At 39.3% G+C, this 576,716-nt stretch overlaps 4 protein-coding genes, 1 long non-coding RNA gene, 2 other non-coding genes and 1 pseudogene across 16 annotated transcripts in view; 2 read left to right on the forward strand and 6 right to left on the reverse strand.

Moving 5' to 3' along the window:
* Nucleotides 1-35,150: 35,150 nt before the first annotated feature.
* Nucleotides 35,151-53,065, reverse strand: DNAJB12 (DnaJ heat shock protein family (Hsp40) member B12). 4 transcript variants are annotated; one of them, XR_008416720.1, is made up of 10 exons: nt 52,838-53,064; nt 44,536-44,707; nt 43,689-43,834; nt 42,132-42,317; nt 41,926-42,005; nt 40,732-40,841; nt 38,933-39,105; nt 38,279-38,376; nt 36,634-37,064; nt 35,151-36,001 (listed from the first exon to the last, which is right to left on the reverse strand). XR_008416720.1 is itself a non-coding variant. In XM_019444484.2 (9 exons), the coding sequence occupies exons 1-9, from the start codon at nt 52,968-52,970 to the stop codon at nt 37,035-37,037; spliced, it is 1,128 nt and encodes a 375-aa protein (XP_019300029.1). In that variant the 5' UTR covers nt 52,971-53,065; the 3' UTR covers nt 35,151-37,034. The 4 variants fall into 4 exon arrangements, 3 of the variants coding, with proteins under 3 accessions (XP_019300029.1, XP_019300031.1, XP_019300030.1); XM_019444484.2 differs by having other exon boundaries at nt 35,151-37,064; nt 52,838-53,065; XM_019444486.2 differs by having other exon boundaries at nt 35,151-37,064; nt 38,231-38,376.
* A 9,778-nt stretch (nt 53,066-62,843) lies between these two features.
* On the reverse strand, nt 62,844-309,938 carry MICU1 (mitochondrial calcium uptake 1). Of its 4 annotated transcripts, none has more exons than XM_053888569.1 (13): nt 309,806-309,938; nt 264,958-265,119; nt 236,770-236,944; nt 225,089-225,251; nt 204,146-204,189; nt 203,376-203,549; nt 177,434-177,548; nt 149,043-149,125; nt 135,573-135,770; nt 101,198-101,335; nt 87,261-87,369; nt 68,486-68,575; nt 62,844-63,856 (listed from the first exon to the last, which is right to left on the reverse strand). In XM_053888569.1, exons 2-13 carry the CDS (start codon nt 265,116-265,118, stop codon nt 63,696-63,698), a joined length of 1,611 nt encoding a protein of 536 aa, XP_053744544.1. In that variant the 5' UTR covers nt 265,119; nt 309,806-309,938; the 3' UTR covers nt 62,844-63,695. The 4 variants fall into 4 exon arrangements, with proteins under 4 accessions (XP_053744544.1, XP_053744543.1, XP_019300036.1 ...); XM_053888568.1 differs by lacking the exon at nt 203,376-203,549 and adding an exon at nt 268,050-268,124 and having other exon boundaries at nt 309,806-309,926; XM_019444491.2 differs by lacking the exon at nt 203,376-203,549.
* LOC128772582 (U6 spliceosomal RNA) lies at nt 86,226-86,331 on the reverse strand. Its single transcript, XR_008416759.1, has one exon. It is a non-coding gene; the product is annotated as a U6 spliceosomal RNA (small nuclear RNA).
* LOC128772531 (transmembrane protein 230-like) lies at nt 142,257-147,761 on the reverse strand (annotated as a pseudogene).
* Nucleotides 309,939-356,093: 46,155 nt separating the features above from the next.
* LOC128772533 (40S ribosomal protein S27-like) lies at nt 356,094-356,596 on the forward strand. The gene has a single exon (XM_053888572.1). The coding sequence runs from the start codon at nt 356,444-356,446 to the stop codon at nt 356,594-356,596; it is 153 nt and encodes a 50-aa protein (XP_053744547.1). The 5' UTR covers nt 356,094-356,443.
* Nucleotides 356,597-371,203: 14,607 nt separating this feature from the next.
* LOC109264397 (uncharacterized) lies at nt 371,204-375,145 on the reverse strand. The gene is made up of 2 exons (XR_008416722.1): nt 374,838-375,145; nt 371,204-371,465 (listed from the first exon to the last, which is right to left on the reverse strand). It is a non-coding gene; the product is annotated as an uncharacterized LOC109264397 (long non-coding RNA).
* MCU (mitochondrial calcium uniporter) overlaps nt 375,129-576,716 on the forward strand; it is a 205,321-nt gene continuing 3,733 nt past the window's right edge. The window contains exons 1-9 of one of the 4 annotated variants that reach the window (XM_019444493.2): nt 375,194-375,306; nt 390,803-390,918; nt 391,486-391,627; nt 528,767-528,836; nt 556,760-556,930; nt 558,133-558,237; nt 569,004-569,164; nt 570,597-570,800; nt 576,447-576,563. In XM_019444493.2, the coding sequence (XP_019300038.2) occupies nt 390,860-390,918; nt 391,486-391,627; nt 528,767-528,836; nt 556,760-556,930; nt 558,133-558,237; nt 569,004-569,164; nt 570,597-570,800; nt 576,447-576,563 (1,029 nt within the window). In that variant the 5' untranslated portion in view covers nt 375,194-375,306; nt 390,803-390,859. Of the gene's footprint in view, nt 375,307-390,802; nt 390,919-391,485; nt 391,628-528,766; nt 528,837-556,759; nt 556,931-558,132; nt 558,238-569,003; nt 569,165-570,596; nt 570,801-576,446; nt 576,564-576,716 lie in introns of those variants that run through there. The other 3 variants (XM_053888570.1, XM_053888571.1, XM_019444494.2) reach the window with 3 other exon arrangements.
* Nucleotides 430,375-430,478, reverse strand: LOC128772577 (U6 spliceosomal RNA). Its single transcript, XR_008416755.1, has one exon. It is a non-coding gene; the product is annotated as a U6 spliceosomal RNA (small nuclear RNA).

Below are 576,716 nucleotides of genomic sequence, written 5' to 3' on the forward strand. Positions count from 1 at the left end.
GAATCCCCAGAGCCTGGCAGGTAGCAGGCCCTCAATAAATATGACTGAGTTTAACTGAACCACACTTGGAGTGTTATGATAAAAGGAAGCCCACAATGTTTTGTTTTGTTTTCCCCGGAGCACTACTGTATGCCAGGCACTGGGCTAAGTGCTTTACGAACATTATCTCGCGTGTTCTTCTGAAGGAGGTGCTACTGTTATCCCTGTCTTTTAGGTAAGGAACTGAAGCGCAGAGAGTTTGGTTAAGTTGCTCAAGGACACACAGAGCCAGGATTTGAACCCACACATTTAACCTCTAGGCTAGCACTGTCTGATAGGAATAGAATATGAGTGACATAAGTGATTGAAAAACTTTCTAGTAGCTACATGAAAAAAAGAATCGGGTGAAATCAATTTTAATAATATATTTTATTTGCTATGCTGTGCAAAAAATATTAATGAGATATTTTTACATTTTATATTACTAAGCGTTCAAAATCTGGGGCCTAGTTTATGTTTACAGTACTTGCTAAGTTTTCATCAGAAAATGGTCTCTACTTAGACTTTATAAAATTTGCGCTTGAAAAAGTAGATTCACATGCCCAAGGTATTCCACACATATTTAAATGTTTTCCAATAACTACATTATCCATTTTGTAAAAAGATTTTATTTTTAACTAATCCCTACACCCATTGTGGGGCTTGAACTTACAACCCTGAGATCAAGAGTCACGTGTTCTACCAACTGAGCCAGACAGGCGCCCCAACGGCGTTATCAATTTTTAAATTTAAATGTAACTTGATTAAAATTAAATAAAATTTAAAATTCAGTTCCTCGGCAGCACTAGTCACATTTCAAGTGATCAACAGCCACGTGGGGCTCGTGGCCACTCTACTGGATAGCACAGCTCTGAGCGGAACAGCCTTATCTTTTTTTTTTTTTTAATTTTTTTTTTAACGTTTATTTATTTTTGAGACAGAGAGAGACAGAGCATGAACGTGGGAGGGGCAGAGAGAGAAGGAGACACAGAATTGGAAGCAGGCTCCAGGCTCTGAGCCATCAGCCCAGAGCCCGACGCGGGGCTCGAACTCACGGACCGCGAGATCGTGACCTGAGCTGAAGTCGGCCGCTTAACTGACTGAGCCACCCAGGTGCCCCGGAACAGCCTTATCTGGTGTGAAGGTAGGAAGGGGGGTGGGTCCAGGGGCAGGGATGTGGAATCACCTGGTGACCAGCTGTGGGGGGGAAAGAGGAGGGTACACTGAGGTGGCCGGCCTGGGCCCATCTATATGAAGAGGGATGACTGGCCTTGACTTCCACCAAGCAGCACAGGCCTGTCCCACTCATAAGGGGGGGTGCTTCCTATGGATGCTCTGTAGGTCTGGGCTTCTCCCCATCAAGGAAGTGATGGCCCTCAGCTCCCTGGGTTGAGCAAATGGTGCCTCCTCTCAGAGTTCCTATCCACCCCCCACCCCCACCCCAGCACCACTACAAAGGATCCTAGGGGTGCATGAGGCTGGATCTGAGCAGGTTCAAGCCTGGCAGGTGGAATGATCTCCATCTTCCAGGGGAAGGGGGGGGGGTCAGGTGTGTGGCCCTGGTGAAATAACTCAGAGGTCAACTATACCTGGGTTCCAATCCCACTTCAGCCAATTCCTTGCTATGTGACCTTAGCCAAGACGAGTCCCCTCTCTGAGCTATGGTTGCCTCATCCTGGAAAATAAAAACCAATAATGGAGTGTTGTGAGACTCTAATGATGTGTACAGATTGCCCAGCTCATAGTAAATGATCACTTGACATGAGCTATTCTTCCTAGGTAATGTTCTTTCCCTGTTAAGAACAGGAAGAACATTGGTGATCACCAGAAAGGAGATGTCGGAACTGGGCTGTAGAGGGAGAGAATTAATCCTGGGTGGGTGAGGGCTCCCTCCTCAGGGTTCCCCCATTTCCCCTGCATGGCACCGACCAGTTTAACAATCAGGAGTGGGGAGGAGGATCTGCTGCTCCCACAGGTCCCAGGTGCCCCAAGCATGAGGTGAGAACAGCCAAGAGCCACCTTCCAGAAATAGGGTGAGTCAAACTGAATCAGGAGCAGGTGAGGACACCTCGGTCTCTGGAATTACTCAGAGTGACACTAGGCACCAGGTACACACCTGGCAGGAGTGATAGATCAACTGGACTCCAGGAAAGCAGGTGGGGCTGGAAACCACCCCAGACAAGGAAACTGTTGGGGTAGAAACTCGAGGCAGGCGGAGCCTGAGTATTTTGGGGTGGGGCAGCTCCAACTCCTCTTCCTACTTGAGCCACGACTGCTGACCCCAGACCCCAGCCTTTCCCACTTCAGCTCCCCAGACCCTAAAACCTTTCCTCTGCTGGGTCCTCCGAAATGTGGGAGCTGAGACAGCCCCAAGGGCACCTCTGTCCTCTGTCCTGCCAGAAGTCTTTTTGCTCCTGTCACCTTGCCCTGACAACATTTCTAATATTTCCTCTCTTGTCTGTCACCTCTCCTGAACCTGGAGCTCCTAGAGGTAGGACAAGCCCACCTTGCTCCCTGCTATATCTCTTGGACATAGCTCGGATTCTGGCATCCAGTTGAGTGTTTAGTAAGTACTTGTTGGGGCAACAGATTCAAAACCTGGGTGGGTTTTCACTGCATTTCTAACACTCATTAGGTGGCTGTGGGCCAGCCTCTCTGAGCTTCATTTCCATATCTGTAAAATGGGAAACATAATCCCTATGAAGAACCTAGCAGTACCAGGTCAGAAAGCAGGGAGGGGGCACCTGGGTGGCTCAGCTGGTAAAGCATCTGATTCTTGATTTCGCCTCAAGTCCTGATCTCATGGTTTGTGAGACGGAGCCCCAAGTCATGATCTGTGCTGACAGCTTGGGGCCTGCTTAGGATTCTTTCTCCCATTATCTCTGTCCCTATCCTGCTGTCTCTCTGTTTGTCTGTCTCTCTCCAAATAATTTTTTTTTAAAAAAAGAAAGAGAGCAGGAGGATGAAGCAGCTAGCTGGTTCTAGAAGTTTCTGATGGATAATACTTCAGACACAGCCTGTGAGCAGGTCAACTTACAAGAGAGGAAACCAAGGCACAAGCAAGTCATGCTGAAAGGCTGCCCAGGGAGAATGAGTGAGGTCTTCTTCCAGAACCTCTGGTTAGATCACTCTCATTCCATTTCCTTGGGGGGTTTCCATTCAGAGGTCCTGGAGTGCTAGCCTATCCCTGCCCTGGGAGATGGCCTTTTCCTACTCAGCTCCTGTTTGGGGTGAGGCTTGGTGAGAAGGAGGGTGCTGGAGACAGCAGAAATGGCTGCCTCTGGAGTCACAGAGCCAGGGCTCTGTGTGTGTGTGTGTGTGTGTGTGTGTGTGTGTGCACGTGCACCTGCGCACACACACACACACACATACTCCTCACTCTGTAAGTATCTACTGGATACTCACTACACCCCAAGAGGGAGGCAGTCTACTCCACTGGTGAGATGCTTGGACTCTGGAGTCAGCCTGGAGTCATATTAAATGAAATAATGCACTTAGCTCTTCCTAAGCCCCAGTCTTCTGCCCGAGAAAGTGAGCTCTGGGGATGATGCATATTCAGCAACTAGCACAGGGCCCTACTCACTATAAACACTCAAGAAACAGCAAGTGTAGGGGCGCCTGGGTGGCTCAGTCAGTTAAGCATCTGACTCCTGATTTTGGCTCAGGTCATGATCCCACTCCCAGTGCAGAGCCTGCTTAAGATTCTCTCTTGGGGCATCTTGGTGGCTCAGTCAGTTAAGCGTTGGATTTCAGCTCAGGTCATGGTCTCACGGTTCGAGGGTTTGAGCCCGCGTTGGGCTCTGTGCTGACAGCTCAGAGCCTGGAGGCAGCTTCACATTCTGAGTCTCCCTCGCTCTGCCCCCCACCCCTCACACTCTGTCTCTCTCTGTCTTAAAAATGAATAAATGTTAAAACAAACAAAAAAAAGATTCTCTCTCTCCCTCTCCCTCTGCCCCTCTCTCGCTCTCTCTCTCTCTCTGTCAAAAAAAAAAAAAAAAAAGCAAAAAAATTAAAACAAAAAAAAAATAGCAAGTGATACCTGTTCATCTGTTTTTCATTTTTATTTTCAGTAATCTCCAAACCCAACGTGGGGCTTGAACTCATGAACTCATGATCAAGTTGCTTCACCAACTGAGCCAGCCAGGCACCCCTATTTGTTTGGTAGACTATCAACCCTGTGAGAACACAAGGAACACTTGTTTTGGTCACTGCTTACCCATAGCCCTCACCCTTAGTAGGTGCTCAGGTGGCTGAATGAATGAGTGGGAGGAAGGAGGGAAAAAAGAGAAGGACTTTTTTTTTTTTCAAATTTTACAAAATTTCATCGAAAATTCTAATCCTCCACTGTATAGATCCTTGGATACAAACATAGGACGGGGTCTCTGGAAACAAGTCAAGGGACCATCAGACTGTCAAAGAGGACGATAACTTGCCTTGACACAGGTCATAGGAAAAGACCCAGAAGTTATGAAGGAAAAGTGGGAAACGTAGGGTGAAAGCAAACTTCCTTGGAGGACGTGCGTGAGAACTGCCTTCATACAGTTGAAGGTCTGTCCTCTGAATGAGAAATCAGACAAGTGCACATAGTCAAGGGGAGACCCCTCCTCGGAGGTCACAGGGATTTTTTTTTTTTCAAACAACCAGACACATAAAAGTTCTTAGTTTATTAATCCTCTCATGAAAAATCTGCACAATCGCCAGATAGTCCCTGAAGCATCTTTACTCCTTCTGTTGTCCAACCTCCAGCTCACTGCTAGACACTTCATTTAGAGGGAGGAAGCAAGGGAGGAAGGGAAGAAGGAGTAGGATTGTTCTGGCAGCTCCCAGCTTCCATGGCCCCTCACACTCTCCCTCTGTCCCCAGGACACCAGGGAGCTGACCCAAGGCTCCTCTCACTGTGTGTTATGCGGCGTCCAGGGAAAAGACTTGATCTCAGATGAGAATATGGGCTCAGACCCTGGATCTGACGCTCATCTATTGACTGAAATTCACCTCAATATTCTCCTTTATAAAATGAGGCTGATTATACTAACAACATTGCTGAAGGGAAGTCCAAAAGATGAATTGAATATATTTGTGTTTTTTTTAAAGGTTATTTATCTATTTTGAAAGAGAGCGGGGGAGAGAGAGAGAGAGAGAGAGGTGAACACATGTGAGAGAGAGAGCAGGAAGGAGAAGAGCTAGAGAGGGAGAGAGAATCCCAAGCAGGCTCCTCGCTGTAAGCCAGAGTCCAATGCAGGGCTTGAACTCACAAACCATGAGATCATATCCTCAGCAGAAACCAAGAGTTGAATGCTTAACCAACTGAGTCACCCAGACACCCCCGATATGGAATATATTTGTAAACTGAAAAGTGTTATTATTTCAGTGGAGTGATGGAGAGTGTAGGTTTTGGAACCAGACTTCATGGATTCAAATCCCTGTTCCACTACTTGAAGACGTTGGGCAAATTCTTAACCTCTCTGGGCCTCAGTTTCCCCATTTGTAAAACAGGTTCAGTAAGAGTACCCACCTCACAGGTTGTGAGGATTAAATAAGAGAATGCAAGAGAAACTCTTGAATCAGCAGACCATCATATACTAGGCGCTCAGTCAACAGCCTTGATAACAAAGACTGCCCTCGGGAAAGATTCTGTGAACTTCTCACTAAAGTGTGAATGAATGGTAAGACCTACTAGGCTCCCTCTCTCCGGGGAATGTGAATCTTAAGGGGAATTAAAGGGATGAAATCCCATCTACTGTTGGAATTTTTTTTTACAGTAAAGAAGGTCCCTAGGGGGTAGAGAAGGGCCTTCGTAGGGCCCCTCAAAGTCACCACTGCTGCCTACTGCACAAATTCTGCCTGGTCCCACAGAGGGACCACACACTGGGGAAGGGAGAACATAGTCCTAGTCCCCAAAGAATCTCCCTTCTGCTTGGAGAACCAGGAAGCAACTGGACCCCAGGACAATGCGTAACTCCAGCTAAACGTGGAAGGCCTTCTGTAGCATGGCAGGCAATAGCCCGTGACCGGCTATCAGATAAGGCTCCTAGGACCCTCCAGAAACAACAGCAGCCAGGGTGGGAGGTGGGGATGGGTACCAGATGTGATAAGGACTGACCTGGGACCAAAGAAGCAGGGCTGGGCTCTCTCCCAGGGCAAGGGCCTTACCTTCCGTATCTGTTTTCTCTACTAGGTGCTTAGCAAGAGGCTGGCACCTATAGTAGAAGGTGTGGGGGAGGTCAGGTCATGGGTTTTGGAGTCAGAATGCCAGGACTCAATCCCTGTCCTAACTCTCCTCAACCGTGTCACCTTATGACCTCAGCGTGGAAGACACAGTTCAAGCCAGCTGTTAGCACCCATTCCCCACCTTTTCCATTCCTCTTTGGGAGAAACATTTCTCCCTCCTTTCCTTTCTGCCCCTTGGTACAGAAGAGGCTGCATGTGGCCAGGCCGCCTATCAGCACTGAATCTTGCTGAATCTTTCTGGGCAGTGCCTTTTGTAAGCGTTGTCACATGACCCCTAACTAGCGTCTGCATGTGTAATTAGAGTAAATCCTGGGACTTGGGTCACAATTACTGAGACCCTCTTTTCTACAGAAGAGACTCTTATACAGTTCTACAGAACTAGGACTCAGGATGATGTGAACTTGAAGTTGCAGAAGACTACCCATGGAGCCCAAACACAGCACCAAGATGGCAAAGGCAGAGAGATTCTGTCTTTATCACATTTTGGAGTCTCCAGATCAAGTCATGCTTGGATTTTTCAGTTTCCTGAGCTAGCAAATTCCCTTCTTAGCATAAACCAGTTTGAGTCCAGTTTTCTGTTATTTGCATCAAAGTCTGAAATTCACATGGTGAACTTTCTTTTCTGTAAACTTCCGTTTGCTCATCTGCAACATGGGGATAACTGTTAACAGTATTTTTCAGGAGAAAAGAAGGGTTGTTCTGGAACGATTAAAAGAGTTGATCAGGGTTCAACACAATATAAAACCTCACACATGTTAGGCACTCAAAAACATCAATTTGGGGGTGCTTTTGGTGGGTCAGTCAGTTAAGCATCCTACTCTTGATTTTGGCTCATGATCTCCCTGTTCCTGAGGTCAGACTCTGCACTGACAGGGGGGAGTCTGCTTGGGATTCCCCCCCCCACACCCTTTTTTGGCCATCCCCTGCTCTCTCTCTTGCTAAGATAAATAAACTTAAAATTTTTCTTTTAAAAAAACCATCAATTTTTAGGTGCTCCATAAGTGTTTGTTACTGATTCTGACTCTGGCCCCTGGGACTGAACTGCAAGGGTATCTGAGCAAAAGCCTCTCCCTGACTGTGTGGTCCTTGGAAATTCTGGTGTTTTTGTGTTCTGGGGTGTGTGTGTTTGTGTGTGTGTGTGTGTGTGTGTGTGTGTGTGTGTGTGTGTGTGTGTAGGGAGGGCTGCCTGCCCCACCCAGAGCACACATGGCACAAGAAAGTTTCTAGTGAGTGTCATGGTTATTTTTTCTAAACCTCACACTCCAACGAAGCCCATTTCACAGATTAGGTCCTGTCTAATGCTACATCCAGGGTCCACTCTGCTGGCTCAGCCCCTCCCTTGGAACACATCAGTGCTGTCTGATCCCGTTGCTCTTTAAAACCCAGTCTCAACCTCAACCAGCCTTACTTAAGTGAGTGTTATTGTTAAACAGAGGCTTCCAGAGGTAATCTTGGGCGGTTTTGATAGTGCAAAAGTAGTTACAAACACCCTCCCCGTGAAGGCGGGCTCTATCTTCTTTAATCTGTTGTCTCCTGAAAAGGGAACTTTTCCGGAGAAGTGAGAAGGCAGAGAAGGCTTGGTTTCCCCTTCTGATCTGTTGTAATCAAAGCGCTGTCACCAGTTAGTGGCGGTTTACCCCCAGACGAGTCTGACGCAGTTTTGCTAAAGGAAACCACGCAAGTCTCACGGCTTGGCACGACGCTTCCTTCCGGGCAGGCCAGGATGCCTGGGGGTGGGGGTGGGGACGCACCACCCCTTTGCCCCCAGACAACCGCCGCCAAGCCGGCCAGAGCCTTCTCAGGTTTGGGAATTGAGCTCACCCGAGGCTTTTCTCAGGTAGCCTCCTTGAGCCTCAGTTTCCTCCCTTGTAAAATGCAGATAAAGATAGTCCCCATCTACTTCAGCGTCGTGTTGAAGGCATTTGGGAGAGAAACCTCCTAGGGTGTTCAACACAGGGATCAGCACAAAGTAAAGTGTGATCTGACCCCTCCTCCGAAACAGAGAGAGGAAGGCACGTGTGTGTGTAAGGTCACACTGCTAAGAGCTGAGCAGGGATTCGAACCAGGGTCCTATCTGACTGCAAGCCTAGACTCCTGCCTCTTCCAGGAGCCCCAGCCGACTTTTGATAGCGGGATCCTCCCCACCCCCTTCCCTAATCCTTCTCCGCCGCAGCCTCCTCCCCCCACCCCCGCAAGCGCCTTTGCCACCGCCTCCGCCTCCGCCTGGGGGCCCTTGGGGACCTCTCCGCTGTGGCCCCAAGTAGTCACCCCCCACCCTCTGCCCTAGCTGGCGGCCTGAATTGCGGGCTAGAAAAACTGCTTCCTTCCCAGCCCAACAACCCAGGTCTGCCTCTACCCAGCAGCACCCGAGGACACATCCTGCTACAGGCTCACACCCCAGCCCCCTCTCGGACACGGTTCCAACGAAGCCAGAATGGCCCTGAGAGGTGGGATCGCGTGCGGGTGGGTTTCCCTGCGGAAGAACAGGAAGCGAGGCGCATCGCCCCCACGAATCCCCCAACAGGGTCTCCCTCTGTTTGCCTTCAGTTGGTCCCTTCTAGTATCGGAGGTGGGATCAGGATCTCAGTGGCCAATGAAGAAGCTCGCGGGGGTAGAGAGGGGTGAGCGCGCGCTTTTTGGTTGCCATGGCAACAGGCAGCTGCATCTATCTTCCCCACTGGGTGGAGCCCGCTTTTCCTAGAACCACATTCTATGATCCCAGTTCTACTTCAGGATAGAGTGGGGGTCGGAAGTTGGGGGACAGCTAGGACGTGAACTCTTCACAAATGCCAACAGATGAACCCATCGTGCCCAAGGTTAATAGGAGAAGGCTGCTTAGAGGAGGGGCACTATGAATAGGGCTGTGTGAGAAGGGACAAAGAAACCCAATTTGCTGCAATGGACTAGAAATAGCACTGCGGGGGCAAGGCACAGGGCTGGGCAAATTCAGGTTGGAATAAGTGGGGTAGGTGCTTAGCAAGCAGATTAGGGCTTCCAAGCCAAGACCCACCCAGGGCAGGGTGGGGGACCAAGATGAGCAGCTACAGCTGAATTGTGGGTCTCACACTGTCCTTCAGTCCTGGGCAGGAGGAGAGAATCCAGGGTCACCTGGGCCATTCCCTTGCCTCCAGGCAGCTTGTACTCTTAGGTATAGTCACATCCGGTGTTGGGCATTCATTAACTTCATACTCTTCCCAGGAAAGAGGAAGGTGACCGGGTTCATTGTTCCCATTTCACAGATAAGGAAACCGATGCCCGTGTGGTAAATTATCTGACCCTTAGGCCGTAAATCCTGGCATTGGCCCAAGCAGGGCTCTCTAGGCCTTTAATTCCCTGGTGTAGTGCCTTGGCCAAGGACTCCCATGCCATAGTTCTGATGCTGTCCCCCTTAGCTGATGATGCAGGGATGTCAGAGCCAACCGAACCCCATGTTTAATGAGGTTGGTGAACCAGGACAGAGAACCTTGCTCCCGCTTCTGATGGCCCTGGGTCCCCACCAGCAAGACTCTTTCCTCAGTCACTCTGGGAGTGAGTCCAGTGTTGTCCCACACCCCTGATCTCAAAGCCCACAGTCCGGTGGGGAGACAGACCTGCAGCGACCACACAGGATGGTAAATGGTGCAGGGGTAACAGGGGTAAAGCACAAGAAAGGGTGCCCAGGGGAGCCAGCGGAGACTCACAGAGGAGGCAGCCTTTCAGGTGACACAAAATACATAAGCCTTGACTAGGCAGACAAACAAGGGAGGGCATCCCAGGCAAAGGGAACAGCATTTGCAAAGATCCAGAGGCCTGGCTGAGCACAGTGCACTGGGGAAGCTACAAGTCTGGGAGTCCGGAGTGGGACTGAGGCAGGACCTAAGCTATAGAGTGAATGCCCAGGACAGGACCGACTGCCCTGCAGTGGGATGCTTTCAATCCCTTTCTGAACAATGGTTCAGGCACCCACATTTGCTGCTCTCCAGCTGGTAGATGAATGGAACCCTAAGAACTACTTCTGAGGATCCTACTTTGAGAAGCACTGGATTAGAAGCTAACCACTATCAATTATGGCCACATGCCAACAACATGGGTGAATCTCATGGGCCTTATGTTGAGAGAAAGAAGCCAGGGGACCAAGGAGTCATTCTATATGACCCAATGATATCAAGTTCAAAAAGCGGCAAAACCTATCTATGATATAAGTCAGGGTAGTGGTTGCCACTGAGGGGTGTAGAAGGCCTTGAGAAGGGTCTCCGGGGAGGCAGTAATAATATTCTGTTTCCTGTGTTGGTTTCACAGCTGTGTTCTCTTCGTGAAAATTCATCTAGCCATATACTCAAGGTTTGTGTATTTTTCCACATGTAGAGTCTACTTAAAAATTAAAAAAAACAAAACAAAAATCAAGTTAACTGCTTTCCATAATCATTAGTGCAAGTGTAGACACAATAACGTTTTGTGACTGAATAATCGACTGTAAGCCAAGCTTCCGGAAGATGTAGAATATGTTTATATGGATTTTTTAAAGATTATTCCAAAATGAAAGCATAGGCATCTTAAAGTCTCACGGAGACATCTCCAATTCCAGAGAACTTGTGTTCAGACACCAGGGTTCGAGAAACTCCAGCTCAAGAAGAGGCATTACAATGCTCACTGCTGAGTTTGGGCGTAGAGGGTAAATGAGGGGCCTGGAGCCCCTTCCTGGAGCACAGGGTAATGATAAGATGCCTAGTCCCAGGAGGCCAAGGACCCTCAGGCAGAGGGAACCATTTCCCTCACTGCCCGAGTGGTGGACACAGCTCTGTCGTAGCTGGGATGGCCACAAGGGGCTGATTTCCCTGGCTCTGCTGTGAGCTCCTGGAGAGCAGAGGCCTCACCCTCTCATTCTGTGTTCTGGTGCCCAGCAAGGGGCCTGGCACAGAGAGGGCCTCAGATGACCTTTTCTACCAGGCCTCTTTGCCCAATCCCACATTGAGAGTAGAGGATGGGGGTCTGTTTGGGAAGTTGTGAGTTCCACAGCACAAGCTAACAAACCATAGCTGGGTGATGTTGCAGGAGGGAGTCAAGAGTAGGGTTGTCTAGGGGCGCCTGGGTGGCTCAGTCAGTTGAGCATCCGACTTCAGCGCAGGTCATGATCTCACAGCTCGTGGGTTCAAGCCCTGCGTTGGGCTCTGTGCTGACAACTCACAGCCTGGAGCCCGCTTCAGATTCTGTGTCTTCTCCCTCTCTTTCTGCACCTCCCTTGCTCACACTCTATCTCTCTCTATCTCAAAAATAAATAAACGTTAAAAAAAAAAAAAAGAGTAGCTTGTCTAATTCTCCCTGGCAGGGGAAAGCTGGATGAAAGGGGGCTCAGGGCCCTGGGGACCACAAGATAGACATGAAATCCCACTCCTTCCTGCCCACCAGCCTTGCTGGAGCTGGTTAACAGCCCGGCTCTGGGGGGACACTGTTCCAGAACCCAGAGAGGGCTGCATCTGGGGACAGTTGTCTCCTCCCATCTGGGACTTCACTCCCCATTCCTCCCCTGACTCAGCCACTCTTGCCCACTCTGTGGCACCGGCCCACTTCGTTCTTGGCCAGTGCCTCTCAGCCGCCATTTCTCTAGCCACCTTCACAATTTCAGCCGCCACCTTCACAATTTCAGCCTTCACCTTTAGGCTACCTGGAGTATCATTTACTCAATATTTTTTCTGTAAAACAATGGTAAGTTTTTGTTGCTGTTGTCTTAACATGCCTCTCTTCTAAGCAATAATACTTATAAAATGGGGAGGGAGGGGTGCCTGGGTGGCTCAGTTGGTTGAGCACCAGGCTCTTGGTTTCAGCTTGGGTCATGATCTCACGGGTTCATGAGGTCAAGCCCCATTTGGGTTCTGCGCTGACAGTGCAGAGCCTGCTTGGAATTCTCTCTCTCTCTCTCTCTCTCTCTCTCTGCCCCTCCCCCCTCAAAATAAATAAACTTCAAAAAAAAAACTTCAAAAAAAAATAAATAAATAAATAAATAAACTTCAAAAAATAAATAAAATGGGGAGGGAGGGATCAAAAAAATACTTATAAAATCCTGGACTTGGTGTGCTAGTTTTATTTTTTTCCTACCACACATTAAATTTTTAATTTAAAATACTTGTTCTTGTATCACCTAAAATTGCCTTGTGTACCACGCTTTTGGAAACCCTTTTTATACAATGGTTCAGCCAGGATGGGTGGTTGTTATTTGTTAATGATAATTACAGCCTCACGTTGCTGGCGAGTTTTATGCCTCGTCCACACACTCGTATCTCATTTGACCCTCTCAATTCCTGCACTGTGGATGTCATCGGCCTCATTTTATGGATGAGGAAACTGAAGCTCAAGGAGGAGTAGTGACTTGTCTGTGGTTCGCAGTGATTTAGGACTTTAGTCCTGATTTGAGGCTCCATTGGCTCCTGACCTAGGATGAAGGCAGGGAAGAAAGGGGCATTTCCCTGTCTCCAACCACAAGAGCCACAGGATGGAAACTCAGCGTAGAAAGTTTAGATTCAACATGAGGAAGGACTTCCTGGCTAGAAATGTTTAGACATGAGAATGGCTGACCAAGGAAGGGTGTGGAATGCCCAGCTTCCGAAGTCCTCAAAACAAGATAAGGGCATGCCCAGCTGGGATAATTTCAGTGCTGCCTGGAGACAGAAGAATGGACTGAATGACCTCTCCAGGCCTCAAAGATTGGGCGAGTCCTGCCATGAGGGTGGCTATCCTCGCCATTTCCCCAAAGCATCTGTGAAGCAAGGAAAGGCCCGGTGAAGGCCCCAGTGGAGAGGAACTAGGAAAACCGTTGTCTAGGTCCCGCGCCCGGGAGGCAGGGATCATCGACAGCTGGCCAGGGTGGCAGGAGCCCCCATTTCCTTCCCACCTGTGGGGAGCTTCACTCCAGGGTCTCTTAGGCTGGGATTTGAAGACCTGGCTGTTTTGAGAATCACTGGGGCTGTTAGGCCACCTGGGCCAGGGAACCTGCATTTCTTCACTCTTGGCTGGGGATTCTTTTCAAAATTCCCTGAGCTAGGAAGTTAGACACTGACACACACATGTTGCTTCTCCAGGAGCCAAACTGTTATTTGTTTTTGAAAGTCAAGGTGTTTCTAGGGACGCCTGGGTGGCTCAATCGGTTAAGCCACCGACTCGGGCCCGGGTCATGATCTCATGGTTCGTGAGTTCGAGCCCCACGTCGGGCTCTGGGCTGAGTGCTCGGAGCCTGGAGCCTGCTTCAGATTCTGTGTCTCCCTCTCTCTCTGCACCTCCCCTGCTTGCGCTCTGTCTTTCTCTCAAAAATAAATAAACATTTAAAACAAAATTGAAAGTCAAGGTGTTTCTCAAAGCAGAAAGAACATTATCTTCCTTTCTGATTATACAGATAGTATATGCCCAATTGCTTAAGAAAAATCAAATAATATGGAAAAGCATAAAAATGAAAGTAAAATTACCCAAGTTTCAATCATCTAGAAATACAATGCTGTTGACATTTTGGAGCACATCCTTCTTCCAAAATGTTTGTTTTCATGGTAAAAATACACCTAACCTAAAATTTATCATGTTAAGCATTTTTGAGCGCACACAAATCATTTATTTATTTATTTTTAATGTTTGTTTATTTTTAAGAGAGAGACAGAGCACAAGCAGGGGAGGGGCAGAGAGGGGGGAGACACAGGATCTGAAGCAGGCTCTGAGCCGTCAGCACAGAGCCCGATGCAGGGCTCGAACTCACAGACTGTGAGATCATGACCTGAGCCAAAGGCAGACGCTTAACCAACTGAGCCACCCAGGTGCCCCTATTTTATTTTAATTCCAACATACAATGTAGTGTTAGTTGCAGATCTACCTGAATCATATATAGTGATTCAACCATGAATCATACTTTATAAGGCCTCCTGAGGATAGGGTTAATAGTGCAAATTCAGATGCCTCAGTGGGCTGGGGGGGAAGGTGTTTTGGGGCAAGGGGCCTTCTGACATTGCTCACGTGGAAACACAGAGGCAACCAGCCACTCTGTGGGGTGGTAAGGTTGTTCCTGTTAAAATGTGACAGTCGATGGGTTGTGATCCCAGGGGCGTCGGATCGAACCCCGAGTCGGGCTCCACACTGAGCGTGGAGGCTGCTTGAGATTCTCTCTCTCTGTCCCTCCCTCTTGCTTGTGCATGTTCTCTCTCTAAAGTAATAATAAAACAAAGTGACAGCCAAGAATTCCACTTGAGTGTATGAAGGAAAGTGGGTCTGTCTCCTGGCAGGAACTCGTGAGGAGAAGCAAGGGGTATAGCTTTGCTGAACGTCTGCAAGAGATCAGTCTGAGCCAAAGAAGGCGAGAGGCCAGCCAGCCCTCCCTGGGGGATGTGTCTGTGATTACCCAGCAGGACCCTCGGTCCAAGGTGCTTCCCCCTGGCCCTGACCTTTGGGGTGAGCAGGGGTGAACCCTGGTGGACAAGAAGGGCCGGGACCCAGCAGCAAGTCAGATACTCGGCGACCACCCCTGGCCAATGGCAGGGTGTGGGGGGCAGGAGGACAGGAGGGCAGGAGGGCAGGGGAGCCTCCAGGTCCCAAACAAGGATTTCAGAGGGTGCTTGGGAGACTTTCAATCAAGAAACCATAGGCATTGATTTAACAGATACCACGTGCTGGCTTCAAAAGATCCCTAAAGCGGGGGAGCTGAAACCAACTGGGCAGGGCCACCCCTTTGCCCCTGTATGTTTATTGTCCCCTCGTCTCCAAATCAGGAGACAATCTCCCGCCACGTTTATCGTGTGCCCTCACTCAGCCTCTATCACACCCCCATTTGTGTATTTGCCCTCTGTGCACCCCAGCTGAGCCACAAGATCCTGAGGGTAGCTACTGAGCCTTCAGGGGTCTTCATAACCCCCACTGTGCAATTCAGTGCCCTGCACAGAGCATATATTCTGGCTGCATCCACACGGGGAGGCCTGTGTGAGGGGCCCTGGCAACAAGAGCAGTTGGAGTTCTGGAGGAGGCAGTTCTAAGCTTGGAACTGGCTTGGAAGGCTTCCAGGAGGAGGTGAGGAACACATAGGGTCTTGGGGGTAGCATAGAGCTCAGCTAGTGGACAGGGAGCAGGTAGAGGGGCATTCTGATGGGAGGGCCTGTCGGGGAGAGATGGGGTGGGACCCAAGCCCCAGGAAGGGGCTCACGTGGTGACTTTTAGGTTGAGACGTCCTTGCAGGCTTCCACCTGTATCTGCCAGGAGGCGAGGGTGAGATTCAGGGGCTCCGGTTACAGTCATGAGCCGGCATGGTCTCAGGGGTACCGCCTCTTCCAAGAAGCCGACTTTTGAGGAATCTGCCCGGTCACGGGAATCCTGATGTGTTTGCACTGGCTTCGGCTGCTGATCAAACCTCCGTCCACGCAACTAGCAGCTCAGGAAGAACACTCTCTTCCTCACAGTGTGTCCCTGCTCCTGTTTTTCATGTTTATGGGCATCAGGTGGTTTGCAGAGGGATCCACACCCAGACATGCGCACCCAGTGAGGTCAGCTGAGAAAACAACAGCTGGCACCCTGCTGCCCCTCGTCCCCAGAGCCGCAGGCTTGGCCACCATCGACCCCGGGCTCGCCCTTCCCTCCCGCCTTCACCTGCCCGTAGTGCTTCTCTCCCGTCCCTGCCTCAGCCTCGCGCCTGCCCAAACTATTGTTTATCGACACAGACCAGAACATTCTGCTGCCAGCAGAAACACACACGGTGATGGCACTGGCACCCCACACCCTGCCGTCAACACACTCCCACGCGCTGTTTGCTGCTGTCAAAGCTGTGCTCACACGCACATTCTCGCCCCCTCCTGCCAGCGCAGCTGTTCCCTGCTGCTTGGAATCGGGCCCTCCGTCTCACACGCACGTGTTCTCTGGGGGGTTTTCTCATGGGGACTCGTGGTGGAGGCTCACACTTGTGCACAGGCCAGCACACACCCTGGGCTGTCAATCTCCTCACTTGCTATTGTGTGACTTTGGGCAACTGAGTGAGCCTCTCTGGGCATCAGATGCCTCGTCTGCAGGGTGGGGATAATTGCCTTCTGGGCTCTTTCCGCAGGCTTTGGGGTCAGGCACTCAGTGAGTGCACCATCAGTAGGAGCTCTAGTGGCCGTGGTGACAAGTGTTGCATCCTCTCTGGAATCTGGCCAGTGGGTTTCCTTTCCCACGCCCGGCTGGCAGCCTCACCTCATGTTCACGCCTTCCTGGCTGTGACCTTGAGCAAAGCACGCCACCTGTCCGCTTCTCATGCCCTTGCTGGTGAAGAGGGTGTAACGACTGCCTGGCCACGCCCACAGATCTGCTGTGACGGGCTGGGGGGGGGGGGAGGGGGGGAGAGGTTACCATCAATGCTGGCCACTGCTACAGGGCATTGTGGAAGAAAGGGATCTGGATGGGGCAGCAGCCAAACGTGGATATTTTGAGCTGCTTTCCAGCATCCTGCATTTCCGAGGTCAATCCTCAAGCCAGAGTCTATGTCCCCAGTTCAGCTTTGTGGGTCTGCCATCCGCCCCAGAGGCCATGCTGGCCCCTCTCTGCCTCATCTGGGGGCCTCGCCGAGCATCCACTGGCCCAACCACCAAGGCCTCCGTAGGGCACAACTGCTCTCCCTGGCACCACTCTGTGTGCTGAGCCCCCCACCCTTACCTGTCTCCTGCTCCCTGCTTCCGCCCAGAGCCTGAGGGATCCCACCCCTTTGCCCCGTGCTCCCCTTCACCTTCTCCAGGACCCTTTCTGTCTTGTCCTTTCCACCCTGTCTTTCCTTCTCTTGGTCAGCACACCCGTTCTAGCCTTTCCTATTCTGGGACACAGAGAGGTGTATGCAGAAGGGACAAGAAAAGAAATGTGATTTGAGGACCGAGAACAATCTGGGCTGAGCAGGTGGGAGACTCTGGTTCTATAGTGGGTCGAGCATCACATCAGGCCATACGGGAGATCCGGACTTCTCCTCACTCTGTACCAACTTACTGCCTGACCCTTGCTGAAATTACATGCAGTTGCCCTAGGGCAGCTTCTGGCCTGGTCGCTGCTCAGAGCTTGTGGCTTCTCTCTATCACTCCGAGAGGTTTTCCTGCTCTGACCACCACTGGGAGGCCTAGGAGAACCACGGTAAGTGGACACAGGGCAAGAGCACAAACGGGAAACCTATATACCCCATGTCTAAATATCCAACATTTATAAATCAAGTGAGTAAGCTGTCAAATAAAATGTTGGATTTTCCCACCTCCATGAATATACACTCAGAATGACCTGGAATGTCAAGTTTGAATTTAGAATTCTTGGACTCTTCAGAGTCCCTCCCCTGAATGTGGTGGGGACATATGGGAGAGCTGGGCTGGTAGTGTGACCACATGTGCCTTGGGGGCTCTAGAGCAGTTGGCTGACTTGGTACAAACACAAACTATGTTTTAATCTCATCAATACCTTGTGCTTTTTATTTTCTCCTAGGCCAATGTGGCAAAAGATCTAGAAGGCAGTATGCACAGTGGTTAAGAGCCGCATTCAAATCCCAGGGCTGCCCAAATTGAACACTTAATCTCTTGGAGTCTCAACTTCCCCATCTGTAAAATGGGACAAATGATACCTCCCTGATAAAGTTATTGTGATTATTAAAAGAGGTAGCCCTTGTAAAGCCCTTAGCATGGTCCTGCAACATAATTGCTCAATAAATTGTGAGCTATTATTGCTATTATAATTTCTCCACACATGGGCAATGATAGCATCAGAACATGAAGTTGTCTGCCCTGTCTCGTCATTGCACACACGATGAAACAGATCACTCACCTAAGCAGAAGCAGATGTGGAACTACGTCTTCCAACCTTCCCATAGTCTTGGGTGTTGCCATAGCTAAAAAAAAAAAAAAAAAAAAAAAATGGGGGCGCGTCAATGTGAACACACTTAAGACCACTGAACTGTACACTTTTAATATGGTTAAAAGGGGCGCCTGGGTGGCTCAGTCAGTTAAGCATCAGACTTCAGCTCAGATCATGATCTCGCAGCTCATGAGTTCGAGCCCCGCATCGGGCTCTGTGCCAACAGCTCAGAACCTGGAGCCTGCTTAGGATCCTGTGTCTTCTCCCTCTCTCTCTGTGCCTCCCCCACTCGCACTCTGTGTCTCTCTCTGTCTCAAAAATAAATAAACATTTTAAAAAATGGTTAAGGTCATAAATTTTATGGCATGTGTACTTTACCACTTAGTCTACTAGGGTTACCAGAACAAATTCCCACAGACCGGGCGGCCTAAACAACAGAAATTTGTCGTCTCACAGTCCTGGAGGCAGGAAGTCCAAAATCAAAGTATCAGTAGGGTTGGTTCCTGCTGAGGGCCGTGAGGGGACGGTCTGTTGCATGCCTCTCTCCGACTCCTGGTGGTTTTCTAGCGATCTTTGGTGTTCCTTGGCTTGTAGGAGAGTCACTCTAATCTCCTTTGTCTTCACGTGGTGTTCTTCCTGTGTATGTTTCTCCCTGTGTGTCCAAATGTCCCCTTTTTGTATGGTCACCACTCTATTGACCTCACCTTAACTAATGACATCTACAATGAGCCTGTTCCCAAATAAGGTCACAATAAGGATCAGGACTTCAACATACGGGTTTCAGGTGACACAATTCAACTTAACAACCACAATTTAAAAAACCGAGGCTAGGGGTACCTGGGTGGCTCAGTCGGTTAAACGGCTGGCTTCCTCGGGTCATGATCTCATGGTTCATAAGTTCAAGCCCTGCGTTGGGCTCTCTGATGTCAGCATGGGGTCCACTTAAGATCCTCTGCCCCCCTCTCTCTTTGCCCTTCCCCTGCTCATGCTTGCTCATTTTCTTTCTCTTTCTCTCAAAAATAAATAAACTTAAAAAAAATTGAGGCTACTTTGTACTCAACATCAGATTATAGGCAGAGGGAAAGACACCTTTTGTGAAGTTTCAGGGCTTTGCTCATGGTAGGTCTTCAAAATGTGTTTCCCTTTTTTGACTATTTATTTATTTATTTTTATCTTTGAGAGAAAGAAAGAGAGAGTGTGCATGCACACACAAGTGGGAAAAGGGCAGAGGAGAGGGAGAGGGAGGGAGACAATCCTAAGCAGACTCCATACTCAGCGTGGAGCCGGCCATAGGGCTCAATCCCATGACTGTGAGATCATGACCTGAGCTGAAATCAAGAGTCAGATGCTCAACCGACTGAGTCACCCATGTGCCCCCAAATGTGTTTCTTGACCAGTGTTAAATCTGGTGCCAAGCAGCTAAAAGGGCTGGAATCTCCCAGATTTCAAGATGAGTCCTCTTCTGGCCATGAACTTAAAGGATTTTTAATGATCAGTACTGTTTCCAAACAAGTACTTAGTAAACTCTTTAAAAATCGTTGGTTCTATGGGGCACCTGGGTGGCTCAGTCGGTTAAGTGTCCGACTTTGGCTCAGGTCATGAGCTCACGGTTCGTGGGTTCTAGCCCTGAGTCGGGCTCTGTGCTGACAGCTCAGAGCCTGGAGCCTGCTTTGGATCCTATGTCTCTCTCTCTCTCTCTGCTCCTCCCCTGCTCACACTCTGTCTCTCTCTCTCAAAAATAAATAAACATTAAAAAAAAATAATTGGTTGTTTGGTTGGCTCAACTCCATATTCCTGGATCCCATCTTGTTTCTACTATTTCTATCCTCAGAGAAGTAAAATTCAGCTAGTGCAAGATGAATTGTGTATTGTCTTGTTTTGCATGTGAATAAGCTTATTTTATTTATGTTTCCCTTAATGTTTTACTGTGAAAGTCTTCAAACATAGACTATGTGCAAAAATGGCACAATAAACACCTAGATACCCTCTTGCTAGATTCAACTATTGTTAACTTTTTGTTTTGCTTTGTTTTTTTAAAGATTTTACTTTTAAGCAATCTCTACACCCAGTGTGGGGCTCAAACTTACAACCCTGATATTAAGAGTCGTGTGCTCAACTGACTGGGCAAGCCAAGTGCCCCTAGATTCAACTATTGTTAACTTTTTGACATATTTGCTTTATCTATATCAAGTTTTTTTTTGGTGAACCATTTGAAAAGAAGTTGCGGCCTCATGATGTTTCACCTCTAAATACTTCAACATGAATTTCTTAGGAATAGCTGTTCTCTTTTTTTTTAAGTTTTTATTCTATTTTATTTATTTGTTTTTTTAATGTGTATTTATTTTTGAGAGAGAGAGAGAGAGAGACACACACACACAGAATCTGAAGCAGGCTCCAGGTTCTGAGCTGTCAGCACTGAGCCCGATGTGGGGCTCAAACTCACGAACCATGAGATCATGACCTGAACCGAAGTCAGATGCTTAACCAACTGAGCCACCCGGGTGTCCCTGTTCTCATTTTTTTACAGTAACTTTATTGCATTAAAAACAAATTCCAGTGTAATTAGCATATTAACATATAACATGTTAGTTTCAGGTGTACAATATAGTGATTCAGCAATTCTATACATTACTCAGTTGTTCCTCATAAGTGTCCTCTTAATCCCCTTCACCTATTTCACCCATCCCCCCACCCACCTCCCTCTGGCAACTTCCACTTTGTTCTTTATATTTAAGAGTCTGGGTTTTTGGTCTGTCTCTTTTTGTGATTGTTTTCTTAAATTCCACATGTGAAAAAAAATTCCACGTATGAGTGAAATCATAGGTATTTGTCTTTCGCTGACTGGCTTATTTCACTGAGTGTTATACTCTCTAGCTCCCCCCATGTTGTTGCAAATGGCAAGATTTCATTCTTTTTTATGGCTGAGTAATATTCCACTGTATATGGGTACCACATCTTCTTTACCCATTTATCTACCGATGGGGACACTTAGGCTGCTTCCATATCTCGGTTATTGCAAATAATGGTTCATTGAACATACTTTTTTGAATTAGTGTTTTTGTATCCTTTGGGTAAATACCCAGTACTGCAATTACTGGATCATATGGTAGTTCTATTTCTAATTTTTTGAGGAACCTCCGCACCGTTTTCTGCCGTAGCTGCACCAGTTTGCATTCCCACCAACCGTGCACGAAGGTTGCTTTTTCTCCACATCCTCGTCAACGTTTGTTGCTTCTTGTGTTTTTTAGTTTAGCCATTCTGACAGGTGTGAGGTGCTATTTCGTTACGGTTTCGACTAAATGATCTCATTTCGATTCTCTCACCTGAGAAAACCAGCAATCGCTCCATAGTATCAGCTCGTATCCAGTCCATATTCCAGGTGACCAGGCTGATTTTCCAAAAATTCTGAATCTGATGAATTCCACATCTGCGAGGCTTAGGGTCTTAACAATATTACCTGTGTAATGGGACATTTTGGAGCTCTTGACATTTAGACCCAATGTCCAAAACTCTTCTAGGCAACACATCTAGCATTTCATTTCCTCCTTTCCTTTCACTGGCCAGCTGTCTCTATTGAAGGCTCAAATGTGCTGGGGGTGGCGCACTCCTGGGGTTCCTTTTATTTGAAGATGATGGCCTTTCAAGGAGAACTGCAGGAAGACCCGTTTGCCTGGGATCTCCCTGTGGGAGTGGCTTCCGGGAGCAGGCCTGGAGGGAGGCTCACCCTGGACTGGGGTGGAGACCCTGGGACTGAGCTCTGCCCCCTCCAAAGCCGGCGGGGTTCCAATCCGGCATGGTTGCCACTGCCATGGTTGTCATGGGCCCTTTCTGGGGAGTTCCAGATGGTGGCACAGAGGATTGTCCTGGCCTCCAAAAACACTGCTGCAAATCAACACTGAGGGAAGAAAAAGAGGAAAGTTCTGCAGTAAACTTCCCTGAGTTTAGGGAAAGGGTCCCCTTTCTCTCTCTTCTCTGCAAATCCAGAGTTCAGGTTTAAACCTGAGGCTTAAACCTTAGTTTTAAAAACTTTTTCATTGGGGCGCCTGGGTGGCTCAGTTGGTTAAGCGGCCGGCTTCTGCTCAGGTCATGATTTCACGGTCCGTGGGTTCGAGCCCTGCGTTGGGCTCTGTGCTGACAGCTCAGAGCCCGGAGCCTGTTTCAGATTCTGTGTCTCCCTCTCTCTGACCCTCCCCCGTTCATGCTCTGTCTCTCTCTCTGTCTCAAAAATAAATAAACGTTAAAAAAAAAACAACAACTGTTTCATCGTTAGGAACAGCATTAATTAGTACAACTGTGCAAATGTAAAGAGGGCCAACAAGGATGGGGGTGGGGGTTGGAATATCTGGTCTGTGATCCCTGGCTGCCTTCCTCCTCCAGCCTCCAAGCTTGAGCAAGTTCCAGTCAATGTATTTCTGGTTGGGACGGGAGCCAGGGGTCAGATAAAGTTCCAATGTATTTTGCAGCAGTCCTGACACTTTGCCCAGGGCTCTGAGCCTGTGACAGCTGCCAGGATGGTATGTTGGAAAAGCCAGGCCAGATGGAGCTGGTTTAAATGGGTTTCAGGGAGCAGGCAGTCGACTAACCAGCCAGCTCAGCAACACCACTGAACCAGCATGGCTGCCTGGGCCACTGAAAGCCCTACGTTCTGTTCCCAGGAAACCATCAGCAGCTACCACGCTGATGCCCCACGTCTGGGGGACCAAGATCTATACCCTCATCTTACTATCTTTATAAGCCAAGTAAACGCGTAATTAACACAGCCAAGCACTCAACACACATTATCTAATTTAATGCTCACAACAGCTCAGTGAAGTAGGTGCAGTTACTCTCCTAGCCACACAGATAGTAGCTAATTCATACAGGCCACAGATACACTGACATGTATGGGGCCTACTGCCAAACATTTGCCATGCATTAACTAGTCTACTAAGGAAACTGAGGCACAGAGGGGCAAAGCCAATCGCCTGGGGACACCCGGCTGGTAGGTGTGGACACGAGACTACTGGACACCGAGTGACTCCAGATGGAGAATGTGTCCCTGCACCACCCCATGATTTTCCAGTTGGAGAGCCGGTTTTGAGACAGGCAGGGGAAGAGAGGCCGGGTGAGATGGGAAACTTAAAATGAAGGCAAAGGGCTGGCCTCTTTTCTGCTTCCTGACGAGCATAATGAGAAGCACCCGTGGGAATAGAAGCTCAGACATCTGACCCTGAGCCCTTTGCCGCTCTTCCTTCCTCTGCCCTGGCCTGGCTGGTCTGAATTGTACTGTTCCAGATCTCATGGGAGCCACTGTGCTACAGACAGCAGGCAAGTGGGGAGGCGGGCAGGAGGCCTTTGGTTCACGCCAAGTTGTGTCTGTCCCTCCTCGACTCCCGACTCCCGGCACCGCGAGGGCAGTGAGACGCTGCCCTGGGCGCCTCCCACAACCAGGACCGAGGGGCCCGGATGTGGAAGCCAGCCAGCTAAGCCCCGCTTGCGCTGAGGCCAGGCTTCCTGTCACATTTCGGCTCTGCTGATGGCCCAAGGCAACCTGCAGTGAGGTCACCTGGCAGGTGGAGGTAGGCTACCTGCCGTCATCATTGTCTTCCCCAGTGCTGCTTTCACCGGCACAAAGCGGACAAACTCACGCCCCCAGAGGAGCTGCTGTCCTCCTTCCGGCTGCCCTCACACTCATCGCCTCTGGGCCGCACTCTGAGGAGGCAGCGCCAGGCCTTGCTCTGGAGCACCTGGCTGCATGTCGAGTGCAGGAGCAGAGAGGGCAGGAGCAGAGAAGACTTCCCGAGGGGATGACGTCTAAGCCAGGTTTCAGGTGCACGGGAAACCACGACGATGTCTCTATTCTACTCCTCAGGGGTAGTTTGGTGTGTAGCATCTCGACTTTTCTTATGTTTACAGACATATCTATGCCTTTATCTATACACATGGTCCCCATCCCCCACCATCCCCTTTTTTGGTTCATCAGAAAGGGACCGACTTTCTTTCTCCATTTCTCACAGTATCGGGAACACTCTTCCGTGGAGGTGTGTACCTGCCTAGCAGCTGCCTAGTGTCCCATCCGGCTGTCCGTCGTTTACAACACTGGCCTCCTACCGGTGAGCATTTTGGCGATTCTCAATGTTTTTGCTAATCAACCATCCATCCTTTCTTCCTTCCCATAAACATTTATCAAGCTCTTACTATGTGCCGGGCTCCTGGGTGAGTGCTGGGTATATGGAGGTGAAGAAACGGACACGATCTCTCCCTCTATGAGGGTCTCTCCCTCATAGACCTTTCAGACCAGTGGAGAGACAAGCTTCTAATCCCAAGGGACAGGAAGAGCTGAGGAGGGATGGGACAGGAAGCTCAGAGAGGGGATAACAGGGCCCCTGCTCTAGACTGGGTACTAGGGAAAGAACTCTCCAGGGTGGTAACATTTAAGTGGAGGTCTGTTTGAGGAGCCAATCACTGAGGAGTGTAGGGAAGAACCTCCTGGGGCAAGGGCATAGAAGTGTGAACATTAATGTTGTGTCTCGTTTGGGGGCAGGGGGAAATCTGAGATTCCTCCTAAGGGTACAGTGTTGGGGTGCAGCTGGTACCATAGGCTCAATGTGAGAAAGCCTTAAGTGCCAAGCCAAGAAATTTGGACTCGATTCAATAGGCAACAGAGAGCCACTCACTCCTGCCACTCAGTGTAGACAGAGAATGCTGTGCCTCCAGCCAGGAAATGTGTTCAAGAGGAAATCTCAGCTTTAAATGGAAGGTTCTTCCTCCTGCTTGCTAGGTGTTCAAAGCCTGTCCCGAGCCCCAGCGCCAGGCAAGTTACCTGATTACTGATCGCCCTCAAGCCCCCGCCCTGAAATGCAGCCTAGAGAGGTCAAGGGATTTGCCCAAGTAAAACTGCACACCTGTGCTAAAGGCAAAACCTAAGGCCCCAAATGTCAGCCTTTGGCTCGAGCCAGAAACCCATCCCCTTTCACCTGCCCGCCGGCCGACTCAAAGCAGGAGGAGGGCAAGGAGATGCATTTGAACAAGAATCTGCGGAGCACCTAGGAGTGTGAAACACTGAGCCTGACCTGGGAGGTAGAGACAGTAAGACCAGCCGGGAACGTGCTCGCAGGCTCACACTGCATTAGCCCCCAATCTCCTTGACGCCAGAAATTCTCCCAGCAGTCCCCTCCCCAGTCGCCCCTCCCCCCCAAACGTTGCTGTAAAATCGTGAGTAACAAAGGGGCCCGGAGTTTCCTGCCTCGCCGAGCTGGGTTACTCAATTTCCCTCATTTGTCCTCTCAAAGCAGACGGAGCAAAGGGCAGCCATCAAAGGTGTCTGGGACGAGGCTGCCACCGCCGCTGGGTTAATGGGCCGCTGGGGACTCAGTCTGGCCGGGTCTCCGCCCGCTGCAGGGGAGCGGGCCGAGTGTGGGGCGGCGGGGGGGGGGGGGGGGTGGGGGGGGGGTGGGGGGGGGCGGGGCGGCTCGGTGCGCGATGTGCGCAACGTGCAGGACGCAGAGCGCTGCGGCCCGGCCGTCCGGATGGGGCAATCGCCGGCAACGTGCAGCGGGGCCCATCCGCCGGCGCTGGGCCAGGTGTTGGAGAAGGGCGCCGGCCGGCCCGCCCGCCCGCAGCGGTTAACCGCTCCCCCGGGTTGGGTTTCCGGGGAGGACACCGCGCTGCAGGCTCGCTGTGCCCAGCCAGGCAGGCTTGCCCCAAGTCCCCCAGCCGCCCAGGCGCCCTGGCTCATTGTCCCCGGGGCCACGGGCGTTCTGTTCTGAGCTCGTACCTACGCGCTTGTACTGCACTGACCCACGCACGAGATCCTGGTGCCAACCCGCAGACACACCTGGGCAGCTCCCCCCCCCCCGTGGGAGCCGCAGACACCCGGGCCCCTCTCCCTGTTGGATTGGGAGAGCTATCCTAAGTCGACCCCCGACTTTGTCATCCCATGCCTGTTGGAACAAGGGCTGAGCTGTGTGTCCTTGGGGAACTTGCTTAACCTCTCTGAGCCCCGAATAAGTCGTCTGTCAAATGGGAATGATGATAGTACATACCAACTTCATTGGGTTGAAGTAGGAATTAAAGAAGATGGTGGTTATAAGCTGTTAAGCCCCAGTGGTCATTGGGACTCACCCAATGAACGATAGCCATGATGATGCTTATAGATGGGAGAACTGTGAGCTACGAGCCCTAGCTGGGTTTGGGGAGTCTGCGACTGGGGCAAGACTGCGTTTCTGGGTTGTTGTTTCTATATATCATATTCATCCTTTTTGCAATATCTCTGCTCCTCTCTTCACCCAGGGCCTGCGACCTTCATCCATTCATTCAACACAAATCTCTTGCATTTGTGCCTACTATATGGCAACAAAAACTCTTTAACTGAGTGTGTGGCACCCCAGGAACGTTGTCCAGGCCATGCCAGCTACACCTGTGGCCTCCTGGCCGTGGGACTGGCCCCTGACGCATTGGCGTATGTCACTTCCTGCCTTAGTCTCTCCATCTGTACTATAGGGATAAGGTCTCCCGTCTCCTGGGACCAGCAGACGATGAGTCAGATAACGGTGGGGAAAGCCCAGAGAAACAGAAAGAGGCTTTTACTAGAGCCAGGGCCCATCTGGCTGATGCAAGGTTTGGGTGTTTTGGGTAATCCACCAAGAGGGTTCAGGGAAAGTGTGATCAAGCAGAGAAAGCAGAGGGTTCCCGCCCACCCCACCAGAGAGCCGGGCTATGGGGAACGAGCCTCAGTTTAGGAGCCCGGGAGGCCAGGGTTTGGTCCAGGATCTGCTTTTCCCAGCTCTGGGGCCACCAGCAGGTTCGTGATCACTTTGATCTGACTGCCTTTTCTGTCAAGTGGGAGTTGTGCTGTTTCCCTCACTGGGCTGTTGAAAGGAGTAGGGGTGGTGACCTCGAGAGAGGGCATAGCACATTCTGTGTTTCTCGGAGGGACCCTGAGAGCTGGTGGGGGCTCAGGGTGAGGGAAGCGAGACAGAAGGAAGGCGGCCCATCCCCAGTCAAAGGCTTGGCACGTGCTAGTCCCCCGGGGCTGGTGTCCAAGGGCCCTCCCCAAACAGATCACTGTACCCTCAACTGATTTCCAGACTTAGGAGGCCCCCCGCCTGCACCCCGTAATGCACATGAGTTTGCCTCAGATTTGGGTCGAAATCCAGTCTCTACCATCTGCTGGCTGTATGATGTTGAGCAAGTTACTTAATGTCCTTGGGTCTCCATTTCTCCACGTGTAAAATGGGGACAGTGATGCCTGCTTTATAAGGCGGTTATGAGAATAAGAGAAAATGAGGTAACTGTGACGTGTTCGTAATGGAGGCCATCGTTTTATTGTAAAGTGCAGCTCCTCGCCCCCACCGCCCCTCACCCTTCAGCTGTCACAAGTGGGCAAGCAGAGTGTTATTGACGGGTCTCAGGTCACGTGACCTAAAAGTGGCAGTGGCCGGACTTAACCCTAGGCTGCCCTAAGTCCAGATTATCCCACAACACAGAGGCCCAGGATCCCTGCCTCTTGTGTTTCTGCCCTGGGTGTTGTCCTGCCCTGTTCTCAGTGGGCCCCTTAAGGTGTCCTCCCGGCAAGTCATGAGTATTGTTTCCTTGTCTTCCAGGGCGTGACTCAAGCACACAGTAGGTCCTCAGTCTATGCTGCTGACGAGGGAAATGGAGTCCCACTTAGCAAGGAGATGAGCCCTTTAAGGAGGAAATGACTCACACAGGCGGGCTGAGTGTGGTGGGGCTCTGTCTGCGTGTCCCTGTGTGTGTCTCCATGTGTGGATAGGGTGGGGAGTGAAGGTGGTTCCGTGGGGATGACGTGGGAGGTGAATCCAGGCTCGTGATCCAGTCCCGGCTGCCCCTGCCAGCCCCAGTGAGGGCCAAGCCTTCGGAATCACATCCCACGTATCCTCCCACCCCTCCCCAGGCTCTGTCTTCCTTCAAGCTCCTACCCTGCTCAACACTGCTTCTGTGTCTCAGCCTTTAGGATGCCTTCTCCACACCTCAGCACTATGCTGAGCCTGGGAAGGGGAGGGCAGGGGTTCTCAGGGCCATCCTCCTCCTCGGCCTAATGCCGGCATCTGGCTGGGGGCCACAGCTGGTGTCAGCTCGGATGAGCAGCCGGCTCCTCCCTTGCCCAAGGAGAAGCTCTTTGGGTATCTCCACCAGTCTAGGCCCTGCTATTTTTAGATGCCATCCCCTCCCTTCCCCTCCCAGCCTCATAGACAGCTGAGGGAGGAAATGACTCACCTCAAACTCAGACAGGTAGAGGCCGCCTCAGTGAGCCCCAGGCAGACCCTGCCTGGCTCCAGCCCTAGGGTTGCCCTAACTGGGGCCAACCAGAGTGGTGTTCTCCCCAGCTTGAGGATAAAGCTGGGTTGGGACTAGGGCCCAGGATCCCACTAGGCCTTTCTTGGGCTCTCTCTGCTACTTATCTCACAGGGCCTAGGGCAGGATGGGGCCTCCAACAGGTCATAGAGCCTCTGTTTACCTCCTAGCAGACTCTAGGCCTCTGACCATACTCTGGGCCCATGGTAGTCCCCAGCTCAGTCTGAAGGGGCCAGAGAGCTTGAAGGGACTGACTGTGGTCCTACCCATTAGCCTTAGCAGAGACCAGAGCTGCTGAAACAAGGAAGACCCTGTTCAGGGGGAGGGGGAAGGAGAAGGCATGATGGCCCTGCATTTGTGTGTGCTGAGTAAGGTGACCAGTTGTCCCAGACTGCCCATGTCTGAGGAATTTCTTGGAACCTAGGATTTTCAGTGCTAACCAGGAGAATCCTGCACTGCCTGGTCACCCGGGTGCTGAACTGTAGGCTGTACCTTAGGGAAAGGGCAGATGTGGGGAGCCTGTTTGGGTAGCACTAGGTTGGAGGGCCATGTTCCTGTCCTGTGCCCTCTCTCTGGCTGAGGGAGAGCACAGGACAGGAGCTAGGCTAGGAGCTCTGGGCTGACTGAGAGACCAGTGGTTGGGCTGGCTGTCCTTGCTAAAGCCAGTGAGGGGAAGGGTGGGCCAGTCAGCACCCGGTTGGGTGCTAGGGTAAGCAGAGATGCTTTGTGGGGAGGGGGGCAGCTACGCAGCAAGGGCAGGGGCTGGGGAGAGATGCTGGAGGAGCAGGAAATAAAGACGAGAGCACAAGGTTTGCATCAGGGAGGATTGGTTCCAGGCCCGCTTACTGCCAGTGCCTCAGTGTCTCCACCTGTAAAAGGGGGCAGAGGGATACCCATCTGCCCTCCTCCAATACTTGCAGTGAGGAATCTGAGATGATGCCGGGGGTGCTGGGCAGCAAACTGGAAAGCGAGGGCTGAGGTAGTTAGTTAGCTGGAGAGGCCTTGCTGGGGCTAACAATTTGCAAAGCTCTTGATTGCTCAGGGAGGGGGCAGAAGACGACTTTGCCCTCCTGTCATCCCAGATCAGCATCTGGGCTGCCTGCCTTGGGACAACATGGCTCCTGGCCCTTGAGGTCTTACCTCTGGGGTCATATCAGGGGAGCTGAGGCTGAGGCCCTGACCTTGACAGGGGCACACCCCCCCCCCCCCCCACCACTTTGTCGTTGTCCACTTCATCCTCAGGGTGGGGGCTCTTTGTCCACAGACCCGGGGGGTGAGTGGCCCAGGCAGCCGCTCTGGGACCACTGAGCTGAGCAACCTTAGCAAGCTACTTCTCTTTTCTGGGCCTCAGTTTCCTCTTCGGTGAAATTGTGGGGTTAGATTAGTTCCCTGGTTTTTGAATATTTGCTTTCATAGGGGGACCTCTTCTCCAGTCAAAGTTCTAACTGACCTAAACGAAGAAATAACTGTGGGTGATTGAAACATGGGTGGGGCTGGGACAGCATGCCCCTTCCCCCCTCCCCTTGCACACTTAGGGGCCCGGGGGCTTGAGGGGACACAGTTTGAGAACCCCTCTTGAGGGTGCCTGCCCTCTCCAACACTCTATTAGTGGTGGCTCAAGGGCAAGGATGTCTTGTTTCCCTCCCCAGGCTGCCCAGTAATTAGATTGCAAGCCCAGCACCTTCTGGCACCTTCTATCAAGTGTAGGAATCTTCATATTCTCTAACTTCTGGTTCCTGCTGACACAGAGGTGTCTCAGCCCTTGTCACTGAGTTCAGTGGCGCCAGAGGCCCCTTGTCCCTTAGGGAAGTTACAGGAATAAAACGTTCTATGCCACAGGCAAGCTTTTGGGGGGCAGTTCTGGGCTTGTGAAGGACGTCCACATACCTCTTCTCATGTGCCCCCCCCCCATCTCCCAGCCTGCAGGACAAGTCTAAGATTCCCATTTGACAGATGAGGGCAAGGGCTTAGGGATCTTACTGAAACTGGCTCGAGACCCCGTCGCCTGGAGGTGCAGAGCTGGGTGCCTAGCCAGGAGCCCCGGTCCTTTCACCAGGCTCTTACCCTGGGATGCCGGCACCTGCAGGAACCGGCAACAGAACAAGGCGGTAGGAATCTATAAGGAAGCCAGGAAAGAGGGCAATCTTCCTAACCCTGGGGGTCTAGGGCAGGCATTCTTCCCAGCTAACCACCGACTCATGTCTTCCCTGCTTCAGAGAGGGGCAAGGAGGGCAGGGGGAGGCAGGGAGGCCAGGTCTCACAAGCTGAGACGGCACAAACAGGTACAGCGGCCAGGCCGCTGACCTGGGGTTGTCCAGGGACCCCTTGGTGGGAGGCAGTGCCCACAATGACCTCAGCAGCACCCGAGAGGGACAAACAGTCTTCTCTGGCTCTCCTGACAACGGGCACATGGGGGGAGGGGGACAGCCAGAGGCCCCTCTGCCCAGCACTCCATGTGTCCCTCTGGCCAACTGGGCTGGAAACACGAGACCAGTCAACAGTTCCTCGAATTGTGTTACAGGCTCGGCCAGCCGGCTCCGGTGCTAATAATATGAACAGATGTGGGTCATGCAACTCCATCCCGTGGCCTGAATCCAGTCCTGCCACGGACGGGCACCCTAGGCTGGCTGTGAGCTGGGCTCAAGTCCTGGGATCCTGGGGTAAGGCTGGGTCCGGCAGGGACCCCGGCCCCTGGGTTGGCCTATTTGTACCAAGCCCAGCCCAGTTAGGTTAGCAAGTCCAAGATTCCACGGTTGACAGGAGCCGACATTAGGGACGAAACCGGTGAGGTCTGCAGGAGGATGGTAATAATTTTATCAAATTGTGTCTAATTTCAAAATGATAACAAAAAGATTTAAGTGATACAAATGGAAAATGATGCAAATGTCCTTTCTAGCTGAGGCTTGAAACCTGATTTCTAAACTTTGTGCCCTGTTGCTTTAGTGCCGAGAAAGGGTCTGGAGGGAGACTGAGGCCCACAGTTGCCCGAACGGAGGCAGCCTGAGCACCACCCATGTGCCACTTGAAGCCTGGGGCTCACAGCCTGGACGCCACCGAAACCGTTGTTGCCCACATAGCCATGGGCAGGTGGTCAGCGGGTAGCGAAGCCTGCCAGTGGTGACCCTGAGGCCTGTGGCCAGGGCAGTACCGAGGCAGCAAAGTGACAGAATTGGGTCTGAGCCCAGGAATGGGTGGTGCCACTGGCACAGGCCTAAGTGCAGGAGGGCATCCTCTACTCCCCATGGGGTGGTGGCTGCTTCAGAGGTCCCCTCGGGGATGAGCACTGTTTGCCGTTCTCCCAGCAGCCCCTGGTACGCCCGTCTTTACTGAGGGAGACAGACACAGGGCATGTTCAGCAGGCCTCTGCTTCCCCCAGAAAGTGGATAGAGGCCCTACTCGGTGCTTATCCTGCAAGACTGGTTTACCTTCCAGCACCGGCCAGCTGGATGCAGGTCCCTCTAGGCAGATGGGCACGCCTCACTTGAGCCCTCTCAGGTCTTGGAGAAGGGTCCCTAGTTCCGTATGCAGGTTTATGGCTGCAGAGCTGCCTACAGGGTGACCCTGAGCAGTGTCGGTGGGTTGGAGGAAGCAGTGGAGGGATGGGCGACGGTGGCCATGAGAAAGGCGTGTGCGTGCCCAGGGGCCCCCTGTCTTCCCTCAGCCGTGTTCGTGGAGGCCCCACTGTGCCCGGGGTTGCAGCGCTGAATGAGACGGACAGGCGCCTGACAGGCCTTTGCCTCTCCAGGCTGCAAAGCCTTTGTCCGAGAGCTGCACAAACACCTCTGGAGAGACGGCGTGAGAGGGCGGGGGCCCGGCCGCGGGAACATGGCAGGCCTCCCAGAGGAGGTGGGGTGGAGGAGCAGCGGGCAGGCTGTGGGCAGAAGGAACCGGGGCAGCATGTCAGGGAGGGTGAATGGAGGCTCCACAGGCAGCGGGGTCAGAGCATGAGGGCCCCGCAGGCCACGCGGAGCCAGCACAGGGCCGCACGCCCTCCTTCTGACCTCCATTGCCCCCATCTGTAAAAGGAGACCACGTGCTGCTCAGACATCTGTCTCTTGGGCTCCCTCACTGTGTCCATCAGAAAAATGGCAAGAATCCAGTTATGGAAGTGGGGCTGCTGACCAGAGTCCTTGAAGGCCCTGAGCCTACTTGCCTTCACCAGCACCAATTCCACTAGGAACTGTACCCTGCCCGTCCCCGAGGGTAAGCCCAGCCAGAGATGGATGGACGTTCCTGCCCTCCCTGGACCAAACTATGGAAGGAGAAGAGGGGGTAAGGGTGGACACGGTGTGGCTGTCAGGCCCCCACTCTCCTCCCAAGCAAAGCCTCAACTCTTGTGCTCTGGGGGCGGGGGGCTGCTTGGTGAGGGGGTTCTAGAGAGTAGAGTGCCTTTCTCACACCCTTTGTTGTGTCTGGGCCCCGGATCTTTATTTCCTACCAAACAGCTGTGGGTCTATACAAGTGACAGGAGGCCTAGGCCTTGTTCCTAGGGAAACATCCCTCCGTGAGAGGCCGGGGTGGGGGAGCGGGTGACAGTGAGGGCACAGCCTAGGCCTCCAACTTTGCCAGTCCCCTGCCCCCACTCCCACCACCCCCTCCGTCATGGCTAGCCTTACAGGGTTGGTTTGTTCCTGTGGGCCTCCTGGAGAGGAGGGCCCAGCACCCGGAAATGTTAGGAATGCTTGTCAAATGCGTAACTGAGCGGACAGGGGACAACCACAGTGTGGGAAGCACGAGGTCTCTGTTTCTTTTGTTCGTTCATTCCCGGTGGAGCAGATGACAATTGTGGATCGGGGGCCTGGCCTATGTATTGTTCCTAGAGTGTGATCACTTCGTGCCTTGCCAGCTCCGGGACTTTGCTCACACTGTCCCTTCTGGCCAGAGAGCCCACTCTGCCCCCAGCCCTGCTGTACTCCCACCTCCTTCACGGTGCAGTTCCTCAGCTCATCCCCCTGCCCCGTTGCCACCTTTGTGGTTTCCGTGCCTGGAATGGGACTTGAGCTAGTGCTGTAGTCTTTGTCATCTAAGGGCATGTGACACTTAGAGCTTCCCATGTCCCCGACGCCATTTTAAGTGTTGCACCGGTGATGGCCCTTTTACTCCTCACCACAACCCAGTGCAGTAGGTGATTTTATGACTCTCATTTTGAAGATGAGGAAACTGAGGCAGAGGGAGGTTAAGTGGCTTGCCCAGGGCCACCCAGGTAATAGTAAAGGGATTCAGCCCCCAGCAGCTGGGCTGTGGGGTCCACGCTGATACCCACCAACCGATCTATTATGTTGTCTCCTGGGGGTGATGCCAACTCAGAGAAGTCTGCAGTGGTAGCAGCAGGGGTGGGATGGGGTGGTGGTGGTGTCACATTTGTAACTGCTGGGAGAGAGCGCACCTGCCCCTGCGGGAGACTCAGCCCCAGCCCCCAGCTCCGGCCCCTCAGGTTAAGTCCCATTTTCCCTGGTGTGGCTTCCTCCCTTTTTCACCCTTCTGGACATGTCTCCTGCCACTCAGCTTGGCACGAGTAGGGCCAATGTTGTTGAGAATCATGAATTCAAGTTCAGCAAATGTTTGCAGAATGATTGCTTTGCTACACAGACCCCAAGGACATGCAAAGTTTCATGGGGACCCTTGGGCATCACCTTCCCTCCCCAAAGCTTGTTTCCTGCTGGGGGCTGGGCTGACTCGCCCAGATCACAAGGTGTGACATCTGGTAAGGATTCTGAGTTGCTCCGGAGCCGAGACTGTGTCAACAGTCTATTTACCGGAGTCTTGGCACTGCTGCCTGTGAACCTGCCCTAGACAGCCAGGTGACTTTGCCTGGCAACTCAGGGTGAGGAGATTACAGTTGGGGCAGGGCGGGTGCTCCTTGCTCCAGGAGCAGCTCCCTTCTAGAAACTTGGGGGCAGTCTGGGACGTGGAGATAAGCCGGCAGATCCCGGGAGCTCGGGTGAACTAGTGGCTCGTTTTGCCACCTGACAGTGGGTGGGGACACTTGTCAAAGGCTCTTTTTTGCAGCAAACAGTCGGACAGAGTCCGTCCCGCCCCTGCTGGCTCCCTGAGCTGCACGCTGCGGGTAGGGGGATGGGACGAGTAAATGGGGGTGGCTGGCATTTGCCTCTGCCAACTGCAGCTAACAAGTGGCAGCTCGCAGGACGAGGCAGGGCAGGCTGTGGTGACCCCGGGCAGGGGCAGCCAATGAGCTCCCAGGCTGCAGTGGCACCACCGGGCAGCCTGCCTGTCTTTGGCTGGAGCAGTAGCGGGTGGGGCCTCGGGCCGCCAGTCAGGGCTGCCGGGCCCTGTCTCTGGGAGGCCCCGGCAGATCTGCAGCTCCATTCACAGAAAGTTCTACTCTGGCTGCCACATTTTTTAACTTTTCCAACCTTCTGGGGGAGGAGGGCGGGCTGTGGGGTGGTGTGGGAAGTACGTCTGGGAAGACTGTGCAGCCAGGGATGGAAAGAAACTTGTAACTTTCCCCCTGCTCTGGATCCGGAGTGGGCTCTAGCTCCTGGCTGGGGAGGAGGGAGATTCTGAATATTTTACTCACAGCAGGGATGGAGAGGGAGCAAAACAAGGGGAACCAGAGGTTATTAGGGAACCCCAGGATCCTGGCCTGATTAAGCCCCTTACCTTTTGCCTGGATGGAATCAGCCTTGGAACAACACTTGTGACCTTAGTGGCTGTCGGCTGGGGCAAGGGGTGAGGAGGACATTCGGGACCATCACCAAAGACTCCTAGGTGGTATGAGCTGGGCAGTGTCCGTAGCAACAGGTGTTTGTGGCCCATCACCTCAGCCCCCTTGTTCAACGCAGACCCACCAAGGCCAATCACATAATAAACATATATTTATAGATGTACAATTTTAGAATTCTAATTCAAGAAATACAGCTTCTCAAGGGATCCTTTAGGATCTATGTTCTTATTGCACATGGGTCAGCCCACCTAGGGACATCTACCAAGATCAGACGGTAGGGGTGGTGGGGACAGAGCACCAGGGCCACCGCGGCGGCGGGGGGGGGGGGGTACTCTTGCCCACGTCCACTTCTTATCATCTCTCTGGGCCGGGGTGGCTGCTGCATCACAGGGCAGGATCTTGTTCAAAAACCAGATCTGACATTTCTTTACCAAGCTTCCTTTCCCAGCAAGAATCTTTGTTCATTGGTTGGGGCTGGGGAGGGTGGGGGGGTGGGACTTAAAATAAAAAAGAAAAGAGCCAAGAGAAACTCTGAGAGGATGGTTATCACCTCCTGGCTGGCAACTTGGGGAAGTAAGGCTTTGGAAGGTGGCAGGCTCAATGACACACCCACTGCCAGAGGAAAATTCGGGAAAAAGAGTAATTCCAAAAGGCCCAGTATAAACCGTGGGAATAAAACCTCCCTCCCTTCCCCTGGCAGCAACTGCTGTTTTGAGAAAAATCCTCACATCAAGGTGAGTATAAGAAAACCCTTCTGGTTCAGGCGCAGCCTTTGTCCAAAGTGCAACAGAAGGCCGGGTGGCATCATGTCCATGGAGGGCGGAGACAGAGGTGCCCACAGGCCCGGACTTTCTTCAGGATTCGGCTGCTGCCCCAGGGTCTTGGGCACCACCTGGCTGACTCTCGGAGGAAGAACCTTCTGGAGTCCTTGGTGCATAACTTGGGAAAAGCCAGTGGCAACAACGGAGCCGTGGCCTGTGGCATCTATAAGGCAAAACCCACTTTGGGACTAAGAGGGGGGCAGGTGGCTAGGCAAAACCCGGTCCCCCTCTCTAACCCTGTTTTCTGTGGCAGAGGGACAGAGAGCTCCTGGGCTCCAGGACTAAGAGCCCACCTGAGCTGGCCAAAGCTTGAGGAGGGCGGCCTCCCACCGGCAGGCTGCCAGGGGCCTCACCATGACTCAGTACTGACATGGTACCTGGCCCTAGGGGCACTTTCTCCCCTGGAAGCCTGCTCCCCTCCAGCTTCACCATAAAGCTGGCAACCTCCAAGTTCTCTACAGACTTACACTATCATGATTACTGCTGCCACCAAAAGCAGGCTCGGTTTGAGGGGAACATTAAAAGCTACGACCCGACTTTCCTTACACTGTCAGCCGTGGCATAATGTCCAGCCGCTGAAGGAACAGGCTGCCTTCCCCAAACACGCCTCATTTTCTAAAACAGGGAAGAAATCAGCTAAACAACTTAATCAAATTCCTGCATAGTTTAAAAAGTAGACTATATATATATATATATATATCTTTATATATGCTATTTACATATAAATAGATATATATAGATATAGATATATATATACACACACACACACACACATATGCACGCTCTGTAAATTACATTCTATGGAGAGTTCTTGTTCCTCCTCCTCCTATCCTTGGCCAACGCCTCTGACTGGCTTCCACGGAGAGGTGACTGGTGGTGGCTCCTGGGAGGGGGAGGAAGGCAGTTGGGCGCCCCCTCCCCCAGCCCTTTCCACAGACATTTGCTGCAAGTTTTACATTCTACTTTCGTTGCCATGGTTTCCGTATCCTAGGAGCAGCCGAAGTGGAGCCTCGGCCAGCCCTGGGAGGGAGGGAAGCAGCCCCGTGGCAGGTTTTCCTGTCCTAAGGCCTTTCAGCATTTACTGGGTGAGAGAGAGGGCAGTTGTGTGCGGTGTTCGGCCTCCAATTCCACTTTAATTTTTTTTCTTTTTATGTCTTTCCTTAAATATACAGTCCATCACCTTGGCTCAGTGCATGTCACCAAAAATTCTCCAGGGATTTCATGGTCTGGGGAGGAGAGTGGTAACAGTTAGCCTGGCAGTCCCGCGGCCTGGAGCCTCTAGCTCAGCCCGCACAAACAAGCCGACCTCCTGGCTGCTGTCCTGCCCACCTCAGCCCCAACCTGTCTCCCTCCTGCACTCTGTCACTCTCGCAGAGGCGTAGCAGATGGCCTCCAAGCACAGCTGGACCCCTGCCGAAGGGGACACAGGCAGAGGATGGATGGGCAGGTAACCAATCCAGAAGAGAACCTTTACTGGCTCTGCCTACATTCTTCTGGGCTGGGTCCAGTGTGTCCCCTCTGGCAAATGCTGGAAGCGGAGCTCACTACCCACATGCAGGGGTAAAGGAGGACTGGAGTCTGCTACCAGCAACTTGCATTTCCCCCCCCCATCTCCCCGCTTTCTGTGCTAAAGGCTCTGCGTTCAACTGTAAACTCATGACCTTCTGTTCTCTTCCTCAGACCACAGGTGAGGTGCCCGGGCAGGCCGGATGCCTGCGGCTTCCAGGCTGCCAGGTGCATTGGTACGTGAGAGAGTGCCTCTGATTCCACCAGAGGGCCAGTGGTCAGGGCAACGGGCCTCTCCCGCTCCCAGCCTGTAGGCTCACTCCCTGGCCTACTGTGGGGCTGCCCATCCATCTTGTTCCATTTCCTCCTGCCTGGAAGGGCAGAGGAAGAGGATGGGATCTTAGCCCACTGGCTCTCACGTGTTTCTTCTTGCCGTCAGGTGGAGACTGTGTGTGGAGGGGGCTATCTTGGGACCAGTAATACTTGGTGGCCTAAATACCAGAGCACAGACAATAGTCTATTGGCCCTAGGGAAAGGGCCATGGTGACTTGGTGGCTCGCTCAGACCAGGGAGGCAGGGGTGGCCCTTAGCCATGGCCTTGAGGTCCCCCTTCTGCCTGATTCTCCGGCACCCCACGCTCCCAGAGCCAGGGAATTGGGAGGGGGCAGTAGACAGTTAGCACTGAAGCCTGAACGAGTCCTTGGTTTCTGAGCACACCCTAGAGCTGCCCCAGCTCTGCAGGCTGGAGGTCAGGCTGGGGAAAAGGAGTCTGTGCCATAATCGACAGGCTATTTTCCTCTCTCCCTCCCACCCTCCTCTGCCTTATGACCAGGGCCAAAGCTGCCAGGAGTTGCAGGGCAGAGGAGGCCCTGGCTCATACTTGGACCTCGGTGGCGTGGCTGGCCCAGGACTATCCATGCAGGGAGGCCTGCACCTCTGACAGTCGGTTACAGCTTGGGGTGCCCATCTTCTGTGCTTTGTGGTACATATCTGTGTCACCGAAGTAGCGGGCCCGGTACAGCAAGCCTTCCTCTGCAAAGCAATGGGGCAGAGTTTAGGGCACACCTGGTATCCCCCAAGGGTCACTGGAGCACTTGCCTAGCCTGTGGGGGTGGGAGGAAGACTGTTACAGGCCCCAGAGCTGGCACAGAGCTGGCCTCCCTTTAGGAAAGGCCCTGGAGAGCAGACTATGGTCCCAACTTGGGAGAGAACAGAGGCCCCTTTCTGCAGACTTAGGTGAGATCAGCCAAGGAAAGAACCTGTCATTCTGGTTAGGCCTCCCTAGGGTCCCACAGATACAGCTGGATGGCCATTCACTAGGTGGCCAGGACACATGCTCCAATCCATCTCAACACACTTACCTCTGGCAGCCACACTCAGGCTGACGGAAGTGACTTACGGGAACCTGGAGGAAATCTCCAGGTGGCCCCTGGCTCCCGGCCCCAAGGAAACAGGGTGGGGTCCCATTTTTGGCTGGGAGGTGGCTGGTGCGAGGCAGTGCCAGGCGCTGGGTCCACAAATCTCTGGTGAGCAGGGCTTTCTCCTTCCCCGCGCTCAAGCTCTGTCCCCGCAACACACACGCACTCACTCTGCTGCTTCTCCTTCCAGCAGTTGTTTCGGAGGTTGGCGATATAGTCGTCTTCCACATTCCGTTCAACTGTTTTGAGGCTGGAGCCTGTGTACTCCTTGGAGAAGGTGTCTGCCACGTAGTAGACGACGTTCAGGTGGTCAGTGACTCGCCTGTGGACGTGGCCCACCGACCTGGCCGGAAATACATCAGGCACAAAGTGGGCCCAGGTCCCCAGCCCCACGGCAGCTCTAAGGAAGACAGGGTCCCCCAACAGGAGGTACCGCACAGGCCACAGGGCTGGCTTCCCTCCAAAACTGGAGAGGAACTCGCACAGCACCCAAAATGAGGGTATGAAAGAAAGGCAGGGTGTCCCTCCTGTCTAAGTGGTCCAGACTACGGCCAGCCCTTCCTCAGGCTCTCTGCTTACCACGCTGCTGACCTGGGGCCTGTGGGAGGAGACCCTTTTGAGGCCCCGGTCAGTGCAGCAGGGGAGCCTGGGCTCTGCCTCTGATTAGGGGTGTGAGTTGGGGTCCCAGTGCCTCCATTTCCACATTCCTCCCCTAAGCTCATTGTTGCCCAGGACCTGCCTGCCTACCCAGGAACTCCCAATCTGGGGTTAAGAGGCTTAGGAACAACAAGACACAAGGACTCCAAGGACCTCTGTCCTTCCAGCTTTTGGTCCTATCTTCCAGCTCCACCCGCAGGCTCTGTAGGCAGAGTCTTGACATGCAGCAGACAGGAGACAGTTCGGGTGCCGGGGGGGGTGCGGAACAGCCCCTACCTGCCCTCTGCTGCCTCTCCAGTTGCAGAGCGAAGGGCTGGCGACAGGCCACGGAGAGCCTACGTTGCCTGGTGTGGGTCCAGCCACCCGACTCTGCCCCCTGGTGGCCGAGAGGAAGGCTGCCAGGCTCCGAAACAGGGCCAGGCCACTTTGGGGGAACAGAGGGTTCCCACCAATAGAAGCTGAGCACCCACTATGTAACTATGTATCAGATGTGGTGCCAGATGCTGGAAATAAATGAGGGGAGCTGATGCCTTAAAAGGCCAAATAACTTGCCCAAGTTCACTACTGGCAGCTGAGACCATAAATTCATTGAACAAATACTGTTGAACGTTTCTATCGAGCCTGGCATAAAAAAACCAAAAAACCAAAAAACAAACCTTTTGCTTATTTATTTTAAAGTAATCTCTATACCTCACATGGGGTTCAAACTCAAGACTCTGAGATCAAGAGTCTCATGCTCCACCGACTGAGCCAGCCAGGTGCCCCAAACCTGGCATTTTAAGTGTCTGTGACTCATTTCATTTCCACAAGCACATAGATGTTATTCGCATTGCACAGATGAGGACACCAAAGCTCAGAGAAGTCATGTAACTTGTCTAGGGTCACACAGCTGCTTAGTTAATAAAGTATCTAGGATTCAAATCCACCTTTGTTCTGATTCTAGAACCCCTGTTCTTTCCACGGCCCCAAGGCCCACCACCCACAACTTAAGAGCACAGGTTCTTATCTCAAGGTCAGCAGATAAGATGGGGGGAAGTGTAATGAAGCCTGTGAAATCATATGCAAAGTTGTGTACATGTGTAGTGTTTGAGGGAAGAGATCTGCAGTTCTCATTGCATTTTCCTAGGGGACTGGGATACTAAAAAGATCAAGAACCTAATCTCAACAGGGCAAATGTATTTCCTTGATTCTAAGCCAGATTTCCGCATTGTGATCAACGACCCCGCAGGATAGGAAGGAAGGCACCCGATGCGGGTTGAGGATCCGAAGTCCCTGTCTGCCTACCACCCCATCCCTAGCGGTGGGTACTCACGGCCTTGGGCTCAGGCTGTATGGGGGACTGGAGACCATGAGCTGGCTGAGCGCCGACACGAGGATCAGGATGAGGATGGGCATCAGCTGAACAAACACCCCCAGCCCGCCCTGGAGGAAAGAACCAATGGTCACTCAGCTGGACCTGGTGGGAGTGTGACATAGGCCGCAATCACCACCAGCTTCCCTGGCACAAAGGAGCCTGGGCGGCAGGAGGAAGCTGCTGCGAACTGCCACGACACTCCTCTCTGCTTCCCTCCCACGGGCCCCCCAAACACAGAAGCTCCTCCACCTGCCGGTTTCCCCAGAGGAATACAAAGTAGCAACTGGTGTTAAATACAGGAAAAGGGTGCCTGGATGTATTTACTTATCTGAGAACACAAAAAAAATGAGCTAAAGAGGCTTCCTCCATGAGAACCGTAGGCAGGGCTGGAGGGAAATTTTCACTATATACATATATTTTTTTGGATTTTGCACCATATAACTATATTACCGATTTAAAAACTGCCAGTTAAAGAATTGTAAATACGAACAAATTTGTTCACTGTGTGATAGATTCTAATTTAAAAAACTCTTCCGTATGTTAAATACAAACACACTAAGTTTAAAAAATGAATAGATAAAAACCTAAGAGCAATAGGGAACCCCTCTGTCTGTCATAATTTTAAAGGCTGTGGAATTGTCTGCAGTATTTTAATTTTAGTCCACTAGCTGTTCTTTAACCCGTGGCATTCAAAATGTTTTTGAAGCATTGTCTTGCTATAGCTTTTGTATACATTTTTTAAGAGTGCCGAAAAGAAGAAGATTCAACAACCTTTGTCATCCTTTACAATTCTCTCGTGAAGTTTCACTTCCCATTGCTTGGAAAATGTCACTTTGGCCTTATGAACAAATGGACTGCACAAAGGCCAATCACACTCAAACCTGTCTGTAGGTGGAGAAGTTTCTGCATTACATTTCCTGACAGAAGCCATCAAATCCCCACTCCTTCTGGGCAGCACCGTGGAGTGTGGCTCCCTCTAGTGTCGCTCAGTAGAATGGCAAGGGGGAACCAAGATGGCTCCCTAGCTGAGAACCGTGGGGGCACTGCCCCTCGGAGGACAGACAGCTGGGGATGTCACTCCCCCTTCAGGCCTCACACCCTGGGTGGGGCTTGGCACCCTCCCCCTGCTCTCCCGGTGCCTTCCTCACTCACGTCACCCTGGTTCTCCCTGCGGTCCTGCCTCTGCTGGTAGGTATAGCGCATGCGGCCGTTGCTGTAGACATGGACGTTACCTGGAGGTCAGAGGGACTGAGTCAGGGGGTGGGGCTGCAGGAAAAGGGAGAGGCTGTCTTCCAGTCTCCCACCATCACCCCCAGGGAGACCTGGCTGCAGGGGGTGGGGTGGGGTGGGGTACTTACTAGACGGAAAGCCACCGCCAAAGAACATGTTGAAGAGGTCTTCGGGGGAGATATCGGCCTCAAAGCCGCGGTGGAAGTCCCCGTGCCCGTGGCCATGCCGCGCTGCCTGGTTCTTGTCGTCACCGAACTGGTCATACTGTTTCCTTTTCTCTGGGTTACTAAGTACCGCATATGCTGTGCCGATAGCTAGAAAGGAGCCAGAAGTCAGGCTTGGAGACGGTGGGCATGGAGGTGGAGGTGCCCCTGGCAGCCAATAGCTCCCTTTTAGGTACTCAAGTGGTGCCTTAGGAAGGAGACCTTGGGGCCAGAGGGGAGTTTGGCTGTTGGGCCCGTGTCGGGAGGGGGGCAGGCAGGAATACCTCTAGTGGATCTGGGCGGTCTGGGCCTGGCGGAAGATGAGCCCTCAGGCTCCTCGTGCTCCACCTCCTGACAGTGGTCGAGCTTTTTCTCTGCCTCAGGCCCTTTATGGGCATTATCTTATTTACTCCTACAGCAACTGTCAGGAAGGGCCAGATCCCCAGGTTCTAGTCAAAACTTCACCGTTCGTAGTGTGGCCTGGTGAGCCCTCTCTTCCCTGGGGTCCAGGCCCCAGCTGCTGTTCCTCGGCGTGGCCCCAAGGCCTCCCCAGGAAAAGCTCCCCAGGTGGGAAACCCGTGCCTCAAAGGACCCTGCTCCGGGCCCTCCCGAGTCTCTTGCTCCTTCTCAAGCGGCTCACTCTCTCAAGGGAGTGGGTCAAAGCGGCTGCATCTGCTTCAAAACGTGCCACCCTTGCAGGAAGGAGAATCCCCCCCCTCCTGCCATGGTGACAAGGTCCCAGGGCCAGATCTGGCGTCTTGGTGCCTGCGGGGCTGCAGGCAGGAGTCAGGGCTGGAGCAACGTTCACCACAGCTGCCCTGCCTCCCTGCTTCTCTTCACCGTCTCCCTCGGGGGCAGGCTGACAGGCAGCAGTGGGGTGACGCCTGCACAGTACCCCACACCCACACGCAGCAGGACCAACCCCAAGCACCTGGAATGCAGCACCTGGGGTGGGGCCTAGGAAACAGCACACCAGGTCTTAGGGGTGTGCTCTGCCACGGGCTCCCTACTTGGCTGCGGTCACTGCCTTGTAGGCACACACTGTGAGTGTGTATGTGTGAGTGTGTGTGCACTGCAGGGCTGGCTGTGGCTGCTGGTGATGGGGAGGCCACTGGGCCCCAAGCCCACTGACCTGAGGCTTCCTTGCCCCTCAGCACAGGGAAACCGGTAGCAATATCCCAAGATGGGGACGTGCATACAGGTGAGTCAGGAGGCCTGCTTCTGACCCTCAACTGCTCTGGGACCTTGGAAAAGCCACTGGTCGGTCCTCTCTTGCCTCAGCTCCCCTCCTGTAAGCCCTGGGGAACGAAGAGGAAGGGGAGGCTACCTGAGCTCTGAGGCTCTATGCTAGAGGTGGCTACTAGGACTTTCTTCCCAGGAAGCAGGTCCTGAGCCCAGGGCACGTGGGTCCAAGGCCACTGACTGCTTCCCAAGGACAGGAGATGAAAAACACCAAGCACCGGGAAACCAAGGCTAGCTTACCTTTGAAAGCTTCAGTGGCGCCGGGTGCGTGGTTCTTGTCTGGGTGGAACTTGAGGGCCAGCTTGCGGTAGGCCTTCTTCAGGTCCTCATCGGAGGCCCCTCTGCTCACCCCCAGGATCTCATAGTAATCCTTACACTGCTTGACCCTGGGGGAGGGGGTAGAGAGGGCCCAGGGCCGTGAGGTGAGGTGGGGGAGAGCAGTATGGGCGCACAGTAGGGCTCGGCCGTCAGTTCCTCTAGGTCCCTCGGGGGCAAGGGGGCCTCAGTAAGCTCCACCTGGAACGGGGAGCTAGGTAGGGCCCAGTGGAAACACCTGGAATACACTTAGGATTTAAGAGGGGGGCAGCTGCAGTCTTTCAGGCCAGGAACCATTTCCCTTCGCTAACAGCACCTTCACCGGAGGCCACCTCAGAAGGACTGTCAATGTGTGTGTGGGGCCTGCCCAAGCCCTGGAGGGATAACCGTCTCCTGTCTCCATTCTGTGCCACACAGGCCCTGGTCTGAAAGGGTCTTTGTTAGGGGTGGGGGAGAAGCTGGAAGGGGAGCCCACGCCCCATCTCTGTCTGATCAACAGAGCTATGTAAAGAGGCCAGGCTCGCCTGGCCAGCGGCAGAGTCAGCATTTCCAGCCTCTGCTGTGGGCTGACTTGGCGGGAGGGGACAGCAGAGCCCTGATTCCCACGCTGTATCCCAGGGCCGGTGGGCCCGCCCAGCTGGACCTCCTCCATCCTCAGGACCCTCCCAGGGCCCATCCAGACCACGGGCAGATGTGAGGCGGGGGCCACGCTGCAGGAAGCCTTCTCTAGATCTGAAAAGTTGCCAGTGGCACTGGGCTCCGGCCCCTCTACCTTTTCACTGCTGCTACTTGCTCCGCAGTGTAGCCTTTGGTGCCCTCTCCTCCTCCAGCTTCTCCGTTGGCCGCGGGGGCTTCGGCCCCACCTGCTTTCCTGTGGGTGGTGTCTGTGGGTTGGGGATGGTCACTGGTAGACTGTGGTTTCTGGTTGAGGGACTCGATCAGGGCTGTGCAAGGCAAACAAACCATTCAGGGCTCTCGTTGCAGCAAAGCCACATGCCGTGGCTGAGGGCCTGCCTGGTCCTGGGAGAGGCCAGGGCCGCCCACATCCCACCTGCTTCTTCTCCCAGCAAAGCCAGTAGCTCCCTCCCCAGCTTGGGCCTGGGCGGGGTGCAGGGGGTGGGGGAGGGCTAGTGGGACAGCCACCTGCTCTCATGAGTTGTCAGGGTATGGGTTATTTTAAATCCTTTTTTTTGTTTTTAAGATTTTATTTTAATTAATCTCTATACCCAACGTGGGGCTCAAACTTACAACCCCACAAGAGTCGCATGTTCTACCGACTGTTCCAGCCAGGCACCCCTGGGTATGGGTTATTTTAAAACTCCCCATAAAAACAAACCATTAGCCCTTCAGGCTTAAAAAAATCCCAAAGTGGTATGTTTCACAGACCCTGCTGAGTGCAGAGAGAGGCAAGTACTCCGCCTATGTCAGTGGGGACCACACTTGGCAGGACCATCTGTTTCTGCTGGGACTGGGGGGAAAGGCCTTCTGGAGACCTTCACTTAGCTGTGAAGGGGGAGAGGGGCAATGAATGTGCTCCAGGGCCAGGGACGGCACGAGACTTCGGATGAAGACCTCTCCTCTGCTACTTGCTATTCCTTACGCTTTTCAAGTGGCTGGCCATGTCAAACGTCATACCGCAATGTTCAGAGTCTATGCAGGGCATTAGCTATCATCCTCAGATAGGGTCCCAGTGTCTCCAACCCAAGTCTGTGGTTCCTGCTGACTCAGTGACAAAGAGCCCAAATCCCTGCACCCATTGATTCCACGCACGAAATCAGTTCTGGAAACCCCAGTCATGCCTGGGGTACAGTGCCCTGAGAAGCCAGGCACCTGGACCTCTGCAGAGACCCAGGACACTGTGCTGAGGAAGGACAGCAGTGCCCTCGGCTGGTCCCCAGCTTCTTTCAAACACGCCAGGAGCCTGCTGGGCTCAAGGCACTGTGCTGGGTGTTAGACACCCCCTAACGCAATGCACCTGGGTCTCACACGAGGGGCCTGGGGCAGGGCTCGCTGGGAGCAGAACACTGGGACTCAAGTGGACCACTGTGCCCTGAGCCACTGCTGTCTTAGGTGCAGCAAACTCACAGGATCTCACTGGGTCGGGAGCTGACAGTCAAGCTTGCCTCGCAGGAGGGATGTGAAGGACTCCTGTAGCAAACTCCAAGGGTATGTACTGAGAAGAGTAACTGTAATGAGTGCTCACTATGTGTTAGGCAGGCCCAGGCTCTGCCTCTACTAGTTCATTTAATCTTGACAATGGCCTCAGAAGTAGGTCTTATTACCACCATCCCCACGATAAAGAAGGAGCTGTCTCAGGTCGTGATCTCACGGTTTGTGGGTTCCAGACCCGCATTAGGCTCTGTGCTGACAGTTCAGAGCCCAGAGCCTGCTTCGGATTCTGTGTTTCCTCTCTCTTTGCCCCTCCCCTACGCACGCGTGTGCTCGCTCTCTCTCTGTCCAAAATAAATAATCATTAAAAAAGAAAAGTTAAAGAAGGAGCTGTGTGTTTGATCCATTGGCCCGTGGCTGCACAAGCTGGGCAGTCAGCACTTAAAACGCCTGGATGTCCAGCTCCCAGAACCATGTTCTTAACTGTGCTATCCTGGACCGCATGAGGCTGGCATGGGGAGCCCTCTCCAGCACAGTCCTTCCAAATAAAGAGAAGTTAAATTCAGAAAGAACTGTGTTCAAATCTCAGCTCAGTCATTCCTAGCAGTATGGCCCTGGCCGATCTATAAAATCTGTTTGAACCTGTTTCCTAAGGGATATGAGGATAATGGGTGTAACAAGGATAAAATACCATTTGTAAGCACCTGGCACAGAAACTGACAGAGTAAAAATTCAAAACTGAGTAGCTGCTGATTTATGACACAGGCTGATGCCTGGCCAGGGAGGCGACCCAAGCTGGGGGGGCCAGGGAGCTCCAGGGCTTAGGAAGGCTAAGTCTCAGCACCTGGCAGGCTTTGGACCCAACCGTAACCATGAGATTTCAGGCTGTCCCAGATGCCAGGTCCATACCAAGCGAATGGCAAAGGAAGAAAAAGCAAAAGACGAAGAGATGCTGATGAAGATGGGGAAGAAGGGGAGCTAGTTTGCTGGATTTTGAGGGCGTTTAAAGAACTTCTTTCAGGGGCTCCTGGGGGGCTCAGTCGGTTAAGCATCTGACTCTTGATCTCGACTCAGGTCATGATCTCACGGTTTATGAGTTCGAGCCCCACCTCAGGCTCTGCATTGACAGTGCAGAGCCTGCTTGGGATTCTCGGCCTCCCTCTCTTTCTGCATGCCTTTCTCTCTCAAAAATAAATAAATAAACTTAAAAAAAAAAAAGAATTTGTTTATATCAGTTTCTCTGGAAGCCCCAGTGGTCCAGGCTGTGCTGATATACCCTAAGGAGAATATGACCAACCATTCAATTGCTATAGATACACAAGAGCATTAACCAGGAGATGGACTCACTCTAGTATTTCTCAGGGAAGATTCTGGAAACTTTTTAGGGCAGTTACATGGAGTCAGCCACTCTAATTTCTTTACACTGCAGAAGAGAGCCCAAAGGGGAATGGATGTGCTCTGGGTCACACAGAAGGTTTCTGCTTGAGTTGGCAATTCAAGATTGTTGGTTGCTGACAAGTAGGTCTCTCTCATGGCCTGGACACCCCATCTGCCAGACCTGTGGGATGTGACTGCCTCATTCTGACTCACTGTTACATCCCTCATGGCACAGGGGCTGACAGGCAAATGTCACAAAAGAGTATGACACAGCAGCTTAACGCAGCTCCGGAGTTAGACAGACAAAGCTGGGTTCCAATCCTGACTCTGCCCCTTGCCATCAAGCTGGCAGACATCTAAAAAGCCTGGAACTTGGAGGAAGAAACCAGAGCTGCGGTGGGAGAAGTGGCAGCTGAGGCAGAGGTGAGAGCATTTCTATGGCCAAAGTCAGCAGCAGTGGTCACTCCTCCAACCCAGACTGGAGGGGCAAAGCTGTGGCTCTGACACCTGCTACCAGGGTCATCTTGGACAAGCTGATTTAGCTTCTTCATGTAAAACTGTCTCTCCCTCACGAGAGCTGCAAGAGTAAATGAGCAAATGCATATAAGAGACTTAGCACAACACTCAGTAAATATTGTTATCTGTTACTGTTCATTTTATTCCCAGGCCCTCTCTCTGTTCCTGTAGTGCTCAAAGTGGTTCGGGAAAGGGAGGCCAGCAGAGGGCAATGGCCTGGGAGTGGAGCTGGACAGTCTGGTTCCTTTGCTACTTACCATGTCATCGAATCGTCAGTGAAGGCCTGATCCCTGCCCTCGTAGGGTTGCTTTGAGGCATAAATAAGATTCAGTGAAATTCGGTGAATGGAAGGGTTGAGCGCACAGCAGGGCTCATGAAGGCCGACTGACCCGAACGGACAACCCCACCCCGGACCTCGCCAGTACCAGACTGTCTCTCACCCTAACACCGTGAAAGCAACCAATCTTTCCCTGCCCCACATGCTGGCCTTAGTGGCTTGGCCTTCCTGATTTCGCCTGGACCCACAGTCAGTCATTTCCTAGACCCTTAGGCAGCCTAAGCTGCGAGACCATCCAAGCCAACCCTCTCTTTGTGTGCTGGGGAAACTGAGGATGTTCTCACTGGCTCCCTGAAAAACATGGTACTTTCCACCAGCGTTGCTAAGCCTCAGGCAAAGGCGATGCCAAGTGGGCTCCCAGAAAGAGACTGGTCCCACTAGCCCTGCCCTAGGACCTCTAGGCTTAGGGCCCAGCTACTATTCCACAGTACAAGTGTCCAGCCCTTGGGCCCACCTCCTGCAGCACGAGTTTGAAATCCCTTCATGGCCTTTTCACTGTGAGGCCCCTCCACCCTTTAAGGTTGCTCTGGACTTCCTTTCACCCTACCCTTCCCTCTGTCTGTTCTTTCACTTCTCTAAGACCAACCTTCCACCCATGCTCTCGATCCTTCCCCTCTCATTTCTCGACTCGCCCTTTCCCCACAAGGCCTGACAGTGTAGCTCACCACCTCCCTGCCACACCACTCCAGGGCCACCTGGCGGCTGCCCGCTCCTGGGATTGCCTCCTCCCCTTGTTCTCCATCTCACTCTGTTGCTTCCCTGGTCTCTGCCCACTGGCTGAGGCCAGATGTGGCCCGTGGCTGTGCTTACAGCAACACCCGCTACGCGTTCCACACTTTCACACAGTGACCCTAGCCAGGCAGCACTCCAGTGAGCTCCATCAAAATGACAATACCAGACTCTGAGCTGGAACCTGGGGCTCTCTCCTGAGCTCCCAGCTGACAGCTCCTCCGGAACATCCACCGGCATCCTGCCCCCTGCCCAGCTCTTCCCACTCACCATCCTCAACCTTACTTTCTCCCTGGCCACACAGACTTGGATTCTGTGTCCCCAGTTCTCCTCAGCACACGTCTCTCACACAAGGCTCGGTACCTCCTCTCTGATGACCCTATCCTCATCCGGGATGCCTTACCTCAGGTGCTCAGAGCTCCTGAAATACAGAGTGCGATGAATGCCCTCCCAATTGGTTTCTGCCTTGGGTCTCTCTTCCCTTTCATTAACCCTTCTCGTCGTTCTCTTCTCAGAACGGTACCCTTATCTTATTCCTGCTATCAGAATCTTCAGTGGTCTTTTCACCAACTACAGAATAAAGTGAATACCCTGGTCTGGCAGGAAAGGATTTCCACAACCTGACCCCATCCTCCTTGCCAGCCTTAATCCTCTCTATTCAAATTACCACCTCCACAGCCTCCAAGTCTTGCTACACCCAGTCCTCCCCCAGCCTCCAGCCTCCATGTCTTTTCCCCAGTAGGTTCTTCTCCAAATCTCCTCCCTTCCTCCAAGTGCAGTTTAAATGCTGCCTCTGTCCTGCTCCCTGACACCTTCCCTCACGGTCATCTACCATTATTTTTAAGTCCTAGTAAGGACTCACTCACTCACCCTACTGCTTGTAATTTCACATTCAGGGATCCAACCCCAGCACTTCCCTCCACGTCACCGGACTGAACTCATGGAGGGCGAGGACTGGATCTTTCCTGTCCATCCTTAAGTCCTTGGCATCTAACGCTGTGCTTAATTTTTCTTTAACCGCGGTATTATTTTTTCTATAACTTTGTCTCCTTTACTACACTGTAGGCTCCTTGAGGTGAAGGATGATGTCTTACCAGTCCTGCCATACCACTTAGCACCAAGCAGAAGACTTTGCAAATAAAACAAAAAATGTCTGTTGCAGAGTGTCTGGGTGGCTTAGTTGGTTAAGTGTCTGACTCTTTTTTTTTTTTTTTAATGTTTATTTTTGAGAGAGAGAGAGAGCAATGGAGGGAGCAGAAAGAGAGGGAGACAGAGGAACCAAAGCAGGCTCTGCACTGACAGCACTGAGCCTGATGCAGGGCTTGAACCCATGAACCGTGAGATCATGACCTGAGCCGAAATCAAAAGTTGGACACTTGGGGCGCTGACAGCCTGTGGAGCCCGCTTGGGATTCGTCCCCTCCCCCCGCCCCTCCCCCACTCGCATGTACTTGCTCTCAAAAATAAAATAAACTTAAAAAAAAAAAAGTCTTTTGCATTGAACAAGTGCCTGGAATGAACTCAAACCTCAAACAGCATGTGTAGGCAGCTATCTAATATTTTTTTAACCAAGATCTCTCCATTCCAGGCCTAAGTTAACCCCAGGTCCTTATCAGCTGAATACAGGGCTGTGGACGGTGCAAGGTGAAGTTTACAGAGAGGTATGAGGCATAGTCTCTCCAGAATAATGAGAATATGACAACTGTGCAGCAGGTGATGATTCTGCTTGAGCAAATTCCATTTCTTGAGCGCCAGGAAGGATATCCGTCCAAGCCCCTGAACTGGCCCAGGAAGCTGCTGACAGGAAGATCTCCACAGGCCATATTGTTACCATCCTTTCTTGGCTGCCTGGTTCTGAGGCTCCAGAAGCATCCAGCGTCGGACAGGATTCTGAGAGCTCATGCGCCCTCACCACCACGCACCTCTCTTACACAGTGTGATTTATTTCAGTAGGAAGTTTCTTGAGCAGGTGACCTCAGGAGTCCTGGCAAATACAGACTAAAACTCTCTCCAAGAGAAGGCAAACAGGCCAAAGATCAACCTGTAGTCAGGAGGGAGGAAAATTCAAGCATTCCAGGTGGCCTCTTCTGCCAGTGTTCCCCTTTCTCAATTCCAAATGCAGGCAAGGAAGGCTACGAGGCTGACTGCTGCTTTTTCATTTCACTCCTCTATTAAACATTTATACAGTCACAGGACTTTCCAATTTCTAGCTGTGTAATCGTGGGCAAGTCCCTTGCCTCTGAGAGATTTCCTTATCTATAGAACAAAGATAATGATCTTTGCTCCGCCTCCCTGATAGGGCAGGGTGAAGTGAGAAAATTCGTTGGAAAGAGCTTTCTTTCTTTTTGTTTTTAAGGATTTTATCTTTTTAATAAAATTTTTTTTTTACTGTTTATTTATTTTTGAAAGAGACAGAGAGACAGAGCGCAAGCAGAGGAGGGGCAGAGAGAGAGGGTGACAAAGAATCTGATGCAGGCTCCAGGCTCTGAGCTGTCAGCACAGAGCCCTAAGCAGGCTTGAACCCACGAACTGTAAGATCACGACCTCAGCCAAAATTGGAGGCTTAACCTGCTTAACCGACTGAGCCACCCAGGCGCCTCTGAACATTTTATTTTTTTAAAGTAATCTCCACACCCAACGGGGGCTTGAACTTACAACCCCCAGATCAAGAGTCGCATGCTCTACGGACTGGGTCAGACAGGCGCCCCTCGAAAGAGCTTTCTAAACAGAGAAGCCCTATGGTATTATTGTTATTCATATTGTCTGCACCAAGCTTCTGATTTTCCAGATAAGGAAACCCAAGCTCAGAAAGATCACATGGTAGCAGTCAGGATAAGAACTCAGGTCTTCTGATTCTGAGCACCCGTTATGTGCCAGACGGTTTACTGCGTGGTAACTGCTGGCACGAAACCGTATCTTTAATGGACTACCTCCTTCTCTCCTCCAGCTTGTATTTTTTTTTTTTTTAACGTTTTATTTATTTTTGAGACAGGGGAGGAACAGAGAGAGAGGGAGTCACAGAATCTGACACAGGCTCCGGGCTCTGAGCTGTCAGCACAGAGCCCGACGCGGGGCTCGAACTCACTGACCGTGAGATCATGACCTGAGCCGAAGTCGGACGCTTAACCAACCAAGCCACCCAGGCGCCCCTCCTCCAGCTTGTATTAAGAAAAACTTCTTTGAAGTCTTAGGTTAAAAAAAAAAAAGAGGGTTCCTGGGTAGAGTGAGATGCTGAGTAGTTGGGACAACTTCACTAATCCCTCCCGGGTTTGGAAGCCTCAGCCGGGGGACACTTAGTAGTCTTGTGCTGTCCAGCCGTCCATTCGGCGGCCACAGATGGACTCTTGGGGGCCAGGGTGGGCGGGGTGGCAAGACCAGTGTCTCCGACAAGCCCCGAATCTCACAGGCGGGTGAAGAGGCTCCAGGAGTGAGGGGGCCCGCTCTCAGGGCGGACAGTCCAAGGCGGTGGTGTGGACTGGGAGAAAAAGGCAGGCTCTGGTTTCGGGACAGTGTTCCCAGGCCCTCGCCCGGAGACGCCTTTCCAGGCCTTCCGAACGTCGGCAGTCTTCTTTCCCTCTCTTCGAACGCATTCTCTCCGTCAAAGGAGTTATGTTTATTTTCCTAAACTATAATATTTCCCAGGCCGGCAACCGGCCCTGGGCCACCGAATGGCCCCTTGGGAAAAGTAGTTCGATTTCGCCTCCAGGTAAGTTCCTTTCCCCCCGCCCGCCAGCGCCTTTCATCCTCGGGAACTCCAAATCTCAGAGGGTTCCACAAGCCCCCGGAAAGCTGAAGTCGCGGCCGCCCCAGCCATCAGGTGTTCAGCGTCCCGGAGAGGGGTGGGAGCGAAAGACTACACCTCCCAGCGGCCACCGCGCGTCTCAGTGCGCAGGCGTAGCCGCGCCTCGCCACCCCTCCCCCTCCTCCAACTGCTCCCCTCGGTCCGTTCCCGTATTCCCCCCATCAGTTCTAATGTCCCCTCTGTCTCTCCGGCAGCTCACACTCACCGCGAACTCGCGGCGTCGGGTACAGCCGCTGCGCCTTCTCCAGGAAGCGGAGTGCCCGGTCGGGCTGGTTGCTCTGGATGGCCTTGAGGGCGATGCTAATACAGCGCTCGGCTTCATCCTTGTTGGATTCCATGGCGGAACCAGAGCGCGGAACCAGGGAGGGGGAGGCCGGGCGAGCGGAGGGCTGCGCCAGCCGCCGGCACGTCGCGGGGCAGGCGGGCGCAGGCTGATGACACAAACCCTCCGCCCCTCCCTTTCGGAGATTTGAGCGAGGTTTGAGCGAGGGCGGAAGTGCTACCGTATGTCTTCTAAGAAGGGGACGGCTAGGAGAGGTCAAGAGGCTGCATGCCCACATTCCTGGATCCCGGAGGGTCATACTTGGAGGTCTTGAAGTCGAATATGCTTCCATTTCTTGGTAGTAATTCTGTGAGTTTGAGACGAAGGTCATTTATTCGTTCGGCAGACATTTGCCAGGCAGGGTGTACAGTGCAGAACAAAACAAAGTCTCTGCCCTCATAGAACTTACATTCTAGTGTGTGTAGGGGAGAAGGAGAGAGACAGAAATATTCAGAGAGTGCCAAATACAATGAAGAAAATAAAAGGGAATAGAGAGTGGGAGGTGCTATTTTAAATAGGCTGATATGAAATCTCTCAGAAACTGGCATTTTAACAGAAACCTCAATTCAGGAGAAAGAGCAGGTATTCCAGATATGACCGTCTGGAGGGAAGGAAGGATGGTCCAGGCAGAAGGAAGAGCATGCAAAGGCTCTGAAATGGGAATTTCCTTGGTGAGTTATTACAGAATCAACAAGGAGCATGTAGGATTACACTATAGACTGGAGGTTCTATCAGGCTTTCTAGTGAAAGCAGTCCTGTCAAGGTTACCCACATTGCCAACTCCACTGGACATTTCTCAGTCCTTCTATTACTTGGACTTTTAAGCAGAATTTGGTAAGAAGCTACTACTGTAATCCAGGTGAGAATTAATGGTAACTCGGACAAGGGTAATGGTGGAGGCTGTGAGAAGTAGTCAAATTCTAGATACATTGTGAAGACACAAATCAAAACGATTTTGCTGGTGGATTGGATGTGTGATGTGGGATTGAGGAAGAGGAGTTGAGAATGATTTCAGGGTTTTGGCCAGGGTCAGTGGTGGAACAGAGCTTGTCTTTACTGAAACTGGAGAAACTGGGGGAAGACTGAGAGAAGCATTTTGATAGAGGGGATATTAGATGTGTGATTTGGGGTGTGTTAAGTTCATGATGTCTTTTAACGTTTTTATTTATTGATTGATTTTTGAGAGAGACAGAGACAGAGTGCGAGTGGGGGAGGGTCAGAGAGAGAGGGAGACACAGAATCGGAAGCAGGCTCCAGGCTCTGAGCTGTCAGCACAGAGCCCGACGCGGGGCTCGAACCCACAGACCGTGAGATCATGACCTGAGCTGAAGTCGGACGCTTAACCGACTGAGCCACCCAGGCGCCCCTGTGATAGGAATTATTTAATTGGGCAGGAAATGTTGGTGAGGCAGGAGAGGAGACACAGGAGTAGACAGTGGGGGTGGGATCTGGGGCACAAGTGAGGGGATGGCCTTAGATAGCTGTATGGACAACTCACTGATGTTTCAGGAGGAAGACAGTGTGGCCAGGTACACTGCAGGCCAGCTGGTAAATTTGGAAGTGGGAACATAAGGAAGTTCTTTTCAAATAGGTTGTATTTTCTCAGTGTAATACGAAGCAAGGCATCCTTGGCCACACACGCTCACTCCTTGGAAATTTCTTCACATCCAGCTTTCCTTTCCCTTCCGCGGTTCCCTTCCCAATGCAAACGCTTGCGACTGACCGCCAGCTGGCCTGTTAGAGAATATCCTGGTGGTGAAGAAATCAGCGCCTCCTTAATAAGAGGGCCCTACACTTAGAAAAGGTCTCCACAGATTGACATGTCCTTAACCATATGTTAATGGATAAATACCAGGACACTTTTCAAATAGCTTTTGTGGGGTTTATTGACCTAGGACTGCAACGTCCATTTTCCCCTCTTCTGCTAAGTATCATGAAGTCTCCTCGTCCATTTCCTGAGTATCACGAGCCCCTCTTCTCTGGCTGACCACCAGTATTTCACTTTGTGAAGAGGGCAGTTGTGTAAAAGAAGGCTTGTAATTTCATTGTGTTAAGGAATTGGGCTGTGATTGCCCAGCTGCTGGCTAATGAGCCCTCTTCTCCTTTCCTGCAAAATGTATAAATGACAAAATCTTATTTAAATTTTGAGTGTGTAGCTAGTAATTTGGCTTGGTTGGCAGTAAGCCTCTGGAAAGACAGGCTGAGTGTGTGTGTGTGTGTGTGTGTGTGTGTGTGTGTGTGTGTAGTAGGACTTCTTTAGGCCTTATTTTCCTCATTTTTCTCCTTCCCTCCTCTCTGCAGCTGAGCTGGGTCTCTGAATTGTTTCAGTTCAGAAAGGCTTTGGGGCACCTGGGTGGCTCAGGCGGTTAAGCATCTGACTCTTGGTTTCAGCTCAGGTCACGATCTCACGATTTGTGGGATTGAGCCTGGTATCAGGCTCTGTGCTGACAGCACTGAGCCTGCTTGGGATTCTCTCTCTCCCAATCTCTCTGCCCCTACCCACACTCAAAATAAGTAAACTTAAAAAAAAAAAAAAAGAAGAAAGGCTTTGTTGTTTCAGAAGGGATTATAAACTGTGCCCGAGTGCTAGTCTAACCAACCTCCATGTTATCACTCCCTACCCTTCTTATAGATCTCAAACTGTGTGTATTGTCTTTTGTCTTGAGGTAATTTGTCTATGGGTCCTTCTCTGGTCCAAAGGCCAGGAAGGGAGTCACACTCCTGCTCAGTTCAAGTTAAACGTTATGGTCCTTGGTCTATTGATTTTGTTTAAAAATGGAACTGGTATGCCAGCTTGAAATTACAGTTTCTCCTTGATACTTCTTGAAATCAAGACGTCATGATTTTGATCTAAGGGAAAAAGTGGAAATGTCTATCCTGTCTAGCTGGGATCCTGGTATTTGTGGGAGGATGAGGCTCAGAAAGTGAAGGAAAAAAAAATCCTTAATTGCCTCCACAGATAACCAGGAGAAGTCACTGGAGAAATGAATCTCCAAATGAATCTTAGCATCTCCTCATTTTGCTTCTATAGCTGAAACCAACCTTGTATTAGTTGACCACCGGCCTCCATATTTCTCTCCTCTGGGGACACCGAGAATTCAGTGTGACCTTAACGTGCTTTCATCTCCTGCCATCCCCTCCCTGTCTCTATCTACACACATTTCACCCCAGCCCTATCTGTCTACCTGTCCTCCTTAATTATCTTTTTCATCTGTCCAAGCTAACTTGTTCTTGAGGGCTCAGCTTAAGCTCCATCTCTGTGAAGAGGTAGAATTAATTTAACAGGCAGATGTCTATACTGAAAGCCAGGCATTGTGTGGTTCTAGACATTCAGAATGCACCACGACTAAAGGAGAGCACCCGACCTCAGGGCGCTCACAGTCTAGTAAAGAAGCTCGATATTAAAAAAACAGAGGACACTGTGGCAAGTACAACAGTGGGATTGTGTATAAGCTCCAGAGGAGACTCAGAAGACGGAGTTGCTAATTGTGTGTGTAAGATCGGAGATGACATCTGAGACAAGATCTGAGGCTGAGAAAGGGTCTCCTCCATGAGCCTGGCTCCTCCTTGGACACTCACCTTCACTGCCCCCACACAGCTGGCACACCTGTCTCCAGCTACACCAAGATGGAGATCTTGACCTCAACATTCCCCATGGCCTGAGCACAGGGCCTGGTCCTTAACATGGGCTCCATATATATTTGTTAAATGAGTAGAGTAAATGAATCCTGGAGACAGGTTTTTCTCTCTTTCAACATGTTATTCAGAGTTCCCCTATACTAGCCATGGGGTTAAATTCCTCCCTAAGGCTTCAGGAAGAATTGCCAAATCAGTGGAGTATCCCATACTCCCTGTCCTTTCCTCTTTTGCTTCCTGATTCCCCAGTGTCCCTTGCTGTCTCCAAATGTGACCTCCCAAGCCCTTCTTTTCAGAGAGCCAGATTCTAAAATCTCTCCCTGAGAAACTACTCATTGATTAAACCATGGTATACAAGGGAATACTATGCAGCTGTGGGAATGACTGGGAGGCTTTAAAACATATGCCTTTTTGTTGGAGGGGGGCACTTGGGTGGCTCAGTCCAGCATCTCTTTTTTTTTTTTTATTAACATTTTTTTTTATATTTATTTTTTTGAGAAACAGAGTGAGACAAAGCGTGAGTGGGGGAGGGGCAGAGAGAGGAGACACAGAATCCGAAGCAGGCTCCAGGCTGGGTAAGTGGTCAGCACAGAGCCTGATGCGGGGCTCGAACCCACGAACTGTGAGATCATGACCTGAGCTGAAGTCGGACGCTCCACCAACTGAGCCACCCAGGTGCCCCCAGCATCTGATTCTTGATTTCAGCTCAGGTCATGCATGATCTTTTGGTTCCTGGGTTTGGGCCCCACATCAGGCTCCACGCTAACAGCAGGGAGCCTGTTTGGGATTCTCTCTCCCTCTCTCTCTCTGCCCCTCCCCCCTCCCCCCTCCCCCCAGTGAACAAATAAACTTAAAAAAAATGTATGCCTTTTTATGTTAGGCTTGGTTTTGGAACCATGTGAATGGTGGAAAAAGAAAGAAGAAAACCTAAACTTGGGGTGCCTGGGTGGCTCAGTGGGTTAAGCATCCGACTTCAGCTCAGGTCGTGATCTCACGTTCCGTGAGTTCGAGCCCTGCGTCAGGCTCTGTGCTGACAGCTCAGAGCCTGGAGCCTGCTGCGGATTCTGTGTCTCCCTCTCTCTCTGACCCTCCCCCTTTCATGCTCTGTCTCTCTTTGTCTCAAAAGTAAACATTAAAAAAAAATAAAAAAAAATTGTTTTAATGTTTATTTTTGAGACACAGAGCGTGAGCAGGGGAGGGGCAGAGAGAGAGGGAGACAGAATCCGCAGCAGGCTCCAGGCTCTGAGCTGTCAGCACAGAGCCCGATGTGGGGCTCGAACTCACGGACCGCGAGATCACGACCTGAGCCGAAGTCGGACGCTCAACCGACTGAGCCACCCAGGCGCCCCTAAAACAATTTTTTTAAAAAAGAAAGAAAAAAAAAAAAAGAAAACCTAAACTTTACAGCAAAGATGGTGAAAATTCACCTGCATGTGAATGACTGATACGTGATTGAATATTCAGTTTGAGTTTCAACACCTTATTTGTTGAATGAACACGTGAGTATTTATAGCATCTTTGGATCTCCACTGTAGTCCTTTGCTCTCTCTTTTCTTCTCCCTACAGAAAAAGCAGCTCTTGACACCTAGTGAGGCCGGAGGCTGGAGGCTGGAAGGAGGGCACAGTGCACTTGAAACCCTTTCTACCAAACTTGTCCCCGCATAGATAACCCACCAAGTATGGGTTCTTTGATTCAAAGTCCTTTCACTTTGATGGTCTCTACTCCCAGTTTCCCTTGGGGAAGAGATGGAGCTGGGGTTAGTATTTCACAGCGGGGAAACCGATTCAGACTTTATGCGTTTGTGGTTAGCTGGCCTTGAAGTTGGGAGAACCCAGATTTTTAGGAGATTCCTAAATCGTATCTCCACCCTAGACCCCTTTCCTGGGTCCAGACTCTTGTATCTGACAACCCATTAGATATTTCTACCGGGATGTCTCTCAGGCACCTCAGCATGTCAGAAAAGCCACATCTTCCTCCAGCCACACCTGGTTCCCTGGTTCCCAGTCCCACTGAAGAGCACCATACACTCCATTATCTAAACAGAAATCTGGTGTCACCCTTAATTATTCCCCCTCCCTCACCAGCCTCCAACTTACATGCCCCCACCCGAGCCCTCGGGCCTGACCTGACATCTCCCAATTCTGTTAGGGACTCCAACTCTGCAGCCATTCCCCCTAATCTAGGCATCCAGCATCTGCTAACTGGGTTATTATAGCAGTCTCCAACCTGGATCCCACTCCCAATTCATCTGTGGCATTGCAGGCAAAGTCATCATTCCAAAATGCAAAGTTCATTACATCATCTTCTGGCTTAAAATCCTTCAGTGGCTCCCAATTATAATAAGATAAAGTCCAAACTCCTTACTGGGGCTTACAAGGTCCTACAGGATCTCATTCCATTTTTCCCCCCTCTCATGTAAAGTCATCTGGGTTTGGTGTTTTTTGTTATAAATAGATTTAAAGTTACTGATTCAGTTTATTATAGTCTATTCAGATTCTTAATTTTTTCTTGTGTCTGTTAAGTTATATTTTCTAGGAAACTATCCATTTCAAATTGGCATAAAGTTGTTCCCAATATTCCTATTTTTAAACTTCTGTAGTCTCTAGTTATATGCATCTAAATTTTCTAATATTATTTATTTTTGCTCTTTTTATTTATTATTTTGGGTTATGATCTTGATCTTTTTTTTTTTTCCTCCAACTTCTTGAGGCAGATGCTTAGCATATCATCATCCTATAATCTGTAAATAAGTATGGGAGTTGTTAAGGAGTTTTAAGTTGACCTTTGGCTGTGTCCCACAAGTCTTAATATTTAGTATTTTCATTATATTCAGTTCTTTAAAAACATTTTTTTAATGTTTATTTTTGAGTGAGAGAGACAGAATGTGAGCAGGCAAGAGGCAGAGAGAGACAGGGAGACACCGGACCCAAAGCAGGCTCCAGGCTCTGAGCTGTCAGCACAGAGCACCATGCGGGGCTCAAACTCACGAGCAGGGAGATCGTGACCTGAGCTGGAGTCAGACGCTTAACCCACTGAGCCACCCAGACACCCCTATCATGCTCAGTCCTAAGCATTTAAAAATTTCCAGCATGATTTTTTCCTATAACCCAGAAGTGTGGTTTAAAATCCTCAAATGCATTTTTAATCTTTTTTTTTGTGAAGACTGTTATATTAATTCTTGGGTCACAAAATCACTTCCCGGTTTGTCCTGGATGCTCCCCAGAATTTCAGTTCCCAGAAACATGCTTTTTTTTTTGGCCTTGGAACCTTTGCATGCACTGCAGCCTCTGCTTGGGCCCCCTCCCCTGATGTTAGCTCCTACTCAACATGCAGACCTTAGTGGGTTTTTTGATTTAAAAATAAATCATTTCCTCTGCAAGCCTGCCTTGAGCTCCCAAATCTGCATTGGGTGGCCCTTCTGCTTTTCTAAGTGCTCTCATACCAGTATGTACTTAACCTTGTTTCCTTTCTCTAGAATACAAACTCCTTGGCTGGGTTTTGAAACCATGTGAATGGTGGTGCCTGGCACATAGCAGGTGAGCAGCAGAGAGTTGTGGAATGAATAGAGCAGCTCACACCCTCTCATTTGCTGGTAAAAATTCCCATTCTGAACCACAGAGAACAATCCACAAGCATCGCTCCTTTTCTCTTCTCAATTATAATCATATCCATAGTGTCTCTCTTCATGGTTAGGGTCAATCTCTGGCTGTTCATTCCACCCTACTCCATGCCATCCAGGTTCCTGGGAGGCCTCGTTTCAAGGAGTAGGGCTGGGGCTAGGCTGGACTCAAGCTGCCTCCCCTTACCTGCTCCAGACCAGAATCCCTGAGCTGAGCCTTCTTGCCAGCAGGTGGCACTTGAAGCCTGAAAGCTGAACTCTTGACTCTTCCTCCTTCCCTTTCTGAGCGTCTTGAGGGCACATAACCTGGCTTGGGCTGTGCTCAGGCTTGGAGAGGATGCTCCAGTTGGGGGACCTGGCTCCTGGCTCCTATGCTGCTGTCCCTTCTTCCCTGTCTGGTAGCAGCTGTTGCCTGGATTTCTTTTGTCTTAGACTCCCATTCAGTTCAAGTGCATATACTCCAACCAGAGCTAAAATTGGGTGGGGTATTAAAAGCTATGAATATGATTTTTGAAGAGCATGCATGTTCTTAAGCCCATTTTCCTTAGTAACCTTGTCTCTCCACATTCTTTCTGCTTGTCCTCATGGATGATGCTGAGCTTAGGGTCACAAGGAAGCCCAGTAGCCTGGGTCCTCTCTACCTTTCTTTCCCTCCCTGAAGCCTAAGGGCTAGAACTAGAGAGTTCTTTTTGTGTCTTAAAGAATTAGAGAACAGCAGCAAACATAGAGAATGGCTGTGGGTATGTGAGAGGAATTTACTGAGGCACTGCTCATATCACTTTTACATTGTCCACGAGCTATTTATTTTAAATGTCTATTTATTTTTGACAGAGAGAGAGTGGGGGAGGGGCAGGGAGTGAGGGGGACTAAGGATCCGAAGCAGAGTCCAGGCTCTGAGCTGTCAGCACAGAAGCTGACGCGGGGCTTGAACTCACGAACTATGAGATCATGACCTGAGCCAAAGTTGGATGCTCAACTGACTGAGCCACCCAGGTGCCCCCGTCCAAGAGTTATTTTAAAATTAGCTTTTGGTGGTGGACCGTTTCGTTGACCATGTCACTGCTCTGGGTCTGAACTTTGTGGGTGACAGTCTCACAAAGATTACATGGATTACAGCAGTGGTGTTAGGGGTGGGCCAATGATCCTTGGGAGGGAGAGGAGGGACTACTAATCTTGTCTGGAAGAGGGTCCACAAGGGCTTCTTAAGTAGGGAACAGCTGGAGTGGAGTCTTGAAGAAAGAGGGGAAGGTTATTCTATTTAGGTAGAAGAAACAATCTGAATAAAAAGAGAAGCACAAATCAGCCTTTTGTATCCCCCAGTGCTTCCAGACTACCCCAAATGCTGCCTACTGAAATCCTCTCAAGCCTGCTCACATGCCGCCTTGCTCAAGGACATCCTCCTCCAGGGTAGGGGACCCTGGGCTCTTCTGGGTGACTTAGCTTGTACCTCTCATCTGCACACTTACCCGATTGTGCCAAAGTGTGGCCATCCTGTCTTCTTGAGCACCTGGACCTCCTGTGCTTCCTCAGGCACTTCCAGGAGCTAAAGTTGGAGTTCCATGTACCTGTGATAAGTGGCTGCTCTTGACCTTGGGTTTCAAGATGTAGGTAAGATCTTTACCCTCTCCTGCTGTGCTCTGGCTCTCCCGCTTCAGTGAACCCAGGCCAAGCAGCAGATCTCTTCTTGGAGGGGAATGAATGCCCCATAAAGGCTCTGAATAGGACTCCTCTTCCAGGCTGGAGAAACGAGGGTTGCAGAAAAGGTGATTTGGGGGTTCCGGGACAAATTTAAGAAAAGCTTACATTTTGCTGATGCCTCCACCTGGGTACCAGGTATACATATCCCAAGAAAGGAAAGAGTGGAAGGTAGATGAGGTGGGTGAGTGGCAAGCTCCTTTGAGAGAGAATCTAACCTGCTCCCAGAAAGGATGTTGGAAATGAACTTGTTACATTGCTCGAGAGGAAACACTGGGGTTGGTACTGCCCTTGTGGAGCCACAGGTGCAGACCCAGGCCTCTGCTCTTATTTGGCCGATAAACACTCCCTAGCAGCTTCCAGGCCTCACAGGAAGCACTGGGTTTTTGGTGTGGTTGTTTTATTGCATTAGACTCGAGACACTCTGATGCCAGGGAGCATTACCTGAAGGTTCTGGAGGAGAACTGAAGGAGAGGCTTTTGGGACCTGGAAGAAAACTTAGAGCCCATTACGCTCAACCTGGTCATTTTACAGTTGAGGAACCCGATGGAAAATTACTTGCTTGTTCAAGGCCACACCGAGTTAGTGAGAGCTGAGTCCATACAAAACACTGGTTGCTGTGGCTCTTAAATTTAGATCCACCACACCGGATGATTTCTCATATACTCCTCCACCCATCTTAGTTCCTAATCGTGGGGTAGGAGAGATCAAGGACTATGTACCTGGCCCAAGATGAAATGACATCCAAACTGTGCAGGCACAATGCCATCATTAACCTCCAAATGCCCTCACTTTTTGTTTGTGCCTAAAGTTGCCTTTCAACAGGAAGAACCAGACTGTGGTAGAAAGAAAACAGGTCCGCTGCTAGCAGGGTCTAAACCCAGTGGAGAAATGAAATGAAAAGCACCCCAGAGGATCCTAAAATAAAAGAGACAAGAGCCTTTGCGGGGGGAGTTTATTGCAAACTGTTATAATTAAAGTGATATTTTACAAGTGTTTAAGACAGAGGGCAGACAGGCTCTGAGCCAGGCCTCGGCTTTAGAGGCACATTCCTGGAGGGGAAATGGCACTTGCAGGGAACATGAACTCAATCACTACTGCTCATTAGGCACGGAGTCATGGTGGAGTCCTCTTAGGAAGCCTGGGAGGAAAAGACAGGAGTGGAGAGCCATGAAGCAGCTACTTTAAATTCCAAATCTTGCTGCATTCCCACCGTGCACATCACCTTCTCGGAGCAGGCCTCAGAGCCACCCTGGGGACCGACATGGATCCTTCCTCTGGCTCAGGCTTCCCACCAGCTCAGGATGCCCGGCTCTTCCTCCTGACCATTCATCTCAGACTTCCTTTTGCCTTTCAGAGGTCTTCCCAACTTGTGGCTTAAGAATACCAGCAGGAGGAAAAGCCGGAATGTTCTTAATGTGAATCCACAGCAAGAATGACTCGAGAACTGGGTGTTTCCCAGGGTTGGCAGGTACATGGATGGTTCCCTGCATTCTCTATCCGTAGGGTGGCCTGAATGCATGGTGCTGATGAAGGTGCCAAAAGTCTGAACTTTGAGGACTTGTTCAGGTTTTTGAGAACCTAGGTGGATAATCACTGGGCAGAATCAGAGCCGAGCAGAGATGCTGGGACGGGAAGGGTGGAGAGGGAAGACTGGTTGAATCCCGAGATCATTCCCAGGAGGAAGGGAGCACTACTTCCAGAAGCAGTAGCAGGAAGGATTGTGCCAAGGCTCTGCTCAAGGGGCCAGGGTGACTTGGGTGGAGGAGGAGGCCCCCTTGCAGTTTTGGTTACTGTTTTGGCAAAGCAAAGTCCCAGGCAGTTTCTTGTGCACATTTCCACATGGCCTGCATGAGGCGGGTGAAGCCCATGTCTTTGGGCTTCTCTAGTCCTCTCATCAGCCGCTGCTTCATGATGGAAACAAATTCCTTATTGCTCAGCTCCCCATTGCCTAGAGGAAGAGGCAAACACAACAGAGATAAGTGGAGGCCTTGGAACAAAGACACTGAGAAAATTCCATTGTTCACACCATGTGCAATCTCACAGCTAAATTCAATTCTTTTGGCTTAAGATGAACGGTTTGCTCCTTCCTTGATGTTTCTGGTTACAACTCAGTGACAGTTTAGTGTAGTGTGACAAAAGTTGAGTGAGAATATATTATAGGTCAGGTTCTATGCTAGGAGTTGAGAATAAAGACATAAGTAAGACTTTGTTCCTTGAAATACTCCCAGGTTGTGGGAGAGACCAATACATTATTTCAACACTATGGTAAGTGCCATAACAGGGTAGACAGAAGATGCTATGGGGGCACAGAGGAAGACATGGAACCCAGGCTGGAGGTGGTGCAAGAACAGAGCACAAAAGACCTTCTGGAGGTGACTCCTATCCTTTGAATCCCAAAGGACGAGCAGGAATTGGCCAAGTAAAGGGGAGTGCGGTGGGGGAGGCACTCTAGGTAGTGGTATTCACATAAGCAAAGGCTCAGGCAGGGAGCAACATGGCTGCTGAACTACAAGTAGTTAGGAATTGTTGGACACGGGGGTGGGGACGAGTAAGCAGAAGAGGCAGGCAGGACAGAGGTCCCCAAAGGTCTTGTATTTTCATGAAAGGGTTTGTGCTTCATCTTCTAGGTGGTGGAGACCCAGGAAAGGACTGGAAGTAGGTAAGTGAGATGGAGTTAGATTTCCACTGTGGCTAGATCTCCCTGGCTGGCTATGTGGGGATGGGACTGGAGAGAGGCACAATTGGAGTACAGGAGTCAGTCAGGAAGACTGTTGTCTAGGTGAGAGATGATGATGGAGGGTTTTCATGGCAAAAACCAAAGTCAAAATCTGGCTTTGGGGTCAGCCCATTTTCTCATGGCCTCCCATTCTACCTTCTTCAGTGGCAGACTCTCGGTTCTGGAAAGGAACTTGGAGAACATCTGGTTTAACCAAAGGTCAATCTCTTCAGCCACACAGAACAGTAACCACTTCAGTAGTGGAGGACAGTTACCCTTTGGCTACATGCCCAGGGGTAAATGTCTCCTGATGAAAAGAATGGCCCATTACTGGCAGTGGTAAGACAACAGGAAACCAGCAAATGGACTTTTACTAATGATCAGTCTGGGAAGAGAGTGGAAAGTAAGAATACATGGTTTACTTCTATAGAGAGAACCTGAAAACCTAAACTGGCTCATGTTTTCTGGCTGAAGAGAGTATGGACAGCCTCAGTGATACCTCACAGCAGGATCAAACAAATAAGCAAACCCAGGGAGACGTAATCTATGGTATTCCAAGTCAGGAAAGTGATTGCCCTTGGGAGAGGAAGTGACTGGAAGGCAGCACCAGGGGGCCCTGTGGTCCCGCTAATGTGCTGTTTCTGGGTAATACTGGTTACACAAGTGTGTTCAGTTTTTTTTTAATTTAGCAAGTTGTATACTTATGATATTTGTACTTTTCAGTATGTATTTTATACTTCAATATAAAGAGTTAAAAAGTAGCCTGGCTGGCTGAAAAGTAATCAATAATATGGTTTATTAAGAATGTAATTTAAAAAATTATTGAAAAAAAAAGAATGTAATTAAGGGGCACCTGGGTGGCTCAGTCAGTTAAGTATTTGACTCTTGGTTTCATCTCAGGCCATGATCTCGCAGTTTGTGAGTTCAAGCCCTGAGTCGGGCTCTGTGCTGACAGATCGGAACCTGCTTGGGATTCTCTCTCTGCCCCTTCCCTGCTTGTTGTGTTCTCTCTTCTCTCTCTCTCTCTCTCTCTCTCTCTCATTCATAAATAAATAAACAAACAAACAAACAAATAAACTTAAAATAAAATAAAGAATGTAATTAAAAGAACAAAAAGGTCTAAATAAGATTATTAATATTTTTATAATAAAAAGCTTACGACAAAAAAAAAAATGTGACGCCATTTAGACTACTGTGGGATTTGCTTCCTGCTTCGCCTAAGGCCACAGCTGATCAACTTGAATGGCTCCTGTTACTTTGGAAGCAGGTATATGACTGAATGTCATCTGTGCACATGTGTGATCTGTGAGTGCAACTCTGAATTCTGTGGTGAACAAATCTGAGAATTCAATGTCCTTTAGCATTTTGACCTAAGCTCTAGCACTGAGAGAGAACAGTGCCTTTTAAATTTAATAGATACTTCCTTTTTCTGCAGATTAATAAGCCCCAGAGATGTAAATGATTTTCTAAGGGTGATTCAAGTAGATACTGACAGTAGATTAAGAAAATAAGCCCCAGAGATGTTAAACGATTTTCTAAAGGTGATGCAAGTAGACATCGACAGAACCTCCTTCTGAAAGGCTGGAAAATAAAATTTCATTTCCCAGGCCTTCCTAGGAGAACAGGGAAACTGTGAGGCTGGTTGCCTTTTTCCCATATTTACTTCACAGATCAGCTCTCTGGCTTCAAAAATTATAAAATGACATGTTTTTGGGAAAAAATTCAAACCACCTAAAAGTGATGAGGAAAAACAAAATCTGAGGAAAGTTAACCTCTTTAGAGCAGTGCTATCCATTAGAACAGTCCTTGATGAGAAACGTTTAAATAGTCACACTTAACTAGTGGTATCATATTGGACATGGCAGCACTAGAGGATAACCCACGCCTACCTGAAGGTGAGGCCATCTTCTTGTCCTAACCCTGGAGTTTTCTTTGACTCAGACCTAGGTTGTGGGTGCAGATGGGAGGTTTAAATAACTCAAGTTCAGCTTAATAACTTCAGTAACTTAAGTTAATGAACACCTGTTATGTGCAAAGTACTTACTTGAGGTCCTAGGGAGGGGTTCAAAGGTGAACAGGGGACTTGTAACTACCCTTAAAAAGTTCACAGTTTATAGCAGCATTATCTACAATAGCCAAATATGGAAGCAGCCCGAGTGTCCATCGCCTGATGAATGGATAAAGAAGATGTAGTGTGTGTGTGTGTACACACACACACACACACACACACTGGAATATTATTCAGCCTTAAAAAAAGAATGGAATCTTGCCATTTGCAACAACATGGATGGAGCTAGTGAGTATGATGCTAAATGAAATTAGTTAGTCAGAGAAAGACAAATGCCATATGATTTTACTCATATGTAGAACTTAAGAAACAAAACAAACAAGCAAAGGGAAAAAAATATACATATACAGAGAGAGACAAGCAAGAAACAGACTCTTAATTATAGAGAACAAACTTGTGGTTACCAGAGAGGAGGGGGTGGAGGGACGGGTGGAATAGGTGATGGGGATTAAGGAGGGCACTTGTGATGAGCACTGGGCGGTGTACGGAGGTGTTGAATCACTACATTGTACACCTGGAACTCATAATGCACTGTATGTTAACTCACTGGAATTAAGATAAAAACTTTTAAAAAAGCTCACAATTTAATAGGGAAGTTAGGTCACATATGCAGAAATAGAGTGTAACATGCAGTAATGACAACAAATTGAAACAAGGAACGAAAACGCCGGAGTGATTCATTATGCTGGGACCAGAACAAAGGTTCACAGAGGCGGGGACTTCTGACCTGGTTCCTGGATTCCATTAGCCTCGCTTCCTAGAGGGAGATGAATAATGAACCCTGGCTGTGAAACAAACAGTGGACGTCCTATAGGACAGAGGGAGGCAGCACCGGTTTGATTCAAATCCTGGTTATGCTATCTACTACCACCTATGTGATCCTGGGAAAATTACCTCACCTCTCGAGTCTCAGCTTCCTTATCTGGAAAATGTGGTGAATAAGTCTTCCTATGTCAGAGGATTGCACGAGCAGCTTAGCACAATGCCTGGCTCTCAGTAAGCACTGAAAGAAAGTGTAAGCCTCTATTGTGAATATTAGTAGTAGTATTGTGTCAGGCGCAACAGCTGAGAAATGATTCTAGAGCAGAACCAGGATCTTTGAACCGGGCTAAACTACGGAGTGGTCACAGACACAGCAGACCGCTGCGAGCTGGATGGCCAGCATGGAATGTGAGTGACTGAAATGTGCCTTGGAGAGATCAATACCACCTTCTTTTCTTTCTTTTCTTTTTTTAATATTTATTTATTGAGAGACAGAGTGTGTGCACAAGTGTGCACGTGAGTTGGGGAGGGGCACAGAGAAGGGGAGAGAGGATCTGAAGCGGACTCCACGCTGACAGTAGACAGCCCAATGCGGGGCTCCAACCAACCACGAGATCATGACCTGAGCCAAAGTTGGATGCTCAACTGACTGAGCCACCCAGACACCTGGCACCACCTTCTTTCTAGACACATTCAGATAACTGCGAATCGTGTGCTCCTAATCTACTAAGCAGCAAAGTTGGGTCTAATATTTTTGTTTCCATTTTTAAGATCTTTGTGGTCATAAATTAACTTCAGCCCACAGGCAAACTGGAATTATAAGAAGAAATGGAAAACACAAACCAGGACCTGGGGTTACGTTTCTCAATGTCATGAGGCTGAGGGCCGAGCTGTTGCTGTGAGAAAGGGGTAAGTTGAAGAGGTAGGTATTAGTACCCTGGGGCTGTCTGCTAGGCTCCGTTATAAACAGGGTCTACAGCAAGGGCAGGCAGGCTCAGTTTTCCTGCCTGGCTTCAGAGGGCGCCACTCACCATCGCAGTCAAAGAGTGCAAACACCACATCACACACGTGGTCTGAGAGTTCCACTTTAGCCACTGTCCTGGCCACCTGCTGCATGGTCACTGAAAGAAGAAAGAAAGGTGCTGAATTAGCACAACAGAAGGACTTTTGTTTTGCTTTCTCTGGGGAGACAGAAGTACTCAGTCTGGGAGGATAGAAGTACTCGGTCATAATAAAAAGTTCTCAACTATATTTAAGTCATATTTAAGAAAATGATAATTCGGTTTTTAGCCCCAAACCCCCTTTCCTTTTCAGCTCAGGGTCCTTTCTTTTCTACTGCTGCTACATTTTAGGAGGTATATATAGTTAAGTAAGAATGCCTGATATTAAGTTCATAGAGACAGAAAGTGGATTAGGGGTTACCAGGGCTGGGGGCAGGGGGAGCAGGAAGTTAGTGGTCAGCGGGTACAGGTTTTCTGTTTGGGGTGATGGAAAAGTTTTGGAAATAGTGGTGATGATTGTACAACAGTATGAATGTAATTAATGCCAGTGACTTGTACACTTAAAAATGGCTTACTTGGCATCTTTTATGTTAATATATATTTTGCCACAGTGAAAATTTATTTTTTAATTTTTCTAAATGTTTACTTATTTTTCAGACAGAGAAACAGAGTGTGAGCCTGGGAGGGGCAGAGAGAGAGAGAGAGAAACACAGAATCAGAAGAAGACTCCAGGCTCTGAGCTGTCAGCATGGAGCCCGACACGGGACTTGAACCCATGAACTGCGAGATCATGACCTGAGCAAAGTTGGATGCTTCACCGACTGAGCCACTCAGGTGCCCCCACCACAGTAAAAATTTAAAAGGTGAAAATCTACATGATATTTAAGGATGGGATTCTAATGGTCTAGAACATGCACTGGTGGCTTTCCTAATAAATTATTACCGTAAGAGTGCCTTGAAAAAAACCAAAGAATGCCTGAAATTACAATAGTCTCCTTCTTGGCATTTCCTGCTGGCAGGAAAGAATCTGATGATAAAAAGTCAGGGGAATAAGCAGGCAGCAAAACAATGGGAGGTGGGGAATAAGGAGGCTTGTGTCCGTACACTAAGGCTTCATCCTTTGGTTACTGATTGACAGCTAAGTACCTGCACGGATGAGCTCCTGGCCCTTCCTCCCTCCAGGCTTTCCACTGGCCACTTTGCCTTTGCCAACTGTGCCCTCAGGATAACAGTGGCCCCTATCTCCCTAGTTCAGCCTTTTTTGTTTTTCTTCTTCCAGACCTCAGCAGAAAATCTCTTCTCTCTTGCCCTTTTCTCTTTTTCTGACACATTTACTGTTAAACACTGGCTATCGTGTGGGGTTCTCATGAAAAACAAGCCAGGAAGGGCTAGGCCATTTCCACTGCCTTTTTCTCCCATCTGTCCTCAAACCTGATCGAGTGGCATGGATATACACTGCTATTGCTTATAGACATACCCTTTTTTCCCTTTTTTCAGACACACTCTTAAGTGAGGTAAACCCTGGAGGAAAGAAAAGGATTTTTACTTATCAATCACTTAGCAATGAAGTGTTCCCTCTAAACGTCAGATTAGATTGATCCAGAAGCAGTGTGAACTTGAACTAGAGTCAGTGTGCCTTCTCTGCGGATTTCATTCCTGTAACTTCAGTTCTTTCCTGTAATTTTCTTCTGCATCTGACCTTTCACTTCTCCCCTGTCACCTCCATGTCAGGAGGTATATGCCAAGGTCAGCAGACACAAATACCAGAGCAATGCGGAGGTGCAAGGGGATGTGGTAGGAAAACTGTGCTTCGAGTCACAAGACCTGAGCTCTGGTCCCGGCTCTTCCTCCACCACCTTGCTGTGTGACCCTGACGAAGTCACCTGATCTCTTTATTTTGTTTTTTAAGTTTATTTATTTTGAGAGCGAGTGTGGGGGAGGGACAGAGAGGGAGGGTCAGAGACAGAGGGAGGGAGAGAGAATCCCAAGCAGGCTCCACACTGTCAGCACAGAGCCCGATGCGGGGCTTGAACTCACAAACCGTGAGATCATGACCTGAGCCAAAATCTAGAGTTGGATGCTTAACCTACTGAGCCACCCAGGCACCCCTGCCTGATCTCTTTAGATTGAATTTTTTTATATTCTTATGAAGGGATGCCACAAGATAACGGCTGAGGTGAGTTAGTAGCGCAAAGAACAGTTTATTGGTGTTTTCTAGAATCTGAGGGTGAGGATGGGGGTGGAGGGATACAGATAGCTGAGGATCTGTGTGACGGAGGCTAGAACAAAGCTGTAGGCGACGCCTTGGTGTTCAAAGCCTCTGGCTTGAGGGGGACGGCTGCCCAGGAGGGCGGGAAGAGCCAGCTTTCTCATCTTGCACCGGGATGTGAGTTAGGGTGAAGGAGGAACAAATGTCCCTTGGAACTGAAAGACTGAAGCAGAAGCTATTTCAGTGGAGGTTCGTGAGATGTGGTTTAACTGCTCAAGGAGGAGGTGGAAACTCTGCACGACTGAAGAACTTCTAGGCTTTAAAAAAAACTCCGCCTTGTGGGTCTAGACACTTGATTTTCCCTGCTGACCCAGGAAGAATCGATTCCCGCTAACTAAACTGCCCAGGGAAGGAACAGAAATCAGCAGGCCAATTTACCACGAGAATAGTAACTGTTAAGAGAACTAAAATGATAACAGCTGGTTATTATGCTTGTCAGTTGGAAAATCTATGAAGGAAACTCAATTCGCCTCAGAAGATTGCCCAGTGGAAACAGAATCAGATCAGAAGAAACTGGATGCTCTCAAATTGTGCCTGAGAATTACCTTTTGCAGTATGTTCTGAGAAATGTATTCTAAGAAATGGATCAAAACCTGTTTAGTATTAGATAAACAGGAGCACTTGCTTATTAACCCATTCCTTTTCCTGCATTTCACATCAATCCCACACTTCCATCATCACTGATGACTAGCCTCTTTTTCTCTTTCCCAGTTCCTTCCATTCTCTCAGGGCAGAGTGCCTAATGTTGAGTCCTCTTGATATTCACGTGCCCATCCTTCTCCCCATGAAGACAGGCCTTTTCCTCTAAATAAGCCATTAACTAAAATAATAATATCCAAGGATGTCAGTGAGAACTCTTGACAATTTTTAGTGAAAAACTCATTAAAGAGGTACTAAGTGGTTGTAGAATAGGGGCATTGGGAGGCCATCAGCAGGAATGCCTCATTCCAAATGCCATCTCTTGACAGAACAGTTAGAGATTACATTCCATCTCACTTGGAGAGGGCTCTGACACCATTTGTCCTATAGGGGGGAAAAACCAGGGCTGCTGAGTCATTGTAACTCAAACCACTGGGATGCTAGCAGCCAGCAAACCACCTAGCTGGGGTGCCCTTTCCCCATCCAAGACCCTCAGGTCCCAGGGGTGTGAATCAGAGCAGTGGAGGAAACAAATATTTGACTAGCTGGTGAACAGTCAAACTGAGAGCTCTTGGGACAAGCAGGGTGACAGCAGATTACAAGCCATGTGCTTGACAGCTGGTCCTGAGAGTTGGCTTATTCATATTTGCTTCCACATCCCCGAACCAGGAAGTCATAATTAAATCACAGCAAGCAGAACATCTCCCCACCCCCAGCGCCCCGCCAGGTCTGACCACCCCATGTAGACCAGGTATTGGTATTGGAATCTGGGTCTCTCTCGTGTGATGATGCTAATTGATTGATGGCTGGGATTCTAGTTTCTAATCTGAAAGATGTCTACATGGAACATGAACTCACCCTGGAGAAGGTCTATGTTTCCAAATGTGGAACAAGTGTGGCCCGGCTGCCTGAACAGCAGATGGACTTGAGATTGGGTGATTTCTACTAGGTTGGGATAGGGCAGAAGTGGGCTCGACTGGCTCTCAAAAACGGGGTATCCTTCAGCCTTTTGGAAAGTCCAGGCAGAATCCGAGTTGTGCCAGGTCCCCAGTTTACTCTCTGGTATGGTCCATAACTGGACAATTCAACAGTAGAAAGAACATATGCTGAGTCTGTGTGACTATAACGTCAGAAGCTACATTACATAAAATTATTTACCACAACAGTCAAACAGAAGAAGGGAGAGTTCTGGAGGGATAAGGGCCCAGATACCCACTTGGAATCAGATAATCGTAGAACTGGAGGAAGCCTCAGAGAAAAGTGTGAAATCTAGAGAAGTTAAAAACCCGCCCAGGGTCACACAGCTGGCTGGCAGCAGAACTAGGTCTAGAATCTAGGTCTCTTACAGCCCGATGATATTTTCCCTATACACACTGGGTCTACTTGAACCCTTATGTGGACAATACTAGTTCCCCCATGAACGTGTCACCCTAACGAACAGAGACAACTCAGATGAAAGAAATGCTGAACTGGAGAGTGCTCAGTCCTAGCGGGTGGGGATGAATAACTGAATAGCTGGGGGGTGTGAGGAGTCAGCATTATAGTTTGATCACGGCTCTGATTGCCCTACATGTTGGAAGACATGAGCATTCCCTTGGAACTTACACTGACGATTTCAGGGACAACTTAAAAGGTTTATTAAACTGCAACCCAACGAAAAACATGTACAACAGAGGCGGCCCTGGGAGTTCTTCCCCACGGTCGCCTCTAATGCACAGATACAGCTATGAAGCGCGTGACCCAGTTAGGAGCTGCCTGTCTCTTCCTAATTGCAAAGGTGTTTGGAAAGGTGATACGCCAAGTTGGGCTGACAGTCTCTAGCTGTGTGGCCATGTGATTATTCCTGCCTTCCTGGACTGCAGCAGAGAAAATGAAACGCTGGCTTGCGACTGCCAAGGTTAAGTGAGGGGAGGAGACATTTCTGCTTCAGCCCTGGAAAGGATGATGATACAGATGCCTTAGTTTCTTAAGTCAGTCCCTAGATGGCTTTGGGGTTGGGGGTGGCGATAGGGGGAAGGGTTTTCCCTTAAAGACACTTGTCCTTTATTTTGTATCTTCTTCCAAGATAACTTTGGCTAATACAACATACACATTTCAACCTGATTCTGGAGGGCAGGGGAGGCGGGAAGGACAGCATTCAAGGGAACTAGCAATTTAAGGAGCCAAGAGCAATGCGGCACACTAATAATGACCATGGTAACAGTTCCCTGTCCTGCATGGTGCTCTGAAGCTGCAGGCAGGCTGACCCCCTCTGCGTGCTCAGGTCGCCCAGTCGCCAGAGGTGCTGCTGGTGGTCTTGGCTCCTGAATACGAGCACATAACACAGAGAAAGCCCACAGTCAGGTTTTCTGAACCTCAGAGCATCAGCCCAGACGACTGCTTCAATGGGCTTACATGCTTAACCTAGTACCACCTGCTTTACAGTAAGGTTTATTGCCATTACCCATTATTGTATCTGGCTTCGTCAAAAATCCTCATCATATTTTGTCCACAAAAGGCAAGCATTTCTACCAGCACCGTTAGGTAGGGATTTCAGCTGACACACCCAGTTTAGTAGTGGAGACCGTATATATCATTAAGATTGAGAAGTGAATAGGAAAAATATCAGACATATTGATAGACACATGGATTACAGTCGAATAGTGTATATTTGGGAGGAGGTACATTTTTAATTCTAAAGGATTAAAGAGACGACTCTCCAGACTTGTGCACGTGTGGCAGGGGGTGATGTAGGGTGGGAGGTGGGGAAGTCAGTCTGAATAAAGTACTGAAAGCATGAAGGGATGCTAACACCTGACTAGGGAGCTAGAACAGAAAGCATAGAGGGTGGTGAGAACATCACGACAGATTTTACAGAGGGCGAGTCAAGGCTGTTTGCAAGGAAACCTGTATAACCAAAGCCAGTTCTTATTTGGAGACCAATTTCCCATATTCACTTGCTTTTGCCTCTTTGACTCTTTAAAGTTTCATTCTTTCTATTTGAAAAAGTCACTTTTCATTAGGTAATACATTTACCTAGCTGTCCAGAGGCAACCAATATCTTTAGTTTTCCCAGAAATATGGATATAAAATCAAATATTCATTTTTAATTTCTTCCTCCCAAAACGGTAGTATACTAAATATATGGTTTTGCTTTTCTCGTTTAACAACGTATCTTAGAAAGAATTCCATACCAGTACAGACACAGTTTCTTTTTTAACAGCTGCACAGTACTCTACCGAGGGGATACATCGTTCATTTAACCAGTGCCTAATTTATCCTAACCTCCATCTTGAGGTGGAGGCACCTTTTATTCCCCTTCCGCTTACAAAGTTACTTCCTTGGTGGACCATAGTCATCAGCTTCAACAGAGTCTGGATCTCTGATAGCTAAAGACAGAGCAACTGATATATTTAAAATTCGGCTTGCTGAGGGGCGCGTGAGTGGCTAAGTCGGGTAAGCGTTCAACTGCGGCTCAGGTCATGATCTCACGGTTCGTGAGTTCGAGCCCCGTGTTGGGCTCTGTGCTGACAGCTCGGAGCCTGGAGCCTGCTTCGGATTCGGTGTCTCCCTCTTTCTCTGCCCCTCCCCCACTCACCCTCTGTCTCTCTCTGTCTCTCTCTCTCTCTCTCTCTCAAAGATGAATAAACATTAAAAAATATTTTTTTTTTAAATTTGGCTTGCTGAAATTATATAAAAGGCGAAATACTGTCCACCTTTACAAGTGCTTTATGAAAGCTTCAGAGGCTTCTAAGGGCAGCAACCCTTGAAGTCCCCCCAAAAGCAGGGCTTGCAATAATACTAGTCTCTATACTTCCTTAGTTGGTGGAATTTCTTTCTGATTCTTTTCCCAGTGGGATGGAATGTTGGCCCATTTTGTCCTTACTCATCTATTTATGTGGATTTGGGGCAGTTTATCCTATCCCCACACTCCTCTTTCTCCCACTGGTAATCATGAATCCCCAGAGCAGTGCTCTTCCTCCTTGGGGCACTTATATAATTTTACTAAATCACAATATATTCAAAGTAATGTAGTTAAGTCAGAATCAATCTTTAGAATTGCTAAGTGACTTTAAATTTGGGAAGATAAATGAGGTCTCTGCAGAGAAACTGCCTCATAAAGCAAATATTTCTTTCAGAACTTGAGCTTCCTTGCCTTCATCATGAATAATTTTAAACACTGATGACTTTGTCTTAAATGAATGGAATCCTGGCCAACATTCCTCTTCACATATAAATGTTTTTCACAAAATGCAATGATGAGCTGAAGCGCAGGGCTTGCCTCCCACAAACTTTAAGAGAATTTATAAAATAGGAGCTTTTTTCCACATAACCTGTTCCCCACACATCTTTGTGACATTCCTACTCCCGCTTTTATGCTACGCCTGTCTGGGGGATGTTCTCTCATATGGTTTGCTGTGAGCTTTTCCCTATTTCCAGTTTCACATATAAGCACCGAGTCTCCTCCAAAATTCTCTAGGTTTCTCCAGCAGTGGGTGCCATGTACCAAAGAGAACAACGGTATGAAAGTCAGTGAACCTGAATCTCTGCTCTGTTTTGTGTCACACTAGCTGTGATCTGAGCAAGCCATTTCCTTCATGTGTAAATGAAGAGATAACAATAAAGGAAGGATTTATTTATATACTTTTTAAAAGTTTATTTATTTATTTTGAGAGAGAGCATGTGCATGGGGGGGGGGGGTGGAGAGAGACAGAGAGAGAGAGTGGGAGAGAATTCCAGGCAGGCTCTGCACGAGGGTCTTGAACTCATGAACTGAACCATGAGATTGTAACCTGGACTGAAACCAAAAGCCAGACACTTAACCGACTGGGCCACCCAGGTGCCCCCAAAGGAAGGGTTTAAATGATTTCCAAGCTCCCTTCTCACACTAAAATTTTATGGCTGCCATGTTATTTTTTAGATAACATGGCTTAAATCAGTTAAAATGTCCAGATCTTCAGAAGTCTTCAAAGAATGAACGTAAAGGTGTGAATTTCTGGAATTACGGCTGGTGTGGTGGGCAGAATTCTGAGACGGTCCTCAACATGCCCACCGTCTGGTATATATATATCCTCTCTAATCTCCTCTCCTTGAATGAGAGCAGGATCTATAAATATAATGGGATACCACTTGTGGGACTAACTTACTTTATATGGAACAGGTAATGGGATGGTCACTCCCAAGATTACAATTATATAATAAAAGAATGCAATTCAGCACACTGGGGAAAGAGAGTCTCTTGCTGGCTGTGCAGAAGTGAGCTGCCATGTTGTGAGGGGAGGGGGTCACAGGGCAAGGAACTGCAGCGGCCCCCTGAGAGTGATCCCCAGCTGGCAGCCAGCAAGGAAAAGTCCTACAACCGAAAGAAACTGAATTCTGCCAAGAACCTAAAAAAGTGTAGAAGAGGGCCCTGACCGGCAGATGAGAACACAGCCCTTCTGACACCTGTTACACTTGAAACCTTGTTAGGACCCGAGCGGGGAAGCCAGCTGTGCTGTGCCCAGACTCTGACTCATAGAAACTGAGGTAATGAATAGGTGTTGTTTTAAGCTGCTAAATTTGTATTATTGTGTTATGCAGCACGAAAGCGAAGTGGAGAAGGTATTTATGGTTGGGAATGTCCTTCTGAGGTTCCTGGAATCATACTTCATATCCAGCTGTGCTCATTTTAGGGACCTTTTACAGAACTATCACTCTTCCGCAACTACTATACCAAGTTCCACAAATTAGATCTTTAGATACACTGGCCAAAGTCTAATTAAGTTTTAAATTTCTTAACAAGAAAATAAATTAAAACTGCCACCCTGCTTTTGGGAATTGAACAGCACTGCTCTGATTTCCAATGTGACTGATAATTATGTTAGTTCATTTTCACACAAATTTGGATATAACTTTAGGCTATATAACATGTCCATTAAAACATTACTACATTCAGTAAAAAACTGATTTAATTAGAGTGCAAGAATTTCAAATCTGGAAGAACTTTTGGAGATACTTAGTATCACTCTAACCTGAGGGTCAGAGAAGTGACTTGACCGTGGGATCAAGAAAATGAATGACATGGAAGGGTGATACAGTTCTCTATCACTCTCCCCATCACACTAGGCTTTTAACAGAGCATTTCCGCATCCTGTCCAGGATATGACCATTAGAATTAATTCATCTGTTTATTCAACATTAAATGAACATCTACTATATATAAAGAATTGTTCTAGGATCAGAGTAGGACACAAAGATGTGGAAAACAAGGTTCATTGTCCTCAAAATTTTATGGTCTAGCGAAAACTCCCCCTTGAATGCTGAGGACAGTAGAGATGTTAACAGGGGTTAGATATTCCTAGGAAGAGAGAATTTAAGTAAGATTAATGCCTGCTGAAAGCAATGGTCTCAAGAATTTTGGGATGAATGATGAATCTTAGGAGAAGCTAATGACTTATAACTTCTAAACTGATATGAATCTCAAAAGTGACTGAAAAAAGCAGTAGATACTACTTCCTAAGAGAACAAAAGTTAAGCCCCATGAGTTCCTAGGGTAATCTTTTTATTTTTTATTTTTTTAAAGTAGATTTATTTTTTAATTTTTAAAAGTTTATTTATTTATTTTGAGAGAGAGAGAGGGAGAGAGAGCATGTGCATGTACACGCAAGGGAAGGGCAGAGAGAGAGAGAATCCCAAGCAGGCTCTGTGCTGTCAGTGCAGAGCCCAACGCGGGGCTCCAACTCATGAACTGTGAGACCATTACCCGAGCCAAAATCAAGAGTCGGTCGCTTAACCGACTGAGACACCCAGGTGCCCCCTTTTTCTTTTTTGTTTAATAACTTTTTGCTCAGTTCCGATATTGGGATAGATTGTTTCCAGTCTATAAGCTCCTTAATAAGATAAACAGGCAGAAGAAAGACAATATCGAGGGGTTGAAAACCAGAACAGGCATCCAGGTACAGTTGTACTTTCAATCTGGTATACTAATACAGTATTGTCTCATTAATTGTCACAATAGCCCCAAAGTGATATTCTATTATCACCATTCTACAGATGAGGAAACTGAGGCTTTGAGAACTTAAGTTCAAGGCCATGAAGCTAATGAGTAGCAGGGACTCAAACTGGAGTTCGAGTTTAAAACCAAAATTCATACTTCCAAATTTCATGCATATGCTTAACTGCCGATAAATGCTAGATGTTAGGACAGTGTCTAAAGTGTAACAAAGCATTGCCACACCAATGAGTAGAGGTGGTTATTAGAATCTGAGAGGTCCACATCTGTATATCCTATGTTTCAATGTGGAGAACCAGCCAGTGTAGTATACACACACGTGTCTTCCTCTTCTGTTTTCTTGTTACATGACCTTATTTAAGTGACTTTAGGCTTCTGTGTGTTGGTTTCTTCATGAAGAGTAGTATGGTTAGAAAGGTGAAGAACACCTGTGTCTAGAAGACGTTCCTATGTGGGGTAAGAAGCTAGATTAGACAACGACTCTAAGAGTCTATGTCACTATGAGGGATGCACTACAGATGTCAGAGGATGTCTGCAGAGCCTGGTCCTGAACAGACAGGACAACTGCAGGGGGAAAATGTCATGTCACATTTCATATTCAAGAGAAGGGCACTGACTCCAAAATGCCATAGTTTACCAAAAGGACTGTGTTCTACTCTTAGTCAAAGGGAACTGGAAATAAATAGTCTAGACCCTGTCTTTCCTAAGCTACTTAAAAGGATGGTTCAAAATGGTGAAACTTCACTGCCTTCAGGGTTGTGTTTCAGCGCAGAGTTTCAAATTCCAGCAGCATTTTGGGAAATACTGAGAGACACCATGATGGTGTGGAAGGGATATACAGACTTTGGGATTAGAGAGGCCTGAGCTTGAATCCTGGCTCTATGTCCTTAGCTGGGTAACAATGAGCAAGCCACTTTATTTTATATTTCCTTATCCACAAAATGGGGGATAATACCAACTACCTTTCAGGTCTTAAGGATTAAGAGAGATAATGTCCAAAAAGCACTTAGAGTTATGACTGGCAGACAGAAGTTGCAATGAAATGATAGTTGCTGTTAGTGTTCCAGATGTGTGATGGCCTTGTAGTCCTCAAAATGACAATGCTATAGGATTCTTAGGGCTCAGGAGAGAGTGGCAGCTTATCTGTTAAAGATAGTTGTTCAGAATACAGGAGTTTGTTGTGTGTTAGAATTTACTCCATTACTAATTTCTAACTTCCCCAACAACCCAGTAGGGACCTAAACACCAAAAGACTAAGATTCCTTTACTCATTCAAAATAATAGGCTCAAAGAATATCAAAGCCACAAAGATTCTTAAAGGTCATCTATGCCATCCAGGTCACTTTGGAGATAAAGGTAACTGAGATCATTTGATATGACTGATACTTCAAAAAAATACCTGGGGATGCAAAGAGCATCCTGTAGGAATTATGCTACAGGCTTTATTAGTTATTCTCTTGGCTGTCAGACAATAAGGTAAAATGTATGTATAGAATGACTATAAAAAATTAAGGACCGGACACCTGGGTGGTTCAGTTGGTTGAGTGTCTGACTGTGGCTCAGGTCATGATCTCATGGTTTGTGGGTTCGAGACCTGGGCTCGCTCCTCTCAGCGAAAGCTCACTTGGGATCCTCTGTCTCCCTCTCTCTCTGCCCCTCCGTCACTCACACTCTCTCTCTCAAAAAAGAAAAATTAAAAGAAATTAAGGGGGTGCCTAGGTGGCTCAATCGGTTAAGTGTCTGATCTTGACTTTGGCTCAGGTCATGATCTCATGGTTTGTGAGTCCAAGCCCTGCCTCAGGCTCTGTGCTGACAGTGTGGAGCCTACTTGGGATTCTATCTCCCTCCTTTTGCCCCTCCCCAGCTTGCTCTCTATCTCTCTCTCAAAATAAATAAAAATAAACTTAAAAAATTAAAAAAAAAAATAAGGACAACCGTGTCATAAATTATGATTTTCAATCCAAGTAGGGCATGAGTAGTAAAGCCCATGGACTATATTTGTGCGATTACTTTCCTGTGTTATAGTTCAAAGTACACAGGGGACACAACTGTACCTACAGGTTTACCTGTAATGCTCTATAATGGGGTTTCGCCATACCTGGAAACCTTTTATTCTCCTGGCAAGAGTTAGAATATTCTCTCTCTCTCTTTTTTTTTATTAAGTAGGCTTCACACCCAACACGGGGTTTGAACTCATGACCCTGAGGTCAAGAGTCACGCGCTCCACCCACTGAGCCAGCCAGGCACACCAAAAGTAAGAATATTTGACGTTATACAAACCATAGCTCATTCTAGAGCTCCAATTCAATTTCTAACTTTTCCATCAGAGGATGTCATCAGGAAAGAAGTCGTGTTCAGTTTTTCATTACCTTCTTCAGCAGAGTAGGTAAATCATTCAGACAGCACTCTGAGAGGTTATATATCTAATTTTACGCCCAGTATGTGCACGAATAAGCAACAGAACCACTTCCTCTTAAGTGCTAAACAAGAGATGACCTATTGTGGAGACACACACTATTTCATGGAAAAAGGTTCTTTCTTCAAATGGTCAGAATTCACCAAGGACATTTCACACTTGCCTGGGAGGTGTTATTCCCACATGGGCCACGCAGAACTAAAGAAAGAGCCTCAATGAAATTACTTATTTTTACTCTGGAGGGATCGGATCATGCCGTCATGTTGTGAATCTGTAGCTGCCACCCGCCTGGGTTCTCAAACTGTTCTGAAGCCCATTAGCTCTGCAAGTTGTTAAAAGACATTTTGGAGCAAATCAAGTTTGGGAACTATGTGGCTCTCTTGGAGATTAATAATGCACATTAGCATATTAAAGAGTTGGCAGGAGTAGTGCTGCAGGAAGAAATTCTGCATTCTCCCAAACTTACTTGAACCATGGAACTTTTTTTTTTTTTTTAAACCCACAGAACCATTAACATATTGCAGTAAATAGTGTTCTTCACAATGCTGTTTGGGAAATTCTGTGCTAAATTATGTCTAAAGACAGGGTTGCAAGCTCTAAAATAGCCAAGGAAGAGACAGTGCCAGGGCCTCTAAAAGGTGCCAATTTCTGAAGGTCCTAACCTTTTGGGAAAAAATGAAGGCAGCTGAGACTATGAGCCGCAGGCAGACCAAAGTATCCTGTCTCTACCCCTGACCCACTCTTTCCCCACTCCTGGTATGGTGGGGAAAGTATTGAAAGTATCCACGTTCAATCTTATGGCTAATCATGACTTATCACACCAAACTGGCAAAGCTTGTATACTTATCGTTCTCCTCTACAAAACTGCGAGCTTCTCGAGGGTAGAACCCAGCACAGTATCTGTGCTGCTAGTTGAACAAGTGGACGAACCACACCTAACTGGTTTACATCAACTTCATAATGAAAGCAGCTGACATTTATTAAACAGACACTGCACGATAGGTACAAGTTTAATAACCTATGAGGTAGGTGTCATTATCCTGATTTTAAAAACATAGAGACTGAATTTAGAAAATGCCCAGAGCAACTCAGCTAGCTTAATGATGGAGCTGAGCTTAAAACCCAGACAATATGACTTCAGAACCTGTGTTCTTAACCATGACACTTTTCCACCCTTCTTCCAAGTTTCGTCTTAGCAGTAAAATCACATGATTCTGCAGAGGGAGAATTCGGGTAGAGCTCAAACCAGTGGAAACATCACTAGTAGGACTGCCAGGATTAGGAAGGTTTGAAAGCAAAGGGGAAAGTACAAGGAAAGGCTACTGAGGACAGGCACATCTGGCAGGGTGAGGGCACTTGGCAAGGATGGCTGAACACACACTGGTCTTTCCATGCACGTGCTGGTACATAAACAGTTAACATGACTGATATCACCCCTTTAGGTGTCCAAGAAGGTGAAATATATACCAAATCTAAAAGACAGGGATTACAGAAGAACAAAATGAATTCATAGCATGAGTCTGCTCTCTGGGTCTATTGTGAAAGTTGAGGGTTTATTGGCTCAAGATCCAATGTCTTATTTATATCCATCAATATGTTTATTAACTTATTCACTTATTGGTCAAATATGTGTAAAATGTATACTGTAATCCCAGGTATTGTCCTAGGCATAGGGAATATATCCATGAACAAGACAGATAAGCATGCTAATAAGCAGAGTCAGATAATAAAACACATAAACACATGAGAAAATATCAAGTAGTGACAATTACTATGACACAGCCTGATGGAGTTACTTTAGAATGGGAAGGAAGTGAGTTATATGAAAACTGAATCACAGGGGCCCAAAGACACAGAGATCATGGGAAAGAGCACTTGAGGTGAAGGAACAGCTATAACAAAGGCCTTCGGGTGGGAATGAACTTGGTATATTTAGAAAATAAACAAAGAACAATGTGGAGGGGAGTGAACTGAGAAGAAAGTGATATTTGATGGACTCAGAGAGTATACAAGGGCCATGACATATGGAACCCTGTCAGCCTGGATAGACAGACTAGGGCTTTAGCAGGGGAGATGGAGAAATGGAGTCAGAGGCAGGATATGCTTTGGAAGTAGAGAGACAAAGATTTAGTGAAAAAATGAATGCGGGGGAGAGAGAGCAAGAAACCAAGAATAATGCAGATTTTTTTTTTTAGCTTCTGGATAGGTGGTGAATAACTCAGTAAGTATTTATTGAGCACCTATCATATAAAATGTCGTTAGTGGTCTCTGCTCTGTCTGATTAGCCATATTTGTGGAAATTAAAGCCTTTGTCCATAATTTATGGATAGGAATTGATGATAATAGTAAAGGCAGAAGATTTTAGGCTAATGCCTCTTTTTTTTTTTTAAATTATAAGAACAACAGACAATATAGTTAGTGTTTATAATTTATGTGGAGTAGTTAGGGAAGGCCTCTCTGAGGAAGTGACATTTGAATTGAGACTTGAAAGCTAAATAGAAGTTACCCAGGTAAACAGCATAATTAGGTTTCTAAAAGAATTTAAGCTTTCAAACAGACAATACAAATATTCTCAAAGTAATTTAAATTCACTGCCCCCCCCCCCCCCCACCCACCCCAACCATTTTGTTTTTACTTTGTGGACTACATATGGGTGATATTTAGTTCTTGGTAGTTACAGTGGGTTGAATGGTGACCCCCTAAAAGATATGTCCACATCTTAACCCCTAGAATCTGTGAATGTGACTCTGTTTGGAAGGAGGGTCTTTGTAGATGTAATTAAATTAAAGATCTTGAGATGAGATCTGGGCTAAGAATTACCCAAGTGGGCCCTAAATCCAATGACAAGTGCCCTTTCAAGAGATATACAGAAGAAAGATATGGAAGGAGAAGGAGGGGAAGGCTATGTGAAGACAAGCCAAGGAGTGACCAGAACCACAATGAACCAGAAAAGGCAAGGAAGGACTCTCCCCTAGAGCCTTCAGAGGGAGCATGGCTCTGCTAACATCTTGACTTTGGATTTGTGGCCTTCAGAACTGTGGGAGAGTAAATTTCTGTTTTTAAAATCCCCATGTTTGTGGTAATTTGTTATGGCAGCCCTAGGAAATGAATTCACTTGGCTTCTCCCTGCTACTTAGTATGAATCTAGGCCAGTTTCTCCTAGATAGCTATCGTTTTGCACTCAGGGATCCAAAGTTACATAGATAAAACAAACCAAGAAGTCAAAACAAATGCTAAATATCATACATCTCAAAGCCAAACATATATCTGGATGTTAGATGTGACTGTATAATTTGTAATACTGCCTCTATTAAATAGCAAGGATAATGAGGCATGGATTATATGGAGACTAAACATCCCAGGAAATGGCCTGAAGTCATTTGAAAGAAACACTATTTTTTTTTTTAACCACTAGGTTGAACTTTCCTTTGCCACCACTACTCTGAATCATTCTATTTTATATACCATATAATTTTAACACAGACAGTGATTCATCCTAGATAACTGTTCTTTAAAGCAATTCTACTGTCTTTAGTTGAGCTCTTCAAAAAAGGCATTTTTATATTTGCAAATATAAAGAGGAACTTATTAATTTTTATTTTACAGTAAGTGATCACTTTAAGTCTTATATCTTTGGATAGTCAGATGCTGTCCAATCTGTTTTGTGAAACAGAGCAATAGAACCAAAGCTATTCTAGAGAAGTAACCCTGTGATATTACACATACATACATACCCTCCGTGATATCATTAATTTTTTTCAAGGGATTCTACAAAAGTCAGAAGAGGTATTATTTTAAATAAACAAAAAAGCAAATAAGTAACTGTTTTGCAAAAAAGCTGTGGTTTATGGGGAGCCTGGGTGGCTCAGTCGGTTAAGCATCCAACTTTGCCTCAGGTCATGATCTCGGGGTTCGTGAATTCAAGTCCTGCATCGGGTTCTGTGCTTACAGTTCACAGCCTGGAGCTTGTCTCGGATTTGTGTCTCCCTCTCTCTCTCTGCTCCTCCCCCACCTTGTGCCTGGTCTCTCTCTCAAAAAATAAAATAAACAAACAAAAAAGCTGTGGATTAAGAAAATGAAGTAGAAGGATTCAGTTTGGAAAGGAAGAAGTAAAATAATCTCCATTTGCAGATGGCATCATCTTATATTAGAAAATCTTAAGGAATCCACCAAAAAGTGCCGAATAAGCAAGACTGTGTTTATAAAACCTCAGTCAGTGTTTTGGAGAGGTTTAAAACTTACACATTGTAGTACCCAACAGTGAAATAAAGACATTGTCAGATCAACCAAATCTAAGAGAATTCATTGCTAGTAGATCTGTACCACAAGGAATGACTAAATAAGTTCTTCATACTGATAAGAAGTGGTATCAGATAAACATTTAGATACTCAGGAATAAATGAAAAGTACTCACAGTGGTAAATATGAGTAAATGGTAAAAGTGGATAAGTATAAAAGATTATTTTTCTCCTAATTTCTTAAAAGAAAACTGTTCAAAGCAAAAATCCTCATGTTGTATTGTAGGGATTATGACATACACAGATGAAATACAAATGACAACTAAAGCATGAAACATAGGGCCATGGTAAATGGAACAGTATTATTGCAAGTTCCTTTTTTTTTTTTTTTTTTTGAGAGAGAGAAAGTGCATGCACAAACGCATGGTGCAAGCATGAACGGAGGAGGGGCAGAGGGAGAGAAAGAATCTCACACAGTCTCCATGCCCAGCACGGAGCCTGATGCGGGGCTCAATCTCCCGACCACCTCACGACCCTGAGATCACAACATGAGCTGAAATCAAGAATTGGGACACTTAACCAACTGAGCCACCCAGGCGCCCCTAACGTTTCACTTGAAGTGGCACAATATTAACTTTAAGTGAACCGTGAAATGTTATAATTTCTAGGGAAACCATTAAGATAAAAAACGCAAAGAGATATATACACCTAAAAGGCCAGGAGGTCCAACAATATGTCTAGAAGTGGTGCACTCTAAAGAAACAGATTAAGTGCAACGTAAAGGAAGACATATCATGCAAATAATAACCATAAAAAAAGCTGGAGCAATCATACCAATATCAGAAAAAGCAAATTTCAAGAAAAGGAGTCTTACTAAAGATAAAGGGGGAACATTTCTAATGATAATAGGATCGATTCATCAGGAAAGCATAATAATCCTAATCAATGTATGTACACTTAATGCCAGAGCTCAAAATTCATGATGCGAAGACTGACATCACTTAAAGGAAAAATGGACAAATCCACACATTATCAGTGGAGATTTTTTTTTTCTTTCCTTCCTTCCTTCCTTCCTTCCTTCCTTCCTTCCTTCCTTCCTTCCTTCCTTCCTTTCCTTCCTTCCTCCCTCCCTCCCTTCCTTCCTCCCTTCCTTCCTTTCTCCCTCCCTCCCTCCCTTCCTTCCTTTCTCCCTTCCTTCCTTCCTTCCTTCCTTCCTTCCTTCCTTCCTTCCTTCCTTCCTTCCTTCCTTCTGCTTCATGAATTTACATGTCATCTTGCACAGGGGCCACGCTAATCTTCTCTGTATTGGTCTAATTTTAGTGTATGTGCTGAGGAAGCAAGCACGATATGTGGAGATTTTAATGTCCTTCTCTCACTGACTGAAAGAGCAACTAGACAAAGAAGTCAGTTAGAAGATCTGAATACTATCAACCACCTTGACCTGACATTTTTACAACACTATACTCAAAAGTGCAGAATATACTTTTTCCAAATGTATTGAAACGTTCTTCAAAAAACTGACTATATCTGGGGCCCATAAAACAAGCTTCAATCAATTTTAATATTTATTTTTGAGAGAGAGACAGTGTGAGGGGGAGAGGGGCACAGAGAGAGGGAGACACAGAATCTGAACCAGGCTCCAGGCTCTGAGCTGTCAGCACACAGCCCAATGTGGGGCTTGAACTCAAATTGTGAGATCATGACCTGAACCCAAGTCGGATGTTTAACCGACTGAGCCACCCAGGAGCCCCAGTGTTTGAAATTTTTCATAATAAAATGTTGGGGGAAAAGTAGTGTTTTCACTTCCCCTGCTCTCTCACATTGCCTGTACTAACTGGAACTGACTGTGTAGGAGGTAAGCCAACAGGGGGTGCTATTCTGAGCCACAATTTTATCTTAAAAACAAAGCCAAAAAACCCAAGTTAACACAAGAAATAAACCAAACCATTGCTTCCCACCAAAGAATGAGTTGAAACGCATGCTGACTTTAGTTTCACAATATGTATATCATGACTCTGGTTCCAGTGAGAGAAGTTCCAAAGTCTCTAAAGATGGGCATCTGCCTTGACTGTGGCCTTTAGCACAAGAAAATACATTTGCTGAGCTTGGTCGCTCAGGGTGAAATGCAAGGCTCATCCAATGGCAACAAAACAAAACAAATCAAAAACAATGTCAAGAAAAACTCACACGTCACAGTTAAGGAGGGGTAGTCACCTAACAGATTACAGATTCAATATTTATACCTTCAAGAAAAAACTTCTGGGTTTCATTACCTTTATCAAGAGATGCCCCGGCCATATGGTAAAAGCTTAATGCAGTGTCCACATCATTGATATTCTTTAGGAAGGTAAAGAAGTTTTCCACTTCCTGAAATGTCAGACCCTGAAAGAAGAGAGAGAGCAAGATAAGGCAGGAACCTGTAACAAAAAGCAGCACAAAATGCAGAGCACTAGGTGGTTATTCATGTCTATAAATCAGAAGTTTATGCTATGTTTCAGGTGCCTGGGTGGCTCAGTCGGTTAAGCGTCTGACTCTTGATTTTGACTCAGGTCATGATCCCACAGTTGTGAGATCAAGCCCCGTGTCAGGCTCCGTGCTGAGCATGGAGTCTGGTTAAGATTCTCTCTCTCCCTCTTGCCTTTGCCCCTCTCCCTCACTTGTGTGCATATGCTCTCTCTCTCTTAATACATGGATTAAAAAAACAAAACAAAACAAAACTATGCTATGTCTAGAACAGAAACTGAATAAATTAGTCAAAGAATGCCAAATTTGTATAGGGAACACAACTCTAGAATTCTACCCTGAAAAAGGCAAGCTGGCTAATTGCTTTCCCCTCCCATGTAAAATCCAACGTGAAGCTGTTTACAGTGATGGCTGGACATCTTTACTAAAAATATTTCTAACTGTGCCCTCCAATTAGTCACAATATCTATTATGACACTTCTTAAATGAGCTCTAGCCCCTTGATCTGTTACATGTTATCTTAACAAGTTGTACTAGAATCAGGATGTCCATTTTAATAATCTACCCTTAGGCCAGCTAAGCTTTTTGAGGCTTAAGCCAATTAAAAAATCACCAAAGTCAGTGATATGCAGGGGAACGGTTTCAGGATTTAGCAGAACCCAAGCAATTGGGAAGCTGTTCATTATGTCAATCTAAAAGCTACTAACGAAGCAATTTGCCACTTAACTTTAATCGGATGAAATTCTCTGAATGGAGCTCTTTTCAAAAGCTGCTCCAAGATTTGCTGATCTCTGATGGGACTTTCTCTGATGGCTCAAGAGAGAGTAGTTGTATAACTAGGCCCAAGGGAGTCTCCTTACAGGGTGGAGGATTTGTCCTCTTTGCCCATTTCCCACTTCTCACACATCACACCGTGATGGAAATGAATAGTTTCTAAGAAGTGGGTAACACTGGGGAGACATCAAGGTGAATGCCTTTTAATGAAGCATCAGATCCTTAAAGGGACTGCTGATGTTGACTGGCTTCTACTTAGTGCTGCTCCCATTCCAATTTCCATTTCCCCAAAATAGAGGGCCCAGAAATCCACATGGGGAACTCAGTAATAAGGAAACTTTAATATAGACAATATATAGTTCTTTCCTGGTATTCTCCCAACTCGGGTCAATGGTATCTTTCTCATTTTATCAATCAGACTAAGAACTAAAATACTGTATGTATAAATACGTCACACGATCTTTTATAATTTCCCTAGAACAATAGAAGTTAAAAAACTTTTTATTGTGGAATATGATGACCATATAGAAAGCTGAGTAAAACATAAGAGTACAACTACAGGTATGCTGTTTTGAAGGGACACATGCACCCCAATGTTTATAGCAGCACTATCAACAACAGCCAAAGTATGGAAAGAGCCCAAATGTTCATCCATGGATGAATGGATAAAGAAGATGTGGTGTATATATATACAATGGAGTATTACTTGGCAATCAAAAAGAATGAAATTTTGCCATTTGCAACTACGTGGATGGAACTAGAGGGTATTATGCTAAGCGAAATTAGAGAAAGACAGGTATCATATGACTTTACTCATATAAGGACTTTAAGATACAAAACAGATGAACATAAGGGAAGGGAAGCAAAAATAATACAAAAACAGGAGGGGGACAAAACATAAGAGACTCTTAAATACGGAGAACAAACAGAGGGTTACTGGAGGGGTTGTGGAAGGGAGGATGGGCTAAATGGGGAATCTACTCCTAAAATCATTGTTGCACTATATGATAACTAACTTGAATGTAAATTAAAAAAATAAATAAACAAAAAAACCCAGTGCTATTTTCAAATAAAGCCATATACAACAACAACAACAACAACAAAAAGAGTACAACAAGCTGTTATAAAAATGAACACCCAGAGAACCTCCACTCAGGTCAAGGAAGAGACTATTCTCAGCATCCTGGAAGCCTTCCTCTCTCCCCTCATGTCCCTTTCTCAGTCATAAGCCCCTTTTCCCAGTGTTAATTACTGTTCTGACTTTTAGGGGATTTCTTTCTTTCTTTCTTTCTTTCTTTCTTTCTTTCTTTCTTTCTTTCTTTCTTTCTTTCTTTCTTTCTTTCTTTCTTTCTTTCTAAAAACAACATTACTATCTATTTATGCATCCTCAAACAGAAACAGTTTAATTATGCTTGTTTTGAACTTCAAAAATGGAATCATGCAGTACGCATTCTATTATATATGGCTTCTCTCTTTTAGATTTGTCTATGTTTTTGTATTCTGTAGTTAACTCACTTTTATTGCCATTAGTATTCTGTTAGGTGAATATACCACAGTTTTTAAAAATGTTTTCTTTTATTTTTGAGAGAAAGAGACAGAGTATGAGTGGGGGAGGGGCAGAGAGGGAGACACAGAATCTGAAGCAGGTTCCAGGCTCTGAGCTGTCAGCACAGAGCCCGATGCAGGGCTTGAACTCATGAACCATGAAATCATGACCTGAGCTGAAGTCAGATGCTTAACTGACTGGGCCACCCAGGCGCCCCTATACTACAGTTTTTTTTATCCATTCTATTTGGTGTGTTTCCAGTTTTTGGCAATTTATGCAAAGTGGTACATCTGAATTTAAGCATGCATTCCAACATATATGGAGTACCTACTATGTACCAAGTTCCATAATTTTTGGCAGTGAACTAGAAGTAATTTTTCCCTAATTTGAGGCCATTCTTTTGGCCTTAACTTAGAGCATCCAGAGATAGGGCTTATTCCTTATACAAATGCCTTGGTATGCTATCTAATGTAAACACTAGGCTAGAATCAATCTCCTAGAGGGAAGTACAGGTTCTACAACATCTCCTGCTTGTGGATGGATGCCTAATACCGTCTTCTCTTCTCCTCCATCAGAAGACATGCAGTGGTGAAAAAAACCCAAGTGTCCATTGATGGATGAATGTATAAACAAAATGGAATATTAGTCACCATTAAAAAGGAGGAAATTCTGACATAAACTGCAATATGGATGAAACCTGAAGACATTATATCAAGTGAAATAAGCCAGTCACAAAAGGTCAAATACTGTATGATTCCACTTATATGAAGTACCTAAATTATTTAAGTTTATAGAGACAGAAATGGGAATTTCTTTTTCTTTCTTTTTCTTTCTTTCTTTCTTTCTTTCTTTCTTTCTTTCTTTCTTTCTTTCTTTCTTTCTTTCTTTTTCTTTCTTTCTTTTCCTTCCTTCCTTCCTTCCTTCCTTCCTTCCTTCCTTCCTTCCTTCCTTTTTTTTTTAAAATAATCTCTATGCCTAACATAGGGCTTGAACTCATAGCCCTGAGATCAAGAGTTAGGCACTCTGGGGAGCCTGGATGGCTTAGTTGGTTGAGCGTCCAACTCTTGATTTCAGGTCAGGTCATGGTTTCGCAGTTCATGAGTTAGAGCCCCGCATGGGGCTCTGAGCTGACAGTATGGAGCCTGCTTGGGATTCTCTTTCTGCCCCTTCCCCACTCTCTCTGTCAAAACAAATAAATAAACTTAAAAACAAAAAAAAAGAAAGAAAGAATTGCATGCTCTATTTACTGAGCCAGCCAAGGGCCCCGGGGAATTGTTGTTTAATGGGTACAGAGTTTCAATTTGGGAAGACAGATAGTAGCGAAGGTTGTATAACCGTATGAATGTACTTTTCAAGATTTTAAAAAATGTTCATTTAGTTTAGAGAGAGAGAGAATATGAGCAGGGGAGAGGCAGAGAATGGGGCAGGGGGCAGAGGTTCTGGCGTGAGCTTTGTGCTGACAGCAGAGAGCTCGATGTGGGGCTCAAACTAACAAACCATGAGATAGTGACGTGAGCCGAATTCGGATGCTTAATGGACTGAGACACCCAGGTGCCCCAGTATGAATGTACTTAATGCCACTGAACTATACACTTAAAAATGGTTAACATAAAATTTCTAAAACAAAGGGCATGGCACAGGAAATGCAATCCCCTCTGACAAAAGCAAACTCTAATGTTTGCTACTTAATTTATCATGAAACATCAAATACAATAGGTCAAGGCCAGAATACTCATGCTGAGAATTATTTGAGATCAGACAGTGAGAAAATCTGAATTGAATGGCTATTCATTTGATGATTTAGAAAAACAGTGGGATACACATCACATTATGGCATTATTAAATTGAAATATGTAACATTTTACCTTTTATTATATAGATACAATAAAAATATTTATTGAGCACTTACTAACGACTCAGCACTATGCCAGGAACAGTGAGGGAAATAAAATTGCTTTGGACATGGGCCTTGATTTTATAGAGCTTACAATTTAGATAGGCTTCTTAAAGAAAAGATGACGCCAGTCACAAAATCCTTATTTCTTCATAACTATCTTAGTAAAAAATCCAAAGGGTTTTCTAGCAATAAAGCTAGAATAAGACTTTAACATGAGGTTCATGGATGGAAAGTGAAAGGATGTGCTTTCTGCAAATTGAGCTGTTCAGACTGGAAGGCAATAGTTGTGTACAGGCCACTGGCAGGTGACGTGACCTGTAGAATAGTAGGCAAGAGGAAATAACCTTCTCTTAGGCATGGCATCACAGGGAATTTCTTGACACACTATGGGGAAGTGGAAGAAGCAGGAGTTATTTTATTCTGGGTCCAACTGTTCAACAAACTGGTTATCTATCTACCTTGGGAAAGATGGACTTACAGAAAACTGGGCTCTAAGGGCACCTGGGTGGCTCAGCTGGTTGAGTGTCCAACTCTTGGTTTTGGTGCAGGTCATGATCTCATGGTTCATGGGTCTGAGCCCTGCATCGGGCTCTGCACTGACAGTGTGGAGCCTGCTTGGGATTCTATCTCTCTCCCTTCCTCTCTGCCCCTTCTCTGCTCTCTCGCTCTCAAAATAAATAAAAATAAAACATTAAAAAAAACCCTGGGCTCTAGATGACTCAAAAAAAGGAGATAAGGCTAAAAAGAATGAAATCTTGCCATGTGCAACAATGTGGATGGAGCTAGAATATATTATTCTAAGTGAAATAAGTCAATCAAAGACAAATACCATATGATTTCACTCATATGTGAAATTTAAGAGACAAAACAGATGAACATATGGGAAGGGGGGAAGAGAGAAGAAAGAGAAACAAACCACAACAGACTCTTAACAATAGAGAACAAACTGAGGGCTGATGGAGGGAGGTGGGCGATGGGTATGCAGGAGGGCACTTACTGTGATGAGCACTGGGTGTTGTATACAAGTGATGAATCACTGAATTCTACTCCTGAAACCAATATTGCAGTGTATGTTAACTAAAATTTAAATAAATATTTAAAAAGTGAATTTAACATTAGAAATTTGTTGAATAAGCAAATAGAATTGTCTTTCAAAACTAAAAGCAATTGATAAAATGTTTAGAAGAAAACATAAAAAAATCTTCGTAACCTTGAGTAAGACAAAGAGTTCTTAGATATGATAGACACCAAGGGTCGCCTGGGTGGCTCAGGTGGTTAAGCACCCAACTCTTGATTTTGGCTCAGGTCATGATCTCACAGTTTGTGGGATTGAACCCCACATCAGGCTCTATGCTGACAGTGTGGAGCCTGTTTGGGATTCTCTCTCCTCTCTCTCTCTGCCACTCTCCTGCTCACATTCTCTATCTGTCTCAAAATAAATACACTTAAAAAAAAAAGATATGACACCAAAAGTGCAATCCATAAAAGAAAAAAAAAAAACTGATAAGTTAGATTTCATCAAACTTAAAAACTTTTGTACTTCAAAATACTGAGAAAACAGACAAATCACAGACTGGGAGAAAATATTTAAAAATCACATATCTGATAAAGGATTTGTATCCAGAATGATTTAAAGAACTCTTACAGGGTGCCTGGGTGGCTCAGTCGGTTGAGCGTCCGACTTTGGCTCAGGTCATGATCTCACAACTTGTGGGTTCGAGCCCCGCGTCAGGCTCTGTGCTAACAGCTCAGAGCCTGGAGCCTGCTTCGGATTCTGTGTCTCCCTCTCTCTCTGTCCCTCCCCAACTTGTACTCTGTCTTCCTCTGTCTCTCAAAAATAAATAAATGTAAAAAAAAAATTTAAAGAACTCTTACAACTCTATAATGAGAAAATAAGAACACAATTTAAAAAAAAATTTTTTTTAACGTTTATTTATTTTTGAGACAGGGAGACAGAGCATGAACGGGGGAGGGTCAGAGAGAGAGGGAGACACAGAATCTGAAACAGGCTCCAGGCTCTGAGCTGTCAGCACAGAGCCTGATGCGGGGCTTGAACTCACGGACCGCGAGATCATGACCTGAGCCGAAGTCCGACGCTTAACCGACTGAGCCACCCAGGTGCCCCAAGAACACAATTTTAAAAAGTAATTGAAAAAAAAAAATAATAAAAAAATAAAAAGTAATTGAATAGACATCTTACCAAATAAGATATATGAACGGCTAAAAAGTTCATGAAACAATGCTCAGGATCATCAGTCATAGGGAAATGCAAATCAAACCACAATGAGAAACCACTACCTACCCATCAGAATGACTGTAATCAAACAGTAACAAGTGTTGGTGCAAATGTAGAGAAACTGGAAATGTAACATTGTACATCTACTTTGGAAAACAGTTCCGTGCTTTTGTTAAACTCAATTTTTTCCATACAAGCCAGCCATTCTACTCCTAGGAATTTTCTTAAGAGGAATGAAGATAGGTCCACATAAAGACCTGTGCATGAATGTTCATAGCAGTTTTATTTACAGTGGCTGAACACTGGAAACAATTCAAATGTTCAACTGGTGAATGGGTAAACAAAATGTGGTACATCCATACAATGGAACAGTATTTACTGTATTCAGCAGTAAAACACAGCAATAAATACAAGAAACAGAATGTATGGATAAGCCTCAAAATATGATGAGAAGTAACAGAAGCCAGACACAAAAGACCGTATTATGTTATGAAAGCATTTACGTGAATGTCCAAAAGAGACAAATCTGTAGAGACAGAGAAAAGGTGTATGGTTGTCTGGGATGAGGGCAGAAATGGGGACTGACCACAAGCTAGCGTAACAGATCTTTTCGGGGTGATGAAAATATTCTAAAACTGGATTGCGGTGATGATTGCATAACTCTGTAAATTTACTAAAAATCATTGCATTGCTCATTTAAAACAGGTGAGTTTTATGGTATATAAATTATACCTCAATAAAATTGTTAACAATATAAAATGCAGTTGGAGTAGAAAGAGGGGTAAGGGAAATGTGGCTTCCTCAGGAGTCCGCTGTTAACACTAGGTATCTCGTGCTGACAGGCCATGGGTGAGGGTAAACCCACTGTCACACATGATTCTCTTGCTTTGTCTTTTAATCAGCCATAGGTAATCCATCGCCAGGAATCAATCCACTTGCCCAAATTCCCTCTATGGCCCACTGAAAAGATAAAATATTCTCCTTTTTCCTTCTTCTCCTTGTATGCTATGCTTGCACCAATCTTACCATTTATCATCTGCTCAGTCTTCTGCTTATTTGTTAAAAAATCATTTTTACAGCAGATAATATATGAATCTTATGAAATAGTAATATATAAACAGTACAAAGCAATTCTTCCTCTACCCTTGTCTTTCAATCTCCCTCTCTATAGGTGGTCACTGTCACCAATTTCTTTCTTTTTTTTTTTTTTTAATTTTTTTTTAACGTTTATTTATTTTTGAGACAGGGAGAAACAGAGCATGAACGGGGGAGGGTCAGAGAGAGAAGGAGACACAGAATCCGAAGCAGGCTCCAGGCTCTGAGCTGTCAGCACAGAGCCCGACGCGGGGCTCGAACTCACAGAGTGCGAGATCATGACCTGAGCCGAAGTCGGCCGCTTAACCGACTGAGCCACCCAGGCGCCCGTCACCAATTTCTTGGTTATTCTTTCATAGGTGTTACTATGACTATCTTGCTCCAGTAAAGCATCTTCCCATTGCAAACCCCACAATTCTCTTCAACTGTTGCCTGGCAGTGGGGGGAAATCACACTGTTTCTATTGCTTACATTTCTGCAAATATCTAATCATCCTGAAACATCACTTTCTTCATGTGTTCATTCCTCCTCCTGTCAAAATATCAATGATTTCTCACTGCCAACTGGATAAACCCAACTTCTTAGCCTCATATTCTAGGTCTTACACAAAATGCTTCCATAGATTACCTTTCTACCATCTCCTTAAGAGACCACAGGCTATAGTCTAGCAATACACTGGCTTTCTTATTTCCTCAAAACCCTTGTCCTTATTCAAATTATGGCGAATAAGGAGTAGCATTAAATAGGCTCATTAGTAGGAAGATTATTGACTGTGGAATAAAACAAGTCCTGGCTTTGAATCCTGTTGCTACCTCTTAAGATGCTGTGTGATCTCAGGCAACTAAGGCTCTGAAAAGTATTTTTCATCTGAAAAATGGGGATTCTTTCCACCAAGCAGGATGTGATCATTAAGGAAAAGATAGGTAAAATGCCTGATCCATAGCAAGTACTCAGTAAGTGGTAAGTTGAATCCTTAGCAGGCTGGCAAGCTCATTACCATAGAACCAATGGTAATGAATTTATTCGATTAAGCTTTGAACTATACTCTCTTCTCTGGTATGTCTATGACCTTGAGGAATAGAAAAGAGAGACAAGTATACCTCTCATATACCTTTGAAGTATATGAAACTAATTGTGGGGGGAAACCAGAAATATAATAGTGAAAAGCCCATAAATTCTCTTAATAGTCATTCACAGCTTAGTACTTCTTTGGGGGAAGGACGGGTTTCAAAGCTAATCAGTTAAACAAAGCTAATCAGTAGAGTTTCTAGTCTTTTTAGTTGAATGGCCACGCCTCAGGTGCTCTACTACTTATGACTTTGACGGGCACCTAATAATTGGAGTTTTTCAAGCGCTATGCAGCAATGTTTCTAGAATCTGATATTCCATGATGACCACATTCTGGCTCAACTCTCAAATAGCTGTGAAAATAAGTGAATAGGAGAGCCCACATGAATATTATCTACAGATGACACGCAAAGTTAATAATCTAATAGTTTTATTATAACTGTTTGGTTAAGTACAAACCCTGCTTCATGGCTGGTAGCATTATTAGTAAGACTGATACAGACAGAAGGTTGCTGGCGATAGGGATCTAAGAGGAAACATGTAGCAAAAGCAAACTTTTTTTATAACTTCTGCTTGTCAAAATCCTACTCTACTTTTAAGGCCAAGTTCAAATTGTATTGCCACCAAGAATCTCTTCAGTGGTTCTAATCTTTCTCACTGGTGCTCCCAAAAGGTCTCATAGCTTTATTAGGGTACTTAATACATTCACCAATGCATATGACAAACATTTGCCTATGCGACACTCACTGTACTGTGGACATGCAAAGACGAGTAAGACACTGCTCTTAAGAGGCCCAAAGTCAAGTGAGTTGCCCTCTATTATAATTATTTATGATCTGACTCCCTGCACTAGGAATATTAAATGCTATGCGGCAGACTGGGTTTTGCTCAATACTGTGTTCCTAATATCTGAAAGAGTGCTTTGCACATAGTGGTTGCTCAGTAAGTACTGAATATGAAATTATATAGGTCTCTGTGTGTATATATGTTTTTTCTTACTAAATTATTACAGACTATATATTTCTTGAGGATAGATGATGGTTTTTGTTTATCTTTTATCTTTCTCACAGCATCTGGCTTAGTGTCTTGCACAGAGCAATGTCTGACATTGAACTAAATGTAATTTTCAGTTCAGCCTTAAGTGGATTTGCTAAATTATTAAAATTCACAGCTTCTGCACTCTCAAGCATCGAGAACCATCCCTGTGAGTTACATTGATAAAGTTTAGAAAACTCTGGTTTTCTTTTAATGAGGAGAAGACAATATGGAGGAAGTAAAATTAGCAAATTTTAGAGCTGAGTCAAATTTGGCGCAGAAGAATTATTCACAGAAAAAAGGATATTGAGGGAATGGGGAAAATCTGGTAGAGGATAGGGACTAATTTTTATTTTATTTATTTTATTCTATTTTTAAATTTTAATTTAATTTTTTTAGAGAGACAGAGAGGGAGACAGAGAATCTCAAGCAGGCTCCAAACTCAGCACAGAACCTGATGTGGGGCTCAATCTCACGATCCCAAGGTCATGACCTGAGCCAAAATCAAGAGTCAGACACTTAAGACTGAGCCACCCAAGCGCCTTGGGGCTAATTTTTAAAATAAAGCCAAAACAAAACACGGTTCCCATTGAAAAAAAAGGAAGAAAGAAATGAAAACTCTCCTTGTTAAATACGAAACATAACAGCACGAATAGAGCGATTTTTCTAGCATGGCAGGTTCTCCAGTCCTTCTAGCTATTACTCAGGGGCAAAGTAGCTAGAGACACCGACGGAGTGCAGTCCTCTAGAGCAGTGGCTCACGAGCGAGCGCAAGAGCACAGGAGAATCACCTCAGGAGCCTTTTAACAAACGATGCCTGGACCCACCCACTGAGCTTCTGATTTAGTCGGGTTAAAGAGGGCCCCAACAATCACATTTCTGAAAAATTCCCCAAGCGATACTGGGTGACTGGGGTTGAGAAGCACTGCTTTAGAGAAAGGGTATGGTTAGCAGAACTCTGATATAGAAAGGACAAGATCTGGAATTGAAAGCCTTGGATTTCAGTCCAGACTCTGGGTGGGTCATTAATTTCTCTTTCTCTCCATCTCTATATTCTCAAAGACAAGATGAGACCTAACAAGGCTGTTGGAAAGACAGAAAAAGAAAAATGTGAAAGGCTGTGAAACATTGCATGGTCATTAAGCAGTACGCAAATATTTACTTAATGCCACCACTAGGATCATCAATCTTTTAGGTCTGGACTGATAATTTGTGCAGAATCCCACACAGAAAAATGATTAATATGAGCCAAATGAAAACTTACATTTTCATGTTAACAAATCCAAAGTGGAATAAAAGAAATCATTAAGAAGCAGATGGTGATTCCCCTTTAATGAGACATGATCCTAGAGAGATAGACTGCTAACCTTAGGAGCAAAGGCCCTTCATTAACGCTCATTATAGTTAATTGCTATGTTCACAAACTAATCAACATGAGAGGACGATCAATCTCAATCTCCTTGCTATAGCAGCCTGGAAATTCAGGGCCAGAAGTAATTTAGCACCCCAGATTTTCATCATCTGACAAAATCTGTCCTTTCATTTCAGAGCTCTTTTGCAAGGTCTCCAGGCCTTATATTAACTCCTGCTAAAGCTATTCTATTCCTTCAAGGGAGATGTCTCCAATACCCTATTTATTGCTTTAAAAAAAATTCATAATAAAACATGAATTAGACTGTTCTGATAATTATTTTAAGGTCAAAAAAATGTCTGGACCAAACTTATTTAAAACTTAGTCTGGTAAAAAGAAAAGAGTGTTTCCTAATGCAAACACTGTGCTTCCAGCATAGGGACTAAAAATCCATCTAAACATCTGCCATCGATTTTCTTTCTTTTTAATTTTTAATTTATTATTATTATTTTTTAATGTTTATTTGCCTTTGAGACAGAGAGAGATAGAGCGCGAGCGGGGGAGGGGGAGAGAGCAAGGGAGACACAGAATCTGAAGCGGGCTCCAGGCTCCAAGCTGTCAGCACAGAGCCTGACGTGGGGCTCGAACTCACAAGTCATGAGATCATGACCTGAGCTACAGTCGGCTGCCCAACCCGAGCCATCCAGGCGCCCCTAAACACCTGACATCAATTTTCTGAAATTATAATTTCCAACAGATATGAGCTGGGTACTAAGCACTGTAAAAGTTGTCTCTGGGAGAGAACATTGTCCTCTGTCACTTTCCGTTAGTGATGAGTCTTCCCTTATAACTGAGGAAACAACTGCTGTGTAGGGACAGGAACATTTTTAGTGCCAGGTCAGGTTCCTTGGTCATGGCCACATGGTAATCATTGTCCACTGGAAAGGGTATTGGCTGGAAATGAGAAGATCTGGCATTGTGGGGTGTGTGTATATGTAGGTGATCTTTAAAAGGTATGCCTTTTAGCTGATTTCTGCTTCAGTTTGTCCATCCCACACCCTGGCAAAACCCCAGAGGCTGATTCAGTTCTGCCATCTGCTCCTTCCTGCACCAGGTGCAGCTGGTGTGGAAAGGTATCAGAGAGCAGTGTTGACTACTGCACCACTACAAACTCATGGTCTCCAATCGCAATGCTGCTCAAAAAATGCTCAGTCATCTCTCCCTGAGTTCTCTAATAATCTTAGTATCAGTCTTTCAGCTTCTTTGCTTGCTTCTTCCCAAACTGTTTTCCACAAAGTGGCCAGAGTCCTTTATTTAAACCTGCACACAACCATGTCATTTGACTGCTCACAGCCCTTTAAAGAGCTTCCCATTCCACCAAACTCGTTCCATGCATATGTGGGCCCCCATCTCCCTTTCAAACCTCACCTCAGGCCACTCTCCTCCTTGCTAGTATATGCTCCAACCACAACAGTCCCCTTTTGGTGCCTCACATGCTAGACCTTTGTGTTTTCTGTTACGGACTGAATGTATGCCTCCCAAAATTTCTACATTGAAGCCTTAACCCCCGTTATGGCCGTATTAGGAGGTGGGGCCTCTAAGCAAATAATTAAGGTTAAATGAGGCTATAAGGGCGGGGCCTTGAACTGACAGGATTAGTGTTCTTATAAGAAGATGCATCAGAGAGCCGGTGTACATTTGTGCTCTTGTGCTCCTGCTCTCTGGTTTTCTCTCTTACCTTGCCAACAACCAAGGAAAGGCCATGTGAGGATATAGCCAGAAGGTGGCTGTCTGAAGGACAGGAAGAGAGCCCTCACTAGAAATTTAATTTGTTGCACTTTGATCATGGACTTCTAACCTCCAGAACTGCGAGAAAAGAAATTTCTATTGGTGAAGCCACCCAGTCTGTGGTGTTTTGTTGTAGCAGCCCAAGCAGACTAATAATATACTGCCTTAGAGTTTTTAACATATTCTAGTTCCTTCTTTCTGGAGCCCCCCTCTTCCATCTTCCTCATTTTCTTCCTCTTTCTGCTTCCTTACTTCCCATTCTAATATGCCCTCCAATCTAATAAAACAGCTCTCCCAAAAGTTATTAATTATTACCATTTTACCAAAGCCAATGGATGTTTATCCTCTTAGTTTACTGGACCCTCTCTGTCCCATGTGACACCCCCCGTCCCCCGCCCCCAGTCCCTGAACCCTCTACTTCCTTGGCTTTGATTGCACCACCTTCTCTAACCATGTCCTTCCTGTGCTGTTTATATGTTAGTGTTCCACTTGATTTTGTCTCTGGCCAAAAAAAGAGTTCTTTTCTGTATAATTCAGAAAATTCCTTGGGCAATCTCATGGTTTTAACTTGAATAGTGTGTTGGTAATTCCCAAACCTATCTCAGTCATCTGAAGTAGATCTGAATATCCAAGTGCCTGCTACTCATCTCTAATTGGATAGTCCACAGGTGTCTTATATTCAAGATATCTATAACTAAAGTCTTTATCTTCTTCTGTAAACCAGTCTCTCTTTTTAATTCCTCAGTCTTAGTTCATGGTGCCACCTTTGTGTGAACAAGAAACCTAGGGGGTTGTTCTGGACTTGCCCTTATTCCTCGCCCGCTGCTTTTTTTTTTTTTCTTCAAGTACAAGAGATGAATTAGTTACAGTATTTGCTTCATGACACTCTCATTTTGTTGGTACCCGTGCTAGTACCTTCCCACAGTTCCTTCTCTTCCTGTAAACAGAGACACCCACCTTTCCCTCCTTGAAGTGCTTCTTGAGCTGCTTCTGCATGGCGGTCAGCTTCTTGGACTGTACCCCGCTGTAGGCCAGCAGCATGCCACCAAACTGCCTCTCGGTAATTTTCCCATCCACCGGGTCATGGCGCTCGAACTGGGAGGGAAACAGAAAGAGTGTTCTTGGGATCAAATGCAAAGTCTTTTGACATGGAATGTGGAATAAGCAACTGCGTTGGATGGCAGAAAATAGTTGATGGTTGCCAAGACTGCATTTTTGAACTATAATTTTCACTAAGATTTGAAAAATTAATCAGAAACAGAAGATCTGGGTTCTTATTCCAGCTTTGCACTATTTATGACTTCAGGAAAGTCACCCAACTACTCTGGGCTTCGGTTTCTTCACGGATAAGACGGAGCTGCCGTGACACCTCATGGACCTTACAGAGCAGGAGCGTCCAATGTTAAAACTCCATTCCAATTCATGAGTAATATTATTGGTGATAAGTGCTCTATGGGTGGGTCATCCATGTCCCTGTTACTCAGTGATAACTTGAAAGCTAATTATTCCCTCCCAGTATTTATTATAATCAGTAGGCAATTACAAAGGAGGGGAATCCTCCCCCAGGACTCAAGCTAGAGAAGACCGTCTACCTGTCACAGACTTAGAGGAATAGCAACTAGCTATGGAGCAGATGGGACGAGATTGAAGGAATGTAGCAAACACTGACTCTCAAATGCCCCTGCCCTTTGGGTAATGAGTGCAGTCTCCCAGGAGGTGGTAGGGGACGCCAGCAGAAGCTCACTGAGCCCTTGGACAGGAAGACTAGCACTGAGCGCTGGAGGTGAGGGACAGGTAAGGAGGTGCTCTGAGACATGGCAAAAATGCCAGGAACTAGAAGTTAATGACGGATGTCTATGGAAGTCACAGACACAAAACTCCTAAATAACTTTCACGAAACCTGCAATTACATGCTGCTAGAAATGAATGAGAATGGGAACATGATAAATAAAACTTCGAAGATATGGCCAAAGGTGATCTTCCAATTGCCTGAAATGTCCTCATAAAATTTTAGTTTGCCTTATCAAAGAAGAAGAGAAAATCCTAATGCACAAAATTAGAAATGACAAATTGTACGCAACAAAAAATACACATTGAAGATGAATTCATTTTATAATTTTATAAATTAAAAAATAATTTAATAAATTAAGAATTGGAGGATTTTAAGAAAAATACTAACTATCCCCCCCACCGCCACAATTGAGTCAAGAAGTAGAAAATCTGAACAGGCCAAGAAAAAAAAAAACCTCTGAAAAAAAGCTAATTATTATAAATTTGATCAACTGTACATCCATAAAGTCATATCAGTTCCTCAATCTGTAATATATTCACACCTTTAAGGATTTCAAAGAAAAGCAATGCATTTTCAGGTTTTCCCCAAAATGGTAATCAAATGCTAGGCCGTCAACAGAGCTTGAAAAAAATTCATGGTGTGGGATGCCTTTATTAGACATGCTTATTTATCACAAAACTACTGAAAAGTCATTAAATATATTTAAATATGCAGATGGAAAGGTTAAGCATAAAGGACTTCTAGCTAATTTCAGTAATATCTGAAAAACTAAGATTTTCATTTAAAAATGGAGACAGAAAAGTTATTTCTGTGCCAGCTGCAATGGTTAGCAATACTTACAAATGCATAAAGAACAACATGGCTAACAATGGGCCCAGAAACCAGAAAGCAAAACAATTTGAAGATGGTAAAAATATCCCCATAGTTTTATTGGAAGATAAGTTACCAGGAAACTTTAAGATTCTCATGTGGCAGGGCATAATCCTGTTCTCATAAGAGGGGTATAGAAAGACGTAAGACACTGCTAAGTAAGGTCACGTCAACAAACATTTCCTGAATGTCTACTAGTTATCTAGCACTGTGTTAGTCATTATGGACTGCAGGACAGAAGAAGATTCAGTTTCTGCCCTCAATATGTGACACAAAATAAGGAAGCATGTAGTCAAGAGTGAATTTCTCTTTCAATTCTCATTTCCTCAGTTAGCTTGGTAAGTTGTTTATACATTCATATCCTCACTAGTGGGACTGTATCAGTGAGCAGGACACAGAAACTACATTTTAGCAACAACAACATTTACCGAGCACTACTATGGGCCAGGAACTTCACCCATGTATTCCTTCATCTAATCACTTCAAAACACTAGAGCAGATATTATCAGCTCCAGTTTCGGGATAAGAAAACCAAGGCAACAGGAAGTTCCATGTGGCAGAGCTGGGACTCAAACTCAGCTCTGTTAGGATCCAAAGACTTTATCTCAGTATCACATCGTTTCATCATTTTAAGCAATGTACGAATCCATTCTATGGGACAGCACTGCATTGTTTTGGATAAACTAATACAACCATGGGGCTTAGTCACATTTAAGTGAGAAGTAAAACTATTTCCAAAGAAATCGACATCATCAGTGTTAAGTGAAGGCCTCTTTTTAAAACTCAATTACTAGGGGTGCCTGGGTGGCTTAGTCAGTTAAGCATCTGACTTCAGCTCAGGTCATGATCTTACTGCTCGTGGGTTCAAACCTCACGCTGGGCTCTGTGCTGACAGCTCAGAGCCTGGAGCCTGCTTCAGATTCTGTCTCCATCTCTCTGCCCTTCCTCTGCTGGTGCTCTGTTTCTCTCTCTCTCAAATAAAAAATAAAACAAACAAAAAATAAACTCAACTACTCAAGCCTTCATTTCTTGTTACCCCATCACTTCTACAGAGCTGATTAATTTTTTGATTAATTTTTGAAAATATCAAAAGTTTCCAGGATTCAATTTAAGTTTGATTTATGGTTCAATTTACTATCCTGAAACAACATGGAAGACTGATAACATTTTTGCAAATTGGAGTACTTTCTACAATGTGTAAATTAGATCCTCAATGAAAGGTGACACTGGGCAGGAGCTGGAGATGCACAGGTGATCGACAGGCTTCAAGAGGTGAGTAAGGGAAACACAGCTGTGGCCCCTGCTCCCCCAGGCAGGCTTTACCAATTTAGATGCTCACTGTACCTCTATCTGTGAGATTTCACAGCGATGGAGAAACTCCACCTATCTGAATTAGAGGAGTCTGAAGCTGTATCCTATGAGACAGACTCAAGGGTGAAATGCTTGCTGTTCACAAGGCTGGCAGCAGTGGCAGCTTGTTCCAGGCAAGCTGTATTCGTCTGCTCTCCACAGGGGCACAAAGCCTCACCTCTGTGATTTTCAAAGACAATAAAGACAATTTCCAGTAGAGGTTTCCAAGGAACAGTTCCAATGCTCAAATTAGACTTTTTATTAATGTTCTTTGGAAAACTCAGACTTGACTTTGGGCAGTAGGTTCTATTATTATATTACTGTTATTATTTTTATGTGGCTGGAACTTGAAAGGAAATAGAAACTGTAAAATTCAGCTCCGGGAAGTATGGCCTACTACAAAGTTACTACCTCCTCTGTAATTTCATTTGGGGCAGCACCTCTCCTTTTAGGTTTTTAGGCTCTTCTGAGGCAACACTGCCTTATTTCTGAGGTCTTAAACACAGCTGGAAGAGGTGGGGGACAGCAGTTTCTCTTTACATACAAAACTGCTAATGGGAACTGGCTTGAACTAATGTGCTATTCATTCGACATTTATTAGCTGAGGACCTCCTATGTTGAGGCTAGGGAACTTCAAGGGCAGTTTCTCAAGGACCTTCACTGGGGCTACGTTTTTAAGAGCTACAGTTAGATATCACATGGCTCTAGGGATGAAGGGTGTATCTTAAGTCTATAAAATCCTGTGGATGTAACTCCTGGAGCACAGCGTGCTTGTAATTCCCCAGGTCATGAGACTGTCTTTGGGGAAAGATATAGGTTATTACAAAATTATCACAATGTAGAGAGCTTCCAATTGTGTATTTGGAAGCAACTCAAATGACTAGCTTGCATTTTACTTAGTCAAACATTGATACAGCCTCTTATGTTGCACTTCAACGATAAGAAATTCCAATCTATTTGCTCCCGCAGCACAGAATGTGTGCGTTCCATCACACCATCCACCATTTGCTTTGTTTTTCTGTCTAGGAAGTCTTCTCTTCTGTAGCCACTGCCACTTTCCCAAAAGGATACAAGCTGTTGGCTCCCTTTTGTTCCCCAGGGGGTTGCAAAGAGGGGCCAAAGGAGAGGAGCCAAAAAACTGTCCACAAGATTTTTCCTGGCTTTCTTTTCATATTGTGCCTCTTGTTCCCACTGCTGCCCCGTGTTGAGAGAAGGAATAGCTTTTTGGAAGGACAGATGGTCTATATACATCTAGATGAAATGATTTAAGGAATATGGGAAGCCAGAAAGAGAAGAAAACATGTATTATGAACAAAGGCCAAAAAAAAAAAAAAAAGATTTTTAAAGATTATAAAAGGAAAAAGAAATCAATATCTGCAAGTGGATCTTGATTTATTAAAGACTTCCGAGGTTAATATATTCCAACAAATGTAAACTTCAACCTTGTTCTCTTTCACACAATTATCTTTCAGGAGATTTTGTCTATCTCATAGAGCAAATCCTGCCTTTATACAAGTATTTCAGAATGATAATTTTCTTGATAGGTTTTTTCTAGTTTCTGAGCTGCATAATGCAAGTAATACAGAGTAATCTCAAGCCACTGGGCTGAACACATCTATTTTTTTCAACATGACAGTGTTTGTCTTTTTTTTTTTTTTTTAAGTCATCTATACCCAACGTGGGGTTCGAACTCTGACCCTGAGTTCAAGAGTCACATGTTCTACTGACTGAGCCAGCCAGGCATCTCTTTTGAGATCTTCACCATGCCACTGCTGCTCCCACCAGGAGTCTGGGGACAACTGTCTGTTAGGCCCACGGAAAGGAAGAACAATTACAGGCAATGTTCTCTACTGCAAACCCACTTAGTGACCATGACATTCACACTTCATCGTTTGAATGGGAAATCTGTAACTACAGTTGGCAGGGAACATCAGAGAGCCCCTGGTCAAATTGCCTGGAGCCTGAATTTTCTTGATCATTAAAGATAAGATGCATCTTCACTGTCAACACTTATATACTTGTCTTTTGGCTAACTGGCAAGGTGAGGAAGAAGTCCACAATTTGGAATGGAGGCAACATGGTTCAGCATCCTCAGCAAGGGCCAAAACAATCCTTAGAGTCTAGGACCATGAGATTATGTATTACCAAACTAAACTGCTGAACTTTTCTACTTCAAAACCAAGGATACTATCCATTAATTTTTTTTTTTTTTTTAATTCAGGGTGATCAAATGAAGTGACTAAGCAACATGAGTATCAATCACATAGACCAGAAGAAGGTTAACTTTCAGTCTGATAGTCAAAACCAAGAAGATAATAAGACCGATGCATAAACTTATTACAGAATAATAAAAATCAGGGTATACTTGACTGAGAGTGTTGGGGAAAAACATTTTAGATCTGGAACGAGGGGTTTCAAGATAAGTTTTGGCTTTATTTGACAAAAAGTAATATACTAAAGTGACTAAGAACAAGGGTTTTAGAATCAGGAAGGCCTGGATCCGAATCCCGCCTTGAACCTATACTTGCTGCTGTGACTTTAGGTAAATGGCTTGTTCCCTCTAAGGCTTCAAAATCTTCCTACCCAAAAAAATGGAGATAATATTCACAACCTCAAAGTGTTGTAAGTATTAAATGAAATAACATATGTAAAGAAATTAGCAGAGTTTGGTGCATAATTAGCATTCAATAAATGTGGCAATTAATATTTTTATCACCATGATGCCACTTCCCAGGAGGCTAAAAGCCTCAATTGATTATTCTGTTCTTAGTAGGTTTTACTTAAGTTCAATTATTATTTCTCACTGTTCTTTTCATAATTGCTTTTGGTCAGTCTTTGATTGCAGAATAATACTTTCACATTTGGAAAGCAGAAAAAGTAAATGCAACAAATTTTATTTATTATTCAATACATTAGAATGACTTCCAGATTAGATTGACTGAAGCAGAACACCACTTAACAAATCCTACATTCTGGTCATGTATGACCACACAAAAAACTTGCATGAAGGATGTGCTTAATAAATACGTATTGAGTGAGGACAGACGAAACACCTGAAAACTAATTCACAACGCTGTCCTATTGTTGAGAGGATTTCCTATCTGAGGCCAGGGTTACCTTTCCATTTCTCCCTTAATGATATCTACTTCCATGATAGTGCTTTCCAGAAGAATACTCTTGAGAATGTTATTCATTATGGCTAATCAGTAACATATTTGAGTGATTACTACCTGGCAGATGCTGCCCTGGGAATTTATATAATCCTCACAACATTCTATAACAGGTGTTCCATGGAAACATAGGTAGAGTATTTAAATAACTTGCCTGTACAGTTAATTTCTGTCTGGCTTCCATCAGAACAGTTGATTTGCTCTTCACCATGAATCATGTTTCCCTTTTTATCCTGGTTACTGGAAGCTTAGAGTCAAATTTGTGGCCCACCTCTAATGAGAACAGGAAACTTTATCATTCATATGGTTCATAATAACCTTACTCCTGGCTTTCTCTTACCTTCTTCCTTTAACTTTCATTTCTCAGCAAGTTTTAATTAACTTTTGTCTCACTGAATGTATTTATTAAGGCCTTTAAAAATCCCTTCTAGGGGTTGCCTAGTTGATTCAGTCAGTAGAGCATGTGACTCTTGATCTTGGGGTCATGAGTTAGAGCCCCACATTGGGTATAGAGATTACTTAAATAAAATCTTTAACAAATCCTTTCTTAAACAAGGCAAGATATGAAAAATGGTGTTGGATATGTAGGTTGTTTTCAGTTTTGGGTTACAATAAATACCACCACTGGGATAAACTTTTCCTGCACTTATTTTTTCATTATTATTTTTGGATTGATCTCTAAAAATGGAATTATGAAATCAAACTCTATAAGCTTTTTAAAATGTATTATGAAATATTTGATATATACAAAATAATATACGTATAAATGTATATAATATGTGTCTAATATATATGTGTATAATGTGTATAATGTATGTGTATATAAGATGTGTATAATGTATAATAATAAAACACCATGAACCTCCCACTTAACCTGAGAGAGGAAGAATTAGCACAACAGTTGAAGCTCATCCCCCTTCCCCCTGTAAGAGGTAATTACCATATGGAATTCTTTTTCTATCGCCTTGTTATTTTTTTTTAGCTTAAAACACATGTTTGTGTCCCTAAGCAATATATTATTTCTCCTTGTTTTTGAACTTCATTAAATCGTTTCATACTGATTGCATTCTTTCGTAATTTGCTTTTTTCAGTGTTAGATTTCTTTTTTGTCCCAGTGTTATATTTCTAAGATTCATCGATGTTGATACATTTAAGTGTGCTTCTTTCAGTTTTACAGTTATAGATTTCTATTGTTTGAGGGTACCACTATTTACTTACCAGTTTTCCTATAAATGGGTATCTGAGTTATTGCCAGCTTTTTTGCTATTATGAACAAAGCTGTTATGAACATTCTTTTATTAGTGTCTTTGTGAAACGGGAATAAGAGTTCCTAGTCTAGAGTATATATCTCGAATTGGAACTGCTGGCTTTTCAAGATAATATCCAATTATTCTTATATTTATTATAAAAATATTTATTTCTATATTATTATATTTTATCTTATATTATTTTGGTCATATATTTTTGGTCTCCATATGTTATATACAATATGACAAAATATATTTTATATATTATTTATTATATATTTATTCTTATAAAATATCAAAGGAATCACCAATATGTTTATCAGCTATGTATAAGAGCTCCCACTGCTTCTCAACTTTACCAGCACTTGGTATTGTCAGACTTTTAGTATTTTGCCAACCTAGTGTGTCTAAAAGTGATTGGTATAAACTCTTTTTTTTTTTTTAACATTTATTTATTTTTGAGAGAGAGAGAGCATGAATAGGGGAGGGTCAGAGAAAGAGGGAGACACAGAATCTGAAACAGGCTCCAGGCTCTGAGCTGTCAGCACAGAGCCTGACGCGGGGCTTGAACCCATGGGCCGGGAGGTCATGACTTGAGCTGAAGTCGGACGCTTAACCGACTGAGCCACTCAGGCGCCCCTGGTATAAACTCTTTAAAGCTCTTGATTCATATTACCAAGTTAATTTCCAGGAAGATGTATCAATTTACAGTCCCAGTAGTATATGAGAATACCTATTTCTCATACACTTCACAATATCAAGTTTGATAATAAAAAATTCATCACTAGGGGAAAATAATTTATTTTAATTAATATTTTTTTGATTATTAGTGAGGTTGACCATTTTTATAACGTGTATTGGCCATTTCTATTTCTTCCTTTGAATTTTTTGTTTATATTCTTTGCCTATATTTTGTAGAAATGCCCATATTTGTCTCATTAATTTATAAGATTAAAAATATTTGCCCTTTATTAATATAGTTTTAAGTTTGTTTTATGCATAAAAGTTCTTTTATTTTTTAAAGTTTATTTATTTTGGGGGGGGAGAGAGAGGGAGGGAGGGAGGGAGGGAGGGAGAGGGAGGGAGAGAGAGAGAGAGAGAGAGAGAGAGAAAGAGAGAGAGAGAATCTCCTGTCAGCACAGATGTCAGCACAGAGCCTGATGCAGGGCTCAAACTCACAACCCATGAGATCATGACCTGAGCCGAAATCAAGAATTTGGAGCTTAACTGAATGAGCCACCCAAGTGCCCCTACAAGTTTTTTGTTTTAATGCACAGAAGTTTTAAATCTTTATTGCAGTGAAATGCATGGATCTTTTCCTTTCTGAATTGTTTTCGCTGGTTTATATCTAGCAAATCTTTCCTTGTAAGATAAGAGGCTAATTAAGTACTGACTTATAGTTTCTTCATTAAAAAAAAAAACAAGAAAATATTAAAACATCTCTCAACACCAACCAAAGTGATTAAATCCTCAGAACAAAAAGGGAGATCATCAGCTAAGTTTGTATTAAAAGTCCTCCAGTCTGCTGACTTTGTAACTAGTCTGAATGTTTGGGAATTTAGACTAACTTGGGGTCATTTAAGCCTACTAACCTCCAGTAAATTCAGTCCAGTTAACTTCCTTTTTTTTGGTTTTTGTTTGTTTAAATTCCAAAGAAAAGTTCAATTCCAGTTCAATTCCAAAGAAAAGAAGGCATAAAAAGAACTAGTATACTTACTTGAAAAAATTCCTTAGTTTGTTAAAGAATAATTCATACTCTATCATTTAAAACAGCAAACATTTATATAGCATATATTATGTGCCAGATCCTGTTCTAAGTGCTTTCCATACACTAATTCACATGGCATTTTGATTTACACAAAATTTGTGTGGTTATTTTTCCTTCAGAAAGACTCCAATCAATATGAACAAATCTTAGACTTTGGCAAAATTAACTGCTATTTAATATCCCAATCAATCTATGAAGCTAATCTTTCCACATGGAATTATTATATAGGATTAGTCTCAAGTTACTGTTTCCTTTAGCATAACTCTTTCAGCAAGCAGATCTTATTATATCCAATTTCCGCTTTCAATAACCATTTTATTCTAAATCACAGTAACAGAAGAACAATCTGTCTTGTTAATATATTCCTTTGAGGGTTGAAGCCCAGCAGTATTCAGAGTTCAAGGGCATTCTTTTCATATGAGATCACAAGAGTTTTGGAGACAGAATCTGACTGTTGGAAAAAAATATAAAAGCTCCAATTTTAGGAGATAAGAGCCAAGGACTAATTGTGGTAGGAAAGCAAAGTGCTGTTTTCTTTCACTGCATGTCAGTTTCCCTCTGACTGCACCATTTCTGTAGCTAGCTCTCTGGGATCTACCGTCAAGGTGAAAATACAACGTTTTTCCTACTGTTTGTGCCCTAGTGTTGCTGACAGCATGTCAGTATTCAGAAGAGAGTTAGAGATTTAGCTTGTTGATTACTTGACACTTCACGAACACTAGACAAGGCTTGATGTGCTGACTTTACCTAAAGGTGTGGCAAACTGTGGAGGGCAGCCGCCAGTGTGAAAAGCTTTTAAAAAAAGATGATAATTAAGATATGCAATGTACTTTGGGCTTGGTGTATTCATAGTTGGTCACTTCTTCATCATAGTAGGAGACTGAATAGAGAAAAATAAGTCTCAGGGTGGCTGGGTGCCACTGGGTGGCTCAGTCGGTTAAGCATCCGACTTTGGCTCAGGTCATGATCTCACGGTTTGTGGGGTCGAGCTCCACGTCGGGCTCTGTGCTGACAACTCGGAGCCTGGAGACTGCTTCGGATTCTGTGTCTCCCTGTCTCTCTACCTCTCCCCTGCTTGTGCGCTGTCTCTTTCTCTCAAAAATAAGTAAACATTAAAAAAAAATTAAAAAAAAGAAAAAGAAAAAGAAGTCTCAGTAAAATACTAGTAAGCCAAAACTAGCAACATATAAAAAGGGTTATACACTATGACCAAGTGGAATTTATGCCATAAATGAAAGGGTAGTTTAACACCTGAAAATCAACTAATGTAATAAATCATATCAATAGAATAAAAATAAAAAAGTATATGGTCAAAAAAAGAAAAAAGTAAACAAATTAAAAACCAAATAAAATATTTTTTAATAGCAATCTTGGGGACACAGGCACAAATATCTTTGTGTTACCATTTTCATATGGGGATCTGGGTAATTTCTCCCCTTATTATATGAGAGAAAACTCTCTAGGTCAGTAGGCAGTAATCACTGGCAAATAATCAGAATATCAAAACTTGCATAACAGAGGCAAGAAGGATATTAATTTTTAGTGGGACCCAGCATGGTGTAAATTAGCCATCAACTCTCTAAAATATGCAACATGTTCCCCAAGCTGTGATCATGTGCCTAATGCTTTTTCACAGCAATAAAATACAAACATAAAAGACTTTCTATAGCAAGGAGAATCCAATCAGTTTCAGACCTTCTGTATTCCAGAGAAGGCTTTTATCAGCTGTGAAAGCACTTGGAATCCCTCATTGCTCCAGAGAAAGACTTGCTTTATGCTGAGCATTTGGGCTTTTCTTTATGTTATTTTCCTTGCCTGGGATGTTGCCCCCTTATCTAAGTACACAAACCCTGTCCTCTCTTGAACTTAACATCTCTTCAAGGCCCTACTGATTATTCCAAAACACACTCAACTTTCCTGAGTCTTCTGAGCTCCTACAATAGGTAAGGTCTAGATCCCATAGAGAGTATGCTTTGCATTATATTACCCCCCCCCCTTTTTTTTTCAGAGGGGGGATAAGGGCAGAGGGAGAGAGGGAATCTTAAGCAGGCTCCACACTCAGCATGGAGCTGGATGCAGGGCTTGATCCCACAACAGTGAGATCACGACCTGAGCCAAAATCAAGAATTGTTAGATACTGAACCGACTCAGCCACCCCAGGCACCCCATCCTTTATTTTTTAAAAAGTCTATATCTCTCTCATAACATTATTCACTGTTTTTTAATGTATATTTATATTTGAGAGACAAAGACAGAGAGTGAGTAGGGAAGGGTCAGAGAGAGAGGGAGACACAGCATCCAAAGCAGGCTCCAGGCTCTGAGCTGTCAGCACAGAGCCTGACGCAGGGCTTGAACTCACGAACCATGAGTTCATGACCTGAGCCGAAGTCGGACGCTCAACCGACTGAGCCACCCAGGCGCCCCAACATTATTCACTTTCTGAAGGAGTGTATGCCTTGTATATTTTACTGTGTCATACCCAGAGCACAGCATGCGCTCAATGAATATTTGGTAGACTGATTAAATCTCTCCCTCATTTATAAGACTCACCTACCAATTCTGTATTTATCATCTAATAGGAGCATAAGACACACTTTCCAGCCTACACTCTTGAATACCTAAGGAGAAGCTGTGCCACTTCTTTAGAATTGGTAATTATCCCCAGGAAAAAAAATCCCAAAGTTGCCCTTAGAGTTTCGAGGACATGATTAGATGTGGGCTCTGTTATGAAGTTCCATCTGCTCCTTTACCTGAGTCTAGTTATATACAGTTGACCCCTGAACAATATGGGTTTGAACTGTATGGTCCACCTATACCCATAAGTTTTTGATAAATACAGTACAATACTGTAAATATATTTTCTCTTCCTTATGGTTTGTTTTTTTTTTTTTTGAGAGAGAGAAAGAGAGAGAGAGAGAGAGAGAGAAGGGCAGAGGGAGAGGGAGAGAGAGAATCTTAAGCAGACTTTAGGCTCAAGGCAAAGCCCAATGCAGGGCTCCATCTCATGACCATGAGATCATGACCTGAACTGAAATCAAAAGTCAGATGCTTAACCGACTGGGCCACCCAGTGCCCCTTTTTCTTCTTCTTTTTTTAAGTAGGCTTCATGCCCAATATGGTGCTTGAACTCACAACCCTGACATCAAGAGTCCCACGCTCTACCAACTGAGCCAGCCAGGCGCCCCTCTTAATCAGTCTTTTTTTTAAAAAAAAATTTTTTTTTAATGTTTATTTATTTCTGAGACAGAGAGAGACAGAGCATGAGTGGGGGAGGGGCAGAGAGAGAGGGAGACACAGAATCCGAAGCAGACTCCAGGCTCTGAGCTGTCAGCACAGAGCCTGACGTGGGGTTCGAACTCACAAACCGTGAGATCATGACCTGAGCTGAAGCCGGTCGCTCAGCTGACTGAGCCACCCAGGCACCCCTCTTAATCAGTCTTAACAATGATTTCTTTTCTCTAGCTTACTTTGTTGTAAGAGTATAGTACATAACACATACAACATACAAAATATGGGCCAATTGACTGTTTCTGTTACCAGGAAGGTTTCTGGTTAACAGTAAACTATTAGTAGTTGAGTTTTGGGGGGAGTCAAAAGTTATACACAGATTTTAGACTGCATTGGGGGGATGGGTTCAAGGGTCAACTGTATAAAATTTCTTTTTTTCTTTCAGCACTTTTATTTGTTTTTGAGAGACAGGGCATGGGCAAGGGAGGGGCACAGAGAGAGGGAGACACAGGATCCGAAGCATGCTCTAAGCTGTCAGCACAGAGCCTGATGTGGGGCTCAAACTCACGAACCATGAGATCATGACCTGAGCTGAAGTTGGACACTTAATTGACTGAGCCACCCAGGTGCCCCTCGACTGTATAAAATTTCTCAGTAATACTCAGCTCACATCTAACAAAGTAAAAGAAATATTCGAAACAGGAAAATCAACAAGCACACAGGAGGATGCAGACAAAACAGGCAATGCCAGATCCGTAGGCCAAAACAATTTGTACACTGAGTCTGAAACTATGCCAGAGTGATAAATTAGGTGAGAATGGCAGGTACATTTATTTGTTCAAGTGAAAACCACAAAAACCCGTCAGTAAAGTTTTCCTTCTTCTGTCACTTGATATTAGAAAACTACCATATCCTCAGTTTTTGAAAGATTCAAGCTAGGGCACATTTTAAAAAGCATTATAACCACTTTAATCCACTAGGAAAACGAGAGCATTTTTACCAAAACACAGAGACCCACCCATCTGAATCAGAAGGCTATATTATATCACAGTATCTATAGTCAGGTGAAGATATTTGTAGGAGTCTTTTCATTTAATCTGTATTCATTAAACTTCTAGTTTGATAGCCTCTGAGAAATACGTTATGCAGCCCTATATACTCTCTGTACTGGAAGGATTATGATATTCCTCCTGCATCATTATCAGAGATCTTAATTATGTGGGGACTATAAACAAAGCCAATATATTTCAGTGGCAGGAATTTAGGCTATGCAGTCAGATTGATTTGAGTTTGGTGTTTCTTGGTCACTTACCTATTATGACCTCCTGAACAATTTATTTAACCTTTCCAAGTTTGGTTTCTTCATTTGTAAGATGGGTGTAATAAGTTACTTTCCTCTTGGGATTATTTTGAGAGTTAAGTTAGATAATGCTTGAGAAATAATCACCCTAATTTATCTTTTCTAAGATGCATTTACTTATTTATTTTTTTTTGCATTTTAATACCTCTAAACTCAGTATGCTTTTACAATTGCTGTTAGCTAGGCAGCAACTCTAACATTGTTGTCACTGGCTGTGACAGTGACTGTGTGAATACATCAGAGTGTGCAGAATGGGTGTCTGTGGCTCGGAAGAAAATCCCAGGTAACAGTGGAGTATTCCTTTAAGAAATGCTGCATTACTAATGCTCTTGATGGCTCAAGGACAGTAGTGTATGGAAAAACACAGATTTCGAGTCAAAAAGAAATTCAGAACAGTTGGACTTGAATATGATGAAGTTTTAGACCAATTTATTTTGTCCATAATTCCCTTATTATGTGTGTACAAGAATGACACATAATAAATATCTAAACTTAAAGGAGCATTTTAATAGGTCTTAACCAAATATTTTTGGTGTAAAGAAAGCATTTTTGTCATGGTTTGCTTGACGGCATTTTTAAATCTTTCTTAATGGCACATAAAATACTGGTCCATATTCCCACTGTTTTAGATTCCACGAAATATGGTAGTACAGCACCTAGCACATACTAAGAGCAGAGTAAATATTAGCTGCTATTCAGAATAATATTATTAATAACAATAAGTGTTAGCCACAAAATAATTTGGGGGTCACACCTGCTTCTGTTAACTTCAGCTCTGCTTATTTTTACTTTTTTTTCTTTTTAAGTTTATTTTGAGATAGAAAACATGAGCAGGAGAGGGGCAGTGAGAGAGGGAGAGAGGGAGAGAGAGAGATCCCAAGCAGGCTCCGCAGTGTCAGTGCAAAGCCTGATGTGGAGCTCGACTCCATGAATTGTGAGATCATGACCTGAGCAGAAATCAAGAGTCTGATGCTCAACTGACTCAGCCACCCAGGCACCCCTAAGCCCTGTTTAAAGAGAAACAAAATTTCTGTTCTCTACAGAGACAATACAGGAAAAAAAATGAGAAAGTAAAGAAAAACAACTTAGTAATTCTCTTAACTCTGCTTTCTACTCATCACATGCGCATTTTGCATGTTTATAAGGAGGAAAAGAGGCAGGAGTGGAAACATGCTTAGAACATGGAAAGTTAAATGATAAACTCTTTCTCCATAAAAACTGGACTTATGCAAAAATTTATGGATATAGGAGCCATAAGAATAAATTGTAAGCCCTGTAGTTAGTACATACAGAATACAAACAAATGGACTGAGGGATAATAATGTACAAAATGCTTCCTATTCATTCTCTTGAGTCTCATATTTACCCTTGAAAGAGGTGTAATGGCTATAATCTCCATTTACATAAGAGGAGTCTGAGATTGGAAGAGCAGTGGGACAAGGTCAAGACCACAACATAGTCTGGTGGGTTTTAAAATTACTTCACATGGATGTGTATTACTGGCATGGTTACAGCCATGATAAAATTGCATAATATTGTTTCCACAAATTAATGAGCCCAGACTAGAGGCTGATTTTAAGATCACATAAGGATACATATTCCTAATAAATATGAAAAAAATAAAACAGGTAATTATAAGTTACACTGCCAGTTTATACTCGGGAGGACACAGCATCGTAAATAGTTATTAGTTGGTGTTTTCTACAAGAATGGTGTCACAGAAGCAAGATATGAAAAAATCAGTGTGGCTGAGTTAGAAAGAAGACTGTATTCATGGAATCCATCATGGTGACTCTATGTTCTACAAAAGTATATAGTTTAACTGAGAGAAACAGAGGTCCACTACACGAAAACAATAAAAGTGTTAAGGTTATACCTATTTTTACCCATATGCACTGAGCTAAATATTAAATTGCACATTCTCAATTTTTTACCTTATTCAGAAAACACTAAAAGACCATAATTTGAGGGCATTATCTGTAAAATTAGAAACACATTCTATTCTTTGGTCTCCAGACCTCCTATCTCAGTTTATCTCACTTGAAATGACTTATCCCTTTTTGGTGGGCTTAATCTTATCACTCATTTTATTTCTGACCATTCAGAAAGCCACTGCGTAGGCAATGAGTTCATACTCATTAGGTTCTATGGAACTGGTTAATATATTCCAAGAAACTAAAAATGATGTTGGAAAGTGTCAATTTTTTAGAACAGAAAATGGAGAGCCAGAGAGTGAAATACAATATACAGAAGTTGGAATTCAGGTCAAATTGAGTGACAAGCATAAGAAGACAAATGTAAGGAAGATAGGAGACTGAAACTCACAAATAGGTAGCTCACTGAAGCTTTAAACAGAAAGTCAGATGAAACACTGAATCCAATCACAGGCAAAGCGTTAGGCCAGACTACATCCGTATCATACTCCTTTCGTAAAAGAAAGAAGGAAAGAAAGAAAACAGGTTTCCTCTGGGAGAATTAGAAAATGAAAGAAAGCCATTAAGTTCTTTGATGATGACAATGATGAAAAACAGAAAGTGAACTTGCTTTCTATTTCTTTTATTTTCTAGGTTAACAATATGTTCAGCTGTCCCCGGCTGGCCAATTACATGTTTTACAGTACCACAGAGAAACTATCAAGTGAGATTATGTGTTAAATCCCTCAGCGCTGAAGCTCTTTGTTTTTTGTTTTTTAAGTCACCAAGCTAATTAAGATCGTCTTTCTTAAATGCTAGTTTTTCATCTTGCTTTGTTTTTTTAAAGCAACTTAAGAGACATAGAAGACATTTTTCAATTATGTGGTAGCCTCTTACGTTTTTAAAAAGAGCTAATTAGGAGTGTTTCATGCTTAAGCATAAGGTTCTTCAACATGGCAGGGAATCAGAATAATCTGAACAAATGGTGATACCCTATAAGGCACCTGGAGGTCATCTGAAGTTCATTCATTTCCTATATGAGCTCAGTGACCACAGAGTCTTCTTCCATTAAGTCTGGGCATGTTGGGGGGTCATTGTTTTGGCTTTTCTAGTTGTATTAAGGCTTCTTTTTGTTGCAAATAATGGAAACCAACTCAAGCTACCTTTAGCAAAAAGGAAATTTAGGAACCCCAAGAGACCAAGGCAGCTCACAGATGGGAAAGGACTGAAAGCCAGGACTAGAAAGCTGGCCCTCATTTCTGCGCAGCTGCTTCAGTTTCTGCTTTAGGTTAGCCCTTCTTCTCTGTGCTTCATGGGTCTACACAGTGGGCAGAGACTATTACCCTGGAGTTCTGGAGAACGTGCTATGGTTCAACTACCAAAAAAAGAGACCAATTGTCCCTAATCCCAATTTCAAATTTCCTATGGAGAAATTCTGGCTGGTCCAACCTGGGTTGGGCAGCCACTCCTGATCCAATTACCTGGGGCAGGGGGAGCGATGGGTGATACGAGGGGAAACAAGGGGGAAGGCACAAAGTACAAAAATGGCTTCCAGGAGCCCACACCTGTGTTTGAGAAGTAGCATGGAACAAATCCTGGAGAAGAAGGAATTGTTGAAATTTGAGTAGATACCCCAAGAGGGACCTGATACACTAACCCATAATGATGCCATTGAGAGAGACAGGAAGGGTATATGCATGTGTATGTGTGCCTTTATTAGGCTGGTGTTGTCCACATCTGATGAAATATTTACTAATTCAACACTATTTCCTGAGCATCTCGTTTGTGTCAGGTATCATACCAGGCACTAAGGAAATAATTATGAGCCTAATATTCTCTCTCAGAAGTTTTCAAGTAGTGTTTGGGGACTGGTATTTAATGATCAGGTGACTATTTAATTAAATGATCTGAAGAAAAAAAGTACAGGGTGCTTTGGCAACATCTAATATAAAAATGTGGTCTAATTTGGGTTTGGAAGGTGGTGAAACACAGGACTTCCTTGATTGAGAACTGAGTGGGGTTTAACTGAGCTCTGAGGAATAGGAAAGAGGTAACTAGGTGAAGGAAAGCGGGGAGAGAGTGTCCCAGGCAAATCAACAGTAGTGCAAAAGCCCTTAGGTGGAAGACTGATTGGTACGAGATGGATTTGGAGGAGGCAGCAGCAGAGGCCAAATTATAGAGCCTATAAGTATGGGTTTAAGTATTTATTCTAAGAATGATAAGGAAGCCAAGAGTGCCTATAGTAAGACTAGTTAGGAGGCAACTGAAGTAATCCAGGCAAAAGATGACTATAGTTTGGGCTAGAATGGTAGTGGAGACGGACAGAAGTGGTTGGAGGAGATGATGTTACCAAGAGTGATTGTGGGAATGGGTGTGATGGAGAGATCTGTGCCTAATTAGGTTCTTTTCTGCTTCATAAACATTTTTCTTTTTTAAAAGTTTATTTATTTTTGTTTTTGTTTTTTTTTTTAACGTTTATTTATTTTTGAGACAGAGAGAGACAGAGCATGAATGGGGGAGGGTCAGAGAGAGGGAGACACAGAATCTGAAACAGGCTCCGGGCTCTGAGCTGTCAGCACAGGGGCCCGATGCGGGGCTCGAACTCACGGACCGCGAGATCGTGACCTGAGCCGAAGTCGGCGCTCAACCGACTGAGCCACCCAGGCGCCCCTAAAAGTTTGTTTATTTTTGATTGAGAAAAAGAGAGAGAGAGAGAGAGACAGAGAGAGAACCCACACATGTACAAATGGGGGAGGGGAAGGGGCAGAGAGAGAGACAGAGAGAGAGACAGAGAGACAGAGACAGAGACTGAGAGAGAGAATCCCAAGCAGGCTCTGCAATGTCAGTGTAGAGCCTTACTCGGGGATGACCGAAAGATCATGACCTGAGCCAAAATCAAGAGTCAGATGCCCAACCGACCTAGGCACCCAGGCAACCCCCCCCCCCCCCCCCCCGCCCAGCCCCACAGTTTTCTGTATGTGACTCTTGCTATGTGCAAAGCCTATGGTTGCTTGGTTTTCTTACTGCTAACCCTAAGCCTTTACTGAAGTAAAGTCAGATGACTCCTCATTTCTGTCTGGCAGGTCTTTCTCTTGCTGGTGCTAGCAGAATATTTTTATGTTTGATATTATACTCCCTTAAATCTTTAAATTACTTTGAATATCTTTCCTTCTTGGGGTCCTATTAGATTTTTGGAACACCTGATATATCAGTGTGAATGGCCAATGCAAGGTAATAGGTGCAGTGGTGACTATTAAAGAAGCTGGTCTTATAATCTCCTGTAGCTCCCAAAGACAGCAGAGATCCCGTACTTTCAAGGGTATTTAACTTGAGAAGCCAGATGTAACACAGAAGACAAAGATACAAATATCAGCTGGTCATTCTCAATTCTATCCCTTTAACAGAGTTCAGATACCTACCTTTTCGCCTCTGGCCATCATGTAGCTGGGTGGCAACAATAAGCCCCAAATTATCTAGGGAGGATACATGCTGTCCACGGCTTTGCAATACTAGAGAAGACTGCCACGTACACATGAGGTTAAGATTACCGCACTGTTTTTAGTATGGAGGCAGAGAGGAAGTTAACTGGTATTTTAGATCAGAGCCAACCACTGAATACACTAAAATTATGCCACCACGGTAACATCAGAAAAATTGCACATCGTTCTGTCACATATTTACCAGCAAATACTGGCAGAGAGAGGCAGGTATCTCAAATATTTGAAGCTATCTAGTAACTAGGGCTTGACATATACTAATTATAGCCTAATGGTATTCATTTATCAAGATCATATAACTCTTCCTCTGCTCTGAGGATCTGCCTTATTGAGCCCTCTGGCAGATGGACGTGTAGACTACTGAAAACCCTGAGTGAGAAGGTGAGTCATTTTGGATGACCTCTATCTAGCAGGTTTATAAGGGCCTGGAAAGCTATGCCCATTATGCCAGTTTGAAATTAATTACGTTTCACTAGGACAGTAGGCTCCCGGGCACAGTTGACAAAGTGTGTTTAAAATCTGATTAGCTTTGGTGTGTTGATGATTGCGTGTTCAAATAAATGGACTTAGTATACTCACTGGATCAACCACTTCCACAATTTATTATTTTTCCTGGGCAGAAATTGAATGTAAAACCACATTAACATCACATTTGAGGTTATACATACTCACCAGTGAGGAAAACCAAAGAGATTGCTCCCCCGGCTATCATAACCGTGTCAGAGCATAAAGATATATATTTAAAGTGAACTATAAAACTTAATTCAAATCCACAGGAAAAAAAAATACCACATAGGCTCTTGAAAATCAGATTGAGATAAAATCAGTAAACCAACCACTATAATTTCCTGAGCATTACAAAAATCCCAGTCATTATTTTAGATCCAAATTTAACCTCACACACCCATTTACTTAATAAGACATGCTAGGAGTTCTCTCGGAAAAGTCTAGTTCAATTTAAGGTGACAGAGGAATTTCCGGTGGGCAGCAAGGTTTGTTCTCATTTCTTTAGTTAATATCACAGATGGGTAAAATGAGAGTTTATACCTAAGTGAATAATTGGAAATTATGTAAAAGGATAACCAAAGAGTGGCTACTTTCTACTTTAAAAGTTCAGGGGCACTTGAGTGGCTCAGTCGGTTGAGTGTCCGACTTCAGCTCAAGTCATGAGCTCATGGTTTGTGGGTTCGAGCCCCGCATTGAGCTCTGTGCTGACAGCTCAGAGCCTGGAGCCTGCTTTGGATTCGGTGTCTCCCTCTCTCTCTGACCCTCCCCTGCTCATGCTTGTCTCTTGTCTCTCAAAAAGAAATAAACATTAAAAAAAAAAAATGAAAAAAAAAGTTCAAAGTTCATTAGACTTAAGAAATGAAAATTTTCAGATACCCAGAAGGCTAACACTACGTGATACATTATCTAAGTGTTTTTATATGTATCATATTCTATGCATCATGAGAGCAAAATTCCTTACATCTTGAGTATAAAAGTAACTTGTTAGGTTTTGAACACACTACCATTGTGTCACAGTGGGAATTTCCCAAGTTGATTATAAAATATCATGGAAAAAAATTATAAAATACTCTCGTAATGGATACTGGATTACAAAGTGATTTTTATAGACATTTTCCTTAAACTGAGGGAATAAATTCACAAGCATGGACGCTAACACATCATAATGTTTTGGCTGTGAAGTGAGATTTATTTTAAATGTCCAATACTTGTGCCACTAATGGGAGCAATAAACCATGGTTCACAGCATAAAAGGGACTAAACCCCATTCCTTGAGAAAGAAAGAAAGAAAGAAAGAAAGAAAGAAAGAAAGAAAGAAAGAAAGAAAGAAAGAAAGAAAGAAAGAAACTGAATCCTGAGGATTTAGAGGAAACTTCCTCAGGGGCACCTGGGTGGCTCAGCTAGTTAAGCACTGATTTTGGCTCAGGTCATGATCTTGTGGTTCGTGGGTTTGAGCCCCGCGTCGGACTCTGTGCTGACAGCTCAGAGCCTGGAGCCTGCTTCAGATTCTGTGTCTCCCTGTCTCTCTGCTCCTCCCTGGCTCTTCTCTCTCTCTCTCTCTCTCTCTCTCTCTCTCTCAAAAAATAAATAAACATTAAAAAAAATTTTTAGAGGAGCCTTCCTCATCAATTCAAAAGCTACATAGTAGGCACATCTCTCTGGAGACGGCAGGGCCCGGGATAAGAATATGGCAAGCATTTGCATATCCTGGATCACAAGAACATGTGGCTGGGTGTCTGGGGAAGCAGAGAGAAACTACTAACATACAACGCTTGAATACTCCTAGGAAGCAAGTGTCTCATGGGAGGGAAGGGAATGGGGCTGCCACTTTGTTCACTCGATCCAAAGTTCATGAAACATGGGGAGGACTGTGGTGACCCTGAGCAGTGCCAAGTGGTACAGAAAGGCAGTAAGACCTGTGAAACTAAAATCACCACAGGGCAGAAAGATAAACTGGTGAGAGAGCCTATGCAATGAGCCAACTGCTGGGAAAGGGAGCAATGGCACCTGGGTCCATGAGACAGCACTGCTGTTGACGGCATGTTACTGGAACTGTTCTTAACACAGCCCTCTGGCGGCCAGCCTCATATTCTGGAGCAGGTGGTGAGATTATACATGTGGTAGCCTGTATAAGGATGTCTCCCTGTGTGCCCCATCTCCTGATATTCATACTCTTGTCTAGGCTCCTCCCACAGTGGTCTAGGATGGGTCTATATGGCCAAAAGAGTATGGCAGAAGTGATGTCACTCCTGAGAGTGGGTAATAAAAGGCATCTTGGTTGCACTTTCTCTCTCACGGATCACCTGCTGTGCAAGACGCCAGCCGCCATGTCATGAGAGCCTTGTGAAAACATCCACAGAATGAGGAACTAAAGCCTTTTGCCCACAGCCATGTGGGTGAGCTTGGCAGAGGGTCCTCTAGCTTAGTCAGGTTTTTAGAGTACTGCAGTTCTGGTGACAGTGTGACCACACTTCATGAAAGACGGCCAGAACCACCCAGCTAAGCTGCTCCTAGATTCCTGTCCCTTAGCAACTGTGTGATATAGTAGTATTTGTCTTCAGTTGCTAGGTTTGGGGGTAATTTCTTATGCAATAATAGGTAACTAATACAGTCGTGATGCTCCACTTTGGGAGAGAAGGGGTTAGAAGCTATCTTCTTACTTTGCAAAACCACTAGAGCTTGAGCAGGAATCTCTACCAGCAGCATCAGCAACATCAGAGCTGGGGTCGCAGAATCAGACACATCACCTCAGACATGAGTGACAAAATTAGCCCTAATAACATGAATTCGTCCTGAATGTCATTTTGTTATATAGAGAGGGGAGAGAGAGGGAGAAAAGGAGGGAGTGAAGGAGCAGGGGAAAGAGAGAGAGAAAAAAAAAAAAACAATTATCACTACAACAAAAAAGCTACCAGATGGGTAAGGTAATTCCACTACAGCAAATGAGATGCTTCCAGAATTTCTCAGTTTGTACTTTGCCAAATTTCATAGTATAGAAAATCTATGAGAACTATCTGTATACTAAAAAGAAAATACAGTACGTTAATATCTTAGCAATGATGACAGAGATAAAGAAATCTGTATATGATGTCCAATAAAGAAAAAATGACTAATCCTGTATTCAAGGAAACTACTTCATTTTCTTCCCTAATTTCTGGCATCATGCTCCATAAATGTCTCTACATAGAGATTTGAAAAATATCGAACATTTCACTGAGCAATATTTTCCAGCATAATGAATTCAATACACCTCACTTATTTTTCTAGTTGGATATACTGTGAATCACTGATTTGGGATTAAAAATCTAATCAACATAATGACTGTGAAGTTGGCAATTGCCTGGAATCTTTTCAAACTTTAAAGGCTATGAAGCTGGGGTGCCTGGTGGCTCAGTCGGTTAAGTGACCTACTCTTGGTTTCAGCTCAGGTCATGATCTCATGGTTCGTGGGGTCGAACCCCTTTGCACTGACAGTGCAGAGCCTGCTTGGGGTTCTCTCGCCCTCTCTCTCTGTCCCTCTCCTGCTTGAGCTCTCTCCCTCTCAAAGTAAATAACCATTAAAAAAATAATAAATGCAGTGCCCCTGGGTGGCTCAGTCGCTTAAGCGCCCGACTTAGGCTCAGGTCATGATCTCACAGTCTGTGCATTCTAGCCCCACACTGGGCTCTGTGCTGACAGCTTGGAGCCTGGAGCCTGCTTCAGATTCTGTGTCTCCCTCTCTCTCTGCCTCTTCCCCACTCGTTCTCCCTCTCTCTCTCTCTTAAAAATACATAAACATTAAAACAATGAGGGCTATGATTCTGCAAAGAATATCAAGATGGGCCACTAGACAGAGATGTCAGGAAGCACAGGTCACTGGTTCTTGCCCCGCTTCCTCTGCTGATAATGGAAGAAATGCAGGAGATACCAACAGTCTGTGGGAAGGTGCTCTGCGGAGCAGTCTGATGCTAAGCACCCAGACAAGAAACAGGGCAGCCGTGATTGAATGAACACATGAACAAACTCTCTTCGAGCACAGGATGGATGTCAGGCATTGTGCTGGGTACTTTTTATTTTTATTTTTTTAATGTTTGTTTATTTTTGAGAGAGAGAGAGAGAGAGAGAGAGAGAATGTGAGTGGGGTGGGGCAGAGAATCCCAAGCAGGCTCCGCACTGCCAGCGTGAGCCGGACACAGGGCCTGAAGTCACAAACAATGAGATTGCGACCTGAGCCAAAACCAAGAGTCGGATGCCTAACCGACTGAGGCCCCCAGGTGCCCCATACCCGGTGCTTTCACATCTCAGGGAGTCTTCCTGAAAACTCTGTGAGGGACATCACTGCAAACTGTACATCTGAAGAAACTAAGCCTCCCAAGGTCAAAGAGATAAAATTTAAAAATCCAAATGACATAACTGTATACTGATTATTCTTTTGACAAATATTTACCATGCACCTATTCCGTGCATGCTTCTATCATTATAGCTTTCTCCCCGGAGTATAATAACTGTCTAACTTCCAGTCTGATTATAACTCCTTAAATTCAGGAATTGGGGTCTATACCTGCTCTTTACCTAACAAATGCCTGGCACATACCTAAGGACTCAATAATTTAAATCTGTTATTAGTAAGAAAACAAAAACAAAAACTAAGTGTTACATTGGCTTTATTTTTCTGCTAGGTAGATAGGTTACCAGATCTCAAAGAAACACTGGTAAAGAAAAGGGGCATCCTAAAAAAAATGTTTTTGCATTACTTTATTTGAAGAGGCTTTTATTAATGCTAAAAAAAATTATTGGTGTAGTTTATATTTCATTAGTTCAAGATGCTTTAATAAAAGAAATCATTCATGCTAATGTGGGAGATTTGATATAAAACAAATGAGAATGTGGGTGGGGAGGGAGAAAAGGCATTCTATTGTAATAGGAAAAAGGAGAAATGAAGGAGACTTGTGAAAAAGCCATTTCTATGCTGTTAACTAAATTCAGAGGATAATAACTTGATGTAATATATATGACCCTCTAAAGTGGCATTTGCTTGCAGTCTGAATTCAACAGGCTGTAATGCATTATTTATTCACAAATTACTGCAAAGCTGGCTCTGGTTCCTAAGACATTGTCTAGACTCCCTAGACTCCTCTAACGCTGTATGGCAGGCTAGAGGCTACAGCTATTTTTAAAAACTCTCCTTTTCCTCTAAGGAAAAAAAAAAAGGTCTCCTAGAGTTATTTGAGGCCAAATTAGTTAAAAGGCGGGGTTGGGGGGACAAACGAGGTTCTTTCCACTCATTAGTACAACTGTCATTCTTTAAAGCCCTCATTCTTTATTTTAAAATGTCCACAAATCCCCAAGACCATAATTCTGAAAGGCATCCTCAGCTGAAGATGGCTAGAAGGAGAAAAATGAAAAGATCTACTCAGAGACCCTACACATCATTTAGCCCAAACTTCATTCTGAGTGTGAGTCAGAGGTCAAATTTGATCTGCTTATAGGCCCAGCTAGCTCTTGGGAGAAATCTGGAGAAAGCCTCTCTTTTCTTATTCTGCCTTATGCTTTTCTTCTGTTTCTTAATTATCTCCATGGACCTGGACCTCCTCAGGTCCCTTCACCAACATGAGAACACCTTGGAGACACATTAATTTAAGGCTGGTTTGGGACAGACTTGATAAGAAAGGTCATTTTCTCTGTCACCCTTTCCTGGCTCCAGTCCCAGTGATAACTCAGTGCTCCCCTGCCTCTTCTCATTTATCCTACAGCCAGAACAAAGTGCGAATAAAAATCAACCACCCTATTCCTTAGATAGAATGGATTTTTGGTTAGAGCTGACTCAAATATTGCCTTCTCTGGGAAAGCTTCCCTGAGCAGTCTCTTGCACTCCTCACAGACTGATTTACATGTTCCCTTTTATATTCCCATTGCACCATATCAGTATGTCTGGTACTGTACTTACAACACTGTGCAAGAATCATCTCACCTTTGTAAGCTTCTGGGGAGAACGATGTTTTGTTCATCTTAGTATCTTGAGCATTTAGCCTAGCTCCCGGAAAGCTAGTGTAAGTTATAAGAGCAGACCCTAAAGGCAGACTGCCGGGAATAAAATCTCAGCTCCTCCTCAGGCAAGTTACTTAATCTCTTTGTGCCTCAGTTTCCTTGATTGTGAAGTATGGGTAATTATAATACCAACCTCATAGCTTTGTGAAGATTAAATGGAATAATGTAGATAAAAAAACTCAGAGTAGGGCCTGGCTCAGTGATAACCTCTCAAGAAATGTAGTATTTTGATTTTACGTAGTATGTCCACAAACTTTTGTTAAAAAACACTCGATGTTGCTAGAGGTCTACATCCAAGACTGCTGTGGCTAGAAGAGTGTGTGTAGACGAAACACTGAACTATGAGTTCACATAATCAACTCCTTTCATACTACTTCTCATTTCACTATATTGCATTCAACAATATTGTAAGTGTTCTGCGTGTGTGAAACTAAAAAAAGTATCACTGCGTTCTGAATTCCAAACAATTGACCTATGAACTTTTGGTTCATTGGTATACAGCTTATTCATAAACTGAAAAGCTCCTGTGTTCTACTAAAAGACGGCTGATAAGACTATATGAATGATATATTGAGGAACAATTTCCACTGGAGAAAGATCAAATCTTCATGATTTATTTGAGCTCCTTTTGTCTTGTACCCAGTTTAAAATCAACTTAGAATGTAAAGTTAAAGATACTGATGAGAGGAAAATCTTTGAGACCGCCCCAGTATTGCAAAGGTATCACTAACATATTGACTTTGGAATTGCAAAACTATCTGCAAATCAAAGAAAAATATCAGTTTTCTGCACTTTAATCCAAAAGGTCAGATGCAGAAGTGCCAATCAATGCCTTTCTTTTTCTTTTTTTTTTAAATGTTCATTTATTTATTTTGAGAGAGAGAGAAAGAGAGGCAGAGAGAGGGAGAGAGAGCATCCCAAGCAGACTCCACGCTGTCAGCACAGAGTCCAACATGGGGCTTGATCCCACAAACCATGAGATCACAACCTGAGCAAAAATCAAGAGTTGGACCCTTACCTGACTGAGCCACCCAGGTGCCCCAGAGAGAGCACACAAGGGAGAGGGGCAGAGAATCTTAACCAGGCTCCACATTCAGTGCAGAGCCTGACTTGGAGCTCTCCATCCCACAACCCTGAGATCAGGCCCTGAGCTGAAATCAAGAGTCAGATGCTCAACCGACTGAGCCACCCAGGTGCTCCTTAATGCCTTTTAAAAATCATGCCTAGAATCATATATTTTAAGCAACAAAGTATCACTCTTAAAAATTTTTCCTTGGGGCGCCTGGGTGACTCAGTAGGTTAAACATCTGACTATTGGTTTTGGCTCAGGTCATGATCTCGCAGCTTCATGGGATCTGGCACCACAGAGCCTGCTTGGGATTCTCTCTCTCTCCCTCTCTTGTTGCCCCTCCTCCACTTGTGCTGTCTCTGTCTCTCTCAAAATAAATAAGCTTAAAAAAAAACCCTTTTTCCTTCATTCTCCAAAAGATATGAAACAAAAAAGCACTGTTTTATATACTTTTTACAGAATAATTATCAAGGTTGCATTTACAACATCAAGAGAGCTTTGTATCACCATGCACATTCTACCATAGTTAGTATTTTCAGCCTGATTCTACAGCCAGAGAACCTATAATCGACAAATGATAGCAAACTTGAATTACAGGGCATAAATGGAACTGCAAGAAATTAAATCAGAGTTTGGCTTTGGGTTTTACATATCTTTACCCTGTTAAACTAATTCACCCTAACAGCTAACTTGATCTCATCAGAGCAAGATACTGGACCTACTTCATGATGTATGGTAAGAGAGAAATATAATTAGCTTTAAAAAGTGTTCACATCAAGTCATGGGTGACTGACTTCTAAATAATTATTGAGGGCAATTAAATTTTCATTTTATTATTTTTATATATTTCTATTTTTTTAAATTAATGATTATTTCCTAATGCATCCCTTGGTGTCCCAGGCAAAGTAAGACTAGTAGGTTGGATGGATCATGTTACTAATCCAATGTGTTATTTTTATAAAAGAAACAGATGTCTGGATTTAAGAAATAAGCAAAGGGGGGAGCCTGGGTGACTCAGCCAGTTAAGCTGATTTTGGCTCAGGTCATGATCTCATTGTCATGAGATTGAGCCCCACTTCGGGCTCCACACTGGGCGTGGGGTCTGCTTAAGATTCTCCCTCTTCCTCCTTCACCCACTCATGAAGCAAGAAATTAAAGTATTTTGTACGGTTAAAGTAACATCTGAGAAAATAATGCCTGTTATGGCTTTTTTCTCTTCAAAATGTTATAAGGGTAAAGTAGTTTATTCATGCTAAGTACTTTAAATTTTTCAGAAAAAATGAACTAGTAATTTTTTTTTTATTGCAACCCAAATAGGAAAGTTACAATTGTTCTATAGTGGGGATTGTTACCTCAATAGGTTTTTATATTTAACCTTTAAACATATACTTGGCTCCTTAAAGTTATTAATGCCTAAAAGAGACAAGTACTGTTTAATAACCCGTTTAATGATTTCTGGAAAATTCAGGCTTTCACCATCTAAGGATGGAAGAAGAAATATAGATTTATTATTATCCACATTCTGTTTTGTAGTGGCAAAAGTTGAAGAATAAAATTAAAAGAAACCCGATTGAACAGATCTCATTTCATTTCTTAGATTTAATCAAATCAAGAGTCAATTCTCATCTCTGAGTTTACATAAGAGTCAGTTTCCCAGAAGAAAGAAAACAAAACAAAACTGGTATTAGAATGAAAAGAAATCTGCTTTGCCAAGAGTGTTCTAGTTCCAAAAAGTGTTTGATTGAAAGCCTTCTTGCCTTCGGGTCTTCTGCAAATCTTTTGGCCAGGAAAAGAGCTGATGTTTGTCTCTTAATATGGTCCTCTGCATCAGAGCAAGACAGATTTAATTCTCCTTTAGCACTTTAGATGGGTGAGTACAAAGATGTCAGCCTAATGATATAAAGGGTAGGTGATCTGGAATTTCCTTAGGCACTTTTAATCATGTAGCCATAGGTATAATTTTTTTCTTTTAAATTTCTCAATACTTAATACTCTTTTTTTTTGTTTTACTTTTATTGACAAATGGGAATAATTAGCATTGTTCTTTATGTACCCCTTTTATTTTCTTCCTGGCTGAACGGATTTGTTAACTTCAATATTTTTTTTCCCTAAAGACTGGGAATATAAGACTGTCACTGTTATCCTTTGAACCGTATACAATTTGCCTTCAGATAATTGACACTCATGCCTTCTTAAAATGCAATAATCTGATTGGTTATGCAATAAGCATGTGAACCCCAAAACTTTATACAAAAAGATTACAGATTGGAATTCTATTAGATGATGCTTTTTCAGTTTTCTTGTATATTCTGGGGTTGGCCTCTTTCTTCCTGAATAAATTAGTTTTTGCTTTTCTTTGACATAATGACAGCTCCTTTTCCCCCTCCCCCCAAATTAAAATTAATTATACTCTTTCAAAGAGTTCTCTATTACCTTTCATTTTTGACTGACATCCTACTTACTGTAGTCCTCAAGAAATCAATGAATATATTAATTGGAATTAGACTTGGCACCTGTCTCTAAGGAACTCAACTCAATAGTTCCTCATAGCCTTAGATGGAATTTTTTAATAACTTCAAAAAAGATTTTTGGAAAAAACCAACTGTGTATTCTTAAGTCATTCCTTCAAACCCGTGTGTTTTGAGTTTCCAGACAGAGAAATAAGGATAGAGTAAAACAAATCTGATCAGAATTAAGAGCATTAAAACATTTTTAAAAAATCTAGCAAGTTAATAATTGTTATAAAAAGAAACTAAATGGCTAGTTTAGGTAATATAAACACAAAAGAACAGTGTTCTTAGTCATAAGACTCAATTTGAGGGGCCAAAGAACTAGGAAAAAATGGTGCTAAAAAAGGTTGACCATATATTCAAGAAACATGGCCTTTTCCTGTTCCTAAAATTCAGAACATTTAGTTTTTCTTTAGAGTTCCAAATAAGTCAGGCATAGAAACCTCACCTCAGATGAAAACGAGTAATAACCAGATAAAGAACAGATGGTTCAGTCTGAAAGACTGAGTTGGAGTGCTGGCTGTATTATTTAATTGCTCTGTTACTTTTATCTTTTTGAGTTTCAATTTCTACATCTGTAACACGGATATAATACCACTAAACATACTAGGGTCGGCAAGATTTAAAATAAGGCCATGTAGGGGTGCCTGGCTGACAGAGTCCATGGAGCATGCAGCAATTGGTCATGAGTTCAAGCTCAATGTTGGGGGTAGAGACTATTTAATAAATAAAAGTTTAAAAAATAAGATAAAATAAAATAAAATAAAATAAAATAAAATAAAATAAAATAAAATAGGGGCGCCTGAGTGGCTCAGCTCAGTTGGTTAAGCATCTGACTTCAGCTCAGGTCACGATCTCGCAGTAGTGGGTTCGAGCCTTGTGTCGAGCTCTGTGCCGACAGCTCAGAGCCTGGAGCCTGTTTTGGATTCTGCGTATCCCTCTCTCTCAAAAATAAATAAACATTAAAATAAAATAAAATAAAATAAAATAAAATAAAATAAAATAAAATAAAATAAAATAAAATAAAATAAAATAAAATAATATAAAATAAAGGCATGTAATATACATAAACTACATGGCTCATAGCACGCACTCAATGAATGGTTATGGACTTTCCCCTCTTCCCTATTCCCTCTGGAAATTAAACTTGACAGATAAATAGTGTTCTCTTCACTCTCAAAGCTACTGTAGTGAGAAAAAGATAGAAATAACTAAGTGGAACAATAAATCTCCTTGATCTGAAATTTTAAAGTAAATAAGTTAAGTTATGAAATAAAACTAGAAGAGGTAAATAGAATGATGGAATTATAAAAACCCATATGAAAGTTAAGCTACTATTAATCATTTCCATTTTCCTCTTGGCTATGATGATGAGATTATGTTTCATATTCAGTGAAGGGAGAAATTACCCATACTTTGAAAAGTAATATTAAAAGTGTTTCATAAAAACAAAACTTTGCTTCCATTTTCCAGAAGTTTTATCAGAAAAGTATTTCAACACAGGACTTTTCAGTCATTCATTTGAGGTGACCTGTTTAAATGCCTACTATGCGCCAACTGCCATAGCAGTGGCAGAGGATATGCAGAGAAGGTGAAAGAATACTTATTAAAGGTATAGTACAGGTCAGCTGGTATCAGGCACATACCACTGTATCTGTTTGCTGGGGCTGCCTTACCAAAATACCATCAGCTGGGTAAACAAACAATGCAAATTTACTTTCTCACAATTCTGGCGGCTGCAAGTCTAAGATCAAGGTACAGGCAGAACAGGTCTCCTCTGAGACTTCTCTCCTTGGCTTAGAGTTGGCTACCCTCTTGCTGTTTCTTTACGTAGTTGTTCCTCGGTGCATGTGCACCCCTGGTGTCTGCATGTCAATAAATTTCCTCTTCTTACAAAGACACCAGTAGGACTGCATTAGAGTCCACCCTAATGGCCTCATTTTAACTTAATCACCTCTTTAAGGACCCTATTTCCAAATACAGTCACATACTGAGGTACTGGGGATAAGAGCTTCAAAATAAGAATTCTGGCGGAATACAATTCAGCCCATAAGAAACATGATCTCATTTAACCATTGCCCTGTTTGACAAATGAGGGCCTAGGCTCAGAGAGAATCACTCACTCAATAAATGTCACAGAGCCAGAAAGCGGTGGAAACGAAATTTTAATTCAGGTCTCATTATGAGAGCACCAAAGGTATGTTCTTTCTTCTATTCACGCTTTCTCAAAGAATTACAAATCTAACTGGAGGGGCACCTGGGTGGCTCAGTCAGTTGAGTGTCTGACTCTTGATTTTTGTCTCAGCTCATGATCTCACAGTTTGTGGGATCCAGCCCCGCACTGGGCTCTGCACTGACAGTGCAGAGCCTGCTTGGGATTCTCTCTCTCCTTCTCTCTTACCCCTTCTCCCTACTTGCATGCACTCTCTTTCTCTTTCTCTCTCTCAAAACAAATAAACATTGGGAAAAAAAACCCCAAATAGAGGAGGGCACCTGTTGGGATGAGCACTGGGTGTTGTATGGAAACCAACCTGACAATAAATTTCATATTAAAAAAAAAAACCCAAATCTAATTGGAAAGACAAAAAACTGACTTGTGAAACTTTAAATCTGGGAGTTATTGATAAGGAGGCACTTATTCACTGGACTCATACCATTACATGGAAAGAATGGATTCAGGATTACTAAACATTTATAGACTATTTATTACATGTTAGGCTGGGTTCTTTCACAAAAGGGCCTACTGATTCCCTTACATGAGGAATTGCTGATTGGCAAACAGGAAGAGTCTTGATAGTCTTAGACCAAAATGTATAGACGATCCTAAGTCAATATCAAATACAAGAGAGCTTCCACAATAAGTATCTTAGATACAACTGTCTTTTAGATCTCCTTTTGTCTGTATTTGGGTGTAGGCTGTGTGCAGGCATACATGTATGAAATCCCTCATCTGCTTTGTAACATTCTACCTCATTGGTGATCCACATTGATAATCTACCTCACTGGTAATGTTAGTGGGCTTGGTTTCAGCTCTATAACTTCTCAGAGTGAAAGACAAAAGCCCCATGCTCTGTCTCTTGAGACTCTGACCTGTGTGTCCAGGAATGAGTGTCAGGCTAGGTTGTGGTCAGGCTGGCACCTGCTTCGTGCCCTTGATGACCCCAAACTGTTGTTTAAAGTTTGTTGAAAGTACTGTTGCCTGTATTCTCGAACTGCATTTTATGGATCTATACTTTATGTTAAATTGTAATTATATAATTGGTAAGTAATTTACATTCCCAGATTATGTTATAAAATTTCCAAAGAAGACCATTCCAAAGAAAACCATGCATACTGGGGAATAAGGCATATGCCTAGAATCCTAGTACATACCAAAATGTACTAGGTCTGATACACAAAAGTTATCAGACTCCTGAAAGATGATGTGAAAGATGTCCTCTATATACCAGCAGGAAAGAAATGGAGAGAGGCAACCATGGAAAAGTAACTAAAATATATGGGGAGACTAAAGGAAGCTAAGAATTATTTAAACATGATCTGTTTATATGGATTACTCTCAACTGTGACTCCACTTCTCTAGTGATAATCATGCAAACTTTATAAAGGTAAGCTGCCTGTCTTTGTTCAGTTCAGTATATAAACTCTCTTAAGCCTAGCCACTTCTTTGGGTTTTCATTTTCCTATGCGGGTTCCCAGGTGTGTGTTAAAATCTATGTGCTTTTCTCCTGTTAATCTGCTCTATGTCAATTTGATTGTCAGCCCCAGTCAGAGACTCTAGGACGGTAAAGTTTTGCTTCCCCTGCTCTCTCTCTATGTGTGTATACACACACACACACACACACACACACACACACACACACATACACCACTTCCCACTTACTATAGGGGACAAGAACTGTTCTCAAGCAGGCTGAATTGTACAGATCCATTAGGTTTTTGTTTTTATGAGGGAAATTCTTTGAATATCAATTACATCATTTAAAAAAAAAAACAAGTACCAAAGCACATTTCAAGGTTTGATCTGATTTTTAGTATTATCTACACTTCTTTCTTAAAGTATGAACATTCGACAGTGTTCTTATCAATACTGGGAATTCGGTTGTGATTTTTCAAACTGTCTCAATTGAGTTGAGTGGGTAAGAGGTGGGAGTAGCATTATCAGACTCTTAGAGAAAAATGGAAGAGCAGCTGAAGAAGCAATATACATAGTTTAAAAACAAAGCAGTGTTTTTCTCCAATACTTAAATGTGTTTTTAGTCAGAGTAGTTTGATGGTTTCAAATTTCAAATGAATATTAAACATGTTTTTTAAAAAAACAGGTCGAGAAATACCATCTAAGGGAATTTTTTAAAAATCTGAAGAAATGAGGTTTCAGTTTTTCCACAAAAAAGTGCATTAGGAGACACTTAATGAATATTTTGAATTGAATAGACTTAGTAGCCAATTAACTCAAAATACACTTAATTCAATAAGTAAACACACAGAGAAAGGTAATGTCCTTATAGAATTGTTTTTGGGAACTGAATAGCATGATGGTCTAAACCGTGAGTGGAAAAGTAAATCTCCAAACACCGTATGACATTTTTCCAGCTCCGAGCACTTGTATTTTTATTCTGACATTTTGTGTTTCCAGCAGTTTTTACCTTGGTAAACTTTCAAAGAAAGATCTACTTATTATCCCCCCTCCACCTCTGGTGCCTTCTACAAAATAACATAAAACGGGATACGTGGTCAGGGTGAGCACTGCTCTGGCCCCTGAATTTTTCCTTCCTCAAGCTGAGTATCCAAAGACAACTAAGATTTTCAATTTAGAGTGTTTTGGCTTTTGGTCCCAGAACCACCTCACTCCAAGACTTCTTCACAGAACATAGTATTTCTCAACTGTTATCTGGTTCAAACCAATCAGTTCTCACAGCTGGAGACAGAATGAAAGAATGTCTATAGTGCAGGCCTCCCCAGCCCAGAGGATCTAAGTGCATATGTGAGGGACAGTGCCCTGACCCCTGAAGTCCAGGGATACCTACCTCTAGTTTCAGAACATCATGCTGAAGTTTACGCTGAAATTCAAGGAAGTTTTTGATTGTCAGCTTTCCCTTAAGATCAGCTCCAAAGAAGTAGGTTGTGAGGGCTGAACACAAGCCAGACTTGAGGGTGTTGCCGGTAGTAGGACGATCTCTGTGACGCATACCCATACTGGTTTGGGAGCGAATGATGCTCTGAACCTAAAAGAGAAGCAAACCCCCATCCAGAAAAACATTACAAAGTAGAAAAATATATAAAAGTAAGAACAAGATGGGGCACCTGGGTGGTTCAGTTGGCTGAGTATCTGACTCTTGATTTCATCTCAGGGCATGATCCCAGAGTTGTGGGACCAAGCCCTGCTTTGGGCTCCGTGTTGAGCACAGAGCCTGCTTAAGATTTTCTCTCTTAAAGAAAAAAAAAGATCTCTTTCTCTCTACCCACCTCCATCTGCCCCTCTTCCTCGCTTCCATGCACTCTCTAAAATTTAAAAACTTTTTAAAAAAGTAACCAACTATTGATTTGTCTACCCTCTGCTACAATTGTATTTTAATGCTCACAACAATCCTATAAGTCTTATGACTATCCTCTTTTTATAGATGAGGAATTCAAGGCACATAATACTTAACGCTTAATAACTTGTTCAAGGTCAAGTAGCTGGCAAGGAGCAGAACCAGGATTCAAACATACGCCTCACACCTTTATCATTGAGATGCTCTTAAAAACCTCTCTTCAGAAAAGAGTATGCATTTGTTTTTGAGGCTCAAAACCCCTCACACAATACTAAAATAATCATTAACTTCACAGTAATACAGTCCATATCTCAGGAGACTTTTAAAAACTTCACGCTTCTCACTACTGACTCTCCAGTTATGACAAAAGGCAGCACAGCTACGGGCAAATACTGACATCTAAGAGAGAGAACACATTTATTAGAATGATAAATGAAATACAAAGTTGATAGAAAATAATTCCTCGAGAAAAGCTGGAGAATTTTTAATCTTTGAGAAGTTTTAAATGAGCTTTTTGAGAAAGAATAATTTCTGGAACTAGCAACCATGGCTTAACTATATAAATGAGCCTTATGAAGCAAGTCTATGATTGTTATAGTTTTTTTCTTTTCTTTCTTTCTTTCTTTTTTTTTTTTTTTACTTGTTCCTGCATTCTTTTCTACCTCTTCACAAGCTAAAAGAGCAACAATTCAAAATAATTAAAATTGGGATATGTAAACATAAATAATAAAAGTATGTTATATAAATAACCAATACATACAGCTTTGTGGGTGATGGTTTTTATTTTTATTTTATTTTATTTTTTTAATTTTTTTTTTAACGTTTATTTATTTTTGAGACAGAGAGAGACAGAGCATGAACGGGGAGGGTCAGAGAGAGGGAGACACAGAATCCGAAACAGGCTCCAGGCTCCAGGCTCCAAGCTGTCCGCACAGAGCCCAACGCGGGGCTCGAACTCACGGACCACGAGATCATGACCTGAGCTGAAGTCGGCCACTTAACCGACTGAGCCACCCAGGCGCCCCATGGGTGATGGTTTTTAAATGGCCAAATTAGAAAAGCAGAACACTTAAAAACTTAAGAGTTGTAACAACAGATTTGTCTTAGTTAAATGTCTCATTTATTTTATTTATTATGTGTGATCATAAAGAAGGTTTAAGACAATTTAAGTCTGTGGCTCTATAAAGAGTGAAGTAGTATAACTAGACAAGGAGTCAGGAGACACGGGGTCTGATTCTGTTGTTCTGCAGTGAGAAAGAATTTATGCAGGTTATTTAAACTCTTTGGGCCTTAACTTTTCTCACTGGAAAAGTTCACGGTTAGAGTATATTATCCCTAAGTCTCCTTGTAACTCTAGGTTAGTAACATACATGCTATTGATATGATTTCTTCAGGGTTCATGTTTTATCATGGTAATAAGATTAGCTGACAGGGGCGCCTGGGTGGCTCAGCTGGTTGAGCGACCGACTTCAGCTCAGGTCATGATCTCACAGTTTGTGAGTTCGAGCCCCGCGTCAGGCTCTGTGCTGACAGCTCAGAGCCTGGAGCCTGGAGCCTGCTTCGGATTCTGTGTCTCCCCCTCTCTCTGCCACTCCCCTGCGCATGCTCTGTCTCTCTCTCTCTAATAAACGTTAAAAAAAATTAAAAAAAAAAGATTAGCTGACATTTGTTTCTTATACACATGGAGATTTGAAAGACAGGTATACAATGGGTTTTTCTTTTGTTTTTTTTAAATTAAATTAAAATTTTTTTAATTTAATTTTTTATTTTTTAAAATTTACATCCAAATTAGTTAGCATATAGTGCAACAATGATTTCAGGAGTAGATTCCTTAGTGCTCTTTACCCATTTAGCCCATCCCCCTTCCCACAACCCCTCCAGCAACCCTCTGTTTGTTCTCCATTTTTATGAGTCTCTTCTGTTTTGTCCCCCTCCCTATTTTTATATTTTTTTTGTTTCCCTTCCCTTATGTTCATCTGTTTTGTCTCTTAAAGTCCTCAGATGAGTGAAGTCATATGGTATTTGTCTTTCTCTGAATGACTAATTTCACTTAGCATAACACCCTCCAGTTCCATCCACGTAGTTTCATTCTTTTTGATTGCCGAGTAATACTACATTGTGTGTATATATATACCACATCTTCTTAATCCATTCATCCATCAACGGACATTTGGGCTCTTTCCATACTTTGGCTATTGTTGATAGTGCTGCTATAAACATGGGGGTGCATGTGTCCCTTGGAAACAGCACACCTGTATCCCTTGGATAAATACCTAGTAGTGCAATTGCTGGGTCGTAGGGTAGTTCTATTTTTAATTTTTTGAGGAACCTTCATACTGTTTTCCAGAGTGGCTGCACCAGCTTGCATTCCCATACAATGGATTTTTCAATTGTTTAGGTTGAAGATTTTTAGACTTTAAATTGAATCCAAGATAACCAGAACATTTTTAGGGGGCCTGGGTGGCTCCGTTGGTTAAACGTCCGACTCTTGATTCTGGCTTAGGTCAAGATCTCATGGTCAGCCCCACATATGGCTCTGTGCTGGGTGTGGAGCCTGCTTAGGATTCTCTATCTGCTCCTCCCCTGCACACACTCTTTCTCTCAAAAGAAAAGAATACTTTTCATCATTGTCTTGAAGGCAATACACAATTCACTTTATCTGCCTGCTTGTAAGAAATGAAGAATTTTCAGTAGCAGTGAACCAGAATTGAAAATCTGCATCAGGACCTGCCATGATTTACATTTTGCCTGTGGCTATAAATATTGCAGCTTATATCCTTCCTGTGGTGGAAATTGTGTATATCGGCTTCAAAAGTGTGGTGCTGAGAATGTGTGTGTAAGTGACTGGGAAAAAGGAATGTTTTTAGGTAAAATTAACTAGCTGTTGCTATATCATCTTTTCATTAGTGATTAATAATAGCATAGTCTAAATACTATGTTATTATATGTAAACTATTACTAAAAATAGGCATTCTTTAAAAATTTTTTTTAAAAAGTATGTATTACTAGATTTTGTGTGGGGGCATGGTGACAGAATGTTTTGTCAGAATTTCTCAGTTGGGAAATCTTTTCTTAAAATATTTTTATTTAGATAATTTGTTAAGGGCATAACATGAGAATCAATCAAACATCAATTCAACTTGTCATGTGAATGCTTACTATATGTTATATGATGTGGAGAAAATAAAAAAAATTTAAAACATGATCTCTTAAATAAAATTTCATTCTTTTTCTTCTGTCTCATAAAGGAGTTATTACTTCTCATACTTTCCTACTAAAAAAACCCATTTCTGTCATGGCACTGGGTGAATAGAGCCCAAACAGTTATGAGGTTTTTGTTTTTAAGTTTATTTATTTATTTTGAGAGACAGTGTGTGTGTGTGTGTGCACATGCATGAGCAAGGGAGAAGCAGAGAAAGAAAGAGAGAGAGAGAGAGAGAGAGAGAGAGAGAGAGAGAATGAATTCCAAGCAGGCTTTGCACTAACAGTGAGGCTCGATCTCACGAACCAAACTGTGAGATCATTACCTGAGCTGAAATTAAGAGTTAGATGCTTGACCGACTAAGCCACCCAGGTGCCCCATGAAGCTTTTTATTTTAGCTATCTTTTGCTAGGTTAGTTCTGTTTTACGACCTGTTATGAAATGGGTTAGAGAAAGGATCCGTGGTGATACAAAAGTCAGAGAAAACTCACATTTAGTATTTAACAGTTGATCAATGCCTTTTAGTAATATGTATTTATGCATGATCAAAGTGATTTCTGGAAACAGGGCATCTGGGTAGCTCAGTCAGTTGAGCATCTGAATTTGGGGGTCAGGTCATGATCTCATGGTTTGTGGGTTCAAGCCCTGTATCAGGCTCTGTGCTGACAGCTCAGAACCTGGAGCCTGCTTTGGATTCTGTGTCTCCCTCTCTCTGTGCCCCTTCCCTGCTCGTGCCTGCCTGTTCTCTCTCTCTTTCTCTCTCTCAAAAATAAACAAACAAAAAAAATAACAAATGAAAAATTTTTAAAAAATACGTAAAAAAAGTGATTTTTGGAAAAAGATGAATCAAAGAGTAATAATAGCTATTAGTTTGCTTTATGTAACATTAACTTTAAAATATGTGAGGTCTTTTTCCTGGTTCTGTTTAACTTTTTTTTTTTTTTTTTTTTTTTTTTTTTTTACAAGCTTGATGAATACACTGTTAAGAAAACACCTGTTTCCCTGGGAAATCAGAGCAAAGTTTGAATGTTTGGAAGCCTAGAGCACTTTCAACTTAATAAATTATTATATTTCCCAAGAATGTAAAATATATAAAGATGAGCAGAGAAACTTCTAAAGAGAGCCGTTCACTCATGAACTACCTTATAATTTGTGGTTTTTGGTCTAAAAGAGTTTTTACATCAAGATTCCTTGTGATCAATATTATTAGTTGTAACAGTTTAAGAAGGCCAGTTATCAAGGCATCACGTTAGACGAAATTAGCAAATTAGCACTCCCTTCTCGAATGGGATAGTGAAGCGACTGCTCCAAGTCATTTTGCACATCAGCATCAATGCCAGAAATAAGTACCATTTGCTCTAAATTCAAATCTAGAGTTCAGTATCTATAATAAGAGTAGAGAAGTTATGGCAATTTTGCTTCTGAGAGGTGAAGGAAGTCCCCAGTCTGCATCAGAAGGATTGGTCCTCTCAGTTTTTCTGGCTTTAAAATCCACAAGGACAGAATCTGGAGCAACTACACCCATTGGAAAGTGAGGGGGAAATCCTGAAAAGGAAAAAGCCAAAGAAGGGGAGCCTTCTTCCCCAAAGAAGGGTAGTTTATATATATTCTAGTTGAGCTAATCACCTGCTAAAACAAAACTTTCTCCAGATGAATATAGCAAAATCTAAAGTCTACAACATGTCATTCATAATATCTAGACAAAGATCCAAAATTATTTGACATATGAAGAAACTGGGAAATAAGGCTCATCTTCAGGAGAAAAGACAATGGAGACAACCCCAAGATGACCCAGATATTAGAAATTATTGACAAGAATTTTAAAACAGTTAAATAATAGTGTTCAAGTATATAATATATACTTACGAAAAAGGAAAAGATAGGACATTTCAGATGAGAAGGAAAACTATATCAAAAATGAAATGGAAGTTCTAGAACTGAAACATGCAGTACCCGAAATAAAAATTTAGTGGATTAACTTAATAGCAGAATTGTAATGATCAAAGAGTCAGTGAATATGAAGATAAGTCAAGAGAAACTACACAGCTTGAACAGCAAAGAGGAAAAAATATTGGAAGAAAAAATAATAAAGCTTTAGAGATTTGTGAGGCAATATCACAGATGGTCTTAACATTTGTGTTAGTGGAGGGTCAGAGAGGTAAGAAAGAATGCCCCCCGCCAAATTTTTAAGACATAATGGACAGGAACTTCTCAAATTTGATAAAAATCATAAATTTATAGATACAAATAGCTCATCAAATACCAACAAGGACAAATACAAAGGAAACGACACTGAGGAACAATATTATCAAATTTCTAGAAACCAAATATAAAGAGAAAATTTGGAAAGCAGAGAGAGAAAAACAACATATTGCAAATAGGGGAACAATGGTTCAAATAGCCAGACTTTTCATCAGAAGGAATCAGTAGTTAAACAACTGAGAATTTTACATCTACATCAAGAGGTGTATATCTAGAATTTCCTTCCCAAAATAATGATGATATAAATTAATTCATCACCAACAAATGTGCACTACAAGAAATGCTAAAGAAAGTTTTTCCAATTGAATGGAAATAATACCATATAGAAACTAGGATCTTTAGGAAGGAATGAAGGGCATCAGAAATGATAAATATGTTAGTAAATATAATAAACTATTTTTCTCCTATTTTCTTTAAAAAACTTATGACTTGGAGCACCTGGGTGGCTCAGTCGGTTAAGCATCCAACTGTTGGTTTCGGCTCAGGTCTTGAACTCACGGTTTGTGAGTTCGAGACCTGCACTGGACTCTGTGCTGACAGGACAGTGTGAAGCCTGCTTGGGATTCTCTCTCTCTCTCTCTCTCTCTCTCTCTCTCTCTCTCTCTCTCTCTCCCTCTCCCTCTCTCTCTGCCCTCTTCTGAGCATACTCTCTCTCTCTCTCTCTCTCTCCCTCTCCCTCTCTCTCTGCCCTCTTCTGAGCATACTCTCTCTCTCTCTCTCAAAATAAATAAACTTTAAACAAAATAAAAAAGAAAACATATGACTCAGCGCAAAAATTACAAAAACATTATGGGGTTTATTACATATGTAGATGTAATACACAGAACAAATATAGCATAAAGGATGAAGAGGTAAATAAAACCTTGTGGTTGCAGAGTTACTACATTTCATGTGAATATTATATATATTTTTTTAGATTTTGGCATTTAATTTCTTTTGAATATGTCACTTTTTGCAAGCTAGGAAACAGAATCAAACTTAAGGCAGTCTAGTTCTCTAAGGATCTAGGCGGAGTCTTGCAATGTTCAGCAGAGCGACATCGTAATACAAGGTGCTAACAACAGGCTTATAATCTCTAAATAATAACCATTTAGCTACACTTTTTTTCTTAGGAAACAGCCTACAGTCTAAAAGCCACGGTATATAGAACATGTTGATCTAAAAGAACAGAATGACCCAAATTATATGTTGGCCAACTTACTGGTGGGCCAAATCAAAGCTGACTAAGGATGGGTGAACAGAGAGAAGTGTTTACCTTTTGGAAACCTGCTCTGAGATTTTAAAAAGTCCTGGCTGCTGTTAGTAAGGAAGCAAGTGGCAAAAAATATTACAGATGCACCCATACTGACCTTGATTTTGCCAAGGTCTTCCAGTAGAACACAAAGTTAGAGAGGAGTGTAAGGGTAAGATACTTAGATGTTTTCAAAATACATTACTAGTGATATGAAATTTGACATATTGAATGCTTCCATTTGCCACCAGAACAAACTGACAATGAGGACTATTTAAAAGAAATGCTCAACTCTAAAAAGAATGGTAGCAGTAACACTTCTCACTACGGAATAACCTCCTGCTTTCCCACACCATTAACATTGCTCCTCTTCCAAGATACATATTCATGTGGAAAAACTTGTCAGCTTTTGCCAGGGCCAGGAAAGGCAAAATAGAGCATGTCCTAATTCGTTGATTTGTTAATTGTAAGCTCATATGATATCCTGAGGATGGACCCATAAGTCTGGCCATTCTTTTCTTTAACATCTGCAAACTGCAGAATTCCTTAGCCTTAACCACAGTTTCTGCTCAATATCTTAAAGCTGGTCTCAGTCCCATCTGTGACTCTTCTCCTCAGGGTTAAGGGTGGGTGCTAGTCATTAAAATATGGAATGTCATCCTAAGAATAACCCCAGTAGCCTTTGGATACATAGTAGGCAGTGTGAAGGTGGTAAAATCCTGGCAGGAACACCAGGATGCCAATGATCAGGACAGGAACACCTGGTCGGTCACCTCTTTGCTGATATAGCCTGCCAGTAGGGGGGAAACTATGATAATGCGAAAGGTGCCAATCAGAAACAGCCTTACATGGGATCTTAGGAGGGTTCTTCTTAAACTGAAGGTCAATGTAGCCATCGTCTGTGCTGGAGAGCTTTGAGAATTTCACTTTACTACTGGGGATTCCCATAGCCAGGTTGGTTTGAGATGGCATCATAACACGCTGACACAATTACAGCTGGAGCGCCATGCCAGGCCACCCAAACGCTGGCAGTTAGCTCACTGTTGGCAGCAAAGGCGCCTGAGGTCTCACGGCACACCTCACCTAACTTGTGAATATTAATTCTAAGTAGACTGTGTATATTTAACAATTTATGTTGTACTCCCTAGAGCAACCACTATAAAAATAATGCAAAAAGGTACAGCTAAAATGCCGAACAAATTAAACCAGAATTCTGGATAAAATATTTAATCTCAAAAAAGGCAGGAACATAGAAGGGAGGAACAAAAATCAGAAAGAACAAACAAAACAAATAGCAAAAATGGTAGGTCTAATTCCAATTAAATCAGCAATTATGTTAAATGTCAATGGGCTAAATACTGCAATTAAAAGGCAAAGACTGTCAGAATGGATAAAAAACAAGAGCCAAATTACATTGTCTAGAAAAGATGTACTTTAAATAGAAAACACAGATATATTTAAAGTAAATGGACAAAACAAAAAAGACATACCATGCAAATAGTAAGTATAAGAAGTCTGAATTACTATGTTAATACCACATAGACTTTAAGATAAAGTATTACCAAAGATAAAAAGTAACATTTCATAATTATAACAGGACCGATTCATGAGGAAGACAATAATCAGAAATGTGCAGAGAATTTCAAAATACATAAAGCTCAAATTGGCAGAATTAAAGAAAAACAAACAATTGACTAATTATAGTTGGAGATTTTTTTTAAGTTCACTTATTTTGAGAGAGACAGAGAGAGAATGCAAGCAGGGGAGGGGGAGAGAGAGAGAGAGAGAGAGAGAGAGAGAGAGAGAGAGAGAGAGACTGAGGATCTGAATGGGATCTATGCTGACAGCAAAGAGCCTGATGCAGGGCTTGAGTTCACAAACTGTGAGATCATGACCTGAGCCAAAGTCAGACGCTTAACCAATTGAGCCACCCAGGTACCCCTATATTTGGAGATTTTAACATCTCCCTCTCAACAACTGCTAGAATGACTAGGTTAAAAAACATCCATAAGGACAAAGAACACCTGAACAACACTATCAATCAACTTGACTAAATTGACATTTATAAAACACTGTGCTCAGTAACTGCAGAATATACATTCTTTAGTAAAATACATTGATGTGTTTAATAAAACACATCAGATACAGTTCTGTAAAACCAGGCTCAATACATTTAAAAGGATTAAATCACGCAGAGTACGTTTTCTGAGCACAATGTAATTAAATTAGATAATAAAGATAACTAAAAAAACAAAACCTCCACACTTGGAAGTTAAACAATATACTTCTAAACAATTTATGGGTCAAGAAGGAAATCACACGTGAAACAGAAAATATTTCAAACTGAATGATAATGAAAAGACAACACATCAAATTTGTAGGATGCTTCTATAGCAGTGCTTGAAGGGAAATGTATAGTATTAAATGCTTACATTACAAAAGAAAATTCTCAAAACAATGACCAGCCATGTTATCTTAAGAGACTCATAAAAGAGCATAAAAGACCCCAAAATGAGTAGAAGAAATGAGAGTAGAAATCAATTAATTAGAAAACACAAAAACCACTTGGGCTCTCTGTTGTACATATTTGAAACTAGTTTTTATTCCTTGTGAAGACAATATACTAGGGCGGGAGGGAGGGGAAAGTGGGTGATGGGCACGGAGGAGGGCACCTGTTGGGATGAGCACTGGGTGTTGTATGGAAACCAATTTGACAATAAATTTCATATTAGAAAAAAAAAGAAGAAAACACACAAACTATAGAGAAAACTAATACAGCCAAAGTTGATTCTTAGGGAAAAAAAACAAAAAACAAAAAAACCAACTAGACCCTGAACAGCCAAAGAGATCTTGAGAAAGAAGAACTAGAGGCATTATACTTCCTGATTTCAAACTATATTATAAGACTATAGTCATCAAAACACTATGGTATTGGGGCACCTGGGTGACTCAGGTGGCTCTTAATTTCAGCTCAGGTCATGATCTCATGGTTTCATGAGTTCAAGCCCTGAATTAGGCTCTATGCTGGTAGCATGAAGCCTGCTTAGGATTCTCAGTCTGCTCTCTCTCTGACCCACCCCCACTCATGCTGTCTCTGTCTCTCTCAAAATAAATAAATAAACTTAAAAAAAATCACAGTATGGTATTGGTATAAAAACAGACACATTGATCAATGGAATAGAATAAATAAACAATAGAAATAAACCCTCACATATATGGTCAATTAATTTATGACAAAAGAGCCAAGAATATACAATGGAGAAAGGACAGCTTCTTCAATAAATGTGTTCAGAAAACCGGACAGCTACATACCAAAGAATGAAACTGGACCACTATCTCATACCATACACAAACATTAATTTAGTGTGGATTAAAGTCTTGAATGTAAGACTTGAAACTATAAAACTCCTGGAAGAAAACATAGATGGTAAGCTCTTTGACCGTGGTCTTGGTGATGATTTTTTGGATTTAACACAAAAGCAAAGGCAACAAAAGCAAATATAATCAATTGGGCTGACAAACTAAAAAGCTCTTCGTGGCAAAGGAAACCATCAACAAAATAAAAAGGCAACCTACTGAATCAGAGAAAATATTTGCAAATCATATATCTGATAAAGGGTTAATATCCAAAATATATAAAGAACTCCTACAGCTCAATAATAAAATCCAAACATTCTGATTAAAAAATGGGCAGAGGATCTGAGTAGACATTTTTCCAAAGAAGGCATACAGATGACCAGCAGATGCATGAAAATATGCTCAAGATCACTCATCATCAGGGACATGGAAATCAAAGCCATAATGAGATAATACTTTACACCTATTAGAATGGCTATTATCAAAAGGACAAAAAATAAGAAGCGTTGGCTAGGGTGTGGAGAAAAAAGAACCCTTGTGCACTGTTGGTGGGAATGTAAATTGATGCAGTCACTATGAAAAATAGTATGGAGGTTCCCCCAAAATTAAAAACAGAACTATCATATGATTCATCAATTCCATTTTTGGGTATTTATAAGAAGGAAACAAAATTACCATCTTGAAGAGATATCTGCACCCATCCATGTTCACTGCAACATTATTTACAATAGCCAAGACATGGGAACAATCTCAGTTTCCACCAATGGATGAATGGCCAAAGAAAATGTGGTATATATACACAATGGAATATTATTCAGCCATAAAAGGAAGAAAATTCTGCCATTTGTAATAACATGGATGGACCTTTGAGGTCATGAAGTCAGTCAAACAGAGAAAGACAAATACTGTATGATTTAACTTACATATGGAATCTAAAAAAAAAGTTGAACTCATAGATATGGAGAAGAGATTATTGGTTGACAGAGGTGGGGGGGATCCCCATGGGTGAAGGTAGTCTAAAGGTATAAACTTGTAGTTATAAGTAAATCCTGGGGATGCTATGTACAGCATGATGACTATATTTCACAAAACTGTATTGTATATTTGAAAGTTGCTAAGAGAGTAGATCTTAAAAATTCTCATCACAAGAAATATAATTTGTAACTATGTGTGGTGATGGATGTTAACTAAACTTATTGTGGTAGTCACTTTGCAATATATACATAGATCAAATCATTATGTTGTACACCTAAAACTAATACAATGTTATATGTCAATAATATCTCAATAAAAAATAAAATAGCTCAATGTAAAATAAAATAAGGGGATGAGCTGAATAGGTGATGAGGATTAAAGAGTGCACTTGTTGTGATGAACACAGGGTGACATATGGAAGTATTTAATTACTATATCGTACACCTGAAACTAATTTAACATTGTATGTTAACTAACTGGGATTAAAATAAAAACTTAAAAAATAAAAAAAAAAGGGGAGTAAAGAAAACTCAGTTTCTTAACTAAAGTCTGAATGAAAATAAATTAGCCCTAACTCCCACTAAAGTAAAATAAAATATAATTTTAAATAAAAAAAATTTTTTTTAATGTTTGTTTATTTTTGAGACAGAGAGAGACAGAGCATGAACGGGGGGGGGGGGGGGTCAGAGAGAGAGGGAGACACAGAATCTGAAACAGGTTCCAGGCTCTGAGCTGTCAGCATAGAGCCCGATGTGGGGCTCGAACTCATGGACCGCGAGATCATGACCTGAGCCGAAGTTGGACGCTTAACTGACTGAGCCACCCAGGCACCCCAAATAAAATATAATTTTAAAAATAACAAAATAAATTCTATTTATAATCATTTGAGACCACCTGGCAATACTAGTCAAGTGCAGGATTATGGAAAAGCGAAGGTATTAGATGGACACAGGGTTCAGATTTGAATAAATGTCTCCAGATATTTAAAAATTTTGTTTCTGTGAATTTTTTATTTACAAATACATACCTCATACTTTCCCCCATTTCTTTTTTGCCATTTTCCTTATTTTAAACACAAATACTTTCTTCATATATACATACATGAGTATATATATGTATACATATGCTTGTTTTGTTTTGAAACCATTCTGACAATCATAATCATTGTATCTAGAGAGATACCATGGCCCACCAATGATAGAAGTTTCATGGAAATGTAATCTCTTCCTAGGATTCATCAGAAACTGTACATCTCTGGCTTGAACATGCTATACTCAAAAGTATGGTACCATTTTTCCTTCTATTATAGAAGTCCTTTCAGAACATATGTCATTCAATCGGGGCGCCTGGGTGGCTCAGTCGGTTAAGCGTCCGACTTCGGCTCAGGTCACGATCTCGCGGTCCGTGAGTTCGAGCCCCGCGTCAGGCTCTGGGCTGATGGCTCAGAGCCTGGAGCCTGTTTCCGATTCTGTGTCTCCTTCTCTCTCTGCCCCTCCCCCGTTCATACTCTGTCTCTCTCTGTCTCAAAAATAAATAAACGTTAAAAAAAAAAAAAATTAAAAAAAAAAAAAAAGAACATATGTCATTCATCCTTATATTCTGAAACTGCCTGGCACAAAGGAGCTGTTTAATAAATGTTGACTAAACAGATGACTGAATATCCAAAATGTTTCCTCTCAGCATTATGATCTAATCCATGTTGAGGAATCAGAACAACTTTGACCTTCATCATATGCTCAAATAATTCCTTACATTTAGGGTGAAAACAAACAAAACCCACTTACTAAAAGTGAGGATGATTTTTTTACATGATGGACTAGGTACTTCAAAAATTGGATTGCATCTGAGTATGCTGACCAGGACCAAAATAACTCCAAGGCACATGAAAAGGTGTTAAATATTAATGTACACAAAGGAACTTTCCAGGGAAACTTGCCTGTTCAAACTCCTCCATGTCTACTTCTCCATCTCCGTTCAAATCAAACATCTTGAAGGCAATTTCAAAATTTCTCTGAGGAGCTGCAGGGAGTAAGGAAGGAAAGAATGGGAGGGAAGGAGGAGGAGAGAAGGGGGGTAAGAAAATATTTAGAAGGCATTAACTAAAAACAAAAAATCATTCCTTTAAGAAAAACAGAGAGTTAAACATTAAAATTTATTTATCTATCTATCTATCTATCTATCTATCTATCTATCTATCTATTTATTTACTGAGAGACAGAGAGAGCATGAGCAAGGAAGAGGGGCAAAGGGAGGAGAGAAAATCTTAAGCAGGCTCCACGCTCACACAGAGCCTGATGTGGGGCTCAATCCTCCAACCCTGGATCATGAGCTGAGCCAAAATCAAGAGTCCATAGGACATCTGGGTGGCTCAGTCTGTTAAGCATCTGACTTCGGCTCAGGTCATGGTCTCACAGTTCACAGGTTTGAAGCACAGAGCATACTTCAGATCCTCTGTCTCCCTCTGTCTGATCCTCCCTTGTTCTCTCTCTCTAAAAAATAAAATAAACATCAAAAAAAAAAAAAAAAAAAAAAAAAAAAAGGAGCCGGATGCTCAACTGACTGAGCCACCCAGGCACCCCAAACACTAAATGTAATAATATCAGGTGTAATATCAGAATGCCACCATATTTATCCAGATCAATCTTGTAGCAATACTCCTTAAAACCAAAAGAGAAATTTTACTATAGCCAGGAAAGATAGCGCTTGTCCCTTTGTGTTTCAACACCAATCTAAATGCTTCAGCTTTGCTTTCTTAGAAACACATCTTAACTGTGTAATATTAATGTTGTGCTGTTACTTAAATGTAGCATTATTTATCTGGGCATGAACGTCTGCTTGGGGTGAGACATACTGTGGCAAAGTAAGAGGTTGAAACTCTAAGTCTTTGTCTTGCCTTTTTAAAGCCAGCTAGATTTCTAGTTTGTTCTTTCTAGTCTCTCCATTGTAAGTGCAATCACGAGTTCAGTGGATGTCATTCAGCTATCAGGTTATTTTCTATACTACTTTGCTCATTATCACTATAGCTCTGAGGTAAGGACAAAAAGCATACTGGTATCTACTCAGCCTCCTATTTCAACCACGTCAGCTGGGTATACAAATTACTGAGCAAAGTATATGGAAACAGTAAAATAAAGCTGAAGTTTAAAAAACAAAATGAAAAATGCAAAGCTTGAGAAGATGGCGTATGTAGTTTTTTCCCCTTAGGTGAATGGCAAAAGCTCTTGAAGACTTTTTAGTATTCCTAGATCAAGAAATATAATATAAATATAATTAATACACTTGTGCATTAGAATAAAATGTAATGTCCCTCCTTCCTCACCACACTAAATGTTCTGGTAAAGAAAACAAAGTTGTTTACTTCCTTCCTTTGGTACTTCAAATTTGTATAAATGTAGAGAATAAACCAAAATAAAATATCCTATATATCCTAATACTATTGAATTAAATTTTCAGTTAATATAATTTTTATTAAAAATTTTAAAGATTATGGGTGCCTGGTTGGCTCAGTCAGTTAAGTATCCGACTTTGGCTCAGGTCATGATCTCAGTTTGTGAGTTTGAGCCCCATGTTGGGCTCTGTGTGGACAACTCAGAGCCTGGAGACTGCTTTGGGTTCTGATCTTCCTCTCTCTCTGCCCCTGCCCCACTCACGTTCTGTCTCTCTCTCTCTCTCTCAAAAATAAATTAAAAAAATAAACCTTAAAAAAATAAAAATTAACGATTATAGGAAACAAAAAAGCAAAAAGGGGGCTTAGTACATTATGCATAGTTACAGAGAATCCATATTTCCACGTTACTCATGAACTTGTCAATCATAACACCTTATAGGGTTAAATTCCACTTTCAGCTAGCTAGCCAGCTAGGCTGGTGAGCTCTTGGGTTTTAGTTGCCTGGGCGAATCATGTGCCTGTCAGCTTCCCATCGCTTGCCTCACTTGATAGTGGCTTCCAACAGGCTTATTCTTCTCTAGGCCACAAACACAACTGTTACAAAGGATACAGCCAGGGGAATTAGATTTTTGTATACTTATTGTCACTTCTTAAGTTTCTCCTACTTGTCTGGAGACACCTGGGTGGCTCAGTCAGTTGAACATCTGACTCCTGATTTCGGCTCAGGTTATGATCTCATGGTTTGTGAGACTGAGCTCTGCGTTGGAGCCTGCTTGGGATTCTCTCTCTCTGCCCCTCTCCAGCTCATGATCATTCTCTCTCAAAATAAATAAACATTAAAAAAAAATTAAAAACTTTCCTACTTGTCTTGATGTTGTCTTTTACTGAAGAGTTACTACTATGTGCCATGCCTTGAGCTTGATAATTTAAAGATGTTGATTATCTGATTTAGTACACTCAACTCTGAAAGTTTTAATTTTCTTTTTATTAAAAATGTTATTTATTTTGAGAGAGAGAGAGAGAGAGAGAGGGAGCGAGCGCACACGGGGAAGGGGCAGAGAGAGAGAGGGAGAGAGAGAATCTCAAGCAGGATCCACACTGTCAGCACAGAGCCCAACACAGGGCTCTGTCTCACAACTGTGACATCATCACCTGAGCCAAAATCAAGAGTCAGATGCTTAACTGACTGAGCCACCCAGACGCTCCTGATTTTTTTTTCAACAGGATAGACAATTGGGGCTCACTAAATGACAAGCCCCAAATTACACAGCTAATATGTGGCAGAACTGGTAAGTGAACCTAGGTCAACACTGACTCCAAAGCCCATAAACTTTTTCATTATGCTCCATGGCCTCCAACGGGGAGAGAGAGGTTCTTAACAATAATAAACACATACTCTATTTTGATATGTTTTAACCTAGACACAAAACAACAAAACATGACTCACTGATTATGTCAGTCTCTACAATAGCTGAGTTCCAAGTTCTTCAATTCAAGGACATACCATCAGAGAAACGTTGCATATGCCTTGCTTATACGTTAGACTTGGCTGCACTAATTGGAAATCCACAGGTAACATTAGATTCTCAGATAGGTTTGTCACATGTTTGAAAAAATCATGAATATGAATTGCTTTAGGCAGTAATGCATTCTCCTATCCTCCCCCCCTCATTCAAATACATCATTTGCCTATTCCTTGTAGATACCTGAGATTGTAACAACCACAGACAGCATAAAGCTGCTGAGAGTTTTAAGGCAGGGGCCGGAGGGGGGGGGCGGGGAGACACCATCAAACAGACGTTTATAAAGGATTTCTCTGGCTACAATGTGAATTGAAGGATGAGTTGGAAAACAAGAACCAGCTTCAGAGAAGATCGAGGAAGCTCTTGTAAATGCTGAAAATGTGAACTGGGGTGACTGCAGTGGTAATGGAGAGGAAGAAACAGATCTGAAATAAGGAGGTGGGATTACACAACTTAATGATTAATTAGCTGTGAAGAATAGACAGTAAAAAAGGCTGACAGCTTGACTGCCTTAGGCTAGCTTGCATACCATTAACCAAAAGATAAAACAGATGTAAAAGGTTCTGAGAAATAAAAGGAATTCTTTTCAGACCTGCTGAATTCAAGGGGTCTGCAGCCTATTCAGAGGAAAACACCGGGCAACTGGAAGCCAAGATTTAAGGTAAAAGGAAGGAGAAAGGAAGCAGTGACAGAGGAGGTGGCATCAGGAAGAAATTAGTCCAAATGAACAGAAATGGGGAAAAATTTGGCAAAAGCCAGTCAGTACGTTGAAGCAAAGCTCAACAATTAAAGCAGCATTCCCATTCCCTATCTCCACTCATTACAGAGAGGACACAGAGTGCTTACAATTTTAGCTTTATCATAATATTTTATTTTTATGTCCTGTGAGTTTTGTGAAGGTACAGTCATCATTTAAACGACTGAATGAGTTATTTCAGCACACCATAGTTAATATATCCTCTTACAATTATGGTCATTTTACCAAAGCACACCCTGTACTTCTTTTTATTATTTTTAATTTTTTAATTTTTCATTTTGAGAGAGAGCGAGAGAGCGAGAGAGCGAGCGAGCACAAGTGGGGAAGGGGCAGAGGGAGAGGGAGGAAGAGAATCTCAAGCAGGCTCCATGCTCATTGTGGCCCAATGTGGGACTCAATCCCATGACCCTGGGATCATGACCTGAACAGAAATCAAGAGTCTGATGCTCAACCGACTGAGCCACTCAGGCGCCTTACCCTGTACTTCTTGAGGTTTCTGCATCTTTTGATCCTGCTTACTTTCAAATAGAGCATTTGCTTATATGGAGCCACTCAGAGTGTTTATTAAAGTGCATGCACTGATACTACTCTAGAGGCTTTGCTTCTAGTGCACTGGTCGTGATAAGGCAAGTCAGGGCAGCAGCCTTGCACACTCTCGGGCCTTACCAGTCTATCAGGAAAGGTCTTTCCAGGAGTCATTCTCTCAGCCTATTCAATCTTCATCTGCTGATAGTATCAAAGCATTTCAGACAAACCAGCAAATACCCATGTGCTTTTAAGTGAAACATGCTACCCGGGAATATGCTATTAGGCAACTCTTGTACTTCCCTGTCTCCCTTTAAATGTAGGCTTCAGAGTATTTTTTTTAAAATCTAGCTGCTCTGGAAAGTTTTTAGGTGTCCAGGGTTTCTGCTAACTCATAACCTGTTTCATAGAAAGGTACTGAGAGAGGAATTCTTTTGAATCCCAGGCTACTTACAGAGTGAACAGTGAAGCTTTCTCCCACTGTGTTATCAACATAATCTACTTTTAGTACAGTGATTTCCAAAATGATCGTAATATTTTGGAAGTGATTAAAACAATAAGATTATATTCAAAGCTCATTACTCAGAGTTCCATGACAATCTGTGCTACTAGGAAATGGAGATCCCTTAGGTCTGTTCTAGTTAAGAATCCATGTTTATATTATTCTATCATTAACAACAGTGATAAAATAACGACCCTAGATTGCTCTTGGAAGCACAGATTTTTCTGCTTTGTTTTAGTAACAAAAAAAAAAGCATCTTTTTCTATATATATTAAGTCAAATATTCAGACAGCAATAACACTGGCTGTCTCAAGACTTTCATGACTGTTCCACTTAGTGTTTTTTTAATAGAAAAGGCACAAGACTAGGCCTCTAATTCTGGTTCTTCCAACAACATGCATGAGTCATTATGCCTTAAATTCTTTTTTGGTAGTACTGACATAATAAACAAAAACATGAATAGGTTAGATTCTTATTTTCTGTTGGTTTGATTCTCCTACTACAGAATTCCTACCAGCACTATTCTTGTTTTAAAATGACGTTATAGGATAAATGAGGTAATTAATATGCAATATTAGAGAACTCTGAGTTAGAAAAAAACATTTAGATTATAATGAGTCTCTGTTTAATGATGAACCTGCCTACTGAATTTGTAAGGATGATCACATAACCTCTGATTATTTCTGAGAGAGAGAGAGAGGTCACCACTTCTGAGGTTCTAACCATTACTGGCCATATTAATTGAGCTTTTCTTCTCAAGCAGAACACAAATCTAATTCTGTGTAGCTCCTATAAACTGTCCTAGTTTAATTTTCTAGAGAGATAAAAAAATAGATCTGCTTCCTCATCTATATGATGGCCCTCTGAAAACATAAAAACACATGATCATCTCTCTACTAAGGTTTCTCAGAAATTGCTTTCCAGAACTTTAGCATATAACAGCCCCCCCGTCCCCCCCCCCCTGCTTTGGGGTACTTCAGATGGTCAATGCCTCCCACAAATGCAGTATATCCTAAATGTAGTTAATCCTGGAATGACTTATCCTTTCTAGAAACAATAGGACTGCTTCTTTGCAGACTAACGCACTAGCATTCCTCTTATGTGAAGGCTTAGTGTCTTGCTTTCTATGTAACATTAGGCTTGGGGAAAGGGGGGGAGAAAAATCTGTAAGATTTGATTTCAAAATAGTATCCCTCCCTGAATTCTTCTAGGTATGATGGTTAGGGTGCAGACTGAAAGTCGTCTTTCTGCCTTTTACAGAGTAGAAGGAAAAGGTTCTCATAGTACATGTTGTAGTTGGACTGCATTTCCTTGGGATGCTTTAGCCTCAGAAGAAGGGTGCTACACAAAATGAAAATATCCTAGGAATTATTTTAAACACGCTTAAGCAGCAGCAGATTGATTTTCTTTTCCTCAATACTGGTTGCCTTATATAAACTCTGGTTTCATTTCTGAGTAACCATTTTACAGGTAGTAAACATGATAATGTTAGCCTTTTCAGCATTTTCTAATAGTTTCATGGCATGTGTCACGTTAACGCGATAGCTAATAAAAAGGGCTGCAAATATTTGAAAAATGTAAGACTTAAAGAATGACAAAAGAGAAGCACAAAGTCAAGAAGAATGTCTTTTTATAAAGTTACATATTTTACATTTGATTTTTATATACAGTTAACTGGGTATAAAGGCATATTCATGTGAAGCGAGGCATAATGAGAATATGAGTGGCTCAAAAATTTAACTCTTATACCTTCTGCTTCAACTCAGAAGCCCCATAGTTAGGCTTCCCCTCATCTTTGTTTTGTGGAATTCTCTACTGACCAAAATATACACTATTAATCTTGGCACCTGAAGTTGATGAAGATGATGAGAATAGCTACAGCATTCTGCTCTGAAATCAGGCAAATAACTATTCTTGAAATACAAGATATAGGATGGCAAATCAAAAAAAATCCACATAAGGGGCGCCTGGGTGGCTCAGTCGTTTAAGTGTCTGACTTCAGCTCAGGTCATGATCTCATGGTTCACGAGTTCGAGTTCTGCATCAGGCTTTGTGCTGAGAGCTCAGAGCCTGGAGCCTGCTTCAAATTCTGTCTCCCTCTCTCTCTGCCCGTCCCCTGCTCATGCTCTGTCTCTGTCTCTCTCTCTCTCAAAAATAAATAAACGTTAAAAAAGTTAAAAAACACCCACATGGACTATAAGTGGTTATAGAAGATGCTGTGTTATGAAATAAAGTTAAAATCAAGGTATTTTCCTGTTCCTTGTGTCAGAATTACAATTTAAAACATTGTGATGACTTTTGACTATGCTATAAATTTTAGTTCCTTACCATTTAGTGATTTAATATGTTCAAACAAGGGTTATTTATTTATTTATGATTTGAGAGTGAGAGAGAGAGTGTGTGTAGGGGGGGTAAGGGGGGAGGGGAGAGAGAGAGACAGAGAGAGAGAGAGAGAGAGAGAGAGAGAGAGAGAGAGAGAGAGAGAGAGAATTTTAAGCAGGCTTCATGCTCAGCACAGAGCCTGGTGCAGGGCTCAATCCCATGACCATGAGGTCACAATCTGAGCCAAAATCAAGTGTCAGATGGTCAACCAACTAAGCCACCCAGGCACCCCAAACAAGGGTAATTTAATTAGACTATTTCCTGAATATGTTTTCTGTGATTGTGCAGCTATAGGAGTCCATTAAACAGGAACCAAACTATACAATATGAAATAGTGAATATTCTGCCGCTTAAAACACCGTATCATATCATATGCAATTCAAAATGATAAAAACCTTTCATTGCTAACTTTTTGAATACAACATAAAGGAAATTTCTTTAGTGGAGGAAAAAAAGGCAATAAGGCAATCTGAAATAGCCAAAGTTCATGGTATGTAAGTCCATCAATCTAGTTCTTCTTCTTAGCCTTGCTGTTTTAACACAGAACAGAAAAAAAATTCCCCTGGTGAAATGACAAATGCTAAGGATAAAGAAAAGAGAAATCCTAAGCCATCCAGAAGGAAAACACATTAGTTATCATAAAGAAAGAAGTATTAGGTTGTATCATAATTCTCCACAATACTTGAACACCACAGAATCTTGAGAGAAAACAATTGTAATTGAAGAATTACATACAAGTGAAGTCATCATTTGCCTACATTAGTGACAGAAGATATTCTCAGACATGCAAGAACTTTAAAATTGTGTAACTCATACACCTTACTAACATTACACAAAAAACAGAAGCACAAGTCTTGAGCAAGGGTCAGTAAACTCTGCCCTCTTGGCTGGCCATTGATTTATGTAGTGTCTATGGCTGCTTTTGAGCTACAGAGGCAGAGTTGAGACCTTAGTAATTAAGTAGAAGTAGGTGCCATGGCTAGCAAGCCTAAAATATTTATCTTGCCCCTTAAGAAAAAGTTTGCAATCGCCGGTTCAGGAAATTCTTCAGCCAACAACAAAGATCCATCAAAATAAAGAAATAAAGACAGGGAAGATGAGATCAATTAGGAAGTGAGCAATAAATTAAGTGAGCAATAAAATCAGTAGAACAGAGTTAAGCTTAAATAATGGTTATTAATACAATAATAATCATGGCATCTGGCATTTATTAAATGTTATTTATTATGTATAGGCACTTTCTATGAATTATTTAATCCTCTCAACCGCTCTGTGACATCGTATTATACCCACCCCCCATTAAAGAAGAGTAAACTAAGGTACAATGTGTCCAGGGTCACAGAGCCAGAATTCAAATCCAGACAGCCTACTAGAGCATGCACTCTTGGTTATTCTCCCCAAATATAAAATACATAATAATGAAATATGAGAAGCATCCTTGAAAGAGAAAGTATGTAATGTAAAGTCATTTATAAAGAAATACTGTGGAAGTATTCCTGGGTGGCTCAGTTGGTTAAGCATCCAACTCTGGATTTTGGCTCAGGTCATGATCTCAGGGTTCATCAGAGTGAGCCCTGTGTTGGGCTGTGCTGACTGCTTGGAGCCTGCGTGGAATTCTCATTCTCTCTCTCTCTTTCTCAAAATAAGTAAAATAAACTTAAAAAAAGAGAAAGAATGTGGAATAAAAAAAACTACCAGATTATTAAAAAGTAAACTGAGTAGAGGGAAGAAAGTGAAAGGAAGCTAAACGTCTCAGCTTCTAACAGGGGTGATTGGGTGGCTCAGTCGGTCAAGCGTCTGACTTCGGCTCAGGTCATGATCTCAAGGTTTGTGAGTTCAAGCCCTACGTCGGGCTCAGAGCCTGGAGCCTGCTTCAGATTCTGTGTCTCATTCTCTCTCTACCGCTCCCCCAGTTCCGCTCTGTCAGTCTCTCAAAATCAAATGAATGTAAAAAAAAAAAAAAAAAAAAAAGAAATGCATGACTTCATCCTGGATTAAAAAAGTCATGTTGCACCTCTCCCCCAAGAGATGTCCCTACTACCAGTGGAATAGCTGACTGGGTAAGTGAGGCCTCTAGTAAGGAGGAAGAAGGAAATGGGAAGGAAAAGTCCCCTAGAGCCACTCATATGTACACCAGGACTCTCCCTCTCCTCATTTATTTATTGTGTGGCTCCCCATGACCATCCTTCCATCCCAGTGATCACTGCTAAGGCTCACAATGAATAAGATGAAGCCCATCTTCTGCTGTGCAAAATTGACATGGTCTAACCATTTATCACTTCCGTGACCAAAGTGACCTAAATGACTCCCTCCTTCATTTCTAACCCTTGAAGAGGCTCCATCTGACCAAGTCCAGAGAATTATTTTTACAACGTGCCTCCTCTAATTACAGGGTGTTGCTACTACATTTTAATTGGGACTGCTAAAACCATCCAAAAGGCACTAACACTCCCAAGAGTTTCTTTCTAGGTCCCTTGGAGATACCTCTGGGTGGTAACCAAAACACTAACTGAGAATAAAAGAAAGAAAAAGGGGAAGGAGGTCTTTTAAAATACAAACTGCTATAAAAGCTTCAGGAGAAACACAATGCCTAGAGCAAAGGTTTAAAAGAAAAAAAGAAAAAAACCCAGCAAGAAAGCTCAGAAACATAAGGTGAGAGAAGACCAAATAAATCACAACAGAGTTAAATGAACTAAACTCCTCTATTAAAAGACAAATGCCGCCCTCCCAAGACCAAGGCTCTCAGATTGGATCAAACCATGTTATTTATAAGAAATGTATCAAAAACAAAATAGTATACAAAGATAAAAAAACTTGTTGAAAGTGGAGTATTGAAGTCTCCTAATATTTTTTTTAAACGTTTATTTATTACTGAGAGACAGACAGAGACAGAGCATGAGCATGGGAGGGGCAGAGAGACAGGGAGACACAGAATCTGAAGCAGGCTCCAGGCTCTGAGCTGTCAGCACAGAGCCCAACACAGGGCTTGAACTCACAAACTGAGAGATCATGACCTGAGCCGAAGCTGGAAGCTTAACTGACTGAGCCACCCAGGCTGAAGTCCCCTAATATTAATGTATTGTCAATTACTCCCTTCAGATCTGTTGATATTTGCTTAATATACTTAGGTGTTCTAACGTAGGATGTATGTGTATTTAAAATTGTTATAACCTCTTGATAAATTAACCCCTTTATCATTATACGCTGACTTTGTTTCTTGTTCCAGTTTTTGACTTAAAGTTTATTTTGTCTGCTACAAGTATAGCTATCCCTGTTCCCTTCTGGTTTGCATTTGTATAGAATATCTTTTTGCATCCCTGCACTTTGAATCAATGTATTCCCTTTAGCAGAAGTGAGTTCCTTGTAGGCAGCATATGGTTGGGTCTTGTTTTCTGCAAATTTAGCAACTATCTGCCCTTTGTTTGGAGAACTTAACCCACTTATTTAAAGTAATTATTATTATTATTTTAATGTTTACTTATTTTGAGAGAGTGTGTGTGCACATGACCGGGGAGGGGCAGAAAGAAAGGAAGAGAGAGAGAATCCCAAGCAGGCCATGGCGCTATCAGTGCAGAGCCCCAAGGTGGGGCTCTAACCCATGAACCATGAGATCATGACCTGAGCTGAAATCAAGAATTGCACACTTAACTGACTGAGCCACCCAGGTGCCCCTTAAAGTAATTATTGATTGCTAAGGACTTGGAGTTGCTATCTTCTTGTTTTCTGCATTTTTTGTAGTTCCTTTGTTGTTTTTTCCTTTCTTGCTGTCTTCCTTTGTGAATTTATGATTTTCTGCAGTGATATACTTTGCTTCTTTATCTTGTGTTATCCACTATAGCTTTTTTTTTTTCTTTTGAGAGAGAGAGAGGGAGAGAGAGAGAGAGCACACATGTGAGTGGGGCAGAGGGAGAGAGAGGATCTCAAGCAGGTTCCATACCCAGCATGGAGCAGGACATGGGGCTTGACCCTGGGATCATGACCTGAGCTGAAATCAAAAGTCAGACACTCAACTGACTGAACCACCCAAGTGCCCCTTATTTTGTGGTCACCATGAGACATAATTGAAACATCTTACAGACATAACAGTCTTTTTTTTTTAAGTAGGCTTCATGCTTAGCGCAGAGCCCAATGTAGGGCTTGAACTCATGATCCTGAGATCAAGACCTGAGCTGAGATGAACCAACTGAGCCACCCAGCCACCTCAATAGTCTATTTTTTAAATTAATTACTTTATCTATCTATCTATCTATCTATCTATCTATCTATCTATCTATCTACCTATCTATCTTTCTTTCTTTGAGAGAGGGGGAGAGAGAGCACACACAAACATGTGGGGGGGGGGGTAGGCAAAGGAAGAGGGAGAGAGAGAATCTAAGCAGGCTCCATGCCCAATGTAGAGCATGAGGTGGGGCTTGATCTCACAACCCTGAGAGCATGATCTGAGCTGAAATCAAGAGTTGGATGCTTAACCAATTAAGCCACCCAGGTACCCCTAGACAGTCTACTTCAAAATGATAACTTAATTTCAATTACATACAAAATTTGTACCCTTCCCTCTCAACATTTTGCTTTTGATGTCACAATATACATCTTTTTATATTGTATATGCATTATGTGTGTGTATAAATTATTGTTGTTATAGCTAATTTTAATACTTTTGTCCTTTAACCTTTATACTAGAGTTGAGTGGTTAACACATCACCATATTACTGTATTAGAGTAGTCTGAATCTAACTATAGACTTACCTTTACCAGTGTTTTCTGTATTTTCATGTTACTAGTTAGTGTCTTTTCATTTAAACATAAAGAACTTGCAACATTTCTTATAAGGTAGGTCCAGTGGTAATGAAGTTCTTCAGCTTTTGTTTGTTATGGAACACACTTATTTATCTCACCTTCATTTTTTGGAGGGTAAATTTGCTGGGTAAAGTATTCTTGGTTGGCTTTTTTCTTTCAGTTCTCTGAATATATTACTCCATTCTCTCCTGGCCTGCAAGGTTCCTGCCGAGAATTCAGCTGATAGCCTTATAGGGGATCCCTTGTATGAAAAATTTGTTTTCTCTTGCTACTTTAAACATTCTATCTCTGTCTGTGATTTTAGTCAGTTTTATTATAATGTGTTTTGGAGAAGATCATTTTGGATTGAAATTTTGTGGTGGCCTATTAGCTTCATGGACTTGAATGTCCAAATCCCTCTCCAGGTTTGGGAAGGTCTCAGTCATTATTTAAGCTTTCTACCCCCTTTTCTCCTTCTCTTCTTCTAGGACTCCAACGATAGGTAGATTATTTATCTTCATGGTGTCCCATAGGTTCAGTAGGTTTTCTTCATTTCTTTTCATTCTTTTTTCTTTTTGTTCCTCTACTGGATACTTTCAAACAATGTCTTTGAGCTCACTGATTCTTCTGCTTGGTCCAGTCTGCTGGAGCTCTTCTTCAGTTCAGCCATCATATTCTTACACTCCCAAATTTGTTTGGTTCTTTATGTTTTATATCATTGTGTTCTTTTATTGTTTTTCTGATTTTGTTATTTATCTGTGTTCTCTTATAGCTCTCTGAAGATATTTATTTTAATTTTTTTTTAATATTTATTTTTTTTTGAGAGAGAGAGAGAGACAGAGCATGAGCAGAGGAGGGACAGACACAGAATCGGAAGCAGGCTCCAGGCTCTGAGCTGTCAGCACAGGACCTGATGCGGGGCTCGAACTCACAAACTGTGAGGTCATGACCTGAGCCGAAGTCGGACACTCAACTGACTGAGCCACCCAGGTGCCCCTCTGAAGATATTTAGAACATCAATTATGTTGAATTCTTTGTTAGATAATTCCTGTGTCTTCATTTCTTTGTGGTCAGTTACTGGAATTTTTCTTTGGTGAAATCATGTTTTGGTGCTTTTTCTTGATTCCTATTGTGTAGGTGTCTGTGCATTTGGACAAACAGTTATCTTTTCCACTTTAGGAACTGACTTGTGTAAAGGAAGACCTTTGCTGAGGGTGGGGCACACATCCTGGTGGGGAAGGGTGCCAAGTGCAGGGGTGTGTAGTGGCTCTGGGTCCAGATGTGGTGGTGACTCATTGGCTCAGGATGCTGGGGTCTACAGTATTGCCGATTGCATAGTCCTTTGCAAGAACTGCAGCGGATCTGCTGAGGCTGCAATGGTTGTTGGTGTCCTTGGGCAGCACCTCTAGATCTAGCAGGTAGGAACCAGGGCAGGCAGTGGTAGCAGCTGGAGTGACAGTGGGCACACACTCAGCTATAGGAGCCAGCTGCAGGTGCCTGTAGTGGCAGGGGCCAGCTACAAACACACACATAGTGGTGGGGCTAAGGCAAGCAACAAAGGCCAGGACCAAGTGGCAGTTATCGTGGCCCTGGCTGTTATACTGCACTACTGTGGCTTCTGGGTCTTGTCACAGGTGCAACAGCAGTGGAAATGAATGTCCTGAGTCAACTCATGGGCATGCAGGCACACAGGTGGAGGGATTAGCTGCAGGTGAGCCCAGTGGTACAGGCCAGTGACAGGAGACAGGGCCAGGTCCAGGGCCAGGACCACAAATAGCTATGGAAACCTTGGCTACTGGCATGTACTCTCATGGCTACAGGATCTTGCCACAGGTGCAGACACAACAATGGAGGCAGGTGAAGGGCATCAGACCAGCAGTATGCAACAGCACAGCTAGAGGGATTAGCCTTGAGTGCATGCAGTGGTGGGGATTAGCTGGAGGGGTCTAGGCTTGAGTATATGTGCAGCCTCAGAGGCTTGGGCTGACTGCTAGTGTGGGTCCCAGGCTTCAGTGGAGAATGGGGTGGGAAGGGTAGTTGGCATCAATGAATACGAATATTTTGGGGGCAAAAACCAGTGAAATCTGCAGGAAGTATGTGGTAGCTGTGTTGGCCATTGGTACCTTCATTGGTGAAAGCTGCTGGGGTCTTCTACAGAGCAGATCGCTGGGAATCCCAGTCACTCCATGTCTGGTAGTGATATCCCTGCTTTTCTTCCTCATTTCTAGTCAATTCTCTACATCTCCTTTTTGCTGGTCTCTGGGTGGGGTGAAACTGAAGCAAGTCCTTTGTATCGTGACCTGAAAGGCTGGGGAAGCTGACTGGTCATTTCAGTCTTCCGTTTTCAGCGAGGGGAATTCTGTATAGATATGGAGTTCCCTCTTGGTGCTGAGCAGTGCTGACTTGGGGGATGGGATGGCACAGGCAAATGGAGATGTTTATCCTTTTGTGTGATTATTCACAAATTATTTGTTTCACTGTGTTAGTGACGTTTCTTAAGTGGACTCCAGAGCTCTCCCAGAGCTGCTTCTGTTTGTGGATAGCTATCTAATTGTTGATCTTTACTGGGAGGGACAGAGGCTGGGTTCTCCTGTTTCCTTGTCTTTGCAACATCACTAAGTGGGGCCCTCCTCTGGTGAATCCATTTCTGGAACTCTATTCTTCTTTAGAGAAGTTTCTGGGATTTCAACATCAGGTCATATTCTTATCTTTAAGAATCTTATTATACTGCTACCACATCCACTGTATGAACCTCATCATTTAGGAAATCTTACAGACCTACAAATATCTTGAAAGTATTTCTAGAACTATTACGGGAACTTATAGGTCATTTATGATTTAGTGTGAATTCATTTAATCTGAAGACTTAATTTTTTTTTAAGTTTATTTATCTTTCCTAGTAATCTCTACAACCAACATGGGGCCCGAACCCCATGATCTTGACCTCAAGATCAAAAGTTGCATGCTCCTCTGACTGTGACATCCAGGCACCCAAGATTTAATTTTTAATTTTAATTTTTTTAAAGTTTATTTATTTACTTTGAGAGAGAGAGAGAGAGAGCAAGGGAGGGACAGAGAGATAGACAGAGAGAGAGAGAGAGAGAGAGAGAGAGAACCCTAAGCATGGGGCTCTATCTCACAAAACGTGAGATCATGACCTGAGACAAAATCAAGAGTCAGACACTCAACTGACCAAGCCACCCAGGTACCCCTAATTTTTTAAAACTTAAATTTGTTGTATTGTGAGAAAGGCAATTGTGTCTTTTGGAATGATGGTTGAGGAGAGACAAATACAGATATTCCTCTGATAGCTTAGCACAAAGCTGGCTTTGTAGATTTGAATTAGCTCAGTGAAAGAAGAGGCTGATATCACCCATGGAGTGGAAGCCCCCTCTTTCTAACAAGACCACTTTGTCAACCAGGATGCTCTTATTGTTACACAACAACCTGGATGTTCCCTGCCTCCCATCCCTGTAATTACAGAGAGTTATGGGGGCAGTATCTTTTTCCCAGAGCCCTTTTCATGATATGTTTCAGCAGTGTCCGGTCCAACAAAGCACATTTTTCTGCTAAATGGTATAAAGATGGGGACTGGGTAATTTTGCTGCTTTTCTGCCTGTGGGTTGCTCCACTATTTTAGATTCCATTTAGACTACATAGTACCAGTAGTATTTATGTCGGTGTTCCTTTTGTATAACAAAGGGGAAAAGTAATTCTTTTTGGATGAAGAATTTCCTAGAAGGCAGAGCATTTAGTCTACTTTGACACTGAAGACCAAGTCTTTTCCCTTCAACTTGTCTTGGTATAGATCTAAAGGCTTCCTTCCACCTGTGGAAAGAACTCAGGAAAGAAGGAAGCCCTATGTGTCTAACTGATTATGTTCCACTAGTGGAAAACCTAGAGAGCCAAGCATAAATCAGATTTAAGAGCAGGGTTACTCCTAGAAAAGGCCAGGAAAGGATCTCCTGATGAATTTTGCAGAAAACAAGAAGAGAGATGACCCCATCTGTGAGAACAATGGTGTTAAGATAAAACAATGATCTGCTTTGAAGACTTTCTCCTCTGGGTGCTAAATAAAACAGGCTGAATCAACAAGATCATTCTGGCTCCTGTACTGAGAATGGGCTGTAGAGAAGCAAGTGTGAAAAAAGGATGACTAGTTAGGAAGGTACTAAAATAATCGAAGAGACATGAGAGGACAGGGAAAAATGGTGGGATTCTGGATTCTTTCAAAGTAGAGCTGACAGGATTTGCCACAGATCAGAAATACAAATATTCAGACTATTTTTCAAATACACATACAAACACACACACATATTTTTTCTCTTTTCCCAAAATGGAATCATGCAATATATATATTTTGACTCATCAATACCTTGTGAACATTTTTCTATGCTAATAAATCTCTGTATTACATACATAATATTAAGTGCTATACTGAACTTCATTGCATAGATTTATTGTAATGTGTTCAGCCATCTGTTTGATATATGAGTTCTTTTCAATGTATTTTTGACCATCAACATCATTATACACGTGATCATTTTATTAGTCTAACTTACAGAAATGAAATTGCTAAGCTAATGGGTTAGCACTTCTGAAAGTGTTTGATAAACACTGTCAAGATTCTGAAAAGGCATGCCAATAATTTATGCTCTTATATATATAGTCAATTACATTTAAGTGTCAGTCCAGTAGTTAATTTTCATGTGCAAATGGATACCCAAAACGGTACACTATGATTTTGGTAGTCAAATGAGAGGAGGAACAACTAATTGTTCCCTTCAAGAGAACATAACCAACCCTAATTTTTACCCCAGTTTCTCAGAGCTCTAAAGGACTTCACCTTTGAGAGTGATTTCAGTTTAGGAAAGATTCATTCAACTCATAGAGGACTAAGCCCAAGTCTAAGCTGGTCTAACTGTAAGGCAGAGTGGGGGATAAAACTTCCCCAGATGCAAGTTACAGCCATGATGCCAATGATTTACTGGTCTATAGTCTGTCACAGGGTAGCCAGGACCCCAAGATACAGGGGGTAGAGGGCAGGGGTAAGGCTGCTATTCCCAATAGCACTTACTGGAAGGATCTAATTAGAAGACCTATGGTTTTACTCTGATAAATTCTGACCATAAAGAAAAACATTTAGAAAAGTAATGTATAGTCTTAGAACAGACTTAACATTCACATTTAGTTAGTCTGGCTTTTATCTGAAAATCCTCAAACAATGAAAGAAACTACATGGGCTTACCATCATTACATACAGGCTCTACAATGGCTACAAAGAGAGCTCTTTATTTTTATTTCATCTCAGTGTGATTTATTTAATGTCAATTTACAAGGTTTTCTAAAGAATATGGAACACTACATGTCAAGAATCTGCTTTTAAAAAATTCATGGGGGCGCCTGGGTGGCTCAGTCAATTAGTGGCCGAATTTGGCTCAGGTCATGATCTCGCAGTCTGTGGGTTCGAACCCTGCATCGGACCCTGTGCTGACAGCTTAGAGCCTGGAGTCTGCTTTGGATTCTGTGTTTCCCTCTCTCTCTGCCACTCTCCGCTTGCACTCTCTCTCTCTCAAAAATAAACAAACATTAAAAAAAATTTTTTTAATTTATAAGATTGTGAAAATCTTCTGAATTCCTTCAGCAAGGTTTCAGCTGTACAGACACTTATTCCTTCTAACTACTGCTTTTCTACCATTTGCATTTTTCTAGAAAATACATTTCAGCCCTGATTCTCAAAAAAAAAAAAAAAAAAGATTTATAATTTCACACCTGAAAAAAGAAATAGCTAATGTTTCAAGTTCACAGCTCATAACCTATCTTTGAGCTATATTTCAGCCTCAGTTACTGGATGACCTTCTGAGAGCTGCCAGAAACAGTCTTTCATTTAAATTGCTCTTTATTATACTATTATTTGACAGTTGTGCTAAAGGAAGAGTATTCAATGCCACAGATGTCAAAAAGCTTGGATTCCCCAAGAGTTCCTGGGAGAGATTCTGGAAGGCATGCCAGGGCTTTACCCTTGATTAAGGTCATGTTCTACTTTAGGAATATATTTTCTTCAAATGCATGTTACTATTTTTATGCCCAAATTACATATGCCTATGTGACAGATCGCCACCCCTATCCTGAAAGATCTTAAAAAATAATAATTTATGGGGGCGCCTGGCTGGCTCAGCATGCAACTCTTAATCCTGGGGTTGTAAGTTCAAGCTCCACGTTGGGTGTAGAGACTACTTAAAAAAAATATTAAAAAAATTCATCTGCTTGACTTTCATTTCATCCTATGTGGTTTTAGTCCACTCCATGTACTCAATAGTAGCCAACGTGAAAGCTTACGCCAAGATGCAACTTACTGCATAGATGCTTAGAATTAGCTGCTTTAATAAATAAGATTGGATATTTGATATTTAATTTACGCTAATTTGAATGACCATCGTTACATGTGACTTGGTTGGGCATTCACGCAAAAGCTATGTGGTTTTTCAGTTTAGTGCTCCCTCCCCCAAATTTTAGCTATTTGAATTAATTTTCTAGATTTCATCATGTATATATTCATAGAGAGTAGCTATTATTTAAAACAGTTTTAAATACCAGGCAAGATTGCTAAGGGTACTTGGAACAATATAAAATTTTAGTATGTATACTAAAGTAACTTCACAAAAATTCTTAGCTATTTATCTAGCCAACAAATATATATGGAGTACTTATTGTGTGTCAGATACTGTGTTGAGTATCTTCTCCAGAAGGTATAATGGTTAAGCAAACCATTCTGTGACAACCTTTCTTGCCTTGATTTCCTTTGTGTACCCTCAAATTCCCCAGCACAACAAATAAGCTTTTCTAAAACTGTTACAGGGAAAGGTGAACAACACATGATGAAGCCTGTGCATAACCAAACACTAGCAAGTTGTGGTTTTAGGGAAAGGTCAACTATACAGATAGACAGATACACTTGATTCCAGTCCAACTTCTAAGAGGCAAACAATGTGAAAAAGTGGGGCTCCTGGACCATAAGCAAAGACCTTTAAATATCATCAATTATTAAGGACTGAATTCTTATAGAGCCATCCCAACCATCAATAGAACAAAAGCAGGACAGGATGGAGCCTGAGGAGGATAGGACAAAAGTTAGAAGAGTTATAAGAGGCTGAAATCTGGGAAAGTTTCTATAATGTTCTAGGGAAGTAAAAGAAAGGCTATAGTAGAAAGGTAAACTGAGGCCCATTTGACACTGTAATCAATCAAGGATATGGAGATGGATGGGTGGCTGGGTTTACTTAAAAGGGACTCAGAGAAGCCACATCCCAAATAGCCTTTTGTTCAAATATTTTTAGAGGGGTGCTCGGGTGGCTCAGTTGGTTAAGTGTCCAACTGTTGATTTCAGCTCAGGTCATGCTCTCACAGTTTGTGAGATCCAGCCCTCTATTGCTGTTTCTCTCTCAAAAATAAGTAAATAAACTAAAAACAAACAAATATATATACATATATACATTAATGAATAGTAGTGGTAGGATACAGTTTTAGGTACTTTGGGGATACAAAGCCATATGACATAGTTCCTATTTCAAGATATTATTTAGTGATACTATATTCCTTGTCTAACTTTTATTAATTAGGGATTCTTTTGAATAATAAGCATTTCCTGCAAATGTCTCTGGAGCTATTATGATTCACAATTCAATGTAAAAAAAATTTTTTTTAATTCTAAATGTTTGTTAAAAACAAAAACAACGAAATCCTAATTGAGATATGCTAAGAGAAAGGTAGTTTTGATCTGAAGAATGAAGGGAGAAAAAGAAATAATTTTATAGATGAGGGCATTTTCTAGAAAGCAGAGAACTTAGCCTATTTTGGAATTTTATTTTTCCTGTTCCATGAACTTTTAACCCATTGATAAGTGCAGCCTAAGAAAGTGGGAAGCCTTTGAGTTTACGAAATGCTTCCCCTATTAGGCTTTGCTTCCCAAGGGCCTGAGGAGCAGAGAAGTAGAACTGGGAAGGACCTCCTTCTCTTCTCTCTTGGAGAGCCCCTACCTGAACCTCAGGTATCAGAGAGAACGGACTCCCTAGAAAAGTAGCAGAAAGCTTTGAAGGCCAACAACAGCTGTTCAAGAGAGGACAAAGTGTAAGCAGACACAATTCTGGTGGCAGCATCAGACCACTGAGCATACAAAAAATACTCCTGACTACCTCATTCAACACTCTCTTCTTTAGAACACAGCCCTAGCTTGAGAGGAGAGCTACAGACATCATGTGCCCTTAACCAGATTTCTATAACATTTTAAGACAATATTAGAATTTTATTAGAATTTTTAAAAAGTGAAAATGGATCAATTCAAATAAAACACAAGTATGAAAAGGCTAGTAAGAACTGGTTTCCTTGGAGGGTATAATTATGAAATCTTCCCCAAGATGCAGTCAAAATATATTTAGATCTTATTTTTGTTATAAGCCACAATTTGCTTCTTTAGTCTCTGTTCTTCTCTTAGCCTATGAACCCTCAGAAGGAATCTCAAGCTACTGTTCCCCAAATATATACTTCCTTTAGCATATAAAGAAAACATTTTAATCTTCTAGTATAATCATATGCAGGTCTGAGAGACTTAAACACAAACACGACTTATTTCGTGTTCATCTGAACTAAAATTCTTATGTAGTCGTTGATATAAAAGTGTAAATGCTTCAACTTTCTCCAAGAGTGGGGTTACTGAAACCTCACAGTGCTCTCAGATACATCTGGCTCAAAATGAAGTGAACATCATAAATATTTGATACATTTAAAAGCATTATTTTATTGTTTTGATAAAGCTGCATTATAAAATCAACAAATTAACCTTAAGAACAGGTAATGTCAGAGAAAGAAGTTGTTGGTAAGTAACACAATGAGATCTTTTTGGCTGTAGAACATGCAAATAGAGTATTTTTAAAATTCTAAGCACCATTTACAGGCAAAAATAGCACTGAATTCAGCCTTTCATCTGCTTCGTCTTACTCCTCATGATGTCAACTTAGCAATGGTAGATAATCCAAGAAATAAAAAACTTAGGCAGATTAATAGCTAAACCAAATTTTCTCTGTAACTTCCCCAACTCTGATGTCCTAATAAAAAAGATTTGTAGCTGCCTTAAATGTGTTGATAGATCTCAGAATGCTGCCTTGCTCATATTTTTCAACAGATCACTCAAGCTGAAAAACATTTTCATCTGTAACTAACGAAACATTTTCATTAGACAGAATGGCACTGATCAGCACCATGATCTCCAAGTCACGTACACTTTATGATCAGCTCCTGAGTTTGCACGGCAAGAGAAATAAAATATAATAAACTTTCACTTGAATGCTGATGTAATTTCTCAAAGGTCTGTGAGAATTGTGGGTCACAATAAGAATGTGGTTTAACTGTCAGTATGTCAAACCCTGCTACAGTGAAACTCACTTAATTCAATCTCTCCACTGATTCCTCAAAATCTAAAGAGGGAATCAAAATCAGAACACACTGAATGATGCCTGAATTTCATTAGGTCAGGTCCTATGCACTGAATATGCCGTAACATTTTTTGCTTCTGCTTTTTCTGCTGACTTTTCAAAGATTAGTAGTAAAAAGTAAGGAAGATGCTTAATAATCAACTTTTATAATTGTTTTACTATTGCTTCCTTAAGCTATCTAGAGTTGTTTTCATGTTATTAGGCAACAGCACTAATAACTTTAGTTAGAACACATATGGAGACAAAGAGCACAAAGTAAGTACTTCATAATTGTCAACGGCCAAGATCCAGAGTCTAAGTTATACTATCATTACCGAATGAATCTTAGCATTAGCAAGAATGATCCAAATCAATAAATGCTATGTAGCATTCTAGATAAATCTGGATGACCTTTCTCTGCACCTAGTTATGAGAAAAACCTCTGACTTCCATTATAAGATTTAAGACCATCAGCTAATGCTGCAGCTGGTTAGTGCAGAGAATTAAGCCATTAATAATCATACTTCTGTATTCTCATTCAATTCCTATTAACCTACTTTAAGGATCAGAGGCTTCTTGCAAATTATTTAATAACAGTAATTATTAACAGTCTCTTCATCTTGCCTAGAAGGAATCTAGATTTATTTACTAAATACTTAATATTCTACTTAATACAGATGTTAAGACTCATGTAGAAAATTCTTCAAGTTAATCCATCAAACCTGATCACAGAGATATGGTATAAAGCAACAGAATTTATGAATTAGGGGGGCACCTGGGTGGCTCAGTCGGTTGAGTATCTGATTCTTGATTTTGGCTCAGGTCATGGGCCCAGGGTTGTGGGATCGAGACCCAGGTCAGGCTCTGTGCTCAGTGCAGAGTCAGCTTGAGATTCTTTTTCTTTCACCCCCTGCCCCTCTTCCTGGTTCACTCTCCCTCTCTCTTTCCCTCTAAAGTAAAATAAATAAGTAAGTAAGTAAGTAAGTAAGTAAGTAAGTAAAACCTTTCCAAAAAAAATTTATGGATTAGGAATGAAGGGGGAATACAAATACATGAATTCTAAATTATAAGAAACCAAGCTTGTGTGGAAATAGATTAATTTAAAAACATGTTTTCCTCATTCCATTTGTACTGACTGCAGACTGAAGACAACAGCTACAAGAACTGTTCTCAGTTTGCTAAACTTCCTTTGGAGAAAATTGAAAAATATGTTATATTCTTGTTTTGTTATACCTTGCTTCAGTGCTTATATAGTGTAGATATGTCCATAGTGAATATCATTGCAAATCTATAGTGAATATCATTACAAACCTTTGATCATTGTCATGTAGTTTACAATCTAGATAATAATAAACAAGTAAAAGAAATCAATTATATAGAATGTTAAATATTGGTTAAGTGCCAAGGAGAAAAAATTAAGCAGGTAAGGGGTTTAGGAGGTATGTATGTTTAAGCATGTGTGTATGACAGTGGTTAAAACTTTTAGAGGTGTTTAAAATTTTAGATTGGCTAAACAGGGCCCCCATTATCCAAAGCACATGCAGAGAAGAGGGAGAAATTCATGCCATTGCTTATTATAAGCACAAGATATTGCTGCCAAATTGGTTGTTATTCTGGGTATGTGTCCAAGATATTCTTGTTTAGCTAAAAATCAAACTTCTAAGAAGTTTAATAAACATAAGAAGAAATGACTCTCTTTAATGGGGGAAATTATAATAACATGCTTTTTTAAGAAAAGCAGCTTTCTTTCTTCTTTCTTTCTAATATAGTATCCCAGCTTTATTTTTCATGGTTGCTTTTTTTTTGTTTGTTTAAAGTAGGCTCCACGCCCAGCATGGAGCCCAACGTGGGGCCCAAACTCACGACCCTGAGATTAAGACCTGAGCTGAAATCAAGAGTCAGACGCTTAACCAACTGAGCCACCCAGGTGCCATGCCTATTCTTTTTTTTTTTTTTTTTTTAAAGTAAGTTCTATGCCCAACGTGGGGCTTGAACTCATCACCCTGAGATCAAGAGTCACATACTTCACCAACTGGGCCAGTGAGGCATTCCAGAAAAGCAGCTTTCTCATTTTTATTTTTAGGAGAAGTAACTATAAATCGAGAAGGGAAACAAATGATTTGCTGTATATAGTTGTCAAATTTTATTTTAGACAAAACAGAGTTTTTAAGGTACTTGGGAGGTTCCAAATGACAATCCATTTAGACAGAGTATTCATATTCTTCAAAATGATGGCAATTTCTTGAACACTACTGGGTCTATCAGTTTTGGAAAAAACCCAGACGCTCAGAAATATGACAGTCTTGCATTCTCTGAGTTATGTTGTTTTACATTACTCTGGCTGGTTTTCTGTTGGAAATCTTTAGGACAGCTTTTGTTGTCCACCAGAGTAACAGATTAATGAATATGTTAATGCACTTCCCCTCGTCCCAAACCACTCCTTGGCAAAGCTTTTTGTGTTTAAAAAATTGCATTCTATCTTGTAGGATGATTTGGGAACCATTTAGTGTGCCTAGATTGTTATAAAATCTTGTTAGCCACAGGAAGTTGATCTACTGTGAGTGTCATTTCCTAGCATCCTAGCAGCAAGGAATGGGAAAGAAGTGATCTTAGTGTGATTTCTGTGGCACATTTTCCCCCATGGTTTGTTAGACAAAGTGGACAATGCAACGTGCAATATTCAGATCACAAGAATGCTTGGACTGCCCATTGCCTCTAGGAGACTTTATGACTGACCTTTCCACAGCCAGCCTGAGAGAAAGAAGAGGCACTACGTAAGTTATGGCTTATCACCGCTGAAAATGTGACCACAGAAGTCAAGTCAACCAACAGGAACCTAGATGCTGGATTCAAACCCTGAATCATTTACTTACTCTGGGACTTGGAGCAAATGTTTTGTATGTAACCCTCTGTATGCCTTAATTTCCTCATCTGTAAAGTGAAGACAATAATAGTACAAATATTATAAGGTTGATGTGAGAAAAATGTACGTGTAATTGAAGTACCCAAAGGAGAAGAAAGAGAAGCAAACAGAAAGTATCTCAGGAAATAATGGCTAGTGGCACCTGGGTGCCTCAGTCGGTTAAGCGTCCAACTCAATTTCAGCTGAGGTCATGATCACACAGTTTTGACATCAAGCCCTGTGTCAGGCTCTGTGCTGGGCACGGAGCCTGCTTAACATTCAATCTTTCCCTATCTCTCTGCCCCTCCTCCACTTGCGTTCTTCCGAAAGAAAAGAAGAGGAAAGGAAAGGAAAGGAAAGGAAAGGAAAGGAAAGGAAAGGAAAGGAAAGAAAAGAAAAGAAAAGAAAAGAAAAGAAAAGAAAAGAAAAGAAAAGAAAAAAGAAAAGAAAAGAAGGCTGAATTTTTTCCAAATTGGATGAAAACTAAAAACCTATAGATCCAAAGAGCTCAAAGAATCCCAAGATAAGAAACTTGTAGAACACTAACTACATCAAGGCACACAGTAACACAAAAGGAACAAAAAACCCTGTCCCAAACTAGGGCATCCCCAAATAGGTATGATTCCTCCCTATCTCTGTCCCCCAGGGATCGTGAATACATTTTTGATTGTCACAAGTGGGAGAAGGGAAAGGGTATGCTACTGGCGTCTAGTGGGTAGAAACCAGGAATGTTGCTAAACCTCCTACAATGCACAGGACAGCTCCCACAGCAATAAATTACCCTGCCTCAAACATCAATAGTGCTAAGTTGAGAAAAACTAGAGGCATATAATAATGAAAATACTTAAAACCACTGATAAGGAGAAAATCTTAAAATCATATATATGTTTTAATGCAATACACAGAAAATGTTTTATTGATGAATTGCTAATTGTTAAGTTTAATAAATGCTTTGAGTTCAGAGACAGGAGGGAGAGACCACTTGGAATTTTAGAACTTTTGGGGAACATTTAAGATAGACTTTCTTTCTAAAAGTTGGATCTCACAACTGGGTAAGAGCTGGTTAATTCCCTTATAGGGAAGTGATAATGGAGAAGGCTGAGAGTAGTTCTATGAATACTGGGGCAGACAACCACCAAGCAATACCCTTAGAGCTGTATTTTTTTCTCCAATGGGGTCTCAAGACCTCTGAGAAATCATAAGAATCTATAACAAATTGGAAAATATGTTTTTTTTTTCATTTTGACGCTAATCTAAGAAATTAGTATTTGCATACACTTGGGATCCCCTGGATCACCCTCTTTTTTTTTTAAATTTTTAAAAATTTACATCCAAATTAGTTAGCATACAGTGCAACAATGATTTCAGGAGTAGATTCCTTAATGCCCCTTACCCATTTAGCCCATCCCCCCTCCCACAACCCCTCCAGTAACCCTCTGTTTGTTCTCCATATTTGAGAGTCTCTTATGTTTTGTCCCCCTCCCTGTTTTTATATTATTTTGTTTCCCTTCCCTTACGTTCATCTGTTTTGTCTCTTAAAGTCCTCATATGAGTGAAGTCATATGATATTTGTCTTTCTCTGACTAATTTCGCTTAGCAAATCATATTCTTATTCTATTTTCTCATCCCTGGCAATATAGAAAGTACAGCTGACCCTTGAACAACACAGGCTTGAACTGTGGGCGTCTACTTATGTATGAATTTTTCTAGGCACAGTACAGTATTGTAAATGTACTTTCTCTTCCTTATGATTTTATTAATAACATTTTTTTCCTAGCTTACTTTATTGTAAGAATACAGTATATAATACATATGGCATACAAAACACATGTTAATTGAATTTATGTAGGCTATTAATAGTTATGTTTTGGGGGAGTCAAAAGTTACACCCAGATTTTCGCCTGTGGGGTGGGTGGAGAGTATCAGTGTCGCTAACCCCAGCTTTGTTCAAGGGTCAACTATATGTGACATTGTCATACCAAGCACTTTTTGTAAATCACTCACCATGTTTAAGCTAGGAGGTGAGCGTCAAGAAGTAAAGAGGTGCCTGGACCAGTAGAGCTACATGGAGTGGTTTCCAGAATTTAAGGGTAATGTGACTTTTACCTGCTCTAAAATGGTTGAATTTATTAAAGGAGCTACACAATGTGCTGGGTATTCTGAAGGTTCTGCTCTGTGGTCCTTCTGACCCTCAGAAAGATATGAAGGTAATAGGACTGAGAATTAGATACAAATTAAAATCTCATTTCAGCTCAACAAACATTTGCAGGAACTACTGCCATTGTATACAGTTCATTGTATACTACAGTTCTCCAAGCTGGGTCTCTTCATTTAATGCAGTACTCTTTTCTGCCACATCATGCTGAATGCAAATTCTATACAAAGTCATACACACACACACACACACACACACACAAAGCTTAAAAATCTCTACCAATTCTGCTGTTTTTTTTATGACAATCAGATATGAAATAACATTTAAATCAGATATGAAATAACATTTGTTACAGGATATCAAGAATAAAAACCCAGACAAATTTCATACTTACTAAATACTAGGCAGTGAAGTAGGTACTTTATATTCCTGATCTCATAATCCTCAAATCATGTGGGTTTGTTATTACTTCCACCTTCACTTTGCAAACAAAACAGATGAACAAGTTCATTGACTTTCCCCTAATCACAAAGCTTAGAAGTGTTGGGGCCAGGATTTGAACTGAAGACTATTTTGGAAACTATCCCCTACCAAAATCACAACTAACTTTAACAATACCCAACTTAAGACTGTAAATGTTATTTTATTTAGTTCACTACCTTGGATCTTTGTAACAAATCAATATATATGTGTGTGTGTGTGTGTGTGTGTGTGTGTGTGTGTATCTCCTTTGTTAGCGCACTGGTTTACCACATGAATTTATTCAGACACTTTGGTATCCCAAAGACAACTGTGGTAAGGCATGTTAGTCTATATTTCTTCATTTTTCTGTCAACAGAGGAAAGAAGGGTAAGAGTGGTCAGAGCCATGGCAGGAACTGTGTCTTGTGTATGTCATTTATTAAAAACTATTTTAAAGTTTTATCTTTAGAGATGACTAGCCTAGAGAAAGGAAGAAAGAGGCAGTAATTTTTGTTTGGTATGTCAAACAAATTAGACATCAAATTAGACATTATGTCAAAAGTAATTAGAAACAATTTAGAGAATCATCTCTTTCAAACATACAAATCAGATCTCTTTGGTTCAATTTAGATAGATTTTAATAGGATATACACAGAAAGCTAGAAACATACATTTTTTGTTTTTGTTTTTCTGAACAGTTAAAAAAAACCCACTTAGAGTAGCATACTTATCAACCAAATTGTTTAGCTTTAAAAAATCAGCAATTCATCAGTGCTCTAAATGAGTCAAATTTGAGTTTTTGTCTTAAGAGGTAATCCTTAAGATTCAAAAGTGAATATTCAACACAAGTAGAAAAACCGAGCCAATTTTCTTCTTTAGTGGAGAAATGACAGATTATGTGTTTTTTTAAACATTTATTTACTTATTTTTGAGAGAGAGAGAGAGCGAGCGAGCATGTACACGCAAGTGGAGGAAGAGGAGAGAGGGAGGGAGACAGAGAATCTCAAGCAGAGAATCCCAGGGAGACAGAGAATCCCAACCCCCCGATGTGGGGCTCAAATTCATGAACCATGAAATCATGACTGGAGCCAAAATGAAGAGTCAGACATTCAACCGACTGAGCCACCTGGGTGCCCTGATCAATACGTGTTTTAATGGGGAAGTAGAAACATTAATGAAGGCTACAAGGACCAGGCAATATACAATTTATCTTAAAAGAATACAGGGGTTCAAACACTTAAAGGTAGATTTAACTTCACTGATTTGTCTTTTTCTTTTTTTTTTTTTTAACTTTATCTTGATATTTTATTTGTCTTCCTCTTTCTCAGGTGGTTCTAAATACAAGTTATAGAGAATTTATAACAAATGAAATTGTATGTTAACTTATAATTAACTCTACAAACATGTCTTGTTTCTCCCTCCAATGAACTTTTTTTTTATAGTCCTTTATGCTCCCTATAAACGAATAAAAAGAAAAGTTTATACTTACTGGAAAGAACAGTTGTAAGGAAAATGTAGTCTGAAAAGGATATGAGTCCACATTCTCCAAGGGTATAAAATATACTGCCTTCATCAGCAAATTTTTCTCGTTCCTGGGAAATTTTCTATTATATGCATGGATCCCACCAAAAGATAAAAAGAAGATATAACAGAATGAGAACACAGATAGATAGAGATGAAACACCATTTATCTGACAGTTTTATGCTACTTATCATAAGCATTTCTCTGATGGCCATTCCAAATTAATGGATCCTTTACAGTTTTCAAGATGACTAAACTTATAAGACAAAAGATGATCTTGTTTGTCTCAACACTGGCTTAATAGTAACACTAGAAAATAATTTCAATTTTATGAACTCCTGCCATTTGACATATACAGGCTAACTTCAGGACTGGTTTTGTTTCTTGGTTTTAAAAACAATCCACCTGAATTGCTGAATCACTATATTGTACAACTGAAACTAATATAACACTGTATGTTAACTATACTGGAATTAAAAACTTCAAAAAAATAAAATTAATAAAAATAAAAACAATCTGCCTTTTTCTATAGAGGTATATAAAGTAGAAAAGATACAAAAGAAACAAATAAAATAAAATGAAATCAGTACAATTTGCCCAAAGTCAGCTAACTGACCAAGAAAAACTATACTACCAATGACCAGAAACAAAGAGGTAAGCAACTATTTTCAAGGCCCACACAAACTCTCAGAAAACTAATTTCTGAGAGTTTCTTGGCCCCCCAAGAATCTTAGCTTTGGAATGTAGGACAGTTTGCAGAGGAAACAACAACTCTGAAAGATACTGGCAAATGAGACATGCACACTAAGATTTAGCCATGATTTAATTTAGTTGTATTCATTGTTACCTTGCTGGAGGCTCCTAAGTTTCAGCTAAGTGATGAAATGCTCCTAAAACTTAGATTTTATTCTATGTATTTATTAATTTTATTTAATCTATAAAACTCACAAAGAGTTACTTCTTAGCTTCAGTAATGGCCTGTCTGGCAAGTGGTGACTTCCTGGGTGTTTAAGGAATCCTACCCTGTTTTTTCAATTCGTAGCCAAATGATAAACTTAGTTGTGACATTGAAGATATTTTCAAAACTGAAAAGGATCCACCAAAGAGTTAGACTTGGAACTAATTTCCATAAGTTCTGGACCAACTAAAGATATTCAATGAATTATTCTGGGTACCAAAAAAAGGAAATAGGTTTTAAGAACCCAAACCAACAAAGAGCAATCAAATAATGTCATGCAAACACAAAATAAGCAGCAGCATTGCAAGCACAACCTCAGGAGGAGTATCATGAAAACGAAACCAACAAGCACCACCACACCAGCATCCAGGTACACAACTATCCAATAGGTTACCTCTGTCTAGTGAAGATCCCATCATACACCACAAAGGAAAGAAAACTGGTTAACCAATTGAAAACACAAGTACCAAATGAATCATCATGATCTTCTTTGTAATCCTATCCAAAATAGCCTTTACTGGGTATTTGCTCGTTCATATGAAACAGGAGGCATAAACAGGTAAAAATCCACAGTTGAATGCTGACAAAGCAGTATGAGGTTTTGATGGCACATTCTACTTAGGAAAGGATTTCTTTGACTCATCTCTGGTGGACAGAAAGCCACCTGTTTGGTCCCGTTTGGCAGGATTTAGACATTACTTCTTTGACTCATCTCTGGTGGACAGAAAGCCACCTGTTTGGTCCTGTTTGGCAGGATTTAGACATTACTTCTTTGACTCATCTCTGGTGGACAGGAAGCCACCTGTTTGGTCCTGTTTGGCAGGATTTAGAGATTACTTCTTTGAATGGACAACAAAAATGAGCACATAGTCCAATGTGTTTCAGTTAGGGTTAAATCTCATACCACACTTGATCTTCTACCAACAGACTGAACACAAATTTCAGACAGCTGGATGAGAACTAGAGCAGCAAAGCCTTTCACTGGAGGTTAATATTTTAATTTCTCAAAAAAGGGAAACAAATGGTTACATTTTTTACATTATCTAAGATACTGCAAAAATAAAGTATGTAAGAAAAAATACACAAAATGAGAATAGGCTCCCAAAGGCATAACATTACTAACTAAACAATAAAAATGTATAAAAGCTGAATACTTTGTGTTAATTATGCAATCATCTTTAAAACAATTTTTTAATGTTTATTTATTTTTGAGAGAGAGACAGACAGAGCACGACCAGGGGCCAGGCAGAGAGAGAAGGAGACACAGAATCCGAAGCAGGCTCCAGGCTCCGAGGTGTCAGCAAAGAGCTGGACATGGGGCTTGAACTCAGGCTATGTGATCATGACCTGAGCTGAAGTCGGACGCTTGATCGACTGAGGCACCCAGGTGCCCCTAATTATGTAATGATCTTACAGAGAGATTGCTGTAAGCCAATAAAATAAATAATATATTGGGATCCAGAAGATGAGAAACAGACAAACATGTAAGGAAAGAGTGAAAAGAAGCACTTAAGACAAAGAAGCATGGCTAACATTATTTTTCTAACAATCACCTGGACTATGCTGCTGCTTGGAAGATATCAAAAGACAAATCTAATTCTGTTGGTAACTTTTAATTTTGATATAATTGCAAACTCAGAATAGTGGAAAGAGCAATATAAGACACTTTCATACACATTTTACCCAGATTCACCAATGGCTTACATATTACCCTAGTTGCTTTATCATTTTATATATACATATATTCTTTTGTACCTCTGAAAGTTCAACACACACGCCCTTTTTCATTTAAATACTTCAATATATACTTCCTATGAACAAAGACACATTCTCTTATATACCATAGCATAAATTTACTGAAACCAAGATATTTAATACTGATACATACTATTATCTAATCCAGTCTATTTTTAAATTCAGTTAACAATTCCAATAATTTCCTTTATAACTATTTTCTCCCCAGCCCAGGATATAATCCACCATCATAAACAGCATTAGTTGTCATGTCTCTTTAATTTCCATTAATTCAAAACAGGTTTTTTTGTCCTTTATTTTTTCCTTTGGAGGTTTGTTACTACCTTTGTGGTAAAATTTATGTAACAGAAATTCACCATTTTAACCATAGAATATGTGGGCCTTTGAATTTCGCTCCTTTCACATGTTTTCTCAGTTCATCCATGTTGTGGCATCAATTTCTTTTAATCACCAATGAATATTCCATTGTATACATACCACGATTTGTTTATCCATTCATCCATTAAGGGATAGTTTGGCTGTCACCACTTTTTGGCGATTGTGAATAGTGCTACTATGAACATTCATGTACAAGTATTTGTTTGACTATCTGCTTTCAATTTTTTTGGGTATGTACCTAGGAGTGGAATTTCTGGGTCATATCATAACTCTGTGTTTAAGTTTTTGAGAAAGGGCCAAAGTGTTTTCCACAGTGGCTGTACCATTTTACGTTACTACTAGCAATGTACAAGGATTCCAATTTTTCTATACCCTCATCAACACTTATTTTCCTTTATTGAGCATCTTTCATGTGTTCGTTGGCCATTTACACACCTTCTTTGGAGAAATGTCTTCAAATCCTTTGCCTTTTTTTAGAATTGGGTTATCTGTCTTTTTGCTATTGAGTTGTCAGAGTTCTTTGTATATTATGTATATAAAACCCATAGCAGTTACGATTTGCAAATGTTTTCTCCACTCTGTCCATTGCCTTTCTACTGTACCTTGATAATGTCCTTTGATGTACAAAAGGTTTAAATATTGATGAAGTTCAATTTGTCTACTTTTTCTTGTTGCTTGTGATTTTGATGTCATATCTAAGACTCCACTACCAAAGCCAGGGGTGTGAAGATTTACCCCTATGTATCTTCTAATAGCTGGGTAGTTTTAGCTTTTACATTTAGGTTATTGATCCGCTCTGAGTTAATTTTTGTATGTAATGTGAGGTAGGGATCCAACTTCATTCTTTTGCATGTGGATATCCAGTTGACCCCACACTATTTGTTGAAGAGACTTCTTTCACCACAGAATGGTCTTGGCACCTTGTTGAAAACAAATCGACTATGAATGTGTAGGTTTATTTCTGGGCTCTCAATTTCATTCCATTGATATATATATGTCTATCTTACACCAGGACCACACTGTTTATGTTTTATAATTTTTTTTAATTGTGGTAAAATTCACCTGACATAAAATTTACCACTGTTAACACTTTAAAGTGTAATTCAGTGGCAGTAAGTTCATTCACAATGTTATGAAACCATCACCACTATCTAATTCCAGAACTTTTTCATCACCCCATTTGGAAACCCCTTCCCCATTAAACAGTCACAGCCCCCTGCCCCCTTCTTCTAGCCTCTAATCCAATTTCTGTCTCTATGGAGTCCCTGGTTATTTTCTATAAAAGGAACCAAGCATAGTTATCTTCTTAGTGGCTACCTGCAGGTTACGATGAACATCTTAAATTTACAGCAATCTAGTTTGAATTAATACCAACCTAGCTTCAATAGTATTAAAAAAACCCCTCTGCTCCTGGAGAGGTCATTTTCACAAATTACATCTTTATACAGTGTGCCCATTAACACAGATTTATAATTATTATTTTATGCATCTGTCTTTTAAATCACAAAGGAAAAGAAGGGAGTTAAAAACCAAAAATGGCAGTAACATTGGCTTTTATTTACCTGTGTTGTCACCTTAACTGATGTCATTTGTTCATATAGCTTCAAGTTAGTATCTAGTGCCCTTTTATTTCAGCCTTAAGCATTTTCTTTTTTAATATGGTAGATCTACTGGCAACAAACTCCCTGCTTTCACGATTCTTCATTTTAGTTTTCAAGTTTGATTATAATGTCTCAGTGTAGGTATCTGTGAATTTATCCTAAAGTAGAGTCACATATTTCAATAAATTTGGAAGGCTCTCAGCAATTGTTTCTTCAAATATTGCTCTCTTCTCTTTCTCCTTGCCTTCTGGGATTCCTAGTAGACATATGTTGGTATACTTAATGATGTCACAAAAGTATCTTAAACTCTGTTAATTTCTCTTCATTCTTTTTTTATTTCTCAGACTGGATAATATCAACTGACCTATCTTCAAGTTCATGGATTCTTTTTTTCCTGCCTGTTCAAATCTGCCATTAGACCCTTTTAATGAAATTCTTTCAGTTATTGTACTTTTCAGTTTTCAGAATTTAAAAAAAATTTCTTTTGTTGATATTCTCTATTAGTTCATACATCACTCTCCTTGTTTCCTTTAAGTTCTTTGCCTATGGTTTCCTTTAGGTTTTTAAGTATATTAAGCCAATTGATTTAAAGTTTGTAGTAAGCTTTCTCAAGGATAGTTCCTATTTTTTTTCCTGTGAAATTGGCCATACTTTATTCTTTGAAAGCATAATTTGTTGTTGAAAACTGGACATTTTGTACATTATAATGTGGTAACTCTGGGAACCCGAGCCTCCCTCCTCAGGGTTTGTTGCTGCTGCTTGTGTGGGTTGTAGTTACTTCTTTAGTGACTTTTCTAAATTCTTTTCATAAATACTGAATGCTTTGTCAAGCATGGTCACTCAAGTCTCTGTTCCATTACCTTAGAGGTCAGGTGGTGATCTGACAGAGATTTCCTTAAATTCCTGGAATCAAATATGTATGTGTGGGAATACTCTCCATGTCTTTACAGATTGGCTTTGTGTTGGGCCTTCTTTCAATGCTTAGCCACTGTTTAAAAAATCTGCCTTTGCCTTCACTTCTTGCTTGCATGGAAGATAAAAGGCAGCCAGAGGTGAAAGCTTAGGGTCTGCTAAGGTTTCTTATAAGTATTCATTCAGTTCCGGGCATGCATAGGCCTTCCAGATTCCTCAGTATATGGTGGAGCACTTCAAAGTCCTTGTTCTCTATCTCCAGCTGCCTCTTCATTTCCCAGGCTCTTTGGTTTGTCTGCTGCTTTTCTTGGCCCACTGTGGCTAGTATATTTATTACCTTTAAGTGCTTTTGAAAAATGCCACTTGGGAAGCCACCCCATCCCTAAGAGTTCCAATAAAGGCAAAACAAAGGCAAGCCTGCAAGTAGAGATGCCTCATTGACCAGAGAGGTCACTGCCCACATCTATATTCTCCAAGGACAAGGTCTGCACTGCTTGCTCTGGCACAAGCAGTGTGCTGAGGGCCACAATCTTTATGGCTGCCATTGTGCTGTGGAGTGGGGAAGTGGTTATCAAGTAAGTACGCCACAACTTTATCTTATCAAATTTCAGCATCTTCTTCTTTCAACATTCCCCTGGTTGTTTAAAGTCTGATTCGATTCCAGAGATCTGAAAAAGTTGACTGACAGTTTTTGCCAGCTTACTGACTGTCTTAGTGGAGAGATGCAGTTTTGGAGTTACCTACTCCGCCATTTTTAAAAATCTCTTTACACTTTTTAACCCTAAAAGATTTGAAAAGTGAATTATATTGAAGAATATCCCTCACTTTAAATTAGGCTGATGCTTCCTCATGATTACATATCTGTCTGTTACAAACTATGAATTCATATTGGTATTTCTAATTCCATTCTAATACCATGGGAAACAAGGTAGTCTTACCCCTTACACACTTGTTATCCCTTCTCCAACAGGGAGAAGTCTGGTTCGCATTATCCTCAATATATTTACTCATTTGCTCAATGAGAGTATATAGAGATTATATTAGAATATACAGAGAGCAGTTTCACAATTGCTAATCATGTCTGCAAAAAACTTATTATCTAGAGTTCAATATTTGTTACAGTTTTAAGTAAAATCTACTTTGTAAAATGCATAAATCTAATGTACAAAACAATGAATTTTATAAAGAAATAAGTAAATATTTGGAGTAACCCACATCCCCATCAAGATACAGAACATTTCACTGGAAACATTTCCATTGTTTCCTTTATGCTCCTCCACAGTTAACTCCCACCATGTTTTTATACCATTGATTGTTTTGCCTCTTCTAGAAGTTCCTATAAACAGTATCACCAGGATATACTCTTTGGTATACAGTTTCTTTAGCTCAGCCTAATGTTGAGAATCATCCATACTGTATTTTTCAATAGTTTGTTTTTAATGTAGAGAAGTATATTACTCATCAATAAAATAAAAATGAAACAAAAATTTGTATTATAACTTGTTTTATATATAATCATAATGCACACATAATAACGTGATTTATTTATTCCTTTACAGATAAACATTTAGGCTCTTTTCAGTTGTTGGCTATTTAGACTTTCCTAAAAGTTATTTATTTAAAAAAATTTTAATGTTTACTTTTGAGAGAGAGAGAGAGAGACAGACAGACAGACAGACACCATGAGCAGAGAGGGAGATACAGAATCCGAAGCAGGCTCCAGTCTCTGAGCTGTCAGCACAGAGCCTGACACAGGGCTCGAACTCAGACTGTGAGATCATGACCTGAGCTGAAGTTAGATGCTTACCGACTAAGCCACTCAGGTGCCCCATTCCTCAAAGTTACTGTACCTTTTTTACTCACACCATCAATGTATGAGAGTTCCAGTCACTCCATATCACTGCCAACATTTGTGTTGTCAGTCTTTTTAATTTTAGCCATTTGAGTGGGTAGGTAGTGATATTTCTTTGTCGTTTTATTGTGCATTTCCTTGCTGACCAATGTTGTTGAGCACTATTTATTGGAAATTATATATTTTCTTTGTGAAAATAACCAAGTCTTTTGGCCATTTTTTTTTTTTTTTAAATCACTGATCATTCTACATTCTGGATATGAGACTCCTTTCAAGGAGTCTGGGTAGCCAGACTCCAAGATGATCCTAGGGATTCTTGCCTGCTGTTATTCATATCCTTATGTTGACCTAGTCTCCTTCACAATGAATCAGGGTTGGTCTGTGTGACCAACAGACGACAGCTTAAGTGATAGTGTGTGACCTCTGAGGCTAGGTCATAAAAGGCATAAAAGGCATGCTGCTCTGTTGGAGGGAAGCCAGCTGTCATTTGAACAGAACACTGAGGCAGGACAGTAGAGAGTCTACAGGGAGAGGACCTGAGGCTTCTCAACAAGTCAGTACCAGATATTTTAGTGAGCCACCTTAGAAATGAATCTTCCATCCTCAGTCAAGCTAGATGGTTAAGGCTTTAGCCAACCTCTGACTTAAACCTCATGAAAAAGCCTGAGCCAGAACCATCTAGCCAAATTGCTCCCAAATTCCTTATTTATAGAAAGCATAAGTGACAAGAAATTATTATTGTTTTAAGCCTCCAAGCTTTGGAGTTTTTACTCAGCAACAGATAACAAATATAGTCAAATACATATATTAAAATTATTTTCTGTTAGTTTATGACTTATAATTCTCTTTTAACAATCAAAAGTTTTAAATTTTCATGAAGTCTCATTGATTTTTTTCCTTTATGGTTATTGCTTTCTATATGCTAATAAATTTTTGCCTCTCTTTAGTACATAAAAATATTCTCATTTTCTTTTAGAAGCCTTAAAGATATAGATTTTACATTTAGGTCTATGATCCATTCCAAGTAAACTGTGAGTATAGTGAGGAAAGGGGTAAGGTATATTTTTTATTTTTTTAAAATACGGATATATAGTTGTTTGTAAATCATTTGTTAAAACACCTTCCATTCCCCCATTTAATTATTTTGGCATCTTTACCATATAAATTAATTTACCATATAAGTGGGGCTACTTTTTCCATGCTTTTTTCTGATTTGAGTAGCCCATTTTCTTTTGAAGGTCTTTTGATTATTAACAAAGTGTATGACTGTTTGCCAAAGTATAAATAAACATGAAATTATCTGAATGGTTAAAAAGGTAGCTTAAGCCTCTGCATGAGACGTATTTAAGGTCAGGTTTAGGCTTAGCCACCTCCACTATTAGACGATTATAAGTGTACAGAGATAATATAGATGTCACCAAACAGACCTTCAGTTGTATACTGATTGAGAATTGCTACTGGAACATATCTCCATAAGGGATATATAATAACACCTTGCAATGCTGATTTAGTTAGTGTGATTTTTCTCTAGGAAGGTACCTCTTCCTCTACTGCTTTAGACAGAATATGTCCATGTTTGCAACTCTCAGTCCCATTGAAGGAGAAAATATTTCTGTTTGTGTAGCTACATGTGAGATCTCTGCTGAACTCAGCAGAGTGGTAGGAAGGAGAGGCCAAAAGGCCAATGTGCTCCATATAAGAAAAAGTTGAAAATATCTGAATGAATAGATATAGAACGAAAAAGGATCCTAGGGGCACCTGGGTGGCTCACTTGGTTAAGTGTCCAACTCTTAATTTTGGGCTCAGGTCATGATCTCATGGTTTGTGAGATCGAGCCTGGCATCAGGCTCTGCACTGACAGTGTGGAGCCTGCTTGGGATTCTGTCTCTCCTCTCTCTGACTCACCCCACCCCCCTTGTGCTCATGCTTTCTCTCAAACAAATAAAGTAAAAAAACAAACAAACAAAAAACAAAAACAAAAACAAACCTAAAAGAAACTAAAAAAAAAAAAAAAAAAGGATCCTAGAAAGGTGAACAAAAAAAAAAAGCGGGGGGGAGGGGACATGACAGAGGGATAGAAAGTATCAAAGTCAGGAAGAACAGAGGAAAGAGATAGCATGTATGCACATGTATGTGCATATGTTTAAGAGAAAGAACAAAGAATGTGTGTGTTTTGCAGTAGCTCCTTAAAAATGAGAAAGATGTTTAAAGAAGACTTTTAAATTAGCCATGCTTTTCAGTATGCTCTGTGCAACATAATCTTCTAATTCTTTATTAAAGCATTGTTCTTCCGTGCTTCTGGAGTCATGGCAGGGGTAGAAGGAAAGGGTGGGGGGGGGGGGAAGTTACATGCATGTTTTCTAAAGCACCCACTTGTCAGAGAGTGGTTCAGGGGCATTTAAGATTAAGCACCTACTTATTAACTCTAAGAATTTAAAAGTGGGATGAATATCCAAAACTCCAAAGATGCTTCTTATAAAATCCATGACATTTATTAGTCAAAAACACCCAAACTGCCATAAAACTATCAAATTTGATCCCTCAAATTATTTAAAGCTAGGAGGAGAATCAAATAAATACATCAAAATTTGGGAAGAAATGAGAGTTACTAGAGAACCAATTTTTAGGCTATTTGGCATTGTATGACTGCTTCTTAGCTGGTATTTATAAATCAAAGGTCTGATTCTATTATAAATGATATCCTCAAACCACCTAGCCATGGCACATAGGGAATCTGTGAAAATATAGATATTTGAGTTTGATATTGAATAAATTTTTAAAAGTCACAAAGTATGTTGAAAATGGAAAGAAAGAAAGAAAGAAAGAAAGAAAGAAAGAAAGAAAGAAAGAAAGAAAGAAAGAAAGAAAAATGTAAACTCTAGATTCAAGGAAGGAAAGTGGAGGGAAGGTTTTTGGGTATTTTTTCTTACTCCAAAAGTCTTATCAATTGTTTAATTCTGCAAACTGAGAATGTCAAGTACAATGTTTCTTCACTTTTGAATAATGTTTAATCTTTGACTACATTTTAAGTTATTTTTTTTCCCTAGGCAAATACCATTTATATACTTTAGGGATGATATGGAGACATGTCCAAGGAAAACATAATCTTCCTTAACAGATTGGTAATAATCTCTCTCACTACCTTTCTCTCACTACCTCAGAGGTGGTTATTTATATTGTTTGTTACTAATGAACATTTATACTAATACGTGTATGTAATTCAATGTAAGTCATAAATTCAATATAAATAAACATCAAACTAAAAGGAAGACATTTCTGTATATAAAAGTCAAATGAAGTAGAATATATTCCAAATCTATTGTAAGGCCATATAATGTGAGATTAAGTAATGCATGAAGATATAAGTTTAGCAAAAAAAGTTTATAGTAAGGGTCTAAGGAAAATTTGTTTCATCTTAAAGTTCCTGAGGGAAGATTCTAGCAATACACTTCAGTATATATGCTGAAAATTAACAGAACTGGGTATTTTAAAAAGACATCATAATTGAAGATACCCTCCAGAGCATTATACTATTTTATTATTGTTATTTTTTAATTAAAGTATAGTTGACATACAGTGTTATATTACTGCCAGGTGGACAACACAGTGATTCAACAATTCTATATATGCTATTCAATGCATCTTTTTTAAAAAGTTTATTTGAGAGAAGGAAGAGAGAGACAGAGAGAGAGAGAGAGAGAGAGAGAGAGAGAGAGAGAGACTGTGCGCACATGGGAGGGGCAGAGAGAGAGGGAGAAAGAGAGAATCCCAAGCAGGCTCTGTATTGTCAGTGTGGAGCCCGACTTGGGGCTTGAACTCCTGAACCGTGAGATCATGACCTGAGTCAAGACCAAGAGTCAGAAGCTTAACTGACTGAGCCACCAGGCACCCTGCTATTTAATGCATCTTATAAGTTACATATCAAACTTTATTCAATCACTTGAATCTCTGAAAATAAGGCTGTGAAAGCAAAAATGCAGGTCAACCAATCAGAATAGCACTTCTACCGAATTTACTGACAAATATTACTTCCTTTTAAAGAACAAAATTACGCAAAATATTTCAAAGCAATGCACTCGCTGACTTAAAGAGGGGAAGTTTAACTGTTTTACTATTCATTTACATGACTTAGCCTAAGACCTTATGTTTCAAAATTGAAATCACAACTACAGACTCACTACTGTAAAACAAATTACGGAACTCAAGTGAAAACAAATAAATAAATAATCTCATAAGGATCCTGGTATTGACCTCAACTGCATCATATCCTGAATCTTTTTATTTTTTAAGTAAGCAGAGACACTTAATTAGAAATTTATAGCATCATAGTGTGTAACTCAAACTCGCTAAGACTCACTGTGCTCAGTGAATCCTAATTTTAATAGGGTTGATCAAAATAGAGGCAATAATTTTGCCTTTAAGGACTCAATTGGATGAAGCCAAAAAGAAAAATCATATCTAGCAGTTTAATCTCATTATTTATTCTAGTTAAAACCCATTTCTCAATATCTATAGTTTGAAATAAATTTTCTATCAAATAGTAGTTGATAGACATGCCAGCAAAATAGATGCCAATATGTCATCTAGAAGCTCAAAACATCTCTGGTTTATAGAAAAATCTGGTAAAGAACACAACACTGCTATTTAAATTAAGATGTCATCCTTTATGAGACTGAGATAATTGGCTTTAATATTAACATTTCTCTAGATGACTGATATATATTTCAAAGTCTAGCTAAATCCCTCAAGAAACATTTGAGATTGTACTTCAAAAACCAATTGATGATAATAATATGATTCTTCCAGAAAAAGCAATTTTAGCCCAGCATTTCCAAATGATAAACAGTATTTCTACCTAAGGTTGGGGTTGGGTCAAGGAGGGGAAGAGTGTTAGAAATAGAAAATTCAGCAAATTTCCCATGCAATTAATGTTCATACTTAATTATTTAGTTGGTGCATAGATGCCAAAGCCTTGGTAGATACCAATCTTAAACAATCACACTATTCCCAATCAAACAGAAAATGTTGCACAGTTAAAATATGTATTCTTCTTCCCCCGTCCGACACCTGAACTTGCAGAAAACTTGAATTTGAGGTTATGTCAGATAAAATTAAATCGAGATGTTTCTAATTTAGAGTAGTTTAGGAGTTCCTCTCCTGACTCAGAGTTTCCAATCTTTTCAAAGGTAATATTGCATTTGAGGCAAGCAAACATAAATGACTGTGCAACAGACTGTGGAAGGTGAGTGCTTAAGATACTGTAAAACTTCATTCTGCCAGAAAGCCATTCTCTTTTCAGTCCCAATTCTAACCACGTTAGCTCTGAGGACACCTCCAAACACTTATCATGCACATGTTTTCCTATTTCATTAATTAGATGGCTATAGAGAATATGCATACAAATGAAGATGCTTACCAAAAAAAATGTGGGAGAAGATTTGATCAAATAATGATAAAAATTTGGAAGTCTATTGGAGTAACGTTCACTTCAAGGAAATGATACAACTCCACTGAGTGGTTTGTTTCCGTTCTCAGTATCTGATGAAGTATTATCAATACCCTCAAAGGGGAAAACTGTCAACTCTATTATTTTCTACCACATATGCCTGCATACTTGCTTCAAAACAGCTCTGGATGGGAGAATCTATGTTTTACCATTATTGGTTATTTGCTACCTAAATCTAAGAATTCAATTTTGGACTTTGGCCACTCAAATCAATCAGTGCTGAAAAGAAGTGCCATCAGCTCAGCAGTAGTCTTGTTTTCAGTCATATGGGTTATAAAAAGCTTTCCTATTAATTCATGGAAAAGCAACCTCACAAACAAATTTTGAAAAACAAGTCAATATAGCATTTCACCTTCTCTCATTTGGAAAAAAAATTATTAAATGAAAAAAATCGCATCATAGAAACTAAGTTTCACTCTGAGGATCACCAACCATCCTACACTGTTCTAGTAACTGCCATCTCCCAGGAAGCCCTTTAGATGAAGAATTTTTAAATCATTTTAAAATTCAAACACTTATAGGTATCCCTTAAACACCACTAACCATTAAAGACATATCAAGAATTTAAAAAATAGTTCACGTGTTTCATGCCAGGCACTGTGCTAACTACTTGAATTACATACACCTCTGTAAGTCCTCACTGCAATCCTTGGAGGTAGGTAATACTACTATCTGCACTTTACAGATGAGAAAACTGAAGTTCAGAGAAGTTAAATAAGTAGCCCACGGTGACAACGCTGTGAAGTAGCAGGACAGGTCCTAGTTTGACTCCAGAACCATTATTATGTTATATTGTTTCAAATGCACAAAAACTGTTTGCAATTTCTAAAACTGTTAATGGGGACTGGGTATTTTCAGAGCAAAAATAACAGTTCATTATTGTAAAATATTAATCCTGGGGCTTAGCATATATCAGCTCATTTATCTTGAGAAGGAAAGTCTAGTTAATGATGTAGGTGCACAGCGTATTTTTATGCTATGACTTGTTCAAAAGCATATTTTAATCATTTTGAAAATGAGTATCACTTCAAGAATGTAATGGTTGTGTTCTTAATTAATAGATGTTAGACTAATCTGTCATTGGAAAAACTTTTCAAGTTTGGAGCTTTAAAAAATGCATGTTCAGGCTAAGTTGAGAACCCACTTTTATCAGAATAGGAGAAATAAAATGCTTTGAGTAGTTTTCACAGAACTTTGTATAATCTCAAAGCACGTTAATGTGCTAAAATAATAAGAAAAAGGAAGTTAGTCTGGATCCGAGTCCTCTCCTGTCAAAGTGAATTTCAAATCTTCTTTCATGATGGAAAAGTTCAATATGAACGTGTTGGAAATGTAATGGTTTGTCAGTCACGTTTATGCTTTCAAATCAACAATGATAAATCAAAGGGGCTCAGTTGATCTCAAGTTCAAACAAAAGAGAATCTAAAATAAAAATGTATTTAAAGACATATTTAATAGACGTCTGAATATTTGGGGTAACTAAGTAAACTACACTCTCCTTGGGAGAACTTAATGATTACATTATCATTTCTTCTTTCAACCTGAATAATCAAACACATGAGTTAAATCAACGTACTTTAGTAGTGGTGGAACTTAGAGACTGGAAAGAGACATTATGGATACTCCTCACAGCAATGTAATTCAGTATTTGACACCATTCATAAGCTGCATCTGAAGAATAGCTCTATGCTACTACAAAAACAAAATGATTCCAGCCTTTTCACAGGCAATAGGAACTTAGCATGCAATGGACAAAATCCTGGTTAAGGAAGCAAGCAAGAAAGCCCTCGTCTATTAAGTAGCTGCTCATTGACCTTTGGAAGCTTAAAGGATTTATACTAGTGTCACCAACATGAGTGATATTTACCTATTCTAGGGAAAAAAAAAAAGTTTATTATTTTCAATACAAAAAGCTTATTAACAAGATATCCTTAATAATAGAGTAAAACTTGCTCTTGACTCCTTACTCAACAAGGATATCACCCTTGATAGTCAAAGTTTAAAGAAAACTGGTGCTCTTTTGTCAATTATGGTGGTTGACTACCCAATGCCGAATATTCCAGAGACTTCCAAGCACTTCACCAATTCCTACCTACCTCTTTTCACTTCTCCTCATTCTTTAGTAGGGACACCTATGTGAGGCAACTCATTTTAAATTTTCAAGTGTAAACCATACAATTATCATAGGAAAGGAAGAGTTTTTAGATTCCTCCTACAAATTGTTCTGCTATAATTACAGAAGTGGAAGCAGTTTACCTCAATCACAGGTGTTAAGCATCACATCTGATTTATGCTCCTTAGTACTACGCATACTAAGTTGTGCCATGGCTATTCTAAAATAGAATTTCCAGCATTAGAAACATCGATACTGAGACTATCAATAAATTCTTCTGTCACAATTATTTAAATATTTGTTGGTTTGTTTCAGAATGCAGTGAGAGGCAGAAGATAATTGACTATACCAGGAACAGGGTCATTGGTCTGGGGTTTGGTAAGTAGACTTCTAAAAATATATCCCATTTTAAAAACGAAGAAGCCCAGGAAAAATGTTATATAAAAATTAAGAGCACACTGTGATCTCATTAATTATATCATTAATTATTTTAAAACAAAAAAGACATTCTAATACGATTTAGTTTATATTTCTCTAAAGAAACCCAAGAGTAATGTCTTTTAAAAAATAAATGCATTTTAATAACTCATAAACTACAACTAAAGAGTCTGAGTCTTCAAAGATCAAAAAATGTACTTCTTAGGCTAGTCCTTGAAATTCTCCTTTGCCAGATGACAATCTATATATTCTCTTTCATGATCTTCCTCGTGTATTGGCTTCCTTTTCAAGTTAAAGTTGTTGGTTAGTTCAAAAAAACAAAATAACGAAGTCCTAAAATGTTCCTTTTGTTTCCTGTTAAGCCATTTAGTTGAGCAAAGTGCAACTAAGCAACTGCTTACCTGTATTTATCAGGCAAGAAATTTCAAGAAGCAAAAAACATTAATTTTTCACTTGAAATTACCATTGCCTCACCCTTCCTGTAAAGCTCAACCAGGAACATGGCATCCCTACTATGACTGGTGAGATGACTCCATTATACTGCTGAGTATCTCTTACGCAATACAGTGCTAACAGTTTCTTAAGCTTTTGTGTGACACTTGATGTTAAAACTTCCCTTTTAAATCATGAGAGGTAGTATATTCTCAAGGACCTATGCAGTGTTTGCATTGTCATATTAAAGATAAAGTATGTTAATTTAAAGTGACAGGAACTGAATCATTTTGAAAGGAGCAGGGGAAGGACATAGGCATGCACTGAACCTTTGTCCCTGAAGCATTACTATGGATTCTGGAATAATTAATTTAAAGCACATGCTGCTGAGTCAGTACCTGCCAGAAATCCTGATCAGAAGATGAGAAAAAGAAAAAAAAAAATGGACATTGTTTGATTATATGAACAAAAACTCCAAAACCAAATATACATACCACAATACCACAAAGTATTAAAACATATAAAGGACTAAATTTAGATCTGTAATAAAATAACTGAAAACCTGGAAACAAGAAATGAGGAATACATAGAAATGTTTCATAGATTATCTGAGAGGTACAATAAAACAAAAAACCCCAACAACTCAACTCCTAGCCTCCCCAAAATGAAACACACAATTGCAGAAAAACTTCACAATACTATAAAAAGAAAATACATGAATAATAATGTTTCTAAAAGGGAAGGAAAACATTTCATTTTTTGTCATGTGAAGTCAAAGCATTTCTTTAATTAAGGTTTCCTAGTAAGATGTATCGTGGATGTAGTATTTTAAATTTTTTTTAATGCTTATTTGTTTTTCAGAGAGAGAGAGAGAGAGAGAGAGAGAGAGAGAGAAGGGGGGAGGGGCAGACACACACACACACACACCCACACACACACACACACACACACACACACACACAGAATCTGAAGCAGGCTCTCTAGCTTCGAGCTGCCAGCACAGAGCCCGATGCAGGGCTTGAACCCACAAACTGTGAGATTATGACTTGAGCCAAAGTCAAAGGCTTAACTGAGTCACCCAAGTGCTCCAATATTTTTAAACTTCACAGTAAATATGTTGCCTTACCACCCATATGGGCAACCAAACTCAGATTAGTAACTACTCTTAGGAAGAGTTCAGAATGACAACTCAGAAACAGGTTTCCTGAAAAATTATGTTGCACTAAATGAATCACTATTCACATTAGTGATAAAAAGCCAGCCATCATAGAGGATGGCATTTATGAGGCAGTATAGGTTAGCTAATTTAGCCGGGTATACCACACCAAAACATCTTCATATATAAAATTGTTTTAAGGATTTTTTTTTCAACAAATAAACTTCACTGGCTGTGAAATAAAATTTGACCCAAACTTACCACACTTTTCAAAACAAACTTAGCAGCTTGATAAAAGTTCTTGACTGCAAAATATACACTATTAGCAATTTACAAGCCTAAGGCTAGGATTGATGTGACAGAGGCTCAAAGGATTTTACAACACAGGGGTGAGATGAATCACTGTGCACAAAGGACGGCTCAGATATGAGAAATCAAATCAGACGTCTCTCTTCAGTTCATGGACTAGCTATTTAATCCCAGCCAATTGCTCTTTAAGAGGGCACAAGGAGATTTTTATAGCTGATTTAACTGGCAAGAAAAAAAGCATGGAGAGAGCAATTATGGAGAGGATATGCTACTCTGTAGCATTTTCATACAAACTAAGAAAGGAGATAATATATATGACAGCAGCTAACTCCTTTTATAAATTGAATAAAGGGCTCAAAGTCATGGAAGTAGCTATAACTTATAGAGCCAGACACTTTACCATATTGCCCTGATTTTACTGAGAAAGTAACTGATACTCAGAACGGTTAAATGGTCTTTTGCCCAAGGTTTTCTATCAAGTATGTGGCAGAGTCCATACATAAAATAAGACTGTCATATCCAAAGTCACACTGTTTTCTTCATCTTGGGCTATTACACACTAAGAGGTACAGCAATCCATAATATGTTTTTCAGCATACCTACAACATCTACTAATTATTTACATATAGCTGTCAAATACTTAAATGTTCAAAATGGAAATCCCTTGGAAAATATTTCAGATGCCAAAGTCAGATTTTCTTAGGGCTGTGGTGTGTCACAAAAGAACTAAAGTTGTTAATTTATGAGAAGAGAGAAAAGTGAGAAAATGATTTAAAGGTAATTTAGAGAACTCTGGATGCAAAAGAAGGAAGATGAACAAACAGACTAAAAATAAAACAGAAAACTACAAGATGTCAAAGGATTTCTTGAAATGCTGAATCAGAACTTTGGTGATGTAATTACACTCTAAACTTTTGCTTGGTTAAAGACTATGAGTGGCCTTATTCAAATGATGCTACATTTAACATACAACCAATCAATATTGAGAATAAGTTTAGTTTGTAATAAAAACATTATTTTCTCTATGACCATGAGCCAAGATCCAATTTTTCAAATATATATAACAGTGCTCACTTTAAGAGATTGTTTCAAATAAAAAGAAAAAACATAGCATTTTTCACAATGCCAGTTGGTGTTCGTGGCATAAGAGAAAATAATGGAGCAAATAAAAATGAGGTTGAAATTCTGTTTTCTAAATTTAAGTATTAAAATTTGTATACTTATTTTTCTTTCTTTAAAAACACTATGTGGTTTCCCAGGTTAAAAGTAGTTTCTAGCCGTACTTTAGCAAAGCAGGAAAAATTAACTTCAAAAAGAAAGTAAAATATTAAGTTGCTGTGTTTTGTTTTTGCACAAATGTCATTAAGGTAATAAAATAAAATAACTATTTAACAAGAGAAATTTCTATTTACAAGTAGGTCACATAGACAAATTGCTTAGATATACGAAAGGTGGTATACCACAGAGCTTAAGACAGTGAACTCTGAAGCCAGGCTACAAATATGGAATCCTGCCTCTCTACCACTTACTAGCTAGCTATATGATCTTAGGTTAAAAAAAAAAAAAAAGAAAAACAAAAGCGAAGGGGCACCCTGGTGGCTCAGCTGGTTAAGCGATCAACTCTTGATTTCAGCTCAGGTCATAATCTCAGTTTGTGAGATTGAGCACCGCATGGGGTTTTGCACTGACAGCAAAGAGCATGCTTGCTCTCCATCTCTGCCCCTCCCCCACTCACACTCTCTCTCAAAATAAATACATAAACTTAGAAAAAGTTAAATTTTGGGGGCACATGGGTGGCTCAGTCGGTTAAGCACACGACTTCAGCTCAGGTCATGATCTTGTGGTTGCTGAGTTGGAGCCCCACATTGGGCTCTGGGCTGACAGCTCGGAGCCTGGAGCCTGCTTCAGATTCTGTGTCTCCCCCTCTCTCTGTTCCTCCACCTCTTGCTCTCTCTCTCTCTCTCTCAAGAATGAATAATGACTTAAAAAAAATTTTTTTAGAAGTTAAATTTTTATGTAGCTCCTTATTTGTAAAATGATAATAAAAGTAGTAAGTTATCTAAATGAGTGGCTGTGTGGATTTATATGTAAGCACTTAAAAAAAGCATGTAGCACATAATAAACACTCAAAGTCTCAACTATTCTTTTTCATATAGCTATTATTGATAATTCCTGTGGGAGACAAATAGAGTCAAGTATTTTTCATTTAGAGAGTTCACGTTATTATTATTCTTTTAAGATTTTATTTTTAAGTTATCTCTGCACTCAGTGGGGGCTTGAACTCACGACCCTGAGATCAAGAGTCGCACCGCTCTTTTTTTTTTTTTTTTGCTTTTTTTTTTTTTTTTAAATATATGAAATTTACTGTCAAATTGGTTTCCATACAACACCCAGTGCTCATCCCAAAAGGTGCCCTCCTCAATACCCATCACCCACCCTGCCCTCCCTCCCACCACCCATCAACCCTCAGTTTGTTCTCAGTTTTTAACAGTCTCTTATGCTTTGGCTCTCTCCCTCTCTAACCTCTTTTTTTTTTTTTTTTTCCTTCCCCTCCCCCATGGGTTTCTGTTACGTTTCTCAGGATCCACATAAGAGTGAAACCATATGGTATCTGTCTTTCTCTGTATGGCTTATTTCACTTAGCATCACACTCTCCAGTTCCATCCACGTTGCTACAAAAGGCCATATTTCATTTTTTCTCATTGCCACGCAGTATTCCATTGTGTATATAAACCACAATTTCTTTATCCATTCATCAGTTGATGGACATTTAGGCTCTTTCCATAATTTGGCTATTGTTGAGAGTCACACCGCTCTTCTGACTGACCCAGGCAGGTGCCCCTAGTGAGTTCACTTTAAATTGCAAAAATAAACCAGTGACAACTAATGAGCGAATATGTTAATGTGGTTTTTAAAAGGGGCTCAGTCTTCACCCCTAAAATAAGTATTGTGGCTTTGAAATATTTGTGAGGAGCTTCAGTCTCCCAGGAATTGAAATACAGGTTCTCTGCAATCTGAAAGTTTGCTTCATACTACTTGTCTTTTACGAAAAAACTGCACTAGTAAACTGCTTTCCCCAACTGAAAAAAATTCAGAGAGGATTTTTGCTTCTATGAAATGGTAATAGTTTCTTTATGCCAAGTCAGCTTAATGAAAGCTTTCATAGGAATGTTCTACTTCTAGAGAGTGGGGGAAACCTGTGCACTCTCAGAACCTGCTATGCTTTTTTTAAAGAATTTCCCTATTAAAAGAGAACACAGGTGACACACTCTAAAGATGGGATTGGTAGGACAAATAATAACATAGATTAAAAAAAACATGAAGCAAAACCAATAAAATTCTTTCTATATATTTGTATTTATTAATAAAAAAACCTGAACAAATATATCAATTCACCAAGAATTCACCAAGAAACTTGACTAGTTTCAAGTCTTTGGAAGCCGAGAGAGAGAGAGAGAGAGAGATGTGCCTAATTCACAATGCAGAATTCATAACATCATAACCTGCTACATAAATTTGAGAATTAAAGCAGTTCAAATGAATGTGAGAAGATTCATCAAACTCTTGTCCCATGGGAATTTCAGTCCCTCCCCTCTCCTAGTTTACATTTCCTTGATCTGCAAAACATTTCACTCTTAGAAGACAGGAAACTCCTTACATAACTTACTATGCATGTCAAGAAGTTATACTATCCTTGCTGTACTCCAGACGAATCTCTTATCTATGATATGAAGTAAATAAACAACTCAAATAAAGCACTAGGAGTATTATGCTACAGGAAAATACGTGCCCACATTCCACTTAGGAAACCAAGACTTTCCCCTAAAGGGAATGGTATTTTAAAGTTCATTTATCAATATATTTTAAAGGACTTTTACCTAGTAAGCAATTAAAAGCACTGGTTATATTAAAGCTTTGCTTTTTTTTAAAGTTTATTTATTTATTTTTGAGAGAGAGCATATACATTGCTCACATGCATGAGCAGGGGAGGGGCAGAGAGAGAGGGAGAGAGAGTCCTAAGTAGGATTCTTTGAGGTCACAGTGCAGAACCCAACGCAGGGCTTGAACTCATGAATGACGATACCATGACCTAACCCAAAATCAAGAGCCAGATGCTTAGCAACTGAGTCACCCAGGCACCCCTAAAGCTTTGATTTTTAATTATGGCTCCCATCTTTTTTTTCTTCTGATAATTTTTTTCTGTTATTAACACTGTAATCAGTCCTTTCCTTTCTAGGCTTTGACCATACTTTTATCTCTTTCACTTGAATGGGGACAATGTCAATTTTTTTTTTTTTTTGGACAATGTCATTTTAATTTGATGTAAAATACTTTTCTGTTCCATGTGTACAAATATTCTTGTAGGTATCATAAAAGAGATAGAAATAAAACACATATTAACTCTTTATTCCAAACTGGAGAGATTCTAAGGGGACTATAATTACAAATAATGAAAAATGCAGTCCAGAGGCATGCTTCCTGAAATGTTCAGGGAGTAGTTGGGGGAAAAGGAAACTTGATAGGGAAGCAAGAATAAAAAATCTATTTTCTGAAAAAGAAATACATGGTGGAATGATAACAATGAACAATTTAGTTTCAAAGGGCAATTCATTGTTACCTAAAAAAAGAGTATGAACTTTATAAAGTTTTTAGAAGAGAGAAGAAAATTATGTCAAAACTCTAGAGATATTCTTTGCCTAGGAAACAATTTTACTTAAGTAACTCTGCAGTTTTCTATCGTAACTTAAAAAAAAAAATATGGTGGTGTTTGTTCACGAGAAAGTTGTCTATTACATACAATAGGAACAGAAACTACAAAACAATTTCTATCTTTGATATGCTGAGGGGGAAAAAGGAGGGGGTAAGAGAAAGAGGAAAATAAAGGGTAACACCACTTCAGCCAAACCAATAAAAAACAACAACTAAATCATTAAATGAAAGAAATATTTGACGATTTTGTAATATAAAGTCTCAATTTAGAAATGATGCTTCACTTTATAGACCAATTATTATGTGATTAAAAAAATTAAATCCAGAAAAAATATAGTTTTCATTAAAGAAATAATCTAAAATTCATGAAGTAACTGCATTAACAAGTCACAAGGAGAATGCATGTACATTGCAGGGGGAGGGTACATTTTTTAAATCTATGATCTCACACTAGAACAAAAGCCAGACTATATTTTGTATTACCATCTGTATAATAGTCCGAATACACTATAGTGATTTTCAAATATCCTTTATGAGAAAATCTGAACTTTCAAACTGTGAGGCTTTTGAACTCTTAAAACCTAGTTTGAATGTCTTTTAAAATATCACTTATCTACAACGCATATTCTTAAAACGAAGGGACATTGACTATAGCTTCTTTATACAAGGCCTGTGTTAGTAGATAGTTTTGAAGTGCATAAATCATGCAAGTGCCAATAATAATGTATTTCTATGACTTTTCTACAAAGGAAACTGCTACTAAGAGTAAAGGATTAGTGTGCATTAACATTAGGTAGTGCTGAGGTCTGGAAAAAGATCCTCCCCCAAATTCAAAAGCCACTTAACCAAATTCTGTTTCACTATCAGTTGAAACAGGAATGTTTCCTTTATTTCTTAAGGGCATTTACTAGTTAAACAGGAGTAGAAAAGGAGATAGGCACCAAAGCAAGAAATAACTATCCAATTATTTCTCATGATCATTTTGGCCTTCTTTTTACTTTGCATCTGGAGGTTGTATGAAATTCAAGCACAAATGAGAATACACCCCCCAAAATGATACTGTTTCTACATTTGTTTTTGCTTTCAGTGACAAAAAGGCTCAAGCGCAATTCAATTAGAAGACAATAAAATAAGGCAGTGTTTCTTACTTGTCAAATGATGTACTTTTATTAAATGGTATGTTAAAAGTTAAAACAATGGCAGGGGCACAGATAAGAAGATGGGAGTAAATCCTTCTCTAGGTATTCATAACTAGTTTCTCTCCCAAGTTAAAAAAGAGAGAGAGTCCCATTTAAATATCAAAGCAAGTTTAAAAGGAAATTCCTCTAGGGTATTAGCTTTGTACTAAATCTGTGGCCATCTGCATTAAATTTACTGTAATTACTATATAAATCTGTTTTTTCAAGAGGAAATTGTCTTAGGATTTATATCCTCTGGAAACTGCTACTTAAGAGTTAAGATATTCTGACTGAGAGAATAAGAGACATGAAGATCTAAAGAAAAAGAATAAGATCAACAGTTGAATGAACATTGATCTTTATCATAAGTATCAAGTGAAGGACTTCACACATGGCAAAAATCCCTGGGAAAACTTCTAAAGTGCTTAAACACTGTATGAATGTTGTATTCCTCATTACGCAAGGTTAAAAATTTTTTTATGTTTATTTATTTTTGAGAGACAGAACGTACACGGGGGAAGGGCAAAGAGAGAGGGAGACGCAGAATCGGAAGCAGGCTCCAGGCTCTGAGCTGTCAGCACAGAGCCTGACGCGGGGCTCAAACTCACACACCATTGAGATCATGACCTGAGCCAAAGTCGGATGCTTAACTGACTGAGCCACCCAGGCGCCTCCCCCCCTTTTTAAATTTTGTTTTATGTTTATTTATTTTTGAGAGACAGAGAGAGACCCTCATTATGCAAGGTTTAAAAACACAGAAACTACTTTCTTAAACTTCATATGAAATAAAAGACCATTCATAAAGACATAAACTAGAGGTGAACTCAGTTTAAAATTCCTATTTAAGAAGCATAACTTTCATTCCAAAACTAGACCTTCAGGATATATTTGATGAAAATTAATACAGTATTTAAATGAAGTACCTGGCGAAGGGATTAAATATGCATATCATAACATGGATGAAAGGGAATTCTGTGTGCTCTTGGCTAGGGGAGAAGGGGGCAGGCTCAGTTCTACACCCCCTACATGAGTATGCCATTCTTCTATTCTCTTTTAGCACCGGTTCCCCTGGTACCATAAAGCCAACTTTCACATGCCTGAATTTCATAAAGTCATACTTTCAAACATTACACACTGAGATCCCTAAATCTTGCCTTTCCTACTCCCATTTCTGAATGTGACACTTCAGAGCACAAACATTTGCACTACAATGTGTCAACAAAGTCTGCCTTCCAAACCAAGAAGTACTGCCATTTTTGTCTCTAGAGCAAGGTGGGCACTCACATACTTTAATGTTGTACTGCAGTTTACTTTAGTTACTTCATAAAAATAAGTGGAAATCAGAAAAATGCAAATGACACTAATGATAGGAAATGTAGAGCTCATCAATTTAATATGGTTGAGGGGCGCCTGGGTGGCTCAGTCGGTTAAGTGTCCGACTTCAGCTCAGGTCATGATCTTGTGGTTCACGAGTTCGAGCCCCGCATCGGGCTCTGTGCTGACAGCTCGGAGCCTGGAGCCTGCTTCGGATTCTGTGTCTCCCTCTCTCTCTGACCTCCCCCCATTCATGCTCTGTCTCTCCCTGTCTCAAAAATAAATAAATGTTAAAAAAAATTTTTTTTAAATAAAAAAAAATAATAATATGGTTGAAACAAAGGGGGAGCTTATTGGTCATGCCCAAAGCTACAGATTTCTAGCATCAAGTAGACAGTTACGGGCTGAAATGAAAAAAACTAAAGAGTGTGTGTGAAATATGAATGACCACTAGGGATCTTATATTTGGGAGATCTCTAGGAATGGAAATTCCCCTATAATATGTAAACTTGCTATTCAACTTGCACATATTCAACTTCTTTATCTGTTTTCAGGTTTACACACACACACACACACACACACACACACACACACACACACACACACAATAGAGGACAGAATTCTCGTGCTACTCTGGATGCCTTCAGTGACCAAAAACTGATTTGTTAAACTGCTTTTGTTATAAAATATTACTGACTTAATGAGTCATATCTCCAAGGAATATGTGATTTGACTAGCTGACTTTTCCAAGTCATCCAATATTTATTGGTCACATCCTGTATGCCAGACATTTGCTGGACTCTGAGTGACACAAAGACAGATAAGACAGGGACCTGACTTGCCACAGACTCTGAAATCAGACCCTGACATCAGTGCCTGTAGTAATGGATACAGTACTTGATTATATATGAAGTGGAGACACCAAGGATCAGAGGGAAGATGTAGCTGTCCTAAAGCAGAGCCAGGGCTCTGAACCTGTCTCCTAACATTCTAGTTCAATGCTCTTTTTGATCATTCTTTCTTTTAGAATATGTGACTTTAAAAAGAAGATACCTACAGAGGGAGGCATGGGGCTACCTGACTGCGACAGGTAATTGTTAGGCTGGAAGCCTTGACTAATATCTCAGCCCTGAAGGTGACCACTCATTCTCTCCACTTGTGCAAAAGACCTTAGCATTTGTATCTTCACCTTACAAGTATATAGAGATTTATGTAATAATGCAGGATTGACACAACCTGCAAGATCAGTTTCTACTAACCCTGACCTCCACCCATTTAGACCCTCTTGTAATCCTGCCTTTTCCAGCCACTGCATGATTATCCTTCTGATTTCCTTCTCTTTAAGCTTTGTAAAGCCATCCCGGGCTCTCTCTTCTTTCTGATGTGCTTTCTTCCTCCTCTTTAAAATTGACTTTTTACTTTTCTTTCTGACCCTGTGTAATATTTTCTTTTTCTTTTTGTAGAAGTCAGCCTGAAAGGGAAAAACATGTTTAACTGACTGCTTTGAGATAATAAAATTGAAAGTTTTGTTTACTATATTTAAGAATAATTTATTATGCGGTTTATTTGTGCATAAAATAAAGAAAGTAAGTATAATGAAAATGTATATGTAAATTTGGGGTGGTCTTCATAATCATTATAAAAGCATGAGTAAAGACTTGTATAATTTTCTAGTTAGGATTATTGCTATAGAGTATCATAGTTTGAAGAAGGTCAAATCAAATAAGTGTTTTTACAAGAAATGCAAACGTAGTTTTGGGGGGCTTGTTAAACTTCATGACGGCAATTGAATTAAAATGCAAATCTCCACCTACACTGAATTAGCCTTTATATACAGCAGGCTCCCTATGAGTGCTACCTTACACGGAAAAATGTAGAAAAACCTTCTGCTTGATTTTTTTCTGTAGAAGTATATGAAGGCACGTACAGGCCTTCCAACCTAAGAAACATGCTCTTTTGGTAAGATAAACAAGCATTCAGAAATTTCTCACAAATAATTCTAGAGGAACTTAAAAATATTCTTAGTAAACAACAGGATATATATGTTAAGTGTCATAGCTTGCTCACCTTCCCATCAAAGCGTTTTATTATATATTGATCCAGACCCAAGTCTGTAAAAGAGGAAAAAACAATATTTAATCAATGATTATAACTCAAGTAAAACATATGAAATGACAGCTGTCTGTCATTTCCAGTCATTCAATTATATATACTAGATGGCTTAGCCACATTATTCAAAGGCTATGGGAATAAAGAAATTTTTCCACTTTCAGACTCAAAGTTTAAGTGCTAAAAGATCCAACCTTTATTTTACACATGAGAAAGTAAGGCTCTGAGAAGATAGAGTATAAAAGTTCATGTGCAAACCTGTTCATCAGTAGAGCCAAACTAGAACCCTAGACTCTTTCAAGGGTGGGCTGTTTTCATTACATCGATGTACTATATTACCTTTAAATCAGGTGAAGGATATCAGTTTATTCTGAATGCATACATTTTTTGTATCAAGTTAAAGAGAGAATAGTATAACAAACTAAATTTTGCAACATGCCTGACGAGATACAAATAGACCATCTTAATATTACCTTAAAAAAAAAGTTTGTTTATTTATTTATTTTGAGAGGGAGAGAGAGCGAGGGAGGGGTAAAGAGAGAGAGGGGGAGAAACAGAATTCCAAGCAGGCTCTGCACTGTCAGTGCAGAGCCCAACTTGGGGCTCAATCTCACAAACTGTGAGATCATGACTTGAGGTGGAATCGAGAGGTGGATGCTGAACCGACTGAGCCACCCAGGTGCCCCTAACATTACCTCTTATCTATCTATCTATCTATCTATCTATCTATTTATTTACTTTTAGAGTTTTATTTATTTTTTTTTAAGTTTATTTATTTTGAGAGAGAGTGTGGGAGGGGCAGAGAGAGAGGAGAAGAGACAGAATCCCAAGCAGGCTCCACACTGTCAGCTCAGAACCTGATGTGGGGCTCAAACCCACGAACCACAAGATTGTGACCTGAGCCAAAGCTGGAAGCCCAACTGACTGAGTCACCCAGGCATCCCCCAGGCATCCCCCTGAGCCATCCTATTCATTTAATTTGAGAGAGAAAGACGGTGCAGCAGAGGGACAGAGAGGGAAGAGAGAATCCCGAGCAGGCTCCATGCTGTCAGTGCAGAGCCCAAGGTGGGGCTAGATCTCACAAACCGTGAAATCATGACCTGAACCAAAATCAAGAGTTGGACACTTAATCAACTGAGCCACCCAGGCATCCCCCTAATATTACCTTTTATTCATTCATTCATTCATTTTTTTTTCAACACTCATTCACTTTTGAGAGACAGAGCGAGACAGAGCACAAGCAGGGAAGGGGCAGAGAGAGAGGGAGACACAGAATCTAAAGCAGGCCCAGGCTCCGAGCTGTCAGCACAGAGCCTGACGCGGGGCTCGAACTCACGGACCGCGAGATCATGACCTGAGCCGAAGTCGGACGCCCAACTGACTGAACCACCCAGGTGCCCCTCTAATATTACCTTTTAAAGTTGGGTTAAGTGGGGCGCCTGGGTGGCTTAGTCGGTTGAGCATCCGACTTCGGCTCAGGTCATGATCTCACGGTCTGTGGCTTTGAGCCCCGCGTCGGGCTCTGTGCTGACAGCGCAGAGCCTGGAGCCTGCTTCAGATCCTGTGTCTCCCTCTCTCTCTGCCCCTCCCCCGCTCTCACTTTGTCTCACTCTGTCCCTCAAAAATAAATAAATGTAAAAAAAAAAAAAATTAAAAAAAAATAAAGTTGGGTTAAGTAACAAATATTTTCTTTGGAAAAGCTGAACATCAGATTCTAAGCACTGTAAAAGATATAAGTAATTAAGTATCCTTAAGGCCAGGGATTATTTGTCTTTGCCCACTGCTTTATCCCAGTGCTTGGCATAGTGCTTGATCAATAAACACCTATAAAAAAATTAATCGGGGGGGGGGGCCTGAGTGGCTCAGTTGGTTAAGCATCCGACTCTTGATGTCAGCTCAGGTCATGATCTCACATTTCGTGAGTTCAAGCCCCACATCAGGTTCTATGCTGAGAGTGCAGAGCCTCCTTAGGATTCTTTCTCACTCCCTCTCTCTCTGCCACTCCCCCACTTGTGCTCTTTTTTTCTTTCACAATAAATAAACTTAAAAAGAAATTAATGAGTAGGATATAATCCCTGCCTTGAAGAGTCACAATTTAGTCAGGAAGGCATATGCATGTAATAATTAACATTACAAGGGAGCATATAACTAGTTCAATAAGGGGGTGCTGTCGGGTGTTTACAGTGGAGAAATCAATTAATAAGTACACTTGTTTTTCATGCATAATTACTCAGTTCTTTTCTTTCAGTTCTCACTATATTCATACTAGTTCAGGTCCTTATCTCACTACATCCACAGTATTACAATGATCAGATTGTCACTGCTCCCAGAGGAAGCTTTTTGCATTTCTGCTTCTATGCTTTTGGTTCCACATTTTCTTTATCTTAAATGCACTTTACTTCTAGAAGCTTGTCCTGAAAAAAAATAATAAACCACTGACTGCAAAACAAAGAGGTAAGTCAGGAAACAGAAGGAAATTTTTTTTAAAAAGAAAATCTAATTTGAAACTTTACAGATACTCAAGAAGATAACACAGTCATAAAAGTAGAATACACTTGGGGTGCCTGGGTGGCTCAGTTGGTTGGGCGTCCCTTAGGCTCGGGTCATGATCTCGCAGTCTGTGAGTTCAGGCTCCACGTCAGGCTCTGCGCTGACAGCTCAGAGACTGGAGCCTACTTCAGATTCTGTCTCCCTCTCTCTCTATCCCTCCCCCATTCACACACTCTCTCTCTCAAAAATAAAATAAAAACATAAAAAAAATTTTTTTTTAAAAAGTAGAATGCACTTCTATGATAAAAGAACAGAGAACAAGAAAGAGTTGTAGACAGTTAACACTATGTTTGCCTATCTCCTCCTATATTTTAATAAACTGTCAAAAGATCAGGATAAGGTTTCCTCCCAGGACCACTGCCAAAAAGAAAAACAGAGACTCAATACTAGAAGACTAATATCATACAAGACCTTTTCTCATTCAGAAATGGGGAGGAATTCTTTTCTGTTTTTTCAATATATGAAATTTATTGTCAAATTGGTTTCCATACAACACCCAGTGCTCATCCCAAAAGGTGCCCTCCTCAATACCCATCACCCACCCTCCATCAACCCTCAGTTTGCTCTCAGTTTTTAAGAGTCTCTTGGGGTGCCTGGGTGGCTCAGTCGGTTAAGCATCCGACTTCGGCTCAGGTCATGATCTCACAGCTCGTGAGTTCGAGCCCTGCGTCGGGCTCTGTGCTGACAGCTCAGAGCCTGAGGCCTGCTTCACATTCTGTGTCTCCCTCTCTCTCTGCCCCTTCCTTGCTCATGCTGTGTCTCTCTCTGTCTCAAAAATAAATAAACATTAAAAAAAAAATTAAAAAAAAAAAAGTCTCTTATGCTTTGGCTCTCTCCCTCTCTAACCTCTTTTTTTTTTTTCTTCCCCTCCCCCATGGGTTTCTGTTAAGTTTCTCAGGATCCACATAAGAGTGAAACCATATAGTATCTGTCTTTCTCTGTATGGCTTATTTCACTTAGCATTACACTCTCCAGTTCCATCCACATTGCTACAAAAGGCCATATTTCATTCTTTCTCATTGCCATGTAGTATTCCATTGTGTATATAAACCACAATTTCTTTATCCATTCGTTAGTTGATGGACATTTAGGCTCTTTCCATAATTTGGCTATTGTTGAGAGTGCTGCCAGAAATAGGGAGGAATTTAAAAAAAAAAGAAAAAAAAAGAAATAGGAAATAATTCAAAAAACATTAGCAGAAAATTTCTCAGAGCTGAAGAGTGACACAAACTAGCGCTTACCAAGTGTTCTAAGCAAAATGAACAAAAACTACCTACAATTCAGTGTATGCTTTTGAAATTTCAGAATACCGAGAATAGGAAAATCCTAAGACTTTCCAGAAAAAACCTTCTTGGTCCCTTATAAAAGAATAAGAATCAGATTAGAATCAGGTAACTCATGAGTAAACTTGCTACATCAACTAAGGGAAATATATGCTTACTAATAATTAGAGCAACACTGTCCAACAGAAATATAATGTGAGCAACAAATGTGAGCCACATGCATAACTTAATCTAACAGTCACCTTTAAAATAATAAAAAGAAACAGGTCAAATTAATTTAAATAATTTACTTTGTTAAACAAAATATATTTGATAGCATCATTTCAACATGTAATCAATATAAAAATTATGAAGTATTTTTCTTTTTTATACTGTTTTTAAAATCTCATGCATATTTTATAATTTTAACATATCTCGATTCAAAACTAGCCACATTTCAAATTATTGTAGTAATAGTATAGTAAATTATTATAGTAATTACTATAGTAATATAGTAATTCAAAGTATTATAGTAATAGTATAGTAATATAGTATTATATATTTAGTGTACTAAAAGAACTAAAAAGTTAACTTAAAATTTAAAAAGTGATTGCATATGTGACATGGACTGGGAGGGTGGAGAAAATGGAACAGATTTGTGTTTTCACTGAATCCTCTGTTATAGTTTGGAAAATGTTTTCCCATGTGCATTTGCAAAAAAAGGAGGTGTGTGTAAGGACAGCCTGGCACATACTGAGAATTCCTGTCATTTATAAGCAAATACAGACATAAAGTAGGCCAAACGACTAATACATTTAAGATGAAAAAAACATTAAGATGATTATTTTGTCTGTTATACTTAGATTTCTTTACCTATCAAATGAAGCAGATGGACAGATTAGATCAGTTCTTAAATGGCTGGGGTAGAGTATGGGAAATGCGGATGGATGAAAATTCAAGCTATTCTTCCTACTACTCTAGAGATTCTGTTAGGTCCATTTACTGGCGGGGGTGGGGGGGGCAGGGGGAGGGGGAGGAAGAGTATGGAGAATGAAGGCAGAAACTACATGTGTAGTAGGAAAATGTTACTCAAGTGACTTCCATATAAAATGGTTCCCTTACATTTCTCCACCTTCATTCTTTGGGTCCCAGCTTAAAAACACTGGGCACTATGCTATTCTCCCTAAGGGGCTTCCTATGATTCTTAGACTTTTATTCAAAGAAATTTCAAAGCCATTTAATGTTCATAGTGTGATGTAAACACACTTAACCTTGTTGTTAATGAGAAAGCTGAAGCCCAGAAAGATTAAATGATGGCTTTCTGATTTTGTCCAAAAACCTTTTAACTGTGGCAGTTGCTTCTCTTCTTGAGTCTACACCAAATATAATACAAATGTGCAAGAAATACTATAAGAATACTCTCAGTTTAGGGGTACCTGGGTGGCTCAGTCGTTAAGCATCAGCTCAGGTCATGATTTCATGGTTTGTGAGTTCGAGCCTGGCATCGGGCTCTGCGCTGACAATGCAGAGCCTGCTGAGGATCCTCTGTCTCCCTCTCTCTCTGCCCCTCCCCTATTCACACTCTGTCTCTCTCTCTCTCTCTCTCAAAAATTAATAAACAACAACAAAAATAATACTCTCAGTTTAAGCCTCAGAGTGAACATTTAAAAGACTTGTTTTAAAGAAGATAGCAACTCCTTCTGTCAAAAGACAAAAGTGAAACTAAATCAAATAGATCATTTCAAGCTCAATAAATTAGAGCTTGGTAAACGAAAACTCTGAATAATTATAGTTAAGAAGTCTCAACTATCTCCCCCAAATTTAAAGATTTGTTTTTCAATATTTGCTATTACCCCCAAAATTTATTAAAATGATTATATTTTTCAGTAACACAAACTAACATAGGGCAGAAAAGTATAGTTCTAGTTCATTAGATATGTGACCTATTTATTGTACTGTAGTCACTTGATTTTATCTTTTGTCTTAATAATCATTGTAATAAGTTATAATCTACTAAGCATTTTTATAGGTCCTATACTACATGCTTTCCACGTATATATACACACACATATATGTAAATTTTAATTTTCTTACCCCTACAAATTAGTTGCTATGATCTCAATTTTACAAATAAGAATATTAAGATTTAGAGATGTTAAATAATTTGCCTAAGATGACACATCTACATTTCTACTTTCTTCCGATAATCTTCATTTATTCTTGGTAACTCCTTAAACGCTTTTGGAGGCTATTCTGCCTGTACCCTAAATATATGTACTTTTTAGAATATCCTCCTTGGATACCATCTCTTCTCATTTTATGGGTTTGTCTTCAGTAATTTCATTACAGATTCAAGATGCCTAGTAAACCCAAAACAAGGTACATTAAAAAAAAAAAAAATCAAACTTCTGAAAACCAAAGTCAAAGAAAAAATTCTCCAAAGCAGCCAGTTTAAAGTGCTAAAAGACGGGTGCCTGGGTGGCTCATTCTGACTTCAGCTCAGGTCATGATCTCACAGTTTGTGAGTTTGAGCCCCACATGGGGCTCTGTACTGACAGCTCAGAGCCTGGAGCCTGCTTCAGATTTTGTGTCTCCTTCTCTGTCTCTGCCCCTCCCCTGCTCATTCTCTCCTTCTCTCTCTCAAAAAATAAACATTAAAAAAACATAAAGTGCTAAAAGAATTTCAACCCAGAATTCTTTATCTAGTGAAAATATTCTTTAAAAATGAGGACAAAATAAAAATGTTCTCAGATGAAGGTAAACAGAATTCACCACCAGCAGACCTGCTCTACAACACATTCTATCTTTCAAGGGGGGAGGAAATGATATCAGAGGGAAATTGGAAATTTAAGAAATAAAGAGCAATAGGAATGGTTAATATTTAGATACATATAACAGACCATTTTTTCCTCTTAAGTTCTTTATGTATGACAGTTGAAATGAAAACAACGTCTGGTGGAGTTTTCAATGTATGTAGCTGTAACACATATGACGCTATATCATAAATTAGGGAAGGACCTATATAGTGGTAAGATATCTATATTCCATCTGAAGCAGTAAAATATAAATTCTCAGTTAACTGTGAAAAGTTAATTATGCATATTATAATCTCTACAGCAAGCACTAAATTTAAGATATACAAAGAAATACAGTCAAAAACTCAAAATCAAAAATTTTTTAAAGTCTTCAAGTAATCCGAAAAGGAAGCAAGGAAGGGGTAAAGAACATTTAAAAAGATGGAAAAAAAGAGAAAACAAATAATAAAATGGTAGACTTAAATCCAAACATATGAAAAATTACATTAAATACAAATCATCTGAACACACAATGAAAAGGTAGAAACTATCACACTGGATAAAAAATAAGACCCAACTGTATGTTGTCTACAAGACATTCATTTTAAAGATACTGATATATTTAGGTAGATTAAAAGTAAGAGGATAGAAAAAGATATATCACGAAAAATGAATCAAAATAAGGAGGTCTACATAAATAGGATACTATGTAGACTTTGCAGCAAAAAAAATATTAGCATGAAGGTCAGGTACATAATGATAATTGGGTCAATTCATGAAGAAGACAGAATAATACATTTTAAACATGTATGCACCTAATAAGAGTTTCAAAATATTTGAAGCAAATACTGATAAAACTGAAAGGATGATAGAAAAACCCACAATTAAAGTTGATCAACACCCTTCTCTCAGTAACTGACAGAGTTTAGACAGATAATCAATACAAAACAGAAGATACTGGGGCGCATGGGTGGCTCAGTCGGTTAAGCGGCCGACTTCAGCTCAGGTCATGATCTCGTGGTCCGTGAGTTCGAGCCCCGCGTTGGGCTCTGTGCTGACAGCTCAGGGACTGGAGCCTGTTTCAGATTCTGTGTCTCCCTCTCTCTGACCCTCCCCTGTTCATGCTCTGTCTCTCCCTGTCTCAAAAATAAATAAAACGTTAAAAAAAAATTAAAAAAAAAACAAATAAACAGAAGATACTAAGCATATCACTAGTGGCCTGGGACCTAGGAGGTAGGAAAAAACAGGAAGATTTATGAATGTGTATGAAGAAACTTTTGGGAGTGATGAATATGTTCATTATACTGATTATGCCGATGATGGTTTCACTAGTACCTACATGGGACTAGTATATCAAAACTCATCAAATACTTTAAATATATTCTACTTATCCTATGTTAATTACATCTCAATAAAGTAGTTAAAAAGAAACAGTACAAACCATCAAGGAAAACACAACTACATTTGAAAATACCAGCAACTTCTGTATACTAAAAATTATCAGAAACAAAATAAAAAGACAAGCCATAGACTAGGAGAAGATATCTGCAAGATATATATGACAGCTTTCAACAGAGAATATATAAAGGACTTCTACTAATAAAAAAATCAAATAGAAAAGTGAGTAAAGAAGATAAATAATTCATAGAATGGCAATATGAGTAGCCAATAAATATTTGGAGATGATAAGCCTCACTAGTTGCTAGTGAAATGCAAAATAAAACCACAAGGATTTAATAATTCATTCTAATCAGTTTGCTAAAAAATTAAGTCTATCAATACCAAGTGTTAACAGGAATGCAGAAGAGAAAACCCATACATTCTTGGAGAATATGTAAATTATTACATCTAGTCTGGAAACCAGCTTGGCAATGTTTAGAAAATTTGAAGAGGAATGTATCCCAGAGGCCAGCAAGTCTACTTCCAGGTATATGTTGAAAATAACTTCTTGCAAATATGCACAAGGGCACAAATGGAAGAAGGTTCGTTGTGGTACAGTTTGTAATAGTAAAAACACTGGCATACTACAGTTCTCAAATATTCACTTTCTTTCTCTTGACCTCCAGGGACAATCCAATGACTTTGGGCTCAGCCACATGACCTGCTTTGGCCAATGGGATATTAGCAGTATGACATAAGACATCCTTCAAATGGACTTCTGAGGTTGGGTTGCTTTCTTGCACCTCTGCCAGTGCTGTAAGAGGAATATATTCTGGATAGCCCAGTGCTCTAAAAAGGATGAGAAACATAGAGCAGCCTGACAAATTTGCTGACAAAACCATGAAGCAGAGATGCCCTTGCTTAGATGAACCAAACCTGAGCCTACGTACAGAGCCAGGCCAGTGGGGATCAGCAGAGTCTACCTCACATGGCCTGCAGATGCAGAAGCTAGATAAATGCTCACTGCTTTATGCCACTCACATTTTGTGGTTGGTTGTTACACAGCAACAGATGACTAACAAAATTGGAAATAAGTTAAATGTTCATCTACATGAAAATGGATACATTAAATACTGACATATTTATACAAATGATAAACTATACAGCAGTGAAAATAAGAGAACAACAGCTACGTGGATCAACAAATATATAAACGTGCATATGTAAAAATATATTCAACATATTAAAAAACAGGGGAAATGCAGCAGTCAGAGTAGACCAGTTTACACTGTAGTAATAACCTTAAAATCTCAGTGGCTTCCAATAAGGAAAGCTTATATATCGTTCATGCTACTTATCTATCACATATTGGGTGCAGCTCTACTCCACAGAGTATTGAATCTGGGACCCAGGCTGATGGGGCAGCAGCCTCTCTGTGGAAGATGGCAGAGGTAAAAGACAACATAGAAAACCACAAACTGACTCTTTTTAAAGATTCTGCTTGAACACAATGTATATCATCATTAGTCAGAGGAAATCACATGGCTAAGTCCAATGTCAGTGCGGAGAAATGAATATAATCATTGTCCTTCTCTAGGGGTTATGGAAGGAAAATGGATATATGTGAATAATCTTCAACAGGAATGATAAATACCTAATTAAGGACAGTGGTTATCCCTAAGAAGACAGGGAGTGAAATGACATTTCAGAGCGATACACAGGGTTTTCAAAATAATTCAAAATACAGGTATGAAACAAATATGGGTAAATACTAAAATTTGAAAAAAACAAGTAATGGCTACAAGAGTATTCTCTATTATTTCCTATATTCTCTATATATTTAAAAAAATTAAAAGTCCAATTTAATACCTATATTTAAATTGGTTTCATCTCAGAAACAGAATATAAAAGGAGGGAAAGAAAAGAGGAGGGGAGTGGAATGGACTTGTGAGGTTGGTTTCATTTCTTTCAACTCTGCCATCAGTATGAGAAGAACATATCCTGGATAGCTCCCAGAATCTTATTTACAAGGACTTTAGGAGCTCTGTGTCAGGAACTAGGGTCAGAGAACAATGAATAGATTTCTTATTATTTTGGAAAGGGTCAGTAAATTTTTTGCATAAAAGACCAGACAGTAAATATTTAGGCTTTGTGGGCCACATATAGTCTCTGTTACAACTATTCAATTCTGCTATTGCATGAAAGCTGTCATGAACAACACCTAATGAATGTGTGGATATACTCCAATAAAACTCTTTCATGGACACCAAAATTTCAGTTTCATGTAATTTTCAAGTATCACAAAACATTCTTTTTAAATAAGAAAAAGAAAAAAGTAAAAACCATTCTCAGCTCATGGGCCATATAGAAACAGGCAGTTCATTGCTGCTGATCAATACCTTCTCTACACTCAGCAGCACTACAAGGAACTAAAAGTAAAACTAGAAGAGAAGGTTCTTCTACTAAAGTAACTTATCTTCTTGGGGAGAAAACAGCACAAAAATGTTTCAAAAATATATTCATTTTCTGTACTTTCATGTTTTTTCTGTTACTGATTAGTGCCCTTTTGTTGCAGCTTAAAGAACTCCCTTTAACATTTCTTATAAAGCCAGTGTAGTGGTGATACACTCCTTTAGCTTTTGCTTGAGCAGAAAACTTTATCTCTCCATCAATTCTGAAGGACAGCTTTTCTGGGTAGAGTATTTTTGTTTAGCAGTTTTCTGCTTTAAGCAATTTCTGGATATGGTCCATTTCCTTATGGCTTGCAAAGTTTCTGCTGAAAAGTCTGCTTATAGTTTTACGGAGGTTCCCTTATACATAACAAGTTTTCTCTTGTTGCTTTTAAGATTCTCTCCTTGTCTTTAACTTTTGACACTTAAAATGTGACTTGGTGTGAGTCTCTTTGGATTAATCTTATTTAAAACTGAGCTCCTGGATCTGGATGTCTGTTTCCTTCCTGAGCTCAGGGAAGTTTTCAGACATTATTTCTTCCAATAAGATTTCTGCCCCTTTTTCTTTTCTCCTTCTGGGACTCCTATGATGTGACTGTTAGTCCACTGATGTTGTCCCATTTGTCCCTTAAGCTATCTTCACTCTTTCTCGTTCTTTTCTCTTTTTTGCTATTCTGATTGAATGAGTTCCACTGCCCTGTCTTCAAGGTCACAGATCCTTTCTTCTGCTCATCTAGTCTGCTATTGAAGCCCTCTAGTGTATTTTTCAGTTCATTATTGTATTCTTCAGCTCTGTGACTTCTATTTGATACTTTCTTATATTTTCTCTTTGTTGAATGTCTCACTTTATTCATGCATTATTCTCCTGAACTTGGTAGGCATTTTTATGACTGTTATTTTGAACTCTTTATCAAGTAAATCACTTATCTCCATTTCATTAAGGTCTTTTTCTAAGGTTTTATCTTGTTCTTCCTTTTAGAATACATTCCTCTATTTCTTCATTTTCCTTGACTCTCTGTACTGGTTTTTATGCAGATAAAATAGCCACCTCTCTCAACCTTGAAGGAGTGACCTCATGTAGAAACTGAACCTTATTGGGGTGCCTGGGTGGCTCAGTTGGTTAAGCATCCAACTCTTGATTTCAGCTCAGGTCATCATTTCACAGTTCACAGGTTCAAGCCCTGTGTTGGATTTTGTGCTGACAGTGCAGAGCCCGCTTGGGATTCTCTGTTGCCCTCTCTCTATCTGCCCCTACCATGCTTATGCTCTCTGCCTCTCTCAAAATAAACATGTTTTTAAATGTTAAAAAAGAAAGAAAGAAACTGAACCTTATTGTTCAGCCCTGCCCTGGTTCTTGATTGTCTTTCAAACCTTTGATTGTCCAAGCAGCCTACTTTATTCTTAGAGACTCCTAGTAGTTGAGGGTATGCCAAGATCTCTCAGTATCTCAAAGAAGAAAATCTCAGTCAGCACCTAGATTCAGGCTAATTGGACTCTCAGCCCACAGCTTTTAAATTATGCAAATATACCTCTTTCAAGGGAACAAGGCGACGTGGGTGTTTCTGTTTGCTTCTTCTGCACTGAGCCCTGCAGTGATAGTCAGTTAAAAATTGGTTTTTGTTTGTTACTTACTATCCATTCAATCTGTAAACACAAGTCCCACTGTCACCTGAGCCAAATTATTAAAAGATGTGTCTTCTGGGTGGAAGCCACAAAAACTAGGAAGCCAGATAGGCACACAAGCTCCTTTCTCAGAAACACCTGCAACCTGGGGCAGAGGAAAGAGAGCATGAAGATGGCACCCGTCAGTCTCCCTAGTCTCCGGAGAGAACAGTCGCTGCCCCCCTAGATGTGTGTTTAATTAGAAGCCTACTCTTCTAATAATAAAGATAAGCCAATAAGCCTCTATCACAGAAAAACTAGAGGTGTCTTTCAGTCTCTTGCTGCACTGTGCCCTGGGGGAGCAGCCAATTAAGAAGTGTTTCTCCATTTGTTACAGTCCTATGTATGGGACCTGCAAACATAAGCCCCACAGGCCACCAACCACAGCCAGGTAATCAAGGGGTGTGTCCTGGGTGGCAGTGACACAAACCAGAGCACTGGAAACGTGCACAAGTTCTTTTCTGGGAGATACTGGCAACCTGGAGCGAGGCAGAGGGAAAGTGCAAAGATGGGAGCCCACTGGCTTCTGTCTTTGGAGAGTGTGTCTGTATGCCTCTAGATGTATGTTAAATGAGACGCCTGCCCCTCGGGCTGAAGCTTTAAGATAAGTAACATAGGCCACTTTCACAAAGACTGGGCGCTTTTCAGGCAGCTGCCTCTGGGTCAGCCCTATGGGCGTTAAAGACATAAGGCCTCTTGGCCTTAAAGCTAGATGTTCAGGAAGCTCATCTCTCAGGTGCAGGTCGCAAAAACTGGGGTGCCAGCTGTAGCATTCAATGCCCTCGCATCTCCAGTAGCTCAGAGCTAAGTTCTCTCCTGACCACTGGATACTGTGCCAGGGATGAATTTATGGCAAGACTGTGTCTCAGCCTCGCCTATCTATTTCAATGTGGGTTTTTTCTCATTTGTCCAATGTGTAGGAGTTGCTCATCTAGTTTTTGGATTTCTTTCAGAGGAAACTGTTTTGTATGTAGCTGCAGATTTGGTGTGTCTGTGGGAGGAGATTCAGTATCCTCCTACATCACCATCTTGAACCAGAACCCATTGTAGATGGTCAAGTATAAAATTATGTGTCTCAAAGTTAAAAGTGTGCTAGGTGAGACTATTAAATGCATGAAGGGTCATTCTTGACAGAATATGGAATCCAGGACAATCGGGTCAATATAAATACAGTCAGTCAGTGGGGTAAGGTGAAAAGGAAATAGGGATCTTCTCTGTCTTGACCAAAGCTCAAGTTTTTCTATATAGTACTTTAAAAACTCTCCCCATGCTGCTGCTTCTCCCAATCACTAGCTGGCTATGTAAAACTGGTTACTACAGCAGCAAGAGTACTCAAAGTCCAGAGCCTGAAGCAACTGCCTCATTCACTATACCAGGGATGGTGCTGACATTAAGACTGCACATAGAGGGAGATGAAACATATTCAAGTCATATACTAGACTGTTTTTTTTCCATTTAATGTCTCTCCTACTTAACTGTGGCTACTCTAAATTAAAAAAAAAATTTTTTTTAACGTATATTTATTTTTGAGAGACAGAGAGAGACAGAGCACGAGTGGGGAAGGAGCAGAGAGAGAGGGAGACACAGAATCCAAAGCAGGCTCCAGGCTCTGAGCTGTCAGCACAGAGCCTGACGCAGGGCTGGAACTCACGAACCATGATATCGTGACCTGAGCCAAAGTCGACGCTTAACTGACTGAGCCACCCAGGCACCCCAGGATACTCTAAATTTTCTTGGTAGTCACACAGAAATATTCTTTTTTTTAAGTTGATTTATTTATATATAGAGAGAGGCAGAGACAGAGCGCACGAGTGAGGGTAGGGGCAGAGAGGGAGGAGAGAGTGGGAATCCCAAGCGGACCCCTTGCTGTCAGCGTGAGCCCAACGCAAGGCTCAATCTCATGAACCACGAAATCATGATCTGAGCCAAAATCAAGAGTTGGACACTTAGCCAACAGAGCCACCCAGTCGCGCCAGTACAAAAACATTCTTAATCAGCTTTTTACTGAAATTCATCAGCTCTCCACTCATTTTAAAACTGCTTAATTTTAGGACTTTGTGTGCTTTGTGATTATTTTTAAACTGTTCCAAAACTAACTTAATAAATTTAGATCTGTTAGGTATCCTGGGATATGGTATGTGTGAAAGACATGACAAAACAAAGCTGAAATATGAACTACTGGCTAGAGTCCAGCCATCTGATGATAGAAATTTAAACTATAAAAAACCAGCCTTACTCTTTTCTTTATTCTAACCCACACAGGAATAATATATATTTTACTTCTGCTGCATCAATATTTGTGGATATTCCTGTTCATGAGCAAACAAAAATGAAGCCAAATTTTCCAATCTCATTTTAATATTATTATAATATTCCCTCATGATTTTCATCTTAAAGGGAAATCAATCATTCATTATTCTGGCTTTTTATGAAAACCAGGAATGTGCATGGCATATTAGACATTTAGTAACTATTCTGTTCGTGTGACAGATCTTTTGATAATTAAAAAAAAAGGATTACAAAGTTAAATATCAAAATATGTGGAAGCAATTAAAAAATATGATTTCCAAAGGGAAAAAAAATAATCTTCCTCAAATGACCAAATATCTTCAGTGAGCTGCCTCAAGTCTTGCTTCATTTTCACTGTCACACTGGAAGCAAAACACATTCTTAAAGTTACTGATATAATTTAGATTTTATCTGGGTATCAGAAATAATTTCACAGGTACAAAAATATTTTACTACCATAAAAACCAGGAATATATTTTATAACCTTTTTTCCCTATCTTACACAGAGGCCTTCTTTAATCTCTCCCACATCTCCCAAAACAAGGAGCTAAAACTAATTTAAAAGGCTCTTAATCTAAAATTCAATGCAATTAGTGGAAATTTTATATACCTTCTTTCTGATTATAAAAGACGTTCTACTCTATAAAGACAGGAAGTTTCGCCCATTTTATTCATTACTGCGTCCCTTCCATATAGAACAGTGTCTAACTCATAACAGAGGTCAATCAATACTTGTTGAATAAACGTATATGAAGTGTATTAGAAAATAAAGGAACATATAAAAAAGAGTAAAATAATTCCTTATAATCTCAGCATTTAGAGAATCAACATTTTGGTATACTCTTTTAGTTGCTTCATTATTTGCAACATGGGTGAGATGCAAAGTACAGAACATATTAAATAATACCATAGGGATACAATCAGTAAGATCCCAAATGAGGGAAATCTATAATATAAATGACTTATATTCCTTCACAAATAAATGACGTCTAGACTGAGTTTCCTAAAAAGTAGGGAAGAGGGTCAGGAAGTGTAAGTGTAAGAGGGTCAGGAAGAGTGAACCAGGAAAGGAGGGAAAGCCAATTCAAGGGTGTGTTATGGAGCTGACTGTTGCTTTAGACAACTGGGGCGCACTTCTCCTTGGCCCATCTAAGAAACCATGTAGTTTGTGTCTCAGAACTGACCACCCAAGACAATGGAGAAGAGAGTATTTATCTACCAAGTCTCAACAAAGAGTAAACTCCTTTGTACCTCCATACATGTGTACATGCCCATATGGTCGAGTGGTCTCTTGCAAAGGTCCCATGCTACAGTAGCAGAGATGCTCTAAAGTAGAAAGCAAGGGATGCATTGTATAGTTGAGGTTTCTTCCTGCCAGGCTAGACCTCTATTCTAACTGCTGCAGCAACAATCTGAGCAAAAAGGGGAAAGGGGGGCTGAGAGATGTAAACAAGGCATAAAACTCTTCTTGTACAAATGGTAAGAAAAAAGAGAGAGAGAAAAAAAAAACGCTGTTAAGACTTAAGAGGTAACAAATACAGTGTATGACCATCTTTGGAAGTTGGTTTGAACAAACAAACTATACATAATGTTTTTTAGAGAAGGAAATTTGAACAGTGCCTGGATATATGCTATTAAGAAATAAATGCTATTTTCAAAAAATGTAGCATTTAAAAATTATTGTTATTGGTTTTTTTAGTACTTATCTTTTAGACACACACAGGTATTTACAGATTAAATGATATGTCTGAATGGCTTTAAAACAATCTAGAGTGAGGAGAAGAAATAAGAAAGTTATAAATGAAATAAGATTGGCCATGTGTTAGGGTGACTGGGTAGCTCATTTGGTTAAGCATCCAACTCTTGATTTCAGCTCAGGTCATAATCTTGTGGCTCATGAGTTTGAGCCCGCATTGGACTCTGCACTGACAGTATGGAGCCTGCTTGGGATTCTCTCTCTCCCTCTCTCTGCCCCTTCTTTGCTCTCTCTCTCAAAATAAATAAACTTAAAAAAAAAAAAAAGATTGGCCATGTGTTGACAACTGTTGAAGCTAAGTGATAGGTATATATAGGCTGATTTATAATTGATTTTATTCTCTGCATTTTTATATTTGAAAATTTCTATATCAAAAGATATAAATATATAGATTTCCTGTACTGCTGAGAGGTGATAGTTCTACCTGGAGTTTTCACTTGTCCTAGAGATATTTAATGTTAATAAATATGGGCAAAACATTATAAACTCCCTGGTTAGAAAACATAACTCTTGCTGGTTCCCCAAGCTCACACTGCTATTTCACATCTGTATTCTGACCATACAATTTACTCAATCTGAATGATGCCTTTTCCCTCTCAAATACATGATGAATTGCTATTCAGTTTTCTTCTTTTTTAAAAATTTTTATTTATTTTTGAGAGAGAGAGAGCACAAGCTGAGGAGGGGCAGAGAGAGAGAGGGAGACACAGAATCTGAAGCAGGCTCCAGGCTCTGAGCTGTCAGCACAGAGCCCAACGCGAGGCTCAAACCCACGAACCATGAGATCATGACCTAAGCCAAAGTTGGACACACTGACTGAGCCATCCAGGCACCCCTATTATTCATACTTCAAAGCTTAACTCAACTGCTGCCCCCTTTAGGATATCTTCTTTAAACATACCCTGTAAAAGAACAGTTTCATTTTTATATCCTACTCCTGTACCATATACAACCGATTTCTGCTAATTGTGGCATTTATGCTCTATAAAATTGCCATGAAAAATAAAGTGCTGAATACTGACCTATTTCTCCTGGGGGAAATACAGGGTTGGGTTTCTCGAACCTCTGGTCACAACATTTTTGTTAACTGATCGATATATAAACTTGATTTATGTGCGTTTCTGTTTAAGACATTTTATTCTCTCTCTCTTTCTCTCCTGCCCTCCCTCCATGGACACTTGTTTAAAGAAAGAAAACTGAAACAAAAAGGCAGAGTCTTCGTTTGCTTGACTTCAGCTGGCCAACATACGTAATGGGTGACTCAAATTTTTGCTGCTCTGCATGTATCTGCAGATGACTCAAAAGCACTGCAAGTACTGATTATGGGATTACAAGTACCTTTTAGTGAGGATGCAAACTTGCAAACACAAAATTTGCAAATGAGGACTGACTGCACATTCTTTTTTCCACTTTTAAAAATTGAGGTGAAATTCCATTAACATAAAATCACCATTTCAAAGTATCCATCCGGTTCAGTGGCATTTAGTACTTCAGTGTTGCATAACTACCACCTCTATCTAGTTCTAAAACCTTTTCATCACTCCAAAATAGAAATTCTCACACCAATTAAGCAATCTGTTCTCATTCCCCCAACAAGCTGTTGGCAACTAACAACCCACTTTCTATCTCTATGGATTTACCTATATCAGATATTTCACATAAATAAAATCAGAGGATATGTGGCCTTTTGTCTTTAGCTTGTTTCACTTAACATAATGTTGTCAAGGTTCAACCACATCTGAATAATATTCCATTGTATGTATACGCTATACTTTGTTTATCCATTCATCTGTTAAATGACATTTGGGGTGTTTCCATTTTTGGGGTATTGTGAGTAGTGTTGCTGTGAATATTCGTGTACAGGCACTCATTCGAGCACCTGTTTTCAATTCATTCGGGCTTATACTACTAGTGGAAGTGTTGGGTCATACGGCTAATTCCATGTTTCTGAGAAATGGACAAATTGTTCTCCATAGTGTTTGCACCATTTTACATTCTTACCAGCAATAGATGAGGGCTTTAATTTCTACACATAATCACCAACACTTCTTTGTTTTTTAAATATGCGTGTGAGGTAGTATATAGTGTTTTTGATCTGTATTTCCCTCATGCGTAATGACATTTAGCATGTTCTCATGTGCTTATTGGCCATTTGCATATTTATCTGGAGAAATGTACATTCAAGTCCTTTCCCATTTGTTAATTGAGTTGTTTGTCTTTTTGTTGAATTATAAGAGCTCTGGTAGTTTGTGTCTGGAAATTTTTCCATCTTTATCTAGGTAATTCAATTTGTTGGCATACAATCCTTCATAGTAGTCTCTTATAATCCTTTTTATTTCTATAAGTAGGTAGTAATGTCCCCACTTGCATTTCTGATTTTAGTTATTTTGCTTCTTTTTTTTCCTGGTCTAGCTAAAGGCCCCTCATTTTTTTGGATCTTTTCAAGAATCAAATTTTGTTTGTTGATTTGCTCTATTGTTTTTCTATTCTCCATTTATTGCTGCATTAACATTTATTATTTCTTTATTTCTCTATCTTTGGGTTTTGTCTGCTCTTCTTTTTAGTTCCAACACCCGTTTTTAGGAAACTGATTTGAGATCATTCTTCTTTTTAAATGTTGGTGGTTATAGGGGCGCCTGGGTAGCTCAGTCAGTTAGATGACCAACTCCACTCAGGTCATAATCTCACAGTTCATGAGTTTGAGCCCTGTGTCAGGCTCTGTGCTGAGAGCTCAGAGCCTGCAGCCTGCTTTGGATTCTGTGTCTCCCTCTCTCTCTCTGCCCCTCCTCCACTCATGCGCTCTCTCTCTCTCTCTCTCTCTCTCTCTCTCTCTGTCAATCTCAGAAATAAACATTTAAAAAAACTTTTTAAATGTTGGTGTTTATAGCTATGAGTTTCCTTCTATGCACTACTTTGCAGCACTGCATAAGTTTTGTTAAATTCTATTTTCTCTTTCATTTATTCAAAGTATTTTCCAACTTCTCTTGTGATTTCTTCTCTGATCCAGGGGTTAAGTGTATGCTGTTTACTTTCCACACATTTATGAATTTTCTAGTTTTCCTTCTGTTACATATGGATTGTTTCATTCTATTGTAATCAGAAAAGATACTCTGTATCATTTTAATATTTGAAATTCATTAAGATTTATTTCATAACCTAATATACAGTCTATCTTGTCTATTCTGGAGAATGTTTGATATGCACCTGAAAAGACTGTATTCTGCTGCTCTTGAGTGGAATGTTCTATAAATGTGTATTTGGTCTAGTTGGCTTATAGCATTAAGTCCTCTTTCTTCACTAACCTTCTTTCTAAATGTTCTATCCATTATCAAAATGGCAGTACTGAAGTCTCCGACTATTACTGAAGAACTATTCTTCCCTTTAATTCTGTCAGTTTCCTCCATATATTTTGGGGTCGGTCATTTGGTATGTATATATTTACCACGCTTATATCTTCTTGAGGAACTAATCCTTTTATCAATACATAATGTCTTTGTCTTGAAAGAGTTATTTTCTTAATGTCTAATTGGGGGATTATAATTAACATCTTTTTTTTCTTAATGTTTATTTATTTTTGAGAGTGAGTGAGAGAGAGCGAGCGCGCCCTAGTGTGTGAACGGGGCAGAGAGAGAGAGGGAGACACAGAATCCCAAGAGGCTCCAGGCTGAGTTGTCAGCACCAAGCTCGACACAGGCCTCAAACCCACGAACCCTGAGACCATAACCTGAGCCAAAGTTGGACGCTTAACCAGCTGAGCCACCCAAGTGCCCTGAGACAGTTAACTTAAAGTCATTATCTAGTAAGTGCAATGCTTGGGCTTCCTCAGGGATGGTTTCTGTCAATTTCTTTTTCTTTCTATTGATGGGTCATTTATTCCTGATTATTAGTATGCCATGAAATTGTTTTATTAAAGATTGAACATTTTGAATATTATAATGGGGTAATTCTGAAAACCAGATTCTCCCTATTTCCCAGTGTCTGGTGTGATATACATTGTGGAAGACTACATTCATCAATGTTTAGTGGTTTTTTTCCAAAATATTTCTTTTGCAAAGGCTGTGTTCTCTGTTTTGTGTCATCGTTGAAATTTCTGTTCTATTATCTAAATAGCAAGTGACCGGACAAAGACTTATTCAAATGTTTGAGGCAAAAAGAATGAAAACAAAACAAAACAAAAAAAACACCAACTCTCTTAATGTTTGCAGACTGGCTCTGAGCTGGGGACCTCCTTTAATTTTTAGCTAGAGCTGCTACATCTCTGCCTTAACTTTCACTACTTCCCTGCATGGGGCACAAAGATCAGCAAGAAGTACAAGCTCACTCAAGCGTTTTCCAAGCATGTGTCTGGCCCTGGGCATGCATGCCGCACTCTGGATTTCCAGGTATACGCAATGGTTCTTCGAAGCTTCTACACTCTGAAATGTCTTCCCCCAAAGTCTCCTCCTTTCTAGGCTTTTTAGTCTGTCTGCTGCTTGTCCCATCTGCAATCACTTGGCCCAATAACAAGTACCATATGTCTTTAAATCTTTCCAGTAGATGATACCTGGCTACAATCTCCTCAACCCGGTACCCTGGTTGAGGATTGGCTCATTAGACTGTGGGCTCCTCTTTTATACTGCTAAAGACTGGAATAATACGTGACATTCAGTCAGTACACAATGAATATAATTATTGCATGGACCTATAACGTTTAGGCAATACAAAGAAGAACATAAAAAAATTAATATCATAATCTTATTTTTCCCTTTAGCACTTACGTTCTGGTTGTTTTTCATTAGGTGTTATGGATCGCACAAAATCTTGGGGGGTCATAAACACTTCAGATTCACCAGGTTCATTGATTACTTTCAAGGTGGCAAAATAGCGGAAGATCTTGTCTGGTGTGGAATATGCTCGAATCCTATTCTCATATTCCATCACCTGAAATTAGAAATTCAGAGTGTTACTATATTAAGCAGTTCTCATTTTCATATATTTTCCATCTTATATCTGGAGTTATTCTATTATATATTTTTTTTCTACAACTGATTTTTTACACTAGACATAAACTTGAATATCAAAAACTTTTCAACCTTTCCCCTCTGATATAACATTCATATTCCAGTTGAGAAAATACTTAACTTTTGTTTAGAATTTTTTGTGAATAATTTTCTAATTTCTTAAATTACTGAAAGCCACAATTTGAAAATATCATATAATTCAAAAGGTCTCAGTAATAGGGTATAATGACACATACACGGAAGCCTACAGATTCCAAAATACCAAGTTTTTTTTTTAAAGGGATTGATTTTACAGTTTTTACTTTGATGCAATTTCTTAAATCCTAAAACAAGACAGAATTAGGAATCCATAGGTTTAAACAGCTAATGATCTTTCAAACACAAAGTACATTGAATTATAGCATTAAAAAAATAAAACTACACATCATGGAAACTCAATTAACAAGTCTGAGGCAAAAAACCTTTTACTTTTGATTACAAAATCCTTTATATATATCACATTTATTTTCTAATTTAAAAAAAGTTTCTTATTTTGAGGGAGAGAGTTACATGAGTGAGGGAGGGGCATAAAAAGAGAGAGAGAGAGGGAGAGAGAATCCCAAGCAGGCACTGCACTGACATTGGGGCTCAATCTCACAAACCATGAGATCAGGATCTGAGACAAAATTCAGAGTTGGATGCTTAACCGACTGAGCCACCCAGCCACCCCTACATATGCCATATTTAGAAAAGAGCAGAGCTGGGAAGAACACAAGTAAATACTTGAATAGTAACAAAATCAAATATGGCATATATTAAACTAAAAGGGTATAATATTAATAGGCCCATTTTTATCTGGCATCCAAGCTGTGATTCTGTGTATGCAACATACAAAACAGTGCATCTTCTACATAATCTTACAAATATAGGTATGAGAAAAATCTTTACCAAAATACCAGCTACACAGCACTCTGGTGAAAAGATTTCTCTCATACCTGAATTTTAGATGTTGAGATAGCCAAAAATAAATAGTAGCTTATAAATAACCAGTAGGAAATGTCAAGGCAATACAATCTAAAAATCCAACAGTTCAAAGTCTAAAAAGCAATTTGCTAATATTAAAAAAATTATTAATGTTTTTAATTTGCCATATTAACACAACTAATACTGTAATTGCCACTCCTGGCTAAATGGTCACTTTGAGGTCACTGACTGCAGCCGTTCAAGAGTCTTAATTCCACTACCTGATATGCTTTCAGCAACTAGGAAAGGATCTCTAATTTATAACTATACATGACAGGAATCTTCCAAGACTCATTTGCATTAAAATCTGAGTACTGTTTATCAAAAAACATTTTGCATGTGGCAAACACACTAAGCCTTAAGACATAGCTACAAGTCTTAACTCAAAGGCCCTTTTATATTATATTGTAACTACCTGCCGGATAATACTGGCTATAGAAGAAATAACTTTAGGACATCTGTATTCTTGTTCTTCAGAATAACGACAACAAAAATAATCAGTTTGTAATGTTTAGGGTATAAGCTATAGCTACTGCCAAAGATGTTTTTGTGAACTAAAAACTTAAGTTAATCTTATACAAGATAAAGATAGAAAGACAACAACTTAAAGTCAATAATTTTCAGATTCAAACCAGATTTGTTGATTGTTGCAAGTCCCTAAATTATGTTTCTGAATATTATTAGTTTTGGTTTCAAACAATAGGCCAAGGAAAGTAATAGACTTTTTGCATTCCCATATTGTTAAGAGTTTAATATAGACATACTGTATAGTACATATTTTATTTTTTTTCACTTAGTAATGTATCTTGGAGATCACACCATAACAAATGATATAATGATACAAAGCAGTCTCCTTTTAAGTGGCTTTATTCAAAGGAATTCTAACAAACTATTTCATAAAGCATTTAGAATATAGCATCCAAGATAATAATGGCTTAGAAGCCAAGATATATAGAAAAGTGGTGAAGAATTTTGAGATGGTTAGCCTGGAGAAAAGATTTACTAAGGGAATTATAATAGTTACATTCAATCATTTACTTAAAACATTCTGGAACTTCATGATGCTAATGCTAAGACAGTTCTCTTCAATAAAACTGCTCGTCCCAAAACAGTTCTCGGGTTTAATTTTGGTACAATGCTTAAGGAAAACCAAGGCTATAATATCTTGAGACCAAGTGAATGCAAGTGACTGTGAATCCCTGTGGGCCCTGATGTCAGAACTCATACATAAGCTTTGAATGCAGACTGCAGTCAGACCTTGGAAAAGGTAGCACGCAGAAAGATCTTGTAATAAATTAGTGTCTGGCACATTTTCTTTCAAGAGGTGATTTATAACACCCAATCTGTACCCTAACAGCTGTTTTCCATGTTAAGAACTCCCTCTCTTTTTCATCTAGTGAATTTCTGGCCATCCATAGTAACAATCATCTATTACAGGATGACCTCTTGAAGTTTTATGAAATTCCAAGCCCTATGACACCAGTCTCACTGAATATAAAGCAAATTAATTTCTGGCGGAAAAATTAAGGAAACTGCCTAATTATAGTAACAAAAGAAAAGAGAATAAAAAAGAATGAAGACAGCTTAAGGGACTATATATAGCACATCGTCAAATGGACCAAAGTGCACATTAAAGGGATCCCAGAAGGAGAAAGAATGAGAGAAAGAGGCAGAAAACTTATTCAAAGAAATGACTGAAAATATCCCAATCTGGGAAAAGAAACAGACATGGAGACCCAGGAAACTCAAAGAGTCCTAAACATGATGAATCCAAAGAAACACACAATGAGACACATTACAGAGTTTTCCAAGAAAATAAAAGCTGAAGGAGTTCATCAACACTAGATCACTCTTACAAGAAATGTTAAAGGTAATTTCTGAACCTGAGGTGCCTGGCTGACTCAACTGGTAGAGCATGTGGCCCTTGATCTCAGGATCATTGAGTTCAAGCCCCATGTTGAGTGTAGAGACTACGTTAACTTAATTTTTATAAACTTTAAAAAAAAGTTTTATTTATTTTTGAGAGACAGAATGTGAATGGGGGAGGTGCAGAGATAGGGGGAACAGAGGATCAGAGCAGGCTCCTCACTGACAGCAGAAAGCCCAAGGTGGGACTCGAACTCAAAAACCCTAAGATCATGACCTAAGCTAAAGTTGGACGCTCAACTGAGTGAGTCACCCAGGCGCCCCAATAAACTTATTTCTTCTTTAAAGGTAATTCCTGAACCTAAAACAAAGAGACATCAGTATAAGCAAAACATATAAAAATGTAAAACTCACTGGTGAAGGTAAATATATAGTTAATTTCAGAACACTCTTAATTTTGTAATGGTGGTGGGTAAATCACTTCTCATTAACATGGAGATTTTTTAAAAAGTATTAAACATAACTATAATAATCTGTAAATGGATAAACAATGTAAAAAGACATAAATTATGATATTAAAAACATAAAAGTATAAATGTAGAGCTTTTGTATACATTAGAAGTTAAGCTGTTATTGCTTAAAATACACTGTTACAAGATATTTTATGTAAGCCCCATGGTAATCATAAAGCAAAAACCTACACCAGATACACAAAAGGTGAAAAGAAAAAAAAAATCTAGGCATACTGGTACAGAAAATGATCAAGTCACAAAGGAAGAGAACAAGAAAGGAAATAAAGGGTAAAGGAATTACAAAACACTCTGAAAACAAATAACAAAATGGCAATAGTAAACCCATATCTATCAATAATTACTTCAAATGTAATGGATTACATCCTGCAATCAAAAGAAACAGAATGTTGAAATAAAAAAATAATACCCAACTATACTGTATACAAAAAGCTCATTTCAGTTTTTAGGACACACACAAGCAGAAGTGAAGTTGATGGTAAAAGATATTCCATGCAAATGGAAGCCAAGAGGAAAGCAGGAGTAGCTATACCACCAAACAAAACACACTTTAAGCCAAAGACTGTAGCAAGGGACAACGAAGAGAATAATATAATAATAAAAGGTCAATTCATAAAGAGAATATAAGATTTCTGATTAGTTATGCATCCAACACAGAGAACCTAAATATATAAAGCAAATGTGACCAGAATTGGAGGGAAAAATACACAGCATTATTTATAACAGCCATATTATGGAAGCAACCTGATGTCCATTGATAGATGAATGGATAAAGAAGAGGGGGTATGAAATATAACTCAGCATAAAAAAGAATGACATCTTGCCATTTGCAACAACATGGATGGGTCTAGAGGGTATAATGCTAAGCGAACTAAGAGAAAGGCAAATACCATAAGATTTTCACTCATATCTGGAATTTAAGAAACAAAACAAATGAGCAAAGGAAAGAGACAAAAAAACCAGACTCTTAAATATAGAGAACTGATGGTTACCAGAGAGGAGTGGGTTGGGGGATGGGTTAAACAGGTGATGAGGATTAAGGAGTACACTTGTTTTGATGAGTACTAGGTGATATATGGAATTGTTAAATCACTATGTGGTACAATTGAAACTAACACTGTATGTTAACTAACTGGAATTAAAATAAAAACTTTAAAAGGCAATAAACAAACAAACAAATAAATAGCAAAAACAAAAACAACCCACAAAAATCAATTGAATTAAATGGGCAGAATGACCTAAACAGACATTTTTTCAAGGAGGACATCCAAATGGCCAATGGATACATGAAAAGATGCTCAACATCACTAATTATCAGGAAAATGCAAATTAAAACCACAAGGAGATACCACCTCAAACCTATTAGATGGTTATCATCAAAAAGAAAAAAGATAACAAGTGTAGATGAGGATATGGAGAAAAGGGAACATTTTGCACTGTTGGTGAGAAAGTAAATTGGTTCAGCCTTAATGGAAAATAGCATGGAGGTTCCTCAAGAAACCTAAAAATAGAACTACCATATCATTCAGAAAACCCACTTCTGCCAAAGGAAACAAAATCAGTATAGTGAAGAGATATCTGTACTGCCATGTTCATGACAGCATTAGTCACAATAGCCAAGGTATGGAAACAACCAATGCATGCCATGGAATCCCTAAGGACTCCATGTAGCCAAATCAATTGTGAAAAAAGAAGAAAAGAGCTGGAGGACTACTACATGCTGATTTTAAGACTTAATACAAAAGCACAGTCATCAAAAGAATGTGGTACCGACATAAAGACAGATATACAGATCAATGGAATAGAAGAGAGCCAGAAATAAACCCTCACATATATGGTCAAATGATTTTTGACAAAGGAGAAACAACCATTTAATGGATAAAGGATAGTCTTTTCAACAAATGGTGCTGGGAAAATTGGTATCCACACGCAAAAAAAAAAAAAAAAAAATGTTGAACCCTTATCTAACTCTACATTAAAAAGTTAACTTGGGTTAAAGACCAAAATGAAAGACCTAAAATTATAAAACTTATAGAAGAAAACATACAAAAGCTTCATGACATCAGATTGGGCAACAATTTCTTGGATATGATACTAGATGCACAAGCAACAGAGGAAAAAAAAAGAGACAAAGTGGACTTCATGAAAGTTTTTAAATTTTGTGCATCAAAAGATAATATCAATACAGTAAGGAGGTAATCCATAGAATGCGAAGAAATTGTTGCAAACATATATCTGATAAGGAGTTAACAAACAGATTATATTAAAAAAACCCTAAAACTCAACAATTTAAAAAAACAAAAATGGAATTCAAAAATGGGCAAAGGATGTGAACAGACATTTATCCAAAGAAGATATACAACTGACCACTAAGCACATGCAAAGTTGTTCCACATCACTGATCATCATGGAAATGCAAATGAAAACTATACTGAGATACTGCTTCACATCTGTTAGGATGACTAATATAAGAAGAACAGAATATAACAAGCACTGGCAAAGATATGAGAAAAATAGAACCCTTGTTGGTAGGAATGTAAAATGGCACATCGCTGTGGAAAACAGTATGGGCTTCCATAAGAAAAATAAGATAGGATTACCATATGATCTAGCAATTTCACTTCAGAGTGTATACCCAAAGAACAGAAAGCAAGGTCTCAAATAGATATCTGTATATCTACATTCACAGGATCATTTTCCACAACAGTTACAATGTGGAAGCAATCCAAGTATCTGCCAATGGATGAATGGATGAGCAAAAATGTGGTAAATACATATCCTGGAATATTATTCAGCCCCCAAAAGTAAGGAAATTCTGACATACGCTAAAACATGATGAATCTTGAAGACATTATATGAAGTGCAATAAGCCAGTCAGAAAAATACAAACTGTATGATTCAGTATCTATGAGGTATTTTTAGCATTCAAAATCATGAAGAGAAAGTAGAATGGTGGTTTCCAGGGGTTGGGAGAGGAGGGTAGTAAAGAGTTATTGTTTAATGGGTATATATTTTCAGTTTTATAAGACGAAAACAGTTTCGGTAATGGATAGTGAGACAATGATGACACTCTATGATAAACTGTACACTTAAAAATTGGTAATGTGGTAAATGTTATGTTTTTAAATTTTTTTTAATGTTTGTTTTTGAGAGAGAGAGAGAGAGAGAGAAAGAGAGAAAGAGAGAGAGAAAGAGTGTGAGTGGGGGAGGGGCACAGAGAGATGGAGACAGAATCTGAAGCAGGCTCCAGCTGCTGAGCTGTCAGCACAGAGCCCAACGCGAGGCTCGAACTCATGAATCGTTGAGATCGTGCCCTGAGCCGGAGTCAGACACTTAGCAGACTGAACCACCCAGGCACCCTTAATTTTTTTTTTTAAGTTTATTTATTTTTGAGAGAGAGAGAGAGAGAGAGAGAGAGAGAGAGAGAGAGAGAGAGGGAGGGAGGGAAGGAAGGGCAGAGAAGGGAGACACAGAATCTGGAGCAGGCTCCAGGTTCTGAGCTGTCAGCACACAGCCTGATAAATGTTATGATTTAACTATTTTATTTCCATAAAAAAAATTTGGAAGAAAGAAAAAAGAGACCCTAGGAGATTAGGAAAAGAACTCATGAGAAAAACTGTAACAGGTATGTATGCCTGGGTGGCTCAGTCAGTTGAGCGTCCAATTCTTGATTTCGACTCAGGCCATGATACCAGGGTTGTGGGATCAAGCTTCGCACTGAGTCTGAAGCATGCTTAGGATTCTCTCTTTCTCTCTCTCCAGCTTCCCCTCTCCCCTGATTGTGCTCTTTCTCTAATAAAATAAAAAATATATAACAGAACAGCTACAAGATATACAGTATAGGTTGTGAACATTCAAGATACATTTAAGAAGAGTTCCAAAAGAAAATAAATTACAGTGAAGCAACAGTGAAGCAGTATGCAAATTTTTCTGAATTCAGGACTTAAAGTTCCAGAGGGAACAATAAAATTAAAAATTTAAAAATCAAAAATAAATCAAATGGAACTAGATAAAAGAATATAAATATTAAACAGAGGAGCATGTACAACAATGGTATAGCATAAACTGAGTGACAGCTCTTTGCACCTGAGAATTTTTTTTTAATTAAAAATAAAACACAAAAATGAACTATTGGGACCTCATCAAAATAAAAATCTTCTGCACAGTAAAGGAAACAATCAGCAAAACTAAAAGGCAACCGATGAGGGCGCCTGGGTGGCTCAGTCGGTTAAGCATCTGACTTCAGCTCAGGTCATGATCTCGTGGTTCGTGAGTTCAAGCCCCGCGTTGGGCTCTGTGCTGACAGCTCAGAGCCTGGAGCCTGTTTCAGATTCTGTGTCTCCCTCTCTCTCTCTGACCCTCCCCTGTTCATGCTCTGTCTCTCTCTGTCTCAAAAATAAATAAACATTAAAAAAAAATTAAAAAAAAAAAGGCAACCGATGGAATGGGAGAAGATATTTGCAAATGACATATCAGATAAAATCTATAGAAAGCTTATCAAACTCAACACCCAAAAAACCAAATAACCCAGTGAAGAAATGGGCAAAAGACATGAACAGACACTTCTCCAAAGAAGACATCCAGATGGCCAATCGACACATGAAAAAATGCTCCACATCACAATATAAATCAAAACCACAACAAGATACTACCTCACACCTGTCAGAATGTCTAACATTAACAACTCAGGCAACAACAGATGTTGGCGAGGATGTGGAGAAAGAGGATCTCTTTTGCACTGCTGGTGAGACTGTAAACTGGTGCAGCCACTCTGGAAAACAGTATGGAGGTTCCTCAACAAAATTAAAAATAGAACTACCTTATGACCCAGCAATTGCACTACTAGGTATTTATTCCAGGGATACAGGTATACTGTTTCAAAGGGGCACATGCACCCCAATGTTTATAGCAGTGTTATTGACAATAGTCAAAGTAGAGAAAGACCCCAAATGTCCATCGATGGATGAATGGATAAAGAAGATGTGGTGTATATATATACAATGAAGTATTACTCAGTAATCAAAAAGAATGAAATCTTGTCATTTGCAACTATGTGAATGGAACTAGAAGGTATTATGCTAAGCGAAATTAGAGAAAGACAAAAATCATACGACTTCACTCCTATGAGGACTTTAAGATACAAAACAGATGAACATAAGGGAAGAGAAGCAAAAATAATATAAAATCAGGGAGCGGGGGGGACACCTGGATGGTTCAGTTGCTTGAGTGTCCAGCTTCAGCTCAGGTCATGATCTCACAGTTCTTGTGAGTCTGAGCTCCACATCAGGCTCTGTGCTGACAGATCAGAGCTTGGAGCCTGCTTGAGATTCTGTGTCTCCCTCTCTCTCTGCCCCTCCCCTACTCATACTCAGTCTTTCTCTCTCAAAAATAAATAAACATTAAAAAAATTTATAAAAACAGGAGGTGGACAAAACATAAGAGACTCTTAAATATGGAGACAGAGGGTTACTGGAGGGGTTGTGGGAGGGGGGATGGGCTAAATGGGTAAGGAGCATTAAGGAATCTACTCCTGAAATCATTGTTGCACTATATACTAACTTGGATGTAAATTAAAAAGTGAGTAAATTATTTAAAAATCAATCAATCAATCAATCAATCAATCACACAAAACCACCAGGCCATGCATGACATTAATAAATCATGAACTAAGGACAATACAGCAATGTATTTTTTTTTAAGTTTATGTATTTTTGAGAGAGCGCGTGTAAGCAAGGGAGGCACAGAGAGAAAGGGAGACGGAGAATCCCAAGAAGGCTCCACACTGTCAGTGCAGAGTCCAACGTGGAGCTCAAATCAACAAACCATGAGATCATGACCTGAACCAAAATCAAGAGTCGGACACTTAGCTGAGCCACCAAGATGCTCCAGCAATGTATTGTTTATATTCATTTTGTTTCTTAATAAAAAAGGGAAAAAAAATGAAGCAAATATAATCAAATGTTAAAACTTGACAAAATGAGGGATGGATACATGTATGTTCATTATAGTAGTCTCTATTTTTTTCTCTCTGAATATTTTAAGTATTACATAAAAATCAAGAGAATGTAAAAGATCAAAGCCAAAAAATTTAAGTGAAAAGGGAGGATGTCAAAGAGAGCCTATGGAAAATGGAGCAGTTTGGTATTGCAGGGAAAGAGTGTGAATGGCAAAAACAAAAAAACAAAAACAAACAAAAAAAAACCAAAACACCCAACCAAAAAACCAAAACAAAACACGCTCAAAAATGCAATTTATTATTTTATTAAAAATGGAAAAATCTTTAACATGTCCATGTAGACTATGTAAAAAATGAAAAGACAAAGAAAGAGCAGCTGAGAAAACAGGCAGAGGAAAAAATAAGTGTTGAAATAGGTTGTTAGGGAAACAGGATAACATGTGGAATGGTTATCCCTGAATAGGGAAAACATAGCTCTTCCACTAAAACTTTACTGAAAGAATTATTTCAGAAACAGATTAGAAAGGTTTTATAGCCTTGGGAGCTACAAGTTAAGTAAATTACAATTATCAAGCTTTCATTTTTATCTGAGAAGTATGACATATGGTCATTGCTGAGCAGAAAGCAGGAGAAGAAAATGGAAAGTTCAAAAATAAATGCTCATTTGGATAAGTTTTGCTCTATTTTGTAAAATGGAAAATTTGACTTTATAAATGAAACTGCTGGCACAAGGTGAGTCTGAACTTTCTTCTAATTCACTCAGGGCAAAAGATTAAAAAAACGTATCATTGTGGAAATACCAATAGTTGACACTTAACTTATAATACATATTTTTGTTCAAATTCACCTCAACCAGTAATGGATTTGAGGGGCGCCTGGCTGGCTCAGTTGGATAAGTGTCCGACTTAATCATTATCTCATGATTCATGAGTTTGAGCCTCGCTTGGGGCTCTGTGCTGACAGCTTGGAGCCTGGAGCCTGATTCAGATTCTGTGTCTCCCTCTCTCCCTGCCCCTCCCCAGCTCATGCTCTCTCTTTCTCTCAAGAATAAATAAAACATTTTTTAAAATTTTTAAAAGAAGAAAAATGGATTTGAGAAATGAAAAGATTTATTTATTTATTTATTTATTTATTTATTTAGTAAGCGAGCACAAGCAGGACAGAGGCAGAAGGGGAGGAAGAGAGAGAATCTGAACCAGGTTCCACAGTCAGCACAGTGGGGCTGGATGTGGGGCTTGATTCCACAAATGTGAGATCATGACCTGAGCTGAAATCAAGAATCAGATACTTGACTAACTGAGCCCACCCAGGCAACCCAGAGAAATGAAAAGGCATATATAATAACTTCATCCAAACAAACACACAGAAGATCCAAATCTCTCAAAGGAACTTTCCTTGCAAATACATACCACACACATGCAACACACAAATAACTCAAATTATCTTGTTGTATTTATTAGCTACATTTTGGCAAGTGAAGGCAATTCCCTGAATTTCAATGTTATCGTGCAAAATGAAATTCATCCTTTTGACTTTTCATCACTCATGTCTGCTGAATTCAAATGCTCAATATCAAAGGTATTACTATACCGTAATTGAAATTTTTCTGAGGTAGAGGTCTATAACAACAGGTTGTATTAAAGATAGAAAATGTTGAAGTCATTTAAAGTTTATGCTATCATCAAAATTAGTTGAAGTTTTGGAAATATTTGTATATTTCCAAAAGGATGTTATCCCGCCTTTCCAACTGGGCATCATCAATCAGTCGTTCCAAAGACTCAACATATACTAGAACATTTAGCATCTGAAAGATACGGAAAGTATGAACCAACGTAGGTAGTTAAATTGAAACAGAAAATATATGCAAATCCTGATTACCAATCTTGGATCTTTTCACTACCCCCATTAACTTCACATTTCAAGATTACACTTGCCTTAGAACATGACAGAAAATAGCAAAAAAGGTGAATCTCTGCAAAGAGAATATGAACCATCTGAAATAAATGATAAAAGAGACTCAACTGCATTATTCTAACTTGTAATTAACTACAGTTCTGATTAATTTATAAGATTGTGTTCCATACTTTTCTGTCTCTGAATCCAGAACGTTTCTTCTTTTTCTCTTCTGGATGAGGCTCGAGACAAATACCTGCAGCCTTTTTTTCATGGTTACAAACTTCCCCTTCATCTTTATTCTTCCCTTTATCACCAACTTCACTCTTCAGGTTGTTTATAGATGGTGGAGATTCTGCAAGGGCCCTAGATATGCAAAAAAATAAATTTGCATTAATCCAGAAATAAATATTTTCAGGTACAGTTTAGCGGGAGCAATAGTAATGAAATTTGCGAAAAGTTCTACAGGAAGAGGTTCCTTAAAAAGTTAAAAATAGAACTATCGTATGATCCAGCAATTCCACTTCTGGCTCTATATCCCAAAGAACTGAAAGCAAGAGTCATGAAGAGATTTCTGCACATTCATGTTAACAGCAGCATTATTCACAACAGCTAAAATGTTTGAAGCAACTGGGATGTCCATTAACAGGTGGGTGGATAAAGATAATGTGGTATATACATACAAAGAATAATATTCAGCTTTAAAATGACGGGGATGATACCAAAAGCATAGGCAACAAAAAGCCAAGAGACAAGCAGGATTATGTGAAACTACAAAGCTTCACTACAGTGAAAGAAACAATCAACAAAATGAAAAGACAACCTATCGTATGGGAGAAAATACTTGCAAACCATGTATTTAATAAAGGGCTAATATTCAAAACATAGAGAACGCTTATAAGAGCCAAAAAAAAAAAAAAACAAAACCCAAATAACCTGATTAAAAAATGGACAAAGGAAGTGAAGAGACATTTCTCAAAAGAAGATACATAAATGGCCAACTATACATGAAAAATGTGCTCAACATCAATGATCATCAGGGAAATGCAAATTAAAACTGCAATGAGATATCACCTCACACCTGGTAAGATGGCTTTGGTAACAAAAAAAAAAAAAAAAGAAGATAACAAGTGGAGGTGAGGATGTGGAGAAAAGGGATCCCTGGTACATTTTTGGTCAGAATGTAAATTCATACAGCCACTATGGAAAACAGAATGGAAGATCCTCAAAAAAACAAACAATAGAACTGCCAAATGATTCAGGAATCCCACTTTGGGTATATATCCAAAGGAAATGAAATCAGGATCTCAGATATCTATATTCCCACCTTCACTGAAGCATTATTCAGAGTAGCCAAGGCATGGGAAGCAACCTAAATGCCTCTCAATCAACAAATATATAAAATGTGGGGGCACCTGGCTGGCTCAGTTGGTGGAACGTGTGACTCTTGATCTCTGGGTTATGAGTTTGAGCCCCACACTGGGTATAGAGATTACTTTTAAACATCTTAAAAAAAAACACCCACAAATAAATAAAATGTGGTATGTGTGTACTCCCCACCCACAGGAATACTATTCAGCATCAAAAAGGGAAGGAAATCCTGCCATTTCTGGCAACACAGATGAACCTAGAGGGCATTATGCTAAGCGAACTAAGCCAACACAGAAGAACAAGTACTATATTATACCACTTACATTATGAATACAAAAGAGTCAAACTCATAAAGGCAGAGAGTGGAATGGTGCTTTCCAGGGGCTGGGGGAGGAGGAAATGGGGAGATATTAGTCAAAGGGCGCAAATATTTAGTTACACAAAGTAAGTCTTAGAGATCCACTGAACAGCATAGTGCCTACAGTTAACAAAACTGTATTGTATACTTAGACATTTGCTAAGAAGGTAGATCTAATGTTAAGTGGTTTCTCACTAAAGCAACCTATAATAATAACAAATTAGAGGGTTAGAGAAAACTTCTAAAGGTGATGGACTGGTTTATGGCATACACTAATGATGGTTCACCGGTATATACTTCTCTCCAACTCCTCAAGTTGTAGGCATTAGTTATGTACAACTTTTTGTATGTCAAAAAAATTTAAGTAACTCAGAAAAAAAAAACTAAAAAGGAAAGGATATCATATTGCATGACACAACATTGTTGAACCTTGAGGACATTACACTAAGTGAAATGAGCCAAAAAGACAAATACTGTATTATGACCTTACTTATATGAGGCATCTAACAGAGTCTATTTCATAGAGACAGAAAATAGAATGATATAACCGGGGGCTGCAGGGAGGGTGAAACAGAGGTATTTAATGGGTAATGAATTTTAGTTTTGCAAGATGAAAAAGTTATAAAGATCTCTTTAACAACAGTGTAAATATACTTAACACTACTTAGCTGTATACTTAAAAATGGTTGGGATGACAAATTTTGTTATTTTTTTAACCAAAAAAAAAAAAAATGAATTGGAAGAATAAGTGTGAGACCAAAGGAATCAAAAATTGATACTGAAGTTAAAACATGTACATAACAAAATTCTACAGGAAGACAAAAACCTAATGGGCTTACCAAGTTAATTCAATTATCAGTAGCAAGAAAAAACCTGAATGTACAGGAGAAGCCCCTCTAGCTAGAGCTTGAAACTGACAATCTATTCTATAAAGATTTTTCCTAACTTCTTCATCCAAGAGAATGATTCTATTCTTTCAAACTGCTACATGATTTGGTAACTAAACCATATCATAATTTATGTTACTTTTGTATTCCCAGAATCTACCTTGCTCTTTAACTATTAGGGGGACTCAAATGACTTCGTTGTTTTTACAAACCAAAAACTGTCAAATATCAGCACTGTCATATGGTTCAACATAATAGGTAAGAACATTAAGAGACTGGTTGTTCAGAAAAAGGAAGGAAGTAATAAAGATTAGAGTAGATATATACAAAATAGAAACTAAAAAAACAACAGATCAATAAAACCAGAAGCTGGTTCTTTGAGAAGATCAATAAAATTGATAAACCTTTAGCCAGATTTATTGAGAGAAAAGAGAGGTGAGAGAGAGAGGGAGAAAGAGAGAGGGAAAGAGAGGACTCAAACACAATCAGAAATGAATGAGGAGAAATAATGACTGATACCACATATATACAAAGGATTATAGGAGAAGATTATGAAAAATTATGTGCCAACGGAGGCACCTGAGTGGCTCAGTTAGTTAAACGTCTCACTCTCACTCAGGTCATGATCTCATGGTTCTTGAGTTCAAGCCCTGTGTCAGGCTCTACATTGACAGTGTGGAGCCTGGTTGGGATTCTCTCTCTCCCTCTCTCTCTCTGTCCCTCCCCACTTGTGCGCGCTCTCTCTCTCTCTGTCTGTCTCTCTCAAAATAAATAAATAAACTTAAAAAAATTATGTGCCAACAAATTAGACAACCTAGGATAAATGGATAGATTCCTAGAAAACATATAACCTCCCAAAACTTCATCAGGAAGAACCAGAAATTTGAACAGACCAATTACCAGCAATGAAATTAAATATTAAATAGGCAATCAAAAACTCCCAACCAACCAAAGTCCAAGAGCAGATGGCTTCACTGGTGAATTCTACTAAACATTTAAAGAAGAGTTAATGCCTGTTATTCTCAAAATATTCCAAAAAATAGAAAAGGAAAGCTTCCAAATATATCCTATGAGGCCAGCATTACCATGATACCAAAACCAGATAAAAACACTACAAAAAAAAGAGAACTACAGGCCATTATCTATGATGAACATAGATGCAAAAATCCTCAACAAAATATTACCAAATTGAATCCAACAATACATTAAAAATAGCATTCATCACAATCAAGTGGGAGTTATTCCTGGTATGCAAGGATGGTTCAGTATTCACAAATCAATCAATGTGATACATCACATCGACAAGAGACAGGATAAAAACCATATGATCATTTCAATAGATGCAAAAAAAGCATGTGACAAAGTATAACATCAATTCATGATAAAGCACTCAAGAAAGCATGCTTAGAGGGAACATATCTCAACATAATAAAGGCCATATACAAAAACCACAGCTACCATCATACTCAATAGTAAAAAACTGAGAGCTTTTCCCCTAAGATTAGGAGCAAGACAAGGATTGCACTCTCCCCACTTTTATTAAATGTAGTACTAGAAATCCTAGCCACAGCAATCACACAAATAAAAGAGATAAAAGGAATCCAAACTGGTAATGAAGTAAAACTTTCATTATTTGCAGATAACAATATACAATATATAGGAAACTCTGAAGATTCCACACACACATACACACAAAAAAAAACTAGAGCTGACAAATGAATTCAGTAAGGTTGAAAGATATAAAATCAATATACAGAAACCTGTTGCATTCTCATACAAAATACACTAATACAATATTCTCATACAGTACATTCTCATACAATATACAGAAACCTGTTGCATACACTCATAATAAAGTAGCAGAAAAAGAAATTAGAAAACAATCCCATTTACCATTGCACCAAAAATAATAGAATACCTAGGAATAAACTTAACCAAGGATATGAAAAACCTGTACTCTTCAAACTATAAAACATAGATAAAAGAAACTGAAGATGAAACAAATGGAAAGATATTCCATGTTCATGAATGGGGAGAACAAATATTGTTAAAACATCCATACTATCCAAAATTAACTACAGATTTAATGCAATCCCTATCAAAATACCAACAGTATTTTTCACAGAATTTGAACAAATGGTTCTAAAATCTGTGTGGAACTACAAAACACCCAAAATAGCCAAATCAATCTTGAAAAAGAAGAACAAAATTGGAGGTATCACAATCTCAGATTTCAAGATAAACTACAAAGCTGTAGTATTCAAAACAGCATGGTCCTGGTACAAAAAGAGACACAGAGATCAACAGAACAGAGAGCCCAGAAATAAACCCATGATTATATGGTCAATTAATTTACAACTAAAGAGGCAAGAATATGCAATTGAAGAAAGACAGTCTCTTCAAAAAACGGTGTTGGGAAAACTAGACAGTTGCATGCAAAAGAATGAAAGTAACGCACTTACACTACACATAAAAAATAAACCCAAAATAGGTTAAAGACCTAAATGTGAGGCATGATACCATAAAAATCCTAGAAGAGAACACAAGCAATGATTTCTCTGACATTAGCTATAGAGACATTTTTCTAGGTACGTCTCCTAAGGCAAGGCAAATAAAAACAAACAAGCAAACAAAAAAATTAAACAAACAAAAACAACTACTGGTACTATACCAAAATAAAAAGCTTCTGCACAGCAATGGAAACAATCAACAAAAACAAAAAGACAATCTACTCAATGGGAGAAAATATTTGCAAATGATGCATCTGCTAAGGGGTTAGTGTCCAAAATATACAAAGAACTTCTACAACTCAACACCAAAAAAAAAAAAGAAATAATCTAATAAAAAATGGGCAGAAGACATGAACATTTCTAGAAAGAAGACATGACATAAAGATAATCAACAGTCACATGAAAAGATGCTCAACATCACTTATCATTAGGGAAATATAAGTCAAAAGCACAATGAGATATCACCTCACACTTGTCAGAATGGTTAAAATCAAAAACACAAAATAAACAATGTGTGGAGAATAAGAAACCCTTGTGTACTGTTGGGGATGCAAACTGGTGCAGTCACTGCGGAAAATAGCATGGAGTTCCTCAAAAAGTTAAAAATAACATTACCCTACAATCCAGTAATTTCACTATTGAGTATTTACTCAAAGAATATGAAAAATTAATTCAAAACAATAGATGTACCCCTGTGTTTACTGAAGCATTACTTGCAACAGCCAAAATTTGGAAGCAACCCAAGTGTTCATCAATAGATGAATGGATAAGGAAGATGTGGTATATATAGACAAGGGAATATTCCTCAGCAATACAAAAGAATAAAATCTTGCCATTTGCAACAATGTGAATGAATCTAGAGGGTATAGAGGGCATAATGCTAAATGAAATAAGTCAGTCAGAGAAAGACAAATACCATATGACCTCACTCATATGTGGAATTTAAGAAATAAAACAAGTGAACACAAGAAAAAGACAAACAACAACAACAACAACAAAATAGACTCTTAAATATAGAGAACTGGTGGTTGCCAGAACTGGGGGGACGGATAAAATAGGTAAAGAGGATTAAGAGTACATTTATCATGATGAGCAATGAATAATACATAGAATTGTTGAATCACTATACTGTACACATGAAAGTAATATAACACTGTACATTAATTATACTGGAATAATAAATAAGTAATAGGGTGCCTGGGTCGCTCAGTCAGTTGAGTGTCTGACACCTGATTTCAGCTCAGGTCATGATCTCAGGGTCATGGGATCAAGCCCCACATTGGGCTCCACACTGAGCATGGAGCCTGCTTAAGAACCTCTCTCTCTCTCCCCCACCCCTCTGCCCCCCCATTCCTCTTCCCTGCTCATGCATTGTCTCTCTAATATAAAATAAAATAAATTTAAAATATTATACTGGAATACTAAATAACAATAAAAACTTTAAAAAACAAAAAGAAGAGACTGGACACTATTTTTTTTTTAAGAGAAAGTTTGTTTTTTTTAAAGTTTATTTATTTTGAGAGAGACAGCATGTGTGTGAGCAGGGGAGGGGCAGAGAGAGGGAGAGAGAGGATCCCAAGCAGGCTCTGTGCTGATAGCAAGGCTCAATCCCACCAAATGTGAGATCATAACCTGAGCCAAAATCAAGAGTTGGTCATTTAACTGACGGAGCCACCCAAGAAAATTAAAAAAAAAATTTTTTTTAACGTTTGTTTTTTGAGAGAGAGAAAGACAGAGGGTGAGCAGGGGAGGGGAAGAGAAAGTGGGAGACACAAAATCTGAAGCAGGCTCCAGGCTCTGAGCTGTCAGTGCAGAGCCCAGTGCAGAGCTAGACCCCATGGACCGCAAGATCATGACCTGAGCTGAAGTTGGATGCTTAACCGACTCAGCCACCCAGGCTCCCCAAAAGTTTTTTTTTTTAACTTTTATTTATTTATTGTTGGGGGGGGGGGGGGAAGAGAGAGGGAAGAAGGGACAGAGGGCAGGGGAGAGGGAGAGACAGAATCCCAAGCAGGCTCTGCACTGTCAACGCAGAGCCCAATGTGGGTCTCAATCTCATGAACCACGAGATCATGACCTGAGCCAAAATCAAGAGTTGGATGCTTAACTGACTGAGCCACCCAGGGCGCCCCCACTATTCTTTTATTTTAATTATCCAGAGTTCCCAACCCAGTGCCTCACACAGAGAAAGCATGCAATGTGCTTTCTAACACAAAAGGAACAAAAATGGAAGTCCTCATCTATGTTGACCAGAAAAAGGATTAGAAAAATATACACTGGGATTAAAATACTGCAATATGAGAAATTTCTTAATGTAATCATTTCACATGACTATTTAGAGAAGACTTAAACAAACAGTTCTTATTTCATTTACTTGCAAATAATATTTTACACGTTAACAAAGTCAAAGAAATATCTGAATTTGTAAGCAAGAAAAATAATTGAATGTTTTAAAGGCTAAATCCTAAAAATAAAAAAATTAAAAAAATTTTTGTAATGTTTATTCATTTTTTGAGAGACACAGAGAGAGCACAAGCAGGGGAGGGGCAGAGAGAGAGGGAGACACAGAATCGAAAGCAGGATCCAGGCTCTGAGCTGACAGAGCCTGTCACAGGGCTCCAACTCATGAACTGTGAGATAATGACCTAAGCTGATGTCGAACAATTAACCAACTAAGCCACCTAGGTGCCCCCAAATAAACACATTTTTAAAAATCAACAAGAAACTAATACACTATAGGCTTTTTTCCCCAAACTGGTTCAAAAGCAATCTTTTGACCATAGCTTGAATTTCCTTTCAACTTTGGCCAAGTGTTCAAGGTTGGATCATTTCCCTGTTTTATTTCCCTCTGACAAGTTTGTGGAGCCAAATGATGATGGGCTGGTAAAGTGAAGACCCAAGGAATTTATGGGTAAAGAAAAGAGGCAGCATTCATTCATTTTATCATTTGAATGCTGTAGGAACTACAGCTGAGATAAATATAAATAAGACTATCTCTGTCCTCAAGAAAGTCAAGGTGAATTGGGAAAACAGAGAAATCAACTGATAAAAGAAAACATAAGGACATAGAGTAGGGTCAGGAAAAGCCCTGTAAAGGGTGACTTATGACCTGACTTCTCCAAAACCTAAAGTTCTAAAAAAGAAAATCTACAGACATTCAGTATCGTCTGGTATAACAGAAACTAGCCTAACCACACTGCTTCTTTCAGTTCAATTAATTAAATAGAATTCATAATTTCTTCTGAAAAACTCACACACTGATATCCCTAATACTCTGAATGCTGCTCATATGTAGTAGGCAGGTTACACCCCATTATATCCCTGCATCTTTTACCACCTTCGGAGCAGTTCACTTCCAAGAGTCACTTTGATTTTTTTCCTATTTTATTCCTGATAGTTGAAGCCATCATGATAATAATATAATACAGTGATTAAACATTATAGAACTGGTAAAATATAATGATATACACAGATAAATGTGCCTTCCCACAGTGGGGAATAATACAGAAAATTCAACAAAATATATAAAACATATTCAGATAATGAACAACAGACAGTAACTCTCTGAAAAAAGTTAGGCCTATAATTCTTCTGAAGTTTCTTTTGGAGACATTTTATTTTCCAGATCAGGAGCAGACTTCCAAGCAAAACAGAGTGACTATGCTAAGTTGAGAAGACAGAGGTCACAATTTGGAGAGGCTGAGGTGGCTGGAATTGGTGGGGAAGAGGACCAGAGAGGAGGAAGTCACACAAAGAAAAAGTTCCACGAACCCAATGGGGTCTCTCTTAAGTTACTATTAAGCAGTGTATTCTTAGGATTAAAGCATCCAAAATTAGGCAAAGAACAATTATCAAAGAGCTGTAGGTCAAATATATTTCCAGGACTCACAAGTGGGAAACGCTCAAGCTGTGACAAAACACTGAACACCCAAGGCATTCAGTAAACACAACAGATGGGTCATATCTTATTAGTAGGGCTAAATTAGCTCTAGAGAAAAAGATACTGTAAACTATGTTGGGATTAAAAAAAAAGCTTAAACACAAGCTTTAGATGATAAAACAGGTTCTTCAATAAATTAACTGCCTGCCAATACAAAAATCAATATATTTTAAAGGAAAACAACAAAATCCAGGCATACAAAAGTGTTAACATACACAATGAGAAATATCTAATAAAGTAATTATTAGCTGTCAGCAAGATAGCAGAATAGGTCCCAGCCTTTGTCTCCCACAGAAAAAATGATTTAACAATGATGTACAGATCAAAATATCTTTATGAAATTTCCCAAATCCAGTTAAGAAGTTGCAGTACACCAGGAAAGCACAATGCCAAAAACAGACACATTGAAATGGATAAAGGAGCTACTTCACTTTACCCATGTCAGTCCCTCCCACAAGCAGGCACAGCTTAGCACCAGGAGAGAATGCCCCAGCTAGCAACTGCTCCTATAGGGAGGAATTAGAATGGAAGGGTGTTCACCATTCTTGCTATTCAGAGGGCTCTCAAGGGATTGGTTTCTGTTCACCTCATTTGGACTCCTGACAGAAGGTGGCATGGTTTGCATGCCAGGGAGTCGAAAGAAAAGAGAAGCGGGAGGTGGTTTGGGGAGGTGGCACAGCTTGGCACAACTAGGAAAAGGTACAGAATGAGTCTTCTCCCTCGTGAGGGAAGAAGTGGAAGGAGTGTCTAGTGTTCTAGTTTTTCAGAAGGCTGCCTGAAAAGACTAGTTGGCATGTGCCTCACCTGACTTGGGGTGATAACTGGGAGCTGGAATACTTTGGATACTTGGTGGCTGATTAGAAGAGACAGTAGGTGGCTTGCTGCTATACACAGAGAACTTGCAGTACTACAGACAAACACCAGAGGGAACAAAAGATTACAAGCTCTTGAAAAAAACTGGCAAGCTTCTGCAATTGAAAATTTGCCCACACAGATCCAGAGAATCTGTCACTTCTTCCAAAACAGACTCAGAGACAACGGGATCTATAATTAGGCTGATTGCTGAGGGCCTTCTTCTGTATGAAGTCGGTCTATAAAGACTGTGATATGTGCTTGATTCTTCAAAAATGTCTCATAAAGTTAGAAGACACATGAATGGAAATGTGGATCAAACAAAAGAGCAAAATAAATCTCCAGAAACTGATCCTAAAGAAACAGAAATATTTATTACTTGAAAAATAATTCAAAACACCTACCATAAAGATGCTCTATAAGCTCAAGAAAACACTGCATTAAAAAAACTACTATCAAGAGAGATTTAAAAAAAAAAAAAAAGGCAAACAAATTCTGGAGCTGATGAATACAATTACAGACCTGAAAAATTCACTTAGGGTGGTTCAAAAACAGACCTGATCAAGTGGAAGAAAGAATTGGTAAACTCGAAGCTAGATCATTTGATATTATCCAGTCAGAGGAACAAAACGCAAAAGAAAAAGCCTAAGGGACTTATGGGATCGGGTCAAGAAAACCAATACATGCATGAAGGAGAAGGAAGAGGAATAAAGGGGTAAAAAGTTTATTTAAAGAAAATATGGCCAAAAACTTCCCAAACTTGGGGACGTTAATGGACATCCAGACTGAAGAAGCTCAACAGACTTCCAAGATGGAACCCAAAGAAATCCACACTAAGACACATTATAATCAAATTGCCAAAGTCAAAGACAAAGGGACAGATTTAAAGCAGCAGGAGAAAAGTGATTCATCATGTACAAAGGGACCCCATAAAACTCTAAGACCTTGCAGGCATAAAGAAATAGGGTGAGGGGCACCTGGGTGGCTCAGTCAGTTGAGCATCCGACTTCAGCTCAGGTCATGATCTTGCAGTTTGTGAGTTCGAGCCCCACGTCGGGCTCTGTGCTGACAGCTTGGAGCCCAGAGCCTGCTTCGGATTCTGTGTCTCCCTCTCTCTCTGCCCCTCCCCGCTCGCACTCTGTCTCTCTCTCTCTCCTTCAAAAATAAATTACCATTAAAAAAAATAAAAAATAAAAAAATAAAAGAAATAGGGTGAGATACGGAAAGTGCTGAAAGAAAAAACTGCCAACCAAAGGTATTATATCTGGCAAAACTATTCTTTAGAATTCAAGGGGAAATAAAGATGTTCTCAGATAAACAATGCTGAAGGAGTTCACACCATTAAACATGCATCACAAAAAAAAAAAAACGCCAAAGGGAGTCCTTTAAGTTGAAATAAACTACACTGCAACATGAAAGCATATGAAAATATAAAACTCACTGGAGAAGGCAAATACATAGAGAGATACAGAATACTGTTGTCTTATAAAGATGACGTGTAAATCTCTTTAAATTTTAAACTCAGAAGTTCAAAAATCAAATATAAAAAAAACATTTAACTATAAAAATGTTAATGGGCACACAACATGAAATGTAACTTGTGACATCAGTATCATAAAGAGTGAGAAGGAAAGGAATAAAAGTATAGAATATTTGTTTTTAACTGAAGTTAACTTCTGTGCTTTTTAAGGAATAATACATTTTGTTGGTTTACCCTTACTTTTATAATGGCCATCAACTAGAAGAGTCAGCAAGTTAGTAAGGTCTTTTCCACAGATCTTTGCAAGCTTTGTGGACTAATTTTTACAATCATGATTATAATTAGTTTTCTTTACCTTTATCTGAAAGCATATTTTGCATAAAAGTGCATTTTAAAAGCAGTTTTTTATTGAGATATAATTGATAACATTTTGTAAGTTTAAAGTGTACAATGTGTTGGGGTGCCTGGGGGGCTCAGTTGGTTAAGTGTCTGACTTCGGCTCAGGTCATGATCTTGCAGTTCGTGAGTTTGAGCCCCGCGTGGGACTCTGTCTTCTCAGCGCAGAGCCCACTTCAGATACTCAGTTCCTCATCACGTCTCAGCCTTTTGGCTAAGATCAAGTGCAGATACTCTGTTCCTCTCTCTCTCTCTCCCTCCCCTGCTGGTTCTCTCTCTCAAAATAAACTTTAAAAAAATTATAAAAATAAAAATAAAGTGTACAACATGTTGATTTGATATACTTCTATATATCAAACTGATTGCCACCACTGCATTAGCTAAAATCTCCATTAAATCACATGGTTATCATTTTATTCTGGTGAGAACATTTAAGATCTATATAGTCTCTTAGCAATTTTAAAGTATATAATACTGTATTGTTAACTATAATCACAATGCTGTGCATTAGGTCCCAGAACATATTTATATTCTGACTGTAGTTTGTACTCTGACCAAAAACTCCCCAAATTCCCCATCCACTCAGCCTCTGGTAATCACCGTTTTAATGTCTGTTTCTGGGAATTCAGGTTTTTGAGATTCCACATATAAGTGATACCACACAGTGTATGTCTTTCTTTGTCTGCTTATCTTCGTAGCAAAATGCCCTCAAGATCCATCAGTGTAGAGGCAAATGGCAAGATTTCCTTCCTTCCTATCATGCAGGTGGCTGCATGATATTCCCGTGCGTGTATGTGTGTACAGCACATCTTCTTCAAGTACTTATCTGTTGAAGGACACTTAGGTTGTCTCTGTATCTTGGATATTGTGAATAAAGCTGAATTAAACATGGGAGTGCAGAAATCACTTCAAGATCCTGTTCTCATTTCCTTGAAGTGTGAATGGTGGATCGTATGGTAGTTCTATATTTAATTTCCTGAAAACCCTCCAGTTTTCCACAGTAGTTGCATCAGTTTATATCCCCACCAATAGTGCACAAGGATTCCTTTTTCTACACATCCATACCAAAATTGTCATCCCTTACCAATTTGAGAATAATGATTCTAACAGGTATGAAGTGATATATTATTGTGGTTTTGATTTGCATTTACCTGATGATTAGTGATATTGAGCATCTTTCCATGTACCTGTTGGCCATTTGGATGTCTCTGGGAAAATGTCTATTCAGGTCCTCTGCTCATTTTTTAATCAGATCATCTGCTTTTTCACTATTGAGTTATATGAATCATTTATACATTTTGGATATTAACCTCTTAACTAACACATGGTATGCAAATATTTTCTGCCATTCCATAGGTTGCCTTTTCATTTTGTTAATTGTTTCCTATGCTGTGCACAAACTTTTTAAATTGATGCAGTCCCACTTGCTGATTTTGCTTTTGTTGCTTGTCCTTTGTTATCCAGAAAATAGTTTTAAGACCAATGTTAAAGAGCTTTTTCCCAGCATTGTTTATCTGAAGGAGTTTTCTTCCGGGAGTTTGCAGTTTTGGGTCTTCTGTTTAAAGCATTTTTCTGTGAATTATTTTTTGTGAATGGGGTAAGATAGGGGTCCAATTTCATTCTTCTGCAGGTGGTTATCCAGTTTTCCCAAAACTATTTTTTGAAGAGACTCGTTTTCTCATTGAGTGTTCCTGGCTCCCAGTCAAATATTAATTGGCCACATTTGCAGGAGCTTATTTCTGGGATCTGTATTCTGTTCCATTCGTCTATGTGAATATTTATGCCATTACCACACTTTTCATTAATACAGCTCTGTAGTTTGAAATCAGAAAGTGGGATTCCTCCAGCTTTGCTCTTCTTTCTCAGGATTGCTTGGACTATTCATGGTCTTTTGTGTTGTGTACATATTTTATGATTTTCCCTCCATTTCTGTGAAAAATACGTTGGAATTCTAGTAAGAATTGCAACGAATCTATAAATTACTTTGAGTAATATGGACATGTTAACAATATTAACTTTTCCATGAACACAGAATATCTTGCCATTTATTTTGTGTCTTCTTCAGTTTCGTTCACCAATGTTATAGTGTTCAATGTATATGTTGTTCATTTATTGGTTAAATTTATTATTAGGTATTTTATTCTTTTTGATGCAACTCTAAATGAAATTGTTTTCTCAATTTCTCTTCCTGACAGTTCACTATTAGTGTACAGAGGTGCAATAAATTTTTGTGTATTTAGTTTGTAACTTTGCTGTATTTATTAGTTTCAATAGTTTTTTTTTTTTTTTTTTTTTTTGGTGGAGTGTTTAGGGTATTCTGTATATATCATGTCACATGCAAATAGAAACAGTTTTACTTTGGGGTGCCAGGATGGCTCAGTCGGTTAAGCGTCCGACTTCAGCTGAGGTCATGACCTCACAGTTCATGAGTTTGAGCCCTGCATCGGGCTCTGTGCTCACAGCTCAGAGCCTGAAGCCTGCTTCAGAGTCTGTGTCTCCCTCTCTCTCTGCCCCTCCCCTACTCATGCTCTATCTCTGTCTCTCAAAAATGAATAAATGCTTAAAGATATATAGAAAAAAAAAAGAAAAAGTTTTTACATTTTCCTTTCTGATTTTGATGCCTTTTATTTTTTTATTATTAATAACTTATTTATTTTTTAATTTATATCCAAGTTAGCATATGGTGCAACAATGATTTCAGGAGTAGATTCCTTAATGCCCCTTACCCATTTAGCCCATCCCCCCTCCCACAACCCCTCCAGTAACCCTCTGTTTGTTCTCCATATTTAAGAGTCTCTTATGTTTTATCCCCCTGCCTGTTTTTATATTATTTTTGCTTCCCTTCCCCTATGTTCATCTGTTTTGTATTTTAAAGTCCTCATATGAGTGAAGTCATATGATATTTGTCTTTCTCTGACTAATTTCGCTTAGCATAATACCCTCTAGTTCCATCCATGTAGTTGCAAATGGCATGATTTCATTCTTTTTGATTGCCAAGTAATACTCCATTGTATATATATATATACACACATACATACATACATACCACATCTTCTTTATCCATCCATCCATCAATGGACATTTGGGCTCTTTTCATACTTTGGCTATTGTTGATAGTGCTGCTATAAACATTGGGGTGCAAGTGTCCCTTTGAAACAGTATCCATTGGATACTCTTTCCTGCTTTGTCAAAGATTAGTTGGCCATACGTTTGTGGATCCATTTCTGGGTTCTCTATTCTGTTCCACTGATCTGAGTGTCTGTTTTTGTGCCAGTGCCATACTGTCTTGATAATTACAGCTTTGTAGTACAGCTTGAAGTCCAGATGCCTTTTATTTCTTTTTCTTGCCTAAGTGCTCTGGTTAGAGCTTCTAAAACTATGTTGAAAAAGAGTGGCAAGGGCGAGCATTCTTGTGTTGCTGTTCATCATAGATGAAAAACTTTCAGTTTTCTACCACTAAGTATGATACCACATTCGGGACTGTCATGTATGGCTTTTACTATATGGAAGCACATGCCATTTATGTATGTATGTATGTATGTATGTATGTATTTAAATTTATGAGAGCAAAAGTAGGGGAGAAGAGCAGAGGGACAGAAAAGGAAAGAGAGAGACAGACAGAGAGAAAAAAAGAGAAAGAGAGAATACCTCAAGCAGACTCCATGCTTAGTGCAGAGCCTGATGCAGAGCTCATGACCTGAGCTGAAATCAAGAGTTAGATACTCAACCGAGCCACCCAGGCAGTCCCTTGTCTGTCTGTCTGTCTATCTATCTATTGAACTACATTCCCTCTACCTACCTACCTACCTACATATCTATCTGTTGAAGTACATTCCTTCCTACCTACCTACCTACCTACATATCTATCTATTGAAGTACATTCCTTCCTACCTACCTACCTACATATCTATTGAAGTACATTCCTTCTATACCTCTATATATTTTGTTGGGAGTTTTTATCATGAATGGATGTTGAATTTTTTGTCAAATGCTTTTTCTGCATCTTCTGATATGATAATATGATTCGATTCTTTATTTTGTTAATGTAGTATATCACATGGACTTATTTGTGGCTACTACATCACCTTTGTATCCCTGGAATAGGGATACCTGGGTGGCTCAGTCAATTGAGCATCTGACTCTTGATTTCAGCTCAGGTCATGATCCCAGTGTTGTGGAATTGAGCCTCATGTCAGGCTCCATGCTGAGCATGGAGTCTGCATGGGATTCTCCCTTCTCTCTCTCCGCCCCTCTCCCCTGTGAGCTCTCTCTCTAAGATAAATGAATAAATAAACAAACAAGCAAACAAACCAATAAATAATTTAAGAAATGTATCCCTGGAATAAATCCCATTTGACTATGGAATACGGTTTTTTTTTTTAATGTTTATTCATTTTTGAGAGACAGAGACAGAGCGCAAGTCGGGGAGGGGCAGAGAGACAGGGACACAGAGAATCTGAAGCAGGGTCCAGGCTCTGAGCTGTCAGCACAGGGTCCAACATGGGGCTCAAACTCACGAACCGTAAGATCATGACCTGACCCAAAGTCGAACACTTTACCAACTGAGCCACTCAGGTGCCCCATACAATTCTTTTAATATATTATGAATTCAGTTTGCTAACATTTTTCAGACTATTTTCTCATCTGTACTCATTGGGGATACTGGCCTGTAATTTTATTTTCTTGTGGTGTCCTTGTCTGATTTTGGTATCAGGGTAATGTTAGACTCAGAAAAGGAGTTTGGAGTGTTCCCCCTTTTATTTTTTTTAAAAGAGTCTGAGAAGGATTCAACAGTGAAAAACTGAAAGCTTTCCTCTATGAGAAAGAATAAGCTATTAGGGGCGTTTGGATGGCTCAGTCAGTTAAGCATCCAACTCTTGACCCAACTCACTGATGTGAGATCAAGCCCTGCATTGGACTCCATCCACACTGGGCATGAACCTTGGTTAAGATTCTCTCTCTTTCTCTTTCTCTCCCTCTGTGCCACCCCATTCATGTGTGTGTGTGTGTGTGTGTGTGTGTGTGTGTGTGTGTGTGTGTCCTCGCTCTCTCACTCTCTCTCTCTCTCTCAAAAAAAAAAAAAAAAAAGAGAGAGAAGCTATAAATGTCCACTCTTGCCATTGCATTCAACACAGCACTGGAAGTTCTAGCCATACAATTAGGCAAGGATTGAGACTGAAGAAGATGATCTTTCTTCACAGGTGACATGATACTATATATAGAAAACCTTTAAGATTTTATAAAAACTGATTACTAGTAAACAAATTCAGGAAAGTTGTAGTATATAAAAAATATATATATATAAACCTATTGTATTTCCATACACTACCAACAAACCTATTGTATTTCCATACACTACCAAAAAAAGAATTAAGAAAACAATCCCATCAGAAAGCATAGAATACTTAGAAATAAAGGTGACCAAGCCAGGGAGGGTGTGTGTGTGTGTGTGTGAAAGATTCATATACAGAAAAGTACAAAGGACTGCTGAAAGAAATTATAGAAGACATAAATAAATGGAAACACAACCCATGTACCCTTATCTTACACCATCCAGAAAAGTCAACTTGAAATGAATTAAAGAATTAAAAGTACACCCAGGGGCACCTGGGTGGCTCAGTCGGTTAAGTGTCCAACTTTGGCTCAGGTCATGACCTTAAGGCTTGTGGGTTCGGGCCCCACGTCGGGCTCTGTGCTGACAGCTTAGAGCCTGGAGCTTCTTCAGAATCTGTGTCTTTCTCTCTCTGGCCCTCCCCCACGCACACTCTGTCTCTCTCAAAAATAAATAAACATTAAAAAAATTTTTTTTTAAAGTACACCCAAAACTATAAAATTCCCAGAAGAAAACATAGGGGAAAAACTCCATGACTTTTGGTCTTGGCAACTGAAGCTAAAATACACAAGTGGAACTAAATCACACTGAAAAGCTACTGACCAGCAATCAACAAAATGAAAAGGTAAACTACAAAACAGGAATAAATAGTTGTAAACCATGCATCTGATAGGAAATTAATATCTAAAATATATAAGGAACTCCTACAACTCAATAGCAAAAAACAAACAACAAAAAAAACAAAACCAAATTATCTAATTAAAAAATCGTAAGAGCACTTAAATAAACATTTCTCCAAAAACAAAACAAAACAAAACAAAACAAAACACCATAAAATGGCCAGGATGCTCACCATCATTCATCATCAGGGAAATGGAAATCAAAATCAAAGTAAGGTATCACCTCATACTTGTTTTCATTGTTGAAAAAACAGGAAATAACAAGTGTTAAGCAAGGATGTAGACTAACTGGAACTCCTGTGCACTGTTAGCGGGAAAGTAAATTGAAGCAGCTGGTATAGAAAAAAGTAGAAAGATTCCTCAAAAATTTTTAAATAGAACTATTATGAGGTCTAGCAATTCCACTTCTGGGCACGGACCACAAAAAAGTAAAAGCAGGAACTTCAACAAATATGTATACAGCAGCATTATTCACAATATCCCAAAGGTAGCAGGAACTCAAATGTCCATCAACAGATGAACGGATAAACAAAACGTGGTGTATACATTGCTACAGTTTGAATGTGTCCTCCCAAAATTCATGTTAAAACCTAACATCCAAGGTAATGGTACTGGGAAATGGGGCCTTTGGGATGTGATTAGGTCATGAGAACTCTATCCCCATGGGATTAATGCTCTTATATTTTAAAAAAGCCCAAGAAAGCCCCCTTGCACCCTTCTGCCACGTGAGGTTACAGTGAAAAGAAAGCCAGTAATTAGTAAACTGACCCTCGCCACACACTGAATCTGCCAGTGTCATGACTTTGGACTTCTAAGCCTCCAGAACTATAAGAAATAAATGTTTATTGTTTATAAGTCCTTCAGTTTGTGGTATTTTCGTTACAGCAGTCCAAATGGACTAAAACATACATACATACAATGGAATATTATTCAATCTTTTTTCAAAATAGGAAATTCTGACATATGCTACAATACGGATGAAACCTGAGGACATTATATTAAATGAAATAAGCAAAACATAAAAGGACCACGAGATACATATTGGCCTATAATTATTTTTCTTGTAGGGTCTTTGCCTGGTTTTGCTATCATGTCCTCATGGCATAAATTTAGAAGTGTTCCTTCCTCTTCAATTTTTTGGAATAGTTTGAGAAGGGCAGGTATTATTAACTCTTCTTTAAACGTTTTACAGAAATTCACCTGCAAAGCCATGTGGTCCTAGACTTTTACTTATTAAGAGGTTTGTGTGTGTGTGTGTGTGTGTGTGTGTGTGTGTGTGTGTGTGTGTGGTTTTGTTTGTTTGTTTTAAGTGATTCGATTTCATTACTGGTAACTGGTCTTTCAGATTTTCTATTTCTTCCTGATTCAGTCTTGGAATATTGTATGTTTCTAGGAATTTATCTAGTATTTACCTAGTGTTTCCTCTAGGTTCCCCAATTTGTTGGCATGTAATTTTTCATAGTAGTTTCTTACAATATTTTGTATTTCTGTGATGTCAGTAGTAACTTCTTTCATTTCTAGTTTTATTTAAGTTCTCTCTCTTTTTTTTAATGTTTTTGTTTATTTTTGAGAGAGAAAGAGTATGGACATGAGAGTCAGGGAGAGGCAGAGAGAAAGGGAGAGAATCCCAAGCAGGCTCCATGCTCAGCGTGGAGCCCCACATGGGGCTCAATCCCATGACTGTGTGATCACAACCTAAGCCAATCAAAAGTTGGATGTTTAACCAACTGAGGCACCCAGGCATCCCTAAGTCCTCTCTTTTTTTAATTGAGTCTGCCTAAGGTTTATCAATTTCCTTTATCTTTTTGAAGAACAACCTCTTAATCTTTTTTTATCTTTTCTTTTTTTTTGTTTTTAATTTTTTTTTTTTAACGTTTATTTATTTTTGAGACAGAGAGAGACAGAGCATGAATAGGGGAGGGGCAGAGAGAGAGGGAGACACAGAATCTGAAACAGGCTCCAGGCTCTGAGCTGTCAGCACAGAGCCCGACGCGGGGCTCGAACTCACGGACCGTGAGATCATGACCTGAGCCGAAGTCGGATGCTTAACCGACCGAGCCACCCAGGTGCCCCTTTTTTATCTTTTCTATATTTATCTTTTAAAAATTTTTTTCTATTGTTTTTTAGTACCTATTTCATTTATTTAGTCTATTTTGTTTATTTCTGGTATGATTTTTATTATTTCCTTCCTTCTATCAACTTTGGGCTTTGTTATTTTTTTCTACTTCTTTTATGTATTAGGTTAGATTGTTTATTTGAAATTGTTCTTATTCCTTGGCATAGGCCTGTATCACTATAAACCTCCCTCTTAGAACTACTTCTGCTTCATCCCAAAGATTTTGGAATGTTGTCTTTCCATTTTCATTTATCTTGAGATATTTTTAAATATCCTCTTTGATTTCTTCATTGATCCATTGGTTGTTTAGTAGCATGTTATTTAGCCTCCATGTGTTTGTGTTTTTTCCAGGTTTTTTTTTCCTTGTAATTAATTTCTAGTTTCATACTGTTGTAGTTGGAAAAGATGCTTGATGTGATTTCAATCTTAAATTTATTGAGACTTATTCTGTGTCCTAACATGGGATCTATTCTGGAGAATGTTCTTTGTGCACTTGAAAAGATTATATATTCCATTGTTTGGGGATGGAATGTTCTGTATATATCTACTAAGTCTATCTGGTCTAACGTGTTGCTTGAAGCCACTGTTTCCTTATTGATTTTGTCTGAATAGTCTATCCATTGATGTATGTCAAAGTCTGTCAAAGTGTGTCAAAGTCTGCTACTATTATTATGTATTACTGTCAATTTCTCCCTTGTTAATATTTGCTTTATGTATTTAGGTGCTCCTGTGTTGGGTGCACAGATATTTACAAGTTATAGCCTCTTGTTAGATTGATCCTTTTACCATTATGTTATGACCTTGTCTTTTATTATAGTCTTTGTTTTAAAGGCTATTTTGTCTAAGTTTTGCTACCCTGGCTTTTTTTCCACTTCCATTTGCAAAGAATACCTTTTTTTCCATCCCTTTCCATCCATACAATCTGTATGTATCTTTAGGTCTGAAGTGAGACTCCTGTAGACAGCAAATAGATGAGTCTTGTTTCTTTTTCTTTTAATCTATTCAATCTCTCTATGTCTTGATTGGAGCATTAAGTCCATTTACATCTAAAGTAATTACTGATAGATACTACTTATTGTACTACTTATTGTTCATTGTTTTCTGGTTGTTTTTGTGGTTCTTCTCTGTTCCTTTCTTCTTCTCTTGCTCTCTTCTCTTGTGATTGGATCACTTTCTTTAGTGTTATGCTTGGATTCTCTTTATTTTTTTATGTATCTATTACAGGTTTTGGAGTTGTGGTTACGTTACTATGAGGCTCATATATAACACCCTGTGTATACAGCAATCTATTCAAAGTTGCTGGATGTTTATGTTCCAATACATTCTTTATTTTTTTTGTAATATTTTTATTTATTTACTTTAAGAGAGAATGAGCACCAGTGGGGGAGGAGCAGACAGAAGGACAGGCAAAATCCCAATCAGGCTCTGCACCATTAGCCATTAGCGCAGAGCCTGATGTGGGGCTCAAACCCACAAACCATGAGATCATGACCTCAGCCAAGAGCAAATGTCAGACACTTAACTGTGCCACCCAGGCGCCCCAATGTTCCAATACATTCTAAAAGCCCTCTCAACAATTTTGTTTTTACTCACCCTCCCAAAAATTTATGTATCTGATGTCATATTTTACATCTTTTTTATTTTGTGTATTCCCTTAATTATCATATACTCGATTTCACTATTTTTGTCTTTTAACCTTCAGAGCAGCTTTGTAAGTGACTGATCTACTATCTTAACTATGGTTGCTTTTACCAGTGACTTTTTCTTTCATAATCTTCTCACTTCTACTTATGGCCTTTTCTGCTTAAAGAAGTCCCTTTATATTTCCTCTGAGGCCAGTTCAGTGGTGATGAATCTTTTAACTTTTGTTTAGGAAACCTTCTATCTGTCCTTCAATTCTGAATGATAACCTTGCCAGGTAGACCATTCTTGGTTGTAGATTTTTTTTTCCCCTTTCAGCACTTTGAATATATCATGCCACTCCCTTCTGGGATGCAAAGTTTCTGCTGAAAAATCACCTGATAGCCTTAGAGGTATTCCCAGTATGTAACTAGTTGCTTTCCTCTTGCTGCTTTTAAGATTCTCTCTTTAATTTTTGATATTTTAATTATTATGTTTTGGTGTGGACCTCTTTATGTTTATCTTGTTTGGTGGTCTCTTTGCTTCCTGGACCCAAATATTTCCTTCCCCAAGTAAGGGAAGTTTTCAGCTATCATTTCTTCAAATAAGTTTTCTCTTTCTCTCTTCTCCTTCTGGGACCCAAGAATGCAAATGTTAGTATGGTTGACGTTGTACTAGAGGTCCCTTAACCTAGCCTCATTTTTTTTTTAATTCCTTTTTCTTTCTGCTATTTAGCTTGGTTCCTTTTCACTACACTGTCTTCCAGATCACTGATCCTTCTTCTGCATCCTCTAATCTGCTGTTGATTCCCTCTAGTGTATTTTCATTTGGTTATTTTGTTCTTTAGCTCTGATTGGTTCTTTTTTATATTTTCTATCTTTGTTAAAGTTCTCAATGGGTTTACACACTTCTCCCAAGTTTGACAAACACCTTTATGACCATTAACTTGAACTCTTTATAAGGTAAATTGCTTACCTCCATTTCATTTAGTTCATTTTTCAAGGTTTTGTCTTGTTTTCATTTGGAACATATTCCTATATTTTTATTTTGCTTGACTCTGTGTTTGTTTCTATGTATTATGTAGGTCAGCAATGTTTCCTGGTCTTAAAGGTAGTGGTCTTATGTAGAAGACATCTGTGGGGCCCAGAGGTACAATCTACTCTGGTTACCAGAACCAAGTGTTCCAGGGGTATCCCCAGTGTTGTCTGTGTGCACCCTCCTGTTGTGACTGGGCTGCAACTGCTGTGGGTACACTGGTAGATGGGGCTGGTCCGAGCTTGGCAAGCTTAGAGGCCAGGTTGCAGCTGCTGTGGGTGTCTAGTGGGTGGAGTCAGCACCCGATGTGGTTGGCCAAGAGGCCTGGCTACAACTGTTATGTATGTGTTCATGAGCAGAGCTTCCCCCCCAACTCTCCCAAGGAATCACTTTGGAGGGGTACTGGTCCTAAGGATGCCCATCAGGTGAGGCAGGGTGGAAGCTGCTTGCCCTGCCGTGACAGGAGGAGACCACAGGGAAATGCCACAGCAGGACAAGCAGTGCTAGCTATGTAGATGGAGAATGTCAGAACTGGCACCTACATCAGGCCAGCTAGGCTGAAGTAAGGCAAGAGAAATGGTGGCCACCAGCGGTTCCACTCCTGAAGAAAGTTCACACAGAACCCCGCCCTTCTGGCACAAGCCCTAAAATCAGTGAATAAATCATCACATATGGCCCAGGTGCTTTTCAAACTCCTTCCAATGGCTGGATCTCAGAGTGAGTGAGATTGTGGAGGGGCCCTTTAAGAGCAGAGTTGTGGTTTCCTATGGTTCTCCACCTTTCCTGGAGTTATGCCCTGCTGATTTTCAAAGCCACACAAAATGGACACTTGTCTTCTCAGCATAGGGCGGGTGCAGGGAGTGCCCAAAGTGGAGCCTGAACCTGGTGCTCCTTAGGAAGGGCCTCCACACCTGTGATATGCCTTCTGTTTGTGAGGTCACTGGCAATCCCTTTCAGACTGCTGGGTGATTTCTGGGTCTCAGAGCAAGTGAAACTACATATGAGCCCTCTAAGACCAGAATCTCAGTTTCATATAGCATTTTGGGACCCCTGCATGTCAAACCCATTTGTTTTGCAAGTCCAATATTTTCAGGCTCCTCTCTCCAGGGAAAATCCCAGGTGATGGGGTGACTAATGTGGGGCACCAACCCCCCCGCCCCCACTCCTCCAGAAGAAGCACCACCTGGTGAAATTCCTTCTCTATTCAATGTTGTTGCTCTGAGGATAGGGTTTTTTGCAGGACTGTGTTTCTGCCTCTTTATCCATCTTGGTGTGGCCCTTATATCTTTTGTTGTAGATGGAGTTCACACAGTTTTCAGATCTTTTACAGAGGGAAATTACCCATACGTAGCTATAGGTCTGGTGTGTCTACAGGAAGGGGTAAGTTCAGGATCTTCCTATGCTGCCTCCTTTCCAGCTCCTCCAATTAACAATATTGTCCAAATGGTACTTCTAGAGATTAAAAATATAATGTCCAAAATCTTTTTAAAAATAAGTAGACACAGCAGATAAGATACTGCAGAAAAAGTGATCAGCGATCTTGAAGAAACAAACAAAAACTCCAAAAACTGAAGCAGAGAGAGAGAGAAGGCTGTATAAAATATAAACAAAACCTTGATGATGTGTAGGACAATACCAAATGGTCTAGCACATGTGTGAATGAGTCCCAGAAAGTATATGTATATGAGGGGGGTTGTGCAGATGGGAACAAAAAGATTTAATGAAGAAATAATGGGCAAAATTGTTCAAATTTCATAAAAAGCATAAATTCACAGTCTAAGGAAATCACTAAATTTTAAACAGAATAAGCACAAAGTAAACAGCACTAAAACATATCATAATCAAATTGCTGAAAACAATTTAAAAAATCATAAAACTAAGCCAACGATAAAGAGATCATTCACACATAAGAACAAAGATAAGAATTACTATGGACTTTTCCATAAAAAAACCTGAAGACATAATCCAGCAATGCTACTTCAGGTTATATACCCACAAGAAGTGAAAGCAGGGGCTGCAAGAGATATTTGTGCATAAATGTTCACTATTCACAACTATTCACAATAGTTGAAAAGTGGAAACAACCCAAGTATTCATTGATAGATGAATAGATACACAAAATGGTATATAATACACACTATGAAAAACTAGTCAGCCTTTAAAAGGAAGAAAATTCTGATACATGACATGTGGATGAACCCTGAAATTACTATGTTAAGTGAAATAAGCCAGACACAAAAGGACAAATATTGCATTATCCCATTTATATAGGCACTAGAATAGTCAAATTCATAAAGCAAAAAAGCAGAATACCCAGGTATTAGGGGGAAGTTGACTGGGGAATTACTGTTTAATGGGTCCAGAGTTTCAGTTTGGGAATAATAAAAAAATTCTAGAGATCAATGGTGGTATTGGTTACACAACAATGTGAATGTAATTAATGTTAATGAAGTTAAAAATGGTTAAAATGGTAAATTTTATGCTACATATATCTTACCACAATGAAAAAAAAATACTAGACTATAATGAGGATACCATACTGAAGACAAAAAAAGAAAAATCAAAACTGGAGACAACTGAATGATATACTTAAAGTGCTAGAAAGAAAAAAGTCAACCTAGAATTCTATATCCAGTGAAAATATCCTTCAAAAGTGAAAGCAAAATACATTTCCAGACAAAAGCTGACAGGATCTATCTCCAGCAGACAAGAACTCCTAATAAAGGAAGTACTTTAGGCTGAAAGAAGAATGATACTAGATAGGCTACATAGCCAGTTTAAACCCAAATATTCAGACTTCAAACCCTGAATCCTTAATACTATATCTCAGTATCTTTTTTAAGACTGAGTATCTGAAAACAAAGTAAAATGTGACAAATGTTCTTTCTCTAACAATACTGTAATATGGTTTCTAAGGATCATACTTAAGTTAATTCATGAATTTAGGTAGTAAACCTGGTCTTTACACATACCTAATTGTATAACCCAAAACATATACACTTTGGTTTGAAGGCAAACATTCCAAATTGTATTCTTTGTCATCCACCTATATAATTCAAAACTATAACAACATACGCTAAATATTTATTTTTTGTTCAGGAAAAGGGATTGGGGATGGAAACTTCTACATTAGACTTTTTAGATCCTATTGTTCTTTTGTCATTTAAATTTATGAAGTTTAAAGTTTTGAAATTTAAGTTTATCAATTTAAAATTTTTTAAACTTTAAAATTATATCATGCCCTCTTTTAAAAAGAAGTTTATTTAAAAAAATTTTGTTAACGTTTATTTATTTTTGAAAGAGAGAGAGAGACAGAGACAGAGTGCAGGTGGGTAAAGGGCCAGAGAGAGAGGGAGACACAGAATCAAGGCAGGTTCCAGGCTCTGAGCTGTCAGCACAGAGCCCGATGTGGGGCTCAAACTCATGAACCATGAGATCATGACCTGAGCCAAGGTCAGATGCTTAACCAACTGAGCCACCCAGGCGCCCCTGAACTTTATTTTTTTTAAAGAACTTTAAATCTCACTTCTTAGGAAAACATTTTATTTCTGTTCATTTCACAAGTTTTAAAAAGAGAATGGAAAAAAGATATAAAATTAAAGGGCAAGCCCTATGCCTGTATTCTCTGACATGATAACTCACAATCATTTTATTTATTTTTTAAACTTTACTTATTTATTTTGAGAGAGAGAGTGAGTGAGCAGGGGAGGGACAGAGAGAGAGGGAGAAAGCGAGAATCCCAAGCAGGTTCCACGCTGTCAGCGTGGAGCCAGACGGAGGGCTCAAACTCACAACCGTCAGATCATGCCCGAGCCAAAACCAAAAGTTGGATGCTTAACCAACTGAGCAACTCAGGAGCCCCAACTCAAAATCATTTTAGAGAGTGTTTGCTATTGATCTTGATCTCAATATAAACATGAAAATTTCAACAATTTTTTTTTTATTTTTTGTTTCAAAACTTTAGAATAATTATGGTTCTCTCATTATTATAATTTCCTACATGGCACAGCAAAGGCACAAGACTAACAATCTTCGAGCACTAAAATCTTGGCACTTAGGTATATTTATGATTTTGAAGCATTCATCAAATTAGAATCTGTGACAAAAGCATATGCATTAGAAGAAGCCTAATACTGGGGACATACTGTCAATATGTAGTTTTTTGCTTTTGGATATTTTGGGGCTTAAAAATTACAACAAAAAGAGGAATGTTTCCTCTACATAACAGTCCAAATTATCTTCTTATTCTTTTTCTGGGAGTAATATTACACAAAAACACCACAAATTAAGATAAGTAAAATAATCTAAACTTGTTCATTAGCATTTAATCTGAATAGTATAAACAAAGTGACTCAAAGAAAAAGAGTAGTAACTTCTTAAACATTCAAACCATCAAACAACTTCTCAGCTTCTTCAGGTAGAGCCTGTTGTCATCTTTGATATTAGACTAAGCCAAAAGGCAATCTAAATGCACCTGCCTGGAGTCCTCTAATTCCATTACAGGAAAGCATTCCTGAAGAAATTGCTAAGCATTTAATATTTATCACAGTGAAAGAACAAAAAGTGTGTTTCCCATTCCTCCTTTCCTTCTTTTGCCTCCCTCTCTTCCTCCTTCCATCTAGATCTTTCTCCCCCTCTCTCTTCTTCCTAAACCCATGCACCCCTTTCTAAGGTTCCTGCACCCACATCATCTCAAACTAGTATTAGTGTCTGTCAGTAGATCATCTTCCCACTCCAGTTTATTCCATTATGGTTGCTGTATTAACGTCTCTTAATACTTGTTTGTGATCAGACTCTTGCTTCAAACGCTCTTAGCTCATCATTGCCTAAAGATTAAAATCACAACTTTTGGCATAGGATATAGAATCTAATATAGAATCTTTTACATCACAACTCCAACTTTTTTTTTTTTTTTTGGAAACCCAGTCTTTTCTGCTAATACTCTCTCCTCTCTTCACCATTTCTCACCTTCAGCTTATATCCAGTAATAATAATTAACATTTATTGATAGCTTACTATGTGCCAAGTACCTTCTACACAAAATATTTATTTTACAAAGTTATGTGCCAAGCACTGTTCTAAGCACTTAACAAATAATACCTCAGAGTGCCTAGCTGACTTAGTCAGTAAAGTGTATGATTCTTGAGCTCAGGGTCGTGAGTTGGAGCCCCATGCTGAGTGTACGGCCTACTTAAAAAATAAAATAAAATGTTATTTAAAAAAATAATAATAACTCAATCTTCATAACAACCTTTGAGATAGGTACTATCATTATCCCTATTTTACTGCCTAATGGCAGAAAGCAGATCAGCAGTTTCCCAGGTCTGGGAGGGATGGAGAAAGTGGGAAGTGACTACTAAACGGCATGGAGTTTCTTTATGGAGTGATGAAAATTTTCAGAATCAGAGAGTGGCAATGGTTGTACAATTTTGTAAATATACTAAAAACCAGTGGATTGTATACAGCAAATTGGTAAATTATTAAATTTATTTACTTATTCATTTAGTATTATATATTATTTATTCAAAAATTTATTAAAATTATTAAATTGGTAAATTATTTTAAATGTTTGGCAGAGGAGACAGGCAGATAGTAAGGCAGGGTATCTCCTATTGGTTGCTTTGACACAAGTGCTAAATTCTTTGAAACCTCTTATTTCACAAATATTATCAACACCAAATTATTTGGGCAAGAAATTTTAGTGCAAAGTTAAGCCAGAAATCAATATAATCCTTCTAGATAACAGAGACAACTGGAAGAATGAGAGTACACGCAGGAGCAGGATGCTCAGATAACACGCACCTCTTCCACAGGAGACCAGTACTCGCAGTTACTGCAGATGCTCCCAGGAAAGCCACCATCATTAGTCGTCGCCTGATCTGGGTGGGCTGTGATCCTCCATGGTAACATCGAACGCCCACGGCCAGTTCTGCCAATGCAGAGAGTGAGTGAAGACGAAACATCCTGTGGACAAAAAGTAGAAATGTTATTCCTAATTAGTGACGGGAACAGTGATGATGATGATGAAGATGATAGTTTCCACATCACCCACACGTACTACAGACTTACTCAATGGCAGACACTAACACTTTGTGATCCCATGTAGTATTCCATTTAATCCTCAGAACAATTGTATGAGAAAAATAGCACTTATTACCCTGACATATGAGTCAAAGTACAATCAGAAGACAAGAAACCGCATAGTAATTTCAACAGGGAAAGGTTAATATAAAGCATTATTAATCATAACAAAGGATAATACCAAGAGTCAAAAAGACAGCAGATACAGGGAGCAGCCACTACTTCAAGGGCTGATGCAGACCAACGGGAGAGGAATAAATCTGTAAAGGGGCAACTCGCAACAGGGCTTAGATACAGGCCTGTGATAAGGACATGGCATGGATGTCTGAGAAATTCACTAAAGTGTCAGGCCAACAGGTCACTCACTGTAAAGTCATCTAGTAGAACTCAACACGCCAGGGGAACTCAGGAAGGTACCAAGGGGGAGATGTCAAAGTACGGAACTCACTGGGAAACTGCACGTAGGAGGGTTGCTGCTAAAACTCCCTAGGCGTTGAGAGCTCCACGGTGTCCCACATTCTGGGGGCCTCAGTGTGCTACAGGAGTGAGCAGCCAAGACACTAGAATCAAGAAGAAAAACTCCTTCCTTCTCTACTCTCCCTCTAGTCCTTCTACTGACAAACCTTAACAAAAGCTGGCAAGAGAGAAATTTCCAGTGTTGCAAATAGGGCGATGAAAGATGGATTTAGAACTGCAAAGTAACAGATTTGTAAGTGGCACATCCATTTTACAGATGTGAAAACTGAGATAGAGTGACTCGATCTAGAGTATACAGCTAGGAAGTAGATCCATAATCTAAACCAACTGGACTAATGTCAGAGCCCAGGTTTTTAACTAGGACACTTTGCAGCCCCCCTACCTTTTAATGTTGATATTGCTTTTGTTAAAATAATTTAAGTTTTCATTAAATATTCCTCGCTCCCAGGTCCTTGGAAGACCTCCTACGCACCAAATTCTTTGGTTTCAGACTTATAACTTCACCTGTTCCTCTAATTGTTAAATTCAGAAACATCTGTATTAGGTCATATTATTGTTCACTAAACACTCACCCTCCCATCCCCCATCCCATGGGAAAATACTACTTTCCACACTCTTTTCATTTTCGGTGTGTATCTTGCCATATGCTTTGCTATGGCTAATGGGATGTGGGCCAGTTCCATAGAGCGCTTTTAAGAAGTACTGCTGTTAGCCTTCTTGTGCTTCTGCATTCTACCAAGAGAAGATCATGCCCCTAGTAGGCATGCTCTTTCAGCCTGGGTTCCATAATGGACAGATCTCAGCCTACAGCCAGGCACTGGGAAGACCAGCTGAGCCAGTTGAGCACAGCTGACATATGGAATGCTAGTGAGAAATAAATGTTTATGATTGTAAGCCACTAAAACTGGGGGTGGTTTATTGCCACAGCAAAAGCTGACTAATTCAGCATCTAAGAGAATTACTGGGAACTTCTCATTCAACAAAAATGTATTAAGTTCATGCTATTCAGGCCTTGCTAAGACCTAAAAGGCTAAAAAGAATTCCACATTCTAATTAGGCAAGATACACATGAAAATTTTTTTTAATGTTTTATTATTTATTTTTGAGAGAGAGACAGAGAGAGAGAGAGAGAGAGAGAGAAAGCATGACTAAGGGAAGGGCAGAGAGAGAGAGAGGAAGACAGAATCCGAAACGTGCTCCAGGCTCTGAGCTGTCAGCACGGAGCCCGATGTGGGGCTCGAACCCACAAACTGTGAGATCATGATCTGAGCCAAAGTCGGATGCTCAACCGACTGAGCCACCCAGGTGTCCTACATATGAAACATTTTAAAAGGATACATTTCTAAAATGGTATCTTGAAGAAGTATAAAAATATTGGGGTATAGATATTAGAGAATTTAAAAAAAAATTTAAACACCAGGGTAAGACTGGGTTAGTCAGCAAAGGCTTTTGTTTAGTTTTGAGTCTCAGAATGGTACAAAATCTTGATTAAGTGATAGAAATCTCATGGACACTCCAAAAGACAGGATCATTTCTGGCACCTCCATATAGAGTATTAATAGAAAATGATTTTTCTCCTCTAGACAGTATCTTGACACCAGAGTAGAGTCTTCATTTTTATTCCACCAGGTGGACTGAAGGAGAAAGGGGCATTTCTTCCTGGTTATATGACTTTTTATAGTGGCAGTTTGTTCAAATTACACAAAATATCCATTCTCTTCTGTGATTTTCCCAACACACAGTTCACTGCTTCCTAAATTATCTTGCACTTTATACATATCTTCCTATGGCAATTAACACATTTGTTCATGTGCAAGTTTGCTATCCCCACTCGGCTCTCAGCCTCCTTTTAAAGCCAAAATTATGTTTCTTCCTCTTGGTAAACACACAGTCTAGCACAGAGACTGTTACATTACAGGTGTTTAAAATACTTAACCATCTACTTTACGTTCACATGAAGATGAAGGTACAAATTATACAGGTACTGGGCTCCTGACATTTAAGTATACTTCTAAGCCCCAATAAACTAAGAAAACTATGTCTTTTACCATTTGGATTCAAATCAAGTTAAGACTACTTAGCTGTCCCTTAAAATCACTGAGCCAGTTACTAACTCTTCTATGGGACCTATACCTGTAATCTCTTAAGTAAACCTTTCCATTAGCCTTCTTCATTCAACCTAGGCCCAATTTCAAAGCTAGAACTAAATCCTGCCCTTATGGACAAAGGGGGAAAAGAATTAAGTTTCTATCCTATTTCCTAAGACCTAAGCTGCGGCAACACAATTCTTATGTCCCTCCCCAGTCCCAGAAATCATCTCATTTTACCACACGTACTTTAGCAAACTCCAGCACCAAGGAGACTATCCACTATATTTTCTTCCTGTCTGTCAACAACTGATTCATTTTTATCTGGAGAGAGAGAGAGAAAGAGAGAGAGAGAGTGTGAGTGGGGGAGGGGGGCAGGGGGAGAGAGACAGAAAACATTAAGCAGGCTTTGCGCTGAGCATGGGCTCGATCCCACAACCCTGGGATCATGACCTGAGCCAAAATCAAGAGTCAGATGCTCAACTGACTGAGCCACCCAGGTACCCCTGATTCATTTCTAAATTAGTAATTTTCCAAACCCACAAGTGCATTCAGATATATAACACTACTTTTGTCTATAATAATAATGAGCATAACTAAAACATACATATCTGGAGAAAACATTATTCATCACTGGCAACAGAAAGAAAAGAACACTCAGAAGCTTCCAATGTGAAAAACAAATAACCAGTTCCTAAGTTGGGACAGGCAAGGAATGTGTAAGACTGGAAGATAAATTTAGAACTGATCAGATACGGAGAATAAGTAGATGGATATCCACCATCGTAATAAAACCATTTTTCAGTAACAACAACAAAAAAGGCATGATCAAATAGGTAAGCCATAATTATTTGAGAAGATCGTTTGAATTGTGAACTGAGAATTCTGACCAAATATACAACAGGAAAACACTAAATATCTTAAATTGGAAAAGAAAGTGATGAAAATACTTTTTTAAAGAATATCACTATTCAGTAGTGAATAAATTCCAAAGAACAAAAAAAAAAAGCTAACAGGAGCAGTGAGTACAGCCCAAAGGCAATTAATAACCTAAGTACTGAGTGATAAGTATCTAGATGATTAGTATGGAAACCAAACATAAAATAAAAACAGCCAAAGACAGACAAAACTATCAGATAACAGTGTCCAACACACATTCATAGGTAAGTGTGTAGAAGATATGGAAGACAGAAACGAGAAAGAGATTAAGATAATAACAACACTAAGTAGAGTACGGTAGAAAGTAAAATGGACTAGGAATCCAATGACCCAAGATCTAGTCTCAACTCTACTACTAAACAGCTGCGCACAAAGGAAGCTTATCTCCCTTCCTTAAGGAAGAATTTCATACAAGGAGAGAATTGCCTAAATGAGCTTTAAGGTTTCTTTTATCTCTTAACGCTCTCTAATCTGGGTGAAAAACTATATGGCAAAGTTTAATCTATTTCATGGTGGGGGAGGGGAGTAAGATCATGCCATACAATCAAAACTTACTAGTTTTGAGAATCCAAGTCTGTATGCTCTAGTGTTAGAGGATTTTTAATTTTGAAAGTTCTGAGTTTTAATAACAGTCTACTTATATTTTGATGTTGTAATTCAAATGTTACCGTCTACATCTCATTTTACCACTGGTTTTAATCTCATTCCCCAAAACACACATCAAAAGATATATTTAGGGGCCTGGTGGGTTCAGTTGATGGAGCATGCAACTCTTGATCTCAGGGCTCTGAGTTCAAGCCCCGGGTTGGGTGTAGAGATTACTTAAAAATAAAAAAATCCTGGGTTGCCTGGGAGGCTCAGTTGGTTGAGCATATGATTTTGGCTCAGGTCATGATCTCACAGTTCGTGGGTTCGAGCCCTTCATCGGGCTTTGCACTGACAGTGCAAAGCCTGCTTGGGATTCTCTCTCCCTCTCTCTCTCTCTGCCCCTACCCCACTTGTGTGTGCGCAAGTCTGTCTCTAAGTGAATAAACTTAAAAAATTAAAAAAAAAAATATCTATTTGTTTTCTCTAGTGCAATTTTCACAGATGCCAAGTAAACAAAGAAAAAAAAAACACCGAGAAAAGATTACTATAATTTAATTCCTAACTCTGTAGTACAGAAATAGTGTAACTAGTTGAATGTGTTAATTTTTGATGAGGGACCATTTAAACAGATTTAAGGAGATCAGATTTCCAATTGAGTCTGGAAAATTGAACAGGCCAATTGGCAGCAGTTATGCAGTAATGAAGCACGTTTAGGAGAAGGATTAAATTAAATCAAAAACAGTGTATTTTTCTTCCCTTACAGTACCCCACCCTCCGCCCACAAAAAGCATGCCTCTAAAAAGTGGCTTTGATGTGAAGTGAAAAAAGATGAAGAGGTATTTCTAACCAAGAAATGTCAAGGGAGGCAAATGAAAGATAATTTTTTTACCAAAGAAAAGCATTATTTATCCAACAAGAAACAGAACAAGTCTTTTAAAACCTATAACAACATAATATTGCTCTTTCTATATCTATTATTTTAAGACTATTAATAATGGCTTAATATAATGCTTTTGATAACTTTCAAAGGGTCACAGGACGAAGAAATCATTTAATTCAACATCTTTATTTGCAGATGGAAGAACTGAGATGCAGATAAGTTACGGTTTACTCACAGCTAATTAGTACAAAAGCCTACAACAGATCCTATAATTCTCAATTCCCAAATAACATAAAGGGGAAACACTTTTTAATAACTGTTCTCAGCAAAATAAATAGCCACACTCAAAAAGGAGACCATATGCCCAGCTACAGAAAGATAAACAATGGTATAATTACATAATACAATGTAATATAAACATTAAAAATGCTAATCATAAAGTATTATTAAAATATTATTTCACAAATTAACAAAAAGTTGAGCTAAAGAAATAAAACAGTGGAAAAAAGAAGTAAAATGGCTCTGAGGGGGGAGCCTAGATGGTTCAGTCAGTTAAGAAAGCATCTGACTTTGGCTCAGGTCATGATCCCATGGCTCCTGAGTTCAAGCCCTGCATTGGGCTCCCACTGACAGTGCAGAGCCTGCTTAGGATTCTCTCTCTCTCTCTCTCTCTCTCTCTCTCTCTCTCTCTCTCTGTCTCTCTCTGCTCCTCCCCCACTTGCTATCTCTCTCCCTCTCTCTCAAAAAAATAAACTTTAAAAAATAGCTCTGAGAACTGAGACACTTGATCTCACTAACAATAAGAGAATACATATTACAACTGAGATACTGCTATTCATTCATCAAAAGCTGGCAAAAATCCAGAAGTTTGAAAACGCAATTGTTGGCAATGCTGTAGAAATGGCACTGCTAAAAAATGTGTAAACTGGTACAGCCTACTTCCTGAAAGAAAAAGGAAATGGTACAACAGAGGGCAATTCAGCAATGTCTATCAAAATCACCCACATAAAACTGACCCAGCAACTGCACTTCTGATAAAAATACCCTAATGACATACTTGCACACCTGTGAAATTATACGCACACAAACACATTACATCATGGTGTGATAGCAACAGACTAAACTCCACCTCAAAGTTCACCAGGAGAGGACAGGTTAAACCATGAGAAACACACCCAAGGCAATACCATGTGGCAATAAACAGAGAATGAAAAACTACATATAGATTTGAATACTTTCATAACATACTATTATCTTTAAAAAGCAAGTTACGGAATAGCATATATAGTATGCTTACCCTTTTAGGTAAAATGAGGAGAAATAAGAATGCATATTTGTATGTTCCTTCTGTTAAGTAACTCTGGAAGGACACACAACAAAGTAATAGTCGTGGTGCTAGGAGGGGTGGGAGATGGGTGACATCAGAGACAAGGAGACTTTTATAATATACTACTTCATTTTTAAAACTATGCTTATGTATTTATCCATGTAAACAAATATATAGTATTTCTCATAAACTCTTTAAAAGGCAGAATATAAGATAATATGTGCATGTCAATTAAAATAATATAAAACATATATACATGTTTTTAACTTAAAGAAAAATTAGATGATGCAAACAAAATTTAATGATCTTCTGGGGAAGAATCTATTTACACTTTACATTTAAAGAAAAATAAAATCAGGTCCAGAAGACTGATGTTTCACTCCTCAGCCAGGGACTATCATTTACCAGCCCTCATAGTGGGCACAGGCCCAACAATGTCTTAGCAAGCAACCCATATTGTGGCAAGTTTCCCTAGTAAGATAAGCTTTACTTCAATCAGAGTCATATCCTAATACTCGGATTACTGGCACATCCCAATTTACCAAACCGTTAGAATTCCACACCTTATCCTGATCCTGACTTAAAACACCTGCTTGCACTTTTCTATGTTTTTAATTGTCTTCTATTTCTGACCTCTGACAACTGCACATTTAAAGGAGGACTGCTTGACTCTTCTAATCCTGACAGTGGCCCAATAAACCACTGTTGTACTATTACCAACTGTTACCCAGCACTATTGTTAAAAGCAACATCTGCTAATTCTGAGGCCAAGATAAATTTTTGATATCTACCCAAATCTGGTCACCAACAAAACGTAGGCCTCAGTTAAATAAAACTTCAAGGTTCCAAAGCATTTAGTTAACGTGAACTAAGCTTGAGAAAATAAGGACCAAGTAAGTGTCTTTTCTATCTGCACTTCGGGAATCTACTACAGCATCTGGCATAGATAGCATACGTAGGTGATGGTTCAGGGCACTCTGTCAAACCGAAATATGGTTTCTCTCTGAGACCCACATTGTAAAACCAGCATTATCTGAAGTGCCCATAAGGATTCACCCTATTCATCCCAGTGGCATCAAACCAACCTTAAAACTGTAGGCCATCAGAGTCTCAGCCATTAAGTATCTAAATTATATACTTAATTCTTCTTTATTCTATTTCCATGCTCGCTAAGTATGTTATGATTCTAATTCAGCTTCCTGTTTAGATGGCCTTCAAAGAGAGAACATGATGATCAGAAGATGACAGACAGTATCCTAGTTCTCATGCCAGCTGTATTTCTCATGGTAAATTAATAAGTTGGCAATCTGTTTTAATCTCCTGTGATATTAGTCAGCCTAAGGAAGCTTCTCTGAATCCAATGAATTCCAAGACACTGATAAGATCCAGTTTGGGGATTGTCAAGGTTCAAGGGCTAGACCTTGCACCATGAGGACATCTTGACCTTGGCATTCATTCAAATTTGCAAAAGTCTTGGCATTTCATTCAAATTTCCACCCTGGAACAGATACCAGTGAGAATTTCCCAAAAGTTTTGTATGGCCAGAGTCACTGAACCTAAGGAACCACACTCACTTGCATTTTGTTCTCATGTTACGAATTTAGAGGAAGGCGATAAATGAAGAGTCCAAAGAAAGGGAAATTATGGGAATATAGATTTATTGGATATCATACAGATTTTTGAGTAGAACAAGCAAGACTACCTGCATTTTTGTTTACAAGTAAGATTTTATGATATTTTCATTATCAAAACTGTCAAAAACTATGATAGTTTCTTTTTATACTTTTTATTTTTATTTTTTTTTTTTTAACTTTTTTTTTTATTTATTTTTGAGACAGAGAGAGACAGAGCATGAACAGGGGAGGGTCAGCGAGAGGGAGACACAGAATCTGAAACAGGCTCCAGGCTCTGAGCTGTCAGCACAGAGCCCGACGCGGGGCTCGAACTCACGGACCGCGAGATCATGACCTGAGCCGAAGTCGGCCGCCCAACCGACTGAGCCACCCAGGCGCCCCTCTTTTTATACTTCTGAAATCCCACCACTCTCCCTAGAAGCAAACAGAGAAAGAAGTTTGTATGTATCTTTGTTGATAGTCTTCCATTTGTTTACATATAAATAATATTCCATATACATATGTACACTCACCTATTCAGCATTTGGAATGCTTTGCATTATCCTTTCTTTTATATAATGGAATCATACGATACACATTGGAAGATTTTTAAAGCTTAATAATACAATTTAAAATCATTCCAACAAAGGATATTCTTTTAACTATAACAGAGTAGTTCAATCTATGATTGTTCCACAATTTAACTATAGGGCAATTAATAATATACTAAGTTTGTTTCCATACTGTGGCATTACAAACACAGCTACAGAGACTTTTTCCCTGTGCATTTATTTTTTTTAAAGTTTATTCACTTATTTTTGAGAGAGAGAGAGAGAAAGAGAGGCGGGGGGGGGGGGGGGGGAGACAGTGAATCCCAAGCAGGCACCATGCTGTCAGCACAGAGCCCAACATGGGGCTTGAATTCACAAGACATGAGATCACCTGAGCCGAGATGGAGAGTGAGATGCTTAACAGACTGAGCCACCCAGGCACCCCTGCATTTACTTTAAAAAAAAAATCTTTTTATGTATTTATTTTGAGAGAGAGCAAGAGCAGGGGAGGGGCAGACAGAGATGGAGAGAGAAAGAATCCCAAGCAGGCTCCACACTGTCAGTGCAGAGCCTGATGCGGGACTCAAACTCATGAACCGTGAGATCACGACCTGAGTCATGATGCTCAACTGACTGAGCCACCCAGGTGCCCCTCCTGTGCACTTATTTTGATTCATTTTTATTCAAGTACATCTATGGGACAGATTATCTACAAATGAAACTACTAGGTTAAAAGTAATATGATCATCTTTAACTTCGATAGATACTGCCAAATAACCCTTCAAAACTGACATTCCAATTTACATACCACCAATAGTATATGAGGGTACTCTTTCCCTGTATTTGTTATTATCAATCTTTTCCATTTATAAAGTGGATTTAAAAATGACACCTAATTTAATTTGTACATTGCCTCATCACTGTTGTTCTGAGGGCTACTGGAATATTGAACTGTATTTATTTTCTTTGGTTCTAGTCATATTTCCTGAAGGCCTGAGGCTTCACCTTTTTCTTTCTTGAAAAAAAGAGGGGGGGGGTGACTTTTTCCATCTAAATTAAAATATAAAAGATTTTTAAGTCAGATGCAATAGTAACACTAATCTATCCAATGTTATTTCTTAGTAGAATGTTTTTATCAAACAACCAAAAACAAAAAAAGACTAAAACTTTCTCAGTATGAACATTTCAGTATTTTTCCAATTCAATCTGAGCTCTAGCAGAGCTGACTGGGAAGATTTTTTCTATGTAACATTTGTTATCTAATGGCTAGTCATACTTTCAAAAGACTCAAATGGATTAACATTCATTACCAAAAAGAATAAGTTAAACAGCAACAAAATTCTCAAAAATATAAAACAAGTGTTTCATGTTTACACAACTGGAAAATGAGGGTACACATCAGTCGGCTCCCATATCTAGCCTATTGATGAAAACAGGAAAAAAATGACAAACGAAATACTGAATTAAAATGGTAAAAAAACCAAAATGCCAGAAACCATACTCATTTATAGTATTCCCAATTCAACTGCAGTATAGTGACATAATTACCTCTGTGTTTCACAACACAGATGAATGAACTTTTTCTTAATTTTACTAAAGCTAGAACAACTTATTAAATACACTCTAGGCAGTAGTGCAAACATAAACAAGTATATTTATTTCACTGATATTTGCAATGCTTCTTCTTTGTAAAGGGTGCGGGTTATCCCCAAAACATGTGCCATCTATGAAAAACAATAGTTGCCATGAATATAGGAGAACAAATAACAAAAAATAAGCATCTGCTATTGTTAGATTTAAGATTTATGGAATTCTTGGGGTGCCTAGGTGGCTCAGTGAGTTAGGATCCGACTCTTGATTTCGGCTCAGGTCATGATCTCAAGATTCATGAGATCAAGCCCCGTGTCAGGCTTAGCACTGACAATGTGGATTGGGTTCTCTCTCCCTCTCTCTCCTCCCCTTCCCCACCCTCAAAATAAACATTAAAAAAAAAAGATTTATGGACTTCTGAGGGAAGATTTAAGTAATTTGAGATTAGTCAATTGAGTTATTCCTTGTGCAGACTACAAGAATTATTATAGTTAATATATGTTCAGAATGGATTTCATACTTCATAGTTTACCCACAGAACTCACAAAACTGGGCTTCTACACCTCATGAAAGCTGAAACTTGGCTACTGTGCCTAATACAATACACAAAGCCTAATACAATACTCTGGGCATTAAACACATTTAAATCTTTATAGATTTAAATAGAAATATAAGTTAAATACTTATAAATATGATGACTATATAATACACAAGCTATTGGGACTAGAAATGAGGAAAGTCAAGTTTCTGGCTTGGTATTATCATTGTTTCTATATGTCTTAACATGACAAACTATTTGTGTACTATTCCTTAGCCCAGCCCTTCTTAAGGTCAAAGGAAATCCTACCTCATCTGTAAAAATTATGTAAGATCATTATCAGTCTTGATTTCTTCCTTTAAATTCCTGTGGAATTAAGCACTACTATGGTACCTGATGTATGAAGTAATTTTGTTTGGGGTGCCTGGGTGGCTCAGTCGGTTGAGCGTCCGGACCTGATCTCACAGCTCGTGAATTCGAGCCCCACGTCGGGCTCTGTGCTGACAGCTCAGAGCCTGGAGCCTGCTTCTGCTTCCGTGTCTCCCCCTCTCTGCTCCTAACCCACTCACATTCTGTCTCTGTCTCTCTCAAAAATAAATAAACATTAAAAAAAAAGATTGAAGTAATTTTGTTTGCCTTTTTTTTTTTTTTTTGAACAAATGAATCCAAATACATCTGGGCAAAAATAAAAGACAAAGAGTAAAAGATGATAAAAGGGTTTTTTTGTTTTACAAATGGACACATGAAATAATTTTAATGTATACCTGTCAACTTGCCCAGGATATCGAAAATCTAAAAGCAGAAAGTATGTTTTAGGTTTCTTAGTATCCTCAGTGCCAATTAATGAATTTAAAGTTATTACTAGCAGTAATAAAAAGTATTACTGTTCAATTACACAAGCAGATACAGAGAACTTAGGTTCTCTTTCTAGCTCTAGCCTGCTATATGACCAGTAAATGTTTTATCCTCTCTGTAACTGAATTCTGGGAGATACAGGGCACAGGTGGTATTTGTTTCTAAGTCTTTTCTGGCTTTAAGAGTTCATTTCAGAAAAACAAAATGTAGAAGTATTTTGTACTTTTTGGAAGAAGGCCATCCTGAGTGGGAATAAATGAGGCAACATCCTACATTAGACTCAGTAGCTGAAGCAAATTTCACATAATCCAAAATGTCCAATTGCTATTATTTCATTCAAGTCATTAGCTATGTATTTATTGAGTAAGGTATTGTGAGAGCAGTGCAAGAAACACAAAGATGAACAGACAGTGTCTGCCCACAAACATCGTATCATTTGGTAGGGGACATAAAACAACTATTCAACTATCCATTACGGTGGAAAAAGAGTAAGGGCTACAGAACATATTAATACGGATTCAAAGAAAGGAAAAATTACATTAGGTTGGTAAGTAGAAAGGGCTTAAGGCTCCAAAGAAGAATATTTACTTAGAGTAGGAAAAAACTAAGCATTCTTTACAAAAGTGTTTGGCTAAATGCATTATCTTAGAAGCCTTTGCCACATTATCTGAGGAATGGGATAAACTACTGGAAATACAACCTTTACTGCACAACTATGGCACTGGTAAAAATGCAACAATATATTGGACTTTAATTGTGCCAGGTAATTTTAAAAACATCTCTGTACTTTCTCTTAGATGAAATGAATCAGACTGAAAGTTCTGCACTGAAGACACCAGGATGACTGCCAAAATACAGTAAAGATTAACATCCACGTCTAGAAAAGATGCATTTTCATACCTCAAAGTGACATTACTGACAGAATAAATGAGGAAAGCTCACACTTCAGCTAACTCTGTTCTGAGAAGTATTTTCCAACAGCAAAGAAAGCTATTTGAAAGATCTAGGTGAGAATGTGAAGTTACGTTATACAAGTCTCTAACAGTAAAAAATGATAACTGTAAGGGGGCGCCTGGGTGGACGCAGTTGGTTAAGAGTCCGACTCTTCATTTCGGCTGAGGTCATGATCTCATGGTCATAGGTTCAAGCCCTTTCTGGCTCTGTCCTGGGCGTGGAGCCTGCTTGGGATTCTCTCTCTCCCTCTCTGTTTGCCCCTCCCCAGCGCATGCATGCACGCAAGTGCTAATTAAAAAAAAAAAAAAGGTAACTGTAGGAACAAGAATCAACTCACAGAAATGTTAGGTTTGACAAAGAACTTTTTAAAGTTTTTTTTTCCAGAGGGTGAGACAGAGAGAGCATGTGCAAGCACACACACGCGTGCACACACAAACACACATATGCACAAGCAGGGGAGGGTCAGAGACAGAGAGAGAGAGAGAGAGAGAGAGAGAGAGAGAGAGAGAGAATCCCAAGCAGGCTCTACAGAGTCAGCATGGGACCCAAAGGGGGTGGGAGGTGGCAGGGGTTGCTGGAACCCATGAACTATGAGATCATGACCTGAACGGAAATCAAGAGTCAGTCACTCAACCTACTGAGCTACCCAGGTGCCCACTGACAAAGAATTTTTGTACATATTCTTGTGAAATGAAGATGCGATGGAAAAGCAAGTCACAATCCTACAGTAGTAACCTTCTGATACTCTGGGAAACATTCTTTCACCCATCAAGTACGTACCTCCATGATTCACTTTCTTTTTTTAATGTTTTTATTTACTTTTGAGACAGAGAGAGACAGAGCATGAGCAGGGGAGGAGCAGAGAGAGAGGGAGACACAGCATCCGAAGCAGGCTCCAGGCTCTAAGCCGTCAGCACAGAGCCCGATGCGGGGCTCGAACTCACGGACCGTGAGATTGTGACCTGAGCCAAAGTCGGACGCCCAACCAACTGAGCCACCCAGGCGCGCCCCCCCCCCCCCCACCATGGTTCACTTTTTGTGTGCATGTGCTCACACACACATACACACACCTGAAACTTCTGTCTGGTGAAGGAAAAAGTCGAGTGGAAATTTCCCTTCCTGAATAACTGCACACAAAAACAAAGTGTGCAAAAGGAAAATAAAAAATAAATCAACCAGAGAAAGTCTGGGTTTTTTAAGTTTGTTTATTTTGTGACAGAGAGAGTGAGTTGGGGAGGGGCAGAGAGAGAGGATGAGAGGGAATCCTAAGCAAGCTCCTCACGGTCAGTACAGAATCTGCTACAGGGCTTGATCCCATGAACCATAGGATCATGATCTGAGCCAAAATCAAGAGTCAGATGCTTCCAACTAAGCCATCCAGGTGCCCCCAGAAAGAAGTCTATTTAAAATGAAAACCCAACCACCCAGAAACCAATATAAATTGGTTTCATAACCAATATAAATTTTCTAAACCCTCTAAGATGTGCTAATATGTTAGGTCATCATTAAGTTTTCAATATTTAAAATTTCCATAAAACAAAATCTCCAACTTTTCATTTCAAGTTTTGGAAACTAGGTAGCTATAGAGTTTTAATGGTTAATAAATACTTTTAATGTACCTACAAGCCATTATAAAAATACAGGATGAAAAAATTCAGCTATCAATAAGGAAAATTTAAGCATTGTTACAAAAGAAATTAGCATCAATAAAATATTAACTTGTATAAAGCAATGGTGAGGTGTGTAAAAGTGAAGAAGATGAGGAATAGTCTAGAAGAAGCATTGTTGAAAAACAGTTTTTACTCTCCTCTATGCCATTTTACACCACCTCTGTACCAGTTTGCATTTCCACCAATGTCGCCAGAGGTTTCCTTTTTATCCACATTCTCACCAACACTTGTTGTTTCTTGTTTTTTATTTTAGCCAGTCTGAGAGGTATAAGGTGGTATCTCATTATTGTTTTTATTTGCAGTTCCCTGATGATAAGTGATGTTGACAATCTTTTTAATGTACGTGTTGTACATCTCTAAGTCTTTTTTGCAGAAATGTCTATTCATGTCTTCTGCCCATTTTTAAATTGGATTATTTGGTTTTGGGGTGTTGAGTTGTATCAGTTCTTTATATATTTTGGACACTAACTATTGGATATGTCATTTGCAAATACTTTCTCCCATACAGTAGGTTGTCTTTTAGTTTTGTGGATTGTATCCTTCACTGTGCAGAAACTTTTCATTTTGTTGTAGTCCCACTAGTTTATTTTTGCTTTCATGTCCCTTGCCTTAGGAGACATATCTAGAAAAATGTTGCTACAACCAATGTCAGAGAGATTACTGCCTATGTTCTCTTTAAGGATTTTTATGGTTTCAGGTCTCACATTTAGGTCTTTAATCCATTTTGAGTTTATTTTTACATATGGTAAAAGAAAGTGATCCAGTTTATCCTTTTGCATGTGGCTGTCCAGTTTTCCCATCATTTGTTGAATAGACTCTTTTTCCCACTGTATATTCATCCTTCCTTTGTCAAAGATTAATTGGCCATATAATTGTGGTTTTATTTCTGGGTTTTCCATTCTATTCCACTGGTCTATGTGTCTATTTTTACACAAGTACCATACTGTTTTAATTATTACTACTTCATAATATAACTTGAAATCTGGAATTATGATATCTCTAGTTCTGCTTTTCTTTTTCAAGATTACTTTGGCTATTCGAGGTCTTTTGTAGTTCCATACATATTTTAGGATTGTTTGTTCTAGTTCTGTGAAAAATACTGTTGGTATTTTGATAGGGACTGCATTAAATCTGTAGATTGCTTTAGGTAGGATGAACATTTTAACAACGTTTGTTCTTCCAACCCATGAGCATGGAATGTCTTCCCATTTCTTTGCATTGTCTTGAGTTTCTTTCATCAGTGTTTTATAATTTTCAGAGTACAAGCTTTCACCTCTTTGATTAAGCTTATTCCTAGATATTTTACTGTTTTGGTGCATTTATAAATGGGATTTTCTTAATTTCACTTTCTGCTCTTTCATTATTACTGTATAGGATTGCAACAGATGCCTGTATATTGATTTTGTATCCTGAGACTTCAGTGAATTCATTGATCAGTTACAGTAGTTTTTTTGTGGAGTCTTTAGGGTTGTCCATATACAGTATCATGTCATCTGCAAATAGTGAGAGTTTTACTTCTTACCAATTTGGATGCCTTTTATTTCCTTATGTTGTCTAAATGCTGTGTCTAGGATTTCCAGTACTGTGTTGAATAAAATGGGTGAGAGTAGATATCCCTGCCTTGTTCCTAACCTTAGGGGTAAAGCCTCTCAGTTTTTTTTGGCTGTGGGATTTTCATATAGAGATATGTTCCTTCTAGACCTACTTTCAGAGGATTTTTATTATGAATGGATATTGTATTCTGTCCAATGTTTTTTTGCATCTATTGAAATGATCATATAGTTTTTATCCTTTCTCTTATTGATATGATGTATCATGATGATCGTTTCCTGAATATTAAACAATCCTTGCATCCCAGGAATAAATACTAAAAATCCTTCTTTTTTTTTTTTTAATTTTTTTTTAACGTTTATTTTTGAGACAGGGAGAGACAGAGCATGAACGGGGGAGGGTCAGAGAGAGAGGGAGACACAGAATCTGAAACAGGCTCCAGGCTCTGAGCTGTCAGCACAGAGCCCGACGCGGGGCTCGAACTCACGGACAGTGAGATCGTGACCTGAGCCGAAGTCAGATGCTTAACCGACTGAGCCACCCAGGCGCCCCTAAAAATCCTTCTTAAAAAAAGGATCTGACTAGATCAGAGGAAGGACTTAAAATTAAAAGTATACATGATTTGAAAAGGCTTTCTTCAAAACTTTCAATTCTAAAGAAGAATCTTAGCAACATAACTCATAAGGTATATCTTACAGAGGTATCAAATAATACACTGGTCATAGGGAATACATCTTTTTCTCAAGTGCCTCAAGGAACATTAATAAAAATATAGATTAATATTAGGCCATAGGAAAACAAAAAAATAGAAATATTTAAAAAACTTTCTAAAAACAATACAATAAAACTAGAAATTAATAAAAACACAAATAGGACAAACCAGCTAAAAATAGAAATAAAACAACTATTAATGGCACTTAGGAAAAAAAGAAATATAAGCTGAAATTAAAAATTTATTTTAAGTGGAATGTAAACGGCTGCAGCCACTATGGAAAACAGTGTGGAAATTTCTCAAAAAAATGAAAAACAGAACTATCATTTGATCCAGTATTTTCCTATCCATTCATCCACTGATGGACACATGTTGTTTCCATACATTGGGTATTGTAAATAATGTTGCAAGAACATGGGGTACATCTATCTTTCCCAGTTAGTGTTTTGTTTTTTTAATTTGAGAGAGAGAGTAAATTCAAGCAGGGGAGGGGGCAGAGGGAGAGAGAGAAAATTTAAGCAGGCTCCACACCCAGCATGGAGCCTGACAAGGGGCTCGATCTCATGACCCTGCAATCATGACCTGAGCTGAAATCAAGAGTTGGATGCTCAACTGACTGGGCCACCCAGATACCCCTTGAGAATCAGGTTATGAGGTCTCCAAGATTCTAACATCCCGTGATTCTGTGATGTAAAAGTCAAAGATTCACAGAAATCTATCACCAAAAATCTCCTATCCCCAAAATTTTCAGAAGCCCAAAATTCCCAAAGCCTTTCAGTTCTATACTTACTTCACTTTTCTCCTCTAACCCAAAGTTTCCTCTTCCTTTATCTAGGTAGGTGCTATTACTTACCAGTAGCACCACCCACCTCATTTTGGTTGTGAGAATCAAAAATGTCTCCATACATTGCCAAATGTTCCCCAGGGGTAGGGAGAAACCACTACCCAGTTTTTCAACCCAGTTGAAAACCACTGTGCTAGAGGATAGAAAAGAAAAAACAATATGAATCCTGCCTATGTTCTTGGGATCACAGTTCCTTTGTTCAGAAAGAGTTCCCTTTTCTCAGACTTTAGATGCCTGCATAGTGCTGGTGCTACCACTACCCTAGAGATGATCTGCATTTTCTAGAATTTTCTATAATCATAAAGTATATACAAAAGACCCAATTAAGGAATGAGCAGATGATTTGAACATACACTTCATCGAAGAAGATATACAAATGGCTAATAAGCACTTCAAAAGATGCTCAACATCATTAGCTATTAGAAAAATGATCATGAAAACCACAATCAGACACTACTATACACCTATTAGAATGGCTAAAATATTAAATAAACAAACACAATATTAAAACCAACAGTATCTGACATTATGAAAGATGCAGAGCAACTGTAATACTCATACATTGTTGAAGGGAATGAAAGAGGATACACTCCTAGGTTCTCTAGAAATGAAAACTTAGGTCTCCACAAAAACCTGTGCATGAAATGTTCACAGCAGTTTTATTCGTAATTACCAAAACTGTAAATAACCTAAGTCACTTTCAACAGCCGAATGGATACACAAACTCCAATATGTCCACACAATGGAATACCACTCAGCAATCAGTCAATCACAAATGAGTTACTGACATGCTCAACAAGAATCTGAAAGGTATTACTGTGATAACAAAAGAAGTCAACTTCAAAAGGTTACATGCTTTTGTTTTTTTTTAATGTTTGTTTATTTTTTAAGAGATGGAGAGACAGAGTGTGAGTGGGGAAGGGGCAGAGAGAGAGAGGGAGACACAGAATCCTAAGCAGGCTCCAGGCTCCAAGCTATCAGCACAGAGCCTGATGTGGGGCTCGAACCCACCAGCTGTGAGATCATGACCCAAGCTGAAGTCGGATGCCCAACTGACTGAGCCACCCAGGCACCCCAGAAAGTTACATGCTTTTATAGGACATTCTGGAAAAGAAAACTAGTAGAGACAGAAAATAGATCCAACTGCCACAGGTTACAGGTAGGTAGATTTGAGTACAGTAGAACCACACAGAAATTTTGGAGGTGATACTCTGTACCCTGACAGATATTCTGTATCCTGTGTGGGACAGTCATACAAATCTACACATGTGCTAAAACTCAAAGAAATGCACAGCAAAATAGGTCAATTTTACTGTATATGCAATTTTTTTAATTACGAGATTTTAAACTTCAGAGGTGCCTGGGTGGCTCAGTTGGTTGAACATCCCACTTCGGCTCAGGTCATGATTTCACGTCTGTGGGTTCAAGCCCCTCATCAGGCTCTATGCTGACAGCTCAGAGCCTGGAATGCTTTGGATTCTGTGTCTCCCTCTCTCTGCCCCTCCCCAGATCATGCTCTTTCTCTGTCTCTCAAAAAATAAAAATAAAACATTAAAATAAAATGTTTCTTAATAAATAAAAACAAACAAATAAATAAAATTCTATTTTGGATGCATGGGTGACTCAGTTGGTTAAGTGTCTGACTCTTGGTTTCGGCTCAGGTCATGATCTCAGGGTCGTGACATCAAGCCCTGCATCAGGCTCTGTGTTGGGTGTAGAGCCTGCCTAAGATTCTCTATTTCCCTCTACCGCTCCTGCATGCTCATGCTCTCTCTCTCTCTCTCTCTCTCAAAAAAAAGAAAAGAAAAAAAGGAAAATTGACTATTTCATTTAAGATTTCTGTATCTTCTTTACTATAGATAGTAGTCTTTTATTTTTCTCATTTCTGTCAAATTTTGCTTCAATTCAAATTTAAATAATGTAGTAAGACAAGGCGCCTGGTTGGCTTAGTTGGTTAAGCTTCCGACTTCAACCCAGGTTGTGATCTCACAGCTCATGGGTTTGAGCCCCGAGTCAGGCTCTGTGCTGACAGCTCGGAGCCTGGAGCCTGTTTCGGATTCTGTGTCTCCCTCTCTCTCTCTGCCCCTCCCCCGCTCCCTCTCCCCCCCCCCCTCAAAAATAAGTAAACATTAAATGAATGAATGAATGAATGAATGAAGCAGTAAAGCAATAATCTGCTTGCTAAGCTCTGGGCAGTTTAAAATAGTATAAAAATAATGTTTCTTTGGCATGTCTATTAAACCATTTAATGATCATTTTGGTTTTTAATTTGAGAGGTAGTTCTCTACAAAGTGTTTTTTCCCTAATGATTGGTTAAAATTTTCTACTTCTACCCATTTCAGGTGATGAAAATGTACTCAGGAAACATTAAATAGCTCTAAGAACACAAAATGAAAGATAAAGGCCTTTCTAAGTAAAAAGGCCTTTTTAAAATTATTATTATTATAAGTAATTATAAATAAAAGGCAGATGTCATTTAGAAAACAAATACATAAATTATTCTCAAAGAGTCTTATATATGGGGTAATTTTTATATATTTCTTAATCATAAATTTGTTATTTTGTTATTTTGACCTTGAATGCTGGTTCTACCTGAAGCCAAAAAGTATAAATGGTATCAGCCATAACAACTAAATACATATATACTCTAATCTACTAAGGAGTAAAACTAGTAAACAGTTCACCACTTTAGACTTTTCCAACAGCAGGCCCAATCTGATATGAACTAGGTAAAGCCATACTATACTGTTAGCTTCAGAGACTTGAAAATCCAATATATTCCACTAATAAACATTTCTTTACATACTGGATATAAAGATTTTCTGGCCTTCCTTGTAGAATCTGAAGCCTTTCTTTAAGAATAAAATCACTGGTCCCACAACTATATGGTCAACTAATCTTGGACAAAGCAGGAAAGAATATCCAATGGAAAAAAGTCTCTTCAACAAATGGTATTGGGAAAACTGGACAGCAACATGCAAAAGAATGAAACTGGACCACTTTCTTACATCATATACAAAAATAAATTCAAAATGGATGAAAGACCTAAATGTGAGACAGGAAACCATCAAAATCCTAGAGGAGAACACAGCAACCTCTTTGACCTCAGCCACAGCATCTTCTTACTAGACAAGTTGCCAGAGGCAAGGGAAACAAAAGCAAAAATGGACTATTGGGATTTCATCAAGATTTAAAAAAAGCTTCTGCACAGCAAAGGAAAACAATCAACAAAACTAAAAGGCAGCCTAAGGAATGGGAGAAGATACTTGTAAGTAACATAACTGATAAAGGGTTAGTATCCAAAATTTACAAAGAACTTATCAGGGTGCCTAAGTGCCTCGGTCAGTTAAGCGTCTGACTTCAGCTCAAGTCATGAAATCAAGGTTTGTGAGTTCAAGCTCAAGTCATGAAATCAAGGTTTGTGAGTTCAAACTCCACATCAGACTCTCTGCTGTCAGCAAGGAGCCCACTTCGGATCTTATGCCTCCCTCTCTCTCTGCCCTTCGCGCACTCATGCTCTGTCTTTTTCTCTCAAAAATAAACAATTAAAAAAAAAGGAATTTATCAAACTCAATATTCAAAAGCCAAATAATAATAATAATAATAATAATAAATGGGCAGAAGACACTAACAGACATTTTTCCAAATGGCTATCAGACACACAAAAAGATGCTCAACATCACTCATGATCAGGGAAATAAAAATCAAAACTACAATGAGATACCACCTCACACCTGTCAGAATAGCTAAAATTAACCACACAAGAAACAAGAGATGTTGGTGAGGATGCAGAGAAGGGGGAAACCTCTTGCACTGTGGATGGGCATGCAAACTGGTGCAGCCGCTCTGGAAAACAGTATGGAAGTTCCTCAAAAAATTAAAAATAGAACTACCCTACAATCCAGCAATTGCACTACTAGCTATTTACCCAAAGGATAAAAAAAAAATACAGATTCAAAAAGGTATATGGACCCCAATGTTTACAGCAGCATTAGCAATAATAGCCAAACTATGGAAAGAGCCCAATTCTACTCCTGAAACCAACATTGCACTGTATGTTAACTAAGTGGTAACTGTATGTTAATTAGAATTTAAATAAAAATTTGAAAAAAAGAAAATGACTCATGAAGTTAAAAGCAACTTTAAAAATTAGTAATAATAAAACAAATTCAATCAACAACAAAAAATAAAATCACCACTTCGTATATTATGGTCTCTTTTAAATATTAAATATTCCTCTTTTAAGAGAAATTATTTTAAATTATTTAAGTCACAGTTTTCTAAACAACATGCTAATCTGTAAACTTCTATCTTCACTGTTAACAGCCAAGTCCACACCACCATCCTATCAAGCTTGGATTTCTGCAATAGTCTCCTAAGTGGACTCCTTGCTTTCATTCTTTATATTAGCCAGAGTATTTTTTTCCCCAGAATGATCTTTTAAAAATGCACATTAGAAATGTTCAAACTAGATCTACAGACAGAAAGTTGCTTTAACTGGTAAGGGGGAAGTTAGGAGGAAATGAGGAGTAAGTGCCAAAGGGAAAGAGATTCTTTTTGGGATATGAAAATGTCCTAAAATTGATTCTCGTGATGAACACACACGTCTGTGAATATACTAAAAGCCATTGAGTTGTATACTTTAAAAAGATCAAGTACATGGTATGTGAGTTATATCTTAATAAAGCTGTAATTAAAAATGTAAATCAGGGGCGCCTGGGTGGCTTGGTCGGTTAAGCGTCCGACTTCGGCTCAGGTCATGATCTCACAGTCCGTGAGTTCAAGCCCCGCGTCGGGCTCTGTGCTGACAGCTCAGAGCCTGGAGCCTGTTTCAGATTCTGTGTCTCCCTCTCTCTCTGCCCCCCCCCCCCCCGTTCATGCTCTGTCTCTCTCTGTCTCAAAAATAAATAAACGTTTAAAAAAAATGTAAATCAGAGCCTATAGTTTTCCTGATAAGTAACTAAATTGAGATTAAAAACCAGGATATTCTACCCTCCTAGCCTATGCTCTTTGTTGCCTGATATTTTCAACTCTACTTTAATTACTTTATCAATCACAAGGTACAATGAGGCTTTCTTATTCTCTTCATCTTTTAATAAAATTGCAAATATTAAAGGTATTAAAAATCCCCGATTCTGAATTTAAAACCTGACATTTATGGTGTAATAGGCAAGACATTTAAATGTTATTTTTTTTCCTGCTGCCTTCAATTCTGCTTGCCTAGTAACTTCGAAAAATGACCCCAGCTGTCAACTTAAAAGATACGTGAAAAAGCACTTGTCAGATTTCATTATCCTCTCCAAATACTTTAATCTCTTAATTAAATCCCATATATTCGTCTTTCTACAAATCTGTACTTCTTTATCTTTAACAAGAAGGACAAAGAATATAATAGAAACTCATCCATTACAGAAATAAATACCCTGCGTAAAAAAAATTAAGAATCAAAACATTAAAACACTGGTGTTAACTGAGAGAAAATGAAAAAAACGGAACAGGTACTAAATGATTTCCTTGAAGCAGACAAGGAAGAGAATTAGAAGATGGGGATGTATGTAGTTTCTTCTTTAAAAAACTCACACCATTTAAAAGAAACACAAAATTGCATCCCAAAGTTTATATGGAATTGGCATCTCACCAAAGAAAATATACAGATGGCAAATAAGCATACAGAAAGATGCTCCACATCATATGTCATCAGGGAAATGCAAATTAAAATACTGAAATAGAAATACCCTCCAATTACAATGACCAAAATGTGCTACACTGACAATACTAAATGCTGGAGAGGATGTGGAGCAATAGGAACTCTCATTCATTACTGATAGGAAGGCATAAAGGTGAAGGATAGAAGGCGGAGGAGGGTCAATAATGTATCCTTCAGACTGGTTTCAATACCAGAAAACAAAGCAAGCCACTACATATGGTTACAAAGAGTTTTATTCAGGGTAACTTACATGACAGGGAGGATCAGGGGACAGACAATCCAGGCAGCACATAGGTATTCTTCCCCCCTATTCTACTCCCCTATCTGGACGTTACTTTCCAGCTTTTACGGAGCAAGGGGCACAGAGGCAAGGTCATAGGGTAGTTATCTAAAGTGTGCCATCTGTGCCATCTGCGTGCCAGAGAGGCTCTCTGCTAGTTATCTACGGTAGTGCCATCTGTGCGCCAGAGGGGAGAACAAAATGGAGGGCTAAAGATGGAGTCAGTTCTGTCAGCAGTCCTACAGTACAGTAACTCTGGAAGACAGTCTGGTGGTTTCTCACAAAAGCAAAAATACTCTTACCATATGATCCGGTGTTGCACTCTTTGGTATTTACTCAAAGAAGCTGCAAACTTAAGTCCGTAGAAAAACCTGCACACAGATGTATATAGCAGCTCTATTCACAACTGCCAAAACCAGGAAGCAACCAAGATGTCCTTCTGTAGGTGAATGGATTAATAAAATGTGGTATATCTTGACAATGGAGTATTATTCAGCACCAAAAAGAAATGAGCTATCAGTTCATGAAAAGACATGGAGGAACCTTAAATGCATGTTACTAACTGAAAGAAACCAATCTGAAAAGGCTATATGCAGTTGATTTCAACTATATGACATTCTGTAAGAGGCAAAAGTGTAGGGACAATGGGAAGATCAGAGGTTGCCAAAGGTTGGGGCAGGAGGAAGAATAAATAGGCAAAGCACAGAGGATTTTTAGGACAGTGAAAATGCTCTGTATAATACCATAATAATGAACATGTCACTATACATGTGTCCAAATCTATAAAACATACAATACCAAAAGTGAACCATAATGTAAAATATGGACTCTGGTCAATTATGATGTATCAGTAGGTTTATCAACTGTAATAAATGTACCACTCTTATAGGGGAAGATGATAATGGGGGAGGCTATGAACATGTGAGGGCAGTGGGTTATGGAAAATCGCTATACCTTCTCCTCAGTTTTGCTGTGAATCTAAATGGCTCTTTTAAAAAAGAAGTCTTCTAAAAAATTTCATATGAAATCTTGGGGCACCCAGGTGGCTCAGTTAGTCAAGCATCTAACTCTTGATTTCAGCTCAGGTCATAATCCCAGGGTTGGGGGATCAAGCTCCACATCCACCTCTGTGCTGTTTAAGATTCTCTCTCCTCTCCCGCTGCCCCTCCCCCCCCCCACTTGCACTCTCTCTCTCTCAAAAAAAAAAAAAAATTCATATGAAATCTCAAGGGATCCCAAATAGCCAAAAAAATATTGAAAAAGAACAATGTTGAAGGACTCCCACTTACTGATTTCAAAACCTAATACAGAGCTACAACAAGAAAAACAGTGTGGAACTGGCATAAAGAAAGATATATGGTCCAATGGAATAAAATAGGAGCATAGAAATAAACCACATATACGGTTAACATATTTTCAGCAAGGGTGCTAAGTCCATTCAACATGAAAAGAGCTATTCAATAAACAGTGATGAGAAAGCTGTATGTCCACATGCAAAAGAATGAAATCAGACTCTTACTTTACACCATACACAAAAATTAACTCAAAATTGAGCATAGACCTAAACTTAACAGCTAAACTAAAAAACTGCTAGAAGAACACAAAGATGAAAATCTTTAGGACTTTGGATTTGGCAATAACTTATTGGATTGAATGCCAAAAGCACTGTCAACAAAAGGAAAAACAAACTGACTTCAGCAAAATAAAATTTTTTTGTACATTAAAGGACAGTATCGAGAGAATGAAAAGACAACCAATAGAAGGAGAAAATATTTGCAAATCACATATCTAATAAGGAATTAATATCCAGAATGTATAAAGAACTCCTGGGGAGGGAGGGAGAGTGGGAAGAATTCCTACAACTCAACAAAAAAGGAACAATCCAATTTAAAAATGAGCAAAGGACTTGAATAGACATTTCTCCAAAGGAGATATACAAACGGCCAATAAGTTCATGAAAAGATGTTTGACATCAGTCATTAGGGAAAGGAAAATCAAAACCACAATGAGATACCACTTCACACCTATTGGAATAGTATTGTCAACAGTGAAAATGCAAGCATTTTTAAAAGCTTGAAGCTTTTAAGATTTTTAAGCTAAAACTCTATGAACATACTGACAAGATAACAATACATCATAAATAACATGTTTATCATATGTAGTTTAAAGCTCTTAAATGTTAATTTCCATAAGAGCTTAAAATATTACTTTAACAAAGTTCAAGGCCACACAAAAAAAAGAGATAACTATCTTTAGCACCCTCTAACACAAATACATTAGACTTAAGTAACACAACTATGTATTATTACTTTAAATTTTTTTACGTTCATTTATTTATTTTGAGAGAGAGAGAGAGAGAGTGCACATGTGCGCACAGAAGGAGAGACAGAATCCCAACCAGGCTCCACACCATCAGCACAGAGCCCGATGCGGGGCTCAATCTCATGAACCATGAGATCACGATCTGAACAGAGATAAAGAGTCAGATGCTTAACCAACTGTGCCACCCAAGTGCCCCTGTATTATGACTTTACAGAGCTTAAAGTTCAAAATAAACTGCGGTATAAGAAAAAAAAAGTATCAGTAAAAACATTTTTAAAATCAGGAGGGATATAAAATATTTTTATTAACATGATCACCAATTTAATGTAATGGCCATATATGGAACACTGAACAACTGCGTATTACATGTTCTTTTCAAACACACATAAAAATTATAGAAATTAGAACAAAATGACATCTGGGTTTTGCAATTAAAAGTCAAGAGACAGGGGCCCCTGGATGGTGCAGTCAATTAAGTATCCAACTCTTGACTTTGGCTCAAGTCATGATCTCATAGTCCTGGGATCGAGCCCTGTATCAGGCTCCATGGAACCAGCTTAAGATTCTCTCCCTTTTCCTCTGCCCTTCCCCCACTGATGTTCTTGCTCTCTCTCAAAAAATTAAATTAAATTAGAATTAAAAAATTTAAAAATTAAAGTCAAAAGATAGCGAGAGTGGGAAGTTACAGATTAAACAGATTGCCCAAATGTTGATAAATGGTGAAGCTGTGCAATGGGTACATGGGAGTTTTGTGAGTGTATGACAGAATTCATAATTTTGTATATGTTTAAAATTTTTCATAATAAAAAGTATTAAAAACCTGACTATAGAGGGGCACCTGGGTGGCTCAGTTGGCTAAGCATCTGACTTTGGCTCAGGTCATAATCTCATGGTTTGTGAGGTTGAGCCCTACATCGGGCTCTGTGCTGACAGCTTGGAGCCTGGAGCCTGCTTTGTATTCTGCGTCTCCCTCTCTCTCTGCCCCTCCCCCACTTGCGTGCGCTCTCTCAAAACACACACACACACACACACACACACACACACACACACACACACACACACTAAGCAAGTTAAAAAAAAAAAAAGAAAAGAAAAGAAAAGGAAGTTTACCTAAAACTTGACTATAGAGATTCTGCTTCAGGTTAAGATGAAGTCAGCACACTCCTTCCTGTCTCCCACTGAATGCAACGAAAAGCCCTGGATGGAATAACTGAGACTCTGAAAAGCAGTATGTTAGCAGGCAGAATGGAAAATGAAACAGATCTCAAGGAACCACAGAAATGGTAATGACTTTCCCCAATTTTTTCTTCTGGTCTCTCCATACCAAAATTTAAAGTTTGCCTGACACCAGATGTGTTCCAGATGCAAGGAGGTCTCCAAGAAGAGCCATTTGTTTCTGATTTGATGAGTAGGAAAAGGGCTTCAATGAGTAAGAGAGAGTGGGAGAAATTCCCTGGATTTGTGTGTGTAAATGTGTATATGTCTTTCCTCATCTTCTCCCATCCCAGGAACAAAGCACACCTATAGCAGTGCAGAATAAGTAGCAGCTAGGAAGGCTAAAATCAGAAAAAAAGGGAAAAATTCTCTCTGACCAGAGGAACTGTGCTCTAAGAGCACTGAGGGAACCCTTTTTGCTTAGTTTTCTACCCTCTGGTCACTCGATTCAGGAGGCTGACATAGTCAAATTATGTGACAGAGTAGGGAAAGGAAAATTTCAGGATTCAGTCAAAGGAAGAGGGGTTCTTGGGAGCGAAGAAATGCTGGGAATATCACAGAGAGCGAAAGTTCAATAAAGTGAAACTGTAAGGTGCACAGGCATGGGTCTCATCAGCAGCAGCAACACAAAGGATTTGTGAACTAAACTATGCGGTAGACCACCACCAACATCCAAGACTGGCCACTGTGTGGTACACACAAGGGAAAAGTCTGGAGAGTACTGCAAAATTATGAAAACAGAACTGACATTGGAACTACAACCCGTAAAAGGTGGGTCGGAATTTGCAGCCTAAACCTAACTAGGCCAACTGCCTGCTAAGGCAAAAAAAAAAAAAAAAAAAAAAAGCCCAACATTCTTCATAGGATTAAATTAGATCTGTAGTATCAAAACATGTTAATTCTCTGCCTGCACACAGCTCTAAAAAACTACAAAAAGTTCTTCAGATGGGGGGAAAACAACACTGCAGAAAAACCTGGAAATTCAGGAATAAAGGAAGAAGAAATTGGCTTTCATCATTTCTGAGAAGTCTGCTATAATCCTTTGTTCCCTTTTAGGTAACATGTCATTTTTCCTGAGTGCTTGTTACTTGGTGTGTGCTAGCCTGGTGAAGGGTTCTTTGCTGTCCTGGGATAGCCACAATTTTCAGAAGAGACCCATGTCACTGTGCCTGGGTCTTGTGCATGGGACTTTCTCAATGGCCCTGTCTCTCCTCAGATATAGACTTCTGATTCTGGGCTTCTGACAGTTTTCTGCCCCTTTCTCAGGGGTTGAGGATTTATTTTTCTTTTCCCCTCCTCTAGGTTCAATGGCTGAGGTGACAGGGTTTGCTATCCCTCCCCAGTGGCTTGAGACTTATGTTATGTAGGTCTGAAATGAGCTTTTTGCTTTTCTCATGGTGGTGGATGCCCCCCTACTGTGGGCTGAATCCTTGGGAAGCACTTTCCCTGACGTTATGGGTGAGCTTCTGGTGGAGATCTATTGAGAAGAGCCTGTGAACTTTCCTGTATCTATGGTTTCTAGAGATTCTATATGCTAGTGCTACCTCAAATTTTATCTTTAGCAATGTATAAAAAATTCTAGCTGAATTTAGGTAATTACCCTAGAGAAATTAAAACATGTTCACACACACAAAAGTGTAAATTAATGTTCTCAGCAGCTCTAATTCATAAATAAATGGGCACATAAAAAGGTATTCAACACATTAGCAAAATGCAAATTAAGACCATAACGATACCATTATACACCTATTTGGCTAAAAGAAAAATTACTGACAATATAAGTGCAGCAAGAATGCAAAATAAGTGAACTTTCATACATTGTTGGTGGGACTACAAAATGGTACCTCCATTCTGGCAAACAGTTTGACATTTTCTCATAAAGCTTAACATCTATTTACCATATGACCCAATAATCCACTCCTGGGTATTTACTCTAGAGAAATGAAAACCTGGGCTCACATAAAACCTGTATGTGAATGTTTATATTTATTTTAGTTGCCAAAATCTAGAAACAACTCAAGTATCTCTCAGCAGTTGAACAGACACACAAACTGTGGCATAACTATACAATAGAATATAACCACAATTAAAAAGGAATGAACTCTTTTTTTTTTTAATTTTTTTAATGTTTATTTATTTTTGAGAGAGAGAGACAGAACATGAGTAGGGGAGGGCAGAGAGAAAGGGAGACACAGACTGCAAAGCAGGCTCCAGGCTCTGAGCCAGTTTTAAGGAGTACCTAGGTGGCCTAGTCAGTTAAGCATCTGGCTCTTGATTTTGGCTCAGGTCATTATCTCACAGTTCATGAGTTTGAGCCCCACATGGGGCTCTGTGCTGACAGTGCAGAGCTTGCTTGGGATTCTCTCTTTCCTTCTCTCTCCGCCCCTCCCCCATTTGTGTGTGCATGTGCACACTCTCTCTCTCTCTCTCAAAATAAATAAATAAAAATTTAAGAAATAAATTTGTTTTAAAAAGCCAAGTTATATACTGTATGACTTGTATGACATTGTAAAAAAGGCAAAACCCTTGTTAACAGGAAACAGATCAATAGTTGCCAGAGTTGGGAGTGGGGGAAGAAGGTGGCGACAGAGGGGCCTAAGGCAGTTTCTAGGAGTGGAAGGAACTGCTCTATATTTTGATTATTGTGGTAAATTCATGACTATGTCTATTGAAGCTATTTCAAAAAGTCTCAGTATAGTTGCCTTTATAAAATACTTGTGGGACACACTATTTAAAAGAAAATACTTAGCTTTAAATATATTTATTAGGAAAGAAAGAACAAATTAAGTGTCCATCTCAACAATTAAAAATAAAATAAAAACAGAAGAAGAAAAAGCAAAAATATAAAGGACCTAGGAATAAGTCTAATAAAAGATGTTCAAAAAATGATAGAGAATCTTATAACACTTCATTGAAAGACCTCGTTAAAGGAGATCTTGAAATAAATAAATAAATAAATAAATAAATAAGACCTAAATAAATGTAACACTATGTTAATACACTGAAAAACAAAACTTTGTAAAGATGAAGATTCTCCCCAAACTAAACTACGGTATCAATGCAACCCAATGAAAATCCTAATGGGATTTTAGTGGGCCTTGACAAACCCTAAAATGAACAGAGAAGTACAAAGGACCAAGAAACGCTAAGATATGCTTGGGGGAAGGTGGGGGTGGGGGCGGGACACAAGCAGGAGATCCTGCTCTAACATTAATTAAAACTCATTACAAAATCTTAATACCTAAGACAATGTGATATTGCCACAGAGGAACAAATAGAACAACAGAAGAAAAACTTCAAGCCCTAAGACATATCCACATAAATAGATACATCCTGTATGACAAAGGTGGGATACCAAATCTGTAGGAAAAGGAAGACTTCCCAATAAATGAGGCTGGAACACTGAATATGCATAAGGAAAGAAATAAATGGATTCACAATACACAAATATCAGTTGTAAGTGGATTAAACACTTCAGTATAAAAGGAAATACATAAAGTCTCTAGCTGATGAAATAAGAGAACATCTTTATGACATCAGAGTAGGAAAAAATTTTTTAAACAATACCAAAAAAATTAAATATAAAAGACTATAAAAGTCTATCAAAAGCAATCATAAAAAAAAAAAACCATACAAGGCATCAGAAAAGACACCATAAGAAACATTACAAAAGACATCAAAAAAACACTACAAAGTTAAGTCCAGAGAGGGACAAAACAGTTAACTATTCATATAATCAACAAAAGACTAACAGCCAAACTATACCACTAGTTCCTTAAAAAGGAAAAAAAAAAAAAAATTGAGGGGGCGCCTGGCTGGCTCAGTTGGAAGAGCATAAGACTCTTGACTAGGGGATCATGAGTTCAAGCCCCATGTTGGGGGTAGAGATTACTAAAATAAATAAATAAACTTCAAAAAAATTTGAAAGGAAAAATTAAAAAAAGAGAAATGTACAGATATGTAAGGGAATGTTCATAGCAACATTGTAGTAATCAAAAACTATTAACCACCCAAATGTCTATTGACAGTTACATGGATAAAAAATAATAGTTCATGCACATAAGAGAACTCTATATGGTAACAATACAAATGGACTACACTATATACAATAAGGATAAAACCTTACAAACATAATGTTGAAAAAAGAAGACACAACAGAAAACTCACAGTTGTATTCCATTTTTACAATATTCAAAAAGACACTATTAAACCATACTGCTTAACATAAAAATAAAGGAAAACCAAGAAATTGATAATGATGAAAGTCACAATAGGGGTTGCCTCTGAAGGAAGAAAACTGTAATAAGAACAAAAACATGGCAGTGGAAATGAAAGAGTCTGAGGGGCTGGCAATGTCCTAATTCCTAATCTGGATAATGAATAAACAGGGAGGGATTCACTTCATAATTATTCATTAAAGCACACCTTTAATTTTTATACATTTTTACTTCAATGTAAAACATATTTTTTTTAATGTTTATTTATTTTTGACAGAGAGAGAGAGAGAGAGAGACAGAGCATGAGTGGGGGAGGAGCAGAGAGAGAGGGAGACACAGAATCTGAAGCAGGCTCCAGGCTCTGAGCAATCAGCACAGACTCGAACTCACAGACCGCGAGATCATGACCTGAGCCAAAGTCGGACACTCAACCGACTGAGCTACCCAGGCGCCCCATAAAACATATTTTTTTAAAAGTGAGAGAAGGGTGCCTGGTTGGTTCAGTTGGAAGTGCATATGATCTTGATCTCAAGAGTCACATGTTGGGCACAGAGATTACTAAAAAATAAATAAAAAGAAAAAAAAACAAGATAAAGAATCACAAAATTAATTTTAGGAAAATTTACATCTCCCCCAAAATGCTTTACCAGTAACAATGGTAAGTCTCATGAATATAATGTTGAGTGCAAAAGCAAATCATAAAGAATATATATAATTAGATTTCATCTATATAAGGTATTTAGTGATACACGTAACCATGATTATCCCCAAAATTGTGGGTGGTAATTTGTCTCCTAAAGAGAAGAGGGCTGTGATTAGGAAAAGGCACATGGGGGACTTCTGGGGTGATAGAAGTGTTCTCATTTGGCTTGGGTGATGGTTATCTACATAGTTCACGTCCTTAATTACTCTTTGAAGTGTACAGGGGCGCCAGGGTGGTTCAGTCAGTGAGGCGTCCAACTTCGGCTCAGGTCATGATCTCATGATTCGTGAGTTCGAGCCCCGCATCAGGCTCTGTGCTCACAGCTCAGAGCCTGGAGCCTGTTTTGGATTCTGTGCGTGTGTCTCTCTCTCTGCCCCTCTCCCACTTGTACTCTGTCTCTCTCTCTCAAAAATAAATACATATTTAAAAAAATTTAAAGGGTACATATATATTTCATGTAATTTTATACATGCTATATGTATTTGTAATATATGCAATATAAAATTGTTTTTTAATGACACTCAACCATTCAAAAAGCTATTAGATTGAGTTAATTTAATTGTACAACAGCATAAACCTTAAATGGCCTATGTAAACCAAGTCCTCATTTGTAATTTGCTAATCAGCTAATTCTTTCATTGCTAAGTCTGTTTGCTTTGTCCATAAAGTTTTAACATGGGAATGTATGGTAAAAGTACTAGTTGGCTAAGTCTAACTCTACAAAAAGCTGACAGTGACAGGAAGAGTAAAAATTTTTTAAATAAAGAAAATACAAAACTTTGATCAACAATAGTGCATTATATGCACCACAGAATGAGAAGGTACTTTATGGGCTTCCCTATTAAATTAAAAGCTCTAAATCCTACTGTGATACAGAAATGATATGTGAAGACAGAACAAAGGGATCAATATTTAATAAGCATGTCATTGGGGCGCCTGGGTGGCGCAGTCGGTTAAGCGTCCGACTTCAGCCAGGTCACGATCTCGCGGTCCGTGAGTTCGAGCCCCGCGTCAGGCTCTGGGCTGATGGCTCGGAGCCTGGAGCCTGTTTCCGATTCTGTGTCTCCCTCTCTCTCTGCCCCTCCCCCGTTCATGCTCTGTCTCTCTCTGTCCCAAAAATAAATAAAAAACGTTGGAAAAAAAAAAAAAAATAAGCATGTCACTTTGCGTTTGCAGAAAACTCTTTATTTTATAAGTGCTCCAATGAATACTCTCTCATTTGTACTGTATTTAATTTTCGGATATGGAAAGTGGGGCACCAGGATTAAAATGGAATAATAATTTCATGTCAGAACGCACCTGTGGGTCCACTCAGTCTCATTCAACAGCAAAGAACTGATCAGTACTATGGACCAATTAGTAAAAATAATACATATTTCTGCCAAAGAAGTCTCTTTCAACATAAATAACAATTTCAGTGGAATTTTTTTTAGTCTTCACAGAAACAGACATCTTTATCAATATTCTTTTATAACAATCTGTCTATATTTATGTTCTCTCTAGAAATGAACCTGCTAGGCTGACAGCAATATTAGATATTTCACTGCATATTGTCCTACCTTTTTTTACCTTTACTTCAACTTCTATTTAAAGAGGTACTCTTTAAACTTCTATTTAAAGAGATTTTTCCCTTGCTTACTTGAAGATGTTTTCAACTTCAGGATTTAATGAAAGCAAAATTAGATCACAAAATAAAGCTTTACTGAACAGGTAGATAAGTTTGCACTGTGTTTTGTTTTCTTTTGTTTTTATAAACTGAGGAACAGAGAGTTCTGTCAAGGTAATCTGCTAATTCATTAATTCTAGATATCAGAATTTATAAACTTGACCTCTTTCTGGCCATATTGAAGTCAGTCAGATTTGTGTTTGTTGTTTTTTTTTTAAGTTTATTTATCTGTTTTGAGAGAGACAGAGAGAGCGGAAGTGGTGGAGAAAAAGAGAGGGAGGTGGAGAATCCAAAGCAGGCTCCACACTGACAGTCCCAAACCCACGAAATTGCAAGATCATGACCTGAGCCGAAACCAAGAGTTGGACACTTAATGGACTGGGCCACCCAGGTGCCCCAATCAGATTTGTGTTTGATTCCTGACTTGGCAACTTTGTGCTGCCATAAAACAGGGTTAATAACACTGCAAATGACTATGAAGAGGATTAAATAAGAACATGCTTGTACAAAGCTGAGCACAGTGTCCAACACACAGTAAATTACGAATAAATACGATAACAGGATGCTGCTGTGATAATTCAAATAAAAACTGTATTATGTAGGGGCACCTGGGTGGCTCAGTCGGTTAAGTGTCTGACTTCAGCTTGTGATCTCACGACCCATGGGTTCAAGTCCCGCATGGGGTTCTGTGCTGACAGCTCAAAGCCTAGAGACTGCTTCAGATTCTGTGTCTCCCTCTCTCTCTGCCCCTTCCCTGCTTGCTCTCTCTCTCTCTCTCAAAAATAAACATTAGAAAAATACTTTATAAAAAAACCGTACCATACTATGTAATATAAATTTCAATAAAACATCAATAAGTACATTACACCTAAATATCTTCCTTTTAATGCAAACAATTGGTAAGACTAGTCATAAACCTTGCTAGTCTAATCAAAGAAATGAACAGAAAAAACAAGTACTGGAGAAACTGGAATCTTTGTACACTGTTGATGGGAACATAAAATGGTACAGCTAGGTGCTATGGAAAACTATGGCAGTTCCTCAAAAAATTAAACAGAGAATGATCATATGATCCAACAACGCCACTTTGGGGAATATGTCTAAAGGAACTGAAAGCAGAGACATATTTGTAGACCCATACTCATAGCAGCATTCTTCACAATAGCCAAAAAGTGGAAGCAACCCAAGTGTCCATCAACAGATGAACAGATAAACAAAATATGGTTTATACATACAATGGAATATTATTCAGCCATAAAAAGGCAGGAAATTCTGACACACAATACAACATGGATGAATGTTATCCAATATTACACTAAGTGAAATAAATCAGTCTCAACAAACACTGTATGATTCCACTTACATGAGGTACCTAGAGTAGTCAAAATCTTAGAGACAGAAAGTCGAATCATGGTTACATGGGGCTGGGGGTGGGGGGTGGTAATATAGAGTTATTATTTAATAGACGTATTAGGGCACCTCGGTGGCTCAGTCAGTTGAGCGTCCGACTTCAGCTCAGGTCATGGTCTTGCAGTTCATGAGTTGGAGCCCTGAGTCAGGCTCTGTGCTAACACACAGCTTAGAGCCTGGAGGATGCTTCAGACTCTGTGTCTCCCCCCCTCTCTCTCCCCGTCCCCTGCTCATGCTCTGTCTTTCTCTGTCCCTCAAAAATAAATAAATGTTAAAAAAAATAGATGTATTTAATATACATTTGCAAGTTCTGGAGATGGATGTTGGTGATGGTTTCACAGGAATCTGAATGTACTTAGATTAATACCACTGAACTGTACACTTAAAAATGGTTGAGAGATGGGCGCCTGGGTGGCTCAGTCGGTTAAGTGTCCGACTTCGGCTCAGGTCATGATCTCGCGGTCCATGAGTTCAAGCCCCGCATCGGGCTCTGTGCTGACAGCTCAGAGCCTGGAGCCTGTTTCAGATTCTGTGTCTCCCTCTCTCTCTGACCCTCCCCCGTTCATGCTCTGTCTCTCTCTGTCTCAAAAATAAATAAACGTTAAAAAAAAAAAATTTTTTTTAAATGGTTGAGATGGTCAATTTTATGTGTATTCTACCACAATAAAAACAATTTTTTAAAAAAGGAAGGAAATTCTGATGCATCCTATGACATGGATGAACATTAAAGACATTATATAAGTGAAATACGCCAGTCACAAAAAGACAAATACTATAAGACTGCACTTATAAGTTCCTACAGTAGTGAAATTCATTGAACCGGAAAGTAGATTGGTGATGCCAGAGACTGGCAAGAGAACTAAAAGGAGAGTTACCATTTTATGGGTACAGTTTTCCATTTAAGAAGAAGAAAATGTTTTGGAAATGAATGGTGGGGATGCATGCAGAACAACGGAGATATACTTAATGCCTCCCAACAGCACACCTAAAATGATTAAAATGGTACTTTTCTAAAAATATGGTAAAATATACATAACACTTACCATTTTCTCCACTTTTTAGTATACAATTCAGTTACATTAAGTATATTCACCATGTTGTGTAATCACAGCACAACCTTAATTTTCAAAGAGAACAGGGCAAGTAAATTGCAGCATTTCTCAAATTCTGGATTTATCTAGTTGCTTCCTTACAGCATGGTTTCAATGTTTCTCTAGTCCCTTTATCTCCCATAAATTCAAGTTACATGTAAAAACTTGACCAGAGTCAAATTAAGTACTTATAGCAAGAGCTCTTCATAGATTATTTTGTATACTTCATGCGCTTCAGTATAAATTTCCTTCTCCAATGTCTAATCTGTCATTAATGCCAACAAGTGTAGTTTTCATCTCAGACATTATAGTTTCTATCTCTGGAAGTTCCATTTGGGTCTTTTCCCTATCTTCCATGCTTCTATTTAACATAATCAATCTTTCTTTTAGTTTCTTAAGCATATGAAATACAATTATAAAAACTGTTTTCATACTCCTCTCTACTAATTCTATCACCTGTCACCAGTTTTGCTTTTGACTATTTTTTTTCTTGTCATCATAGGTCGTATTTTCCTGCTCCTTTACATGCCTAGTAATTTTTTTTTTTTTTAAAGTAGGCTCCACACCCAGTGTGGAACCCAATGCAGGGCTTGTACTCACAACCCTGAGGTCAAGACCTGAGCTGAGATCAAGAGTCTGGTGTTTAACAGACTGAATCACCCAGGCACCCCATGCCTAGCAATTTCTGATTGGATGCTAGACACTGTGAATGTTACCTTGTTGGGTCCTAGATATTTTTGAATTCCTATAACTGTTCTTGAGCTTATAATTAAATCTCTTAGAAACAGTTTGACCTTTTCAGGTCTTGCTTTTTTTTTTTTTAAAGCTTTTTAGGTTGGGCTGGAGCACCTAATTTTATCCCACTACTAAAACAAAGCCCTTCTGAGTACTCTATATGACCTAGTAAGACATTTTCCACTCTGGCTGACAGGAAAAAAACCCACTATTTCTGCCTTTGCGAAAACTCTTTCGAGTACTGTTCTCTATTCTTTTCAGGTGGTTCTTTTCCTAGCTTCAGTAGTTTCCTCACATGTGTGCACTGATCAGTTCTCCACTCAGTACTTGAGGGGGAGCCTCTGCAGATGTCCAAAGTTTTCTCTCCTTTCAGCTTTCTCATCTCTAGTACTCTGTCGTGCAAACTCCAGCCGCCTTGGCCTCCCCAGGCTGTGTCAATTCAAGGAGACCCTTGTGCTCTGGTTGGGATTCCCCCTCCCTGCTCTACAGGGGGGAAACTCCAGGCAGCACACCAGAGCAGTCACAGAGCTCACCCCATCTGTTTCCCATCTCTCAAGGATCACCTTCCTTTGCTGCACCATGTCCAAAATCTAGGAAACCACTGCTTTGTATATTTGGTCTGCCTTTTTAGCTATTTCAGGCAGGAAGGTAAATATGGTACTTATTAATCCTTCTTCACCAGAAATGGATATTAAGACCAATTTTTCCATCCCTTTTATTCGTATGTCTTTGTGAATCATTTTTATGCAACTCTCAAGACAGTCTATCATTTCACTGCTATATATTTTGATATGTCTCCAAAAATATAGACTTTCCTTCCACATAATCATGTCACACTTACACTTAACAAATTTCACATTAATTCCTTGGTATGTTCTAATACCCAGCCTCTATTCCAATGTCTCCAACTTTCTCAAAAAATTGTTTTCTTTTAAATAACTTTTAAACAACTCGTTGTTCAAAATTCTCTTTAATGCCAGCATTTAATGAACAATACTCTGTGAGGGGTACTATGCTAAAAGCCTAATATCTGTTACCTTATTTAATTTTCCATAACCTTTGCAATAAGTATTATTACTCCTATTTTACTGAGGACACCACAGCTCAATGCTTTTAGAAAATTTGCTTAAAGTCACAGCCAACAGATGGCAGAGGAAGATTTCTCTGATCTCAAAGCCATTGCTCTTAACCATTATGCTACACTGCCATCTCAGAAATTATTAGGATAGAAAGTAAGATGATACCAATGCTGAAGTTAAAAATCAAATTCTGAGGGGCACCCGGGGGGCTCAGTCATTTAAATGTCTGACTTCGGTTCAGGTCATGATCTCATGGTTCGTGAGTTCCAGCCCTGTCGGGCTCTGTGTTGACAGCTCGGAGCCTGGAGCCTGCTTCGGATTCTGTGTCTCCCTCTCTGTCTCTGCACTACCCCCACTTGTGTTCTCTCTCTCTCTCTCTCTCTCTCTCAAAAATGAATAAACTTTAAAAAAAATTTTTTAATCAAATTCTGAAACTACTTAATTTAAATGCTATCACATATCAAAGACATGAGAAAATGAACAATATCACTTTATTTCAAATGTATTATAAAATTCACTTGATAATTTTAAAAAATACAACTTTCAAATCTAAAAGCAAGTTTTATTTGAACAAGGAAGGAATATGATTGAAATGAAAATTAACTATCAGCTGAAATTAGGGAATGTAGGTTCAAGTGTATAATGTTCTACAACAGCTCTGTCAAACAGAATGTGGTGCGATGATAGAAATATTCTACATCTACTATTCAATACAGTAAGCACAAGCCACATGTGGCTACTGAGCACCTGAAATGTGTCTACTGAAGCGATAAACTGAATTTTTAATTTGAATCTTAATTAGCATAAATCTAAGTTGTAATTATCAATTCATCTGGCTGTCTCTACCACTAGACTATGAGCTCCTTAACGAATGGAAATGTTTTTCCTCTCTCTCTCTCTCCACTGCCTTGGTATATATTACAGATAAAACATGTTTATTGATGTGTGGTAAAAAGTGTGGATGGAATTTTCTAGAGGTCTCCAAGTAAGTTTTCTTAATGCATCAGACTGATATAGGTTACAGTGTGCAGACTTAATCTGTTGAATTATATCTTATTTCTATTCTGATTTTTAGGCAGATGAAATATCTTACTCTTCACCAAACATGTTCTGAACTTGTATAGACTACAAATACTCTGCTGCATATTCAGGATATTATGATGAGTAAGACTTGGTTCTGGCATCAAGAATCAATCAGCCTAGGGATGCCCGGGTGGCTCAGTCCACTAAGTGTCTGACTCTATTTCGGCTCAGGTCATGATCTCATGGTTCACGAGTTCAAGCCCCGTGTCAGGCTCTTGTGCTGACAGTGCTGAGCCTGCTTGAGATTCTCTCTCTTCCTGTCTCTCTCCATCCCTCCCCTGCTCATGCGCTTGCTTGCGCACATGTGCACACTCTCAAGAAAAAAAAAATAGACACGAAGTAACCACCAACTCTGAACAAGCAAGGTATTAAGATAGGGACTTTAAGATTTAAATGACCAATACGAAATCACTTTGAAGAGAAATGTAAACATTATTTGTATACCTGACATGAATTATATGAATATATTTCTCCAAGATTACATTAAGTTTTCAATTTTCTCATGGTTAGTAAAAACCACCTTGAACTTATTGTTAATTAGTTAGCCTAGGAAATGTTAAAACTGATTACTCTATCAGTTCGGGGAAAAAAAGATTAATCCGTTTCTAGCTATTTATTTGCTCATAAATAGGGCTAAAACACCTCTCCTCTCAAAGTGGCAATATTTAATTTCCCATACCACATAAAAATTATATTTAGAGCCAGTCACTTTTCACAGTTGTTCAATTCTACAGCTGCCTTTTTTTGTTTTTCAAGTAACATTCTAAACTATTATCTCTTCCACCTGCAGGTGTCCAATATAACATGTTCTCAAAGCATTACTTCATGTAACCATCACCCTGAACTCATCCTTAAAAATAAAAACTAATCCAGGGCTCTTGGGTGGCTCAGTCGGTTAAGTGTCCAACTTCAGCTCAGGTCATAATTTCATGGCTCTTGAGTTCGAGCCCCGTGTTGGGCTCTGTGCTGACAGCTCAGAGCCTGGAGCCTGCTTCAGATTCTGTCTCCATCTCTCTGCCCCTTCCACACTAGCGCTCTGTCTCTCCCAAATATAAATAAAACATTAAATAAATAAATAAATAAAAATAAAAGCTAATCCATTTTTATTATTTCTGCCTATTACCAAAAGTCACCATAAATTCTTATATCAACATCCAAGGTGCTCAACACCTAGGTCGCCTTGTATAGCCAAGGAATGTAAGCCCTACTTAATATTAAACTTTGCTGAGCTCAGAGTCTGTGTAAAATTCTCTCAATACATTCCCCTATCCTAACAGTTTTCATACTTGGACTAGGCCATCTTCAAATACTTGGGCAGTCCTCTAATAATTATGTAGTTTAAACAGTCTTTTAGTTTATTGCTATCTATGTAACACAGAATTTAAAAACCTGCTAAAATCAAGACAAACTGACACAAAACAATTAATTCCATAACACCTATATATACATTTATACCCTCTGGAGCCAAACATTTTGAAATTGGGGTAGTAAAATCTTTTTAGACGTTATTTCTTGTTCTCATTATTATTAACAATTACATTTAATAAGTACCTACTACATCCCAGACCCTTGGCATACATTAAATTACTCCTCATAAGACCCCCCCCCTTGAGACAAGTGTTATTATTTCTATTTTGATAATGGAATAAACTCAAGTTCAGAGAGATTAAGTAACTTGCTCAACATCAAGAAGTGATGGAGTTGGATTTTAGAATATGAATCTGTCTAAACTAAAGCCCATGACACCAACGTTTGCAACTAAAGCTCAAATGTCCATTGAATTGAACTGCTAACATTTCCTTTAAACAAAATCAAGACAGTGGAGTAAACAATATGTAACTTCAATTATATTTCCTCTTAAAATATAATGAACCATTAGAATAATCCATAGAGATACAAAACCAGACATTAATGTTAACTATAGTCTTAAAGTTAATGCCCAGTGACAGCAATTTGTGACAATTATAATTTCTTTTTCATACAATGCTCAAAATGAAATGGTTACTATACTAACACATTTTTTTAAATATATTTTTTTTTAATTTATTTATTTTTGACAGAGAGAGACACAGCATGAGCGGGGGAGGGGCAGAGAGCGGGAGACACAGAATCTGAAGCAGGCTCCAGGATCTGAGCTGTCAGCACAGATCCTGATGTGGGGCTTGAACTCACGGACCGCGAGATCATGACCTAAGCCGAAGTCAGACACTCAACCAACTGAGCCACCCAGGCGCCCCTCTATACTAACAGATTTTTAAACGTGTAATAATTAAAAGAATCAAGCATTTAACCATACTGACTACATACATTTAAATATTCAAAACTTTATTTACTATTTATAAAACTACAATTTGTTAAGTTCACCTACAGTAAAAAAAAAAAAAAAAAAAATTACCAATAAATGATTTTAACAAACTGACAAACACACAATATACCTAAAGTTAGAAAAGCTGAATACTCCAGAGTACAGGGCTAAACATATAACAACAGCACAAATATATGCTAGTCAAGGAGTTTAAATTTCAAGTTCTATAAATGAATAAAATAATAGACATTAAAAAAAAACACTAACACTCAAACTGCAAAATACAATTAATTTATATTGGGTAAAGGAAAGCAAATTCTCTTAATTAAAAAAAAACAAATACATATAAAATTATTTCAGTGAACATCTGTTGTTTTTGCCTGTCCAGGAATCGTTCTCCCCTCTCCAGAAAAATGACACCTCAATTTCCCTAAAGAAAACCTGTTGTCTATTTTTTTTAGGTAAACTCTACACCCAATGTGAAGCTTGAACTCCCAACCCCAAGATCAAGAGGGGGATAGGATACTCTACCTCTGAGCCAGGCAGGCACCCTGACGTTGCCTGTTCCTAATTCATGTAGTTTAAAACGGTATCCCCCTACCCCACTCCATGGTGAGAACAAGATCCAATCTTGACCACACAAAGCATTCTATCACTCTGACCATAGAGACTACTGCCAGGATGGGCAATGACCCAAGTCCGGTTAATGAAATTCTCATATAGTAGTTTGCTGGAATCACAGACACAGGGAAGTTCTCTCTCTTTTGGAGTTTCTAAGGTTGTAGGATGTAAGCCTGGAGCTATTAGTACCACCTCTCCCAGGGAGTTTTACTTGAGACTCTACTTTTGCACACTGATTCACAAATATGCAAAGGGAACTAACTAGTGGTTACAGGGTGGCAGGGGAAAACATAAATTAGGATTCCGACTTTCAATGTTATATTTTCATCATATTTCCATTTTTCCAAATGTAACAACATTTAATGTCTTAAAAGCATTAACAATTTTCTCATAATTTACAAAGTGTATAGAAAATCTATTTTATTTTATTTTTTATTTATTTTTTTTAATATTTATTTTTGAGACAGAGAGAGACAGAGCATGAACGGGGGAGGGTCAGAGAGAGGGAGACACAGAATCTGAAACAGGCTCCAGGCTCTGAGCTGTCAGCACAGAGCCCGACTCGGGGCTCGAACTCACAGACTGCGAGATCACGACCTGAACCGAAGTCGGACGCTCAACCGACTGGGCCACCCAGGCGCCCCTAGAAAATCTATTTTAAAAGAATCAACTTTTTTAGTTGGCAAACACCCAAGCTATTTTTGTTTTGAGTGGGGAAAAAATAAAAAGTGCAAGTAAAACTTTAAAAACAAAATTGATTCCCTTTTTGAAAGGAATATATAAGGGTGCCTGAGTCAGTTGAGCATCCCACTCTTTTTTTTTTTTAATGTTTATTCATTTTTGAGAGAGAGAGAGAGAGAGAGAGAGAGAGAGAACGAGCGGGGGAGGGGCAGAGAGAGAGGGAGACACAGAATTCGAAGCAGGCTCTGGGGCTTGAACCCATAAACTGGGAGATCGTGACCTGAGCCGAAATCAGATGCTTAACCTACTGAGCCACCCAGGCACCCTGAGCACCACACTCTTGATTTTGGCTCAGGTCATGATCTCGTGGTTCAGCCCCCGTCTGGCCCTGCGCTGACAGTGTGGAGCCTGCTTGGGATTCTGTCTCTCCCTCTCTCTGCCTCTTTCCCACTTCTCTCTCTCTCTCTCTCTCTCTCTCTCTCAAAATAAATAAATAAACTTTAAAGCAAAAAGACGAATATACTAAACAACTCTATATGGAAAATACTGGTTAACATTCAGCACGTGATGCCACCACTACAAAAATTGCTCAAAAAGTAAAACTAAAGATTAAAAGTGTCCAAATTAGGTTTAATAACCTTATCAATTACTTTAGTCCTATAATTCTAAATAATATAAGACCTGAAGGGTCAGTTAAATCTTTCAGTTATAATTATTTCATGTAATAATGCATCATGGGAAAAGTTACATACCATTGTTCATTCTTAAATATAGGAAAGTCAGTCTCAAGGATGCATCCATGGGAATATAAAAAGTCTACTGAATATGGTCTATAAATTATAAAGGAAGGTAGCGATACGTGCTTTTGTTCTCTTGCTTTTATTAGCTTCTATCACTCTTTCCCTTTCTCCCCAAGCACAGAACCAACTCCTGAATCTTCACTTTTTGTTAGTATTACTCTGTGTTTCACAATTTTCAGTAAGGACACTTAGAGGGTGTCAATGACATAATTAGATGGCCAGACATAATTAGATGGCCAGAGTGATGATCTTAAGTGGAAGAGATAATCACCTATCAAGGGTGACTATAAAGAGTAGCTGGAGGCCAACACCATCTTCTCACAAACAAGTGAAAAGTTTTAAAAAGTTTTTAAGACAAGATGATGTTCAACAAACTCATTACCTTGTCCAACACCAGAAAGACAGCGTGTTGGTCATCCAGGGTGATATCTGTGTCTCAAGATGCTGACGTTTTATTAGTCATATGGTTTAACTTTAAACTTTAATTCTACATCTATCAACCCCAAATTGGTTCACTTTGTCAGCATACTCCTTTCTTCTACTGCTAGATTACTTGCACACGGGACCTAAGGGGTACTTTAACATAAACAAAGGTATAGCCAAACCACCCCAAAATTTGGAGATAAAAACATTTATAAAATAACAAAGAAAGTGAGTCTTTCCAGGTACCACAAGGGGAATAGTTTATTCCAGTCCCTTGGCCATAAAATAGTAATTCTTCTTACATTACATTTACAAATACTTAACAACACTTTTTAGGCATCTGAAAGGGAAGGAAAAGTAACCATAAGATAGCAGAGACAGCAACTTAAAGAACAGTCCGTTTTAAACTCTTCTCTCAACATTCACACAGAGTCAGTAACACTCGGCTCATTCTCAAAACATCGTACGGTGGGCCAGGACGGGATGGTAAAAAGGAAACTTAAGCGAGAATGAAAACGGAAAGCATCGTAAAAGATAAAAACTGAACAGTCCAAGAAGGCTGCACTATGTTTTGCTCCTTCGGGTTCCCGAAGGAGAACTTTCTACTTCTTTTTCCGATTCAATAATTAATATTTCTACCCATAAGGCATCTAAGTGTAAACTCCATCACCCACGTCCATCCACATCAACAAATCCCAGCGAAACTAGTCAAGTCTACCTGTGTATCTCCAGGTTGCCGGAAAAGAGAGGGACATCGGCGCCCAAGTGAACCTCGCCGTTGGGAACTCTGCACTGGGAGCTCTCCCGGGACAGCGAAAAGGGATGAGGTGAGATGAAGGAAAGCGGAGGACGGCAAGCAGACACGACTAAGGACTCCTCTCAAGCCCCTGAACTGAGCGCGTCAGGGAAGACAGCTATGCCGCCAGACCCGAGAAGTCGCCGGATCCCAAAGCCAACACACGGGCGGCCAGATCCTTTACAGCTGTTTCGCCCTGCCTTCCCTTTCGCCTTCCCTAAATGGCTGTCCCTCACACCTTTAAGGGTCCAGGACTCACCTGTCCACACTGGAGCTGCCAATGCCTTTGGATCAAAGCCGCCCACCTCTGACAACCATAGAGACGAAAAACCAGCGGAGGAAAACCTCCTCCTCCACCGCCCACCCTCACGTGACCCTCCTAGCCGCTGGGCCTGTTGGGATCATGGCGAAACGCATGTGGGAGGGGCACGGAGAACTAGGGTTGGGGCGGGGCCAGGGAAGCAACCCGCCCCGGTCCGGCCTCGGGCCCCGCCCCCCTCAGTATTGAGGCGGGAAAGTGAAAGGGCTCCCGGAAATTCTCAGGCTTTTATCTCTGGTCCCCTCCTGTTCCGTCCCTCCCCAGCACACACACAAGGAGTGTACACACACAATTCAGTTAAAAAGAGTCCGTTTACGTGTTGACTAAGAAAAAAGAGTCAGTGAAAAGAAAACTGGACCACAGTGACTTGGGAATTGTTCCTTTTGAACTGTATTTAGGTTTAGGCTTCTAGTAAAATTTCCCTATTTCCTGACCTTGAACTTCTTTGAATTTAGAAACCTCACCACTACTTCTACTCTGGGTTTTTCGGCTGTTTTCTTTGCAAAGTAACACTGTTGGAGAGTTTAGCCCTAAGCCAGTAACTTGTTTTTCATCAAAGATGTTGCTGTCAGAAGTGGGGATGGAAAAGGATCATCACTACTGCTAGGGAAATAGAATAAAAATATTTTGATTATGATACCACAGGACTTTCAAAATAAAAACTACCCTCTTCAATAATTTCCTTAGCAGAGCTGTGGAAAAGGCTGCAACCATGGAGGGGCCCCTGGGTGGCTCACCGTTTGGGAGTTTCAGCCCCACATTGGGCTCTCTGCTGTCAGCAAAAGCACCAGCTTCGGATACTCTGTCCCCCTCTCTCACTACCCCTCCCCTGCTCACTCTCTCTCTCTCTCTCTCAAAAATAAATGTTTTTTAAAAATCTATTTTTAAGTTGGTGTAATTTAATCTAATTTTAGATTAGATTTAATTTTTTTTACTGTTTATTCATTTTTGAGAGAGACACAGAGTGTGAGCGGGGGAGGGGCAGAGAGACAGAGACACAGAATCTGAAGCAGGTTCCAGGCTCTAAGCTGTTAGCACAGAACCCGTGAACTGCGAGATCATGACCTGAGCTGAAGCCAGACGCTTAAAACTACGAGTCACCCAGGGGCCCCTAGATTAATCTTAATTTTAATTTTAATTCTTATATTTGTCTGTATAAAACTAAATAACATGTAAAAACATAAATCACTGTTTCTCAGACTTCTTGGTCTTTTTGGATCCCTTTACTCTCCCAAAAATTTTTGAGGACTCCAAGCAACTTTTGTTTATGTGTATTATACCTATCAATATTTAACATATTAGAAATTAAAACTGAAAAATTTTTAATTTTAGTCATTAAAAAACATTAAACCTTGGGGCACCTGGGTAGCTCAGTCAGTTGGGTGTCTGACTCGGGCTCAGGTCATAATCTCAGTCCATGAGTTTGAGCCCAGCATCGGGCTCTGTGCTGACAGCTCAGAGCCTGGAGCCTACTTCAGACTCTGTGTCTCCCTCTCTCTCTGCCCCTCCCCTGCTCACCCTCTGCCTCTCTCTCAAAAATAAACATTAAAAAAATTTTCTCTAAATATTAAACCCATTGTATGCTGACATAAATAACATTTTTATGAATAATAACTACATTTTCAAAAAAATTAGAAGAGCCTGTAAATTGCTGTACATTTCTTTCTTTCTTTGTGTGTGTGTGTGTGTGTGTGTGTGTGTGTGTGTGTTTATTTATTTTTGAGACAATGCGAGAGACAGAGTGCAAGCAGCGGAGGGGCAGACAGAGGGAGACACAGAATCTGGGTCGGAGCTGTCAGCCCGGAACCCGGAACCCGGAACCCGACGCAGGGCTCATGACCTGAGCTGACGTCAGACGCCCAACCCACTGAGCCACTCAGGGGCCCCTCCTGTACATTTTTTTAACATCCAGGTTGTAGAAGAAGCTAATTCTTGTATCTTTTCCTCTTTAATTTCTTTTGCTACACATATGATGTAGCCTCTGGAAAACCCCACTGTATCCTCCAAGAATGAGAGTGATAAAGGCAAATTACGCCTTATATTACTGGCAAAAATCTTGACCTTATGGATCACCAGAAAGGGTTTCAGGAACCCCAGGAGTCCTGGGACTACACTTGGAGAACGGCAGTTTGATATCGTACAAATGTTAGCTACTATTTTATTTTTTGTCTGGTCATTTTGTCAACAAGTAGAACATTTAGTGGAAAGAGGAACGAGACAGAGAAAATTTACACATTACATCAGTCATAAATGGGAGTATTCTTTATCTTTTTCCAGAAGCATAGAGTAAGTTAGAATTCAGGTTTATAACTGAGCACAACTACTTCTGCATTAGAAGTCAGTCCACCGAGGCACCTGGGTGGCTTAGTCGGTTAAGCATCCCACTTCTGCTCAGGTCATGATCTCAACAGTTTGTGAGTTCAAGCCCTGTGTTGGGCTCTATGCTGACAGCTCAGAGCCTGGAGCCTGCTTTGGATTCTTTGTCCCCCTCTTTCTCTGCTCCTCCCTGCTCATGCTCAGTCTCTCAAAAATAAACAAACATTAAAAAAAAAGTTTTTAAAAAAAGAAATCAATCCACCAATCCAGTACTGTCTTTCAGGTTGCTGTGCAAAGTAGTTCTTCTCACATGAATACAGAATATCCCTAAGGTGCGTTTACATTCCTTACACAAACTAGGTATTAAGACTCCAATAAAATTTGAGGTCAGAATTATTTTCATAAGCATATGTTAAATGCCTACTGTATGCAAGTCTCATAATAGGTGCCGAGCTTATAAAGTTTAGAAGCACATTTCCTGCCCTTGGGCAGCTTATTTATATAATGAGACTTACATCCTGGTATAAATGTATTTTTTGCCACATTCAATAGTTCATAAATCAGTTTAATGATCAAATATCTCAGAATTACCTGGGGAAAATTAAAAAATACAGATTCCCGGATCGTGAGATATGCTGTTTAAATGGACCCGGGTGGTGCTCAGGAATGTAGGAATTTGGATTTTTAGAAAGTGACCCAGGTGATTCCCATGCAATGAGAAATACATGCAACAAACAAATGGATTTGGTCTTTGCCCCTAGTACTATCACACGTAAATATGATTTATTTATTTCATCGTCAGTATTTGAAAAGTATATCACTGTTGAAAGATCTGTATTATCAACAGACAGAGTACATATTTAGTTTCATTCAGTTAAAATAGAAATTGATGGGGGCGCCTTGGTGGCTTGGTCGGTTGGGCGTCCGACTTCGGCTCAGGTCATGATCTCACGGTCCGTGAGTTCGAGCCCCGCGTCGGGCTCTGTGCTGACAGCTCAGAGCCTGGAGCCTGCTTCCGATTCTGTGTCTCCCTCTCTCTCTGACCCTCCCCCATTCACTCTCTGTCTCCAAAATAAATAAACGTTAAAAAAAAATTTTTTTTTAAATAAATAAATAAATAAAATAAATAAAATAGAAATTGATGTACTTATTTCAAACATTTTATACTTCATTTGCCTTTATCAAATAAAAATAATAATAGGAGATGTTACCACAGCAGTTTCCAACATATCACAGCACCATAAAAAGCAAAACATCTTTTGCAACAAGCATCTAACTGTAGAAAATGTTATTTCATGGAGTGTTGATTCAATGTCTTTAAAATGAATTCAATGAAATGTCCCATGTTGCATTACACTTATCTTCAGGGTTCTACAGATTATGTGATAGTACGTATTTCAAAACCTATCCAGTCTTCCATCACAAATTTCTCTTGATGATACACTATATTTGAATAGCTATCTAGACATAGCCATAGCCATAGTTACTGTGGCAGGGAGTGTTCTTTGCTAATAATTGTAGCCAGAGCTAATTAAATTCAAGTAAATAAGAAAAATCCAAAAAACAAGCTAAAGTTTCTTTTTTCTTGCCACAAAGAGGAAAAAAGGACATAGCTAAATGAGCCATATATGTGATGATTTGTAAAAATCGATATATATTCCTCTTGATTTTATGATCAAAATATAACTTCAACCTTAAAGTTTCCCTGCCCAGATCTTGATTTCTAAATACCTGTCCCCATGGAAAGTAACCAGGGATTCTTAGAGGAACAGCTGATTTGAGAACTAGGGAAGGAAGGTACAAGATGACATGAGACATCTTAATGCCAGAATTAGGGAATGCTCAGAAAATAAAATGGGGGCATGTCCACAAGAATCAGCTAAAAGGGCCTCTCATTGGCCAAATCTGGTATAACTCAAGTACCAAAATAAGAACAGTAATGAATTATGCTCCATTGAATAAAATAAAATCCATGAGTCTGTAGTAATGTAAGAGAGAGAAATGGGGGAAAGGGGAAAGATGTTCCTAAATAGAGAGAATGCCCATGATTAAACACAGAGAGAGTGATGGAGTTGCAACTATCATAGAAGAGATCGGTTTGGGGAAACATCATCAATGGAGTCTAAATCCAGGGGGAAAGCTTGATGAAAAGGAGCATATTCTCCTCTTTTCAGAGTACCTTCCCACATATTGTATATATGCTGGAAGGGGAAAATAGTAACTATACAGTGGAGAACCTAGGCAACACTTTCATCAGTGATCATGTGCTTCCTGATGCGATACCCTGAGAAGGACCTATCACTTGAATCTAATCATGGGGAAACATCAACCAAACCCATACTGGGGAACATTTTATGAAATAACCATCATGAAAGATGAAAAAAAGTGCTGAAGAACTAATTGCTCCATATTAAAAAGGAATAAAGACTTGACTACTGAAGTAGTCAATATACGATTGTAGTAGTTAATATACATCCTCAACTGGAACTTGTACCAGTTGGGGGAAAATGCTAGAGAGTATCTATTGGAATGATTGACAAAGTTGGAATAGGGACCATAGATTACAGTAGCTCCCACATTTGGTAACTATATGATGATTATATAAAAGAGTATCCTTTTTCTTAGTAAATATATACTAATGTATGAAGAGCTAAAGGGGCATGATGTATGCAATCTATTGTCAAATGGTTTGGAAAAAATAAAGCAAAATATTTAGAAAGAGAATGATAAAGTAAATGTAGCAAAATGTTAAAAGTTGGTGAATTTGAATAAATGGTATTCAGGAGACCTCTGTCCTATTCTTGCAATTTTTCTGTATGTTTAAATTGTTTTTAAAAGAAAAAAGTTATGGGCTCTCCAATTTCTCTCTCTTAGGATTCATTCCAAAATGGACTAGAACATTCATCATGAATCTTTTCACTGTTTTTAGTCCTTTTATTTCCACTATCATTATTAGAGTCACATGGCAGTTATATTTTATAATTTTAGTTGATTATATACAGCCGATAAGAGGAAAAGCAATGGAGTTTAAAAGGCCAAACAATTTCCTAATCCCAGTTGCAGGGACTTTTTATATTTGCATCTGAGATTTTATTCTAGAGGTTTTAAGAAATGGACTAATTCAGCCAATTATTCAGTTGAATCAAGGTTCAACAAGCAAGACAAACCAAAGGTAGTACACGTGTTTCAGTTCCTCAAATTATTAGTTTTCAACCTCCTGTAAGCATCATCTAAAGATTTCTCTACAATAATTGGCAAGTCAGAGTTTTTCCCTATTTTTAGGTTTTAGTTTGTCTCATAATTTTTAAAAATTATTGTTTAAATACAAAGGTATACATTCCCTTAAATTCAAACAATTGAGAATTAATAACTGCTATTAAGCTTTGATTCCTTCTAGAGCCTTTTCCATGCTTCTATCAATGTGTGTATCTGTATGTGTAGACAAATTTTTCTAAAATGGAAATCATTCTGTACAATTTGTTCCTTTTTTTCTTATGTAATAGGTAGTTTTTAATTTAATTTTTATTTTCTCAAAGCTGTGCATAGTTTTTTATATGTAGTTTAAAAAATTTTTTTTAATGTTTATTTATTTTTGAGAGACAGAGAGAAACAAAGCACAAGAAGGTGAGGACAGAGAGAGAGAGGGAGACAGAGAATCCCAATCAGGCTCCAGGCTCTGAGCTGTCAGCACAGAGCCCAATGCGAGGCTTGAACTCACAAACCGCAAGATCATGATCTGAGCCGAAATCAGATGTTTAACCGCCTGAGCCACCCAGGCCCCCATATGTAGTTTAAGACAAATAATTCAACTAGTGAAAGTTTTTTCTAATCATATAACCCAATCACATGGTTTAAAATTCAAAAAGTACAAAGTGTACACTGTGAAAAATCTTCCTTCCACCTCTGTCCCTGAGACACTCAAATCTACTCAGGAGCAACAAATGACATTAGTTTTTATGCATCTTTTATGCATATACAAATTTACACTTGCAAACTCATACATTTTGAAAACCTTTTCATATCATTATACAAAGGGCTTCCTCAGTTTATTATACAGCTGTGTGGTATTCCACTTATAGATATGTCCTTATTTAATCAGTCACCTGATTTATTTAATCAGACATTCAGAGTGTTTCCAATGTTTGCTCTTTCAAATAATCTGCTATGAATAACTGTGAATATACATCATTTTTGCCTATGGGTGAGTAATCTGTGGAATAAATTCATAGAAATGGTGTTGTGGGTCAAAAGTTTCTAAGTTAGGTTCTCTGGGAAGCAGACTCTGGGACAGAAATGTAGAATTCAGGGGGCGCCCGGGTGGCTCAGTCAAACTTTGGACTCTCCATTTCCGCTCAGGTCATGATCTCTGGATCGTGAGATTGAGCCGTGCATCTTGTTCTGAACCTACAGGGCAAAGCCTGCTTGGGATTCTCTCTTTTCCCCTCTCTCTCAAAGTAAATAAATAAACTTTAAAAAGAAAAAAGAGAGGCGCTTGGGTGGCTCAGTTGGTTTAAGCGTCCAACTTTGGCTCAGGTTTTTGGGTTCCAGCTCTGCGTGAGGCTCTCTGCTGTCAGCAGAGAGACAATTTAGGATCCTTAGTCCTTCTCTCTCTGCCCCTCCCCCACTTGCACTCACTCTTTGTCTCTCTCACAATAAGTAAATAAACTTTAAAAAAAAGAAAAAAGAAATTTAGAATCCAGGATGCTTATTAGGCTTCAACAGCTACGGAAGGGAGGAGAAAGTGAGACTAGGCAGAAGAAGGTAGGTGTTGTGGCACCCGATGCAGTCTCAGCCACCCCCCCACCCCTCTTTCTTAACTTTGTTTAGTTTCTTATGTGACTATTACTAATTCTTCTTTCAGCCCTTCAGCAGATGTGCCACTGTAGTTTACATACACCAGATGTAGCCCTGGCAGTATGTGCTACCAACATCTCTTGCCTGAATTACTGGAATAATTGCCTCCTTAGGCAATCCAATTGTCTCCTTATTATCTCCCTGTTTCCACCCTTATCGGCAGTCTTTTCTAACATGGCGGCCAGAGCAATCATTTTAAAATAGAAACCATTTCATTCCTACATTGGATCTCCAGTTCCCTCTGAGAAGTGCCACTTACTACAGCAATCTACGAGGCCCTACGTGACATATCCTTCACCCTGTACCTCTCTGACCTCATTTCCTCCTGCTGCTCTGGCATCTACCCCTCTCACATTTCTCCACCCCATCGGGCCATTCCCTCTGCCTGACAAGTTCTTCTGCCAGATAGCCACAGGACTAATTTCCTAATTCCCCTCATGTCTTGGCTGAAATGTCACTTTATGGTGCGGTCTAGCCTCACCATCCTATCTTAAATTGTAATACACACTCTATTCTCCCTAACCTAGAGTAATTATAGTCTTTCTTACCCAGCTTTCCTTTTTCTTTTTTCATAGATTTTATTGCCTTCTAATACAAACTTTATTATATTTATCATCTTACTCCCTATGCCAGAATGAAAGCTTAATGAGAGTAGTAACTTGTTCAAGGTGGTCACTAAATAAATATTTATTATGAACAAATATGTTTTCTCTTAATATGTTCAAACCGATCAGAAAAGCTATCATTTCCAATTTTTGTGCCTCTTAGAACCCACCGCCCCACCCAATCTCTATCTTTTGTTTTCTTGTCTTCCTGTAAAGCTGTCATCTGTGAACCTGCTTCATTATCAATTTGGGTATCATCTTCACCTCACTCCTTTGGTAAATCTCCTAGAACCTAGACCCATTGTCCTTGTGGCTTTTCTCCCTCTTTTCAATGAGTGATTCCTTTTTCTCAGCTTATTGTTTCTTTTTGGTGGCAGCCTCCTGAGAAAGAAAGCAAAGTTTTTGAGATTTTATAAATATGAAATTGTCTTTAGTCCAGCTATATGCTTAATTGATAATATGACTAGGTATAAAACTCGAGATTAGAAATAATTTTCCAAGGTACCTGGCTGGCTCAGTCAGTGGAGTATAGGACTCTTGATCTCAGGGTTGTGAGTTCTAGGCCCACCTTGGGTGTAGAGATTATTTAAAAATGAAATCTTTAAATGGGGCACCTGGGTGGCTCAGTCAGCTAAGCATCTGACTCTTGCTTTCAGCTCAGGTCATGATCTCACAGTTTGTGAGATCAAGCCCCGCATCAGCATGGAGTCTACTTGGGATTCTCTCCCTCCTCTCTCTCTGTCCCTCAACCCCCCCTCTCAAAATAAACATTAAAAAAAGAAAGAAAATAAATAAAATATTTTTTTAAATAAAAGAATTTTCCTTGAGGATTTTTAAGACATTGTCTTAAAAGACACTGTCTTCTAGCTTCCAGTGTTGTTCTCAAGAAGTGAGATGCAATTTTAATTCTTGACCCCTTAGGGTTTTTTCTTTTTTCCCCAGATGATGATGTACCCTGTGGGCCTTTTTAAAATTTAATTTGCCAGGGTGCCTGGGTGGCTCAGTCAGTTGAGCGTCCCACTTCAGCTCAGGTCATGATCTCACGGTTCGTGAGTTCGAGCCCTGTGTTGGGCTCTGTGCTGACAGCTCAGAGCAGAGCCTGGAGCCTGCTTTGGGTTCTGTGTCTCCCTCTCTCTGCTCCTCCCCTGCTCATGCTCTCTCTCTCTCAAAAATAAATAAAGCTTAAAAAAATTAAAAAATGAATAAAATATAATTTGCTGGCCATTCAATAGGTCCTTTATCAGATGACTTCTGTCCTTTGTTCCTAAGAAAAATTCTTGATTTATTTCCTTGATAATTTCCTCCTATTTGTTTTCTCTCTTCTCTCTAAAATTTCTTCAGATGTGGTAACTTTTTTCAGAAGCACTCAGCAGATCGGTGTTTAATTGTTATTTATTAGGCATAACTTGCACAATAGTACAGAAAAAGAACTTATAGAAACAACATATTCCAGAATTTAATAACACATAAAATTCTCAACCAAAAGGCAAAGTTAGTAAGCTGCTACTTTCTAAGAGTAACTGAGCTAAAGGTGTCTTTAAGGTCAAACAGGGGTCATCTCCCGTTTTAAGGATCTTCAAATGTTCTAAAACTTAGAATAGTACCTGGCACATTGTGAGAAATGGGTAAATATTAATGGAATAAATAGATGTCCTTTGCAAGTATTTGCACTCAAATACATTCATTGGATAATAGAAAGAAACACTGAACACACATCCCAAGCAGCATTATCTCTGGAAAGTCCTAATTTTTATCCCTTAGAACATTGAAAATTATTAGGATCTAATATTTACATTTATTGTTACATTTACTTTTATGTCAACCCAGAGTCACAGTTCACAATCACTCTAGAGAAAATGGAGCTATTTTACTACAATGCAAGAGTATCATTTTTGATATTTCAACATTTCAGTATCATTTTGATACTTGATACTGATTTTCAACAAAGTAATGTGAAGTTTTTTTATTAAGTGCTAGATATCTTCCAAGGTATAGGACTTAAAAATAAGCCAAGAAAGTATAATGGCACTTCTTTTTTCCCAGATGAAACTTCCTTTCATTATTCTTGAAGGACATCATATGATTTTGTCCAAAGCCAAATGACTGACTACAACTAATTTTTCTTTTGGGAAATCAAAACAAAATACTCAAGGAATCCATGGCTTTCTCAGCATGGTATAGAATGGTATGTGAGACACAAGGTAGGTGAATTTGGTCCAGTATCGAATGGGCTTTGGGGAATGCCTAGGGCTTGCTGCTTCCATTTATTTTTGCTTTGCACCAGAAATAAAGTACACCAAAGTTTTATAGTATTGCTGCCAGTATGGGGGAAAATATTAATAAACCATGAACTATGTTTCTTTTACTTCTCTAGTCCTTTTACTTTCTGTTTCTACTTCTGCCAATATGCTTTACTTAACAGCACATAGAAACACAGGCCTTTAATATTTCACAATCACCATGAAGAGCTAAGAACAAGTGGGAAGTAGAATTTGAATTATGAATTGCTTTTATCATAAAATTCATAAATAGTTCTAGAAAGAAAGTTCTGCTGTACATAATTACATTATCCCCAAACTAGAGAATGGCACTTATATAGCGGATAGATGTACCTTCTAAGACCAAAAACCCAAGAGAAATTGTGATTGCTCATTAAGACCTTAAAACCATTCAATAGTTTACATGTAAATTTGCATTAATATTAATTTTTAAAGTATGTATTCTAATTGTAAGCCATCTATTGATCTATGTAGTTTTTCAAGAAATGGTCTGTACTTGCTATAAACAGCTGTGAGTTTAATCTAATGGGCTAAACTCTTGTGTAAGTGTATCAGTTTGAATCTATGGAGAAGCAGACACAGAGATTAGATGTGCAAGGGATTTACTGGAGGGAGTGCTTATGGAAGAGAAAGGGAAGGGAGTAGGAGTAGACTGGGAGAGTGATGCAGGCCTGGCATCTGTGACAGGAAAGAGGGAAGGAAGGATTGAGTGGGAGGGGCCTCAGATTGTAGAGCAGTTCTGGGGCACCCGGGTGGCTCAGTTGGTTAAGCCTCTGACTTCTGCTCAGGTCATGATCTTGTGGTTCATGAGTTCGAGCCCCACATTGGGCTCTGTGTTGACAGCTCAGAGCCTGGATCCTGCTTTGGATTCTGTGTCTCTCTCTCTGCCTGCCCCTCCCCTGCTCATGCTCTGTCTCTCTCTCTCTGTCTCTTTCTCTCTGTCAAAAATAAATAAACATTAAAAAAAATTTTTTTAATTAAAAAAAGAAAAAAAGACTACAGCACTTCTGACAAAATATTACCCAGGCCAATGGGAAGTCCCTGAGCTAAAGTAGCCAATAAAAGGAATCCCGCTTTGTGCAGAAATAGACTGGTCTCTATCCTGCTGTGCTCAGTCATTGACTGGAAGAAGCTTAGGGAAGGTAAGGCCAGACATGAATGCATTAGAGCCCAAAATGTGTCCTCTGTCAATCAGCCATGCTCCCTGATGTAGAATCTATAGAAAGGAGATCTGAGAGGAGCACCCCCATGACTACCACAGTCTACCTCTTGTTCTACACTGATCTATCTCTCCACATACGTTGAGGAAGCAGATTTGCCATGGTTCTTGTAGGCTTTTTTTCCTAAGGGGAAGCTTAGAAGAGGAAGATTAATGGGCTGAGCTATGGTCTCCCCTGCCTGCAGTTAGTCTCGGGCTACAATTGGACTCATCATTTCCCTCCATTCCATGTTTATTTCATTCTCAGCTGTTACCTCCGCAAGTTATTAACATGAATCAAGTAAGTCTAGCACATTCAATTGAGTATATGTCCAATTTTAGGAACATACATTCTAATACGTTCATGAGAGGACAATGTGAAAAGTTCCTTCAAGAACTAGCCAACAACCCCCTAAATGTCTGTTTAAAATTTGGGATCATGCCCTCTTAATTTCTAAACAACTGTGGTATTGATATTTGTGAGCAAAATGAAGTAGATAGTGAATCATGGAGAATATTTTGTTGACTAGACCCCAACAGACCATTGTGTTTTATTGGAAACAAGTTTTGACTGAATATTAGGTATTTATTCTTTATCTATAATACTAATATTATATAATGTTTTTTAGAAAATTAAGTTTTGCTTTACACAAGTAGGTTGTATTTGGGAGAAGGGAAATAACTAACATGCCATACCTTTATAGAAGGAGTCACATTCTTTCATATTTTCATTGCTAACTCTCTTTAATAGGCCTGTGTATATAAATTATTGAATTCCCTCAGGCCACTTCCTTTAACTCTTTGTGTCTCAGTTCCCAAGCTAGAAACTATTCTGTTATTACTACACCATACAAATTAACTAGGAATAGTATTAATTATTATAACTACATTTCAAAAAATCTCTGAGGACTAATTGTTAATGCCACTTAAGTGCCTGAAATTTTTTGGCTCAAAGCAATATAATAGTTTTTATTTTTAAACAACTTCATTAGCATTTCAACATGTTTTTGTGCAGTCTGCATAAATGGCAGAAATTACTTACAGGAATATGAAAGCTACTGCCTTTGTCTAGCAATATAAAATATTTTCTTTGTGCTTTTGTGCAAATAATTTAAAAATTAAAAGTAAATGGAATTTCTTACACATATCCTATGGTTATATTTGAACCATTAAAACTACACAAGATAAATTGTACAGTATTTCAAAAGTAACCAAATGGCTGAAAAGGCAAAGTTCTTGATCGGAGAATTCTAGCTAATAATTGCAGAAGAAGTCATTGAATTTTAAAAATCACAGTTTTGCTATTCCTTGTGAAATACTGTACTTATGGAATGATTATGAATAGATGCTAAAATCATTGAGAGAAAGGTTGAATGGATAACTTCATAATGGATCGATCTACTTGAAAACACTTGAACCCACTGCTCAAAATTAACATCATTAAAAGCGAGTAGTCTTGATATCTTGGTTGGGGTCCTGGAATAGAAAAAGGACATTAGGTAAGAAACAAAGGAAATCTGAATAAACTATGAACTTCAGTTAATAATGAGGTACCGGGGTGCCTGGGTGGCTCTGTTAGTTAAACATCTGACTTTAGCTCAGGTCATGATCTTGTGGTCTGTGAGTAAAAGCCCCACATCAGGCTCTGTGCTGACAGCTCAAAGCCTGGAGCCTGTTTCTGATTCTGTGTCTCCATCTCTCTGTCCCTCCCCCGCTCATGCTCTGTCTCTCTCTCTCTCTCAAAAATAAATAAACGTTAAAAAAAAATAGTAATCAGGTACCAATATTAGTTCATTAACTGCAACAAATATACCAGATTAATGCAAAATGTTGGTAATTGGGGAAATGGGGAGAATGGAGGTGGGGAAAATAAAGGAACACTACATACTATCTGCTCAGTTTTTCTGTAAATCTAAACTGTTTCAAAAAGTAAAATCTAATAAAATAGACAACCAGATATTGCATTCCTCGTGATGTAATAAAAGAGGAGGTACATAGAACCACCTACAAACTATTACGGCCAAAAGGATTGAACCTGGAATCTAATCAAGCATCTAGATCAAGTTACTAGTTTATAGGAAATGTGGTGAACAGATGACTATGTTAAATGATACCACAAGGATGCAATCGACCAAATACAGAATGTGGGATTTGTACAAATGACCCTGTTTCTTAAATAAATGACATTACAAATTAGGAGAGAAAGAACTGTAACAGACCAAAGCTGTAAAAGATGTGTCAGTGAAATAAAACGTGTTGACCTTGTTTGAATCCTGATTTGAAGAAACTAACTATGAAAACATATTTGGAAAATTTTGAACATGGATAAGAGATAAAATAATATTATTAATTTGTTAGGTGTGATAATGGCATTGTGATTATGGGTGTTTCATTTTGTTTTTAGTCTTTATCTGTTAGAGAGATACAGATATGAAATAGTTCAACGTGAAAAAATGGGAAATTTTCATATTTTTTCCATATGGAAAAAGATAAAATTAGATTCTTACCTTACAACACACACAAAAATAAACTAAAAACCAAAAGTTAAAACTTTCATCCTGCAAAAATTATTATAAGCTGCATGGAAAGACACGCCGTTTCTATGTAGATATCCTAGAGGAAATAGCACATGTGCACTGAAGCTTTTTGCATAATAGCAAAAATTGGAAACAACTAATATCCACCAGCAGAAGAATATAACCTGTGTAATTTATTCATACTATAGAAATCTATACAGCACAAAATGCAACAACCTTGATTAATCTCTAAAATTAAATTTCAGGGGTGCCTGGGTGGCTCAGTCGATTAAGTGTCTGACTTTGGCTCAGGTCATGATCTCCCAGTTAGAGAGTTCTAGCCTGGCATCAGGCTCTGTGAAGACAGCTCAGAACCTGGAGTCTGTTTCGGATTCAGTGTCTCCCTGTCTCTCTGCCCGACCCCTGCTCTTGCTCTGTCTCTCTCTCTCTCACAAAAATAAACATTAAGAAAAAAAATTTTTAATAAAATAAAAAAATTAAAAATTAAAACAATTTACATTTCAAAAGGTGATATAAATTATTATGCCAGTTATATAAGTTGAAAAATGCAAAAAATTCTATGTTGTTAATGGATACATACAAGGTAGAAGTATAAAAACATACATACTCTAATGGAACCAACAGAAGTTCAGTTCTTGGTGAGTCAGAAACTGCACTAAGTTGAACTGTCGCACAAAGAAAACTTCTATTTGCAGCAGATAAGGCGATCATAGGGAATGGCTTCCAAAGCCATGACTCCTTGAGAGAGGGTGAATGGATACCTTTTGTTTAGGGTTAGAATGAATATTTACATAGGGAAGCCTTGTCATCCTATGTAGAGGCAGGCATAAGGTCACACATGCACCTTAAGGAAATATGCCCACACATACATTGTATGTTATGTAAATGGGGCTGAGGTTCCTCCTCCAGCAGAGCTTTTAGTATCATAATGAGGCAAAGGCAATTGCCAGTCATTCCAGGGGTCACTCCATGGTCTAGCTGCACAGACATGAGTCGGGGGTTTAGCTCAAATGGTCTGGCTGTTCTGGGCCAACTGAAGGTCCTGTCAGGGCATTCGCCATCACCTGAGGGGTGGTTTCAGGTTTCATTTGCCTGAGTTAAGAGGTGAGCTGGAAAGAAGAGCCTAAGGGGGGGCACTTGGGGGGCTCATTTGGTTAAGCGTCCAACTTCAGCTCAGGTCAAGATCTCACAGTTCATGAGTTCAGGTCATGATCTCACAGTTCATGAGTTCAAGCCCCACATCAGGCTCTGTGCTGATAGCCTGGAGCCTGCTTCAGATTCTGTGTCTCCCTTTCTCCCTGCCCCTCACCCTCTTTCTCTCTCTCTCTCAAAAATAAATGAACATTAAAAAAAAAAAAAAAGCTTAAGGAAAAATCTAAGACCAAGGTTGGTGAGTACAAGCAGGTGAGTGATGCAAAGGCAGGGCTTTACCTTATCCAGAGGTTCTTGTTTATTTAAAAAAAAAAAACAAACTAAAGCAAATAAAGTAAAATCTGCATGGTGAATATATAGGTCTCTTACACTATTTTTTATGTTTGATATATTTCATAATATAAAAAAATAAGAAGAAATGCCCAAAATAAAAATGAAAGAAAGAACACATATTCAAATATTTTGCCATAACATTTATTGACATACTTAGTAAGATGACCCTGCTATATGATCCAGAATCATAAAGGGTCTAGAAGAATTCTTATGGAGTGGGGCTTTCTCCACCCCCATCTGTTCCAGGATAGCTTCTGAATTTAAATAACTTTGGACTCATGGGGATGGGTCCAGTATTAGTATCATCATATATCATTATGCATTTGTCTCAATTCAGTAGAAAATTACTAAATGCTCACCATATGCAAAATACTGTGCCAGTGTTCCAACCTCTTGAAGACTTAATTTCTTTCTGAGCTAAATAATATTCACAAGTATTAACTAGAAGGTGAAATAAATGAGGGTGAATCGCACTCAATAAACTTGGCTGCACAAGAAATGATAACACTAGTTTTTTAAAGTAAAGTCATAGCCCAATTCTGAAAGCTGGTAAAAAATTTAGTCTTGTTGGCTGTTGGTGCCCCTCCCATATTACTTCAGTAGCCATCTTGATACTGCACCCTTTATTGACTGCCTTCTTTTCCTATCTTACTTTCCCATTCCCCTACCCCCCAAATAAACGACTTCCATTTGAATCTTCTTAGATGTGCTTATAGGTGAACCTGAATGAAGGCAATTAAGCATTAGGGCATCCTAACCTCAATACAACCTCTTTGTTCCTAAATATAAAAATTGTTAAGTCATGAGGGACTCACTTGCCATACTTTGTAGCATAGTAAACTTAACTTCATTTTGTACAGTTGTCTACTCTAAAATGAAACCAATTTAACATCCTTTACCAGTAATTAAATCGTACTGAAATTTTGATGACATATTTTCAAGAATGTACATTGTATAAATATATATAAGTACACATACCAGCAAGATGTTACAGTAATGAGTCACAGGTCAGAGGTAGTCATAGAACTATGATACACCTTATAAATACGTTATACTTCACTGGGCTTGAACTTCCATCCAGATGGCTTGGGAAATCTATTTACTGGACAGACAGGATGCTAGTCAGATTATATCAGAAAGAAGTTTCATAAAAATAAAAGCAATAACAAACATTAGGTACTCTGGGTACCTAATTAAATCCTTCATTTCTAAGATTAAAGCATTTAGTCAGCGGGGCGCCTGGGTGGCTCAGTCGGTTAAGTGTCCGACTTTGACTCAGGTCATGATCTCAAGGTCCGTAAGTTCGAGCCCCGCGTCAGGCCCGGTGCTGACCGCTCAGAGCCTGGAGCCTGTTTCAGATTCTGTGTCTCCCTCTCTCTCCGCCCCTGCCCTGTTCATGCTCTGTCTCTCTCTGTCTCAAAAATAAATAAACTTAAAAAAAAAAAGAAAATTAAAAAAAAAAAGCATTTAGTCAGCAATGTTAACTATATACAGGTAGGGACTCCCATTCGTGCATGTTCTAGGTCTCCATAAATGCATTAAATGTTTCTCTTCCAAGAGATTATTACAACCTGACCAAAGGCTGGAAAATCACCTCCTTTTGTCTCCCTGTTTTCCACCTTCATGCAGTAAGAAGAGAATCCACTTTAGTTTCTCAGGGAGGAATAGTGAACATGACTCTACAGCCTAGATAAGGCTTTCTTCCGAGTAGCAATTAAAGTACAGCCACATCCCTGGGAAGCCGCTTTCCTGTCTCCTGAATCAATTTAGACATGGGGAATCGGAGCTCAAAATACTTGTTCTAGCTAAGTCATATTTTAAAAATAGTACTATGCCATGTTTTAATTTTTTTATTGTGCAAGTGATGTATGCACATGACTAAAAATTTTTAAGCAGTACTGCAAGATATAAAATAAAAATAAAAGATATTTCCATTTCTTGACTTACCAACTTTCAATAATATCTATTGATTGCTAATTATGAAAAACACACAATATTTCACTCTTAAATTACTCCTCACTTTTCCTTATCTACTCTTCCCATCAGTTTCTGTTGTTTTTTTCTAGTAATTACCTTTATAACTTTAAATGATATGCTCAGGTCTGTCTTTCTTAATCTATCAAATTTGGTTTGATAAATTTTCAACTTCACCAGGCTAAAGTATTGTAGGATTGTGACAAGCTATAGAACAAGACACATGCATTATCTAATGTGTTTAAATACAGTCAATAAATATTTGCAAATCAATCAATAAAATACACAACATTAATAAAAGAAAGGAAAAGAACTATATGATCCTCTCAATAGGTGCAGAAAAAGCATGTGACAAAGTATAACATCGATTCATGATAAAAACCCTCGACAAAGTTGAGATATAGAGAACATACCTCAACATAATAAAAGTCATATGTGAAAAATCCACAGCTACCATCATACTTAGTGGTGAAAAACTGAGACCTTTTCTTCTATGGTCAGGAACAACATAGTACTGGAAGTCCTAGCCTCAGCAATCAGACAACAAAAAGAAATAAAAAGCATCCAAATCAGCAAGGACACCTGTCAGAATGGCTAAAATTAACAACACAGGAAACAACAGCTGTTGGCAAGGATGTGGAGAAAGGGGAACCCTCTTGCACTGTTAGTGGGCATGCAAACTGGTGCAGTCACTCTGGAAAACAGTATGGAGGTTTCTCAAAAAGTGAAAAATAAAATTTCCCTGTGATCCAGCAACTGCACTACTAGATATTTACCCAAAGGATACAAAAATACTGATTCAAAGGGATACATTCACCCCAATGTTTATAGCAGCATTATCAACAATAGCCAAATTATGAAAAGAGTGCAAATGTCCACTGACTGATGAATGGATAAAGAAGATGCGGTATATATACAATGGAATATTACTCATCCATAAAAAAGAATGAAATCTTGCCATTTGCAGCGATTTGGACGGAGCTAGAGAGTATTATGCTAAGCAAAATAAATCAAAGAAAGACAAACACCATATGATTTCACTCTTGTGTGGAGTTTAAGAAACAAAACAGATGAACACAGGGAGAAAAGAGACAAACCAGAAAACAGGCTCTTAACTATGGAGAACAAACTGGTGGTTACCGGAGGGGAGGTGGATGGGGTGTGGGTGAAATAAATGATGGGCATTAAGAAGAGCACTTATTGTGATGAGTACTAGGTATTATATGTAAGTGATGAATCACTCAATTCTACATTTGAAAGTAATAATACACTGTATGTTAACTAACTGGAATTTTTAAAAAAACGTGAAAAAGAAAAAAAAGATAAAATAAAATACAGCCAATAATTCTTATTGAATTAAAAACCGTTAGCATTCTTTAATTAATGGAACATTTAGTATCAAACTAATCAAAAATTTAAAAATTAGATTTATAACTTTCTACATTTTGAAAAAAACAAATACCAGCCATGTTATAAACTCAGACTCTATGAAATATGAAACCTTATGTATATGAAAATGAATAGAAAAATATTTACCTAAATGTCTATTATCTTTTTTATATCTCTTTAACAATTCACTTGTATTAGGAGGAGCTAGAATTATTATAATTCAGCTAGATTGAGCCCCTCTCTATAAAAAAATAGTTTTTATTATTGTATTTTCAAAATAAGAACATACAGTCATAACATCAACAACTTTAATTGCAAAGACTACACAGTCCAGTTTATCCCATATCAGGGTACATACGCTGAGCCCTTTGTCATATACTAACCATAAAAGTACCAATTGAGAGGGGTGCCTGGGTGGCTCAGTCGGTTAAACATCCGACTTCAGCTCAAGTCATGATCTCACGGTTTGTGAGTTTGAGCCCCACATAGGGTTCTGTGCTGACAGCTCAGAGCCTGGAGGCTGCTTCAGATTCTGTGTTTTCTCGTCTCTCTGCCCCTCCCATGCTCATGCTCTGTCTCTCTCTGTTTCTCAATAATAAATAAATGTTAAGGGGCGCCTGGGTGGCGCAGTCGGTTAAGCGTCCGACTTCAGCCAGGTCACGATCTCGCGGTCCGTGAGTTCGAGCCCCGCGTCAGGCTCTGGGCTGATGGCTCGGAGCCTGGAGCCTGTTTCCGATTCTGTGTCTCCCTCTCTCTCTGCCCCTCCCCCGTTCATGCTCTGTCTCTCTCTGTCCCAAAAAAATAAAAAAAAAAAAAAAAAAACGTTGAGAAAAAATAAATAAATGTTAAAACAAAATTAAAAATAAAGTACCAATTTAGATCCTATGAGATAATGTCTAATTTAAGACCAAGCAATAGAAATAAAAGGTGACTGTACAAGAAGGGTCCTCAATCATTTCATGTTCTTTTACCTAAAGAACAACAACAAAAAAATCTCTTTTAGGAGAGAGTTAGGGTAAGCAAGATTAACCCAAAAGAAAATGAAAACGCTGAAATTGCTAAATAAATAAAAATGTAAAATAATGTATTACATGTTGCCAATTATTACACCTCTGCAATAGGTCAAAAAATGTCTTCAGTAAGATTAGATGAAAATAGAAAAGAAAAAGTGGTTATGATTAATCCTCAGGCAATGTTTAGCATACTGGTTAAATTAGAAACAATACTCTAGAAATAAAATACTTTTAACTGGTATGGAATACTTATAGTAACTTCAAATTCTTTTTTGCTCAGAATTGTATTTAGGAGGAGGGAGAATAATAGATACATCTATCTCAAATTTTACAAATACAGTTCTAGTACTATATCCTGAAATTTCAGCTCTCTTGTGGTTCCCTGTAAAGCATCAACATACCACCAACTGTTACTTTTCTAAAAATGAAGTTCGGTCTTTTATCTTGCAAAGATTTTATATATTAGTATTAACTGGAGCCTGAAGAACACACCCCAAAACTGTCAAGCATGTTGGTAGGTAGTATGCCAAGGTAAAGGCACTCTGAGCTGACATTTAAAGAGCTAGTTTATTGTCTCAGCTAGTTTTAATCTCTCTGAGCTTTAGTTTCCTCAGCTGATAATGGGGATAATATTATTTGCTCTCCCTACTTCCTCGGGAAATTTTGAGGGTCAGGATGAGATAATGTATCTGAAAATGCATTGTAATCTTTAAGTTACTACACAAGTATTTATTACAACTTCAATAAATATTCATGGAGAACGTGATATAAGAATAATAAGTAATATGAAAACAGAAGAAAGGAAATGGATCTTGCCCTCAAGAAGAAAGAGACACCCTGCAAAAACCATAACAAAAAGCTAGGAGGAAGGAGAAGGGGGGGGTGGGGGGGGAGAGGGACAGGGGGAGATGAAGGAGGAAGAAACATTGACCAACATATTTTATCATTTTGCTCAGAGCCATGATACTTGATCATGTCCTTTGGTCCTCAATATGGGAGTCCATAAAGAGGACCTAACCTCTCAATGTTCTTCCCCCTACTTTCATAGTAATCAAAGTTAATATTTAAACAAAAGTTAAATATATGAATTACATGCCATCTTCACAAAACCCTTTGAGACAAATATTATTAATCTTTTACAGACGAGGGAATCAAAGCACAGCGTGTTTAAAGTTACTGGTCCCAAGTCCCACAGCCAATGAATGACCAACTGAGATCACTGACTCAAGGGCTAATGCTTTGAATTTCCATTTCCTGAAGCAATTGCTTCTAACATCTCTTGGCCTTCCAGAAAAATATTATCCATATTTCCTACCTTAAAATTAACAGTTGTATAATAGCCAAAACTATCTTGAGAAGAAAATCAAAACTGGAGGCGTTATATCCCCTGATTTCAAACTACACTACAAAGCCATAGTAATCAAAACAGTATGGTATTGACATATAGACATATATAGACACATAGATCAATGAAATAGAATAGAGAGCCCAGAAATAAACCAAGACATGCATGGTCAATAAATTTATGACAAAGGAACCAAGAATACACGTTGGGGAAAGGACAGTCTTTTTAATAAATGGTGTTGGATAAACTGGACAGTCACATGGAAAAGAATGAAACTGAACCATACCCAGAAATTAATGCAAAATGATTAAATACTTAAATGTAAGACCTGAAACCATAATACTCCTAGAAGAAAACATAGGAGGTAATCTCTTTGACATCAGTCTTGGCAATGATTTTTTTGGATTTGACACAAAAACAAAGGCAACAGAAGCAAAATAAACAAGTAGGATGAAGCACTAATAGCCTTCTGTACAGCAAAGGAAACCATCAATAAAATGAAAAGACAGCCTATTAAATGGGAGAAAATATTTGCAATTTGTATATCTAATAAGGAACTACAATCCAAAATATGTGAAGAACTCATAAAACTCAATAGCAAAAAAAAAAAAAAAAAAAAATCCTCTTAAAGAATATGCAGAGGATCTGAACAGACATTTTTCCAAAGAAGACGTACAGATGGCCAGCAGATACATGAAAAGGTGCTCAACATCACTCATCATCAGAAAATACAAATCAAAATGAGGTCTCACTTCACACCTATTCGAATGGCTATTATCAAAAGAAGAAATAACAAGTGCTGGTGATGTGGAGAAAAGGGAACCCTCATGTACTGTTGGTGAGACTGTAAATTGATGCAGCCAATTATGGAAAACGGTATGGAGGTTCTTCCAAAAATTAAAACTAGAACAACCATATGATCCAGCAATTTTACTTCTGGGCATTTATCTGAAGAAAACAAAAATACTAACTCCAAAAGGTAGATGTACCTACACTTTCATCACAGCATTATTTTGAGTAGCCAAGATATGGAAACAACCTAAACGTCCACTGATGGAGGAATGGATAAAGAAAATGTGACATATATACACACAGTGAAATATTAGTCATAAAAAAGGATGAAATCTTGCCTTTTGTGACTACATGGATAGACCTTGAGGGCATTATGCTAAGTGAAATAAATCAGACAGAGAAAGACAAATACCCATCTTAAAAAACCCCAAAACTCTAATAGATTGGAGATTGCCAGCGGAAGGGGGTAGTAGTAGGTTAAATGGGTAAAGGAAGTCAAAAGCTACAAACTTCTAGTTATAAAATAAATAAGCAGGGGCACGTAGGTGGTTCAGTTGGTTGAGCGTCTGACTCTGGATTTTGGCTCAGTTTATAATCTCACTGTCCCCACGAGATCAAGCCCCATGTTGGGCTCCATGCTGAGTTGGAGCCTGCTTAGGATTCTCTCTCTCTCTCTCTCTCTCTCTCTCTCTCTCTCTCCCTCTGCCCCTCCTCTGCTCACGCTCTCTCTCTCTCTCAAAAATAAAATAAAATAAAATAAAATAAAATAAAATAAAATAAAATAAAATAAATAAGATAAGTAGGTAATGAGGATGTAATATACAGCATGACAACTATAGTTAATAATATTGTATTGCATATTTGAAAGTTGTTAAGAGAGTATATCTTCAAAGTTTTTACCACAGGAAAACAAATTCTGTAACTACATGTGGTGATAGATGTTAGATTTATTGTAATGGTTTTGCAATGTACACAAAGATCAAGTCATTATCCATATACCTGAAACTCATATAATGTTATATGTCAGTCGTACCTTAATTTTTAAAAAGACATTAATAGACAAATTGATGTATACCCATATAAGGAAAACTATTCAGCAATAAAAAAGAAAGAACTATTACTGATACATACAACAAAATAGTTGAATCTCAGAATAATTATGCAGAGTGAAAAAAGTAGGCAAAAGAATATAGAGTTCGAATTATTTATACAAAGTTCTAGAAAATGCAAAGTGGCAGAAAGTAAATTAGTGGTTTCCTGGGGATGTAAGTAGAGGGAGGGATTACAAAGAGGTACAAGAAAGTTTTGAAATGGATAGAAATGTTAATTGGACTGTGGTGATGAATACATATATCAAAACTGACATATTATATATATCAAATTCTATACATTAAATATGAGTAGTTTGGTATATTGATAAATCAGTAAAGCTGGGGGGGAGGTGATTAAAGAAAAACTTATTGTTTTAATTTCATGTAGAATGGTCTGTGATTCTTTTATTTTATTAAAAATTTTTTAAATGTTTATTTATTTTTGAAAGAGAGAGAGAGAGAGAGAGGCAGAACGTGAGTGTGGGAGGGGTAGAGAGGGAGGGAGACACAGAATCTGAAGCAGACTCTGGGGTCTGAGCTGTCAGCACAGAGCCCAGCACGGGGCTCAAACTCACGAGCTGTGAGATCATGACCTGAACCGAAGTCAGCCGCCCGACTGACTGAGCCACCCAGGTGCCCCTGTGATTCTTTTAAAGAGCAGCTTATGTTTTCCATAATTCAAGGGAGTTCGCTTAATTAGATCAGTTTTATAATTTCTCAATTTTGACTTTAAATGGTTTTTACAACACTGCCACCTTTATTTTTAAATCTGGACACTTAAAAAAAGCTGAGGAGAGTGTCATGATTCTTTTCAGTAAGTGGCCTACTGGTCTCAAATGTCTTTGTTTTCAAGACTTCTAAGAGGAATAAACTACTCTCATTGTGCCCAGCATTTTATTAGGGTACAAGAAACCACAAATTACTCATAGACTATTTTAAAGGAAGAGAGTCTATTGGAAAGCTATGCTTAGACTAAAATTGGAACTGGATTTCAAACTGGAAAGTCATCAAGATCTGAGGCAACTCTAGGAATTAGCTACCCTTTCAGTCTTTCTAGCGGGTAGTGTCATTCGTTTCCAGCAACTCTTTCTCTGTCCCTGTTTATTCTATTGTCCTCCCTCTACTCATTGTTTTACTTTTCTAAAATATGTTCAATTTGCTCCTCCAGATCCACTCTTCATCCTTCACCATAGGGCTCTCTTTCCTGGAAGCCAGACCTGTACAGATTATATTAACAAAATGAAGTCAGTGTATTTATTCTCCCAGCTCCCTCCCTGCAAGGTCACTTTAGGCACACTGTGCCTATCAACCAAAGATCACTGCTCCTCTCAAGGTGACTCACTCCATACAACTTTCCCCTTCCAACCTCTTCTTTCCCTTGTCCCTTCACGTCTAGGGGTGGTAATAGCTCCCTCGCTACCCAGATTAGGTTCCTCTGCCATCCCTACGGCTCTCCTACACCCGCCCACACATTTCTAATTAGTTGCTGTGTGGATAAACTCTCCCCAACTTATCACCATTTGCACATGTCATTTGTTTCTTGTTAGAACCTTGAATTACATATTTGTTTATCTGTTTTTTTGTGTTTTATTTCACAGTTTCTGCTTTGGTTTGCCATGATCCACCCAGGCTCCAATTTCTACCCTTACCTACCATTCTCTGTATTTGTGAATTCCAATATCTAAGTGTGAAAATCTCAGGCAAGTGGCTTACTTTGTTTTTTTTTTTTTTTTTCAAGCCTGGCTGTGTGGGAGGTCACAGGCTGGCTGAAGGACTGACAGCTCGTAAGACAGTTGCCTGTCCCTGGGCCACACATCTGGGGAGGGGAAATATCAAAGGGAAAAAGAGCATAGTCCAGATTGCCCTGCCATCAGAAACCATGAGTGAGATGATTTCTCTTAGAAAGTACTTTGAGTCTGGGCAGGTACAGTATTTAACATGAAAACATTTAAAGATGAATAAAATATTCTGGTTATTCTTAACCACGCTAATATGTGTCCTCCTATGGACTTACCACATTAAGTTTGCCTGTCCTTATCATTTATGATGACCCAGAGGAATACAAGACTTGAGGTTGATTGAAATCATGGGTCTTGGGGCACCTGGGTGGCTCAATCAGTGGAGCATCAGACTTTGGCTCAGGGCATGATCTCACAGTTCATGAGTTTGAGCCCCGTATCCAGCTCTTTGCTCTCAGCTCAGAGCTTGCTTAGGATCCTCTGTCTCCCTCTCTCTCTCTACCCCTCTACCCCCCCCCCCAAATAAATAAATAAACATTTAAAAAAAAGGAAATCATGGGTCTCAACAGGATAGCATGGGCAACTGAAGTATCAAAAATAATACAGGCTTTAAAGCCAAATAAGCTTGGATCAAAACCCAAAAGCTGTAACTTATTTCTTTTATTACTCTCAACTTCCATTTCCTCATCTGTAAAGTAAGGATAATTATATCTACCTAATAGAATTGTTATGCAGATTAATGAGAACATATCCAAAGCATAAAACAGTAGATATTCAGTAAATAGTAGTTATGATCTCATATGCCTGTTTTAATTAAACATTTACAGCAAATGCTTTTGGCTTAATTTAGAATCATTTTTAAAAGGAATGGAGAAGAAAAAAAAAAGCGGGTTATTACCCCTTTCTGTATCTTTCCCTGCTTAGCTGCAGGTAACTAAGATCTTCTGGCTGTTGTGAGTTCAGTCATACCAAATTCCAGAGTCAGTCCACACCACGGTAAAGTAGAAATATCATTTCCACCAGCATATGAGTCTGAAATCAACCTTACTCTGAAAAACATTTCCTATATACCTAATATATGCCTTTTCCTCAACTCCATTGTTTTCACCAGTTTGTAGAATTTTTATTTTGATTGCTGATTTTCATTTTTCCTCCCCTAGGAAGAGAATCCTAACTTGAACCCTAGACTGGCTGTCTGTTCCCCCCCCACCCCCAAAAATATGGCTAGTATAGCACTTGGCAGTTTCTTCTCCCTGGAGCTGACCCAACCTTTGTATCCTCAGCTGATTGCTAGGGACCTCTTTCAAACTACAATCCTACTTGTATTCTTATTTGACCAGAGCCAGGTTTCATATCAGGTAACAGCAATTTGTAGGTAGTTGCTTGCTTCCTGGAGCACTGTGTTGAAAAGTATTCTAGGGCCTTTTCTGGGTGAAGTAAGAAAGAGAACCATAAATGACAAAGAAAGTCTGTCTTCAGGGCCAGATTGGGAAGTGTGGAAGGAAAAGATCGTGGCAGGTATGTTACACATTTGCCAGGCTTGGCTCAGAGATTCCTGCTGCTTGATCCCCGTGCTAGATTAAAGTCCTTTTACATTAATGCCAGCCATTAAGCCTGAGTTTTTCCACATAGTTTTGAGCCTTGTGATTTGGACTCACTGGGGGTGGCCATTCCAGAAATCGGGTGGCTGTGACTACTGGTCATTGTTCTTCTTAAGGCAGGGTAGCCTACTGTACCTACTTCTCCCTTTTAGACCTAGGGTGGTGTAACAGCTTCTCACTGTTACAAGCCCTGTGTTCCTTTGCTATCATTTGTGGTTCCCCTACACCCCACCTACCCCTTTATAAATTGTCTCTCCTCAACGTATCCTATTTTGAGTGTGCCATCTGTTTCCTGTTGGTACCCTGACTAATACAAGCACTTACTATGTACCAGGCACTGAGGATACAATGGTAAACAAAGAGATAAAAATTCCTATGTTCTGGAGATTACATTCTAGCCAGTTTCAAAATGTCTTACAGGCAAGCCTGCCCAAGTTATGGCCTTGTCTGTCTTTAGTCTTGTCTTGTCATTAGTCACAATTAAGGAAATGCACATCTATGCCTGCAAGTGTATTTTTGTGTAAACCCCTAAAATAAGGACCTCAGGAAATCCTGAGGGTAGGGACTCTCAGACTTCCTGAAATCTCTCATGTGTTGCCTTCGTTTATGCAACAAATATTTTACTAAGAGCCTAAGAGCTTCATATATGTTAGCTGCCTTACTGTGTTCTAGGTGTCATGCTATAAGCTGAGAGGTAGAGGGTGGGTAGGAAAAAGGAGGGTACAAAGATGAAAAGGACAGGTTGTGTGAGAAATAGACTCATAAAAAATCACTGCACAATATAAAAAGGCTGTAATAGAGGTTTGTGGGAAGTGCTACGAGAATATGGAGAAGAGAATGACTTAATTCATTTTGGGGATTGGGAAAGGCTTGTCTCAGGTGATGTTTGATCTGAGCTTGGATGTATGAGTAATACTTTCCCAGAAAGAGAAAAGGGAAGATGTTTAGGAAGAGCAAAGGACTTATGAAAAGTTCTGAAGGTGTGTCAGAAAATAACAAATAATTTGTAACGTAGAGTACCATGTTGGGGATGGCGGCAAGGAATGGGACCGGAAAAGGTAGGCAGGGTCCAGATTTTGAGGGGGGATTGTTTATGAAGATTTTGGAATTTATTCTGGTAAGTAACAGGAAACCCTTCAAAGAATTTTAAACAGAGAAGTGAAAAACAATAAGGTTTATGTTTTAGAAAAAAAATGGGGGGGAGCAGTGGATATGGAAAAGATAAAACACATGGAGAACAATAGACTTTTATTGTAACAATATAGGAGAGAAATGGGCCTACACTAAAACAATGACAATGAGAATGGACACATAGGGAGTAAGTTTCACTGATAATTTGGAGGTAGAATCAAAAGGCTCAAATGACTTATTACCTGCAGATGAAAACGGAAAGGGAAGAGATCAAGAGGATGCAAAATAAATGAAAGACTAGTCACTAATTTGGTAAAACAGAGAAAGGAGAATTGAAATCTGTCTTGTCCACAGAGAAACCATCAAGAAGCAAGCTGATCGTTGTAGAACTTAAAAATTTCAGTAACTGAAGGTACCAGGTATATTAGAAGTGGAGAGTGAACTGAAAACAGGAAAGTTGATAGTGTAATATACAAAGAATGTTAGGCCCGCAGATCCCTTCTTTCCCCTGGCAGAGTCAGTGAGTATCCCTTCTCTACTCTAGCAATCTCCTCTTTAACTGAACTAGAAAGCCTTGAGTGCAGCGATATTAGGCAAAGCAGAGAGCAGGGATGAGACATAAAACTTATAAAGAGGATTGAGTTTCCTACATCCTGAGACTGCCCCTCACTCTTCTGGGTCCCAGTCAGATAGTCCTCAAGCAGAAGCCTGACTAACCTCTCCCTTTATAAGGGCAGCAAGTGTCACTCATACATGATGAGCTTGCAATTAGGTTCTTAAGTCGCTTGCTCTTTTTTTTTTAAAGTTTTATTTTTTTAAGTAATCTCTATACCCCACATGGGGCTCAAACCCCATCCCTGAGGTCAAGAGTTGCATGCTCTTCCAACAGAGCCAGCCAGGCACCCCTTCAGTCCCTCACTCTGAAACATGAATGGGTAGACAAAAATCACCAGAAAAGTGAAGAAACTCTGTCAAAAAGACAGATACAGAGCAAAGGAACTTGGGGGGAACAGAGGCCACAGGGAGCTGAAGAAAATACTTTTAAAAATTAGTATCCTCGGATAAAAGCAAAAAAAAATAAAATAAAGAACAACAAATAAGTCTGGCAAATGAAACACGTGATAAAATTAGTGATTTAAAGGGATTTCCTAGAAGGTAACACAAGTTGTAAGAGATGAACCAGAGAGGAAAGATAAGAAAATGAAAAGATCAAGCCAGGAGGCCCAGTATATAACTATGAGAGAATAAAGGAGAAGAGATGGAAGAAATTGTCAGAAAAAAAAAAAAAAAAAAAGACAAGAAAAGAAAATCATCAAAACTACCTGTCAAGTGTAGTAGAATAATGACATTTCAGACTGCAAGGACTCAAAAATTTACCTCCTCTGGATTCTCTCTCAGGAGTCTACTAGCACATATCCAAATACAAAACTAAACCTAAAGAAGAAGGAGAAGGTGGAGGAGAAGGGGGAGCAGGGGGAGAAGAGGGAGGAGGGGGAGGAGGAGGGGAAAAGAGATCCAGGGAACAGAGATCTAATTCAGAAGGATGGTGTAAAGAATTTCAAGGAAAAATGTTAAGGTAAATCTCAGGATGACAATTAGCAGGCCTAGAGACAACACCACATCCAAACAGGAGCAGTGCAGAGGGTTCTAGAAGAAATGCCTCCAGGAGAGAAAACCAAAACAGCACAGATACAGTGACTATACTGAAAAGATGAATATGGCACTTCACCTCTATGATCTTTCTCTCCAAAACATATAACCCCAGTCTAACCATGAGGAGAACACCAGACAAATCCTGATTGAGAGACATTCTACAAAAATACTCAACTAGCACTCCTCAAAACTGTCAAGGTCATCAGAAACATGGACATTCAGGAAATTGTCAGACTTAGGTTAAAGAGACATAACTGCAAAATAGAATGTGGGATCCTGGAACAGGAACAGGAGAGTAGGTAATAACTAAGGAAATCTGGAAAATTATGAACTCTAGCTCATTGGTTCATTAATTGTAACAAGGTGCCCCACTAACATAAAATGTTACTGGTAGGAGAAACAGGTATGGGCTATACAATAACTCTCTGTACTATCCTTACAATTTTTCTGTAAATCTAAAATTGCTCTAAGTTTGTTTGTTTTTAAGGAGCTAACTTCAGGGGTGGGAGGCAATCATTAACTTCAGGAAAGCCGGAAAATTATACAAGAAAGGAAACACTCTCATAGTAAATCTCATGGCTCAGCAGTGATAAGATTTATATAATCCTGATAATGGAAACACTAATCATTGACTTTATAAAACATCATGATATAATTAAATTTAGAGTTTAGAGAGAAGTAAATATGTGGGTATAAAAGATTTCCAAGGGCACTTGGGTGGCTCAGTTGGTTAAGCGTCCAACTCTTTTTTTTTTTTTTTAATATTTATTTATTTTTGAGAGAGAGAGAGAGAGCATGAGAAGGGGAGGGGCAGAGAGAGAGGTAGACACAGAATCTGAAGCAGGCTCTAGGTTCTGAGCTGTCAGCACAGAGCCAGATGTGGGGCTCAAACTCTCGAACAGTGAGATCATGACGTGAGCCAAAGTTGGATGCTTAACCGACTGAGCTACCCAGGTGTCCCAAGTGTCCAACTCTTGATTTCAGCCCAGATCATGATCCCAGGGTCATGGAATCGAGACCTGTGTCCAGCTCCACACTGGGCGCTGAGGGTGGAGCCTGCTTGGGATTCTCTCTCTCTGTCTCTCTCTCTCTCTCTCTCTCTCTCTCTCTCTCTCTCTCCCTCCCTTCACCACTGTGTATCACTTTCTCCTTTGAACTTCCTCACCTATGTATGAAGGGATATTTTAATAATGTGATACAGGACGCACGTATCATGTTCTAAAACTAAATGATCCTAGTTAATCTTTTATTTTTCTAATTCTGATATTAAATCAGGTAGATGACAAGAATATCCTGGTGTGTTCTCATGAATGGACTAACGGATATGATCTGTTGTGAATCGGCACCTACTTATTCCCACACAGGTTGAGGGTTTGAACCCCATAACTACTGATAATGATATTAAGGACAACTGACAAGTCAATTAAGGACAGTGCATCTGGGCAAGATAAATGCCACAGTCTACTTGCAATTTCTTCTAAAGCTCACTATCATAAAGAGAACTATCATAGGTTCATGACTGGGAGAGGCATCAAGTTTGCTGTTACCTTCTTGCACGTTTTATGGCCCAGGCCTTGCCACCAGGAGAATCATATATGGATCGGCGGCATTTGCAAAATTTCGAAGCTTGTTAGAAATGCAAAATCTCAAGCCCCATCCAGCCTTCCTGAATTTGAACTTACATTATAACAAGGCCTCCAGGTGATTCAAATGAATCGTAACATTCGAGAAGCACTGATCCAGACTCTATCTTCCAAGTGTCCTTGCAGCCCATTAGTAGGTCAAGAAATCAATTTAGTAGATTCTGCCACTGTAACCAGGGCCCAAGGATACAAAAGCACCGGGCTCCAGGGGTCCCAAGCAGACCAGGTTAGGCCACTCATCACTGACAAAATCCAAAGGCAGAGGAATGAGTGGTAGTGAAACAAGAAAGGAATTTATTTCTTGAGCCTTCATGTAAACAGCGGTCCTAGTGAAAAAAGTTTGAAAGCTTCTGGATTAGGGCACTGTTTCTGTAAATTTGTCTACACTGGAATACCCCAAATTATGTAAAAAATAGGTCTCCAAGGAAGAAGGAAGAGGAATTTATGTCTTAAACAAATACTCTGGAGGAATTCTGATCCTCTGCCGTTAGTGTGCATTAGAATCACCTGGAGGGATTGATAAACCACAGGCGCTGGGCCCCACCCCAGAGTTTCTAATTCAGTAAGTCTGGGGTGTGGCTCACAGATTCCACTTCTAACAAATTCCAAGGTGATGTTGATGCTGCTGGTTTAGTGACCACTGGTCCGGGATCATAAAATTATAACTGTGAAGGGCTGAGAGTCAGGATATTTGCTTCAAGCTGAATTATTTTTCTAACTTATGGCTAAACCCATCAACTCAACAAACACTCCCATTAATTTCTGTATACACCATCCCAGCGCCAATATATAGCAAAAGGGCCTTTCTTAATTGTTTCAAGGAGGACCTCTATTGAATACATACAGCTTTTTACTATTCTAAGAATCATGGTTCTATCCAGCCAAAGGATAGTAGAAACGCCTTTTGCCAGTTTCTACTTTCTCTGGATTTTACGTTGTCCAGCATTCAGATTTGCACTCAGGTAGAAATGTGATTAAAATTCAGAATTTGTGGATACAGGAGTGCTAATTTATAGGGGCACATGTACCCCAATGTTTATAGCAGCACTTTCAACAATAGCCAAACTATGGAAAGAGCCTAAATGCCCATCAACTGATGAATGGATAAAGAAGATGTGGCTTATATATACAATGGAATACTACTTGGCAATGAGAAAGAATGAATTCATGCCATTTGCAGCAACGTGGATGGAACTGGAAGGTATTATGCTGAGTGCAATAAATCAGAGAAAGACAGCATATGTTTTCTCTCATATGTGGATCTTGAGAAACTTAACAGAGGACCATGGGGAAAGGGAAGGGGGAAAAATAGTTACAAAGAGAGAGGGAGGGAGGCAAACCATAAGAGACTCTTAAATACAGAGAACAAACTGAGGATTGATGGGGGGTTGGGAGAGAGGGGAAAATGGGTGATGGGCAGTGAAGAGGGCACTTGTCAAGATGAGCACTGGGTGTTGTATGTGAGCGATGAACCTCAGGAATCTACCCCAAAGACCAAGAGCACACTTTACACATTTGTATGTTGGCCAATTTGACAATAAATTATATTTAAAAACATAAATAAAGTTCAGAATTTGTGAACTTTTCTATTCACAGATAGTTTTAGTATTATTCTATGTCTGGTTCTTGGATAGGCAGCTTCCCTCTCACCTAAGTGTCATCAGAAATGCACATTTTCCCATGTGACCCAGACCTGCAGAATCAGAATATCTGGGGTTAAGGCCAGTAATCTTTAGACTACCTTGAACAAGCTCTCCAGGTGGTTCTTATGCATCCTAAAGAGTGCGATGCACTGCACGCAATTGCTTGCAGCTGCTAGAAGCTGCTGTTAAACTGTAGTATCTGTGTATCACCACACTCAGCTTCACCTCTGCTCTTGGGGGGCCCAGCAGCAATATCAACCTTGGGGATGTGACCCTGGATTTTCTGACACAGACCAACACAGGGTAGGTAGCCTATAAATATTAGTCAAAACTTCCCTGTATTTATTAGAAATGTTCGTGTAAATGCACTTCAAGGGGTTCCCAGAGGAAGTTACACATCTGCATATTTATATTTCCTGAAGCTTATCACCAGAATTTTCTTCCCTCCTTTCCTGAGTCAATGATTTTTTTTTTTCTTAACCTTCAAATACACGCACAGAAGTTAAGTATCATTGTTAAACTGAAGGTTACGTGTGTTGAATTTTAAAAACAGAAGAAGTTTTACCATTCAGAAACTAGGGGCGCCTGGGTGGCTCAGCTGGTTAAGTGTCCAACTTTGGCTCAGGTCACCATCTCACAGTTCGGGAGTTTGAACCCCAGGTCCAGCTCTGTGCTGACAGCTCAGAGCCTGGAGCTTGCTGCGGATTCTGTGTCTCTCCTCCCCTGTTCACACTCTATATGCCTCTCTCAAAAATGAATAAACATTTAAAAAATAATAATCAAATAAAATTCGGATGTTAAATAGACACCTAGATTGGATGTAAGTAGGCTGCTTGAAACATACGAAAATGTATATCGTGGGCCAAAACCTGTCCTGAGCAACTCACAATCAACTCCCAATGAAGTCAGCTCATTGTATTTGGTGCAATATAATAATTAGTATTTCCAGAAAAATCTTTATTAAAAAAATTTCTCTGAAAATTAATTAACCTTCTTATCATATTACTAGCACAATTTTCCCCAAGAGAGGTTGAAGTTGCTACATCAGCTCATCATATCAACCACCTAATATCCCCATAAAGCTATCAATATCCAAGAAAATATGGACAGTGTGTGTGTGTGTGTGTGTGTGTGTGTGTGTGAGTATTCACTACATTTCAGTACAAAGCAAGAACAAATAGTTTTTTTAAAAAAACCTATAACCCTTTTAACTCTTATTTTTTTAGTTTATTTATTTATTTTTTTAATGTTTATTTATTTTTGAGAGAGAGAAAGAGAGAGACAGAGAATGAGCGGGGGAGGGGAAGAGAGAGAGAGGGAGACACAGAATCCGAAGCAGGCTCCAGGCTCTGAGCTGTCAACACAGAGCCGGACAGGGGGCTCAAACTCACGAATTGTGAGATCGTGACCTGAGCTGAAGTAGGACACTTAACCAACTAAGCCACCCAGGTGCCCCTTATTTATTTTACTTTATTAAAAAATTTTTTTTCAAAGAGGAGCAATTAGTTTTAGCAATATTCTTTCTTGTAGTTAGTTACCATGATATATATTGATGGGTTTTGCTTTCTGTTTCACATTTGCACCCACCTAGAGGGTGCGGCCAACTTTGTGCAGTGCTCACTCAGCAGCTACAAATTGCTTCCTATTTACAACTACCTGCCAGTGTACTATATCACCATTAGAGATTTATCTATTACTAGTGACAGATTATGTTGCAAAAGGCCCAGCGTAGTTGCAAAGATACAGAAATCTTAAAAAGTCCCAGATGGCTGTTCGTATATAATCTCTACTGGTAAATGAGGATGGTGGGTTGGTAATAGTTAAAAGCATGGGTTTTGGATTCAGACAGGTTTAGGTTTCAAATCATAGTGTAAGTATTTATAATCAACTTAATCAACTTACATAACTTCTCAGGGCCTCATTGTTCTCATCTGGGAAATGGGAATAATAGTAAATAAAGTTGGTGTAAGGATTAAATGAGATAATGCACGTAAAACACTAATACTGCCTGGCATAAGATAAATGCTCAGTAATTGTTAGCTATTATTACTATTAGTAAAATGTTATTTCTCAGGACACAATCATTTATTCATGGACAGTACTGAATGGTTATATATCTCAAAAATGTAAATCTGTCTGCCCCTAGATATAGAATTACTTTATTCCCTTCATGCCAATTCTCCTTTTTCTCTTTTGGTTGTATTTCTCTTCTTGTGAGCAAACTCATGCTTCATAATAATTATAATTATGTGGTAGTACCAGTATCAAATTCCTGGTTACAGGGAACTTTATGCTATGGATAAATCTTGCTATTTTGGAAATCATTAGCTTTGAATTTATTCTTGGTGGGAAGATTGTTCCCTTTATACCTTGCTGTTGTTTTCCTCCTGATGTTGCTTTTAATTTCAAATTTTTTCTTTTGTCTTTTGGAGTTAGGTGGGCACACTACTGCATCAGAAATGATTATGGTGCTTCTGTGGGTGAGGTGAGCCTGCATTTGTTCTTAGCTTTAAATATGTGTCAGTAACTATTTCAGTAATATGATAATGTCCAACTTCCCAAGAGGGATCTAGCAGTCCTAGTCTCAGAGTTGGCCACTGAAGTGGGTTTTTGACCAGCTGTTATACTGCAACTTAGAGCTTAAAAATTGGGAAAATGGCATGAACAGTCCAGAGCAAAGTGTCTGCTTATCTTTAAATATGTAGGGTTCTGGGCACCTCGGTGGCTTAGTCGGTTAAGCATCCGACTTCGGCTCAGGTCATGATCTCATGGTTAGTTAGAGCCCCTCATTGGGCTCACTGCTGTCAGAGCAGAGCTTGCACGTTGGATCCTCTGTCCCCCTCTCTCTCTGCCCCTCCCCCCCAATAAACATTTAAAACAAACAAACAAGTAAGCAGGGTTCTACCTTCATCTACAAAGTAACCTGACTTGGGAATTGGATAGGAGTCAAAGATCGTGATGTGTGGCTGGACTCTGGGTAGGATTTGGTATATCAAAAGTAATAGAACCTCACTAAATATTCTAAAGACATCTGAGCAGTCTTAAATTAGAATAATTTCTAATTAAAGTTGATTGTATCTGAATCTTTTCTTATGTAGAGCCTAATGAATTATAGGCAATTACATCTTTTCATTCGATATATGAAAGGTTGAAAATTACATCGTGGCAGATGGATTGTTATTATATGACTCACTGAAAGCACAGAAGGTCAGGACTGTTGATGTTTGTCTAACACAATAATTCGAGCTTCAATACATTTTTTTACAAGGTAAATCAAGCAGGGGAAGGATTGGTGTGTATTTTTTGCAATTATTTTTTTTATTAAACTTTGAGAATTTCAAGATGATTAATTTACATATGCCACCTTATTAATATTATAATACTAGAATGAAATTATATTTCATTCTATATGAAATTATATTTCATTCTATATGAAATTATATTTCATTCTATATGAAATTATATACAGAATTACATATCTGTATCCTTAGTGCCTCACACAATACTTATTCCTAATAAATATTTGTTTAATGAATTAGTGATTGAATGAATACATAAATGAGAAAGAGAAAAGGAGAGAAATAGAAATGGGTAAATGAATGGATGTGGCTCATTTATTCTTATTTTAGTTTGTTTTTTTGTTTGTTTGTTTTTGTTTATTTTTTGAGGGAGAGAGAGTGAGTGAGGGAGGGGCAGAGGGAGAAAGAGAGAGAATTCCAAGCAGGCTCCATGTTCAGCATGGAAGCAATGTGGAGCTCATTTCCATGATCTTGGGATCATGACCTGAGCTGAAATCAAGAGTCGGACACCCAAAAAAATGACCCACCCAGTCACCCTATCCTTCTTTTAAAGGTGGGTAAATGGTAAGAGTTAAAGTGATTCATTGATGACAGTCAGACTAGTGATAAGATGAACATACTCAAGTGTTACAGACTAAAAATATCCATAGGTAATTCTCAACCCTATCTGCATATTAAAATCACCTACAGTACTTTTTATAGGATTATCAATGCCCTATCCCCACCCTCTACCACCCCCCCCCTCACCCCCATACCAGTATTTTTTAAAAGGTGATTCTAATGTGTGGTCAAAGTTGAGAATCACTGTGTTAGGGAGTTATAATTGTTATGTTCTTCAAGGTTTAAAAAAAAAAAAAACAAGCATGAAGATACATTTGCCAAAACTTGCTTTTGTTCTCCTTCCAAAACTTTCTAAATTCAGTGTTAGGTGTTTGCTATACCAAGAATAATGTCTGAGTCTGTTAGGTCTGCTATAACAAAATATCATAGACTGGGTAGCTTAAACAACAAAAATTTTTTTCTCACAGTTCTGGAGATCAACACATTGGCAGATTTAGCGTCTGGTAAAGGCCACTTCCTGGTTCATCGATTGCTCTCTATCTTTTCGCTGTGTCCTCACATGGCAGAAGGAACAAGGGAGCTCTCTGGGGTCTCTTTTATAAGGACCCCGATTCCATTCATGCGGTCTCCACCTTCATGACTTAACCACCCTCCAAAGGCCCCATCTTGAAGTACCATCACATTGGGGATTAGGTTTCAACATATGAATTTGGGGGAGATGGGGACACAGACATGCAGCCTATAGGAGATAAACACTAACAAGACACAAAACAGAACAAGAATACCTTGCTCTGATTCATATACTTGAACCCATTGACCTGTAAAAAGAAGTTTGCTCATTGCTACCAATCAACTGTAACAAGACTTTTTGCTTGAAATTGAATATGTACCATGAGATCGGTTTGCCCAGTGTCACTGTAAGGGCAGGTTAGGTAACACAGAAGTTAAAGCTCAAGGATGCTACAGAACACCTTGGGGTGCGTCTAGATAATGTAATTTTCCATCAATATCGAAAGCCAATACTCTTCTCATTTGCTTTTAAATCTCATGACTCAGCTTAATTTCTTTCAAGAGTAAGGATCTTAGCACAGACAAGTTAAAAACAAATTATATGAAAGCCAAATTGCGTTTTCTTTTATCTCAACTACTGCAATAAAATTTCTAGCCAGAGGCCAATTTCAGACTCATTTTTCAGAGTTGTTACTGATATCCGAAATGGAAGATCCTTGAGGGCAGGAGTATTTTATTTTATTTGATTGTTTGTTTGTTTATTGCTCATTCCAGTAAGATATAGACCACAAAGTTTATGGTTGATACTTGATAAATATTTATTGAATGAATAAGTATTGTGGTTTAGGTATTGAAAGGTGGTTTCCAATTCCCAAACATTGAAAAACTGTGGTAACTCTTTTTTTAAAAGTAATCTCTACACCCAACATGGGGCTCAAACTCACAACCCTGAGATCGAGTCACGTGCTCTCCCAACTAAGCCAGCTCGGTGTCCCTGTGGTAACTCTTTAAGAACTTCATTATCATTATTTTAAGTGTCTAGAATGAGTATTAGAATGGATGGTATTTTAGTCTCTTCCACATCATTTCCTCCTCCTTTTTTCAGGTAATAAAACTCCTCTTTCCTATTGGGAACCAACTCAATGCAGGCTCCCTCTTCTTCCTGGGGTATAGCAGGGGGCATAGGGGAGATAATGTGGCCAGAACCCGTCCTATCAGAAACTTGTATCTCCTGTTCACTGCCACTCACTCCCCTCCACATTTTGATTCCCAGTCCAAGTCAAGCCAATCAGTCTGCCCTATGATTTTTTAGCTGGAGCTTATAGGGGAAGATTGTCTCTATCTGCTGGAGTTAACTGTGGATACCAGAGATGCTCATCTTTCCCACCTTGGGACTAGAATCTGTACGTGCAGATAAACCTGTACATAGTAGTATGCCAGTTAGAGGCAAACAGAATTGAAAGATGGAGAAAGTAAGAGAGAAAACCTGTTTTCATATATATTCATATATATTATTTCATACATATATTCATATGTATTTCATATATATTATTCATATATATTATATATGTTCATATATATTATTTTTTCATATATGTTCATATATTATTTTTTAATAGAAATATCCTTTTCTGATAATTAAAGTAGTAAAATACACATTGTAAAAAATTCAGAAAATACAAATAGTCTGAAGAAAACTAAAATTATATTTAGTTCAACACAAGCTATATTTTTGATACATGTATTTCCATGCATATATACAAGTACTATATTTTTATTTCAAACAAAAGTGACATCATGTTTTATAAGCTCTTTTTACCAACTTATGTGTTACAAATATCTCTGCATGTCAATAAAGACAGATGTATTCATTGTTTTTAATGACTGCATAATATTCCATTGTATAAATAAGTTATAGTTAACTTAGCCATTATTGCAGATCGCACTTAAAAATTTGATTGTCTTCTGAAAAAGCACTAAATCTTACATTTACTAATTTCTTATCACTTTTCCTTCAGAATCCCTATTCTTTTTTTTAGTGTTTATTTATTTTTGAGAGAGAGAGAGAGAGAGAGAGAGAGAGAGAGAGAGAGAGAATGAATGAGCAGGGGCGGGGCAGAAAGAGAGCGGACAGAAAATCCAAAGCAGGCTCTGTGCTGACAGCATCGAGCCTGACGTGGGGCCCAAACTTACGAACTGTGAGATTATGACCTGAGCCAAAGTTGGATGGTCAACCTACTGAGCCACACAGGTGCCCCAAGAATTCCCTTATTCTAACTGTTCCCAGCATAATTCAGACAATTGCAAATTATTGGTTGACATGGGGGAGGAGGAAGCAGACTTTCTTTGAGCTCTGGAAACCATAAAAAGTAGTACTTTTGTAACCATGAAATCTTTCTTATCAAATTTTAAGCTTCTTGGTTTCATAGGGATGTAGAATCTCTTGGTTGATTTCCAGATTCATTCAGAAATGGTGTTTATATAAATGCCTGTGGCATAATATTTTGGTACTGACTGTACCAGTCTCTGGTGACTACCAAATCTCTAATTATAAGGGTGTGGTTATTCAATGGCCTGAGTAAAACCAGTTCCACAGCAGACACCCTTCATGTTTTGTTAAGATAACAAAGCAAGGCTCAGTGACCGGAAATCAAGTAATTACAGAGATCTAGAAAATGTATAAATATTCAGTGTAAAGAAATATGACTAATCAAAGGGAGAAGACATGTGTTTTAATAGCAAGAGTTTATAAAAGCAAGACGAGAAAGTTAAATCATATCTGAAGGACTTTGTAAATGACAAGAGGTAAAATATAAATTAATAACTCTTGGACACTCTTAAAATGTTTTTAAAGTTTATTTATTTATTTTTTTGAGAGAGAGAGCAGAGGAGGGGCAGCGAGAGAGGGAGAGAGAAAGGATCTGAAGAAGGATCCACACTATCAGCATGGAGCCCAATGCAGGGCTCGAACTCACAAACCATGAGGTCATGACCTGTGCTGAAATCATAGGGCCTGATGCTTAATCAGCTGAGCTACCCAGGCACCTCAATTCTTGGATACTCTTGGTATTCTTTCCAACATGGCCAACTTCTTTTGAAATGGGAACCAATTATAACAGAAACCAAGATTATAATAAAATATCTTTGATAGAATCATTTTGAAAAAGAAATGTAGGGCACATGAATCTGTTTTTTGTGAGTTCCCACTCATGCCTTCTGCTTCTCATTTACAAAGAATGGCTCTGTTGCTATTGGGCAAGGCCAGTTTCCTGGTTATTTTTGGGGAACTAACGCCTTTGTCACATAATAAAGAAACTTAAACATTGTTAGGCACAACTGTGGATAAAACTCTAGAGAATTATCATCAACTCTTAGGATAATACTTCAAATGAATATTTCTGCTACCTTTCATCTGAGTTATACTTGTATATAAAAGAGAAGATGGTGTAGTGGACCCCTGTAGAGAACCATCTCAAAGCATGAAAGCTTTGGGGTGCCTGGGTGGCTCAGTTGGTTAAGCTTCTGACTTTGGCAGGTCGTGATCTCACAGCTCGCGAGTTCGAGCCTTACATGGGGCTCTGTGCTGACAACGTGGAGCCTGCTTTGGATCCTCTGTCTCCCTCACTTCCAGCTCCTCCCCCTCTCCTGCTCTTACACATGTACCTTCTGTCTCTCTCTCTCCAAAACAAATATTTTTTAAAAATAAAAAATAAATAAAAGCATGAAAGCTTAGGGGTACCTGGGTGGATCAGTAGGTTGAGCATCTGACTCTTAAATTTGGCTCAGGCCATGATCCTAGGTTTGTGGGATGGAGCCCCACAATGGGCTCCACGCTGTGCTGAGTGTGGAGCATGCTTGGGATTCTCTTTCTCTCTCCCTTTGCCCTTCTCCCCCATGTGTGTGCTCTCTCTCTCTCTGGAAAAAAAAAAAAAAAAATATATATATATATATATATATATATGTATAGATATATATTAAAATAAATAAAAGCATGAAAGCTTAGTACATGTTAGGACAATGGAATTTAATTTTCAGTTCCCCCCCCCCAAGCTTTACTGAAGTATAATTGACAATTTGAAAACTGTATATATTTAAGGTATGCAACTTGATTTGATATATGTATACATTGTGAAATAATCACTACAACCAAGAGAATTTACATATCTATCATTTTATTACCTTTTTGTCTGTATGTGTGGTGACAACACTTAAGATCTACATTCTTAGCAAATTTCAAATATTTGATAACATTAACTATAGTTACATTGTTGTACATTAGAGCTTTAGAACTTCTTTATCTTGTATAAATGACACTTTGTATCCCTTGACCAGTATTTCTCCCTCCATCCATCTTACTGCAGCCCCAAACAACCTCCATTCTACTTTGTTTCCATGAGTTTAACTATATTAGATTCCACATATAAGTGAGGTCACGCAGTATTTGTCTTTCTGCTTTTGGCGTATCTCACTTAGCATAAGGTCCTCCAGGGTCATCCATGTTGTCACAAATGGCAAGATTTTCTTCTTTCTTTAAGGCTGAATAATATTTCAGTGTCTATAGGGTCACCATTTTATCCATTCATCCCTCAATGAACATTAAGTTGTTTCCATATCTTGGCTATTGTGAATAATGCTTAAATGAACACAGGAATACAAATTCCACTTTTTCAAGTACCAAGAAATATTTACCGTAATTAGATTACAGAGGTTCTCAACTTCTCTCAATTTTTATGTGTATTTTTTAGAATTATATTATTTTTGAAGAATAAATAAATTTGAGAAAGAAAATCTAAACTTTTAGGAGGCTCTAAGTGATACTTAGGCAAATTAAAATATATAGAAAACTTGAATTAGAACAATGAGTACAAGCAACTATTGTTAAATTTGTTCATAATGCTAAGCTTCAGTTTCAGGAGCATTGTGCAAGGTTATTACAAGATATAAAATATACTCAAAGGCATGTAAATTTATATTTTCAATCACTTTGAGTTTTATATTCTTTGTCTTTATTTGCTTCAAAGAGAAATATTTCTCCTTCCAAATCATAAAATAGCCTCCCAGGGAGAACTTTGCATAGATGTTTTTGTCACTCTAAGTCTTAAAAAATCTTTTTCCATCTCACTTCTGAGACCTAGAAGTGCTTTGGAGAATCCTATAGAATTTAATAGCATGAGTTAACTTTATATACTTCTTTCTTTTTGGTTAACCTAATTAATAAGTGGTAATGTAATCAGTAATGGTGGGGAAATAACTACTATTCTATCAAAGGAAAAATGACTCTTATTGCTATCAAAGTCTTTGGAACAAGTACAATGATATTTATTCATTTATTTATTTATTTATTTATTTATTTATTTATTTATTTATTTTTTGTACAGCGAGTTTAAAACTTGATCTGGGAGAATAAGAATGCAAATAATAGAAGAGAAATTTTTTAATTATGATAAAGGGCAAAACCAATTGAATATAATATAGCAAAGCTACTGTATTAAAATAGGGATGTACAAGTAAAAACAAATAACCCAGTGCAGAAATATTCCCATTATATATTGGAATTTAATGTGTAATATGGGGGATTTCACAAATTAGTAAAGAAAGGAAGAAGCATTCCAAAATTGTTATCAGTTTAGAAAAAATTAGTTTAGATAATCTTCTCAAACCACACATCAAAATAAATTCCAGATGAATTAAGGAATAGGTAAAATATTAAACAACAGGAAAAAAAAGCCAGAAGGAACTTAGCAGCAATTTTTTAAAAATCAAAGGAAAATATGAATAGGTTTTTTTTTTAAGTAACCAAAGTGAACAGGCAACAATAGAATGGGAAAATATCAAAAACTACGAAATGTAAGGGGTTGTTATCCTTCTAATATAAAGAAATTGATGTAAGCTGAGAAAAGCACACTAGGCCTCAAAGAAATGGACAGTTAGTGACATCATATTGGTGAGCAAACATGAAAAAAATTCAGTTTCACTAGCAATAAAAAAAAAACAACACAAACCAAAGCAATAGTAAAATATCCATTTTCACTTAGGAACTTCGTAAATATTTTAAACAATGATACCAAATAAGCCAGGGTGCAATGAACAAGTATGTTCATACGCCACTATGGTCTTGATAAACCCAAAGCCATCAAAATGTTCCCATTCTTTTACCCAGTAATTCCACATCCTCATACCCATAAATATGTCTGCGGAAATAAGACTAATGCTCAAACTAAGCGATTCTGCTAAATAGGAAGTCTCACCGTGTGATGCAAAACAACTTTGTGAAGACATTATAAATAAAAGAGATTGAGCTTTGAACAAAAAGCCACTGGGGGAGAATGGGAGATAAAGAATAAATATATTTAAGAAATAAGAAAAAAGAAGAGTTTTGGAACCATTTAGAATCAGTGCAGTAGAAAGATTTGAGGAAAATTAGGGTTTGAAGATGTATTTTTTTTCGTAGTCTTCTTTTATAGATGCATTTTTTCACGTTTTTTTTCTTAATTGCCACATTTGTAATTAATGTACATATTTTTATTCCTGCTTCTCTTGAAAAATGAGTCACTATATGCTGTGGGCTTTTTCATTGTTGTCTATTATACACACACACACAAACACACACAGGCACATACTTTTCCCTCCTAAATTGTCACACTCTGTTATCCCCAATAACTCATTTATATTATATTCCTTGGATTCTAGCTTCCTTCTTTGTAAAATAAGAACTAAAGTAAACTGTGCTACTTTTCTAGCTGTCTCATAGGAATAATTAGACAGTGTCTTTAGTATCCTTGATGTTTCTTTTTTACAAGGCCTCACAATAAAATATAAGATTCTTAATACAGGAAAGTTTTGCAAATATGCAGTCACTACTCCATGGCATTGACTCGTCCCCATTTTCTCCTCATCCTTTATAATATCAGATATACAAATAAGCTGTCCAAAGCTTTTAATCTCTTCTGTTAATAGTTTGTAATTTGTTCTAGGTTTATTCTGTTAAGGCATTGATTGACTGGAGATGCTAATCTCTTTCAGCAATTCCTGGTTTGGTCAATCATTAAGGCCATTCTTTCCCCATGTGGAATTTCCTTGTGTGTCTATCTCCTACTATAATTTCCTCAGTCCCCAACCCTCCCTCACCAGAACAGGAAAAACCTCTCATATAACCATTACTATAATACTATAATACTATATAGTATTTTATATATATATAGTATTTATATATATATATAAATATATAAATATATAAATAAATATATATAAATATATATAATATATATATTATATAATAATATAATAATAATATAATATATATATAAATATATATATTTATATAATATATAAATATATAAATAAATATATATATAAATATATAGTATTTATATATATATAGTATTGTATACTATATACTATACATATATACATACATAGAGTATATGTATATACTATATAGTATATAATACTATATATATAGTATTATATACTATATATATAGTATATTATACTATATATATATACTATATATTATATATAGTATATATATATACTATATATTATATATTAATACTATATACTAATATAGTACTAATATACTATATATAGTATATATATACTATATAGTACTAATATACTATATATTAATACTATAATAATATATATCATATATATAGTATATATACTATATATAATAGTATATATATATACTATATAGTATTATATAGTATTATAGTACTATATAGTATTATATAGTATTATAATAGTATTATAATATACTATATAATAGTATTATAATATACTATATACTTCTCTAATACTCTGTGTGCAGTGCCTGTACCTCAGTATATTTCCAAAATATATACCAGTTTGCTCATCCCCTATCATTGCCTTCAAAGCTGGTATGGCTAAATTTCCACTTATAGGTTTAACCAGCTCTGGGGGCAGGAAAGGGATGGGGGAGATGCCTCATTTGCAGCATTTGCCAATTTCTGTGTCATAAATACTCACATCATGGCCAATTTAAAGCTACCGGCATAACATCACTGAACACAGAGTTGGGAAGAGGTGCACAGTAGCACACTGTTCTATAATATTTCTATTGTACAGACACAACAAACATAAATAACCTCAAGGGCACAGATAATAGTAAAATGTAGTAAAATAATTCGGAAGTGATGAAGTTTAAGTACTTTTACCTTTGTTTTTAATGTGTTTCCAGCTGTAAGTTTACAAATCAGCTGTGTTTAACACCTGGCTTGCAATATCCCCCCCGCCAAATTTAGCAGTTGGTTCTTGCTAGCTAGTACAAGTTGGCTTTAGGACACCAATGGTTTTAACCTTGCCCCAGAGTCTAGAACCAAGTCCCAGTGTAGTAACTCCAACAAGTCAGTCCTGTATCTAGAACAACTCTGATCTCAAATACATAGAAACGAGATTCAGATTAGATTATTGGTAGTCACTGAACATTCCCATGTATTTGGCATTTGTGCTAGGACGTGTGGATGCAAAGAAGGTTAAGGCTCCTCCCACGTTCTTCCCTGTATCATTCAAAAGCATCTCCATTTTCCAGGTTTTCAGGGCAAAAATCTTGGGGTCATCTTTGACTCTATTCTTTCTCTCACATCTGATGTCAAGACCATTAGCATATCCTGAGGGCTCTACCTTCAGAATATATCCATATCCCAGTCACTTCTCACTTCATCACCCCAGCCTGTCTTTCTTAAATCGGTTATTGGAATAGTTTCCTAAACGGTTTTGCTTCCATATTTGCCCGCTTAGGGTCTAATTCCGAAACAATAGTCAGTTATATGCTTTTACATTGTAATTCATGTTGTGCTTTTTCTCTGCTCACTACTCTCTGATAGTTTCTCATCTTACTCAAAGGCCAGAGGCCTCACAATGATCTTCAGAGCCCAACACAATTGGTGTCTCTCTCCTTATTTCTCTGACATCATCTACTACTCTTTCCCCTTCCTCGCTCTGCTCCAACTATGATGGCCTCCTTACCTTTCCTCAAATGTGCGGGGCAGGATCCTGCCTCAAGTTCTTTCCATTTGCTGTATTCTCTGCCTAGGAGGCTGTTCCATAGATATTTGCGTGACTATTCTCTTCCCTCTTGTCTAGTCCAAGTCTTTGCTTCTATGCTGTCTTCTCAGTGAGGCCTTCTCTATCAGTCTGCTTTAAATTGCAACCCAGAAATTCCCTGCTTAAATTTTCTCCATAAACTTACTTCTTTTGGCAAACTATGTATTTTACTTATTTATCTGTTTATTGTCTGCCCTTCCCCCTCCCCAGCTAGTTACACAAGTTAAGTGAACCTTGTTCTGTTCACTGCTTATTTTCCAGTGTCTAAAATAGTGTCTAGCATATATAGGTGTTTAATATATATTTATTGAATGAATGAACGAAGATCTGCCCTCAAAGGGTTTTATAGGTTTTCTATGTGTATCTTTTGTAACCAAAGCAACTGGATTTCCCGACTTTGGATTCCAGTTTCCTAGTGACAAATCTCTAATACTTGTTGCTAGGCATATGAGTTCTGACCTGCCTGTAGGAATCTCTGTCAGTTACCAGGCCACCTCTACATCTTGGGTCCTCCTTGGCTGCAAATTTTGGTTCCATATGTTCCTCTTTTCCTTTCACCCTATAAACTGATCTTTCAGTTTCAGACCTGTCTTTGAATCAATACGATTTCATGTATCAGTCTGAGAATTTTTGTCCTTCACTGTCTGAGCTTTGAATCTGTTAGTACTCTAATGTGACAAAGAGATTGTATAACAGCCTTTCCAGCAGCGACAAGGATATGCCCCTCCCCACAAGGATATGCCTCTCCCCACAAAGATATGCCCCTTGAGAAAGATCTCCTCCATCCCTCTCCAGAAGAGAAGAGGAAACACAAGAAGAAGTAATTGGTGCAGAGCCTTGATTCCTACTTCATGGCCAGGAAATGCCCAGGATACTATAAAATCACCACCATTTTTAGCCAGGCACAAATGGTAGTCTGTATGTTGACTCTTTCAACTGTCCTCTGCCAACCTACAGGAGGAAAAGTTACAGAAGGATGCTCCTTCAGACAGAAGCAGCACTAAAAACACCCTGAGTCGAGATGAGTGGGAAAGCATCCTAATAAACACATTTTGTATATAAGAGATTATATAACGAAACACATTACCATTACAATCTTTAAAAATTAAAATGGGCATTGTAAGGATCATAATTCTTTTAGCAGATAGGATATACTTATTATCTGTCAGTGCTCCTATTTACATGAGATGGGTGAATATCCCTGTAACATTCTTAGGTTTGACACATGCAAAACCAAGATTAGAAGCTATCTGTCAACTATTGTTAGATTTTAAGATCCCTCACTACCTACACACTTTTCTCAGGTACTTTACAAAAATCCTGGAATAACCAGGATCAACTGAGTGGTATCCCCATTTTTTTTTAGCTGGTATCGCTACCTAGACAACATGGCAATAGAAAGCTGCGAATTTACAAGCTGTCTCTTTTGCATTAAGATGATTAGGGTGGTAATGTGAATCAGAAGAATTTTTAACTTCCAACAATCACAAATTTTGCGAAACAATTTTATTTTCTTAACGCGTATTCTCTGTGGCCCGTTTTATTTCTGCAATGGTTCTGTAAAGAATAACCGTCTATGTAGTAATCTTTTCCAAATGGATTTGATATGGTGCAAACTCAGGGAGCACGAAGTACCTAAAAATGCCAGTTGAAATATAAAAAGGACTTTCTCTTTATGTAGCAACAGCCTAGAGAGATCCAAAATCTTTTATAGTGTTAATATCATTTCCATTACCGCATTTCTGTGAGGGAACTGGTGGGAAAAGAGGAACAAGTAATTTATCATGTCTTTACAGATAAAGAAACTGAGATGCCAAGATAGACAGTTTTATTGCCTGAGACTATGATGGCACACCAATTGCAAACAAAAGACCGCTGCATCTTAGTTGTTAGCTTACAGGGTAGTTTTTCCAAATCTCTCTGCATTGTTAATATAATTGAGATTCCAAGTAATAATAGAAGATGGTCAGGGCAAAGTAATGGTAATGAGCCAGAGCTAGAACTGAAAATGGAGTCCAAGTCTTCTAAGTCCTTGTCCATTGATCCTGCCATTATGCTGCAGGACTAAATTACCAAACTTCATCAAAAAGTGGCAGCTTAATGCTGTTAGAGACAAACCAGCATGAGTTCAGTTAACTTTTCATTATAGATGGACAGAATAATTCATATTTTGGCTTACCTAAGGGAAAAATATCTCAATTTGGAATTCATTTTGGACATTGTCATTTCTTCGGTTATTTGAATATTTGTGTGATATAAAAAGGATCTTTTGACTAAAGCTCATTAGGAGTCAGAAAAAAAGACAGTATAAGTTAGGAGCAATCATCTCTGCTTAAAGAAGGTATGAATCAGCAAGCTGGAAAGCTGTTTTTCAATGGGTTGGCTAGTCCACTGTGTCAGTCTATAGGGTAATGTGGTCCATTCCAAGCTCTAAGAATAGGCCAGGGGAAGAAAGGAAAAAATAGAAGTGTGTGTGATGGTGTGTGTGTGTGTGTGTGGGGGGGGGTATCTTTTGTTCCACACTTAAGACATCTGCTGTTTAACCTTGTGAAACGATGAACGAGACCGGTCATAACTCAGAAGTTAAAAAACTTTTCACCAAATAAAAAGGATTCTAAGAGATGCAGTACAGACACATGAACTCTCATTATCTAAACTGACACATGACACTCTTCTCAGGCATTTACATGAAGACAGGCATTTTGCCCTGATGGCAGGGATATAAAGCTCACATAGACTTCCTCAATGGTGGAAGTCTTTATATAAACCAGAACACCAGGAAGGTAGGGGCAAATGAACAAAGACCTCACTTCTTCATAATTCTTGGTTGTTATTTTTTTTTTAAACAAATTAGCAGAGAAAGAGGCATCTTTGGAGTTAATTTCTTTGGGTATCTCTTTGGGTATACAGAAGATGTACATGTTATTAAATTTGTTCGTTTTCCTGTTAAAAAGAGAGAAAGAAAAATATTTAACATAATATTTCTGGTTTTAATTAAACTGACTTTTTTTAGGTTGCTACGTAGCTTCATGTGCCAAACTCCCCCCTCCCTTTTTTTTAACCTTTACAACCTTTGCAACCCAGAGAGGAGAATATTATTTTACAGATGAGGAAGCAGAGGTTAAGTATCTTACCCACACAGATTGCATAGTAGTTAGACCTGGGTTTAAAATCTAGTTCTCCAAAACCACTTCCAATATCCTTTCAACTACGTCACAGAAGACTATGGCAATATTTTTATTTTTACCTTTGAGGAAATTTCTAGATAAACTTTAGGCTACTTAATGGCTTTTGAGAAATGGATGCGGGAATATTTTTCTTATATATTTCTTCAGCAAAGTATAGGCTTTGGACATCAGATTGCAGGGCTTTTTGCTGCAATAAGGTAGAAATGCACTTCCTCAAAAGTCTGGGCACAATATGCTTCTTTGTTCTGGGTTCACTGAGGGCACCATAAGTTGAACACAGTGGTGGTAGGCAGAGTCCTGGAATGAGAACTGTGAACTGACTTGCTGTAAATAAAGGATGTCCTATACTTCCTAAAACAAGGTAGAGGACACTAATGAATAAACTGAGCTATGGGGTGCCTGGCTGGCTCAGTTGGAAAAGCATACAACTCTTGATCTTGGGGTCATGAGTTTGATCCTCACGTTGGGTGTTGGGATTACTTAAATAAATAAAACTTAAAAAAAAAAGTAAACTGAGCTACAGACATTTGATATTAGCATACCCTAATGTTAGATATTAGAGAGCATTTAAAATTTTACAGAAAAAGCAAACAAATATTTTCAATTTACTTACTCTCTAGAAAGGTTATAATTACTGACGCACCAGGATGGCTCAGTCAGTTGAGCGTCCGACTCACTTTTGGCTCAGGTCATGATCCCAGGGTTGTGGGACTGAGCCCCGCGTCCAGCTCTGTGCTGAGCGTGGAGCCTGCTTGAGATTCTCTCTCTCTCTCTCTCTCTCTCTCTCTCTCTCTCTCTCTCTCTCTCTCCCCCCTCCCTTCTTTCCCTTCTGCCCCTCTCCTGCTTGTGCTCTCTTTCTTAAAGAAAAAAAAAGGTTATAATTACTGAACATTTGCTGACTACCACCAATTCAAAAGTTGTTACACTAAACATAGATTCAAACTCAACCCATACCTGTGGAATATTGTCTTAGTAATTTAGTGATGGAATTATCAAAATCATTCACGATTAATTCCTATGGAACTATGTCTAGAAAACTTCCGGTAAAACCTCTTCCTTCTGGAACTAATCATTCAATAAAAATTTAAGTTTATGATACGCCAAGCTCAGTGTTAGGCATGATGCTGCCTTCTCCATAAAGATCAGTATTGTTCGGCAATGATTCAATAATGAGTGAGTGAGTGAAGGAAACATGTCAAACACAAGACATTTATCCAAAAGGTACTAGTAATCTAGTATGCCAAACATACCAAAGAAATTAATATTATCAAAGGAATTATTTTAAAAACACAAAAATCTCCTTTTCTTTGCTATTTTCATCATGACACCATCCCCTAAGGCCTCAGAGTGAATACTTTTAAGTTAATAGTCTAAGATACTACAGGGTTTTCTCTGAGATCTTCAACATGAACTGTTCGCTTTATCAGCAGAGGTAATATAGAGGAACAAGTGTGTGGACTCTGGTAACAGATATCCTGGATTCATATCTGGCTCCAATACTTTAGCCAGGAGATCTTTAGCAAGTAGCTTCTCAACGTCTCATTTTTCTTATCTGAACAATGGGGGCTTGGAGAGTATTCTCCTCATAAGGATATTCTGAGGATTGAGCAAGATGCTATAATGTAATGTTTTACAGCACCCAGCTTATCACTGTGCTGTTAGCTAGTACTCAAACTTGTCATTGAAGTATCTTTTTTCTTTCTTTCAGATTTTAGAAAAATATTTTAAAATCTAGACCTCATTAACCTTCTTGTGACCTTGTCAAAGGGTCTTTTTTCCCTGTTGCTGCCTGCCAGATGGTCCACCTACAAATGAGAAACCTGTGCGCTTACCTGTGTTAAGTTAGACCGTTGAAGGTCAATGCCGTGTAATAGAGAATAGGGTTGGCCATAACTGAGTATGTACAACTATGTAAACTGCAGGAAACAGTTTTCTGTGAACAGGTGTGGTATAGGGAGACAAAGATAAGGATGAATCAGACCCAGCTTAACTCGCTGGGTACACTGTACCTCTTTGGATGTTTTCTTAATTGTGTGTCCTACAGAAAACACTTAAATTCGTTGGGCCATTATATTTTTCATCTGTAAAGTTGGGAAAATAGTATCTTACTCATTGAGTTTTTTGTGATGACTGACTGCGCAGAGTAAGAGCTCAGTAAATTCGCTGAGGGCTGTGGCCAGGCATTGTGAAGGTTAGTTCTCTTTTTTTTCTGCGGCTGTCTTGGGAAATGAGGAGCAACGGCAGGGGTGGCAGGCAGGGCAACCACTCAGCAACATTATGATGCATGTGATTTACACAAGTCTATCACAAGTGGCTGTTCAGTGTGCAAGTTGGGCCGGTAGAAATGGAAACCTAGTCTGTGCTGTATTCTCTAAGATGCTCAGAAAGGGTCTCTCTCTCTCTCTCTCTCTCTCTCTCTCTTTTCAGTTTATTTATTTATTTTGAGAGAGAGAGAGAGAGAGAGAGAGAGAGAGAGAATCCCAAGCAGGCTCTGCAATGTCAGCGTGGAACCCGATGCAGGACTTGAAGTCACCCATGGTGAGATCATGACCTGAGCCGAAATCAAGAGTCAGACGCTTAACCAACTGAGGCACCCAGGAGTTCCGTGGGTTTCTTTCTAATTTGTACAAAAGAGCTCCATTTCCCACCCCATTTCTGTACCATTTTCTGACTTTTAGTTTCTTCTCGCCTCTCTAGGTGTCCTGTGACTTCATATGGCCATGACCTGTCCCTGCAGGTTTCTGCTATAACCTGCCTCACTTCTCTCGGGTCATCCTATGCCATTTGATACCGTCCGGAAAATCCAAATGTCTCCAGAGTCCTGATCCTTTAGGACTCTTCCATGAGATGAGTGCTAATTGCTTAAACTAATTCAAGCTAAGGAATTGACAAGAACTTCCTTTGGTTGTACTGTCCATTGACGTTTTAACCAAGGTTTCCAGTGTTTCAACCCAAAAGAGCAAACATTGAGAGTCTGAAGTATCGAGGCAAAGGTAATGTAGGGCAGGTTGAAAACTGACTTTTCTGCACAGCACACAGTGGCTGCCCAGTCTGCTAACGCATAAAACTGGAGGCGGCATTGAATATATACCAGGAAGTAGATCTGTGTACCTTTAATAAACAAGCCTGCCTGTCCACATCAGCCAGTCCCTTTAAAGAGTCAATAAGAACTTTGGACCCTATACCAATACCCATCTCTGAGAGAAGAGAATGTGGGAGGAGCAGATTTTGTGGTATAGTCAAAAGAAAACTGCCTTGAGAGTGAGGAAACCTGGATTATAGTTCTGCCTCCACCGCTAAATAGCCTTGTGAGGGGCGCCTGGCTGGCTCAGTTGGTTAAGCATCTTGATCTTGGGGTCATGAGTTTGAGCCCCACATTGGATGTAGAGATTACTTTTAAAAAACAAAAGTTTAAATATAAATAAATAAAATGTCCCTTCCCTTGGAAAAACAAACTGCTCTGTGGCCTTGGGGCAAGTCAGATATGTGCTTAGACTTCAGTGAAGTTACTGCAGACTGAGACTATGATGGAGAGAGCCTGTGAAGTCCTTTTCAGGTCTATCTAACCTTTTACGTGGCTCTTTTCCCCCATTGTAAACCGAATAGCCTGGGGCGGGGGAGGTGGGGAGGGAAGCAATGATGACCTGTAGTTTACAGAGTATTATATTGAACTGCATGTGGAGAGTGCTGGCTTCCAGAGAGTGAGATTACATTAATGGTTAAGAGTGTGGGTGCTGAAGTCCTTCATTCCTGAGTTTGGGTACTAAGTTAGCATAAATTACTTAACCTCAATATCCTCATCTGTAAGACAGGAATACTAATACCTAGTCATAATGTTAGTGAGATGATTAAATGAGCTAATACATATTAAAACACTCAGCACTGGTAGGTCGTTTAATTTTTTTTTTTTTTTTTGTCCCATCAGAGACAAGGACTAAATTGTTTCCTAGGTGATTTCTATTCCAAAGTGATTTCTATTTCCGTCTTTCAATCCCTATCTTTTCATTTGTAATAGAAACATGTGTTTCAATAATTTGGCTAGTTCTGAATTTAGTAGCTCAATTACCCATCCACTATGTATAGAGTAGTTTTCCAGAAAGATCTCTAAGTCTGAACTACTCCCATAGTATATAGGAGGGTCATTGCTGGTGACTAGGATATAAGAGTTGTACAGTCTCAATTATGAAAACCCTTGCTTCTGTACCTCCACTCCCAACAACATGAGAACCTACATCTGTAGATGTCTGAGTCCCAGGCCACATGACAGCCCTAGAAATCATGATTATCACCATATTGGCAAAGTATAACAGCCACTTGAGCCCCAAGACATCCTATATTTGAGGGTCTGTTTCCTGGGTCACTCCTGCTATCAATTCTATATGAGTTAGCAGATAAAAACCATACCAGTAACTTGAGAAGAGGGAATTTAATGTAAATGTTAACTAGGTGTAAAGATAGGTGTAATGTAAATGTTAACTAGGTGTAAAGATATTAACTAAGTAACTGCAAGGGTAAAAAGAAAACTTGAAAGAATCATGGGGTAGCAACTGCAGAAAGCAGCTATGATCCCTTTAGCTAAGAGGACAAAAGAAAATGATTAGAATTATTAAAACTAGAGACACATCCTTTATTATTAACAATTCTTTATATTAAATTGTCTCTTCAAGTAATTGGTATGGTTTGTGTCTCCTGACTGCACTATGACTGATAGAGTGTTTGGGTCAATTTATACTCCCACCAGCAACATAAGAGTGTCAAGATTGCTACATATCCTTGCCAAAACTTGGTATTTTTCATCTTTTTCATTTTGACTCTTTTCTTCTACTGGGCTTGAAGTGCTATTTCATTGTGGGTTTAAAAAAAATTTTTTTTAACGTTTATTTATTTTTGAGACAGAGAGAGACAGAGCATGAATGGGGGAGGGTCAGAGAGGGAGACACAGAATCTGAAACAGGCTCCAGGCTCTGAGCTGTCAGCACAGAGCCCAACACGGGGCTCGAACTTACAGACTGCGAGATCATGACCTGAGCCGAAGTCAGACGCTTAACTGAGCCACCCAGGCGCTCTGCATTGTGGTTTTTAATTTGCATTTCCTTTATGGGGAATGAAGTGAAGAACCCTTCCATTTGTTTATGGGTTATTTTGATCTCTTTTTGTGAATTATTTGTTCAAGTCTTGCCCATTTTTTTCTATTGGGTTGCTGCCTTTTTCTTATTGATTTGCGAGAGCTCTTTGTATATTTTGGACATGAGTTCTTTGTTAATATCACCCCCGCTCTCTGGAGTGCAGCCTGGGCAGCATTGTTAGTGTAGGTGTTCTTCCTTTGAGTAAATGGCCCTTAGGACTGAATTGCTTATGTTGTTCTTATTGTACCACCTCAGCAGACATCAAGAACAGTGGAACGGAGATACTATAGCTTTATTGTGAGAAGGTAAGTATATGTATTTCACATATGTATTTATTCATTCATTCCACAAATGTCTTTGAACTTATGAGTTTATTTTTAATTTATTATTATTATTATTATTATTATTATTATTATTATTATTATTTTGGAGAGACAGGGTGTGAGCAGGGGAGAGGGTCAGAGGGAGAGAGAGGGAGACCCCAAACAGGCTCCACGCCCAGTGTGGAGCCAAAACAGTGCTCAATTCCATGACCTCGGGATCATGACCTGAGCTAAAATCAAGAGTTGGACGCTCAACCGACTGAGCCACCCAGGTGCCCCTGAACATATTATTTTAGAGCATTAGTTATGTATAAGAAACTATGCCAAGTATGTGAGTTTGCTCCTGTCTGAAGTATTAGAACTCAGCTTGGGAGCTTTACACATATTGTCATTGTAATAAAATAAAAATCTTGCAGTAAATTAAAAAAGTTCTCCAGGGACCCAGAACATTTTTGAAAACTGAACAATTCATAGCCACTAACTACCTGAGGTCAGTGAATATTAATACTGAATACTGAAAAAGGGAATACCAATACTAAATACTGAAAAAGTCCTGTGCAAATGTTAAAAATGCCTTCTAGATCTTATTAAAACTCATGTTTTTATTCATTCATTCATTTACTTAAATCAAATATTTGTTAAGCATGTATTAGGGAAGAACATTAAATGGCATCTAATTTCTTAGATCTTCTTAGATCTTCAACTAATTTCTTAGATCTCATCCCGGATGGTTCCAGCCACTTCTGTGGTTTCATTTACAAACTATCTATATGCGGATGATCTCCACATCTATTTCTACAGTCTATTCATTAGGCTCAAATAACCAGCTGTCTGATGAATATTGTTGCTTGGATGTCTCAAGGCACCTGTCACACAACATTTTCAAAACTGAACTCATCATCCCCCACGAAATCTTTTCTGTGTTTCCTCTGGCATCAGCATCGACACAAGTTGCCCAAGTGAGACACTTAACAATTTCCCTTGCTACCTTACTCTCCTTTTTTCCCTGCTGCCCCCAAATATCCTATCAATTACCAGTACTTTTTGATTCAACTTCTTATATACAGTCTCTTTCAAATTAGTCTGTTTTTTTTTTTTCCATGGCCAATACTATAGATCATATTGCTGGCATTTCTTGCCTAGATCTCCTAATTTGTTTTCCTTCAGTCTCTCTGGTCTCCAATCTATTCTCTAATCTCTCCCATTTCTGAAACCTTTGAAGACAAACTTTGTTCTTTGTGTAAAGTCCAAATTCCTTAATATGATTTATAAGACACTACGTAATGGGTTCTTGTTGCTTCTCTGGTATCATATCTCACTACTTTCCCTCCGGCACTTACTTCCATTAACTTGTCAGGTGTCACCAAAGGGATCTCCTGAGATCCCTACCCAGATCCTCAAAATTAGGTAAAATGCCCTCCTATAATACTCTCCTGTTTCCCTGATCTTTTATTATATGGCAAGTTGGTGGGGCCGGATCCTTTTGTTTGTTTGTTGGCTGTGGTAACTCAACCAACAAATCACCTTATTTATTGAGATAATGGATGAATTTCTTGGAACTCACAGATAGCCATTACTGCAGTTGCAGAATAAACTCTTTTATTAAATTTAAGAAATACTTCAGGGGTGCCTGGGTGGCTCAGTCAGTTAAGCATCTGGCTCTTAGTTTGGGCTCAGGTCATAATCTCGGGGCTCGTGGGTTCGAATGCCACCTTGGGTTCTGCGCTGGCAGCATAGAGCCTGCTTGGAATTCTCTCTCTCCCTCTCTCTCTCTCTGTCCTTCCCCCACTCACGTTGTGTCTGTCTCTCTCCAAATAAATACATAAACTTAAAAAAATACTTCAGATTTTTTTTTTAATACAAGGAGATATTTGGGCACAATGTAGTTACAATTAACACACTTGGAATTTTGTATAAGCCAAAGTCTGTCTTATTTATTGAGATGCTTTAGGGAGCTATTATTTGTGATGACCATGTGTTAAAGTTTTATTTGCCAAGATGGATCAAAAATTGGGAATTACCATTCTAAAGAATGCATTCCGGGGGTGCCTGGATGGCTCAGTCGGTTAAACATCCGACTCTCGATTTTGGCCCAGGTCATGTTCTCACAGTTTGTGAGTTTGAGCCCCAAGTTGGGCTCTGTGCTGACAGTGTGAAAGCCTGCTTGGAATTCTTTCTCTCTCCCTACCCCACTTGTGATCTCTCTCTCTCTCTCTCTCTCAAAATAAGTAAGTAAATTTAAAAAGCATAAAAAAAAGAATGCATTCTGGAAACTAGGGTTTTACTTTTCAAAGTTGGCCTGCTTACTATTAACCTATATGTAAAATTTGATTTAACAAGATTCATTCATATCCCAGGTCTGTTTCTGGGAGAAGGATTCATGATTGCAAACAGGAAATTATTGTCTATGTTTATATATTTCCACCTTCCAAAACATAAAATTGATAAGAAAGCAGCAAAAGTCCATTTTAAAAGAAAAATCAAATCTTTACAATCTTTTTTCAAATCCTCTTGAGTTCTGTATCATGGTAATTGTAATAGTAACTATAAAATATCATGGGAAATAATCCAAATTAACTCAGGATTCTGAGTTAGGACCCTTCCACACACTATCCCAGGTTTATAATCTAGTGGTATTATGTGCAATTTTCCTCTTCTTAATAATGATCATGTTTTGATTGAATAGTTAATAGATCTGATTGCTTCAGGATCTTAAAGTAGTAGCATCCATAGGTGCTATAAATCTTGCTTAAATTTTAACAAGTCTATTAATTTTTTTTAACGTTTATTTACTATTGAAAGACAGAGAGAGACAGAGCATGAGCAGGGGAGGGACAGAGAGAGAGGGAGACACAGAATCTGAAGCAGGCCCCAGGCTCTGAGCCATCAGCACAGAGCCCGACGCAGGGCTCAAACTCACAAACCGCAAGATCATGACCTGAGCCGAAGCCGGATGCTCAACCGACTGAGCCACCCAGGCGTCCCTTAACAAGTCTATTAAATGAGTTATTCTGATGTTGGAAAAGCCAAAGGGCCCTGTTTCAATCTAATAGGTACGTCTTAGAATAGCAAGGCATGAAGGAAGGAATGCAATGTCTTCTCACAATTCTCTGAGATTGAAGTTCTCTTTATACTCTAGGCAATGAACTAGTTAGAAACTATTTACATAGAATTGTACCCTACTGTACAATGACAGCAAAAAACTAAAATTTCTTCATATGTCTTCTTGCTAATTTTGTTGGGTGGGGTGAGTTATTACATTGGGAGTATGTTTTAAAGTTATGTTATATTGAGACTCCGAGGTAACTCAAAGGATCTTTCAGTAATTCTTTTGAATGCTCTATAAATGTTGGACTGCAAAGTTATGGGAAGAATTGATTCCATTTCAAGGTTAGGGTGAGCATTTTAGAAAAAGTAATACACGATGCAAAAAAATGTGAATTTTGGAAAGTTTTCTCATATCATAGCATATATTGTCTGACACATAAGAGGCAGTCAGTATATTTTTCTTGACTGATCAAATGAATGAACAAAAGATTATCCTCATTCAGGTCTTGTCCCCTCCTCTTATCCTAACTCCCAATTAGTAGTAATTATTTTCTGAGTCTCTACCCAAATTTTAGATAATTTTGCTCCCACGTTTTGGCAGCTGGAATGGCTTTTAAAGTGCCTAATTAAGAATGATTTGTTAATAATTATTATCTCTTTGAATAATTTTCTTCCCCTTTTCACTCTTTTAAGTTGTTTTTTCACTTTCCAAGTCTCATGCTGGTTTTTTATTTCTTAGGCTAGCTTTTATTAAATAAAAGAGAACAAAGCTCTTTTTCTCTCTGCCTTTTAATAAATGTGACCCTTTCTGTCATTCTTTCCTTGATCCTTTCCAAATCAGCAGTGGTTGCCATACGTGACGGCTGAGAGATGAGATGCCAAGTGCAATGGCTAAATTTAAAGAGCAGCATTCGCACCTGTTGTTAACTGGCAATGACCAGTCTCACGCCCACAGCTTCCTCCACCCTCTGCCTCCTACCAAGTGCAACCCAGAGCCCAGTCTTTATGCGTCCACATATAAATAAGTACTGATGAAGATTATATACATGATATCAAAGTGGAGAATGAATATACCATTGGACACTAAATTTGTTTAGTTTCAGAGGAGCTGAAATTTGGGCAACACTCAGCGTAATATAAAGATGAATCTGAGCTTGAAATAGGTAAACTAATGCTAGGTATTTGATGAATTTTTGAAGACTTTCAATGGACTGGCTCACCCCAGAATAAATTTTTTATTTTTAATTTGAGAGAGAGAGAGAGAATGGGGAAGAGGGGCAGGAGGGGGAGAGAGAGAATCGTAAGCAGGCTCTATGCTCAGTGTAGAGCCCAACATGTAGCCCAATGTGGGGCCTGATCCCATGACTCAGGGATCATAACCCGAGCTGAAATCAAGAGTCGGACACTAAACTGACTAAGCCACCCAGGTGCCCCATCCCAGAATAATTTATTTAGACCCGCCATACTTTGTGAAATTATTTTGGCTATCAGCATTGGGAGACTCCTATAAATTTAAATGTTGTGTAAAAGAGACAATCCAAAAAGTACTGATTATCATCTAAATAGATAGCTTAAATTAGTTTGCCAGATTGGCAACACTAACCTAGAAAAGTTCTGTAAGAGAAATATAGTAACATTAATAACTTTGATACAAATTACACTTAGAAGATGACAGAAGGAGCTGTGGCCCAGCCAAGGAGATGAGTCTAATCAAATAGGTCTGATAACCAAGGGGCTGTGGCAGACCTCAACTGTCAAATCAGCTTGCAGCAGGTACCAAAGTACCATGATACAAGGTCAAACAATAAATTATGAGAGTTTAATTTTACTTGGACATTTAATCTCAGAGGAGGCAAAGTTGGCCTTCAAAAGAGTAGAACAGGTGGCTTACAGGGACAGTGGGAGCAGAGTTGGAGGTTGAAAGGTCAGGGCATATTCAGGATTTAGGTAGTAAGTACCTGGAGATTGCTGAAAGAGGGGAGCACTTTACCAATCTGGAATTTTGTTAGAATTTGGTCTTGTCAAAGAATGTTCTTGTGATTTTGGGGGCACTTTTAGATATTCTGGAATGGTGTTCAACTCCATAAGAATGTGTGCCAAATTCCTATGCTGAATTCCTCTAGAGGCGTTGTTTATTTTAGTGCAAAGTTTGTGTGTCCTGCCTCTTTGAGTCACTTCAGATAGAGGAAAAATTCCCGGCTCCAAAGGTCTAGTAAATAGCAAAGGCTGGAGGAAGCCACAGCCAATCCAACACAAAAAGGACACCATTAATATTTGCTGCCAACCTCTCAGATCTTGAGAAACATGAACAAAGACGGTCCTATTTGAACAAACCCTGCCCTTCTCAACTCGGTGTTTTCCTGGTGTTCTGCTCTCGAAAAAAAATTTTTTTATTTAATTTGGTTTTTAAATTTACATCCAAGTTAGCATATAGTGCAACAATGATTTCAGGAGTAGATTCCTTAATGCCCCTTACCCATTGATTTTTTATGATTTTTGCTTCCCTTCCCTTATGTTCATCTGTTTTATATCTTAAAGTCCTCATAGGAGTGAAGTCATATGATGTTTGTCTTTCTCGCACTAACTAATTTTGCTTAGCATAATACCCTTTAGTTCTATCCACGTAGTTGCAAATGGCAAGATTTCATTCTTTTTGATTGCCAAGTAATACTCCATTGTGTGTGTGTGTGTGTGTGTGTGTGTGTGTGTGTGTGTGTGTGTATACACCACATCTTCTTTATCCATTCATCCATCAATGGACATTTGGGCTCTTTCCATACTTAGGCTATTGTCAATAGTGCTGCTATAAACATTGGGGTGCATGTGTCCCTTTGAAACAGCATACCTATATCTCTTGCATAAATACCTAGTAGTGCGATTGCTGAGTTGTAGGGTAGTTCTATTTTTAATTTTTTGAGGAACTTCCATACTGTTTCCCAGAGTGGCTGTACCAGTTTGCATTCCCACCAGCAGTGCAAAAGAGATCCTCTTTCTCCACATCCTCGCCAACATCTGTTTTTACCTGAGTTGTTAATGTTAGCCATTCTGATGAGTGTGAGGTGGTATCTCAATGTGGTTTTGATTTGTATTTGCCTGATGGTGAATGATGTTGAGCATTTTTTCATGTGTCGGTTGGCCATCTGGATGTCTTCTTTGGAGAAGTGTCTATTCATGACTCTTGCCCATTACTTCACTGGATTGTTTGTTTTTTGGGTGTGGAGTTTGAGAAGTTCTTTACAGATTTTAGATACTAACCCTTTATCTGATATGTTGTTTGCAAATATCTTCTCCCATTCTGTTGTTGCCTTTTGGTTTTGCTGATTATTTCTTTTGCTGTGTAGAAGTTTTAATTTTGATGAAGTCCCAGTAGTTCATTTTTGCTTTTGTTTCCCTTGCCTCCAGAGACATGTTGAGTAAGAAGTTGCTGCAGCCAAGATCAAAGAGGTTTTTGCTTGCTTTCTCCTTGAGAATTTTGATGGCTTCCTGTCTTATATTTAGGTCTTTCATCCATTCTGAGTTTATTTTTGTGTATGGTGTAAGAAAGTGGTCCAGGTTCATTCTTCTGCATGTCGCTGTTCAGTTTTCCCAGCACCACTTGCTGAAGAGACTGTCTTTATTCCACTGGATATTCTTTCCTGCTTTGTCAAAGATTAGTTGGCCATACATGTGTGGGTCCATTTCTGGGTTCTCTATTCTGTTCCATTGATCTGAGTGCCTGTTTTTGTGCCAGTACCATACTGTCTTGATGATTACAGCTTTGTAATACAGCTTGCAGTCTGGGATTGTGATGCCTCCTGCTTTGGTTTTCTTTTTCAAGATTGCTTTGGCTATTCAGGGTCTTTTCTGGTTCCGTACAAATTTTAGGATGGTTTGTTCTAGCTCTGTGAAGAATGCTGGTGTTATTTTGATAGGTATTGCACTGAATATGTTTGAAATTTTTTTAATGTTTATTTTTGAGAGAGAGAGAGACCCAGAGTGCGAGTGAGGGAGGGCAGAGAGAGAGAGAGAGAATCAGAATCTGAAGCAGGCTCCAGGCTCTGAGCTGTCCAGCACAGAGTCCAACGTGGGGCTTCAACTCACGAACCGTGAGATCATGACTTGAGCCGAAGTCAGATGCGTAACCCACTGAGCCACCCAGGTGCCCCATGCTCTTGACAGAAGAAAACTTGTAGATTGGATGTTCCTGATCTGAAAGAATATTTGGTTGTAGGGTCACTGAATTACAAAATGAATATGGAGTCAGTCATTCTTTGAAGGTCAGGGCCTGAGGCTCTGGCTACACAAAAATTTTAAGAGATCATATGTAAGTATACCTATGTAAATTATGTATGTAAAGTATGTTCATAATCCAGTGTAAGGTTGCAGTCTATATTAGAGTAAGAGGGATGGGAATATTGGGGGGAGAAAAGTAAAGGGATTAAAAAGTAGGAAGGAAAAAAATGTGTGTTCAGTTTAGCGAAGTGAGACTAGCTGTAGATATAGACGGGAAAAGAGATGTGGTGGGGTTTACGAGTAGTTCAGCCCTTCTCAGCTATGCTCACTAGAAATATTTCTGAACCAGTGAAACTTAAAAAAGACAGAAAAGTTTACAGAAACTAAGAAGTCATGGGAAAGTGAGTGGTAATGATGGAGAGATGACTGCAGATGGGTAGGTGTGGAGAAATGAGAATAATGACATCTGGGAAAATAGTGAACCCCAAATAGCCAGAAAACAGACCTAGGCTGTGATAAATATTTGAAGGTAAAACCCTTTTCTTTTGCTCTCCTTCACAGACTTTTTTTTTCTGTCCATTAAGAATTGCTCATCTTACTTGCATATATAATTCACACCATCTGTGAACCATGAAACACAGCCCCCAGACCTCTAAGCAGATCCCTGTCATGGTTTCTTGCTCACGCAATGAACTGTGTGCAATCACCTATCCTGGCTATTTTGGAATGCTTTTAAGCAAATACTCCATTGAATTGAGTCATAATTGGGAGCTGACTTCAGTGTACGTTTTGTAGGGAGCCTAGTTAGGGTTTCATGCTCCAGGAAATCTGTTCTGATTATTTTTAGCTAAAAAAAGATCAACCTGTTTTAAGGACTGGCACAGAAAAGAACTCTGTAGCCATATAGGTTTCAGTGACCATGTTTTTATAATGGTAAAAATGACATGCAGATGAGAAAATGTTGAACCATTTGAAAGGGTAGCTATCCCCTCAAAAGCCCCCAGAGTTAACATGTTTCTTATTTATTTTTCTAGAAGTCAATATGTACCTGAATTATATAAAATAATAACTTTTAAAAGGCTCATTTGTACTGCATTATTACTTCTTTATAGATGGGACAATTCATTTTGTTAATGGCTACATAATATTCTGTTATAGGGTTCGTCTCTAATTTATTAACCAATTCCCTATTGGAAAACATTTAGGTTTTCTTAAATTTTTTAATTCTCAAAAGTTACAATGTTTTTAAGTTTTCTTTTTGTGTGTGTGTGTGTGGTTACTTTCCCATCTTTAAAAAAAATTTTTTTTTAATCTTTATTTATTTTTGAGAGAGAGACAGAGTGTAAGCAGGGGAGGAGCAGAAAGAGAAAGGGAGACAAAGAATCCAAAGCAGGCTCCACACCCTGAGCTGTCAGCACAGAGCCTGATGCGGGGCTCAAACTCACGAACCATGAGATCATGACCTGAGTCGAAGTCAGATGCTCAACCGACTGAGCCACCCAGGTGCCCCTACTTTACCATCTTTTATAAAAGTATTATAAAAGTGATGAGCATAGCAGGTACTGCATGAATTAACCGTTTCCTGTCATATGTCGTTTCTCTTCGTATATAATTTATTATTTATTTATTTTCTAGGTATGTGGATGCTTTCTGTTGCACTATCTACACTTTCTTGTTATGGGGCCTGGCCAACCAGCTAATGTGAGGTATATCCTTTGCAGCTATGGAAAAGAGATAGCTGAAGAGTGAAGAGATAGTGAGGAGATAATTGATGTTTCTTTCATTTCTAGCTCCGGATTATTAGAACTCGGTTCAGTCAGTGGATCCGCAAATTACACAGCCTACTGGGGGTGCATCAGTGGTTTCATCTTGGTAGATAAAAGATAACCTCTTTTGGTAAATAAGAAGAAAGCTTTTGGTAGCCCCTCTAGTTTCAGGTTTGTGCAGTTAAATAATCTATTTATTGCAAATGCAAATGCAAATGCACAGGACTAAGTCTCAGAACATTCTATCTAGGATGCATATCTAATTTCTATACTTGGAAAAATAGGAGAAAGACAATTCCCATAGAACTTCTCAGAGTATAAGATAGACATGAAGGGGCAATCCTGATTCGTAGCCAGATATGGCAAAGTCACAGAAAATAAAAACAAAACTAAAATCCATGGTTCTCCTTCCTAGTAAGAAGGAGGAAATGGCACAGCTGGGTAAATACATAATATGCAGATGGGATAAATATAGATGGGCCGAAAATGACTGTGAGTGAAGTTGTTCCAGGAATGTCACAGATTTCCAACGAGAGGGATTAGTGTGTGCAGCTGTTGAATGGGGGGCTAATCTCATTCTCGAGCTCTCAGGTTCCACTGTTGGGCAATAAATGCCTTTTGGGTGAGTGGTGTGATAGTCTCACCTGGAGAAGCCAGTCATTTTACTGTTCCAGAGTGGGGTGGAAGGATTAAACAGACCAAAAACTCCACTTCATTATTTAGCAATTCTTGGCCAAACAAGTACTACTTCAGTTAAACTTAAAAAAAAAAAATATTATTAGAACAAGTGATACAATAAAATTGTGTGTGGTGTATTTTTGTTTGTTTGTTTCAGCTTGATCACCTAAGGCTACACTATAAAGATGTTTCCCAAAATTGAGAGCAATACTTTTCATCTGCTTACCAAACTGCTTTCGTGCTTCAGATTTTAAAAAAAATGTGAGGACTAACCAGCTTATAACAACAGATAGTAAGGAAATCTTCTAAGGAAATATTTATTTCACAGTCTTTAATGAGCTTTCATTATGATCTTGCTTCTTGGGGAAATAAATATTTTTTAAGAGAAAGTGATCAACAATTATTCCAAAGTTTTTCCTAATGGCTAGTTTAGCTAAATTCATTGAAGTAACCTTTACATGACTTTTATTACATTACCAACATGTTCTGTTTTCATAGTTTAGTAAGTGCGCACAGGGTCAAAGATAGTAAGAAAATGGAGACTATTGCTTCTGGAGAGTGTAAGAGTATCAGTCTGAAAGATGCTGTAAAAATGAATTGAGTATTTGAAATATACATAGATCTGTTAATTCTCTCTCTTGGCATGTACTCATTCTGGGACTTTGATATCCTCATCATTCTACCTCTCCTATACTATGCCACACATCACGGTCATTAGATCACCCTATGATGTAGGGTTAATTCCAGCATATCCAAATACCATCAGTATGAATGGTAACTCTGGGCGTGCCATTGAGCGTTCCAGCATCCTTAGTTTAATGATTATTTATCTGGTACATATTTTGCCAACTTAGAACACTCACGAAGTACAAAGCTTAGCACAAAGATCCGTTTCCCCAGTTACCTTTATCATAGCTTTATCCTTGGTGAAGATTAGCCAAATCGAATATGCCATCTCTACTGCTGCTATTGTGAGGGGCTCGGATGCCAATTACCGGTTCCTTAGAATTTGCCCGTAATTGACTAGGTCCCACAATAGGTAACTCTGGAAGTGACAGGCAGCCTCAAGTGTGGTTCTCCCGCCTGTCGATTGGGCCTTGCAGGAAGCCCCGCCTCACCAACTCAGCCAAGGGCGGCAGTTGGTCCGGCGCGGGTGAGTGGCGGGCCTTAGCTCCGCCCCGGCCGTCCGCTGCGCTGCCTGGGTCGGCGCCGTTTCCAGTTGAGAGATGGCGGCCGCCGCAGGTAGATCGCTCCTGCTGCTCCTCTCCTCCCGGGGCGGCGGCGGGGGCGTCGGCGGCTGCGGAGCGCTGACTGCCGGCTGCTTCCCCGGGCTGGGCGTCAGCCGCCACCGGCAGCAGCAGCACCACCGGACGGTGAGCGAGCGCGCCCCGAGGCTCCGGGGAGGGCGGGGCGGCGCTGGCGTGTGGGAGCCGCTGGCGGGCAGGCCGCCGGGGCAGCGGGCGAGTTCCCTCAACTCGCTGCCGCTCCCGAGCTTGCCGGGCACCGAGGAGCCGCCGTGCCCTTCAGGCGCCTGCGGCGGCGACCAGGAAGGGAGGGAGGGCGGAGGAAGCCGAGTGGAGGAGGAGGAGGGGCGATGGCGGGGATGTTCCCGCAGGACCCGGGGCACCAGGGCGGGGAAGGGACTTGAACCCTTCTCTGACTCGCACCCGATCTCGGTCCCTCCCTCTTTTTTTTTTTTTTTTTTTTTTTTAAAACAACTCTGCCCCACCGCTCGCGAACTGAGCCCCGTGCAAGTTGTCCCCTTTCCCTCCTCCTCCGGGCGGGTCGGGGTGTCCTGAGTTGCCGCGGCTGCCTGGTGTATGTGTCAGGAGAGTGGCAGTGCCAGCCATGCTTCTGGGAACTGTCTCGGGAGAGCAGCCCAGGACCCCAGCGGGACCGCTCCCTCGTCCTCTCTCGGCCCTTCGGGAACGGGCAAGAAAGGATAATCAAACTTTATCCCCCTCTGTGACTTCCTGCATGTGTGGGCACGGGAAACAGCCCCCTCGCGAAGGATGCTGCATTGCTTCAGGAGGCAAGCTCCATCCTGAGATTCTTAAAGGTCCTCGGTGGTCCTTTTGGAGGGCTGGTTTAGCAGCTTGCTCACGCGTGCCTGAAGAAGGAAGGATGGGCAGCAGGCGGAGGGGACGTGGGTATGGCAAGTTGTTCACAGAGGCAGGGATTTGGTGGTTCAATTAACCAGTTATTGCTGGATTTCATTGGCTGGCAACGAAGGAGAGTTTCTATTTGAACAGCCTTGGGGTGTGTTTGTGAGTGATTGTCATTTCTTTTTTCAGTTACAAGAGATCAACTTGGCATGGAGTTCTTGACCTAACAAGTCAGTGGGTTCTCTTTGCTTGGACTTTCCCAACCCATTTGTGTTGGTCTTTGGCCAAGTGAGAAAGTGTAGGTTTTGTTTCCTAGAGCTAAGTTGTATAGTGTGCTAATGAGAGAATCACTGCAGACAGCCTGCTAGAAGAAACTAGTACCTTGAGATCTCAGCACGTACATCCACCTGTGTTAACAAATACATCCACCTGTCTTCTTGTGATCACATAGCTCTTGAGAGGAAACTGAACTGGAGGTTTTCAGAGAGGATACCCCAAGACTGATGACAACATAAAATCAAGGGTCTGAAAGAGCTATGGAAAGAACTAATGCTCTGGAAATGCAAGATGATATTGTTATTATTAGTCATACGTATGGATCCTGTCTTCATTCTTGTGAAGAAAATTGTACATTTGGCATGCTGACATATTGCTTTGCTGAAGCTTTTGGGTGAGAGCCGAGCTTTTCCACAGTTCAGTTTAGAATCGCATGTTTCATAGCCTCCGTTTATGTGTTTTGTTTTCCTAAAAACATGAAGCCACCCAAAAATCTGATTGCATTCCCCTCTCCCTCAAACTATTTAAAGACTTCTCAAGTTGTCTTTATCCCTGTATTTTGCTAATACGTCTTTTGACTTTGCACAGTTTGTTTTTAAGGCTATTTGGGTGTGGTATTCATTTAGCATTTTTAAATTTGTGCCTTGTATATTTTTCACTATGCGAATCTGTCAGGCTGTGAGTGCCTTCCTTGTGTGGGTACTTCATGAAAGTGTTCTTCTGTGCTATTCTGGGGTGGGTAAAAGTGATGTGCTGAATTTGTAACTGAAAGCACAGTTAAAGTGAAGTGTTATTTCTGAAGGGCTGAAGTGTTATCATGGGAATGTTGACTTGTAAATGAACTTAGAATTGTATGCTTTTGAAAAAAATTGTGTCTGATGATTTAAAATATGTAAACAGGATTTTTTCTTTTTCTACGATTGCTCTGAAGCCACCCTGTATATAGCTGTCTCCATCTGTTATTCTATGATCCCTCACAAGACTCACTTTGAAAGGTATCTCTTGGAGATTTGTTTAACTCTTGACATTTTATGCCTGAAATTGAGGCCCAGAAAAGGGGAGAAACTTGGCCAGAATTGCCCAGCTAACAGGCAGCAGTTTCAGGACCCACCCCAGATATTCTGGCCCTGTTTTTGTGTTCTTCTCATTATAAGGTGTCATTGCTCCTTCATAATCTTTCTCCTCCTTTATAAAACTGACTATCGTTAGGAAAGTATTGGTGTTTTAAAATCCCATGAATGGGAATGCTCCTGTAAGTGGATGTTGTTTGAGGCCAAATGTATTAGGCAACTATGGGAGCAAACAGCTTGCTCTTGTAAAGGTCCCTGAGAGACACTAAGGTTGAATCTTGCCTAGGAGACATCCTGTGCATGTGCAGCAGATGGCACTCTGCATTGGACGACATCACAAGCCCAGCTTGTGCCACTTTTGTTCTGCTGTAGTAGGTACAGTAAATTAGAGCCAGGGGGACATAACCGGTTATGGTGCTGGTTAATTTTTTTACTTGAGAGGCATGTGTTCACAATCTTTTCCAAGTTTACAGAAGGAGTCCAAAACAATACAGTTCAGCTCATTGGCAGATGTGGTTGTGAAGTTATGAAGCATAACTTGTCCCCTCCCCACTTTCTTTTTAAAAAAAATTTTTTTTTTTTAACGTTTATTTATTTTTGAGACAGAGAGAGACAGAGCATGAATGGGGGAGGGTCAGAGAGAGGGAGACACAGAATCTGAAACAGGCTCCAGGCTCCGAGCTGTCAGCACAGAGCCCGACGCGGGGCTCGAACTCACGGATCGCAAGATCATGACCTGAGCCGAAGTCGGCCGCTTAACCGACTGAGCCACCCAGGCGCCCCCCCACTTTCTTTATTAAAAGATCACTCAACTAAGTAAATAGAAATAAGAATGCAGGGGCTTATTCAATATTTTTAGCACCATCTAGTGTAGTTTTTCATTTTCCATGTGAAGAGCCCGTTACTGCTCCCAGCTTGTGGTTGCAACTTAAGACTGATGTAAAATGTTTGTCGCATGCCTTTCTGTGTGGTTAGTGAAGGTGGTTGCTATTTCCAAGGATGGCTCTTTGAGGGGGAACTGCCTTTCATTGTGAGCTGGGTAATTCCTTTGCTAAATCAAATGGTCCCACCTCTGATTATGAAAGCTTGACCGTTGACATTTCCTAGTGGTCAGTGGCTCTGCTGAATTACTAAATCTCTTGCTTAAGTCTGTCATTGGACTGTTATTGTTTGTGACTGTCCCTCTCACTTTTACACATTGTAGTTCTTTAGTGGTCACAACATTTGTGTTTAACCTGATAGTTTTAGCAGAGGTTATATTACCAGACACAGAAGCAAGATGCAAGTCTTTAATTGGGTTTCCCAGAGACATCCCAGCACAAATATTCCACTGTACTTAAGCCAGTGTTCCGAGTATCTATACTAAATGTTTATGCAGTTCTTGCAGCTGAATTTCGGTCTTAATCACTTCTCTAACCTCTAAGGTCCATTTCAGGTTAGAGACTGTGACCTATGACTCCTCTTTGAATCTCACCTCCTCACTTTACCGATGAGGAGACACACCTAATGGGAACTGAGGGAAGTGACTTATTAGGTTATGTTTGTGGTTAATGACATCTGAGATGTCTTTAAATGGAGGTGGATTCAAGAAGTCCTAGTCAGAATCTTAATTTGTGTGATTCCTGGCTCTTAATCCCTTTCTGTTGTTCTCTTCTGCCTTGTCTAAGTTCTGATAGGACTTATTGTTAGCTAATTTAATTATTAGCAGGACACAGATTGACACTGACTTATCTTGTTACCTAAATATTTCATTTGTGGGTGCCTTATCGTATGGGGTGGGTGGGCAGTATTGCCTTTTTGTCTCTCATAGACTCCAGCGCAGTGCTAGGTATATAGGTGACACTCAGATGAGCATTAATTGAATATGCACCCTTTTGTCTGCTTGCAGGTACGATGAAAAGATGTGCTCATTACCACCCCCCCCACCCCCCCACCCCCCCGCCCCGTTTGACTTTTCTAATGGCCTGTTGCCTAGGTAGCCACATTTGGGTAATTGCTTTAACTTTGGTATTGCCAGTACTGTCTTTGATTGTATATTACACTTCTTTATGGTAGACTGATGCACAGAGTTGGTACCTTTCGATGAGTTCTACAGTGATACTTGCTTTCTGCCCAAAGCCCAGCAAAAGTGTGATTAATACCCAGATTATTATGCTTTATGGAACTCTACTCCAAGAGGAAATCTAAATAGAGAATGCAGCGTCAGGAATGGTGCATGTCAAAAAGAACAACAAACTGAACGTACATCGTTTTTGGTTTTGGGGCTGCCTTGTGTTTGAAATCCAGAGTGGTTATGGTCTTCTGCAATAGCACCTCATTGATACCATTGTCTGCTTTTTTGTTTTTGTTTTTTTAAATGTTTATTACTTATTTTGAGAGAGAGAGGAAGAGAGAGAATCCCAAGCAGACTCCACACTCAGTGCTGAGCCTGACATAGCTCAGTCACATGACTGGGAGATGATTTGACCTGGACCAATATCAAGAGTCAGAGACTTAACTGACTGAGCCACCCGGGTGCCCCGCCCCCATTAATACCATTATCTGAATAACTGCAGAGATGTTGCTTTCATTTCTTTTTTATATCCTAGCTTTGTGTCTCTGTGGGTTTTCTTAAAAAATTCTGGTTTATGTGTGTGCTTAAGGACAAGACTATGGGTGTTTTTTTTTTTTTTTGTTTTTTGAGAGAGAGAAAGAGAGAGAGAGAGAGAGAATGCACACAAATGGGGGAGAGACAGAGGGAGAGAGGAACAGAAGATCTGAAGGGGGCTCTGTGCTGAGACCAGCAAACCCGATGCGGGGCTCGAATTCATGAAGTGCAAGATCATGACCTGAGCCAAAGTCTGACACTCAACCAACTGAGCCATCCAGGCGTCCCAGGACAAGACTACCTTTTAAGATCTTGAGATAGCCACCCAACATAACGGAATCCTCTATTCTTTATTTCACTAATTAATACTGTACCATGACTCATGGATATTTTAGAATTACTGGAATAACATGTTATTAGGAAAACTAAGATGTTACCATGGAGGACATGTACTAAAAAGAATCATAGACTTCAGAGCTCAAAAAGACCATAGGTTAAGGAAATAATGCAAGAGTGGTGAAATGGTTTTTTCTTTAGTAGCCCAGCAAGTTACTACAGAGCTGAAAATGGTTCCCCCATCTGCTGGCTTTCTCAATCAGTTCTTTTCCTATGAAATTGCAGGACCGTATGTTTCATTTAAAAGACAATTAAGCCGAGGTTCCTTTTAAAAAGTGAATTAGGAGGGGTGCCTGGCTGATTATGTCAGTAGAGCATCTGAGTCTTGATCCCAGGTAGAACATTTGACTCTTGCTTGATTCCAGTTCAAGCCCCCTATTGGGCATGGAGCCTACTTAAAAAAAAAAAATGAATTGGGGAGAGAAAAAAATCAAAAAATGAAAAGTGAATTGAGACCCTTTCTTTCAGTAAGTGCTTAAACTGAAGCCCAGTCCTGAATAATTATTTCCTGATTTAGGTCAAGCTTGATGATATGTGTTAAAAAACCTGTCCTCTGCAGGTTGAACACAAAAAGAGAAACAATCCATTTAATTATTTCACTGCAGTTTGTTAAATGCTTGCAGTGAGACAGCCTGTGTAACATGAAAGTTGACTTCAAGCAAAGTAATTTTAATGAGTTTAGTGAATTATTGACCCATAAACTGTGTATGGGCTTGAATCTTTTATTTTGATCAAAATATAACTTGGTAGATTACACCACCAACTGGGTCTAGTAGCATGCTGAAACTGAACTTTTTCTAATGCAGTTCTGGAAAAAATGGGAAATATGACATTGCATTTTGACATCTCTTGAAAATAAGTGTCCTTTGCAAAGATTCTTTAAGGACATTGACAATATTTATTAATCAAAAGGGGGGTATTTACCTTTTATACCTTGTTACTAAAGTTTTCAGTCTTTACTATTGTCTATTTTATTGTTCGGGGAACACTTGTAAAAATCACCAGAGAATTGCTGAGAATCCATATGTGTATGAGGCCGTCCAGGGGACAGTCTCCCATGTATAGTCTTGAACTGTACTGCCTTATGGATTACAAGATCCTTTAAACTTCTTTTTTGCCTTCACCTTTTTTGTAATACCTATAATAAGTGGTGTTACAGGATGTTTAAGAGTATTAATATCTGCTTTAAACTTTAGAGAAAGTTAACGTGACTGATAATTTGTCAAATAACTGGAGAGGAAATAGGTTAATGTGAACTACCTGACCTGTATATAGAGGGGTAGATAGAGAAGAAAGCATCTGAGGGCATTGTGTTACCTCATTTAATTCTCACTATAGTCCTGTGAGAGGCATGATTATCCCAGGTTTATAGATGAGGAAATTGAGGATGAGATAGGTTCATTTCTTCCTAAGTGTCATAAACTGTTTCAATGCTAGGGATGCAAAGATGGACTAGACAGATGTTTTGGAGCTGGGATTTATGCGTAGGTCTGGCTGGGTGTCTGTGTAGGGCCCCCTTCCCTTTCATCTTGTCCTTCAGCTGTGTTTCTTTCTCAAGCATCTACTGCAGTTTTCTTCCAAGAGATCTTACCATCTTTCCGGCAACATTTAAGTCTCTTTCTCTACCCTCACCTCCAGGTCTTAGCTAATAAGGGTCTAAGGTATTGCTTCCTTAGGATATTTGTAATTTAGCTAAGGATTCTGGAAAGTCCCACCCATTATTGAGCATTGCTTCTATATCAGACACTTTTATAACTCTTCGGGCAAAATACTACTCCCATTGTAGAGATGAGAAAATGAAGACCTAGTAAGGGTAAGTAACCAGGAGTCATTCAGAAAATATCTGATGAACTGCTGTTTGTAAGATGCTGTGCTGGGAAAGAGTGATATCTCTGAGGTGGTCCTGAGAGGTCACAGTTTGGCTAGGAGACACCGACGAACAAGACTGTAAGTGGCTATGCTCCCCGCCGGCCCGGAGGTTCAGTGGGAGCGTTTAGCTGGAGAAGGCTTCACAGGGGAGGCCTCACTTAAGCTGAAATAGGATGAAATATGATGTGTGGGGGACTGGAAGGGTATAGTCCAGTCTAGGCAGCAGCAACATCTGACATGACTGTATGAGGAAGGAAGATGTATTTGAGAAACGGCCAGTAGTTTGTAAGAACTGGAGTGTGAGCAAGAACAGCCAGAGATTAGGCCAGGCAGTAATAGCGATACCACCAATAATTAACATTTATCAAGTGCACCACGTGTCACACGTGTCACATAGGTAATCTCACTTAATACTTGTGGCACCCTATGGGTAGGTGTTGTTGCTACCCTCGTTTTATAGATAGTGAAGCCGAGTTACCTCAGACTGGTTGATTTGCCCAGGATCACAGCTGGTAAGTGACACTCAGCTAGTAAATGACTTACTCAGGATCATGCAGCGGCGACTGGTATTTCTGGCAAGGAAATGCAAGTGGTCTGGCTCCAGAGCCTGTCTCTTAACTACTGTGCTATGGTGAGGGAATCAGACTGTGAAGGGACTTGTGAAGGAGTTGGAATTTTATTATGTAGGTCAGTGGTTTTTTTTAAACTCAACCCACAGTAGAAATACATTTTATATCATGACCCAGAATGTGCACGTGTGCATAAAAGTAGCAAAAGTTTCATGAAACAATATTTTTACTATGTATGAGGCATACATAGTTTCTATGCTATTTTGTTAAAGAAATACTGGTTGGGACCCACTTAAATTGATTCTACAGTTTAAGCCACAGTTTGGAAAAATACTGCTAGTCAATAGGTGAGCATCTGAAGAATTTCAATTAGGTGAATCACATGATCAGGTTTGTGCTTTTTTTGGAAGGTTAGTTACAATGGCAGCAGTGTGAAGGCCGGATTCGAAAGGATGGGACCAGAAAGCCAAGAGGCCAATAAGGGGTATCTTAATGAACCAGGCAAAAGATGCCTGAATAAGGACAGTATCATTGGGGGTAGAGAAAGGGAATAAAGAGAAGGCAGATTTAGGAAGTAGAATTGTTAGAACTTGGTGATTGGACATAGACTATCACTCAGCTAGTACCAGGTAGAAAGGCAGTTCACTTCAAGGGCTGTCTGATGCTATTAATACTCAGGCCCTGAAACTTTATTTCTGGACCTTTTCTGTGTGTTTCTTTTTACAGTCATGTTAAATATACTTCTTTGTTGTCTTTTCTGTGCCTCTTCTTTTGTATATAAAATGTGCTGACCTGGTTTAATGATTTTAAAATGTATGTATCAAATCCAATGCCTACCTTATCCCATGTTCCTGCCTCCCCTTCCCCACACCATCAGAATCTGAAAGATTTGCACACAGTGTGGAAGGAGTTCACAAAGTGCGATGAGCACTCAGCAAGTCTTCTTTGAGAGTGTGTGTTCTGTGTATGACACTCTTCCAAAGCAGAAACTCTTCACGTTACCTTAATTAATTAGAGGAATGTTTTTGAGTAATTTCCTTTGACTTTGTTCTCTTTAACTTTCCAGTTTTGTAATATTTGTTTACCTTTAGGGAATATTGAGCATTGTATGTATGATGGTCTTTTATCTTTAAAACAAACAAATAAAAACCTAGGCATTCCTAGGCATGAAACCTTTTCTTCGTAAAATTTAGCAACCTCCATTCTTACATTAGAAGCGAAGACAGGAGTTGTGCTTCTGCCATCCGTTTCTCAAGAGGAGTATAAAAATAAAAACATGTAATAATCGAGAACAAGTTATATGGAGTGATTCTCTGTATTTTAATTGACTAGGTACCTTACTGGATCGCTTTATTCGGAAAGCACATATTCTTTGGTCTTCTAGGTATTATAATACAGAGGTAAGTATTTATTTGGTAACTATGACAAGTTTTTAGACACGTTACAATATCTGCTTCACCAGAAGAGACTGTATTTGTCACGTTGTTGGTGAGCCTTTGGAAAACTATGGGACTAAAGGATTGCTATACCATCATAGAATTTTTAATTAGTTTTCTGAGATAGTTAAATAAGAGATGGAAATGGTGTGTGTGTGTGTGTGTGTGTGTTTCAGTCACCAAAATAAAAGTAAGTCACTGTACTTGAAGAGAATTAGGTGCCATGTGATACAATAGAGGTAGGAGTGTGGGTTTTGTTCATTTCTCTTCTGTTAACTTGCTGTTTGACCCTGGGCAAGTGACCTCTTTGGTCTTAATGTTTTGGCCAATTAAATAAGGATGCTTGATCAAATGAGCCTAAGGGGCTTTCTTTTTTAATTTTTTTTTTCAACGTTTTTTATTTATTTTTGGGACAGAGAGAGACAGAGCATGAACGGGGGAGGGGCAGAGAGAGAGGGAGACACAGAATCGGAAACAGGCTCCAGGCTCCGAGCCATCAGCCCAGAGCCTGACGCGGGGCTCGAACTCACGGACCGCGAGATCGTGACCTGGCTGAAGTCGGACGCTTAACCGACTGCGCCACCCAGGCGCCCCCTTAAGGGGCTTTCTAAGACATATGTCACTTTCATATAATACTTTATAAGTAATTTTTATATTTTTCCTTTGGGGAGCTTGTATAAACTCATAAACTCAAGTATAATATATTTGCTTATTCTCACCAGGGTCAAAGGCTTGAAGTGAAGAAAAATCCTTTCCATTTCCTTTTCAGGACAGTTTGTATAATTACTTCTGACATCTTGATGGACAATTTGCCCTGCATTCCTCTTAAACAAGTCATTCTGCCTTTAGTCCCATCCTTCTCTTTTGTCTTCTTTTTCCAATCCAAACTAATGAGGGTGTGGGGGAAGAGGTGAACATGTGGTGGGGAATCCAGAGAGTTGGAGAGACAGGGGAAGGAAAAAAGCAGTTAATGTTGGAATGCTGAGGTAAGACAGACTGTTCTAATAATCTGTTAATTCTGAGTCGTGACCTGCCAGGCTGAAACAGAAAATGTTTCTGTTTTCCTTTGTAATTACACTACAGGAATCCTGAGTGTGGAAACCTCAGGTGATTAGTTGCCCACAGTAGTCTATTCTCCCAAACTCTGTGAGCTGAGCCTAGTGTAGTCAAGAACAGAGACACTCAGCCAGTGTTGGATAAATGAGTCAGTCAGTTGAAAAGTCCAAGAGACCATTGTCTAAATCCTTCAACCCTGTGGATAATGCAGCTGTAGATTCTCTTGTTCTCCATGCCGAGATAATATAGTGATGAGAATCATAGAAATACGAAGAAGAAATTACTTTTCTTTGATTCGGGCAGCAGCAGATCATTTTAAAAGGGTTCACAGATTATGCTGAAACAAGCAGGACTATGGAAAATACTAGGTAAAATAGTGATGGAAAAATATTGTAGTGCTATTGTCTTATAAGTAATTTAAGAAATTGACACATGCGTCTGCCTGGCAAGTATTTGGAGGAAGTAGAGGAGTGGAGGGAAGGGTGAAGGGCTGGGCACTGCAGAAGAGAGCTTGAAAGGAACTATTTGAAAGAGGTGCTGCCAACTCTAGATTCCCTGCATGTATATATTTCCAAAGATGACAGATTTTTGGAGGTGTTTATTTTGGAACTAATCTTCTGTATTTCCATTCTGCCCCCACTGTATCCTGTATCTTGCACTGCCAGAATTCTGCTAGCTGCCATGAAGCAGGGCTGTGGCAAGTGGCCAAGTGTGATAAAACCTATTTTTTTCATTTTAAAACAGAGTATGGATATGAGAATACTTTATGAAGTATTTAAGGATAGATTGAATGGAGTAGGAGAAATAGTAAAAACCTAATGAGAAGATTGAAAGTTTTTTATTTGCGTTTGCTGGAATTTATATTTGTTTGGTAAACGGAAGAATACCAGCTTATGTCTGTCTCTGTCACTTTCTTCTTTCTTGCCCCTCTTTCTCTGACCTTTGGATGCTGGTGTTAGGATAGGTAGGAAAAATGGGTTTTCTGATCATGAAGAGGTGGTAGTGATTTTTTAATTTTTAGTTTTTGAGGGAATCCCAAGGATATGCTCTGTGTGAATGTCTCATTACATGTATGCATGTGAGAAATTGTTTTATTTTTTTCGTTTTTGTTTTAAACCCTCCCCTACCATGAATTTTTTTCTTTTTTTATTTCCAGCTCTGACTTAAGCTTCAAAACAAAACGTTATCTAAACATTGTTGAGGTGGTGAAGCAATCGTGGTCTAACATATTACAGAATTTTAGAATGTTCATTTATTAGAAAATTAAACTGCAGTCAGTATTTTCTTTAATTTTATTTTTTTTAATGTTTATTTTTGAGAGAGAGAAAGAGAGAGAGAGAGAGAGAGAGAGAGAGAGAGAGACAGACAGAGCATCAGCAGGGGAGGAGCAGAGAGAGAGGGAGACCTGAAGCAGGCTCCAGGCTCTGAGCTGTCATCACAGAGCACGATGTTGGGCTCAAACTCCTGAACTGTGAGATCAAGACCTGAGCTGAGGTCGGACGTTTAACCAACTGAGCCACCCAGGTGCCCCAGTGTTTTCTTTAATTTTAGTATCTCATTCTGCATTGACATTTGATTCAGAATAAAATCAAGTTCCCAGCTTGGCTAAGTGCCACAAAGTCGGGTGAGCTTTAAATAGGTAACGACTTTCTTTTTAATGATTGCTAGAGGTTTTAGCAGTAAAAAGGGGAAAATGGAAGGAAACTCTAATAGATTTCTTGCCTAAAAAGAGCATTCTTGGTAAGATTAAAAGTAGAGACAAGCTGAGGCCCTGAGTTAGGGATCTGAAAATCCCATCACAGCCAGTATCAGAAAGTAACAGCACTAGTGGAAGAAGACACAGAAGGTCTCTACTGATGAGGGGCTCGCTTGGAAAGGGCATTCCATCACCAGAGGGTTTTTTTTGGGGGGGGGAGCTTCATAAGAAAACTCTATTCTATTCAGTTAAACATAATGGGAAAAGTCATTTGTTTTTAAAGTATGAAGTATGTCATGTCTATAAAAACATGTAGAATATTTATTTCTTTTAGCTTGAAAAATTAAACACGATAACTATGAAAGCTGCCCCAGGTATCTTTCCTCAGTCCTATTTCTTGTCCTCTCTCCCCAAATTGCCATTCTTTCCAATTTAGTATTTACCATTTCCATGTATGTGTTTCTGCTTTTGCTATATCTGTCAACCTTACATATTACTGTAAATATGTTTTAAGCCTTATTTAGAAGATTGTACACTGTATGTAGTTATACGATTTGTTCTTTTTGCTTAAATACTTTGAAGAATCTGTAGTTGATACGTGTAGTTCTGGCTCATTCATTTTTAACTGTTTTGTCATGTTTCATTCTCCATTTCTCATGTTTAACCATTCTCTTGTTGACTGAAAGTCTCTCGAGCTGAATATTTTGGGGGGCTGGGAAAGAGGAATATATTATGTCATTTTAAAAGTTAGACGAGGAATATTTTGACTTTCAAAAAAGCCAGTTTCCTTTTTTGGGTGTGGAATGCCCTCATTTATCATATTCCTGGGAAAACCCTTTGTACTTCCGGAGAGAAGGCAGAGAAGAATAATGTTTCATTACACAGACGAACATGTCTTGTGCAAAGTGCCGAACGGCATCCGCTGTAATACAGCATGCTCATGCGGGATTGAGCTGTTGCAGCTAAAACTTGGTTTGTTCTATGAAAATGCTCAGTTTTTTTTGAAGTGCAGACAAGCTGTAGATGGGAACTTGTTGACATTTATTTATTGTTTCTCTTCTGTGAGTTCCCAAATTTGCAGTTTGGGACTGCTTTATTTGGTAGAAAGGGTATATGCCTTAAATGGTAAAAAGATTGTTCTTGAATTGTGTCATGGTTTTACGGAGTAAAGGAAAAACAAGGTCTAGGAATGGAGGGGTGCTTTTTGTGGTAGACAGTTGATGTGAAATAAAATATTTGTTTTAATAATGAATCTTATGTGTGTATTTGCCATTGAGTATTCCTTGTAGTCATTGTTTTAGAAAGGCAATCTCTGATAAATTTTTTTTCTTCCCAATTTCATGCAGTTGTCTTTCATTTGTAACATCTTTGAGAGGCACCTGGGTGGCTCAGTAGGTTAAGAGTCTGACTTTGGTTCAGGTTCGTGAGTTCGAGCCCCGCGTTGAGCTCTGTGCTGATAGCTCAGAGCCTGGAGCCTGCTTCAGATTCTGTGTCTCCCTCTCTCTCTGCTCCCCCGCCCCCCCAATCTCACACTCTGTCTCTCTGTCTCTCAAAAATAAATAAACATTAAAAAACAAAACAAAAAGAAGAACTGTTAACATCTTTGATAATGGTTTGGATAATGTTGCAGAATACATAATACAGAACTCCATTCAGGTTGTCCCTCCAAATGATTTGCTATTGTGCTTTAACCAGAAATGCTGATGCAGCAAGGGAAACACTAATAAATGGGATGCTTTCCAGGGACTGTAGCTAAGGCAAAGCAAACACAAGCCAAAATTGGGAAGAAAATGTGAGGTAGGCACCCACGATGCAGTCTGGCCAGATATGCTATTAACAGTGAATATCCCTTTCTAAATAAATTAATCGAGGCCTGGGCAATTTGAAAAAAAATTTTTTTAACGTTTATTTATTTTTGAGACAGAGAGAGACAAAGCATGAAGGGGGGAGGGTCAGAGAGAGGGAGACACAGAATCTGAAACAGGCTCCAGGCTCTGAGCTGTCAGCACAGAGCCTGACGCGGGGCTCGAACTCACGGACCACGAGATCATGACCTGAGCCAAAGTCAGCCACCCAACCGACTGAGCCACCCAGGCGCCCCGAGGCCTGGGCAATTTGAATCATCAGACTGTTTGCTAAAAAGGTGACCCAACTTTAAGCATACTGGAATTAGGGAGTAGTGTAAGGATAGTCTTTTGGCTAAAACTTATTTAGAATGAAAACTGAAATTATCTTTGTTTTTTCTTATTGGAGAGATTCTGGTGCCCCAAGAATGATTAATTCGGTTGCCTGTTAGTTTCTGCCATTGTGGTTCTGTGGGGGCAAGGATGCTAAAAGGGCCAGCAAGTAAAAGAAGAGATTATTTAAAAAAAAAAATTGAGCGGGGGGGCATTGGAATGATTAGATGGAAGGAAGAAAGAGATTATTGAGAATTAAGAATTGAGAATTAACTGATTATGAAGAATGATTTTTGTTTTTTCACTATTGCTGCTTTTCTTATAAGTCACAGTTTTTTATTCACAAATTCCTTTACCCACAAATAGTGTAGGCATTGGGAGAGGAGGTAATGGTATGTGAACAGGCTCTTTTAAAAAATGTTGTCCTGAAAAAAAATGGTTGTTCTTGTTTTTGAATGATCTCTGATAAAATTTGCCAAGAGTCAAGCATTTTGAAACAGAACTCCTAAACCAGAGGGTCGTGTGGCTAGGTAAATGAATTGGATTTTTTGTTTTAGTGCACCAAGAGTTTTGAGTTTTGTGAACTTCTTTCTGAAACTATTGAAAGTTCTGAATGAATCTGGATAACCTCAGACTTCTATTGCCAGGGTCCCTTTCAGCTAAAAAATTTTTTATTCTTATTTAAGAAAAAAAAGAGGGGGACGCCTGTCTGGCTCATTCCTTGGAACATGCAACTCTTGATTTTGTGGTCTTAAGTTCAAGCCTCACCTTGGGTTTAGAGATCACTTTAAAAAAGAAATCTTGGGGCGCCTGGGTGGCTCAGTCGGTTAAGCGTCCGACTTCAGCTCAGGTCACGATCTCACGGTCCGTGAGTTCGAGCCCCGCGTCAGGCTCTGGGCTGATGGCTCAGAGCCTGGAGCCTGCTTCTGATTCTGTGTCTCCCTCTCTCTCTGCCCCTCCCCCGTTCATGCTCTGTCTCTCTCTGTCTCAAAAATAAATAAACGTTAAAAAAAAAAATTAAAAAAAAATAAAAAAGAAAAAAGAAATCTTGGGGCGCCTGGGTGGCTTGTGCAAAGCTATCATGACCGACTTTGGCTCAGGTCATGATCTCGTGGTTCAAGCCCCATGTTGGGCTCTGTGCTAAGAGCTCAGCGCCTGGAGCCTGTTTTAGATTCTGTGTCTCCCTCTTTCTCTGCCCCTCCCCTGCTCTTTCTTTCAAAAATAAATAAACGTTAAACAAAATTTATTAAAAAATCTTTAAAAAATTTCTGCTTTTTCTCATTGTTTATTAGGGTTCCATTTTTTAAATGTTAGAAGCATAGAGATGAGTGAAAGAATTTTGCTTCTTTAAAGCAATTTCTAAAAGTATTATTAGTCTATGAATTGTTGCTTCAGATTCTCGAGTTTTACATCTATATGAGCTTACCACGTGGATATCAAAAGATTCAATACTTTCTCAGGAAAAAATGTATATTTGAGAGTTTCTCATAATCTTCTGGATTTATTCTAGGTTCTAGCTAATATTCTTTCAAACTTTCTTTCCTTTGTTGTCATATGCTGAGGTATCCATGTCAGCAGGCTCAGGAGAGCCTTTACCTTTGACATTGACTTTACTTTTTTCTATTCTTTTAGGTCTTTCACTACCATTCCTACAGTGGTTGACAAGATATCGTTTCCACCTCACTCTCCATGTACCATGCCAGTGACATCTTAGCTGCTAGAGTGTGGAGCTGGCCTGTGGGAGTCAAGTAAGTGCCTTTTTTACTATTTGGCATGGTTTTTGCTTACTTTGCAAAGCCATGTAGAGGAACTTCTTAAGATTAGTTTTTAAAAAGGCACTTGCTTGGTCCTTGTGGGCTGGCTCTTTGCTCTAGCCTGCTATTGAATACCCGGTAGCTAACATGGGGCTGAACTTAGCAAGGTGACTGTCACAGGATGGAACATTTTTGTTAGGATAGACCCTAAGGGATGATAGATCTGGTCTTGGCCTAATTATTAGTTAGCCCATTCATGTTGATGTACAACCCCTGTCCCATCCCAGAATGAATCAGAACTTCTGTATTAGATCAAACAGTTAGTCTGGCCTTCTGGAAATTTAACAGGTTATGGATAACCAAGGGTCTGCTGGTCTAAACCAACTGGGTTGCATGGAAACAGAGCAGCTCTCCCAAGAAAGTCAATGACCTTGAAATTTAGCTCTCTATATAGCTTAATTAATTTAGCTTAATATATAGAAAAAGTGATGGTTGGCATCAATGAGGTATGGGTTTCTTTTCTTGCTAAAGTTGCTAAAACCTGGTATTTTACTTTTGCAGGTCACCTTGTAAATTTTGCCTATATAAATTAACACGTCCCCTGTTATGTCATAACAACCATGTAAGGGAGAGTGTTTTCCTGCTCTGTCTTAGGTATTGGTGGTGTGACCTGTTCATGCAGGGGAAACTTGAACATTCTCAGGTATGTGAAGATCATGATTCATAAACATTTTCTCCCTGCAAACAAAACAGTTTATTTCAGTGTGAACTCATGAAATGGTTTTACAAAATCTATCTTGCCCGTTGATTTTCTGCCCCTGATTCTAGGACAGGGAGTAGCCAACTACAGCCATGACCATCACTTGTTTTTGTGAATAAAGTTTTATTGGAACACACACCCATTCATTTACAAATTGTCTATGGCTGCTTTTGCACTATAGCAACAAAGTTGAGTTGTGACAGAGACCGTATGATTCACAAAGCCTAAGACTATCTGGGTTTTTAAGAAAAAGTGTGCCAGTCCCTTCTATAAAAGAAACAGACTTCAGGATATGTTTAGACATAAACTTGTTGGAACCACAGGTGAATTCCAATAGTCTTCTAAAAAGAAAGCCAAACCCTGTGTCATAATGCTGTCTAGCAAATAAATATTTGCAATATATATGGTGGTGGGATTAACAAATACAAGGTTAATGGAATGGAAAGCCATGATGGCTGTTCAGCTTGTTTTCTTTTATTCATTATATGCCCCTACTCCTCACCCCCCATGGGACGAAACACTCATTCCATAACGGGATATTATTTTTCTTTCTAGATACTTGATTTTATAGAACAGATAAGGATAAAAGCTTTAACTAGGCTATCTTCCCAGAAGTGATAACTAAAGGACCTCTTTATTCATGGGACAAATATTAAAGTTGAAATGAACTTGAGATCATGGAAATTGAGAATCAGAGAAGTTCGGGGAAATGTTCAAGGGTCACAGAGAAGACAGTGGTGGAACTGAAGCCAGAAGCTAGGTCTCCTGCCTCTTTGCCCAGGGTTCCTTCTACTAGGTCTTACACCATAGTGGGGCTACTTGTTTTCACTACTAACTGTAAGGCACAGCCTTTTCACTTTATTCCCTCTGAAGTAGAAGCAAAAAGACTCAACGATTTAAACCACAAAGATGTGATTTATTGGAGAATTGATGTTACTTGCAGTTTGGATGCTTTTATTTTCTTGTTTGAAGATTAACTGGGGGGTTGCTTCTTAATGAATCATTAAAAACTTATATATTCAAAAAGTTTAGATTAGTTGGAATAAGAAAGGAAGTCTGAGCCTTGTTCATTATTTTATAGCTGGGAGCAAAACCAAAATCAGCACGGATAGAATGCTTCCCTCATAAATCTATGTGTCTAAGCCCATAGATGGAAAGAGTGTATGTGTGTGTATGTGTGCATGCGTGGGTGTCTGACAGCTCTTAAAATGCATTTGGATTGCATTCTGAGAGGAGTTTAGCAGGTGTATTACAATCTGCAGATTATGTTGCAGAGTTTTAAGTGGATTTTTAAAAATAAATTCTATTTTTAAACAGTTTTGGATTTATAGGAAAATGGCTAAGGATATTACACAGAATTCCCATATACACCCCATCCCCAGTTCCCCTATGGTTAACACGTTACATTAGATTGGTACATTTGTTACAGTTAATAAACCAGTGTTGGTACATACTGAAGTGTGTATTATTCAGATTCCCTTAGTTTTTGCCTAATGATCTTCTTCTGTTCCAGGATTAAATGAAGTTTTGTTCACATGTTCACTGATTTAGAAGGCATTGATATGACCACCTGAAAGTTAGACTAGTTTTGAAGTCCCTTTTATATTCCAGGAGTGCGATTCAATGAGTACAGGCTTAACTGCTGCAGAGTTGTGACATTTATATTCTGTACATGATGGGAAAGTGGCTACTTTACCTTATTGATAGTAATGGCTCTTGAGTTGTTTCTAAATTTTCAGCATCAGCAGTTCCAGAAACAACAAGGCAAACTTGATTACTTCTTTTTTTTTTAATTTTTTTAATGAAAAACATTTTTTTAACGTTTTTATTTATTTCTGAGAGGCAAAGACAGAGCGTGAGCAGGGGAGGGGCAGAGAGAGAGGGAGACACAGAATCCGAAGCAGGCTCCAGGCTTTGAGCTGTCAGCACAGAGCCTGATGTGAGGCTCGAACCCACAATCCATGAGATCATGACCTGAGCCGAAGCCAGGTCATGACAACGCTTAACCGACTGAGCCACCCAGACACCCCAAACTTGGTTACTTCTAAGTGTTATAGTCACATTCTAAATTGCTGGTGACAATATCCTAAACTAAGTTGCCTTCTTGGGAAGCCATGTGGTTCAACAATCCTACTTAAATATGTTTATCCTCCTGGAAGTCATTTTTGATGTAGTTTTTATCAGCACCTTCTGATGAATCATTAATCATTCAAATTTCCCTATAAAGATCTTAAAGTATTCTTTCCTTTAAAGTTCATTAGTTGTTTTACTAAAGTTGAACACTTGCACGCTCTATGACTCAGCATGTTCACTCCTAGAGTTATACACAACAGAATTGTGTGTGTAAGTTCACCAGAAGACATGGACAAAGATGTTAATAAGCAGGACGAGTTGTGATAGTGCAAGCTGGAATTTTCCAAATGCCCATCAACAGTACAATGGGTAAATAAGTTTCTGGCATAATCACACAATGAACATTAAATACTGATCAGAATGAACAAACATACACATTCAAAATGTGTGAATACAATATACAATAATATGATAATGTGTGAATCTCACAAATATAATGTTGAGTGGAGGAAGCCAGACACTAAAGAGTGCATACTCTGATTGCATTTACATGAATTTCAAAACCAGGTTAAACTATCTGTGGTGTCAGAAGTCAGGAGATTGATTACCCTTGTTGGGGATTGGGGAAAGTGTTTGCAATGGGGCATGAAGGGGCCTTCTGGGGTACTAGTAATGTTCTGGTTTTTGTTTTGGGTACTGGTTATATGGATGTGTTTACTTCATGAAAGTTCACCAAGCTTATATATTTTTCTATATTCATGTTATTCAGAAAAAAGTATACAAAAGTGTTAGCAATTCTGGAAAAAGCACATGCATGCACAAATTCACTGCTAACATTTAAGGGATATATGGAGAACACACTGAACAAATTAGCCTTACATCTTAGAATATATGGTGTCTGAATTAAAGGATTATCAAAGTGGCATTGTGTTATTGGATCTGTTACAGTCCTATTTGTATTATAAGATGAATAATGTAGGTTGAGGTCTTGGGGATGGCTCAGAAAAGACATCTTTTCAGTCTGTATTAAGTACAGTCCCCAAGTCATATATCCATCCTTTCTAACCTTACAGTAAAGACTGGTAAGCCAAGTAGTTGTGACTTGGGTGTATTAGTATGTTTATGCATGGTGAAGTTTCTCCTTCCCACTGGTCAGTGAGTGAGCTTCAGTCTTGTATCTCTGTATACTCTACATGGTCTTTTGGCTTTCACGGCATCACCTCAAACCTAACCAGAATGTAGAGTCCTTTTCCCAAATAGAGCCCCCTTTCATGACTTTACTGTTGTTGTTGTTTTTCCTTATTGGTACCTTTGGTTCTTCTAGATACTTAAGTTAACTTTCCCTTTCTGACCCTTTAAAAAAAATGTGGTGAAAACACATAACATAAAATTTACCATCTTAACCGTGTCTTCAGCATACACAGTTCAGTATCCCACCCTTTGCACTTTGTGATCCATTATCACTATCCTTACCCATGTTGAAACTCTTACTGTATATCTAGACTTTTGTCTAAATAGCATCTCAACTTCCAGTGTTTCCTCTGTAAACGATCCATTCTATATCTGCGTGCCAGATTTATAGTTGTAAAGTCTCACCAAATTATTCCCCCACATAAAACTTTGCTTGCCACTACCTACAGGGTTTAATGCAGATTCCTTAGTCGGATATTCAAGGTCTTCCATAATGGAATTCCAATCTGTCTTTCCATCTTTAATGAGAATGTTGTTTTTAATCACCAGTGACTACTTACTAATTTCCAAGTTGTGTGAAACACTGTACAGGCATAATTTTACTTAATTATGTCCTATAAAGTAATTGCCACAGAGGAAATAGAGGCCAGAGGGCTCTAAGTAACATGCTCAAGTAAGTGATGCAGTCAAGAGTTCAACTATAGGTCTCCATACGCCACAGTTGTAATCTCTGTCTCCCAATGCCCCTGAATGCCTCGAGTAGGCTACTCCTGAACCACCAAGTGCGTTCCCATCTTTACCTAGCTCTTTCGCTTCTCAGATCCATTGCCTGGAAGGCCCTTACTTGTTCCTTTTTCTCTCCCAGTCCCATCCTATCCATTAAGTCCAGTGATTTTTTCCTCCCCCTCCTTATCCCAGTTATAGAAAACTCCTTAGGGCTACTATACACTTGGTATTTTCACTGCCTTGAATCTGTTTCTTTTTATATATAGATGCATTCGCTTAAACTTTGTTTTTTAAAGTTTATTTTTATTTTTAATTTTTTTAAATGTTTATTTTGAGAGAGAGAGAGAGAGAGAGAGACAGGGCATGAGTGGGGTAGGGGCAGAGAGAGAGGGAGGCACAGAATCTGAAGCAGGCTCCAGGCTCTGAGCTGTCAGCACAGAGCCCAACGCGGGGCTTGAACCCACGAACCATGAGATCATGACCTGAGCCAAAGTCGGATGCTTATCTGACTGAGCCACCCAGGCACCCCTTTAAAGCATATTTTTTGAAACAGAGCAAGAGCGAGTGTGTGTGAGCAAGGGGAGGGGTAGAGAGAGAGAGAGAGAGAGAGAGAGAGAGAGAGAGAGAGAGGAAAGAGAGAATCTTGAGCAGGCTCTGTGCTGTCAGCGCAAGCTCAATGTGCGGTCCCATCCCATGAACTGTGAGATCACGGTCTGAACCAAAATCAAGAGTCGACTGCTTAACTGACTGAGCCACCCAGGAGCCCCTTCGCTTAAATTTTTAGATTGTAACCTCCTTGAGGTTGAGGGCTTGGAGTATAGATTTTTTTGTATCCCTTGCAGTACCTTATGTATAACAGGTGCTCAGTAAACGTCTGTGTTGATCATTTGGAATGATAATAGAATCGTTGATAGCTGAAGATATATAATGTGCATCAAAGACTCCTTATTGGTTCTTTGCACTTCTTGAAGCTCTTTATAAATCCAGCTAACAGTCTTAATTCAGAACCAGGAATGACATATTTAGACTAGAGGCAGATATCATTGATTTGTAGGTTGGAAGCTTGGTAACTGTTGCCACATGCTGATTCAAATCAGTGCAGCTCTTCATATTCAGAATTTGACTTCTCATATTCTCACCATTGGTGCTTTGAGTTAGACCACTAGCATATCTCATCTATAGTATGCCAGCAGCCTCCAAATTAGTCTTCTTGCTTTGGCCCTTTTTCTCTGTGATCAGAACTCAGGTAGTGGGAATGATGATACCAGACAGATGACGACCCTTCCAGTAGCTTCTCATCTCACACAGAGCAAAATATAGAGTATTTAAAGTGGCCTATCGGCAGCAATGTGCTGATAAACTGGATCTCCAGAGGGGGGACAGCCACTGATTTGTAACATTTGACTACTTCTGTGGTATAATTACTCTCACTATGGCTGATTCAAAGTTCTGGAATGTATAACAATCTTCTTATCGGCTGGTACCAGCCAGCTCCAGCTCCCCACTGCTGAACATTCCCTGTCTGACCTCCACCTGCTACTGCTTTCCCCTTGCCCACTCCATTTTTGTGACACTGACCTTAGTGTTCCTCAAACATGCCAGATATCCACCCACCTCACAGGATCTTTGCATTTGCAGTTTTATGACTAGAATGCTCTTTTCCTGAAATACTTGCATGCTTGCTTATTTGTTATCTTTCTCAGGTCTGCTCAGATATCTTCCATGATCTCCCTATACAGGCATACCTTGAAGATACTGTGCGTCCGGTTCCAGACCACTGCAGTAAAGTGAATATTACAGTAAAGTGAATTGAATGTATTTTTGTTACCCAGTGCGTATAAAGGTTATGTTTACACTTTACTGTGGTCTATTAAGTACGCAATAGCATTGCATCAAAAAAAAGTACATACTTTAATTTAAAAAACTTTATTGCTAAAAAAATGCTAACCATCATCTGAGCTTCCAGTGAGTTGTAATCTTTCTGCTGGTGGAAGGTCTTGCCTCCGTGTTGATGACTGCTGACTCCTCAGGGTGGGGGTTGCTGAAGGTTGGGGTTGTTGTGGCAACTTCTTAAAATGAGACAATAGGGTGAATTTGGCTGCATCAACTGACTCTTCCCTTTATGAACGATTTCTCTGTAGCATCAATGCTGCTTGATATCATCTTACCCACAGTAGAACTTCTTTCAAAACAAGAGTCAATGCTCTCAAATCCTGCTGCTGCTTTATCAACTAAGTATGTAGTATTCTAAATTCTTTGTTGTTGTTTCAGTGATCTTCACAGCATCTTCACTAGAAGTAGATTTCATCTCAAGAAACCACTTTCTTTGCTCATCCATAAGAAGCAATTCCTCATCCTTTCAAATTTTACCATGGGATTGCAGCAGTTCAATCCCATCTTCAGGCTTCACTTCTGATTCTAGTTCTCTTGCTGTTTCCACCACACCTATACTTAGTTCCTCCTTGGAGATCTTGAACCTCTCAAAGTCATCCATGAGAACTGGAATCAACTTCTTCCAAACTCCCATTAATGTTGATATTTTGACCTTTTCCCCCATGAATCATGAATATTCTTTTTTAAAAAAAATTTTTTTTTTAACATTTATTTATTTTTGATACAGAGAGAGACAGAGCACGAATGGGGGAGGGTCAGAGAGAGAGGGAGACAGAATCTGAAACAGGCTCCATGCTCTGAGCAGTCAGCACAGAGCCGGACGTGGGGCTCGAACTCAACGACTGTGAGATCGTGACCTGAGCCGAAGTCGGACGCTTAACCGACTGAGCCACCCAGGTGCCCCGAATCATGAATATTCTTAATGGCATCTAGAATAGTGAATCCTTTTCAAAAGGTTTTCAATTTACTTTACCCAGATCAATCAGAGGTATCCCTATTTGTGGCAGCTATAGCTTTTGAAAAGTATTTCTTTTTTATTAAATTTTTTTTTAATGTTTATTCATTTTTGAGAGATAAAGAGAAGGACAGGGCATGAGTGGGGAAGGGGCATAGAGAGAGGGAGACCTCTTCAGACCTCTTCAGACAGAATCTGAAGCAGATTCCAGGCTCTGAACTGTCAGCATAGAGCCTGACATGGGGCTTGAACCCATGAATTGTGAGATAGTGACCTGAGCTGAAGTTGAATGAGTAATCAACCGAGCCACCCAGGTGTCCCTTGAAAAGTATTTCTTAAATAATAAGATTTGAAAGTCAAAATGACTCCTTGATCCATGGGCTGCAGATTGGATGTTGTGTCAGTAGGCATGAAAACAATGTTGTTGTACATCTCTGTCAGAGCTCTTGGGTGACCAACTGTCAGTGAGCAGTAATATTTTGAAAGGAATGTTTTTTTTCTGAGCAGTAGGTGTCACAGTGGGCTTAAAATGCTCAGTAAACTGTTTTAAACAGATGTGCTATCATCCAAGCTTTGCTATTCCATTTATAGAACAAAGGCAGAGTAGATTTAGCATAATTTTTAAGGGCCCAAGGATTTTCAGAATGGTAAATGAGCATTGGCTTCAATTTAAAGTCACCAGCTGCATTAACAAGTCAGCCTGTCCTTTGAAGCTTTGAAGCCAGCCATTGACTCCTCTCTGGCTGTGAACACTGAAGATGACGTCTTCTGACAATAGAAGGCTGTTTTCATCTACACTGAAAATCTGTTATAACCCCCTTCATGAATTATCTTAGCTGGATCTTCTGGAAGACTTGCTGTAGCTTCCACACCAGCACTTACTGCCTCACTTCCTTGTTACGGAGACAGCTTCTTAAATCTCAAGAACCAACCTCTGCTGTCTTCAAATTTCTGCAGCTTCCTCGCCTCTGTCAGCTTCATAGAACTGAAGGGAGTTAGGGCCTTGCTCTGAGTTAGTCTTTGGCTTAAGGGAATGTTGTGGCTGGTTTGATCTTGTATCCAGACCACTTTACCCGTATCAGCAATAAGGCTGCTTCACTTTCTTATCATTCATGTGTTCACTGGTGTAGCACTTTCAATTTCCTTCAAGAACTTTTCCTTTGTGTTCACAACTTGGCTGACTATTCGGCACAAGAAGCTTGGCTTTTGGCCCATCTCGGCTTTTGACATGCCTTCTGCACTAAGCTTAATCATTTCTAGCTTTAGATTTAAAGTGAGAGACTTGTGACTCTTCCTTTCACTTGCATACTTAGAGGCCATTGTAGGGTTGTTAACTGACCTATTTTCAATATTGTATTTCAGGGAATAAGTGGGCTTGAGGAGAGGGACAGAGACAGGGGAATGGCCTGTTAGTGGCGCAGTCGGAACATGACACATTTATCCATTAAGTTCACTGTGGTGCCCCTAAACAATTACAGTAGTAACGTCATATAGCACTGATCACAGATAACATAACAAGTATAATAGTGAAAACATTTGAAATATTGCAAACATTACCAAAATGGGACACAAAGACATGAAGTGAGTAAATGCTGTTGGAAAAGTGGCACCGATTGACTTGGTTGATGCAGGGATCCCACAGATTTTGGATTTGTAAAAAATGCAGTATCTGAAATGCAGTAAAGCAAAAGCTCAATAAAATGAAGTATACCTGTATAAAACTGAAGTCTTCCCCCATCTACTCAACACTCCTTTTCTCCATTACTCTGCTTTATTATTTTTTGTTTTTTAACACTTCCAATATTTCATGTTGATATATACTTGCTCTCCTGTCCTGTCCCCTCCATTAGAGCAGGAACATTTTCTTCACTACAGAATGTTCAGCACCTAAAAGAATGTCTAACACATGCACACATAGTTGTTGGATGAATTAATATGTGCTTCTTTTAAAAGTGCACATTTGAGTGTGTTTCCTCATCTTGGAATATCCTTTGTATAGAAGGATTTTTTAAATTTAATTTCTTAAAAAAATTTTTTTTAATGTTTTTATTTTTGAGAGACAGAGAGAGAGAGAGAGAGAGAGAGCGTGCGTGAGCAGGCAAGGGAGAGGCATAGAGAGAGAGGGAGACACAGAATCTGAAGCAGCCTCCAGGTTCTGAGCTGTCAGCACGGAGCCTAACAGGGGGGCTCAAAGTCACGGACTGTGAGATCATGACCTGAGCTGAAGTCGGACACTTAACTGACTGAGGCACCCAGGCGCCCCAAATTTAATTTATTGGTTGTCCTGAGATGATTTCCAATATACACTACAGAGTTTTTATACCTGACTGATGCCTTGCTATAGTGATGCATTGCTGCTATTTCCAGACAGTGTAGTCTGTCTGTGGGTAATGGTCGTATTTCCTTTGGAGCCTGAAAAAGAAGCATTTTGTTTTGGTTGAAATAAAAATATCTGTGAAACTTATAGACAAATCAGTTTAATCCTTGTCACTGGTAATTGCAACTTGAAATTATTGCTCACTTATGCTTCTAATGAGGAACTCAACAATATTTATGGTGAAGTGTGTGTTTGGTAGTGTGTTATTCTCACAGTATCATCTTTGTGAATTTGAGGATCTATGGTAAGTAATGAGAAAACAACCTGCACATTTTATTTGAAGATCAAAATGAGCTTATGAGGACATTTTCCTGTATGAAAACTAAAATTTATAGATCAACTTAGCATACTGGTTTATTGTCATTAAAAAGTGTATGACTTCTTATAAATTAGATGCTGCCTTTCCCACTTGGTCTCGGTTACTGCCTCACCACCTGATCCAACCCCTCTGCCTTTTTGTATTTTATTCAGCCCTCCACTTGCCATAGTCTAGGCATCGACAATTACAATGAAGTAGCAAGATTGAGTTGTAGTTACTGCCAGACTTTTCTTTCTTTCTCTCTTTTTTACATGTAAGTATTTTTACAAATAAAATTGTAATGTAATAACAGTTAAAAACACAGTAGGCACATTACATTTTCCAAGTTAATCTTTGGGTAGCCACAATAACCCATTTTTGTTTTGGGGTTTGATCCACAGAGGTCAGAGAAGAGAGTAGCTTGAACTGAAAGCTGTCACTTCTTCCCTGCAGACAGTTAAGAAATGGAGAAAAAGTCTGTTTCTCTTTGTGAGTGTATTACTTTCTTGGATGTGTTTTTAACTAAAATTTGCAGTATTTCCTGCCTTAACACTTTTGGACATGAGTGAAAAATCTCCTTTCTCTTATGAAAGCTTAATTTGCTTTGTTACATCACTTTTGACTTTAGGAAATGTTTATCTTCTAGAATTTTTTAAATCAAGACAGTTTTTTAGAGCAGTTTAATATTCACAGCAAAAGTGAGGGGGAAGATAAGAGTTAGATTTTTTTTATAGCTACATTTTAAATAAGTACCAACAAGTTTGTCAGAACAAAAATAAACTTAATTTTGTGTTCTTGTGTGTGATGTTATTATTCACTTTAAAAAAGCTTTTATCTACTATATAAGTACCAAATCACAGAAAAATAAAATATACAGAAAAATGGAAGGAAGGAGAAAGTGCTACTCAGAAACAACCATTGTTAATATTTTTATGCATTTCTTTCCAGACATTTTTTATGGAGTTCATCTCACTTTTGATAAGAGTAGTTCGTCTTTAAATACAGCATAAAACCCTATTTTGCTTCCTTTGCTTAGCATTATACCAAATGTTTAACAAACTTGTCATGAACATTAGATGGCAGCTTAATATTCCAAAGAGTAGCCATATCACTGTTTGTGTTTACAATATAAATTTCAAAATAGATTTTTTTTTTTTTTGGCAGCAGATTCCAGAATTTTAAAGAATAAACATTCTTGGGGCACTGGGTGGCTCAGTCAGTTAAATGTCCGATTTCGGCTCAGGTCATGATCTCACAGTTCACAGGTTTGAGCCCCATATTGGACTCTGCTCTGACAGTGCAGAGCCTGCTTGAGATTCTCTATCTCTCTCTCTCTCTGTCTCTCTCTGTCTCTCTCTGTCTCTCTCCCCCTCTTTGCTCCTCCTCCGCTTGTGCGCGTGCACACACACAGTCTCTTTCTCAAAAATGAATAAATAAACTTTAAAAAGAAGAACAAACATTGTTTCCTCTTGAGACAAGTGTCAGGAAAATTGGAAAAGAAATTAAAAAACCTATATTCACCTGATGATCCTTCTGTACTTTGTTACTGTGTGAACAGAATTGGATACCACCCTCACCGTGTTCTTGTACACTCACAAGTAACAGCCTCAAATTACAATAAAGTTATTTAAAGCATCTCTTAAAGTCCATCTGTTTGAGATGCTGTTCTCAAGATCCCTTTTACCATTTCAGTGAAAGCTGATAAGATTCTTCTAAGGCTGTTGGAAAGCCCATCCTTCAGTCTCTAGATTTGGTAATATTAAGAAATATTTTTATTAAGAAATATTAAGAAATAATTTTCTTCTTCTTCTTTTAAAATTTAGATTCAAATTAGTTAACATATAGTGTAGTATTGGTTTCAGGAATAGAATTTAGTGATTCATCACTTACATATAACACCCAGGGCTCATCCCAACAAGTGCCCTCTGTAATGCCCATCACCCATTTAGCCCATCCTCCCTCCTACCTCCCCTCCATCAACCCTTGGTTTGTTCTCTGTATTTAAGAGTCTCTTATGGTTTGGCTCCCTCTGTTTTTATTTTATTTTTCTTTCCCTTCTCCCATGTTCATTTGTTTTGTTTCTTAAATTCCACATGTGAATGAAATCATATGATATTTGTTTTTCTCTGACTTATTTCGTTTAGCATAATATACCATAGTTATATCCACGTTGTTGCAAATGGCAAGATTTCATTCTTTTTGATGGCCGAGTAATATTCCATTGTATATAAACACCACATCTTCTTTATCCATTTATCAGTCGACGGACATTTGGGCTCTTTCCCATATTTTAGCTATTTGATAGTGCTGCTGTAAACATTGTGGTGCACGTGCCTCTTCGCATCAACAGTTTTGTATCCTGTGGATAAATACCTAGTAGTGCAATTACTGGGTCATAGGGTAGCCACTCTAGAAACCAGTATGGAGGTTCCTCAAAAAGTTAAATATAGAAATAATTATTTTCTAGACTTTTCTTTCAGAATTGCTAAATGATGTTTTCATACCTTGTGAATCTTTCACATAGGTGTGCTGATATGCTCTACTTTTAGGAAATAAATTCCTTTCTGTTAAACACTTAAGTTGTGCCTCGTCTTTTGCTATTATGTGCATTGCTGCAGTGAATAACATTGTGCATTCATTATTGCTCCTGTATGAGATTATAGAATGTGTTCCTAAAAGCAGAAAGTATGAGAACTACTATCTGTTTACATCTTTGCCAACACAGTGTGTTACCAAACTTTTGGATCTATGTGTGATTGGTGAAAAAATTGTATCTCAGTGTAGATTTAATTTGCATTAAGTGAGTGAAGTTGAACATCTTTTTAAAGAACTGCATTTCCTTTTGCTGTGCACTAAAGCTCCTATTCCTTGACTCTTACAGTGATCTTTTTCTTTGTGATTTTTAGGCGCTGTTTGGGTATTAAGAAAAGCCTTTGTGATCGGGTTGCAGTTTTCTTTTCAGTTTGTCTTGTTTAAAAAAAAGTTTGTTTAATTATATATGTAGAGAAAGGCAGATAGAGAAGGGGAGAGAGAATCCTAAGCAGGCTCTGCACTGTCAGCACAGAGCCTGACACGGGGCTCAGTCTCATGAACTGTGAGATCATGACCTGAGTTGAGATCAAGAGTCGGATGCTCAACTGACTGAGCCACCCAGGTGCCCCAGGTCATTTTTTAACATTTAAATTATTTAAGTCTGAGTCTGTAGTTTCAACAGGCACATTTCAAGGGCTGTATTATGTATAAAAGCAAGAAACTGCCTGTAGATGTTGCTTAGTGAATACAATATTAGTTCTGTGAAGACAATTATATAAATAGAGATTAGATTAGATTTATTCCTTCTTACAGAGAAGCAAATTTCAGTTAATCACATGGAAGAAGTTCTCTCATTAGATCAGCTTTAAAATGGAATGGGCAATCTTGGGACTAGGTGGATTCTTTTTACTAGATCTGTTATTGGAAAGGAGATACCAACCCTTGTCCCTGTTGTGCAAATTAGGCACATAGTGTTGAAGAAGTGACGGGTGAATCATCTGGAAGGTTAGATTAGGTTGTTTCTGATAACCTTTTTATTTTCATATTGTTTTTATTTATTTATTTATTTATTTATTTATTTATTTGTTTTTTAACGTTTATTTATTTTTGAGACAGAGAGAGACAGAGCATGAACGGGGCAGGGTCAGAGAGAGAGAGGGAGATACAAAATCTGAAACAGGCTCCAGGCTCTGAGCTGTCAGCACAGAGCCCGACGTGGGGCTCGAACTCACTAACTGCAAGATCATGACCTGAGCCAAAGTCCGACACTTAACCGACTGAGCCACCCAGGCGCCCCTTTCATATTGTTTTTATTTTGGACATACCAATTTCTCTATGTATATTGATTTTTATATAATTGTGAATATATCAATTTTTTCCTGTCTTGCCTAATTCCCTTTCTCCTTTTACTTCTCATTTTGCTCCAAAGTGACTGTATAGTATATATCTTTTCATATTTTCCCTCTTACTTGAATCACCATCCTATTTTTTGTCTGCCTATCAGTACACATACATTCCTCCAGGCATACATGCATATGTATAGTTATTTTAATTTTTTTATAAAATTGGATCATACGATGCATTCTTTCCTGCATCTTATTTTCTCACTTAATAATAACTAGTACAATATTTTCCACATCAAGTAGTACATCACTAAAGCATTCATTTATTGGCTGTATAAAACATACCATTATAAATGAGATTGTTAAAAAAATTAAAAAAAAATTTTTTTTAATGTTTTTATTTTATTTTTTGAGACAGAGAGAGACAGAGCATGAACGGGGGAGGGTCAGAGAGAGAGGGAGACACAGAATCTGAAGCAGGCTCCAGGCTCTGAGCTGTCAGCACAGAGCCCGACGTGGGGCTTGAACTCATGGACTGTGAGATCATGACCTGAGCCGAAGTCGGACGCTCAACCGGCAGAGCCACCCAGGCGCCCCTTTTTAATGTTTATTTTTGAGAGAGACAGAGAGACAGCGTGAGTGGGGGAAGGGCAGAGAGAGAGAGGGAGACACAGAATCTGAAGTGGGGTTCGAACTCGCTAATGGTGAGGTCATGACCTGAGCCAAAGTTGGATGCTTAACTGACTGAGCCACCCAGGCGCCCCTAAATGAGATTAATTTTTGGTGCTGCTGTACATTTGTTGATGTAGCTAATCTTTTGTTGATGGATTGTTCCCCCCCCCCCCACTTTTTTTTGTCACTGTGCACATTGTAGTAAGTACTGTCACATATTAGTACATTTATTCTATGAGATAAAGAGTCAGTAGGGGGAGGGCGCCTGGGTGGCGCAGTCAGTTAAGCATTTAACTTTGGCTCAGGACATGATCTCACAGTTCGTGGGTTTGAGCCCTGTGTCATGCTCTGTGCTGACATCTCAGAGCCTGGAGCCTGCTTCAGATTCTTTATGTCTCTCTTCCTCTCTCTGCCCTTCCCTGACTCACATTCTATCTCTCTTCTGTCCCTCTCAAAAATAAACGTTAAAAAAAAAATCAGTAGTGGGATTGGTGGTTCAAAGTGTGTGTGTGTGTGTGTGTGCACGTGTGTGTGTATACTATATGTATAGTTAGTAATATTTAACTTGTTTTCCAAAACCAACAACATAAGAGTCTTTGTCAAGTCCCTTCTGATTTGAGACCATAAAATAGAATTATGTAGCCTTTTTATAGTTGTTAGCTATATATAGTATTAGCTGGATTCTCTTTTTTTTTTTTTAATGTTTATTTATTTTAGAGAGAACACACGAGCATGAACAGGGGAGGAGTAGAGAGAGAGAGGAGAGAGAGAATTCCAAGCAGGCTCTGTGCTGTCAGCATGGAGCCCAGCATGGGGCTCAATCTCATGAACTGTGAGATCATGACCTACACCAAAATCAAGAGTAGGACGCTTAACCGACTGAACCACCCAGATGCCCTGGATTTTCTGGATTCTTAAAAGATTTTATCTGAATAGGTCTGTTTATAAAATTGTCTTTCTGTGTTCTGAGTGACTATGTTACTTTAATACAAAATAAAACAAAATTCTCAAAACTCTAGTTCATGTACCTAGTACCAGTGTAATATCTCACAGACTAGAGGGTAAATGGACTTGAGACAAATGTTAAAACCTGACTTTGGGGATGGGGCTGGGAAATAAAGTCCATTTTAGTAATAGATTTTTATCTTTAAATTGGGTATTTGCTTGGTTACAAGAGGATTAATTATAAGAATCTCTTTCTCAAGTAGTCTCAGCTTGAACAGATAAATATAGAGCACCAGTGTTGGGAGAGGGAATGCTGTAGAAAATGTGTGGGTAGCTGTTGTAGTTTTACATAGCAGATAACATCTAGGATAAAGAATAGATGAAAATGCTCATTGAGGATTAGTGTTCTTGAAACATCATCAAATACAACATTCCCAGGCCTACCATTCACAGCCATTCATAATCTTGCCCATCCTGCGTATCTAAGATATTTCCCACTGAGCTCAACACACTCTTCTTCAATCTTGTATTTCTGTGTTTGCCACACTATTCCCAGTGCCATTCATTTGGTCTCATCCTTTAGAAGGCATGTGTTTCCCCTTCTGCACCCCTGCAGAAAGATGGATTCTAGTTTCTCTTTTCAGTACTCAAGTGCCGTCTTCTTCATGAAGTGTCTCTGACCTCTCTAGTCCACATTGATCCTTTTTTTCGTTCTTAACTCCTACAGCAGTGATACTTTGACTTTCTTCCAGCTGGTTCCTGACTTTACATTTATGTAGCAGTAAATAACTTTTTGAGTTTTTATTGAGTGCCTCTTGCATATGCAACACTACTACTCTAAATACTGGGTCTAAAGGATGAAGACAGAAAATGTCCCTGTCCTCATGGAGTTTATATTCTTGTGGGGAGAGACAGCCAATAAATAAAATAACTAGCGAGAAAACATCAGACAGTAAGAATCTTATGAGAACATCTGTGAAGAATGAATCAGATATCTTAGTTGCAAGTGGTGGATCCCATTCTAGTTAGTTAAAGCAGAGGAAAAAAAAATTAAGGGTATTACATAGCTCATAGATTCTTTAGGGGAAAGTGGAGAATCATTTTGGAGACTGCTTAGCTAGGAACAATGCCTAAATTATAACACTGGGCTCCATCATTGGAGATATTACTTCTTTTGTCGCAGAACAGGTATTGGAATTTGCACTGTCTGTGCTGAGTATGAGATGTAACTGCTAGGACATCTGTCATTTCGCCTTCTGAAAGGAAGGTATATCTCTCTGAAATATACTTCAGAATAGACTAAACATGGTGTCTCCATTATATCACTTGCTTTGTAACTGAAATATCATGTGAGTGTGTTTGGTTGGGAGAACGTAGGTCACATACCCACTTCCTGTTTACAGAAGAGGCTGAGGAAGTGAATTTCTGACTTATGTTTTGGGAAGGCACGACTTAGGAGATGAGAAATTTTCCAAACAAGGAAAGCGGTTTAAAGGTACTAAGTAGTTATAAACCATGGAAAAGTTGATATGGTAGAGAGTGATTGCAGGGTTAATTTGGATTTGAGTAGTCAGAGAAAGCCACTCTGAGGTCAAGAAACTTAAGCTCGGCCCTAAATGACAAGGAGAAATCCATGTAACATTAAGGGTGGGGAATATTTTAGTAGGGTGGACCAGTCAAAGGCCGTGGTTTGGAATTGGGATGGGGGTCTGAGGCACAGGATGGTGAATGAGTTTGGCCTGTTGGAGGAACAGCAGGATGGCTGATGTTGCTGTAGTGTGGTGAGTGAGAAGGAGCGTAGATGAGATTGTAAAGGAGAGGATATTTTTGTTTTGTTTTGTTTTGTTTTACCAGAAGTGTGAAGACACTCATCTTACTTTTTCTTCCCCTGAGATGTCCTGTTGAGAGTAGGGATGTAATTATAGGTGTGGAGAAAAGGAGGATATTTCTGTGTTATTAAACCCACGAGCTCTTGGATATTATGGAGTGACTAAAATTATTTATATACTGTTTAGGAGGAGAAGAGTGTGAGGTTTCTAGCAAAGATAAGAAATATCTCTGCATGTCCAGTGAGTAGTGGGATAAAGCCTTCTGTTTTCATTCCAGTGCCTCAATCTAGCGAGCCTTGAAAGAAATCCTTCTTTATTCCTCTTACCTTGATGTACAGGAACCATGTTTTGTGTGGTTATGATGATTTGTATTGCACTAGCTCTTGGGACTGCTTCAGAATAACAAAAGACTCCAGCCTCAAGTCTGCATTGATAGATCTTTCCTATTAAAGAATTGCATTATATAATGAAGTGATAGAAAACTGTTTTCTAGTCTTTTTTTAGAAATCAACTCCACAAATAAATGAGATAAATTTGCCTTGGAATGCAGAACAATTGCTACTCTGAATCAAGTAAACTCTGCTTTATGCTCACTCTCTTTTACATTTTCCACTTCCTATTCAAACTGGAACAGATAGTCCTTATGTGTCTAATATGCTCCTACTGCACAGGGGTGTTTGGACTTTAGATGGACTAATGTGACTATAGGTGGTAATATTCTATGCAGAGTTTCTCAACCTTGGCACGACTGATACTTTGTAAGATGATTCTTTGTGAAAGGGGGACTGTCCTTTGCATTGTAACATGTTTAGTGGCACCCCTCCCCATTTGTGATAACAAAAAAAAATATCTTTAGACATTGCCAAACATCCCTGGTTGAGAACCGCTGCTCCAACTCTAGCTTTTTGGCTTTCTTTTAAAACTCATCCTATTTGTCCTTTCTAATGGTAACTGATGACCATACTTGTAGGTGCTCTGCAGAGATTACATCCATTTGAACAGTTTCTAAATATGATTATCCTACATGTGCAGGGACTTTTAACATAGTTTGAAAATGAGAAGACAAAACCTCTTTCCCTTATGTGTATATCCAATGGACATTTCCGATACTACTTTAGTAAGATCATATAAGAAAATGTGAAAGTGCACTGTGGGTGATATTAATGGATGTTAACGGCTGAGGCCGCAGTAACTATTTCACCTTTTCCCTATTGTGCAGCTGTAGTATGGCTTCTGAATTTGACACTTGCCTCATGTGTGAGCTATGATTAGCCTCAGCCAGTGGTTTTGAAATGGCCAAACATGACCTATTAAAGGGTCAGAAAATCAATTTAGTAGAGTGGCAACCAACTTAAAAAATACTAAATGTAATATAAGAAAATATCAGAGTGCATTGTGTATAGTAAGACTATTGTTTCACAGAATATTTGTTAGCTTGTCTGAATATGTGTCTACGTACGTGTATGAGTCTTGATGTAAAATATATTTCTTAACACAGCTTGCAGTTGAAAGAGTTAAAAAGCCATTGGTCTAAGCCAATCATAATTCCATTCCCCTTGCTGGTGGTTGGTTCAGGAGCCCCAGTTTAAGCCAGTCTATACATGGAATTCCTCTGGTAGCAGTAAATTGATTCTGGGATGGGCACATTGGCCCCCTCAACCTGAAGGAAAAGGCCCTGGATAAGAGAGCCTTCATTCTTCTACTTCATGAGTTCAGAGAAGCCTGCAAATCGAATTGCTACTGGCTGCCATCTCAAAACCACAGGAATGTGGGGCGCCTGGGTGGCTCCGTGGGTTAAATGTCTGGCTGCTAAACTATTTTTTAAAGTGCACCACTTGGGGTGCCTGGGTGGCTCAGGTCATGATCTGGCAGTCGTGAGATTGAGCCCCACATGGGGTTCTGCACTGACAACGTTGAGCCTGCTTGGGATTCTCTCTCTCTCTCTGCCCCTCCCTTACTTCCCCTCTCTCTCTCTCTCTCTCTCTCTCTCTCTCTCTCTCTCTCCCCCTCCCTTACTTCTTCCCTCTCCTTCCCGTCCTCTCTCTCTCTCTCTGCCCCTCCCTTGCTTTCTCTCTCTCTCTCTCTCTCTCTCTCTCTCTCTCTCTAATATATAAACAAACATTTTTAAAAAAGACAATCCTATCAGTAATGAATGAAGGTTATAGTTTCCTTGCTCCTCACCAATACTTGTTATTGTCTTTTTTATTGTAGCCATCCTAGTGGGTGTGAAGTGGTAACTCATTGTGGTTTTAATGTGCATTTCCTAATGACTAATGATGTCAAACATACTTTGATGTGCTTATTAGTCATTTGTATATCTTCTTTGGAGAAATGCCTATTCAAATCCTTAGCCCATTTTAAATCAGGTTGTCTTTCTGTTGAGTTGTAAGAGTTGAGGCATCTTTTTTAAGCTTTTCTTTATTTCATTATGAATCTATCATTCATTCATTTTTCAAATTGATAACTCAGAGTCTTTTTTTTAATGTTTATTCTTGAGAGAGAGAGAGAGAGAAAGAGAGAGAGAGAACAAGCAGGGAAGGGGCAGAGAGAGGGAGACACAGAATCCGAAGCAGGCTCCAGGCTCTGAGCTGTCAGCACAGAGTCCGACATGGGCTCGAACTCACAAACTGTGAGATCATGACCTGAGCCGAAGTCGGACGCTTAACTGACTGAGCCACCCAGGCACCCCTCAGAGAGTTTTTTTTCCAAAGAAGGCAGTCATGTGCCCTTTTCAGTATTCTTTAGTTTTTTTAAGTATTGGTCATAAAGGGAGTAAAAGTCATGTTGTTAAAAAATTGAAATGGAAGTTGTTGATGTATGAAGACAGATAAGTGGAAGAAATTGCAAAGGGCTACTAATATAGATCAAATGTGATAGGATCTGGTAAATGGAATTAAATCCCTTTAATTCCTATGGAAATCTGATTGAGCAGGAAAACCACAGCTACTAAATGTGTCGAACAAAGGCTGTTGGCTTCTGGAACACTCCTTAAGCACTCTCTCTCACCAGGTTTTAAGAAATATTTGTACCTAGTATTGCAAGGTTTTGCACATAACATTTAGATTATATATTTGTTTTACCCTCCCTCAAAAGGAATTTGGGCATTCAAAGAATTCATAACTGGTTTAACTGGATCGTGAGAATGGTTTACGTAGCTGTCATATGTGCCATGTTTTGTAGTCAAATGAAGGCTACTGTTAAATATATTCTTAGCTTGATTAAATTATAGGAGGGAGCTTCCATGAGACCAAATTGCTCTTTTGATTTTTTTCCTTACATTTAGTGGGTTTAATATGGATGTAATCTTTTGGTAAGAGCATTTATACTCTTTATTAATTTTATATTTATTGATATTAAATGGAAAACTAAAATAGAATCTATAAGGAGTGCTGAGAGAAATGTAGAAGAGTTGAAAAGAGCACAGGCTTTGGTGCCAGACTAGGTTTCAAAATGTACCGTTTCCTCCTTGGGTGACCTTGAACAAACCACCTTAATCTCTCTCTCTCTCTTTTTTTAAATTTATTTTTGAGACAGAGAGAGAGCATGAGCGGGGGAGGGGCAGAGAGACAAAGAGCACGCGCGCGCACACACACACACACACACACACACACACACACACACACACACACACACACACACAGAATCAGAAGCAGGCTCCAGGTTCTGAGCTGTCAGCTCAGAGCCCAACGTGAGGCTTGAACTCACAGACTGTGAGATCATGCCTGAGCTGAAGTCAGATGCTTAACCGACTGAGCCACCCAGGCACCCCCACCTTAATCTCTTGAAACATCAGTCTTCTCATCTTTAAAATGAGATGGATAAAGTCTACCTTGAAAGATTGTGGTGAAGATAAAATGAAATTGATGTGTCTGGGTGGCTCAGTTGGTTAAGTGTCCAACTTTTGGTTTTGGCTCAGGTCATGATCTCACAGTTTGTGAGTTCGAGCTCTGCACTGGGCTCTGTGCTGACAGTGTGGAGCTTGCTTGGGATTTTCTCTCCCTCTCTTTCTGTCCCTCCGGCATCTCTCTCTCTCAAAATAAATCAACTTAAAAGATAAAATGAGATAATGTATGAAAAGTATATATAGGCTAGTGCTTCATAGGCACTCAGTCAATTTTACCTGGTGAAACAATATATGTTTCAAATATATATATATACACACACACGCACACACATACACACACATATGTATATATATATATTTGTGTATATATATATATACATATATATAATATATATATTGGGTGAAAGGTGAATTTAAATAGTCTCATTTAGCTTAAATTGGAGCATCTACTCAATATTGACAAGCCTTTCTGAAAATGTAATTTCACAGAAGGTAAATAAAGCAACCTGGGACCTATTTTTTAAACTTAAGAACATTTTTAAGTTTATTTTTAAAAATTTATTTTGAAAGAGAAAGCGGGGGTGCAGAGAGAGAATTCCAAGCAGGTTCTGCACCGTCAGCTCGGGCTTGAACTCACAAACCATGAGATCATGACTAGAGCTGAAATCGTGAGGCAGATGCTTCACCCACTGAGCCATGCAGGCACCCCTTAATTTTTTATTATAATGGTAAAATATGCTTGTTGAAGAAAATTTAGAAATTACTTTGGAAGTTACATTTAAAAAATTTAAAAAGAAACGGTTATCTGTGAATAGAGACTTACTGTGGGAATGTGGTTCAAGAAGGAAAGAAAACCCTTAAAAGCACATGGTGACAATGTTAATTGGAAATTATGAGTAAGAACCAGAGGAGGGTCCTTTAAAGACCGATGCATGCTGCAAAAGAGATTCTTTGCTTTACTCAGATCTAAAACAGACATTTACAGAAGGCCAGTGAGGAGGGTATATACTCAAGAGTGACCTTGGAGTATTAGCAGAATGAGCTTAAAATGAGATGAGGCTTTGGGGAGCCTGGGTGGCTCAGTAGGTTAAGTGTCTGACTTCGGCTCAGGTCATGGTCTCACAGTTGGTGAGTTTGAGCCCTGCATCAGCTCTGTGCTGACAGCTCAGAGCCTGGAGCCTGCTTCGGATTCTGTGTCTTCCTCTCACGCTGCCCCTCCCCCACTCAGTCTGTCTCTCTTTCTCTTTCAAAAATAAATACTCAAAAAAGTTTTTAAAAAGTGTGATGAGGCTTCTAAAGTTACTAAGACAACAAAAACGTATTTTAAAACTGTGGACTGATGGGAATAGGTAAGGATAGGCTTGCTACTCTTATTTAATGGTGATAAAACAGATGGCAATGAAAGCACAGCTTGCCTCCTGTTCACATTTCCAGTGAAGAACCTCTTTTGACTTGAAGGATGAAAAATGACACCAATAAAGGATAGTCTAAGTCTGGGAAGGAGAAGAACCTACAAGGGAGCATAGAATTATCCCAGAAAAAAAAAAAGTACGTGGTACTCAGAACTTTTTGTATATATGAGATTATTTGTGGTCTTTGAGAAACCTTAGAAAACAAGAGAAGTACAGGACTGGCAAATTGAAGATGGGTCTTGTGAAAAAGAGGAGAAAGGACATTTGTAGTTGAAAGAAAGACCAATGATATAGGCAGGATTCAAGAATAGATGATTCATTTTTTTTAATGTTTATTTATTTTTGAGACAGAGAGAGACAGAGCGTGAGTGGGGGAGGGGCAGAGAGAGAGGGAGACACAGAATCTGAAACAGGCTCCAGGCTCTGAGCTGTCAGCACAGAGCCCGACGCAAGGCTCGAACCCACGAACCGTGAGATCATGACCTGAGCCGAAGTCGGACGCGTAACCGACTGAGCCACCCAGGCGCCCCTCAAAGAGGGTTTTAAACATTGTAAACCTTTTTCTAAATAAGATGTGATAGTAGGAGTTGAGTGAAATGCTGTATCCGTGCTCATATAGTAGCCACTAGCCACAGGTGACCTGAAATGTGCCTAGTTCAAATCGACATGCCCTGGAACTGTGAACGATGGGAGGCCACTGAGTGCAATGATCAAGGAAAAGTTCTTGAGACATTCTATGGGTAAAAAGGTACTTTTATTATAGCACAGGGACAGGACCCAGGGGCAGAAACAGCTGTACTGAGATTGTGAGGAGTGACTGGTTGTATACTTCAGGTTTGTGGAGGGAAGGGGGCAGACCTAACATAAGTTTCTAAGCAATTTCTGTTTGTTGAAAGTGGAGTCTGCTGGACCTTGAAGATCTGGCTATTTGTGCAGATGAGGTTGCTTTTAGTCTTTAATGAAACACCAACATTAAGGCAGCCATGGTTCGTTCCTTAAGTAAAGTCACACTCTGCACGCCTTAGGGATTTATCAGTGAGCTGCAGGTCATAAGGAGATTTAATTTTAGCTACCATTCTCTTGCCTTGTTCTCCTCATCATAAATTACATGTCAGATTATTTACCTGTTGAAATAATATTTTGGACATGTTGTGTTAAATAAAAATATGTTATTAAAATTAATTTTACCTTTAAAAATTGTTTATTAATGTGGCTACTTGACTATTTAAAATTACATATATGGGGGCACCTTAGTGACTCAGTCAGTTAAGTGTCCAACTCTTGATCTTGGCTCAGGTCATGATCTCTCACAGTTTGTGAGTTCGAGCCTAGAGTTGACGGTATGGAGCCTGCTTGGGATTCTCTCTCTCCCTCTCTTCCTGCCCCTCCCCCATTTGTTCACATGTGCATTTGCTCTCTCTCTCTCTCTCTCTCTCTCTCTCTCTAAATAAATAAATAAACTTTATATATGTAGCTTACATAATTCTGTTGGAAGTTTTGGACAGCGCTGTGCTTTGAGTGTATAAATAGTTACTAAGATATTTTTGAAAAAAATTTAAAGTACTGGATATTTAACTAGGCTTAAAATAATTTCCTTGCAAACAGGTGGAGGGGAAATGAGGATTTTACATCTCCCAATTAAATGGACTTAGAGCTAGGTAAATAACTATAGAATTCAAATAAAAAGAATGCATGTTTAATGGTGGGATAGAGTGACACATTAACAGGAGACAGTGGGAAAATGATAGTAATAGGCAGACACTATGCTTTGCGATCTTTTGTTTAGCATTAAAAAAATTTTTTTTAATTAAACTTTTAATTTTGAGGTAATTGTATAGACTCACATGCAATTGAAAGAAATAATGCAGTAAGATCCAGTGTGCCCTTTAGCCATTGGTAACATTTTGTGAAACTATAGGACACTATCACAGGATATTGACATTGATAAAATTCACATAAAAAAAAAGTTCTGGTATATTTAAGTATATCTCTACACCCAACATGAGGCTTGAACTTACTACCCCAGAGGTCAAGAGCCGCATGCTCTACTGACTGAAGCAGCCAGGTGCTCCTACAGATTGTATTAGATTTTCTCGGTTTTACTTCTGCTCATTGATTGATTGATTGATTGATTGTGTGTGTGTGTGTGTGTGTGTATTTCATTCTGTGCAGTTTTGTTACATGTGTTGGCTTCTGTCTCCAACACCACAGTCAAGATACAGAACAAGTCTGTTACCACAGGGATCCTTCTTGTCCTCTTACAACTACATTCATCTTTTCTCTCTCCAGTCTCTAACCACTGGCAACAACTAATCTGTTCTCCATTTCTATAGGTTTGTCATTTCAGTAATGTTAAATGAATGGAGTCCTATAGTAGGTATGTAACCTTTTGAAATTGGCTTCTTTTCTGTCAGCATGTATCAATAATTCATTCCTTTTTTCTTTATTGTGGTAAGATAAACATAACATAGTATTTGAACCATTTGTAAGTATATAATTCAGTAGCATTAAATATATTCACAGTGTTGTGTAGCCATCACCACTAACCCATTACTGCTATACCTAAAATATTTTCATCATCTCCCAAAATACTCTGTGCCAGTTAAACAATAACTTTCTCTCCTCGCAGCCCTTAGTAACCTCTAGTCTTCCTTCTGTCTCTATGAATTTTTCTATTCTAGGTGCCTCACATAAGAGTAATCATACAATATTTGTTCTTCTGTGTTTGGCTTATTTCACTGAGCAAGGTGTTCTCAAGGTCCATCCATGTTGTAGCATATCTCAGAATTTCAGTTCTTTTTATAAGTTGAGTCATATTTCAGCACGCAACATTTTTATTAATAACGTGGATGAAATATCGATGATTTGCTTTGCAAATCCATACATGACTTGAAGCTGGCAATGATAAGTTGTATAGTTAATGTGTTATTTTTTCAGAACAGAGATTGAAAATAGTTATTTTAGACTGAAATGGACTAAACCAATCAAGCTTTATTGAATACTGATAAGCACAAAGTTCTACATATGATTCTAAAAATAAGTGTTACTGGGGCACCTGGGTGGCTCAGTCAGTTGAGTGACTGACTTCGGCTCAGGTCATGATCTCATGGTTTTTGAGTTTGAGCCCTGCGTCGGGCTCTGTGCTGACAGCTCGGAGCCTGGAGCCTGCTTCGGATTCTGTGTTTCCCTCTCTCTCTGCCCCTCCCCCACTCATGCTCTCTGTCTCAGAAATAAATAAACATTAAAAAAAATTTAAAAAGTGTTACTGTAGATGATTGTGATGTAGTTTAACAGTAGATAACATGAAAAATACTGGGGGTGGGAGTGGAGTGGTGGTGCATGTTCAATGTGAGTCCACAGTGTAATTTGGGCTCTGTTAATAGAAGCATAGTGTCCAGAATAAGTACTATGATTGTTTCAGACTACTGTGTTCATTTCTGGGTACCTGATTTTATGGGTGCACATTTAAAAACAGATATATTCAAGACAGAAACTGGGATGATCTGACAGCAAGACAATAGCCACTCAGGTAGTCACGTCCTAGTCTAAGGATTTGTTCAAGTCGAGTCTGGCGAAACATTTGGCAGGGACATTGTAAAAAGTGTTTTAGTACTTTTAGGAGAGTGGGGTTGGAGAAGATGCTCTGTTATACCTATTATCTTTGTAGCTCTTCAGCCCTGAGGTTTGGTAATTATAGAGCATTGTAGACCACTGGGGTCTAAACTGTTGACAGTGGTTGTCCCTGAAGGATGAGATTGCAGGGGACTGTCACATTCCATGTCATGTATATCTGTGTTTAATTTTAGTTTTTACATTGAGTACATACTGCTCTATTTAAAAAAAGTGGGGGGGGGCAAAGGGGTAAAGAAATATTCTTGTTTTGCATATCAACATAGTTTAATACTTTAATTCTAGAAAATTAAAAAATAACAGTGAATTAATATAAACATTTTTTGTGTTTATAGCCCTTTGCATGTATTGAGAGATGTGTATACAAATGGAGGTTGGATATATGAATATCTTGTGCTTTTGGAAGAGTGCTTTGCTTAATATTTGCCTATATTTCTTTTAGTAGTTCTCTGGATGGTGACAATGAAATTTAGTTGGGCTTTGTCAGATTATTCTACATCCTCAGATTTACCTCCAGTCCCAGGTTTGGATTATGAGATAACTAAAAAGTAAGATTCTGACTAATTTCTCTGATTCATTTTCTCCCCCCCCCCCCCCCCCCCCCGACATTAAGTACTGCTGCCTAGTTAGTACCCCTGTACTCACAAAGACTCTCAGTTCTACAAGGAAGTGAGAGCGGAAAAAATTGTTGCATTCTCTTAGGAAAATATTTCCTTCTAACCCAGACATTTTTTGTTTTCCCTCAGATGGTTTTATTTTATCCCCCAGAGACAACGGTTGGCCCTTTATGCTTGTTGGGAAAGAAAGATTATAGCCAACATTTGCTTCCTGGAGATGTTCAGGAGAAATGTTGCTAAGCTGCATGAGTAAACAGGTTGTAAACAAAAATTCTGAGCCAGACCTACTCGCCCCATTGTTAATCAATCAGTGAATTTTAGCTTCGGGTTCTAATGATTTAAATGCTATAGTTCTCTCATCTACTTTTAAAATCTGTAACACTTGTCATTGAAGAGTTTTATTACTATCCTTCCTTTGCCTTAGCTTGGTAGTGCCCACCAGTGTAAATGGTGGACAATCTTGGATATTATTGCTTGATGTTGACATGAAGCTATTCAATATTTCAGACAGTAGTGTGGGGAGAAATGGTTCTGTTGGCACGTGGTCAAAGAGCCGTCCCAGACTGGTTGCTCTCGGTGTTTATAATAGGTTTCTACGAGAACTTGTTTATATTTGCTGCAGTGTCACTCAAAGCTTCTTAGTCTCGTTAGTCAAGCGTGTAGGTCATATGATGACTTGTGGATTATACTCTAAGTGGGCACACACGTTTTTCTTGAAAATAACTCCTAACTCGCTTTCTCCAAACTTCAGAAATTCTTCTGTTGGTACCATAGAAGTGGTGTAGTTCATACTCTTCAGTCATGAGTTTGCACTCTCGGAGGTCTTAAGGTGGAACTGTGTCTTGGAGGTAAGAGCACAAATTAAGACTGATCACTAATGTAATAGCAGGAACTTTCTGTTAGAGCAGTATAGAAACGTAAGTGATAAAACAGATGTGCAGAAACCTCAACTCAAGCAATACTTACTTAAAAAAAAAAAAAAAAAGAACCAACCTTCCATGTAAAAGTCTCACATTGCTAGGCCTTGGCCTTAGACCTCAAAGGGCACATAACCTAATTGTGAGAGATTGCTATTTTAGAACTTGAGAGGATATGGAAAGCTGCCCCATGTGAATTCCTTAGGAGGAAAGTTGTCAGTGTTTCCCCTTTTTTTGGACCTGAATTTCAGGAGTGGGCTGTCCCTATGTACAGGTGCAGCAAGCTGTTGATTGCATCCCTGGCAACCTCATTCTCTGACTCTCAGTGGGCATAGGAGTAGTGATGAGCGGTGGCAGGGACAGCGGTTATCTTTAGGTACAGTTGTTACTTTAGTAGTTGGACTTGCAGGCTTCTAGGAGTTAGTGCTGCTGGAGAAATCCTGTAATGACTTAAAACAATGAGAAAGCCTCCACTGGAACTGGGGACAGAGTTAACATCACTACAAATAAAAACCACTGGAAAAGCTTTCTAGTTCTGGTGATGGAATAAAGCTTATAATTACAGTAATCAGAAAGTTTATTTGAGGAAGATAGAAGTGGAATTGGCATGAAGTTATATGAATAAGTACCCTGGGGGCACTGAGAAATTCCTCCCACTCATCCCTCCTTAGTTACACGACCAACAAATCAAAAATAGCCTCGTGGAGTGAGGGGTAGATTCAGTCTTCCATAGTAATGTGTACCCTACATGCCGGGTTTAGCTTTTGGATTGAGCAACCATAGAAAAGACTACTTTTTCCTCTGGTTTGTGCTGTTTGTTTTAGATAAAATGGGGCAAAAAAGACAAAGCCTTTTTAGAAAGCTTATGCTAAGCAAGGAAATGTGGATTCTTAATTATCTTGAAAAAGGAAATGCTGAGTACTGATAACCATGATGTTGACATCCTAGCCTCATCTTTCAATAGTTAAGGGTTATAAATAACATAAGGAAATGTGAAACATAAGGTTATGTGAAACTTAGAATTTCTTATCTGTGGAAATTCTGTATTTGGCACATGGTTTTTAGTGGTCATTCTTTTGCTTAAAATCCTTTGCTGCCTGTTGCCTGGAGAATAAAGCTTAAAATCCCTATATTTTGGGATTAAAAGTCCTTTATGGTTTGCACCCAGTCTATTCTTCCAGGTTCTTCCTTTTTCCTCCTATCTTTTTGCAACCTAGGCTTTTTGCTGGGCTAGTTTCCTGAGACATGCCTTATGGTTCTTTGTTCACTGCTTTTGCGAGGTATCCTCCTGACCCTTTCTACTGGCCAAAGTGCTATTCATTTTTTAAGGCTCCAGCTCTTGTGTTTCATCTTTGTTTTTTGTTTTTGTTTTTGTTTTTTAATGTTTATTTACTTTTGAGAGAGAAAGTGAGAGAGTACATGGGCACACAAGTGGGGGAGGGGCAGAGAGAGAGGGAGACACAGAATCCAAAGCAGGCTCCCGGTTCCCAACTGTCCCTTGGGTTTCAGTTTTGTATTCAGCTAGAGCCAAAAGTGTGTTTAGTATTAGAAAGTAAGTGCTATGTAGGGGCGCCTGGGTGGCTCATTCCGTTAAGCGTCCAACTTCAGCTCAGGTCGTGATCTCACAGTTTGTGGGTTTGAGCCCCACGTCGGGCTCTGTGTTGACAGCCCAGAGCCTGGAGCATGCTTCAGATTTTGTGTCTCCCTTTCTCTCTGCCCTTCCCCCACTTGTGCTCTGTTTCTCTCTATACCTCAAAAATAAACATTAAAAAAATTTTAAAAAAAAGAAGAAGGTAAGCAATGTGTATACTTACCCTTAGGTTTGCATTACATGTTACAGTGATGTGCTGCATGTGGTTAGATGCACAAGACATTATAATGAAATTACTGAAGTAGGAACTATAAGTTGGAGTATTGAGGTGTACTTTACCTTAAAACCTTTTTGAGTACCAGTGAGTAGTCAACTAATTGCCAAAAAAGAGAAGGGTGGAATGTCCAGTATGCACTGCAGTGAAGTTTATATTCAGAATTGAGGTAGACCATTCCCTTTTATACACTTTTAAAATAACATTTGGAATTATGCTTCGAATAATTTGATTCTTATTAAATTGTATGTTTCAAATAGGATTTTTTTAAAAAGTCTAAGTATTGGGAACTGGAAAAGTGATTAAAGTTAGACTGTGTGTGTGTGTGTGTGTGTGTGTGTTGAATTTTAACTAAGGAGAATTGCAGTTCTAGGTGAATGTAGCATTTTAATAGCCTTCCTTGCAGCAATCCTCCAAGCTTCTCTGTTTATGAAATAGAGAAGAGTTTTCCATTTTAAGGACAGCCAACTTCTTCTTTTTATATATATATATATATATATATATATATATATATATATATATATATATATATATATGTTTCTTTTGAAAGAGAGAGAGAGAGAGAGAGAGAGAGAGAACAGCAGAGGGGCAGAGAGAGAGGGAGAGAGAGAATCCAAGCAGGCTCCGCACTGCCAGCACAGAGCTAAATGCGGGGCTTGAACACACGAACTGTGAGATCGTGACCTGAGCCAGAACCAAGAGTTGGACACTTAACCAGCTGAGCCACCCAGGTGCCCTTATAGAAAGCCAACCTCTTATGTTCCTGTTGTCTTTTTGTGGGTGTAGGGCTTGGGGTTATGTGGTTGTTCAGCTCCTTTCTCCTTAAAGTGGGTTTATTATATGAAGTTAGCCAGCGAAGACTTTTACTGTTACTCTGCTTTGATACTGTCAGTGTTTTTTCACTTTGCTGTATATCAATAATAACTCTCTTGCTTACTGTTCTGTGGCCACCTGGAAGAGTTTTTTCATCATGATCTTTCCCTTCTAGTATGAGGCTTCCTCTTTCATTACCGCAAAATAGGAAATTTCATAGTTTGTGGCTGATCGTAACAGTTAAATGACAGAATATCCGATTAGGAATGGTTCCCAACACTCTTCCCCACCAAAGGAATGGTTTTCCCAAAACAAAACTTCTTATTTATCAGGAGTTTTTTGTTTTGTTTTGTTTTTTTTGTTTTGTTTTGGAATTTCTTGGATAACCAAGCTTCAAAATTGTGATTTTTAGTTCTGCATTTCTCTCTGACTTCTGACTTCTCTATCTTTATTTTACGTGTTACTTGTTTTCTTTACGTGTTACTTGTTTATTTTACGTGTTACTCAACTCCAGTGAGGTCATTAAAGCTAGTGTAATACAAGGGTGAGTTCAAACCAACAGGTACCATGAGTCATTTGCTCCTTTGCTGGGCAGCCAGCATGTGCTGTTAGGTGTGGTTGTATCTCTTAAATGAACTGTCAGGACAGATCCTTTAATCCCGTTGTGTCAGTGGGGAGATGACAGCATGGTTCCTAGAGAAGGGCTTCTAGATCTAATAGGCAAGGACTTAGTGGATGTAGAAAAAGATTCTAGCTATATTTGGCATCATGTAGGCTATTGCAACATACTTCAATAGTTGTTAATAAAATATTAATGCACTTATTCATATATTTAATTGTAAACACAGTTAAGAATCTTTTCCCCTTTCAGATACAACAGTTAATGAGTTTAGTAATTAATTGAACTTTTGGGAAAGTAGCATTTAATTGACCATGACTAAATATAGGTTTCAATAGGCATAAGTAAATTGTGTCAAAAATATGCCCCTGTGATTTTAAAGACATTCACTGTGAAGGATAAACATATAGAAACAGTCTTCTTTTGAAAGTGGAAGGTGTTTTGAAAGCGGAAGATGTGCGAAGAGGCATCTGTACCGTGAGAGGGGGTATTCATGTCCCCTGTGGCCAGTGTCACTGCTGTTGGCATTGCCTGTGCCATGCTTCCAAGTTGACTGTGGCTTGCAGATTATTTGTATCTTAAGCTTTTATTGGATAAGTCTTTTAGATTCCCCTTGTTCCTATTTTTTCTGTGTACTCTACCCATCTTTGTCATCATAGGGGTTCTTCAGACTTGCAGTTTTATTTTATTTATACTTGGTTGTATTACCTGACAGTGTTTTTTCCTCAGAGATTCTCAGCTCTTTTATATACATTTCAGTCATATTGTAGATTTCTAGGTCTTTGGTTAAGTAAATAATGCTCACGGTAAATAATACGGTTCTTTCAGTGGCAACCTATTGGTCACCACTGGTTAATGTTTTTGTTTATAAACTAATAATCCTGGTTTTCATGGGTTCATTAAGTGCTTGCCTGTTCATTGACCAGGGTGACTGGGTGAGAACTGGACCTAGTAAAGTTCACATAGGACATAGTGAAAGGTAAATCAGATGTGCATTTTGCCCAACTTCCACACATATAGCTATGTCTAATAATGAAGAGGCATTATTTTTTTTAAGAGCCATTAATTTCAAAAGAATATGTTGCCCATGGGCAGGACTTGGACTATGGATAAATTGTAGGGTTTTATTTTTACCCACTGGTGAAGAAAGAGAGCACCACAGAACACAAGTTAGGAAAGGTCTTTCTCTTGAAGATGTAGTTAGATGTAGTTAGATATACTTCCATGTGCTCTTGGGGCAACTTCTGAGCTGATTTTTAGTTAGTGCAAAGCTATAAATTCTACTGAGTATTTTATTCAAGGCAGGAAGTCAGGGAAAGGGAGGGAAACAAGTACCTTAACTTTGGTTTGGGGATCAAATGGGTATGTATGTTGGAGGTGGCGAGGGAGGCAGAGAGGGAGTGTGCCATTTGGACAACACGTTGTATTTATGGCTTTGTCTAGTGATTAGCAGGCTACAGAAAGGATTCTAGAGCCACTGTAATACAAGCATTTTATGAGGGGGAGATGATAAACTTAACTATAATTAATTATAATTCCTTAACTATAATTCCTTTATTCATTCAGCAGATACTTAATACTGAGTACCAACTGTGTTATCAGGCATTGTTCTAATCATTGAAAGCACTTTTTGTTTATGGTGTAAGCTTTATGATGTAAATTACCATACTATGAACTTAGAAGCAAATGAAAGAAACTTTAAAAAAAATAAAAATTCATTTTGCAGGGGCATCTGGGTGGCTCATTTGGTAGAGCATCTGACTCTTGATTTTGGCTCAAGTCATAAAAAAAATTCATTTTGCATTATCACCTAGAGGGGTGGTATTATTGGATGTTCTTCATGGAAGAGTAGCTACGAAGAAATCATGGAAGATTTGGTATATGCATGATAGAATTTGAGACAATTAATTAGGCTTGAAAATGACCTTTGTTCTATGTTTTACTTCTTTACTTCTTTTTATGTTCTTTGTTTTACTTCTGTTTGAAGTTCTTTTGATGCGTGGTGACAGCTGATTCTGAAAAGCTGAACATGGTACTGTTCTACAGTATAATTAAACTCTGCAGCTCTTTCCAGTAATCCAGCCATTTGGTTTTGTTGTTGTTGTTTGTTTTGTTTTGTTTTAATTTGAGAGGGGGGTGGGGTAGAGAGAGAGAAAGAGTGAGCAAGGGAGAGGAGCAAAGGGAGAGAAAATGAGAATCTTAAGCAGGCTCCACACTCAGGGCAGACTCAGACACAGGGCTCGATCCACAACCCTGGGATCATGACCTAAGCTGAAATCAAGAGTTCGACGCTCAACCAACTGAGCCACCCAGGCATCCCAGGCATTTGTGTTTTGTAGGTTATGCTGTAACTCATCGTTTTCATTTCTCCCCCTTGACAGTGTTATATATTTATATATTTTGTTTCTTTTGATACTTGAAAATTATTTTGGGGTGCCTGGGTGGCTCAGTCAGTTGAGCATCTGACTCTCTATTTTGGCTCAGGTCTTGATCCCAGGGTTGCGGTACCAACTCCCGAGTAGGGCTTTGCACTGAGTGTGGAGTCTGCTTAAGAGTCTCTCTCTTTTTCCCTCTCTCCTCTGCCCCACTCCCCTGCTTGCTCGCTCTCTCTCTCTCTCTCCAATAAATCTGCCCTGAGAAAAGAAAATTATTTTAACCCAATCCCTATTTATTTATTTATTTATTTATTTATGTTATTTTATTTTTAAACATTTTTTTTAATGTTTATTTATTATTGAGAGACAGAGAGACACAGAGCATGAGCAGCGGTGGGGTAGAGAGAGGGGAGACACAGAACCTGAAGTAGGCTCCAGGCTCTGAGTTGTCAGCACAGAGCCCGGCGCGGGGCTCGGACTCATGAACTGTGAGATCATGACCTGAGCTGAAGTCGGTCGCCCAACCGACTGAGCCACGCAGGCGCCCCTGGGAAGTATTTTTTATATATGCTATAATTTTTTGTATATGTTATGTAATAAATGTATCTTTTGGCTTCATTTTTTCTATTCTAGATCCAAAGCAGTTTTTTGGGTTGGTTTGTTTTAAGATTTTTGGATGGTTAACATTAGTGGTGTTATGATATCCCTACTTAGTGACAGACTGAGGGTAGACTTTGTTCAGTGGGCTGACTTCATTCTGCCAAGTAGCTCCTTAAATCCAGAGAGTTTGGTGAGGGAAGAAAATGTTAGAATTTTTGACTGACTGGTCACAACTTTGGGACAGAACATGAAATAGCAAGACTGGTGGTTTCTCAGTCATAAACCCATTTTCCTTTCCTTTCCTTTTCTTTTCTTTTCTTTTTTTTTTAAAGTTTATTTGTTTTTGAGACAGAGAGAGACAGAGCATGAATGGGGGAGGGTCAGAGAGAGAAGGAGACACAAAATCTGAAACAGGCTCCAGGCTCTGAGCTGTCAGCACAGAGCCTGACGCGGGGCTCGAACTCATGGACCGCGAGATCGTGACCTGAGCTGAAGTCGGACACTCAACTGACTGAGCCACCCAGGCACCCCCATTTTCCTTTCTTAACACACCAAATTTCTTTGAGCTGCATTGCAGACTTCTTTCTGCCATACCTATTCCTGAAGTTTTGCTGGAGATTATTATAGAAATGTTCAGACAGCCCTCTGGATCAGCAAATTGTCCCCATATCACCAGTTGAGATTTCATATCTTCTCTTAATTTTTGGGTGTTTAGTGTAGGATAGAATTTTCTCTCCTTAAAAAGTGACCTGACCCTCTTCTTCTGGCTTTATGTAACAATATTTGCAAAGAAGTATTTCATATTATAAAATTGTTTATGTGGTTGGTCTATATGAGTTTTTAAAAACTATAAAATTGAAAGTCTTATGATCAATTTAGATCAAAACAGTTTAATTCATTTCTTTTTTAAGTAAGCATGTTTATTTTTAAAGACTCAAAGTCTGTGTTTACCTAAAGTATAGTTTTCCTTCCAATGGAGTAAATAGTACTTAATATTTTGTATATAAACAGCTACCATAGTATGTTAATTTTGTCACAAGGACTTGGCAAACAGATGTTTTGTAAAACAGCATATCCTTACAGCACAACTTTTTCAGTGAGGACGTTTTTGCTTCTCTTTAAGTTTTTTACTGTACCACACACATGGCCAGTGTTTCTTTACATGGCCAGAATTTCTCACTATCATAGTCTTAGTGGCTTCCTGTGAAACTCTGTAATCACACTTGGCTGAGTAGCTGTTAAAAATTTTTTTTAGGGGCGCCTGGCTGGCTCAGTTGGTGGAGCATGTGACTCTTGATTTCAGGGTTGTGAGTTCAAGCTCTACATTGGGTGTGAAGCCTACTTAAAAGAAATTATTGTTCTAAAATATACATGTTAACCATTTTAAATTCACAATTCGATGACATTAGGTACATTTACATTGATGTCAACCATTACCACTATCCATCTCCAGAACTTTTGCATCTTCCATACTAAGAAGCTTTTTTTTTTTTTAAGTTTATTTTTTTAGTAATCTCTACACCTGACATGAAGCTCGAACTCACAACCCTGAGATCAAGAGTTGTATGATCTTCTGACTGAGTCAGCTAGGCACCCCCGGAGTAGTATTTTTAATGTTTTTGGTGGTAGGGCATCCCATCTGGTTCTTTCTGTGTTTTGTTTTCTTGCATCAAGTTTTTCTTTGCAGTCTTACACCACTGTGCGTATTTCCCCTCTTCTCATTTTATTCACTCAAGAAATATTTATTGAGCACCTTATGTGTATGTGGTAGGGCTTGGAACCTAGTGATGTAACTGTTACCTATAATGTTCAAATACAGAACTATCTGATACTAGCCACACTAGCTTTGCTGTAGTTTTTCAAAATTCAAAAAGATAAAGCCTCCATGGGAATATTTGAATTATGGCCAGACTTGAAAGGAAAAAAAGATACTTGAGTAGGAGCTCCAAGTCACATCACATATCTGGAGAATCCAAAAGATTTTCTGTGGTTGTGAAAAAAAGTTATTGTACACTGTTCTTGTATTTAACTTTAAATGTCAAAGAGCCATAAATGTCACCTGTATCTAGATAAATATTACCTTCCTTTTAAAGTGGATAAATAGGACTATAGAGAGATATATCATTTGAGTTATTTTTGAAGCTGTGTCTGTCCTAAGCAGTAAGTCTGAAGTCCCTTATTTTCAGGTATCCTGTTTGTTCTAGGGTATTAGTAAGACTTGAGTGTTTCAGGGGCACCTGGGTGACTCATTCAGCTAAGCATCGGACTCTTGGTTTTGGCTCAGGTCATGATCTCACGGTTTGTGAGATCAAGCCCTATGTCAGGCTCTGTGCTGACAGTATGGAGCCCACTTGGGATTGTCTCTCCCGCTTTCTGCCCCTCCCGTGCTCGTGCTTGCTCTCGCTGTCTCTCTCAAAGTAAGTACATAAATAAAAACTTAAAAAAAAAAAAAAAAGACTTTAGTGTTTCAAATACCTGAAACTGCCTCCAGAGAGTATATTAGTTGCTGTGTGTTTGGAGATCTCATTTTATTTTGTAATTATAATTGTGATTTCAGCAGCCATGTGAAATTTTAACAATGCAAAATTTGTTATAATTGCTACCATGTAAGGTAGGCAGGGTATGGAAAAAATAATGTCCAGGGTATGGAAAAAGTAATTTATTTGAATCTTTTAATACCAATTCTGAGATAACAAAAGCTGTAGTGATTATGTAGGGGATTGGGAATGGCCTGATTTATTATCTTTTACTTAGAAGTTTGGTAAACTCTAAAAAAATTTTTTTTATTTTAACATTTATTTATTTTTGAGAGGCAGAGACAGAGCACGAGCAGGGGAAGGGAGAGTGAGAAAGAGGGAGACACAGAATCTGAAGCAGGCTCCAGGCTCTGAGTTGACAGACTGACAGCAGCGAGACTGATGTGGGGCTCGAACCCACGAACCGTGAGATCATGACCTGAGCCAAAGTTGGCTGCTTAACCAACCGGGCCACTCAGGCACCCAAGAAGTTTGGTAAATTCTTAATGGTAGGTTGCTAAGCATGAAGTCAGCCTATTTGAAATTTGAAAATATAAAGGGAGTTCTGAACCTAATAGTGAAACTGTTTAGACCTTTTCAGCCTAACTCTGGAGATATGACCCAAAGCAGCTAAAAATAGAAACTAAAGGTATAAGGGAAAGTTCAGGAGCAGATGCAGGGCAAAAGCATTCTGGAGTAATAGTTTGAGTTTATTTTTGTTTGAACTCAGGTTGCCTATTTGCTGCATCTAGTTTATGTTCAGGGCCTATGTTTTGCTTTCTTCTTCCACATTATATTCCTCTGTAGATACAGGTTTCCCAGACTGGGACTATGGTGTTTTGTTTTGTGTTTTAGATTCTGCGTGTAAGTGATATCATATGGTGTCTGTCTTTCTCTATCTAACTTATTTCACATGGCATAATTTCTTGTGGTCACAAATGGCCAGATTCCATCTTTATTATGGCTGAGTAATATTCCCCATTGTGTGATATGTGTGTGTGTGTGTATATACACATTTTTTTTTTTTTTTTACACCACCTCTTCTTTATCCATTTATCTACCAATGGACACTTAGGTTGTTTCCATAAGGAAACAAACAAACAAAAAAGAAATGGACTCAAATAGATGTGGTTGCCAGAGGGGAGAGAGGTGGGCCAAAAAGGTGAAGGGGATTAAGAGCTGCAGATTTCCAGCTGAAAAATAAGTAAGTCACAGGGATGGAAAGTACAGTCGTACTGATATTGCAATAACTTTGTATTGTGACAGATGGTAAACACACTTACCATGGTGAGCATTGTGTAGCGTAATGAATTATTGAATCACTATGTTGTACACCTGAAACTAATATAACTTTTCGACTGTATTTCAGTAAAAAAGTGTGTGGTTGGTTGCTTTGGGATATTTCAGAAATTGTACAGTGTCTAGACAAATAGGAGATACTCAGTAAGTTCTTAGAGAATTAAGAATTCTTGAAACAAAAAAGTGAGGAACATTGCATGTTAAAAATATGGTGAGTTTGGCTTTGGTTTTTATTTCTTTTTAAAAATCTGTTAAGGATAATATAGTGCTAATTACTGTACAGTAACAAGGACTGTTCTCATTACAGATAACTTTGTCACTTTGACACCTGTGGTGCAATTGCAAAGCCTTTGTAACTAAGTCAGTTTTATGCCTGCTATTGTTATTATGAAAATTATTATGGAAACACATCAAAACATGGTTTATTGTAGGACTATTCAATGGAAAAATAATGCAGCCATCTATGTAATTTAAAACTTTATAGTAGTAGCCACATTAAAAAAGTAAAAAGAAACCAGTGAATTTGTATATTTTATTTTTATTATTATTTCTAATGTTTATTTATTTTGAGAGAGAGAGAGAGAGAGAGGGAATGCATATTGGCAGGTGAGGGACAGAGAGAGAGAGAGAGGGAGAGAGAGAATCCCAAGCAGGCTCAGTGCTGTCAGTGCAGAACCGGATGTGGGGCTCAATCTCACAAATGAGATGATCTGAGCCGAGATCAAGAGTCAGATGCTTAACCAAGTGAGCTACCCAGGAGCCCCTCTGTAATATATATTAATACAGAATATCAAAGCAATTATTTCCACATGTACTCAATATAAAAATTATTATTTATTTTACTTTTTTTGTTGTTGTACTAAGTTTTAAAAATCTTGCCACACATCTCAGTTAGGATGAGACACATTTCAAGTGGTCAGCAGAGCATGATGCTAGTGGCTTTTATAATGTACAGTGTAAGTCTATCATTTTATTCTCTTTCTCTCATCAGATTCATTACCAAGGAGTGATAGCAAGAGTATTAACTTTTCCCTGTTCAATGAACTGCCCAAAGGGTAGATAACAAGGAGATATAAGGAATTTGGGCAGTTAATTCCCTGAGGAAGTAAGTTCATTGTTTTAGATAGACTATAAAAGAAAGATATCTGGTCCACATTGTTACAGCCTCAAGAAAGAATTATAATTTGAAACCTGTTCTTTTTTTGACAATGATATCACATCAAGGAAGCAGAGATAGACTTTCCGTGTGGAGATATAGCATATTAGAATTCCTTAGAATTTGGCAAACAGCATCCTAAATTGGAATAAAAAGCACTGGCCTTCCCACACCATTCAGTCACTTTAAAATGAGAATGGAGGCACAGGTAGTGATTTTACGTGTAATCCTTGTGCAGGGGCCGTGCTAATCTCTGCATTGTTCCAATTTTAATATATGTGCTGCTGAAGTGAGCACGGGGGTAGAGATTTTAAATGAGTGATTTGTTGTTATTCAATGTGACTGATGGAGTTTCTTCTAAGATACTAGGCTATGGAATAATTAGAGTTTTGCATTATTTTTATGCAGTCATACAGTCCAAAGAAGAGAATTTTATTAGCTGTAATTGACAGAACAAGTAAATACAACACAAACACATTAATCAAATTCATTTTTCCTGAGTCTTTTTTTTTTTTTTTTTTTTTTTTTTTTTTTTTTTAACCTAGTATTAGTGCTTCTCTTTGTGAAGCCTGCATTCTAGGTCTTAGTGATAGGTAGGGATTATGGGTTAGGTTCCTTAAGGGAAATAGGTTAAGGCTGGGGTTGCCGTATAATTTATCGTCTTAACCACAGCACCTCTAGAGTTGAGAGAGAGTGCTGTTAATAATTATATCGGGACAACATGTGTTAAACCAGAGGTGTCCCAAGCAGATGAGGACACATGGCCACCCAAGTTAAAAGGCTTTGTTAAAGCTTTGCTATCTTCTGTTTTGGCAATCCTGGTAGGCTATGGAAAGTGCATTTGTGGAAGTTATCACTTTTAAGGGCCTGTTCTGTTGGTGACATCTCCTTTATCTCAGGGCTTAGACAACTTTTTATTTAGGGCACATTGAACTTGAGAGGTTGAATGAGAAGGAAAAGGTAAAAGGTTTTAATTTAACAGACTGGCTATATCTCCCATCCCCTACAAAAAGGTTTTGCAGGTATAAAATGTGACAGAAGAATGTTTTCTTTTAATTGTCCAAAGTTATTGTCTTTAAATCTTCTAGATTAACTCCTTAAAAACAAGTACAAAGAAACTGAGCATTGGGGGTGCCGGACTGGTTCATTCTGTGGAGTGTGCAACTCTTGATCTTGGGGTTGTGAGTTTGAGCCCCACATTGGGTGTAGAGATTACTTAAAAATAAAATCTTTGAAACAAAACAAAACAAAACACCAAAAAATAATGGAGCACTTTCTTCCTGATAAAATTATGTTGCAAGACATTGATTACACATTTGATTTTTATTGTTCAGTGCTTTTATTTAGATTTTTTTTGTTAACCATCTTTGAGGGAGATATCGTAGTATATCTGCTTGATCTGGTGGCTTTTTACATGTAAAAGGCATGGGATATGTGATGCCATATATCTTGGATATACATGATTTTAGAGGAGATACTGATTTTTTTCCTAGACTTTTCTTTTTTTAGTATATATAATAAAGTTGACTTTTTTTGCTTGTACATTTATGTGAATTTTAATGCATGTGTAGATTTGTGTAACCACATTAGCAATCAGGATACAGAACAGTTCCCCCACCCCTAAAATTCTCTTGTGCTGTCCAGTGGACTCAAACCCTCCTCTCATCCACAACCCCTGGCAACCTTTGATCTGTTCTCTGTTCTTATGCTCTTGCCTTTTGCAGATTATCACATAAATGGAATCAAATAGTTTGTAACACTTGGAGATTGGCTTTCACTCTGCATTATGCCTTTGAGATCCACCCATGTTGTTCCATGTATCAATAGTTTGTTCCTTTTTATTGCTGAGTTGTTTTCCATTGTATGGATGTACCACAGTTTTGTCTTTTACCAAAATTGGTAAGTTTTCACCAACTGTTTCTTCAAATATTTTTTTCTGCACTGTATTCTTTGTCTTCTTTCTGATGACATGGTTGTTATACACCCACAGATTCCTGAGGCTCTGACCTCCTTTGAGAACACTCTTGTTCATTCCTTGGTGTCATTCATTCAACAGTTTTTGAACACTTGTTTTCTATTCTCCTGTTAATAGGCAGCTATTTACAGGGTGTTGTTTTGTTTGTTTTGGTTTGGCTTGTTTTAGAGAGAGCACAAAAGTGTGATTGGCGGGGGAGACACGTGGGGGAGGGAGAGAGAGAGAGAGAGAGAGAGAGAGAGAGAGTAAGAATCTCAAGCAGGCTCTGCATTCAGTGCAAAGCCAGACATGAGGCTCAATCCCACGACCTTGGGATCCTGACCTGAGTCAAAATCAGGAGTCAGACACTCAACCGACTGAGCCACCCAGGCGCCCCTCCAGGATTTTTTTTTTCTCTAATAAAATTGCAGCTGTGAACATTCTTGTGCAGATCTCTCTGGGTACCCGGCCCAGGCTTTCTCTATGGTATTTGCCAACAAGCAGGATTGCTAGGGTGTAGGGTTTGCATATTTTTCTTAACATATGCTGCCCAAAGTGGTCATGAGCAATTTACTTTTTCACCAGCAGCGTGTAAGAGTTTACATTGCTCTATATCCTTTTCAACACGTGGTGTTGTCAAGCTTTTTATTTTTTATATATGTAATGGGTATGAAATGGAATCTCCTAGTCTTTAAATTATTTTTCTGATTATGAGTGAGGCTGAGCATTTAAAAAATATATTAGCTGTTCATGTTTTTCCTACTATAAGTTGCCCATTTATATCTTTAATCCATTTTTCTATTTAAATTTAAAATCAGCTCTTGGGGCCCCTGGTTGGTCATGATCTCATGGTTCATCCACATTGTCAGTGCAGAGCCTGCTTGGGATTCTGTTTCCCTCTCTTCTGCCCCTCCCCTGCCCCCAAAATAAATAAATAAACATTAAAAAAAATAAAATTAAAACCTGCTCTTAGGATCAATTTTAAGTGTTTTCTGTATAATTGTACTGTTTTAAATATTTGTCCTTGATCAAAAAACTTTCAGTGGCCTCTGATATGAAATCAAGGGTCCCTAATTTATCTTTTTAGATATTCTACTTCAAAAATCATCATTGCGCAGAGCTTCTGGGTTGGTGAACATGTGGAGATGTGGGGACAGTGGTATGCCTGGAGAGAGCATGGAAGCTCCGTGCCCCTTCCCACATACCTTGCCCTACGCATCTCTTCTGTCTGGCTGTCTCCAGGGAGACACTGTCAGAATTGAGTTGAATTCTTGGATACTCTGCTGGTGTCCAAGAATTGCTTCTTGGTGGGCTGGAAAACACCTTCACACACACATAGGTATTGAGTCCAAGAACCCAAAATAGTTGTTATGTCTCAGGAAAGGGAAATTGGCACAGAAGAATAATCTGGATGAGATTTGGAACAGTGATCATCTATGAGCCGTGAGAGTCGTTCAACCAGCTCCTCAGAAACCCGAACACAGTTTTCATGAAAGAGAAACTGTATAAGAAAATTCACGTGAACAAACTACACCTTGATGAGTTTCAAATGTCAGTTTGACTTTAAAAGGTTTTAAAATACATTTCATATCAAATTATGGCCACAGGAGCACAGGTCTGTCAGATGGAAAAGGCTTCAACAACAACCTCTGTGTCAAAACTTCTGTGTCTCAACTTAACACACATCTAGTTAAAAAACAAACAAACAAACAAAAAAATCATTCCTCATTTTCTGCCTTCTGAAACTTTGTACACTATTTTGTTATATTTTATGGACTCAGTATGTTCTCTGTATAAATTCAGATTGGTGATGCATGTCAGCAGCTGAAACATATTTAGTATTTTAAAACCAAATCAGCATTTACTACATCTGTAGACCTCATGTCCAGATAAGCAGCCATTTTTAGCCTGTGTTATATCATATCAGTGTTGCCATACATTGTTAGCAAAATACTGTCCCAGTGACACATGTTTGTATACTATATAGCATGAAAATGTTTAACTTGGGAACTACAGTTGACTTTTGAACAACACGGGTTTGAACTACATAGGTCCACCTATATGTGGATTTTTTTACAGCACATTGTGTAAATGTTATCTTTCATGATTTTTCTAATTCTTTTCTCTAGCTTACTTTATTATAAGAATACGGTGTATTATATGTGTGTGTGTATATATATACACAGTGTATATATATAAACAGTGTCAACCAGCTGTTTATGTTATTGGTAAGACTTCTGGTCAAAGTAGGCTATTAGTCGTTAAGTTTTTGGGGAGTCAAATGTTATATATGGATATTCAATTGTGAAGGGGTCAGCACCCATAACACCCGCAATTTTTAATTCTTTTTTTCTTTTAGGGTAGAGTTTTAACTTTTTTTTAATAATTTATTTTTTAATTTACATCCATGTTAGCATATAGTGCAACAATGATTTCAGGAGTAGATTCCTTAATGCCCCTTACCCATTTAGCCCATCCCCCCTCCCACAACCCTTCCAGTAACCCTCTGTTTGTTCTCCATATTTATGAGTCTCTTCTGTTTTGTCCCCCTCCCTGTTTTTATATTATTTTTGCTTCCCTTCCCTTATGTTCATCTGTTTTATACCTTAAAGTCCTCATATGAGTGAAGTCATATGATTTTTGTCTTTCTCTGACTGACTAATTTCACTTAACACAATACCCTCTAGTTCCATCCACGTAGTTGCAAATGGCAAGATTTCATTCTTTTTGATGGCCGAGTAATACTCCATTGTATATATATACCACATCTTCTTTGTCCATTCATCTGTCAATGAACATTTGGGCAATTTCCATATTTAGGCTATTGTCAATAGTGCTGCTATAAACATTGGGGTGCATGTGTCCCTTTGAAATAGCATTCCTATATCCCTTGCATAAATACCTAGTAGTGTGATTGCTGAGTTGTAGGGTAGTTCTATTTTTAATTTTGGGGAGAACCTCCATACTGTCTTCCAGAGTGGCTGCACCAGTTTGCATTCCCACCAGCAGTGCAAAAGAGATCCTCTTCTTCCGCATCCTCGCCAACATCTGTTGTTGCCTGAGTTGTTAACGTTAGCCATTCTGACAAGTGTGCAGTGGTATCACATTGTGGTTTTGATCTGTATTTGCCTGATGATGAGTGATGCTGAGCATCTTTTCATGTGTTGGTTGTAATTCTTAAACTACCCTTGTGTTTCTGGCTTCTTCCTAGTTGGTTTTAAAGCCAGTTGAAGTGGTGGTTTTGTTTCTTAGTGGCCATGCTTTGTGTGTGAGATGTACTCTGGACTAGAGATGTTGTAGTTTAGTAATAATGCACATTAAGTAAATAAAATAATTCCTCTGTAAATGAGGTAATTGCACATTAGCAATAGTCATTCAGTATCACTCTTGACATTTGGCCATCATGTTCATCTGCCTGTTCATGATGAAGGGAGCCATGTCTTTGGCAGATTATTTTGCCAGATGTCCAGGGTTTCCTTCCCAAATGGAGCAGCTTGAGTCACATGAGGCTGGCCTTGATCTTAATGGAGGTCAGTTTATATATAGTTTGTAGAGCTGACAAGTAGAAAACAAAGATTCGTGAAGTTCATCCCTTGCTATGCCTTATGGGACGAAGTTTTTGCTTCTTGTGCTCTGTGGTGCAAGGGTCTCACATGGGTAGCAAAGAAGCCTGGGAGAGAAAGGACAGGGACTTTTTTTTCTTGTTTTCTTTTTTTCAGTTTGGAGCTTTGTCCTGCCCCAAGGAAGGCAGTGTATTCTAGGAAAAAGAATAATGAACTTAGCCTATTTTCTGCTCTAGTTCTGGTTTCATTTTTTATTTCGTATGTTTAGATGATCACCCACATTTTTCTCCTTTATTAAATGGAGGTAATATTGCTTCTCCTTTGTTCCCATGAGAGATGGCAGGATAGGCAAACTTGAGGCTCTTTTACTGCCTTTGTAGAAGAAGCACGTGGCTGTGTAAAATACTACTAAAAAAGCCAAAAAAGAGAGCACGTATTGCCCAACAGATAATATTAGTGACGAAGCTGATTATCCCCACTGTCAATACTTACGCTTCTAGAAGTTTCCAAATTATGGTTACCTTTTGAGTGAGCCATCTGTGTATAATACCTCTAGTGGGTACTGTAATACGATTAGAAAGAATTAAAGGTGATGTAATCTGTAAGTCTCACATTTATAGAGACTATTCTCAAAGAGCACTTTCATAACTTTTCCTTTTATTCCATTGGAATGACTAAAGCAGGGTTCTTATATCTGTTTTTATGATATACTGTTGGCAGAAATAATCATTTCCATATGTACATCACATTATAATTTTAAAAATCTCTTTCATACATTATCTCAGAGGAGACCTGCAGAGTTTACATGATGTCCTGAGGACATAACACTACTTAGTGACCGATTCACATTTGAATCCAGAGCTTCTTGGTGTCCATCCCATCAAGGTATCTTGATGGGGAGAATAATACAGTAAATCTAGAATGTGCTTTATGCTTGAGCGCTAAGAAGATGCAAGCATTAATCAAGTTGAGAGAGCATTCTTTTCCTCCCTTAGTACTGTATCAACAGATGTGTTGCTAGCACTCTGGTGGTGGGAATAACTATGAACAGTAACAAAACAACAAAATGTAAGCACATTGGGAAGATAGACATGAAGCAAGTCTGATAGCAGTCTTAGGTCTTCATTTTATTTTGGGTTTTGCCTGCAGCATGGGTCACAGGAAGAATCAGTCTGTTGTAGAGCCAGAGGCCTGTTAAGTCCTCTGGTTTGCAGACCTATGTTTGTTCTTTGCAGCTGAATTATAGCTGCTGTGAGACTGTAAGCTTGGAATTTATGGTAATAGAAACTTTAAATGTCCCAAACATTGTAATATGGGTGGAAGGAGCCCTTTTCTTAGGGGAGCAGGGTCACATACTTATTTTGAATTTGAGCTGAATCAACAGGCAGTTTCTGAAGAATACGGTTTCCAAGTTCAAAGAAACTACAGTTATGCTACTATGTGTAAATCTGGTGGTTTTTATGTGTTGTGTGGATATAAATATAGTTTCTTCTTTTGAGAGGCTCTAATTTTAAGCAAGGTTTAGTGTCTCTGACGTGATTTTTCTTTTCCTTTTTTTTTTTTTTTTTTAATGTTTATTTACTTCTGAGAGACAAAGTGTGAGTGGAGAAGGGGTACAGAGAGAGGAAGACACAGAATCTGAAGCAGGCTCCAGGCTCTGAGCTGTCGGCACAGAGCTCGACGTGGGCTCAAACTCATGAACTGTGAGATTCCCATGACCTGAGCCGAAGTGAGACGTTTGACCGACTGAGCCACCCAGGCACCCCTTCCTTTTTTTTTTTTTAATTTAGCTCAAACCTGATGGATTGTAGGATTTTTTTGGTGGGGGTGGGGGTGGGGCTGGATACCACTTAGTCTTAGACTCCTTAGATTTATATTGCTTACAGATCTCTCTAATGAGATAATTTTCCTCTCACAATTTAAAATGATGCATGAGCTTGATTATTCTCCCTAAAATAAGAAATACCTAAACACGAATGTTTGATGTAAAAAATTTAAATGAGTTGTCAATACTAATAGCAACAATACCATTTAACATTTGTCATGCATTTACTAAGTGCTGGGTACCAAGAACTTTTTGTATTTGCTAATTCTTTATATAAAAATTATAAATAAACATGTAACAGTTTATAAAATGCTTTCTTGTCACAATACAACATTCATGGAAATGTCTTGTGAGATAGATGGTATTCATTTTAACTGATGATGGATGGGAGGCCCAGGTTGTGTTACGTGTGGTTATGATTTATTGGTTATGATTTACTGAGCACTTATTAAGTACCTGGCACTATACTATACTAAACACTTGACTTGCATCATTTTACGTAATCCTTAGAACCGCACTGTGAAGCAAGTACTATTTTCAAACACTTTTTCCAAATGAAGAAACCGAGGTTTAGAGTGATTAAGTGACTTGCCCAAGATTACATAGCTAGTATTAGAGTAGGCAGTCACCTGTAGTTTTTGAGAAAACTTTGTTTGAAATAGAAAAAGGTGCCCCCTGTGGTGACCAATTAAATAACTGAAAGTTCTGGGCTGCCACACTACCCTAGGTAGTAGCTTGGGGGCTTGTGCTAGGTGCCACCTCTTCCAGCACACATAGCCCCCATTCCAGGGCGGATGGCTTGCTGAGCAGTTGAACATAGGCAGAATTTCGGCCCCATTTTGCTTTCTTGGCTAGGTGCTCTTGTACTGTATATAAACTTTGCCACCCTACACAGTGTTGTTAAAGCTCGGATTTTGATCAAGATCTGTCTGATGTCATAACCTATACTCTATTTAGTAGCATACTCCCAATTAATGGCAAAGTTATGACTTCAACCCATGATTTTCTGACCATAAAAACTTTGCTCTTTTTGTTATGTACCATTTGATATACAATGGCACCGGGGTCCCATATTGTGCTATGCCCGTTGCCTAGTTCCACAGACATTGTTTGCCGGTGACGGTAAAGACTTCTAAGGGCTTCAAAGGGGGAGAGCCAAAGAGTCATAACGTCCCATGTCTTATAACTAAATGTGTTTTTGGTTAAATGTAGCTCAAGACTTGTCTTGAATTCCTGGTTTCCCCACTTAGTTCCACATATGACTTTTACCAAGTTAGGGAGAGAATACGGTATAATAATTAAGAGCATGGACTATGGAATCAGACTGCCTAAGATCAAATTCTAGCTGTTACTTACTAGCTGTGTGGACTTGGGCAACTTACTTATTGTCTTTAAGCCTAGTCTGTAATATTGGAGGTGGGGTGGGAAATAAGAGTTCCTATCCTAATGAGTTGTGATAATTACTAAATGAGGTAAGTGTATAAAGCACTTAGAAAAGTGCCTGGCACATAAATATAGTAACTATGATTTGATTGCTAGCTGTTGTTGTTATTTTTATTAGTATTCTATCATTGTTGAGTTTATGCCTATAAGTCAAAGCAATTTGATTTGCTGAAACATAAATGATTATCTAAATATGGTCTCTTAGGGCTTTTTCTTGCCAGACCGGAGTTTTCAAAGATTGTGTCCAAGTATTACTTTAGGGATACTAGCCCAATTGAAACCAATTCCTGAAAGAGGTGTGCACAAGCCATCTAGTACTCTCCCTTTTTCCTCTAAAATAACATTTATACTGTGTTGTGATACCAGTCTATCTTTGGACTGTTAGCATTAAAGAATTGCATTTTCAGTAGATTGCCTTAAGTTACAGCCACTAACAATTACTCATACATAAAACATTTCTTTTGGATTATTAGCCAGTTTGGGAAGCCTCTAAAGAAATTGCATAATTCACTGGTTGACTGGGAATCTTGATTCTTGAAAGGCTGTAATAGCATTATCATTGCTTGTTGTATTCATTGTACATGTATTGACATGTTTTTAATAATACTTTTTGCTGTATTCAAAGAACATCTCAGTCTGAGAGACTCCTTGGCTGACATTACTTTGTCATAGCTGGCATATTACCTGAGTAGCTTTTGCGACCCCATTTTGTTCATTGACCTTCCATGTCCACGTTTTTCTCCCTTCTGCACTCCTCATCCTCGTTTCAGTGTGTGCCCTAAGAACTCAGAGTTAGGATCTCAGAGTGCATGGTTTCAAGATTAAGATTTTTACTTGAGGAAACATATTAAAGCACACAAGTATATGAAAAAGCTAATTAAACAGTAAATGACAAAATTGCCATTGTGTAGTGGTTTTATCAGTCAGAGTCTCACTAGGAAAATGGAAATTCTCTCAGGTATTTACAACAGTAGAAATTTGATGTAGGAAAGTTGTAACACAGGTGGTGAAGGGGCTGTGAGCCAAATAAGAGATGACGAGTAATCTAGAGATCAGCAACAGGAAGTCACTACCACCACCACCTTCACCACCCCTTCCAACTGAAGAAACATAGGGAGGTTCAACATTTTTGCACAGTGAATACAAACATTGTTTCAGGGGGAAAAAAAAGGAAAGAAAAAATAGAATATTTAATATATTTAAATAGAATATTTAGTTTGGTTAGGTAAGGACAAGTACAGCGTGATCTCTCTCTCCCTCCCTCCCTTCCTACCCAAAAAGTACAGAAAGTCCCGTAAAAATTGCTATTTTTGAACAGGCAGTTTCTCACTTTTTCTAGAAGGTGCTAGCCTGCATGTCAGTGCTAAAGGATAAAAATTGGAATAACATCACCTAGTTTTACATTTTTTTAATCTCTAAAAAGAGGGAAAGAATTCAACACCTAGCCAAAGTGGTCTGAGGAGTAATGCCTGCTAAATATAAGCCAGTGTTTCTCCCCACTGAAAGAATTCTGCCCCCCACCCCATGAGAATGTTCTTGGAAACAACCCTCTGTGCTGTGTCATGTCCACAGATATACTAGTATATGCTACCCAAAAAGATGGTGTCTAAAATCTCTGCCACCCAGAGAACGTGAAATATAATTATTAAAGTAATCTATTTTCCTTTTCTGAAAGTAAGAATAGGCAACTTTCAGTTACTGGAAATAATTATCTAACTCCAGCTTGTCTGTGGGTGGATGAGCATCACTGATGAGTGTTGGTCAAGAAATAAGCCAATGACTTTGCTGAATGTGTCAGTTTCTTGGCGTTCCCTAAAAGTACACATCACAAAATCATGGGGCTGATTAAACCTTGGTTTTCATGGCTCTCTTTAGTCTATTTCCTTGGCTTTGAGAACGTTAGTCATTTAAAAAAATCTCCCCATTCTTTGATATTATTTAAATTATCTTTTGAAAACAGATTTTTTTTTTTTTGGAAGAATGTCTCCTTTTCTTTCTTTCTTTCTTTTTTTTTTTTTTTAAAGTTTATTTATTTTGAGAGAGAGAATGAGCACAAGCAGGTGAGGAGCAGAGAGAAGGAGAGACAGTATCTCAAACAGGCTCTAAGCTGTCAGTGCAGAGCCCGATGTGGGGCCTGAACTCACAAATTGTGAGATCATGACCTGAGCCAAGATCAAAAGTCAGGTGCTTAACTGACTGAGCCACCCAGGTGCCCCTTCAAAACAGAATTTTAAGGCAGATTTAAGAAGTAATGTGAGAGAGAACAATGATAATATATTTAGAAATAGAAGTTTCAAAAATGCAGTATTATTTAATGGAATGAGCTTCAATGTTAAAATGCCCAAATTCTGTTTGTAACTCTGCCTCTATTCAGCTGTGTCATTAAGGTTATGTATCATTAAGGTTAAGAGGTTGTTTAACCTCTCCATGTCTGTTCCCCAAGTATCCATGTAGGATCATAGGACTTCTATTCATCTTAGAGACTTAGAATGAGGTTTGAATGAAGTCTATAACCTTTGCTTTAAAATAAAAAACTTTAGTACAAAAATAAAGTAATACTCTTTGTTATGGACTGATTGTTTCAGTCCTCCCAAAATTCATATGTTGTGGGGTGACTGGGTGGCTCAGTTGGTTAAGCATCTGACTCTTGATTTCGGCTCAGGTCACGGTCTCATGGTTCATGAGTTCAAGCCCTGCATGGAGCTTCTCGCTGACAGTGGGGAGCCTGTTAGGGATTCTCTCTCTCCCCTTCTCTCTCTGCCACCCTCCCCCCAACAATAAATAAATAAACTTAGAAAAAAATTCATAAGTTGAAGTGCTAATCTCCAATGTTAATATATTTGGAGATAAGGCCTGTGGGGAGGTGATAAAGATGATGTGAGGTCGTAAAGGTGGAGCCCTAATCCAGCAGGACTGGAAGTAGAAGGAATACGAGAAGTCACAGTGAGAAGGCAGCTATCTATAAGCCAGGAAGAGAGCTTTCACAAGAAACCAACCCTGTCAGACCATCATCTGAGACTTGTAGCCTCCAGAACTGTGAGAAAATAAATATCTTTTGTTTAAGCCACATAGTCTATGGGTTTTTGTTTTTGTTTTTTGAGAGAGAGAGAGTGCGTGCATGCACTTGTTTACATGAGCAGGGGAGGGGCAGAGGGAGAGAGAATCTTAAGCAGGCTCCATACCCAGTGCAGCGTGGGGGATGGAGAGGGGTGTTGGGGAGGGGCGGGGCTCTCGATCTCAGGACCATGAGATTATGACCTGAGCCGAAATCAAGAGTTGGATGCTTAACCAACTGAGCCACCCTGCTGCCCGCACCCCATATGGTATTTTGTTATGGGAGCCCAAGTAGATTAAGACAGTCTTGGTACTACATTATCTTTAAATCCTACAAAACTTTTAAATTTTGTTTCAAGAAATGGCTCCTTTGAAAAACCTGCTTATAATACTTACAAGTCACACTTTAAGAGAAAGGAATATTGAGTGAGCAGTTACTCAGCACCAGGCATTGTTTTAGATGCATTTAAAAGAAGTATTTAAAGGGGCGCCTGGGTGACTCTTGATAATGGCTCAGGTTATAATCTTGAGGTCATGAGACTGAGCCCTGCATATGGCTCCACGTTGATAGTACAGAGTCTACTTGGGGTTCTCTCTTCTTTCTCTTTGCCCCTTCCTGGCTGGGGGCTCTCTCTCCCTCCCTCTCTCAAAATAAATAAGTAAACACTTAAAAAAAAAGTATTTAAAAATTTAATTCTCAAAATAACCATAGGTAGTATTTTTTCCCCTTATTTTACAGACAAGGCAACTAAGACTTTCCCAATGCCATATAGTTAGTAAGTGACAGCACTGAGATTGAAACATAGTCCCTCTGAAGCTTTTTAATTATATCCTAATTCCTTCTAAGTTTCTGCTAGCTCTACTCAGCTCAGTAGAATGCCAGGCAGAATGCAAAGGTTAATGCAATCCTGGGATATTAGAATTAAGAAAAGATTTAGACTTCGTCTAATCTAACTTTCTTGTGTTATGGATGAGAGAACCAAAGACCAGAGAGTTAGGAGAGTTGAGATTGAAGAGCGGATTAGTGAAGTGAAGATCAATGCTGCCAATGTTCTGCAGTCCATTTTTAGCCTGTGTTAATGACTAACAAGAATTAGTAATGAGAGGCATCAGAAGATGCTGAATGAGAGTTTTGAATTGCATATGGAACCAATCTTAAACCACAAAATGAGCCTGAAATTTAGAATCTTTCTACTTTTTGTCTCCAGAGGAGTAGAAGTATCAGTTGCTAGGAAAAATGCACAGGGATGATATGATTTAGTCTTATCTTCCTCTTAGAAAAAGTATTTTAAGCTACAAAGAAAATGAATTTATCTCATGGCCAGAGTGCTTCATCTCACCTTGTCACATGATGTGTACTTCTTGGTATTTTATGATAGCCACTGCCACACCTTCATGGGTACCTGCCAGTCTGAAAACTCTTTGTCAGATGTGAAGGTTGACTTTTCCCAAATTCCATTTTTGAATAGAATAAGCTACATTAAGTGTTGATCTAAGAAATTTACTTCTTTTTACTTTTGACTTTGGAGTTGAATGCCCATCTCTACTACTTTTGAGCTGTGTAATTAATCTCAGGCAAGGCACTTAAACCCTCTGAGCAACCCCCCCCCCCCACTGCCATCCCAATAAGGGTAATAGGTAGAATCACCTTTGTAGGGTCATTGTAAAGATTAAGAATACTGCAGAGATGTGCACATATTATGCCCTCAGAATATTGGCTGATATTGTAAACTATAGTATTGAGCATGCTGCTGAAGAGGGGGAAATAATGTCAATTTTAGAGGGTTGTGAAATGGGACTTTGTAGGTTCTGAATATTTCTAAATCCTTGATTTCAGAGATAAACTTCCAGTACTAATTTATTTTGTCAGATACTCAAGAGACTTAGGTTAAAAGCACTGTGAATAAATAAAATACTTCTTAATGGATCTCGGGATTGATAGAACTAAAAACAACAATATATTGATGGCAATATATATGATTTTTTATAAATATGGTATCTGATATGAAGCAGGAAAATTGATAACAAAGCTATATACATGCAAGCTCCATAGGAGGACTGTGTCATAGTGAGCACTTGTCCTGTTAATGAAAGGAGAAACTCATAAATAAACTTGTATTAATAGATCTCTGTGCCTGGAATGACTAATGAAGAATGAAAGTAGTTCATATTGCCAATTAAGATTCTGAATTGAAGAAAAATGTTTTAATTATAGTAATAAACATCTTCAGAGTTAAATTATGAACATGTTTCAGTTGTAAAATACTGTTGAGCATCCCTGTAGACAACAACTGTGCTAGGTATTGGGAAAATAATTTTGAATAAAATAGAGCTCCCATCCTCTAGTAGACACAGACAGTAATAGTATAGCATCATAAAAATGGTGCCCTAATATATTAGTTTTTATTGCTGCTGTAACAAATTACCATAAACTGAATGACTTGAAGTTACACAAATTTATTATCTTATAGTTCTATCGGTCAGAGATCTGACATGGATCTCACTGAGCTAAAGTCAGGGTGTCAGCAGGGCTGTGTTCCTTGCAGGACACTTTACAAGAGGATTTGTTTCTCTGCTTTTTCTAATTTCTAGAGGCCACCCATATAAGGTAGGCTCATACTCCTTTCTTCCATCTTCAAAGCCAGTATCAATGGGTCTAATTCTTCTCTCATTGTTATCTCTCTCGGTCTTTGCAGCTGGGAAAGGTTTTCTGATTTTAAGGACTCCTGTGATTAGATTGGCCTACCTGGATTATCCTGGATGATGATTTTAAATCCAAATCTCTTACCCACATCTATCAGGTTGCCGTATAAGGTAACATATTCATGGATTTTTGAGTATTGAAGTGTTGACTTATTTGGGGGCCATTATTTTGCCTACCACACCAAAGAACTACGGGAGAACACAAGCTGGGCACCTAAGGCAGTTTAGGGGTCTAGGAATAGCTTCCAGGAGGAGATCAGCTGGGTCTTGAATTGGGTGAAGGAAGAATATTGAGAGGTGGCTGCTGGATGGGTATCAAGATGAGTAAGAGAAAAGCATTTGAGTTAGGGGAGCCATATGAGTGTCTCTGGAAGTGTTAAATAGCATGGCTTATTTATTTTTTAAGGAACTACAAATTAGTTTAAGGTGTAGTATGAGATGGTGGGATGGGGGAGAGGTTTGATTATGGTGGGATTTTGCATACTATCTTCAGAGTCTGGGCTTATCCTACAGGCAGTGGCATGACATTGAAGGATTTAAAACTGAGGACTGACACGATCAGATTTTACTTTAGATAGATCATTCTCGGCTGTCATGAGAGAGAGTAAGACTGGAGGTAAAGAGACAGTGAAAAGGTTGTTACTTTTGTTCAGGTGTCTTTATATAAAATTCAATTGATTATAAGTTTTGGCTTAGATGACTAGGTCATAGAATCAGAAGAATATGGAAAGAAAAGTTTGAGGGATGTAAGGTAATAATAATACCCCCCCCCCCCCAAGAGAAGAACCATCTTAGAGTGAGTGAGTTAACCTAAATTCTTAATTTCCTTCTCTAAAAGTAGCCATTTACCATTAGTAAGAAAGCAAAGACTTTAGGCTGAACTGTTAGATTTTTCTATTCTTATGAGCAAGCTTTTTCCCCTTTGGCCTCCACTCCACGTTTACGTAATGTTGACTAGCCACATATTCTGCCTTTCCCTGCCCAGTGGCTTTCAGTTCCACTAAATGATTTAAGGAATCGGGGCGTTGTAGAAGTCTATTCCAGTTTACGTTCTCTTCCTTCGTTGTGCTGTGGTGATTGAGCCAGTTTCTGGTTTGCCAAATAGTCCATTAACTCAATTTAATGGGCAGTATAATCTTGGCCACAGAAAGAATAGTTACTTCAAGATATCAAAAAAAAAAAAAAAAAAAAAAAAAAAAAATTGGGGGGAAGATGCTTGCTGATTGGGAGTAAAAGATGCATGTAGACATGGTATTTTTTCCTTGTGGTTATGCAGCAGTTTAATGTATTGCGTAGCTAGGAATTCCAGTTATTTTGAAAGGTGAGCCTGTGCTTGGTCTGGTAGCTGAAAGGTAGTAACATACTGTAGTACCTGTGCTCAAATATTCTCTGTTCACCAGCTGGTCTGAGAGTTCCTACATACACTGCCCAAACTATGAAATATTTAAGCAGTAGTTATACCTTTTAATTAGGAAGAGTATACAGTAGGGAATAATCCTAATTTGAATTTAAATAGTTGTATTCCCCTAAACATATTTCGGGTTACATTTTTAATATTTCTAAATGAAAAATGGGGCATAATCTACTTACAGTAACTGAGGAATGTAATTGCCTTGAAGCTCTAAGTTGATTTAATTACTTCTTGGCTATATGAAGAGAATGGGATTTTTCAGGGGATATTCTGAATTTCTACATAGCACAAGTTCACTGTAGATATTTTGATTAGTAGCCACTATATAGAGTCATTAATGACCACAAATTTGTTGAATGGGATAAAAATGAGATGTATGGATGTGATTTTTGCCTTTAGGTAAAATTAGATATTAGGCCATAGAAAACAAAAAGGTCTTACTGAAAATTCTGTGCTTTGCCCAAACAAACTCAGTCTATAAGAATGCAGTTGTTGATAGCATAGTGTAGTTAATTTGACTATCTGACCACTTACAAATGAAACAATGAAAACAATTTTGTCCATAATGTTGCAAAATCTGCAAATGGTTTCATTAGAGGTACTGTAAAAGATGAGAGATGATGGGAGAGGGTAATGAGTAGGAGGCAAGGAAGAGTGTATTAGCCTTTTGTTCTGCTTTATGCCAGCTCCTCGCTGAAAGTTATTATTTCTTGGGATGTGTCTTATGTTTAAAAGATTATTTTAGTAACCCGTAGGGCTTTCTGTTGCAAATATTGAAGGCAGATGGCTTCATCAAGAATAAGGAACCCCTGTATTCACCCATGAGTTACAGAAGCTCTGACTTTTTAGAATAAAAATATTCCAGGCTATTCTTTTTCTTTTCTTCAAGTTTATATCCATTGGAATAAAATTAAAAGAAGCTTGGAAATTCAAAGTACCTTTTATGTCATTCTCTTCCCTTTTCTTTATTTTTATGTTCAGTAGGAAATGTGCAAGATTTTCTCAGATGTCAGGTAGATTAAACCCAGCCTTAGCCATTAGTTAGCATCGCTAACATATGGTAAAATCAAGACTTGCCATTCAAATATGCAGTTCAAATATGAGCTTTTTTGGATGGCCTCTCTATGTTGCTAGGTATCAAATACACGAGAAGCAGAAGACCTGTGTTTATTAATTGCATTTAGATAGTCATAAATTAGCAATGTGTAGGTTAGGGCTGTTTGGACTCCTCAGACCCTTGGGTACTGCTTCATCTTACCCAATTATTACGTTAATAGTTTTTAAAAATAATTTTCTTTTTTCAAATATAGTTTTAGGAGATTTCAGAATCTTATAGCTGGGACATTAAAACTGAACTTTTAGGATTATAGTCCCGTTTCCCAGCACTTCTATTTCTCTCTCTGTAAAACTGGTAGGACACTACTTCGTGGCCTTCTGATACTTACTGATCAGTTATGACTGAAAAATAAGTTATTGAACATACTGTGGGTCTTCAGATGAACTTCTGTGTCTTAACAACTCTTTATTTCTTCTGGTTTAAATATGTTCATTAAACACTTTTCCAAAGTGCAGTAGATATGAAAGTGGTATACAGAAAAGCTTGTTCTTGTTGGGGGAACTCTTCTCTGTACGGCCTGGTTTTGATTCTGTGTCTTCTATTCCTTTTTAAATCCGCTTTATTGAGGTGTAATTTATCATACAGTGAGCTAAACCTAAACATTACAATTACTGAGTTTTGAGGTGTGTATATCCATGTAACCACCACCAAAATCAAGCAGATAGATAGACTATTTTCATCGCTCAAAAAAGTTCCCTTGTTCCTCTTTGCCGCCAATCTTTTCTACCTGTGGCCACCGACTACCAGTGACTTGCTTCTGTCATTGCAGATTAGTTTTAGATTCTGTACGCAAAAAGTATCACTTATTTCAATCTCAGATTGTTTTATGTATTTTTATTATTTTAATAGATTACTTTGTCTTAGGACTTTAGGGATTTCCAAATTAAAACTGTTTTCTTCCGCTGTCTGTAATGGTCCTGTCAGCTCTGAGGTTTCCTTGCAAGGGTATTACCTGCAATTTACAGAGAAGAAAACTGAAACAAAGATAAGATAGAGACCCAGAGATTATATAGCACCATGTGAATTCTTGCTTGTTCAAAAAGGAGTTTAGTTGGAAGTCTTCTGAGAGGAATGAACATTCCTATTTTGATTTGACTATCAGTGGGTTTTAGTATGAAATCAGTTTTTTTTTTGCTCTTTTGTCCCTGGCATATTAGGTTCTGATGAGTTTATAAAGGATGAAAATAAAAGATTTAGGATTTGTGTTTGACTCTGCCCTCCCCCTTTTCTGAGTGACCTTGATCAAATCACAAGGTTTCTTACCTGTAAAATTTATTACCTTAGTTTTCTTACCTCTAAAGTAAAAATTTACAGTTATTTTAGGCATTCAAAGAGAATATGTGAATGAACAGAAATTTATATAATTTGGGGAGAGATTATACTGGTTGTTTTCATTTTCATCTTGTTAGACTTAATTTTTTCTTAATCTTCCAAAATTGATTTAATTGTTTATGCAATTCTTACCAAAATCCCAAGAAAATTTTTATAGACTTGGACAGGCATATTTTAATATTTGTTTAAAAAGGATAGGTTCTAGGGGCACCTGGGTGGCTCAGTCGGTTAAACTTCCAACTGCAGCCAGGTCATGAACTCATGGCTCATGAGTTCGAGCCTTGGGTTGGGCTCTGTGCTGACAGCTTGGAGCCTGGAGCCTGTTTCAGTTTCTGTCTCCTTCTCTCTCTGCCTCTCTGCCGCTTGCTCTCTCTCTCTCTCTCTCTCTCTCTTTCAGATATAAATAAACATTAAAAAAAAAATCTTCAACATCACTCATCAACAGGGAAATACAAATCAAAACCACAATGAGATACCACCATACACCTGTCAGAATTGCTAACATTAACAACTCAGGCTTACAACTCAGGCAACAACAGATATTGGCGAGGATGTGGAGAAAGGATTTCTTTTGCATTGTTGGTGGGAATGTAAGCTGGTGCAGTCACTCTGGAAAACAGTATGGAGGTTCCTCAAAAAACTAATTGCACTACTAGGCATTTATCCACGGGATACAGGTGTGCTGTTTCAAAGGGACACATGCGCCCCCATGTTTATAACAGTACTATCAACAACAGCCAAAGTATGGAAAGAGCCCAAATGTCCATCAATGGATGAATGGATAAAGATGATGTGGTATCTATATACAATGGAGTATTACTCAGCAATCAAAAAGAATGAAATCTCTCCATTTGCAATAAGGGAAGGGAAACAAAAATAATATAAAAACAGGGAGGGGGACAAAACAGAAGAGACTCATAAATATGGAGAACAAACTGAGGGTTGCTGGAGGGGGTGTGGGAGGGGGGATGGGCTAAATGGGTAAGGAGCACTAAGGAATCTACTCCTGAAATCATTGTTGCACTATATGCTAATTTGGATGTAAATTTTAAAAAATAAAAAAATCTTAAAGTTTAGGCTCTTACCTTTAAATTTCAGCACATGTTAGATTACTAAACCAACTTTTAAAATGACCTCTAAGAGAACAAAGAAAATGTCATAGTAGGGGAGCCTCGGTGGCTCAGTCAGTTGGGTGTCCGACATCAGCTCAGGTGAAGATCTCACGGCTTGTGGGTTTGAGCCTCATGTTGGGCTCTTGTGCTGACAGCTCAGAGCCTGGAGCCTGCTTCAGATTCTGTGTCCCTCTCTCACTCTGCCTCTCACCCGCTCATCTCTGTCTCTCTCTCTCTTAAGAATAAGTAAAACATTAAAAAAAATTTTTTTTAATAAAAAAAAAGAAAATGTCATAGTAAAATGACTCATACTATCAGAGTGAAAAGTTTCCAAGGGGGGAAAATGATTGGGAAATAAAGAGTAGTCCATTTTTGAACTAGAGAAGAAAATTAAAAAATTCAAATGACTTGTGTTTTTCAAAAATCGCATTTATTTCCACACAAAATAAAATCGTCATAGCATCTTTCTTAAATTATATCTCCGGAATCCTAGATCCTTTTAAATTGAAACTACTTGACTATGAAGTCAATTTTGCATTTTAATAGTTCATGTCTCCTGTCAGGTTGCAAGATAGACATGTCCTCTTTAAAAATCTGCCCTTATAGTCAATAAAATAAGGTTCTGTAGAATTTCTCTACAAAAATTCTGGTAATTTATTTGTTGATTTAATTTTAATTTTTTATTTTTATGTTTTAGAGCACAAGCAGGGGTGAAGGGCAAAGGGAGAGAGGGAGAATCTTTTTTTGTGTGTTTGTTTTGAGAGAGGGAGAATGTTAAGCAGGCTCCACACTCAGTGCGGAGCCCAACGTGGAGCTTGATCCCATGACCCTGAGATCATGACCTGAGCAAAGTCAAAAGTCAGACGCTGAACCGACTGAGCCACCCAGGCACTCTTGTATTTGTTGATCTAAAAACCTATGTATAATCTCAATGAATTTAGGAATTCTCAATTTATGTTAGAATTCCGGAAATTAGAATTAGGCAAATGTGTCTTGACTTCTATGCATTATAGGAACTGAGTTAGCAAGATGATGATTTCAGCTTCTTAAATGATGAGTTTAGTTTACTCACATTGATTGTTGTTAGTAATATACTGTATATCATTGCCATCAGTTGTAAGATGCACTATTTTACATAGCAGTTAGAGAAAATATGATTAAACTATGACATAATACTTTATCATGCAAAAATTTAATGTTATGCTTATTGAAAAATTTATTTAGATATTAAAAAATTATATATCACTCTTAGCCATATATAAAAAGGAATATATAAGTGAAATAAATTGCTTAAGATTAACCTTAAAAGTGTCAGAGCCCAAGTCTTATGAGTCATTCTTTTACGAGAGTTGTAGATATTTATGTTTTTCCATATGACATTATCCTGTGTTTTTAGGAAATGCTCCAATATTGTCTCTGGAGTTTTCTTCCAAGCTCCTAACACATATTCTGCACCTTTTCATGCTGGCACTTTCTTAAGCTTGGTGCCAGTGGAATGTCCAAACAAGAAAAGGACCATATTTCTCCTAAAATGAACATTAAGCAGTTTGTTGAAGGAAATGAAGAGGTTGCAGTTGATCAGAAAGTCTGTGAAGAGAAAACCAAATTCCTGCTTGCACAGGCAATGACAACTATGTCACAATCACTGCTTTGCTCTCAGCAATTTCATTGAAGGTAGACTCATTTTGATTTCAAAGATGTTAAAATGTGAAAAAAAAGTCTTAGCATTGATGAAATGTCCTATATGTTTGTGTGTTTTCATTATATATTTGAGAGTGTTCATTTTAACAGCTTTATTGAGCTATAATTACCAAGCATACAATTCACCCATTTGAAGTGTGCAATTAAGTGGTTTTTAGTATATTCTTAGGATTGAACAGCCATCACCACAATCAATTTTAGAACATTTTCTTCACCCCAAGAAGAAACCTCATACCCATTATCAGTCACTCCCTATTTCCCTCTTCCCTCCCAGTCCTAGGTGACCAATAGTCTACTTCCTGTCTGTGGATTCTCCTACTCTGGACACATCTATAATAGAATCATACACTTAAGGTGGAAGGTTAGATTATTGAATTGAGATCTTTTTTTATTTTTATCTATCTATCTAGATATCTAGATATCTAATCTATTTTTAAGAGAGAGAGAGAGAGAGAGCACACGAGCATGGGAGAGGCAGAGGGAGAAGGAGAGAGAGAATCCCAAGCAGGCTCCATGCCCAGTGAGAGAGAGAGAGAGAGAGAGAGAGAGAGAGAGAGAGAGAAAATATGAATGCCAAATAGGCTCCATGCTCAATGTGCAGCCCAGTGTGGGGCCTGATCTCACGAACTACAAGATCATGACCTGAGCTAAAAGCCAAAACAAGAGTCTGATGCTCAACTGACTGAGCCACCTGAGAGCTCCATTACTAATTTCTAATTAATTTCATCCTCTTATGGTCAGAAAGAATACTTCCTATGGTTTCAATCTGTTTAAGTTTACTGATCCTAATTTTATGGCCTAGAATATGATGTTTCTGTTCCTCTATGTATCTTGTACTGCTTTATTTTGCATTACCTGAATATTTTCTAGTGCATCATTTTAATTTTTCTGTGATTTTTTTTCCACTAATTTTTTTGAATTACTTTCTTACTAAGGGCTCTAGAGATTATTTTACCGTGGTCTACATCAGATTTATACTAACTTGATTCCATAAAATAAATAAATGTTAAAAAATTTAAAAAATGTTAAAAAATGTTAAAAAGAATATTTAGAGGTCCACTAAATCTTACCATCTACTAAGTGAAAAAACATCAAAAAGTATTTTTGTTTACCTCTCTTTCCTTTTCCCCTTTTATGCTTTTTTAATTATACAGTTGACCCATGAACAACATGAGTTTGAACTGCATGGGTCTACTAATAGATTGTTTCCAACCTGTAAATGTATTCTCCCCTCCTTGTGATCTTCTTAATAATGTTTTCTTTTCTCTACCTTACCTTTTGAAAATAGTGTATATAATACATATAACATACAAAATATGTGTTAATCGACTATTAATGTTATCAGCAAGGCTTCCGGTTAACAGGAGGCTATTAGTAGTTAGGTGTTGGGGGAGCCAAAAATTATACACAGATTTTCAACTTGCGGTGGGGGGAATGGTTGGCACCCCTAACCCTCTTATTATTCAGGAGTCACCTGCACATTTTATAACTATATACGTTTCCAATATAACAATGTTATAATTATTACTTTATATAATTTTATACCTTTTAAAGAAGCTGAGAGAACAATGGAGAACAATCACAGAGTTCATAAAGTTTCTTAGATTAAACCTTCTTATTTAGCATTTGTTGTCCTCATTTATTTCTGTGAATTCAAGTAACCTTTTGGTGTCATTTCCTTACTCCAGTGCATATTTGTTCCTATTCACTTACTTTCTGCTGTTATTGTCAAACGTATTATGTCCATAAATGTGTTATTCTCAATAATACAATTACATACATATTGTTTTGTTCAATAGAGATAAAGAAATATGCATTTATACTATATTTTAAAACTACATTGTTACCTTTACTGAAGCCCTTTGATTTTTTTCATGTAGATTTGAATTACTTTTAGGGACCTGTGCTTTCAGGCTAAATAGTATCCTTTACTATTTCTCGTAAGGCAGGCCTGCTAGCAATGAGTTCTTTTAGTTTTTGTTTATTTGGAATGTCTTTATCTGCCTTCAAGTTTGAAAGATTGTTTTACTGAATATAAAATTCTTGGGTGATAATACCATCCCACTGCTTTCTAGCCTTCATTATTTCTAATGAGAAATCTACTAGTAATCTTTTTGAGATTTCCTTGTGAGTAAGGAGCTTTTTTTTTCTATTGGGGCTTTCAAGATTTTTACTGTGATATATCTTGTGTATGTATACTATTACTTTGTGTTTTCCTACATGGAGTTTTGTTGAACCTCTTAGATATGGATTTGTAGATTGTTTAATCATACTTGGAAAGTTTTTAGCCATTATTTCTTTGAATATTTTTACTGTTCCTTTCTTTATTTCTGTGAAAAGTTTTCTCCTTTACTTTCATTTTGTATATGTTGCTGTGCTTAATGGTTTTCTACTTTTCTCTGAGACTGTATGTGTTTCCTCTATGTTCTTTGAATGCCTAATTTCTATCCATCTTGTTCAAGTTTGCAGATTCTGCTAATTTTAATTCATATTTATAGTGCAGTCTTTATAATGAATTTTTCTTCTTGGTTATTATACTTCTCAGCTCCAGAATTTCTATTATTTAAATCATTTCTGCATCTTAATGATAGTTTCTTTTTTAAAACTTTATTTATTTTGAGAGAGAGCATGCACGTGCATGGGAGGGAGAGAGAGAGAATCCCAAGCAGGCTCTACTCCCTAAGCGCAGAGCCTGATGCAGGGCCCAAACCCATAAACTGTGAGATCATGACCTGAGCCAAAATCAAGAGCTGGAAGCTCAACTGACTGAGTCACCAAGTTGCCCCATGTATCTTAATGATATTTTCTGTTTGTTGAGAAATGTTCATAACTTCTTATACTTTTTAAAGCATTGTTTCCTTTAATTCTTTGAACAGTTTCTAACAGTTGTTTTGAAGTCAGCCTGCTAAGTCCAACATCTGAACCCTTTTAAGGACAATTTCTATTGCTTGCTTTCTTTCCTTGTATATGGGTCATACTTTCCTGTTTTGTTTTTGTTTTTTGCATGTCTCATAAATTTTTGTCAAAAACTGGATGTTTTATTTTAGTATTTATTTTTTTTAAATTTGTTTGCAGTGTAATAAACATACATTGTGATATTAGTTTCAGTTGTACAATGTAGTGATTCAACAATTCTATATATTAGTCAGTGCTCATCATGGTAAGGGTACTTGTAATTCCCTTCATCTATTTTACCCATCCCCCTTCCAACCTCCCTGCTAGTAACCACCACTTTTTTCTCTGTATTTAAGAGTCTGCTTTTTTACTTGTCTCTTTTTTTCTTTTTTGTTTGTTTTGTTTCTTAATTGCCACATATGAGTGAAATCAGATGGCATTTATTTTTTTCTGACTTATTTCACTTAGCATTAACCTTCCATGTTGTTGCAAATGGTTAGTTTTCATTCTTTTCTACAGCTGGGTAATATTCCATTGTGTGTGTGTATCACATCTTCCTTATGCATTCATCTATTGATGGACACTTGGGTTGCTTCCATAATTTGGCTATTGTAAATAATGCTGCAGTAAACATAGGGGTTCATATTTCTTTTCAAATTAGTGTTCTTGTATTCATTGTGTAAATGCCCAGTAACAGAATTACTGGATCATAGGGTAATTTTACTTTTAATTTTTTGACCCCCATAGTGTTTTCCAAACTGGTTGCACCAGTTTGCATTCCCACAAACAGTGCAAGAGGGTTTCTCTTTTTCTACATCCTTGCCAACATTTGTAGTTTCTTGTGTTTCTGGTTTTAGCCATTCCAACAGGTGTGAGGTGGTAGCTCATAGTTTTGATTTGCATTTCCCTGATGATGAGTGATGTTGAGCATCTTTTCATGTGTCTGTTGGCCATCTGAACACTGGACATTTTTTATTTATTTATTTATTTATTTATTTATTTATTTATTTATTTTTAATGCTTATTTTTGAGAGAGAGAGAGCATGAGCACGAGTTGGGAAGGGGCAGAGAGATAGGGGGACAGAAGATCCAAATTGGGCTCTCCGCTGACAGCAGAGAGGCCGATGCAGGGCTTGAACTCACAAACTGTAAGGTCCTGACCTGAGCCGAAGCTGGATGCTTTACCTACTGAGCCACCCACATGCCCCAAAAACACTGGACATTAAAAAAAATTTTTTTTTTAATGTTTATTTTTGAGGGAGAGAGAGAGCGAGCGAGTACATGAGCAGGGGAGGGGCAGAGAGAGAGGGAGACAAGGAATTTGAACCCGGTCTTTAATCCATTTTGAGTTTATTTTTGTGTATGGTGTAAGAAAATGGTCCAGTTCATTTTTCTGCATGTTGCTGTCCAGTTTTCCCAGTACCATTTGCTGAAGAGACTGTCTTTACTCCATTGGATACTCTTTCCCACTTTGTCAAAGATTAGTTGGCCATAAGTTTGTGGGTCCATTTCTGGGTTCTCTGTTCTGTTCCATTGATCTGACTGTCTGTTCTTGTGCCAGTACCATACTGTCTTGGTAATTACAGCTTTGTAATACAGCTTGAAGTCCGAGTAACTCTGTATCTATTACACAATAATTTCTCACTACATTTACCCCAGTGCTGGTAACCATTCTTCTACTTTCTATCTCTATGAATGTCTATCTATTTTAGGTACCTCATGTAAGTGGAATCAAGTATTTGTCCTTTTGTGTCTGACTAATTTCACTTAGCATAATGTTTCCAAGGTTCATCTGTGTTGTAACATGTTTCAGGATTTACTTCCTTTTTAAGGCTGATAATATTCCATTGTGTCTATATGCCACATTTTTGTTTATCCATCAGTGGATGTTTGGGTGTTTTCACTTTTATCATATTGTGAATAATGCTGCTGTGAACACTATTGTGCAAATTACTCTTGGAGTCCTTGTTTTCATTTTTTTTTTTAAGATATACACCTAGAAGTGCAATTGCTGGATCATATTGTAATTCTACTTTTTAATTTATTGAGTTAACGCTATACTGTCTTCCACAGTGGCTGCACCATTTTATATTCCCACCAGCAATAGAGAAGGTTTCCAATTTCTCCACATCCTTGCCAGTGCTTGTTATTTTCTGTTTTTGTTTTCTTGTTTTGTTTTTCTCTAATAGTTATGCTAATGGTGGTATCTCATTGTGGTTTTAATTTGCATTTCCCTGGGGATTAGTGATATCCATGTGCTCTAGTTTCTTTTACTGTCTTCTCTTTTTTGTGTTCCTTCTACTTCACAGTAATGTATCTAGATATAGTTTTGTTTTTATTTAATATTTTCGGACTTACATGGACTGAATCTGAGGATCCTTATCATTTCTGGAAAATTCTTAATCAAATACCCCTTTGAATATTATTTTATTCCCCATTATCACTCTTACATTTCTGTGGATCATCTATTGGCATATGGTGATCCTTTTCATTCTTTTGTATTTTTTTTTTTTAAAGCTTTCTTCTCTTTCTGCTGTATCATGGATTATTCTTTATATCTGGCCTCTGATTTACTGATTCTTCAGTGTGCCATTTGAACCATGAATTTGAAATTTTAGTTACTAGTTTTCATTTCTAGAAATTCTATAAGGTTCTTGCCTATGATTTTCATAGTCTTCAAAACTTTTTCAAATTTTTTTTGTCTGTATTCATCCTTTTTTTAAAGATTTTATTTTTTAGGGGCACCTGGGTGGGTTAGTCGGTTAAGTCTCCGACTTCGGCTCAGTCATGATCTCACAGCTCGTGAGTTCGAGACCATCGTTGGGCTCTTTGCTGACAGCTCAGAGCCTGGAGCCTGCTTCAGATTCTGTGTCTCCCTCTCTCTCTGCCCTTCTGCTCATTCTCTTTCTCCCTCTCTCTTAAAAATAAATAAACATTAAAAAAATTTTTTTAATTTATTTTATTTTTTTATTTTGAGAGAGGGAGGTAGAGGGAGAGAGAGAATTCCAAGCAAGCTCTGCACTGTCAGCTCAGAGCCTGGTGTGGGGCTGAATCCCACAAATCCATGAGACTCATGACCTGAGCAAAAATCAAGAGTTGGACACCTAACTGACAAGCCACCCAGGTGCACCCCAAGATTTTATTTCATTTATTTTTTTAATTGTTTATATTTCAGAGAGAATGCACATGAGTGGGGGAAGGGAAAAGAGAGAGGGAACAGAGAATCTGAAGCAGGCTCTGTGCTGACATCAGTGAGCCTGATGTGGGGCTTGAACTCACAAACTGTGAGATCATGACCTGAACTGAAGTCATATGCTCAACCGACAGAGCCACCCAGGTGCCCCAAGATTTTATTTTTCAATAATCTCTACACCCAGTGTGGACTCGAACTTACAGCCCCAAGCATCAAGAAATCACAAGCTCTTCCAACGGAGCCAGCCAGGCGTCCCTGTCTGTATTCATCTTAAATAAATATGCTTTATAGTCTGTATCAGATGGTTTTAGTATCCAAAATTCTTGGGGTTAAATGTTTAATATTATCCATGATGGATTGTTTTCCTCATATGTTTTTTTTTTTTTTTTGAATAATTAACTTATCTTAACTGGGTTTTTGTATGTAGTAATTCTGTGTGGGCTAGGTTGAGCGTTTTGTCTGCAGAGATATACTGAGTTTGATTTTTCTGAGTGTCCAAGGCTACTGTGTCTCAGCACCACTTTCTATATTTCTCAGCTTGAGACTGTTAATGTTCTATTTGAATAGAGGCCAAACTAAAGATGTTAATTCCTTGTCATATTCCTGTGGTATGAATAACTTCACTGAGGATGTAGTAATTCAAGGTTCCTTGTTTTATGGGAGGATCGGATCTTAGTTGTAACCTTATTTTTATGTAACCTTTTAATAGCTCAAAATTTTGTCTCTAGCCCTCTGGTGTTTTGTTTGTTTGTTTTTAAATATGGTAAAAATATAACTTTTCATCTCGTAAAACTGAAACTTTATACTCATTAAGCAACAAACAACTTCCCATTCCTCCTTCTTGCTGGCTTCCATCAACCCCCATTCTACTTTGTATATGTATGAATTTGACTGTTTTACATACCACATGTAAATGGAATAATACAATATTTGTCCTTTGGTGACTGACTTATTTCACTTAGAGTAGTGGCCTCAAGTTCCATGTCATAGCATATGTCAGAATTTCTTTTTTTTTTTTTTAAGGGTGAATAGTATTCCATTGTATATGTACATAGCACTTTTTGCTCATGTATTCATCTGTTGATGGAAACCTAGGTCGTTTTCACCTCATGGCTAGTGTGAATAATGCTACTATGAAAATGGATGTGCAGGTATCTCTGAGTTTTTATTTCTTTTGGGTATAGAGCCAGAAGTGGGATTGCTGGATCATCTGGTAATTCTAGTTTTAATTTTTTGAGGAACCATCATACTGCTTTCCATAGCAGCTGCACACTTTTTAGATTCTCACCAATAGTGCATAGTCCAATTTCTCCACACCCTTGTCAACAATTACTATCATTATTAATGGTAGTCATCCTAATGGGTGTTGAGCTGGTATCTCATGTGGTTTTGGTTTGTATTTCCTTAGTGATTAGTGATGTTCAGCATCTTTTCAAATGTTGGCTATTTGTACATCTTCTTTGGAAAAATGTCTTCTTAAGTCCTTTGTCATGTTTAATTGAGTTGTTTGGATTTTCTGTTGTAGTTATAGGAGTTCTTTATTTGACTTTATCAGGAAAAGATTTGCACATATTCTTCAGTTCCATAGCTTGGCTTTTTACTCTTATGGCTGTGTCCTTTGATGCACAGAAGTTTTTAATTTTGATGTAGCCCACCCTGGGGAGTTGTAAAACCCAAGCCTGCAGATTACTCAGACCAGAGAACTTCCTCCAGGGGCTCTGGTTTTCATTTCTCAATTAATTTTTAGGCCCATGGGATTTTTTTCTTTTTTTTTCTTAGTGCTCAGTTACACATTTTAAAGGGTATTTGTTACGTATTTTAACCAGCATTTCTCCATGTTTTGTGTAAGAGAGTTTGTAGTTTATCTGGTCTAAAGATGTGAGGGCGATCTGGCTGCAACATCTGTCACCCCATTGATCTCCAGGCTTGATTCTGCTGATCTGGCTAGTTAGGTGGGTGTCCCCTTCCTCCTTCCCTGCTCCATGTGGGTCTCTCCTGAAACTGCATGCCTCTTCAAAGAGGAAGACCTTCCCTGATAGAGAAAGACCATTCTTCGGTCAAGGGTATATGAGTAGCTGTGCTCCCCTGCTAGAACCTCCAAACAGGCTCGTAAGGTCCATCAATAGGAGAAGGTCCAAGACTCCAGACACATCCAAATGAGCACTGCATGTGGCAGTCTGACTTTTTTTTTTAAGTATTGGTAGGAACGAAGTACTTCCTACCCTAATATACGCTATTTTGCATATGTGAATTAGGCTAGGTGCCTTTTAAAACCTTAGGATTAAAGAAGTCTTACTTAATCACAGTATCTTCTTTGGATAGCTGGTAGTTGCCCCAAAGCAAACAAAAGGATTCAAATTCAATTTAAGCTATGTCTTAGTGCCACTACAGCTGTGGCTAGCCTGAGGGAAGATGGATTGATAGTATCTGACGTTTCTTACAACTTCTTTACAAACTTAGATAGCACCACCCATTTATAAGCTATATAATGGTACTCTGTTATTTTCTTTATGGAAGGCCCACTCAAAAGGATGGCATAAGATGGGGAAAATCTCAGTAATTTTTTAAATGGAGTTTTTATATGTTACATTATGTCACAAGCTGGTGCAGAATGTATAGCAAATACTGAGAGGATATATTGTTCACTGTTTCCCATTATACCTATACAGCTGAAAATACTGAAAACACAGAGCTATTTGTCCTTGGGCCTTACTGGATGTGGAATGCAGCGAAGTATTTTTTGGATCCAGGGTATCTGGTATTAGCTTGTAACAAGGTTGGCCCATGAGGTTGTCTTTTATTGCCCTTAGTTTTTATCAAATAGAGAGAGCCTGTAGGCATGAGTTAGCAGAAGGTGAAATACGTGGTTTCATTACTTCCAAAAACTTGGTAGCACTGTAGTTGCGTACCTCACTGCTGAGTCATAAATCTTTGCTACTCTTGAACTCTTTGGCCAGTTGTTTTTCCAGAGATGTGTGCCAACCAAGTGAAGGAAATATGTAGTGCTTTCCAAATGGATTTTTTCCCCTTTGGATGATGTGATTAAGGATCTTGAGATGGAAGATTGTTTTGGATGGTCTAGTTGAGTTTAATCACAAGGGTCCTTATGATTATAGGGAGACAGGAGATGAGAATTAATAGTAGGAGACACGATGTCAGAAGCACGAGGTGGAGTGATGTGAGGCAAGGAATGCAGGAGACCTCTCGAAGCTGAAAAAGGTAAGGAAACGGATTCTCCTCTCAGAGACTCTAGAAACCTTGACTTTATTTAGCCCAGTGAGACTCATTTTGAATTTTTGACCTCCAGAACTGTAAGAGAATAAATATGTGTTGTTTTAAGTCACTGAATTTGTGATAAGTTATTACAAAGACAATAGGAAACTAATAGAACAAGGAAGATCTCTGACTTACTGTAGCTGTGTGGTAAAAGTGCCACTTTTGTGATAATAAAATGTTTGTCATTTCTGAGTACTTTGATTTTTGCCTAAGGAAAAACTTGGCTAACTTTTGTTTTTTAGTTTTAGGTGTCTTCATTGTTTTATATCCTAGCTGTCAGTACTAGGATTGTCTAATGTCGCTTTTCTTCTGTTTCTGATAGTGAAATAAGAAGTAGATCAGAACAGCAATGTTTAATTATAAAATTCACACAAATAATTCCATAGCTATTATACATTACCAAATCAATGCGTTCCTTTTCGTTTGTCTGTTACCAGTATGATCACTTACATTGTTTGCTTCAGAACCAAGAACTAAAATGAAATTATTAAGAGCTAATAATTTATGTCTTTATAGGCTTATCTAAGACTCTTGTGTTTTGAGCAAATACACACTTCTTTCAGAAGTAAATGGATTTTAAAAGCATAGTGAAAGGAATGTTCCCTTTAAATGATTAACCAGTAAGTTTCACAAATACAGTATATTTCTGAAACTGATTAACATTTAATGCAGTTGTTAGATTTTCTGCTTAATTTTCAAATTGTGTCATGAGGAAGCTTTATGAAAACTGCCATGTGTTAAGTAATTATCACATGAAAAGATGTTCAACATTTATATGTGAAAACAACAGTTTATAAAATGACGTTCTTTTCTTCTTTTACCTTATTTGTAGGTAAATCCTCTCTGGGGGAGACTACCTAGTGTAAGAAACAGAGAAAGGAAAGTTTTTTATTTTTAAGCTTTTTGGAGCCAAAGTCATATTTGTAACTAGAACATCGGGGTCTTGTTGATCATTGCCCTGAATGGCTGCATCACACAGCATAAGTCTGTTGGCCTGTTCGGTTTTTATCATTGAAAGATTCTGTTGTTTAACAAACTATATTTATACACTGCATATAGATTAGAAAATACAGATATGTCAAAATAAGACCCAGTGGTATAGTCACAGTTAACACTTTGGTATAGAGCTTTCCTGGCTTTTCCTGTAAATGCTATTTTCTAAACTGTTTTTTAATCACATAGTATTACATTGAATGTCTTTTCATGTGATACTTATACCAGAATTTTAATATGTAGCAGGTTTTCATATAGCTTAAGTTTAGAATCTGGGATCAGACTTTGATTCTGGACTTTTCAGCTTAACACTTATGTGATCTGGCAAATATATCTCATTTGTAAAATGGAGATAAGTTATAGGATTGTTGTGAAGTTGAGGTCATATAATGCCTTTAACACAAATTCTCATACACAGTATCATTTAATAAATAGTCACTCTCTTTACTCAAGTGTTCAAGTATATGAATGTACTATACCTAATGTAACATTCCTTATTGTTGGAAAACTTTTTCTAACGTTTCACAATTACACAAAAAATGCAGTATTTAAGTAACTTCTTAAATGCCAAGAAGACTTAAGAAGTATGGGATTGGGGTATTTAATCTTGGTACCTCTCATGATCAAGGGTAACATATATACACTCTTTAAATTTTTTTTTTTAACGTTTATTTTATTTTTGAGACAGAGAGAGACAGAGCATGAACGGGGGAGGGGCAGAGAGAGAGGGAGACACAGAATCGGAAACAGGCTCCAGGCTCTGAGCCGTCAGCCCAGAGCCCGACGCAGGGCTCGAACTCACAGACGGCGAGATCGTGACCTGAGCTGAAGTCGGACGCTTAACTGACTGAGCCACCCAGGCGCCCCTGAATTTTTTAATAGAGTGACTAACCTAGTCTTATTTTGTAGGGAAATGCCTATATGATAATGTACTGCTGTAGTCTTTTCGTACTGTATCACTAACGCTGATTTACTTTGCTTCTCTATTTCAAAAAAAAAATTTTTATGGGTGCCTGCGTGGCTCAGCCAGTTGAGCGTCCTGCTTCGTCCCAGGTCATGATCTCACAGTTTGTGAGTTTGAGCCCCACGATGGGCTCTGTGCTGACAGCTCAGAGCCTGGAGCCTGCTTCGGATTCTGTGTCTCCCTCTCTCTCTGCTCCTCCCTCGCTCATGCTCTGTCTCTCCCTCTCTCCTTCAAAAAGAAATAAAAACATTAAAAAAAATTAAAAAAAATGTTTTAATGTTTGTTTATTTTTGAGAGAGAGAGAATGAGAGAGCGAGCGAGCGCACGCAAGCATGTGGGAGAGGGGCAGAGAGAGGAAACAAAGAATCCGAAGCAGGCTCTAGGCTCTGAGCTGTGGGGCTCAAACTCACAAACCATGAGATCATGACCTGAGCTGAATGAGTGGAAGTCAGACCTTTAACTGAGCCACCCAGGCACTGCTTTTGGTTTCCTACTTATAAGTTTAATTTAGACTATGATATGTGAAAAGAAAACATTTTGAATTATGTTTACTTAAGTATGTTATTTATACAAGACACTAAAGCATATGATAACAATTGGTGCATGAGTAGACCTATAGTTGTAATGTTCTCTTTGCCAGGAATTGGGTGCTTGATTTTGCACAAATTACTATAATACCACTGGACTGTGGTTTTTTCTGAGCAGAATGAAAGCATTGGAGTAGATCATTAAATTTCAAATTTGAGTAATCTGCAGATCCTTTTTTTTTTTTAAGTTTATTCATTTTGAGAGAGGGAGAGCGAGAGGAGGAGGGACAGAGAGGGAGGAAGAGAGAGAATCCCAAGCAGGCTCTGCACTGTCTGTGAGAGTCCAGTGTGGGGCTTGAACTCCTGAACGCGAAATCCTGACAGCCAAAACCAAGAGTTGGACACTTAACCGACTGAGCCACCCAGGTGCCCCTGCAGATCCTTTAAAAGGCACTAATATTCCAAGTAACTATATTGTTGTTTTTAATTATATACCTAACTATAGTGTTGGACAAATATGAAGTTAAATAGAAGTTCCCTCTATTGTATCCATTTTAAGCTATAAACCAAAACAAATGACATATAAACAAAACTATAAAACCAATATATTAATAACATTAACATGATGAATGATAATGGTTTGCTGAAACTAAGATGCTGCTTCCAATGTGAATATGTTATCCTTTGCTATCCTGTAGGTTCTTTTGCATTGGGACACCTGGACCACTGTGCACAATATGATAATTTAATTCTCCTAATACATTGTTTCTGTTAAAACTATTGAGAGGCACCTGGGTGGCTCAGTCCCTTAAGTGTCCAACTCTTGGTTTCGGTTCAGGTCGTGATCTCGTAGTTCATGGGTTTGAACCCAGCATCAGGCTCCATGCTGACAGTGCGGAGCCTGCTTGGGATTCCCTCTCTCTTCCTCTCTCTGCCCCTCCTGTGCACTCTCTCTCTGTCTCTCTCTCTCAAAATAAATAAGGTTTAAAAAAAACTATTGAAAATCTTTTATTTAGTGCATCATGATATCATTTGGCCTCTACTGGCTCAACTATTTTGCTACCTCTGCTTTTCTCATTAGCTTAAGATAGGGAAACTGATGACTTCCTGTGTTGGTAACACACATGTGGGTACACAAATATCCCAGTAACACTCAATTTCATTCAGATCTAAATTTTCAAAGATTATCAGTGATATAGGCACAAAATTTAAAATTTCTTATAGAGAACTTCTAAATTCTTGAATGTATAGCCACAGATCTGGACTATGGTCCCCATTGAGAACACAAGTATATCATTAAGATGCTTCTCTGATTCTGTGATCAGGAGGCTGTTCCCATAAGTAATGATAGCAATATATACACACATTCCAGGGTCTCACTGTCTTAGGGAAATGTGTTTATGAAACTAAACAAGATTAGAGTATTTTTAAAACAAACGACTAATAACTCATAAATCATACAGCCTAATTGCTATAGGGCAGTTATCTGTAGGAGGTAATTTTGCCCCCTAAGAGATATTTGGCAGAGATATTTGGAGACATTTTGGTTGTTAGCAACTAGTGTAGGGGCGGCAGTGCTACCGACATCAGTGGCCACAGGCCAAGTGTACTTCTTAGCACACTGGACAGCACCCCACAACACGGAATTACCCAGCCCAAGATGTCCTTAGTAATAAAGTTAAGAAACCCTGCTGTAGGGCAGTGTAGTCAACCCACAGTTAGTTTTTGAGATTAAAGGGAACAGCATGATCATACTCATAAAAACTTTATTATTGGAAGTACAAAATGCCCTACAGTCTATATTTTAATATAGACCAAGACTGTTTAAAATCACTTATTTGTGAAATAGATACTAACTGTAAGTTTTTGTTTTTGTTTTTTTGGTAATGAGTCTAGGAACAATGGAAGTATGGTACTACTCAAGTTTTCTTGGAGTAAATATGGTTTCTGGGGCAACTGAGTGGCTCAGTCAGTTAAGCATCCGACTCTTGATTTTGGCTCAGGTGATGATCTCATGGTTTTTGGGATAGAGCACCACAGCGGGCTCTGTGCTTGCAATGTGGAACCTGCTTGAGATTCTCTCTCTCCCTCACCCTCTGACCCTACTCCACTTAGGTGCATTCTCTCTCTCTCGAAATAAATAATAAACATTTTAAAAAAAGTAAATGAGGTTTCTATATTTTAGTTGCAGAAGCTGTTACAAAAAAATAAACTTTGATTTGTCTTACAGTTTCTTTAACTTTGGTATAAATCTTTCTGTTCCACAATTGAATTTGAAAGAGTAACCTTTCCAGTCGTGGTTCCAAATCATATCAAAGTGAACTCTGAAATATGAAAGTCTACCTGTATATAACCTTATTGAATGAGAAAAGCATTGAATATTTTCAGCAGTGGATCGCTTTTCTTATAGCTTTTTGGGTGGCTTTTGTTTTGGATTTGTTTTACTTATTATAGAAATTTTTCAAAAATACACAAAATAAAGACAATAGTGTAATTAACCTGTGAACTCTGACATACCCACCAGCCATCTTCTGCATGTGAACATTTTGTCACTCTTGTCCCCCAACTAGCTCCCTTCCCAGGATTACTGTTAAGCAAATCTTACTAGACATCTTATCAGACATCATATTATTCTATTCATAAGTACTTTGTAACTCTGTTTTTAAAGGATGGTGGAAAAGGTGTTGAGTGTAGGTTACTGGGGAAGTTGAATTGTAGCAAGTCTTATTAGAAATATGTGGATAATCCAGAGTCTTCCATATAGTAAGAGTTCTAGTAAACTTTTATTGAATTGAAAAATCTAATATAAATGATTGTGTGAAGTAATATTGTAATTTTAATGTGCTGCAAAGGCAGTTTGCTCACGTTTAAAAATAGTTTTTATGCTGCCTTTAATTTGAGCATTAGCTTTAATCACAGCCTGGCCCCATTGCTGCTCCTTTCCTTCCTCCTGACATTTGACTAATCCATATCTTTTCTTTGGCACTTTCCCAAGTATATATTCATGACACCTGACTCTTGAAAGTCTGTAACCACTTTTGTTAATTTTAAAAGTCTGAAAGCCAAAGATACAGGTTTGTTTGTTTTTTCTTAACATTTATTTATTTTTGAGACAGAGAGAGACAGAGCATGAATGGGGGAGGGTCAGAGAGAGGGAGACACAGAATCTGAAACAGGCTCCAGGCTCTGAGCTGTCAGCACAGAGCCTGACGCGGGGCTCGAACTCATGGACCGTGAGATCATGACCTGAGCCGAAGTCGGCCGCTCAACCGACCGAGCCACCCAGGCGCCCCAAAAGATACAGGTTTTAAGCAAGGGAATGACATGAAGAGATGAATATTTTAGAAAGATAATTTTGGTTATGTTGTGGAGAATAGATAGTAGGCAGGGAGAAGAGAATTGGTGCAGTCCAGACTTGGAGATACAAAAACAGATGGATTGAACAGCTATTTAAGAGATAGAACCCACAGTCTTTGGTGACTGAATGAAAGAAGGAAGGAAGGTGGGAGGAAGAAGTTAACAATGAAGGCCAAGTTTATAATTCCAACAACTAAATGATAGTGCCATTTTCTGAGACAAGGAATACAAGGGATAGAGCGAGTTTGTTAGAAAAATAGTCTTTGATTTCCCAATTTGGTGAGTGGCGTGGGGGAAAAAATCCTCTCTTGACTCTCAACATAGTGCTCTAGTGAAACAAGAATTGTTTTACTTGAGTAGTACTGTGATTTCATTCATACTATTAAACTAGTTGATGAGAAGAGATTCTTTTGGGCTACTTGTACTCCTAGTTCTTGCTGGCATGCAAGTTTTGTGTAGTCATTTATCTAGACCAGGATTTAATTCCTGACACTCACTTGCCAGAGGTAGTGGACAAAATGCCTTGAGAGAAATAACAGTGTTGGGCACATGTTATAAGGGAATCCTCCAATCCCCCATCTACTCTCTACTTAGTTGTCCCTTATAACTTAGAGATGACTAGATGTTTGATTTACTTTGGTGATAGAAGACCAAGTCCTGAGGGAAAATGACCTTAGATTTTCCTTGTTCCATGCACACTTAAGTTTACTTTTTTAGAAAGAATACTGTTCCACCATGGAATTGTCTATGCTTAGTGAGGGGTCAGTATGGTATAGGTGTTCAGAAACTTCAAAAGTGATATTATTAAGGTTTCATATATTCACTAGTTGAAATAGATTTTTTTCTTCTTTTTGAGTTTATTTTTTAACAATTTGATACTTGAATTCACGTGGTTAATATCACTAGACCTTTGAAACCTAAGAAATGTTAGAATGAAAATCTTCACTAGGTTTTGTATTTTCACAAAAGGATATATATATATATATATTTATCAGAATATTTGGTACCAAGTCATCAGTAGGTCTGCCATTCTTACCATTTGAGTCAGGTGAGTCCCAAGACAGGGCTAGTACACCAGTTGAATGAGCACATTTGCTTCCTGTGAGCTTCTGTGATAGAAGGATCCTGAGAGCATCTCAGGGTAAAAGCTGGAGCCAGTGTCATCTGGGGAGGGTATATCTTACTTGTGGATAATCCTTGGCTATTCCAAAGCTCCAAGACTAGACCGTTCTGATATGTATATTTACCAACAAATTTTGGATTTCTGTACCAACGATAATAAAATACATGTAAATAATAATTCAGAGGTGGCCATTCTTCCAGGTGAGGTTCAGAGGCTTTGCAAGTTTTCATTAGTGATTTCAACACTTTTTACATATTGGTATTTGTTTCACTGTTGATTTTATCATTCTTTTGGGAATCAAAATTTTTTTCCAAGTGAATAGTTCATCAGCAAAGTTCTAGAGGAAGATCAAGTCCAAAAGGATTTCCAAAAGTAGCTTTATCTGATCTTTGCGTTTTTAAACCTATCATCAAAGAGAAAAAAAACAGGGAAAGTAACAAAATGAAGCAAATCCTTTTTCAAAGGATTTCAAAGCATGATGACATAATTTAAATACCAAAATGGTAAATGTTTACTTGATTATTTCTGTGAAGGGCCAACTCATACAGTCCTTCAAGCTCTGTACTGCAGGATTGGAGGAATGAAATTCTTGTGTATGGAATATGGAAGCCTAGGATCTGGGAATCTGGCCACCGGCCAGGACTCCTGCCCAGCAGAGCCTTTGATGAGGATGGGAGTAGAGGGAAAGCCAGTGGCCATCCATGGAGACGCAACCAGCCCTACCTCCCAAAAGGAGTCCAAGGGGTGGGGCAAAATCAATTTTCTTTATGAAATTAAAAGACAGTAAGGAAATGGCACCTGGTGAAAAAACATTTAGAAAAATAACAGCTGAATAGACATGATTTGCTTCTCCTTACTTTCTCTTCATCCATTTCTTTTATCATTCTTTAACAACAAAAACAACAAATATCAACAAACTTTGAAAGCCCAACTTCCAGCTACCACTGGCCATCAACACCTAATGACTATTAAAATATTACAATTTGGGGGATGCCTGGGTGACTCATGTGGTTGAGTGCCTGACTTGATTTTGGCTCAAGTCATGATCCTAGGGTTGTGGGATCGAGCCCCACCTTGGGTTCTGCACTGAGTGTGGAGCCTGCTTAGGATTCTATCTCTCAAATAAAATAAAGAATATTGTAATTTTATTCTTGGCTATCTGACAAATTTTAAATCCTGGGAGGAAAAATATAGTAGAAGAGTATATCTTAACTTTATTTTTTCTTTATTGTTCCAGGTAGCTTTTTGGAATTCTGTAGTTCAATCTGCCCCTGGATCTTGGTATTGGATTTTGAAGATGATTTTTTTTAATTTTTTTTAAGTTTATTTATTTATTTTTAGAGAGACAGCACAAGTAGGGGAGAAAGAGAGGGAGAGAGAATCCTAAGCAGACTCTGCACTGTCAGCACAGAGCCTGATATGGGGCTCGAATTCAGAAACTGCGAGATCATGACCAGAGCTGAAATCAAGAGTCAGATGCTAACTGACTCAGCCACCCAGGTGCCCCTGGATTTTAAGTATGACTTAATAAATGTGGGTGCTTCCAGTTAAATATGGTAGATTTTTTCTAGTTTTACTGAGAAATAATCAACATGCATCATTATATAAATTTAAGGTGTATAGCATGATGGTTTGATTTACATATATTGTGAAGTGATTATCACAGTGTGTTTAGTTAACATCCATCATCTCATAATAGATAAAATAAAAAGAGAAGAAAAAAATTATCCTAGTGATGAGAAATCTTAGGCTGTACTATCTTAACAACTTTATTATATATCATATAGCAGGATTAACTATGGTCATCTGGTACATTGAACACACAGATTTACCTTCACTCCTCAAAATTCCATTAAAATGACAAGTGGTTTTTCTAAAAGACATAAATCCACAAGGGGAACAAAAAGACAAAGATAAGAGGAGGGAAATTGAAGGGACTAGAAATTTTAGATTTAGGAATCTGAAGAGAAGAGGAATGAGTACTTCTTTAAGAAAGTGAATCCTAAGTTAGTAATGGTATAAATTGAGAAGGAACTTGGCTTATTCTGAAACACCCTCCAATACCCTTGAAATGTAAATAAGTGAGTTAACAACAGGAGAAATTAGTTGAAGGATTTGTTGAAAGTCTCTTTACATGGTATTTAGTCCACCAGATTCCCTTCCCCTATCCAAGGAAAACTGAAAATTTAGTCCGTAAAAAGAATGAAACAGAAGTCTTCTGGAATGAGGAACCCTAAATACTATGAAGGCAGGGTATTCTACTGGAAGAGAATTAAATCGAAATTGATATATTCGGCATTGATATTTTTTTCCTCATTTGGCTTTGACGATATTGGCAGACAAGTTTTTACCTTCTAAGTAGGAAACTGGTATTATTCTCCATAATCTGAAAACAGGATCTAGAGATATTGATCACTAGGGTTTTCCCAGAGAAATAAAACAACCGGATCAGTTTGCAGTGAAGACCACCGTTTGCATAAAGCTACCAGTCAGCTTTTTAGCCTTTACCCTCACTCCTAAATAAGAGCAGTCAGTCAAATGCCACTAGACATTTGAGTAATGATTTTAATATGAACAGTAGAACCAAAACAGTTTGGAAACAGCAACTTAAAGGGAAAAGAGCATATGTAGGAATATGTCACTAATTTTTAAATATATCACTAAATAATATCACTAATTTTTAAGTATATCACTAAATATAATTTAAAAATATATTGCCAATAATCCTCAGAGAGAAAGAGAGAAAATAATGCATTTTTAAAACTGATATTAGGGGCTCTAAGAAAAGAGCTTTCATTTTTTTTTTTTAAATATATGAAATTTATTGTCAAATTGGTTTCCATACAACACCCAGTGCTCATCCCAAAAGGTGCCCTCCTCAATACCCATCACCCACCCTCCCCTCCCTCCCACCCCCCATCAGCCCTCAGTTTGTTCTCAGTTTTTAACAGTCTCTTATGCTTTGGCTCTCTCCCACTCTAACCTCTTTTTTTTTTTTTTTCCTTCCCCTCCCCCATGGGTTTCTGTTAAGTTTCTCAGGATCCACATAAGAGTGAAACCATATGGTATCTGTCTTTCTCTGTATGGCTTATTTCACTTAGCATCACACTCTCCAGTTCCATCCACGTTGCTACAAAAGGCCATATTTCATTCTTTCTCATTGCCACGTAGTATTCCATTGTGTATATAAACCACAATTTCTTTATCCATTCATCAGTTGATGGACATTTAGGCTCTTTCCATAATTTGGCTATTGTTGAGAGTGCTGCTATAAACATTGGGGTACAAGTGCCCCTGTGCATCAGTACTCCTGTATCCCTTGGATAAATTCCTAGCAGTGCTATTGCTGGGTCATAGGGTAGGTCTATTTTTAATTTTCTGAGGAACCTCCACACTGCTTTCCAGAGCAGCTGCACCAGTTTGCATTCCCACCAACAGTGCAAGAGGGCTCCCGTTTCTCCACATCCTCTCCAGCATCTATAGTCTCCTGATTTGTTCATTTTGGCCACTCTGACTGGCGTGAGGTGATATCTGAGTGTGGTTTTGATTTGTATTTCCCTGATAAGGAGCGACGTTGAACATCTTTTCATGTGCCTGTTGGCCATCCGGATGTCTTCTTTAGAGAAGTGTCTATTCATGTTTTCTGCCCATTTCTTCACTGGGTTATTTGTTTTTCGGGTGTGGAGTTTGGTGAGCTCTTTATAGATTTTGGATACTAGCCCTTTGTCCGATATGTCATTTGCAAATATCTTTTCCCATTCCATTGGTTGCCTTTTAGTTTTGTTGGTTGTTTCCTTTGCGGTGCAGAAGCTTTTTATCTTCATAAGGTCCCAGTAATTCACTTTTGCTTTTAATTCCCTTGCCTAGAAAAGAGCTTTCAAAAAACCAAAAAGAGAAATTAAAATCATGATAACAAATTATTCCACAGCCACTTTGAAGTGACCAACAAAGTAGAACTAAAAGAAAAAGGTAAAACTTAGGAGAGAAGAATAAGAAAATCAGAGGACTAGTCCAAGAGGTCCAGTAACCAAAAGAGATTTAAATAAGAGTTCCTGAAAGAAAGAATAGAAAAAGCAAAGGAGGAAAAAAATCATCCAAGAAACAATTCAATTCAATAACTGAAAGACAAGTTTCTTTTTTTTTTTTTTTAAAGTTTCTATTTTTAAGTCATCTCTACATCCGTCATGGGGCTCGAACTCACGACCCCAAGATCAAGAGTCCCATGCTGCACCAACTAAGGCAGCCAGGTGGCCCCTGAAAGATAAGTTTCTAAATTGAAATAATCCAACAATTGCCAAGCACAGTGAGACCCAGGTCAGGGACCTCTGAAATTTCATAATAATATGAAAAAAAGAAAATCCTACAGAATTAAGAGAAAAGTACATACAAAAGGTCGGTAATCAGAGCTCAAGCTTTTTAACAGTGGAAGCTACTAAATAATGTAGAAAATGACCTGTGATTTTTGAAGAAAAGCAATTTGTAATCTGGGATTTTTTGCCTGGTTAAACTTTGAAATAGGGGCTGAGGAAGACTGAAGAAATTCTCGGACATGTAAGGTCTCCAATTTTTACTTCCAAGCATACTTTCTCAGGAAGCTCTTGGAATATGTGCTGTAATGAAGAAGTCCTCCTAGAAAGAGATGATACCTGAGAAGTGGGATCTTAGAGTTGAAGGAAGTCTTCAGAATGATGGCAGATATACATCTTGAGATGACAACTATTTAACAGACCTAGAGTGCAACTGGTCTAGATTGGAGTGGTTCAGAAAGCTCCAAGAGCGATATCTTCAAGAAGAATGGATAGAGTACTTACTATATTTTACTATATTGAGAAGAGATTTATATAGGTGGAAGGAAATTTGGGGTGGAATTGATGATTAAAATATATAGATAATTAAGCCAAAAGAAAGGTCATAAACTAGGGAAACTAAAATTGTACAGGACAGAAAAAGTAATCTTAATGTACTCTGTTACTAAACTGTAATAGCATTTGCATAGTCAACATAATGAAAACGAAATTATAATATACAGAGGACAAGTTGAATGGGGTCAGTGGGGATGTGTATATGTGAAAGAGAGCTGAAATTTTTTTTCCACAGTAAATGATTCATGAAGCTGAAAATTCAAGGAGTGGTACTATAAGTGTGTTATTCGGAAATATGAGAGCAAATAGCAAAAAGGATCAGTTCAGAGCAGTTACCTAAGTGAATTAGGAAGAAGTGAAGTGAATGTGTTAGGTGTGGAGGAGTAAGGGGAAGGAGTAGTGGTCATGGATTACTGTTTTTTGTAACCAGTTTACAGATTACTTAAAGTTCCAAATTAATATGGTTGTATAATGGATTAAAAATAAAGGATAAATATGTATGCGAATAACGATGCCCAATGCAGTGAGGACCATTAACATATAGTCATCAATGAGCATCAGTTCAGCTATATCTGCGATCAAAATAACTTTGGAATTAATAAAAGGTGTTAAGATTTGTACACTGAGAACTTATTGAAAGAAAGTAAACAAAAATAAATGGAAAGTATCCCGTGTTCATGGATCAGAAGATTTAACGTGGTTAAGATGGCAGTACTTGCAAATTGATCTACAATTTCATCATAATCTCTATCAAGATCTTTGCTGCTTTTTTCCCCCTACATCAGTTGACAAGCTGACCCTAAAATTCATATGGGACAAGTAACCCAGAATAATTGAAATAATCTTGGAAAAGGAAGCAATGTTGGAGGACTCACACTTACTGATTTCAAAATGTATTACAAAGCAACCGTAAGAGAAATAGCATGGAGCTGGCGTAAGGGTAGACAATGGGATAGAATCGAGAATCTAGAAATAAGTCCTTACATATACAGTTAACAATTTTTGACAAGAATGCCAAGACAGTTCGGTGGGGAAAAGAATAGTCTGCTCAACAAATGATGCTAGAATAACTGGACATACATGGCAAAAGAATGAAGGTGGACCCGGACCTCACAACATAGAAAAAAATAAGCTTAAATTGAGGGCCTACGTTTAAGATCTAAAACAATAAAACTTAGAAGAAAACATAGATGTAAATCTTCATGGTCTTGGATTAGGCAAAATATCTTTTAGTTATGGCACCAGAAGCACAAGTGGCAAAGAAAACATATGTATTTGGACTTTATCAAAATTTAAGATTTCTTTTCTGCAAAATGATACCTTTAGGACAGTGAAAACACAACCCACAGAATGGAAGAAAATATTTGCAAATCATACCTTTGATACAGGACTTGCCTCTAGAATATATTAAAAATAAACCCTTGCAACTCAATAATAAAAAAACTCAAATCTCATTTTAGAATGGGCAAAAGACTTGAATTGACATTCCTGCAAAGGAGGTGTATGAATGGCCAATAAACTCATGAAAAGTTGTTCAACTTCACCAATTCTTAGGGAAATTCAAATTAAAACCACAATGAGATCCCACCTCACATCTCCTACTATGGCAATAACAACAACAATAATCATAATAGGCAGAAGAAAACAAGTAATGGTGAGGATGCGAAGAATTTGGAGCCTTCGTATATTTCTGGTGCAGCCGCTTTGGAAAGTAGTTTGGCAGTTCCTAAAAGTGTTTAACATGGATTTCTCATATGACCCAGCAAATTGACTTCTAGGTATATATTCAAGAGAAATGAAAGTATATGCCCACCCCAAAACTTATACAATCTATAACAGCATTATTCCTAAATAGCCCAAAAGTGGAAATAGCCTAAATGTTTATCAGCTGATGAATGAATGAATGGATAAACAGAATATGGTACATTCATAGAATATTATCTGGCAATAAAAAGGATTGAAGTGCTGATATGTGCTATAACATGGATGAACCTTGAAAATATGCTGGGTGGAAAAAAAACAGTCAAAAAAGACTATATTGTCTGATTCCATTTCTGTGAAATGTCCAGAATAGGCGATTCATAGGGACAGAAAGTAGATTAGTGATTGTCAGGGGCTGGGTGAAGGGAATGAGGAGAGAATATTAATTGGCATGAGGTTTCTTTTTGGAGTGACAAAAATGTTCTAGAATTAGATAGTGATGATGGTGGTACAGCTTTGTGAATTTACTAAATTGTACACATAAAATGGGTGAATTTTGTATGTGACTTATATCTCAAAAGTATTTTTAAAAAATAACTGTGGAAGACAAAAGTGGAAAATAAAGTCTGCTGAAGTTTTTTAAAAGCAGTTTTCTAAGATATTGTTTGACTAGTACATGTGTATGTGTATGTTATTTTAGATAAACTGGAAAGAGAGCAGGAAAGATGCATTTGTCATCACTTGTTATAACGAACTTACCACAATCTCTTATGAAAACAGGAGCATGATGCCTCTTTGATTTAAATGGAAAGCCACAAGGAGCTTCACTCCTTCCCCTTCCAACTCTCCCTTCGTCTGGAAGGGTCTAGCATAATGAATGAATGAATACATACATACATACATAAATACATACATACACACACACACATACATACATACATGCATGCAAAAATACTGAAATAAAAAAAACAAGACCTCAAATAGTGATATCTGCATTTTACCGTGTCAACTCCTTCTCTGGTTTTCTCTTGTTAATATCTTTTTCTTATTCATAGGCTTATAGTGAGAATCAGATGCAGTTTTAGACAGGAAAAAGCTCTTAAAAAATTAAAAATGTTCTGGGGTGCCTGGCTGGCTCAGTCAATAGAGCATGTGATTCTTGATCTCAGGGGCATGAGTTCAAGCCCCAAGTTGGGTATAGAGATTACTTTTATAAAAAATTAAAAATGTCTTACAATAATATAACATATTTGTGATAATTTTATGACATTGTGATGCTCATTTATTTGGTCTGACTGACATATAGAGACAATAATTCAGTGAATAATTTATTCATTTATTTGTGGGTATTTTAGTCATTTTATTATAAGGATTGGAACACTTGAGTGGGGTTAAGGGGGATGGTACACATGGAGGGACTATTAGGTTTTTGATGTAGAATTTGGCATCTTGTTATTGGTAATTAGGAAAATGAATTGGATTTGTTGGGCAAGGAGTTTGGGGATAAGAAATTGTTGAGGCTGAGTTTGCTTGGAGCCAGTAGGGACTTCTTTGTTTAGATGTATAAACTGATCGTATCCTTAACCTGGGCTGCAAGGTTTTAGAGTTTTTTCCCATGGCTTACTTTGTCTTTCACACTTCACTTCCTCATATAGCCTCCTCAGTTTCTTACATTTATTAATTTTAAATGAATTGTAGGGTTAAATTCAACTGAAGGCTAGTCAGGTTATAGGTGGTGAGGATTCCCAAAGGCAAAATATACATTGCCGGGGTCCAGCTCCAGCAGGTCCAGGGGTTCCCGAAGGATGAATGGCGTCGGCGAAAAAGTGAAGATAAAACAAAACTAAATAAAAAACAAAAATAAAAATGGACAGACAGCAGCTGTGAGTTGATCTGGCCGATTTATTGTAGCAAATGTGGCATTATATATGCTAGTGATTTCCTTGTAGCATATGTCATCTACGTTTTTCTAACATTACCTAATTTTGAAAAAGTTCCTAGGTGTAATCAACCTTTAAGAAATTACATGGTGATTTTCCCCTAATTTTCCCGCATACCCTTTGATTATTGATTAATTTCTTACATTATTCCATTATGTATCTGTGTTTATCTATAATCTACAAAGCATTTGCTTTGCTGTTCTCATAAAAGGCCCTCCATTTCTCAACACCTTAAGTGGAACAGTTACGGGGACATGACCTCCTAACCACATGAGGCCAGAAGAACAATGTGTTTGCCTCTGTCCGAGGTGCCGGGAAGGGGCCGATAGGGCCTTAGAAACCCATACCTCACACATTCTCAGAGAGACAGTGCACCTGGGAATTAATGAACCAATCTGTACCTTAACCGACTAGGTTCAGTCATCATCTGGAATGCCTCTGGGGGGGGCCAGGTGGGCGTAGGAGTTGAAGTCACCTGTGCCCAGAGATACACTCCTTAGTTGCCAGAGTGGGGCTTTCAAATCCATTTGTCTCTCCTTAGTTGGCTGCCTTTGCTGGCAATTACATGAGGCTATCCTTCCTTTAAGTAGAGGAGTCTCCATAGGGGATGGCAATGGCTAAATGTAAGGCTGCTCAATTTCTTGCGGAACCTTATTTTCTTCCCTAATGGTTCTTTTCCCAGGGGGCCTGCCGAGGGCAATTCCCCAACAGACAATACCCCAGGTACTTTATTAAGGCCAAATTACTAAAAGCAGGAGTACAAGAAGCTTCACTGTCAGTGGTCTGCCTTGCAGTCACCAATCCGTCCACAGCCCGGGCCCTGCCACTCAGGCTGGGATAGCTCGGCTTCCAGCAATACATCAAGTATACTGTGGGTGAGATATCATTCATTCCATTTGTGGTTAAAACAGGGCTTTGGGGATTTGGGTATTTATGCCTGTTTTCAGAAACAGATGGTTATGTGGTTATACATAAGCAGATGTGATGTTTTCCTGGGAATCAGTTGAGACTTAAGTGTGGGAGCTTAACCTGCACTAATTCCTGGGTGAAGAATGAGAATGCAAGTTGTTTAGTTCTCAAACATACTTCAGAAAAACAGATATCTACTTTCATGTCTGTTCTTCTCTCTCTCTATCCCCCCCACCCCTCCTTCCCTTGGTTGCGGATACATATTTAAGGTCTTTGTGGCTTGGCCAAGGGTTAATGATCCTGGAAACTATTTTAGTGACAGGACCTGAGGATGATCCAAATGGTCAGTTCTAGCCATGAGGACACTGATTTGTGGTCACGCACAGGCTGCAAAAAGGGAAAACTCCTTTTCACTCTCATCCAGTATTTTGGGTCACTTCCATGAGGTAAAACAGTGAGTGCTGCCAGGATTGCAGACTCCTCTACGGGCCATGGATCAGGATTCTCCACACTTCATTCTGGAACACTCCCTCCTTCACCATTGGTGATTCCACAGAATATACTCTAACCACATATTTGTGTGGGAAGAACCCCCAAATTGGCAGTCTAAAAGAATGCTACATCCCTTCTCTGTACACCTGAAATTTCCTTTGGGAAGTGGTTGTACAGGTGGAGCAGCACTTGAACTGGCCCATTTCCACTTGTAGTGTGCCGGGTGCATTCCCAACCCTCACACTGTATGTATTCCTTCACTTGTGCTCTTCCAGATGCTTTCTTGTACTTTTTCATTTACCTAAATTCTACCTGTTTTTTTTTTTTATTAAAAAATTTTTTTTTAAGTTTATTTAAGCTGGAGAGGAACAAAGAGGGAGATAGAATCCCAAGCAGGCTCCATACTGCCAGTATGGAACCGCATGCAGGGCTCACACTCATGAACCATGAGATCATGACCTGAGCTGAAATCTAGAGTTAGACACTTAACTGACTGAGCCACCCAGGCATCCCTCTACCTGGTTTTTTAAAAGTCCAACTGAATTTGTACCTCTTTTGAGGAACTCATTTTAACTTTTGTTTTCTTATTTAAATTTGCAAGGATGTATGTCTAGTTTTCCTTACTAGTTTGTAAGTTCCTTGTTTATAGGACTTATGCATTATTTGTATCTTGGCTGGTAGTTAGCAAGGCCAGGAACAACAGAAGTCATTATATTTCTAGTGTAGCCATCTAACCATGAGCCAACATCCTGCAGTAGTATGCAAGGGACTAGCCCTTGAACTTCAAAGGAAACAAAATAAATGATCAAGAATCCAGGAAATTTAGAAATATTTGTGACTGGTGGTGTTTCTCAATGGACCTTCCTTCCACCGAGGAAACCAGAGCAATGTGCAGTCTACAGTTCTATAGGAAAGTGTGAAAGGAGTTCCCAGTCATAAAAAAGGAAACAATAATTCAACTGGTTTGAAATTTTTGCTGAATGCACTTTAAGCATAATCAATATCCACCATAAGTACTTAATTGAATAGTTTGAATGAAACCACTGCATTGCATATGCTCCACCTTAGCTAGAGAATGTCAGTGTTTAGATTTTTTTCAGGTTGGATTTTGTTACCTGGTGTGGGTACACCATCTGGGTGCACTATATATATAGCTTCCAAATATTTTGAAGAATATTTTAAATTCCTTTCTATTCCTTCAACCCCATTCTCATGGCCAAAAACAAGTGTGATACTGTTTATTTTAGAATATCATTTAGGACAAAGGTATGGTAAAAACAAAGTAGTGGCTCTGTGAAGGGATGTGATTTGGACTTAGACAAGGAATTATCATATGTCACTACTTGGGGTCTATCTTTGGCATCTGAGAGGCTTTGCATATACTGTGTAATCCCTAAGAGAGCTGGTTTAGTAACAGTGTTGGGAGGTCTAGCCCATTTTTAGTTTGAGGGAAAATATGTCAATTAAACATTGCAGGATGAAAGATAGGCTTTGGTGGGGCGGGGGGTGGGGGTGGGGAGGGAGGAACCTATTGTATCCAAAGTGTTATATATAGTAAATACTGTTTATTTTCTCAGAGGAAGGGAGAGAGCAGAGATCATGCCAAGAAAAACACAAAGTGGAGTGAGGTGGAGAGGTCCCTAATATCAGATGCATATGGGAAGGATCTTCCCCAGGATTAGCAACAAAGATTTTTTTTCTTTGCTTTTCTTCCTTCCTTCCTTCCTTCCTTCCTTCCTTCCTTCCTTCCTTCCTTCCTTCCTTCCTCTCTTTTCTTTTTTTAAAAAAATTTGTTTCCTTTGTCTTTGACTCTTTAGTTTCAAAAACAAGTTAAAGAGAAGCTTATTATGAAGCCTAGTGCCACAGGCATTGTTGAAATTCATCAGCACCCAAAAGTCAATATCCAATTACTGTACCCTTTTAGCTGTTTCACATAATTAACCTTGCTGCTTGATCTAAGGGAAGCCAGAGGAAGATGGGGCACCATTGGATGCCTTTCATGTTGTGCTTAACCTTTCATGTTGTGCTATGAGGTTGAAGATCCCATTTACCTGGATATGTGAGGGATTGGCATCTTCCAAGAGATTTCCTTGTATTCCTTCTTGAAAACCAATGCAAAGAGTATACATTTAGTTGTATGAGAGGTTAAAGAATCAATTTAAGTAAGCTTGCTGCCTAGTGACATATCTAAGGACAGAAAGTCCTGCAAAGCAACTGGCAGCAGGGATTAGATCTCTGAATGTCCTTGTCTGTCAGGAACAGTGCTCTGTGCACTCAGGAGCTCCTGTAACTGTTAATGTGTCACTGTGCACGGAGACAAGGGAACCATCTCCTCATTTCAGTGCACATGCTGGGGAAAGCCTGTCCCTAAGTGTTTGTGTGTGGGGGGGGGGGGGGGGGAGGGGCGGTGCTGCTGAGCGCTTTGCCTCTGGCTGAAGTATATTGCATAGCAGCTTTACTTTTTCATGTGGGCGTGATGTGGGGAGTTCCTCCTACACAGCAAATTTGGGGAAATTCCTAATGCGAATGTATTTTCAGCTCTAAATGATAGTGCCCTTGTTAGAGTGAAGAGCAAAAGCACAGAAGCCATGATTTTAAAACCTGAATCAGCCAATTCCTAGTATATGTGTCTTTTACTCACTTGATAGAGCTGTTCAAGCAGAATCTCGCCGTTGTCAAGGGAGTTGGGATTCCACATATCCCAGTAGTCCAGGGATTACTCTTTTCGTTTGCCTAGGGCTTCTCCTGCCTCGAGATACTTAGCATGCAGATGCAGTTTCTGGAGCCAGCAGGAGAATCTCCCCAACTTCAACATATATCACACAGCTCGCCACCCACATGGCAGTGATGCTGCTCCAGACGAAACTGGCAGTGCTATGCCGGCAGTTTCCTAATAACCTTGGTGTCTCTGCAGCAAGGTTAGTGGTTATGTATTTACCGAAGCCACAGCTTTCTTTTCCTCCTCTCTCTGCCTCTGTCTCCTCACCTCCCCTCCTGCCACTTACATCCCCCATTCTCTGATTGTCAGAGTTTGTGGCAGATTAAGGAAACAGAATATAAAATAGCCAAATATATATTCTAGGAAGTCATACTTGTTGAGTAGGGCATTTATCTGACAGCTTGAAATGAGCTTCTTTTGTGTGTTGGCATATAGTCCAGAATTACAATTTTATTCACTGTTTAGTGTTTATATAAAGTTCTCCTCTTTTACTCACTTCACGGAATTAAGGGCTCACTTTATCTCTGACCTGAGTCTGTAAAAGGATCTTAGAGGGCAGCAGTTTTCACCTTGGTTTAATTTGTTGTTCTTGTTTTTGTTGTTGCTTTAATTTTATTAATGTTTATTTATTTTTGAGAGACAGAGAGAAACAGTGTGAGCAGGGGAGGGTCAGAGAAAGAGGGGGACACAGAATCTGAAGCAAGCTCCAGGCTCCGTGCTGTCAACACAGAGCCCGATGTGGGGCTTGAACTCATGAACCGCGAGACCATGACCTGAGCTGAAGCCGGACACTTAACCGACTAAGCCACCCAGGTGCCCCGACCTTGGTTTAATTTGTAAGAAAAACATTGTGATATGTGCGTAGCCACTTACTTTAATTTAGAGGCAGTTATCTAATAATAGAAGTGGTTGAAAAGAATCCTTTTGGGAAAGAGACTTTGTATAGAAATTAAAGGAATGTTGCTTAGCACTTCTTAATAGGTATTTATTGTACATATATTATGGAAGGTATTACACAATTTACAGATTCTAAAAAAAAAATAATAGATCCTTGTCTGCCAGGTCTGTGTTACTGATTAGAGTAGATGAAAGGTGTCCATTGAATAGTAAGTGACTAAGTAAAGACTGTATTAAATAAGGTATTAATGCTATGCAGTAAAAGTTCAAGGATAAAATGTTACATACTGTATTGATTTGCCACACAGATATTTTCGTAAGGCATGAGATTGGTGTTCTGAGATGTCACCCAGTTTAATTAATATAGTTCTGGATAGCTATTTGTGGAATTCTGGCTAGGTTTTTTTTGTGTGTGTGTGTTTTAAAATACATATATACTCAGTGTTTTATTTGAACAAATCAACATGGAGTGAGCATCCACTGTTTTTACTGTATAAAAATGAGTCACAAATAGTGGAAAGAGATGAATGTTTTGAATCAGATACGTCTTATTTCAGATCCTAGTTGTGCTGATTCTTGGCTCTGTCACCACCTTGAATCTCAGTTTTCTCATTGGAAGGATTAGGATAACAGCAACTAATTCACAGATTTGTTGGTATTAAGTTATTTTGGGACACATAAACATTGTTTTCCCAGTTTTCACACTCAATCCAGTCCTCCTGGAAACATGCTATCACTGATAGAATATGTGTGTTTGAAGCTTTAGGTGTTTCCTACAACACTTGTTTGTGCAAACCACCAAATCTGAGCACTCCTACCTCTTGTAAATCATCCTGAACCTCAAATAGCAAAATAGCAAATAAATTGTTTGTATGGAGAGGAGGAGATTTTTCAAGGACCATACATTAATCTCAAGCTTAAAGGGTAAGCTTTTTATCAGCTTAATAATGTAATATAAAATGATTATAATATTCAGCTAAACAAAGCATGCTCTAAGGGACAAACCTGCCGCCCCCTGTGCCTTATAAAATAACATATCCTGCTGGACCCAGGTGAGGTCCCACCTCCAAGACACCTTCTCTAGCCACTCCCGGTCACAATAATCTTGACTCATTGAAAATTCAGTTTCTGTTGTTATTTAAATTTCATTGGGTTTACCTCTCATTTGGCACTTCATTGTTATAAACCAATGTATGTCCATTTTATGGTTGTATCATGCCTCACTGATTAGACTGTACCTTCTTAGCCATCACAGACCTACTCTCATTCTTTATTTTCTTCACAGCACTTACTTCAGTATTGCTTTATACATAATACGCTCTGAGTTGATACCTTTTCTTTAGGAAAATGGTTGTTGTCAGGAAACAAGGACAGATTCTATTCCATATTGGAATCTGTGGAGGATATTCTGGCGTCTTCATTTAATAGGTATCTAGCCATTACCCAAACAAGTAGTTGTTGACTTTGAGTATGTGACTCCAGATAGTTAACAAACTTAGTGACTATTTTCCGATATAGCACCGAAGTGTTAGGATCGTAGTGTGCACACATAGGTAGTAGACTATAAATGGTTGCACATACAAAGTAGTAATGAAGAAAATTCATCTAGTACATTCTGTGTGGAAATTTTACACCACACCCACATCGCTAAGGGATGGGTAAAGAAGATGTGTTTAAAAATCATTTTATATTTTGTCTTGGCACCTGGTAACACATCATGAGTTGTTGGCTCATGATAGAGTGCTTGTTTGCTAGTCTACAACATCCCCTATTTTAACAGCTACTGAGGGGATCCAGTGGTTTGTTGAAATAAACCTCACATTTGCTAAGTAGAGACTAAAGATAGTAGGGATTAGGTATGTCTGAATCCTTTCCTCTGACGACAGTCTAGAATGGGGTGTCCTGTCTTAGAGCCAGTTTTGCTATTTTCCTGAATCTCCTATGTCTTGTTATCTTTTTCCCTCACTGAAAAAATAAGACTGTGCTTAGAGTCCTTGAGTCCTATAACTAGTTCATTTGTACGTCTCTAGAAGGATTACTGTGTCTGCTCTTTGAGTCTCGTAAGGGATGAGTTTGGGGTGTTAGATGAGTAAAAATGAGAGAGCAGGCTTGGTAACCTCTTTGGGTTCTCCCATTGACTATCTCTGAATTCACCTGTGCTCAGGGACACTCTAGCAACCTTAGAACCTACCACCATCAAGGGAACAAAATTGATATGTTGGGTGAGGTGACCATTTCCAAAAATGGGATTGAATGGCTGGAAATTTTGGAAATAGTTAAGGTACTTTACAAATGTAATCTTAGCACAATAGATAGTAAGATGTTTTAGATTTAAATAATGTTATGTAATACAAGTTTTCTTGTTGTGAGTATAAGTACCAGTTAATATCTAATAGAAACAAATGGCTGGAATTTGAGTGATCGATATTGCATATTAACTATAATAAAGTGTTCTTCAAATGTCTGTAGCTTCCGTGATATGTCTAGAACTGTATTAGCTTTAGCTTTGTGTCAAGTAAGTATAGGAGCTTATAAAAATTTATAATGCTAGCTTTGTCATTTATAGTCTAATCATCTTATTTTGAGCTTTCTCTCTGATTTTGTTTTATGAGAGAATTGCTCATTTTCAATCTGCACCCAGATGAAGTAAGATTAAACCATATTTGACACACAGGATTAGCTCTTCTTCTCATGCCTTCCCTCAAAAGTAAGATTGGGTAAAGTTTTACCTCCAGGATTTCTAGCTTTCCCTTTCTATTTCCATTAATTCCTGTTGGGTCCTATTCCCTCATAAGTCTCCATCAAATTTGCACCCAAGAAAAAGACATTAATCTTTGTAACTCTCCGAGGCTTCTGAAATTAGATTCATATTTCTAGTCATGGCACAAAAGTAGTTATCCTCTTTATAAGGCACTTCAGATTACATCAAGCCACCTAAATTACACAATAAAATATGAAGCACTAAAAAGGAAATTGGAGGGGCGCCTGGGTGGCTCAGTTGGTTAAGTGTCCAACTCTTGGTTTCAGCTCAGGTCATGATCTCACAGTTCATGAGTTTGAGCCCTTCATTGGGCTTTGTGTTGACAGTGCAGAGCCTGCTTGGGATTCTCTCTCTCTACCTTTCTCTGCTCACCCCCCCCCCCCCACACACACACACTCTTTCTCGCTCTCAAAATAAATAAACTTAAAAAAAAAAGTTCACTTATGAAAGAGAGAGAGAAAGAAAGAAAGAAAGAAAGAAAGAAAGAAAAACTGGAAAAAACACCCAGCATGATCAGAGATACTCAAAAAGGTATCCATTCCTCTTCTTATTACATGGCCCACAAGTTGTTTCTGGTGACACATTTCTGATGTGCACACATCATGTATACACATGTGTTACACATTTCTGGCTTTGGTTCTGGTTTGCTTAGTGGTTTGATTCAGAAGACCTTGTGAGAACCTGTTCTGTGCCATGCATTGTCATAGATGACCTAAACTGTAGACGTATACTTCAGAATTCTGAACTCTGAATCTTTCTTAACCCTGGCAACATTCCAGCCCTGTTACTAATATTTTAGTCTAGTTCTAGTATATCTCTTTCATTTTGCAAAATTCAGCAAAGAAGACGTGGGGAAAGACATTCCCTTAATCTGTATTAAGTGAATGTTGGCTTTTTCTATAGCAAGGGAAGAGAAATAACTTTTAGGCTAATTCTAGACTTTTCTGTTTTCATTGCTTTCTATCCTCATTCTTCCACCCCTTGTTAAGGGAGTGGGGAAAGCTACAGGGGAAGTTGTATGTATTATATACCTCCCAGAAGCCTCAACAAACATATAAAGATTGTTAACTTTATGAAATTTGAGATGAATCATTTACTCCTCTTAGAAATGGTATTAAAAAGAAAACTCTGCAAGATAATTTCAATGTGTCTTATTTTTTGAATTCTATTAATTTGAAGATGAATGGAGATGAAGGAATAATAAGAATAGAGTTGAGGGGCACCTCGGTGGCTCAGTCAGTTGAGTGTCCGACTTTGGCTCAGGTCATGATCTCTCAGTTTGTGGGTTCAAGCCCCGCATTGGGCTCCGTGCTGACAGCTCAGAGCCTGGAGCCTGCTTCGGATTCTGTGCCTCTGTCTCTCTCTGGCCCTACCCCACTGTGCTCTCTCTCTGTCTGTCAAAAATAAATAAATGTAAAAAAAAAAAAAAAAGAATAGAGTTGAAATACACATCTTCTATTAAATTGAATCTCCTTTTGGTTGGTGAAATAACCCTGGACATTCCTGGGATTCGTTGGTGTTTTTTTTATTTATAGTTTTGTATCTAGGAAAGGCTGTGGCTATATAATAAAAAGCTAGTAGGCATGCTTTATGCTACTATGTTCAGAAAGCTTTTTGTTTTTAAGTTTATTTATTTATTTTGAGAGCGGCGAGGGTCAGAGAGAGACTCCCAAGCAGGCTCTGTGCTGTGAGCGTGGAGCCCTGGAGCCCTGAGTGGGGCTCGAACTCGCTTGAACTCACTAACGGTGAGATCAAGACCTGAGCTGAAACCTACAGTCGAAAGCTTAACTGACTGAGCACCCAAGCGCCCCTATGCTCAGAAAGCTTTAATTGCAGAAGCACTTTTATGAATAACAACACTTCAACTGAAATGCAGTCTCCTAGGATCTCAAATCCAGTATATATTTTAAATAATAATAGTGCTTTTCATTTTGATTATAGAGAAATGGGAAATAAAGAAATGTATTGTGGTGTGACAAAGATAGATCAGATACTTTGGAGGCATTTCAAAATCTTGAAAGCCTTGCTCTTATCGGTATATACTTAGTGGCTATTCTTCAGAGTGATTGATTTGCCCTGGAAGGGTTAGTGTCTATATGATACATATTCCTGATAGTCTTTGCAGATGTAGGGGAGGAGTTGTAAGCATATATTAAGATTTTAAGTGAAATGATCTCCTTGTTGAGAGGTAAGAAGTAGTAGCACATTTTGCCTTTGTTGCCCTACCTTATTCCCAATGGTTTCAAATTAGTGATGGGTGTTACGTTATTTGAGTTTCTTTAGAATTGAAATGACCCAAATCAAATTTAAGTCTGTAAGCTCAGCTGCTAGCTGGCCATCTCTTAACGTGGCTCAGAGTTGTGTAAAATGAACAAAAGAGTATTTTAATTTAATGTCATGTACAGACTGCAACTATAATCATTAGTATTTATTATTTTCACTTCTTTTTGTTTTATTACTCTCTTCACCATCCGCATCTTAGACCCCTGGTCCGGGAAAAGGATGTCAGAGTTATGCTAGTCCTTAGATAGATTCTTTTTAGAGATTGTTTTTCTTTTTATTAAAAAAAATTTGTTTAATGTTTATTTATTTTTGAGAGAGAGAGAAACAGAGTGCGAGCGGGGGAGGGGCACAGGGAGAGGGAGACACAGAATCCAAGGCAGGCTCCAGGCTTCAAGCTGTCAGCACAGAGCCTGATGAGGGGCTCAAACCCACGAACCAGGAGATCATGACCTGAGCCGAAGTCAGAGGCTCAACCGTCTGAGCCACCCGGGTGCCCCATAGATTGTTTTTCTTTTTAAAAGCAATGCTGAAAAAGCTATAGCTTTTCTCTTTCTCCTTCTTTGAGGTTCCTGCCTAATTATATTGCATACTTAGATATAGGATAAATTATTTTTGTTTTTATCAGGAAGCCTTTCAGCCAATGTGTTTTCCCATAGTTATTAAAATGCCATGAATCACTAAATGCAGTTAATCTAAGTAATTACCATTTGAGTGAAGGTATATTAGTTGTAGTTGCACATTTTATATAAGAATATGAAATTATATAAACTTCATTTTTTTCTTTTTCTGAACATATTTTCTTTTATGTAGGAAATTCTTTCTAAATGCCAAAAAGCAATAAACATTTTTAAATTAAGTCTATTCAGAAGAGATTGCTACCTCATTTCCTTTATCAAAAAGAGTCGGGGGCACCTGAGTGGCTCAGTCGGTTGAGCGGCCGACTTCAGCTCGGGTCATGGTCTCACGATCCGTGAGTTCGAGCCCCGTGTCGGGCTTTGTGCTGACAGCTCAGGGCTGGAGACTGTTTCGGATTCTGTGTCTCCCTCTCTCTCTGACCCTCCCCCATTCATGCTCTGTCTCTCTCTGTCTCAAAAATAAATAAATGTTAAAAAAAAAAAAAGAGTCGTATGTGTAGTAAAGATTGAGGCTTTTGAAGTCACGTTTGAATCCTGGCTGTGCCAGGTCCTACCTGTGTGACCTTGGATAAAGTCACTCTCAGTATCTCTGTGTGAATGTTAGAATAATGATATTTCCTCAGGAGCTTCTTTTGAAGATTAAATGACATCAGTGCATGTGAGGTATAGTGTGTTACATGGCCAGCAGATGTTGGTGACAATGATTATGCCCCCTTTTAAGGCTTACTGCAGTAATGGTACAGTTGACCCTTGAACAGCACAGGTTTGAACTATGCAGGTGCACTTGTACATGGATTTTTTTTTTTCACAGTACACTACTATAAATGTATTTTCTCTTCCTTACAATTTTCTTAAAACCTTTTTCTTTAGCTTACTTTATTGTAAGAATACGGTATATAATACATATATAAAACATGTGTTAGTTGTTTATGTTATTAGTAAGGGTTCATCAGTAGGCTACTGGTCATCAGTAGGCTATTAGTAAAGTTTGGGGGGGATCAAAAATTATACAGAGATTTTCTACTGTAAGGGAGCTTTGGCACCCCTAATCCCGGCATTGTTCAAGGGGCAACTGTATAGCTAGGAAATCAGAAATAAGCATAATCATATAGGTGAGGCAGAGCTTGCCTCAGAACTTCACTTGGCCAAAATAAAGCAACAGATAGGAAGCCAGATGTTGAAACCACTCAAAAAGAGAGGAACCAGCAAAAGGAAAAACTGTGGTAACCCGAAACTGGGTTTGCCTCTTGTTGGTGGGTATAGAGCTAAAGGACGCAACTAAGCCAGAGCGGGAACAGGAAGGGTTTTACCTGAAACAAGTAGAGAGGACACCAGGGATATTTTCTGAAGCGGTGCCCGCCCCTTCCCCTAACAGTATAATCAGGGAAGTTTTAAGCTAAGGGTGCATGCATACTCATGGAGGGGCTTGGCAAACGAGAGTTCGGGATAGAATTGTGGCAGAAGTCATCCTAAGTCGACAGAGGCCAGGTCCTAGTTGATTGCAGTCGCAGGCATCATCAGTTCTCTGGCTCCAGTCAGTTCTGTGTTTGAGTGCTCAAACGGATTTAAGTTCTGTAAAAACTCAAGAAGGCACCTTAGGTCAGTCTTTACTTTTGAAACAGCTCTGGGAGTTTTACCACTGATTTATTGGCTCTGATCTGGTTAGGCTATCTCTTGGCCTGGTAGTGGCTGTTTATTTTTATGTTCTTTTGTTCCCATAAAATCATTAACTACTGAGGTTTATTTTCTGCAATTTTAACATATCCCAGGAAGTTTTTTAAGAAATGTGCTTGGGTTGGGGCACCTGGGTGGCTCAGTCGGTTAAGCGGACGACTTCGGCTCAGGTCATGATCTCATGGTCCGTGAGTTCGAGCCCCGCGTCGGGCTCTGTGCTGACGGCTCAGAGCCTGGAGCCTGTTTCAGATTCTGTGTCTCCCTCTCTCTGACCCTCCCCTGTTCATGCTCTGTCTCTCCCTGTCTCAAAAATAAATAAAAATGTTAAAAAATAAAAATAAAAAAAAAATGTGCTTGGGTAAGTAGTGTTGGTCAGGCATAGATCACACAATGGCTGGGGCGCCTCAGGTGACTTCTGTTATGTCAAGAAAGCTATGCCTTGCCTTTCTTTTCCTGGAAACTCCTAACCCTATCTGCTTACACTATCAGAAAATTTTGTAGAAGCTCAGGAGTCTGGAACCACTTAATATATATATATGGTCAAACAGGTCTCTATATATTGTTGTGGCCGTGAGAGTTTAACTTATTAAAGAGAAATGTATTGGGGTCTTGTTATCTATTGCTTTGTAACATATCACCTTAAAATTTATGACTTAACAATTATTGTATTATCTTATAATTTTGTGGGTTGTTTGGGCTCATCAAGATAGTTCTTGCTTGGAGTATCACATATGGTTACAGTTAGATGATGGCTGCGTCCTCCTCACACATGTCTGGCTGAGGTTGGCTCTTCATATGGAATATTTGTATGTTGCCTCTCTATGTGACCTAGATTTCCTAACCACATGGTGGCTGGGTTCTAAGAAAGCAGATCCAAAAGAACCAGGGGAAAGCTATGTTGTCTTTTTTGACTTAGTTTCAGAAGTTATGTATCATTACTGCCATATTCATAGTCCTGCCCAGATTTGAAGGATCACAGATCCTCCTCTTGATTGGAAGAATTTATTGGTGTATTTATATTATGAGAAAAAACATGTGAGATGAGATATATTGTGGTAGCGACCCTCAGTAGATACAATTTGCCAGTCTGCCCTCTGGCTATAAGAATTCACATCCCTCCAACACTGCAAAATACATTCAACTCTTCCACCAAGACCCTCAATTTACATTCCAGTACAGCATTAGCTCCAAGCTTATCTATACCAAGTCCAGGTATGAATGAGGCCCTGAATGGTGCAATTTCTTGCATTTAGTTCCTAGAGAACCATTCCTCTTGATTTGAAGACCTGTGACTAAAGAGATAAGTTATCTGCCTTACATAAATGGAACACATAATGATGGGGCAGGCATAGGATAACCACAATACACCCTCCCATCAAAAAGGGGGAAAACGAGATACATTGCAGTTACTGATTAATAGCACATGTTGCCAGTTCCTTGATTAGGGAGGGCTCCATATTTCTATCCATAGGGCTGTTTGCTAGATTCTTGGCTCTACTCTCTTGCTCTTGATTCTGCTGAATCATCCTTGTTTTTGCATAAAACTAGCCAATTTTTGCAGCTGAGTAACGTTTACAGGTTTGGGAAGTCCAAAGCCTCCTTTCCTTTCATTTTGTTGTGTTTCTGTCCTTTTCAGTCCAAGTTGGTACAATTTCTCTGAAACCTTTGTGGTCTTCTTTTTTTTTTTTTTTTTTTTTTTATTTTTGGGACAGAGAGAGACAGAGCATGAACGGGGGAGGGGCAGAGAGAGAGAGGGAGACACAGAATCGGAAACAGGCTCCAGGCTCCGAGCCATCAGCCCAGAGCCTGACGCGGGGCTCGAACTCACGGACCGCGAGATCGTGACCTGGCTGAAGTCGGACGCTTAACCGACTGCGCCACCCAGGCGCCCCCCTTTGTGGTCTTCTTATTGAATCAGTTTATAAATTCACTCCATTAGACAAACTCACAACCAAAATCTCTTCAGGACAAGCCCTCCTCAAACTTGAGCTACCTGTGAGACTGCAGTAAGACAATACCCTTACAATTCTTAGAATCCCTAGTGTTGAACAAGAGTATTGTGAAATATGACCTAATATCTTGAGACTGCCTTTTTGTTTGCTTGTTTGAAAAGGTCTATAAGGCACCACCTTAAATTTTTCCTGAGGAGGTCTTAATAAAGGACCCTAAAGGCTCATTCTGGCTTTGATGTTTGCCCAGAACCTATTTCTTAATTTGAGAATAGCTTGCCTTCCGTAGAGATAAGGAATGAGAAAAACTGAGCAAATCCAAAGTTTTGTATATTTCCTTTAAATTTGCCTTTAAAAAGTGAATTTTTCTTGTAGCTTATCTCTTATGCTTGTATTTTACTCTAGACAGCTAGGAGAGGACAGATAGCACCATTAAAACTCTGCCCCAAAATCTTGTTAGCTAGAACATTGAGTTCGTTAGGTAGGTTTCCTATTTTCCACATTAGCATAAGTGACAATATTGCCAAAATGTCCACCACTACGTATATTTCCTCTAGCTTCTGATACAAATTTTCCACACTTACCTTTAAGCTCTTAGCAAAGCCTCCTCATGTCCCACCCTACCTCCACCTGCCACCACATCTCAGAATCAGGGCCGCATATTTTAGGTTTCTGATATGGCAGCACCCCACACCCAGGGATAAGGACTCTGGACTGTTTCAAATAGAAGTTGTTTCACAAGCAGTGTGCTTTAAGTAAAATGAGTAAATTTTAAAATATTTCCCATTAAAGCCACTAAAAATTGAAAATGTGTGAGTGTATGATCCTTGTGATTATGTTTTTAAAATAATTTTATCTTTTAGACATTAAAATATTAGTGTATAACATGATATAATTTCTGGAACTTCAAAATAACATGTTAGCAGGGGAAATGGGGTGTAGAATGATGAAATAAGATCAACCTTAAGTCAGTAATTGTTGAATCTGGGTGATGGATACATGGGATTCATTGTAGAATATATTTGTATATACTTAAAATTTTCCACAGTAAAAAGTTAAAGTAAAAATACTTTAGGAGTTCTTCCAAAGAAAGAAATTTAAAACTTGAAAAGATTTTATACTTAAAAGGATGGGCTTTAGTTTCATGGAAAACTCACTTATGTGGAACACTCAGTTTTCTGACCATGACAAACAAATGAGGCATAATATGGTAGTTTTGGTCACCTACACTTGTGCACTGAAGTTTTATTTCCACTGTTTTCCTTTTTTTTAAACTTTACGACTACTTTATCCACAAAAGCTATCTTACAGACTACCTTGCTGGATCTCACCTGGCATCATAACAAAGAAAGTTACTATACTAGGTAATTTTCAAGCTATTCTCAGGTACCCCTAACTATAGACAGTGAGACATATATCCTCTCAGGATCCTAGGATGGCCTTGGCAAGTATAAAGTTTCTCTGAAATACCATGTTGTACATTTAAAGCTTGCATACTTTTTTTTATTCAGCTATGTACTAAGTATATCTATTTCAGTATTAAATTTGTTATAATATTAAAGTTCTGTCTATCATAACTCCGAGAAATATACTCCAGGAAGTTGGGACAAATTTGTCCTCTAACACCAAGTAATACCTGAGCACACTTACTTACTCATCCTCCAGTTTGATCACAGCTTCTCATGACTAGAAATGTTAGCTTCTGGGGCACCTGAGTGTCTCAGTCGGTTGAGTGTGCGATTCTTGGTTTCAGCTCTGGCCATGATCTCATAATCCGTGGGTGTGAGCCCCACATCGGGCTCTGCACTGGTAGTGCGGAGCCTGCTTAGGATTCTTTCTTTCTCTCCCTCTCTCTCTCAAAATAAATAAATAAACATTAAAAAAATTTAGAAATGTCAGCTTCTGATGAGGCACCTATGATGTAGTATCTGTTTCTTGGCACAAGGGAACAGTTTGGTTAAAAATAATGCCACTTAAGGGGTGCCTGGGTGGCTCAGTCAGTTAAGCAGCCAACTCTTTATTTCAGCTAAGTTCATGATCTCACGGTTGTGGGATTGAGCCCTGTGTTGGTCTCCACGCTGAGCTGAGCGTGGAACCTGCTTGGGATTCATTCTCTCTCTCTCTCTGTCTCTCTCTCTCTCTAACCATCCCTCTCTCTCTCCCTCTCTCTCTGCCCCCATCCCACTGTCTGTCTGTCTGTCTGTCTGTCTCTCTCAGAATGAATGAATGAATGAATGAATGAATAAATAAATAAATAAATAAATAAATAAAGAATGCCACTCTGTAACTGTTAGAGCTCACTAATTCATCAGGGGTTTCTCATGAATCACTGGGAAACCCAGGTCTGTACTCTGAGAACCACTGCCCTAAACTATATTCAGTACTTTAATATTTCTCAAATAATAGAAACATTTAACTGTTACAGAGATATCCCATCCAACCTTAACAGGGAAACTGAAACAATCCTTACTTCCTTTTTGACCAAGAATTGCTTAACAGAGTTAAAATTTTCCAGATAGCACCTTATTTTCTGATTTTGTTGTAAATTTCTAGTCTTATTATACTATGATTAAAGAATTTTCTCTTTATGCTGCTTCTTAGAATTTATTAAGGTTTTCTTTGTGACTTAATGTCAATTTTCATAAGGTTTCACAGGCATTTGGTGAGGTTGTTTTGTTTTTAATTTTCAGGGTACAGAACATACATAACTACATGCATACATGTTCCAGTTTATTAACTAGATTAAGCTGACTTTTCCTCATTAGTTTTGTCTACCTGATCTGTGGCGATCTAAGAAGCAAAAGTCGGCTACTAGTATGTTTCTGTGTGGGTTTAACTTTGTTTCTCCTACTCTTTCTTCTTGATGATAAGTAGCTGCTATGTTATTTGCTGCATAGATATTCATAATTGTTATGTGGCAAGATTCTCACACAGAGTCCTGACACCAAGCCTTTTCTTTCCAGGAAGCAACTTTATTCCTACCGGCACCGCTCAGTTGAGTTCCTACCCAAAGAACTGAGCCCTGAATGCACGTGGTGTAGTTTTTTATATATTTTTTACTTCTTTGTCTCCCATATATGGTAACACACATACATGCAGTCTGATTAAGTGGTCTCATGTTACAAGGTCATGAGGGATGTTGTCATGTACGCATATAGCCAGGTTGCCTTGAGGTTTTTGGTTTTTTTTTCTTCTTAGGGAGGGAACCCTACCACAGTTATACCTTTGTTGTGAATCATTACTCTTGGGGGGCTGCCTTAGCTATCCCTTTCTAGCTGTGTGACCTTGTATGTGTTATCTAACCTCTATGAACTTCATATTGATGATAAAACCATATCATACTAATAAATATTAGTGTTTATTATTAGTAATAAATATTAATAAATATTAATAAATTAATAAAAACTATTAGTAAAATTAGTATTACCATAATTCAATATATTGAGGTTTAAATTTTTTTGTTATTTTCCCCTAACTACAAAAATAATTCATATTCAATGACACACACAATACGAACAATGAAATTCATAAAGGGGAAAGAAAACTACTCAGTGTGGCATTATTTTTTACTACACTAAACATATAAAGGGGAAAAATATCCATCATCCCAGCACCGAAAGGTAACTACTGTATTTTCATTGCATCCTCCCAGAACTGTTTTCTTTGTGCATTTAATTTTTTTAATTTTTAGAAATCTTTCTTATTAAAGTAATATGTAATATTTTTAAGTAGACAGTACAGAAGTGTTACAGAGTAAAAAGCAAAAGTCATCCCCACTTAGAGATAAAACCATTAACAGTTTGATGTAGATCCTTCCAGACTTTCCTCTATCATATACAAATGTGGGAATATATTTTAGGTGCAAATATATAATCATACTATGTATTTTAACATAAATTTAAAATCATACTGTATTCAATTTTATATCTTAATTTTTATACCTAAGATCTCCATGGTATATTTTTCTCACAGTTGCATATGTGGATCAACCTCATTCTTTTTAGCAGCTGTGTAATATTTCATTGTATTGATATATCATAATTTATTTAGATTGTTTCCAAATATTCACTATAATAAAGTGTCATAGTAAACATTCATTCATTCAACTTATATTGAATGACTACCCTTTGTGTGCCAAGCACTATTTTGGGGTTTGAAAACATATTGATAAACAAAACCAATTTCAGGCCTTTATGAAGCTGTTCTCCGGTGAACACTTATATCTCTGTATACTTGTGACAAGTTCAGTACAGAAAGCTTTTGAAAGCAGAATTGTTGGGGCAAAGAGCACACATTAGATACTGCTAAATCTCTTTATTCTAATCATATAGGGGAAAAAAACCTAACTCATTTCATGTGATATGTGTAATAAATTTCTTTTAAAATACATTGGTTAGATCATCATAATTTCTATTATTAATTGATATATTTTATAATCATTCTGGCAATGCAAAAAGATGAAAAAGCCTCTTATTCATGAATCAGCAAGTCAAGATTTATTTACTGAATGTTTTAATGAGTTCATACATCAACCCTGTCTAAAAATTACATCCTCTTATTCTCTTCATTTGAAAACCTAAAAATCACTGATAATAAAGGCAAACACTCTCTAACAGAATGGTGACTGAAAGAGAAAGTTGTATTTTCCTAACAAAATATTTGAGTTGAATTATGTTTGGATGATTTTTTAAAACCTTGCCCACATGCATTAAAAAAAATGTTTTTAATTGAAATACAATTCACATGCAAGTAAGGACACAAATTTTAGGTGTTGGATTATTTTTCAAACTGTTGCAGGAAAAGGAGAAACCAAAAGGCTTAGCATATTGTCATTAACTTGGGGAGATAGAGGTGGATAGAGACCATATTGATAGTGCTTTGAACATTTTCTTCTGGAAAATTTATAGTACTTTTAGTGTTATGATGCAATATCACCTATTAAGCTAGGTAATTATTACTGTGTGATAGAAATTTAAACTGCTTTTCCAAATGGATGTGACAAGGGATCCTAACTGATTAAATACTTTTCTAGATAATGAGTATCAACTCATAACACTTTTGGTCCTTTTTGCTTAAAGTATTTCCAAAAGATGTGTTCTGTTCTGTTGATTTTATAGGTACAGTGTAGTTAATATAAGTGACTCTTGCTTGAATGTTGATATTGTCAGGTACTTCAGGGACATTATTTTGAATGTAAATTTATTTTTCATTATCTAGGATTAGCCTGTTAAGGCTGTAGGACCAAAAATGTGTGATAGAATTTATAGTCAGGATCTTAAAGATCATCTAATCTAGTCCTTATACCACAGATGGAGAAACAAGTTCAAAGAGAAGTGAGGAACTTGAGAGAGGTCACAGCCTTGGCCAGTTCTGGAGCTAACATTAGAACTTTGACTTTCTGGGACGCCTGGGTGGCTCAGTTGGTTGAGCGTCCGGCTTCGGCTCAGGGCATGATCTCACGGTCTGTGAGTTCGAGCCCCGTGTCGGGCTCTGTGCTGACAGCTCAGAGCCTGGACCCTGCTTCAGATTTGGTGTCTCCCTTTCTCTTGGCCCCTCCCCTGCTCATGCTCTGTTTCTCACTGTCTCAAAAAAAAAAAAAAAAAAAAAAAAGAACTTTGACTTTCTGACCCTGGTCACATGTTCCTCCCACATACCCAACTCCCTTTTGAGAGGCTCTAGACTGACTCTGATCCAATGACTTCTTAGATTATCTTTGGTAATTCTTTGCCAGTTTGTTTTCTTGAGAATTGCTACTTTATTAAAAAGTAGAAGATAAGAAATATATCTTGGTTCCTGAGGGTTCTAGGTACTTAATTCAAGGTAACTCTTAATTAAGCATGCTTGCCACATTCATGTAAGATTTCCTTTAAGAATGCATGTGTGGCCTTAAGGAATTGTTGATACCAAGTGTTCAACTCAAGAATGGAAACTTCCACAGTTGAGAGGTTGGCCCATTTTATCCTGAAGGCCATGAGGCATTTCCTGATGCAAATGATTCTACAGGTAGACTCTTAAAGTATCCTCAGGATTGTTCCTGCCTCCTTTGAGGCAATCATCTGTCCTTGCTTCTGTAACTTCAGCGTTTTCAGTGACTCTCGAGTAGGAGTAAAAAATAAGACAAATTTTGTTAACCCCATTTCCATTTCAACTTAATTTTGTATTTAATTGAGATATAAATCAAGCCTGTTTGAGTTTTCTTTAAAAGAAATTTTTTTTACATTTATTTATTTTTGAAGGAGAGAGACAGAGCACAAGTGGGGGAGGGGCAGAGAGAGAAGGAGACACAGAATGCGAAGCAGGCCCCAGGCTCCAAGCTGTCAGTGCAGAGCCCGACGCGGGGCTCGAACTCACGAACCACAAGATCATGACCTGAGCCGAAGACTGATGCTTAACCGACTGAGCCACTCAGGCGCCCCAAGTTTTCTTTTAAAAAGAAGATAAAGGTTTATGAGTGATGCAAAGTTAAGAGCTCTGGCCAGGGCTTCTGAACAATATCTTAGAAAAGTCTTTGAGTGAAACTCAGAAGAACCTAAATAGGGCCTACAACTTTGTCATTTCATTAGAAACTTAGTGAGAAAGAAAATTACGATGAAGGTAAATACTTCTTTCTGCTCTAGGCTGTTGGATAGCCGTAGCTCTCAGAGCCTGCCCTACTCAAATATATTCATTATGTGTATCTTCAATGTTCAGTCTTTGCTTTCAAAAGCAAAAAGAACATTGATTCCTTTGCATAACCCTTAAAGCTTCACTTTCTGTTTTGTGTTTTATGCCCTTATTTGAACATCAAAATATTTTCTATTATTTCTCTTTATTCTATAAATGTCTGTGAAAAGTGATATGGTAAATCTGTTCAGTCCTTTACAAAAACGTCACCACTCAATTTTATTTTGAAATATTTATAACTGCCAAGTAATTGCATTGAGTAGCTTTTCACTACACCTTAATCAACAGTGGTTTCATTCCCTGTACAACCTTCAGGTCATGTATCTAAAGAAATGTATCTTATTTCATTTGTATTATTCATGACTCATTGTTTCTGTATTTCTCTTATAATAGAATAATATCCTATTTCCCCCTCTTTCGTCTTTGCGGGTTTTATTGTCAGAGAAGATAGGCTTAAAACAGAATACTTTTCAGGAGCAAAATTGGGTGGGTCTCTCCATCTAAATAATCTGTTTTGGCTTATGTTATTATGGAAGACAGTATAGCTTATAGAGTAGGTGGTTTGTTGTTGTTGTTGTTTTTCCTGCTTGTGTCTTTGTTTTAGAAACCACTTCTTCACAGAATCAGTAGCAGTTCTAATTTTTCCTGTATTTCTTCTTCTAGTTGGCTCTCATTTCCCCCTACTTTCTGTTTGCCTACTGTAATAAAGACTCAGTGCGCCAACGAAAGCTGCAGAATTTTTATTTAATGCAGTAGTGGAAAGAATGAACAAATATTTGCCACACATACACAAAAATCCAAACTCACAAGTCCAAATTCTTCAGTTTGTTCCTCAGTAGCATCCTATGCGTGTCAAAAACTCTGAAAACGGAGCTTGTTTTTGAAGGCTTTTCATAGAGAATCCCTAAATCTATTCAATTCCCATTCTCCAATAAATGACCTTAAGCTGTAATAAATAACCTTAAGCTTCCATTATATATTCTTAATATTTTACTGTGAAAATTTAAAACTTTTTGATAGTTGGAAGAATAATGAATCCCATGTATCTGTTACCTATCTTAATCAGTTATCAACCACATGACCAATGTGATTTCATCTTTACCCTTAGCCATTTACTTGCATATGTGTGCACACACACACACACAAATACTAGATTGTTTTATACAAATTATTGTATCATTTTTTTAATGTTGATTTATTTTTGAAGGAGAGAGTGTGAGTGGGGGAGGGGCAGACAGAGAGGGAGATAGAATGTGAAGCAGGCTCCAGACTCTGAGCTGTCAGCACAAAGCCTGATGTGGGGCTTGAACTCACACAGTGCGAGATCATGACCTGAGCCGAAGTCGGATGCTTAACCGACTGAGCCACCCAGTTGGTTATCATATCATTTTTCAAAAACTAGTTTAATATATTTCTCTGACATATAAGGATAGCCACAACATCATCATCATATGTAAAAATGTCAACAATATTTTCTTAATATCATCAACTAGTAATTATTCAAATTTTCCTAAGTATCCCATAAATATTCTAGTGCATTGGGTTCATTTGAAGCAGAATCTAAACAAAGACCATACACTAAATTCTCTTTCCACACTTTTATTTAGCAATATAAGTGAATATTTATTTAGAATGAGAAGAGAGGTCCAACAATTTACACCTTTTAAAAGCCAACAGGGGCACCTGGGTGGCTCAGTTGGCTGAGCATCCAACTTTGGCTCAGGTCATGATCTCGCGGTTTGTGAGTTCGAGCCCCGCGTCGGGCTCTGTGCGGACAGCTCAGAGCCTGGAGCCTGCTTCAGATTCTGTGTCTCCCCCTCTCTCTGCCCCTCCCCTGCTCACACTCTGTCTCTCCCTCTCTCTCAAAAATAAATAAACAAAAAAAAAAATTAAAAAAATAAATAAATAAAAATAAAAGCCAACAAATATATATTCCCAAATAATAACAAAACATTTTTTTTTTTAATAACAAAACATTTTTATTCGCTAACTGCCTAACACACTTCTGTAGTATTTTTTTATTCCTACTTTTTTTTGGTCTTCATACTCTTAGATGACTTCTTCATGTGACATTTTTCTACGATAATTTTCTGTAGAGGTTAAAAGCTAATTTAGCCTTTATTTTAGCATAGTTGATTGCAATTTGCTTCCTATTGTTGATAGTTTGGATGGACAAAAAAAAAGCAAATTTACACATAGATGCCCTTATTGTTTGTAGTATTACTCCAATAGGAGTATTGATTCATTCCATTTTTGCTATTTCCAACAAAAATAAGGATCTGACGCATTATAATTGTATGCATGTGTTATTGAATATATTTCTGACAGAAGAGAACTTCCATTTTGACTAGGTGTCAATGAGATCTGAATCTCCCACTTACGTATTTTCTTTCCCTTTCCCTTTTTTTTTTTTTTTTTTTGTTGAACAATTCAGGCCATTTAGGCAATAGAAATTCCACATAGAATTTGCTAATCCTTGTGGCATCTTTTAACTTATTTCCCTATCTCCTGTATTCCTACAAATTGTTAATTAAATCTAGAGGTGAGATCAGATTCCAGTTCAGTTTTTGGCAAGAATACATCACAGGTGGTTCTGTATGTTTTCTATTGCATTATTTAGGGGGCACATTGTTCACATATCTCTACTTTTGTTAAGATATATTAACACTACCCCTCCAATTTTAGTTTAGTTTTGTTTTAAGCAGCCTAATAACTTGATGTTGAGATTTTGTTTAAAAAATATCAATTTGGAGGGTGGGGTTTCCTGCCTGGCCCAGCCCATAGAGTGGGCAACTCTTGATCTCAGGGTTGTAAATTTGAGCCCATGCTGGGTGCAGAGATTACTTAAAAATAAAATCTAAAAAATATATCAACTTGGGGTGCATCTGACTGGCTCAGTCAGAAGCGTATGTGGCTCTTGATCTTAGGGTATGAGTTCCAGTGCCACATTGGGTGTAGAGGTTACTTAAATAAGTAAATAAACTTAAAATAATTATTTTAAATATCAGTTTGGAACTTGTAATATACCAAAACAAATTTATGTTTTTCTTTTGTAATGTTACATATTTAATGTTTTCTTCTTTTTTTGAAAGTTACTTATTTTGAGAGAGAGAGAGAGAGACCAAGAGAACGTCTGTGTGCAGAGGAGGGGCAGGGAGGGAGAGAGAGAATCCCAAGCATCCTCTGCACCGTCAGTGCAGGGCTTGATCCCACTGGCCGTGAGATCATGACCTGAGCCGAAACCAAGAAATGCTCAACTGACTGAGCCACCCAGGCACCCCAATAATGTTCTCTTTAAAAAAAAAAAAAGACTTAGAGAACAACTCTAAGTCCCAGAATAGGCCTTCATTTAAATGAGAAGTATACAATGAAAAAACTTTTTACTTAGATTAAGCAAGGTTCTCTTAAGTTTTCTTTTCCTTCTTCATTCCACTGATATCGATACATGTAAGAAATACATATTGAGTGCCTGTTATGTGCCAGGCACTGTAAAGGTGACATGATTCCTGCTTCCATGGAGCTTACACTCCAGCAACGGAAAGGGTATTAATCAAATAATCTCACAATTAAATGTAAAACTATAGGGGCATCTGGCTGTCTCAGTAAGAAGGCTGATTCTTGATCTCGGGGTCATGGGTTTGAGCCCCACATTGGATGTAGAGATTACCAAAATAAAACTTAAAAAAATGAATGTAAAATTATAAGTTCCTAAGTGCTTAAAAGAGAGAGATGAAGAACTTGAAGAGTATTAGGTAATGGAGTGCCTGGCTGGCTCAGTCAGAAGAGCATGTGGCTTTTGATCTTGGGGCGGTGAGTTGGAGCCCCATGTTGGGTATAGAGATTACTTAAAAATAAATAAATGAACTTAAAAATATTAAGGGGATTTGAGCTAGTCTGGTTATATGAGGGGGTGATTGAATGAGATCCACAAAAAATGAATATGCATTAATCAGATGGAGGAATAAACTGAGGTCTTTCTCTAAACAGACTGAATGGGGAAAGACCCTATGCCTAGAGAGGAGAATGTAGAATTTAAGTAATTACAAAAACACCAGTGGACACTGAAGTATACAGTGAGGAGAAGGCTGGTATGAGATGAAACCAAAGACATATGGGTAGGGAGTAGGCCACAAAAGGCTAAGGCAGCTATGTGGAGACCTTTAATTCATTAATTCATTCTAATATGCAGTAATTTTTTGAATGAATGTGTCTAATATGTGCCAGTTACACTGCTCTTGGTGCCAGGAATGTAGAGTTGAACCAGTCATGGGTCTTGTTTTCTAGTGGTGATGTAGGCAGAAGGGAAGGGGATGAAAACAAATCAGTAAGAAACAACTACACAGTGAGAAGTGCCAAGAATAAAATAAAGCAGAGTTGTGTTCATAGTGACTGTTGAGCTACTTCAGATTGAATGGAAAGAGAGGACTCTTCTGAGAGGAGCTTTTTAATGAAACCTGGTTGACAAGAAAGAGCCAATCATGTGACTCTCTGTGGAAGGAATATTCCAGGCATAGAAGAGTAATTAATGTGAGGCTGTAAGGCCAGCACAAACCTGGCCAGTTCAGGGAAGTATAAGAAGGCACTGAGCTGGGACCCAAAGAGTGAAGATGACAGAGGTATGAAATACGGTCAGAGAGGCGTGTAGCTCCTGTATTGCTATGAAACCATATTACAAACCTGGTAAATTTCAAGTGGCCTTAATTTTATGTGGTAGTGTTTTACTAACATGAAATTAAATGGCCAACTTGAAATATGATTATGGCACTGATTACCACTGCTCGGATTCTTTTGAGTTCAGCGTTCATATGTTACTCTGTGTGCTGTGATGACTCAGCCTCCTACCATTTTTTTCTTCTTTTTGAAATGATACTAGAGCTTTGTACTATCTGTCATGATGTCATTTGGCTGCACAGAACTTCTTTGCACTAAGACAGTATGAAAACAAAAATGGAGGTGAGTTTCATAGCATTACTCCAGTCATTCTAGGTTATGCTTTTTTTACAGTTTAGATAGCACAGCTTTAAAGAGTGACCTTTGCTCTGGTAATTAATGTGGTTTCTTAAGTCATTGAGAAACAATACTTATTGTACGGCTTTTCACACATAGAAGCAGCATTTTCTTTTATTATTTGGATATCTAAGTGAGTTTAAAACCTGACTTTGGCCTTAAATAAATACCATTATAAGGTGATTCATCTTTAGGGAGTGGAAGGGGGAATACTTTTTAATAATTCCTCATTAACAACACAATCACCTGAAATAAAACCTAAATGAGAGTCTTGAGAAATACATTATCTATTGTTAATATTTTAATGACTTCTCATTGGGCCAGTTGAGCTTCTTCTGAAATATTTTTTAAAACAACAGCAACAAACCACTAAAAGTGCTTCTCCTTGGAGTCAGGAACTTTTTATGTGGTCTAAGCCAGGAAAACTAAATAAAATTTGCTCAACTTTATTGAGTTCCTTTTTCATCATTTTTATTAAAAAAAGGAGGCTAATCGTTATAATATAATCGAAGCCCAAATTTTAGCTCCCAGGTAACTCAGTTCTAAATTGTTTATTGGAATAGTGAATCTGATTACTTTGTTTTTTCTGCCTTTTACTCCTCTCTCCATATAGACATGTACCCTCTGTCTCCTTCCCCTCTTTTCCCCACACACATAAGCTTTGCTCAGAAAATAGACCTTAAATCGGACTTTTTACTTAAGTATTGAGTGGCTGGCTTAAGGGATGGCCAAAAGAAGATAGGGCGCTGGGAATCTTTTCCATTTTCTCAGCCAGGAACGTGTCTAACTCATAAAATAACATTTAATTATTCTGTTAACCGGTATTTATAAACTATTAGCAGGATAAACTAATGAAATAAAAAAAAAAACTTAAAAGCTGGGGTGCCTGGGTGGCTTGGTTGGTTAAGCCTCAGACTCTTGATTTCAGCTCAGTTCATGATTGCAGGGTTCATGGGTTCCAGCCCCATATCGGGCTCTGCACTAGCAGTGTGGAGCCTGCTTTGGATTCTCTTTCTCTCTCTCTCTCTCTGCCCCTCCTCAGCTCACACGCGTGCTCTCTCTCAAAATAAATAAATAAGCTTTAAAAAAAAAAAAGAAAAAAACTTAAAATCACTGATTCCCAACCAGATTCTGTTTTACTTAAACATCTAATTACTTTGCCAAATAGAAGCAAGTCAGTTATGGGGTTCCTGGGTGGCTCAGTTGGTTAAGCAGCCGACTTTGGCTCAGGTCATGATCTCATGGTTCATGAGTTTGAGCCCCATATCGGGCTCTGTACTGTCTTCTCAGAGCCTGGGGCCTGCTTCAGATTCTGTGTCTCCCTCTCTCTCTGACCCTCCCCTGCTCACACTCTGTCTCTCTCTCTCTTTCTCTCTCAAAAATAAACAAACATTTAAAAAATTAAGAAAGAGAAGCAAGTCAGATGCAATCTAGTCAATAAGCAACATGAAATAGGAAACTTTGCAATAATCTTCAGGCACTGTTATTTTATTTTACTTGATAAATAAATGATTTATGTAAGAACTACTGAGGAAGAGAAAAATATGAATTTAAAGAATAGTCATGTTTTACAATGAGATATCGCCGCTACTAATGGATATTAGGTTTCTTTTGTCATATTTAGCAGTTGGCTTACCTTTTCTTCCACCTGCTATTTCTGAAACTCAGCCAGATTCTCTTGTCTTTGGCTCATGATACAGAGCTTATTATCAGCCAAATGAGAAAGGATTCAAGTAAATGTTTGCCCTGAAATTAAATAAGTCTACTATAGAAATTTGTTTGTGAAGCAGGAACAGTCATGGGTTTCAGAAGCTTTGCAGATTCCCAAAATATTTCACAATTTTGACTCAAGAATGAAGTTTGCAAACTTTTTTGTTAAATTTTTAGGCGAATTCCTCATATTCATGGGATAGACAGCTATTAGATAAAGGAAATAAAACTTTAATGACCCACATTTTTAAGGTGTGCTTTAGAAGGAAGTATCTTTCCAGGACCTTGAGGAAGAGCTGGAATTGGTTAATTTTGTGGAAAGCCTTGAAACTCATAAGAAGTTTTGGCTTTATCATTTAAACAAAGAAGATCCAGTGAAAGCATTTTCAAGAGAGGGTTGTATCATCCAGTTTTTATTTAGGCAGGTGACTGGTGTGCTCTGATGGATATGTTAGAAGGACAAAGGATTAGAGGCTATTGCAGGAGTAATTAACAATAGGTTTGTTTGTTTGTTTTAAGCGTTTTTGGATGTCATTGCTTTATACATTAGCCCTTTGACATCTCACAATATTTGGATTTATAGATGCAGAACCTAAGGCTTGAGGTAAAGAACTTGCTCAAACGCACAAAGGTAGTAAATGAGGGAGCTGCAATTCAAATCCATTTGTGATTCCAGGGCCATCTAGCTATGGTTGGATAACATGAATTTGTAGTAGTGTCGTTTAACACAATTCTGTTGCCTTTTTTAACTAGTCCTGGCTTCCTCCTATGACAGGAGTTGATGGAATGGACTTATCAGAAGTACGGGTTGGTGGAGTGGGTTTAGGACACCAAGGAAGCTGAGGGAGACCCTAGAGACCATAACTAAGATAAGGCTTATACTGAGCATGGAGAGTGGTAAAGCAAGGAGGTTGGGCCTAGAGATGCTGAGGGAGAATATTGAAATGATGTGGTAATTTCTTTTGGTTACACCCAGTAAGAAACCTCAAGGCTGTTCAGCACGTGCTTTTAGTAATAACTATTCAGTGTACATTTTATTAGTTAACTCCTTGGGGTCACACTTTGAACCAAGGTAATTTATAGTCAGATTTTTACTGACAGTTTCTTGAAACAAAAATGTGTAATTTATAGTATAGGAAAGATAGGCTATACAATAGTGGACGATAAGATGAAAGTCCAAACTGCCATTTCAGTTTTGTGGTGGTGGTGGTGGTGGTTTTGAGCAAAAGGTTATTGATCTTAGAGAAAACTGGCATTGTAGCATTGGTGAGCCACATTACTATTTGTTGAGATCTTGATGTGTTCATGTATGCATGTATGCATTTTGCAGAACTAAATTGACATTTTTATGAGATAAGTATATTTTTGTGCCTGCTGTAGTTATCTGGGTATAGAGATCCAGTGTCACCAGGAGACTTGATCTTTTATTAATCCATTTTAGTAGAATTTGTTCTGTAGAATCAGTGTGAGTCATTCAGATTATTCTTACATTTGGATTTTCTTTTCTTGACTAGGTTGCCACTCAATCCTTGTTTGCCGTTTTCTCAATGCATTAGAATGTCAGAGTGGGGAAAAGAAATCTCAAACCCAGTTTAGTTTGATACAGGAGGCATGCTATTAATTGATTAAAATGCATAAGTTGTCTTTGAGCATACTGTTTAATGATTGTTTTCTATCTCTGTTCAGGGACTGAGTAATGAGGATGTTTAAATTTTTGGAAAATAAGTTTCATATTAACCAACTTATCCTTGAAAACAAATGATAATTTCTCAAGATAATGTAAATGTTTTTTTTTTTTTTCAGAGTTTTACCAAAAGACCCTATTGGCTTCTCGGCCTTATTTTGGTACCTCTAGAATTCCAGATAATGTCTTGTCCTTCATCACAGATGTAACCTAAAGCACTCCCTTATATCTTCCTTACTTTTTAGGGGAAAAATAAATTTCATTCAGCCAAGACTGTGTCCCTTGTCATTTTAGGTACTGAATATACTTGAAGGCAATTTCCCATATAGAACATATTTTAGGAAACAATATTATTCACCTACTCATTACATTTCTTTTTAATGTTTATTTATTTTTGAGAGAGAGCACACGCGCATGGGGGAGGGGTAGAGAGCAAGTGAGACAGAATCTGAAGCAGGCTACAGTCTCTGAGCCATCAACACAGAGCCCGATGTGGGGTTTGAACCCACAAACTGAGAGATCATGTCCTGAGCCGAAGTCATATGCTTAACTGACTGAGCCACCCAGGCGCCCCTACCTATTCATTTTAGATGTGTATAGTGTTTTTTCCTTTAGTGTGGAAAGTATAATGGTTTTAATTTGAAATTTCATGGTCTCTTCTTTATCATTGTATGATAGAGATGGGGACAGAGCAGAAGACAGGACAAAAGGAAGAAAAGGGACCTCTGATCTAATGACTAGAACAGAATTTTATAAGGAGAGTAAGAAGTTGAATACAGGATGTGAAGGGGCAAAGGAACTTAGTCTCTAGTGTGTAATCTTTAGTATTCATTATTGAAAATATGCTCTAAAATGATATTTGGAATGAGGGGCTATTTTCTGACAATGCACAACATAAACTTACCATTGCATTTTGAAGCAAATTGTTGCAAAGCAATACAAGGAGGAAGTAAGCTTTATTCCCATCACTGGTTTAAATAATGTTTTATCAAATACTTGAGTTTTATGTTGTCTGTTTATTAGTGTCCTATGGGAGATTGGCAGAGTGGGACATCCAAGCCTTTGAGCAAACATAAGATCTACAGCTTGATAATTTAGTCATTGCCAAGACTCAGAGTTTCAAAATGTGCTTTAACTGTCACATCTGATTCTGGGATCACTTTCATCAGTGTCATTTCTAAGCTGTACTAAACATTAAATAGCATGAGGGCTCACTGCTGCCAGCACTTGGAACACAGTTTAGTTGTTAGCTCACTATCCCAGCCCCACATTCTGGATTTTTTTATAGATTGAGGATGACTCATGTCAGGAATCCAAACAGATTCCCAATAGGAAGCTGAAATAAGACCGCTTTTAGCAAGATGAGTAGAACCCATTGTCACATAAATTCAAATGACCTAGCCAGCCTTGGACTGCTAGTGAGAGCTGCTGACCAGCCAGCTTGGAAATTAACAGAGACAGAGGATTTTTTTATGCGCCAAAACATCAACCCGCAATAAGACATAAGATACACAGCTGTAAACAACTCTGAAGACTGCAGAAAACCAAACCTTTAATTACAGAAGGTGATTAAAATCAGGCAAAATTTGGGAAGGAAGTGTAAAAGGGTTCGTTAATTTGATATCTTTTGACATCTGTACTATAGGTAGCATATTTTTGTGATTTTTTTCTGATTGTGAAATAATACATGTTTACTGTAAATAATTTGGAAACTGCACAGACGTAGTCACAAATAGATGTAGTCTATTTGTCATGTCCTTCAGTCCCTACATAGATGTATTAAAAATATAATTCAGCTTTATACTGAACAACATGCATTATAACTAACAGCACGATATTTTAACACATAGACCCAAAGAATTTTAAGAATTTAACCCTTAAAAATCACCTAATCAACGGGGTGCCTGGGTGGTTCAGTCGGTTGAGCATCTGACTTTGGCTCAGTCATGATCTCATGGCTCATGAGTTTGAGCCCCGCTTCGGGCTCTGTGCTGACAGCTCAGAGCCTGGAACCTGCTTCAGATTCTGTGTCTCCCTCTCTGCCCCTCCCCCCACTCATCTCTCAAAAATGAATAAACATTTAAAAAAAATTTTTTTAAGTCACCTGATTGAACCTCCTAAAATTGGAGAAGATATTTGAGCCAGTGTCAGGTGATGAAAGAAAAAATGCATTGTACACATACACGTCAACAAATGAGGGCTAAATCAGGTGGAAGAGTGCAACAAGGGACTTTATAAAGTGATGTTCAGGTGAAATTGCTCATGCTAATCCTAAACTTAATTGCAAACATGCTATGGAAGTCTTATAGTAGTACAGCATTCTGCAGCTTCTTTTAATCTAAGTCTCACAACTGATTTGGCACGGCTGCTTGAACAGATCTGCAAACAAATGTTGTTCCTGGCACAGACTTCTTGTAAGCAATTCTTTCACACTGCTGATGTTGGATTTTTTTTTTCTTTCATTACCTGATGCATTCAAACCTGTCAAGCCTGTAATTTATTACTTTGAAGATGAACTCATCTTAAAATATAACGTGTGAGGAGGAGCCTTCAGTTAAAGGTATCAGAGTGAAGGTATTTTTACTCTCCTCCTTTGAAACTAAAAACAAGAAAGGAAAATAGAAGTCCATTGTTAGTGAAATTAGGCACAAGGCTAAGCCCAAAATACAAACAATGAGATATAACCTGTTAGATACTGTGAAATCTAGTCCACATGTGGGAAGATGCTGAAGTTCTCCTGGGAATTCCAAGCAATATACTGGTTTCTCTATAAGTAAGTATCACATTACTTTAAAAGGTCTAACCAGTGAGAGGTACCTGGGTGGCTCAGTAGGTTAAGCATCTGACTCTTGATTTCAGATCAGATCACGATCTCCTGGTTCATGAGTTCTAGACCCATATGGGGCTCTGCACTGACAATGTGGAGCCTGCTTGGGATTCTCTCTCTCTCTTCCTGTTTCACCCCCTCTATCCCCCTATCTGCCCTTCTCCCACTTGCACTCTCTGTCTCTCAAAATAAATAAATAAACTTAAAAAAACCATTTAAACATTTTATTTTAATGCTTATTATTTTCGAGAGACAGAGACAGAGATAGACAGAATGTGAGCAGGGGAGGGGCAGAGAGAAGGAGACACAGAATCTGAAGCAGGCCCCAGGCTCTGAGCTGTTAGCACAGAACCCAATATGGGGCTCAAACTGACCAACTGTGAGGTCATGACCTGAGCTGAAATCAGATGCTTAACTGACTGAGCCACCCAGGTGCACCACCCCCCCCCCCCCACAAAAAAAATATTTGAAAGGTCTAAATGGTGAGGCTTTATTGGAGTTCCAACATGTCTCATAGACACAAAGAAATTATAAACATGATCTGTTACAGAAAATACAGTGTAATTTTTTAAAGCCTTTCCGACATAAATGTTAAGAAGAGATAATAGGACAATAGAAGGAGATGAAAAATCAATGGGCAGACATCAGGAAAGAAATATAAGGGGAAAAGAAAAGCAGCTAAGGTAATGAAAACCACATTAGGAATTTTGAAGAGAAAGAGTACGTGTAATCAGAGACATGGCTGAGGAACACCTGGGTGGCTCAGTCGGTTAAGTGTCCAACTCTTGATTTCGGCTCAGGTCATGATCTCATGGTTTGTGAGTTTGAGGCCTGCACCAGGCTTCACACTGACAGTATGGAGCCTGCTTGGGATTCTCTCCCCCCCCAACCCCGCCTCTCCCCCACTTGTGCGTGTGCGTGCTCTCTCTCAAAACATATAAACTTAAAAAAAAAAAACAAACAAGTCAGATATGGCTGAGAGGCTTGAGGAAATTACATACCTTTAAATAAGAAAATGTAAGATATAAAAATTATAGAGAAGAAGATAAAGGAAAACAAAGGAGATGTATGCACGGGGCCGGCAAACTTTTTCTGTAAAGGGACAGATAGTAAGTATTTTAGGCTTTGCGGTCAGTGCGGTTTCTGTTGCAGCCAGTCAACTCTGCCCCCATAACACAGAAGCAGCTGCAGACACTATGTATGGTTGTGTTCCAGTAAAACTTTGTATACATAAGCAGATTTGGGGCTGGATTTTACCTGCTCGTGGTTTGCCCATCTGAAACAACAAATGGCACTGAAAAAAAAATTTAGAGCTTATATAGAGGATAATTTTTCCTGACATAATTAAAACCTTGAATCAGAATGACTCCCCTATGGCCTGGGAACAGTTGCTATACAAGAACTGATATCCAGGCATATCCTGGTCGAGTGACTAACTTGGAAAAATAATTTTGTGGACATCTAAGTAGTGGGATAGGGACAGAACTTGGGTCTACTTTAGCTTCTTCCTCAATTAGGGACAATGTTAGAAAACAATGCCTGACTTCTACCTTGTCCTGAGGTTTTACCTGAGATTTTTTTTTTTTAACCTGCCAAATACTTGAAGCGTAAATACCACACATGGATGTACACTAGCATATGGAAAAGCTGAGAAGTTATGTTTATGACACCCAGAAAGCCTTTTAAAGCAAATTACATCATGATAAAATGGACCTAATCAAAAGAATTAAAGAATTCAGAAATAAACCATGGCAAAAAAAAAGTGTGATAAGAAATTTAAATTCATTTCATTACAGAATTTGTATACTTAAGTGAAAATTATATTTTCAGAATAGGTTGTAAATTTACAAACGTTGCTATTATGAAAATAATGTAACTAACAAATCAGGTAGGGAAGGGGATGATTGAAACTGTAAGTGTGCCCCTTTCTTCATCATTCATAGCAAGGAATCAATAAAAACTCCTTAAAGTTTGGGGTGCCTGGGTGGCTCAGTCAGTTAAGCGTCTGTCTTCAGCTCAGGTCATGACCTCCTGGCTCATGATTTCAAGCCCCGTGTCAGGCTGTGTACTGACAGCTCAGAGCCTGGAGCCTGCTTCAGATTCCATGTGTCCCTCTCTCTCTGCCCCTCCTCCATTTGCACTCTATCTCTCTCTCAAAAATAAATAAACATTAAAAAAAAAAATCCTTAAAGTTTAACATGGCTAAAAATTTGCTCCACTTTCATAGTATTTTTCATAATTTTTTTTCTTAACTCTAGATGGGTGTTTAGGGACCAGTGTGTCATATATGCAGCAGTCATTAGGAAAAGTCTTCCATTTTAGATTTTTTTCTTCAGATAATTCAGTGAAAATCTTTTAAATGAAATTTTTAATATACTCTAGAAATAACATGTAGGAATTTGTTAGGAATGAGCAAAACATAAGAGGAAATTTATTTGGTTGTACAGTAGAATTCTTAAGAAGTCATTTACCCTTCCAGTCAGTTGGTATGTGCTTTTAAGTAGCTGATTGAGAATGATTAAAACTAAGAACCTGGTGAAGTTACTGAGCTTCCTTATAAAAAATCTGGGGGCACCAAGGTGGCTCATTTGTTGAAGTGTTTGACTTCGGCTTGGGTCACTATCTCACAGTTTGTCTGTTCAAGCCCCATATTGGGCTCTGTGCTGAGAGCCTGGAGCCTGCTTCAGATTCTGTGTCCCCCTCTCTTTCCCTGCCCCTTCCCTGCTTGCTGGTGTGTGTTCGTTCTCTCTCTCTCTCTCTCTCTCTCTCTCTCCCTCCCTCTCTCTCCCCCTCCCTCCCCCCCCAAAATAAATAAGCATTAAAAAAAAAATCTTCTCGGCAACCAGGCAAACAAGCAATCCCATATAAATGGGATGAGGACTGGTAGCATAATGTTATAATTTAAACAGTTGCATTTAACAATTTGATTAGTAAAAACTATTATGCAGCAAAGTTATTGTTAATTTTTTTCTATGTCTTTTCACCACTGTGAATTTATTATTACTTACTGGAGCCAGTTTCCTTCATCTTCCTCTTCCAGCATACACTGTAAAATCAGTTTAATTCATAAGCATCCAGAAAATAGTCTTTTGTTGGTTCTCTCCCTTCACCTTCTGTTACTCTGTTGTCTCTCTGTTGCAAAGCAAATAACCTGTGTATATGCATTACATGTGAAATAATTATGGTGACTAAGTTTTTATTTTGGAGGTGTGTTTGATTCTTACCCTTCTAGCTGGCACCAATTACAGAATACAGTAATAGGACCCCTTGGTCCTAGCTCTTTCCATCTCATCATATCCTTCCCCTGCAGTGTCAGTATTGTTTGGTTTTATTGACTTTACCACCTACTTAACAATAGCCTGAGGTATGCTGGCTTGCTAATACTTTATAAGGAAACTTAATAGTATTTTGGATAAGCATTTGAATCTCTCCTTTAGGTGTCACGTGCAGTAGCCACTGGCCTTGGATATTAGAATTATTATTGTCTATAACATTTCAGTTATAAAGTAGTTACTATAAATGAGCATTAAAAGAAGTACATGACACTGTTTCTACATTCAAAGGACTTGCAGTCTGATCAGAAAAGTATTGAAAATGTCAGTAAAAGTTGGAAGGAAGTATATTATTTTGTATTAATAAAGTGATAAAGGGAGAGTAGTAGACACTTATGGACATGAGTGATGCAGAGGGTTCTGACATTTTATCCCAAAGGGAATTAACATTTATTGAGTACATTCATGTACTAAGTACTTGAATAAAATTCAGTCAAGTAGTAACTCTATTCTCTAAATGTGGATAATATTTTAACTTGCTTTATTCTTTAAGAATTTTGTAAAATGGAAAATAGCTGTTTGAAAACAGGCAAAATATTGTCCAATTTTGCTCTTGAAAAGAATTAGATGATAGGACAGTAATAGAGCAGAAAACTGAAAAGACTTAAACAGCTTATAATTGTGCGGCTCTGATGAAGTTTTGGGGTGATGGTGGAGGGGTCCATAGCCAATGGCCACAAAAGAATTCTTGAAGACGTCTTTGGTACAAAAAGGTGATTTTATTAAGGCATGAGGACAGGACCTGAGGGCTGAAGAGCTACACTGGGATCATGACAGGTAACTCATTATATACCCTCAGGTTGGGAGGGGGGCAGGGATAAATTAAGTCTCTATGAATTTTGGAAACAAGGTTCCAGGACCTTGAGGGGCTAGCTGTTGCTAGGGAAATGCCATTTATTACAGTTCAGTAAAACCTCAGTCATGAGATCCTTCAGATGTGTATCAGGGGGCCATAAGCTTGGAGTATGATTGCCAGCATGTATCTTGGGGCAGTTGAGATAAAGGAAGTTTCCAAAGGAATTTTTATGTGTTAAAGTTCCTGGGGGAGGGGGGGGGGGGTTGGGGGAGGGGATGGTGGTGGTGAGAATCAGATAAGGTTAAGCCAAGATTCTCTTTTGCCTCTAGCAAAGTGTCATCATGGAGGCAGCTGAGCTCCTAGAGGGAGGCCACTCCAACTGCTTTTGACGACTTGTCAGTGGGTTGTAGGCAGTAAGGGAATTTAATTTTTCATTTGCCTTAGTTTCATTTGCCTTAGTTTCCCACATCACCATGGCAAGCACTTAAACCCCTTTCCTTTATTCTTGGCTGGCTTTATTACAGATTTGTGATTTAGAATGAAAAGTGCCTCCTGGTAATCCAGGTCATTGTCCTCTTCTGTGATTTCTCAGAATTTCATGTACTTCAAATGTAGAATGATTATGGGAGAGGATAGGCTGAGAGTGAGCAAGAACAAACCATGATCACTCTGTTGTGGTAATAGTGATATTCACTAGTGTTTTGCTAACTTACTCTATGAAAATAAAACCACAAGTACTGTTCCTAGAAGCCACTGAAGTTTTCCTTTGGCCTTCTTGATGTCTATGACTATTTCCATTTTAGAAACTTGAACTCCTTTAACACACCCTGATTATAGAATTGACCAGCTTTTATGTATTACAATTGTTGCTGAAGATCACTTTGTGAATTATTTAGTAGTGTTGAATCCAGAGACGGAGAATATGATATTCTGGCTATCCTCAAAGAACTTGTGTTGTCAAACCATAGAGAGACAGCGTTGACTCCAAGCATTGTCTTAGTGATGCTGTTCAATGACACTTAAACATATTGGCACTGAGAATTATATACTAGAAATAAAAGTAACTTCTGACTCTTTATTGGATGCCATTTGAAAATTTGGTAAGAGAATAGTGTCTGGATCCTAACCAGCATCTCTAAGAATCAACAGCAGAGAGGGATTTAAGTCAGTTTTCATTAATTTGACAAATTGAGGTAGGCCTTTTAATTTGCAAGTCATACATGGTTCAACTGAAAAGCTCCTTTGAGGAGATAGCTTTCACAGTAAGCGACATTTTGGTGAGAAGGAAGAGTGGCAATAGAGAAAGAACCATAAATGAGAGGCGTAATAAGGAATCACTTAATATTTTACTGGCAAATGATCGAGTAGATATCTCCTTTTGAATGTCTTAGTCATCCATTTGGCTAGGATTTTTAATGAGATAATAACATGAAGTATCACAGTGTTTTAGTCAGTAGTAATTTCCTACCACATCCGGTACATGTTCCTTTTCCGTTTTGTTTTTCCAAATAGTGACATGATACTGGACTTCACACAATCATCTGCTGTGTAACAACTTAGTATTGAGACCAGGACTTGAACTTTGTACATCAAATTCTATTCCTAGATTCATTGTCCATTCTGCCAATTGAAATTTGATTTTTGTTTATTGCTAAAGCATTCTCCCATTTTTAATTTTCTGACTTCCTATGATCATTACTTCTATCTAGAAGAAGTGGTGGGTTCCTGTACTGCAAGAAACAGAGTAGAAAGAAAAAAAAGATCTATGATGGAAATTAAAGAGCAAAAGGTTTATAAGAGTTTTAAAAGCTGTTTTTTTTAATTAATTAATTTTTTTTTAAAGTAGGCTCCATGCCCAGCGTGGGGCTTAAACTCACAACCCTGACAGCAAGACCTGAACTAAGAGCAAGAGTTGGATGATTAACCAACTGAGCCACCCAGGTGCCCCCCCAAAATTGTTTAAAACCAGAACATTTGGTCCCCAAAGCCTGCATAAAATACAAGATTGATATTTTTCTAATAAAGCGTTCCCTTCATATAAAATGAGGTGGTCAGCTAATTTTAAATTTCATCTGGTGTTTACATATTATGAGTTATATGTTGTAAGCTTTTTGAAGACTATATACTCGTTCTAGGAAACTGGTTTAAAAGCCAATTAGTTATATAACTCTAGAGAGTAAGAATGACCCAGTCCAACCTTTGCTTCCAGTCTTAATAAGATTAATATGCATGGCTGGGTTCTTAATATGAAGTTGATCCTCCTCAGCAGAAGGAAACTCAAGCAAACATGCTTTTTGCTTGACTTTAACTTCACAATGTTTAGGGTAGCAATATATTTTATTTGGAAAATCCTCACAACACTTTCTTGAAGGTTTTGATTTTGCAGGGATAGATAGCCCTCCAATCAAGCAAGAAGTAAAGTTAAACCCTTAATTGTCACCCAAAATTTCAGCTTTATTCAGCTGATATTTTTTTGTTTTTGTTTTTTAATTTTTAATGTTTATTTTTGAGACAGAGAGACAGACAGAGCATGAGCAGGGGAGGTTAGAGAGAGGAGACACAGAATCCAAAGCAGGCTCCAGGCTCTGAGCTGTCAGCACAAAGCCCAACTGCGAGTTCGGGGCTCAGACTCACAAGAACCATGAGATCATGACCTAGGCCAAAGTCGGATGCTTAACTGACTAACCCACCCAAGTGCCCCAGAACTCAAATGGCATTAAAAGCCTCTGGAAATACCACAACTATAGATACTTGGCTATTTTCAATGCACATAGAACATTTTCCAAAATGGACCATGAGCGAGGCTGTAAAGCAACACATTTCAAAAGATTGAAATTATACAGAATATGTTCTTTAACCACGGTGGAATTAAGCTAGAAATTATAACATTTTTATAAGAAAATCTTCCAATATTTGAGAAGTACATCAAAGAAGAAATAATAATCCAAACTAACATGCTGTCAGTGCAGAGCCCCACATGGGGCTCCATCCCATGAGCCGTGAGATCATGACCTGAGCAGAGATCAAGAGTCGGAAGCTCAACAGACTAAGCCACACAGGCACCCCTATTTCTTTCTTTTTAATTTGGAAATTTTGTAAACAAAATTACAAAGAATTTTCTTAAATATTCACATTTTGTCATATTTTTATTTTTTTAATGTTTTTATTTATTTTTGAGAGACAGAAAAGAAGTGGGGGAGGGGTGTAGAGTGGGGGAGACCAAGAATCCGAAGCTGGCTCTGCACTGACAGCAGAGGGCCTGATGTGGGACTCAAACTCACGAACTGTGAGATCATGATGGAAGCCAAAGTCGGATGCTCGACCAACTTAACCATGCAGGTGCCCCACATTTTGTCATATACCAAATCTTTTTTACTAAGAAAATAAATAATATGTTGTGGTCGCTCCAGCAGCACAGGTACTAAAAAAAAAAAAAAAGTGAAGAAAATAAGCAATATACAATACAATAAAGTTAAAGCTGCTTTTGTTCCCATCCCCAATCTCAAAGCCCTTCTCTCCAGAGATAATTGCCATAAAAATGATACCTTCCTATATGTTTAATATTTAAAATTTAAGTATGTTGAATATATTATTATACATGTATATATACATATGAAAAGTAAAATAACATGTTTCTTTTAACTTCTACAGTATTTGTAATTTGCTTATCCTGCTATAATTTTTAAATCTTGAGATTTATCCAGTATAGATCTGTTAACAGTTTTTAATTCTAAGTGAATTTTATTATATGAAATTACACTTAATTACCCATAATATTTATGCTGTTCCAAGTTATAATCTTTTCAAATCAAGCTGATTCTGCCCCAAACATCCGCTCTCAGTTTGGATTATTTTCCTCCCTCAAAGATTGACTTTACTCTGTTGTATTTTAGGATGATAAAGATATTCTCATCTTTTATCAAAGAATAATGTAAGAGAACACCTGGGTGGCTCAGTTGGTTAAGTGTCTCACTTCGGCTCAGGTCATGATCTCACGGCTGGTGAGTTCCAGCCCTGTTCCCCGGCTCTGTGTTGACAGCTCAGAGCCTGGAGCCTGCTTCTGATTTTGTGTCTCCCTCTCTCTCTCTGCCCCTCCCCCACTCACCCTCTGCCTCTCTCTCTGTCTTTCAAAAATGCATAAACATTAAAAAAAAAATTTTTTTAAAGAATAATGTAAGAAAAAATCATGTGAAATTTCTTGTTTAATATCCATAACATTATTGGGAACCCAATATCCACTTTGTTACTCAAAGCCTCCCATATAAAGTGCTGTGTCAAACATTTCTTTCAGAACTTTATTAGAAAGTATTTTGCCCTTCCTGACAAATTTTTATGCTTCTTCCCTTCTATTAATGAGAATTATCACTGATTCTGTTCTCTTTTTGTCTTGGAAGCCAGGAGGTTGTAATAGTTTTCTATTGTTGCTCTAACGAATTACCACAAACTTTGTGGCTTAAAACAACATCAATTTTTATCTTACAGTTCAATAGGTTAGAAGTCAAATACAGGTCTCACTGGGCTGACACCAAGGTGTCAGCAAGGCTGTGGTCCTTTCTGGAGGCTCCAAGAGAGAATCTGCTTTCTTGCCTTTTCCAGCCTCCAGAAGTTAGCCACTTGCCTTGGCCTCCTTCCTTAGCTACATTGGGCAGAATCTTTCTCAGTCTTTCTCACACTGCCATCTGTCTTGTTCTGTATACCCCCATCTTCCTCTAATTCTGCGAAGGCCCCTGTGATAACTTGTTTCATCCAAATAATCCAGATAATCTCCCTATTTTAGACTCAGTTTATTAGCAATCTTAATTCCATCTGCAACCTTAATTTCTCTTTGCCATGTACGTGCCCACAAATTCCAGAGATTAGGGCATGAACAGCTTGGGGGTGGGCATTATTCTGGCTACCATAGAGGTTTAGAGCCAAATATGGAGCTTAATTTAGCAGTTGTGAAGGTTTTAGTGGCCCACATACTCTTTTCCCCCAATCTTTGTTTTCTAGTATTTTTGTTTTCTTGGTCCTGGTTTTTTAAGTTTAATTTCAGAATTTTTAAAATTAACCACCATTTTATCATATGTGTTTGTGTGATAGTTGGTTCAGATTCTTTGTAGAACCAACAAAGCATGGGGGTTCCCGGGTGGCTTAGTCGGTTGAGTGTCTGACTCTTGATTTCAGCTCACATCAGGATCCCAGGGTAATGGGATTGAGCCTCACATCAGGCTCTGTGCTGAGTGTGGAGCCTACTTAAGATATTCTCTCCCTCTCTCTCCCTCTCTCTCCCTCTCTCTCTCCCTCTCTCTCTCCCTCTCTCTCTCCCTCCCTCTCTCCCTCCCTCTCTCCCTCCCTCTCTCCCTCCCTCTCTCCCTCCCTCTCCCTCCCTCTCCCTCCCTCTCCGTCCCTCTCTCTCCCTCTCTCTCCCTCTCTCTCCCTCTCTCTCCCTCTCTCTCCCTCTCTCTCCCTCTCTCTCTCCCTCTCCCTCTCCCACTCTCACTCTCCCCCTTTTCCCTGCTCCCAGTCTTTTTCTCTCTCTCTAAAAAAAATAACCAAGGATAAATAAAATAATTTGAAAAATTGGACCCTGTGCATGCATAGAAAATGAAGAGGATGGGAGTGATAGTGGTAATGGGGATCTCTCTGTATAGATAAGGCTCTGTCAGTCTCTCAGACCATGTAAAGTTTGACAGGACAGAGTGTATAACGAAGTGTAAGTGTAACTTGCACTCCCATGTTGCTTCCTTATTTTGTCTTTTGGTTACAGACTTGCTTAGTTTTCTTCCTCGCTAAGGATAAAATAAAAGGGGCAAAATAAGTGGTTAGAAGTCACCTCACATCTCCCTTATATTAATGAAATAAACAATTTCCAACCAAAAGGAGACCTTCTATGATTTTAATTTTTGCTTCAGCCAGTAATGAAAAAGAATGTAGTTACCACTCAAATATAAATATCAGCTTTTTTTTTTTTATTCCCCTGCAAGGAGAGGGATACAACAGCTGCTATAAAAATCACTCTCTACCCTCCCACGTGCTATGTCATTGTAATAGACTTATACCATGAGAAGACCAAAACATAACATAAAAAGTGAAAGAGCGAAGTAGTCAGTTTGTTTCAGAATTCCTTTTCTATTTACTGTAAATTACTTTACCAAATTAAAAACAAAATAAACACACTGCCTGCATTTCTAACATAAGTGTCCTGCTTAATTGTAAATCTCAATCCAGAATATGAGTAATAGACGCATGTACTAACTGACTGATAATGTTCCTTCAGTCTCTCCAGACTTTATCCGACAGGAATACCATAAGAACAACAAATCTACCTTCAATTACTTAGAGATTTAAAAACATTCGTTAAGTGTTATTTGTCTTTAACACTGCCCTCATACAAATAACATAGATTTTGAAAACCTTTCCTCCCTTTATCTTTATGGAAACAGATTTATTTTAATTTGCTTAATTTTTTAAAATATCCTTAACAAAGCCATTCTAGGGTATAATTTCAGATAATGAACACATAACTTAAAATTAATTCAACGAATAATAGTCATTAAAGATGCAATACAAAGAGTAAGATCAAATAAGATAGTTGAGATGACTTTCATATATAATTCAAAACTGAAAATACTCAACCCGGGAATGGTCCACATCCCACATTCTCTGACTCCAGCTGATCTCTCCATCTGTTTAGGGATCACATGGGAACCAATCTCTCAGCAACCAATCCTAGTCAAAACTGCTTAACCAACTGAGCCACCCAGGCACCTCTTCTCTCTATTTTAAAGTAAAATATAGATTTATTTATTTTTCTGTAACCTTTAAAATGCAAGAGGAAAGCTAGGTTAGAAATAAAATACAGTTATCCTAAAAAGATTAGCCTCCATACACCTTCCCCGCATACCAACTTTTATTTATTCCTGTTAGGAAAAGACACAGAATAACAGTTTGGACTTCAATACCATGTTTTAGAGGGCATGAAGTTAAGAGAATGATTGAAAGTGTAAAAGATTGAATTCTTTGATTCAATATCCTCTTCTATGAATAGCATGTGTTTCCAGAAATCTAAAAATTATGTTTTGAGACTATAATAAAAAATCAGCTATCTCAGCCATCAAAGAATAAACACACACACACACACACACACACAAGGAATAAAACTTTTGTTTTAAAATCTTATTAACTTTGGAGAGCCTGGGTGGCTCAGTCAGTTAAACATCTGACTCTTGATTTCAGCTCAGGTCATGATCTCATGGTTTGTGAGATCAAGTCCCGCCTCGGGCTCTGCATGGAGCCTGCTTGAGATTCTCTGTCTTCCTCTCTATCTTTGCCGTTTCCCTGCTCATGTTTTTTCCCTCTCTCTAAAAAAAAAAAAAACCAAAAAACAAAAAAAAAACAAAACAGGGCATTTTGAGGTTAGTATATATTTATGTTATTTTTTTCTCTCAACTTTTACTACGAAAAATTTCAAACCTACAAAAAAAATTACAGGAAGAGTGTGATGTATAGTGTTATACCCTTTGTCTAGATTCATCAGTTATTAATATTGTGCCACATTTGCTTTGTTTCACCTTTCTCTCTTCATGTGCAGCTTGTGTATGCACACACACAGACACACAAATTTTATTATTTCCTGACCCGTTTGACAGTATCAGTCATCATAATCCTTTACTTCTAAATGTTTCAGCCGTGTTTTTCCCAAGAGCAATAATATCCTCTTGCTTTTATACAAAACACAGAATCTGATTTTACTTTTTCCTAAATCCTGTCTGTTACCTGTGTTTTATCAGCATTTAAGAACAAAGGAAACAGTGAGGGAAATTATTAATAGCAGCCACCCACTTCACTTCCTAAGTTATTCACCACTGTGTATCTTCCAGAAACCAAGTGTGAAAATGAAAGATAGAAGTTGATTTTCAAACCTAAATAAATACAAAGGGATCGATGGATAAGGCGCCTATAGCATTAAAAGTAGACCCGATTTCTTGAGATACCACATATAGTTGAGCCATTTCCCTAAATATCTACTGGTATTTATTTTCATAAATTCGTAGAGTTGGAAAGGCTTTATAATGTATGTTCTATAACCCATTCATTTTACAGATGAGAAGAACTAAGGTTCAGGGTCACATAACTAGAGATGAGACTAGAATCTTGCTTTTCAAACTCTCAGTGTCATATTTTTTCTATTATGTTGTCTCCCAACAAGCTTTAGACGCTTATGTTAGGGTCCTGATGAACGAGAAAGGTAAAATGTCTGAGGGTACTACATCTTTCTCTCTAGTATAACTCGAGTTCCCTTAGAGTTCATCTGAGTGAACTATAGTGGTGCTGCTCAAACTTGCATGTGCATATGAATTTCCTGGTAGTCTTGTTAAAATGCAAATTATGATTAGATAAGGCTGAGGTGGGCCTGAGATTTGCATTTGACATGTTTATCTGATTCTGATGCTGCAGATCCATGGACTATATTTTTGAGTAGTAGTTATCTAGAACCAGCACAGAAATCTCACAGCCCCTACACTCTAGAAAAGTGGGAAAAAACTACAAAATATCTCAGTTATATATATAAAGTAATACAGAATACTATAACTAACCCCTGTTTACTCATCATCAACCTAAAACAAAATACTTCTAAAATTTCTTATTTTCCTAACTTTTTATGTTGAAAAATTTCAAATCTACAGAAAATTTGAAAGAGTAATACAACGGGCATCCCTTTATCTAGATTCGCTAATTGTAAATATTTTCCAGTGTATACTTTTGTTTTCCCACTGAGCCTTTTGAGACCAATACATTAATTTAGAGATGCAACGACCCCTTTTCCGAATATTGTTATATCAACAGATACTGAGTTCAAGATTTCCACGGTACTTTGGAGGGAAATATGAATTTAGGTGATAAAAAATTGAACTTTAAGTCAAAAAGAGCAACCAATGAAGTTACAGCTTTACTCTCAATAAAAACATCTTTCAAACCAGCTGTATTTATTCCTTTAACATTTATTGAGAGTTCATGCTCCAGTGTGGTTTGTGTTCGGATTTCATTCCCTTATGTCTAAATTTCTATGCTTCTTTGAATTGTACAAATGATTGTTGAAAGGTACAAATGCTAGCCAGGTTTTTTTGGGTTGTAGTTCTTTGAGGAAGGGATACATTTACACAACTATAGTAGCTGAAAGTAAAATAGATATTTAATATATATGTGAAAAAATTTGCACTGTGACTATCTCCCAAAATGCTTACAGTAATCATAATTACCTCCTTATTTCCCAGAGTAGTTTAGCAGTAAAATAAAAGTCAGTAATAATTCCCAAGGGAGGGAAACTGGGACATAAAGCAAAGTTGTAAAACTTGTCAAAGATATTAAGGTATAAGGAAGAAAATAAAGACAATGTAAATAAATATTTATTAAGCTTCTGTCTCCTAGGGTATGGGGAGCAGGGTGGGTACCAATATATAAAGAAATGAAAGCAGTCTTCTGGGTGATCATTACTTTGAAGGGGGAGGCAGACATCTAAACAGATATTAGAATACAATATGACAAATGAAAAAAGGACAAAATCTGAGAGCAATACAGGAAAGTTATAAAGGAAATGGAGTTGGAGAATGTAATGAATTTAGAAATGATAAAAGAGGGGCGCCTGGGTGGCTCAGTTGGTTGAGTATCTGACTTTGATTTTGGTTCGGGTCATGATGTCAAGGTCCTGGGATCCTGCTTCATGCTGAGTGTGGAGCCTGCTTGAGATTCTCTCTCTCCTTCTGCCCCTCTCCCTGGGTCGCATGCTCACTTACTCTCTCTCTCTCTCTCTCTCTCTCTCTCTCTCTCTCTCTCTCTCTCAAAGTAAGTGAGATAAAAGAAACTGTAAGAATTAAGAATTTTTGTAAAATTAAAGGAATGGGTACATAACATGATGATATAGAATATAGGTGAAAAGTGTAAGGGTGTTCACTACAAAATTCTTTCAATTTTGCTGCATGTTTGAAAAGTTTTATAATAAAACGTTGGATAAAGTAATAATTTTTTTAAAAACCCAGGTAAGGGGCACCTGGGTGGCTCAGTCAGTTAAATGTCCTATAATCTCACAGTTCGTGAGAGCCTGGAGCCTGCTTTGAATTCTGTGTCTCCCTCTGGCTTTGCCCCTCCCCCACTCGCTCTCTGTCTCTCTCTCTGTCTCTCTCTCTGTCTCTCTCTCTCTCACACAAATACATAAACATTAAAAAAAAAAGAGGTAAGATGATATAAAGAGGCCAAAGTTTTCTTTTTTGTGTGTGAATGTAGGTTTTTAATAAATAGAAGGGAAGGAACAAGGTAGAAAAGAACTTTCCAGTTCACGGTGAGAAAGGCAGGTTGTCACTTAAGAAAAGGAGAAATTCCTTACTCTGGTATCATTAACATATCCTGTCATGAGACCCAAGAGGATAAACATGCATCCATTAAGGAAAACATAGCATTCATTAGGGTATAAACACATTCCAAATATAGGTGTAAAATTGCCTCGAATACTAGGGATTTAAACTATACACTAAAGTTTTAGTTGTTATTGGACTCTTATTCTTGCACAGTATAAATCATATGTTGTAATTTTGGAGTGATACCAAAATCTAAAATAGAAACATTATTTATCAATGAAGTTTATACCAAATTCTCATAACTTTGTTAAGTTGTGATATACTAGAAATATCACTAATCTTTTACATGTCTTACAAACCTAGTTATTAATTTCAAGACCTCATGTAAGAATTGGCCCTAATGAGCATTTCTTGATACAGTTAAATGGATAAATATTTATTTATTAGGATAAAATGATCTTTCATCAGTTCATATTACATAGAGTGATATGACATACAACTAGTTACAGTTAAGATTTGAGTGTTCTGGTTATTTTAGTCCGTTGCTAGATCAGCAGTGTTGCAGAATTTTATGACTGAGGTCTTGCCTTGTATGCTTTTAGGTATGCTATCTTATTTGATCCTTAAAGCACTATTAGTGTGGAACAAGTATTAATTTTAAATAACTTTATTGGTAATTTAGGAGCTAGATTTAATTTCCTAACTCAAAATCTGATGTTGACCAGATGCAACAAAAAGTCCTTCAAAAAAAGGTATAATGAAGTCCTCCATATTGCCTTGTTTTATAGATATGAAATTCTCTTGGAAATCAAAGGTATATAAATTGCTTCATGACTTACTTTATAAAGTAACAATATATTCTAGTAGGGAAATGTTGCCTATAGTATAATAAAATGTAGTCACTGTTTAATAATGTTTTCAAAGAGAAAATAATTTTCTAATATTCAACTGTAATATAATTTAACTCACAAAACATTAATACCACCTTCATTTAAACTGCATCGGAAGCTTTGCTTCCTTGGTGAGTTATTGAAAGAAGAATAAAATATGCCTTATATTTAGTATAACCTTTTAAATTTTTTTATGGTACTACCTACTACCTAAAGAGATTCTCTTCTTAAAACTTCAGATTTCTACTTTAAATATCATAAAGTGTTTATATTGTATAATATCTCTTTGTTTAGAGGTAGTTGTGGCTTTCAAAATACATTATACTTATTAAATGCTTTTCAGTAAGAGTAAGTCTTCAGTAAGAGTAAGATTGAAGATTGAGTTTCTAAATATCTTACATTTTGGTAGAACATCAGTCATTCAAATGTTATCACATTTATATTGTCACTTACCCATAAATGAAATCAGCCTTGTGAAGTAGTCAAGTGTGTTGTCATTGCTGTTGTTAATTCAACAAATGAGGATACTGAGACTTAGGGGTGGAAATTCAGGATAGTAAGTTGGAACTGGGCCCAGGGTTTTTGGTGTTTTCCCATACATTAGATCTCGCGGATTTGGAGTCACAGTGCTTATTTCAGTGAATGGTTAGAGTCGAAGTAGTGAAAAATTATCACAGATGTGATGCTTCAGCAATTATATTATATCAAGGACTTGGGAAAAAAACTGATGCCAAATTGTAGAAGCTATTATAGGTTTTTTTGTGTGTTAAAAAACAAAATTCAACTAAGTAGATTTGAAGATCTAATTGGCTTTATTAAGCAATTCATGAATTGGGCAGCATCCCATCTAGCAAGTACAGGGGAGCCCTGAGGAGTTGTACCAAATAGGAGGTAGGTGTATAGGTAGGAGGCTGGTGGGGGCGGCAAGAAAGTTAATTAGCAAAAGGAAAGGATTGTTCCCTAGAGGGAAGAGTAGGGTGTTTTATCATAACAGATTATCTCTTCTTCCTTTGGGGAATGGAGAGGGTTCTGGTGGTGGCAGACTCAGTGGCACCCATTAGAAAATTCCTCATGACCAGTTAAGACTACATTTCTGGGGGAGGTTGAAACTGCAGTTAGACTATATATAAAGCTCTGGTTTGGGGAGTTGGCCTAAGTGACACCATTCAGGGCCTCTGGTTTTCTTTTTAAGAAAAGACCCAGATTTAGACCTTGGCTTTAGACCAACTGAAATAATTTTACAGTGTTTGTTTCTGATTTTTTAAATAAAGGGGATTGCCTTCACTTAATAAAGGAACTACCTTTCTCTTTATTTTCCTTTCTTTTCTTTCTTTCTTTTTCTTTTTTTCCCCCCCTTTCTTCTGTTTTTTCCCCTTATGGTCTAGTGTCTAACTGGCTATGAATATTTTGGGGATATTGACAGGTTATTTAGACTTGACATTCTTCCCAAGTTGCTGACAGAAATGTGTTGCTGAGTTTGCTCTTCTGAACAATGAAAAGTGAGTGTAGGGGAAGTTGCATAATTTATGATAGTAGTAAAGAACTTTAAGTTTTGACTTGAATTTAATAGTTTGCTCTGAAGGCATGAGATGTCTTTTTAGAATACTAAAGTTTGATATTTTATTAGCTTGAATCTTATGACTTGGGAAAATTAAGTTACGGTGTTTTGGAGTCTGACTCTAACTTGATAATGCTAGCATTTTTCTTTTCTAAGGGTTAAGATTTAAGAAGTGGTTGTATTACCAGAGCAGATGTTGTACTTTAACTACAAGCCCCTGTTTTTCCTAGAAGTTCTCAAATTACTCATCAAAGATGTGGACTATCAGGAGGCGCCTGGCTGAGTCAGTAGAGCATGCAACTCTTGATTTCAGGGTTGTGAGTTTGAGCCCCACTTTGGGTGTAGAGATTACTCAAAAAAAAGAAAGAAAAGAAAAGAAAAAAAAAAGAAAAAAAGATGTGGACTGTTTTACACCAAAAGTATAAATCTGTCTTTTCTTTTCAAGGAGCTGTATTGGCACCAAATCGCTTTGTTCCCTTGGCATTGATATTGCCTAGAGATTTACTCTTTCTCTCATGATTTCTGCACATTTGGGTATTTGCTTTCTTAACCTTAATCTCCGTCTCTGCCTTTGAAATTTAAATGCATGAATAAATACATACCACTTGCCTGAATGTGTTTCTTTTTTAAACTTCTTGAGGGTTTTTTTTTTTAACTTTAAGCATCAGTCAAGAATTTATTAAAAGCTTTCTATCTTCTTGTGATTTATTAAGAATATGCAATTAAAACAGCAAAATATATTCAGTCTAGGGGAGTCATGGAATACAGTTTAGAATAGCAATACCTCTTTGGTCTCTAGCACTTACATTCCTCTCCTTGGTTTTTGTCTTTGCTTCGGTTTGGTTGGAATGTTGTTATGGTTGACACATTTGAAAGAAAAAGGGCAAGAGCAAAATCATTTTTGTTTCTATTGGCCTTATTAGACTATAAGGTATTAGAAGGTTTAAGAAAGGAAAGGACTTAATATGTGTGTTTGTGAACACTTCATAAGTAATATTTCATAATTACCAATATCATTATAGAAGTGACTGGGAAGGACTTTGGGAAAGTGATTTATCTCAGAACTACAGAGGCAGGGTTCTACAGCAAGAGTCAGCAAACATTTTCTTGAAGGGCCACATGATAAATATTTTAGACTTTCTGGGCCATAAAGTCGCTGTTCCAACTACTTAACTCTGCTACAACTCCTCAATTCTGCCACTGCAGTGTGAGAGTAGATGACTGAGCTATAGACTGGAAGTAAATAAATGGGCTTGGTTTTGTTCCAGTACAACTTTATTTACAAAAACAGGTGGTTGGCCTGCCAACCTATATTCTTTAGCAGCCTACAAATAATATTCATAAGCAACCATGTGTTTATGCAGTTCTTTGCCCCACAAAAACATTTTTTTATTGTCGAGGAGAACTTGCAAAATCATAGGGGAACAGAGGACTTCCCGTTTTAAAACGGCCCGTCAGATTATACATAAATATTTTCAGGTAATGCAATATGCCAGTTGGAATTTCCTTTAAGATACTCTGGGGGAAAAAACTAGATGGATATAGATGAACCAAATTTGACAAAATGTTGGTAAATATAGAAGTGGGTGATGATACATGGAAGAAATTCATCACACTGTGCTCTTTACTTCTTTGTATGTTCTGAAATGCCCATGTTAGAAAGTTGCTATTTAAGTAAATAATAGCCTGGTAAAGGCAGCAGTTTTTCCCTTCTCTTGAAATAACCTTAAAATAAGAAAGTGAATAAGAAAGCAAGCTCCATCTTTGCAACCAGAGAGATCTCTGCAATCCTAAAGCACAATATATGAAAAAAGGTTTACCAGACCTAATGAAGATAAAATGGGTATGTGAGAAGACCCTGAGAGATGAGATCTATGGTTCCAGATCCCCAACAAAGCCAAGAGAGCTCAGCTCTCTCAGAGAAGTGGTTGGCCTCAGTTTTTTCCAAAGCGGAGTTCAACACTAACCCTTTAACTAATACTTTCCTCAAAGAAACATTTATTTAGGGATTTTATGCCAATCCAAATAATTCTTTAATATGAAGGCAAAGACATTTTTTAACATGCCAAGTTTCAGAGAACTTTATTCTCATGAACCCTACTTCTACAGGATGAAATTCAGCCAACCAAGACATGAAAGGGGAAACTATAGTTAAAGTATTGGTAGTGAGCATAGAATCCATTGATCTATAAAATTAAGACATAGCCCCTGTGAATAAGAGGAGACTACTGTATTTACATTTTTAGTAAATGTCAGTCTCATATTTCTGCATGTTTTCCTAAGTGGGAAGGAGGTGGGAACTGAAGTTCACATGAAGGATGTAAAGTCTGTTATGCATCATGGTTGTGTTAAGCTATGTCTTGTCATAGAGTCCTAAATGATTTTTCTTTTAGGGCTCATGGAATGGAATATGATATCTGGCTCAGAGGCAGATATTGTGTTTTAGTCACTTAATGCCTTCCTTTAATACTTTCTGTGGCTGGGAGGGGTACCTGGGTAGCTCAGTTGGGTAAGCATTTGACTCTTGATTTTGGCTCAGGTCATGATCTCACGGTTTAGTTCGTGAGATGGAGCCCCACATGGGGCTCTGTGCTGACAGTGTGGAGCTTGCTTAGGATTCTCTCTCTCTCTCTCTCTCTCTCTCTCTGCCCCTCCCCCACTTGCACGGCACGTGCACTCACACTCTACGTCCCTGAAAATAAATAAATAAGCATGAAAAAAAATTTTTAAATACTTTCTGTGAATGGGAAAGTATACAAAGGGATAAATATAATCATTTGACAAGTCAGAAACATATTTAATATTCTTTTTGAAACTTAGTTTAATTGCGCGAAACTAAATTCCAGATCTAAATCTTAAATGACACTACTCTTTGAGAAGGTAGTAAGATTATGAGTGATTTCCTTCTTAAATTAAAAAAAGGAAATTATTAGGGACTCAAGGAGTGAGGCTCCCTGACCAAATTAAAAATGAAAGAAAAAAAAAAGGGAAAGTGAACAGAAAGATGAGATTTCTACCCAATAACAGCAAATTCATGATACAACTACTTAAATAACTGGCTTACACCTAGTTATGAAGGCAGTGCATGTGTAAACGCTAGCAAAAAAAGGAAGCACAAAAGCTTCACTTTTGACTGGATAGCCCTTAAGCAAATATTAAGTGTTTAAAAAGCAGATGAAAAAACAGTTTGTGTGATGTGTGTGTATGTAAATATGTTCGTATAAAATCTTGAAAACAAGCCACAATGTTCATCACTGTTGTCTTAGGATGGTATGAGTTTGAGAGACTTCTTTATATTTTTAAACTTTTCTACAAAGAATACGCATTGCGTAAATAACCAGAAAGTTATTTCTGTATGCACATAATTTCACATTTGTTTCTGTGTCCTGACAGTGGATGTGTCTTTTCGTGTTTTCTAGGTGCACCAGAGGCTCTCTTCCTGGCAGAATTTGGGAGTTGTTTATTGCAGTACTGTTGTGCCCTCTGATGGTGAGTTTTGGCAAATCCATTTTTTATGTCTATTTTCTTTTTCTTAACTCAGTGTTTCTCATTCTGTAACTAACATACAAATTTATATATCATACTCTTTCACTCCAGATGCACTTGGAGTCAGAGAGAGAAGCAGGGGGAGGCAACGCTAAATAAAATTTGAATGAAGATATAGTGAATTTAGAGGAGAAATCAGAAAGAAAAGCTAATAGGCCCATCCAGTTTTCATAGATCAAGGAATGTTATTATCTCATCTCTTCATTTATGTTTTAAAATTGGGGACAAAGGTAATGTTAAGATCACAGAAGCACCATCTTCGGTATTTCCTAACCACTGGGTCTTTATTCTGTGTATCGTGATCAAACTCTCCAGCCCCTTCATGTCATCAGGGCCTAGAAAGAAGCAATTCAAAATCTGCAACCTCCTGCCTGATTGTTTTTTTCTTCCCTGATGGTACTATCCTTCTTTGATGTGGGGAAGAATGAGCCGATGCTTGGGGACCACATGCAGTCCTTTGTAAAAGTCCATAATGCTGCAAACTGACAACAGGACGGAGGCTGTTGTTACAGTAGTGGAGGGATATGTTTACAGCTCTTCTTGTCATTTCTCTCACTCAGTATTGGACACTCACAGTTTATATTATTTGCTTAATAGGGTTGAGTGTTAATATATTTCCTCTGTATAAAGTTTAGTTTGATAGAATTCTAATTTCAACCTTATAAACATTAAATTTATAGGCAAGGCAACCATCAAAAGAGCATCTAGCAAACTTAAAGACACCTAAAGCAACGAAATCTCAGCAGAATTTTTAGAGTCCTAGGATCCCCGTTATTGATCAGAATCGATATTTAGAGTGTTACCAGAACCCTCCCCCTCAAAGCTGTTTAAATTTAATGCAGCTGCTATTATCCTGTATGGAAGTATTTCAGTAATGTAACTGTGCTACAGTTGTACTGGGATATCTAGATGAATATTATTCCAGGACATAAATGCTAGTAGGTTGACTGTATGTTGCATAAGGGGTTGAAGGCAATATTTTTGCAAAAGCTGAAGGGATACATACTTTAAAAGAAGTGTGGGTCCCCAAATTCCTACCAGTACTATTGTCCTTCTTAAGAAAACCAATTCATATTAGTAATCAAAAAATAGAAGCACATAATTGGTTTAATGCAACTCATTGCCCATACTATCCGCAAATTATACATCTTTCTTATTTTTACTTCTAAGCTAATTTTACCTTAGGTCTGTATATTGTATGAGAAAACTCTGCTTAATACATAGCTACTTCAATAGAGTTTAGCCAGCCGTCTCTGTGATCATTTACTGCTCTTAGTTGAGACTGCCGGATCATATTCTTTATCAAATCATTTTTAAAAAGTACAAAATCTAAAATACCACATTATATTTATATACCTAGTATATATGCCTAATATATACTACCTCTCAATAATTGCATGTTAATTATGTTGTTTGACCGATCTTCTATTTATGACTATAATGGCTCAGCTAACAGATATAAATTATTTTAAATGTTTAACCTTCTTACCAAAGCAATCTAAAGGTTCTTAGTTTTTCTTATGTCACAAATACTTTTAAAGATCTGGTGAAAGCTCTCTCTATATATCTGTATACATACATACATACATACATGCATGCATACACATAGGAAATTTTACACATAATTTCTTAATGATAAAGACTCCCTCAAACCAACTCATGGATTCCTCATCTCATGGCCCTCAACCTCAGATACATTGTATATAGGTGCACAGGTACGTACCCATATCTGTGCACATGTTCCCTTCCATGAGAGGCATTATGTTTAGAGGTTAAGTAAGAGACAAGCTTTGGAGTCAAGCAGATCTAGGCTTACATCCCAGTTTCACTATTTAACCACCTTATAACTTTAGGCAAGGGCATTAGCTTCTCAAAGCCTCTTTTCTCATCTGTGAAATGGAGATAGTAATAGTTATCACCTCTGAGAGAAAAACAACTTACCCTGCAGAAATAGTACTTATCCACCAGAACAACTTACTCTATAAAGAGTGCTTGTGGTAGTGTTAAAGACCTCTAATCTAAGAACCGTGGTTTGGGGCTTCTCATTTTAATTTCATTGTGCCCACATCCTCAACTATAAAACTACGCAAAATTTTTATGACTGTATTGTTTGTACCTACTTAAGATCTCCAAAGCCTTGTTTATACCTGCTTAAGATTTCCAAAGCCTTTAGGGCGTTCCTCTTCACATTAATGAAAGTTAAGGATGAGAGTAATTCTGCTATAGACAGGTTGAATGTATAATTTATCATCCAACCCAGGATACTTTTGAGAATGAAAAGGGGGCAACCAGAGTTTTCCTGACAGATTTTCATAGTGTAACCCAGGACGTATTGTCCCCTAAGCTTTTGGGAAAGTGTCAAGGGTGAGCTAGCATAAGAACAAGGAAAATAGCGCCTTCTAGCTGCCTTCCTTTCTCTATCCAGAATGTGATGCTACTCAGTTAACCCTGTTTTGAGAATTGTGGTAAGAGTTGTGTTTATTTTGTAGTTAACAAAAGATGTAAGATTTTCATACAATAGAGAGCAAATAATTTTTGTAATAAAGGGCTATTGAAAATTCCTGTTTAATAATAAATAACCATCTGTTTAATCAACCCAAGTATAGATAACATATAAATTCTTTTTTTATTTTTTAAAAATATTTTTGAATGTTTATTTTTGAGAGAGAGAGAGAGAGAGAATGAGCAGGGGAGGGGTAGAGAGAGAGGGAGACACAGAATCTGAAGCAGGCTCCAGGCTCTGAGCTGTCAGCAGAGCCTGACACGGGGCTCGAACTCACGAGCCGTGAGATCATGACCTGAGCCGAAGTCGGACACTTAATCAACTGAGCCACGCAGGTGCTGCTGATAACATATAAATTCTTAATCTAAGGTCTGTGGATGGTTTGGAGAACTAAATATTGCCCCAACTTTCTTCTTTGGTTTTTGTCCTGTTATGTTTGTAAATTAAAAAAAATTTTTTTTAATTTTTAAAAAATGTTTATCTTGAGAGAGAGAGAGCAAGCAGGGGAGGGACAGTGAGAGAGAGAGAGAGAGAGAGAGAGAGAGAGAGGGAGAGAGAGAGAGATATCCCAAGCAGGCTCCACACTGTCAGTGCAAGCCCAGTGCGGGGCTGAATCCCACAAAGGGTGAGATCATGACCTGAGCCAAAACCAAGAGTTGGATGCTTAACTGACAGCCACTTAGGAACCCCTGTCCTGTTCCTTTTTTTTTTTTTTTTTTAAGCTTCATTGAGATATGTTTTACATATCCTAAAATTCACCTGTCATTTCATAGCATCATAACAATCCAGTGTTAGACTACTTCCTTCACCCCTAAAAGTTCCCTGGTTCCTGTTTTGCAGTCATTCCCTTCTCCCACCTTGTGCCCCAGGCAATCACTAATCCACTTTCTGCCTCTAATAATTAAATCTTGTCCAAAAATGTCATATGAATGGACTCCTACAGTATGTAGTCTTTTGCATGTAGCTTGTTTTATGTTATCATAATGCTTTTGAGATTTATCCCTGTTATAGGGTGTTGCAGCTCTTTCCTTTATTTTTATTGCTGAGAAGTATTTTGGTATGGAAATATCACATTTTGTTTATTCACCAAATGAAAGATATTTGGGTTGTTTTCCATTTTGGCCTGTTCATACTGCTGGTATCAACATGTGCCTGTAAGTCTGGGTGAACATATGTTTCCGTTTCCTTTGGGTACTTAGTGGAAAGTAGGGTTATATGGTATATGCTTAGCTTTTTAAGAAATTGCAAAACTGTTTTCCAAAGTGGCTGTACCACTTTGCATTCCCACCAGCAACATGTAAGTGTTCCAGTTTCCCTATATCCTCCCCAACGCTTATTTGAATCAATCTTCTTGATTATAGATATTTTAGTGGATATGTAGTATTATTTCATTGCATTTCACTGATGACTAATGATGTTGAGCATCTTTTTATTTTATTTTTTTATTTTAGAGAGAGTTTGCGTGAGCGGATGAGAGGGGGCAGAGCGAGAGACAGAATCTTAAGCAGGCACCGCACTCAGTCCCATGATCCCCTGGGATCATGAGCTGAGCTGAAATCAAAAGTCAGATGCTCAACTGACTGAGCCACCTAGACGCCCTGTTGAGCATCTTTTAATGTGCTTATTAACCATTCAAGTATTTTCTTTGGTAAAGCATCCAAATTTTTGTCCATTTAAAAAAGTTGACCACCTTAGTCGTGATTTATAAGGATTCTTTATATATTCTAGAGCTTTGCCTGTTGCTTTTCAAATAGTTTTGGAGAAAAAAAGGATTTGTTTGAGTCATCTTACTAATGGCCACTTTTTATACACATTTGGAAATTCTGTCTTTACTGTCATCATCATATTGAGGGCACAAACTACCCCACCACTGTGTTTCATTCCAACTGTTTAAAAACTTGACAACAAAAAAGAAATGAAACCGATGAAACCACTTAATCGCCAAAGATGCTAGAACACAAAGCTCTGGGGTCTTAATATGGCAGAGTTGTCACCAACCTAAAGATGAAGTTGGGAATGCTGAAACAGACTATAGGTTTCCATTTAAAAAATATATCTTACAGTTTGGACTTTTTGTTTAAGTAGAAGTTTCAGTTAGGAACTACCAAAATGTGATTGCACTTGTTCTATCACAAAACCCTTTTTTGTAAGCTTCTATAAAAATTGGCTTTCACATTGCTGAGAAAAGCTGCCACGTGAAATTGGAAAGACCTTTAAACTTTATGTGCTGACAGTTTTGAACTGGCTTAGCTTAGAGTAGAAGCAAATTTGTCAAATTTCAGATGATGTCATCCAATCTAGGGTTGCTGTCAGTTATTCCAATACTTTGAAGTAAGTTTTGAATGAATTGGAAACTATCCCATTTCCCTTCAGAATACAACTTGATGAAACTACTGATTTGCTCTAAAGCCTTAGTTCCTACTTTTTGTCTGTTAATAAGCATGCTGACACAATCAAAAAAAAATCTCAAATATGTGTGATTCTCTTACGGAAATTAGAAAATCTGTTAATGTTAATGGCTGTAACCTTCTTTGGAAGATTGTTAAATTTCTTTGCCAAAATAACTACCAGAAAAAAATTTTTTTTGATGCTAAGGAAGATCTTGGTACTCTCTGCACAGATGGTACATCTTCCAAGCTTAGTAACATGCATATTTATATTGCCTTAGAGAAGAAAGGAGCCCCACCCATTGTAATAATGCACTGGGTGTTGTTGGTTTTGTTTTTTTTTTTCACTTGCACACACTGGCATTGAAGGCTTTTCCCAGAGTCCTAAAAGAAGCCTTGCCTGCTACCACAGAAGTAGTCACTATCATAAGATGATTTTATCAAAATAGAAAATTTTTCTTTGCTTGGTTAAACTTTTGACAGGAGTTTTGCTTTTTACTTATTTTTATTTATTTGTTTTTTGAATTTTTTACAATCTAAATCCAAGTTAGTTAACGTATAGTGTAATAATGATTTCAGGAATAGAATTTAGTGATTCATCATTTACATATAACAAGTGCCATTTACATGCCAACAAGTGTCCTCCCTGATGCCCCTTGCCCATTTAGCCCATTCCCCCACCCAACACACCTCCAGCAACCCTCAGTTTGTTCTCTGTATTTAAGAGTCTGTTATGGTTTGTCTCCCTCTCTGTTTTAATACTATTTTTGCTTCCCTTCCCTTATGTTCATCTGTTGTGTATCTTAAATTCCACATATGAGTGAAATCATATACTTGTCTTTCTTTGACTGACTTATTTCAGTTAGCTTAATGCACTCTAATTCCATCCACATTGTTGCAAATGGCAAAATTTCATTCTTTTTGATTGGCAAGTAGTACTCCATTGTGTATATATACCACATCTTTATCCATTCATCAGACAATGGACATTTGGGTTCTTTCCATACTTTGGCTATTGTCGACAGTGCTGCTTGTAAACATTGGGCTGCATGTGCCCCTTCAAAACAGCATACCTGTATCTCTTGTATAAATACCTAGTAGTACAATTGCTGGGTCGTAGGGTAGTTCTACTTTTAATTTTTTAAGAACTTCCATACTGTTTTCCAGCGTTGCTATACCAGTTAGTATTCCCACCAGCCGTGCAAAAGAGATCCTCTTCCTCCACATCGTCGCCAACATCTGTGGTTGCCTGAGTTGTTAATTTTAGCCATTCTGACAGGTGTGAGGTGATAGCTCACCTATGTGAGCTTACGGTTTTGATTTGTATTTGCCTGATGATGAGTGATGTTGAGCATTTTTTCCTGTGTCTGTTAGCCATCTAGATGTCTTCTTTGGAAGTGTCTATTCAGTCTTTTGCCCATTTCTTCACTGGATTGTTTTTTGGTGTTGAGTTTGATAAGTTTTGGATATTAACCCTTTATCTAACATGTCGTTTGCAAATATCTTATCCCATTCCATTGGTTACCTTTTAGTTTTGCTCATTGTTTCCTTCTCTGTGCAGAAGCTTTCTATTTTGATGAGGTCCCAGTAGTTCATTTTTGCTTTTGTTTCCCTTGCCTCCAGAGACGTGTTGAGTAAGAAGTGGCTGCGGGCAAGATCAAAGAGGTTTTTGCCTGCTTTCTCTTCTAGGATTGTGATGGCTTCCTGTCTTATGTTTAGGTCTTTCATCCATTTTGAATTTATTTTCGTGTTGGTGTAAGAAAGTGTTCCAGGTTCATTCTGCTGCATGTCACTCTCCAGTTTTCCCAACACCATTTGCTGAAGAGACTGTCTTTTTCCCATTGGATATTCTTTCCTGCTTTGTCAAAGATTAGTTGGCCATACGTTTGTGGGACCATTTCTGAGTTCTCTACTCTGTTCCATTGATCTGTGTGCCTGTTTTTGTGCCAGTACCATTCCATCTTGATGATTACTGCTTTGTAGTATAGCTTGAAGTCTGGAATTGTGATGCCTCCAGCTTTGGATTTCTCTTTTAGGATTGCTCTGGCTATTCGGGGTCTTTACTGACTCCATACAAATTTTAGGATTATTTGTTCTAGCTCTGTGAAGAATGCCGGTGTTATTTTGATAGAGATTTTAGGAGTTTTGCTTTTTAAGAGAAGAGAAAATTTAGTTAAAGGAAGAGTTTACTTATGCCTTGATTTATTTGGAAATATTTGGGACTTTATGAATGAGCATAATCTTCCAATTCAAGACCTTTTGGTCATTATTATGAATTTGGTAGAAAAATCATGAATTCTTTTAACCGAGTTGTAGCTCTGAAGTTGGTAATTAGAAATAGACAACCCTGTGAATTTTCCAACTGCGGGGGTAGGGAGTTTCTCTGAAGTCTACTCACAAATGGAAAGCTTTGTCAGTTTCTCTACAAGAACTGAAAAACCTCAGAGCTCTTGAAGATTACTTCCATTCAGAAACCTTAAAATTGAATTTTGAATTTATAATCTTCTCACTTTTGATACTGCATCAAAATAGTGATATGAATTCAATTCTAAGAGTCTTAGAAAATTCTTAAGTTCCTTGCACACACCTATCCTACCGTCATCATCTGCCAAAGGGAGCTGTGATTACATTTACCATATCTTTCTCAGAGTCTCAGAGTGTTCACGACTTCTTTTCACAAAAACAGAAAGGCACAACCTTTTAGATATCAAAGATGATATTCTGGTTAGCCATGACTTCTTTACGTGACTTTATGTGACTTCTTTATTCAAGCCAAGCAATAGCAGCCTTGTAATTGAAATGGTTTTTTATATAGTATTAAAGTTTATATTTTATTTAACTTGTAAAATTTTGTTTTATCTCTTTAAGAAATAAGAAATGGCCATTAATTTTGGGTTAAAATGAGGAAAGTCAGTTTTTTGTCAACATTTATTTTAAAAATATGTCAGTGTAGTAGTCTGCTTGGGCTGCCATAAAATAGCATAGGCTGAATGGCTTAAACAACAAAAAATTTTTTTTTCCCAGTTCTGGATGCTGGAAGTCTGAGGCCAGAGTACCAGCATGGTCTGGTTCTGGTAAGAACTCTGTTAGCTTGCACATAGCCACCTTCTCTCTGTGTCCTCACATGGTGGGGACTGGAGAGAGCTCTTACCTTCTTATAAATCCACAGTCCTATCAGATTAGGACCCCACCTTTATGACCTCATTTAACTTTAATTACCTCCTAAAGACCCATCTCCAGATAGTCACACTGAGATTTAGAGCTTTAACCTATGAATTTTGGCAGGGAGACACAATTTAGTCTGTAGCAGACAATATGAAGGAAATCAGTTTCTGATGCAATAAAATAAATTATATCTAAAATTTTTATGTATAAGTTGTTTGAATTTTTTCAGGGAATAAGGCTATAGGAGGAATCCATACCCTTATCAGTGTCTCAAAGAGGTCAATTATCCAAAAATACTAAGGAACATGGAATTGGTTTATATAGCAATAACTGGTTTCCTTCTTGTTGTCCTCAGTGGAACAAGTCACTTTTGTTTTCTTGAGATTTAAAGGAATGATTGGAAATTTTCCATGGATGTATTACATGCTTTTAGACTTTGGGTTTTAAGACCTTAGTTTTTAGAAAAATCAAGAGAAACTGTTAAAGCAGGCATTTTTTTCATATATTCTCATTGAATCTTCTCCGCAGCCCTATGAGGTATTAGAATCCCTACACTGTGAGGAAACTGAGGTACAGTTATATTCAGTAACATGCCCGTGGATTTGAGGTATCTCCTGTGGTAGAACTTGAGGACTATCAAATCTGAGATTCCAAAACCATGCTTTTTCTACTGCACTCCACTGTCTATACTTTAGGATTGTATTCTGTTTATCATCCAGAAATTAAAGTGGATCAAGGATCAAGGTTTAATAAAGTTACTTTCATAGCAGCACCACCAAAAACATCAGTTTTAAAAGGAAAAAATGTTACAGTACTATATTAGGACAGGATTTCATTTTTACAAAAGCAAAAGAAAATTTTAATTCTCAGTAGAGTGAGTGCACGAATGGAAAGAAAGGGAGGGGATGACCTTTTACTTAGCACAAATGGTTTTGACATTTCTGAGAAATATTTTCATGAACTCATTTTAAAAGAACCTGAATTAACAAGAAGTACCTAGGTTGTACAACTATTTAGCATCAGACTGATAACACCATGTATAAAAAGATGATTTATAACTTTGTATTTTTCCAACTTTTACTATTTAAGCCCCATAATAACTCCACAAAAATTGTACATAGTTTACAGAAATTACCTTGTACAAATACTGATTCACCCAAGGTACAAAATGAAATACATAGTTGATGTGATTAAAATGAATTTATACTACTGGTTAGAAAGAAACAACTGGATTTATCAAGCTACTGAAGTTATGATTATATAATTGGGCTTTCTTATATTGCCATGGAAAATTATTTACTACGTAAAATTTACAAGTTTTCAACATAAGTATTCTTCAAATGCTGTTAATATGTGACAGACTTAGTATATTTAATATATTATGAATAATGTAAAGAAAATTTCAATAATCTATTTTTCATAGTTAAATAGATTCTTCTGAGATTATTGTGAAGCAAGCACATTTTGTTTATACATGTTAATTATTGATATCAAAGATATTTTTGCCACAATGTATAAGGAAGGGCCTTATTATCACCAAAATAATATTTAGTTTACTCTGTTAAATGGTAATCTTACGTTTTGTCTAACGTATAATTTAATGAAAAAACCTATGGGCTTTTGGAATTGTATTTATGAACATAGAAGTGAGTATTAAAGATAAATTGTGTGAAGCTATCTAGGCATGATACTAGTAAAAAAAAATCTGTAAAACATATATTAAGAAGAGTAAACTCTATTGAATGACACAAAAGAAGATAAAAATAAATGCAGAGTTATGACATGTTAACGAATGTGAGGACAACACTGTAAAAATTGTCAGCTTCCCCCACATGAATTTATAAACTCCAGTGCAATGCTAATCTAAACTAAACCCCAACAGGAACTGCTGAATTTATTCAAAACTTCATATGAAAAAAGAAAACTACACAAATACCTAAAATAAATTTGGAGCGGAAAAGGGGGGAAGGTTTGCCTCAACTACGTATTAAGATGTATTTTTAAAACCGTAATAATCAAAACAGGTTCAGGAAAGATCGTAGAGTCAGATTAGAGAAACCTTGCATGTACGGGAATTTGACATGTGATAGAATTAACATTGTACATCAGGAGAAAAGGGAGACTATTCAATAAATGCGGCTGTTATAGTTGACTTCTTACCTCACAAAAGTAAATTCCAAATGGCATAAGGAGTAAAATGTGAAATGCAGAGCTCTAAAAGGAAAAGAAAAGTTGGCCAAATTTATATTGGAAACTAAAAACAAGGAGGGCTGCTAACTTTCTTAGCCTTCTTTTTATTTACAATAAAGAAGAAGAAAATCTGTTTTTTTTTCCAGGGATAAATAAATTGTGGTATATTCATAAATAAAATTCTACATAGGACTTTAAGTTAATGATCCAGAAATCTGATTCAATTTGGATAAATGTCAAAGCATTATTGAGCATAAAAGGCAAGTTGTAGAAAGTTGAATATAGTGCAACCATTTATGTAATGTTTAAATACACGCAAGAACCATGCCATATTTAGTTATTTAATACCACGTAGCAAATTACGGCAATATTTAGCGGCTTAACAATAATAATCCTGTATTATCTCATGTTTTATGGATTTGGAACTCGGGAGCAGTTTAGCTGGGCAATTCAGAATCTCATAAAGTTGCAATCCCATGCTCGCTGGCACTGCAGTCGTCTGAAGGTTTGACTGAGGCTGGAGGGTTCGATTCTAAGATAACTCACAATATGAGCTGAGAAGTTGGTACTGGCTCTTGGTAGGAGATTCCACTTCTTTTTTTTTTTTTTTTTTAATATATGAAATTTATTGTCAAATTGGTTTCCATACAACACCCAGTGCTCATCCCAAAAGGTGCCCTCCTCAATACCCATCACCCACCCTACCCTCCCTCCCACCCCCCATCAACCCTCAGTTTGTTCTCAGTTTTTAACAGTCTCTTATGCTTTGGCTCTCTCCCACTCTAACCTCTTTTTTTTTTTTTTCCTTCCCCTCCCCCATGGGTTTCTGTTAAGTTTCTCAGGATCCACATAAGAGTGAAACCATATGGTATCTGTCTTTCTCTGTATGGCTTATTTCACTTAGCATCACACTCTCCAGTTCCATCCACGTTGCTACAAAAGGCCATGTTTCATTCTTTCTCATTGCCACATAGTATTCCATTGTGTATATAAACCACAATTTCTTTATCCATTCATCAGTTGATGGACATTTAGGCTCTTTCCATAATTTGGCTATTGTTGAGAGTGCTGCTATAAACATTGGGGTACAAGTGCCCCTATGCATTAGTACTCCTGTATCCCTTGGGTAAATTCCTAGCAGTGCTATTGCTGGGTCATAGGGTAGGTCTATTTTTAATTTTCTGAGGAACCTCCACACTGCTTTCCAGAGCAGCTGCACCAATTTGCATTCCCACCAACAGTGCAAGAGGGCTCCCGTTTCTCCACATCCTCTCCAGCATCTATAGTCTCCTGATTTCTTCATTTTGGCCACTCTGACTGGCGTGAGGTGATATCTGAGTGTGGTTTTGATTTGTATTTCCCTGATAAGGAGAGACGTTGAACATCTTTTCATGTGCCTGTTGGCCATCCGGATGTCTTCTTTAGAGAAGTGTCTATTCATGTTTTCTGCCCATTTCTTCACTGGGTTATTTGTTTTTCAGGTGTGGAGTTTGGTGAGCTCTTTATAGATTTTGGATACTAGCCCTTTGTCCGATATGTCATTTGCAAATATCTTTTCCCATTCCGTTGGTTGCCTTTTAGTTTTGTTGATTGTTTCCTTTGCTGTGCAGAAGCTTTTTATCTTCATAAGGTCCCAGTAATTCACTTTTGCTTTTAATTCCCTTGCCTTTGGGGATGTGCCGAGTAAGAGATTGCTACGGCTGAGGTCAGAGAGGTCTTTTCCTGCTTTCTCCTCTAAGGTTTTGATGGTTTCCTGTCTCACATTCAGGTCCTTTATCCATGTTGAGTTTATTTTTGTGAATGGTGTGAGAAAGTGGTCTAGTTTCAACCTTCTGCATGTTGCTGTCCAGTTCTCCCAGCACCATGTGTTAAAGAGACTGTCTTTTTTCCATTGGATGTTCTTTCCTGCTTTGTCAAAGATGAGTTCGCCATACGTTTGTGGGTCTAGTTCTGGGGTTTCTATTCTATTCCATTGGTCTATGTGTCTGTTTTTGTGCCAATACCATGCTGTCTTGATGATGACAGCTTTGTAGTAGAGGCTAAAGTCTGGGATTGTGATGCCTCCTGCTTTGGTCTTCTTCTTCAAAATTACTTTGGCTATTCGGGGCCTTTTGTGGTTCCATATAAATTTTAGGATGGCTTGTTCTAGTTTTGAGAAGAATGCTGGTGCAATTTTGATTGGGATTGCATTGAATGTGTAGATAGCTTTGGGTAGTATTGACATTTTGACAATATTTATTCTTCCAATCCATGAGCAGGGAATGTCTTTCCATTTCTTTATATCTTCTTCAATTACCTTCATAAGCTTTCTATAGTTTTCAGCATACAGCTCTTGTACATCTTTGGTTAGATTTATTCCTAGGTATTTTATGCTTCTTGGCGCAATTGTGAATGGGATCAGTTTTTTTATTTGTCTTTCTGTTGCTTCATTGTTAGTGTATAAGAATGCAACTGATTTCTGTACATTGATTTTGTATCCTGCAACTTTGCTGAATTCATGTATCAGTTCTAGCAGACTTTTGGTGGAGTCTATCGGATTTTCCATGTATAACATCATGTCATCTGCAAAAAGCGAAAGCTTGACTTCATCTTTGCCAATTTTGATGCCTTTGATTTCCTTTTGTTGTCTGATTGCTGATGCTAGAACTTCCAGCACTATGTTAAACAACAGCGGTGAGAGTGGGCATCCCTGTCGTGTTCCTGATCTCAGGGAAAAAGCTCTCAGTTTTTCCCCGTTGAGGATGATGTTAGCTGTGGGCTTTTCATAAATGCCTTTTATGATCTTTAAGTATGTTCCTTCTATCCCGACTTTCTCAAGGGTTTTTATTAAGAAAGGGTGCTGGATTTTGTCAAAGGCCTTTTCTGCATCGATTGACAGGATCATATGGTTCTTCTCTTTTTTTTTGTTAATGTGATGTATCACGTTGATCGATTTGCGAATGTTGAACCAGCCCTGCATCCCAGGAATGAATCCCACTTGATCATGGTGAATAATTCTTTTTATATGCTGTTGAATTCGATTTGCTAGTATCTTATTGAGAATTTTTGCATCCATATTCATCAGGGATATTGGCCTGTAGTTCTCTTTTTTTACTGGGTCTCTGGTTTAGGAATCAAAGTAATACTGGCTTCATAGAATGAGTCTGGAAGTTTTCCTTCCCTTTCTATTTCTTGGAATAGCTTGAGAAGGACAGGTATTATCTCTGCTTTAAACGTCTGGTAGAACTCCCCTGGAAAGCCATCTGGTCCTGGACTCTTATTTGTTGGGAGATTTTTGATAACCGATTCAATTTCTTCGCTGGTTATGGGTCTGTTCAAGCTTTCTATTTCCTCCTGATTGAGTTTTGGAAGCGTGTGGGTGTTTAGGAATTTGTCCATTTCTTCCAGGTTGTCCAATTTGTTGGCATATAATTTTTGATAGTATTCCCTGATAATTGTTTGTATCTCTGAGGGATTGGTTGTAATAATTCCATTTTCATTCATGATTTTATCTATCTGGGTCATCTCCCTTTTCTTTTTGAGAAGCCTGGCTAGAGGTTTGTCAATTTTGTTTATTTTTTCAAAAAACCAACTCTTGGTTTCATTGATCTGCTCTACAGTTTTTTTAGATTCTATATTGTTTATTTCTGCTCTGATCTTTATGATTTCTCTTCTTCTGCTGGGTTTAGGCTGCCTTTGCTGTTCTGCTTCTATTTCCTTTAGGTGTGCTGTTAGATTTTGTATTTGGGATTTTTCTTGTTTCTTGAGATAGGCCTGGATTGCAATGTATTTTCCTCTCAGGACTGCCTTCGCTGCGTCCCAAAGCGTTTGGATTGTTGTATTTTCATTTTCGTTTGTTTCCATAAATTTTTTAATTTCTTCTCTAATTGCCTGGTTGACCCACTCATTCGTTAGTAGGGTGTTCTTTAACCTCCATGCTTTTGGAGGTTTTCCAGACTTTTTCCTGTGGTTGATTTCAAGCTTCATAGCATTGTGGTCTGAAAGTATGCATGGTATGATTTCAATTCTTGTATACTTATGAAGGGCTGTTTTGTGACCTGGTATGTGATCTATCTTGGAGAATGTTCCATGTGCACTCGAGAAGAAAGTATATTCTGTTGCTTTGGGATGCAGAGTTCTAAATATATCTGTCAAGTCCATCTGATCCAATGTATCATTCAGGGCCCTTGTTTCTTTATTGACCGTGTGTCTAGATGATCTATCCATTTCTGTAAGTGGGGTGTTAAAGTCCCCTGCAATTACCACATTCTTATCAATAAGGTTGCTTATGTTTATGAGTAATTGTTTTATATATTTGGGGGCTCCGGTATTTGGTGCATAGACATTTATAATTGTTAGGTCTTCCTGATGGATAGACCCTGTAATTATTATATAATGCCCTTGTTCATCTCTTGTTACAGCCTTTAATTTAAAGTCTAGTTTGTCTGATATAAGTATGGCTACTCCAGCTTTCTTTTGGCTTCCAGTAGCATAATAAATAGTTCTCCATCCCCTCACTCTCAATCTAAAGGTGTCCTCAGATCTGAAATGAGTCTCTTGTAGACAGCAAATAGATGGGTCTTGTTTTTTTATCCATTCTGATACCCTATGTCTTTTGGTTGGTGCATTTAATCCATTTACATTCAGTGTTATTATAGAAAGATATGGGTTTAGAGTCATTGTGATGTCTGTATGTTTTATGCTTGTAATGATGTCTCTGGTACTTTGTCTCACAGGATCCCCCTTAGGATCTCTTGTAGGGCTGGTTTAGTGGTGACAAATTCCTTCAGTTTTTGTTTGTTTGGGAAGACCTTTATCTCTCCTTCTATTCTAAATGACAGACTTGCTGGATAAAGGATTCTCGACTGCATATTTTTTCTGTTTAGCACACTGAAGATATCGTGCCAATCCTTTCTGGCCTGCCAAGTTTCAAAAGAGAGATCAGTCACGAGTCTTATAGGTCTCCCTTTATATGTGAGGGCACGTTTATCCCTTGCTGCTTTCAGAATTTTCTCTTTATCCTTGTATTTTGCCAGTTTCACTATGATATGTCGTGCAGAAGATCGATTCAAGTTACGTCTGAAGGGAGTTCTCTGTGCCTCATGGATTTCAATGCCTTTTTCCTTACCCAGTTCAGGGAAGTTCTCAGCTATAATTTCTTCAAGTACCCCTTCAGCACCTTTCCCTCTCTCTTCTTCCTCTGGGATACCAATTATGCGTATATTATTTCTTTTTAGTGTATCACTTAGTTCTCTAATTTTTCCCTCATACTCCTGGATTTTTTTATCTCTCTTTCTCTCAGCTTCCTCTTTTTCCATAACTTTATCTTCTAGTTCACCTATTCTCTCCTCTGCCTCTTCAATCCGAGCTGTCGTCGTTTCCATTTTGTTTTGCATTTCGTTTAAAGCGCTTTTCAGCTCCTCGTGACTGTTCCTTAGTCCCTTGATCTCTGTAGCAAGAGATTCTCTGCTGTCCTCTGTACTGTTTTCAAGCCCAGCGATTAATTTTATGACTATTATTCTAAATTCACTTTCTGTTCTATTATTTAAATCCTTTTTGATCAGTTCATTAGCTGTTGTTATTTCCTGGAGATTCTTCTGAGGGGAATTCTTCCGTTTGGTCATTTTGGATAGTCCCTGGAGTGGTGAGGACCTGCAGAGCACTTCCCCTGTGCTGTGGTGTATAACTGGAGTTGGTGGGCGGGCCGCAGTCCGACCTGATGTCTGCCCCCAGCCCACCGCTGGGGCCACAGTCAGACTGATGTGTGCCTTCTCTTCCCCTCTCCTAGGGGCAGGATTCACTGTGGGGTGGCGTGGCCCGTCTGGGCTACTTGCACACTGCCAGGCTTGTGCTGCTGGGGATCTGGCGTATTAGCTGGCGTATTAACTGCCAGGCAAGGTGCACGGGGGCAGGAGGGGCAGGCTTAGCTCGCTTCTCCTTAGGTGATCCACTTCAGGAGGGGCCCTGTGGCAGCGGGCGGGAGTCAGATCCGCTGCCGGAGGTTTGGCTCCGCAGAAGCACAGACTTGGGTGTTTGCACGGAGCGAGCAAGTTCCCTGGCAGGAACTGGTTCCCTTTGGGATTTTGGCTGGGGGATGGGCGAGGGAGATGGCGCTGGCGAGCGCCATTGTTCCCCGCCAAGCTGAGCTCTGTCGTCAGGGGGCTCAGCAGCTCACCCTCCCTTTGTCCTCCAGCCTTCCCGCTTTCCGAACAGAGCTGTTAACTTATGACCTCCCAGAGGCTAGGTCGCACTTGCTGTCGGAACACAGTCCGTCAGGCCCCTCCGCTTTTGCCAGCCAGACTCGGGGGCTCCTCTTGGCCGGCGAGCCGCCCCTCCGCCCCAGCTCCCTCCCGCCAGTCCGTGGAGCGCGCACCGCCTCGCCGCCCTTCCTACCCTCTTCCGTGGGCCTCTCGTCTGCGCTTGGCTCCGGAGACTCCGTTCTGCTAATCCTCTGGCGGTTTTCTGGGTTATTTAGGCAGGTGTAGGTGGAATCTAAGTGATCAGCAGGACGCACGGTGAGCCCAGCGTCCTCCTACGCCGCCATCTTCCCTCTAGGAGATTCCACTTCTTCTCAATGTTGGCTTCTCCACAGGGCTGCAGGTTTGTCCTTGTGGCTAATGGGTTCCCTCAGAGCATGTGATCCAAAAGAGCAAGACAGAAGCCACACAATCTTTTATGGCGTAGTCTGGGAAGTTACACACCATCACATCTGCTGTATTCTACTGATTTTACAGACCAGCCCTGATTTGATGTGGGATGCGACTATACAAGGATATGAATACCTAGAGGCAAGGATCATAGAAAACCACCTCAAAGGCTGGCTTCCACTATACTATATACTGTATACTAAGCTGTGTCTCTGTGTGTGTTTGTCTGCCTGCCTGCCTGCATGTATGTATATCATGAATGAGACTGCTAAACACCAAATACCAACTTCAAGATAGTGGTTTTCTGTGGAAAAAGAAAGATTACCCTGCTTGAGTATGGATAGTTTTCTGAACAGGAGCAAGGCTGGAATGATGTAGGGAATTCACTTACAATATAGCTGATAGAAGAAAGGTGGTGGTGACCTGGACTAAGAAGATGGTGGTAATGCAGAGAATTAGAAGGATTAGAGTTGTTTAGAAAATAGAATGAAAGGACATGGTGACTGATTAGATATGAGGGATGTCATGTTCTCGTTCTAAGTAGTCAGGTATATCATACAATTTTCTGGATTGGGCAAAAGTTAAATAATGGTGCTGACTGAGATGAAAAATGTCAGAGGTGGGTGGTTCAGGGAAGATTAATTCAATTTTAGGATATTTTTACTTTGAGATGTGCATATGGGAAATCCACATGTCCAGCAGACAGTTGAATATAGGTTTGGGACATCATCAACATTTAGAAGTTAGCTGGCAGTCGGGAAAGACATAAGATTGCCTAGAGAGTGTGTGGATTAAGAAGCACAGAGACCTAGGACAAAGCACGTAGAAACTTGCAAGGGATGAATACAAGAATAAGAGCCTATGAAGGAAAATGAGAAAGTGTAGACAGAAAGTTGCAAACAACCAGGGGAGTATGGAATCACAGAAACCAAAAGGAAAGCTTTTTTTTTTTTTTTTTTTTTTTTTTTTTTTTTTTAATTTTTTTTCAACGTTTTTTTATTTATTTTTGGGACAGAGAGAGACAGAGCATGAACGGGGGAGGGGCAGAGAGAGAAGGAGACACAGAATCGGAAAGAGGCTCCAGGCTCCGAGCTGTCAGCCCAGAGCCTGACGCGGGGCTCGAACTCACGGACCGCGAGATCGTGACCTGACTGAAGTCGGACGCTTAACCGACTGTGCCACCCAGGCGCCCCAGGAAAGCTTTTTATAAAGTGAAGGAGCAGGTTTGATGAAGTTTTGGGGTGATGGTGGGATTCATGAGGTCCGGAGCCAACAGCCAAGAAAGAATTCTTGAAGATGTCTTTGGTACAAAAAGGTGATTTTATTAAAGCATGGGGACAGGACCTGTGGGCAGGAAGAGCTGCACTAGGGTCATGACGGTAACTCATTGTATACCCTCAGGTTGGGAGGAGTCTCTAATGTATTTTTGGAAGCAAGGTTTCCAGGACCTTGAGGGGCTAACCGTTGCTACAGAAATGCCATTTATTACAGTTCAGTAAAACCTCAGTCATGAGACCCTTCAGATGTGTATCAGGGGGCCATAAGCTTGGAGTATGATTGCCAGCATATCTCTTGGGGCAGTTGAGATAGAGGAAGTATACTTACAGGATCCTGGAAGTTGCGATAATATTAAGCTAAGGTTCTCTTTTGCCCCTAGCAAAGTGTCATCATGGAGGCAGCTGAGTTCCTAGAGGGAGGTCACTTTGCTGGTTTCAAGGACTTGTCAATGGGCTGTAGGCAGTAAGGGAATTTAATTTTTCATTTGCCTTAGTTTCCCACATTACCATGGCAAGCACTTAAACCCCTTTCCTTTGTTCTTGGGTAGCCAGGAGTGTCCAAGAAGGAGTATCACACATATTCCACCATGGTGGGGTGGGAGTGGGGTGCCAGCCTGTATTTTGCCCTCAGCTTGCCCCACACTCCCTCATCAAGTTGACATCATTAGATTTTGCTAAAACAAGCAAGTTAAAGGCCAAAATTCCCACTGAATTTAGCAACCTAATATCATACATGACCTGGGAGAAAATGACTTTTTAGTCGAATGATGAGATCCAAAATCACTTAGGATTGGGTTGAACTGTATCAATTTAGGAATATCACTTAACCTTGCCAGACTTTATTGTTAGGTGCAAAAGAAGGACATTAGTAATGAAGTTTTGGGGTGATGGGGGGAGTGATCTGGAGCCGACAGCCAAGAAAGAATTCTTGAGGATGTTTTTAGTGCAAAAAGGTGATTTTATTAAAGCACTAGGACAGGACCCCTGTGCAGAAAGAGGTGCCCTGAGGTTGTGATGGGTAACTAGTTATATACTATGAAGTTGGGGGGGTAAAGTCAAAAGGGAGGCCTCCAGAGGGACTTTGATATGCTAAACAATACCTGAGGCCTTGCTATTGTCAAGCTGAAGGTGTTTTTCCTCTAGTAAGGCATTAACATTAGGACGGTATGGGGTTCCTGTAGAAATGTTGTACTCTGTATTTACCTCAGGTATTTCTCAATGGGCTGCAAGTCATAAAGAAATTTAATTTTACTACCATTTCCTTCCTGCCTTTGTTCCCCAATCACTATGGAGGGGTGATGTTGGGTCTCTAGGAAACTGAGTCTACAGATTTCTGGAGATTAGGCTATTGATTGGATTGCCTTTTTTTCCTTTTTTTTTTTTTTGTAATTTACTAAGATATTTGTAAACTGATAGGAGACCCATGTCCTGTATGACTGTGATCTCTATCAGTTAACCAAGTTTCCTTTCCTTTGTTCTTGGGCAGTGCCTGAAGAATATCACACAAATGGGGCGGGGGGGGGGGGGGGAGGGAGGTGGGGGTGCAGGGGTGGATGCTAGCCACCCTCAGGTGAGCACCCTCACCTGAGGGTGCTTGTTTCACCCTCAGCCTGTCTTATGCTCCCTCATTATTAGTCTGTATGATTTCTCTGTCTCTTCTAACGCTAAAAGTCTGTGCTTATAGTTCACATTCTTGATTCATAATAATACAGAAAGGGGGTAGAAATAAACAGACAAGATCATAAGCCACTGGAATCATCTATCATACATAAAGTACAGCTCTAAGTATCTTTGCAGAAAACACCCTATATGTGTTTTCTTATTGTACCAGTTCCCTTTCATAAGTCCTCAAGATATATACATTCATGTTCATGCATGAGATGATCTATTATGGATGAGATTTTACCCATTATTTTTGACAACAAATAAATTTCCTACTGTGAACTTAACTTTCCTACTTACCAATTGGCTAAAAAACAAGCACAAGCACTTATACTTTGCAACGTTTTCTGTACCTGATGCCCCAAAGACCTTTTTTTTTTTTTTTTTAATGTATTCCTTCTTCAACCCCAAATGTCTGTTGTCCTTGCGCTTCTCTTTTTCGTCTGGAAAATCCTTTGCCCTTGTTTTCATGCCTAAATCTGTTGTCATGTTCTGTTTCTCAGTAATCATATTGGTTGACCCATAATTCCTGGGTTTCTTTGAAGTACACTGTGCTAGAAATACTTAGATTATTTCTTTCTTATTGAAATAGAAATCAAAACAAAAGATTAAAAATAAACCCAACCAAACCACCTGGTGCAATTTACACTTAAAAAGAATATTTGTCTCTAGAGAATAATAGCTGACAACTGTCATTAGCTTGTAAATACCCATTGTGACTTTACTACCGCCAGCAACTATTTTACATATTGTTAAACTTGAGGAACTTTGGCAATTGTTCTTTGGTTGCAAACCGAGAAATCTGACATTTACATTACAATCTAGTGTGTGGGAAAGCAGAAGACCTGGGGATACCTTTCAAAAGCAGTATTAAAATGAAGGTTTGTCAGTTCTGAAATGTGCTATTTCGTGCAGAGTTTTTCAAAGCTTTCATATTTCACTCCTTTGAAAGGCCTCATGATCTTTAGTGTAAAAAGTTAAAGTGACTGAGAAAGACCTTAATTTTCTCTGTTGACTTTATCTCAGTTATTTTAAAACAGTAACCCCTAAGCACTTACCTGTGAAACTGATGTTTAGTGAAATCTTCCATGCTTTTGTGTTTAAGATTCACATCTTTTATTTAAATTTAACTCTGTCTGCTTCTTGAAATCTGTGGCTGAATAGTTTTTCACTATAGGAAAAAGATGATGGAGGGGAGGGAAACAGGTAAACAAGTTAGTCACTGAAGTTTATGATGCCATCATCTTTATGGCCTATAGAAGAAGAGATACTCATGTAAATGGCTCTGACTTTAAAGAAAGACTGGATTGCTAAGGATTCTTTTAGAAATGAGAAAGAAAATTTTCAAATATCTTTAGACATTAAAAACTTGAGATAGTACATAATATGTACTAAGTTCATATTACTATTTTTGGCCTCTTCTTCCTTAGGAAATATAGATTACACTTTTGAAGAATTAAAGAAGTAGACATTTCTGTCTTTTAAATTTTTATGTAAAAATTCAAATTATGTATCCACAAAGGATTAACTGCTATGGGAATTGCTGTCCTGCTGTCAACAACTAGAACAATGGACAAAATATGTAAAATAATTGTTTTTAGATATTGAACAATAAGGACAAGACTGATCTCTGAGAGAAGAAAAACAAGTTGGACTGACCCTATATCACCTCAGGTCACAGCATGAGGCTTTCTAAATTCTGAATGACAAGAACAGGCTAGAATAACTTCCAATAACAATTACCAGAAACTGTAAAATGACTACTTCTTAGTGCTCATACAGGGCCAGAAATCATTTGACTTCCCTCCAGCCAGAGAAGAGACATCATTGAATATATGAACATTCATTGTAGACTCCCAGAAGAACATACCTTACAAGTAGGGACAAATTGGCCATATAACAAAAGAATCTCTAGGTCTGTCCTAAGAACCTTTCTAAAAGACTTGAAAGGATCAATATAATATGCAGATAACTATACAACAGAATCCAGCACTCAGTAATGTAAAAGTCAACAATGTCTAACCTCATCAAAAATGACTAGGTAATGAAAAAGCAGGGGGAAAAAACAGAAGAAAAATTCGTCAACAGAAACAGATCTAGAAATGACAGAGATGGTGCAATTAACAGACAAGGATTTTAAAAGTTATTATAAATGTGATCATTATATTCAGGGAGGAAAAGGAAAGCAAGCATAATATGAGGAAGAATAGAAGATATAAAAGTAAACAGATGTAACTCCTAGAGATGAAAAAAATGTGAGATGCAAAGCAATATAGATGAAATTAACAGATTAGCCATTATAGAAGAAAATATCAGTGACACTGAAGTGTGTAGCAGTTAAAACTATCCAAAATGAAGGAGGAAAAAAAAAAAACCCTGAAATATATGAAGGGATCCTGAGTGCCCTGTGAGACTATATTGCATAGTCTAATATAGGTATAATTATAGGAATCCCAGAAGAAGAAGGGTAAGAGCCAGAAAAAATATTTGAGTAATGGCAAAAAAGTTTCCAAATTTGATTAAAACTATGAGCTCACAGATGTGAGAAATTTAGCAGCTCCCAAGCAGAATACTTACAAAACCATAGAATGGAAAATTATAATCAAACTGTTGAAAACCAACGATAAAGAGAAAATATTAAGAGCAGCCATTGGGCAAAAGACATATTATGTACAGAGGAACAAAGATAATAGTATACATTAACTTATAGTATATGCAAAGCAGAAGACATAAGTTCTTTAGAGTGCTAAAAGGAAAAAGAAATCTGTCTGCCTAGAATTTTTTACAAAGCAAAGTGTTCTTCAAAAATGAAGGCTGGGAGGCCTGCGTGGCTCAGTTGGTTGAGCGTCCGACTTCAGCTCAGGTCATGCTCTCATGGTTCGTGGGTTTAAGCCCCACATCAGGCTCTGTGCAGACAGCTCAGAGCCTGGAGCCTGCTTTAGATTCTGTGTCTGTCTGTCTGTCTCTCTCTCTCTCTCTCTCTCTGCCCTTCCCCTGCTTGTGCTCTGTCTCAAAAATAAATAAACATTTCTTTTTAATGAAGGTAAAATAAACCTTTTCAGAGCCCAAATGTCCGTCAATGGATGAATGGATAAAGAAGATGTGGTATATACACATATATACTGTATATGTATACACATATGTATACACATACATATATATACACATACATACATACACACCACATCTTCTGTATATATATATATATATACATACACATATACATACATACATATACACCACATCTTCTTTATCCATTCATCCATTGAGGGACATTTGGGCTCTGAAAAAGTTTATTTTATGTGTATGTATGTGTATACATATATATATACATACACATATACATACATACACACCACATCTTCTGTATGTGTATATATATATATATTTCTGTATATGTGTATATATCTATACACATACATACACACACATACACAATGGAATATTACTCAGCAATCAAAAAGATTGTATATATACATATGTATGTATATGTGTATATATATTTGTATGTACATATACATACACATATACATACATGTACCACATCTTCTGTATGTGTTTATATATATATTTCTGTATATGTGTGTGTGTGTGTGTGTGTATATATGTGTGTGTGTGTGTATGTGTATATATACACACACACACATACACACATACACAATGGAGTATTACTCGGCAATCAAAAAATATGAAATCTTGCCGTTTGCAACTATGTGGATGGAACTGGAGGGTATTATGCTAAGTGGAATTAGTCAGAGGAAGAGAAAAATCATATGACTTCACTCATATGAGGACTTTAAGGTATAAAACAGATGAACATAAGGGAAGGGAAACAAAAATAATATAAAAACAGGGAGGGGGACAAAACATAAGAGATGCATAAGTATGGAGAACAAACAGAGAGTTACCGGAGGGGGTGTGGGAGGGGGGATGGGCTAAAAGGGTAAGGGGCACTAAGGAATCTACTCCTGAAATCATTGTTGCACTATATGCTAACTAATTTGGATGTAAATTTTAAAAAAATAAAAATAAAAAAGAATAATAATAAATCTACTGTGGATAATTGTCATAGTATAAATAAGACAATTTTATCAAAAATAATTGTATTTTCTTTTTTTTTATTTAAATTTTTTTTTAACGTTTTTATTTATTTTTGAGACAGAGAGAGACAGAGCATGAACAGGGGAGGGTCAGAGAAGGGAGACACAGAATCTGAAACAGGCTCCAGGCTCTGAGCTGTCAGCACAGAGCCCGACGCGGGGCTCGAACTCACGGACCGCGAGATCGTGACCTGAGCCGAAGTCAGCCGCTTAACCGACTAAGCCACCCAGGCGTCCCAATGATTGTATTTTCTAAAACAAAGTAGTGAGAAGGGCAGATTGTTTTCTATTTTTGCAAATCTTTTTTATGTTTGTTTTAATAGAAGTCAGGTAGATTCTTGTATCTGATTCTGCATTCAATAGGTTATTTTGTTAGACGCATGTGTAGAAAATCTTATCAATTATTGACATGTAGTTGGAAAAGTTAGTAATGACCTTTTCAAGTAATTGTAGATATTTTTCTTTGATTTTAACCAAAATTTTACTAGTGATAGCTCCCTAAGGTTGATTGCTGTATGGAATCTGAAATCATACCAATAAACTTTGGTACTCTTTTACATTATAAAAAAAATTTTTTTAAATAAGCTTTTTCAGACTTATCAAAGTTGGGAGAATATATTGTCAACACATCTGCCCAATAAGAAATGTTTAAGGAAGCTTTTCAGGCAAAAGGAAAATGATGCTAAATAGAAATTTAGATCTATACAAAATGAGGAACACCAGAGGGTAACTATAAGTGTAAATATGAAAAGTATTTCCTCATTTTAAGATTTATTTGGGGGGGGATAGATACAAACAAAGAGGGAGGGAGGCAAAGCACAAGAGACTCTTAAATACAGAGAACAAACTAAGAGTGGATGGGCATGTGGGGGAGAGGGAAAATGGGTGATGGGCATTGAGGAGGGCACTTGGGGTGAGCACTGGGTGTTATATGTAAGCCAATCTGACAATACATTATGTTCATAAAAAATAAAAAGATTTCTTTAAAATGTAGTTAGTTGTTGAAGTAAAAATGATGTATGGTTTATAGCATGTGGTAATAAAATATATGAGGACAATAGCACAAAGCAAAGGGAGTGGAAGTGTATCGGTCTTGAGATACTCTACACTATACCTAAAGTGATGTATTATGTAAAGGTCAACTGTAATAGGTTAAAGATGTATATTGTAAACCCATTAGCAAGGTTCAGGAAGCCTAATAGTCCAAATCCAGGCTACTGCATATTTTTATAAATAAAGTTTATTGGAACACAGCCATGCTCATTTGTTTATCTACTGCCAGTGGCTGCTTCTGCCCCACAGTGCAGTCTGTAGTTGCAACAGAGATCTTTATGGTCCATAAAGTCTAAAATATTTAATATCTAGCCTTTTACAGAAAAAGTTTGTCAACACCTACCGTAGGGAAACCCCTAGAAACATAAAAAGACATAGTCAATTAGCCAATAGTACAGATTAAATGTAATCATAAAAATAGTTAACCTAGGGCACCTCAGTGGCTCAGTGGATTAAGCATCCGACTTTGGCTCAGGTCATGATCTCATGGTTCGTGAGTGTGAGCCCTGTGTCAGACTCTCTGCTGTCAGCACAAAGCCTGCTTCAGATCATCTGTCCCCCTCTCCCTTCACCTACCCCATTCACACACTCTCTCTCTCCCTCTCTCTTTCTCTCTCTCACGAAAATAAATAAACATTAAAAAATTAGTTTATCTACGGGCACCTGTGTAGCTCTATCAATTGAGCATCCAACTCAATTTTGGCTCAAGTCATGATCCCAGCATTCTAGGATCGAGCCCTGAGTCCGTCTCCATGCTGAGCCAGGAGCCTGCTTGGGATTCTCTCTTTCTCTCCCCCTCTGCGCCTCTCCCCTGCTAGTGCTCTCTCTCTTTAAAATAAAAAATATATGTAAATATTTTTTACAAAAGGGTGCCTTATTAAAAAAATAGTTAATCTAAAAGAGAGCAAGAATAAAGAAAAAATAGAAGAAAGAACAGTTTGGGTCAATAAAGTAAGTAGCAAGACTTATACACAAGTATTTTTATATACATTTATAATTTATTAAATGTAAATAATATACACGCTTTAATTAAAAGGCTGAGATTGTCAGATTAGACAAAACAGCAAGACCCAACTATATGCTGTCTGTAGAAAACCCACTTTAAATGTAACGACACAGATAGGTTATAAGGATGAGAAAAGGTATAGAACAAAGACATATATCTCCACAAAGACTTAAAAGTGGCTACTTTACTCATAGTGGCCAAAGACTGGAAAGCAGTCCAAATGTCAATCAGCAGGAAAATGCATAAATTATGGTGTATCCATACAGTGAAATATTAGCAATAAAAATAAACTACCAATGCATGCAACAATGTGGGTTAATCTCAAAATCACTATACTGAGAGAAGTCAGATACAAAAGAGTCTGTACTATATGATTCCAGTAATATAAAACTCCAGAAAAACTAAATATAATCTGTAGTGACAAAAATTGAATCAGTGGTTGCCTAAGGATTTACTGGGATGGGGAATAGGAGAATTTGGGGAAGTAATGAAAATGCTCTTTATCTTGATTATTGTGCCAAAGCTCCTCAAATGTCCATTTAAAATAAAAGTATATTTTGGTATTTACAAACTCTGTTTCAGTCAGGGTTACTTTTAAAATTTAAGTACTGAAAGAATGTAGTGTGATGCTATTGTATATACTGCAAGCCTTGTAAGTGGCTAGAATAGGCAAGGAAATAAGATGTAAATAATGACAACATTGCCAAGTGTGATGCGTTTGGCATCTCCAGAATATTAACCTAAAAACATTTCCTCTCAACTCTTCAATATTGAGGGGTATGAATGCTTAGCAACATTATAGAATGTATCTTTGGATTCTTTAAAAAAAGCTAATAAACATCATCAAGCAGTGTGCTAAGTGTTTTAAATGGTTTATTTTATTTATTCCTCACAACAATTCCATCAGTTAGGAATTAAATCCATGTTATACGTCAAGAAAGCAAGGCTCAGAGAAGTTATATAACAGGCCCAAAGTTATAAAGCCAGGATTCCATCCCAGATTTGCCTCCAAAGCCTGTTTTTCTTCACAGGCTAGTGCTAACTTATCTTTAAATGCTTGGTTGCTTATGTAAAAAACTCTGTTTCAAAATTTATTTATTTATAAATTTCATTTGAAAATTATTTCAAAAGAGTTAGTCTGACATTTGTTTTAGTGACTACGACTCAGTAAATCAAGACTATTGATGAAAAAGATAAGGAAATGGGAATTCTTTTAGTTTTATAGCTTATGATAATGTTTCCTTTAATAACTTTTTGTTAGAAAATCCCAAATAGTTACGTTGCGGCTTCTAACTAGTCTCAGGACAATGTTTAAGAGAACATAAAAAGAATTGTTTTGTTTCTATCATAATAGGTTCATATTATGTAAGAGACTACTTACTTATCAAACACCTTGGATATAATAATTATACTATAAATATGAAGTGACTTTCCTTGAGTAAGAGTCTCACTTATTAGTGTATTTTCACATATTATTCTCCAGGGGTTCTTGAAAGCTGTGGCTCCTCAGAGCCACCTCCTAAAGGTTATGGAGTCTGGCCCAGCAATCTCTGGCTACTTAATAAAATCTTCCTCAGTAGAACTAGAGTTTATATTTACCAGTACCAAAATCTTTACCTCAAATTCCTGGGAAAGCCTCTCCCTGACCTACTTAGAAGATAATCCTTTGCATGCTTTCTTTTCTCTGAACAGTGAATTGTGTGATCTATGTGATTGATCTTCCATAAACCAGTTCCCAGAATAACCTCCAACTAAAGCTAAAGGGCATATTCTTAAACCTTTGAAAACATTTTAAACCATGTTAATAATAATAGACCCTATGTAAGACTAGTAATATTGTAGCTTTAACTTATAATGAAATCTAATTATCGTATGATTATGGATCTTTTTCATTCAGATGTGACAGTGGTGTATCAAAATGGGTTACCTGTGATATCTGTGAGGCTACCATCCCGGCGTGAACGTTGCCAGTTCACACTCAAACCTATTTCAGACTCAGTCGGTGTGTTTTTACGACAACTTCAAGAAGAGGATCGGGGAATTGACAGAGTTGCAATCTACTCACCAGGTATAGTCACATTCATTATTAATTCTCACCCACCTGTCATTTCACCCCAGAACGCTTCTATACTCTACACACACACACACACACACACACACACACACACACACGTGTGTATGCACACACATACGCACACACATATACCACTGCAAAAGAATCCCATACTCTTAACTTTAGGACACATTTTTTTGCTTAGCAAATGTCAGGAGAGACTGTGATTTCTGTCTCAGTTCTCAGAATATAATTGTTCAGTTTTAGGAACTGAATATACACAAAAAGTCTCATTCAGAAGCACCTCACATACAATGCCATGGGCAAAGAGGAGCAGTCAGTCACATTCTATGTTATTGAAACCTTTTATCATTACCTTAGGCATAAAATAAATTTTTCTAGTGGTTGAGCCCTCATCTCTGGAGATATGAAATAATAGGACTTCTTTTTAGATCTTGTTCCGTATTTCACATAGTTTGTAAAATAAAGACATATGTGATTGGAAAAGAATGTAAAATAAGGCACTAAAAAATTCCCATTTGACATGCATCTGTCCTATTTATTTAAGTGCCTTACATTTTTTCCCATTCTTTGAAAAATTTTAAACCTACAGAAAGCTTAAAAGACTATATTGGAAGTACCCATTTACCCTTGGATTTACCAGTTGTCAACAACTTGCCACATTTCTATGCTGTAAGTAGTTTAAATATACTTAATTTTCATCTTATCTAGTAATATAACTAGTAGACCAGTATGGTGTACTTTGCTAACATCTGTCCCTACCAAATTATTGGTGACGAATCAGTAATTATACTGAGAAGTACCATACATTAGAAAGCATTGTTTTTGTTTTTTTTTTTTTACTCCACCAACTTCCATCATGGATAGATAATATGACATCCATGCTGCTCTCCCATGACCCGAGATTTCCAACTGACACCGATAGATCTATGTAATTATTTTACTTGTTGATAAAGTTTTGGCAGAAAAGTGTATTATTAAATCTTCATAGACTTGAGATCATGAAAGCAAAAAGCCTCAGATAATATAAGCTTTGTTTAGCATAGAATTTGGGGATGAGGCAAAAATGAACTAGAATTTAAAAGAGAAGATATAATTTTTAAAATTGATTTTGAGGATTGCTTTTTTCTGATCATTCTCAAACAATTAGGGATATACGACGAGTTTAAATTTTCACATTTAAATTTTTTTTACAGATGGCGTTCGAGTTGCTGCCTCAACAGGAATAGACCTCCTACTCCTTGATGACTTTAAGCTGGTCATTAATGACTTAACATATCATGTACGACCGCCAAAGAGAGGTAAAAAGTAACCTTGATAAGATCAGAGAAATGTGGGAGGGCTTTTGGAAAGAACTTTATTCTTCCCTGGATGACCTTGAGAAGCAGACAATATTCAAAGAACACTGAAAAGTCTTACATCCAGGTAGACTCTGTTTCAGTTGAAGAGCTCATTGAGTGTCTCATGCTTGAATACCTGGCTAGTACAATGATGAAAACTTAGATTCTACCTAGACACCAGAATGCTTTATTATTGGATATAAATGCTTCACATAAATGAATGTTCCACATAAATGAATGTTCTGTGTAACTTAAGCTCCTTCCCTCCAAACAGGCTAAAAATCACATTATCTTAATAACATCACAGGGAAATCTTTTTAAAAATAAATTATGGACTTCCCTGTCCTCTTAACATTTATAACAGGAATGAATTAATCTTTTTTTTTTTGGCTCAAGGTAAGCAGTGTGAAAGTCAATTATATTGTATCATAATAGTCCTTAGGAACTTCTGACACGTATATGCTTTCATATAAAAAGTGTGATATACAGGGATGCCTGGGTGGCTTAGTCAGTTAAGCGTCTGACTTCAGCTCAGGTCATGATCTCACGGTTGGTGGGTTTGAGCCCCACATTGGGCTGTTTTGACAGCTCAGAGTCTGGAGCCTGCTTCGGATTCTGTATCTCCCTCTCTCTCTGTTCCTACCCGCCTCATGCTCTGCCTCTCTCTGTTTCTCAAAAATGAATAAACGTTAAAAAAAAATTTAAATAAATAATCAAAAGTATGATACTTGCCTCAGGTGCAGATTTTAAGAGGGTGCCCCCGAAAAAAACCCTCAGTAATCAAGATAAATAATACTTTAATGAACTATTTTAAAAAACCAAAGTTAATGCCAAAATCCCATGATGAACAAAATATCAAAAATTTAAATAAAGCAGTCAGTATTACTGATTTTTCTTTTTATCCCAGGCTCCCAATATGGCTTCTGCACAGTACTGATGCTAAATAGGCCTCTAAAATAGCATTTGATATGTGTCTTTTTCTGTCACTTTTCTGTCTCTGTCCTTGATCTCTATTATCACTTACTGATGTTGTTAATGCCCCTTCCATTACCGCCACCCTCTCCACCAGCCTTCTGGGGCATCCCTTCTTTGTAATTCTGCTTTTGAGAATTGTGTCTAATGTAGAAAATATTCTCAGTGAAAGCCTAAACATTGAATGCCTCCAAAATCTGGTCCACATCTACTTTAAAAGTTTTCCTCTAGGGGCGCCTGGGTGGCTCAGTTGGTTAAGCGTCTGACTTCGGCTTAGGTTATGATCTCACGGCTTGTGACTTTGAGCCCTGCATCGGGCTCTGTGCTGACAACTCAGAGCCTGGAGCCTCTTCAGATTCTGTGTCTTTCTCTCTCTTTCTCTCTCTTTCTCTCTCTTTCTCTCTCTTTCTCTCTCTTTCTCTCTCTTTCTCTCTCTTTCTCTCTCTCTCTCTCTCTCTCTCTCTCTCTGCCTCTCTGCCCCTGCCCCGCTCACACTCTGTCTCTCTCTCTCTCAAAAATAAACATTAAAAAAATTTTTTTTAAGTTTTCCTCTATCTCTCTTAACATGTTACCTACTTTTCCTCCACCCTCTAATCCTTTGGTGTTTCCTGAACTGTGCCTTGTTTTTCGCCATCTCAGTGTTTACTTTCTCTACGGTGCCTTTTTTCTTTCTTCCTAACCTCCTATTTCCCCATGTCAAAATCATCAAGGTCAGCTCTTCCATGAAGGCTTTAATAATCCTATTCTTGCTGTTCTTTATTTCTCTAAATCCCAGCCAACCAGAAGTGACTAATCTGTTGTCTGAACTCTTCTTTATTAATGCTCAGACAAAAGGACTGTGATTTTGTATCCTCCATTGACTCAGATAGTCATACTATGTTGAGTGAAATAAGTGAATCAAGTTGGTAGCATTTTGTTTGTTCAGAAGCCAGATTATTTTCTGTGTGCAAGCTAGTTGAAATGGAACTAGTTTAGAAAAAGTACAGTAAATACAGCAAGAGTGGGAACAGTTTCCTTTAAATAGTAAGACATTACTAAGCCAGTTATTACATTGGAATAATTGAACACATAGACTAGGGATTGTTAGCTATATACTAGCCAAGCTAATATGTTTTTCTTCTTTATTCCTTGATTTTTGGACTAGAAGTTCCCCTTAAGATAACAGAGGTACAGGCTTATTTTACTCAGTTTTTGTTGTTCTTTAAATTTGCTCTTTCTTTTCCAGCCTTATTAGCATAAAATTGACATACAGCATTGTAAGTTTAAGGAGTACAGTGTAATGAACTGATACACTTTAATGTTACAAAATGATTACCACAATAGGATTAGTTAACACCTCCATCACCTCACATAATTACGTGTGTGTGTGTGTGTGTGTGTGTGTGTGTGTGTGCGCACGTGTGGTAATAACACTTAAGGTCTGCTTTCTCAGCAAATTTCAAGTATACAATATAATATTGTTAACTATAGTCACCATGCTATACAACAGATCCCCAAAATTTACTCATCTTACAATTGGAATTTTGGTACCCTTTGACTGATGTAGAATACTGTATGATCCAGCAATCCCACTTTTGGGTATATAACCAAAGGAAATGAAATCAGGATCTTAAAGAGGTATCTGCACTCCCATGTTCACTGCAGCATTATTCACGTTAGTGAAGATGTGGAAACAACCTGATTGTCCACAGATGAATGATTAAAAAGATGTGGTTTATACATATAATGGAATATTATTTAGCTCTGAAAAAGAAGGAAACAACTTGGATAGGTCTTGAGAGCATTATACTGAGGAGAATTTGGTGTATGTGAGAGCTCATTCTATTTAGATTTTCTATTTTGTATTAGTAAAAATTTTAAAGTTGACTAATGTATCCTTATGTAAATTATAATAAGCAGGAAAATAAGCTTCCATATATTATGTTGTCAAAAACTAGAGACTTTTAATCAATGACTAATTGTAACCATCTTGTCTAATGCTGTTTTTAAAGCAGAAATGAGGGGAGCCTGAGTGGCTTAGTTGGTTAAGCATCTGACTCTTGATCCCAGCTCAGGTCATGATCTCACATTCATGAGATCAAGCCCCATGTCAGGCTCTGCACTGGCAGCACAGAGCCTCCTTGGGATTCTCTCTCTTCCCTTCTCTCTATGTCCCTCCCCTGCTCACATTCATTCTCTCTCTCTCTCTCTCTTTCTCAAAATAAATAAACTTAAAAAAAATAAAGCGGAAATGAATGTTTACAGTGTTTTAGATCAGGCTATTCCCAAGTTGAATAAGGGAAAGTAAAGGTAGAAACTGAAAGGGGAAGAAATTATAGTTGATTCTCTGGGAATCAATTCAGCAGTCTGCCCAGCTTCCTTAGATGTCAGTTAGAAAATGAAGTTTGCAAGGGTCAAAAGTCTATGATTCATGGAATAATTGTAAATTGAAGTGAAATTCCGTAAGCTCAATAGCGGCACTGGTGTAGAATTTTAAAAGATCTTTTCAACATTTAAAATATTTTCATACATCAAAGCTCTCTCACCACTGTTCTTAGCCAATGAGAGATTTTGCCATTAGATACCATTTCACACAGAAGCTTGAATAATACTGTTTTAAGTCCATAAACTCTTTCCTCAAACTTTTGAAACATAGTAAAAATCAAAAACACAATAAGCAAGTGTTGGCAGGTTGTAGAGAAAAAGGAGCCCTCTTGCACTGTTGGTGGAAATGCAAACTGGAGCAGCCACTATGGAAAACAGTATAGAAGTTCCTCAGAATGTTTAAAATAGAAGTACTCTATGATCCAGTAATTGAGCTACTGGGTGTTTACCCAAAAAATACAAAAGCACTAATTCAAAGGGATATATGCACCCATGTGTTTATAGCAGCATTTTATACAATGGACAAACTATGGAAGCAGCCCAAGTGTTCATCGATAGATGAATGGATAAAAAAGATGTATATATGTGTGTGTATATATATACATGCACACATGCACTAGAATATTATTCAGCCATAAAAAAAGAATGAAATCTTGCCGTTTGCAATGACGCAGATGGAGCTAGAGAGTATTGCTAAGTGAAATAAGTCAGAGAAAGACACATACCATATGATATCACTTGTATGTGGAATTTAAGAAATAAAACAAAAGAGAGAGACAAACCAGGAAAAAGACTCTTAACTATGGAGAACAAATTGATGGTTACCAGAGGGAGAGGTAGAGGGAAGGGTTAAATAGATGTTGGAGATTAAGGAGGACACTTGTGATGAGGACCGAGTGATATATGGAATTGTCGAATCACTATATTGTACACCTGAAACAAATATAATACTATATGTTAACTATATTAGAGTTAAAATTTTTAAAAAGATCTTAAGAAAACATCGTAAAGAAAGTCATTTGTTTCTTTTGATGATATATAAAATAGGTTTTAATTTTGTTTCTGCCGTATAATCTTCTCTCCCTGTCTGAAGAAGATATTGCTGGCATCTAAGTCACCACTAGTTTTCAGCTACATCAAGTAGGAGAGCAGTTTGAATTTCTGTATTGGAGAAGGTTGGCAGTCATCCCCATGAGACAATCCTCTTCCCCATGTTGGAACCCTTTTTATTAAAAAGGCTAAACAGAAAAGAAATTGCAAGTACTAGGGCTTAGGTGTCAGACGATGAGGAGCACTAGGATTTTATAAACACAGGGAGCAGATGGAACAGATCTAATAACAGTTGAAAGAAGGAATGAAGGAAAACTTTTCCAGGACAGTTTTTTAAGTGTTAAAACAATTTTTTCTACTCACCCCTCACCCCTGTAACTTTCACATTCCTCTCCTATTTTTCTTTTCCCTGTTGACGGATAGCACTTTAGAACTAAAAATGCTGTATGAATGCTGTGTATCAGTAAACCTGAACTTCACACACTTCCATCAGGCAGTGAGGATAGGGGGCTTATTGATAGAGGATCTAATAAAGGCCCACTTAATGTGTATGTGGGGTCGACAGTCTGTAAGTATTACGGATACTTAAGGGTTGAACCTAACCCCAAATGAGAAAGGGAAGAGGCAGAAAAAAGCTGAGACGGAACCAAGGGGGCAGGTCATGGCAGTAAGGCTCACTGCAGGCTCCATTGCATTCTCTTGGTTAGCATAGCTGTGTATGGCTGGATCGCCCTCTGTCCGCTGCAGGATGAGAAAAGGAACTGTTTTAGCAATTAAATGATTTTAAAACCTAATCTAAATCTGGAATGGAGGGAGGAATATGGAAAGGGAGCACAAAAGGCCTTTTATCTCAGTCCATGTTGAAGTAGTAATTAACTACCTTCCACTTAATACTGGGAAGGAAGAGAATATAATCTAAATCACTGGTTGTTGTACGTTGTGCTAAGGAGAATCATTTTGATAGGCACCACTAAGCCCTTTTCCCCATTTATCCTTCCAAAGGATATTGGAAACCTTGCTTCTCTCTTAATGATGTAAATAAGTTGAGGGAAATGGTTGAGCAGGCAAACCAAATACAAACAATAACAAATACCTGACCAGAGACTAAAATAGCCAAAGTCCTTCTTAAACCATTCTAGTAGCTAAAAAGACTTTTAATCCTCAGTAATTTGCACATCTCCTTGCCTTTCTGTACCTTAATTTCCTGGCACTGATGACATGTGCAGAAACATTAATAAACACCTCATTGCATTTTTAGTGAAGGATACACACATCATCCAAAAGTGGTATTGTTTAGCCATTAACAGATTTATCTGCTCTCTTCTTATAATTTCATCTCCAAATATGTGGGCAAAGTTTTCAGGGTCAAAGGTTTGGGATTGATGTTTTCCTCCACCATGATAATACCTTGGAACCATATTCTTCCCGACAAGAAAATCTAACAAAGCCAAATCTCTTGAGTTTATTGGGGCTTTAGTGATGCCTGATCTGAGTTGGTACGCGCGCACACACACACACACACACACAGGAATATTAGCCATAAAAAATGAAATCTTGCCATTTTTAACCACATGTATGGAGCTAGAGAATATTATGTTAAGTGAAATAAGTCAGAGAAAGACAAATATTATATCACTCGTATATGGAAATTAAGAAACAAAACGAATGAGCAAAGGAGGAAAAAAAGTGAGAAAAGAGAGAGAGGCAAACCATGAAACAGACTGACAGTTAGAAAACAAACTGATGGTTACCAGAAGGGAGGGGGTGTGGGGGGATGGGTTAAACAGGTGATGGAGATTAAGGAGTGCACTTGTTGTGATGAGCAGGGAGTAATGTATGGAATTGTTGAGTCACTATATTGTACTCTTGAAACTAATACTGTATGTTAACTAACTGGAATTTAAATAAAAACTTCAAAGGAAAAAAAGTAAGAGTGAAAATGGGAGCTTGGAAGATCAGAGAAAAGTCACTAATTTTAAAGTGATGGCACAGGGAGATTAATCAAAGCTTGCCAAGGAACCTGTAAATTCAAATGCGTCTAACTATTAGGATGGGCTGCAAAGGAGGACCGATAGAGAAATCGTAAGACAGTGCTGGCAGATACATACATTATCTGTGATAATGTAAATGTTCCATTTCTGCACTGTCCAGTATGGTAGCCATTAGTCACAGGTGGTTATTGAACCCTTGAAATGTGGCTAGTGTGACTGAAGAACTGAATTTTAAATTTTATTTTATTTTAATTAAATTTAAATAGCTATATGTGACTCATGGTTACTCTTTTGGACAGCAGAGCTCTAGAAGCCTGCATCTGGTTGTGGGCCTGGATGTGCCATTCATCAACAGAGGTGGCAGTTGAGAAAAAAGAGCTAGATGCAGAGAATGGGAAAACAAGCACAAGCTAGCATCTCTAGGCGCCTGCATCTGTCTCTCACTACTACCCACTACAGCCTTCAGAGCATAATGGCTTCTGCCTCACTTCCGCCTTCCAAAATCTTACTTGAATTTCTCATTTGGTTAATGCTAACTCTGAACCATACATACAGGGATGGGTATTTTCGAAAACATAATTCCAGTTTAGCTAGATTGGCAAGGTATAAAACCACCAAACTGCTTTTCTCATCTAATGATGTTTTCTGAAAATCTTACTATACCAGTACATAAAAAATTCCTCATTCTTTTTCACATTGTATTGCACTTGTATTGCATTGTATGAATGTATATCATCATTTACTTAACTGCTTATTTTATAACTTATTGATGGACTTTTATGTAGTTTTCATCTTTTGCTGTAGTATATATTATAGCATCAAATAATCCTGAATGTGTCACTTAGGAAGTCTCTGAGTGTATATATAAGAAAAATACTCGGAAGTGGAAGACTATGTCAAAGAATATGTGGATCAAAAAGTTAGATTTTGAAGAAGAAAAAGAAATATTTAAAGTAATGAAAGACAATCAAAAGAGAAATATTTTTATAACCTTGAAATGAGAAAAAGCTTTCTAACTATAACATAAAACCCAGAAGCCATAAAAGAAAAGACTGATACAAAAAATAAATTTTCTACACAGCAGAGGCCATAATAGAAATATTAATTTTTAAACTAACAGGTTTTCAATGAATGATATTCTAATAGAGACTTGCTTTTTTGTAAAACAATTTCCAAGCCTGATTTCCAATTTTATGGATTTTCAGGTTATGACTGTCTCTATATGTTTGATCGTTAACATGTCCATGCTCCATTAGGAAAAGGAAGAGAAGAGATTCTGTTTAGTTTTGCTTACTTGCTTCCTCTCCTTTTTTCTTCCTCCCCTCCCTTTTTCCCTTCCTCCCTCCCTCCCTTCCTTCCTTGGACTTCTAAGCAAATACATTACTGTTGTAGATTCGGGGTCTGGAGTTCTCTCTTGTCCAGGAAGAGAGCGGATGCAGAATTAAAATGTGAAAGAGACTAATGTCCAGGAAGAGACAAGAGCCCCGAATAAAGGTCCTTGCTCCATTTTTATTGGGATCAGAAAGCTTACAAGCATGATGGATATTCACAAAGAGACAATGAAACTGTGAACATTAACTCCTGTGTGTGAGAGAAAGAGGGTTTTGAAGATATGCAGTGTTAGGGGTTTGGGTCAATACAAAACAAAATCCCAGCACCAGGCAGATGGTTGTTTAGGCAGGCATAAGGTGCAGCCTGTCTATCTTAGCTTGCCTAGGGGATAAGACAGGTAGAGCTTACTACCTCGGGGTCAACAAGGCACCTTTCTTTTGTTAATTAGCTCCATTATCTCCGCTCTGGGCAAAAACTTCACCCTGCTGCTGTCTGTAGCCTATTTACCTCTTTACCCATTCTGGTCCTTCCCTCCTGTGAAAGCAGCTTTCTGCTATCCTACTTAGTTGCCGGAGGGGGGTGGGGGAGGGGGGGGCTTCCACCCTGATTACCTAGCTTTGATTACCTGATTACCTGATTTTGGATGCTTTCATCCTAAGCCTTGTTAACCCATCATTGCAAGCTCAGGGAATTCCTAAACTTATTCCCCACATAATACTTAAAGTATTGAAAGTTAAAATGGGAAAAGAAAGAGCGTCAAATAGGAAAGCCAATGGACTACCCTTCAGATCTTTGTCCACTCCCTACTAGTTCTGTAATTTCATATATATTATTATTAGACCTCATTAAGGAGAACAGCCACCTCACATTTTATTTTTTTTCCCTCTGTAGTGACTAGATCAGTAACTTACACAAAAACATTTGTTAATCTTATCTTTGGGGTTCAGTTTCCTCATTTATAAATTTTGGGCACCAAGTTTACTCCTGTTATTGTGAGAATAATATGAGATATATGTGAAAAGATTTCAACAACCATAGATAATTGATCACTACTTAAGGAATTGTCTTTTGAAAGGGGACCACATTTTCAGGAGAAATATTATTATATGGTGGAATCATTATAACTCAGTTCCAGTTATGGAGTCAGGAGACATCCTACCACTTCACTGATATTCCAAACAAGTTACTGCCTTCTAGAGTACAGCTTCCTCTTCTGGTAACTTTGGAAAGTATAAAGCCACATGCAAACATGAGCTACAACTTCAATGCAAAGAAAACCTTGTTGACATAGATGACTTCTAGAACTCAAAGTGCTCTTGCTTTTGTCTGTTCCCATTAATTCAGCACGCATTTCAGCTCTTCTGTAATCCAACTTGCTGTCCTTATTTGAATTTTTCATTGATTGAATTTTTTGATAACTGTACTCATGGACATCCTTGAAAAAAGTTTAAATACACAGCTAATTTTGACTGTGGTTTATTTTGAATTAGAAGAGGGCTGACCGGGGCGCCTGGGTGGCTCAGTCAGTTGAGCGTCCGACTTCGGCTCAGGTCACGATCTCGCGGTCCGTGAGTTCGAGCCCCGCGTCGGGCTCTGGGCTGACAGCTCAGACCCTGGAGCCTGCTTCGGATTCTGTGTCTCCCTCTCTCTCTGCCCCTCCCCCATTCATGCTCTGTCTCTCTCTGCCTCAAAAATAAATAAACGTTAAAAAAAAAAAAAAAAAAAAAGAAGAGGGCTGACCTTATGGCTATACCTAACAAAATGTCACATTTGAGGCTAAGATTTATTTAACATTTTAACTTTTGTTTTAAGTTTATTTATTTATTTTGAGACAGAGTGCATGGACAAGCAGGGGAGAGACAGAGAGAGAGGGAGAGAGAGAATCCCAAGCAGGCTCTGCACTGTCAGCACGGAGCCCAACATGGGGCTCGATCTCACGAACCAGGAGATCATGACCTGAGCTGGGTACTTAACTGACTGAGCCACCCAGGCTCCCCAAGGCTAATAAGATTTTAAAACAAAAGTTTTATTCCTTGTGTCTTTTTTTTTTTTATTCTTTGACAGCTGAGATAGCTTATTTTTTATTATATTCTCAAAACATAATTTTTAGATTTCTGGAAACACATGCTATTCATAGAAGAGGATATTGAATCAAAGAATTCAATCTTTTACACTTTCAATCATTCTCTTAACCTTCATGCCCTCTAAAACATGATATTGAAGTCCAAACTGCTATTCTGTGTCTTTTCCTAACAGGAATAAATAAAAGTTGGTATGCGGGGAAGGTGTATGGAGGCTAATCTTTTTAGGATAATTGTATTTTTATTTATACATTTGTATTTGCAAATTTGAAATACTGTGTATTTTTTCCTCAGGTGTTAAACAGGAAGAAAATCACCAATTGAAATGGCAAGACCACAGATAAATTCTAGATAAGCATTTTAATGAGCATAATAGTGAGATTGATTCTGAACCTCTCTACTAGTTTTTAATATACTGCCTTAAATTTTTTATGTAATGAAGATTATGATTATTTATAGCCTTATTTGTAGCATTTTGACTTCCAAGAATATAATGGTAGATGTTGGCTTCAAAATTTTCAAGTTGCCCAAATATGAACTTACTTTCTAGGATTGGTAGTTACCTCTGTTTTAAAAAGGGGGCTCCGTTGGACGTCCGACTTCAGTTCAGGTCATGACCTCTCAGTACGTGGGCTCAAGCCCTGCATCGGGCTCTCTGCTGACAACTTGGGGCCTGGAGCCTGGTCTGGATTCTGTGTCTCCCTCTCCGTCTGTTCCTCCCCTGCTCACACTCTGTTTCTCTCAAAAATAAACATTGAAAAAAAAAATTTTTTTTAAGGAACTATCACTTCCCTTCAGTTGAACACTGAAAGAAACCGATGGTGGGATCCCTGTGGTGGATGACTCTGTCTTGTTCTTATCATTGTCTGATAGCCCTAGGAATAGCAACTCTCCAGCTAAGGCATACGTTTAAAACAATGTAACCCCTCTTTTTCAGACCTCTTAAGCCACGAAAATGCAGCAACACTGAACGATGTAAAGACACTCGTCCAGCAGCTATACACCACACTGTGCATCGAGCAGCACCAGTTAAACAAGGAAAGGGAGCTTATTGAAAGATTAGAGGATCTCAAACAGCAACTGGCTCCCCTGGAAAAGGTGCCAATTCAAATCTCAGACCCTCCTCTTCACCACTAATTTTTCAAGAGTATATATGTCTGCTTTTTTTCCATCTGTCTCTTTTGGTAATTGAGCTATGTCATTCAAACTAGTCCTTTAGTTTTGGGGACTGAACCATAAAAAAATTCCAGTCAAGCTAAGAAAAGACTTAACAAGGAATTAGAGGACTTAGAACTTTGAAGTCTAAATTTCTGCCCTTAACCAGATTTACCGCCTTTGCAACAAAAGATGAAATAATTGCTGATTGGAAAAAGTCCCGAGTGTAATGGATAATGGTTTTAGCCAAGTTAAGAATTAATATTATGTGGATTATTATGCAGCTGTTAAAAATGATTATATAGATCTAATATGCAATAGAAGAATATTCATAATTTTATGAAAAGTATATTATAAAATACTGTGCATATTAGTACATACTGTGATCAATTTTTAAATGTGTTGTGCATATAGCTGTGCACATTTATGTGTATGTATAAGTATACACACAGAAAAAAGTCAGAAGGAACATAATCCAAAATGCTAATGGAATAGTAGGATTATGATTGATTTACTTCTTTACATTTTTCCAGATGTTTATAGTAAACATATGTTGTTCTTATTTTTAATGATGATGCAAATACTTTGAGATTAAGAAAGGGAACAAAATACTCAATATTGTGCATTTTCTGATTTCTTTAAAAATAACCAGTATCTCAAGGTCATCCTCAGTAAATTTAAGACCATTAGGAATGTGATCAATTAAACTTGAACTGTTGTGAAGGAGGATGAGTTTTAAATTTGGTCTTTTCAAAATGTAAAGTATTTTTTAATGTATCGGCGTAACAAAATAAATTATCATCCTTGTTGAATATTTACTATGTGCTGGAAATTGTGCCAAGTATTTTACCTGTATTCTGTTATTTAGTCCTCAGAAGAACTCTATAATGACACTGACAATGATTTGCATATTAGGGCCTGAGTGCATTTGCTCTGAATCCAGAGTTCATGCTCTGACTCACTGTGCTATTCTGTGCCCTGACAGGCCCCTTGCATAAGGAACGAGAATAGATTAAATTTTGTATACGACAGTAAGAGAACACTGGCATGGTTTCATATCCCTCCTGCAAAGAAGATAATTGTGTAGTTGGTTGAAGAGTTGTAGACACTTACTTATTCACTCCCGTAGTTTCACCATATTTTCATCTACTTCTAGGGTGCAACACAAAACACAAATGTCCTAAGAAAAGTGTTACTCCTACAAAATATTTTCTCCAGTAGAAACTACAGATACTATTAAGGAAGACAAACTACATTTGTTAGAATTGAGACTAACATGTCTTGATTATGATACCTATTTCTTTAATGAACGTAGAACAGTTTAAATTTAAAATGCCTTATGCCTTATCGTTGACTGATCATGTGTGCCCCGTAGGTACGAATTGAGATTAGCAGAAAAGCTGAGAAGAGGACCACTTTGGTGCTATGGGGTGGACTTGCCTACATGGCCACACAGTTTGGCATTTTGGCCCGGCTTACCTGGTGGGAATACTCCTGGGACATCATGGAGCCAGTCACCTACTTTATCACTTATGGAAGTGCCATGGCAATGTATGCATATTTTGTAATGACACGTCAGGTAAGAATTCCTCTTCGAGTAACTTTTTATGAGATGAATGAAGTTTTATGATGAATGAAGTTTTGGTTGTCAAATTAGTTTTCTTTTCTCTTGTGTTCTCGTGTTCTTTCTAAGGCCAATTCCCTTTAAGTACCCATTTATCCTACACACAACACACACACACACACACACACACACACACACACACACACACACACACGAGTATGTGCACCTGCATGCCAATTGTGTGTTAGGCATGATGCTGAACATAAATCATCATAAATAGCCATAAATCATCTCTGGAAGGAGAAGGCAAGAAAAAGCTATAATAGATGGAAAGAAAGAAAGAGAGAGAGAGAGAGAGAGAGAAAGAAAGAAAAGAAAGAGAAAGAAAGAAAGAAAGAAAGAAAGAAAGAAAGAAAGAAAGAAAGAAAATTGACATTATTCAAAGATTTTGTACATTAAAAAAATAGAAAAACATGTACATATAATTGGTTAGAATCCATAAGTCAATTTAATGAGGTTACTGAATACAAGGTTAGTATACATAAATCAACTGCATATTTATATGCCAGTAACAATTATAAAATTAAACTTTAAAAGATGTAACTTAAAATGGCTTTTAAAAATATCTAGAAGTACAACATCATAAAGGCCATATACAAAAGACCCACAGCTAATATCTTCCTCAGTGGAAAAAAACTGAGAGCTTTCCCCCTAAGGTCAGGAACAAGACAAGGATGTCTATTCTCACCACTGTTATTTAACATAGTACTGGAAGTCCTAGCCTTAGCAATCAGACAACACAAAGAAATAAAAAGCATCCAAATTAGCATGAAAGAGTCAGACTTTCACTATTTGCAGATGATGTTATATTCTATGCAGAAAACCTGAAAGACTCCACCAAAAACTTGGTAGAATTGATACATGAATTCAGTGAAGTCACAGGATACAAAATCAATGTACAGAAATCTGTTGCATTTCTTTATACCAATAATGAAGCAGCAGAAAGAGAAATCAAGGAATCGATCCCATTTACAATTGCACCAAAAACCATAAGATACATCCTAGAAATAAGCCTAACCAAGAGGTGAAAGATCTGTACTCTGAAAACTATAGAACACTTATAAACAAAATTGAAGAGGACACAAAGAAATGGAAAAACATTCCACACTCATGGATTGGAAGAACATACATTATTAAAATGTCTATACTACCCAGAGCAATCTACACATTTAATGCAATTGCTATCAAAATAACACCAGCAATTTTTCACAAAGCTAGAACAAACAATCCTAAAATTTATATGGAATCACAAAAGACTCTGAATAGCCAGTCTTGAAAAAGAAAAGAAAAGCTGGAGGCATTACCATTCAGGTCTTCAAGTTATATTACAAAGCTGTAGTGATCAAGACAATATGGTACTGGCACAAAACCAGGCACACAGATAAATGGAACAAAATATAAAACCCAGCAATGGACCCATAACTATATGGTCAACTAATCTTCAACAAAGCAGGAAAGAATATCCAAGGGAAAAAAGATAGTCTCTGCAATAAATGGTGTTGGGAAAACTGGACAGCAACATGCAGAATAATGAAACTGGACCACTTTCTTACACTATACACAAAAGTAAATTCAAAATGTATGAAAGACCTAGTGTGAGACAGGAAACCACCAAAATCTTAGAGGAGAACACAGGCAGTAACCTCTTTGACATCAGCCATGGCAACTTCTTACTAGATATGTCTCCTGAATCAAGGGAAACAAAAGCAAAAATAAACTATTGGGACTTCATCAAGATAAAAAGCTTCTGCACTGCAAAGGAAACAATCAACAAAACTAAAATACAGTCTTTGGAATGCGAGAAGATATTGCCAAATGAAAGGGTTAATCTATAAAGAACTTATCAAATTCAGCACCCAAAGAACAAATAATCCAGTGAGGAAACAGCCAGAAGACATGAATAGACACTTCCAAAGAAGACATCCAGATGGCTAACAGACCCGTGAAAACAATGCTCAACATCACTCATCATCAGAGAAATACAAATCAAAACTATAATGAAATATCACCTCACACCTGTGAAAATGACTAAAATTAACAACACAGGAAACAACAGGTGTTGGTGAGGATGCAGAGAAAGGGGAACGAACCCCTCTTACACTGTTGGTGGGAATGCAAAGTGGTGCAGCCACTCTGGAAAACAGTATGGAGGTTCCTCAAAAAAGTTAAAAATAGAACTAACCTATGGTCCAGCAATTGCACCACTATGTATTTACCCAAAGGATACAAAAATAACTGATCTGAAGGGATGCATGCACCCCAATGTTTATAGCAGCACTATCAACAATAGCCAAATTATGGAAAGAGTGCAAATATCCATCGACTAATGAATGGATAAAGAAGATAAGGTGTGTGTTTGTGTGTGTGTATGTATGTGTGTGTGTATGTATATACACACACATGTATGTGTATATGTACACTTGTATATGTATACGTGTACACATATGTACATGCATGTACATGCATGTATGTATACACATACATGCACACATATATCTACACACAACAGAATATTTCTCAGCTGTCAAAAAGAATGAAATCTTGCCATTTGCTATGATGTGGATGGAGCTAGGTGTATTATGCTAAGCAAAATAAGTCAGTCAGAGAAAGACAAATACCACGTGATTTCATTCATATGTGGAATTTAAGAAATGAAACAGATGAACATGGGGGGGAAAAGAGACAAACCAAGATACAGACTCTTAACTATAGAGAGCAAACTGAGGTTGCTAGAGGGGAGGTAGGTGGGGAGATGGGTTAAATGTATGATAGGTATTAAGGAGGGCACTTCTGATGAGCACTGGGTGTTATATGTAAGTAATGAATTCTCCTAAAACCAGTATTACACTGCATGTTAACTAACTGGAATTTAAATTAAAACTTGAAAGTACAAAAAAAAGGGGGCCAAAATTATAATCTGTGCAGATTCAGCATATACCCAAAACCATGTTGTCAAGCATTTGTTTCTTTAATCAGGAGAGTAACAAAAATGAATTTGGAAATGTGTACCATTCTGTCTTTTATAATAACATTACTGGAAAGTAGCAGTTTTGCATTTGGGAAAATGTCTTTTCCTTCATTTTTATGTCTATCATTCATTAAGACTAAGGGTAAGCATTATATTAATTCCCTTTAAGTATGCCCACTGGAAAATATACACATACACAGACATATATACATATATATACATATACATATATATGTACATATGCACATATATATGTATATATGTGTGTGTGTGTATATGTATATACCTGTAAATCATGCAAAACATGTGTAAGACCTCTATGCAGAAAAACTTAAATGTAAAGGAAACTTAGTGAAATAAACATGTTCATGGACTAGAAAAGTAAATACTAAAAAATGTCAATTGTATCCAAATTGATTGATGTGATTCAGTGCAATCCCAGTCAAAATCCCAACAGTTTTGGGGATGGGAGAAGAGATTTAAATAAGCTGCTTCTAGAATTTCTATAAAAATGTAAAAGGGTAAGAAAAGCCAGTAAATTCTTAAAGAAAAACTAGGTAAGAGGACTTGCCATTCTGGATATGGAAGACTATAGCTTTATTTATCATACTATAGTAATTCAGACAGTGGCACAAGGATAGGCAAATAGTCCAATGGAATGGATGAGAGAATGTAAAAATAGACCTGGTATAAATGAACTTGATTTTAAAAAGAGCACTGCAAAGGAAGGAGAGTCGTCTTTCTATAAATATCTACATTAAAAAATGAAATGACTTTATACATCTTTAATTAACAAAAATTAATTCTAGATGGATTATCAATCAAATATGAAAGGTAACACAATAAAGCTTCTGGAAGATAATATAGGAGAATATGTTAATTACTGTGGAATAGGGAGCGACTTCTTACCCAGAATGAAAAGTGCTAATCATAAAGACTAAGATTGATAAATCCCACTATATTGAAATTAGGAACTTCTGTTTACTAAAGAACACCATTAAAAGGGCAAACAGGCTGGGAGGAGATATTTGTAGTACATATATCCAACAAAGGGTCCATAACCAGAATATATAAACATATCTTACTAGTCAGTAAGAAAAAAACAGACAACTCAATAGACAACGATGGCAAGAGATTTGAATAAGCACATCTTAAAAAGAAAATGCAAATGGCTAATAAAAAGGTCTCAGCCTCATGAGTGATCAGGAAAATGCTATAGATATCCAAGAGAAATGAAAGCATGTTCACACAAAAACTTGTATGGGAATATTCATAGCAGCATTATTCATAATAGCCAAAAAGTGGAAACAACCCAAATGTCTATCAGTTGATTAATGGATAAATAAAATATGGTATATCCATTCAGTGGAATGGATTTATTACTTGACAATAAAAAGAAATGAAGTACCAATACGTGCTACAAATGGATGAACCTTAAAAGAAGGCAGACACGAAAGGCTCAGGTTGTATGATTCCATTTATATGAAATGTCCAGAAGGCAACTCTGTAGAGGCATGGATTAGTAGTTGTCTGGAACTGGAGACGTCAAGGGAGATAGGAAGTGACTACTGAAGAGTACAGGATTTCTTTTGGGGATGATAAAAATGTTGTAAAACTGATTGCAGTGGTGGTGGCGCAACTTCATGAATACACTAAAAACCATTGAACATTACACTTTAAATGGGTGAATTGTATATGAATTATATCTCAGTAAAGCTGTTTTTAAAAACGAAGTAGTACTTCTAACACACACACACCAGAATGGCTAATATTTTTCTTTTAACTGGCAACACCAAGTATTGGCAAGGGTATAGAATGATGCCAACTCTCATATCCTGCTGATGGGAGTGTAATTGGTACAATCGTTTTAGAAACCTGTTTGATATCACTTCTTAACTTGAACACAGGCATACCTTATGATCTAGGATCTCCATTTATAGGTATATATCCAACAGAAGAGTTAAGCCCAAAAATGTTCTTGCCAGCATTATTCATAATAGCCAAAGCCTGGAAGCCACCAAAAGTCTATCAGTAGTACAGTGGATAAATAAATTGTGATGTAGTCATACAATAGAATATAACATAGCAATGGAAATGAGTGGACTATAAAAGGATGAATATTGCAAACATAGTATTAAGTGAAAGTAGCCATACGGAATACCTACTGTCTGACTCTATTTTTATTAAATTCAAAAAACAGGTAAAACTAAGCCATAGAGTTGAAAGGGATGCATACTTAAGTAGGAAAGCTATAAAGAAAGAAAGAAAACAATTACCATTAAGGGCAAGATAGTGATTCCTTTTGGGAGAAAGGAAAGGTTAATAATTGGGAAGGCACAAGGAAGCCTTCTTGGTTGTTGGCAGTGTGAGATTTTCTTTATCTGGTGATGATTAACATATTCATTTAGTGATGATTCATTGTGATGTACATTTTTGTTTTGTATACACTTACGTGTCTGTTTCACAATAAAAAATGTTTAAGAAATATTTAACACAACACATCAGTATGTATCTTTATAACTGTGCACGTGTATTGAATCTGATCAACAGTTAGTAGATGCTTATTTTGTAAAGATAGTATTCTAAGGGGCATTCTAAGGACTAATAACTTAATTTCTCCTTTATTTTTGTAGGAATATGTTTATCCAGAAGCCAGAGACAGACAATACTTATTATTTTTCCATAAAGGAGCCAAAAAGTCACGTTTTGACCTAGAGAAATATAATCAACTCAAGGATGCAATTGCTCAGGTAAGTTTTCCAAAAATAAAAATAAATTCCAGTCCCATTTTGTATGGTGCTAAGTGTTTCAATGGGTAAACTCTGAAAGAATGAGCCAACCCTCTTCTTCCTATATAAATTATTCCTCAGTTGATAAAAATGACTATTTTAGCATGGATACCT

Source organism: Panthera pardus, unplaced genomic scaffold, assembly GCF_024362965.1.
Source record: "Panthera pardus isolate Hobbes unplaced genomic scaffold, ASM2436296v1 HiC_scaffold_22, whole genome shotgun sequence".
Lineage (NCBI taxonomy): Eukaryota > Metazoa > Chordata > Mammalia > Carnivora > Felidae > Panthera > Panthera pardus.

What these genes read in the sequence shown, in the direction of transcription:
- DNAJB12 (XM_019444484.2), bottom strand. Translation starts at nt 52,970, where the DNA reads ATGGAATCCAACAAGGATGAAGCCGAGCGCTGTATTAGCATCGCCCTC. An exon ending in CGCCACTGAAGCTTTCAAAG is followed by an intron (nt 42,318 to 43,688) that starts GTAAGCTAGCCT and finishes GCTCCTTTCTAG; the next exon opens with CTATCGGCACAGCATATGCG. An exon ending in CTGGAAGGAGAAGCAGCAGA is followed by an intron (nt 38,377 to 38,932) that starts GTGAGTGCGTGT and finishes ATTGCTTTGCAG; the next exon opens with AGGAAGGCTTGCTGTACCGG.
- MICU1 (XM_053888569.1), bottom strand. Translation starts at nt 265,118, where the DNA reads ATGTTTCGTCTTCACTCACTCTCTGCATTGGCAGAACTGGCCGTGGGC. An exon ending in ACTGGTCTCCTGTGGAAGAG is followed by an intron (nt 236,945 to 264,957) that starts GTGCGTGTTATC and finishes TTGCATATCTAG; the next exon opens with GGCCCTTGCAGAATCTCCAC. An exon ending in TGCACTCTTTGACTGCGATG is followed by an intron (nt 63,857 to 68,485) that starts GTGAGTGGCGCC and finishes CTCTTCCTCTAG; the next exon opens with GCAATGGGGAGCTGAGCAAT.
- LOC128772533 (XM_053888572.1), top strand. Translation starts at nt 356,444, where the DNA reads ATGGCCAGGAAATGCCCAGGATACTATAAAATCACCACCATTTTTAGC.